Below are 449,820 nucleotides of genomic sequence, written 5' to 3' on the forward strand. Positions count from 1 at the left end.
TGGGAACTACGAGAGTTGACTGAAAAGTAATGCCTCCACCTTCTTAACTTTTCAACAGTTGGCAGCACTGGTATGTGGCAGGTACTGGCTTGTTCCATAGCCTCTTCTCTACAGCTCCAGTTGGTGGGTAGCTGTAGCACTGAACAGTTGTGTTGTTAGTGTAAGGTATGGAATCCTGCGCAGATGATCGGTCAATGCGATTTAAGCAACTTTTTTTTTTTCTGCGGTCATTGAATTCTTGACAGCAGAAGGTGTCACCCCAAAGGAGATTCATGAGAGAATGAAAGCAGTTTATGGTGATTGTGCTGTGATACTGTGTGTCGTTGGGCAAGTAAGTTTAAAAGATGTTGAGGGGAACATCTGACCTGCGTGACGGACAGAGTTGGACGTCCTGTGACAGCAACCACAGTTTCACAAGCAACATGTTGACAGATTGATTCAGGGTGACCGTTGCATCACTCAGAGAGAAATTGGGAGCACAATCGGCATTTCACAAGAATGTGAGGGTCACATTATTGCTTTGCGTGGCTATCTGAAGATTTGTGCACGATGGGTACCCCGGATGCAGACTCCTGAAATGAAAGTGCACAGACTTGAAATTTTGCCAGGAGCTCCTCTTGCGTTACGAGAATGAAAGTGACTCCTTCCTCCATTCAACTGAGACAGGGGACGAAATGTCAGTTTATGGAATATTGACACAAAGACTCACCTCAGAAAAATAAATTCAAGATGCAGCCCTCATCTGGCAAAGTGATGGCCACAGTGTTCTGGGCTGCAGATGGTGTTACCCATGTTGATTTCCTTGATCATGGAACAACAATAAATTCAGAGCGTTGCATCACAATGCTGCGAACTCGGAAACGACAGCTACAAGGGTCCACAAGGAAAAGGGAAATGTTTTCCTGCAGCATGACAATGCCAAACCACACACTTCACTTGCCACCACAGCAGAATGTCAGAGACTGAATCTCGCCACCGTATGGCATCCTCCATACAGTCCAGATTTAGCACTGTTGGACTTCTATCTGTTCCCAATAATGAAAGACGATATGTGGGGACATCATTATGCTGCTGAAGACGTTGAGAGACTGGTTGCAGAAACAGTGTTGACTTCTTCCGTGATGGCTTCAGAAAACTTGTTAATCATTGGCAGAAATGTATCCAGTTGGCTGGTGATTATGTGGAGTGGTGAATACTGGTAATTAAAAAAACATTCTAAGGATTATTTCTGCATTTGATTTATTAAAATATTCCCATCCAAGCCTAATTAACGAATGTGGAGGCATTACTTTTCATTCAACCCTCGTAGAGAGTGAAATAATCTTTAAAGAGCGATGCACTAGTCAGTAAGATTATGGGCTAGAAATAAATAAACTGTTTTGGTTATTATTATTGTTTCCAAAGAAATTCCATAACTCACACATTTTGTAACTGATGTTCCAGGAAGTTCATAGTTGTAGAATCATGGCAGTAGGTGGGCACATTGCAGCTAGTCTGAGGTTCTTACCTTTGTAGTGGAGGTTCACCATAAGGTCAATGATCAAATAATAAGGGTTTCTCTCTCTCTCTCTCTCTCTCTCTCTCTCTCTCTCTCTCTCTCTAGGTAGTTTTAACTATCTTAGTTATCCGAGTTCAGAGTTTCTCAGTTTAAGGGTAGTATGAGGAAGTGACATAAAAATTAGAGATTCTGATTTTGGCAATGTTCTGTGGAGGTTTGCTTTCATCTTGGTAGGGGATCAGCACTGTAAACGATTGCTGTGCCAAGTAGAGGCCACCCAGGACATGGTGGCTGATACGCAGTGTCCAGGTTTTGTTGAAAGTGCTGGGTGAGTTCATTCATTTGTTCAGAAGGGAACACTGACTGTTTGCCGCCTTTCAGCCAGTTGGTAATGACAGAATCGAGGCGCATGCCCTGTTATCTTTCTCAAGCAATTTTACAGAAACTATTCATTAAAAAATTTCACTTTTGCATTGCTTGTAGTTTTATATGTAACATTCATAATGGCATAATGGTGTGCCCATCATTTCATTAATGGTCATAGTTATTGTGATATTTACATGAAAGTAAGATCCTGTGTGAAATTTGAAGAAGTTTTAAATGGAAAATTGAGGTCGCTATGATTTTGCATTTGGTGCATATTACTTATGTTGCTGCATATGAAATTTAGGTAATGTATCAAATTTTTCTTTAGATTTAAGTGGAGGTCTGTATCTGTCACCAGTCTTGAGAAAATTGATCTGATGTAGCACACTCATTTGGGATCGTGCTACTCCAGCGATAAAGCCAGAGCAAAATATCCGCAACATTCCTCTTATTTCAGTAACAGTCTGAGATATCAAAGTGAGATTTTTGCAAATGATAGCACGCAAAAGGGAGAGGTATTTTGCCTTATGGCTATGATGCAAAACTTCGTTATCTGCCATGTTATTCTACAAATTACAGAATTTTTGATGCAAGAATGTAACTTTTAGATGCCATCGATAGCTGTTGAAATGAGAAATGCAGTGGGTTTTGGCACAACAAAACTAACGTATTACACGTTTATTTTTTATCGAGAATGTTCTTTTTCATAAGATATTGATCTTAAATTTCTTCATTTCCTCACTTAATAAACCAATGTTTCAGAATTCTCTTGCAGTTATGTCTGCACAACATATTAGTGAGGTGACGCTGTGTAAACTCAGTTTTGGTAAAAGCAGCAAAGAGAAAAATGTGTAGGTTTTACTCAAAATTCGCCACTCTCGATGCCTCTCTGAAAGTTAGAAATGGTTAACATGCCAGGTGAAAATAAATTGCTGCATTGTCAGCGGAATTCCTTTTAGATACTAGCCAAAGCAGGGGTGACATCTTTTTGATTGGTCACCAGGCATGTGTGAACATGGAGGAGCTCTACTTAATTTTTACAAAAAAATGTGAGTGTAGGCTTCAGTTAAGGACTGCACTTCCCTTCAGCACTTGGCATTTCCCCTACAACTCCTGTCAGTGGTCCCCACCACTACCACTCCGCCCATGCATACCCTGCCTACTGTGCATCTACCAGCCACGATGTTCTGCATGGACTCTAAAAACATAATTTTTCATGAGTAGCAGGGCAGCTGTCTTTATATCAGCTTTTTTTATGCATGAGCTATCTTAGTTACTATATCAGTGAAAGATCGCAATATTAACTTTTGCATTAAGGTGAGTCCTAACATTTCTCCAAACAGCCTGCATTTCGTGAAGGACAGTGAACATAAACTCACACTTTGCGTTTAAAATATCCATAGCTTGTTATGTAGTGGTTATTCACTGCCTCTAGATTGTGGGGTCCTAGGTTCGATTCCTGGCCGGATCGGAGATTTTCTTCCGTTGGGGAGTAGGTGTTAGTGTTATCATCATCGATGTGAAAGTTGCCAACGTAGCATCAGATTCCAGGACTTCCCCACCAGGAGGCTGTAAAACCCCAGATGGGTTTGCCGACCAATAATGCCATATGATCATTTTATTTTGCTCATAAAATATTCTGGATTAAAACTACTTTCCTGCATTTCTTATGTACTGTGGTACCTTAGGCTTGAGTGAGGTGGCACAGTGGTTAGCACACTGGACTTGGATTTGGGAAGACAACAGTTCAAACCCACATCTGGCCATCCTGATTTAGGTTTTCCGTGATTTCCCTAAATCACTCCAGGCAAATGCTGGGATGGTTCCTTTGAAAGGGCATGGCTGAATTCCTTCCCCATCCTTGGCAAATCCGATGGGATCAATGACCTCGCCATTTGGTCCCCTCCCCCTAAATCAACCAACCACCCAACGTTAGCCTTGTGATTGTTCCAATGACTACAGTAGTGAACTGCAAAAAAGAATTTTAGAAAATGATTGCAAGTGTTTTTCTTCTGGGTACCATTCACATCAGATTCTATCAATGACCATGTTCAGCTTCTCTGGCAGATACGTGTTGGTAACTTTCAAAGAGAAAGATGATTTTAGTAGGTTTCCATCACATTTGTTCCTCATTCAGATTGAGCAGATTTTCTCAAATACTCCAATGCAGCATACCACCATCAATGAACTTCTCTTTCCAAATTATAATCCTAACAAGCTATTACGCCACACAAGCTCTTTGCCAAACAAAATATTTATCATTCCCCATGAAAGATAGCAGGGCGCTTATGGACACTATAGCAGAAGTAGAATTGAAAACAGGTGGTTCTGACCCTCTACTGCTGGAGAAGTCGTGGTTTTTGATGTAGTTGCAAGGATCTATCATGTTTGGATATGCGTATGATCACATTGTGAACTGAGACAGGTAAAAGGAAGGGGATGTAAGTGACAAAATCAACATTTTGAGAAAATAGACTTCAACGTTTGTATCAGATTTACAATTCTATGTTCATTTCTTCCATTGTCTACAGTAACCAACATGTCCAATGGTTATTAATGAAGCTGTACATACAATATCAGTGTATTCAATTCGGAATGTTGTGCTCATTAATGTTTTTATTAATGTTTTACTTAGCACTTACACCCCTCTACCTCCAAATGTACATCTTATATCCCTTTGACTCTCATTAATGTTAGATTTGGAATGAATCATAAAAGTAATAAAATAGTTTGTCACTTTTTCATGTATTACATCAATCGGTACACACAACTTTTATTGATTACTAGCTGACAAACTTGGCATTGCCTGGGTAGTCATTTCACCAGTTGTAGAATAACGTTGAATTAATTTCATTTCCATGTATTCATGAAAACACCTTCCAAACTATGAAATATCTGTGCAAAGAAATATGCATAATATACAAATGTATAAGTAAAGTATCAAAATTAAGAAACATGAGGGACAGTCAAGGGGAAACAAAACACCTGCCACAGGGTAATCACCACACACATTAAGACAATTATCCCACTGGGGATAAGAGTATCTATTCCTGTTTCGCAGAATACGGATCCACAACAGCACCCATTCTTGCATTTCCTAGTCCAACTGAAATGGAAGTCCAAGTCCGCCTTTCTTTGGGTCGCCAATGATGTGAAAAGCACACGGTGAAAGATACAGACTGTACGGAGGATGTCACAGTGTTTTCTGCCCAAATTACTGAAGTGTAGCCTTTGTCCAATTGGCAGTGTGGGGGCAAGTGTTACCGTGCAACAGGATGAATTCAATCAGAGCGTCCAAGGGTAAATGTGGAATGTTTCCACTGATCGACTTTCCCATCTCCCTCACAAAGAAATTCAAAGCTTCTCACAAAACTTCCTGCAAGGTCATGTTGACCTTTCTCAGCTGCAGGGTCCCTCTGTTTGTCAAGTTCCTTGAGCGTGGAACCTCAATCAATGCACAGCATCACGAATAAACTGTGATGTGTCATAAAAGTCAAAATGCCAAGGATGCTGTCGGAAGGAATCGTCCTGTTGCATAATAATGCCTGTCCCCACACTGCCAATCATATTAATCCTGTGCTTGAGCAGTTTAGTTGAGAAACACTGCAACGTACTCCTTACAGCCCAGATGTTAATTTCAGTACTACTATCTGATCCCTTCAACCCTGTTCCACTTGCAAGTAGTTTGTGGGAAGAATGATTGTCGGTAAGCCTCTGTGTTGGTTCCAGTTTCTCGAATTTTCTCCTAGTGGTCAATATGCGAGATATATGTGGGGGGAAGTAATATGTTGTCCGACGACAACTGAAAAATGCAGTCCCAAAATTTCAATAGTAAATCTCTCTGCGATGCAAAACACCTCTCTTGTAACGACTGAGTGGAATTCGTTTAGCATCTCCGTAACACTCTCTCGCAGCTAAATGATTCCATGATGAAATGCGCTGCTCTTCGTTGGATCTTCTCTATCAGTCCTACCTGATAGGGATCCCAGATAGATGAACAGTACTCAAGAATTGGGCGAACAAGTGCCTTATAAGCCACTTCTTTTGTGGATAAACATTTCCTTAAGATTCTTCTGATGAATCGGAGTCTAGTCTCTGCTTTTCCCACTATCCTTTGTAAGTGGTCATTCCAGTTAAGGTTGTTCTGGATAGTTACGCCTAAATATTTTACGGCAGATGCTGTCTCCAGCTGTCTGTCATCAATAATGTCGCTGTACAGTAGTGGATTTCTTTTCCTATGTATGTGCAGTATGTTACAGGATCAACTGCCCAAGCCTGCACCACTCATCATTTCTCTGCAGGTCTTCTGGTGTTGCTACTTTGGTGTAAACCACTGCATCATCTGCGAATAGCCTTAAAGAGCATCCGAAACTTTCTACTATATCATTTATATATATTGTAAACAGTTTCCTGTGGTACTCCGGATATTACCTGTACACCTATCAATTTTGTTCTGTTAAGAGCAACACGCTTTCTATTTGCAAGAAAGTCTTGAATCCAATCACAAGTCTGCTCCGATACTCTGTAAGCTCGTATGTTTTTCATTAAATGGCAATGTGGGATGGTGTCAATGCCTTGCTGAAATCAAGGCATCAAGCTGAGCACTGCTGTCCACTGCGCAGTGGATCTCACGGAGCAACGGAGCGAGCTGAGTTTTGCAGAATCTCTGCGAAATCCATGTTCACTTTCCAAAAACGTCATAATTCTTGAGTGTAAGACATGCTCCTTAATTCTACAACAGATTGACGTTAACGATATAGGTCTATAATTGTGTGGTTCTGTGGTACGGTCTTCCTGCGCTTTTTTTCAGTTGTTAGCTATGTTTCATGGCTCAAGTGATCTATGATAAATTACTGCTAGAATGTTTCATTGTGAGATTGTAGTGCTGCTGTTCCATTTTCCATAATGCATGCTTCAGTCATTCAACTGATGCCTTATTGAGGATGCATTGTCCACCTGCAGTGCAGCTATTCCACATTCTGTAATTCACAGTGCTGTCAATCAACTGAATAATCAGTGGTCATACAGTCCAGATGTTTCGCTGTGTGGTTTTCACATCTTTGGAAACCAAATGAAAGACTTGCATGGACATCAGTTTGTCGTACAAGGAAGTGCATAGTGGGTGTGGTTGTGGTTCTGCCTGTGGCCTATGAGTTCGGGACTATTACATGGGCCCATTGTGGTGGTATTCAATATTTATTTGACTGCCCCCTATAGAATGCAAAATACAAATTCTCTGTGATGTTTGTTTAACTCAGAATTGGATTATAAATAATATTTCTAGTATGCTGGGCACAGCTGCTTCGCATGTCTACAACACGACTTTGTAAATGTCTCTGTGGCAAGGCCTCTTCGTAGCTCTATAAGTGGCTGTTTTCGCCTGCAGTCATTTGTGCTTCGTAGTTGAGAGCTGTCAAAAGTACTGCCAGGTGTCAAGGATTTTGTTAAGTCGACTCAACTGTAGGAATGTCTTAGTAGTAAAGACTAAACGTGTTAAAACGTCGTGCATGATGTGGCAGCGCATCATCAGAGATGCTGGAAATCTTGAAGATTATCTCGCAAGGAGCCAATCATCTTCACAGTCAACATCTACTACACGTAAATGGAATGGAGCTAACAATTCAAAGACCCTCCCAGTTGCACCATGGTTTCTCGTGGTTTCATGTACGAGGGCCGTTCAGAAAGTAACCTCCGGTTGATTTAAAAAAATACACCAAGTTAAATAAAAATATTTTAATATATACATCTTACAACTACATCTTTGCACTATTTTTCTACATAGTCTCCATTGCGATTGAGGCACTTATCGTATCTCTTCACAAGCTTTGAAATTCCTTCTGCATAAAAATCACCCGCTTGTGCCTGGAGCCAGCCTGTGACCGCATCTTTGAGCTCTTCGTCGTCATCAAATCGCTGTGACCCGAGCCATTTCTTCAAATGCATGAAGAGGTGATAATCACTTGGCGCCAGGTCTGGGCTGTAAGGTGGATGGTTGATAACGTCCCACTTGAATGACTCAAGAAGGGCCGTTGTTCTGCGAGCAGAGTGAGGACGGGCGTTATCGTGCAAAAAAACGATACCGGAAGTCAGCATACCACGACGTTTGTTCTGTATAGCCCGTCGTAACTTTTTTATTCTTTCACAGTACACGTCTTGATTAATGGTCGTACCACGTTCCGTGAATTCAACCAACAACACCCCTTTGGCACCCCAAAACACCGTTGCCATCAGTTTTCTGGCAGAAAAATCTTGCGAGGCTTTTCTTGGTTTGGTAGGCAAATTTGAATGTGCCCACATCTTTGATTGTTCTTTTGTCTCAGGGTTCACGTACTTAATCCAGGTTTCGTCACCAGTCACGATTCTGTTTAACAATGGTTCTCCTTCGTCCTCATAACGTGACAGAAAGTCTAATGCAGAGGCCATTCTTTGAGTTTTGTGGTGGTCGGTAAGAATTTTGGGCACCCATCGTGCACAGAACTTACGGTAACCCAATCTTGCTGTCACTATCTCGTACAAGAGAGTCTTAGAAATCTGTGGAAAACCAGTAGACAACTCCGACATTGAGAAACGTCAATTTTCACGAACCTTTGCATCAACTGTCTGAACGAGTTCGTCAGTCACCAATGATGGTCTACCACTCCTCTCTTCATCATGAACGTTTTCTCGTCCACTTTTAAATAAACGTACCCATTCACGGACAACTCCTTCACTCATAACTCTTGGTCCGTACACGGCACAAAGCTCACGATGAATAGCTGCTGCAGAATATCCTTTGGCTGTAAAAAACCTTATGACAGCACGCACTTCACATTTGGCGGGGTTTTCTATTGCAGCACACATTTCAAACTGCCACAAAAACTAAACTAGCGCAGGTACGACGTTCACTCGACCACGGCTTGATGCCGACTGACCTGTTGAGTGCGTGAACGCACAGATTGCGTCGCTACTCCCCCTACAACCCGCACTGTGACCAATCGGAGGTTACTTTCTGAACCGCCCTCGTACAATCCTTTGATATGATAAATCTGTTTATTATTCAGAAAGTGTTGAAGCAATTGCTGGCCTTGTGAAAACCTGCTGTCATTTACGCAATGGCACTTTGCTTTTGGAGATAACGTCTGATTTCCAAGCACAACAACTAGTTGCAGTTTTGCAGCTCCACGGCTGTCCTGTTCTTGTCGAGACCTGTCAAATGTGGAATTCTTCCCATGGTGTTACTTACACTAGGCTGCTCGATCCTGCGACCTAGGCAGAAATCCAAACATACCTCTCTGGTCAGGATGTCATTGCGGATGACGAAAAAGATAGGGCATACTTAGTGTCCACGTGCACTCTTTTTCTCACTTATCGCCCAGTGTCGTGGTAGCATCCCCGTTCCCTCCTCCAGGTGTGCACAAACCACCAAACTTTTGCCTCACAGGGCAAAGTCACTGGCTACACAACCGGCAGGCTGGGAAGGACAGAAGTAATACTCTTGCAAAGACTTCTTACGTCCCTCCAGCCAACAAACATCAAAGTCTTCCTCTGCCAAACAGGAAGGCTCCAAGAAATCAAACAAAGGCAACCGGTCTTCTCCTTTGTCAGCTCTGAGATCCTCTTTGATGGTGCTGCCCTGTGATACCCTCACCAGGCTGATTTCTGTGTTGCCAGTGCACACTGACTACAGTTTTTCTGCCCTGGAATCCACATGCTGACAGAAGGAGAATGCCAACGCCTCTGTATACCTCATGGAGCAGGATCCTCCAGCCTCTGTGCCCTGTGGCAGTGAGTCTTGAAAGGCTGGCATTTGGCAGCTGCTGAGTCCCTTCATTTTTTCCCTCCTTCCCTCTCCTCTAATGGAATGTTCGCGGCCTTCGATCCAATAAAGAGGACTAATGGCTGCTCTTGGAAATGCAGTGTCCACTTGTTCTCTGCCTCCAGGAAACAAAATAGCATCCTCACGACGGCTCTGAGCTCTCGCATTTCTACCTGTTCCGCTTTGACCTTCCACCGAGGACAGCATTCCATCTCATCGGGGAGTCATGTTAATCGTGCGGGATGACGTTCATAGCCCAACGCCTTGGGCCGGTATTTTGTGGAGATTTTTTACTTTTCCATTTTAACCGTCGTAGCAATATGACAAAGGATATTTAATCTTTAGTTCAGGACCTCTATTTCTCTCTGGTGTATTTTATGAACCTTTCTCAGAGTCCCAGTTTTTAAGTGGCATGGGGCATATGACCCTAGTTGTTTTTGCAGCCTAAAACAAAACAAATCATCTGATCACGACAGTTTACAAACTTTTCAAACCAAATACATGTATGAGCACTTGTATCTCTCTGCATCCAAAGTAAAACCACTTCTTGTTAAGTATTTCTTCAAACAGCCGCTACGGAACAGTTCAAATCATCTTACACCTATGTATGTGTCTTTGATGTTATTGTCGGTATTACCCACTGTGATATGTCTATTATTTTACTGGTGGTGTGTGATTTTTCTTTCAAGAAATATATTAGTACATAGTGCACAAAATGCCACAATTTTCTTCTTCTTATTGTCCATACTTTCTAATATATAAACTATTTTTGAGGTGTCAAATTGTACTACAATAAATAAAATGTCTATAAAACGCTGCACTGTACAATGTACTTGTGGTGAGACAGTCACAATTCCTGAAATCTGTCACCCGTGGCCTCTGGTACCACAGTCCTGTGTCTGTGAATATTCCACGAAAATCCGCCGCATTGCACCACTCAGATAGACCCGGCTTGGGGACAGATAGGCGAGACTAGATCCGACGGGCAAGGCCTTGCAGCTGCTGGGCTAGCGGCAAAACATGGTGGCGTGACTGCAAGCTGAGGGGAGTGGTAGGAAGAGAAGAAGTAGCAGGAACAAGGGAGCATGGAAGCGGCGCATGTACTCAGCTGCACTCAGCCAGTGACGATGCAGGACATCTCCATAATCAAACCATTTCATCTACTGAGACAAATATGAGACTCTTCCAGCATTTTTTTAAAATTTCCCTGATACATTTAAAATATCCTGATAGTCCCTGATTTCCAGAACTTGTGGCAACCCCGATAATACATTTTTTTCACATTCATTATTCACTCTCATAACTAAAGCACAGTTATAATAGTAATTAATAAATAGTTAGAAAATGAAACAATTGGAACTGCAAATAAAAATGACAGTATTTTGATTGCAGGCCAAATAGTGTCCGTTAGCTAGTGACCTCTACCAGATTGCACAGAAGCTACACACACTCGGACATCCAATGCTACCTGCCCTGCGTGACTCATACTGTGTGTCTGTTCACTGCTGTAACGATTTCAATAGGCACGATGTATGGCGCTAGGCCTGTGTCATTTCTCAATAAGGAACTTGAAACTCCCAGCACAGGGCACGAGCGTATAGAGGGTATATGCCAAGGTTTTTTTGATGGCTCACTTCTGAAGAAATTAAGACTATTGTCAAATAATCTTCACAAAACCCAAAGAAATTCTGGTCATATGTAAAGGCTTTTAGTGGCACCAAAGTTAGTGTCCAGTCCGTAGATGAGACAGGAACTGAAATTGAGGGTAGCAAAGCAAAAGTTGAAAGGCATAACTGTTTCCATAAGTTACTTTTTCTTTTATAAAAAAATAATGTTCATACCAACATGGATTCCGGGAACAGGAGATCCTGTGGAACTCAGCTCGCTTTGTTCCTCCATGAGATCCACAGTGCAGTGGACAACTGCGCTCAGGCTGATGCCGTGTTCCTTGACTTCAGTAAGGCATTTGACACCGTACCGCATTGCCGTTTAATGAAAAAAATATGAGATTATGGAGTATCGGAGCAGACCGGCAATTGGATTCAAGACTCTTACAGAGTACTCTGCAAGACTGAAATAGCTATGACATTATATCAGTTGGTGCTGGGAATGCTGTTCCAACTATTAGTGGGCAATATTTCCTACTGCAGTGATTGCATTCAGGACGTTTTGGTCACAGGGTAAAAGTATTTTGCAAAATGGATAGAGCCTGTCATGCATGATTTGAGCTTGTATTGCATAATTATGAAGGACCAGATTGGCGGGTGTGACTGACTAATGGAAATTGTGAAGGTGCTTGGAGCATCGTGGTTGACAGCCTAAGGTTCCAATTTTAAAGGTAAGCCCATTTGTGGAATACCATGTGCCACATAAGATTTTAGAAAGAGGATGTGTGACTGGAGTTTTGATAGGGCAAAGATGAGTTTATGGAACTAGCAGAAGCAGAATGAGCATGGATTCACGGTTGGAAGCCAAAAGGAGTGGATGAAAAAAGGGATGGAAACAAGAAGGTGTAAAGTTCATAGCTGAAGTGTTATAATGGAAATAAAAGATAGGTACTGTGTAGGGCCGATGTGGGAAGTTGGAAGAAAAATCAGAAAATTATATAAAGAAGCAGGAAGTAGTAGCTACACTCGTAAATATATATTCTAATTGGCTAACAGTCAAGTTCGGCAGCCCATACTGCTGGTGGAAAATAGTGTTAAAAGAGCACTGGAATGTTCAAAACGGGGCTCTCGTGGCAAGAGCAGATTATTTTAGAATGGCACTAATTAGCATAGTGGGCTGTAAGAACAGCATGCATACAGAGTATGCAACAGAGACACTGGAATGTGTTTTGAAGGCAGGCACTTGAGAGGAGGAGAACACACAAATTTATTTCAGAATAACAAATGAGTTGTAGGTAAGTAAAGAATGGCAGTAGTGTAGTAAAAGGGAGTGGGATGGAAGAAAGCTGAATTGGCTATGTACAACAATGGAAATTCTTGAATGGAATAATATATAAAATAAAGGCAACCATTCACTGAAAGCTGATTGATGTGTGGTATAAGGAAACATGCAAGAGAAAACAGAATACACACACATTTTTGAGCATTTGCTCTTTCTCTACCTAAAGTACACACACAGACACCCAAATGCACACACCTGCGGTGAGACTGAATGTTGTTTACTGATTACTGAGAGCAGTTAGCTGGGTACAGTGGAGGACAAAGGGAAGGATGCATTAGGCAAGGAGGAGCTAGCAACATAGTGTGAGGAGGGTCTACTTAGTGGTTTGCCACAGTTCGGCAGTGGCTGTTCAAGAGTGTAGATTTGCCTCCACCATATCCTGTGCTTTCCCAATCTTCCTGTCCTAAACCTCAGCTAACATGTTTCCAATTGTCTTGTCTTACCTATTCCTTATCTCTTCTGCCCACATCAATCCTACGTTCAGATTGTGTACTGTCTTCTCTTACCACTCTTCCTTCCCCTCCCATCCTCTCAGGTGGTCATTCCCTGCCTCTTTCTCCCCCCCCCCCCCCTTCCCGCCTGACACTCTTACCACTCCGCTTCCCTCTTCGTCTCCGCTTCCCTCTTTCCTCTCTCCATCTCTTATATGTTTTACCCATTGAAATCCTTTTGTCTTGTGCAGCATCCGTGTCATTTGTTGAAAGACCTGCCTCCCACTAACCCACTACCCCTCTTTGCCTCATGCATTCTTCCTTTATCCCTCCATAACTCCATGTACCCTGGCAACTGCTCTCAAAAATTGATAATCAGCAGACAGTCTCACTGCGACCACAGGTATGTGCATTCGGTTTTCTGTGTGGGGGTGTGTGTGATTATGTGTCCTTTTGATAGAGAAAGAGCAAGAGCTCAAAAGGTAGTATGAATACTGTTTTCAGTTGTATGTTTCTACGTGCCACACATCGGTATGCTGTAGGTGAGTGGTTGCCTGGCTTTTTATTTTATGAAGTTATGATAATCAGATGTTTGAATCCCGTGTAGCTCGGGTTTAACACTGTTCCACAGGACACAATGGTTTTAGAAGCTGAGACTACTCCTTAACATCATCTGCAGCCAGACAGTGTAACACTGCCACACAAACATTTGTTTATGTATTAAATTTTACCAGTTGTGGACAATGTGTATACATCACTCTAGTATTGAAATTGAAGGATTGAGCGGGAGAGAGAAAGAGTGGGGGGGGACACCCGGCTGTGGAGAGTCGCTGAAATAAAGCTTCTGCAATTGCCACGACTGAATCTGTATGATCATTCCATTTCATATCCCTACAAAGTGTTACACCCAGGTATTTGTATGAATTGGCCAATTCTAGCACTGATATTATAGTCATAGGATACTACATGTATTGTTTTGTGAAGTGCACAAATTTACATTTATGAACATTTAGAGCAAGTTGCCAATGTTTAAAACACATTGAAATCTTATAAAGATCTGACTGAATATTTATGCAGCTTCTTTCAGGTAATTCTTCATTATAGACAACTTCTTCATCTAAAAAAAGCCTGGTTTTACTATTGTCTGCAAGGTCATTAATATACCACATGAACAGCAAGAGGGTCTCGACCCATTTCCCTGGGGCACTTCCACATCTAATGATGACTCTCCATCCAAGATAACATGTTGTATCCTCCCTATCAAAAAGTCCTCAATCCAATCACAAATTTCACTTGATATCCCATATGATCATACTTTTGACAATATGTGTAGGTATGCTACGGGGTCATATGCGTTTTGGAAATCAAGAAACACTGCATCTATCTTGTTTCTTGATCCAAAGCTTTCAGCGTGTCATGTGAGAAAAGTGTGAATTGTGTTTCACATGACTGATGTTTTTGAAATACATGGTGGTTGGCGTTGAGGAGGTCATTCTGTTCAAGGTACCTCATTATATTTTAGCTCAGAACATGTTCTAAGATTCTTCAACAAATTGGATGGTAGTTTCACATATCACTTCTACTACCCTTCTTGTAGATGTGTCTGATCTGTGCCATTTTCCAAGAACTGGGCATGGCTTTTGTTCGAGGGATGCACAACAGATTATAGTTAGAAGAGGGGTTAACTCAGCTGCAATTAAATACAGGACCTGACTGGGATTCCATCAGTGCCTGGAGCTTTGTTCAATTTTAACAATTTCAGCTGTTTCTCAACAACACTAAGACATGAATATTGATTTCATTCATCTTTTCAGTGATACGAGGATTAAATTGGGGCAATTCTCCTGGATTTTCCTCTGTAAAGGAACATTTGAAAATGGAGTTAAGCATTGCAGCTTTTCCTTGCTACCCTAAATTTCAGTTCCTGTCTCATTCACTAGGGACTGGACACTAACTTTGCTGTCACCAACAAGCTTTACATACGACCAAAATTTCTTTGGATTTTTCGAAATGTCATTTGACAATATTCCGCTATGCTAGTCATTGAAAGCATCATGCATTGCTCTCTTGACAGCCAAATGTGTTTCATTCAGCATCTCTCTATCTGTTGCCCTATGCTTTGTTTTAAGTGTGTTATGCAGTAATCTCAGTTTCTATAGAAGTGAGTGTATACCATGGAGGTTCCCTCCCGTTATGAACTATTCTACTGGGTACACATCTTTCCGGTGTGTGGTCAACTATTCTTTTAAACTTGGGCCAGGGTTCCTCTACATGCTCCTGAGCTGTGAGGAAAGTTTCAAGTTCCTCATTGAGCCATAACACTACTGATTTGTTGTCTAGTTTACTGAATGTATGCGTATGTCAGTTGTCCTTTGTACTTTGTAAACATTGTTGCCATAACTGCGTCATGGTCACTGGTACTGGTTTCGATGTGGACCTCCTCAAAAAGTCTACTTGTTGCCATCAGATCCAATATACTTCTATCATGAGTGGGATTCCTCACTAACTGTTCTACATACTTTTCAGAGAAGGCATTTAGTAAAGTTTTACAGGATGCCTTATCACACTCACCACTAACAAAATTGTAATTTTCCCAATTAATTGTGGATGATTAAAGTCTCCACTGATGACTACAGTATGGTTGTTACATCTCGGTGGTCGTTTACAGAATGCCAAGTTAACTATAGAAGAACGACGTCCGCTTATTCTAGATGGAAACCATAATTTCAAAAACCTTTTAATCGTACACACATTCCTTTGCAGCATCTTGGAGTTAAATTGTACTTTCGGAGATCTGCACCTCCTTTTGGATATCACACACCCACCATACGATAAAGATCATTCACTGCTGGCTCCCATGTACAAAAGTGCACAGCGTCATCGGTCTAGATATGGAAACTCCACTATCAGCTGACTGGGTAACACAACATAGATCTTTCCAAGCAACCAGTGTCGATTCTGCAGGACCTTTATACACCGAAGTAGGAAATACCTGTGCTAAATGCTATGACACAGTGTTTACCTGCACTATGATTAGGGCAGTCCACCTACAGCTAGTCCATAGCTCATTAACAGACCAATTCTTATTGGCACTACAAAGATTTCTTCATCGACACAGCATTCCAAACACCACAAAAATAACGGAAGTGTGGCCAATACCTGCAGATAATACTCACCAATAACTTGCTCAACAATGTATAACTTGAAAATTTATAGTTCTATGTATGGCTCTTGGTGGGGAGGATACTGGGAGAGATTGGTCGGTTACAAACTACTCATGAATACTGAAGCACTTTTTACCTAAAGGCCCCTTCCTCAAACTGAGGATGAAATACTTGCTCCAGCTAACTTCCTCGTGTGGGAGAAATTTATGGTATTACTCACTGGATCTGAGTCACTGACCACAGCAGACCTGATGAGAGATTTCAAACTCCATGAAAAAACAGCAGCAGCTTTCTGGAAATGCTGGAGTAAGGGAGAACGTACCTCTCCGGGGGACACCACCATGACGAAGCACTGTTCGTGCAGATGGAGAGGCTTGTGTATCCACGTGAAGCTGAGGGCTATGCCGAAGGTAGAGTACCTACTGCCAGAAAGGCCTCAGCCGATGGATCAGACTAAGAGTGTCCCACAACGTCCCATCTTCCTCATCCACTCCTAGTCCTACCCAACTCCCTTTCCCAACCCAAGGTGTGATGCAATCCATGTCGAGGGGCGCGTGGCACCTGGGAAGATGTGTTGCGAACGGAGCCTCAGGGATGCCAGGTGACCTCCCTGAGCAAGTACCCTTACACCGCATGGCGTATTTGTGGTGTGGAGTGTGTAGATCCCCAAGTCTCATGGGACCAATATGGACACAATTAAAGAAAATAAAGAAAAACGAACTGAGGGGGAAACTGAGACCTCAGACACCCAAACATCGGGGTCAGGAGGGATGGAAGCAATTCCCATTACTGAATCAGGGTCTAGACCTGAGCCACAAGTGGGAACTGTAACCGAGAAGTTGGACCAGATCAAGATTAAAGCCTTGTCTGGGTCCCAGAGGAGGAAACTATTCAGGGAACAGAAAGGAAGGGAAAGAATGGCTTCCTAAAGACAGGTGGAGAGAATTAAAGGGACTTGAACCCGAAACCCCCAAGGAAAAACTATCTCAGGTTGATGGGGATACCAGACCCCCACAACGTCGAAGACAGGTAGCAAGAGGATAAGGGAGGAATCTGACTCCCTCCTCCCTGGATAAGCGACCCAGAAAAAACCGAGGCAAGAAATAGGGAAACAGACCTATGGTACTGCAGTCTTGGTTTTTAAGATGGCAGTTATCCAGGAAGGCTATCCACTGGTGGCCATCACCTCGCAGCAGGAGGAATCTGTACAGTGGCCCTCTTTGACACAGGACCAGGACCCAACTTCAGGAGAGTCTTTCTAGATTGTGGTGCCCTCATTTTTGTCTGTGAGGAGGTGCACATGAAGGAATGGCTTAAGGACAAGGTGCCCATGATATCCCCGTGCCCATGGAAAGATGCGAAGCTGTTGGTCAAGACGACAGCAGAACTTCTTAAGACTGCAAAGGTACCAATATGGGTACCAAAGATCCTTAAGGATGTCTCTCCTAAGACTGTTTGAGAAAATAGGGGCTCAGAACCCAAAATTCTTAACAGAAGGCTGGAGAGTGATCAACCGGAAGGTTGTACTGGAAGGACAAACCCTGGTGGTCAAGGTTGGAGAGAAGTCCCTGAAGGTGATGCGAGAGCAGGACCTGAAATTGTTTCTAGGGCTCTTGCAGGTCACCGTCAGTGTTCTCAAAGACCTCAAAGGCAATGATGGCAGCAAGACATAGACTGGAGGTGCTGCAGATTAATCTGCAGCACAGTAAACGGGCCTCTGCTGCCTTGAGCCGCTGCCTGGGGAGGCAGGAAGTGGATGTGGCCCTGACGCAAGAACCCTACTTATATAAAGAGGGCATATCGGGCCTCGTTGGCACTGGAGGTAAGCTGATTTATGCTAGAAATCTAAGAAACTCCAGAACATGCATCTATGTAAGAAATTGAACTTCTTTCATGGCAATGATGGATTTCAGCTCCAGACAGACCATGACCTACAGGAATCCCAGGAAAACAGACTGGGAGACATGTAGGAGGGGTCTTGACTTAGGCTATCAGAAATTAAAACTTTGATAAGGAATCCAGTAGAGTTTGAGAAAGTAGCAGAGGCTGTTATCTCTGCCATAGTGACCTCATATCAGGACAACTGCACAATCACCAAGAAGTGCACAAATAGGAGTGTGCCTTGGTAGAATAATAACTTGGAAATTCAACGAATACAGGTACGAAGACTGTTTAACATTACGAGATGTACAGGACAATGGGCAAAATATCGTGAGGCCCTTGTCAACTATAATCAGACAAGAAAAGAAGACATCCTGGAAGGCATTCTGTGAGAAAGTGGAGAGCACGGCAGCTCAAGCCAGACTTCACAGATTCCTCACTAGAGTACCAGTCAATCTATGAGGTATGTTGGGGAAGGAGGATGGGGGATATACAAAGACAGCACATGAGACACTGGAACTGTTCTTCAAAACTCACTTTCCTCAATATGCTCTGCCGGAAAACACAGACCAGAATGTGATCCCAGAGAGACAATGGCTCTCGGACACTCGAAGAGAGGACTGGGAATCGGTCAAGGAGTGTGTGGACTTTAATAAAATCCAATGGGCGGTGGAAACATTCCAACTGTTCAAGTCACCTTGCCGGATGGAATTTTTCCAGCTCTACTGCAACAGACAGGAGAGAATCTTGTAAGAGTTCTATGCAGGTTATTCAGGGTTAGCCTAGCAGTAGGCATCATTCCCAATGCTTGGAGGGCAGTGAAGGTTGTCTTCATTTCAAAGCCAGGGAGAATTGATCATATCAAGACCAAGGATATGAGACCAATCAGTCTGTCCTCCTCCATTCTCAAAACATTGGAAAAACTGGTTAATGTAATTAGGGCCCCTCTTCATTCAAACCAATACGCTTATTGGCCAGGTAAATCACGCGAGACAGTTCTCCAACAACTCATTTGGAAGGTGGAGAAAGCACTTCACTTCCAAGAAATAGCCCTCTGCATCTTCCTGGATATCAAGGGGGCCTTCAATAACCCAACCTTCGATTCCATGGTAAGGGCAGCAGAGGTGCATGACCTAGGGACCACAATATGTAGGTGGACCAGGGACATGCTTACTGGAAGGAAGGTAGAGGCTACCATGATGAATGAAAAGATGGTAATTAACACCACTAGAGGCTGCTCACAAGGGGGATTCTGTCCCCTTTATTGTGGAATCTAGTGGTGAACGAACTCATTGACGAACTAAATTCCTGAAAATGCTTCTGCTAAAAATACGCAGATGACCTTGTAATAGTAATACTTGGCAAATTTATTGACACAGTTAGAAATATGGCACAAGGAGGATTGGACATTGTGCAAAATTGGTGCATTAAACAGTATCTGACAGTTAATCCTAAGAAGACTGTTGTGGTGCCATTTACGAAGAGGCATATCCAACACTCAAGTTGGAATCTAAAGCTCTTCAATGAAACTCTACCTGTGAAGGGGATAGTGAAATATCTAGGGGTAACCTTAGATAAGAAACTAACGTAGACCCCTCACATTAAGAGTATTTTCTCCAAGGCAAAAAGTACTCTAGTAAGTACCAGAAGTGTTTTTGATAAAAACTGGGGCCCAAGACCCAGAGGTACGCACTGGATATACACCACAGTGGTTAGACCTAGGATTTCCTATGGGGCCGTAGTGTGGTGGAAGAAGGTAGAACAGCAGGTGGCAGCTAAGGAGCTTGCTAAGGTGCCGAGACTGGCCTGCTTAGCCATAACAGGCGGAATTAGCAGCACACCAACGACTGGTATGGAAGCCATGCTGGACATGCCTCCACTACACCTTTGGGTCAAGATGGAGGCAGCAGCTGGGGCATACAGACTTAGAACTGGCAAAAACTGGATCTCACCGGGATATCTAGAATCACACACTAACAATAGTGAGTGAGGTAAACATAGGAGTGGCTGGGGAAATGCCTGCCGACTATATAGTAACTCCCAACTGCTTCAACAAGCCTTACAATATACCAATTAGAAGCAGGGAGCAGTGGGAAAAAACAGTTAGACACTGTACAAGGGACACTGTTTGGTTCACTGATGGGTCGAAATCAGACCGAGTCGTTGGGGCCCGTAACATCTACATCTATTCAGACAGCCAGGCAGCCCTGAAATCACTGGCAGCTCCTGCAACAAGATCTAAGAATGTTGCAGATTGTCACAGGGCTCTGGTGGAGTTAGGGGGAAGCAACAGGGTAAACCTAGTGCACGTTCCTGGCCACTCAGGGATCTGTGGCCATGAACAAGCTGACAGATTGGCCAGGATGGGGGCAATGACTCCATTTATTGGACCCGTCCGACAATCACCAAGGCTATGATCAAACTAGAACTACGGAACTGGCTCAGGAAACTGCACGTAGAATATTGGACCGACGTCTATAAACAAAAACATGGTAAGGTAATGATGCCCAAACCATGTTTTAAAAGATCTCTAGCCCTGGAATTGAACAGGAAGGAGATCAGACTCATGACTGGACTGATGACCAGCTATAGGAATTTCAAAAAACACCTACACACAATGGGAATAATGGAAGAAGACCCTAAATGTAGGATCTGTGATGAGGGTGAAGAAACTGCATACCTAATCTAGTTTCGGTGCGGGCAGTGGCAGGTTAGACCTAAGCTGTTTTAGCTTCCCTGTCAAAATCAAATCAAATCAAAAGGGAGAATGTATGCTCTAGTGTAGCTTCCACCAAGTTAAACACTAAAATGGAGGAACAGTGAGACTCCAAGTCGATGATATCGTATCCTAAGGAGAACAAATTCTTCCACAGCACCTGCGGAAGAGGGCAAAAGAGTACAGGAGCTGAAAGAAGGCAGAGATGGAATCCCAGATGTAACCACAGATGAAAGCCACTCAAGAGACGTGTCCAGCTGGTCATGGCTGTGAAGGTAGAGAAGTGTGGGGAGGAATGTGAAGAATTTCTGTAATGCTGCTTCAGCATTGCATTATATCTATGACTTGTTAATGATATGTTACGTAATCTCTGCAATATTGGTTGCCTGTGTTTGATGTTTAAAATTCATTCTCCAATTTTTCCCCAACAAAGGCTATTTTCTCCAATGAATGTCCACACTATCTCCAGAATTCCACAGTCTGAAGAAAATTGTCTGCTCCAGATGTTACTGTTCAGTATAAGTTAAGGTTCCTCTTGAACACAAATATTACTAGTATGCATCCTAGCTTTCACTAACAATAAGCGTATTGATATTAAATGGTATATTCTGACATTAGAAAGGGAAACAGAGAAAGAAACGCTAACCAGTTTTTCAGATTTTAATATAAAAATAATACATTTTTAAAAGAAAACTTGATTAAACTAGAGCTTATATTTTGATGCTTGAGTCCAATGTTCCTATCCCATTGGATTATTTGCTCTGCGCAATGAAAGGTATCCTGCTGTTATGTCCATTGGTAAACTGCGTATAGTTGAAAACTCTTCTGCATTGGCATACAGCAACTTTGTCTGTGGGTCTTTGTATTTCGCCTGCAAAACAAAAAAGTATGTTCAAAAAACGTAAATGTGTTTGTTCTTGTTTAAATGTGTGATAGTGCCTGGATCATAAAATGTTCATGTGATACAAGGAATAAAGAAATCTCAGCAGTGGTTTAAAAGAAGAATTAAATACTAAGGCACATAAAACCTACATCCTGTGCTTAATAATTTGCCAGTTTGTGTGTGGAATTCTGCAGTGAGATGGAATTAAACATTCACATTGAGTATAATAAATGCAAAAAGTTATTTCGGGTGTTTACTCACTGTGTTATTAGCCCGTAGGGAAGAATAATCAAAGCAAATCTATGTTACAGCATACGCAAAAGTATGTGTAGTAAACTGACACTGAGTGCAAACTGGCATGTAACTGCCCATGCGAACCCCCACGCAAATCCAGTAAATTTGTTTATATTTCCGTCAATGCAGGAAAGAAAATTACTGCAATATTTTATGAACTTTTGAGAATGTAACAAGATAACTGTACTTCCGCAAACTAAAGATAAATGTGATCAAGATAGTGTTAATAAAATAAACAATTTACATTAATAATAGTTTTTTTTCTCTAATGTAAACAGTACCAAGAGCAGTTAAAAATGAATTACGTGAATAAATGCATATTAAGTCTGAAAGTTCATAGTTAATTTTTGGATTTTTTTTTTCCACTGTCTTCCTCGACACTAAGGAAAATATTATGGAAGTAGAAAACACACACATGTTCAGATGAACACAACTCACAAACACAGGACTGTGTATGTGAGTTGTGTTTGTGTGAATTTGTTTGTGTTTTCCACTTCACAAGGAGGCCTTTTGGCCCAAAAGCTAAAATGTATAGCAGTCTTTTCATTGTGCTGGTCTGTGACTCAACATCTCTATACTCTGAGCACCAATCTATCGTCTACATAATATTGTTGTTATTCATTTCTGGACTTTCCACTGCAATGAAGAAACAATTTTATATCATTACACTCTTTTATCGAATGTATATTCTCACACTAAGAAAAAGAGATGAGAGCAGACTAATATAACACTTTGGCAGTAAGAGCCGCTATCTGTTATCAAAAGAAAATTGAAATACTGATTAATGTCGAATATAATATCTTTTCTAACTTATTACAAGCTAAGATGATTAAAATAATGGAAAACCATATAGAAACACATTATCTATGCAACGAGCTAAAGGTGAGGCAAAAAGGAAAACTTTTGAATCTTTCACTTAGATCAGATTATCTACATCTACATACATAGTCTGCAAGCCACTTTACAGCTCATGGCAAGGCGCTCTTTGCACCATTGCTAGAAATTCTCTTTTGTCCTGTAAACATATACAATGCTGACAGGTCACTAACAACAGATCTTGGGTGTTACATAGATATGTTGTATTGAATCCAAACTCTCTGTTATGTGTTTCGAGCATGGTCCATTATCAGACAATCTGTTAAAAATATACGCATCGTGAGCACAAAAATACTTTATGACCAAAACAGTGAAGCAAAACAAGTGATAGACAAATTTACAGAATTCACACCAGTGTACATAGTGAGAAGATTGCATAAGTACTGACATATAGTGCACAAGATTTCACAGAGAAACAGTCAAGTGCAATGGTTGAATATGAAAACTAAAGTGAACAAATCATGCTGACCAGAGTGAAGTAAACTAAAAGCCCACCAGATGGCAGGCCAAACTTAGCATTCCAAACAATGTCAACTACAAAAGAAATTACAGAATGTAACAAAAAATCTACAGTTAGCCGTGTGTAACAACAAATACCATCAAAAATCACAGTATTATTGGGAACAACCCATATTGTACAGTAAAATACTTTAAAATACATATTTATTAAATGGCAATAATAAATCATTTCAGTAGTTTGTACAAACTACATGATTTAACCTTGATTGAAGGATACAAGGTATGGGGGGAAGATGATATTCTACAAAAATTTTTATTATTCTGCAAGTACAGGAATTCAAAACTAAAGTCACATAAAAAACCACAGGAACAAATCATGAAACCATTCATACAAAAGCTGCTACACAACAGCATGTCGCACTCATTTTTAAGACTGAAAAAACAAAATACATTCCACACAATAACTGAAACTCAGTGGGACATCCTTGCTTATTAAATCAGTATGAACACAAATTATGAGGCCACCAATTAAAAATTACAAGCAAACTATGAAATCTTTACTAAGAAAACACCAAAAAACTGTCACAGGAGGAGCGTGCTGCGCTCAAAGTGGCGATACCTAGACAAAATTTATATTTGTACATATACTATAAACTTTCATCAGTTTCAATTATTGTGTGAAATATATTTTTGTTTTCCATTCTTAAAAAGGAGTGAGAAGACTGCTTCTATGCTGTCCTGGGTGCAGCATGCTGTTGTGTAGCAGCTTTTTTACGAATGGTTTTATGATTTATTCCTATGGTTTTATTATATGACTTTAATTTCGAATTCCTGTACTTGCAGAAAAATAAAAATTTTTGTAGAATATCCTGTTCCCTCCATACCTTGTATCATTCAATCAAGGTTGAATCACATAGTCTGTATAAACCAATGCAATGATTTGTTATTGCCATTTAATAAATATGTATTTTAAGGTACTTTACTGTACAATATGGGTTGTTCCCATTAATACTGTGATTTTTTATGATATTTGTTGTTACACATGGCTAACTGTAGCCTTTTTGTTACATTCTGTAATTTCTTTTGTAGTTGACATTGTTTGGAATGCTATGTTCAGTCTGCCATCTGGTAGGCTTTTAGTTTGCTTCACTCTGGTCAACATGATTTGTTCACTTTTGTTTTCATATTCAACCATTACACTTGACTGTTTCTCTGTGAAATCTTGTACACTATATGTTAGTGCTTATGCAATTTTCTTATTATGTACACTGGTGTGTATTCTGCAAATTCGTCTGTCACTTGGTTTGTCTTACTGTGTTGGTCATAAAGTATTTTTTTATGTTCATGATGTTTGCATTTTGTAACAGATTGTCCGATAATGGGCCATGCTCAAAACACGTAATAGAGACTTTGGATTCAATCCAACATTGTGGACCCCCTCCCCCCCACCCGCAAGATCTGTTATTAGTGACCAATCGGCATTATACATGTTTATTGGGTTACTCATAATGGCCACATACATCATGCATGACTTCAAGTCACAATTGCAATTCTGTTTTACATTCCACTCATAAATGTAGCAAGGTGGAAAAAGACTCCTTCGTGCCTTTATATGAACTTTAATCTCCTTATTGTGTTCTGAAGTGAAATGAACACTGGAGGCATTAGAACTGTTCTGCAGCCTGTTGAAAATACTAGTTTGCTAAACTTCCTCTTCCACAAAATCACCATCATCTCCTATCCTAAGTTTCTCACCTCCACCCACAAAGGAACATTTTGGTAGCCTCTTGAACCGACAGAACTGGGTGGTAACAAATCTAGAAACACACCTCAAAATTGCTTTAACGTCTTTCTTAAATTAAATCCGTTTGGGATCCTAAACAGTAGTGTTCAGAAATTGGTTGCATAAGCGCTGTGTAGGCAGTCTCCTGTGTAAAAACACTGTATTTTACAAAAACTCTTTCAATAAACTGTAACTGGCCCTTCACCTTTCTCTACAACTGGCATTTTGAGTTCATTTCATTTCATGTTTTTCTTAATGTGGCACCAAATATTTAATCAATGTGACTGAGTGAAGCAGCATATCACTAATCCTAACGTTTCTGAACATACATGATAGTCTCTTGTCCACCAGTATTAACTAACTTGTGTTTAGTGCAAGCTACCTTTGCTGCACATTCTATGTGACAGATTAAATTTACATGCGTAATAGTAGTAGTCCATCTTCATTTCCAGGGGCACTCTTAACATTAACTTTGTCTCTGATAAACACTCAATGCCTAGGACAATGTAATCGGCCCTATTAACCAAAATATCATCAAGCAAGCCACATATTTGAGAGACCACCCTATATGCCTAGACCTTTGTCAACAGTCAGTCAACAGAGTGCTTTCCGGAAATGTGCACAGAGTCCGCCTGTTGGCTTTCATCCATTGTTCACAGAAAATCATGTGTGGAAAGATGGGAGAAGGGGTGCTCCCATGGCTGTACGACTGATCTGTTTGTAAGTCCGGCCCTCAAATGTGAAGTAATTGATGGAAAGAATAAAGTTGCTAAAGGTGAGCAAGAATGATGTCATAAGTTTGGAATCAGGTGTACAATGTCTGAGAAAATGTTCATCAGCAGACAGACCACGTACATGGGTACTGTTGGTACAGAGGGAGATGGCATCAGTGGTGACAAGCAAGGTGTGTGGTAGGAGTGAGGCAGGCAAAATTTCAGACGATGTAGGAAATGGTTGGTATCTTTGATATAGGAGGAAAGTCTTTGTACTATAAGTGGCAGGTGTTGATCAACTAAGGCAGGTATACGTTCGGCGGGTGCGTTGAAGCCAGCAACTATATAATGCCCAGGATGACTAGGTTTGTCGATTTTAGGTTGAAGATAAATGGTGGTTGGGGGTGGGGGTGGTTTGGGTGGGGTGAGAAGTTCTATGAACTGAGGTGTAAGTCCTTGTAAGGGGTAGAGGTTCTTATAAGGGACTGCAGTTTAGTTTGAATCACAGGATTGGGATCTTGATGGCAAATGCTGTATGTAGAGGTGTCAGACAGCTGGCATAGACCTTCACTAACATACTACTGTTGGTCAAGTACCTCAGTGGTAGATCCTTTGTCTGCTGAGAACATAGGGCCTGGAGTTCTGCAGAGGACAGGTTAGGGTCATGTTGTACGGACCCGAGAAAGGTTTGTGCAGCAATGCTGGATGTGAGGATTTCTTGGAAGACTTTTAAGGATTGATTTTGAAGTAGTGGTGGTGTGTCAAGTTGCGATCATGGTCAGAACTGTTCAAGGCAGGGTTAAATGTCAGGTTTGCTGATGGCATGGTTTTGGGATTCGGTTGCAAAGTGATATTGCCTGTTGAATTGTCTGAAATCTATGCCTGTTCCACTCCTACCACACACCTTGCTTGTCACCACTGATGCCATCTCCGTTTATAACAAATACCCCATGTACATTGTCTGTCTGCTGCTGAACATATTCTCAGTCAATGCCCACCCCATTCCAAACTGATAACATCCTTCTTAATCAACTTTATAATTTCCAATAACTACTTCAAATTTTAGAGGCAGACATACAAACAGATCAGGTGTATGGCTGTGGGAACCAGGATGGCTCCTTCCTATGCCAACCTTTTCGTAGGTCACTTGGAGGGGGCTTTCCTGGGATCCATAATCCCTAAGCCCCTGGTTTGATTTAGGTACACTGATGACAGCTTTGCCATATGGACTCATGGTGTGGCTGACCTGTTGAAATTCCTGGAATCCGTAAAACCCTTCTCCCAATTAAACTCCACAATGTCCTATTTCGAATACAATGCCACTTTCCTTGATGTTGATCTCATCCTCACTGAAGGCCAGCTACACACTTCTGTCCACATTAAACCTACTAACATACAACAGTACATACATTCTGACTGTTGCCATACTTTCCATGTCAAACATTCCCTCCCATACAGCCTTGGCATTTGAGACATACGGATTTGTTTGGATTCAGAATCTTTACAGCAATACACCTCAGCATTCACTGGATGTGATTATTCCAACAGCCTAGTTCACAAGAAGGTTTCCTAGGCCATGACATCTAATCCTGGTACTGCTGATCTCCCCCCCCCCCCCCCCCTAAAAATAGCTTCAGAGCACATCACTTCTCACTCAGTATTATTCTGGTCTTGAAAGTATTAATCAGCTTCTTCGACAAGGCCATGACTTCCTAAAATCATGCCCTGAAATGAGAACCATTCTGTCCGAGATTTTGCCGACCGCACGTAGAATAGCTTTTCAGCACCCTCCCAATCTCCACAACATCGTTGTCAGACCCTATGCTCCTTCTGCATGCATCTCCCTACCCTATGACTCATACTCCTGTGACTGTCCCCACTGCAAGTCTTGTCCTATGCACCCTCCTACCACCATATATTCCAGCCCTGTAACTGGCAAAACATATACTATCAAAGGGAGAGCCATCTATGAAATGACACGTCATATACCAGCCGTTATGAAACACTGTTCGGCCTTTTACATCAGCATGACTACAAACCAGTTATCAGTCAGGATGAATGGGCATAGGCAGAGGGTGTATACCAACAACACACAATAACTTGTTTCAGAGCATGCTCTACAATATGACAGTCATGACCTCAGTGCCAGTTTCACCATTCACGTCATCTGGATTCTTTCCCCAGACACCAATTTCTCAGAAATCTTTAGGTAGGAAACAATGCTACATCATGTCCTTGGTTCTCGCCACCCACTTGGCCTTAATTTATGTTAATTCCTCCTGTCTCAAAATTTCTTCACAATAAATACTCCTTCCTTCATTCCATTTCAGTTTTCTACTACTTTCATTTTCTAACCTGTCTATTTTTCCCTGTTCCCCCTCCCACCTCTGTTACATACAATGCACTTAGCTTTTCCCTCTTATTCACTTGCGCATGATGATTTAGTAGTAATCTCTGTCTTCTGTATTAACCTGTCTTCCACCTTTAACCTCTCAGGTTTTAGAATCTCATCCAGTGCAATTCCCAACAATCAGTCTTTCATTATCATCCCGTCCTGTAATTCTCTCCTGACCGGGGTTCTGGGTGATTTCTCTGAACTGCGCCCCCTTTCCCTTAACCTATCCAGTCCTTTTCCTTCACCCTTCTTCCTTTCCCTTCAACTCTTCTGAACTGTACCCCTTTCCCTAAACCTCTACAGTCCTCCTTCACCCTTCTCCTTCAACTCTTTTGCCAGAAGAAGAAGCCACTGGCTCTGACAGCTTGTAAAAGTTAAACATTTTTGTGTGTGTGTTCTCCTGCTACAATGATGTCACTATCTTTAGAGAATAATAAGAAAAACTGATGTGACTCCCCGATCATTCAAAGCGCCGCCGCGCAATTACGCGCGTCCTCTATGTGCGGCGCTGTCTGCCAGTCATGCAGCAGCTGCGCCACCTAAGCAGCCAGCCGAGCAGCGGCCGCTAGACTGGGACTCAGTGCTCATTCGAATGCTAACGTGTACACGTCTTGCTTGTCAATTTACTCTGTAACTTACATGCGTTGTGTCATTCTGAAATATATGTGTTAAACTTGACGTTATAACAATTGGCGACGAGGTAGTGGATTTTTCCTTTTCACCATTGACCCACAGGTTTCCATGGCTACTGTCGAACAACTATTGCAAAATTTCCTTGAACAGCAAACGCTTCTAACAGCGGTGATTCGCGACTTCGTTGCGGCGTCAAATGCGGGGCGTTTCTCATCGTTGGCTATACCTCCTTTTCCTCCTTATGACGAGACGGTGGTAGACTGGTCTGATTATGAAAAACATCTTCGACAGCACTTCTTGGCATTTCATGTCACGGACGAACAACCATGCAAGTCTCTGTTCCTTTCCTGGATTTCACCTCAAAGGTATCGGTTGTTGTCGCAATTGGCTCCTTTGAAGGATCCTGCGTCTTTGTCCTTTGCTGAAATGTGCTCACTTCTGTCTGTCTATTTTCAAAAGCAAACGCATGTGGTAGCCTCTCGTGTTGCCTTTTATCGTTGTCAAAAACAGCCACATCAATCCTATCGCGCTTGGGCTGCTGAACTTCAGGGCCTCAGTCGAAAGTGTCAATTTGTTACTGACGTTCACAAAGAATCCTATGCCGGTTCCATGGTACGGGATGCTATTATCCGGTCGGCGTCCGACAAAGAAGTTCAGCAATGGGTCCTTCAGTTGGCATATCCGACTCTAGATGAAGTTCTCTCCATTGCGCAGTCTTTTGAAATTTCTCGCACCGCTGGGGCGCAAATAGAGGCGTGGGGTGATGTCGGGGAAATACAACCTCTGTGTGCTGTGAACGACACGTGCGGCGCGTCCCCGCCGGTCGACGTGGCCGCAGTGCGCTCCCACGCGCAGCCTCGGCCTAACCGTAAACAACCCGCTAAGAAACTGCAGCAAACCCACCAGCAACTTCCTTCATGTCCGTGGTGTTTTACGAAACATTCACGCGAGAATTGTCCCCAACGTTGGGCTGTGCGTCACAATTGCAAAAAGAAAGGTCATGTGTCTTCCGTTTGCAAATACGACCGCATACATGATGTTCATGAACATTACGCTGATTCTGATTCTGTGTTGTCTGTCAATTGCACTTCTTCCCTTTCAGGGAAGTTATTCCTCACTGTCCAAATCCTTTGTCGAGATGTTCGCATGTAGGTGGATACCGGTTCTGCTGCCACTATAATTAATTCTCAGACGTATCTTCAGTTGGGTTCTCCACTCCTGTCACCTGTCACTCGGCAATTACGGACGTACAATAAACAGAAGATTTCTCTCTTGGGACAGTTTCATGCTGAGGTATCTTACAAATCCGTCGTTCGCACTGTTCCCATATTTGTGGTCGACCAGAGCAACGCAGAAAATCTTTTTGGTTTCGATGCCTTTCGTGTTTTTGGGTTCTCCATAGATGACTCTGTCAATATTATCTCTGATGCTATTCCTTATGCTCAACTGGATTCCTTGTCGACGACATTTTCATCCCTTTTTTCTCCTGGGTTAGGCCATGCAAACGACTTTTAAGCTCATATCACGCTCAAACCCACTGCTCGGCCTAAGTTTTTTCGGGCTCGGCCCATTCCTGTGGCCCTTCGTTATCGGGATAAACGGGAGTTGGATCGTCTCACTACTTCAGGGGTCTTGCTTCCTGTCACTTCCAGTGAGTAGTCCTCTCCTGTTGTTGCCGTTGATAAGCCAAATGGTGATATTCGTCTCTGCGCCGATTTCAAAGCCCCTGTAAATGCTCAATGCCTCTTCGACACTTACCCTATGCCCCATCCTGAAGAACTGTTTACTAAACTTGCTGGAGGCCAGTATTCTTCTAAAATTGACCTGTCAGAAGCTTATCATCAACTTCCTCTCGACGCTGCTTCCCGGCAGTTTCTGGTCCTTAACACGCCTTTCGGCCTCTATCAATACCAACACTTGCCATTCCGGGTTGCTAGCGCCCCTGCTCTCTTTCAGCGATTCTTGGAACAATTATTGCTCCCTGTCCCTGGGTGTATCAATTACATGGATGACATTGTTGTCACTGGCTCCACCACTGAAGAACATCTTCAAAATCTCCGCACACTTTTTCATGTCTTACAGACTGCCGTTCTTAAGTGTAAACTTCAGAAATCACAATTTTTTCAGGCATCTAACACGTACTTGGGGTTTCAACTCTCTCGGGATGGTATTCGTCCGCTTCAGCAAACTGTCGCTGCGATCGATGCCCTTCCTCGCCCTACATCTGTTAAGGAACTGCAGGCCTTCTTGGGGAAAATAGCATACTATCACAAGTTTTTACCTTCTGTGGCTTCCACCGAAGCCGTTGCACCGCCTGTTGCATAAAAACGTGCCTTTTCACTGGTCCGCGTCATGCGATGCGGCTTTCCAGAAATTGAAGACTATGCTGAAACAGGGCCCGTGCCTGGCTACTTATCGACCTGGCCAACATCATGTTCTTGCCACAGACGCCTCCCAATACGGGGTCGGTGCAGTCCTTGCGCACCGTTTTTCTGACGGTTCGGAACAACCCATTGCTTATGCCTCCAAAACGCTCAAGGATGCCCAACAAAAGTATTCTCAAATTGAGAAAGAAGTTTTGGCCATTATTTATGCTCTTCATAAGTTTGGTGTTTTTCTCTATGGCTCAAAATTTCATCTTGTTACGGATCACAAACCACTTGTTTCCTTATTTCATCCATCAACGTCACTTCCCGACAAGGCTGCACACCGCCTCCAGCATTGGGCTCTTTACCTGCCTCGTTTCAATTATGAGATTCATTTCCGGCCAACGGCTCAACATGCAAATGCTGATGCTCTATCTCGCTTTCCCATGGGTCCTGATCTGGCATTCGATAGGGACGAACTTTTGTGTTTCCACCTGGATGTTGCCGAGCAGCGGGTTGTGGACGGGTTCCCCATCACTGGGGACAGGCTGGCGGCTGCTACGGGTTCTGACCCTACCCTCTCCCGGGTTTTACGCTGTATTCAGAAGGGTTGGCCAGATTGCCCATCCGCTAAGACTTCTGATCTGTTGCGGAACTACTACGCTTTGCGCTACCGCCTCACGGCTAGGGATGGTGTTATCCTCTTTTCCACTGACAATGCTTCACCGCGTGTTGTGGTACCTGCGTCTTTGCGTGCTTCGGTCTTGCGCCTCCTTCACCAAGGGCACTGGGGTGTGTCTCGCACAAAATCTCTGGCGCGCCGTCATGTGTACTGGCCTGGCATTGACTCTGAAATAACACACATGGTCGCTGCCTGCGGCCCTTGTGCGTCACAGGCCGCAGCCCCGAAGTCATCTTTGTCACCGTGGCCTTCGCCTGAGAAGCCCTGGGAGCGCATTCATGCTGACTTTGCGGGACCCTTTTTAGGTACTTATTGGCTCCTCGTAATTGACGCCTGCTCTAACTTTCCTTTCATTGTCCGTTGCACGTCGCCTACCACCGCGGCAACCACCAGTGCTCTCGCCCGCATTTTTTCTTTGGAAGGCCTCCTCTCTACTCTTGTTACTGATAATGGTCCGCAATTTTCCTCTTCCGAATTTGCGGATTTTTGTGCTTGTCACAGCGTTTTGCATGCCACGGCCCACCGTTCCATCCACAATCCAACGGTGAGGCTGAACGACTGGTCTGCACATTTAAGGCTCAGATGCGGAAACTTCTGACTTCTTCTGCTGCTGATGATGCGCTTCTCCAGTTTCTGGCATCTTACCGTTTCACCCCCATGGGCGACCACAGCCCGGCTGAGCTCTTACATGGCTGACAGCCCCGCACACTACTTCATCTTCTGCGGCCTTCCACCTCACGGCCGCGGGTGCCTTCACTTGGCCGGTTCACCGCCGACGACCTCGTCTGGGTACGGGGATACGGCAGGTGGCCAAAATGGAGCCTGGGCCGCATCTTAAGACACCGTGGCAGACACCTGTATGAAATCCAGACGGACACGGGTGTTGCAGTGCGTCATTCGGACCAGCTTCCGCCTCTTGTGCTGGCACGCCTGTTCCGAATGCCGCTACACCACTTTTGGCCCTACCTGATGCTCGGGATCTTGGCATCTCTCAATACTCACAACGCAGCCCTCTCACCGTCATCACGATGCCAGCACAAGAACGGACGCCACCAGGAGACATGCCCATGCAGGAACCGGATGACCATCCTCTGTCAGAGCAAATCTACTCGCCCCCTCCTCCAACGGACGCCAACACATCACCCATGTCTCCTGTCATATCAACTGGACTTGCCGCAACGGGCGGATTGGTGCATGGGGGCCCAGCAGATTTGACCCCTACGTCTCCTGTCATCTCGACCCGTTATCATCGGGGACACTTCCGTCCGTACGGGAAGCCTCCTCCTCGAGACTTTACGGCGAGTCAAACAACGCCTATGGACGTTGGCCACCTCCAGGACACCTCCATCAAGACCAGTGCAACAATTTCAAAGGGGGGAAAAGTGTTGTGACTCGCCGATCATTCAAAGCGCCGCTGCACAATTACGCGCGTCCTCTACGTGCGGCGCTGTCTGCCAGCCATGCAGCAGCTGCGCCACCTAAGGGGCCAGCCGAGCAGCGGCCACTAGACTGGGACTCAGTGCTCATTCGAATGCTAACGTGTACACATGTCTTGCTTGTCAACTTACTCTGTGACTTACATGTGTTGTGTCATTCTGAAATATATGTGTTAAACTTGACGTTATAACAAAAACTTGGGTAGATTCTGTAAATTAGTAGTAGTTTAAGTACCTAAGATTATGCAAAATGTGTCTCAATTATATGATTTTCTTTAAGAAATATTGTAAATTATCACACTGTGCAACTGTTCCTGGAATATCTCCTGTACATTAAATAAATGATTAAATTTGTACATAATGAGATAATAACTTTATGCTTCAGTGAATCAGATGTCTGGATGACTAACCTGGCAAAGTTCCTCTTGTAACACCCCCTTATCTGCCCAAATATGTATTCTACATTCATAAGATGCCACAGCTAAATTATTTGTAACATCAATCACTTGAATTTTGAGAACTCATCAATTAATTATTAACAGAAGCACTACTGTACAACTGGATTTGTTTTTTATTATTACAATTTTGTCATACAGTGCCATATCATGAGCATTTAAACAACTGTTTAAGAGCAACATATTGTATTGTATTGTACTGTATGGAACTGGGGACCTAGAAACGATGGTGAGGCTTCGTCCATGCCGTAGCCCTCAGTGGTACACAACCCCACAACAGGCTACAGCAGTCCACTCACCTCACTGTCACCCCACACCGAGCCCAGGGCTATAGTGTGGTTTTGCCCCCAGTGGACTCCCCGGGAACGTCTCACACCAGACGAGTGTAACCACAATGTTTGCGTGGTAGAATAATTATGGTGTACGCATACATGGAGAAAGTGTTTGCGCAGCAATTGCCAAGTTAGTGTAAGGGTAACTAGCCCGCATTCACCAAAGCAGATGGAAAACTGCCTTAAAAATCATCCACAGGCTGGCCGGCACACTGGACCTCGGCAGTAATCCACCGGGCGGATTTGTGCTGGGGACCAGCATGCCTTCCTGCCCAGAAAGCAGTGCATTAGACTGCACGGCTAACCGGGTGGCCTCAAGAGCAAAACTTGTATAGAAATATAGAGTGCGTGCTCAAGAGAAGGCATGATAATGGTTTGCGAAAGTATACACAAAAGTACTTGAGTAGAAGACATGCTGGAGCAGAGTATCGGTTGCCACATGTATATTCCTGCGCAGCAAAAGTTACTTTCTGTTTTATTGATGGAAATGAATGTGTTTCCCTGTACTTTGCTACATTTATAAAGCATAAGTACATATCTTATTGATACAAATGGAGCAACATGTGATACCAATACGTTCCAAAACACCGCACATTAAAACAGAATTTTTCTGCACCTCATACTATTGTTCTACTGATGACAGACAGGTAGGGTTAAGTGTCTTGAGAAGCCCTTGAGCTAGGAACCATTTATATACCCTGCAAAAGGATGGTCCTGCTGTCACTATGCTACAGTACAGGGTGTCAAATTTGAAGACAACCCACTTCCTCCAGCTTAGGCAAATGGAGCAAATCAGTTGGTTCTTTCTGCATTAGATATGGTCTATGGTGTGCTTTAAGGGGTTATGGAAGCAGCAATTAGTTCACTGGCAGTTCCTGATAAAACCTGAAAAAAGCGTTTTTCACCATTTTCTCACGGTCAGCAGCAGATATCTAAATAACTAACAGCAGCAAATTCCCCAAACTTTAACAGTGTATTGTCTATAGACATTTACCTCAAAGTGCTATATTCTTGTTTTCAAAAATTTTTATACATTATCGAGAAACATCCCAAAAACTAGATTTTTTGGTACTAAAACTGAGCTGCTGATTCCAAGACTGCTATGCATAGCAAACTGCCTTAATTTTTATGATATATTCCTTTGTCTTAATTTTTAAGTTTCCAAGTTATCCAATTGTCCACATAAAATTGGGCATGAGGGAAAAATATTGTTTATCAAGTGAGGTAGTATGGAGAAATATGCTTGAAGTTTTTTCTATTATCATCAGAAGGGTTCTGGGAATCTCATGTTGTAGAATAGAAGCACGTGGAAAATTTTTGTGCACATAAAATCCAATACAAGGTATAAAATTAGTTTTGTGTTATTTAAATTTCACATAAGTAAACTTCAAAATTACTGACCCATAAAGTCTTTTAATGTGAGTGACATGCCCTGCTGTGGCAATGAAAAGAAGGGGACCTGTGGAAAAATGCTCCGGAACACCAAAAGGTGAATCTGCTCCTGTTTGAAAGACTCTGACTGGAAAGTGGGTGGTACCAGTTGCCTCGTTCTACCTTCCTCAGCACCTTTAAAAATTTTCCCAAAATATTTTGTCATGTAAACATAGTTGTGCTTTTTTATGCTGAGAGAAGTTAGTACACAGTGGTTGTGTTACAGAAAGAGGAACAGAGACAATGGCTGTGTGTGAGAAAGAGAGGGCCACAATGACAATGGAAAATAGTTCACAGTTACAGAATGGTGTTAGGAAAAGAGTGAAGAAGACAGTGCCAGTCAGAGAAGAATAAAGAGAGTGAGAGCCACTGTTAATGAAAAACAGAGTCTATGACAACACAACGAGGAAGAGAGAGACAGTGACAATAAGAAGAGAGAGCAGAAGTGGGAAGGAATGAATGAGATAATAGCAGTAACAGAGAGCAAAAGGGAGACAACAACAGTGAGAGTGGACAGCAGTAGCACGACAGAATGAATGAGACCGTGGCAGTGAAACAGGGGACAGTGACTATTAGAGAGATACCAAGAGATAAAGTTAATGAGTGGGCTGAATGAGCAATTGAGAACGGACAAATGGGAGTGGATGGATTTGAGCAACTTACAGCAATGGACTACTGGGTGTGAGTTAGCCACAGTTAGAGGAGCTTATGGAAATGAGAGGTGAGATTCACGTTAAAAAGAGCGTGTATATGTTCACATGCAACAATTTTCAGTAGTAGCAAAAAGCAGACTCGCTGAACTACATTAACTATTTCCACTTCTCCAGATATTGTGCTCTTGTGGCCCTGAAACTCATTCATTGCATTCAACTAATTTGTAAGAGGTCAAAGTGTTGGAAATATGAGCATATTTGTCATTTTTGTGCTCTGACAGGAGCATTTTTCCACTGGTAATCTAGAAACTATTCGACTTGTGTAGATCAATGCCATGTTTGTGTTTCATTCTGGTGTATTGCTTGAACTCTGCACTCCCCAAGAAGCCTTTTGACAAACTGGTGGTATGGTAATGTAGAAAAATTGGGGTTTAATATAGCATCACAGCCAACATGATTAACAATGGAGCACTTAGCCAGATACACCAAATGAGGATATTAAAGGCAACTGCTAACAAAAGACAACTGCTGTGGAAGTGACAGCTGAGATTAACAAGCATGTACAGAAAAAATTGTGACAGGAAACGCTTTAACAAAGCATTCATACTAGAGCAATCGTTATCAGACCTCTTAAAAAATTGGTGAATGTAACAAATGGTTTTCAGGGCCGCAAGGGCGTAATACCTGGACAAGTGGAAATAGGTAATGTAGTTCAGCGAGTATACTTTTTGCTACTACGAAAGAAGTGGGAAGTAATTAGTACAATCTATGTAGTTTTTCTATCTCTGACGCATTGTGCGGGTTCTTACTGCTCTGTATAGTTCAAATCATGGTCTCCAGCAGATTCTACAATCACACTGAAATGAAAAGTGAATGCTACAGCCTACAAAACTATGGCACCACACCAACATATGTCGCCACCATGATCACAATGTTCATATTCAGCACTGCATGAGAAGGCAATTGAGGGTGCCTGTTTCACTTGGCATCACCACTGACGAACGAGTCTTTCCGTGGTACGCCACCAGTGTGCCTCACCCTTTTGTGCATCAGCCATGCTACGTGAAGGTTCAACTCGCAGGCTTAGACAGCTACATGTCGCTACAGGACAACAGAGCAAGTGATCAGCCTCTACCAGGACTTGTATTTTTCAGTCAATGTTTTCTCATGCTTGAGTAATTTCGGTGCTCTGCTCACTGCAGTTGTAAATAACTGTGTGTTGATGTTGTTGTTAACAAAGAACTGCAGATAGTACAGGTTTTGATGATGAGGCTATCTTGTCTGTGCACCTGTTCGACAAGTACGCTGAATTTGGTGTTGGTTCAGTTGTCACAACAGCAACATTTAGATTTGATTTGAAAGTTGGTTAGGAATTTCCACACTCCACACGCTCTTCACAACTTTCCTCTGCACGCCCGTGTGCTCCCTCAGCTTTTCCACCATTCCAGGAAGTGAAGAAAGATTGGGACTCATGCGTGTGCTGTTTGCAGCAATATATTGCACTGTTTCAGGTAGATGACCCACTCTGCTAATGTCGAGACTTGATGTCTTGGCTTGAACCCAAAACATTTCATTTACTTTGAAAACTTGCTCTGTTAATGGACTCAGCAGCACTGTTATTTCCTAAAATATGTGACTTGCTCAGTACTTACTTTCTTAAGTAGAGCCACACCACTGCTTCCTGTATGCAGTTTCACCAGCGACAACAGAAACCAGACCAGTCCTATCAGGTGTGAGTGTTTGACCCCCATTATTTAAGTAACAAATGCAAATTTGTGCACATTGTCAACATTCCTATGGAGATTCTTCAGTGCATGACATTGTTGTCTTTTCTGCTCCTTATACGGAGGTACATTGCTGGATTTGGATATTGCTTGAGGTGTTTCAGGCTATAATGGAACATTCTGAGGACATCTCGGACATCACATCAGTACATGAGTTTTCACAGAAAAGGCACCCTCATCATGCTCACTGGGTTCGCAGTCAGACAGTGCCTCCTGCTGACACCGGTTTCCCTCAGGTCCTGATGTTTCCATACGCAAGCACATAGTTGCTGCCTGCACCAGCAGGCTCGGTGTGCAGCTTATCATAAAGAAGGCCACTTGGCAGCTGTTTCTATAGCAACCTGCACAGCCAGTCTTCCATCGTTGGTTGGATTTTTAGGGAAGTCCACAGTACACTGCCATGAGCTCAGAGTACCCAGCACTATCTGTTATGCTGCAACCACAGCTACAACCATTCTGTTTCCAGGTAGATACAGGGCCACTGTGTGTCTAGTGTACCCCGAAACCCATAATCGCTTTGGCCGTCTCACTATTTCCTAAACAGATAATCATTTGGTTGGTTATGGTGAGCAGTTATTCTTGTACCAGGCCAGTTCACAATCAATTTTGTCTATCAGCATGTCACAAGGGTTATCACATTTATAGCAGTTGATAGTGCAATGTCAGAAAACATATTTGGTGTTGAACCATTCACAGTTTTTATATTTCACATTCAGGATTCTGCACAGCTTCTTCCCGACTGCATTCCAGTCAAGGCACTGAATGAGCTCTGCCACAAGTTCAGGTCTCCGTTTCCACCTGGACTGGGTGCCACAAAGGACTATGAGGCTCACATCACCCTTAAACCTATGGCCATTACCAAGTTTTGTTGTGCTTGGCATACCCCTTTTGCTCAGTGACAGGCTGTCAAGGAGAAATTATACAGACTGCAAGTCCTGGGCATGACTGAACCAATTCCTTCTAGCCAGTGGGCTATGCCTCTGGTGGTTATTCATATGCCTGCAGGGGCACTTCGTTTACGCAGGGATTTTACATCACAATTAATGTCTAATTGATAGTAAATTGCTAGCAAATACCACGCACTGCCGAAATTCTGCGAAGTTTCGGGCGGTGAGTGTTTTTCGAAAATTGATTTGGCAGAACTATACCTGCAGCTTCATCTTGATTACACCTCTAAACAAATTATAGTCATTAACACTCCCTTCCAGTAATACCCATATATGCGCTTGTCTTTCGGCATGCCAAGCACCCCTGCCATTTTTCAGAGATTTGAGTGACAGTTAACACGCGGTGTACCGTGCTGTGCAAACTATCTTGATACGTCATTGTCATCAGTCCCTCAAGGCACAAATTCTCGCTAACCTTTGTACCCTGTTCACAAAACTGCAAGCAGCAGGGCTCAAGTGCTGCAAAACTCAAAGTTTTTTCAGACAGAAACTGAATATCTGGATCACATTCTTTCAATGGGTGTGTCAAACATATGGAACACATGGAACACCACACTGTGGAAATTGCTAACCTACCTCACCTCCATCATGGAACCCAAAGGACCTCAGTCGTTTCTGCATAAAGTCAGTTATTATTCCAAATTTCTCCCTAACACAGCAGACATCATTCATCCACTCAACAACTTGTGTAATAAAGGAGTTCCTTCAGTTTGTTTGGCGGGCTGCAACAGAGCATTTGACCACAGTAAGTCACTGCTCAAGTTATTGCCTAGTTGTGGCTCTTTTACGCTGGGTAAATAGCTTTTCGTTGCTACAGATGCTACCCTGTACAGGGTTGGGACAGTCTTGACTCGCAGAAATGGTGACAGTTAGAAACAGCCTATCGTGTATGCCTCCAAGACCAATGTAATTATTCTCAAATCGAGGAGGAGGTTCTGGCCACTGTGTACACAGTTCAAATGTTCCATGTCTTTCTTTAGGGCAACGAATTCCACCTCATCACCAATCATAAACTGCTTGTGCCACTTTTTGTCCCTTGTTCACACCTTCCCAATAAGACCACACAAGACTATGGTGTTAGGCTTTGTTTTTGAGTGTATGTCACTATGAGATTCACTAAAGACCAACAGCGCAGCATGCAAATGCGGACACCCTGTCGTGCTTGTCCTGTCGTGCTTGTCCACAGGACTCAACTCGTCCTTCGACAAAGTTGAAAATGTCTGTTTTCTGATCAACGACCATTTCCAGCAAGCGGTTAATCAATTTCCAGTAATGGCCCATCACCTATCCCAGGTCACCTGTCAGGATCCTGCGCTCCATTGTTTGGTTCAGTTTGTGTGTGATGGCTGGCCTGAGTGTTTGCCCACCAAGTTGTCTTGTCTATTCTGCAACTATTTCTTCCTCCATCATTGGCTGACAGCCATCAACAGCATGTTTCTCCTTGGCATCAACTCTGACGACCCCAGCATTGTTGTGCTCCAGTCCTGTGAACTCATATACTTGCTCTCCTGCACCATGGCCACTCGGATGACCGGCATGGAGGTCCTTGCATGGCAATTTGTCTACTGGCCTGGCATTGATTCAGGAATTGAGATGGTTGTTCGTGAGTACAAACAGTGCGCCTCACTGCAGGCCGCACCACCACGGCCTTAAGTTCCATGCCCACGCCCAGCCAGCCATGGAAGCATGTCCAAATCGACTTTGCGAGCTTCTTCTGTAATTCCCTGTGGTTGATGGTACACTGAAGAGCCAAAGAACCTCATACACTTGCCTAATATCATGTAGGGCCCCCACGAGCACGCAGAATTGCCGCAACATGATGTGGCATGGACTCCACTAATGTATGAAGTAGTGCTGGCGGGAACAGATACCATGAATCCTGCAGGGCTGTCCATAAATCCTTAAGATTATGAGGGGGTGGAGATGTCTTCTGAACAGCACGTTGCAAGGCATCCTAGATATGCTGAAGCGGAAGTGTTTAAACTCAGAAGAGTGTTCCTGGAGCCACACTGTAGCAATTCTGGACGTGTTGGGTATTGCACTGTACTGCTGAAATTGCCTAATTGCATAACAATGGACATCAATGGGGTGCAGGTGATCAGACAGAATGCTTACATAATGTGTCACCTGTCAGAGTCTTTTCTAGACGTATCAGGGATCTCATATCACTCCAACTGCACACAACCCACACCATTACAGGCCTCCAGCAGCTTGAACAGTCCACTGCTGACATGCAGGGTCCATGGATTCATGAGGATGTCTCCATACCCGAACACGTCCATACGCTTGGTACAATTTGAAATGAGACTCGTCCAAGCAGGCAACATGTTTCCAGTCATCAACAGTCCAATCTCAGTGTTGACAGGCCCAGGGGAGGTGTAAAGCTTTGTGTTGTGCAGTCACCAAGGGTACACGAGTGGGCCTTTGGCTCAGAAAGCCCATATTGATGATGTTTCGTTGAAGGGTTCGCACATTGACACTTGTTGATGGCCCAGCATTGAAATCCGCAGCAATCTACGGAAGGGTTGCACTTCTCTCACATTGAACGGTTCTCTTCAGTTGTCATTGGTTCCGTTCTTGCAGGATCTTTTTCCAGCCACAGCAATGTCGGAGATTTGATGTTTTACCAGATTCCTGATATTCATGATACACTCGTGAAATGGTTGTATGGGAAAATATCCACTTCATCACTACCTCGGAGATGCTGTGCCCCATTGCCTGTGCACTGAGAGTAACACCATGTTCAAACTCACAAAAATATTGATAACCTGTCATTGCAGCAGCAGTAACCAATCTAACAACTGTGCCAGACACATGTTATCTCATACAGGCATTGCCAACCGCGGTGCTGCATTCTGCCTGTTTAGATATCTCTGTATTTGAATATGCATGTCTACACTATTCTCTTTGGTACTTCAGTGTAGTTGATGCAATGTCCAACTATCCATATATTTTGCGCGTGCACTGCGCCACAACAAAAATCACTGTGTGGGCTCTCACCCAGGATTCCACAATCGAAGAACTTCCCCTGGATGATCGTCTCTGATAATGGCCTACAATTAATTTCAGCATTGTTTCAGACTCTCAACACTAGCATTGCTATTACCCACCTTACCTCCACTCCGTTTTACCCACAGTTGAATGGGGAGGCAGAGCGTATGGTCCACACATTTAAGACTCAGTTACAGAAGCGCTTGATGGATTTGTCAGCATACTCAGCATTGCCTCTGCTTTTCAGCACCTACACAATCATCCCATGAGCAGATATCCTCCATGGCAGTCAGCCTTGGGCACTGCTTCATCTACTCTGCCATGCGATGCGTTTATATCTTTTGAGTTATGTTCCGGGTGATGATGTCTGGGTGCACACTTTGTTCGACAGTCTGGGTGGGCACTGGTAAGGGTGGTAGCCAGCACAGTTTCTCGCTTCTGCAATCAGAACCAGCTGCACCCTCAGTGGGGCCCTGAACTACCTTGTCCACAGCTGCTGCAGCCACCAGTGGAGAACCCTCCAGCCAAGTGCTGCCCCAGGGGCCAAGTGCCATGGGTGTGCCTCAAGCTGGCAGCTTCACTAACACCAACAAAATTTCTAAGGTGCCTGTTTTACAATGAACAAAGATGTTCATAAACTCTGACTATGGAGTCAAAATTATGTAGAGGCATGCCTAGTATCTGTTAGCCCTCTCCATCAAACACTTTAAGAAACTGTCAACTCAGGCACAACATATCTGGCTATGATTGCCTATGAAAATATATTCCTTGTTAAACTGCACTCTATTAGCATATAATATGTTTCTAAAGCAAGGGAAATAGATGGTCGCAGTTATAACAATTTATTGCTGTTTTCATAATTAGGTATTATTCTTCTAGATTTAAGCTGTATTAAAGAGCTTGTGAAAAGTTTGCACTGCTGGTATGGAGTACAGCCTGAAACAAGAATCAGGCAACTCTGCAACAGGGGACAAACTTGTTTTGGTATTCCTTTTATGGAAGAATATATCCTTTGTGGCAACTGTAGAAAAGAAAAGTCTGATGGTTGGGGAGCTGATGTGGTAGCTAATGTAAAAGGTTATAAATGCAGCAAGTGTGATGCAACATTTCACAGCGACAATGTTACCCAATGTCTACATAGTCAATAAATGACGATTGCGACAGCTGAAGCATATTTTTTTAGTTATTGGAGTTGCACAAACAGTTTGTAGGATTTTGTTATTGTTTGCACATTCAGACTGATATAAATGGACACCACAGGTCTTCAAAGTGGGATGATAATGGCTGTTTAGTATGTGTTGCAGTACCTGCTGTGTAGTACAAGCGGTGCTGGGCCCCTACATTCTCGGCCACACCTGTTTCTGGCACGATGTCTGTGCCCTGCGGGTTGCCCGCAGGCATTCCTCCTTCAGAGACAGTTTATGCATCTCGTCCGTACACGCACATTTGGATTGAGGCTCAATGCTAGCAGGCACCACCAGGAAATATTACCATCATTCACAGACAGTGGACACAACAACAATCGTAGTGCTGCAATCGTATCTTGTCTCTGTGGCTCAAGCGGTCATCAAGAGCCCATGGGTATTCCTCTGATGCGGTATACTTTAGCCGTGGTACAACCTCCAGCAGGCAGTTGGAGTCGCATCTCCATTCTGGGGCACTCACCTATGGTGTCCTATCTGTTGCAGCTTCAGCAAACTCTGCACCACATCACATCACTCCACAATGATGTCCATCCGTGACCAGCACCCCTCCTGGGACCCAGTGCTACAGAGTAATTGTGCATCAGTTATCATCGCCAATGTTTCTTTGGACTTAGAATTTGTACTCATCTCTGATCAAGAACAATTCTTTTTGTCTTACTTGGAACTATAAGTCTCTCCGATGAGGCAGCAATAAATGTTCATCGTCAAACTAACTGTGGAAATACCAATCATTTGCATGTAGTGCCACAAACTGGTTTTGCATTGATTTCCACAATACCAACTCAGTGCTTCTCAGGGTTGCCCGTCTTCTTCTTCAGACTGTTACCATTAGAGAATAAATGAAAATGGAAAAAGAAGATTATATTAAAGGCTATATTCTGAAAGGATAGTTGCTACTTACCATATGATCACAGAGACTGTGGTCACGTGTGTGTGTGTGTGTGTGTGTGTGTGTGTGTGTGTGTGTGTGTGTGTGTGTGTGTGTGTTTCCGGTGATGGTCTTCTTGGCTGAAAGTTTACTTGCTGACAGTCTTTTTTGTTGTGCCTAACTGCGAGTCAGCATCTCTGCTATATGCTGAATAGTGACTATCCTTTTCATAATATTGTCATTATTCCAACCCGGATGTTCCACTGTTATATTAAAGATTAATTTAGAAGAAAGTGACATTTTTTAAGAGAAGAATTTTTGACGAACATTGCTGTCGCCCTTAGCAATGTGTTCAACACTATTATGATGAAGTGGTTCAGTAATTAAATCCTAGAGGGACTGATGAACTTTAAAAGAATTAATATGTTAATAGATAACAATTAAAGCACTCAACAAAAATTATGTTGAGGAAGAATTGAATTCCACGAGTTTGAAGAATCAGTGGCCAAAACTATAAAGGACTCAGACTGTTTTATCAGGTCTAAAGCTACATCACAGCAGCCGGCTGTAGTGACGCCTGCTGCTCGTCAACCAATAACCACCCAGTTCACAGAGTACAGTGATCCGGCACTGTGTCAGCACAGCTACGGACTGAGACACAAAACCAACTTTCATGAGCCGTGTTGTGTGCTATATTTCTTTTGCTTGTGGTGGTTGTGTGTTGTGGGTAGTTAAAAGTGTATTTTTGTTTATAGGATTGTTTCTAATCGAGTTACTCCTACTGGTGTGACAGTCACCAGTAAAGGAACATTAATTTCAAACTGAATATTGATTTAGATGTACGCCAGTTTGACCACGAGTATGTAGTCATGTTTAAAAGATATATTCAAAACCTTTGCCAAATATTTAAATAGGCTAGCTACTAAATTAGATGCAGGTAAGGCTGTATTAAAAGGAGACCCAACACATTCAAATACTGATGATCAAGGTGTTAGATTTTAGAAGGCATTTTTGGAAATAAATATAGAGTTAAATGTAGCTAATGCCCAAATTAGAACATAAATTGACTCCCACAAAGAGGGCATAGAAATAAATAATGAAATATCTAAATTACAGTCTGCCAGTGTAAAAAAACAATGGAGTTAAGCTTTGGTGTATTTGCATGGTCTAATTTAGTCCTAAATCTGTTAACTGCAGGTCTTGTTGAGTTAAATATTAATCCAAAACAAACTTTAGGCATGAGTATTGGTCTGACTATTATAAAACAAAGTTCAGGTTTATGTAAGGTACAAGTTTCCTGTGCCAGTTCGTCAACTCTAGAGGAGTGTAATAGCAGTTTCTTCAAAATAAAGGTATGAAAAGATGTTAACTAGTGAAACACCTCTTTTGTCAGATGTTGTAGGTAATCCAAGTGTTTGGTACAGATTATTTGATATTAATGCACTTAAACTGGTGGAACATGTATTTGATAGATTTTTATCAACAATTTCAAAATGACTGAGTGGTTTTTTGTTGTCTATCAACTTTTGGTGACAATTTACACGATGTGTATAATATTTTCATTAGTACAGATGACTTAGTATTAACATCTAGTGAAGTGATTATTTATGAAAATGACAGTGTTACATTCAGTTGGCATATCACGCCTGAAATTTATGTTATGCCGAACAGAAACTTTAAATGTTAGACAAAAATTAAAAAGAGAAGGGAGATTTCACATGGAATGTCAACAGCCTCGTGTATGTATTACCATCCTGTGACCTGATGTACATTCTAATGTGCATAGAGTTTTCTTTCCTGCTATCAAAGATTCTGCATTTTCCATGATAATACCTGTAGTATTTTGGAATGGACAGTGTGGTGCAGCCTTCTGGTGGGAGGGACGGTCACTACAATCACTTGGCACTAAGTAGCAGCTTTGTTGACTACATGCTACTATTGCACATGAGTATTCTTTTGTTATTGTGTATTTTTCAAAACTTATTTCATGAAAATATGTACCTTTGGTAGACAATATCCGTAAGTGTTGTTTACATGGCTTTGCAGTGTAATAAGTTTTGGTAGCACTGCATGTTTCTTTATCTATTGTTACAAAAGTGTAAAGTCCACTGAAAAGAATCCTGGGACTTAGTGCCACCCTGTTGTGATTATTGCCAAATGACATTATCTGATGCAGTATTATTATTTTTTGTAAGCAAAGTAGGTAGTATGTCAATATGATCATTTTCAGGAACAATAATGAGGTCAAGAATACCCAAAGCAGTCCATCTGATAGCAGCCAAGATTCTTGCAAATTACAGACACGGGTCTGTTGACCAGACAGTGAGAGAAGACAAACTAATTTCTAATGTAAAATATTGTGACAAAAAGGTAGCCATAACTGCACTGCCCAAGATTGGGAAGAATAGTGAAGCAATTTAAATCACTTAATAAAAGCAAGTCTTCTGGTCCAGACTGTATACCAATTAGATTCCTTTCGGAGTATGCTGATGCATTAACTCCATACTTAACAATCATGTACAACCATTCGCTCGACGAAAGATCCTTACCCAAAGACTGGAAAGTTGCACAGGTCACACCAATATTCAAGAAAGGTAGTAGAGTAATCCACTAAATTACAGGCCCATATCGTTAACGTCGATTTGCAGCAGATTTTAGAACATTTATTGTGTTTGAACATTATGAATTACCTCAAAGAAAACGGTCTACTGACACACAATCAACATGGGTTTAGAAAACATTGTTCCTGTGAAACACAACTACCTCTTTATTCACATGAACTGTTGAGTGCTTTATTGACAAGGGATTTCAGATCGATTCCGTATTTCTGGATTTCCGGGAGGCTTTTGATACTGTACCACACAAGCGGCTTGTAGTAAAATTGCATGCTTATGGAATATCGTCTCAGTTATGTGACTGGATTTGTGATTTCCTGTCAGAGAGGTCACAGTTCGTATTAATTTACGGAAAGTCATCGAGTAAAACAGAAATGATTTCTGGCGTTCCCCAAGGTAGTGTTATAGGCCCTTTGCTGTTCCTTATCTATATTAATGATTTTGGAGACTATCTGAGGAGTCATCTTCGGTTGTTTGCAGATGACACTGTTGTTTATTGACTAATAAAGTTATCAGAAGACCAAAACATACTGCAAAACAATTTAGAAAAAATATCTGAATGGTGCGAAAAGTGGCAGTTGACCCTAAATAACGATAAGTGTGAGGTCATCCACATGAGTGCTAAAAGGAACTCGTTAAACTTCAGTTACATGATAAATCAGTCTAATCTAAAAGCCGTAAATTCAACTAAATACCTAGGTATTACAATTACGAACCACTTAAATTAGAAGGAACACATAGAAAGTGTTGTGGGGAAGGCTAACCAAAGACTGTGTTTTATTGGCAGGACACTTAGAAAATGTAACAGGTCTACTAAGGAGACTGCCTACACTACGCTTGTCCGTCTTCTTTTGGAATACTGCTGCGTGGTGTGAGATTCTTACCAGATAGGACTGATGGAGTACATCAAAAAAATTCAAAGAAAGGTAGCACGTTTTGTATTATCATGAAATATGGAAGAGAATGTCATAGAAATGATACAAGATTTGGGCTGGACATCATTAAAAGAAAGGCATTTTTCGTTGCGACAGAATCTTCTCACGAAATTCCGATCACCAACTTTCTCCTCTGAATGCAAAAATATTTTGTTGACAGTGACCTACATAGGGAGGAACGATCACCAAGATAAAATAAAGGAAATCAGAGCTCATACGGAAAGATATAGGTGTTCATTCTTTCTGCGCGCTATACGAGGCTGGAATAATCGAGAATTGTGAAGGAGGTTCGATGAACCCTCTGCCAGGCACTTAACTGTGATTTGCAGAGTATCCACGTAGATGTAGAAGCCTATGGATCAAAGACAGATTCAGGTTCCTCAGCTAATAGTAATCGACTACTACATCAAAAATATGGGTGGCATACACCTGATTGACCATACAATGAGTTATTACAGCATCAGTACCAAAACCAGAAAATAATTTTTACAACTATTTTTCACTTCATACATCTGGGAATTGCAAATGGCTGGATTCAGTACAGGATTGATTGAATTACGAATGATTAGAAAAAAAATAGTTACCTGTAGAATCTTGACTTCAAACAAAGAGCTGCACAGCATTTGTTAAGTGGTCAAGAGGAACGACATTCTGAAGAAGAAGAAGAAGAAGAAGAAGAAGAAGAAGACGACTTAACTCCTAAAACGCAGGCTATTGCCCTCACAATAGTATGAGATGTAAGAACACTGTCTGCACAAAGAAAATCAAAATAAAGTGCCAAAGCTCTTCAGCTTTCCTCTGTCTAACATCACAGAACAACTCTTTCTCTGTGTATCATCAGAAACACAATTGTCACAATGTATGTCTATTTTTAAAATTCATAATCAGTGTATGATTCGAGTGGTATTTGCCAAATAAGACTGTGTTTTGTTAAGTAAACTACCAATTAACCATTTTTTTCTTTTACATTTTGTGAGACCCCGCGCCTTTTCATTACGCTAAACTGGAAACCTGTACTGTCTGCGACACAGCATAAAAGACACGGAAACACAGTGCTACGGATATACAACTCACATTTGCCCCAACTGTACCTTACAGGAAACAAAAAGTGAGATACCAACTGGAGCAAAGTTAGGTGTTACCAACAGATGAATTTCAAGCAAAAATAGTTTAACAAAAAGGACATTTTTTTTCCACCATAAAATAAAGATTTTTCATGATGCGTGCATTTTTGCGTCACATTATGTGGAGTTTTTAAACAGATTTAGTAAGTGATGTGCTGTTTTATTTTTCCCACAGTGTTTTACACTCTTCACAACTAACACATGCTTGAGATGCCACACTTCAAATAAATTAGTCAGACATTTCTGCTGGACTTTCAGTGGGTCACTAAGGTGCTGATAATCACAACTTCCGAGCAGTCTGTGACAAAATCCATAAACATATTTATTAATCAGTATTAAGATGATTTTGAGTCTACACGCAAACCATGTTGTGTATTAACACACTCCTTGTAGTTGCACTAAGAACAATATAAATTTTTCCTCTAGTTTCTGATTATTAAATCTTTAAGGAAAGTGAAAATCACTAACTGTCTGGACCAGTACTAACAGCACCTCTACCTCAGTGGGACAGACTAGAGGAAACCTGTTTTATACCTTCTGTTATGAAGTGCTAGAGGCCACTGATCTGAATCATTTTCGGACCAGCTGTGTGGCAGTTTCCATCCACATCTCTCCCAGGCACTTGGAAGGTGACAACTGTCTGGTGTAGCAGGTCATCGGGAGTTTTTTTGAAAGTGCAGATTTCATTTCAATTTTTGTCTCCACTAGTTTCAACACTTAGGGTGCACACAACAACTAAAACATTAATTTAAATGCAGGACAAATACGCCACGGTGGTTATTAGTTTTACTGATGGTGTATCTAGACAGTGCAGATAAACAAGGAACGAATTTAATAATTTTCAAAACAGCAGTGGCAAACTTAAACCTTCTTCTTATACATAACTGCCATACATAAATGCCCACAACTACAAATGTCAACAAATGAGTGTGAACATCACTGCTGCAGCTAGCTGATTAAAAAATGGCATTTTATTAAAATAATTTATCACAATAACGTGCTTGGACCTAATACTAACACACACAATTATTTGAAATGACAACTCAAAGCACCAAGTTTTGCCAAAACGATAAGCTTACTTATTAACTTTGACCAGTTGGTTAACAAACATGGACTTCTGTTGTTTGTGTCCTGACCTTATCATGGTTATATTTATGTTGGACTTCTATATACTGCTCCCTATGTTTTCGCCAACAAAAAGAAAAATGCATATGTAATTTTAATAACAGCAAAGGTTAGCAAACACACCAAACAAATTAATGTGCCCATTCATGGTCTTGTTCTGTAACCATGAAAACATCTGGACAATACGAAAAGAAAGAGAGAGCTGTGCAGAACCATCTGTTCACAAGCGGTTAATGACACTTTTTTATTCCTTATTTTTTGATAATGACATAAAAACTAAATTTCATCTGTAAGTAACATTTAGAGTTTTAATTTGCTGCGACGTCCGTCCCTATCATGGTATATTCTAAAATGATTTTCATCTTAGTTGGTACGAGCAGTCATCATGTTTAAAGAGGGTTCCAAACAATGGTGGACTCTGGCATTATTCATGGAATATTGTACAACCACCAATTCACCAGACCTCTCATACTCAAGGAAGTAATGTGAAGAAACATAGACATCCCGTATTTTTTAAACTGCATTTCATCTGCTAAAAGCACCTGTCTGATGGAACTGCAAGGATAATTTAGATTGCTTTCTTAGACCGGCATTACACTGTCATATCTCTTTGTCAAAGGTGATATGTCAAATAATTATATCAAAGAAATTTGATGGTCTAACAGGGAACTTTGTCAAATGTCGCCTGTCATGAAATAAATATGATCAGATCTAGGGCCTTGTCGTAGATTTGATCATAAAAGTCGTTTGTCTTCTGTTCTCTGCAATGTGAAATGTAACTGCTTGGAGTGCTGGTGTGGCTACAGCTATGTGACATCTCTGTAGTGTGTCTGTAAATATGGCTTCAAAGTTGGAGTGTTCCTTCAACTCTTTATTTTTTTATGTTTTATTTTTTTAATAAACTTTCCTCGACAAGAGTGGGGGTGAGCAAGAGGCACAGTGCATGCTATTAATTGTGTTGACGGGCAAGTGGAATATGCTGCAGGCGACTTCATGTCCACAATCACAGCTACAGCCATCCACCTCTACATCTGGAAACATTCAGGCAGCTTTTCAGCAAGCCAGAATAGAGAATAGAAAATAAAAAATTATTTCTTAGCTGTCCATTCTATTTTGTTTATTTTTGAACTTTACATGCCACAAGTTAAAAATCGCTTCATCTGTTTCATACTTTTTATTAATTTTGTAGTTGTTGGAACACTAATTCCATTACTTAAATTATTCAAATAAAAAATAGTGCTTATCGGCCGTATAGCATACCAAACATTTATTTACATTCACATATTGCCCCTTCAGTGCTTTATATATCGCTTCACACCTTTCTGGAATTATTTTGGTTAATGTGCAATGTGATAAATGGTTCAAATGGCTCTGAGCAGTATGGGACTTAACTTCTGAGGTCATCACTCCCCTAGAACTTAGAACTACTTAGACCTAACTAACCTAAGGACATCACACACATCCATGCCTGAGGCAGGATTCGAACCTGTGACTGTAGCGGTCATGGCAATGTGACATTCGAGTGCTGTATTGTAAACTAGAGTAGCTCTCTCCTGTGTCAAGAAATCCCAGTGTCACAGTTTGCCTGTCTTCTGCACATACAGCATTTCTCAAAAGAACATTCTCTTTTGTAATATGAGAAGCCTCTTTACTGAGCAAATATAGAAATACACTTTCATCCATTTGTAAGTACGTTATGTCCTCCACAAGCAGCTCACGTAACACATTTTGCTGAATGCTTTTACTATCTCGACATAATACCTATGGCTTCATTCAAGTATGTTTCCTTTTATTCCGCTGCTTTTCTTCCAAACGCACACACAAAATGCAAGTGTGATGGTAGCAACTACAGCGCATAATAAGATGTTGTTCGCCATCTTGAAATTTGATGAAAAATATGATCACAGTGTAATACCTCCTTCTAGTGCCACGTCAAATATCTTTGTCAAACAAATGTGACGAATACTTGATCATATCTTTGATCAAATCTTTGTCAGAGAAATATGACAGTGTAATACCAGACTTACCCCCTGCTCGTAGCAAAACATTTTACAAGCATTTTTGTCAGGGAGCTTGTGGCATTTTGTCCTGATCCAGCCAGCCTGCACCCACCCATTTGAACGGAATGCTGCATGCCTTGTGCCTAAGATCTATAGCGTACAAGAATAAGCTCATGACAAAAGTCTATTTCCATATTTTTGCCTCAAAGTAGACTGTCTATATGCAGTCCACAATCAGAGAAGTTACATTACAAGACTACCATGAAATTGTGGAAATGTAACAGAGGGAGTAGATGTTTAATAAACCCACTTAACAAATTATACACTGCCACACTTTAGACAGCAAAATTGTGTATTCACAGAAAGCTAAAAATTATCTTGGCAGAAAAAGAGAAATACACGTATTAATTCTGTAAGTTTTTCACCTTTAGATCAATGACTGTCAGAGAAGAGGTAAAAATTTTGTCTCGAGAGATGTTAGAACTGCTACCTAACGCACAAGTCATCCTGAAGTGCCACTACGCTAGTGAACAAGTGCACCATTCAATACTCCTTCATTGCTCCAATAATGGCTAAAGAGTATCATTCCCAACGCAAATGCGAAGACTGGTAGTAGTTCTGCTTTGATCGAGGCTCCTGGACTTAGAGACATAAAGTTACTAACTGGATGTCATCCTTTAACTGAGAATCATTCAGAATATCAAACCAAAATGACAACAAAACACCAACTTATTATAGTACAATAATTCTCAACACTCCAGGAAGAAAACTGATCATCACATTATTGCCAAATATATTCTGGGATGTTGGAACATCTTAAACAAGTGGTACGAAGAAAGTTTCCACAGTTGAGCTGTTTCTTGATAGCCTAGTACTTGTGTTTCAAAGATATGGAGCAGGCAGCTGCCAAGTTGACCAAACAAAAAGGCCAATGAGTGTAATTAGCATTTCTGGAACTAGGGGTGGAACTAAAGTGCACTTACTAATAATATTAAGATTCACTGACTGCAACCATAATACCAAAAATTTAGAAAATCGGGGAAGTTATTGGGCGACCTTCCACTTCCGTAGCCGATGCAATTACTTTGTTTTTCTATCTTAAGCATACTGCAAAGTGAAAAACACATTCATCTGATGGAATTTTTTCTTCATTTTATTTTCCAGCATCACAAGTTGTTGTAATGTAAAGATTAAGAGTAGATAACGTTTTTTCTTTCTTTGTGCATTATAAATTTACAAACCATTTTTGTTGTTGTTGTTATGAATGCTGTTATTTGTACTTTCATGAAAGCAATGTCTAACATAATGTTTCTAACCAAGAAAGTGAAATGGGCTCAAAACCAATTAAGAAATTAACCCTGCATGTGAGTGTAAAGTAAACTGTATTCCAGCCTTTGTTAACATGAAAGAAGAAAAATTTTTCTTCAGAATAGGCAAAAAGATATGCTTACAATACTGTCTAGAATTGTCTTCATTAATCTAACTTTCATTTTATGTTTCTAGGCAATCTGTAACATTTGCCAACCAGTGACTCGAATACTTTCAATTATCTTTGGTCTTTAGCAAATTTAGTGAGGTTCATCAGAATGCCAACTTTTACACAGAAAAAAAGAGGAAATTAACTTAATTATCAAACATAAATCTATTTAAAGCTAAAACAAAGCCCTTTGGATATAGTACTTGTTTTTCAAAAATAAATACATACTTACCAGTAATCCAGATATGTCAGAGTACTTTTTAGAAGGCTTGAATGATGGTGGTGCATCTATAGTACCATCTGTGTGAAACAAAAGAGGTATAAATTGAATTTTTGTGAAATGTTTACTTCTGCACATGCTTATGTATATAATAGATTTTATATATGCGAACTGTAAAACGACATATACAATTATTCACTGATTTACTACCCATGGAACTTACTACTTAATTTTTACAAATGCACACCCACACTTCCATACTAATAGTATTAATGTGAAACTTTGTTTGCCTTTAACCTTTTAAGACTAAACTGCTGAACTGATTTTAATGAAATTTGGTGTGGAGGTAGTTTGGACACTTAGGAAGAACATAGGCTACTTTAGGACGTGTCTATTACACTATATTTATTGGTTTGAAGAATTTATGCAAATCAGAGAAAAATATGTACTCTTGGTCTTTGGTATAACATTTGGGAAAATGCTTTTAATGGTTGATATATTCTACACAATAAGATTCAATGAATACAGTGCTTATGCAATCTTCAACGTGTTCAATCAGCACTTCCATAGCATAATAATATAATAGGGGAACACTCTTTTTTGTTTAAAGCAAGTTACTGAATTTAAAATGTGTCTGTTCCGTCAGAAACGTCACCTGTGTGATTATAAAGGATCAATAATGACTTAGATGAAAAATCAACATGTTAAATAATTACAATAGATTTTTTTTAAACTTTCTGTAAATTATGAGCAATTTGAAATGGAGTGGTAATATGAAACTGAGTTAAAATAAATAATAAAATAAACACTGCTAGTTATATTTTTATTAATGATATTATAAAACTGAATTTTGAAGTCAAATGGAAAAAAAATCACAAATTACAGTATACATTTGTAGTAAAACTATTTTTACGAGCTATAAACAACAATTAGGATTCACAGTTTACAATTCTTCATGAACAAAAGTCGCAAATGAACATTTCAGTCTCACACCCTCTGTACAACGTATGGGCCCACTCCTGACACATAGCACACTGAACCCATAGCTCTCCAGATTTTGACTTTTTAAATGACTCACCACAAGGTCTGGATCATCGTTTTTAGGAATGTCTTTCCCAACAGATTCCATCAGATTTGAACTACCAGAAGATAGTTCTATTTCCTCTTCCTTGTTACAACTTTCATCCTCATTTCTTTTTGTTGTTGAGAAGAATCCTCATTTCCCGGAGTCAACAGTCTTCTCTCTAGTAGATCTTTTTGACATTTTGCTGGTTGGTCTTGGTGACTTTTGTTATGCCTATATGAGGGAGGTACCTGAATTTATGCCTTTTTTCTGTAGGTTCAGTTCAATTTGTTTCTTGTCTGTGGAACAATTCAAAGAGTTTTTATAGGGCAAATTGGTTGTAATAATAACTGCAAGGGCTTTCCGAAGTCTGCCTGATGTTTTCTTTTTTGAACTTGGGATTGGAGATATGTGTTGTGCCTTGACATAGCCTACAGATGTTGATGGACCTGCTGTCTGCTCTCCCCCCCCCCCCCCCCCCCTCCATTTGACTTCCTTCAAATTGCCTCTCGAATCAATTCCAGAAGTTTGTAGGTCATCATTTTCACCATCACAAAGTGCTTCACCACTGTTAGCAAACTGTTCTACTTCATGTTCAGCTGCAATGAAATCAGCTTCTGTGAAAATACCTCTGTTTAGAAAATAAATGATGGTGCATTTGAATCTATTGACTGCTAATGCACCACTTTGGACTCTGAGGTATGTCTTTCCGAACTTGTCCACAATTTCATAGGTGTCCATACTAACAGTTCTTAGTGACTGTCGAATATGCTCATTGTAGTGTGTCTTCAGGGGGCTCATGAAAGTCCTATCAAGACGCTGTAGTCTGTGTGTAGTATGACGTGGCAAGCAGACAATGTTTACATGACTATCTTTTGCTTTTATTATGACTTCTATATTCCTGTTGTGAGGCTAATGCCATCCAATGTGAGCAAGATTGGGTACTCAGTTGTAATGAAGTGGGTAAACCATTTAGTGAATAGATAGGTCTGTACCCAGCCTTAAGGATGACATTTTCCAATAGCTCCTGGAGACACACCTTTCATCAATGTGCATGACCAACCGGTGTGAAAAAAATCATCATCAGAGCCATGAAGTTACCACCTGCTCCCAGGCATGCAATGATCATCACCAGACTTCCCCCCTCTGCAGCAGTGAGGGCTCCTATCTGTTTGCTTTCCTTCACGCCAGTTACATGTGCAATTTTTGTTTGCACTGCACTAAGACCAGAGTCGCCAACACTAAAGATCTGGTCAGGAGACTAACAATCTTCAGAGTATTCGGTTTCCAGAAGATCAAAAAACCTCATGACACTCTCTCAGTTAAAGCTGGTAGCATGAGATAGTGATGTTCGTTCACGCTTTCTTACTGAAAGCTGACTCTTGTGTCTGTTCATGAAGTGAATGAATCATGCCCTTCCAGCCAAATCATCAGTGAACAAATTGGTGATTTGATTTCTTACTGTCAACTGATTAGCCATTCACCTCACGTCATTACAAGTGAGTCTATAAAACTTCTTTTCCATCAACAGTCAATACTCAACAAGATCACTTTCAATTTCTTGGGGAAGAACAGGTTTTTTACTTAATTTTTCATATTTTAAAGTATTTTAATCTATATCAATTCTAGCCACCTTTCTAAAGAGTGTAGCTTTTGGTATATTGAAACATTTTGCTGCTTCATTTAGAGTTTTAGTTTTATCCCTGACAACTATTATTGCTTGAACCACATCTTCAGGGTGCCATTTCTGTTATATTCTCATTTTATAAGGCCATAACCTGGTTCTTGGCATGGCGACATTAAAAAGAGGGGCCGTAACATGGAACAACATGCTTCATATTCCCACCCAACGCCATTTTCGAAACTAGCTAACGAAACTAGACTTTGAGTAAACAATTTCCAGTAACTAAAACTATCGTTTGTAGGTTTAATTCTATTACTAAATCATAAAGCATAAACAGTATGCTAAGTTGTAAATAAGCTAGCAGAAAAAATATCTGAATCTAAACTCACAAAAATTTTGGAGGTTGGGAAACAATGTGTGCCCATAAAGAATGAGTTACTGATCTCTGCTATCTCTAATGGTGGAAAAAAACATTATGATTGTGATAGCTGAAGCTGCCACCATATGGCATTATTAGTCTCCAAACACTATGGTGTTTCATATTAAAACCCTGTTACACCACTTCCCCTATAATATAACACAACAGACTGCTCAGAAGAGGTATGGGAAAATGAATTTGGACACCTGCCACACAATGCTGAGCAAAAATTGAGAACTGGGTATATTACCAAATTATACCTTTCTTTTTCACAAATTAACAATACCAAAGAAGGAAAGTTGCTACTCACCATATAGCGCACATGGTGAGTCGTGATAGGCACAATAAAAAAAGGTTCACACAATCATAGCTTTCGGCCATTAAGGCCTTTGTCAGCAGTAGACACACATACACACATGCACACACACACTCACGAAAACGCAACTTGCACACACGTCTGCAGTCTCAGAGAGTTGAATCTACACTGCGAGCAGCAGACCCAGTGCATGATGGGAGTGGCGACTGGGTGGGGGTAAGGAGGAGGCTGGGGCGGGGAGGGATAGTATGGTGGGAGTGGCGGACAGTGAAGTGTTGCAGTTTAGAAGGAAGGCAGGAGAGGATAAGATTAGAATAATTACTGCACGTACACAGGCATTCAATTAAGCATTCTTCCCGCACTCCATATGTAAATGGAACAGGAAGAAACTCTAATGTTAGAACCTGGGAAAAAATATAAGCATTTGTAATAGAGGAACATTTGGCACTAAGAACAACTGCACAAAATATGAAAAAAAAAAAAAGAAAAAGGAACGATGTATCTCAAATTTTGGAAGCTCTTCAGGTTAGATTTTATCTACTTTCATGATTGGAGCATTTCAAAAAGTTCAGTGAGAGGACATGTAAACAGAAACTTGGAAACAAATGTAAATAACTAATTTTCTTCCTAAAAAGGTTGAAAAAGGTGACAAAAGTTTAAAAATGTGACAATATTTAAAGAAAGGCAACTAACGACGAGAATGCTATGGATGACCCAGAAGACATCGTACAATGGGAGGAGTGTCAGAAACAAAGAAATGGCAGTATGTTTATAAAGAATACTGGTGATGACCAGTGAGGAAGATGATGATCAAAAATATTGATGTCACAGAGATAGTATGCAAACAAAGAAGTGAAAATAAAAAATAAGTAAACCATTTCTTTTTGTTTATTTTATTTCTCCTTTTATTATCAAACAATAAATGGCATTAGTTTAGAATAGGTATAATGTTAGCTCTTTTAGGGAGACACTTTATACCAATAAAACAGTTTGTAATTTTGATCAGTCAGATTATGTTAAAAATAAAATTTTCTCTAGAAGCCTCGTAAGATGGAGGAGGGGTTTCATCTAAATACAGAGATACACAAATAGGGAACACAGAATGTGCCAGTAAATTGTATCTTGGAAAGAGCATGTAACAGAATGAACTAGAAAAATTCGCAATAGGTGCAAGGGTTAATAAAATGGTGAGATCACACGGTTTAATAAAAAAAAAAATACCTAGAAAAATATCGAAAAATACAAAACTAAAACACTACACCACAGTGAGAAGCCCTAAATGCTTATGTATGTGCATTCTTAATGATGAACTACAATATAAAGTGAACAGAGTAGAGTTCATTGAAAGGTGAGTGCAATACAAATAATAATAGATGGTCGGAAAATGAGAAGTAGCAAGGAAATCTAAGAAAATGTAGAAAAAATATCACTATTAATGGTAAAGTGAAGATTAATCTTCTTTGAATACTTCTACACAAAGAACTGGCTAATGAAACAAATACTACTAAATTTCCTGAAAAAGAAATCACCAATGGTATGGCTTACAGAAATAAACATTTTAAGGAATAAAATACCAAATTTAGAAGCCTCTCGAGGTAAAACAAATAGAAATGGGTAACAACATTGACAGAACAAAGGAAAAGACAACATGGGGAGAAAAAGAAGGAGTGCTGGGAAAGTATGAAGTGATAAAGAAAGGAGAGGAACTGAAGTTTTTATATGAATCTACTTCTATTTGCCTTAAATAAATTTCCTATGAAGCTGATACTTCAATAAAGTAGAGAACATTTTCTTATTTCAATATGGATCTAGCATTTCACTATACAAAGAATAAAATTCCAAACAGGAGATTAGTTTTAGGCCTACATATTTAGTAAAATGTACTTACAATGGATATAATCATCTCCCCATGGAAGCATTCGTTCCTGTGCAATGATCTGCTTGAGTGATCTCCAGGCTCTCTTCTTGTTGCTGCTCTTGCTAGAATGCTGAAAACAGATATTACATTAATGCTTATATACTACAGAAAAACCAAGGCAATACCCTCAAATGTATGGAAAAACTGGTTTCTAAAAAAGATGAAAGATGAAGTACAAGCAATAGCTAAAAGAGATTTAACAAAACGAAGCAATGAAAAAGTTTCTAAGGTCACAGTGGCTATAACCTGAAAATTGTTTTTTTTTCCTTCTTTTTTTCCGTGGACTAACAAGCCCATGTAATATAAAACAGATAATGGAAAATCAATCTTTTACTTTGCAGATAAGTAAGCACTTCTTGGCATATTAAAACTATTTGCCAAACTGAGACTTAAACACAGACCCTTGCCTTTTGTGGTCAATGGAGGAAGGGTAATCACCGCCACCTGGCCACATAACACTGAAAATGACAGAACAAGTGCCTTTACCACTGTATTACAACAATGAAACTAATAGACAAGATTAGTGACGGAAATCCCATGCCTTTATAGTGGAAGGAAGGAAGGAACATCGAGGTGTTACACTGAAAAATGATACGAAATGGAACAAGCATGTACGGTAAGTAGTATGGAAGGTGAATGGTCGACTTCGGTTTATTGGGAGTATTCTATGAAAGCACAGTTCATCTATATACAAGACCATGTATAGGACACTTGTGCAACCCTTTCCTGAATACTGCTGGAGTGTTTGGGATCCCCACTGGGGCGGATTAGAGGAAGATGTTGGAGAAATCCAGAGGCCTACTGCCTGACTTGTTACTGGAAGGTGTAATCAAGATGTGGATATTACAGGAATGCTCTGTCAACTCAAATGGAAATCCCTATAGCGAAGAAGACTTTTTTTTGCAACACACTACTGAGGAAGTTTAGAAAACTGGCATTTGTGGCTGACTGCAAAATGATTCTACTGTCACCAATGTACATCTTCTGTAAGGACCACAAAAATAAAACAAGAGAAATTAGGGCTCATACTGAGTCATAGAGAGAGTCATTTTCCCCTTACTCCATCTGCAAGTGGAATAGGAAAAGAAATGAATAGTAGTAGTACAAGGTATCCTCCACCACAAATCATATGGTGACTTGTGGACTATGTATGTAGATGTAGATGAAGAAAGATTAGAGTTTAATATCCCTTTGATGATGAGGTTATTAGAGAGACAGCAAATACCAACACTGCAGAAAGATATCGCCTGTGTGCTTTCACAGCAGTCATCCAGGCATTCGCCTTAAGCAATTTAGGAATAGCATGGAAAATCTAAATATCTGGATCACAAGTCAGGGATTTGAACAGGTATCCTCCATGACATCTGCCCCATGTTTTAACATTGCACCACATCACTTGGTTTACTGTGGGAGGAGGCTTTAATATTGCTTCATAAGGACAGGTGTCTGCTATGCTTCTATGTCACAAAGTATATAGTTTTACTAAAAATAAAATTTAATATTGTACAAGTATATAATGTATTATGAGCAGGTAGACAACCAACCATGCAAAGAACAAGTAGTCAGGCTTAAAATCTACGTATAAGGAAATATGAATGTTTTAATAAAACAGAAGTAGTACATTAATACTTTTTAGGTATATGACAGCAGAATGCAAGCATGACAGCCATCTACATTTCACTGACAAGGGGCAAGTGATTTTTAGTGGGACTTCCCATGAAATAAATGTGTGTGATAGTTGTGGTGAACATTCATTTTCCAGTGAGGTTACAGGCAACTGAAAGAGTTTGCCATTTGAAGCAAACAATGGCTTGCTGAATCTTGGACAATGCAGAAAAAGGCAAAGGAGTTTTAGAAATATGCTACAATTGTTTATTTACTGCAATACATTTATATTTTTCAGGTTTGATGGCACAGGGAAAAAAAGCAAAACCTGTTAAAGTTACAAGCAATCAACTATGTTTAATAAGACAAATACTAGTTTTACACTGTAGCACAATTTAATGTATGGTGTGTGATTAAATATTGCAAGAATTCTCTTAACAAAGGTGACTTCAGCCAGGGCATAAAACAAGATGACTCGTTACTACACATTCTAACATTGAACCCCTATTAATCTCAGTGCTTTTGTTTCACTCATGCAAGAAGTTACTCGCTCTGACATAACTTCAAGCTTTACAACAGCATTGTTTGGTTATGTATTAGCACCTATCAGTGGTATATTATTTTCACTTGAAATTTATTTAACTGTATCAAAAGGAAAAATTCACTTAAGAAAAGTATAAAATTACAACGATTGAATAAGTGGCTACACAGTACTGATGTTTCACCCCATGAAGGGGGCCAGATATTTTGCATGTTTGTTTGTTATTTGGAAATAAAGTTTCTGTAACTGGTCCTATGAGCAGGTAAGTAAGAAAATGTCTGCCCAGAGCCATGTTTGCCTGGGTGAATATTGAGGTGGGGTTACTGACTGTTTCACAACCACTATCTATCCCATCGATTTCATCAAACCTCAAGGTTGAGTCTGCTTTTTAAAAGTGACATTTGAGCTATTCTCTTGAACCAAGTGGTTAATCCAGGACCTCTTCTCACCTGAAAAACAAAAAATCCCAATGTTATGCTCAAGCATGTTCATAGTTGTATTCCATCATGGCAACAGACATAACACCTTTGAGTGTGTCCCAAACTAATACTGGTATCAGTGACCATGACGCATAGTTTGATCATACGGGGTCTCAAATACAATCTGTGACTGGATTGTGGGCTTTTTGATAGGGAGGGTGCAGAATGTTATCATGGATGCAGAGTCATCACCAAATGTAAAGGAACTTCGAGAGTGCCTCAGGGAAGTATGCTGCGACTCCTGCTGTTCATGGTTTATATTAACTGCCTTGCAGACAATATTAATAGAAACCTCAGACTTTTTGCAGATATCTATTAAAGAGTACTGTCTGAAAGGGGCTGCATAAATATTCAGTCTGATCTTGATAAGACTTCAAAGTGTTGCAAAGATTGGCAACTTACTTTAGATGTTAAGAAATGTAAAATCATGCATTTCACAGAACAAAAAAAGAATGTAGCATCCTATAATATCAATGAATCACAGCTGTAATTGATCAACTCGTACAAATAACTGGGCATAACTCTTTGTAAGGATATGAAATGGAATGAGCACATAGGCTCAGTTGTGGCTAAAGCAGGTGGCAGACTTTAGTTTATTGGTAAAGTACTGCAGAAATGCAATCAGTCTACAAAGAAGATAGCTCAAAAATCACTTATGTGACCCATTCCAGAATACTGCTCAAATGTGTGGGACTAACTGGTTACATTGAACATATACAAAGAAAGGCAGCATGAATGGTCACAGGTATGTTTGACCAGTGAGAGAGTATTACCGAGATGCTGAAGAAACTGAACTGGGAAACTCTTGAAGATAGGTGTAAACTAATTCGAGAAAGTCTACGACCAAAGTTGCAACACCCGGCTTTTAAACGATGAGTCTCAAAATATCCTACAACCCCCTAAGTATTGCTCACACAGGGATCGTGAGAACAAGATTAGCATAAGTACAGCACACACAAACACATTCAAACAATCATGGAAATATCCTCTGTCACGCACTTCACGGTGGTTTGCAATGTACAGACCAAGTTGTAGATGTAGATCTCTTGGGTATGCATTTGGTACATAAATCCTTCACCTTCCAATACTTCTGTAGAAAGGAAAGGTATCATCATAATACACAACAGGCGGATTACAGCAACACAAACTAAAAACATAATGCTCCATGATTTTAGTGCTGCTCTGTAAATGGCATCTTCATTAACTTTGGAAGAACATGATACGTTCACAATTCTGTATGGCTAAGTATGTAACATCAAATATATATGTAGTAATTAAAGAAATTAAGTGAGAAAAACATGTATTTTCAAAAGCTATTGGGTAGACATACTGACAAGTTTAAGGTGTTAGAAACATACTGTGCAACTTCTTAGAAAACAAACTTCACAAACTTTGCATTTTATACTTCTTCCAGCTTTGAAGACTAACACACCAGTTACCCAATGTATTTTGTCACTCTCAAGTTGTAAAATGTTTTAGTACACACTGCTCTGAGATAATTTGTATCTTAGACAGAATATCCTCATACTATAAAACCTGTTCAACTTGACACATACCTCTCACTTCATTGTTGGCAGCGACATACAATAAATATCTCTGTATGTCCATCTGTTCTCATGAGACTTGGCTGTTTACTACAGGATGTCAAATCAAAAACTTTTCAGCCATCTAATTTCCAAACTGTTATTTTATTTGGCTACCATTTCTGGTGGTTTACTATGCCATCTTCAGGCCCCTGACTGACGTGTAGGAAGATTCCAACATTGGTTCTGGTCAAATTAGGGGTCAGCATTCAAATACTGGTATCTGTAGATTTCTGCTTGATACAGTGATAATTTAGTCAGCAGGTGTTTGATATGACATCCTACAATAAATATGTCCTAAGTCTATGCAAAAGCAATATGTCACCAGGTCAAAGCAAAGTGACCTGTGCTATCTCCTTTCGCTCTGTTATGACTTTCAATAAATCAGGGTTAAACGCTTTATCATCACTTATAAAATGGGTTTTTCAGGAGAAACACCCCCCTCTTCATCTTAACTACCTACACAATTCTTTTACACAAACACAGTTCATCTGATTGTGAGGAAGAGGTGGAACAAATTGTTACACCACACTTGTTGCATGACTGTCAACTGTCGCCTTTGTTCTGCTTGTCTGTGGTAAACAATTGTTTGATATCAACATATAGTATACAGCAAACTAAATTAGATTTAGGATTGTGCTTTGCCTTTGCATGGGACTTTGCAATTGCTGGTGCCATGGAAGCAATAACTGGAGCCGACTTCCTGCCGTACTACCACCTACCGACAGATATGTCAACTGCAGTTTTCAGCTTTCATGCAGCCTCCTGGAGTTTCTAAAGAGGTATGTCACAGCACTGTTCTCCATGTTAATATTACCAATGACCCACCAATCGAATTTTGACCTACATGGTTATCTCCCAACTTTCTGTCCACTGCGAAGGCAGAATTTGATTCCATGCTCAAGGAAGGCATTATTTGCCTGTGAAGTAGGGATAGGATACTGGTATTTTAGTTCTGAATAACGAATATTTTTTGGTATTTGTGTCGTCCTTGTTATAACTGGCGATTTTTGTCTTTTACTAATAAATGAGAAAAAATTGCAATATTATAGAAAATGAGAGAGGCAGTTAGTGCTATTTTAATAACAATGCCGATGGAAATAAGCAGCAAACACTTGGCATAAGAACTGGTATAGCACTGCTGAGACAAAAATGTCCCTGTTGCCACGTGTCACAGCCTAAGGTATGCGTGTAAATGCAGTGTGCAAAACTTTACCCCGCCTGTTCTATATGATAATTTCTCACTGTCCTGACTTGATGTTTGGTTGACTTGGGGGAGGGGACCAAAGAGCGAGCTCCTTGGTATCATGATATGGGCTGGGAGAAATCGAGGGAGGAACAACACAAACTGCTCAGTCCAGTCAAGGAGAAGGAATAACGAGCAACAAAGGGTGCAAGGAGATGTCAGGGCAGCAGGAAGAGGAAAGAACAGGAGGGACAGGGGGGGATGGGAGGGGGTGGAAATGGGGAGGGGGAAGAGCACGGGTGCTCCGGAAACTCGACGTGCAGTGGATCACCAGCCCAGCCATTGACCCCAATGCGTCCCGGCATCCACGCCATACCATTATCATGATACAATGGGGACAACAACACCACGGGAAAAAAGAGAGACACAAGGAGGGGAAACAAAACAGCACAACAGGCCAGCCAAAATGCAGATAAAAGGAAGGGAGAACCTGGCGGATGTGGAGGCAAGGTCAAGGGCTCAAATTCCAGAGGAAAAGTCAAGGACTTATACCTGAGAGTACAAACTGATATTGTGAAGAAAACTGAGGAACGATGTAACCATGTGAGGGTTGTCCAGTAACACCTGAGACAAGGAAGGTGGGAGGGCATATTTAATGCAAAGGGCCAAAAGGTGGGGGCAGTCCAGTAAAATATTGATCACATATTAGACAGGGGTATAGCCTCCCAAGGGTCAGCCCACGACTGAGCAGAAAGGGATTTGATGTAGAGCCACAAACCAACCCCCGGAGGGGTCATGGAGAATGGGGGTAGATGCCCCCTCTCCAAGCCAGATGATCAGCAACTTCATTACCCAGGATACCTACATGGCCAGAAACCCAAAGGAAGTCAACCAAAAAAGAAGCATCACCAAGATCAGCGAGAAGGTCGTGGATGGCAGACACAAAAGGGTCGCAGGAAAATGACGAGTGATAGTCACTCATTGAGTCTGTAGGTAACAAAACTCAGGAACGAGTGTAAACAGAGGGAACGATAGATGGCCATCAATTCTGCAGTAAACACCCCACATGTGGCAGGCAAGAGATGGTGTTCTGTGCCAACAGTAGACATGAAGGGATATCCCATACGATCAGCTGACTTAGGGCCGTCAGTGTAAAAAACCAGTGGCATCCTGAAACTCTCGTAAGAGGGTTTGGAACAAACAATGGAATACCATTGGAGTGATGGAGTCTTTCGGATCCCGGAAGAGATCCATCCAAACCTGTGGCCAATGAACTAACGAGGAAGGAGGGGGGGGGGGGGGGGGGGTTGGTTGGGAAAGAACATGGGGAAGAGGACAAGGAGGGGAGATGGAAGTCATGGAACAGAGAAGCGAGGTGGAGTCCAATTGTAAACCCATCCAATGGCAGGTGGGCAACAGCTTGAAGCTGTGAAAAGAAGAGAATAGGAGGGGTGAGCAGGAGAAGGATGTAATGTGATGGCATAGCAGGGTGTATATGCACACAAGGAAAAAAAATTCCTGGGTTTTCCAGTTAAAAATACATTTTCTCCTGGGTGAAAAATACGCTTTTTCAGTGTTAAGTGACAGCATACTTTTCCGCAGAACTGTAAAACTTATAAATCCATTGGATCGTTATGGTTTTATACACTGGCGTAGAATTTCCCAGCACTTTAAAAAATGAAACTAAGGGAAAAAAACACGTTTTGGAAAGATCTGTGCTATGCAGCAACATGTGCACCGCATATTTTTGCGTTATGAAAGTATAAATTCGAATTCCACCAAACACTGCATGTTACTTTCTGATGCATTGAAATCGAGATTGCGATTCGCTTTTGTAACCCAATCATAGCTCATGTCATGTGATCTCACCAGCCGATGATGACAGATATTCTGAGCCTAGGACACATGATATAGTCAGCCAATAGCAACATCATTATTAAGTAGTGCGACCACACAAATAGGAGGAGTTAATGGTTTAAATTAATATACATAGTGTTGCTACAAGAAAAGCAAAGATTTCACATATAACATTGGTCTTGAAAGTTGATAAGCTGCAAGAGAATCTAAGTTGTAACATATAATGTGCATGTTACACTATAAGATACATCACACAAAGATTTTTAATAATGACATAAATGTCTGATCATCAGGGCTCGAAATTCTTCTAATGGTCATCCTCAAAGGGTTGATTTTTAAATGAGAGTCAAACGTTCTGTGATATAAGAAATTCATCGTACATTCTCGCACACTGTTCGTCTTGCGTAAAACGAAATTCACTTTGAAAGTAATGCTTGTCAAACCACCATTCGCAATATTTTCCCGCAAACTGTTAGAAATAGGTTCGTTTCTGCAGTTGCCAGAGAGCACCAGATAACAGGTGTCATTGCGCTTGCACAGCTACGGTGATGTAGGAAGCCTGTATGTTCTTACGTGTAAAACATTAAAAGATCTTACATTATGTCATAAAAGAGACACGACATCAGAGGATGATCCAAGAGCATTGGAATTTCGTGAACCGTACTAAAATGCATAATTCGGCTTCAAGTTCACATTCGTATGTCCAGATTCAGACGTAAATTTTCTTGGAGTACCAGTACTGTATTAATCTCATGTTTGGTTCTTTATTATGGCATAATGCTAGACATGCTTGAAGATGAAAATGTGCACTTGAAATGCAGCAAACAGTTGAAACTAGCCAATAGTGTGGAATTAAATACTTCGTTTCAAATAAATTGACTGCCCCAGTGGAAAAGAATAATAAAAGCCAAATTTCTTTAGCAAACAGACAAAAATAACTTCACACTCTGCAAGGTGATTAATGCTTGACTGTCAGAAATGTGGAAATAAAATAAAATCTGAAACTAATAACTTATTTTAGCCTTCCTAATTATGTGAATGCATTTTAATTCACTTGATAGTCCATTTTGTTTTCACTTGACTTGGGAGCAATAAACGAAAAGAAAACAGCAAAATCACTAAATGTAAGCACCGGTCACGTGGAGACTACCCACCTGCCCACTACAACTCAGCCTGTTCTGTGTATAAGTCCCAGATCTATGTTATTTCTGAACTGGGGCAATACTAGAGTGGCGACCCCATCCTCCTCCAGCATTTGAGGTAGGACGGCAAAAATTAAATCCACTTTTTAAAAAATGTTCATTTTGTAGTGGACATCTTTCTCAAGAGTCTGATACATAAAACATATGTCTTAGAGGAAATGCAAGACATGTTATTTGGTCTTAATTGTACCAAAATGCAATGCCACACCTCTTCATACAGCATTCTTCCATCACAAGTCACTGTATTTCACTCTGTCGAGTTCAGATGCATATATTATTGTAACGAATGCCATCAAACTATATTCCTGACAGTGGAACCCTATTAAAAAAAAAAACACTCGCAATTAATACTGGATGGGATTATTTGTAACCGCGAGAGCAAGAACTCGTCAGAAAATAGAACTCTTCAGAAAATTTGCACTCTTTATTGCCAATGAGCTAATAACTTGCTGTTTTGTGTGACATAAAATTAAATATAGGATACATAAAACCAGTAAAGACAAGAGACAAGCAAGACAGAACACATTTCTTCAATCCTGAAATCCTAGCATTTTTCTCTCTCTAATCTCGCTATGGCTTTACATGGCGCGCTTTCCTTCCTGCAAATAAATCTATTGCCTCATCAAAGTTTTTCAAACGTTTTGCTGCATGAAAAAACGAAGTGTCATTGCCTAATACTGAAAAAGCTGTTAATACAAATAGTACCCGAAACTGGTGTTGTTTCTCGAGCTGTTTAGGTGTATTTTGTCACTGTCTGCTGAGGCCTGTCTAATATAGCAGCAATTGTAGTACACACCAAAATAAACAAGACTGTTTTGTAACAAATGGTCATTTTAATGACATGACAGAATATAATCCATGAAGTACCAATATCAAATACCTATTATGCCTGCTACAAGCAAAAAGTTTTATGTTAGGAAATAGTTTCACATTTCATCATACACTCCAGCTTCTCAAGCATGAGATCAAAAAGTAGCAGTACGAAATTTTTATATAAATTTGGAGTTTTCATATTCTTCCATAATTTGTGTGATGTCCTAGTTTCTTCTCCTTCCTCGTTCTAATAAACAATCTTGTCATTACTAATTCTGTAACTATTCCTGCCAGTGTCAAAACTTTTTCTCTAGTTAACTTCACTAACCCTGCAACGATCACCGGATTAGTTATCCTGCGTTTATTCTCTGGTTAGGAGTTATTATGTGTTCATACAATGCATTTTCCACACTACTCCCAGAACAGAACTTAAGTGCCTGCTAGCCGGGGACTATACAACTAGCCCTTACTTATAGTGTAGCAGTCTGGCCAAAAACTTTGTCAAAATTTCATTTTCTTGGATACACTGAGAAGATGACAAGTAATCTTTCTTACTTGTTTCTCCTGATAGTCGTTTATTTTCACTCTGGTAATCTGAATCCATGGCTTTCGCTAGTGATTATAACAATACTGATCATTCGCAAACCCAGTCAACCACATAAACAAACAGCGATTGGCATTCACCCGTTTGGCTTTATTCCGCAAAGCTCGTATAGCCCCGTCCCCTTTTGTCTGCAGGAAAGTTTGTTCTAGCAGTGATGGGTATGCCCCTGGCAGAGACATCATGTACACTATGCACGCATTCAAAAATTAATTTATGATTTATTCAGAAATCAACATAGAATGTGTTCAAAAACCAACAGGGATGTGTTTCGAAATCATATGAATAATTGATAGACCAACGTGCACTGGATGCTAGGCACTTTGTGAAATACGATTTTTTTCCCTCAGGAATATGAATCTGCCTCCCGTCCCTCTTGAAATTTCCACCCGGGGCAGATACCCCCGTTTGCCCTGCCTCGTAGATCCAGGCCTGTTGCACATGTGTGAATCTGGCACCTTGGGTGCGCCAGTAAAATTTTTCCGGGTAGCATCTGGCTGTTTGCTGCTACTGCTTATACAGCTAACAGCCACACTTCTGTAGTCACAGTGGGAGAAGGTACTTCTCATATGCGACTCAACTGTGCATGCGCATGAGCCGACTCGCAACTGTTCAAATGACTCTAATGTGAACAGTTGTGACGTCATGCTTACTGGAGGCAATTTGCTGTTCTGAAACCCCGCATAGTCTTCCTAAAGCCTTTGACACATTTTGCTGTTGGCAAATGCTTGTATGAGCAATGTGTTTTGTTGTTGTATATGGTGCATTTCCTTTGCACCTTAAGCTTTATTTTCTTCCCCCCTCTTGTTCATGTTTTATTGCAGCAGTATTATTCTGCAGTACCGGGGTAAATGAATATCCTTTGTTAGAATATTTGTTCTTACCAGCTAAAAGTACAAAAACTGAAAACTAAAACAATGAAAAATTACCATAATTCTAAAAAATTCCTGGGTTTTTCCCGGATCATATACACCCTGCAAAGGAAACTGGGAGATGGGACCACTGAATCAAAAGGGGAGGGATCCCCGGGTCAACCAGAAGACTATTGATAGGGCTACTGCGAAAGGCACCTGTGGCTAAACGGATAACACGATGGTGAAATGAGTCCAAAACAAGCAGTGTAGAAGGGGCTGCTGGTCCATAAACTTGACAACCATAGTCCAGGTGAGACAGAACTAATGCCTGGTAGAGGAAGAGAAGGGTCGAACAATTTGCGTCCCAAGACATGCAGTTAAGGAAGTGAAGAACACCGAGTGTACGTAAACAGCCAAACTTCACATAATGGATAGAGGGCAACCAAGTAAGCTTGTTGTTACAAAGAAGACACAAAAAACCAGAACTAGGGGACCACAGTCAGGCATAGGCATTAAGGTAGAGCTCCGGATAAGGATGGACTGTAGTATGGCAACAGAATGCAGCACCCTCAACTTAAGGGGAGAGAACTGAAAACAGTGTGAGAGTATCCACTTGAAAACACTCCGGATGGCACCCTGAGCTGTCATTCTGCAGAGGCCACTGAGTGGGAGCTAGCCCAAACACAGAAATCATACATATATATAGCAGGTGTGGTCAACGGTCCAGCACAGGCCACAAGTCCATTAATAGTGATTACAGCCTGTGGAACGCCATTATCCTGGTTCCATGGAGAGCTGAGAACAGTGCCAACCTGGGCTTTCAATGAGTGGTGGGACAGGAATGGGCGAATAAAAATTGGGAGTGGGCCTGGAAGATCCACTCATGGGGAGTAAGGAGGATGTGATAGCACCAAGCTGGGTCTTAGACGTTATGGAGATCAAAGAAAACTGCGACAAGTTGGTGGCACTGAGAAAATGCCAGCCAAACCGTGGTTTCCTGAAAGCCGCACTGGTAAGGATACAAAAGGTCTTGAGATTCAAGGACACAAATGAGCCAACAAGCCACTATTCATTCCGGTAACTTGCATGGGACATTGGTCGGGCTGATGGGCCAGTAAAGACAGATCCTTTCCAGCTTAAGGACAGGAACCACAATACTGTTCCTCCATTGAGAGGGGAAAATGCCTTGGAGCCAAATACGGTTAGACACCTGCAGGAGATAGTGGCATTGTGGAGGACTGAGGTTTCGAAACAATTGGTTATGGATGGAATCAGGGTCAGGAGCTGATCGTGGGAAAAAGAGAGGACCACAAGAAGCTCCCATTCAGTAAACATTTCACTGTAGGATTCCAACAAGGGGTAAAACATAAGCAAGAAAGCTTCAGCCCACTGTTTCTGGAGGAGGAAGGCATGTGGGTAGGGTGCTGGTACTGAAGTCGTCGCCAAATAGGTTGCGAGGTGTTCCACGAGAATTGATGATCTGTACAAAGGTCACCTGGAAGGACAAGGGCCAGAATGGAAGACTGTCCCTGACACCCTTGGAGGTTGCAGTGTGTTCCCAAATGATTCAAATGGCTCTGAGCACTATGGGACTTAACTTCTGAGGTCACCAGTCCCCTAGAACTTAGAACTACTTAAACCTAACTAACCTCAGGACATCACACACATTCATGCCCGAGGCAGGATTCGAACCTGCAACCGTAGCGGTTGCACGGTTCCAGACTCTAGCACCTAAAACTGCTCGGCAACCCCGGCCAGCAGTGTGTTCCCAGCACACCGTTTTGCTCTGATTGATTAAGTAATGGGCTTTGGTGCAAAGAAGTTTAAAGGTAATAGGACTGGTAGAGGACAGGTACCACTTAAGATGTTGCAAGCCACGACGATGGTTACAGATAGTGTTGGCGATGCCCATGCTCCACAATGGAAATGGCTGCTGGCAAAGGGGGCCCGTCAAGTGGGGAATGACAATGCTGGCAGTGCAGATTATCTTATCGGACTGATCACTGACAAAGAAGATGGAAACACAACCTGGCAGTTATACAGAGGCCAACCAGCATGATGGAAAGCCCAAACCTGGTCAGCAGGAGGCAGAAAGGGCACGAGAGAATCAACAGGAAGTGGTCACTATCACAGAGATCAATGTATGGCGATCACTGCAAGGAAGGGGGAAAAGGAGGGAAAGAGAGAGAGAGATCAATGACAGAGAAAGTACCAACGTGGCACTAAAATGAGCAGGGGAACCAAAATTAAGAAGGCACAGGTCATGGTCCGCAAGGAGTTGGTCAATAAGGAGCCCTCTGACTAGATTAAGAAGCACTGCCTCACAAAGGACGATGGGCATTAAAGTCTCCAAAGAGGAGGAAGAGGGGGAGGAGCTGCTGAAAGAGGGCAGTTAGCGCAGCAAATGTAGATGGCCTGTCAGGAGGGAGGTAGAGACTGCAAACCATGATGGCTGAGTCCAAGGAGACCTGAACAGCAACTGCTTCCAATTGGGTATGAAATGGGATCCAAGCATTAACAATATCTGTACGGACAAAAGTGCAGATGCCACAAGAAGCCCTCAAAGGGACAACTTGGTTCTGACAGAGAGCACAGAACCCACAAATGGGAGGTGAAGGGGCTAGAGCCAATCATGCCACCAGGTTACCATCCGTCACCAATGACGACAGGATGACATCCGTAAATAAGAGGTTAGACTCAGGTTGCGGGGGTGGGGGTGGGGGTGGGGGGTGGGGGGTGGGGGGGTGGATGGCACCTCAAATTAACACTTCAGCCTCAGTTTTCACCATTTAGCACTGGCTATCGGTAACTTGCAAATAATCATATGATCCCCAATCAGAATGTGATTTCTTAGAAGAGTTCAAAAAAATTTGAATCAATAGGATAATGCTGGTGATTTTTTTCTTTTTTTTAATTTAGCAACTTGTTATTTTTCAAGAAAAGCAGCGAATGGTGGATGGACTAAATTTTCTTTTATTTGCCTATTTAATATTTTGATTCTCTCTGTCCTGAAACTGAGACAGTCGAAATTTTTCAATCTTTGTTCAATTTTTAAGTTTACTGCAAGAGAAAATAGAAATAAAACCTAAAATTGGTATTTCTGAAGCCAGTTAATGGGGCATGGGAAAAAAATGATATAACAGAAAACTGATAGTTTCAACGATAGCTGCCATCCTTATCTTCACGTAGCCCATGATCATCTCCTCTCCATCTTGTGCCACTGAAAACCAACTGTTTCAGAAATAACTGCCATCCCTACTGTCAAGTACATCATTGTCATCTCCTCTCCATCTTGTCCCTAAGAAGTGTGGTCACTACAAACCACTTAATGCTCAGAGAGTGCCAGCCTAGTATCCAGTATTCCTGTTGTGGGATTACAGTTATGCTTTACAAGACATAACCAAGTCCAGTGTCCTTCACTAAGTCCTTCACTCAAATTCTTGTGGCAGAAGAGGACAGCCACCAAACACCCATTATGACACCATCTGGTTTATTTGAGGGTATTTTTGTGACATTTGGCCTATTTAAGGCTGCACAATAATGGCCAAGGTTTACTGACTCAGTACTGTATGATCTAACACTCCATTTCACCTGTCTGGACAACATCCTTGTCTTTTCGGCCACTGTTGGACAGCACCAACAACACCTAACCGAAGTCTTTCAACTTTCTGGTCCACCGAATTTCTTCTTCAGGCTCACTACCATTGCCAGAAAAATTAGAAGCCATTCTTAAGATATCATGACCAAATGTTCCAAACATTGCTAAGGAATTATGCCGCTTCTTGGGCACATTGAATTTTTACCATCGCCATTTGCAGTGTTCAGCTGAATTACAGAAAACACTGATTGCAGCACTTGCTGGTCCAAAAGCAAAACAAAATACCCTGATACTGTGGACAGACACAATGAACTCTGTCTTCAAAGTGCTAAAACAGGGCATACTAAATGCCATGTTCCTGGCAACCCTGAACTCGGTGCATCCCTTACTTTAGCAGTAGATGAAAGCCAACTGATATCAGTGCCGCATTGCAATAATTACAAGGTGACACATGGTGGTCAGTCGCTATCTATTCGCATAACCAGTTGCCATTGCAGAGAAAATGGAGCGCATATGATGGAAAACTTCTTGCAGTCTATGAGTCAATCATGTGCTTTTGCCCACATTTAGGAATAATGTGCATTTGTCCACAATTAGAAGTCAGAGAGTTCACCATCTTCACAGATCGTGGCGCACCATGTCAATGCAACTGTTTCGAATTTATCACCCAGTTCAGTACCCATATTAAGTGTATCTTGGCCATCAACACTGTGGTAGCTGGTTGTCTTTTTTGCGTCAGCAGTTTGTCAACCACCATTCTTTTCATACAACTTGTCAAGGCACAACATAACATACAGACCAAGAACTCCGGAGTCTCTTCAGTGATGCATCATCAACCTTAGAGATGCAACTAGTTGACATTCCTGGTGCAGATATTAAGTTGTACTGCGATATCTCAAGTGGAAAGCCTCATCGTGCTTGCCCCAGTGTGAGAGTTCCTTGACACAACTTCACAGTTTGCACATGTACATATCGACGATGTAGGCCAACTACCTTCATCAAACAGACAACCTTATCTTCTAACAATGCTTCACTCACTGACTGAAAACAGTGCCAGTTGACAACATTTCAGCACAAACTCTAGCCTCTGCCTTTGTGTCAAGTCGGATAACTTGTTTTGGTTTCCTGATGCATTTCACAATGGAGTGCTACTGCCAATTTGAATCTAATCTATTTGTCCAACCTACCAAATTCTGCAGCGCTTTTCATCACAAAACTACAATTTATCACCATCCAGCGAGCAACGGCACTATTGAACATCGGCACCGTTCCCTAAAAGCAGCACTGACTTGTCACGAAACTAATTTGATGACAACTCCACTGATTTTCCTACTTGGTCTCTGAAACACATGTGAATTCCCTGGAGCCTTCTAACCAAGACCAGCCAGACTACAATCATAGGCTGAGATAATATACAGCATGCATTTACCCCGCAAAGCATTGAGACACAGTACAGCACCCAACTATGTGCATCGTGACTTGGAAACATGCATGTACATAATGCTATGCACGGTTCATGTTAAGCCCTCTGTGCAACCACCTTACATAGCTCCGCACTGTCTCTTAGAAAGTGGTACATAAACACAGATGTAACAGTAAATGGCAAATCCTCTACACTTTCCATCAACCAAGTCAAACCAGTGTACATGTTACAAACTGTACTGCCGACTGATGCAGGATGGAACCACCTTATGCATGATGAAACCAGTCTCATCTGCAAGCATCAGCACTAACAAAGGCAGATCTGCTTCCAGAATGCACAACAAGATCTGGACCACATGTTTTTTGGAGGATGGTTTGCTTTCCCTGGGACAGTTGATGTACTGATCAAGATTGCCTTCTGCTGCGTTAGTGCTGTGTGTGTTTCTGTTTTTACTGTGGGTGTCAAAGTGTCTACAAATCAGCTGCCGGACATGCTGTGCTTCAGCACTGACAATTTCTGTTTATTCTTTGACTTCAGAGTGCAACCTTCTTCGACTTCAATAGTTACACAATCATGGATGATTCTTCAAAAGAGACAGTTCTACTCACATGTAAAGCTTCTTTTAAGTTATTTTTCTGAATAAGATATTTTCTTTCCGTGTTATGTTGAATACAGAACCATGTTGCGCAAGAATTATATTTTGTGTACCAGCCTGGTTGAATATTACAACACACAAAATCAAGTTGTTCGAATGGCCCATACCTAACCTTTCTGAAACAATTTTGGCAAACACAATGAAATTATTTCTTTTGTGCTACTGTCTACGCATTGATATGTTTGAAACAGAGGGTAGCTTGCTGCATAATAAAGAATTGATACAATTCAACAGTTCATTCTTTTGAAGTTAAGAAAAGATGATCATGTCACCTAAAAAAAAGAATTCATAGTTGGTGGTCTACTCTAAAAGGCTTGAATGACAGATACAGGAATGTAATGCACGAAGCATATCACTGCACTAAGGATAACTTGCAATAAAGATCATACTGAATCCCAAATTTCAGCAAGAGCATATTGCACTAAGCTTATCTATAAAAGTAATAACAGTTATCTATCACGACCACAGTCCCACAGGGCATATCAGATACCACTATATTAAAGCCGTACACGGCACGATTATTATCAGTGCGACATATTTACTTTTATCAGCTATTTTTAAGTAGTCGAAAATAAAATAAAAGAAAAATGTGGGATCTGATAACAGTCTTCAGAGAAAATCCTTAATTGGGACTATACCCAGGCCTTAAAGAAACCAGAAACAACTTCTGATGACATCGCCTTGGTAAATTCTTAATCACCACCATCAGGATCCTAACATCTAAAAAGTATGCACAATTGATCTCTTGTCTGAAGTTCTCTCCCATTTACAGTGTGTGTGCAATGCAATGGGGAGTGTGGAAACCAGATGCCTAGACGGGAAGTCCTATGTGGTTAGTTGATTCCACCCCACCCCTGGACCACCGGTTCTCACACCTAGTAGATAAAGCTTGCACATATCCTACTGTCGGTATCATCTATCCAAACCTGATAAAAGTCAGCTGCTGCCTGCAAAACTTGAGCCTCATAAGTGGTGACTACCAATTAAAACTTCTCAAGCTCTTATCTGTTTGTTAATGAGATCAAAATTTCTCCAAGAAACACTTATTTTCTCATCAAATTTATTAGAAAACTGGTATAACAGTGCCCATGAACACAAGTACAGAGGAAAAACAATGATCATTACTGTTCACTAAAACCACAATTCATCTCGTTTTACAAATGTCATAAAATACTGGTACACTGTAACTGTGTTATCTAGGAGCAAAACAAACCTGATATCTTGTTTGGAAGACTGGCTGCTATTGTGTGCATGGATTTTTAAATTTGCACAATTTCACAAATAATATAGTGAGTCACTAACATCTGACATTAACTTACCTGGAAATTTGGATGTTTAAAAACAGGAGGCTTTTTATCTTCTTTTCCTTCTTCTACAGCATCATGAGTGACAGTGACAGGGCTTGGGACAGCAGAGCCACTCACACTGTTGGAGGCACTGTCATCTCCAAGAGGCTTGAAATAAAAAAAATGAAGATCTTAAAATATGTCACAAATATTGAAAATTTTATATTATTATTTCTGAAAATTTACACAGCTTTTCTGTCTGCTACTGAATGACAACACATAACTGAATAAATGGTGTTTTCAGTTTCACATGCCACATTCTCAGAGAAAAATTCAATGAAAATTTTCTTCTGATAGCAAAAAAAGCCCACAGTTAAATCAGGAGACATACAAACAATTTTCCACTAGGTTGCTTAAAAAAAACACCAAGAATCAATAACAATAGAGCTAAGGGGGACTGCAAAGAAAAAAAAGTGTGGAGGCAGAGGCTTTGCACCTAGTTAATAATCTAGTCTGTGGTAGTCTGTAGATTGTAGTTACAAATCTGTAAGTTTCTTCATGTGCTGCTTCAGTTGTGAGAGGGTAATTGATTAAATCTGGAAGATGTTTGTATAAATATAGCATCAAAAAGTAGAAATGTCTTCCAGAGAGAGTAGATGATGATTTTGTTAAGTGTATGTCAGGAAAATTAAAACAAACATGGTTCTGGGGGGACCATTTCATTAAGTACAATTTATTAATTGTGTACTCTATGTGCACTCCTCAAATAATTATATTATTAAAAGAGGAAATGCCAAAATGTCCAATACTGGCTGTCAGCTTTGAACCATTATGTCATCAAGATGGGAGACAAAAACTGTATCACTTCCATCCAATATTGTGACAATAATGTAATAGATTCAGTATAATTAAGAAATGCAAACAAGTTCAAAATTTAATCATAACTTGAACATGCAACTAATGGGACACCCACAAGAATTATGGGGTTTTGGGAGAGAAGAAACAACAAAAAATATGCACAAATCAATACTGCCAAAAGATGACCTATAATGAAGTCCAGAAAACCATGAATTGCTCCAAAAGCTGGTATTGAAGACTTCACTTGACATCTATCGCAAGAACGAAGTCCTTGATACCAAGAAACCTAAACTCAAATCAAAATATGGTAATCTTCACCTATATATTTAAAAGAAACTCCATGATACCTATCAACCATAAACAAAGATTATCACCTATCAAACCAAAGGAAACAATTCACAAATTCCTTGATAGTGTCATTAACATTAATTTATGCCTACAATTAAACCACAAGCTGCTCGACCAAACACTCACAAATGAAAACTTCTTTAAAAAAAATTAAAAAATGTAAACACCAGGTAAAACTTAAAAACACATCTGGAGGCAATGAAAAGAGACTGTATATACTAGAATGATACGTATGCAGCTGAAACGGGTAAGTAGGACATCTGTTACTGTAATTCATAAAAATAACCATACAGTGCACTAAAAATTGTATTTTAAGAGATATATATGAAACAGGGGTAGTAGACGGCAAAGAATGATGTTGAATGATCAGACAAGATGGCAGAAGAATATCAAACTGTTTCTGACTTTTTATTCATTTTACTCTCCGAAGACATTGTGTTTTCATATCAATTTCAATTTAGTTTTACCTTTCACTATTGGTCCTACTCCCTCAGATTTAATCTTTTTCCCCATTCTTCATCCGTTCTGTCCTTTTTGTGAGATTTTTCCTACTTCTTTTTACAAATTTTTATGCCCCCCCCCCCCCCCCCCCCAATGTGGATCATTGATCTTCCATCTGCACCAATACACAGAAGTTTCCCTACCCCTACCAAGAGCCCAGTTCCACACACTGTTCCTGCATTGTTGCCAAGCTCATGGAATCCCCCAAAACGGCCTGATAATCAAATTACCTTCTATGGCTGCAACCCTTCCTTCCACAATGACCTCTATCTGTTCAAATTTGGTCATTCCATAGCCCTCACCAATCTCATCCAGCAAAATCATGTAAATCAGGCCCAAGTATCTTCGCAATACCTCCTCTCCATCCATAAAATCTTCATGCTCTGCCATCCTAAATTCCTGCATCCCGTCTCACACACTGAATTCTTGTCCTGCAGGAACTAGAGCAGCATGCACAACACCACCTCAAAAAATTCTCCAAGCTGTTCATCTCCTACTCCCACATTGGACGACCATTACCCACCACCTCTATAAGAGCCTCCAAACCTCCCCTACATCCCCCCTATAGCTGAGAAACTCTACCTCACAGACTTAATATATTTACCACACTCTCAGAAACCCGCACTCACCATTATACTGAATTGAGACAGTAAACAGATCTGAAACGTACACATGAACCTTTCCTCCAGCAGTATCAGTCCCAGAGCAGCCTCAGTCCTTTCCAAAGGCATTACCTTTTGCTCCACTCCCAAATTCGATCATGACGGACTTGCTAAAGACCTTCACTCCTTATCCCAGTCCCTACAGTGGAAACACTTTACTGCTGCCAACTGTACCAATCAGACTCAATTTAAAACCAATACTGAACCCTGGCTGACTCAGTTCACTCCTCCAGCCACCTGTGATCCACCCCCACTGCCCCCAATTCACCCCTGTTAATGTTTAACAATTTCTTAACCTCAAACCTTGCCTCTCCATCACTGCCCAAATCCCTCACTATGGAAACTAACCTTACATCTACAGAAAGAACCACCATCCACCACCCAAAAATTAATCCCAACAGTATAATCCTACCTGCCGACAAAGCCTCCACCATTCTGGTTTTGAATCATAGAGATTACGTGGCTGAGGGACTCTGTCTGTTGTTAGATTCATCCAGCTACCCCCATTCTAGAAATACAACAGGATCTCCAGACCCTCTGCAAATCCTCAGGCCCATTCCAGAAACTCTGCCCTGAGTCTATCTTCCTCCTCACCCCTGTCATACCCTGCACTCCTACCCTCTACATGTTTCCTGAAGTTCATAAACCCAACCACCCTGCATGTCCCATTGACCTGATACTGTATCACACAGAGAGAATCTCCCCTTTTGTGGACCAACATGTTCAGTCTATTACCCACGGTCTACAATCCTGTATAAAAGTCATCAACCATTTCCTCTACTGAGTTCCTGTTCCTTTACCACACAACACCCTGCTTATCACAGCTGATGTAACCCCACTCTGCACTAACATCCCCATGCCCATGGCCTTGCTGCTAATGAACATTTTTTTCCCAACAACCGACTGATGCCAAACCTACAACCTTCTTCCTAGTCACCATGACCAACCATATCCTCAACCATAATCACCACTCCTTTGAAGGTATTTTCCACAAACAAATCTGTGGCACACCAATGGGCACCCACATAGTACCATCCTATGCCAATGTATTCATGGGCCATCTACAGGGGCCCTTTCTAACCTCACGGTATCCCAAACCCCTCACCTACTTCAGATTCAATGGGGATATTTTCATGATCTGGATTGAGGGCGAGGACATCCTGTCCACATTCCTCCAGAACTTCGACACCTTCTTCCCCATTCACTTCACTTGTTCATCCTCAAGCCAACAAGCCACCTTCCTCAATGTTGACCAACACCTCAAAGGTGGCTACACCAGTATCTCCATCCTTATCATACCTATCAACCACCATTAACACCTCCACTTTGACAGCTGCCACACATTCCATAACAACAAGTCCCTCACTTACAGCCTAGCCATGGAGATCACACCCATAGTGATGAGCTCTCCCTCTCCACCCAAATATACTAAGGCTCTCACCGAGGCCTTCACAGACCGAAATTACCCTGCAAACCTTGTACAGAATCAGATCTCCTCTGATTTCTCTCTTCAGTCACCTACCACTTCCCACACACCCACTGTCTGGCCACAAAGGAGAACTGTAGCGACACAGTACCATTCAGAATGGTGGCAACTGAATCACATTCTCTGCCAGTCTTTTGACTGTCTCTCGCCATATCCTGAAATGAGGAATATCTTACCCACTATCATTCCCACCCCTTCCACAGTAGTATTCCACTGCCCACTGAACCTCCACAATATCCTTGTTTATCCATACTCCACCTCCGCTCCCAACCTCTTGCCACATGGCTCATATCCCTGCAAGAGACCTAGATGTTAGACTTATCCCATACATCCTCCCACCGCTACATACTCCAATCCAGTCAAAGGCATCTCCTATCCCACCAAAGAGAGGGCAACCTATAAAAGCACCCACATAATCTACAAACTAAGCAGGAAACACTGTGCTGCTTTCTACATGGGCATGGCAACTAATAAGCTGTCTGTCCACAAGGAGCAGCCACCAGCAAACCGTGGCCAAGAGACAGGTGGACCACCCAGTTGGTGAACATACTTCTCACAAGGGAACCTCCCCATCGCACCCCCCTCAGATTTAGTTATAAGTTGGCACAGTGGATAGGCCTTGGAAAACTGAACACAGATCAATCGAGAAAATAGGAAGAAGTTGTGTGAAACTTTGAAAAAAATTAGCAAAATATACAAACTGAGTAGTCCATGTGCAACATAGGCAACATCAAGGACAGTCTGAGCGAAGGACCGCCGTGGTCCCGTGGTTAGCGTGAGCAGATGCCGAACAAGAAGTCCTTGGTTCAAGTCTTCCTTCGGGTGAAGAATTTATTTTCGCAAAGTTATGATCTGTCCGTTCGTTCATTGTAATAAGTTTAGTGTCTGTGTTTTGTGACCGCACCGCAAAACCATGCGATTAGTAGACGAAAGGACATGCCTCTCCAATGGGAACCGAAAACATTTGATCGCAAGGGCATAGGTCAACCGAGTCCTCCACAGGAAAACACGTCTGATATATTCTATACGACACTGGTGACGGTATGTGCGTCACATGACAGGAATAGGTTGTCGGCTCACCTAACTTGTACACTGGCGAATGGGTAAAAAGATTCTTCTACCATGCCCGATTTAGGTTTTTTTGTGGATGTGATAATCACTCCCAAAAAAGTGATGAAAGCATAACAGTTTGTCACATAAACTGCAACAAATGAATGCAACAGTTTCACAGTCGCACAGTTTTTCCTGTACTCTGTCAAAACATATGTTATTAATGTTCCTTGTGTAGACCGTCAAATCCTGCATATGTCCAAGCAAATCTGAACATGTCCTGGAATTTTAGAGAGCGAAGTTGATTATGTGTGAATGCCTGAAATTTGATAATTGTCCGAAAATAAAAAATTAAAATTTTCACGTGAGGGAAGACTTGAATCAAGGACCTCTCACTCCGCAGCTGCTCACACTAACCACGGGACCACGGCGTTCCTAAAGTGTAATTATCCCTGATGTTGCCTAGTTTGTACATGGACTACACAGTTTATATATTTTGCTTATTTTTTCATAGTTCCACACAACTTCTTTCTGTTTTCTCGATTTATCTGTATTCAGTTTTTCAAGGCCTATGCACTGTGCCAACTTATAACTAAATCTGAGGGGGGTGCGTTGGGGAGGTTCCCTTGTCAGCACAGTGAGCTTCAGTTCAATGACTGCTTCACCATCTTGCCATATGGATCCTTCCTGTCAATACCAGCTATTCTGAACTGCACGGGTGGGAACTCTCCCTACAAAGTATACTGCATTCCCATAGTCCCCCTGGCCTCAACCTTCACTAGTCCCTGTCCTCCAGTTACCTGTCTCCTTCCCTGCTTCCCTCCAGTACTACACAGCCTTCTATACCAACAATGCACCCACTGTCTTTTTACACTCTTCTACTACTGTTCTTTTCTGCTATTTCTCCCGCCCCCCTCCCCCACCACACACACAAAAACACTTCTGACTGCACCTAGCAACACTACCCTGCTCCCACAATGTCCCTGCATGCTACCACAAGCAGCTTTTCACCGTCCCCCACCTCACCCTGCCTTCACCCTGCTATCCCTCGCCCTTCCTGCCCCAAGCCCCCTCCTTACCCCTCCGCCCTCCCCCCCCCCCCCCTACACACACACACACACACACACACACACACACACACACACACACACACACACACCAGATTGCTGCTTCCATCAGGTACAGCTGCAATATGCAGTGTGGCAACAGCAGCTAGAGATACTGGTCACGTGTGTCAGTTATGCTTTTGTGAATAAAGCTTAAACTTATAGCAGTCTTGTTGTCGTGTCTGTTTGTAACTCAACATCTCCTCCATACAGTGAGTATCAATCTACCCTTTTTGTAATATAGTTGTTATTCCAACCTTGACTTTCCGCTGTTTGACATAGATATTAGTGTCAGTGGTGTTGAGAAACAGCTGAAATCATGAAAACTGAACGAAGCTCCAGGGCCTGATAGAATCCGCCAGATTTTATACTGAATTGACAGGTGAGTTAGCCCCTCTTTTAACTATAATCTACCAAAGATTCCTCAAACAAAAAACCGCAACCAGTGGTTGGAAGAATGCACAAGTCACTTTTGTCTGCAAGAAGAGTAGCAGAAGTGATCCACAAAAGTACCGTTCACTATCCTCAACAGCGATTTGCTTTAGAATATTCTGAGCTCAAATGTAATAAGGTATATCGAACCGAATGACCATCTCCAAGTCAACCACATGGATTTCAAATACACTGATCATGTAAAACACAACTTGCATTTTTGTCACATCACATGCTGAAAGCCACACATCAAGGCAGTGAAGTAGATCAGGACTTCTGAGTTTCTGAAAAGCATTTGACTCCGTATCACATTTGTGGTTATTACCAAAAGTACGATCATATAGGGTATCAAGAGAAATCTGTGACTGAACTGAGAATTTTTCTGTAAGGAGAACACAGTATATTATCCTGGATGGAGACTCAACAGGTTTAGAAGTAACTGGAGATGTGCCACAGTTAAGTCGGTCAGGAGCCTTTCTGTTCACACTGGATATTAATGATCTTGCAGATAATGACCTCAGACTGTTCGTAGATGACGCAGTTATCTGTAATGAAGTATTTTCTGGAACAATTTCCACAAATACTCAATCAGATCTTGATAAAACTTCAAAGTGGGGCCCAGAATGGCTACTTGCTTTAAAAGTTCAGGGATGTAAATTGTGCACTTCATAAAAAACAAAAATAAAAAATTAGTATATGATGACCACAGGACCTGTAACAAACACAACTAACAGGGGGTACTAAATGTGAACAAGGAAAGGCAACACAAATGGTCAGTGTTGTTTGACCCATAGAAGACTGTTACAGATATGACAAAGAAACTGAATGACTATAAGAACATATTACAACCCCTTTTGTACCATTCCAGTAGGGACCATTAGGACAAGATTACATCAATTACAGTGCACTGTAACTGACACAGTAGTTTACAAAATATGGCTGTAGATGTAAAAAAAGTAGTTTCATGGAAACCTTTATTTTGATGTTTTAGGTTAATTTATAAATTAGAAGTAGCACAATAATGCAATAGTGACTTACATGGCAACTACAATGACGATGTTTCTCACAACAAGAGTCTGAAGTCAGGAAGACAATACAGAAATTAAAAATTTCAAAGTCAGCAGGTATAGTTGAGGTTCCAGTCTACGTTCTGAAAGCACGCACAGACAGCATACAAGTGCCATTAACAAACCTAATAAATGAGTCCTTTAGTTCATGTTCAGTCAGAGTACCAAATGCATGCCATAAAGACCCAAATCATGAAAGATTGCTATAAAAATTACAAAAATCATTCAGGTATAAATATTAGAAGTAAGCCTTGAAAACTTGGATTTAGGTCCAGACAGTTCATGTCGCTTTCGCCAGTTCGGTATGTGGTCGTAAGCATTGAAAAAACTTCTGATGTCACCTTTGCTGACTGCAAACTGAATGCAAAAGGAAACACAGCTCTGTACAATCTATATGCAAACAGGTCCAAACACCGTAAATACAGGTCCCGATACCAATACCAACATACACCACCCCACATTGGGATCTATCACTTCCCTTGACCTATATAGCTCAACAGCAGCTCCCGATCCCATAAATTAGGATCAAACACCTCCCATGGCCTATATAGCTCAAAAACATCTCCCGATACCAACATTGACAGCCACACATTGGGATCGATCACTTCCCTTGACCTATATAGCTCAACAGCAGCTCCCGATCCCATAAAATAGGATCAAACACTTCCCTTGGCCTACATAGCTCAAAAACATCTCCTGATACCAATACCAACATTAACAGCCACAGATTGGGATCAATCACTTCCCTTGACATGAATGGTCACAGGTTTGTTTGAGCCGGGGGTGAGTGTGACACAGATGCTAAAGAAACTGAACTGGCAGACTTTTGAAGATACATGTAAGCTATCCTGAGAAGGCCTAGGCCTACTTAAAAAGTTTCATGAACAGACTTTACATGATGATTCTTGGAATCTACTGCAACCTGTGCTTATCACTTACATAGGGATCATGAGGAAAGATCAGATAAATTATAGCACAGACAGAGACATTTAAAAGGTCAGTCTTCCTGCATTCAATGCCTGAATGGAATGGGATGAAAGCCTAATAACTGGTACCATGGGATGTACCTCCCGCCATGCATTTCACAGTGGTTTGCAGAGCATAGATTTATATGTAAATGTAGATACAGGTTAGTAATGAAAAGTGACAACTATACAGCTTGTCACAGTACTATTATACTGTAATGTTTCTTGCACAGAAATAGAAGAAAGGAAGGAAGATTAAGTTTTAATGTCACATCAACATGTAGGTCATTATGGTCCGTTTTTTGCAAGGAAAGAATGAGCCAGGATCCACAGTGCATGATAGTAATGTCTCGCCATTCTCCTGAGTTCAGCATCTCACTCCATCAAGGGGAGGTACTGACTCAGTTTTTCAGGTGGACTGGTGGAAGGATATAAAGATGGGCATGAAGGATAGCGGCATGTTTACAGGACTGGAGGCAGTTTTCTTAACAGACTGAATTAGTGCAAAGCGTACAGTAGCAAGTTCATGGTTCCAGAGATATCAGCAGGTGCCCTAGATCTGTGCAGTGATTATAAACAAAACTGGGATTATATCAAAGAACCTTGTACAATAGTGACTAGGAAACAATTAAATGAGGCACTGCAGTTGTTAAGATACTGGCCTCTTATTTGGGAGGATGGCACTTGCTCTGCCCTGCCATTCTCATTTAGGTTTTACTAAATGATTTCACGCAAATGCCAAGATGGTTCCTTCATCAGTAATATGGCCAATCACCTATCCCATCCTAGTAAAGTATACTTACATGTGCTTTTAATTTTTGAGCTACCTATTTCCATTCTCTTATTATGATAAATCCTGTATCATTGAAAGATGAACCCTGGATGTATGAATAAAATAGTCTTTCTTAATGTTAAGTCATTTTACTTTACTGCACTTAAATTAAATTACATGTTTGACTTCTTTACACAATCCACAGACCCAAGGAATATGACAATGTTGTTGTTTTTGTGGTCTTCAGTCCTGAGACTGGTTTGATGCAGCTCTCCATGCTACCCTATCCTGTGCAAGCGTCTTCATCTCCCAGTACTTACTGCAACCTGCATCCTTCTGAATCTGTTTAGTGTATTCATCTCTTGGTCTCCATCTACGATTTTTATCCTCCATGCTGCCCTCCAATGTTAAATTTGTGATCCCTTGATGTCTCAGAACATGTCCTACTAACCGGTCCCTTCTTTTTGTCAAGTTGTGCCACATACTCCTCCTCTCTCCAATTCTATTCAATACTTCATCATTAGTTATGTGATCTACCCATCTAATCTTCAGCATTCTTCTGTAGCACCACATTTCGAAAGCTTCTATTCTCTTCTTGTCCAAACTATTTATCGTCCCTGTTTCACTTCCATACATGGCAACATTCCATACAAATACTTTCAGAAACGACTTCCTCACACTTAAATCTATGAATATGACTAATGTAACGTAAACTGCAGAAAATGGTCATAGGACAAATACATATTATTAATAGCATATCAGCCTAAGATATTCAGGTCGCAGGTTATTACACCTATAGATCACATAACACTGTGTTGTATCAGAACAAGGAATAATGTCTTTTGATTGAAGGTGGCAAAATGCTGTAGCCCTACCAGAAGAGTCTGCTCTATGAGCTCTGCTTTTACTGAGCAACGTTAATTATTTACATTGCAGTGGACACAGGGTGTATTTCGCAAGGGGTGGGCTGATTTGGTGGAGGGGCCAAACAGTGGGATCATTGGTCCCACCAGATTAGGGAAGGATGGGGAGGAAGTCAACCGTGCCCTTTCTCAGGAACCATCCCTGCATATGACTAAAACGATTTAGGGAAATCATAAATCAGAATTGACAATAAATTTAAATCATAATCCCCCCAAATGTGAGTTTTACTAATCCCCCATCAGAGTATCTCTCTCTCTTTTTCAGGCTCCACCGGGACAAATCAACGAGAATGGTAAGATCTATTCTCTCCCCCCTAGAAACCACAGGAATGACAATTTTGTGCAAACTGCACCATCTTGAGCCAATATAGGCTCGTCTTTTCAACGTCAGCATGTGAGTCCAGTGCGCTAACCACTGTGCCACTTTGCTTGGCTTCTTCTCTCTGGGGACCAAATTGCTCACATAGTAGAACCAGAGGATGTACTACCTCATGAGGCAAAGTGCCAATTTAGTCTAAAAAAAGGATCTTAGTAACAATAGAGCAGTGGCTGTAGCAGAATTATTTGGTTACTGGTGAAATTGAACTTGACAATAACACAAGGGCCCCAACATGAACTTGTCTCTTAGGAGAGTCCTAACTCCAGAAAAAAACGAAGAGTATAACAACAGAACATGAAACGGTAACAGAAGAGATCAGTTAGAATCATTAACATACATCGAGCAAACAAAAAAATTGGATAATTGCAGCTCTGTTTCTGCCACATTAGGAGCAATGTTTTGAAACAATGGTTGTTCTGCTAATGGATTCGTGCAGATGCACTTACAAACACAAGAAATTAAAATTTATAATATTTAGGACGATACATGACGACGTTGTTTAGTAAGATGATGATAAACTTTTATGAAGGTGTCCCTGATTATCTTAATTAAACAGTGCTGTTAAAGCAGAATTCTGAGAAATCCAGATAGCAACCATTTTACAGCTCTCGATAAATATCTTCCAGTAATACAACACACACAATATCATCAGTGTACACTGAAACATGATACTTTGTTGACGAGTTGTTGTATCATCACTTCCTATTGTTAGACGATTGTTATGGTCCAAAAGTTGCAAGTAAAATTACATTTTGTTGTCATGACTGGTCGATGACATTATAAGTATCGGTGCACTATAGCGATTTAAATAGTCACGTCCTTCTTGTCATTTACAATAATATTAATTTGTTGGTACGCAGCGATCTCTTCGTCAGGTCAAAGGTTATAAAAAACGGCCTGTTACTAAGATATTCACCGTGTTCGGGCGCTTTTTCTTCACCATTCGTCAGTACATGTTGTACAAACTACGTGTTTCATTCCATTGCTCACTTAATAAACAAACACAAACATTCATATACAGACACTCATATACAGAAACTCTTTAGTATTATCTTTGGATGTTATTTGGCAAGGGATGATTTTTATCTCTGTACAGGCGAAACTCTTTGGGTTTCGAAATTGTTTTTGTTGACAAAGAGTGGCAGAAGGCTGTCTAAGGAGTTTTGCGGTGTGTTGGACAGGGTGTAGAAATGTGCAGAAACACTATTTTCCGATATGAAAATAATACTGTTTGCTTGGAGCGCCAATTTGTTTCAGTCAGCATCAGTATTTCAGTGAACATATAGCGTATTATTAGTCAGCATGCGCTTGATCTCGGTGACAAGTCGGTGTTGTCAGGCATAACTACTAAAGTAATCGGTCATAGTTCCTAACTATAGATGACAATGGCCGCACGGTGGAGTAGCGAATTCACCGTATCGGAGCACAGAGACCTGCAGGTAATATTTCAGTAAATGTGCGCCATATTTTGCTTTCAATATTTTCTGCAAGCTAGGAATGTGATGTTACCAATATTTGGTTTTTGATGATTGTTTATATCCTCGTCCTTGAGTTTCCAGCTTCCTTACACCTTCTGTACTTGAACACATCAACGTGAAGTTAATTTTTATTGTGACCAGCTTTTATTTCTCAAATGTAAGATCATGGAGATAATTATACACTGAAGGTTATTATCACAGTTTGACTTGTATCGTCTACAAATGTTAACGTGCCATATTTAATCCTTTCCCATATTTAATGCACATTTCGCATAAAAAAGAAAATTGCAAGGTGTGTTCAGAAAACGTGTATTAGATGACAGACAAATCTCCGAGTATTTTGATGCGTGTTGTGTACATACGTTATAAATAATACAAGTGGGTTCCAGTTCATAACTTTTACCGAAAGTGGTATCGAACAACACATTTGCCATTTTTGTGCACCAATGGAGCCCTTTCAGTTGTTGCATCTCCAGTAGGTACAGACGATGCTAGAGTAGCCAGTTATGGGATCACTTAACACAACACTTGCTACGGTTTCCTAGATAGCTACAGGAGTAGTGGAAGACAGAATAATTATTCACTGAACAACAACTTACAGGAGGGTGTGCTCGTGTTCTTCAACCAGAAATTTGCTTTTCCTACCCCCACAGCAGCTGGACATAGAGATATGTCATTTGATGTTTAAAAACGTCCACACCAAATAGTTGTCAATTGCTCAAATTCTAGAATGTTCTGTAGGTCATTTGAATTCTTATTTTGATATGATTTGGAACAAGTCAGTTTATAATACATGTATACATGATTAGTGTTAACATTAATAAATATAATATTTTCAGTCCTGCTCATGCAACTATGAATTCAACAACGAATTGTCACCTTGTAGTATGGGCTGTTTGTTGGTATACCCTAATGATCAGTTTGTCACCCCAACCAAATTTTGCCTTTGATGTAGGCAACAAGATGGTGAGGAGACTTATCTCTCTCATCCTAGTGGTGGATCAATGGTGACATGAATGGAACAGTTGTAGTGTATTGTGGTTGCAGTTACTTGACTGCATCACTTTTCAAAGGGGTATCCTTTGTTCAGTGTCATTTGGTTTCTGGCATCTCAGAAGGGGCTATGACACACATTGAGTATGTGTACTCCACCATTTAAGAAATTCAGCTAATTCATAACTCCAGAATGAATTTTCACTCTGCAGCTGAGTGTTTGATGATTTGAAACATCCTGACAGATTAAAACTGTGTACCATCCCGGAACCTTTGCTTTTTGTAGGAAAATGTTCTGTGGCTCACAACCCATACTCACAGATTTTAATTCACAGATGATAACCTGTTATTGTTCCTGTAGTGAGTCTTGTGATTTATAATGACTGTGTTTGCTTTAACCTGTCTTCTTTAAGAAATCTCACCCTGACTATTGTTCAGCTAATTCACAGCTATTTCTAGTCATTGTTCCAATAATGAGTATTGTGATTCTTAGTGGTTGCATGTTCCTCTGAGCTGTTTCCTTTAAGAAGTTCCATCCCTGAATATATAGTCCTTGTCCATTTTTCATGTTGTTCAGTGTTCACCTTTTGCACGTTTCTAAATTGGTTTATTTGAATCTCTCAGTAGTATCAAGAGTGGCACTCAAATTGTGGTCTTTTGGTGCCACCCTGACATCAGTGTCAGTATTTAGTTCTCCTGGCACAAAGAACACACACTGTTAATAAGTTTCCTTAATATGTAGAATTGTCACTATAGGATGACTTTTGTTTACATTTCCTTAGGTCTGATGAACAACACAGTGCATTGGTATAGTCTTTGAAGTGTAACAACATAAGTTATGTAAACAGCATCTGCGAAGTTTTTGTTTGTAGATTTCAGTTATGGATGTCATTCATGTGTGTTGTTTGTATGTCCTATATTTGTTGTGTGTGCCAGATGTTAGTTTGTTTTTGTGGTTGGTTGTATTAGCTTTGTTGTGTGTGCTGGTTTCATCAATAATTGTGTGGAAAGTAATTTGTTTACAGTTATTTGTATTTTAGAGCCTGCTCCTAGGACTAATGGTTTGTCTTGCAAGTTCCCAATCTTGCAGTTTCCAAAGTCTATCGTACCTGGTGAGCCATTGCAAGGAGGGAGGAAGATTGGATCACATTGTTTACTGGAACAATATGTAGATTATATTCAGTTTTTGTCCCATTGACCCAAAAATGATATGTTTTTCTTGAGTTTGGAACAAGTCAGAAAAACATAAAACTTCTAAATATAATTCTCACTACTCTGATCATTTGGCAGGAGATTGTCAAAATAGGTAAATACATTATGTAGTAAACTGGACCTGCTAATATTTACAGAATTAATACTCTGTCAGAATGAAACACAGTTATGCACTTTTAATAAATGTATCATACACAAAATACATAATCTTGACTGTTGTGGCCAGGTGCTGTCAAAACTGAAATCTAAGGACATTTTAACTTAAGCTGGTCCAACAGTCCCTGCTAAGATAGTCATCTACAGAGTAGGAGTTGCATATCAAGAAGTCTTTTAAACTCTGTTTGAACTGTGCTTTATCTGAAACAAAGTTTTTTATGGTTGCTGCAAATTATTGAAAATATGTAGTCCTGATATTGGAATCCATTCTGGACCAAGATAAGTGAATTTAGGCCTTTAAGTAGATTATTTTTATTCATGGTATTGATGCTATGAATTGAGCTATTGGTTGGAAACAAGGATATATTACTTGCAACAGAGGCAATGGTGGAGGCATTTGATCACGTTTTATACTACACCTGTAGAGGTCAAATGGCAATGATACATTTATCATCCTATGTTGGTTTCTGTGAATTGTTTTTATTAATATTTTATTTTTTTATAGATATTTTTTTTTCTTGTCAGTGGATATACAGTTTTCAGTTTTAATTTGGTATGTTTTGAGGGTATATTTAGCCGTTAATTGTTTTATTTTTTTCTCCTCAAACCAAAACTTCGGAAGTCCTGTTAATTTGTTAGTTTTTCTTTTGGTAATGTTTTTCCATTGTCATTTGTGTCATCCATTGCTTGTTTCTAGAGGATCATATGAACCAGGATAGAGGTTAGTTGCTAAGAAATCTGTGTGGCATGAAGGTACAAAACGTTCACGTTGTCAAGCAGTGACTGGTGAAAGCTGTCTGAAAGGAGTGAGGTTTGTGGAGCTGAATAGTTGGTGGTTTTAGCTTTATTTATCACTAAGGCCCACAACTTGTGTAATTACAATCCTTATTCTTTTCTGTTAAAATTGGTTTTGTGCTTCTGGATTTCTATGGCCTCTGTACATGCAACAGCAGTTCTTCCACACCACAAACTCCGTAGCAGATGCCAGCATGACTCAGCACTCTTGGACAGTGATCTGATGATGTCATGACCAGACTATTGTGTGTATACATGCGGGGTGTTCCACAAAGTAGTTTACATTGTTTGAACTTAAATAATACAAACAAATATAACAAAAACTGTGAATTTTGTAGGTTACATAGATGGTCATTACATTACTGATGATATATGCGATTGCAGTTTTTCTTGGTGTATTCCACTGATGAATTCTTTTCAGGTTATCAGCCAAGTGGTGCCGTCGTCTTGTCACAACGTTTCAATGAGTTTCGTACCCATCATCTTTTGGCGAAGATGATGATGATGGGTACGAAACTCATTGAAACATTGCGACAAGATGACGCCACCACTCGACTAATAACCCAAGAAGAATTCATCAATTACTGATGATGTTTTACTGTTGACGATGCTCAAAATTTCCTCCATCAGCAGCAGTACAGCATCTGCAATGCTGGAAAACAGAATGACACTTTTGTGCTATAGTTGTCATTGGAATGGATTCACATTTGCATTTTTCATGTCATCCAGCATATGTGGCTCTGTGACGTGGATGGTATCCTTGGGAGCTTCCCACAGAAAGAAGTCTAATGGCATTAGATCGAGAGATCTGGTTGGAAACTCAAAGACTTCCTCGTCATCCTATTCACCTCTCAACAAATGTTTCAGCTAGGAATTTCCACACGCCACAATTGCAGTGTAATGGTGCACCATCACTGTTCCTTCGAAAAAGAATTATCCTACAAGTCCTCTGACAGACATACCACACCACACTGATAACCCAGGAATATTAACAGCTCTATCTTCCATAACATGGGGGTTATTTCTTGCCCAGTACACACAGTTATATTGATTGATAGTTCCATTCAGTTTAAATGTCGCCTCATCACAGCAAACAATGACTAAACTGTTTATTATCGCAAATCCATTTGCATAATTCAAGGTGCCTATCTGGATCATCCTCATTCATCGCGTGAAGCAACCTGGAGCTGTAGCGTTTCCACCTTGCTTGCTTTCAAATACAGCGAACACTTGATATGTTGCCACCTGATTCATATGCAGCTTGCCATATGGACTTTTTTGGGGATCTTGTGAAAGCATGTACCACTGTATCCTCCCCTCGTTTGTCAACTACTGAATTATTCTTGCTACTTCATTCTTTCATCAGACCACACACACTTCCTTCCCACTCAAATTTGTCACATAATTTTGTTATTGTTATCCGCGATGGGAGCGTAGTATGAAACTATGATCTGCATTGTCTCTGTGCTTCTTTCATGTTTCCACATTTCCAGTAACACTTTAAAATTCACTTTATTTGCTCCAAGAACAAGTTTCCAGCCATATTGTTATTTACTAGTAGTTACTGGTGACACACACTACTCATGGGAGCACCATATAGTTAGAGTTGGACCAGGTTATCAATAAGCTAATATCTCCTCGGTTATTAAACTTCAAACAGTGTAAACCTTTTCTGTGGGGTGCCTTGTGCAAATAGTTTAGATTGCTGAGCTTTTTTATGTTTGAAACTGCTGTCTGTAAACATGTACACATAACCCATATAGCTGGAAGTGACACAAAGAAAAAAACATTAACAAGCAAACAGCCACCAGCAAGTGTAAATAATTTTTCTAATAGACTTCCTAAATTTTGTTCAGAGTAATTAAGAGCACTGTCACATATTTAATACTTCTTTGGGCTAGAATGTCAAGCCATTGAGGATGAATCATGTGCAAGAATCGTGAACAATCTTGACAACTTTGACATTATCAACAGAAGATAGTCAAGGGTTAAGAAAGATACCTCCACACCTGAAGCTTTATTCTCACTCATGAATGATGTGCTAGAAACCTTTAGCAAAAAGATGGTGCCAGTATGTTTTATGACCATTCCAAAGTTGATGTTTCTGAGGCTCACAACTTAGAAGTGGACAAAGCATGTCACTGTGGTGTTAGAGGAGCAGTTTGGAACTGTTTAAAACAGACAGGAAGCAGGCAGTTGTCTCATATGAGAAGTGGTTTGAGAGGTAGGGCCTGACTGGGGAATTGGACACTGATCTGCTTTGACCCATGATGTAAGGGTGTTGTGGTATGTGACGTCATTACAGTGTGGAGTTTATGAGTTGGTTGTGTTTGTAGATGGTTTTTGTGGTTGATGGTGTCCTCTGGTGGTAGTGGTGTGTGTGTGTGTGTGTGTGTGTGTGTGTGTGTGTGGTGGCTGACCTCATTTGCAGCAGCAGAATTTGTTGGTGGTAAGTAATTTTTTTTCTTTTTTTAGTCTGTTCATCGAGTTGTGATGTTTAGTGTATTATTGGTGTATTGATTGTGTTTTAATATCTGTAGGGATATTTGATTTTTGGGTTTTTGAGGTGTTGTGGTTTTGGTTTTATTTTTCGTAGCTGTAGGTGTTGGTGTTTTGGTATCGTCAGCTATGGTTACCGTACATAGGCCAAGGGAAACATTCAATTCCAATTTACGTAGTCACGGGTGTTGCTTTTGTGGTATCAACAGTTGTGGAAATGTCCAATTCCAATTTTTGTAGTTGATCGGTGTTGTTTTTGTGGTATTGACAGTTGCGGTTGAACTATATAGGTCAAGGGAAGTGTCTGATTCCTGTGGATTTTGTTGGTGTAGCAGAATATTGTAATTTTGTTTTCTTTTTTGTCACCATTTTGTGTGATTTGGATTGTGGTGTGATTTTTTAAAATGTTATATTTAGCTTGTGCTCACCCTGAAACCCCCCAGTTTCCCACAGTTGTTTTGTTAGTTTGATTGTATTTTTGGAGGGAGAGATTATTGTCTTATTTATATGTATTTTCGTGTTTGGTGCCATGTGTATGTAGTGATGTCATAGGCACCATATTGGAGGTGCTGAGAATGGCCATTTCTGCCATATTGATGATGTCCTGGATCAAAGCAGATGGGTGGAATCGGATGCTTCTGTAATCTTCTGTCTAGCCCTCCATGGATCTACCGAGAAATACATTTAAACGAGAAAACTCTCCCTCTCTCTCTGTCTGTGTGTGTGTGTGTGTGGGGGGGGGGGGGGGGTGCATGCAGATTCTGAGCAGTAGATGCTTTTAACTGTTAACCTCTATGTACTGCAGATATATCCTGTGGGATTCTGTGTTCAACATAAAAGTTCATGAGGTAAGATTTGTTCAGTTTTAATGACAGCAAATTTACTTTGAACCTGATAAGATATTTTGAGATACACTCCTGGAAATTGAAATAAGAACACCGTGAATTCATTGTCCCAGGAAGGGGAAACTTTATTGACACATTCCTGGGGTCAGATACATCACATGATCACACTGACAGACCCACAGGCACATAGACACAGGCAACAGAGCAAGCACAATGTCGGCACTAGTACAGTGTATATCCACCTTTCGCAGCAATGCAGGCTGCTATTCTCCCATGGAGACGATCGTAGAGATGCTGGATGTAGTCCTGTGGAACGGCTTGCCATGCCATTTCCACCTGGCGCCTCAGTTGGACCAGCGTTCGTGCTGGACGTGCAGACCGCGTGAGACGACGCTTCATCCAGTCCCAAACATGCTCAATGGGGGACAGATCCGGAGATCTTGCTGGCCAGGGTAGTTGACTTACACCTTCTAGAGCACGTTGGGTGGCACGGGATACATGCGGACGTGCATTGTCCTGTTGGAACAGCAAGTTCCCTTGCCGGTCTAGGAATGGTAGAACGATGGGTTCGATGACGGTTTGGATGTACCGTGCACTATTCAGTGTCCCCTCGACGATCACCAGTGGTGTACGGCCAGTGTAGGAGATCACTCCCCACACCATGATGCCGGGTGTTGGCCCTGTGTGCCTCGGTCGTATGCAGTCCTGATTGTGGCGCTCACCTGCACGGCGCCAAACACGCATACGACCATCATTGGCACCAAGGCAGAAGCGACTCTCATCGCTGAAGACGACACGTCTCCATTCGTCCCTCCATTCACGCCTGTCGCGACACCACTGGAGGCGGGCTGCACGATGTTGGGGCGTGAGCGGAAGACGGCCTAACGGTGTGTGGGACTGTAGCCCAGCTTCATGGAGACGGTTGCGAATGGTCCTCGCCGATACCCCAGGAGCAACAGTGTCCCTAATTTGCTGGGAAGTGGCGGTGCGGTCCCCTACGGCACTGCGTAGGATCCTACGGTCTTGGCGTGCATCCGTGCGTCGCTGCGGTCCGGTCCCAGGTCGACGGGCACGTGCACCTTCCGCCGACCACTGGCGACAACATCGATGTACTGTGGAGACCTCACGCCCCACGTGTTGAGCAATTCGGCGGTACGTCCACCCGGCCTCCCGCATGCCCACTATACGCCCTCGCTCAAAGTCCGTCAACTGCACATACGGTTCACGTCCACGCTGTCGCGGCATGCTACCAGTGTTAAAGACTGCGATGGAGCTCCGTATGCCACGGCAAACTGGTTGACACTGACGGCGGCGGTGCACAAATGCTGCGCAGCTAGCGCCATTCGACGGCCAACACCGCGGTTCCTGCTGTGTCCGCTGTGCCGTGCATGTGATCATTGCTTGTACAGCCCTCTCGCAGTGTCCGGAGCAAGTATGGTGGGTCTGACACACCGGTGTCAATGTGTTCTTTTTTCCATTTCCAGGAGTGTATATTTATGATGATGTCTGGCTTTGACTGATTACGCTAGTATTATAATGTGCAACAAGTCTTCCACTGATTTAGTGGGTGTTTGAATATCTTATGTGGTTCAAAGTAAACTTCCTGTCAGTAAATCTGAAGAAGTCTTGCCCCAACAACTTCTATGCTAAACACAGAATCCCACAAGATATGTATGTAGTACACTTAGGTCAGCAGTTAAAAAGTGTTTACTGCTGTACTGTTCCGAATTCTTGTCCAACTGGAAACATAATTTCCTCTACTTGCTTTGGTTACTTGCATTATATTATGCATTATGGTATTGTATTTGGGGTAATTTATTAAAGTGAAAGAAAATTTTCTGTCTCAAGGAAAAAGTCATCCAACAACCTCCTGTTGTACACTTCAGTACAATTTCCCAATACATTTATCCATCATACCATTTGATCAATTCAACAATTGGGGGTGTATGCACTATGAAAATAATGAAATGACCCATGATTACAACACAGGAACAAAATCTGATTTGCATTATGCTTCAGTTATTCCCAGAAAGGTTTAAAATACACTGATATAAAAAGTGTTTAACTTAATACCATGTAATTTTGAATTTTTACCATATAGTTATGTGCTCTTAAAAATATAAAGATGTGTTTAATTGGTAAGACCAGTAATTTTTTAAAAGAGACGGACAGAGTGTTTTTACTCTAGGATTTTAAAAAGAATGGAAAATAAAAAACAGTCCTTGAAATATTTGAAATATTATGTCAGTACTTTCTTACATTTTCTGTCTAATTGAAACATTTCTACTTTGACATGTTCCTCACACTGGCATAAGAGACATGGAAATGAACCATTACAATAAGTAAATGCAATACAAATAAATTGTAAAACCACTCTAGTTGCTCTGTAGAGCTTTATTTAGCCCACTACCAGATCCGACTTTTCCATTAAGGCATTTTTCAAGAGGTTCTGAAAACTACCATGTATATAGGATTGATGTTCATATGTTTAAAATACACATATAAATATTTATCACAGTTTTCAGAACCACTTGAAAATGTCTTAATAGAAGAGCTTAAACTGGTAATGGACTAAAATAAACTCTACAGAGCAACTGGAGTGCTTTTATGTTAATTAAAGAAACAGTTGTGGAGCACATGGAGAAATAACAAATAAATTGATTGACTGTAGAGCATGACTTTATTATATGGAATCGTTCTAGTGATCGTATACAAGTGTGTTTCATAAAGTGCATTGTGTGCCAAACTTGAGGTTACATTAAGCATGCGTTCATAAGGACAACTGAATTTACTGTTGCTTCTGTTATTATAGACAGTATACAGAAAGTCAGCTTGTAGCTACAATATCAGCAATTATTATATAGGCATTCCTTTTTTCTCCTGTCTATTTAAAAATGTTGGACTTTTATATATTTTGCTTTATCTCTCTGTTGATTATTGTTTCAGGCGAGTGCAATGGCTGTAGACTGGACAGGAGTTTATGTTTTGTTGGCAGGGTAAGTGCTGCAGATACAGCAGTAGACTTCATTTGAAAGCACCCATTCCTTTAAAATGATCGAAGTTGCGTTTAATGCATGCGCACCCATATACCTGAAAATGGCACTCCCTAGTATTTCCTATAAGCCAACTTCAAGTTGATCTTATTGCACAGTTAAACTTGCCACTTTAATCAACTGGACAAGCAAAGTAAATGTAATTTCAGCATTCTCAGGGAGATTTTGCAAAATTAAAAAGATTCACTTGTGTGCAAACATAAATCCACAGCAGTGATTGAAGCAGTAAAAGCTAGTGTCAATACCTCTTTTGTATGCTTAGTGTCCATAGTTGTTATGCAAACACACAATTCATTCATATCTAGTAAATGCAACTACCGCAGAACATTTGTCATTCTATGTCTTTGATTTAAAGAGTAACACCCATCGTCAGTGGTCTGAACAAAGGGGGGTGTAACAGTGCCTTTTCTTTCTTTTGTATCTAAAAAGTTAGTTATTTAGGCTACTGAAACAAGTCTCTGTTACTTATTGTCAATCCTTGTTTTTCACCCTTGTTGGTAACTTACTTTTATATTTGTTTTTTCCTTGGACCTGCCATTGTTGCTTGTATGCTTTTTACTTTCTTTCTTACCAAATCATCACATTTTCATCTCTGTAAATTTTGAAGATACTGATACAAATCTTGTAAAACACACTCGTGTAACATTTATGGTATTGCCCTTTTTTTTTGACACCATATTCCTAATCTCTGGCTTTGTAACAATATTATAAAAAGTTACTGCTCGCCATATAGTGGAGATGCTGAGTCACTGATTGGCACAACAAACAAACTGTCACAAATAAAGCTTTTGGGTATTAAGGCCTTCGTCACACACACACCCACCCACACACACACACACACACACACACACACACACACACATATTTGTCCATTGTGTTACATGTAAAATCAGATCTTGCACTTACATGTAGATCTACTTTCTCATACATTCAAGAGAGTTATGTATGTTAATTGACATACACATGGTCTGTAGGTCAAGGATTGGCAGAAATATGTGATAGAAGCAACAGTTGTGCTGCATATATTATTAAAATTGTTGTATCATCATATAAGCTCAGAATGAAAAGAGATGAGGCATTTAGAGTTGCTGTTATGTTCTTCAGTGCCAAGACTGGTTTGATGCATCTCTTCATGCTACTCTGTCATCTTGAAGCCTCTTCATAACTACTGCAACCCACATCTGTGTGAGCACCCCTTACTGTAGCAATGCCTTTTACTCCCTCTACAATTCTGCCCCCCCCCCCCCCCCCTCCCCCTACAGTTGCCCCACACTGATTAACTCTGTGTTGCCTCCGACTTTCTCTGATCAACCCATACCTTCTTGTAATCAAGTTTTGCCATAAATCTCTTTCCTCCACAGTTTGATTAATTACTTCTTTATTAGTTTCCTGATCTACACATCTAATTTTCAGAATCCTTCTGTAGCATCTTGTTTCAAAAGCTTCTGTTCTCTTCTTGCCTGTGCTGTATATCTTTTTTCACTTCCTCACAAGGCTGCACTCCAAACAGATACTTCCAGAAGAGACTTCCTGGTATGTAAATTCTTGTCAAATGTTAAATTATATCTCTTTTCAGAAAATAGAGTAAAAATGCTAGTTTTATACAAACCCAGCGAACCTAGCTGACAAACCCGGCATTGCCCAGGTATTAATTTTGAAAATTTTCTATTGGAAACAAAAACAAAAAATGAACTGTTTTTGTAACAAAGTATCAAAAAAATTTCATATCTAAATATTTGTGAAAATGCGGTTTGAAATTATGAAAGAGCCATGCAAACAAAAATACATAATATACAAATGTATAAGTACAGTAACCATATTAAGTAACATGATCCTGGACAGTTTCTGTATGCTGGATGCAGCTGCTTCACATGTCTGCAATAGGATTAGTAAGCATCTTTATGGCAGTGCCTCTTCATTGCTGTGTAGACGGCTGCTGTTTTTATCTACAGCCATTTGTACTTCACAGTTGAAACTGTGGAAAATACTGATAGGTGTTTGTTATTTCTGTAAGTTGACCCTTCTGTAGGAATGTCTTAGTAGTAAAGAACAAATGTATTAAGACTTCATGCATGAGGAAGCAATTTTTCATGTAGCGCAGTATTTATGATGTCACACCTCTTGCTCTGTGTGTTGTGCAATGGTGTATTTGTTTCGGTACGTTCAGCAGTATATGTGGATACTGCCTGAAAAATATATTGCAGATAGAGTTAGTAACAAAGGAGTAAAGATGAAGTATGCTTTGGCAGCTTTACATGCATCTTAGTGTTTATAACATCATATCTCATTTATCACAGTGTTAATGGTGTCATATCTCCGGATCTACATCTGCATCTACATCTATACTCTGCAAACCATTGTGAGATGCATGACAGAGGGCACGTCCCGTTGCACCAGTTATAAGGGTTTCTTCCTTTTCCATTTGCATATAGAGTGCAGGAAGAATGATGTTTGAATTCCACTGTCTGTGCAGTAATTATTCTAATCCTATTCTCTTGACCCCTATGTAAGCAATATGTAGGGGATTGTAGTATATTCCTAGAGTCACCATTTAAACCTGGTTCTTGAAACTTTATTAATAGACTTTCTCGAGATAGTTTATGTCTATCTTCAAGAGTCTTCCAGTTCAGTTCCTTCTGTGTCTTTATGACACTCTCCCAAGGATTAAACAAACCTGTGACCATTCGTGCTGCCCTTCTCTGTATATGTTCAATATCAGCTGGTAGTCCTATTTGGTGTGGGTCCCATACACTTGAGCAATAATCTAGGGTAAATCGCTTGAGTTATTCATAAACCATCTCCTGATTGCAGTTTCCCAGTGTTCTACCAATAAACTGAAGTCTACCATCTGCTTTACTCTTGACCGAGGCTATGTGATCATTCCACTTCATATCCCTACAGTGTGTTACACCCAGGTATTTGTGTAAGTTGGCTGATTCCAACAGTAACTCATTGACATTATAGTCATAGTATTCTTTGTTTTTCATTTTATGGAGTGCACAGTTTTACTTTTCTGAACATTTAAAGCAAGTTTCCAATCTTTGCACCTCTTTGAAATCTTGTCAGTATCTGACAGAATATTTATCTATCTCCTTTCAGACATTACTTCATCACAGATAACTGCATCATCTGCAAAAAGCCTGAGGTTACTATTAATATTGTGTGCAAGGTGATTAATATACAACATGAACAGCAAAGGTTCCAAAACACTTCCCCGGCGTAGACCCAAAGTTACTTCTACATCTGGTGACGAAAATCTGTTAAAGACAACATGCTGTCCTCCCTACCAAAAAGTCCTCAAGCCAGTCACAAATTTCACTTGATATTCCTTATGATAGAACTTCTGACAGTATGTGTAGATGTGGTAGTGAGTCAATGTGTCATGCAGTGATATATTTTGTAGGTACATTCAGAGGCATACGTGGATACTGTCTCCAAAATGTGTTGAGAATAGAGTTATAGAAAAGAAGTAATAAATGTAGACATCATGCATAATGAGGCAATTGTTTGCGCATCACATTGTTTATGATGTCATATCCCCTGAACTATGTTAGGTAGGTGGTTCTTAAGCCCATAATGATTGTTGCCTGACAGTTAAGCATACATGTACCACGTTTGGATGAACTCTCTCCACTGGTTTCAGAGATGATGTGACACACACACACACACACACACACACACACACACACACACACACACACATTCTGAGCAATATTTATTTATTTATTTATTTATACGTCAAGTTCCGTAGGAGCAAATCCGTGAGCAAGGTTAATTTATTTATTTACACGTCAAGTTCCATAGGACCAAATTGAGGAGCAAATCCCCAAGGTCACAGAACATGTCAGTAAATGAAATTACAACATAAAAGTGATAACAGATAAAAATAAATGTTTATGAACCAAAAACAAGTCAGTCCATAAGTTTAAGTTAACGTAAGCAACAATACAACAAGAATCAGCTTAATTTTTAAAGGAGCTCCTCAACAGAATAGAAGGAGTGACCCATGAGGAAACTCTTCAGTTTCGATTTGAAAGTGCGTGCATTACTGCTAAGATTTTTGAATTCTTGTGGTAGCTTATTGAAAATGGATGCAGCAGGATACTGCACACCTTTCTGCACAACAGTTAAGGAAGTCCGATCCAAATGCAGGTTTGATTTGTGCCCAGTATTAACTGAGTGAAATCTGCTTATTCTTGGGAATGAGCTAATATTGTTTACAAGAAATGACAGTAAGGAATATATATATTGAGAGGCCAATGTCAAAATACCCAGACTCGTGAACAGGGGTCGACAAGAGGTGCGTGAACTTTACAGCACTTAGTGCCCGAACCGTCCATTTCTGAGCCAAAAATATCCTTTTAGAATTGGAAGAGTTACCCCAAAATATAATACCATATGATGTAAGCAAATGAAAATAAGCAAAGCAGACAAATTTTTGTGTCGAATGATCTCTTACTTCAGATACCGTGGGAATTGTAAAAATGGCAGCATTAAGTCTCTGAATAAGATCCTGAACGTGGGCTTTCTATGACAGTTTACTATCTATCTGAACACACTCTGAAATTAAAACGTCAGGTTTTGTTGAATTGTGAGTTAGAAACTGTAAAAACTGAGTCTTACTGTGATTTAGCGTAAGTTTATTTTCTACAAGCCATGAACGTAGGTTGTGAACTGCACTATTTGAAACTGAGCCAATGTTGCACACAACATCCTTTACTACCAAGCTAGTGTCATCAGCAAACAGAAATATTTTAGAATTACCCTTAATATTAGAGGGCATATCATTTATGTAAATAAGGAACAGGAATGGCCCCAACACTGATCCCTGGGGCACCCTCCCACTTAATCGTACCCCACTCACACTGCAGATCACATCCATGTGAATAATGACCTTTTGCTGTATGTTGCTTAAGTAAGAGGTGAACCAATTGTGAGCTACTCCCCGTATTCCATAATGGTCCAACTTCTGGAGCAATATTTTGTGATCAACACAATTAAATGCCTTAGCTAAATCAAAAAATCTGCGTAATGTTTGAAGCCTTTTGTTTAACCCATCCAGTACCTCACAGAGAAAAGAGAATATAGCATTTTCAGTTGTTAAACGACATCTAAAGCCGAACTGTACATTTGACAGCAAATTGTGTGATATAAAATGATCAATTATCCTTACATGCATAGCCTTTTCAATAACTTTAGCAAACACTGATGGCATAGAAATAGGTCTAAAATTATCTACATTATCCCTTTCTCCCTTTTTATTAAGTGGCTTTACTACTGAGTACTTTAAATCATTCAGGAAACTGACCATTCCTAAAGGAAAATTTACAAATGTGGCTAAATACAGGGCTAACATATGCAGAACAGTACTTTAATATTCTGCTAGGAACTCGATCATAACCATGAGAGTCCTTAGTCTTCAGTGATTTAATTATTGACTCAATCACACTCTTGTCTGTCTCACAGAAGAGTATTTCAGACATCAGTCTTGGAAAGGCATTTGCCAAGAAAGTTATATGATTCCCTTCAGAAACTAAATTTTTATTTAATTCACCAGCAATGCTCAGAAAATGGTTGTTAAATACTGTACATATATCTGATTTATCAGTAACAGAAATATTTTTACTGCGAATTGACTATATCGTCGACCTTGTGCTGCTGACCAGACACTTCCTTCACAGCGATCATATGGTTTTAATTTTATCCTGTGAATTAGCTGCTGTATTTGCATACCACATACTCTTTGCTTTCCTAATAACATTTTTAAGCACTTTACAATACTGTTTGTAATGGGCTACTGAAGCTTGATTGTGACTACTTCTAACATTTTGATATAATTCCAACTTTGTTCTACATGATATCCTTATCCCACTAGTCAGCCACCTGGGCTGCCTATTACTGCTAGTATTCTGTTTAGAACATTCTAATGGAAAGCAACTCTCAAAGAGCATGAGATGTGTTAAGGAAAGCCTTATATTTATCATCTATGTTATCGGCACTATGAACATCCTGCCGCTCTTGTTCCTTGATAAGGTTTCAAAAACTCTCTATTGCTGTTGGATTAACTTTCCTACATAGTTTGTAATTAAATGTGACATTTGTTTGAGTACTAAAGCCTAAAAACAATTTGTGCATCATGGTCTGAAAGGCCATTCACCCTTTTACTAACAGAATGCCTTTCAAGTAATGAAGAATGAATAAAAACATCGTCAACAGCTGTACTACTGTTCCCCTGCACACTAGTGGGAAGAAACACAGTCTGGATCAGATCATATGAGTTATGAGATCTACCGACATCCTTTTTCTTGCACCATCATATACAAAATTTATATTGAAGTCACCACATATAACTAACTTCTGATTCTTCCTATAAAGTGAATCAAGAACCCTCTCTAGCTTGAGCAGAAATGCTCTGAAGTCAGAGTTAGGGGACCTGTAAACAACAACAGTAAGAAGTTTAGTTTCACTAAATTCAATTGCCCCTGCACAACATTCAAATATCTGTTCAGTGTAGTACCGTGATATGTCTATGGACTCAAATGGAATACTGTTTTTTATGTACATAACCATTCCCCCACCCCACAAGGAACTCCTTGAAAAACAGTCAGCTAATCTATATCCGGGTAAAGAAAGCCTCTGAATTGTCAAATTATTTAAGTGGTGCTCTGCTATATCAATAATTTCAGGGTCAACATCTATCAGCAGTTCATTAACTTTATCTCTAATACCTCCTATATTATGATGAAATATGCTAATTCCTTCTCTACTTGGAAACATTACATCCTGTGAAGGTAAGCCCTTAGTTAAAGGGACTTCCTTTAAGCAGGTTTACCTATCAGCTGACTTCAATCTAAAAAAGGTGCAGCTCTAACACCAACTACTACATGAATTTTTCCATGAGTGATCCCACCACCACCACCCACTATACTGACACTTATTAGCTTTGCCACCTAAGGTGGCACAGTGTTTAGCACACTGCACTCATATTTGGGAGGACGACAGCTCAAACCCGCATCTGGCAATCCTGATTAATGCAGGGATGGTTCATTTGAAGGGACACGGCCAACTTCCTTCCGCATTCTTCCCTAATCCGATGGGACCCCACTGTTTGGCCCCCTCCCCCAACTCAACCAATTGCGCTTTCTCCCTCCCTCCCTCCCTCCCTCCCTCCCTCCCTCCCTCCCTCCCTCCCTCCCTCCCTCCCTTTGGAAACTCAAATCTCCAGAAAGATTGGATGCACCACATTACTCAAATTTTATGTAGCATGGCAAAGTACAATTTTAATGTATTGTGAAATCTTAACATTCTGTGTACCTTATTGTATTTACACCTTCATAACAATATCTAATTAATTTAATAGGTGTCACTTAGTACACCCATTCTCCATTGTAGTGTTAACAGTAGGCAGGAACAGTTATAACGTCAAGTTTAACAAATATATTTCAGAACGGCACAACACATATAAGTCACAGAGTAAGTTGACAAGCAAGACATGTGTACATGTTAGCATTCGAATGAGCACTGAGTCCCAGCCTAGCGGCCGCTGCTCGGCTGGCCGCTTAGGTGGCGCAGCTGCTGCATGGCTGGCAGACAGCGCCGCACGTAGAGGACGCGCGTAATTGCGCCGTGGCGCTTTGAATGATCGGCGAGTCACAACAGGAACATTGTGATAAGTTATTTGTAGATGCTATTAGTGAAATTTTTTGTGTCAAAAGACTAAAATGGATGATAATTTTCTGAATAACTTGCATGCGCCTTGTCATAGTATGATTAATAAAGAAAAAAAATATAGCAGCTTAATAATTGCTAGCATTACTGCTATAGCACACAAACTTCTAATCACAATTACTATTTCAGTATTCCAAGACTTGTTTGTTTTGTGTGCCAGAACTTGGATTTTGATGTATGTAGCTTCATTTTAATTGTGAACAGTTTCATAAAATGAGACTTCTTGTAGTAAATTGAGGAAATAAAAGAAACATGCAGACATGTTTTAAAACATTTGTAGTTGATAATTTAGCACCTGATACACTGATAAGTTTTCTGTAATGATAGTAATATGTGCTGTTGAACAAAGAAATTAGAAGAAGAAGAAGAAAATTTTGAGAAAGCAAATGCAAGTAAGTTGTCTGGGTATACACAACATGGAAATAAAGAGAACATAAGAAACAGGTATTGCCAAATTGAAGCCTGGATAACAGAATTGGTAAGAGCATTGCCCATGAAATGCACTGGTCCAGATTTCAGTGTGGCTCAGAGTTTTAATACATGAAGAAGTTTCAATGAAGTAATGCTGAAGAAAGATTTTAAAAAGTTAGAAATGCAGTATGAGGAAAGGTATAAAAAAAAATAAGTTTTGAACAAAAACTTGTAGGTATTTTACAGTCCTTAGCTGTAGTTCTTTTTTTTTATTTTATAGAGGTCCTCGAAAAATCCAGCATTGCCACAAGTCTTGGAAATCAGGGTATTTCAAATGTATCAGGGAATTCAGGAAAATTTGAAAAAAACACAGGAAAAATCTCATTTTTTGCCTCAGTAGATGAAATGGTTTGTTTACTGAGATGTCATGTATCGCCACTGGCTGGGAACAGCTGAGTACGTGCACCACTTCCCTACTCCCTCATTCCTTTTTTTTTAATTTATAGAGGTCCTCGAAAAATCCAGCATTGCCACAAGTCTTGGAAATCAGGGTATTTCAAATGTATCAGGGAATTCAGGAAAATTTGAAAAAACACAGGAAAAATCTCATTTTTTGCCTCAGTAGATGAAATGGTTTGTTTACTGAGATGTCATGCATCGCCACTGGCTGGGAACAGCTGAGTACGTGCACCACTTCCCTACTCCCTCATTCCTACTGATTCTCTTCTTCCTACCACTCCCCTAAGCTTGCAGTCACTGCTGCCGCGACTTCTTGCCATTAGCCTAGCAGCTGCTAATTAGAGGCAGGGAGGCGTATGGGGTTGTTTGTATGGATCTGATTCTCTGGGACTGTAGATGCAGCGGTTGGAGATGATGGTGATGTACGTAAGGGTTCTGTCTGAGTGATTTTGTGAATGTCTGCGTGCGCGCTCATTTTCTGACAAAGGCTGTGGCCGAAATTTTAGTTGTGAGAACGTGATTGTCGTTTCTGCATACCTCTCTGTGGCTCAGCGATCATCTTGCTACCTGTTCTCATTATTATTTATTCTCAGAGTATTCACAAGAGTTATCTGTTGCATGGATTGATCATTATGGTGTCATTTCATCGACGTGATGTTTGTGACACCACACAAACGGATTTCCGCAACGGACCAAAACCGCAGGCCATTTCTCTGGGTGTAACTAACAGATCGGGCCTGTCAATCTGAAGGCCACTGTTTCCCATAAACATGCAGGCCCTGCCCTTCAGATCTAGTCTCACCGATCAGCACGCAGGCTGGATCTGTTTGTGTGTGGCGTAATGCGGCACATTTTCGTGATTTATCCATGGATCCAGGATTGTGGTGCTCCTCAGCAGGCCAGAGGCGCAGGCGGTGGATTTCAGGAATTGCAACTATCTCAATGCAAGTTCATTGTACAGTGTGGCGTTTTATGGACATTTGATTTATTCTATTACATTTTGACACTTTTATTAGAAATTGAGGACGATAAGAAGAAGAAAATTGTGGCAGTCACTGGTGGTTTGTACACTATATACTCATATATTTCTTGAAAGAAAAATCTCACAGTACCTGTAAAATAATAGACATAACACAATGGATAGTAACTGAAAATAACGAACATAGTAGTACCACCTGTAGTGTTGGTTTACACAACTCTTCCCCGCCTTATACACTTCTTTCAAGAGACCTACTTTTTTCTGAGGTTATTTCTGAGATCAGTGAAGGTATTTTCAAATGTGTCTTGCAACTCCAACGAAACACATATTTTTGTCACCAAATATGTTTCGTTTTTATTGAAATAAAATAACAGCAGTGGACTTAATGGAATACCATTTGGTTTGCTTTCTCCATCTAAAAACAGTTCATTACAAAAGACGTTGATATTAGTACTTAAGATTTTTGCTCACATCAGAAAATGCCATCTGTGTGCAAATTTTTTTTTTTTATATTTCCTCATTTGGCACCATTGTTTCTTGTACCATAGCTTCAAAGATGGATTTAAAATACCTTCAGTTATTATGAAGCAGCTATGGGCTATATTATCAAACAAATGAATTTTTCCTGAAACTTCATCTCAAATTTTGTAGGTTAGTTTCTATAACAGCACTGTGATCCACAGATGGAGTACTGTCCAGAAATTTTTCAACCATCTCTTTGTACATCCTATTTTTTACATTCTTCGTGTAATGTTCATGTGTCAGTTTTCACAAACCAGATACACATTGTCTCCTTACTAACTGATGTGTCGACAGAAGTGCCGACACAGTGTTATTTTGAGGGGGCCGATAGGCACGCTATCTAACGCAGACGGGCGTGAAGTCTGGAACAGGATAACTATTGAATGGTAGCAAGAAAAGTACGTAGCTGCTTTATACTTAACTTTAATGACTCCTTGTGATACATCTCTCTTGACTATACAAATGCGACTCGTAAGATACATGCACTGTTACAATTGGCACCTTGCTAGGTCGTAGCCATGGACTTAGCAGAAGGCTATTCTAACTGTCTCTCGGCAAATGAGAGGAAGGCTTCGTCCGTATTGTCGCTAGCAATGTCGTCCTTACAACTGGGGCGAGTGCTCTATCGTATCTCGAGACCTGCCTTGTGGTGGCGCTAGGTCTGCGATCACACAGTGGCGACACGCGGGTCCGACACGTACTAAATGGACCGCGGCCGATTTAAGCTACCACCTAGCAAGTGTGGTGTCTGGCGGTGACACCAAACTAACATCCTAATGCACTTGCAGTTGTGACAGAATCCTGAAACAGTTGTTTATTAAATGAGGAAATATGGTTAATTTAGGTCAAAAGTTAATGAAAAATCACATTTTCGGAATAAAAACAAACACTTAATTTCTTAACTTATCTTATTGCATTGCGAAGCAACACTAATTCTCGTTCAGCAGCCTTCAAAGACTTAAAAAAATTACATCATTCTGTTACGTAAGTCTACAGTTACTCATATAACACGGTAGATAAGAAAATATTGTGCTATCACTTGCCAGAATCTCATTTTGAGAACTTGGACCATTTCTAAGGCATGAGGGTTCTGTGAATACTTTATTCTCACAGTCTCAAGGTTGAGCCTCCACACACACACAGGCAGGAGAGGCAGGTATCAAAGAATCCACCAGAAATTTCCTTGGCTTGTCAGGAAAATCTGTTTTTGTGTGGCATCTCACCTTTGAAGGTGCACCAGCTTTTAATTGTTGCATGAGTGATTTCAGTAAACAAATTTTCGTCCATAGTCATATGGCAGTGTTCTAATTGTATATCATGGAGAAACCAAGCAAGGTGAAATTCAATGCTGAATGGCTCAATGACTGAAATTTTGAGGGTATCAAGGCCCACAATACATCAGAATTGCATATTGCACAGTAAGCAGCAAGTCTTTTGCTCTCAGCAGCATAGGGAATATGGCCGTAATCAGCCATGTGGAAGGAGCTAAGCATTCCAATGCATTTGCGGCAGTCAAGAATACTGTGGACATTTGTCTTTTTCATCAGTCCTCAGTAAGTGAAGTGTTACAACTGTTACCTGATGCATAGGCTCTTACACATCATCTCACTGACCTTAATGGGATTTTATTTTCAATGAGTGCATTATTTTTTCACTCTGCTGTTTTGGTTCTGCGTTAGGCCATTAACAGGGTATTCCAACAATGCTTTGAAACGTAAGCGAGGAGAACCAAAATGTCAGGTGAGCTGGAAAACCTTGCCAACAGAGTGGTGCTGAAAGGTGACCGATAGACTTTGCCATTTTGAACATATCGTCGCACAGCTTTATGTAACATATCCTTTTCTAATAACAACTTTTTATGCTCATTATGAAAACTTGCCACCAGTTTTTCATGGAAGATGGAGAATCGGGAAGGTACACCTCACCCCATGCTTTCCTGATGTTCCTGTTCTTATTGCTTTGTCTTTAGACGAAGGGGTTGATTTTGTTAATCCCTTGTTCACCACGCCTGTATTCTGAAACTAGACATATCCATATATTGACAACCACTATTTTCCCCCTGATAGTGCAGACCTGCCGACTGTCCTGATTTAGGCGGGAGCCTCCTGATTTTCAGCTTTTTCTCCTGCATCCTGATAATTTCATTATTTCTCCCAATTCTTAGCTAATGATCATCAAACCTAAGACAATTGTCTTGAAAACCCATCATTTTGGTTTTGGGCTGATTTTGGAGAGTGTTTTTACTGTTAGTCCTTTTAATCAATGTACTTCTCAGAGTTTGTAGAAATCACGAAGTCTCTTGTGACATGCCATAGATTGTACTTTTTCCTCTTTCCTGCACACTTTATAGAATGTATACTCATATTGTCCAGTTTTGTGCTCTATTTGGGCTTGCTTTTGTCTTTTTTCACTGTGCCAGTGCTGCCAAGTTGGTGGTTTTCTCACTAAATCTGGTGGTTTTGAGTACCCGTCTAGTGGCTAGTGGAAATTATGGTAGATTTTAATCATATTATAGTGGTTCTGTGCGAAAATTACTTTTAAAAATCACTTGATCCACTAAAAATACAGAGAATAGCACTGTTTTATTTATTAAGGTCAATTAGCTCGTCCCATTTCGAATCCCAAAGAAAGCAAGTGTTGACAGGTGTGAAAATTACCAAACTATCAGTTTAATGAATCATGGCTGCAAAATACTAACACGAATTCTTTCCAGACGAATGTAAAAACTTGTAGAAGCCGACCTTGGGGAAGATCAGTTTGGATTCTGCAGAAATGTTGGAACACGTGAGGCAATACTGATGCTATGACTTATCTTAGAAGATAGATTAAGGAAAGACAAACCTACATTTCTAGCATTTGTAGACTTGGAGAAAGCTTTTGACAATGTTCACTGGAATACTATCTTTCAAATTCTGAAGGTGGCAGGTGTGAAATACAGGGAGCGACAAAGCTATTTGCAGTTTGTGCAGAAACCAGATGGAAGTTATATGAGTCGAGGGGCATGAAAGGGAAGCTGGTTGGGAAGGGAGTGAGACAGGGTTGTAGCTTATCCGTGATGTTATTCAATCTGTATATTGAGCAAGCAATAAAGGAAACAAAGGATGCCAAGTAGTTAAGACAAGAAGAGAATAGAAGCTTTCAAAATGTGGTGCTATAGAAGAATGCTGAAAATTAGATTGGTAGATATTAGATTGGTAGATATTAATAATGAATAGGAAAATAGGAATGCGGGTAAGCTACTACAAACAGCATAGTGAACGCATTATTGTGGCCAAGATAGATACGAAGCCCACACCTACTACAGTAGTACAAGTTTATATGCCAACTAGCTCTGCAGATGACGAAGAAATTGAAGAAATGTATGATGAAATAAAAGAAATTATTCAGATTGTGAAGGGAGACGAAAATTTAATAGTCATGGGTGACTGGAATTCGAGTGTAGGAAAAGGGAGAGAAGGAAACATAGTAGGTGAATATGGATTGGGGGACAGAAATGAAAGAGGAAGCCGCCTGGTAGAATTTTGCACAGAGCACAACATAATCATAACTAACACTTGGTTTAAGAATCATGAAAGAAGGTTGTATACATGGAAGAACCCTGGAGATACTAAAAGGTTTCAGATAGATTATATAATGGTAAGACAGAGATTTAGGAACCAGGTTTTAAATTGTAAGACATTTCCAGGGGCAGATGTGGACTCTGACCACAATCTATTGGTTATGACCTGTAGATTAAAACTGAAGAAACTGCAAAAAGGTGGGAATTTAAGGAGATGGGACCTGGATAAACTAAAAGAACCAGAGGTTGTACAGAGATTCAGGGAGAGCATAAGGGAGCAATTGACAGGAATGGGGGAAATAAATACAGTAGAAGAAGAATGGGTAGCTTTGAGGGATGAAGTAGTGAAGGCAGCAGGGGATCAAATAGGTAAAAAGACGAGGGCTAGTAGAAATCCTTGGGTAACTGAAGAAATATTGAATTTAATTGATGAAAGGAGAAAATATAAAAATGCAGTAAGTGAAACAGGCAAAAAGGAATACAAACGTCTCAAAAATGAGATCGACAGGAAGTGCAAAATGGCTAAGCAGGGATGGCTAGAGGACAAATGTAAGGATGTAGAGGCCTATCTCACTAGGGGTAAGATAGATACCGCCTACAGGAAAATTAAAGAGACCTTTGGAGATAAGAGAACGACTTGTATGAATATCAAGAGCTCAGAGGGAAACCCAGTTCTAAGCAAAGAAGGGAAAGCAGAAAGGTGGAAGGAGTATATAGAGGGTCTATACAAGGGCGATGTACTTGAGGACAATATTATGGAAATGGAAGAGGATGTAGATGAAGATGAAATGGGAGATATGATACTGCGTGAAGAGTTTGACAGAGCACTGAAAGACCTGAGTCGAAACAAGGCCCCCGGAGTAGACAATATTCCATTGGAACTACTGACGGCCGTGGGAGAGCCAGTCCTGACAAAACTCTACCATCTGGTGAGCAAGATGTATGAAACAGGCGAAATACCCTCAGACTTCAAGAAGAATATAATAATTCCAATCCCAAAGAAAGCAGGTGTTGACAGATGTGAAAATTACCGAACTATCAGCTTAATAAGTCACAGCTGCAAAATACTAACACGAATTCTTTACAGACGAATGGAAAAACTAGTAGAAGCCAACCTCGGGGAAGATCAGTTTGGATTCCGTAGAAACACTGGAACACGTGAGGCAATACTGATCTTACGACTTATCTTAGAAGAAAGATTAAGGAAAGGCAAACCTACGTTTCTAGCATTTGTAGACTTAGAGAAAGCTTTTGACAATGTTGACTGGAATACTCTCTTTCAAATTCTAAAGGTGGCAGGGGTAAAATACAGGGAGCGAAAGGCTATTTACAATTTGTACAGAAACCAAATGGCAGTTATAAGAGTCGAGGGACATGAAAGGGAAGCAGTGGTTGGGAAGGGAGTAAGACAGGGTTGTAGCCTCTCCCCGATGTTGTTCAATCTGTATATTGAGCAAGCAGTAAAGGAAACAAAAGAAAAATTCGGAGTAGGTATTAAAATTCATGGAGAAGAAATAAAAACTTTGAGGTTCGCCGATGACATTGTAATTCTGTCAGATACAGCAAAGGCTTTGGAAGAGCAGTTGATTGGAATGGACAGTGTCTTGAAAGGAGGATATAAGATGAACATCAACAAAAGCAAAACAAGGATAATGGAATGTAGTCTAATTAAGTCGGGTGATGCTGAGGGAATTAGATTAGGAAATGAGGCACTTAAAGTAGTAAAGGAGTTTTGCTATTTGGGGAGCAAAATAACTGATGATGGTCGAAGTAGAGAGGATATAAAATGTAGGCTGGCAGTGGCAAGGAAAGCGTTTCTGAAGAAGAGAAATTTGTTAACATACAGTATTGATTTAAGTGTCAGGAAGTCATTTCTGAAAGTGTTCGTATGGAGTGTAGCCATGTATGGAAGTGAAACATGGACGATAAATAGTTTGGACAAGAAGAGAATAGAAGCTTTCGAAATGTGGTGCTACAGAAGAATGCTGAAGATTAGATGGGTAGATCACATAACTAATGAGGAGGTATTGAATAGGATTGGGGAGAAGAGAAGTTTGTGGCACAACTTGACCAGAAGAAGGGATCGGTTGGTAGGACATGTTCTGAGGCATCAAGGGATCACCAATTTAGTATTGGAGGGCAGCGTGGAGGGTAAAAATCGTAGAGGGAGACCAAGAGATGAATACACTAAGCAGATTCAGAAGGATGTAGGTTGCAGTAGGTACTGGGAGATGAAAAAGCTTGCACAGGATAGAGTAGCATGGAGAGCTGCATCAAACCAGTCTCAGGACTGAAGACCACAACAATAACAACAACAGATCACTTTACTAATGAGGAGGTACTGAATAGAATTGAGGAGAAGAGGAATTTGTGGTACAACTTGACTAGAAGAAGGGATCGGTTGGTAGGACATGTTCTGAGGCATCGAGGTATCATCAATTCAGTATTTGGAGGGAAGTGCGGAGGGTAAAAATTGTAGGGGGAGACCAAGGCATGAATACACTAAACAGATTCAGAAGGATGTAGGGTGCAGTAGTTACTCGGAGATGAAGAAGCTTGCACAGGGTATAGAAGCTTGGAGATCTGCATCAAATAATACTTCCCTTATCATTGAGAAATCTTTTTTCCCAGAATTTGACAAGTTCTATTACAGAGATATGAGCCTTAAGGCAAGGGGTTGGGAGCAGGGGTTGTGGTTGTGTAGGGATGGATGAGAATATTGTGTAGGTTCAGTGGGCAACAGAATACCACTGTTGGAAGGATAGTGGGTAGGACATTTCTCATTTCAGAACAAGACAAGAGGAATCAAAACCCTGGTGGAGAATATAATTCAATTGCTCCAGTCCTAGTGGTACTGTGTCTTGAGGGGAATGCTCCTCCATGGCCAGACAGTGATAGGAATTATGGCTTGTGAAGGCCTCAGTGAGATCCTCGGCACATTTTGAAAGGACTGCTCATCACTACAGATGCGACGGCCGTGGGTGGCTAGGATTTGTGGAAGGGACTTCTTGGTATGGATTGGGTGGCAGCTGTCAAAGTGGAGATATTGCTGGTGGTTGGTAGATTTGATATGGGTGGAGATACTGATGTGGAATCTTTGAGGTGGAGGTCAACATTGAGGAAGGTGGCTTCTTGTGTTGAGTATGACCAAGTGAAGAAAATGGGGGAGAAGGTGTTGAGGTTCTGGAGGAATGTGGATAGTGTGACCTCACCCTCAATCCAGATCATGAAGATGTCTTCAGTGAACCTGAACCAGGTGAAGGGTTTGGGATTCTGGTTGTTCAGGAAGGATTCCTCTAGATGGCCCATGAATAGTTTGGCATAGGATGGCTCCATGTGGATGCCCTTAGCCGTACTCCAGATCTGTTTATAGGTAGCACCTTCAAAGGGAAGTAATTGTGGATGAGGGTACAGTAGGTCCTGGTGACTGGGAAAGAGGTTGTTGGTTTGGAATCCATCAGGCATTGGGAAAGGTAGTGTCCAATAGCAGTAAGGCCATGGGCATTAGTGAAGCTACAACAACAACAACAACAGCAGCAGCAGCAACAGCAGCTCTTGAATTTATATCGCCTAAACATTTGTAGTACAAGATTTCTTTTATTACTCATGTGGATTACCTCCCACTTTTCTTTATTTATGGTCAATAGCTGCTTTTCACACCATAAAAAAGTGATGTTTCAAACCACCGGGAAAATGTTCAGTTTCTCACTAATTGAAAAAATTGGAATTCAGTGTTACAATTATTTACATCATTTACAATTTGCCAATTAATTGCACTGACCATATGAGTGACCTTTTCAGAAAAAATATTACTAAATAGCAGTATAGGAAAAAAATACAGCTCTGCAAGGACAATAATTGTCACAATTGTGGGAGAAATGGTCAAAAAACTTCCCAACCTAGTACCACAGTTGAACTGTGCTACAGATAACAGGTACAGAATTGACGTTTTGGGTAGTTCCAGTGTTTTTATTTGTATTTTTATTGCTATTATATAGCTTTTGCCATAAAAGAAAAGACTCACATCAATTGTCTTGGGACTACATTGAAAAAGAGCCACGATTTTTGATCTTTTGTACCTCCTGATTTTTTTAAACTTCATCTCCCGAGGTTTGGATTTTAAAGGTTGACAGGTATGCAGTTTCACAAGGGTCATGGCATCGTCGTATTTGAATATTTGATTGTTTTCAGGGTGCTGATACTTTCAGATCATGCTCCCTGTTTCTGGTGAGATAAGTGGGCATAATGAAGATGCTCCCTTGATGTTTGATAGGACTGGCGAATTGGGAAGCCCACAGTTGATGGTCAATTTGTCGACCTCCCAGCTATTGCAGCATGGTGTCACCTCCACCACTGCCACTAACACTGGGTCAACTAACAGTCGTATTCTCATCTCCACCACTGCCACTAATGCTGCATTGGCTAACAGTCATATTTCGAAGTACCTGATTCAGGATGATGTCACGAGGGCAGAAATATTGTGAACTTTGTGGGCTGTCGAAAATCATATGTCCTTTTCTACCACAGGAAAGCGGACTGCTTTGTTTCCAGTCATGTTCCCTAACAATAATGTAGCTAGTAAGATGCAGTTTGGGCGGACCAAGACATCATATAGTATTGTTCATGGGTTAGTTCCACACTTTTGAAAAAATATTTTTGAAGATCTTGAAGGGGGCATTTCTTTTACAATCTTATTTGATGTCGAGCCTTAACAAGGCGGCTGAGCTGCAGCAAATGGATATTGCTCTCAGATATTGGCACAAGTTAACAAACAAGTTGAAATGCATTATTTTTTCATCTGCGTTTTCAAGCCTTACCGCTGCTGTCGATATGATGTATGCTTTAAGATAGAAACTTCTGATCTGAATCTTACCAACATGCTTCAGGTAGCAGTGGGTGGGCCTAAAGTTCATTGGGTATTCTTGAAGGATTTGTGTCTCGATCTGAAGAGTACAGTGAGACAGTGCATAAACTTTTATTGATAGGGGATCTTGTGGCCTTCATCTGAGTTTCAAGAAAGCAACCTCAACGACTAACTGCAGCATTGCACCTTTTCTGAGATGAGTTTATAATATGTTGAAGAATTTACCTGAATGGCGAACTGATTACAAAAGATTTAATAAACTTAAAAATCTGCACTTCCCTAAAAAAATTTTCTGTATGCGCTGTCTGGAAAACGAGCACGCGACTGACCAGGTGTAAAAATTGTCTCCTTTCTAAAGATTTATGGGGACAAAGTAAAGGAGCACAAGATTAAAATAGATAGTTACAGCTGGTGAATGATGTTGAAGTACCTTGAAGATCCTCTGCTGCTGGCTAAACTATCCTTCTTTAGCTTTGTTTCAGGGCAGGTCATGCTCTTTTTTAGGGAATTACAGTGTGTGACCCCCATGGTACCATTCCTGGGCAATGCTTTGTCATTTCTTCTTGGTGATGTGATGTCCGTAGTTGTTAAGACTGAAGTATTATCTGCCGTGAAATCAGTGTGTGTGATATTAAACTTAATAGTAAAACTGGTCTGATTCGTGCAGTAGACATGAACTTAGGTCATGCTGTTCAATCTGTGTTCAGAAAAGTAAAAGTGTCTGTCAAAGACACTTTCAGTACTGAGTGCAGCAACTTTCTGGTTGAAATGTGCATAACCTCCTTCTAGAGTCACCTTTGAAGTACAGAATTTGTAGATACATAAGCTGTTGTGATCCAGTCGTCATAAATAACAGTCCAAAAACTAGCAAGGCTAGAATCTTGAATGTCGTGCAGAATTGGATAAGTGCTAATGACTGTGATAAAGTTGATAAAGAATTTGTGCAATTCCTTGGTAAGGAGGTATTTTTGGGACTCTGTGTGCAAACTACAAGAGGACTGAGATTAGAATTGATCACTTTTGAAGAGACTCATTGGATAGTGATACCTGTCAACATTTGTATAGCTTTCTTCGAAAGGTTCTCATTATGAGCCGTGATCAAGCCATTGTAGAGCAAGATTTTTCCATTAATAAAGAGTGTATGACAGTCAACCAAGAAACCGTCATTGGTAGCTATATGTTAAGTATATGATTGCCTGAAATTGGTTGATGGTGTCTTCAAGATTGACTTTAACAAGAGAATGATTCAGGACTATTGCAATGCCTGAGATCGGTATGATGAAGCTTTAAGGCAGAAGCAACATGAAGAAGGTGGAGAAGCTGAGAGAGCTAGATGGAAGCAAGTTAAAGAACTGGCGGCCAAAAAGTCATGGTTACTAGCCAAAAGAGCCACTGTACTTAGTGAAATTGATGAAGAGATTGCTTCTCTCACAAAGGAGTTTTGACTGAGTGTTATTATTTCACAGAGAAAAGTCATTAAATGTACGCCAGTGCTGTTCCTAATTTTTAAACTTTAATGTTACGTTAAACAACATAACTCTTTCATGTTTGTCTGGTCTGATATATTATCTTACCTGGAGAGTTCATAAATCCTATATGGTAGCATGAAGGTGTTACCAAAGTATGAAACCTAATGAAAAAGGTGACTGAAAAGACCTCTGTCTACATTTTGATGTTCAGTATGCCAGGCTTGGCAGGATATGAATACATGTTTTATACACTCTAGTTTGTGACCATTTTTTCCAAGTGTCCCTGTAATATTTAATGCCAGAATCTTGACAGTAGCAGACAGCCCATAACAATCCATGCTTATTTAGGGAAATAATGGCCAGGCAGCTATGTGCCAGATGTAGACTGCACACACAAAAAAGAAAACTCATAAAGACTTTAGCTACAAACGGTTTGTGTCGTAGCCCAACAACACTTCTAATCTTTAAGGAGGGTGGAAAGAAAGATGTATTCTGAAGAATAGTTTTTGATGTCATCTCTGCTGCAGTAGGTGCCCTCAGCTCATCATTTGAAAAAATGACTTATAGGGTTTGCGACAAAACTTAGAAATGAGATAGTAGTAAATCAATAATATTAATGCTCAGGTGAATTGCCATTTCAAACAATGTGTACAAGGCTGTGTACTATAGTTATATGATTTGAATTGTTAATAATTCTTATTTCCTTCCATAACAACTTTTCAGATTGTGTGTGATATTGGACAGATAAACATTCAGTATTTGCTGAAAATTAACTTCAAGTACAAATTTTAAATTTCCTTTGAGTGCACCTAATAAAATATATGATAACCACCGCATAGAAAAAAATGAAGTAATGTACTGTTATTATTTTTATCTGTATGTCCTGTTATATTACTTTAGCATTTCTATATAGTTGTTCCACTTGCTTAGTCCTCCATTCCCAGTGGTAATTATTGGGACTGCTGGTAACTATTGGTGTTGCAGCTATGTAGAAATACCTCTATCATTTAAGACTGAAATACCAAAATCTTGTGACTGCTCATTTTATGCACACAGCGTGTTTACTCACAGCTTAAAATTTGTTTGAATTTTACATGAAAGGACTGAAAGTGTCACTTAATTTGCTAAAAATTACTGATGTTTCACATACTGTAACACCTGATGAAAAAGCAAAACTTCTGTTTAGTTTTCATTTAATCATGAGATTGGCAGCACTTTAAAGTAGTTTCAACAAACTTCAAATTTGTTATTGATTTTAATCTGATGAACAGTTTTTGGTTCATATTAAAGTCTTGCATTGTGAGTCAAACAATTTGTATGGTGATTTGATGCCATTTCATTAATATAAACACCCTAAAATCAAAACATTCAACATGATGATGTCTGAGATTTTGGAGTGATAAATTGTAATTAAATATTGGGTTCTGCCGTAAAAGTTTCTTTTAAATTATGATTTTATGACATGCCACTGTCATAGCTATTAGTTGAAAAACAATATTAGCCAAGTAAAGTTTTCTGTACACACTTTAATCCTTTGCTTTGATAAATTTGTGTTTTGAAGGATAAATCACAGACATACAAATGTGTGCTAGTACTTGTTCTACATTTGAAGAGGACTGATACTTTTGTAGCATTTTTACAAGAGTGTTTTACAATGTGTGTTCACCATCTGTATATTTAAAAATTGAATAAAGCAACTAAAAAAATAAGCTAACAGCAATGAAAGAAAAGTCCTTGAATAAAATGTTCTTCTCTCATTTTTTTCTGATTTAGCATCAACAACTATGGGATTGCTGTTAATTCAATGTTAGAGTTAACTCATTAATAAAAACAGAAATTCTTCATCTAAAAATTGCTTTCATTTATACAACTTAACCTATTTACTTATCCTTCAGCTCATAAATCCTGTAAACGAAACATCTTGCTGCTCATTCAAAACTAAAGAGTTAATAACCTGTTAAGAAATACAGAAGCATTTACCTTTTTTTAGGATCTCAAAATTTGACAGGGAAAAATGCTAAAACTTTTCTGAAAATCAGGGAATTTCACATGGGGGAACTTATGACAGCCCTGAAATCGCTTTTAAGTAAAATGCAATATTTTGGAATCAGTAAAGTTTGTGTCATCAGGGAATTACTTCTGTTTTATTTAGTGCTTTACTGGTAACTTTCCCTTCAACAGGTCTGCATTGGCTTCAGTTACTATTACAGCACTAAAATTCCACAAACACAATCATGCAATGGCAAATTTGTTGTCACTAACCATATTTATTATTTTCATAAATGTGTTGAAAAATTTATTGTCATATATTGATGTAGATACTAATTTCATAACACTAACCCCTATGGGTTAGTGTTATCATTATTGAAGACCTCAGCTGTGAACAGTGGTAAGGGACTGTCAGTGAGGAACAGAGTTATTGCATGTGAAACATGGCATCTGATATGCTTTATTCGTATTTGTTGATAATTTCACAATAAATAATTGGCAGCTGTATCTCTAATTTCACATTATCACTGATGGCAACTTTGTCAGGACATGTCCATGTAAACAGTGGTATTTGCTAAAACATGTCTGCCAGTAGTAGTGACATGTACAGTGTTTGTGTCAGAAAAATGTTTTTAGGGTCAATTTGTAAAAATCCAAGGATTATGTGAGTAACTACGACTTGGATAAAGATCCTGAATATGTTTCTGAACACAAATATGCTACAAAAGTTGTTGCTTCTTGGGTAAATGTGATCAATTATTTAAGCAAGTAAACTATGTTGTGTCCCTAGCCATTGTTTACATGAACGTATATGGCAGTGTGATGTTAAGGGCCACCTGTAACCTTATTTACATGCTGTAGTAAGGCGACAATGAAATTAATTTTATGTTGTGATGAGTCATAGATTAATTTTTGAGGTTTCTATACTGTATTATTGCAAAAATTGATATTGGAAATGATAGTAATAAAAACTGAAACAATTTGGATCTTATAAATTTGTATTTTTTGAGCTGTTTCACAGTAATGTTTTGTTAAGGTAGACGGTGGTAAGTGCACTCAGTTAAGTACCTGTTGACACATTTTCAAAAATAAAATTTTGGACAGAAGTTATGATATTTTTAAAATATGTTATTACTCTATAAATATTTGAAAACAATAACTTATTTGAGCAAAACAAAAAAAAAAAAAAAACAAATAAATAAAATAAAATCACAGTGGATGTACTTGAAAATCACATATATAAGACTTTACTGAAACATTACTAGACAATTTCTCAAAACAACCAACTTGTCCTTCATCAATGGTTACAGCCAAGGTCTTCTGTTGTCTCACTATGAATTACAATTTTGCTATTAGCTGTTGATTGGAAACAAAATTAATACTGAAAAATGCTGTATCATTTATAACTTGGATAGATGGCCAGAAAGTATATATATTTATTTCACTGCCACTCTGTGCTAGTGCTTCTTCCACGGTATGGGGTACACTGTTTTCAAGATTTGGGAAACTTTATTTTAACTTTGTGGCCGGATGCACTTCCGGTGCTACAGTTGTCAGTCAGCATAAGGGAGGGAAGTCATGTGCACCATCTGTCTGTGACTCGGGTTGTGTGTGGTGTTATATTTTTAACTGTTTGTGAATTGTATTTTCTGAGGTGAAAGTTAAGCAATAGCTCAGCATTTGCCTTAAAAATGTGGAAAACTGCTTAATAACCCCATTCAAGTTGACTAGTGTACCACACCAACAGTCATTAACCAGATAGTGGATTCAATTCTTGTCTAGCTCACATTCCTGACCCACAAGCTAGTGCACTGCACATTAAGATGCATTAACAGTCCATTGATTCAGACTCTAAATTTTACCAAAGCAATTGAACTCTTTTAAGCTTTCAAAGGTAAGATTTCAAAAGTTGACCCTGTTAAAACCATAACAAATCATGAAGTGTCACTGATAGGCCTGGCAGTGTAGTGCTAAAGTGCATGCCTGGAATCCGAGAGGTTGTGGGATTGAATCCCGGATGGACAACAGAAATTTTCATTGTGACTTTAATCCAGGCTTGACCTCTCAGTCATGTGAAGAGTTGTCAGTAATGACACATTTTGGATTCCACATTGAACTGTAGTTGCCCTTTCCCCTATTGGATTACTGGTTAAGTTAGAGACACACAATTCATCAAAATGACAGCCACTTGGAAGACTTGCACCTGACCATTGAACCACATGAATTATTATTATTATGCAAAGATCATCATTTTATTACATTAAACAAGTAGTAATTAGCAGTCAGGTCACATGGTGCATGATGGATACACTTCCAAAGTACAACACAGTTGAGTATTGGCTATGGGAAAGAAGCCTCTCCTTCTTGGTATGTGTGTTGAGAAAATTTAAGCATATGAATTTTGGAAGAAGAGAGCAAGGTCATCCTATTCTCTACCCTTTTTACTATGCTGCAAGGACACTGCAAAAACTTTGAATTTGCTGAGGAAGCAGTTTTTTGACAGCAGTAGATGAATCACCATTACTTCAGGTGCATATCCACCAGATTCATTGTGTCCTTGTCACTGTGAATTGCACCATAACATCACGGTGCAGTAGCTGTTTTTCCAATAAGAGTAAAAGGTACAGCTGTTCCAGCAGTTGTCAGGAAAATATTCAAAGTTTCCTTTTTTCAAAGCAGCCAGTGTGAGGAGTTTACCTCTGATAGTGTCTCCCACATCAGGAGTCGAAATATTTGGTGGAAAATTGTACCTGCGGCTACAGGCTAAGACTTAATAATTGTGTCACTGTGGTTATGTGAGGCTATGCAACCCAGCTGTCATCAGGGAAATGTGACATAAAGATAGGAGCCTATGAATTATGCCAAAGCAACCACTAACATATAAACAACTATAGCTATAAAAAGATTTAGATTTTACTCAAGTGGCTACAAAAAAAAAAAAAAAGCTACTAACGTAGGTGCAGAATCAATACTGTTAATTGCAATCCAAATGTAAAGGAAGCAATAAATACTGCTCTAACATGTGGTAAGCAATTAAAGAATTGCTGCTAATAACTAGTATTGTTAACAAAGAAACACTTTTATATTAAACATCCATGTCACATTTTGAACATACGTAACCTCGTCCACAGATGCATATCTTCAGCAAGCCATCTGCTTTGCATTTTGTTTTGTTATAAATACAGTTATGTTGCTTGCTGTTAGGAATGTGACACTAAATCTTGCACTACAAACAATTAAAATTACTTGCAAGTTTTCACTAACTTGTTTATATGAAAATAGCCTGCAATAAGCAGCTTTTAGAGTCACCATATTCAGTGATGTTCTGGGACTGCAGGTGGTCATCATTCACTTTGATATTTCATGTGGGTACAGGTACTTGCCAAACGTGTTTGTCATCATCAGGTATTCAGTATGCCAGGAATACTTCAAGATTAACAATTTGTAAGTAATCTTATTTGTTCATAAATAAGTTTCAGTGCCATGTTGTGAATAACAATTAACGTATAACCATCTTTGTACCAAAATAAAACAACCTGAAGATGTGCTAACCACTGTATCTACCAGAGTATAGAATGAAAGTGTTCAAAGGGTTTTGTGGATGTTTAGTAAAAATGTGACAAGCAGAAATGCTGTTTAAAATTAGGTTATATCATAATGAGTCACAGATTTCATCAAACAGCATTAAATGGATGAACTAAAGTGGCTGTCAGTAGATTTTTCTGAATAGTTGACAGCATTGCATCTCTTTGAGATGATGTCAGTAGAGCTTGGCAAAACTGCCCATATCATGCTATCATTTTCTGAGTATTTTATTATGGTAACTCCAGTCTCAAAGATGCTCCATGCTCAGTCTTCATAAGTCATCAAAGAGAATGATTGTGCAGTATGGAAAATACTGGAGGAAGAGCAGTGTGTGATGTACCACTAGATGGGGAAATCTTTGGACGTTCTTGAATCTGTACTATGCAGTTTCATACTCAGATGAAGGGTTGCCAAGAACTTTCACATGCATACTGTGGATTTTTTTTACTGACTGCACATTTCTCCCAACACCACGTCATGCTCTCTCAACACGAAGATGTGGAAATTGTGATCGCACTGCATTTTTTGGCAGGACAAGCACACAAGGAACAAATTGAATGGCTTGTGAGCAGTATGATTTCGTACTTCTCAACAACATAGATCACAAACAAAACACTATTATTTAATTACTGTTTACTCACTGAAGACATAACAAAATTTATATCTGGCACAAACTGTTGACATACAAACAGACACGTTGTTCTGGTTGCAGTGTGATTGTACCTTCTGTAGTTTCATATTATAACAAAGCCTTTCACACACACAAATATATCATAATTGATGCCACTTTTGCGCCCTCATTTTGAAGACTTGGAAACTCATCCCTAGGAAAACTTGTAGAACTCCTGGACACTTTTAACACAAAAGATTTGGTATTTTAAATGGGAATTACATTACAGATTGATCATTTCCTTCTGCATACACATAGGGACACTTTCAAATGAAATGACATATGGTCTCGAAAACAGTTCAAAAACAGTTATGAGGTTGTCAGCATCCTGCAGATATTCAGAAAACTGTTCCTGTAATTCTTTCAGTGCCTTGGTCACTTCCTCGAAATTCACATTTTGTTTAGTGTCAAAGAGCTTAGGCAAATTGAAACATTCCTCCTCATGCATCATCTACATCTACATTTATACTCCGCAAGCCACCCAACGGTGTGTGGCGGAGGGCACTTTACGTGCCACTGTCATTACCTCCCTTTTCTGTTCCAGTCGCGTATGGTTCACAGGAAGAACGACTGTCTGAAAGCATCTGTGCGCGCTCTAATCTCTCTAATTTTACATTCGTGATCTCCTCGGAGGTATAAGTAGGGGGAAGCAATATATTCGATACCTCATCCAGAAACGCACCCTCTCGAAACCTGGCGAGCAAGCTACACCGCGATGAAGAGCGCCTCTCTTGCAGAGTCTGCCACTTGAGTTTGTTAAACATCTCCGTAACGCTATCACAGTTACCAAATAACCCTGTGACGAAACGCGCTGCTCTTCTTTGGATCTTCTCTATCTCCTCCGTCAACCCGATCTGGTACAGATCCCACACTGATGAGCAATACTCAAGTACAGGTCGAACGAGTGTTTTGTAAGCCACCTCCTTTGTCGATGGACTACATTTTCTAAGGACTCTCCCAATGAATCTCAACCTGGTACCCGCCTTACCAACAATTAATTTTATATGATCATTCCACTTCAAATCGTTCTGCACGCATACTCCCAGATATTTTACAGAAGTAACTGCTACCAGTGTTTGTTCCGCTATCATATAATTATACAATAAAGGATCCTTCTTTCTATGTATTCGCAATACATTACATTTGTCTATGTTAAGGGTCAGTTGCCACTCCCTGCACCAAGTGCCTATCCGTTGCAGATCTTCCTGCATTTCGCTACAATTTTCTAGTGCTGCAACTTCTCTGTATACTACAGCATCATCCGCGAAAAGCCGCATGGGACTTCCGACACTATCTACTAGGTCATTTATATACATTGTGAAAAGCAATGGTCCCATAACACTCCCCTGTGGCACGCCAGAGGTTACTTTAATGTCTGTAGACGTCTCTCCATTGATAACAACATGCTGTGTTCTGTTTGCTAAAAACTCTTCAATCCAGCCACACAGCTGGTCTGATATTCCGTAGGCTCTTACTTTGTTTATCAGGTGACAGTGCGGAACTGTATCGAACGCCTTCCGGAAGTCAAGAAAAATAGCATCTACCTGGGAGCCTGTATCTAATATTTTCTGGGTCTCATGAACAAATAAAGCGAGTTGGGTCTCACACGATCGCTGTTTCCGGAATCCATGTTGATTCCTACATAGTAGATTCTGGGTTTCCAAAAACGACATGATACTCGAGCAAAAAACATGTTCTAAAATTCTACAACAGATCGACGTCAGAGATATAGGTCTATAGTTTTGCGCATCTGCTCGACGACCCTTCTTGAAGACTGGGACTACCTGTGCTCTTTTCCAATCATTTGGAACCTTCCGTTCCTCTAGAGACTTGCGGTACACGGCTGTTAGAAGGGGGGCAAGTTCTTTCGCGTACTCTGTGTAGAATCGAATTGGTATCCCGTCAGGTTCAGTGGACTTTCCTCTGTTGAGTGATTCCAGTTGCTTTTCTATTCCTTGGACACTTATTTCGATGTCAGCCATTTTTTCGTTTGTGCGAGGATTTAGAGAAGGAACTGCAGTGTGGTCTTCCTCTGTGAAACAGCTTTGGAGAAAGGTGTTTAGTATTTCAGCTTTACGCGTGTCATCCTCTGTTTCAATGCCATCATCATCCCGGATTGTCTGGATATGCTGTTTCGAGCCACTTACTGATTTAACGTAAGACCAGAACTTCCTAGGATTTTCTGTCAAGTCGGTACATAGAATTTTACTTTCGAATTCACTGAACTCTTCACGCATAGCCCTCCTTACGCTAACTTTGACATCGTTTAGCTTCTGTTTGTCTGAGAGGTTTTGGCTGCATTTAAACTTAGAGTGAAGCTCTCTTTGCTTTCGCAGTAGTTTCCTAACTTTGTTGTTGTACCACGGTGGGTTTTTCCCGTCCCTCACAGTTTTACTCGGCATGTACTTGTCTAAAACGCATTTTACGGTTGCCTTGAACTTTTTCCATAAACACTCAACATTGTTAGTGTCGGAACAGAAATTTTCGTTTTGATCTGTTAGGTATTCTGAAATCTGCCTTCTATTTATTACTCTTGCTAAACAGATAAACCTTCCTCCCTTTTTTTATATTCCTACTAACTTCCATATTCAGGGATGCTGCAACGGCCTTATGATCACTGATTCCCTGTTCTGTACATACAGAGTCATAAAGTTCGGGTCTGTTTGTTATCAGTAGGTCCAAGATGTTATCTCCACGAGTCGGTTCTCTGTTTAATTGCTCGAGGTAATTTTCGGATAGTGCACTCAGTATAATGTCACTCGATGCTCTGTCCCTACCACCCGTCCTAAACATCTGAGTGTCCCTGTCTATATCTGGTAAATTGAAATCTCCACCTAAGACTATAACATGCTGAGAAAATTTATGTGAAATGTATTCCAATTTTTCTCTCAGTTGTTCTGCCACTAATGCTGCTGAGTTGGGAGGTCGGTAAAAGGAGCCAATTATTAACCTAGCTCGGTTGTTGAGTGTAACCTCCACCCATAATAATTCACAGGAACTATCCACTTCTACTTCACTACAGGATAAGCTACTACTAACAGCGACGAACACTCCACCACCGGTTGCATGCAATCTATCCTTTCTAAACACCGTCTGTACCTTTGTAAAAATTTCGGTAGAATTTATCTCTGGCTTCAGCCAGCTTTCTGTACCTATAACGATTTCAGCTTCGGTGCTTTCTATCAGCGCTTGAAGTTCCGGTACTTTACCAACGCAACTTCGACAGTTTACAATTACAATGCCGATTGCTGCTTGGTCCCCGCATGTCCTGACTTTGCCCCGCACCCGTTGAGGCTGTTGCCCTTTCTGTACTTGCCCAATGCCATCTAACCTAAAAAACCACCCAGCCCACGCCACACAACCCCTGCTACCCGTGGAGCCGCTTGTTGCGTGTAGTGGAGCTTCTGTATCATCTGGTGAAGTCCCCTCGTAGCCGCAACCAAAGTCCATGAACTCTTAGTGCCATGCAGTACGCAACACAAAACATGTGACATATTGTTTGGCAGACTCTCTTCCGAAACGTTTATTGGTGGATATGGATAATTTCTGTGCTTTGGTACGCATATGCTATTAAGGTAAGTAAGGGTTGCCAGCCTCACTTTGCCCATAAGACAAGGCTAAATTAGTCACTTCCACTATTCCATGCCCTGTAGAAGTCTGACAATTCTCACAAGACTGCCAAGTCTGACCACTCGATTGGACAACAAAACACCCCAGTGCTGTTTATTCTCTTCGAATATCCCTCACTAAGTCCACTTCGTCTGTAATGACTAGGGCCCGGATTTTAAGTACCAAAAAAACAGTGAAATATGCAATCATTTATGACCTAAAACTTACATAAATATGACCTTAAAAAATAAAATATGACTTAAAAGAAGTTTATTTAAAGCATTCTTGTTTGTTTATTTAATTTTTTATTCACCATAAAGTAATACAAAATTCACTTCTCAAAATAGTTCTTTCTTTCTGTAGGGTTTGTGGCTAATTTGCACCTATTTTTTGAATGTCTGAATGTTTTATTTTCTAAACACAAAGTACAGTGAAAAGATCATCTATCAAAACAGTAAAACAATGTTTTTATTTCTACATAGTATTTAATGCGTTTCACATTATTTAATACCGTATGTCAATCTTCAGTGTCTGCAAAGTTGCACTGGATCACAAGGTGCATTTTCAGGTTTTCCATTGTCAAACATCTACGGTTGTCGCTGAGGATAGCTTTGTACCTGGAAAAGCTCCTCTCCACTTCACAAGACGTCACTGGCGCGTATTTGAAGGCAGTCATGTCACTGGAGTTCAGCTTTGTTTCAGTATCTTCAAATGTTGTGGCATTCCCTGAAAGACTGTCACTAATTTAGCACAGTGTAGAATATCCAGGATTCCGTTGGAGAACACTTTGCAATTGTCAGCCACATGACCACGAGCTCAACCCAACTCCCTCTGCAAATGTTGCACAATACTCAGGACCTCACATAGCTGAGTGCCAACAGTTTCCAATCGTTTGATAACTTTTGATATCACTGAAAAATTGGCGTTGATGTATGCCAAGTTTCGAGACAATGTATCTGTAAAAACTTCTTTCACAATTTTGATAGCACATGATTCATCGCTATCAAGCTCACAGAAGATTGTCTTTATTTGGGTGTAGTTGGTGCAGTAATGCTCAGCAGCATTAAGCCAAGAACCCCATCGTGTAAGAACAGGTTTAGGTGGGAGGGGCGTTGAAGGTGCTTGTTCCTTGAATTTCTGCACCTGTAGCGGAGCCTCCACATAGATTTTCTTGCCACAGGAAATTAATTTGTCCACATCAGGGTAATTTGATCACGCCTCTTCGGCAACTCTGTGCAACGCATGTGCGAGGCAAGTGGAATACACCATACTGGGGTAGAGAATCTGAATCCCTTTGGCTGCGTTAGCCATATATGAAGCACCATCTGTTACAAGCAGCAAAACGTTGTCTCTTTTCACACCATCCGGCCACTGTAGCGTCAGAGAGTTGACAAACAAAATAGCAATCGTCGAATTGTTTACTCTATCGAGAGCTTCACACGTTAGTTGGAACATATCTCCAGGGCCATCAACTTTTAGAACACCAACAAAAACATTTGCAATATATCACCCACTAATATCCGTAGTTTCATCTGTTGACAGCCAGACCTTTTGCTCAGCAATAGTAATTCGTATTTTGTTGAGCACATCATTGTAGCATGTGGATAAATAGTTCTTTCTCATTGTAGATTCATCTGGAACTGGATGTGTTGTGTACTTCTCCAAGATCCATCTGAAGCGTGGATTCTTCAGCTTTTCCAATGGGATGTTGAAGGCACCATCATATCACACAAATCCTTGCAGAATGATTGCATGGTTGACGATTGACCTGTCTGTTCAAATAACAGCGTTTGCCTGCTGTTATTTTCAGCACTTCGTTTCACACAGCTGCTGTGTTTAGCGGTATTACAGTGTTGTTGCACATTAAAGCACTTTTCTGCACTAACTTTTACTTCACTCAGTTTACAAAATAATATTTTCCCATCAGTACTAAAGAACTTCTCTCCAAATTCTAGAACATGTCCTCACAACTTCACGCTGTTGGAGCACTTTGCTTTAGGCATGTTGAACAAGGCAAAGGCTTTATTCATACTGGTTACTGGGAACACCTGTGCAACTGTGATGATTATTATGGCAGAAGCCGCCTTTGTTGGCTCTGAGAGTGTATTGTCGACTCTGCGCAACAATGTTTTATGTTCGTGAAATGACTGTTGTGGTACACCGATTTTCTGCTACAGTCCTGAGAAATAAAACTGTTTACTAATTTATCTGTTTATCTTTTGTAATAGCACGTTAAATATTGTCTCATGAGCAACATATTCATTTTCTTATTCGTGTGTCCTGTAAGATACGAGAAAAACGGTATGTGCATTTTTGGCAAAAGTTGACGGAAATATGACCTAGTATATTAAAAGTTAGCCACAATATGACCTATTACTAAAATTTGTTGAAATATGACTTTATATGCACAATCAAAATACATTTTTCGACACTAAAATGCCTAGATTTGTGTATAAATTGTTCTAAAATTCACCCTATAGTTCAGAAAAAAAGTATGACTTGTCATTAAAATCTGGGCTCTAGTAACAACTGTGATTCCTATTCATTTTTAAAGGCTTGTGACAGTAGATTACTAGATTACCTCTATTTGTGTGAACAGCTACTGGACCTTTGAACTTCCTTCGTACCATGAACATTTAAAGGGAAGGTTGCACCGCACTGTCACTACAATTCGCCAAACTGAAGAAAGTCATGCCGCACCTAGTGCCAGAAGAGACGAAGTCACATCACACTTCTAAATGAAATTTTGTGCTGTAATGAATAGTTCCGAGAGAGACCGAGCGAGACCAAGATATACTGAGCAGTGTCAAAACAGGCCAAGCTCCAGGCCACAACTGTGCACCATGTTGTGCTTGTGTGAAGCTGTGCATGTCGTGGACAACCTTTTTACAGTAGTAGCAAGCACATATGAAGACAGGTGGTGGGACAATGCTCAGTGCAAGGGGCAGTGCACAACGTAATGTTCCAGCCAGTAGTGACATTATGTCACATCTGCCTGTACTGAGCTATTTGTGGTGTGTGTAGACCATTAGCATTGATTTTCATGTTATTTTAGGTATGGTGATGTTACTTAGCTTCTGTAGTGTTCATTATGGGTGGCATAAAGCAAACATGACAAGTACTACCTTAAAAAGTGACAGTGATAGTATTCCAGGTGTATAAATACTACTAGGGAGCATCAGATGCAGGAGCAATAGCCCACCGTACTTACCTCTGTTTTCCTATGGTAGGCAATGGCTGAAGCTTGAGGTGTGGGACTGCACGCACCATTATAGACCATGTTAAAGTGAAGAATCTCCATGTTGGAATTTAAAAATTTATTTGAGTATAAAATAAGTTAAGTTTTATGCAGTCCTGTTTCTTATCATTGGACGCACTTATCAATGTGAAAACCCCAACTGAAATCAGGAATGGGGGATGAGAATAACACTCCCAGTAACTTCCGGAATAAATCTTCCACCCTCAGCAGAATCAGCTCATCTTGAATGTTATTGGCAGATTGAAACTATATACCCGAGTCTTACTTTTGAATATGTAACGTAACCTCTCTTTGGCAATACTCTTACTGACTGCACCATCTAGGCATGACTCACAGATTCACTTTTGTCAGTACCTGTCTCTTACTTTCCAAATTACACAGACACTCTGCCACATATCCTTTTGGACTAGTATCTTGAAAGAAAGGAAACTGAGGAACAGTCTTCTAGACTGTGACTGAGCCATTTCTCTGTGATTTCCTTTCTTACAGGAGGGCTTCTGTGAAATCTGAAAAGTTGGGCAGAATTTTGGAGGGCAGGTCATGAGCCTTGCCTGGATAGCTCAGTCATTAAGAATACTGTTGGCAAGTGACTTGGTTCCATGTTCAAGTCCTAGTCCAGATCAAAGTTTGAATATGACAGGAAGTATGGAGAACAACACTTTTCTCTGAAGAGCTGAAGAAAACCATGGAAAACACCAGCTATACAATGTGAGGGTTGTGCTGAGATACTTCAGAACTGAGGTGTGACAAGAAAATACCTATAGACTCAGAGAAGAGTTAATCATTTCAACAGTGAGCCAGAATCTTAATTAGCTCAACAATGCTCCATCACAAATACATGGAAACCTGACAGACCCACAATCAACCAAATAGATCAACATTTAAAAACTTTAGTGATGGTGAATCATTTTGAAGAGTGGATGCTAGATATTGGCAGAATGCGCTTTGAAATGTGCTTCGCAAGAATAATAAACAACACAGTCTTAAAACAGTTTGGTGCAGAGAGACTAAGTGATTAAGATGGTAATAAAAAATTCACTATCACATCAGAAATAGATTTGAATCCCTTCCTAAAGACAAAGAGGATTGGGTGGGAACATTGGCAAATGGGCAGAAATACAGTCATGGGGTAACAGAAGAAATCTTACGAGAAAAACTGAGATGCGAAAAGAAATGGTTCATGAGGCATGAGAGGATGCTGTGAAAGCTAGAGTGAAAGCATAGGAGAATTATATGAAAGATAGTACAAGAATGAATGTTAGTTTATAGCTACTATTTTACATGCCGAGGAGAGCAAGTTGCTGATGGATATGATGTAGACAATAGAAGCAGATAAGAAGAATGGTAGAACACAATTATGAAGGTGTTGAAAGCTGGAAGGTAGAGGCTTTAGGGAGGACATCATATCTTACTCGCTCAATAATATTTTAGGGGACAGATTCCAGAAGAATGGAAATCGTGTACAATTATCCATAAGCACAAGCGAGAAGCAACAGAGATAGTACCAACTACAGAAGAAATGATGACTAACTGAAACCCTCAGCTGCCGACAGCTGTTGTTGATATACCTCGATGTGGACAGCTGAAAATGTGTGCCCCGACCGGGACTCGAACCCGGGATCTCCTGCTTACATGGCAGATGCTCTATCCATCTGAGCCACCGAGAACACAGATGAATACCGTGACTGCAGGGACTTATCCCTTGCACGCTTCCTGTGAGACATTCCCACCTGTCCACAATTCTACATATGTAATGTACCTTATAGACATTTGCCCATTCACTCATTACTCGCGCACGCTTTGGCGATTCCCGTAAGAGTTTGGGCAACCTGTGCTCATTCGCACAGACAAAGGTCAATGGCTGGGTAGCCTTTAACTATATATATGAAGACAGTAACTGTTCTCGAAAGAACAGAATGCTGTTGATGACCGTGCAGCTTTTCCCTGGAATAAATGATGACTAACTGAAACCTTCAGCTGCCGACAGCTGTTGTTGATATACCTCAATGTGGACAGCTGAAAATGTGTGCCCCGACTGGGACTCGAACCCGGGATCTCCTGCTTACATGGTAGACGCTCTATCCATCTGAGCCACCAAGGACACAGATGAATACCGCGACTGCAGGGACTTATCCCTTGCACGCTTCCCGTGAGACTCACATTCCAACCTGTCCGCAATTCTACATATGTAATGTACCTTATAGACCTTATAGTCCCTGCAGTGGCGGTATTCATCTGTGTCCTCAGTGGCTCAGATGGATAGAGCGTCGGCCATGTAAGCAGGAGATCCCGGGTTCGAGTCCCGGTTGGGGCACACATTTCCAGCTGTCCACATCGAGGTATATCAACAACAGCTGTCAGCAGCTGAGGGTTTCAGTTAGTCATCATTTATTCCAGGGAAAAGCTGCACGGTCATCAACAGTATTCTGTTCTTTCGAGAACAGTTATTGTCTTCATATATATAACTACAGAAGAGTTTCTCTTCTGTTATTCATTTCAAGGTCCTTCTGCTAATCCTGTTAGGAAAACTGAACCTCTTTATGTCAGAGGTAATTTGAGATAATCAGGCATGTTTTTGGGTAATGATATTTACTATAGATCAAATATTTACTGTGAAGGTGCAATTCCAATGCAGTGGCTGTGGCAACACTAGCCATGTGGCACTATCTGTGCACCTGTCCAATTTCACTCCTTTAATGCAATCCTTTACAATAGGATGTCTGTAGTTAAGCGAGAGCAGATATATGCCAAAGTGGCATGCCAGCTGACTGCTCATACTATAATACACCATTGAAAAGCATTGCATTCAGTTATATCGAAGGAGTGTCATTGGGCAGGCAAACGGATACTGCTGCGTGGCTTGTATCACCACAGCTGCCACATTGGAACTACATCTTTAGATGGATTTGAGAAAAGTGCTGTCAGTTTAACAGATCCATTTGACAGCTTTGTTGGTTTTCCCAAGGCATAAGGCAGGATAATAGGAAATTTACCAGACATGACTAGAGCACACACAAGAAGGAAAAGAGCAAAGGTGTGAAGTAAGAGAGAGAAGCGTTCTAGGAGTTCAACACTTGCCAAGGTTTGTGACAAGTTTGCGTCCTTTTACCATTATTGTCTAACATAGTACTTATGAAAGTCATCCAAGAAATGACCGGAAATGGGGAAGATGCCAACCAAATTAGGAGAACGTATATTTTAACAAGTACAGATTACATCACAACCTTGACAGTCAGAAGCTGAGGATGAGGGACGGTGAGGAGCCTAGCCTGTAATGCATGTAGTCAGCTTAAAAATCAGTGCTGCGAGATTGGAATGATGGTGCTTTCCAGAAGAATGTGGCAGAGTCCCCAATTGCAAGTTGGGGTTTAAGACTGAAAATCATGGAAGATCTTTAATTCATGTATGGTAGTCATTCTTTATTGCCTTATCTAATTAACTACTTAACTAAAACACCATCCAAAATAAATTCATGTAAAAACTAGTGCAATATTACTGCTAATGGTACACTGACAATTGCGCTACCTTACATATAACATATTCCTGAGAATCTAGGATAACTCTTACAGAAATAGGTATAACTATATAATAAAACATAATCTGTAATTGTACATAAGATAATTAATGAAATTTAAAGAGAGTAGTAGTGGGTTGGGAAGGGAATAGGTGTAGAACTGGTACGTTTAAAATAATGCGCATAAGATCTATGATCCTGTGACCATAAAACTGTGTTCTGTAAATAACAAGTGTTGTAAACTGCCATGAAACAATTTAAAGGGAAGAGGATGAAGTGGTAAACAAGATTAATCTTGGAATATTGGGAAATCCTTTAAAACTTGTTGTAATCCTTTGACTATAAATCGATTGTAAAATGGCAGCATTAAATAAAATGAGGTGAGAGCATTGGGGACAGCTCTAATAGTGCTGTTGTTGAGGGGGGGGGGGGGGGAGGGGGGGGGGGGTTCGTTAAGGTAAAAAGCCAAATGCTGGCAGAAACCACACAAGAGGTAAAGCATTTATCACAGAAAGAATACTGCGCAGTGGCAAACCATAGTGCGTCACCATCTACTGAGGCACTAGGATGGTGGCAGACCTGTAAATCCTCTGCAAATAGACTGAAAAACCAGTTCTTGGTGGAATCTATGAGGATGATTTAAAAAGTAACAGGAAACTATGTTTTGCAAACATATATTTCACTTACAACTACAAACCGGATGACATTTTTCAACTTAACCATCCTCCTTTTTGATACACTTCTCATACTGTTGCACGAATTATTCTACTCCATTTGAATAAAAGGTATTCTGTTGTGACCACAACCAAGAGTGCACTGCTTCTTTAACCTCATTAACATTTTCAAATTGTTGTCCTCTGAGAGCAACCTTCAGGGGCCCAAACACATGGTAAGGAGTGAGATCAGTGCTGTAGGGGAAGGCAGTATGATCTAAATCTCAATCTCCAAATGATAGCAAGAGTTGCAGCGGCAGTGTGAGGGGGTGGGGGCACATTGCAGTGAAGGATGAGAACGCATCTAGGCAAAAGTCCTCTGCAACGGCCCCGTATTGCTGGCCTTAGCTCATTCTCCAACATGACGCTGTACCGGGCACTGCTCACTGTTCATCTTTTGGTGATAGTGCCCCAAAATCGGCCCATTCATATAACAGAAAAGGGTGGAAGGATTTTTCTGGCAGAGGGCTGAGACTTGAATTTCTTCTTGGCTGGAGATGTGTGTTGCCACTCGTAGGACTGTCTTTTGCTTTCTCGATAGTAGTGATGCACCTGTTTCATCCCCTTTGATGATACATGTTAAAAAAGTCATGTCTTTCAGTGTTATATCATGCTAGAAATTATGTAACAGCCTGCACATGCATCATCTTATATTCAACAGTGAACATCCTAGGCACCCATTGTGCACACAGAAAATGGTACGTTGAGAGACTCACTAGTATTGGTAGGAGCAGATCTGACACTGATGTATACTCAGTACCCTGGCTAAAGCTTCTACAGAAATACACCAATTCTCACAAATCATGGCATCAGTGCATGCCACATTCTCATCAGTAACGGCCGTCCTGGGATGATCAGACCATTGCTTATCTGTGGCTGACGTATGACCACTTTTAAAGGCATCACCCACTCGTACACTCTTCTCTCATTAATGCAACTACCTCCATGCCTTTACACCATCCTTCTATGGATTTGTTGAGATTTTACACCCTCCGACTCACTGTTCTTCTACAGTGCACACAGCTAGGGACGCAGTCATTTTGTTGCGACTGCCTTTCTTACTCAGGTTGTCATGCCATCTGTCGGCATATGCCCGAACTTTCTCAGAGTGCATCTTCACTCCCCAGGAGATTCAAATTCCTGACATGTTAATTGTATTTAATACTTATAGTTTGCTGTTGCCTTTTGAATTGCTGTCATATTTGTTTGTCTAGTATTTCTGATGAAAAATTTGTTTTGCTCTGATAAATCTACAATTCTTCATGTTTATTTAATAGTAAATCCTTACGGACATTGTGCAGAATTTTAAGATTGGTTTGAATTTTGCTTAGCTTGTAGTTTCTTTGTAAAAGATGCCTTTTTATACTGCCTTCATTGATGTCATACATATGCTCTCTAAAATGTTTTTGAAGGACCTACCAGTGTGTCCTACATAAAATTTTTCACAATCACCACACTTAATCCTGTAAACTCCTGTGCCCTCTTACTTGTCACCCCTGGCCTCAGTCATATGTCACAATTTGTTCTATAATTTACTGTTAGGTTTTTTAGCTCCAAACTGATATTATGCCTTGTGAATCCGTTTACTACATGTTCAGTGGATGTTCCTGTATATGTCATATCTATTTTACTGGTGGTTGCTTCTGCTTAGGCGATTTTCGAAATAATAAAAAGTGTAATCAAGACATCTGAAAGTTATTAGATATGTTAAATGGGCGAGACACTTTTCAGGCCAAGAAAACATTGGTATCAACAGTTTGCATATTCCTTGCCATGTCTAACAGTGCATTGTCCTGCTGAAATACTTGTAGATTGCATGAAGGTGAGGCTCAAAAATCTAACTTTTGTTACAGTTGCTGTCTCTTTTGTCTTCAGTATGTATGAATCCATACTCCATTGGTACCTTGAATCATCTTGTTTGCTCCCTGCGGGTTCAGGGGTAAGAATAGGCCCGCGGTATTCCTGCCTGTCGTAAGAGGCGACTAAAAGGAGTCTCAAACGTTTCGGCCTTATGTGATGGTCCCCTATCAGATTTAACCTCCATATCTCAAAATTTTTCCAAAGAGCGAGCCGATTGGGGAAGGGCGCCTTACTTGGTGCATTGTGTCCATCTTGCAATCAGACCTTTCGCCAGCTTATTCGCCGTTGAATTGCAGTCCAGCCCACTCTCCATCTCTTGGGCATGACTAAGTTTCTGCGTGCAGATTACACCTTGCACTGTGTGGTGCCTCTTTCTGCACTGACGGCGACCATGGACCACATGTTACCTAACATCCAGCACGGTAGCCAGTCCGTTGTGGTGGGGCCGCCATGTACCCTGTTAGTTGTAGCCCCCTGACAACACAGCGATGCTCTACTGATGCCTGCGCCGTTAACTCCCCACGTATGCTAAGGAGTAGATGCCTATCCTCCTGGGGTATCGGGACTCCCGGCAACAGCCATCCTGCCAGGTGGCTCTTGCTGCGGCTGGGTGGCACCCGTTGGGAGGGCCCTTGGTCGGAGTAGGTGGCATCAGGGCGGATGACCCGCAATGAAGCGTGGTACATCGTCTCTCACTGGTGGCCAGCCGCCAGCAGTCTCTAAGCGTTCTCAGGCTCAATTTAATGCTCAGAAGTATGATCCAAAAACATTCCCCTCCCTGGCCACACCATGGGAGGAACGTAAGTCTCAGGATCGCAGTAGCAGTTATTCGCCCCGATTCTTAGTTTGTATGAGAGCTGATGGGGAGTCTTTTCTCTCCACAAAGCCTCAGTTCTTCGTCGAGCATTTAGAGGACAAGTTTGGGGAAGATGGAGGGCTTGTCCAAAATATGCTCTGGGTCAGTCCTGATACAAACGGCATCCTCTGCCCAGTCACGACGGTTACTTGCTTGTGACAAGTTGGGGGATGTTGCCGTTACGATCACACCCCATAAGAGTTTAAATATGGTCCAGGGAGTTATTTACCATAGGGATCTTCTTTTGCAGTCTGATGACGAGCTGCGCACCAATTTAGAGCGCCGAGGTGTACATTTCGTCCGGCGCGTTCATCGGGGTCCGAAGGAAAATCAGATTGCTACTGGTGCCTTCATCTTGGTCTTCGAGGGGGATACAGTACCGGAAAAGGTCAAGGTGATGGTCTACTGATGTGACGTCAAGCCCTATATCCCTCCCCCTATGCGGTGCTTAAAATGCTGGAAGTTCGGACATATGTCTTCCCGCTGCACTTCCAGCCTCACATGTCGATATTGCGGACGCCCATCACATCCCAATACTCCATGTGCCCCGCCTCCCATCTGTGTCAACTGCGGGGAGCACCATTCACCTTGCTCGCACACTGCCGAATCTTCCAGAAAGAGTGTAAAATCATGGAATACAAGACCCTGGACCGACTGACTTATACTGAGGCCAAAAGGAAATACGACCGACTCCATCCTGTGAGAATGACATCTTCCTACGCCGCTGCTACAACACCTGTGCTAGCCCCATCAGTTTCTCGAATTCCGGTTGGATCGACGAGTAGTACAACTCCTCCTGCCCCCTCGCCAGTGGGGGGCTCTGCCCACCGGGTTGCTCCTGTGCCACCTACCTCAGGAGCAACACCATCCCACCCATCGGGGACATCCGTCCCCGCTTCTAAGCCGGAGAAGTGTCCCACTTCTTCGGCTTCTCACGCTCGCAAGGGGTCACTTGGGTCCCTCCCTTCCCAGGTTTCCACCAGCGGGAAGGCTGGCGACCGACAGTGGCGTAAGTGCCCACAATCAGCTGGTCGTAGGGCTTCACGATCCTCCTCTGTCCCGGAGACTGAATCGGTGAAGTCCTCCCAGCCAGTGAAACCCAAGGAGCAGTGTGAGAAACCCAAGAAGAAGAGCTCTAAGCCAAGGAACTCGTGGTGGCAGCCAGCCCACTGCAACCTTCCAGCTCTGCATCTGAGGACGAGGTGGAGATTCTGGCGTCCGCTGAGGACCTCGATCTCGCTGGTCCCTCAGACACAATGGATAGCACTAGCACAGGTGCTCAATCGGAGGCAGCAGGTGACCCAGCGGCGTAATCTGCCTTCCAAGTCCCGTTACGCCTTTCTCAGACATGGACAATACCATCCTCCAGTGGAACTGCAGCGGTTTCTTCCACCATCTAGCTGAGCTCTGACAACTTATCAGCCTTCACCCTTTCTTCTGCATTGCTCTTCACGAAACTTGGTTTCCAGCAATGCGAACCCCCGCCCTCCGTGGCTCTCTGGATTATTATAAGAACCGGGCAGCTTATGAAAGGGTGTCTGGTGGCGTCTGCATATATGTCCTTAACTCTCTTCACAGCGAGTCTGTCCCTCTACAAACACATTTAGAGGCTGTCGCTGTTTGGATGTGGACGCCACAGGCTGTTACCGTCTGCAGTCTGTACCTTCCACCGGATGGTGATGTTGCGCAGCATGTCCTGGCTGCACTGGTAGCCCAATTGCCGCCACCTTTCTTGTTACTGGGCGACTTCAACGCCCATAACCCTCTGTGGGGCGGGTTGGTGGTGACAGGTCGAGGCGCCACCATTGAGCTTTTCTTGGCACAGCTCGATCTTTTGCTTTTAAATGATGGTTCCTTCACACACTTCAGCGTGGCGCATGGTACGTACTCCATCATCGACCTTTCGATCTGCAGCCCTAGCCTCTTACCGTCTGTACAATGGAGAGTGCATGACGACCTGTGTGGTAGTGACCACTTTCCAATATTTCTGTCACTGCCACAGTGACACTTTTCTTGGCGCCCTAGCAGATGGGCTATGAATAAGGCTGACTGGGACTTGTTCTCCTCCACTGCCGCTATTGAGCCTCTCTCTAATGATGACATTGATGCGGTGGTTCAATCGATCGCCACTGGCATCGTTACTGCCGCCGAATCTGCCATTCCCTGTTCTTCTGGGTCCTCTCGGCAGCGGACTGTGCCTTGGTGGTCGCCTGAGATCGCTGAAGCGATTAAAGATCGCCGGCGGGCGCTCCAGCGTCACAAGCGACATCCTCCGTAGACCACCTTATCACCTTCAAACGGCTGCGTGCGCGAGCCCGCCTCCTTATCTGCCAAGGCAAGCAGGAGTGCTGGGAGCGGTATGAGTCCACCATTGGCCTCCATGTCACTCCATCGCAGGTCTGGGCCAAGATTCGACGTGCCTACGGCTATCGGACCTCTGTCAGCGTCCCTGCGCTCTCACTGAATGGAGCAGTCTGTACTGACTCTGACATCATTGCAAACTGCTTGGCGGAGCATTTTGCTATGAGTTCCACTTCTGAGAATTACCCCCTGGCCTTCCGCTCCATTAAAGAGCGGATGGAACGTCGGAGCGCTTCGTTTCGCACCCATCACCCAGAATCGTACAATGTTCCATTCAGTGATTGGGAATTTCGCAGTGCCCTAGCCGCTTGCCCTGATACTGCTCCTGGGCCAGATGGCATCCACTGTCAGATGCTGAAGTGCCTTTCAGTGGACTGCCAGCGATGGCTCCTCGACCTTTACAACCGTATTTGGGTCGAGGGTGAGTTTCCATCGCAATGGCGGGAAAGTATTGTTATCTCCATTCTGAAACCGGGCAAGAACCCTTTGGAGGTGGACAGCTACCGTCCCATTAGCCTCACCAATGTTCTTTGCAAGTTGCTTGAACGGATGGTGAGCCGGCAGTTGAACTGGGTACTGGAGTCTCGGGGCCTTCTGGCTCCGTCTCAGGGTGGGTTCTGTAAAGGCCGCTCCACCGCCGACAATCTGGTGAGCCAGGAATCGGCCATCAGTACTGCCTTTGCCCGTTTTCAGCACCTGGTCGCTGTCTTTTTCGACATGCGGAAGGCGTACGATACGTCATGGCGTCATCACATCCTTTCTACGCTTCATGGATGGGGTCTTCGGGGCCCTCTGCCGATCTTTATTCGAAATTTTCTGTCGTATCGTACCTTCCGCGTGCAAGTCGTGGCCTCCCATAGTTCCTCCCGAGTCCAGGAGAACGGGGTACCACAGGGATCTGTCCTCAGTGTCTGCCTGTTTTTAGTTGCAATAAACGGGCTTGCTGCAGCGGTGGGAAATTCTGTGTCCACTTCCCTGTATGCTGACAACTTCTGCCTTTACTACAGCTCTATTGGCATTGCAGCTGCTGAACGTCAGCTACAGGGCGCTATCCGTAAGGCGCAGACTTGGGCTGTAGCTCATGGGTTCCAGTTTTCGGCGGCCAAGACCTGCGTTATGCATTTCTGCCGGCGACGCACTGTTCACCCGGAGCCACGGCTTTATCTTGATGGCGAACTTCTTGCTGTGGTGGAGACACATAGGTTTTTGGGTGTGGTTTTTGATGCCCAGTTGACTTGGCTACCTCATATTCGGCAGCTTAAACAGGTGTGTTGGCGGCATCTAAATGCTCTGCGATTCTTGAGCCACACCCGCTGGGGCGCCGACCGATCTACCCTGTTTGCTGCTCTACCAGGCGTTAATCCAGTCCCGGCTGGATTATGGGAGCCTGGCTTATGGCTCAGCATCCCCATCTGCATTGCTGGTGCTGGACCCTATCCTCCACAGTGGGATACGCCTTACCACTGGTGCTTTCTGGACCAGCCCAGTGGACAGTATACTTGTGGAGGCGGGTGTCCCTCCACTGCGGTTACAGCGCCAACGTTTGCTGTCCGCTTATGCTGCCCATGTTTTCAGCTTGCCCGGGCATCCTAACTATCGGCTGCTATTCCCACAGTAGCACGTCCATCTTCCAGAACGTCGGCCTAGGGCTGCATGTACAATCGTGGTCCGCGTCTGAGAACTTCTCTCTGGGCTTGGGGCATTACCTCTACTGCCTCCTTTCCGGGCACCTCTACGTGCACCCCTGTGGTGTGTGCCTTGCCCTCGCCTTCAGCTGGAATTGGCACAGGGCCCGAAGGACTCAGTCCCTCCGGAGGGCTTCCGCCGCCGCTTTCTTTCCATCCTCGCAACGTATCAGGGCTCTGGCATTGTTTACACTGACGGCTCGATGGTTGCTGGTCGTGTCGGTTATGCGCTAACTCTAGGGGACCATTCCGAACAAAGTTCATTGCTGGCTGGCTGCAGCGTTTACACTGCTGAGCTGGTCGCCATCTTTCGTACCCTAGAGTATATCCACTCCTGCTCAGGTGAGTCCTTCGTGATCTGTAGTGATTCCCTGAGCAGTTTACGAACCCTCGACCAGTGTTTCCCTCGTTCTCGCCTGGTGATGGCTATCCAGGAGTCCCTGCATAATCTTGCCCATTGCGGCCACTCTGTGGTCTTTGTGTGGACCCCAGGCCATGTTGGGATACCCGGCAATGAAAATGTTGACCGCCTGGTGAAAGAGGCCACCAGTGCACCATCTCTGGAGATTGGCCTTCCGGCGACTGATTTGCGGGCAATCTTATGCTGCAAAATTTTCGACCTGTGGGACACTGAATGGGGCAACCTGCCCATGCCCAACAAACTTCGCCCTATCAAGGTGGTGACGACTGTGTGGCGGTCGTCCATGCGGGTCTCCAGTCAGGAGTCTGTTGTCCTCTGCCGGCTGCGCATTGGGCACACTCGGCTGACGCACCGCCACTTATTGCGCCGTGAGGACCCACCTCTATGTCGCTGCGGCTCCGTTTTATCTGTGGTCCACATTTTGTTGGAGTGTCGCCTTTTAGCTGTGCTCAGGCAGACATTAGCGCTGCCTGATATGCTCCCTGCCCTTTTAACTGATGACCCTGCTATGGCTGGCTTAGTTTTGCGTTTTATTCAGGTAGGGGGTTTTTATCGTTTAATCTGAGTGTTTATGTTTTATTTTATTGTTTTGTGTTGATTCTGGCCTTTGGCCTACGGTTTTTAAACTGAGTTTTTAATGTGTTCTCGGTGGCTGGCTTTTCCTTTTTTATCTCTTATGGTCTGCCAACCACCTTCACACTCTGTGTGATTTTAATTTGTTTCGTCTGATCTCTGTCTGAGTCTTTCTTGTCCTGTGTCGTCTGCCGTCTTTCCAGTTGTTCGTTTCTTTTTATTCTCTTTGCGTGGTTTTAGTTTTTTGGAAAAAGAGACCGATGACCATAGCAGTCTGGTCCCTTTAATCTCCCAAACAAACCAACCAACCATCATCTTGTTTGGTGTTAAGCTGTTATGCAGTTCAATTGTGTGGTTTGCCAGACTGTGGTCACCTCAGCAGCATCTAAAACAATACACAGTTATCATTCTGAAGTATATTGGAATGAGACTTGTCTGAAAACACTACATTTTGCCAATCTTGTCTTCACTCTTGTCCATATGGTTCCGTAAAAGGACCATAAATAAATTTCATCGTGTGATTTAGTGTCAAAGGATGGATAGGAAGGGAGGTGATCTTCTTTTTTGATTGTAAATTTTGATGAAATTTAATTGGGGCACATTGGTGACTCAGGAAGGAGCTGCTTCTCGATGTAGTGCTGCTGCTCTGGTGGCCCGTGGCTGTGATGAAGGTTGATTATGTTATGTGTCTATGGTAGAAATAGCCAATATACGGAAGATTATGTTTGAAAGGCTGCCGTGTCACACAGAAAGCAAATGACCTACCGATTCCTCCTGACTGCCACTGAACAGCACCGCATTACAAAGCAGCTTCCTCGTGTATTGCCAATTTGGGTGAATAATCGTGTATTGCCAATTTGGGTGAATAAAAATCTGTCTTAAATTACTAATCAGTACATATCCTAAGCTCTGCCCCTGATATCCAGGCATATGAGGGATATTACTTATGTTATTTTTTTTAAATTACTGGTTGTGCTCAGTGTGCACTGCAATGCCTCTTTTCCTTTACAAACAGGTACACATATACAAAGTTCACATATTTACATGCACAAGATAAATGACAGACAGTGATTTCTTGTGCATTAAATTAAATTTTAAAATGTATGAAATGATAATTAAATGGACACCCTAGCTGCAAACAAACGTTGATATACTTCATTGGGGACATGTTGAAAATGTGTGCCCCGACCGGGACTCGAACCCGGGATCTCCTGCTTACATGGCAGACGCTCTATCCATCTGAGCCACCGAGAGCACAGTGGGTAGTGTGCCTGCAGGGACTTATCCCTTGCATGCTCCCCGTGATACCCACATTCCCAACACGTCCACACTACTACATTTGTAGTGCGCCTAATAGATGTTTGCCCATCATACTCATTACTCGTGGCAGATTAATCTACCAAGTCCCGTAAGAGTTTGGGGATAGCGTGTGCATTTGCACAAGAAGGTCAATGGCCGGGAAGCCATATTTTAACCACTGTTGAAATTCTGTTAGGAAATGGTTCAGATCCCCTTCTGGCTATCTGAATTTAGGTTTTAGTGGTTTTCCTAAATTACTGATACCAAACATTCCATTTAGACATTGAAAAGACATTCTGTCATATGGTCTCACATTTCCACTTTGATGGCTCATCACTTTTTGACCTTTCTGGTCACTCGAGAGAATATTGATAAGCCTGTGTGTTCTCCATCGTTGCTGTTTTAATCAAGTATTTCTGGTATATTGTACACACTATCTGCATTTTGATTCATGGGGGTCATACTTACTGGGTGTTGCAATTTTTTTAGATGTGCACTATGCTACTCTGTATTGTTGCCTTGCTGTTGTGGAGCATAGTCATGAGTCAGTGAGATAAGCATTCACTGAATTATGGGAAGTGAAACTGTTATCTGGTTGTCTCATACTGTACCTCAGCCTCAATCTTGTCCACAGCTTAATGTAATGTGTGTGTGTGTGTGTGTGTGTGTGTGTGTGTGTGTGTGTGTGTGTGTGTGTGTGTGTGTGTGTGCGTGCGCGCGCGCACACCCGCGCCTTTGTTGATACAGTGTGATCAACATTATTTGGTTTGATGAACGCTCTGCCAGGCACTTAAATGTGATTTGCAAAACACACACACACACACACACACACACACACACACACATATGTGGGGGGGGTGGGGGTGGGGGGAGAGAGAGAGAGAGAGAGAGAGAGAGAGAGAGAGAGAGACTTGTTCTGTGATTAGCTCTGACTGAACAGTTGTACAAAAAGTTCTGTTGGAGGAACCTCTGCAACTGAGCGTTGTACCAGAAATTGAAAATACCACTTCAATTGTAGAGCCCGGGGGCCACAGCACCAAGTTACGACACCTGAAGATGGGCTTTAAGAGCCCGAAACCGGTCGTGTGGTAATAAAAGAACTTTGAAACTGAAGCAGTATTTGTAACGTATGAGCAGTTGTACATATTTTGTTTTTATTTTTTCTATATTTATTCTTATTTTACAACCCATTAATTTAATATGTTATTTTAAACAGTAGCATAGATTTAACATTTGATTTATAATACAGCGTGTAATTTAATTTGCAGGCGTAGATATTTAGCAGTTAAAAATTTAAATGATCCATCGGATGCTCTTCACAAAGTTCCTAGACACAGTAAATATGAAGTTGGAGCAGCACAGTGGAATCCTAGTTCAACTAATAAAGAATTATGTGCAATATCTGTGAGTACAGTAGATAATTTTATTCAATAATTAATTACTTACTAAAGATAAGCTTCATAAATACAGTAAACAAACATTCATAAAATATATTATCTGTTTCTTTCAGTTATGTAATTGAAGTTTAAATTAATTTCATCTCTTTTCTGTGATTACCTGTATCTTTCTCTCGGTTTTGTGTGTAGCTGGTACTTGACACATAGTAACTCATGGGCATATATGAGGACAATTCAACAGCACTGTCCTAATCAGAACCAGCAAGAAGTACATTAGAATAGTTTAATAATATTGTAATTAATATTTGTTTCAAGATGTAGATGGGAAGGAAATTTACATTTTTATGACTTGCTTGTATGAATTTTGTTAAGAAACAAGCAGGTTACAAAGTAAGAAGTAGTGCTGTAACTTACAATAGTGTGGAGATTGTCATAAAGTCTATTCAAAGATTGTCTAGAGCAGTCTTGTTGTAAAGTGCAGAGGTCGTCAGCAGTAAGAATTGATCCAAGTAGCAAATAAACAAGAAAGTGGGTTGCTAACCCAGTGTTACCTTAAGACTGGTTCACACTATGTTAGTAATTTAGTCAAGTGACAAGGGATTTAGAAACTTTTCTAAATGAGAAAACTGGAAGTGGGCTATGGAGTGTGTACTTCAAAGTGATTCACTGCGTGATGATGAATCAAGAATTACACTGTGCAGTAGAGCTTATCCTAGATGTGGTGAAAGGAGAGTGTGAAAATGCAAATAAGAGAAAAATGGTACAAAAAGTGATTGATTAAAAGATTTTCATAGATCACTGAATGTGTTTCTTAGAGAACTCACAGAGAGTACTGAACTAAGAGAAGCCATACCTGCACAAACAAAACTGTAGACAGTGTTGTACCTTCTAGGTACAGGACACAGTTTAAGGACCTTGTCATATGTCTTTTGACTTGATAAATCAACTGTTTCTGTATTCCTAACTTTATGTTTTTAATTGCCTTCTTTCAAAATCCTGGTATTTTTATTGCCCTTACCAAACAAATGATTGTGGCTGCCTTTGGTGCTTTATTTTTGTGCATGAGACATTTCACATTCCAAAGCATTCTGGTACTACAGTAACCAGTGACAAACTTGAATGTCATTCACCACTCCATCAGATCATGTTGGCGGTTCACAAGAAACCAAAGTTGGAGGAAATGAGCAGTGCTAGTGTACCCTACTAAACAGATGGTGCTCACACTTGTCCTGGGCGCGCCATTGGTAAATGGGTTGGGATGCAATAAGCTCCTTGACTGGCTGCTATCCAATTTACTAAATGATTTTAATAAACTGTTTTTTAGTCTGTCTTGTCCACACATGTTTAGTTACCAGATAACTGTCTAATTGAAAAAATTACGGATCTACCACAAAACCAGTCCAAACTTCCAGATCTGGTTGGAGGCTCTGGCAGCAATGTAGTGGTGACGATCTAAATGTGATTTCAGAATCGGCAATGTCACTATCAGATGTGGTGTGTCCTCAGATTCTGAAGTGCTTGGTTGGGACACTAAATTCCTCTTCACTTAAGCTGGGAAATAAGGACATAATCATACAGTTTTGGGTGAGCTAGGCTGAGTGGGAGAACTGGCGACCAAACTTGTGCCAGCCTTTGATGCTTTGAACCACAGAGATAAAACTCAGTCATTAAGCAGACTTCTCCGATAGCAACACATTTTGTCAATTGCCATTCCAATTAAACTGTTTACATACCTATGGTAGTCTAAAGTATTTATGGTTTCTCGAAGCCAGCAACAGAATGACATGCATGCCATTGGTCCAGCCCAAAGTGAGCATTGTTAGACCTTCCATGCAAACAGCTTCTGTATTTTTTTGTCACAGTGCACACTACATTTAATCAGATAAGTGTTCTTGTGTCAGCTAAAAGGCAGAGCCATGGTGGGCAGAGATTTGTGGAACCCTCTAGGACAGACCATCTGTCACCTAAGACAGGTGAATTACACAAAAGGAAGTGGGCTTTTAGAATGTAGCAAAATGAGAGACATATATACAACAAGTGATGTGGTCAGCTAATGTGTAATAAAATTTACAAAAGAACTATGATGATGAACTATGGAGACCGAGGGGCAAGCTGAGCTCAGTAGAGTTATTGAAATTTTTTTATGCAGACATTCTTCATTGCAGGTCACTAGTCCCAGGGAAGTAGGTGCCTGGGATGGGCATATTTGTTGTTGTTGTTGTTGCTGTTGTTGTTGATGATGATGATGATGATGATGATTTTTGATTTGTGGGGCATTCAGCTGTACAGTCATCAGTGCCCGTACAAATTCCCAATCTTTTCACTGTCCAGTCTTGCTGCTTTTCCCGAATGATGATGAAACGATGAGGACAACACTGTGAATCTGATTTACTAATAATACGAAAAATAAAGGAAAGGCAACAACTCACCTGTAGCTGACTGAGGGGCGGCGCATAGAAACATGCAACAGAAAACAGTACTTACATGAGCTTTTGAACTCTCTCACTCTCTCTCTCTTTAATAAAAGTACACATTCACAAACACATCCAGACAGACACCGAAATACACACACCTATGGCTGGACCGAGATTAATCATTGATTATCAATAACAGTTGTCTGGGTAGATGGTGGTGGGGAGGGGGCAGGGAAGGATGCATGAGGTAGGGAGGGTATAGTAGGATGGTGTGAGGCAGATCTTTTGACAGATGACTCAACAGCTGCACAACAAGATAAAGGAGTTCAGAGAATAGAGTACATACAAGCTAGAGAGAGGGTTGGGGGTGGGGGGGAGAGAGAGAGAGAGAGAGAGAGAGAGAGAGAGAGAAGTAAAGGAGAGGAAGGTGGTGATTGAAAGGAAGACAAGGAGGAAAGAGAGAAAAGGAGGAGAGAGGGAGAGAGATGAGAGATGATGAGGGGGTGTGAAGTGGTGGGAGAAGGCAGTGTACAATCTGGACAGGGAACGAGTGGTGTAGAGAGATGGGAAAATTTAGACTGAGGCTGTGGGAAACAAGTTAGTGGAGGTTTAGTTCAGGGGCACAACAAGAGCACGGGATATGCTGGAGAGACAATTCCAACCTGTGTAGGTGGAAAAGACCATCCAGGAAGGTTGATCATTGAGTTGAGAAATACCAGATAAAACGTACTTGGAATAGATACTGAGGTTATGGACAAAAGAGCAAGACTGTCCCTGCCAAAAGAGCAAGACTGTCCCTGCTGTGAGTCCAGATTGTGAAAACGTCGTCACGGAATCTGAGCTAGGGTGTTAACTGGGTAGGAAGGATTCCGGCAGATGATCCATAAATAAGTTAGAATGGGATGGTGCCATGCGAGTACCCATGATAGCACCAGGGATTTGTTCATAGATTTGATCTTCAAAACATAAATAATTATGCATCAGAATGTGGTTGACTATGACAGTTAAGCAACAAGGCCATGGGCATGGGGAATGGTGGAGTATAAGGACATTGAATCACAGTGATCAACAAGGAGTCTTGTGGTAAGGGGACTGGAGCTATGGAAAGGTGGTGAAGGAAGTGAGCGCTGTCTTGAAACAGGATGGGATGTACAAACAGTAGTTTGGAGGTTTTGGTCAACAAAGGCGGAAATTCGTTCTGTGGGAGCAGTGTACCCAGCTCCAATGGAAAGACCAGTTGGAAAAACCTGAGAGAGGGTAGGTTTGTGGAGTTTGCGGAATAAGTAAAAGGTATGAAAGCAGAGAGTTGCTGGTGTCAGGATCTCCTATGTGCTCTACCCACTGAACTTTTCACATATTTTTTGTTTAGTCCCTAAATTACCTGTCGAAACACATGCCTCACAACATCCTGCTACCCTCTCCTCCCTTCATGCGTCCTTACCTACCTCTCTCCTCTTCCATCTGCCCAGGCAACTACTATTGATAATCAACAGTCTCCCCATGGCTGTGGGTGTGTACATTTGGGTGTGTGTGTGGTTTTGTGTGTGAATGTTTGTACTTTTACTGCAGAAAGAGCAAGAGCTCGAAAGCTAGTGTAAATACCGTTTACGTTTGTATGTTTTTATGCATTACACATCAGTCAGCTATAGGTGAGTGGTTGCCTTTCCTTTATTTTGCATATTATTTTATGCAGGAATTTCCATAGTTGATTCAGTAATAATGTGTGTTGCACCACAGGCTGCATACAGTGCAGTTGTGTGAAATTGCAATGTCTTGAGAAATGATTGGCTCAGTTGATACTTTTAATTCTAAATTAGTATCCCCAAAAGATAATTTAGATACAGGGGATGGACAAGAATATGAAAACACCAAAAACACAACACATTACCATGCCTAATGCAGCTTAGGAATCCAATTGGCATTCAAAACAGCTTCCAGTCATCTCCGAATATATAAATACAGGTCCTATATGATTTTCAATGGAATTATACCATTCTTCCTTCAAAATTGTTGTAAATTCATTTAATGATGATGGAGGTAGATAGTAGTCACACACTATCCTCTCCAAAGTAGATGAAAAAAGCTCAATAATATGGCATATGCGACAATTCATTCTCGTGCTCACAAAACAAGTTCTGGGTGGTGTGGACTGTGTGACCAGGGGCCTCATCATCTTGGAACACAGCATCACCATTTGGGAACAAACATTGTACCGTGGGATGGACCTAATCAGCCAAAATGGTCATATAATCCTTGGCATTAATGTGACATTGTAGAGTAAGCATAAAGTTCATGGAATCCCATGATATATCTGCCGAAACCATCACTGAACCCCTACCTTGTATTGTTCTTGGGGTGTAAACCCAGCCAGATGTGGGAAATGGCGTGAAAGAAGAATCATCCAATCAAATGACTTCCTTCCATTGCTCTGTAGTCTTAAGTTAAATGGCTTTGGCTCCACGTTTTCCTGCTGGGGGCATTTGCATCACTGGTGAGTGGTTGTGAAATTCGCACTTGCCCTGGAATTACCTGCTTATGGAGTTCCGTTCATATTGTTTTTTTGTTGACATGGTTACAAGTGCATCATTTAGTTTGATGGTGCCTTTTGCAGCTGTTGTCCATTTATTTTTCATCACAATGCTCTTCTTCCGCAGCTCGTAGTGTAGTGGCTGGTGTAGTGCCTCTGGATCATGGGGTCCCGGGTACAATTCCCGTCCAGGTTGGGGATTTTCTCTGCCCAGGTACTGGGTGTTTGTATTGTCCTCATCATTTCATCATCGTCGTCATCATCATCATCATCATTCCTGACAGTGGCTAGATCGGACTGTGTAAAAATAGGGACTTTGTGGAGGCACTGATGACCGTGTAGTTGAGTGCCCCAGAAACCAATCATCAGCACCACACTCCCCTTCAGTGACTGTCTCAACCTTTTTCCCTCTATACTTCACATAGTTTGCCTTGCTTAGGCTTAGGTTTATGTGATATAAACACATATTTTATGTAATGTTATGGACTTTTTTTTCCCTCCACCATAGATCCTTATTCTGTGACAATACTGAAAGGTTTTCCAATCCCTAGCCAGAACCCCAGTCCCTCATACTTTTATTGCATTGTTGCCTAGCTCATGGAATCTCCCCCCCAAATGATCTGACCATCAAATTACTCATCTCCAGCTCCAAGCTGTCTTCCCCAAACAATACCCCCTCCCTTTTTTTAAAGAGAGGTCATCTGTCGTATGGTTTGAAGTGGCCTGTCACAATTTCCTCTCCTGTACCAATCTTTTCATCTCAGAGTAGCACTTGCAACTTACATCCTCAATTCCTCAGTTATTTTCTGGCTGCATTCCAATCTCTGTTTTCCTCTACAGTTTTTACCCTCTACAGTTTCGTCTAGTACCATGGAAGTTATTCCTTGATGTCTTAACAGATGTTCTGTCATCCTATCCTTTCTTCTTGCCAGTGTGTACCATGTATTCTGTGGAGAACCACTTTGTTCCTTTCCTTATCAGTCCACCTAATTTTCAACATTCTTCTGTAGTGTCACATCTCAGATGCTTTGATGCTCTTGTGATCTGGATTTCCCACAGTCCATGTTTCACTACCATAGAACATACATTCTTAGAGAGTTCTTCCTCAGACTAAGCCCTGTTTTCAATACTAGTGGGCTCCTCTTGACCAGGAGTGCTCTTTTTGCCAGCGTTACTCTGTTTTTTATGCCCTCCCTGCTCCATCTGTTATTGGTTTTTTGCCACCTAAGTACCACATTGCTGTGACTTTGTCTACTTTCTGATACACAGTTCTGATGTTATGTTTCTTGCTGTTCTCATGTTTGCTCTTTCTCGTTACTTTCATCTTTCTTTGATTTACATCTGTCCATATTCAGTACTCATTGGACTGTTCACTCCATTTAACAGATCCTGAAATTCTTATTTACTTTTACTAAGGATAGCAATGTCATCAGTGAATCTAATCGTTGATATCCCTTCACCTTGAATTTAAATCACACTCTTGAACTTGTCTTTTATTTTTGTCATTGCTTCTTTGGTTTATACATTGAATAGTAAAGGCAAATCCCCACATTATACCCTTTTTATATGAGCAATTCATTCATTGTGTTCCAGTCTTATTGTTCCCTCTTGGTTCTTGTACGTATTATATATTACCGCTATTTTTTCTACACCTAATGCCTATTTTTCTCAGAATTTTGAACATCTTGCACCATTTTACACTATCAAATGCTTTTTCCAGGTCACAAATCCTATGAACATATCTTGATTTTTCTTTAATCTTGCTTCCATTATCAACAACAGTCAGCCCAACCTCTTTGGAGACTTTACCTTTTTTGAAACGAAAATAATCACCACCTAATGACCATCATCTAACAGCTCCTCAATTTTTGTTTCCATTCTTCTGTATATTTTTCTTGTCAGCAACATGGATGCATTTGCTGTTAAGCTGATTGCCCAATAACACTCTTACCTGTTGGCTGCCACAGTCTTCAGATTTGTGTGGATGATGTTTTTCCAAAAGTCTGATGGTATATCGCCAGTCTTATATGTTCTACACTTCAACGTGATCAGTCATTTTGTTGCCAATTCCCTCACTGATTTTAGAAATTCTGATTCTGATATCCCTTCCCAGTCGACTCCTGTTTCTTCTTCTGTCACGCTGTCAGACAGTTCCTCCCCCTCATAGAGGCCTTCAGTGTACTCTTTATGCCTATCTGCTCTCTCTTCTGCATTTAACAGTGGAATTTCCATTGCACTCCTAATGTTGCCGCTGTAGATTTTAATTTCACCAAAGGTTGTTTTGACTTTTATCTGTTCAATTTTGGTTAATCAATAATGCTCATCAACCTAGGTGTGCTAGACCATGTAAACCAGGCACAAACTCCTTGTGCTGCCTCTGCTTCATCCATATAATCCTCCTGCTATGCAGTCCCAAATTTCTGCATCCCATCTCCCAGACTGAACTCTTGCCTTCCAGGAACTAGAACAGCATTCACAACACCACCTTAAAAAACTGTACAATCTATTGGTCTCATATTCCAGATTTGGACCCTCACTATTCATCGCCACTACAAGAACCTCCATCAAACCTCCTGTGAACCCCCTCATAGCCACCAAAATGTGCCATTCAGTTGTACCAAACTTGGCACACCCTGAGAAACTCACTTTCCACTATCTTACAGAACTCAGAGCCTAAACTCACCCACAACACAATCATGAACCTCTCCTCCAAAAACCTCATTCTCACAGAAGTATTTGTCCTTTCTAAAGGCATTATACTTTGTCCCACTCTCAGATTCAGTCATAATAGACATGTTAAAGACCTTCTCTCCTTCTGTCACACTCTGCAGTGGAAACACTTTTTCATCACTATCCAAACCAACAAACCAATCAGACTCAATTCAAAACCTATACTGCACGCAGATCATCCCTTGTTAACTTTCCAGAATTTCCTAATCTCAAACCTTGTTTCACATCATTCCTCAAATCTCTCAACATGGAAACCAATTTCTTATCTGCTGAAAGAACAGCAATCCACCCTATGAAAGCTGATCCTAGCCTTATAATCCTACCTGCCGACAAGGGCTCCACAACTGTGACTACGAAATAGCGATTACCAGGCAGATGGACCCCATCAGCTGTCAGATACATCCATCTACAGTCCCTGCCACACTGGCCCCATTCCAGATATCTAGTAATATCTCCAATCCCTCCTTAAATACCTAGGTCCATTCCAGATCAACTCCCCTGAGTATCTCTCTCTCCTCAGCCCCACCATTTCTCACACTCTCATCTTCTATATCTACATGCTTCCTAACACACATAAACCCAACCACCAAGGATATCTCATTGTGGCTAGTTACTGTGCCCCCTCAGAGAGAATCTCTGCCCTTGTTGACCAACACCTTCAGTATACTTTACGCAACCTACCCTCTTACATGAAGAGGACTAATCATTTCCTGTACTGACTCTCTACATTTCCATTTCCTTTACCACCCTGCATGCTGCTCATCGTTGTCAATGCCAGCTCCCACCCCAATAATGTCCCCAGTGCCCTTTCCTTGCTTCTAATGAACAATATGTTTCCCAAGTCCGACTGACTCTGAACTTAGAACCTGTTTCCTGTACACCATGACCAGTTGTATCATCATCCACAATTATGTCTTATTTGAAGGCAACACCTACAAACAAATCTATGGTACAGCAATGAGCGACCACATGATGCCATCCTATTCATGAGCCTTCTCTCCAACACTTACGCTGACCTCAATGTAAGACCTGTTGCCCCCCCCCCCCCCCCCCCCCAGTCCTCTCATGGGCATCACCTATCTGGTCAAAGGCAGGGCCACTTGTAAAAGCAGCCTCATGATCTACTGGCTTAGCTGCGACCACAATGCTGCATTCTACATGAGAATGACTACTAACAAGCTGTCTGTCCATATGAATGACCCACCGTACTGTAGTCAAGAGACATCTGGACCTCGCATTTGCTGAGCATGCCTCTCAGCACTAAGTTCTCTCAACTTAAATGAGCATGTCACAGCCCATAAATGAGCATGTCACAGCCCATACCTTCTGGATTCTTCCTATGAGTACCAGATTTACTGTATTGCCCAGGTGGGAACCATCACTGCAATATATCCTTCGTTTCTGTAATCCCCCTTGACCCCAGCCTTCACTAGTCCCTGTTCACCACCTACCAGTCCACTTCCCTGCTTTCCCACTCTAGCCCTACTCATGTCTTCAGTCCTGCCAGTGCACATTCATTGTCTTTTCCCCTTCTTTATTTCCCTCATTTCTTGTTCTCCTCTTCCCAGCACTTCCTTTTGATGCTGCAACTAGCTGCCCACTATCCTGTTCCTATCACATCCATATGCTCTCCCACAGGCAGCAATAGCTTCTTTGCCCACCCCTGCCTCACCCCTCACCCCTCCCCCACACACCTCTTCCCTACCCCCAAACCCTCCTCCTCCCCCCCACCCAGCCCTGCATAGATAGCTTCTCACCTCAGACGTAGTCTCAATTGGGTATTGTTGCCCAGTGACAAAAGTGGCCATGTCCATGTGAGCTGAAATGTGTGTGTGTGTGTGTGTGTGTGTGTGTGTGTGTGTGTGTGTGTGTGTGTGTGTGTGTCTTTTATTTTGTCTGAGTTTCCTTTGTCTGATGAAGAACTTAATCTGATTGCTAAATAATAGCAGTTGTTTTTCAGTGTGCCTGTCTGTCACTCATTGCCTCCTCTTTGTGGTTAGTGGCAGTCTATCTTTTTCATATTATTGTTGTTCTACTCATCCAGTAAGTCTCCACTAACCTGGGGTTCTGGGTGACTTTTCTAAACTGTTCCCCTTTTGCTAAAACCTCTCCAGCCCTTTTCCTTCACCCCTCTCCATTCCCCTTCAACTCTTCTGCCAGAAGGAGGAGCCACGGGCTCCGATAGCTTGTAAAAAAAAAAATGGTTCAAATGGCTCTGAGCACTATTGGACTTAACTTCTGAGGTCATCAGTGCCCTAGAACTTAGAACTACTTAAACCTAACTACCCTAAGGAATCACACGCATCCATGCCCGAGGCAGGATTCGAACCTGCGACCTTAGTGGTCTCGCGGTTCCAGACTGTAGCGCCTAGAATCGCTAGGCCACCCTGGCCAGCAGCTTGTAAAAGTTAAATCCTTTTGTGTGTGTTCCCCTGCTGCCACTTGGTGTGTGTGTGTGTGTGTGTGTGTGTGTGTGTGTGTGTGTGTGTGTGTGTGTTTGTATATATTTGTGGTTTTTGGATTTTTGGTATGTGTAGAATTACCGTTTTATTCTTGTATTCACAGAGCAACCAGAGAGTTGAAATATTGTCATGGAGTAATGGTGATCTTGTTCAGACTCATTCACTCCGTGCTCACACAAGAGTAATTAGTGATCTCAACTGGCACCGTTTTGATCCCAATTTATTGGCCAGCTGTTCAATTGATACCTTCATTCACATATGGGATGTGAGAGATCAGAGGCGACCTGCCCTATCTTTATCAGCTGTGGGTAAGTATTTCTTGTGACTGTCATATTATTCATTGCAAACAGAAGAGAGTCATAGTTGGCTAATGCTAATATGATACATTTTACAGTTAAAGAAAATAAGCAGAAAATACCTATCACAGACCCCTCCTCTACATGAAAGAGCAACACAAAAGACAACAGTGGTAGTCAAAATACAAAATCAAATTAAAAATGATCTAGACATTACTTGTTCTGAAGAATTAACAAAGCTAGACAGAGGAAAAATCTGATAGTCTACTTAGTATGCATAGCCTTGATTTTCATGTACTAGGTTCTCTGGAAAAATTCTAAATACACCACCTGACTTTTGTTATATTGTGTTATTATATCCTAATTTCAATTTTGTACACAAATATTTGATGAAACAAATGAGAAAAATATGATACATTTTATTTTATATTAATTTTGGTGCAGTATAGCTTAAAATTTTATAAATTTGAGCAATACCAAATGAACAGTCCAGTTTTCCCAATTATGGTGCACCTTCACTTATCTTTTAAGTTGTCTATTAGTTAACTGTGATGAAGTAACGGTTGAGTTCATAGAATTGCTACACAACATTGATATCAGCTGTTACCTAGTAAATGTGAGTTGTACCACCACACTCTGACATTCAGTTGTTGTTGTTGTTGTTGTTGTTGTTGTTGTGGTCTTCAGTCCATAGACTGGATTGATGAAGCTCTCCATGCTACTCTACCCTGTTCAAGCTTCTTCATCTCCAAGTAAATACTGCACCCTACATTCTATTGGATCTGCTTAGTGTATTCATCTCTTGGTCTCCCTCTACGATTTTTATCCCCCACGCTGCCCTCCAATACTAAATTGGTGATCCCTCGATGTCTCAGAACATGTACTACCAACCGATCCCTTCTTCTAGTCAAGTTGTGCCATAAGCTCCTCTTCTACCCAATTCTATTTAATACCTCTACATTAGTTATATGATCTATCCATCTAATCTTCAGCATCACATTTCGAAAGCTTCTGCTCTCTTCGTGTCTAAACTATTTACCATCCATGTTTATCATCCAAACATGGCTTCACTCCATACAAATACTTTTAGAAAAGACTTCCTGACACTTAAATCTATACTTGATGTTAGCAAGTTTTTCTTCTTCAGAAACACTTTCCCTGCCGTTGCCATTCTACATTTTACATCCTCTCTACTTTGACCATCATCAGTTATTTTGCTCCCCAAAGAGCACAACTCGTCTATTACTTTAAGTGTCTCATTTCCTAATCTTAATTCCCTCCGCATCACCTGATTTAATTAGACTACATACCATTATCCTCATTTTGCTGCTGTTGATGTTCATCTTATATCCTCCTTTCAAAGCACTGTCCGTTCCAATCAGCTGCTCTTCCAAGTCCTTTGCTGTCTCTTACAGAATTTCAATGTCATCAGCAAACCTCAAAGTTTTTATTTCTCCTCCATGGATTTTAATTCTTACTCCAAATTTTTCTTTTGTTTCCTTTACTGCTTGCTCAATATACAGATTGAATAACATTGGGGATAGGCTACAACCCTGTCCCACTCCCTTCCCAATCACTGCTTCTCTTTCATGCCCCTCAACTCTTAGAACTGCCATCTGGTTTCTGTACAAATTATAAATAGGCTTTTGCCCTCTGTATTTGATATCCGTCACCTTCAGAATTTGAAAGAGAGTATTCCAGTGAACATTGTCAAAAGCTTTATCTAAGTCTACAAATGTTGTAAATGTAGGTTTTTCCTTACTTCATCTATCTTCTAATACAAGTCGTAGGGTCAGTATTGCCTTGTGTGTTCCAACATTTCTGAGGAATCCAAACTGACCTTCCCCAAGGTCGGCTTCTACTGGTTTTGCCATTTGTCTGTAAAGAATTCATGTTAGTATTTTGCGGCTGTGACTTATTAAGCTAATAGTTCGGTAATTTTCACACCTGTCAGTACCCACTTTGGAATTATTATATTCTTCTTGAAATCTGAGGGTATTTCGCCTGTCTCATACATCTTGCTCACCAGTAGTTCTAATGGAATATTGCCTACTCCCGGGGGCTTGTTCCAACTTAGGTTTTTCAGTGCTCTGTCAAATTCTTCACGCAGTATCATGTCTCCCATTTCATCTTCATCTACTTCCTCTTCCATTTCCCTCAAGTACAATGCCCATGTATAGACCCTCTATATACTTCTTCCACCTTTCTGTGTTCCCTTCTTTGCTTAGGTTGTGTTTTCCATCTCAGCTCTTGATATTCATGCAGGTGGTTCTCTTTTCTCCAAAGGTCTCTTTCATTTTCTTGTAGGTAGTATCTATCACACCCCTAGTGACATAGCCCCCAGGGGCTCGGCATTCAGGTGCCAGGTACGGGCTTGGCGACCCCGGTGTTCCTGAGCTGGGGACTGGTAAGCGCCACCGGTCCCCTGTCACTGTAAGCTCTGGGCATACTTCAGTGACCACCGTGCGGCCCGGCAGTGGAACGTTGTGTGTCTCAGGGAATGGGGATCTTGGCTTGACCGCCCGGATCGCGAGGATGGAATAAACCTCTATAAACAACCCCTCAATCTCAAGGTGTGCTGTGCGCTGATGAGATGCATGGCTGTTGAGGTGTAACAGTCGTTACCGGGCAACCTCTGGGGAACCTGACGCACCTCAGTTGTATAAGGCCTACCTAGGCATCCGGGGCTCTGTCTAGGTGGACTTCTAGTTCCCTAGCTGTGTGTGGGACCGAGATGGATCCTTAGACATCCTCTTTTCTTCCTCCCAGTGGAAAGGGTGGGCCGCGGGAAGGTTCTAACACCCAGTCTCTTAAGAGGGCTTGTGCAGTCAGTCCCACTGACTCCGGCAATTCTTTGACAAGTCCAGTCTTAGGTTAACAGAATGCATTCTGTTAATCAGAATGTGTTTCTTATTGTGAAACGGAAGGAGGGTAGTTTCGAGAAGGTTTCGCCCTTCTTTATACAAAAGGGTTTGGAGGGAATCTGTGGCTCCTTAAAATTGGTGAAGCGCTTACGTAATGGGACCTTGCTAGTGGAAACTTCCACTTCCCAGCAAGCAACTAACCTCGAATCTGCTAAATGCCTTGGAGAGTATGCCATAGACACTGAACTGCACAGCACCTTGAATTACAGCAAAGGTGTTGTGACATGCCGGAACCTAGTTGACATTCCCAAGGAAGAACTGCAATGTGAGTGGTCTCTGGAAGGTATCGTTGATGTCCAGCATATCATGAAGAGGGTTGATGGCAATCTTGTCAAATCCGACTCCTTTATTCTGACCTTCAGTAGCACGAAACTTCCTGAACATATTAAAGCTGGCTTCCTTCACCTTAATGTGAGGCCTTATTTCTCGACCCCAATGCGCTGTTTTAAATGCCAGCATTTTGGCCATACCACCGTAGGATGTAAACGCGAAGCGACTTGTGGCAACTGTGGTAAGGCTGCTCATGAAGGAGTTGGTTGCTCGTCTCCAGCCAAATGTATCAATTGCTCTGGAAACCACCCTGTTTGGAGTAGGGACTGCCAAATATTTTTAGAGGAACGCAAAGTCCAGGACATAAAATCAACCAAGCGTATCGCCTATGGTAAGGCCAAAAAGATCTACAAGTCGATGCAACCTCCCACATTTGCTACATCTTTTGCATCCATGGTTCATAAGCCTACTGCAAAAGCCGATGCCTCAACACAGACAGAGGTGATGAGTGTTGGCATTAACACCTGCAGATGTCAATGCACTTGCAATGCAGCTAGCGTTTCAGAGCCTGTAGCCCTTACTCGAACGGCAGACAAAGGTACAGTGGCGAAATTGGGCCAGCCCCTGGCACCTCCAACAGCTGAGGCTGTTCTGAAGCCCAGTACGGCCACTACCATTCCCACATCAGCTCCCTCAAAGCCCACCAAACTGCAGAAGGCTTCTGTACAGCAGCACCAGCAGGTCAAATCCCGTGGTAAATCGTCTGACCATGCAGATGTTGTTTTATGTGAGGCTTCATCTGACTCTTCCCCAGAGTTGATGGAATACAACGTATGTGTGGGGCAATCATCTCGCCCCACGCCTGCCCCTCCACCTGCTGCAGTCTCCCTGCCCCATCGGAGAGACAGGATAAAGGTGCTACCCCCATCATAGATGGCTCCCCTCCTTCAGTGGAACTTGCAAGGGTTCAGGATGCATGTGAAGGAACTTCGTCTACTCTCTCAGGGTAGACCACCGTGTCTGTGTCTCCAAGAGACTTATTTCCATCCATCATACTCCTCTGAGCTATGAGGCTATATGCTCCACAAAAAGTACGATCTGCGTGGAGAGAGAGCTAGAGGAGGCGTAGGTATTTTTGTCAGGACGGACTACCACTCCTCGCCTCTCTTGCTTACGACGACTTTACAGGCTGTCACTGTGTCCGTGCATGTGCGTCACCCATTGACTGTATGTTCGCTTTACTTGCCCCCACATGATGCACTTGATGAAGTGGCTCTCACTGATCTTACACAGTTCCCCCGGCCATTCATTATTTGTGGTGATTTTAATGCCCACAATGTGCTCTGGGGCTCTGTCCCCTGTCCCAGGGGTAGAGCAATTGAGATGCTTCTCGTGTCATCCTGTGCCTACTTGCTCAATGGAGGACTGAGCACTCATTTCTGCACAGTGACTGGGTCATTCTCTGCCATTGATCTCTCGCTTTGCTCTCCAGTTCTTGCCGCCAGTGCTCACTGGGAATTGGTTGCTGACTTGCTCGGCAGTGATCATTTCCCAATCTGGATTCACCTGCCAGATGGCGTGGCCCCGAAAGGAGAACACCAAGATCGGTGCTCAGTGGAGCCGACTGGACACTTTATAGCCAGTTGGCCCAGTTTGAACACTGTGCGAATGCTGAGGCGTGGGTGGATCATATTACCAAAACGGTCCACCATGGCGCTGCGGCATCCATTCCACAGGCCACCAGAAGAGGCAACCTGTCCCTTGGTGGAGTGCCGAATGCCGCTCTGCAATTGGGACCAGGATTGTGGCTCTGCGTTGGTTCCAGTGTCAGCCGACTGCTGAGAATCTTGCGGCCTTTCGGGTGGCAAGGGCAAGATGTCGCCGCATTATTTGTGAGAGCAAGAAGAGGTCGTGGCAAAAGTTCCTGAACACCATTAATCATTCCACCAAAAGTTCCATTGTGTGGGAGACCATCAGGAGAATTTCTGGCAGAGGAGGGAGGTGCCCCATGACTTCTGTAATGAATTACGGCACTCTCCACATGGATCCATGAGACATTGCCCAGACTATGGTAGCGTATTTTGCCACAGTTACTGCAACAACCAGTCAGGATCCAGGTTTCCAGCGCCATAGAGCGGTTGCTGAGAGGTGTAGTCTGGACTTCCAGTCCACCTGTCATGAAGTTTACAACTGCCCATTTTCTATATGGGAGCTGGATACTGCATTGTCTGCAGCTCGTGACACATCCCCTGGTCACAACAGGATCCATTACAGTATGCTGTGGCACCTCACAATGCGCAACGAAGAAATCCTTCTTGCACTTTTTAATGCCATTTGGCCGCCAGGTCACTTTCCTGACTCGTGGCTCGATGCAATTTTAATTCCTTTTTTAAAACCTGGGAAAGACCGCACAAGCCCAAGTAGCTACCATAGTGTTGCCCTCACTAGTTGCATGGGAAAGACCTTGGAGCAGATGGTGGACCGCCGCCTTGTCTGGATGTTAGAATCCTGGCAACTCCTTAGTCGCTTTCAGTGTGGGTTCAGGAGATATCTTTCCACCTTCGATAACCTTGCCCTCCTGGAGACGGCTGCACAACCAGCTTTCCTATGCCATCATCACCTTCTAGGTGTATTTTTCAACATTGAGAAGGCCTACAATACCAGTTGGAGGCGTCTCATCCTGGAGCAGATTCATGAATGGGGTTTTCCTGGTTCTCTTCCTCTTTTTATTCAGTCTTTCCTCTCGCCATGATATTTTAGATACTGAATTGGTGACATCCTGTCTGATCACTTTGAGCAGGAGAACGGTGTCCCTCAGGGTAGTGTTTTAAGTGTGACTCTCTTTGCCATCGCTATTAATAGCATTACATCCATAGTGAAAAGTCCTGTCCAGTGTTCCTTGTTTGTGAATGGTTTCTCTTTGTTTTGCTCTTCTTCCTTCAAGCCTTGCAACGACAACGCATCAGTTGCAACTAACTATTAGACATTTGGATGACTGGGCATGGAAGAGTGGTTTTAAGTTTTCCACCAAGAAGTCCGTATGTGTTCTTTTTCACTGTTCTCATTCGATTTTAACCTTTCCTGAGTTGAGGATGAGGGACACTATTCTTACTTTTAAAGACACGGTGAGATTTCTGGGGCTCATTTTTGACTCGAAGCTTATGTGGTTACCTCATCTTAAAGACCTGAAATGACGGTCACTTCAGGCTTTAAGTATTTTAAAATGTCTTAGCCACAGTACATGGGGAGCTGACAGGACTTGTCTGCTCCAGTTTTACAGAGCATTTGTGCGATCTCGGCTCGATTATGGGTGCACGGTGTATGGGTCTGCGAGGTCTTCTTATTTAAAGATGTTGGACGTTGTGCACCATGAAGGGCTTCGGTTGGCCACTGGAGCATTCCGAACTAGCCCCATACTAAGCCCTGTGCAGAGGCTGGTGAACCACCACTTCATATGCGGCGACGGCTACTTACAGTGTGCCAGGCATATAAAACTTTGTCCACACCATACACACCTGCATACCGTACCATTGCTCAGCCTCCTCTGGCACGGTTATTTCATAACCGGCAATGTGTGACACAGCCCTATGGGATTCGCGCACAGGATTGCCTCACTGCGATGTCTATGGCTGGTTTTCGTGTTTTACGCCGTGGTTGGAGCGGATGTCCACCTTGGCTCCTCCGGAGACCCAAACTTATTTTAGATTTGACTAATTTTAAGAAAGATAGCACACCAGATTTTAGATTTCAATCTCTGTTTTTTAACATTTTAGATGTGCATCACAGTTTCATCATCATTTACACTGATGGCTCCAAACAGGAGAATTTCCTAGGCTGTTCTGTGGTGTTCCCTGATCATGTCACCCGGATTTGCCTCCCTGATGAATATACCGTTTTCGCAGCGGAGCTCCACGCAATACTGAAGCCACTGGAGCAGATGAATCGCGTTCGGGGCGATCGATTTCTTCTCTGCTCCGATTCTCTTAGTGCCTTACAATCACTGCAGAATCTGTACCCAACTGAGGAGATGGCGCAGCTGATATATGACCAACTGTACTTGTGGGGTAAGGAGGTATCCTTCTGCTGGGTGCCTGGTCATGTAGGAATATGGGGTAATGAACAGGCCGATTGGGCTGCCAAGGAGACCTGCAGAGAGCAGGGTGTGGTCCAGTGTCCTATCCCCTTGCAGTCTGTCTTCTCTGCACTCCATAGGAAGTGCATGGAGTTGTGGGAGGAAGAATGGCTGGCGGTGACGGCCAATAAACTGCGGTTGGTAAAGTCAACACCTCGGCCGTGGCGTTCCTCCTGCCGGTTGCTCAGGCGGGAAGAAGTGACCCTCACACTTCTTCGGATCGGGCACTGTCCTCTCACACATAGCTTTTTATTACGGTGGGAGGATCCTCCGTTTTGTGATGTTTGTGGTGTGCACATCTCTGTCCGGCACATTTTAACAGACTGCATTTTATACCATGATGCCAGGGCAGAAACACAAGTTGATGGGGATCTGCCTTGTGTTTTAGCTAACGATGAGACGTGTGTGTCTAGGGTTTTAAAGTTTTGTGATGTGTCTGGACTCTGACCTCAACTTTTAGGCTGGAGGTTTTAGTGTATTGCAGAGTGGCTGACTCCTCCCTTTTTTCCTTGCAGTCAGCCAGCCACTTCCATCTGCTACATTGTTTTAGCTCCCTCTACCACTTTCTTCCTGTGTTGTCCATGTTTTACTGCTGACGCCATGCTTTGTCCCACGCTTTGGCGTGGGTAGGCACATCTTTTTGAAAGCTTGTTACAATGTGTTTTATGTTCTGTTTTATCTTACTGTTCTGAGTATTTTCTTGACACCCGTCTCACTATGTTACTGAGCGGGCGCTGAAGACCTTGCTACCATGCACCCAAAAAACCCTCTACTACTACTACCCCTAGTGAGATAAGCCTCTACATCCTTACATTTGTCCTCTAGCCGTCCCTGCTTAGCCATTTTGCACTTCCTGTCGATCCCATTTTTGAGACGTTTGTATTCCTTTTTGCCTGCTTCATTTACTGCATTTTTATATTTTCTCCTTTCATCAATTAAATTCAATATCTCTTCTGTTACCCAAGGATTTCTACTAGCCCTCGTCTTTTTACCTACTTGATTCTCTGCTGCCTTCGCTACTTCATCCCTCAGAGCTACACATTCTTCTTCTACTGTATTTCTTTCCCCCATTGCTGTCAATTGTTCCCTTATGCTCTCCCTGAAACTCTGTACAACCTCTGATTTAGTCAGTTTATCCAGGTCCCATCTCCTTAAATACACACCTTTTTGCAGTTTCTTCAGTTTTAATCTACAGTTCGTAACCACTAGATTGTGGTCAGAGTCCACATCAGCCCCTGGAAATGTCTTACGTTTTAAAACTTGGTTCCTAAATCTCTGTCTTACCATTATACAATCTATCTGATATCTTCTAGTATCTCCAGGATTCTTCCATGTATACAACCTTCTTTTGTGATTCTTGAACCAAGTGTTAGCTGTGATTAAGTTATGCCCTGAGCAAAATTCTATCAGGCGGCTTCCCCTTTCATTCCTTACCCCCACTCAGTATTCACCTACTGCTTTTCCTTCTCTCCCTTTTCCTACTATCGAATTCCATCCCCCACAACTGTTAAATTTTCATCTCCCTTCACTATCTGCGGAGCTAATGGTGGGGGGGATGCTCGGTAGTAACTCATGCTCTCTATAGACATTATTTTTACATGTATTGTTGTGGTTTTTGTTTGCTCAGTTCATCCTCGGTTCACTCTCAGTGTTAACAACAAATACCATTATGTTTTGCCATGTAAGTAAGGATTCTGAGGCCCTGAGATGTTTTGTGCAAGATGTTCGTACATAATGTTACTGCATTCCTTTCTAGAATAAATACATTTCTGACCGTATCTGCAATGCTCCAGAAGATTATGCCATAAGACATTATTGAATGAAAATATGCTGCTAATCTCAACACAGTGAGAGAGATTTTTAAGTTGAGCAATACTCAAAGTCTCTCCCCCCCCCCCCGCCATCTCTCTCTCTCTCTCTCTCTCTCTCTCTCTCTCTCTCTCTCTCTCTCTCTCTCTGTGTAAAACACTAACACACACACACAGGTAAATATACTAACCTTTTCCCCATGGCTTCGTTCAACAATAATATTGCACACACCTCCTCCCCTCTCCCTGTGTCCACCTCTTCCTCCCCCCCATCTCCGTCCACCTTGTCCTCTCACCTCTATTTGTCCACGTGCGCAGTTCGTGATCTAGTGGCTATCGTTGCTGTCTCTTGATCAGGGGTTCCTGGGTTCGATTCCCAGCTGGGTCGGGGATTTTCTCCATCTTGGGTCTGGGTGTTTATGTTGTCCTCATCATTTAAACATCATTCGGGAAAGTGGTGAGACTGAACAGTGAAAATATTGGGCATTTGCACAGGTGGAAATGACCACGCAGTTGACTGTCCCGCAAAACAATTATCATCATTGTCCTCATCATCTGTTTATCCATCTCCTCCTGCCCATTCTATCTGTCTCTCAGTCTCCTCCTCCCCCTCTCTCTGCCCATCTCCTACCCACCTTCTCTGTCCTGCACCCCATCCAACTCCTCCCCCTCCCTTTTCCTCTCTCCCTCCATGGCCCCCTCCCCCTCCATCTCCATCCCCATATCCATGTCCATCTCCATCTCCATGTCCATGTCCATGTCCATGTCCATCTCCATCTCCTCCTCCCATCTCTGCCTGTTTACTCCACTTTCCAGTCCATCTCGTCCTCCCATCTCCATCCATCTGCTCCTCTTCCCTCTCCATCTTCTCCACCCATATCCTTCGACCCACATCTCTTTGCCCATATCCTATCCCACTGCTCTATGTCCTTCCACCCTTTCCCCCAACTCTCATTCCATCTCCTCCTGCCCCCTCTCCCCATCCACACCCTCCTGCTCCCTCTCTCTAACCATCCCCTCCTCTGTCCATCTCAGCCTTGCCCAACTACAAAACATAAAACACACTGATGAAGCAGGCCGATACTACTCCCACAATATGTCTGTCATCCAGACAAATTTTTGCCCATATCTCTGTTCTTATAGGAGCTGGTACTTGTGAAATTTGCTGTTTGTGTGCCAAATTTGGTTGAAATCTATACTCCTCCTCCCCATTCTTCCTTACTTTGGTTTGCACATTTGCACACACTTTTAAAACGTTGTGTATTCTACAGCTACTTCTACATTAATTCCCTGCTAGCCATTTTTAATGTATTTCAGATTTTACGTTGGATGCAATTATAAAACACACACATACACACACACACACACACACACACACACACACACACACCACCACCACCACCACCACCACCACCACCATGACCATCATGATGACCCTCCTTCCCTCCATCCCTCCCTCTGACATTGTTGGTTGTGTAGCTCATGTGATGGTACTAACTGTCTGTTGTAAGTTATGTGAAGATAGTAGTTTAATTGTGTAATAATATGTTTCAGCGGGGGCGTCACAAGTGAGATGGAATCGTCTGTCCAGATATCTCCTTGCAACTGCACATGATGGAGATGTCAAGTTATGGGACCAAAGAAAAGGAACAGCACCTGTACAGTACATTGCTGCTCATTTATCAAAGGTTTCTTTTCTGATAATTGAAGCATTTGGTTAAATTTTTCAGTCCATTCTAATCTGTTTAGCTAATAGCCATTGTTTTTGTAGATACATGGTTTGGATTGGAGCCCCAATCATGAAAATCAACTTGCCACATCTAGTCAGGACTGCACTGTGAAGTTTTTTGATATTACAAATCCTAGAAGAGCTGAAAATATCTTGACAACCTCTTCACCTGTATGGCGAGCTCGGTACACGGTAAGTTTATACTTACAAATTTAATTTATCTAATTTACTAGTTTTTATGATTGTGCCAGAGCAGTGTCAGCTATATTAGCTGATTTTTTTGGTCTGATACTAGTTATCACGGTGCATTGGTTTAGACCCTAGATTGAAATTTTGCAGGATGATAATGCAAGTTCCTACTGGGTCACAGAGATTTATATTTTCTACACTGAGGTGACAAAAGTCATGGGATAGCAATATGTACTTATACAGATGACAGTAGTATTGTGTACACGAGGTATAAAATGACAGTGCATTGAACTCAGGTGATTCCTGTGAAAAGGTTTCCGATGTGGTTATTGCCACATGATAGAAATTTACAGACTTTGGACATGTAATGAAAGTTGAAGCTAGATGCACAGGACAGTCTGTTTTGGAAGTCATTAGGAAATTCAATATTCCAAGATCCACAGTGTCAGAAGTATGCCAAGACTGCCATTACCAAGAGCAGTGACGTTTTGTGTAGAGTTGTCAGTGCTAACAGACAAACAACACTGCATGAAATAACTGCAGAAATCAATGTGGTATGTATGATGAATGTATCCGTTAAGGGCAGTATGGTGAAACTGGGCATTAATGGACTATGGCAGCAGACAACTGACATGAGTGCCTTTGCTAACAGCACAACAGTGCTTCTCTTGGACTTGTGACAAAATTGGTTGGACCCTAGACAACTGGAAAACTGGCCTGATCAGATGAGTCTCGATTTCACTTGGTAAGAACTGACGGTAGGGTCCAAGTGCGGTACAGACCCCACAAAGACAAGGACCCAAGTTGTAAACGAGGCACTGTGAAAACTCATGATGGCTGCATAATTGCGTCCGCTGTGTTTACATGGAATGAGCTGGGTTCTGTGGTCCAATTGAATCACTCATTGACTGGAAATGATAATATTCTTGTACTTGGAGACAATTTGCAGCCATTCGTGAACTTCACGTTCTCAAAAAATGATGCATTTTTTATGGATGACACTGTATCGTGACAAAACTCTACCATCTGGTGAGCAAGATGTATGAGACAGGCGAAATACCCACAGACTTCAAGAAGAATATAATAATTCCAATCCCAAAGAAAGCAGGTGTTGACAGATGTGAAAATTACCGAACTATCAGTTTAATAAGTCACAGCTGCAAAATACTAACGCGACTTCTTTACAGACGAATGGAAAAACTGGTAGAAGCGGACCTCGGGGAAGATCACTTTGGATTCCGTAGAAATGTTGGAACACGTGAGGCAATACTAACCTTACGACTTATCTTAGAAGAAAGATTAAGAAAAGGCAAACCTACGTTTCTAGCATTTGTAGACTTAGAGAAAGCTTTTGACAATGTTAACTGGAATACTCTCTTTCAAATTCTGAAGGTGGCAGGGGTACAATACAGGGAGTGAAAGGCTATTTACAATTTGTACAGGAACCAGATGGCAGTTATAAGAGTCGAGGGGCATGAAAGGGAAGCAGTGGTTGGGAAAGGAGTGAGACAGGGTTGTAGCCTCTCCCCGATGTTATTCAATCTGTATATTGAGCAAGCAGTAAAGGAAACAAAAGAAAAATTCGGAGTAGGTATTAAAATTCATGGAGAAGAAGTAAAAACTTTGAGGTTCGCCGATGACATAGTAATTCTGTCAGAGACTGCAAAGGACTTGGAAGAGCAGTTGAACGGAATGAACAGTGTCTTGAAAGGAGGATATAAGATGAACATCAACAAAAGCAAAATGAGGATAATGGAATGTAGTCAAATTAAATCGGGTGATGCTGAGGGGATTAGATTAGGAAATGAGACACTTAAAGTAGTAAAGGAGTTTTGCTATTTAGGGAGTAAAATAACTGATGATGGTCGAAGTAGAGAGGATATAAAATGTAGACTGGCAATGGCAAGGAAATCGTTTCTGAAGAAGAGAAATTTGTTAACATCGGGTATAGATTTAAGTGTCAGGAAGTCGTTTCTGAAAGTATTTGTATGGAGTGTAGCCATGTATGGAAGTGAAACATGGACGATAACCAGTTTGGACCAGAAGAGAATAGAAGCTTTCGAAATGTGGTGCTACAGAAGAATGCTGAAGATAAGGTGGGTAGATCACGTAACTAATGAGGAGGTATTGAATAGGATTGGGGAGAAGAGAAGTTTGTGGCACAACTTGACTAGAAGAAGGGATCGGTTGGTAGGACATGTTTTGAGGCATCAAGGGATCACAAATTTAACATTGGAAGGCAGCGTGGAGGGTAAAAATCGTAGAGGGAGACCAAGAGATGAATACACTAAGCAGATTCAGAAGGATGTAGGTTGCAGTAGGTACTGGGAGATGAAGAAGCTTGCACAGGATAGAGTAGCATGGAGAGCTGCATCAAACCAGTCTCAGGACTGAAGAGCACGACGATGACGACACTGTATCATGTCTTCAGGCAACAATTGTTTGCATTTGGTTTGAAGAACATTGTGGACAATGCATGTGCCTGACATGAATCCCATGAAACATTTATGGGACATAATCGAGAGGTCAGTTGCTACACAGTCTGCACCGGCAACACTTTCGCAGTTATGGATGACTACGGAGGCAGCATGGTTCAGTATTTCTACAGTGGACTTGTTGAGTCCATACCACATTGAATTGCTGCACTATGCCAGGCAAAAGGAGGTCCGACACGGTATTAGGAGGTATCACATGACTTTTATCACCTCAGTATATGATTTCCCTTTTGATCTGCAAGTGCTAGCACATGGAGATGGAATGACAGCTGTATTAGAGTCAGAAAAAGAAATGATAAAAACTGCGAAGGACCTGAACAGTAGTGCAAGTAATGTGGGCTTGAGAATCAACTCAGAAAAGATAGAAGGGATGGAACCAAGCAGAAGGATGAACTACAATATGACTGGGGATTTACAAATTGAAGAGATTAAGTTTGAGATAGTTGGGAACTTTAAATACTTGGGATCATAATTCAGCCAGAGAAGTAATGTCCAGCTAAAAGCAAACCAACAAATTGTTAATGCTTTCACATTGTATAAGTGCCTACAACCTATCATGAAATCAAGGGTAATCTCAATAAAAGTTAAAATAACAGTATACAATACAACAATTGCCCCAATGCTGTTATCTGGCATAATAACATTGAATACCATCAAGAGTGATAGAGAAAAACTGATTGTGTTTGAGAAAAAGATCATGGTAAAGAATTTTGGGCCAATGAAGGAAGAAAAAGAATGGAGGAAAATGGTGTGATGAATCAGCCTGATGTTCTACAAAAAGCAAAGGTTAGGTGAATAAAATGGGCTGGACATGTTGCAAGAATGACAGATGATGCTATTCCACAAGTAGTGTTGATAGGAATGTTAGACGAAAAGCACCTGTGGGGCAGACCAGTCAATAGCAAGATGGGAGGATGGACTACAGGAAGACTTGCGACAACTAGAATGCACAGGGAATGATCTGCAAGGTCCCTCACCACCGGTTAAGTCAGTATGGTTTCTCTGAATTACATAAGGCAAATACCAGAATGGCTTCTTTTAAAATGGAAAATACCAGAATAATTTCTTTTAAAATGGCAAACATGAGAATGGCTTCTTTTAAAATGGCAAATATCAGAAAGGCTTCTTTTAAAATGGCAAATACCAGAACGACTTTTTTTTAAAATGGCACTTTTGATTTGATCATCTGTTTAGTCCATCATGTTATGTAGATTTTTAGAGGTCAGTCCAACAGAATAAGTTATTGATGTCCACTGAAATCTACACAAAGGTTGAAACAAACAAATCCATCATATTTCAGCAAATGCACATCATAATTAATGAGTGAGATAGAAACCATAAAAGGAAGCCTAATTCCTACATACTTATGGAAAAAAATCCACACAATGTCAAAGATACTATAATTCTGTTAGGTCTTAGTAATTTGCAGTTGTTGGCACACATTGAAAGCTTTGCGAAATGTAAGATACTACCTGTATTTTGCAGTGTGGTTGACGACCAGTTTAACTCACAATACCTGCTTCAGGGGACTGGTCCATGACTACCAGTAGAAACCTTGAAAAAATTGTCAGCTTTCTAAACAGTGTAACTCAAAGAATAAGATTTGTAAGCCCATATAATACTTACCATCTTTTAAGATATCTTTTGGAAACATTTTTATGTATGAACCACTTTTTTTTAATAGTATGTTTTTGTTGCAAGTGAAATAAGCCATGCTAATTATTTGTGTACATCATAGGTGGAAAGTGTATTTTTTTCCTTTCAGTTCTTTACATTGTTATTTTTAAAGCAGACTACTGAAAAGATGGTACTATCATAAATTATGCTACAAAACAATTTTAAGTATGATTATCAAAACTGTTCGAAATGAATTCAGGGTTTTTCTTCGAAAAAGCATTTTATTTTTGAAGTTAAGTCACAAGAGTAGTCTACTTTTCAGTTGAGCATGTTTTAAGACAATATACAAAATTTCAGCTCCCTGTCTCTAATAGTTTTTAGCCAAAGCATACCTGAATATGAAAGAATTTAATTTTCAGGAAATTCAAGTTAAAGAAAAAACCTTCTTTTTCTATTAATGCATCCCAGGTCCATATTCACCTTGTTTCCTGTGTTGTTCTTTGTCCCTTCTCTTTTTCACACTTCTTCATATTCTTGCTTCTTAGGTGGCGTCCAACACTGATTTTTCTGCCTCAAAAAGTCTCCTTCGGTCAGTGGCTGTTTGAGCTCTATGCATATTTAGTCCGCCAGGCATTCCCATCAGTTCCATAACATTAAGCCTTGACACTGCACTGTCATTGAGACAGAGAACAGCATCTAGCACACCTATTTTCAAAGTATTTAGTCCTACTAGAACAGTTTTTGGTAGCTGTTCCCCTATAAAATTGTTGAAACTTTCATTTGTATTTTGAGTCCTACCATGTAAACATTTCTCTAAGTGTCAAGCCACTAAGATTCCCATACATAGGTTTTATAACTTCCATTATAGCAAATGGCAAAGAATGTTTATGGTTGTAGGTCTCACCTTGAGTAACAGCCCTCTGGTAGCCACACCATAAATCATTGCCAGGTGGGCAGAGTGCATGACATGGGTTGTCATCTGTGGAGGATTCATGGAAGAAGGTAGCCCACACTGCCTTTTTCATTCCCTCAAGGTCATTTTTATTTTGTCTTATGGCTTGTCCATAATAATACTGCAACCTACCTATTTCTTTGTCTGTAAGCTGACCACCAGCTAATTTCTTTCCCTTCAAATTCCTCTTCAAGTTCGTCAGTCTTGTACCTAACCTTTTCTGGACATGTCCAACACATTCCATTTTTTCAATTTTTGTGTCAGCATAAGGTTTGGATTCACAAACTTTTTTGGTATGCTTTTGAGTCTCCGTCTCCTAGGTAAGAGGCATACATCACACTATATTTCTCCACTGATCTGTGAAATATCTTCACAACACTTTCAGATTCCATCCCTCCATTATAACCATAAAATTAATCGAACATTTATGATTTTTAGTTCCACTAGTACAGCCATGACAGTATTTGGTAATACATTCCACATCAGTGACTTTACCATTGGCCAAGGAGGTAGCTGTCGCTACACCATTTAGGGAACTGTGGCCTTTTCATTTCCAGGATGCATCCAGGGCTGCGACATACATATATTGCTGTCATTCATATCTACACTTTACTGAACAGCCATTTTCATTCTATCATTTGTTACTTCTAAGTCTGTAGAATACTTTTATTGTACCTGTCAAACCTTGTAAGCGGAGGTAAGTCCATTAGAGCACAGAAATTTTGTGCATTTGTGTGCCCTTTGCTATACACCTCATAGCATAAGCAAATTTAATATCTGGTTATACACTCTCTGTTTAGTCATGCCACAAGTGTAACCACATTCCCTTAAATCGCAAAAATTACAAACAATTCTTAATTTTGATGCACAACCTCTTCTAGCACGTATTTCTGCAACTACCTTCACACAACTATTGCCACATTCCTTACACTGCAAAGCATTTTTTATTACTTCAGATAGAGCAGAGTGTTCAACAGTAACAAAACCTGAATTAATAGTTGGCATCTCTATATTATCAGCATTAATACTGTCAGGCCCCCTGTTCAAATGTTTCAGTTTTAGATACGAAGCACTTGAAGAAGGTGAAGCCAATTCAAGTGTTGTATCACATTGTATTTCAGTATTAGCAGAGTTAATCGGTTTGGTGATTGGGTTTCAATAAAATTTGCATTGTTTAACACTGAACTTCTTCATTCTTCTCATTGCTTTCAAGTGGAATAAGAAACTTATGCACACAATAAGAAACTCACTCACACAATTACTTCCCTGTAAACAAAATATTCGCACCAAACAACAGCAAACAATGACTAAAGTCTTTGTATAAATAAAAGATAAGCAACTGTAAAGCTTCCACAGATTAGCCAACTTAAGGGACCAGAAAGTCTTAAAAACAAAACAAATGAGAGCAAAACTTTATTTTTAACAGAGCTAGCTGGCTGTGTGCCATGGGGACATTGTGGGGCATTGTGGTGCATGCAGACACTTTTAAATTCCTCTAATTTTGCTATTTTCTGTGGTCCATTTTCCTGGAAGTAAACTTTTTCTTGTTTGAAAACTATAGAGAATTTTTTTTTAAAGACAAAAATTTTAAAAATCAATTTTTTGACAGTTATTCACATTCATGTCCCCTTAAGACATACACTTTTGAGTGCTCTGAATGAGGCATCACACTAGTTGTATCTACACCTCCATGGTTAGAGTCCACATCAACATTACTGTTTGACAGAGATAGAAAAATATTCATTTGATGATTGCCAGTTCTCTCACTGCTCTTATCACAATAAAAAGAAAGAAAAGAACAGGTTTCTACTCACTGTAAAGATGGCACATTGAGTTGCAGACAGGCACGATGAAAAGACTGTTAGACACTGAGCTTCTGGCCAAAGCCTTGTTCAGAAAAGAAAATAAATCACACACACATTCACGCAAGCAAGCACACGTCATGCATACATTACTGTGCTGTCTTGTTACTGTAACGTGAGTGTGATGGTGTCGTGTTGAGCGGAAGCGATAATCTGGTGGGTGGGAGGGGATGCAGGCTATGGGTGGGTGGAGAGGAGCAGCACAGCCTGCTAGATGGTGGTTAGCTAAGGCTGCCTGTGTGGCGTTGGGAGGCTGTGGGGGTGCAAGGGTGGCAGGGAAGTGAAAAACAGAGCAGCAGAGAGGGGAAAAGACCAGTGGCATTGGCAGAGACTGGAGCACAATGAGGGTGGTCGACCTGAAGTCGGAGGTGGTGATAGGACAGAGGGACTGGGAACTGTTGGGTGGAGGGTATGGGGATGGTGGGCCTTGGTTGAGGCCAGGATGATTTAGGGAGCAGAGAATGTGCTACAAGGATAACTCTATCTACACACTTCAGAGAACCTGGTGGTGGAGGGGAGGAGCCAAATGGCCCAGGTCGCGAAGCAGCCATTGAAATCAAGCATACTATGTTCAGCTGTATGTTGTACTGCAGGATGGTCCACTCTACTCTTGACTACAGTTTTTTTTAGTGGCCATTCATACTGGTGGACTGCTGGTTGGTAATTACGCCTATATAAAAAGCTGTGCAATGATTGCAGCGGAGCTAGTATATGACAAGGCAACTTTCACAGATGACTCAGCCTCTAGTGGAGTACAGTAACCCTGTGAGAGGACTGGAATAGGGAGTTCTGGGTGGGTAAATTGGGCAGATCTGGCATGTGGGTCTTCAATGGGGTTATGATCCCTGTGGCAAGAGGTTGAAATTAAGAGAGGAAGTTGGAATTAAGAGAGGAAGTTGGAATTAAGAGAGTAAGTAGGAAGTTGTGAAAGTTGGGTGGGTGATGGAAAACCAGTTTAGGAGGGGTGGGAGGATCTTGGGCAGGAAGTCCCTCATTTCTGGGCATGATGATAGATAATCAAAGCCTTGACAAAGGATGTGATTCAGTTGTTCCAGTCTGGGGTTATATTGAGTTACAAAGGGGGTGGTGGGAGAATCAGCTTCAAAAGAGCACCCGTGTTCATCATGCAGTACCAAAGATCCTTCCAACCCCTCCTAAAGTGGTGTTCCATTGCCCACCCAAACTCCACAACATCCTAGTCCATCCCTATTCCATTCCCAACCCAGTCCCTTGCCACAGGGATCATATCTCTGTGGAAGACCCAGGTTCAAGACCTGCTCAATTCACTCACCCAAAACTTCCTGTTAGAGTCCTGTCTCAGGGTTACCCTATTCCATCAGAGGTCGGGCCACCTGTGAAAGCACTCATGTCATATACCAGCTCTGCCCAGTCATTGCACGGCTTTTTATACTGGTATGACTGCCAGCTAGATGTCTTATCAGGATGAAAGGCAACTTCCAAACTGTGGCCAAGTGAAAACTGGACCATTCTGTGGCACAACATGCAGCTGAATATAGCATGCTTGATGTCAGTGGCTACTTTACAATGTCGGCCATTTGGATCCTCCCTTCCACCACCAGGTTCTCCGAACTGCACCGATGAGAGTTATCCTTTCGACACATTCTCTGCTCCTGAAATCATCCTGGCCTCAAACAAGGTAACCTACTGTCCCCATATCCTCCACCCAACACTTTCCATCCCCTCTGTCCCATGACTTCCTTCCAGATCACGTTCCCCACGATCATTGTGCTCCACTCCCTTCCAATGCCACCAATCTTTTTCCCTCTCTGCTGCTCTCCTTTTCCATTCCAGCCCCCCTTCCTCCCACAGAACCTCTCAATCCCACACAGGCAGCCTTGTCTGGCCACCAACTAGTACCTGCATGCTCTGTCAGTGAGTGCTGACTCCTTTCCCCCAACCCATACCCTGCTATCCCTCTCCCTTCCCTGCTCCACTCCAGATTGCTGCTTCCATTCAAAATGACCATTGCATTCCAACTGCAGTGACCAGAGAGAGTAGTCATGTATGTGTGAGATGTGCTTTATTGTGTAAGTGTGTTTTCTTCTCTTTTTCTTTTCTTTTCTGAAGATGGCTTTGGCTGAAGGTCCAGGATGTAACAATCTTTTTGTTATGCCTGTCTGCAACTCAAATTGTCACCTTTATGGTCATTAGTAGTCTGTCCTCTTCATAACATTGTTGATATTCGAACTTGGACTTTCCACAGTTTAAAAAGAAAGACGCTTAAGCCAATGACACATATGGGATAAAATCATTTGAGGTGTGTTGACCAAGGGGCGGAGAAATGGTTTTCTCTCTTTGTAAGTGTTTTATTATTGTCACTGTTTCTTAAAGGATATAGATTACAATCAATTGCATTTATCCTACTCCTGTCTTTGAATGTATTATAGCTATTGTTACAAGTTGCTCAAAACACTTGCTGGTTACTGCCAGCCAGGATTCCAGACTGTGATAACCTGCTTTTGTGATGAGGATGTCTAAAAATTTTCAGCTTGCCATTGCCTAGTCCTTCTAAACCACCCAAATGCTCTTTCATTATTCCGAGTGAGTAACACTCTAGAAATCATTCTCTGTTTACTCACATCTGAAATCCTACCGTATTTTGAGATGAGTAATTCCAGTAATACTCTAGGGAGATTGTGTTCGCATTTGTGAAACTGCCAACAGAATTGATGTACAAAAGTGAAAGAAGTTTAAGATAACCACAGCCCCAGGGTTGTAAGTGAGGCTCTTAAATTCTCTCTCTCTCTCTCTCCCCCCTCTCCCTCCCACCCGCCTTCCCCCCTCCCTCCCTCCCTCCCTTCCTCACCACCCCCTCATCCCCTCCCCAGCCTTCCTCCCTCCTAGATCATTTGATTTTTCTTAGTATGTTGTGGAACACATGTCAGTTTACATACTGGCTTAAATTTAGTGAGACATGACATACTAGCCTTTTAATACAACTAATGTAAATTGTTTGCTTCATGTGTGTTGCAGCAGACAGTAAATAATGAAAAGAGTTAAGGGAACCACATACCATGTAGTTAAGGCAATGTGCTGTTTACAAGCAAATAAACAAAATTTAAATTATTGCTAAACTTTCTGATGATGTCCCAAAGAGCTAACTGCAGCACCTAGCACCTGGAAAATGTAGCTGTATGTGTGTGTGTGTGTGTGTGTGTGTGTGTGTGTGTGTGTGTGTGTAATATGCTGAATAGTCAGCTTTACTTCTTCCTTTATTTTCTGTCACCCAGGACTTTGCTGTAACATATTTAATGTGCCATAACATAGAGATTTAAATTATTTCACTACACATAATGCTTAACATGTATACCACATGTGTATGTCACTTTAAGTCTGGACTGTTTTCTCTAGCCGTTTGGAGAAGGTATGGTTACAGTTGTCGTTCCTCAGTTACGAAGAGGAGAAAACAGTCTTTTGTTGTGGAAAATATCAAACCCATCAACCCCAGTTCACACTTTTGTTGGACACACTGATGTTGTTCTGGAATTTGAATGGCGGAGACCAAAGGAAGGTAATTACGTATTTTGTTTGTTGCTTGTATAATTACTGGTTGGGCAGCTTTTGGAATTTGCTACATTTGCTATTATTGTCATTATCTCGAACAAATAAAGACTACTGGAATGCAAACATATGGATAATTAGTGTCATCAAATTTTAGTGTTGTGTGTAAACAAAAATTTACTGAACAGTATCAGATATTGTTGTATGTAATAGGTTTCTTCTGGAAACTCAAAAGGAATAGTTTCTGTGGAAGTAGTAAAGATGTGTTGTAATATGACAATATTTAGGAAAAATTACAATTTGTCCATGGATATTACACAATTGATTTAATTGATTTTCTTCTTTTTTTTGTGGCAACAATCTCATCAGAATTGCATAATCCAGAGACTGGTTTTAATGGGCCAGTGATCATCAACACAGTAAACATAAATATTTACTTGTAACTGGTTACCAAGCCCCCACAGAACGTATCTCTGCCTACGTAGATCAACACCTTCAACCCATTACATGCAGTCTCCCATCCTTCATCAAAGACACCAACCACTTTCTCGAATGCCTGGAATCCTTACCCAATGTCTTACCCCCGGAAACCATCCTTGTAACCATTGATGCCACTTCCTTATACACAAATATTCCGCACGTCCAGGGGGCCTTGCTGCAATGGAGCATTTCCTTTCACGCCGATCACCTGCCACCCTACCTAAAACCTCTTTCCTCATCACCTTAGCCAGCTTCATCCTGACCCACAACTTCTTCACTTTTGAAGGCCAGACATACCAACAATTAAAGGGAACAGCCATGGGTACCAGGATGGCCCCCTCGTACGCCAACCTATTCATGGGTCGCTTAGAGGAAGCCTTCTTGGTTACCCAGGCCTGCCAACCCAAAGTTTGGTACAGATTTATTGATGACATCTTCATGATCTGGACTCACAGTGAAGAAGAACTCCAGAATTTCCTCTCCAACCTCAACTCCTTTGGTTCCACTCCTGGTCCTACTCCAAATCCCATGCCACTTTCCTTGACGTTGACCTCCACCTGTCCAATGGCCAGCTTCACACGTCCGTCCACATCAAACCCACCAACAAGCAACAGTACCTCCATTATGACAGCTGCCACCCATTCCACATCAAACGGTCCCTTCCCTACAGCCTAGGTCTTCGTGGCAAACGAATCTGCTCCAGTCCGGAATCCCTGAACCATTACACCAACAACCTGACAACAGCTTTCGCATCCCGCAACTACCCTCCCGACCTGGTACAGAAGCAAATAACCAGAGCCACTTCCTCATCCCCTCAAACCCAGAATGCCCCACAGAAGAACCACAAAAGTGCCCCACTTGTGACAGGATACTTTCCGGGACTGGACCAGACTCTGAATGTGGCTCTCCAGCAGGGATACGACTTCCTCAAATCCTGCCCTGAAATGAGATCCATCCTTCATGAAATCCTCCCCACTCCACCAAGAGTGTCTTTCCGCCGTCCACCTAACCTTCGTAACTTCTTAGTTCATCCCTATGAAATCCCCAAACCACCTTCCCTACCCTCTGGCACCTATCCTTGTAACCGCCCCCGGTGTAAAACCTGTCCCATGCACCCTCCCACCACCACCTACTCCAGTCCTGTAACCTGAAAGGCGTACACGATCAAAGGCAGAGCCACATGGGAAAGCACCCACGTGATTTACCAACTGACCTGCCTACACTGTGATGCATTCTATGTGGGAATGACCAGCAACAAACTGTCCATTCGCATGAATGGACACAGCAGACAGTGTTTGTTGGTAATGAGGATCACCCTGTGGCTAAACATGCCTTGGTGCACGGCCAGCACATCTTGACACAGTGTTATACCGTCCGGGTTTTCTGGATACTTCCCACCAACACCAACCTATCCAAACTCCGGAGATGGGAACTTGCTCTTCAATATATCCTCTCTTCCCGTTACCCACCAGGCCTCAATCTCCGCTAATTTCAAGTTGCTGCCACTCATACCTCACCTGTCATTCAACATCATCTTTGCCTCTGCACTTCCGCCTCGACTGACATCTTTGCCCAAACTCTTTGTCTTTAAATATGCCTGCTTGTGTCTGTATATGTGTGTATGGATATGTGTGTGTGTACGAGAGTATACCCTTCCGCTCCTGGGATTGGAATGACTCCTTACCCTCTCCCTTAAAACCCACTTCCTTTCGTCTTTCCCTCTCCTTCCCTCTTTCCTGATGAGGCAACAATTTGTTACAAAAGCTTGAATTTTGTGTGTATGTATGTGTCTGTTTGTGTTTCTATCGACCTGCCAGCGCTTTCGTATGGTAAGTAACATCATCTTTGTTTTTAAATATATTTTTCCCGCGTGGAATGTTTCCCTCTATTATATAAATATTTACTTACATTGACAATGAAAAGGGAATCTCACATCATCCCTTACCATGTGCTCTTAGTCTGATGGTGTCAACTGGATGGTCAAAACCAGTTACTGCATTGTGAAATACTTATGTGATAGTTGTCACCAAAAGAACAATAAGACAATAGATCACTAATTGAGATTCTTATTAAGAGGACTAATCGACTGAAAAAAAAAAGAGGGGTGTGTTGACGGGGGGAGGGGTGGTGTAGGAGGGTAATCAAAAGTATTGTTTGCAACACAGTAGGTACCGGTTGTTTAGCCATAATTATCCAAATATCGCTTAACAACAAGGTGAAGTGAACTACCAGAGACCCAGGGCAAGATTGTGTTGAATGAAAATAATGAGAAACTGATAGAGAAATAAGGCATTAATCGTGTGGTTGAGGGTCTACCAAAGAAAGGAGGAGAGAAGACTATAATAGTAAAGCCTGGAGTACAGGAGCGTCCCACTATATAAAACTGTGGGTGTTAGCATTGAGGCTGTATATAGTATAATGAAATATTGTTGTGTGCACGAATATCTGAATCAGTGACAATTTTTACAAATTTTTACCAAGTTATTAAAATGTGGTTGGCTTTAGCCTTTTTGATTTACAAGACTAGTAATTGTAAATGAATTGAATATACGAATTTTTTGTATGTTAATTGAACTTTTTAAATATATTTAAATAATAATAAGTAAAAGATACCAATCGTTTCCTTCACTGACCCTCTACAGTTCCTGTTCCTTTATCACATGATGCCCTGCTCATCACTATTGATACCACCTCTCTTTACACTAACATCCCTAATGCATGACCTTAACAACTAGTGAACACTACCTTTGCCAGTGCCCGGCAGATTCAAAACCAACAACCTCCATCTTAGTTGCCGTGATCAACTATATCCTCACCCACAATTGTTTCTCCATTGAAGGTGTTACCTATACAAATCTGGGGTCTGAATATGGCCACCCGTATGGCACCATCCTATGCCAACCAATTCATGGACCATCTGGAGGACTCCTTCCCAACCACCCAGAATCCCAAACCCTTCACCTGGTTCAGATTCATTGATGACATCTTTGTGATCTGAATCAAGGGTGAGGACACCCTATCCACATTCCTCCAGAACCGCCACAGCTTCTCCCCCATTTGCCTCACCTGGACCGACTCAACCCAACAAACCACCTTCCTCGATGTTGACCTCCACCTCAAAGATGGCTACATCAGTACCTCTGTCCATCTCAAACTTACCAACCACCAACAATACCTCTACTTCATTAGCTACCACCCACTCCATACCAAGACATCCCTTCTAAACAGCTTAGCCCCCTGGCCATTGCATCTGCAGTGATAAGCGGTCCCTCTTGAAATATACCGAGGGTCTCACTGAGGCCTTTACAGACCATAATTACCCTTCCAACCTTGTACGGAAACAGATCTCTCATGCCTTATCTTTCCAGGCACCTATCACCTCCCAAAGTCACGCCTTCTGGTTATAGAAGAGCATTCTCCTTGTGACTCAGTACCAGCCAGGGCTGTAGCAACTGAATTTCATTCCCCGCCAGGGTTTTGACTACCTCTCATTGTTTCCTGAAATGAGAAATGTCCTACACACCATCCTTCCCACCCCTCTGACAGTGGTGTTCCTCCACCCACCGAACCTAAACAATATCCTTGCCCATTGCTTGCTACTCAATCCCTCGCTTCATGTCTCATATCCCTGTAATAGCCTAAGATGCAAGACCTGTCCCATACATCCTCCCATGATCAGCTACTCCAGTCCAGTCACAAACCTCACGTGTCCCATCAAAGGCAGTGCTACCTGTGAAACCAGTCATGTGGTCTGCTAGCTAAGCTGCAACCGCTGTGCTGCATTTTACATGGGCATGAGAACCAGCAAGCTGTCAGCCCACGTATGGCCACCGACAAACTGTGGCCGAGAAAAAACTGGACCTCTGCGTTGCTAAGCTCGCCAACCAACACTGTGTTCTTCATTTTAATGACTGTTTCACAGCCTGTGTCATCTGGATCATTCCACCAACATCAGCTTTTTGAACTGTGCAGGTGGGAACGCTCCCTGCAGTATGTCCTACATTCCCATAACCCACCTGTTCTCAACCTTCATTAGTCATTTTCCTTACCCATCTAGATCCTTCCCTGTTCCCTTTCCAGCACAAACACAGCCCTCTTTCCACCGATGCACCCATTTTTTACCTCAGTCCTGTTCTGTGTTCTGCTAACCCCCCCCCCCCCCCAAAAAAAAAAAATCCATTTCTCTTCCACACCATGTAACCTCTTGACTGCACCTAGCTGCCATACCCTCTCTGCACCTCGTTTCTGCATGCTACTACTAGCAGCACTTTAGGGGGGGGGGGGCACCAAATTCATATTATTGAGGAAAAAACCTTGTTTCACAAAGCGTCCGGCATCCGTCGCATCTAGAAATAAACTTTCCTGTAGACAAAAGGGGACGGGGTCTATACGAGCTGAGCGAATAAAGCCGAAAGGGTGAATGACAAACGCTGTTTATGTGGTTGGGTTTGCAAATTATCAGCGTTGTTATAATTACTAGCGACTTCCATAGATTGAGACTACCAGAGTGGAAATAAACGACTAACAGGAATAAAAGGCAACTAAGATTACGTATTGTCTTCTCCGTGTATCCAAGAAAATGAAATTTTGACAAAACACTTTTGCCCAGACCGCTACACTACTAAGGGCCAGTTATACAGTCCCCGGCTAGCAGCCGCTAAAGTTCTATTCTGGGAGTAGCGCGGAAAACGCGTTGTACGTACACGTAATAACGCCTAACCGGAGAACAAATGCGGGATAACTACTCCGGTGATTGTGGCAGGGTTACTGAAGTTAACCGGAGAATAAATTTTGACACTGACAGAAATGTTACAGAATTAGTGGTGACAAGAAATTCCAAATTAGAACGAGGAAGGAGAAGATACGGAGACTCTCACAAATTACGGAAGAATATGATGATTCCAAATTTATATAAAAATTTGGTATTGGTACTTTTCGATCTCTTGCTTCAGAAGCTAGAGAGTATGAATGAAATGTGAAACTATTTCCTAACATAAAACTTTTCTTTTTTTAATAATTTCCGGGTATGCAGCCGGATCCCGTCGACATTCTGCCACGATATTTCGGCCCAGAGACGTCCGGCCATCATCAGGTGAGTACACAAATATCGTGGCAGAATGTCGACGGGATCCGGCTGCATACCCGGAAATTATTAGAAGAAGAAATACGCCGGGAAAATTTCAGAAGTCACATAAAACCTTTTGCTTGTAGTAGGCCTAATAGGCATTTGATATTGGTTCTTCGTGAATTATATTCTGTCGTGTTATAAAAATGACCATTTTTGCCAAAACAGTCTGGTTTATTTGGTGTGTGTAACAATTGCTGCAATATTAGGCAGGCCTATTTCGTTTTATCTAGCACACAGTGGCAAAATACACGTAATTAGATCGAGAAACCACACCAGTCTTGGGTACTATTTGTACTAAAAGCTTTTGTGGTATTAGACAACGACATTTCGTTTGTTCATGCAGCAAAACATTGACGAACTTTGATGAGGTAATATATTCTTTCCCAGAAAGGAAAGTACGCCATATAAAGCCGTGGCAAGATTAGAGAGAAAAAAATGCTAGGACTTAAGGATTGAGGAAATGTGTACTGTCGTGCTTGTCTCTTGTTTTTACTCGTTTTATATATCCTATTTTTAGTTTACATCACTCCAAACAACAAGTTATTAGCTAATAGGCAGTAAAGACAGCAAATTTTCTGAAAAATGCTTGTTCTCCCGGTTAGGAATAATCCCATCCACTATTAATTGCGAGATTTTTTTTAAGAGGGGCAGGATGTCAAACCGGTCGACTGGGAGCAGGAGAGGCACCACAGGACATTTTAATTTCCACTGGCCTGAATATACAGGGTGTATACGACCCGGGAAATCCGGGAAAAACCCGGAAATTTTTTCATCCAGGAGAAAACCGGGAAAAACCCGGGAATTTTTCGGAATACCGGGAATTTTTCATTGTTTTAGCTTTCAGTTAAATTTTTTAAATTTTGGCTGCAGAATTGATTCTCTAGCAAAGAATGTTATTGTATCCTGCTACTGAAGAATGATACTGCAGCAATAAAATATAAACGAGAGGGAAAAAATAAAACTTTAGTGACAAAGGAAATGTGCAATTTACAACAACAAAAAACCGTGCACGCACAAGCGTTTGCAAATAGCAAAAATATGTCAAAGGCCCTAGGGCGCAGACTGTAATTCTTTGTAACAATAAACGGCTTGCTATGAGCATGACGTCACAACTGTTCACATTAGGTTCGTTGCGCATTTGACTCGCGTATAAGCAGTACCTTCTCCCGCTACTTGAAGTTTGGCTGTTAGCTGTGTCGGTAGCAGTGGCAAGCAGCCAGATGCAAACGAGAAAAATTTTTCTCGCGCGCCCTAGCTGCCAGATTCACGCTTGCACAGAGTTGTCCGAGTTGTAGTGGGGAGGGGGTTAACCTCCACGTGACGCGTGTTTACGTTAAGTGATTTCGCTGCTTCTCTTCGTGTACAGCTCCCAAGTCAAATGAAAACAAAACGGATTTCTGTGGCCGGAGAGCTATCAAGTGAATTAAAATACATTCACATAATTATGGAGGGCAAAAATATATTATTAATTTCAGTTTTCTGATTTTATTTTATTTCCAAGTTAGTAGCAGTCAAGCATTAATCGCCTTGCAGAACAGTGAAGTTATTTTTGCAAGTTTGCTAAAGAAATTTGGCTTTATTAATCTTTCCGCTGAGGCAGTCATTTTATTTGAAACGAAGTGTTTCATTCTACAGCATTGGCTAGTTCCAACTTTTCGCTGAATTTCAAGTGCACGTTATCATCTTCTGCCATATATGGCATTATGCCATAATAAAGAACCAAAAATGAGATCGTAGAGTACTGGTACTCCAAGAAAATTTACATCCCAAAAACCACACTGAAAAGCTTAATATCAGATGGGACATACTTCATTGTGAATCTGGAAAAAGCCAATTCGCACTTAAGGCCGAATTATGCATTTTAGTATGGCTTACGAAATTCCAGTGCTCTTTGGAGTACCCTCTGATGCCCTGTTTCTTTTATGGTGTAATGTAAGCTCTTTTAGTGCTTTATATACACGAACATACGGGCTTCCTACCCACCGCAGTTGCACACGCACAATAATGCCTGTTTTCTGGCGCTCTCTGGAAACTGGTAAATCGAACCTATTTCTAACAGTCTTCGGATAGTATTGCGAACGGTGGTTAGAAAAGCGTTACTTTCAAAGTAAATTTCTTTTTACGCAAGATGAATTATGTTACGTGTGAGAAAGTGGGATGGATATCTAAATCACAGAGCGTTCGAAACTGAACAGTTTGAGGACCAGCCACTTACAAGAATTTCCAGCCGAGACATTTATGTCATAATATTAAATTTACTGGCACATTTGTGTGATGTAACTTAAAGTATAACACACGCAAAAAAGATCAATATTACATGTGAAAGCTAAGCTTCTGTTGTAGCGTGTTAATCTTAGAGACTAATATTATATGTGAAAGCTTAGCTTTTATTGTAGATATACGGTACTGTGTACATTAATGTAAACCGTTAACTTTTCCTCTTGCGTGTTCGCGCTATTTAACCAGTGATCTTGCTATTGGCTGACTATAACACGTGTCCTATGCTCTGAATAGCTGCTGTCATCGGCTGACGAGATCTCGTGGCTTGAGATATGACTCGCTTACAAAAGGACACCGCAACATCGGTTTCAACGCTCCGCAAACTAACGCGCTGTGTTTGGTGCAATTCGAATTTATACTTTCGTAATACGAAAATATGCAACGTATATGTTGCTGCAAATCAAAGGTCTTTCCAACACTTCTCTCCTTTTATTTTTTATTAAAAGTCTCTCCAAAACTTCTCTGCCCGTCTTTTTTCTTTTCTTTATTTTTTTTTTCGGGAAGTTCTACGCGATTGTATAAAACGTTAACCATTCAAAGAATTGATAAGTTTTACAGTTCCGAGGGAAAAATCTGTCACTTAGCACAGATAAAGTGTATTTTCGCCCGGGAAAAAGCGTATTTTTTAAACGGGATATCCGGGAGAAATCCGGGAATAATCCGGGAATTTTTTTTCCTTGTCCCCGTATACACCCTGATATAGTTTGATGGCACCCATTACAAAATATTACACGTTTGAATTTCACAGAGCGAAATACAGAGACGTGCGATGGAAGAATGCTGTGTGAAGAGGCGTGGCACTGTACTTCGGCATACTTACGACGAAATAAAATGTTTTACGTTCCCTCGATCACATATGTTTTATGTATCAGACTCATCAGAAAGATGTGCGCTACAAAATGAAGATATTTTTGAAAAGTCGATTTTTAAAATTTTTTACGTGCTACCTCTAACACTAGAGGGAGGGGGAACGTCACTATCTATTATTGCCCCGGTTCGGAAATATCGTAGATCCGGACCTGATGCGCAGAGTAGTCTGAGTTGTTGTTTGGAGGTGATAGTCTCCACGTGACCCGTGTTTACGTTAAGTGATTTTGCTGTTTCCTCTTCGTTTATTGCTCCCACGTCATATGAGAGCAAAACGGATTTCTGTGGCTGGGAGCTATCAAGTGAATTAAAATGCATTCACATAATTATGGAAGGCGAAAATATTAGCTTCAGATTTTATTTTGTTTCCACCTTTCTGACAGTCAAGCGTTAATTGCCTTGCAGAACAATGAAGTTATTTTTGTTGGTTTGTTAAAGAAATTTGACTTTTATTAATCTTTTCTGCTGAGACAGTCAATTTATGTGAAACGAAGTGTTTGATTCCACACTGTTGACTAGTTTCAACTGTCGCGGGAAAATATTCCGAATGGTTGTTTGAAAAGCGTTACTTTCAAGTAAACTAAATTTCCTTTTACACAAGATGAACTCTGTGCGCGATTGCCCGATGAATTTCTTAAATCGGAGCGTTTGACTCTCATTCAAAATTCAGATCTTTGATGACGACCATTTAGAATATTTTCGAGAGCAGAAGATCAGACATTTATGTCGTTGTTAAAGATTTCACTGGCACATTTGCGTGCGCAAAAAAGATCAACATTATGTGTGAAAGCTTAGCTTCTCTTGCAGCTTATTCCTCTCAGAGGACAATATTATACGTGAAAGCTTTTCTTTTCTTGTATCAACACTATGTACATTAATTTAAACCATTACCTTTCCCTATTTGTGTGTTCGCGCTACGGAACAGTGATGTTGCTATTGGCTGACTACATCACGTATCCTATGCTCTGAATATCCGCTGACATGGGCTGGCGAGATCGCTTGACATGAGCTACGACTGGCTTACATAAACGAATCACAATCTCGATTTCAATTCTTCGGAAAGTAACATGCGGTGTTTGGTGGAATTCGAATTTATACTTTCGTAATACGAAAATATGCAGTGTACATGTTTCTGCACATCAGATATCTTTCCAAAACGTGTTTTTTCCTCTGACTTTCGTTTTCCAAAGTGCCGGGAAATTCTCTGCAGGTGTATAAAACCACAAGCATTGAAAGGATTGAGAAGTTTTACAGTTCCAAGGAAAAGTATACTGTTACTTAACACGGAAAAAGTGTTTTTTCATCTGGGAGGAAGTGTATTTTTAACTGGGAAATCCGGGAAAAATCCGGGAATTTTTTTTCCTCGTCCACATATACACCCTGGTGTGTGTCTGTGTCTGTCTATTTTTGACAAAGGCCTTGTTGGCCGTAAGCTCATTTTCTGACAGTTTTTTGCTGTGCTTATCTGCGACTCAGCATCTTCACTCTGTGGTGAGCAGCAACTATCCTTTTCATAATATTGCTACTTTCCATCCTGGATTTTCCGTTGTTAAATTTTATGATTAATCATTTAACAGTGAGAGGAATAAAGTAAAATGAGTGAAAAAAAGTAATGACAGTAGTGGCGGGAATCAAACATGAGCTGATGAATTATGTCACTGGCCTGACTGCTGTGCTACTGTGCTTGTATGTGAACTGCTGTTAAAATGTCCACATACGCTATGCATAACTCTTTAGTGAGAATTTTACCTTTTCCTGTGGCACATTCAGGTGAAATATTCTAGGAACTTGAATGGGGTCAGTGTGTTTCTTTTACTCACATACTTCAAGCCAAATTGGTGAGCCTCATCCCACATTGTCCTGTTGTTAGATTTACGTTTGGAATAGATCTCCTAATCCTTTAAATTTCACTTTCTTCTCAGACGAACTTCTGGAAAAGACTCCTTTAAGAGCTCATATCCAGAAAACACTTCTATACTAAATTTCCTCATATACTCAGATTTATTACCTCCATGTATAGTATTTTGACTTCCAGAGGTAGTAGTTGTAACCAATTTTATGTGTATAAATTGAACTGTTTAAATATAGTTAAATTTTATAATGAATAGTTAAACATTGCAAAGAATAAACTAAAATGAAGGAAAAATATGGTGGTAGCAGCGGTAATTTAACCCTAGCCAGCATATAGCTATTCGGGGTGCTTGATCACTCGGCCACAAGGTTGTTACTTCAGCAGCTCCTAAAAAATCCATCATATTCTGTGCTTTCACAATATGTGACACACACTTTCAAAGAGAAATACTGACCAGGTGCTGTGAGAAATGTAGCACTCATAGTGCCGGAAGGGATGATGTCACACCAGAGCATGCGCAGTCAAAAACAGACAGCTGCAGTCCTCAATTGTAGCGCGCCTCACCATCATTTCAGCACATGACACTAGTTTGTAATTATGGCAGTGAGAGAGCAACAAAACATGTATTTGTCCATTTTATGCACCACTCAAAGAGAAATGGTGTAATTTTAGTGCAATTTCCAGCTTCCATTCAAAGACAAATAGCATACTTTAGTGTGACATTTACAGTGTGCTGTAGCACGTAAGCAATTGCACCTAATCATATAAAATAAAGAAATTTCATAGTATATCACTTGCAAATGAGAAGAAAACAGGAAAGAGTGTACAAACACCTAGTACAGTATTGGAACAAAGATTATTATTAATGTTATTACATTACTATAAATTTCATTCTATTTATATTTTATATTAAACCTTTGATAATTACAGATTAATGTGTACCTTCATTTTCCTTTTTACATTCTACTTTTCGATTGAGCAGTAGTTAAAGTTTGAATGAATGACTTTCTAAGGAAAATAAATCTTCCTTGTCAGAATGCAATTATTATTGTAGGAACAATTTACCTACACATATCAAAAAAAGTTTTGCGTCACCCTGGTTCCGAGAGTTCCGGAACCTGTACAGAAAATTGGAATAGAGATTGATGCATACCTGTATTTGTTGTGGCAGACTATCCACAAGTTCATCAAGGCACTGTTGGTCCAGATTGTCTCCCTCCTCAACGGCAGTTCAGCATAGATCCCTCAGAGTGGTTGGTGGGTCACGTTGGCCATAAACAGCCCTTTTCAATCTATCCCAGGCTTGTTCAATAGGGTTCATGTCTGGAGAACATGCTGGCCACTCTAATAGAGCGATGTTGTTATCCTGAAGGAAGTCATTCACAAGATGTGCATGATGGGGGTGCACATTGTCGTCCATGAAGATGAATGCCTCTCCAATATGCTGCCAATGTGGTAGCACTTTTGGTTGGAGGATGGCATTCACGTATCGTACAGCCATATATAGTGCCTTCCATGGCCACCAGCAGCATATATCGGCTCCACCTAATGCCACCCCAAAACAGCAGGGAACCTCCATCTTGCTGCATTCACTGGACAGTGTCTAAGGCATTCAGCCTGACCGGGTTGCCTTCAAACACATCTCCAATGATTGTCTGGTTGAAGGTATACGCAACGCTCATCAGTGAAGAGAACATGATGCCAATCCTTGAGCGGTCCATTTGGCATGTTGTTGGGCTCATCTGTACTGCGCTGCATGTTGTCGTGGTTGCAAAGATGGACCTCGCCATGGACATCAGGAGTGAATTGCCCATCATGCAGCCTATTGCACACAGTTTGAGTTATAACATGACGTCCTGTGGCTGCACGAAAAGCATTATTCAACGTGGTGGAGTTGCTGTCAGTGTTCATCTGAGCCATAATCCGTATGTAGCGGTCATCCACTGCAGTAGTAGCTCTTGGGCGGCTGCGAGGCATGTCATCAACAGTTCCTGTCTCTCTGTACCTTCTCCATATCCGAACAACATCACTTTGGTTCACTGTGATACGTCTGGACACTCCTTGGTGAGAACCCTTCCTGGCACAAAGTAACAGTGCGCACACGATCGAACTGCTGTATTGACCGTCTAGGCATGGTTGAACTGCACACAACACGAGCCGTGTACCTCCTTTCTACTGGAATGACTGGAACTGATTGGCTGTTGGACCCCCTCCGTCTAATAGGCGCTGCTGATGCATGGTTGTTTACATCTTTGGGTGGGTTTAATGACATCTCTGAACAGTCAAAGGGACTATGTCTGTGATACAATATCCACAGTCAGCGTCTATCTTCAGGAGTTCAGGGAACTGGAGTGATGCAAAACTTTCTTTGATGTGTGTAGCTTTTTAATATTCAGATTTTGAATCTCAATTAGAAGCCCACACCTTTTCAGTACACTATACTATTGATTCATTTTTACAGAGCTTGTAAGAGGATTGCTCAGTGCAAGAAATAAAAGTGTTATTCACAAAGGGCATAGGATGTCTCTTTAAAGCAAATACTTCATTCATTCACTCATGAGAGGAGATCATATGGCTCAGATCAGTGACAGGTGGCTTCTTGTAATCTGACAGTGGTCTGGAATAACATTGAAATGTGAGAACATCTGTTGAATAATGCCACGCTAATGCTTGCTATAAACAGAGATTCAGGCTCACATGTTTTATTAATGGCCATGCCACAATAATATGCAGACATAATTATATTTCTATGAACAAAAAACATTGATTCTTGTAATGTGAAACTACCATTCCAAACATACACAAAAATGTGCAAACTGATATTCAAAGTTTGGAATGTATTTGAGAATAAGACAACTGATCAGATTTTGCTCAGATAGGATCCTACTAATATGTTTGTGTCACGTACGAGAGTAATTGTAATGCAGTAAGCTCTGCTGTGGGGAGGGGTTTGGGCAAACATATGGAAACGCCAAAAACGCAATGCTTTACCATGGCTAATAAGGGAAAGAAAATCCTTGACATTCAAAATGACTTCCAGTCATCTCAGAATGGATAAATACAGGTCCCATATGATTTTCAACGGAATCTCATATCGTTCTTCCTGCAAAATAGTGGCAAATTCAGGTAAAGTTGATGGGTGTTGATAGTGTCCACAAAGTGGAGCACAAAGGCTCAATAATATTGAGAGCTGATGGCTGTTGTGGGCAGGAGAGACGCGACAATTCATCCTCAAGCTCACAAAACCAGCCCTGGGTGATGCGAGTTGGGTGAAAGGGTTCCTGTCATCTTGGAACACAGCATCACCATTAGGGAACAAACATTATACCATGGGATGGACTTGATTAGCCAAAATGGCCACAAAACCCTTGACAGTAATCTGAGCTCAAAGACTAATTATGAAGCCCAAGGGATGCTTTGATACTGCTGCCCAAATCATCACCGAACCCCCGACATGTTTCAAGCTCGAGATGTAAACTCAGCCAGAAGTTGGAAATAGGGTGAAGCAAGAGTCCTCGGACTAAATGAGATTCGTCTGTTACTCCATAGACCAGGTTTTACGTATGTCTTGTAATTTGTCTCGTACACCTGAAGTGCAAGCATTTGGATCGCGGCAACAAGTAAGGCATCACACAATGCCACTATATATCTGAGGATGGGATAAAGGAATATTTTGACCTCATTGTTTGTTTTATGTGTAACTGGTCTGCAAAAAGCAATGAAACTGACTGTGATTGATAAGTGGCAAGTGACTGTTTGTGGTAGAGACTGACTGAGGATGTGCCAGATGCATTGTTCTCAACTGGAACTCCTCTTTTCTATTAGTTCATCCGCCATAGGCCATATGGTGTATTGAGAGCAGAAAAGATATTTTTTGGTAGAAGATTTTGTGAAGCAGGAGCTTGTAAGCTAATTCAAATACATACGGTCATTTTAACAACTAATCAAAATTTACAAAAATATCTTCAGTATTATGAAATATATGATTTAGTTTTAAAAAATAACATTAGAAAACTTCGATAAAGTTACTAAAGGTATTTTTGGACATAAGTAAATTTAATTTTTCTTAATATAAAATTATTAAGTATGAAATCTTTCCCGTTTTTCTGTCTGTGATTATGACAATACTTTGACTGTGTTTGAGGTAGGGAGACTTCAAGTGACAATGGCCAATATGGAGGGGGGGAGAGTAATGCAGAGCACTGAGTTGAAAATAATTTGAAAATCACATCTCTGAAAGCATACAGAGATAAATACACTTGTAGAAATTTTTAGTAGTAGAATACTCTCATGTTGATGACTACTGCAGATTTCACTATACGGCACAGAGATATAATGTTGCCATTTGGTAGAACATCCATCCAGCACAAACACTGGCACAGTACAGGTCAGGGATGGTTAGGCTGTAGTGCCAAAAGACAGCCTGAATTTTCCCTGAATTTGGAGTATAACAAATAATGTCCAATCCCTTACTTATTTTTATAGTCTTGTCAATCCTATGTGCTAACAATTTCATGAGGTAGAGGTGTCGGGCATCATTTTACAAACTTTCATGTGCTACCCCCCCCATGAACCATGGACCTTGCCGTTGGTGGGGAGGCTTGCGTGCCTCAGCGATACAGATAGCCGTACCGTAGGTGCAACCACAACGGAGGGGTATCTGTTGAGAGGCCAGACAAACGTGTGGTTCCTGAAGAGGGCAGCAGCCTTTTCAGTAGTTGCAAGGGCAACAGTCTGGATGATTGACTGATCTGGCCTTGTAACAATAACCAAAACGGCCTTGCTGTGCTGGTACTGCGAACGGCTGAAAGCAAGGGGAAACTACAGCCGTAATTTTTCTCGAGGGCATGCAGCTTTACTGTATGATTACATGATGATGGCGTCCTCTTGGGTAAAATATTCCGGAGGTAAAATAGTCCCCCATTCGGATCTCCGGGCGGGGACTACTCAAGAGGATGTCGTTATCAGGAAAAAGAAAACTGGCGTTCTACGGATCGGAGCGTGGAATGTCAGATCCCTTAATCGGGCGGGTAGGTTAGAAAATTTAAAAAGGGAAATGGATAGGTTGAAGTTAGATATAGTGGGAATTAGTGAAGTTCGGTGGCAGGAGGAACAAGACTTCTGGTCAGGTGATTACAGGGTTATAAACACAAAATCAAATAGGGGTAATGCAGGAGTAGGTTTAATAATGAATAGGAAAATAGGCATGCGGGTAAGCTACTACAAACAGCATAGTGAACGCATTATTGTGGCCAAGATAGATACGAAGCCCACGCCTACTACAGTAGTACAAGTTTATATGCCAACTAGCTCTGCAGATGACGAAGAAATTGAAGAAATGTATGATGAAATAAAAGAAATTAATCAGATTGTGAAGGGAGACGAAAATTTAATAGTCATGGGTGACTGGAATTCGAGTGTAGGAAATGGGAGAGAAGGAAACATAGTAGGTGAATATGGATTGGGGGACAGAAATGAAAGAGGAAGCCGCCTGGTCGAATTTTGCACAGAGCACAACATAATCATAACTAACACTTGGTTTAAGAATCATGAAAGAAGGTTGTATACATGGAAGAACCCTGGAGATACTAAAAGGTATCAGATAGATTATATAATGGTAAGACAGAGATTTAGGAACCAGGTTTTAAATTGTAAGACATTTCCAGGGGCAGATGTGGACTCTGACCACAATCTATTGGTTATGACCTGTAGATTAAAACTGAAGAAACTGCAAAAAGGTGGGAATTTAAGGAGATGGGACCTGGATAAACTAAAAGAACCAGAGGTTGTACAAAGATTCAGGGAGAGCATAAGGGAGCAATTGACAGGGATGGGGGAAATAAATACAGTAGAAGAAGAATGGGTAGCTTTGAGGGATGAAGTAGTGAAGGCAGCAGAGGATCAAGTAGGTAAAAAGACGAGGGCTAGTAGAAATCCTTGGGTAACAGAAGAAATATTGAATTTACTTGATGAAAGGAGAAAATATAAAAATGCAGTAAGTGTAACAGGTAAAAAGGAATACAAATGTCTCAAAAATGAGATCGACAGGAAGTGCAAAATGGCTAAGCAGGGATGGCTAGAGGACAAATGTAAGGATGTAGAGGCCTATCTCACTAGGGGTAATATAGATACCGCCTATAGGAAAATTAAAGAGACCTTTGGAGATAAGAGAACCACTTGTATGAATATCAAGAGCTCAGATGGAAACCCAGTTCTAAGCAAAGAAGGGAAAGCAGAAAGGTGGAAGGAGTATATAGAGGGTTTATACAAGGGCGATGTACTTGAGGACAATATTATGGAAATGGAAGAGGATGTAGATGAAGATGAAATGGGAGATATGATACTGCGTGAAGAGTTTGACAGAGCACTGAAAGACCTGAGTCGAAACAAGGCCCCCGGAGTAGACAGTATTCCATTGGAACTACTGACGGCCGTGGGAGAGCCAGTCCTGACAAAACTCTACCATCTGGTGAGCAAGATGTATGAAACAGGCGAAATACCCTCAGACTTCAAGAAGAATATAATAATTCCAATCCCAAAGAAAGCAGGTGTTGACAGATGTGAAAATTACCGAACTATCAGCTTAATAAGTCACAGCTGCAAAATACTAACACGAATTCTTTACAGACGAATGGAAAAACTAGTAGAAGCCAACCTCGGGGAAGATCAGTTTGGATTCCGTAGAAACACTGGAACACGTGAGGCAATACTGACCTTACGACTTATCTTAGAAGAAAGATTAAGGAAAGGCAAACCTACGTTTCTAGCATTTGTAGACTTAGAGAAAGCTTTTGACAATGTTGACTGGAATACTCTCTTTAAAATTCTAAAGGTGGCAGGGGTAAAATACAGGGAGCGAAAGGCTATTTACAATTTGTACAGAAACCAGATGGCAGTTATAAGAGTCGAGGGACATGAAAGGGAAGCAGTGGTTGGGAAGGGAGTAAGACAGGGTTGTAGCCTCTCCCCGATGTTGTTCAATCTGTATATTGAGCAAGCAGTAAAGGAAACAAAAGAAAAATTCGGAGTAGGTATTAAAATTCATGGAGAAGAAATAAAAACTTTGAGGTTCGCCGATGACATTGTAATTCTGTCAGAGACAGCAAAGGACTTGGAAGAGCAGTTGAATGGAATGGACAGTGTCTTGAAAGGAGGATATAAGATGAACATCAACAAAAGCAAAACAAGGATAATGGAATGCAGTCTAATTAAGTCGGGTGATGCTGAGGGAATTAGATTAGGAAATGAGGCACTTAAAGTAGTAAAGGAGTTTTGCTATTTGGGGAGCAAAATAACTGATGATGGTCGAAGTAGAGAGGATATAAAATGTAGGCTGGCAATGGCAAGGAAAGCGTTTCTGAAGAAGAGAAATTTGTTAACATCCAGTATTGATTTAAGTGTCAGGAAGTCATTTCTGAAAGTATTCGTATGGAGTGTAGCCATGTATGGAAGTGAAACATGGACGATAAATAGTTTGGACAAGAAGAGAATAGAAGCTTTCGAAATGTGGTGCTACAGAAGAATGCTGAAGATTAGATGGGTAGATCACATAACTAATGAGGAAGTATTGAATAGGATTGGGGAGAAGAGAAGTTTGTGGCACAACTTGACCAGAAGAAGGGATCGGTTGGTAGGACATGTTCTGAGGCATCAAGGGATCACCAATTTAGTATTGGAGGGCAGCGTGGAGGGTAAAAATCGTAGAGGGAGACCAAGAGATGAATACACTAAGCAGATTCAGAAGGATGTAGGTTGCAGTAGGTACTGGGAGATGAAAAAGCTTGCACAGGATAGAGTAGCATGGAGAGCTGCATCAAACCAGTCTCAGGACTGAAGACCACAACAACAACAACATGTGCTACAAGCTTTAAGTGTTCTTTGTTAATATGTGGAGACCCATGTTGAATATTTCACCTGTTGTGCTAATTTCCTGTGAAAAATATGAATTTTATTTAAGGTGGTGCGCATATTTTTAACCATGGTGATGGACAACTGCAAATTTGAAATAATAAATTCTAATGTAATTTACCATCGATGGCCAGAAAAAGAGCATCATTTTATCAGTTTGCAAAATATGAATAACTGTAATAGTGCCAACAGACAAATGAGAAACACGTTTGAATTTCCAGCTTCCCCTTATCGGGTGAAATACGCAAGCATGATGAATTTTTATTTTGAGAGTGTGGGAAAGAGGGGGGAGTTACTCTGTACACTGGTTGGAGTGATATACCATGAATTGAGTCAGTGTGGTTGCACACAATTTGTCCAGGTAACTGCAGGAAACAAAACCTCTCAGAAATAGTTTATGTTTTAGTGATAGATTATGCACTGTATCATATGACACTTTTTCATGACATCTGAGGCTTCAAAGGGAAGAACACCTGATGTTGATTTTCTTTAATCATGTTAAGTTTCATTGTCACGGGAGAGGTGGAGGTATCAGGTGTTTAGAGTTTCACATGAAAAATAAATACTATTTATTTCCTTTTTATTTCTATGTTCAAACAGCTGTATTTGTTGCTTCCCAATTTAATTGCACTCTACCTCTAAGTCACAAGGCTTCGTAATCAGACACGAAAGTAGAAACTGATATACAGTACATCCACTTGTACGTCAAATGTTGCTACTTACCTGTCCATCAACAGGTATGAAAACACCTGAACTCAAACGTCCAATTAAAATATTTTGTTGGTGACAACCACTCCAACCCCTTTATTTTTGCCCCCTTTATCAGTTTACAGTTTCATTATGTACTCAGTTATGTACTCCATTTCTTATTTATTTCTAGTGAAGTTTTGATTATTTTTTGTGTTTCTGTTGATGACTCAATACTTAAACTAGGTTATTACTTCTTTTACTTCTATCATCCCCTCCATATATACCAAATGAAAGTGCTGGCAGGTCGACAGACACACAAACAAACACAAACATACACACAAAATTCAAGCTTTTGCAACAAACTGTTGCCTCATCAGGAAAGAGGGAAGGAGAGGGAAAGACGAAAGGATTTGGGTTTTAAGGGAGAGGGTAAGGAGTCATTCCAATCCCGGGAGCGGAAAGACTTACCTTAGGGGGAAAAAAGGACGGGTATACAATCGCTCGCGCGCGCGCGCGCGCGCGCGCGCGCACACACACACACACACACACACACACACACACACACACACACACACACACACACACACACACACACACACACAGACATAAGCAGACATATTTAAAGACAAAGAGTTTGGGCAGAGATGTCAGTCGAGGCAGAAGTGCAGAGGCAAAGATGTTGTTGAATGACAGGTGAGGTATGAGTGGCGGCAACTTGAAATTAGCGGAGATTAAGGCCTGGTGGATAACGGGAAGAGAGGATATATTGAAGAGCAAGTTCCCATCTCCGGAGTTCAGATAGGTTGGTGTTAGTGGGAAGTATCCAGATAACCCGGACAGTGTAACACTGTGCCAAGATGTGCTGGCCGTGCACCAAGGCATGTTTAGCCACAGGGTGATCCTCATTACCAACAAACACTGTCTGCCTGTGTCCATTCATGCGAATGGACAGTTTGTTGCTGGTCATTCCCACATAGAATGCGTCACAGTGTAGGCAGGTCAGCTGGTAGATCAAGTGGGTGCTTTCACACGTGGCTCTGCCTTTGATCGTGTACACCTTCTGGGTTACAGGACTGGAGTAGGTGGTGGTGGGAGTGTGCATGGGGCAGGTTTTACACCGGGGGCGGTTACAAGGGTAGGAGCCAGAGGGTAGGGAAGGTGGTTTGGGGATTTCATAGGGATGAACTAAGAGGTTACGAAGGTTAGGTAGACGGCGGAAAGCCACTCTTGGTGGAGTGGGGAGGATTTCATGAAGGATGGATCTCATTTCAGGGCAGGATTTGAGGAAGTCGTATCCCTGCTGGAGAGTCACATTCAGAATCTGATCCAGTCCCGGAAAGTATCCTGTCACAAGTGGGGCACCCATTCCACATCAAACGGTCTCTTCCCTACAGCCTAGGTCTTCGTGGCATCGAATCTGCTCCAGTCCGGAATCCCTGAAGCATTACACCAACAACCTGACAACAGGTTTCGCATCCCGCAACTACCCTCCCGACCTGGTACAGAAGCAAATAACCAGAGCCACTTCCTCATCCTCTCAAACCCAGAACCTCCCACAGAAGAACCACAAAAGTGCCCCACTTGTGACAGGATACTTTCCGGGACTGGATCAGACTCTGAATGTGGCTCTCCAGCAGGGATACGACTTCCTCAAATCCTGCCCAGAAATGAGATCCATCCTTTATGAAATCCTCCCCACTCCACCAAGAGTGTCTTTCTGCCGTCCACCTAACCTTCGTAACCTCTTAGTTCATCCCTATGAAATCCCCAAACCACCTTCCCTACCCTCTGGCTCCTACCCTTGTAACCGCCCCCGGTGTAAAACCTGCCCCATGCACCCTCCCACCACCACCTACTCCAGTCCTGTAACCCGGAAGGTGTACACGATCAAAGGCAGAGCCACGTGTGAAAGCACCCACGTGATCTACCAACTGACCTGCCTACACTGTGACGCATTCTATGTGGGAATGACCAGCAACAAACTGTCCATTCGCATGAATGGACACAGCAGACCGTGTTTGTTGGTAATGAGGATCACACTGTGGCTAAACATGCCTTGGTGCACGGCCAGCACATCTTGGCACAGTGTTACACCGTCCGGGTTATCTGGATACTTCCCACTAACACCAACCTATCCGAACTCCGGAGATGGGAACTTGCTCTTCAATATATCCTCTCTTCCCGTTATCCACCAGGCCTCAATCTCCGCTAATTTCAAGTTGCCGCCACTCATACCTCACCTGTCATTCAACAACATCTTTGCCTCTGCACTTCTGCCTCGACTGACATCTCTGCCCAAACTCTTTGTCTTTAAATATGTCTGCTTGTTTCTGTATATGTGTGGATGGATATGTGTGTGTGTGTGTGTGCGAGTGTATACCCGTCCTTTTTTCCCCCTAAGGTAAGTCTTTCCACTCCCGGGATTGGAATGACTCCTTACCCTCTCCCTTAAAACCCACATCCTTTCGTCTTTCCCTCTCCTTCCCTCTTTCCTGATGAGGCTACAGTTTGTTGCGAAAGCTTGAATTTTGTGTGTATGTTTGTGTTTGTTTGTGTGTCTGTCGACCTGCCAGCACTTTCATTTGGTAAGTCACATCATCTTTGTTTTTTAAAAATATATATATATATAATTTTTTTTCTGTGTCTTCTTTCCCAATTCTCTCCTATGTTTTTACTTGTCACATTGTACTTCTATCATCTCTGGACAGAGGATACCATAGTGCTTATCAGTGAAGTATCATTAACCTCCTACTCTTTCTGAAGTCTACCCATCTTTGTCTCATCCTCATCCTTTCAACAGGCAACAGGTGGGACCCTCTGAACCTGGGACCTGAGTGACCTGCCCCTCCTTTCCAACCTTCTGCTACCTCCATTTCCTCACTGAGAAAGGAACTAGCAATTGTGAAAGGTAGGTTACAGTTTTATTTATGTATTGAGGAATAAAACTATTGGCAGTACTTGAATTTTCCCTCTCGAAGGTAACTATTGGCAAGCCAACGTGCCTCCTGAAGGTACATACTTCCATCCAATGTGTGAAAGATGGAAGTCAGCAGGAATCCTTCAGACCAATAGGGTGGGGTTGACACTGCCTTATTATTTTAGCTCATCAGGTGTCACATTCGAATTCAAGTTAGTGAATCAGGCGACATCTATATGATAAAATCTTGTACTCCATCCCTGTTAGATATTTCTGTTTTCTTTCTTTCCACATTTTAATGTTCCCTTTTCTTTACTCTAATGTGTTCTTTTTTGCGGTTGTAACATTTTCTCACTTTGATAAGATGTACTTCTTTAGATCTTAGTCTGAATTTTGCTCAGTCTTATTTGACCATGTATGTTTGTTTATAATTAGCAGAATGCCTTCTGTGTGCTGCATTGTAGAAATTTTCTACCTCAGATATATTTAATAATTTATTTAAAAAGCTTCTTCAGCGGGTCATCTGAAATGTGGCACTAGTTTTGGTTTTATGAAATATTGATTATAGATTTACAGCAGTTCACAGTTTAATTATTATATAAAATGGAAGGAATTTACCATGAATTTTATCTTTACATGGTGTAATGACTTTTCTGAAGGCCAACAGTGTAGCAGGACATAATCACTGTATTGATTGGTTGTAATTTATGTTTTAGTATTTGTTTGATTGTGCACGCTCTGATGAGCAGTGTTCTTAACATCCAGTCTGTCCGAATTTTTGGAGTTTGTTAATCACTTCTGTTGCTGATTTCAGATTATAAGTATTAACCAAAGTACTTGATTGTCCACATTCTGTAAATTTGATATTACATGGGGTACACCATAATTATTGGGACATGTATTTATCTTTCACTGTGAGTGCACATAATTCAAAAGCCCGTTCTGTGACGAGGTTATCACCATAAGAGGTAATTTACAAGAGGGCGCGTACCATCACTGTTTGACAACATAAGGACAAGAGTTGGCAGGGAGGGGGAGTCCATTAAGAATTTTGCTAAAAAAGTGAGGGAAATTAGGAAGCATGTTGAGGGAGCAGACATCAGAGCCCTAAAACATCAAGAGCAGACATCAGAGCCCTAAGACATCAAGAGCAGTTGGGAAATCATGTAGACAGATTACCACAGTATAAAATCAGTCAGAGGTTGATGTTATCTGAACTGTACATTCCAAAGGGTAAGACCAAAATATTTGTAAGTTTCACTTACCGACTCCTACAACTACTGTGCATGTGGGGGGCATCTGAAGCCATTTCGAAGTGCTTCAAATGCGTAGATGCAGTTTCGGGTAGGAATGTCGATAGTAGGAAAAAGAGAAAGTGCAGAAACTTTGCACGCTCTGTACAGGAGATTCGTTATGGATTAAGGCGAAGGAAGCAGGAGAGAATATCTTATATTTGGGGTAGATGATGAGGGTAGGAGGAAACACTTTTGTTAATGATATATGTAGGTTTATACTTGTATATTCATTTGTGTGTAAGTTAAAGTTCTTGTAGAATGTAGGTATGTGAACTGGGAAGGGGTGACAGGATGGAGGAAGGGGAAGCCTTTAGTCTGAAGGTGACCTCTGTCTGGTTGAAACCGGTAACAACGTAATGAAATACTCATGCGATTGTGTCAAAAAATATAAAAATAACTCAAGTGAGTCACTTTATTCTCTCTGCCTGTATGTCATTTTTTCCCCAAACTACTGTATTTATAGTGGGAGTATGCTGTGCATTCAATTTCTATGCATGCATATGTCAGTATATGAACTTATAGTGTCATTTCTTGACAGAAGCTATATTGATGCATTTTTACAGTTTTATTTATAGAATTGGACATTACTTTGTGTTCCTTTTTTCCTGACAGGTGGATCAGATTATGAGTTAATCACTTGGTCAAAAGATCAGAGCTTAAGGATATGGAGGATTGAATATTTTCTTCAGAAGGTACACTAAAGTATATTAATGAATCTCGTGAAATTTAAATACACTTTTTTTACTATGGCATAACTTATCTTTTTATTTACAGCTTTGTGGCAGTGAAACTAATGGAGAAACAATTGTGGATGTTCAGCAGACAGAGGAAACTTCTGTTGCAACAAGCACACTGGGTAAAAAGAAAAGTAGTGTTTACATGCATTAGATCTATTATATGTAAGGCAAATCAAGGTAAAATGTTGCCTCTAAATCATGAAGTGCTGAATTTAGTGATCACACTCTCTCTCTCTCTCTCTCTCTCTCTCTCTCTCTCTCTCTCTCTCTCTCTCTCACACACACACACACACACACACAACACACGCTCTCTCACCATCCCATTTGTCGCTTCTACACAATTTCAGTATTGGTGGCTGGCACTCATTAAGTCTTGCACAGGGTAAAAACAGTGCTTGCAACTAGTAATTGTGTCCCTGTGGCATAAGTACATGGGACAGGTAAGATATTATTCTCACAAAATATATTACATATTAGACTTTTCTAGGGACTACAATCCTCACCTACACACATGGGCATTACTCCCATGTGTCTTAATAATAATAATAATAATAACAATAATAATATACAGGGTGTTTCAAAAAGGACTTTACAAATTTAAAAAATTCATATACATTTATTGAAAGGAACTAAATATGTTGTATGTGCCTTCCATTGGTTATCCTGCATGCCTCCCATCAGAAGTCAATTTCTTCCCAAACTTGCTGTAGCATTGCAGGTGTAACTTGCTCAGTGGCAGCATAAGTTCTTGCTCTAAGTTCAGATAGAGAAGCCAGCTCAGGAGGTACAAACACGATATCCTTGATTAATCCCCATAAAAAAAATAGAGTGGTGTCAGGTCTGGGGAATGTGGGGGCCATGCAATTGGTGCATCATGGCCAATCCATTGACCAGGAAAGCGGTCACTGACAAAATCACAGATGTCAGCTAGGTAGTGGGTTCGTGCACCGTCTTGCATGAAGTAAGCATTTCAGTCTTGGTCATCCTCAACAATCATGAAGTAAGCATTTCATTCTTGGTCATACTCAACAATCAGTGGTATCAAAAATTGTTGTAACATACCCAGGTCACTATCCTGTTGATGGTTCTTCCACGGAAAAAAAGGAAGCTGTGTACTCTGTTCTTGCTCAATGCACAAAAAATATTCGGTTTAGCGCTATCATACAAACATGTTTCAGTGTTTGATGTGGATTTTTGGTGCCCCAAATCCTACAATTATGTGTGTTAACCTTGTCACTTAAGTGAAAAGTCAACTTGTCAGGAAAAAATCATTTTGTCCAAGACATGTTTGTCCTCGTGTAATCGATTTAACATATCCACATAGAAGTTCTTGCAAGCAATTTGACTGCTTGTACAGTCGTCAATCTGTTTGGTTTCAAGTGAAAATGGTTTCTCAACACACACCAAACAGTCATATGTGGGATTTGCAGTTTGTGAGATGCACACTGGGTCAATTTCTTAGGACTGTTGACCAAACGTTGTCTCACTTGCTCAACGATGAAGTCAGACATGCTTGAATGACTTGATGATTTCCCATGTCTTACCGAGCATCCTGTTTCTTCAAAACATTTATGCCACTCATAAATTGTAGGGCTACTAGGAGCATTTTTAGCGTACTTGGTACAGAAATTACGCTGAACTGTTGTCACCAACTTTGATTCTTCAAACCAAAACACACAGCTAGTACGCTTGGGTCCAAGGAAGGCAGCCATCTTTAATGCAACTGTCGCTTGTGCTCCTTATGTTGCGATTCGGCAGTAGTGAACTACACAAGACTAAACTTGTTGTATTTCCGTATAAATTGACACTGCAATCACCTCTGTAGGTATTACAAATTAATTTATATGAATTTTCAAAGCTGTTAAGTCCTGTTTGAAATGCTCTGTATATATAATACAATAATATATAATTTCTCCTGTGTGTTTATAATGTTGTCTATCCAGCTTCCATTAAGTTGACATCTCAGACTCTTGTCTTGTGGAATCCACCAAAGAACTCCTTAGCCCCATCTGCTATCCTTTTGCGTGCTGCATGTCCCACCCACCTTAGTTTTATTTTAATTATGGTTATAATTATGTGTTGCACTACAGAATGTTCCGTAATCTGCTTCCATTTTTTCCTATGTATCTTCGTAATTGAGAGAACGCCTCTCTCCATTGCTCACTGTGCGCCCCTCAGTTTTTTAATTCTTTGCATTAATAGTTCATATCTCGCTGCCGTAATTCAGAACTGGAAATACACAATGATTATGAAGTTCCTTTTATCAGACATGTTATAAATTTAGTTTGGAAATTCTATTTAGGTTGTTGAATACACTCCAGGCCACTTTACTCTTCTGTTTATTTCTTTTGCTGCCCATGCAGTCACTGCCTTCAGTTACCCTATGTACGATACTATTTTAACTTGTTATGTGTCTTCTTTGTTAATCTGTACTATTATTTTTACAGTGCTGTGGTTGTACATTATTTTAATCTTTCTATAACTGATTTTCTGGCCTACTTTCAAACTTGCTCTACTAAATTCTTCTATTTGTTGTTGAAGAGTACTTCAGACAAACCATACAGTGTCGTAAGTGAAACGAATGTTGTCACAATAAGTCCCATTAACATGTAATCTTCCTTCACTTTCCCAGTTTAAAAAATCTGTAAATTTTGCTGTAGGACTGCTGGGAACAGTTTTGATGATATGGAACCTCCTTGCCTGGTTCCCCTATCTTTTCTGAATTTCTGACTAACATACTGAAGTCTAATAAGTCTAATGGGATCAATTAGCACTGATTTATGTATGTTTCTGTACAGTAACATATTTTGATTCATTGCCTTGTTTCTCAATATCTGTTAAAACTGCATCAGAAGCTTTCTTAGAACTATGAATCCATGGCATAAGGGAAATTCATATTTGTTTCTCCCTTCTGCAATTTCATTCATGAAATATAAATGGTCAGTTGTGTTATACATACTTCTAAAGCATGCCAGTTCCTTTGCCTGATTAAAAATCTAATGTGTTTTTTTGTGTTGTTGGTGATAATTTTTGTGAATCTTGTATGTTACAGAAAATATCTTGTACATTAACTCAACAATTCATATTTAGTTTTCTTTTGTGACATACCCCTAGCAGATAATTACCTATGTATCAGTGAGTACAACAGTGCAAATCAGATAGCCTTAAGTCATTTCTATGTTAATACTGTGCTCAGGACATTACTTACATAGCACATACTACTGAACTTGTTTCAGCATTATTGATAATTATGGGGCAGTTGGGTAGAACAGACACTCATTGAAATAGTTCTACTTTATTTAATCATAGTTTGGTGGTATTGTGGAAGACTGATGAACTTGTGATTGTCCTCTATAATTATACCCTTTTGTTCAGAATTGCTTATTTCCAAGTCTATTTTCTACACCTATAAGAATTTTGTGAGCAAGTCATCAATAAAGAGAAGTGAACATAGTTATTGAGGGATCCATAGTTTCACTATTTGTTCTCTGAATTCTGTGAACATGCAGCTTAAATTTGATAGGAGTAGCTTAACTTTTACTGATATTCAAACGAAGCTTTTAATTTGATCTCATGTTTTTAAAAATATATTACTCACTGTATAACAGTAACCATGTAATTGTGCTTGATCCCTCTTATTTGTTACAGTAATGGACCCAGTGATAACACATCCATTACAGACTCTGCCATTAGAAAATGATGATAGTGTTCCAGAGTTAATTAATTCTCTGACAGTAGAGGAAAGTGCTGATGCTGATAGGGAAGTAAACCCTTCACCAACTCAGCCAAAGACATTGCAGCAAGAATTTTCGTTACTTAACATTAATATTCCAAATGTTCGCGTGGAAGCTGTGAGTTCTCATTTTTGCTGAGTGCATGTTCTCACTTGTTTTTATTTCAGTACAATATTGTTGTTATTGTTGTTGTTTCCAGATGGATGTTAGTAGGCGATCGTGCACTGTTACAGCAGCCCGGAATGCACATATTGTAATTTTGCTTGTAACATTCCCCCCAAATTATCCTTATAATGCTGCTCCATCATTCCAGTTTGGACAGGGGACAACATTTGACAGCAATGCCATGGCAAAAGTTTTAAAGGCAAGTTAATAGTGCAGACTCATATCATGTTACATTTGTAGTGTAGAACTGTTAACAGTTGTTTATGATCATTCTAATACTATCTGGTTTAAATGTTATTGTTTAACATTTTTTTATTTGTTCAAAAGTATCAGATTACAAACCAAAAAACAAAAGAGTAATAGGGAGTGCAAGCTATGAAAATAAGTCTGACAAGTGCAATTACAAGGAGCATTCAGCAAGTAATGTATCACTTTTTTTCTCACTCGATGTGGGTTGAAAAATTGTGGACTTTGTTGTGGACATCATGGAATATTCCTGCCTCAGACCCTATAGTTTCATGAAGTTCCAGTGGATGATGAAGTTACACATAGCCTTCAAGCAGAGAGCCTCCAAGCAGACAGCCATCATTAAGTTTCTTTTGATGGAAAAACAGCACATTGAAGATGTTCATAGGCTCTTGCAAAATATCTACAGAGACCTAACTGTGAATGAAAGTACGGTGAGTTGTTGCGCGAGGCGTCTGTTGTAATCACAACAAGGTCACACAAACCTATCCGATCTCCCGTGTGCCAGCCGGCTCTGCACAGCAGTGACTCCTGCAATTTTGGAACATGTGGACACTCTCATTTGAGGTGATCAACAAATTACAATCAAACACCTCACTGCACAACTGGACATCTCCATTGATAGTGCGGACACATTTGTCTACCAGTTGGTTTGTGCCCAATGGATTCCTCACTGCCCAACAGAAGACCATAAAGAGCAATGAAGGACCATCTGTGCAGAATTGCTTGCAATTTACAAAGCTAATTGTGACAATTTTTTGTCAAACATCATCACAGCATGATGTGGGCTCTTACGTCAACCAATAGAGTGTTACCATGTGGACATAAGAGCTCTCTTGGCAAGGTGGTGTAAGGCTATCCCATTGAACGGATAAGGTTTTGTAGACAAAAGAGTGAGGAATAAGTTGGTGTACTGGAATCCTGAATAAAACTAACCTGCTTTCAGAAAAAAGTGTTGCCTTACTTATTGGACACTATTTGTATTTCTTTCTTTCTATCTTTATTTATTTTGTAAATACCAAATTCCATGGGATCGTTTGAACCAAAGCTCCTTGGTCCTGGAATGTGGTAATACATAATTTATAGAATGCTGATTAGAAAATTTGTTAACTAAAAACTTGATAAAACACAAAAATGTGAGAGAGTGTGTAGATAAATAACATGAAGATGAGAGAGGAAAGTTTTCAAGTACTGAAACGAACTCCTGTACAGACTAGAAGGTATAGGCCACAATGAATCATTTCAACTTGGATTTGAATACTTGTGACGTACCAGTCAAATTTTTCTGTTCTGCAGGAGGCCTATTGAAAGTGAAACCTGCTGAATAGTGCACGCCTTTCTGTACAGTGCTTAAGAAAGTATCATCCAAGTGGACATCGTTCTTCTTTTTAGTGTTCACTAAATGAATGTTACAGTTTCTTCTGAATGAGTCAATATTCTCATATTGTAATCACAGCCAATCCCAAATGCGAAAACAGGGTCATCAGTGAAGTACGAAACTTACCACCGAAGTCATGTATGTTATGAACGCCAACGTGCACCCTGAATAAAACTGAATTCCTGTTCAAAGACTGCTTATTTTTATACACATATCTAATATTGTAAAATATACAAAAACTGCAAATGTAAGAAATTACAACAAAGCACTCCGTCTTCAGGCCACAAGTGGCCCATCGGGACTATCCAACCATCGTGTCATCCTCAGCTGAGGATGTGGATAGGAGGGGCATGTGGTCAGCACACCGGTCTCCCGCTTGTTATGATGGTTTTCTTTGACTGAAGCCACTACTATTCGGTTGATTAGCTCCTCAGTTGGCATCATGAGGCTGAGTGCACCCCGAAAAATGGCAACAGCACATGGCGGCCCAGATGGTCACCCATGCAAGTGCCGGCCACACCCGACAGCACTTAACTTTGATGATCTGACGGGAACCGGTGTATCCACTGCGGCTAGGACGTTGCCAAGAAATTGCAACAACCTTCCAGAAATTACAAGTACTAAATAAAAATAATTGCTAGTGGTCGGGTTTGAACTTGTGACCCGCAGCACACCAGCCAGCTACATTAACCACTGTGCCACACTGCGTGCACACTGTGCCACACTGCCTACACTACAGGTTACAGCATTGTCTCCTTTCCTTGAGAAACAGTGATCTGCTGTTCCCAAACAGTGCCCTGGATCTAGATCTTGTCAGTGGTTGTCTCTAGGGCAGCATTGGCAGATCGTAGCATTTTGGTTGTGTTGTCACATCCTCTTCACTGTGATGAGCATCAGAGGTAGCCTCTATTGTCAAAGCTTTGCAATCGTGGAGCAGGTCTTCAATTTCCTGAATAAGAAGCCCCCACAGTCAATCTGTGCATCAGGACTATAGTACGGCTTCATACAGAGGACATGACAATGTCTCTGCCTTTTGGTCTTATTGATGAAGGGTCATAATCCTCAACTTCGTGTGTCACAACTTTGTGTGTGACATCTGACAAGTGACAGTGTATACAATATGACCCAAAGTAGGATTTTTATTAACTTTTCTGAAAGTCCCACTTCCCACATTGGCATCTAAACTTGTACCAAGTCTTCTGGGCTGTAGTTTATTTGCCAGTGCTTGGCACGATAGTGCTCTCAGTCTTTCTCCCAGTCGTTCAGGACCCGTGTCTGAGCCAGTTGTCTTGCTCCTTCTGTCCCGGTGATAAAGCGTTTCATGTAGCCATCTGGAGTATCGTCTGGTTGAAATGGGAAAATCAATTTTTGTTTCGGCTCTGCGATCGTGGAGCAGAAATAACAGTGTGAATCCTGTAGTATCTCGTTCTGCTGTGCTACATGCGAATGTCACGATGGGCGGTATTGTGTCCCAATATCTCTGTTCTGCCTCAACATACTCGTACATTGAGAGCATATCTGGCAGTGTCTTATTAAACCATTCAGCAAGGTCATATGTGAGTTGTAGGCAATTGTCATTCTGTGGATGACATCACAGTGTGAAAATGCCTCTGGAAAACCTTTCCTTGATCAGAAAGCATAACACATGGTGTTGATGTCTTCTACATGGAACTTTGGTGACAGTGCAGTGGTTGAGATAGTCAGTGCATACTATTATCCATAGATTCCAGTTTGTCAGCTTTGAGAGTCTCTCCAATAGGTTGAGCAGGTGGAAATGGTATCAGATGCTCAGGAGGTAATTGCTGCACATCGCTGAGATTCCTTACAGTGGCTCACATAATGTCTAATAGATTGTTAGAGACCTGACCAGTTAAAGCTGAATCAGCTTCTGTCTGAATTCCAGATGACCAGATGTTGGAGCATCATGGAAATATTTCAGAATACCTGACTGTAGAGGAGCTGGTATGACGAACACCCATTCCCACCCCATTGGATCATAATTCCCATTATACGATACTATGTTTATTAATTGAAATTCCCCTTTAGTCGGTTCCTCCTTATTCAAAGCTTCTGTGGTTTTCAGCTGTGCCGGATCTTCCCACCGTTCATCAGGAGTATCATTTACCGCAGCAGTGACAGAGTTATCCATGTTGCTGTGTTGCATCAAAGATTCCTTGAAATACATTCAGTCTTCTTGTATTTGCATCTGCTTTTGTATACCACTATGACATAATACTCCTGAAACCTCAGTGCCTATCTTGCCATTCTTCCAAATGTATCTTTCAGGTTATCCATCTAATGTAGGGAATGCTAGTCTGTCACAAAGGTGAATGGTTAGCCAAATAAGAGCATCTGGAACTTGTTGATGGCCCAAACAACTGCAAGGCACTTTTTCTCGGTAGTAGAGTAGTTCGTCTCGGACTAGGAGGGTACTCTGGGAGTGTGAATTATCATCTTTTCAGAACCTTATTTGACCAGAAACAACTGCAAGACACTTTTCTTTCTTGTTAGTAGGTTACTTCAACTCGGGCTAGGAGGGTACTCTGAGAGTGCAAACTATCATCTTTTCAAAACCTTCTTGAATTTCCACTAGAACTGCACCTACATCATAACTGGATAGTGTCGATGTGGAATTCTGTCTCAGTGTTCTCATCATACAATACTAGGACTGGAGAAGATGTTGGTACCTCCTTAAGGACAAGGAAAGATCTTTTTGCATCTTATTCCAGGAAAATTTGACATCTCCCTGCAGTAGTTATTGCAAGGGTTGTGCTTTCATACAGAAGTCCTTTATGAATCACTGGTAGTAAGAGCACATTTTGAGTAAACTTCTCATGTCATGAATGTGCTGGGGAATTGGGAAATCTGTGGCTGCTATTATTTTCTCTGGACTGGGACAGACACTATTACTATTCTCTAGGTGGCCCAACATTATTAGTTCTTGAGTAGTAAAGAGGCACTTTTTCTGATTTAGTTGGAGTCCTGTTGGCTGAACAAACTTCAACACAGTTGTCAGTGGCTTAGATGCTCCTCAGAAGTCTTTGAAAAAGTGATAGTGTCATCCAGATAGCAATAACACATTTCCATTGGAGGTCTCAAAGCAGGTTGGCCATCATATGTTTGAAGGTGGATGGAGCATTACACAGCCCAAATGCCATAACTTTGAACTCTTAGAGACTGTCAGGCATTATGAACACAGTCTTTTCTCTTCAGCTTCAATCACTCTTGATTTCCCAGTAGCCTTTCTGCACATCCACAGTTGAGAAATACTTTGCTCCATTCAAGCATTCTGGGGTGCGTCAGTGGGTAGATATCTTTTTTGTGTTTTTGTTCAGTTATTGGTAGTCAGCACAGAAACAACGTGTGCCATCCTTCTGCTTCACAAAGACAACAAGGACTCTCTAAAGCTCCAGTGACTTCCTCTCATACAGTAACACCCAATGTGAGCACTGGCTAGTTGGTGGATGATCTCCAGTGTTGATATGGTTTTACCATTGGCTGTTTGGTCTGTTTTTTCTCCACTCCAAGTTTGAAAACATCTGAAAATTGGCACAGAGCGGTGAACACTCTCTAGCGTTGTTTCTCGGTGAGGCCAGATCCTACTGACAGTTCTATAGTATCCCCTCCCCCCTCTGGTAGTCTCTAGTGCTGTAGAGACAGCAGAGTATGAATCTTCTTTGATGCTGAACTGATTTGGATGCACCCATACATATACTTTTAGTGATGAGTTTTTGTAATCCACAAATGCTTCATTGTTTAACTGAGCACCTATATTGACAAATCAAAATCATCTCATCGATGATGGTGGGGTAATAACATCTTCAGTGGTAAACAGCCGCTCAGAGCAACCTTTCTTATGTGCACTTTTGAAATACCCCAAGACTCTGGAGCTGTGATAGCCTGTAGTCTGTGACTGCTCATGATGCTTGCACGAACTCGTATCCGAGAATAACAACATGACTCTGTCCTGATAAAACGACAAACTTCGAAAGGCTGTGTACTACTACTGATAGTTATTCTTACACTACCTGTTCCTATTGGGGGGATATATTCCCCATTTGTGAGTTCCAGCACAATCACTTTCATATCACAGAACATAGCCTTTTGTAGCTGATGGCAACAAGTATTCGGAATTACAGAATAGGAAGTCCCTGGGTTGACTAGCACTTGGATTTGGTGACTGTCATCCAGGGAGAATTTTCATCTATGATGGCCTCATCCCATAGATGGTTGTCTCACTTAATTTTCTTCAGTTTGGTGCCTTTTTTTCAATTTAGTGGCTAGGCCAGTGACTGTTATGTCTGTACAGTGATGAGGGAATGGCTATGGCATGGAGCACACTCGTTCAGGTTGTGGTGATGGGCTTCATCCCACAGGTCAACTGTAATCATCTGCAGTTGGATGGTGTGAATAGAACTGTTGTGGTGGTTGACACGTGACAGCATAGTAGTAATTGAAAATGCACTTTCTTTGTCTGCAATGACTTACAACATTTCCAGGGTGTCTTTAATGGAAATACTGTGGTCCATCGTCCTCTGTGGGTCATTTTGCTTCAAGGGGGAAGTAGATGTACCTGCATTGGTTAATGTCTCGCTGTATTGGATGGTTGTGGCATAAGTCTGAGTTGGCCAAGTCCATTCTTCCTGGCACGTTCAACTGGTGACAGAGATTTATGCTAAAGAACGACATGCCTCTTCTTCAGCATTCTGCTTTGCTTCCTGATGTAAGGAGTTTACATTCATGGCTGCTATCTCTTGCCTACTGATCCAGCAGTTCTTTTTGCTATCAAATCTGTATCTCTTACCTCCCTACCTGACATACGAGTGAGGTGAGCTCCTCAAATCTTCCACAGCAGCCATACGGGCAATATTTGGGAGCTGGTCATACTACTTCTGTCTGACTCTTATCTGTTGAATTTCCTTGATATGCTGGCACCACTTGAATAATTCCTCAGTTGTTGTGACATCCTTTACCAGAAGAGCTTGGTACATGTCTTTTGTGACCCTACTCATCAAGTATGAGATTTTATCAGCTTCTTGTATATTCACATTCATAATATGGCATTGCAGTCAGAGGAAGGCAATGGTAACCACCTCTGCTAGGCCCTTGCCTAGTACGGCAGTGCAGGTCTCCCAAATCGTCCCCTACACTCCTCGGAGTATGGGACCTCACATCACACAATGTGGCATAAGGCCAAAACATTCTACACTCCTGGAAATGGAAAAAAGAACACATTGACACCGGTGTGTCAGACCCACCATACTTGCTCCGGACACTGCGAGAGGGCTGTACAAGCAATGATCACACGCACAGCACAGCGGACACACCAGGAACCACGGTGTTGGCCGTCGAATGGCGCTAGCTGCGCAGCATTTGTGCATCGCCGCCGTCAGTGTCAGCCAGTTTGCCGTGGCATACGGAGCTCCATCGCAGTCTTTAACATTGGTAGCATGCCGCGACAGCGTGGACGTGAACCGTATGTGCAGTTGACGGACTTTGAGCGAGGGTGTATAGTGGGCATGCGGGAGGCCGGGTGGACGTACCGCCGAATTGCTCAACACGTGGGGCGTGAGGTCTCCACAGTACATCGATGTTGTCGCCAGTGGTCGGCGGAAGGTGCACGTGCCCGTCGACCTGGGACCGGACCGCAGCGACGCACGGATGCACGCCAAGATCGTAGGATCCTACGCAGTGCCGTAGGGGACCGCACCGCCACTTCCCAGCAAATTAGGGACACTGTTGCTCCTGGGGTATCGGCGAGGACCATTCGCAACCGTCTCCATGCAGTTGGGCTACGGTCCCGCACACCGTTAGGCCGTCTTCCGCTCACGCCCCAACATCGTGCAGCTCGCCTCCGGTGGTGACGCGACAGGCGTGAATGGAGGGACGAATGGAGACGCGTCGTCTTCAGCGACGAGAGTCGCTTCTGCCTTGGTGCCAATGATGGTCGTATGCGCGTTTGGCGCCGTGCAGGTGAGCGCCACAATCAGGACTGCATACGACCGAGGCACACAGGGCCAACACCCGGCATCATGGTGTGGGGAGCGATCTCCTACACTGGCCGTACACGACTGGTGATCGTCGAGGGGACACTGAATAGTGCACGGTACATCCAAACCGTCATCGAACCCATCGTTCTACCATTCCTAGACCGGCAAGGGAACTTGCTGTTCCAACAGGACAATGCACGTCCGCATGTATCCCGTGCCACCCAACGTGCTCTAGAAAGTGTAAGTCAACTACCCAGGCCAGCAAGATCTCCGGATCTGTCCCCCATTGAGCATGTTTGGGACTGGATGAAGCGTCGTCTCACGCGGTCTGCACGTCCAGCACGAACGCTGGTCCAACTGAGGCGCCAGGTGGAAATGGAATGGCAAGCCGTTCCACAGGACTACATCCAGCATCTCTATGATCGTCTCCATGGGAGAATAGCAGCCTGCATTGCTGCGAAAGGTGGATCTACACTGTACTAGTGCCGACATTGTGCATGCTCTGTTGCCTGTGTCTGTGTGCCTGTGGTTCTGTCAGTGTGATCATGTGATGTATCTGACCCCAGGAATGTGTCAATAAAGTTTCCCCTTCCTGGGACAATGAATTCACGGTGTTCTTATTTCAATTTCCAGGAGTGTATATGTAGGACTGTGTTGTTTCCCCACAATGTAGTACATTTTTCTTCAGTTGTAGTTGTTCTTCTGCTAAGCTGACTGCTGCCAAATGTTTTCTTCAGTTCTGCCTGGAATTTGTCCCAATTATTGAGCTTCTCTCTGCTAACAGCTATGCAGTATGACACAAAGTTTGTGAACTGAACTGGTACCACAGATCCATGTGCCTGCCTTTTTTTGGTCTAAGAATATTCTTAGTTATTGCACGGAGCTGCCCCAGAACATAACACCATAAGAGATAATAGACTGAAAATAAGCAGGTAAAGAACATTTTGCCTTTGAGTGGTAGGGACACTGGAGATCATTCTTACAAGGAAGATAGTATGCATTTTCTGCACACGACGTTGAACATGCTACTTCCAAGAAAGCCTTAAGAATTTAAAATGCTCTTCTTCACTAACTGACTAATCACCATACAACAAAGTTCCTTCTTTACTAAAGTTTCATGTCAGAAACTGTATCCATTAAATTTTGTTGGAGTTAGACATCAATATGTTCTCTGAAAGCCACTACCTGGTGACTGCATCATTTGTATTATGTTCCATATCTTTCACAATAACATTGATGTTATCTACAAAGAGAAAAAAAAAAAAAGCCGTCTGTCACATCTAGTAGCACATCATTGACATATATCAAGGAAAACAACAGACGCAGAGCAGAAAACTTTGGAACCCCATACTTTACATGACCTCAGTCAGATTCAAAACTCCTCTCTGTTTGGTGACACTGGAGGAGAATCTTCTGCTTCCTACATTCCAGATATGAAGTGAACACTTGTTGAGCTTTTCCCCAAATCCCATAATGTTCCAACTTATCCAGAAGTAAAGCTTAGTTTCACTCATAGACAAGCAACATCAGTTGTTTGAAGAGTTGCTGACATGAGGCCGTGAAGGGTGTACTAGATTTGCTCAAAGGGGACAGAAGTACATGTGTTGATTTTTTGAAAATCACCACAATTTCATGGGTTAAATGGTACTGTATACTCCCATTTTATGAGGTTTTGTTTGGAAAATCTTGTTCCCGTTTCTTGCCTCTTTTGGGGTTTCCAGCCTTCTCGGCTTTCAGGATGACAAGGGACTAGTTCTTCGCTTGGTTCCATACAATGATGGTGTTATGAGGTTTAACACATCTCCACTTTGGGCTAAGGTTTGGTGTTTGTAATCGTCGGTTGGTCTGATGAAGCTAAGTTTTGAACTTAGCCTTTTGTTAGCCGGCCAGTGCCATATAGTGACTGGTGTTCGAATGTGTTCATTACTTCCCATAGAATTTCATAAACTATAAAAATATTCTACTGAAGCAGTGAAATACAAGAAGAGTAAAATGTTGAATTTTTGGGGCTAGAGAGACCACAACCTTAGTGGAAAAACCCTCTATCTAGGATCAGTGAGGCAGTGGGAAAGTGTGGTAGAACCACCCTTGCTCTCTGTATCCATAAATGTTCTGACAGATAGGTTGAGCAGCAACCTGCATCTCTTTAGTGATGATACTGTAGTGTGCGGGAAAATTTCATTGAGTGACTGTAGGAGCATTCAGTGTTTTTTTTTTTATATATTTTTTATATATATGTCTGCTTGTGTCTGTATGTGTGGATGGATATGTGTGTGTGTGCGAGTGTATACCTGTCCTTTTTTCCCCCTAAGGTAAGTCTTTCCGCTCCCGGGATTGGAATGACTCCTTAACCTCTCCCTTAAAACCCACTTCCTTTCGTCTTCCCCTCTCCTTCCCTCTTTCCTGATGAGGCAACAGTTTGTTGCGAAAGCTTGAATTTTGGGTGTATGTTTGTGTTTGTTTGTGTGTCTATCGACCTGCCAGCGCTTTTGTTCGGTAAGTCACCTCATCTTTGTTTTTTTTATATATATATATATATATAAAAAAACAAAGATGACGTATATATTTATTTTGTGTGATGAATGGCAGCTTGTTCTAAATGGAGGAAATCATAAGTTAATGCAAAGGAATAGAAAAAGTAAATCTTGTGATGTTTGAATACAGTATTAATCATGTGCTTCTTGACCCAGTAATGTCTATTACGTATCTAAACATGAGATTGCAAAACACTATGAAATGAAATGATCGTGTAACATGGTGTATATGACCCGGGACAGCTGGGAGAGCCAGGAAAAACCTGTGAATTTTTTCATCTGGGAGAAAACCGGGAAAAACCTGGGAATTGTTTAGAATTCTGGGAATTTTTCATTGTTTTGGTTTTCAGTTAAATTTTTGTGATTTTGACTGGTAAGAATCATTACTCTAACAGAGGATATTACTGTATCCTGCTACTGCAGAGTAATACTGCAGCAACAAAACATGAACGAGAGAAAAAGAAATGAAATTAAACTTAAGTTGCAAAGGAAATGCGCCGTATACAACAACAAAACACAGTGCTCATACAAGCCTCTGCCAACAGCAGTGTGTCATAGGCTTAGGAAGACTATGCAATGCTTCATAACAACAAATTGCCTCCGATGAGCGTGACGTGACAACTGTTTAAATTAGAGCTGTTTGAGCAGTTGCAGGTGGGCTCTAGCGCATGCGCAGTTTAGTCGCGTACGAGTAGTGCCTTCTCCCGCTCTGGTTACAGAAATGTGGCTGGGCGCCACTACCTAATATTGCTCCAGTTCGGAAATACAGTAAATCTGGAGCTGATGCACAGAGCAGTCCGAGTTGTGGTTCTTCGTTTATTGCTCTCATGTTAAATGATGATGAAACGGATTTTTGTGGCCGGGAGCTATCAAATGAATTAAAATATGTTCGCTTAGTAATGGAAGGCTAAAATATGTTATTAGTTTCAGATTTAATTTCCACTTTTCTGACAGTCAAGCATTAATTGCCTCGCAGAACAATGAAGTTAATTTTGTTGGTTTTCTAAAGAGATTTGACTTTTATTAATCTTTTCTGCTGAGGCAGTCAATTTATTTGAAACAAAGTGTTTAATTTCACACACTCTTGGCTGGTTTCAACTGTTCACTGCATTTCAAGTGCATGTATGGCATTATACAATAATAAACAACCAAACATGAGATAATACAGCACTGGTACTCCAAGAAAATTTACATCCGAATATGGACATACTAATGTGCATTGTTAGCCGAATTATGCACTTTAGTGTGGTTCACGAAGTTCCAATGCTCTTGAAGTATCCTCTGATGTCTTGTTTCTTTTATGACATAATGTAAGATCTTTTAATGTTTTACACATACAAACGTATGGGCTTCCTGCATCATCGTAGCTGCGCAAGCGCAGTGACGCCTGTTACCTGACGCTCTCTTGCAACTGCTGAAATGAACCTATTTCTAACAGGTCATGGGAAAATATTGTGAATGGTGGTTTGAAAAGTGTTACATTCAGAACAAATTTCCTTTTGCACAAGATGAACTGTGTATGATGAATTTCTTAAATCACAAAGCGTTTGACTCCATTTAAAAATCAACTCTTTGAGGATGACCATTTAGAAGAATTTTGAGCCCACATCAGACATTTATGTCGTTATTAAAAATTTTATCTTAATTTAAACCATGAACTTTTCTTATTTGTGTGTTCGCACTACTTAAGAGTGATCTTGCTACTGGCTGACAACATCACGTGTCCTATGCTGTCATCAGCAGGCGAGATCAAGTGACGTGAGCTATGACATGAGCTATGACTGGCTTACAAACAAAAGCGCATCGCAATCTCGATTTCAGTGCTTCGGAAAGTGACATGATGTGTTTGGTGGAATTCAAATTTATACCTTTGTAATACAAAAATATGCAATGTACATGCCCCCCCTCCCGGGAGCTTAGTTTTCTAAAGTGTCGGGAAATTCTACCTCGGTATATAAAACCATAAACATTCAAAGGATTGATGAGTTTTATAGTGCCAAGGAAGAGTATACTGTCACTTAACATGGAAAAAGTGTATTTTCACCCAGGAGAACGTGTATTTTTAACTGGGAAATCTGGGATAAATCCAGAAATTTTTTTTCTTTGTCCATGTATACACCCTGTGTAAGTTTGGTAGTAGGGGTGGTGAATAATCGATTTCAGTTTATTGGAAGAATCCTAGAAAAGTATACCTCATCTGTAAGAGAGACTGCATATAACACTTATGCGACCCATTCTCAAGTACTGCTCAAGTGCTTGGGTCCCCAAAAGGTCAGATTAAAGGAAGAAATTGAAGCAATTCAGAGGCATACTTGTAGATTTGTTACCAGTAGTTTGTCAGTATGCATGCATTACAGATATGCTTCATGAAATTGGATGAGAATCCATGAAGGGATGAGGATATTCTCTTCATGAAACATTATTTGAAAATAAAGGCCAAAAAACAAGAGGCATAAAGATAGTCACTTTCGGTGCTTCATTTGCGAGTGGAACAGGAAAGGGTATAATAGTGGTACAGGCTACCTTCCACCAGGCACTGGATGGTGTCTTGCAGAGTATGTATGTAAATGTAGTACTGTTATGTATGTATTTAAATATGAATCAACTAGTTTATTCTGCATATTTCCATCCACTAATGAGTTTGGAATCATTTTTTGAGGAAACACAATCAACAAAGATAGTATTTTCAAAATACAGAAGAGTTTCAGAAGACTGTATTTATCTCCCCTCATCCTATTACACGTCCCCACGTCCATCGGTAGAATTTTTATAGTGAAGTAGAAACATCAGGGGAGTTGTAAAACCTTTCACCATTGAAAGGCACTAACTGGTAAGAGGCATCACACTGTAAAGTTTACTCTACGAGCCAGTCATTAGACAACCTACCAACTGTTACATTGTAGGTACTGAGGTCAGCGACGGAAACTTATGTTGAGAGGTAATAGGACTCGGTTCTCATGGCTGTGCCATAACACAGCAGTCACTAATGTCATATAATTACTGCAGTCTCCCATCCTTCATCAAAGACACCAACCACTTTCTCGAACGCCTGGAATCCTTACCCAATCTGTTACCCCCAGAAACCATCCTTGTAACCATTGATGCCACTTCCCTATACACAAATATTCCGCACGTCCAGGGCCTCGCTGCGACGGAGCACTTCCTTTCACGCCGATCACCTGCCACCCTACCTAAAACCTCTTTCCTCATTACCTTAGCCAGCTTCATCCTGACCCACAACTTCTTCACTTTCGAAGGCCAGACATACCAACAACTAAAGGGAACAGCCATGGGTACCAGGATGGCCCCCTCGTACGCCAACCTATTTATGGGCCGCTTAGAGGAAGCCTTCTTGGTTACCCAGGCCTGTCAACCCAAAGTTTGGTACAGATTTATTGATGATATCTTCATGATCTGGACCCACAGTGAAGAAGAACTCCAGAATTTCCTCTCCAACCTCAACTCCTTTGGTTCCATCAGATTCACCTGGTCCTACTCCAAATCCCATGCCACTTTCCTTGACGTTGACCTCCACCTGTCCAATCGCCTGCTTCACACGTCCGTCCACATCAAACCCACCAACAAGCAACAGTACCTCCATTACGACAGCTGCCACCCATTCCACATCAAACGGTCCCTTCCCTACAGCCTAGGTCTTCGTGACAAATGAATCTGCTCCAGTCCGGAATCCCTGAACCATTACACCAACAACCTGACAACAGCTTTCGCATCCCGCAACTACCCTCCCGACCTGGTACAGAAGCAAATAACCAGAGCCACTTCCTCATCCTCTCAAACCCAGAACCTCCCACAGAAGAACCACAAAAGTGCCCCACTTGTGACAGGATACTTTCCGGGACTGGACCAGATTCTGAATGTGGGTCTCCAGCAGGGATACGACTTCCTCAAATCCTGCCCTGAAATGAGATCCATCCTTCATGAAATCCTCCCCACTCCACCAAGAGTGTCTTTCCGCCGTCCACCTAACCTTCGTAACCTCTTAGTTCATCCCTATGAAATCCCCAAACCACCTTCCCTACCCTCTGGCTCCTACCCTTGTACCCGCCCCTGGTGTAAAACCTGTCCTATGCACCCTCCCACCACCACCTACTCCAGTCCTGCAACCCGGAAGGTGTACACGATCAAAGGCAGAGCCACGTGTGAAAGCACCCACATGATTTACCAACTGACCTGCCTACACTGTGAAGCTTTCTATGTGGGAATGCATTAGCTTTGAGAATCCATGTGAAGATGTTACCCTCTAAAGTAGGAGCTTGGACAACAACTCCATTATTGAATTGAGCACATATTTGTATGACATGCTTGTTTATAGTGTGGATTTCACTGATTGCACATGACAGATATGCTAAATCGTAACAATGTTGAATATTCAAAATGCATACCTTTGTGTAAATTAGCTAGTTATAGTTTTTCTCTCCATTTCTGTTCGCACCTTGTGTGTTTCCATCATTTGAACCAATTAGCAATGCAACATAATCATCATTATTCATACTCATTAGTTTAGTAGATTTTTCTAGAGATCGTTATTTCAATTTTGATGTCTTGCTGTTTTTCTTTTCTTCCAATTCTCAGCTTCACTATAAATATATTCTTAATAACATTTTCTTATTGTTATAACTGATTGTGCTATTATTTGTGAAGATACTTACATTGGGTTTTTGCTTTATATTAACAGGCTATGAAACAGACGGCTCAGCAGAGAGTCAGAAAGAATAAATCATGCCTTGAACCATGCCTTCGGCAGCTTGTGACAACAATAGATCAGGTACGAGGAACATTAAAACTAATACTACATTTCTAAACAGAATGTGTTTTTCCCCCATCCCTCTGGTCCCCTAGCACAAATTTTTGGCATAAAGGTAGTATCTACATTTGCAACTAAAGTAACTTGCCACTCGAGTGACATCACTGAACTCGCACATGGACACCCAGATTCCTGCGGTGTCACTTGAATAATACCACTATTAGTCGTGCCACTAAAAGTCGCTTTAACTTTGCAATGTCACTTTCTGTCTTCCACCACCAATTAGTGTAGTTCGACTGCTACCTCGCATCTGAATTGCAAAGTACAGTTTTTGTATTCTGTAATTGGATAGATAAAAATCTACTCACCAAGTGCTGCAGAAGAACACATGAATAAAAAAGGCAAGAAAAATCTTTCCGTCTCATGCCATCCAGTAAGCTTCTCCTGACCTGGGGCTGTGGGTGACTTTTCCAAACTCTGCCCCTTTTCCTAAACCTTTCTATCCCTTTTCCTTCACCCATCTTCCTTCCCCTTCAACCCCTCTGCTAGAAGAAGGAGTCATTGGGTCCGAAAGCTTGCATACGTAATACTTTTTTTTATATGTGTGTTCTCCTGCCGTCACTTGGTGATTAGACTTTTTAGCTATCCAATTATGTTATATTGTCAAAAATTATTGTATTCTCATTTTGGTATTGGTAATTTTGTTGTGTGCATGTTTTGCAGTGCCAAAATATGACTGAAAAGCGATTGTTAGCACTAATTGTACATGTTAACGGAATCTTCTGTCGGTTCTAGGTAAAGCAACATTATAATAAATGAGAAGCCCCAGTTTTTCTTTTGTTCTACAGTAAAAAATTGTAAAAATTAACACTAAATTATAAAAATCGATAAAAATTAATACTGTAGAACAAAAGCAAACTGATGCTTTTCAGTTATTACTAATTGTACAGTTCATGCAGTGTATAATGAGCAACCTTGTTTGTGGAATCACAAAAATAAGCGCTATGAAGACATAAGCTTAATACATCAATTAATGCTTGAAATGTTGATGATACATGGGAAAAGTCCCCAATATAAGAACCATTCACAAACCCTACATCAACAAGCACAGCAATGTGTTAAAATCTTATTAGAGTGGTGCATCTGTAGGTCCCTCTAGCACACAAAAAGACTGATTTCTAAAAGTTATGTAGGAAACGAAATAGTTGTTGTTGTCATAGTCTTCAGTCTGGACACTGGTTTGGTGCAGCTCTCCATGTTACTCTATCTTGTGCAAGACTCTTCGTCTCTGAGTAGCTACAACATACATCCTTCTGAATCTGCTTACTGTATTCATCTCTTATTCTCAGGCGACCATTTTTATCCCACAACCTTCCCTCCAGTACTAAATTTGTGGTCCCTTGATGTCACAGAATGTGTTGTACCAACTGATCCCGTCTTCTAGTCAGGTTGGGCAACAAATTTGCTTTCTCCCCAATTATATTCAGTACCTCCGCATTAGTTACATGATCTACCCATCTAATCTTCAGCATTCTTCTGTAGCACCACATTTCAAAAGCCTTTGTTCCCTCCTTGTTGAAACTGTTTCTCATCTGTATTTCACTTCCACATGTGACTGCACTCCATCCAAATTGTTTCAGAAGAGACTTCCTGACACTAAATCTTTACTCTGTGTTAACTAATTTTTCGTCTTCAGAAATATTTGTCTTGCCATTGCCAATCTACATTTTATATCGCCTCTACTTTAGCCGTCATCAGTTATTTTGCTGCCCAAGTAGCAAAACTCATTTACTACTTCAAATGTCTCATTTCCTAATCTGATTCCCTCAGTGCCATCTCATTTAATTTGACTACTTTCCATTATTCTCATTTTGCTTTTGTTGATGTTCATCTTATGTCCTCATTTCAAGACCCTGTCCATTCCATTCAACAGCTCTTCCAAGTCCTTTCTTGTCTCTGACAGAATTATGTCATCAGCAAACCTCAAGGTTTTTATATCTTCTCCCTGGACTTTAATATTTCCTACTCCGAATTTTTCTTTTGTGTCCTTTACTGCTTGCTCAGTGTAACATTTGGGATAGGCTACAACTCTGTCTCACTTCCTTCTCAACCAGTGCATTACTTTAATGCCCTTGAACTGTTATAACTGCTGTCTGGTTTCTTTACAAGTTGTAAATACTGTTTCACTCCCTATATTTTGCTCCTGCTACCCTTAGGATTTGAAATCGAGTATTCCAGTCAACATTGTCAAACGGTTTCTTTAAGTCAACAAGTGCTGTAAACCTAGGTGTGTCTTTCTGTAACCTATCTTTTGCCACTTTCTTTTATGTTTATTTGAAATAAAAGTGGCTGCCTTTTTCTTTAAAATATAAGCCTTTCTTATGTAGTAGATGTATCAAGGCCACCTTCCAATCTCCTGGTAGTTTTTCTGTTTTCCAAATTTTCTCAAAGATTAATTTTAGCTCATTTTTGTTCGAGAACATTTCAATACTTCTGCTGGAATGAATGCTGGAATAGAGTCTTCTCCACTGACTTTATAAGTTTTTAATAAGTTCAGTTCTTTTGGTAGTTGGGGGTAAATCTTCTTCTAGATTTTCATGAGTGTTTGAGTATTTAAGCTTAGGGATTGAGTCTGGACAAATAATAAGCTGATTAAAATATTTTGTAAGTATTTTGAAGTTTTCAGCATTACTTATCCAAATCAGTGAGCCACATACCATGCCACTCTTTTTTTAGAGTTACATTTGAAATACATCTACCTAACTCTTTAAATCTCACTTTCTCCTCCAGGCATCTACTGGAAAGGGGGCTCTTTAGCAAATCATCTGCAGATTATGTGCAGAAAACACTTTTGTACTAAATTGCATTGTATACTTTTTTTTTTAGCACTGCCTAGCATTTAGCTTTTTGACTTGAAATGTTAGTAATCACAACTAAATTGAATATATTAATTTTAAATATATCAATTGAACTGTTTAAATATATTTAAATTCTATAATTGATAGTATATCATTGTGAGGCATTAAAAAAAAAAAAATTAAAAAAAAAAAAGTATCTTTACCAACGGGAATCGAACCTGGTTCAACAAATTGCCACTCTACATTTTAGACCATTCAGCTATTGTGCCATTACAATAATAGGTCCTCAAAAATCCCTCATACTCTGTGCCTACACAGTATGCTACATGCAATTTCAAAGTAAAATATGATCTTGGTGCTGTGAGCAAGGTAACACTCATAGTGCCAGAAGGGATGATGACGTCAATCAGAGCATGCGTAGGCAAAAGCAGACAGCTGCGTCCCTTCTCTGAGTTGATTGTAGCGCAGCTGACCATCATTTCAGCACTTGACACTGGTTTCTAGTTACCGTGGTGTTTGCATGCTCTCATTGACACTGCACAGTTTTTTGTAAAATAAACAATCTCCATTACTGTGGTGTACTAATGCCATGATTCCTTCTTGTCCAGAATCTGCTACGTATCTGCTAGTCACAGCACCATTCATTTTCACTGATATAATTGGTCTTGGATGCTGTTTAGATTCTGGTATGTACCTAATGCAGTTTTGAAGATTAGGGAGGTGACATACAGTTTTTGTTTTTGATGCTTTTAGGGTTATTGTCCACACATTACCACACATAAAACCTTTTTACCTGATAATAATGTTTCCACTATCATTGTTTCTCTCTCCTCTATAATACAGACCTAGAATGTTGTCATCTATGTATGGATATTCATGCCAACGCATCTTGTACAATAACCACCGTCAGAAGTATTGAGCAGTGACTGCTGAAAAGTATGCTATCTGCAATCTTCACTCTAGTCTTTGATTTGACAAATAATATGCCAATTTTGTGTTTCACCACTTCCTTGTGGGTAATGTTGACACTATTCTCAATAGCCTTGGCCTCGTATCTGGGCTCCCAAAAATCTTCCATTTAATTAGTGTGCATAAAACTCTTAAAATAATTCAAGGTTTCCACCGCTTTCGATTAATGTGTGAATCTATAATCGTCATTCACAAAATTTCAAGTGCCAAAAGATCAAAATGTGCTTGCTTTCAGGATGTTTATCTCAAACAAGATGTGTTTATAATATTGACTTGTTTAACATTGAACTACAATGTTGAATGGTTTACATCTATTCCAGGCCTCATTGATCAAAATCAAAATTGTAAATAAAAGTTTTATTTATAAAAGTGGTCAAAGACAATACATAGCAAACATATCTAACCCATTTGGTCAAATTACAGTACATTTGCTTAAGAAAAGAAGTGGTGGGTGGAAGATTATGTAGGGGGAACACGGCAATGAGGTCAGCTCAATAGCATAAGCGATAGTTAACTAGACCTAAGTCTATTGGTGTAATTCCATATTACAATAGAGAATGCACTTAGATGTTTAGCAGTTCACCTCTTTATAGAGTTTAATCCTCACGTAAAAGTTGGACATTATCTTCAAGTATCCAGGTTATCAATTTAGTGATGTTACCACAATTTTTATGTAGTTTTCGATTCAGATCATTATGTATTTAATATAATATGCTGGTTTATTTCAGATAACGTCTGGGGAGGATTCAGAAAACAAAGTTTACTCCCGACATCTTTCCCAGCCAAACTCCTTTCTTGAGTCATCAAATATATTTGGCAGTTTTCAAGATGCTTACATACCATTTCCTCGGACATCTGGGGGAAAATTTTGTGGAGTTGGTAAGTGTTCGAAAACGCTCCTTAAAATAGATTACCCTGCCTCTCACAGTCTCAGATATGTCAATAAGCATTTTCTTAATTTTATTATTTTTTATTTTATTTATTTATGCTCTTGCGTCTGCTCCTACAGTGCACAGCACATCAAAGTGTAGGTTTGTTGAAAGCTATTTCTTGATCAAACAAAATTTTGTACTGTCATAACTACACATGTACTCAAAGGTATTTTGATCTACTGTGTCTTATTGTTGGGTTACTTTGTAAACACTGCTGCTGTTGTTTACAGTCCTAAGACTTCATGCAGCTTGCCATACTAGTTCAATCCCTGCACCTCTTCATCTCTGTGCGGCTGCTGTAACGTCTATCCAGTTGAAACTACTTACTGTACTGAAGCGTCAGTTTCCCTCTACAATTTTTCCTCCAACCCCCTCCGTCCACTATCAAATTAGCTATTCCCAGCAGCTCGGACCAGAATGCAGCTGTCACGTGGAATGGAAGCAGTCGTCTCGAGGGAGTGGGGAAGGGGAAGGGATAGCAATGTATGGGTGGGGGGAGAGAGGAACGCTGTCTCGCGGAGTGTGCAGGGTCTAGACTGCCAGCAAGTGCAGTATCGGGAGGCTGTGGGGCAGGGAGGTGGGTAAAATAGAATGAAGAAGGAAAGGCAATATGCATCCTCTCCTCCACCATCAGCTTTTCTGAACTGTGCAGATGAGAGGTATCTTTACAACACATTCTCCACTCCTGAAATTATTCCGGCCTCAACCTACAGTAACATAATGTCCCCAGACCTTCCACCTGATGGTTTCCACCCCCTCAGTTTTGTCACCATCTCTCTGTTCTCATCTCCCACCTTCTTTGTGTGCTGCCCTCTGCCAATGCACCCAGCCATCTTTCTCTGCTCCTCTCCTTTTTGGCTCCATTTTCCCCAGCTCCCTGCCCCACAGCCTCCCCACACTGCACCTGTCGGCAGTCTAGCGTTGCACACACTGCCAGACAGTGCTCCTCTCACTCTTCACCTGTACGCTGCTGCCCCTTCCCCTTCCTCTCCTGATTGCTGCATCCATTCCACATGACAGTTGCATTCTGGTCCAAGCTGCCTGCGATGCCAGTCTTGTGTGTGTGAGGTGTACTTGCTTCTGTGAATGAATGTGTGTGTGTGTGTGTGTGTGTGTGTGTGTGTGTGTGTGTGTGTGTTGGTGTGTTGTTTCTCTTTCTTTTCCTGATCAAGGCTGTAGCTGAAAGATAATATGTAAGTGTCTTTTAATTGTGCTTGTCTGCAACTTAATGTATCATCTTTACAGTAAGTAGCAATCTGTCTTTTCCTTACATTGTTAATATTCCAACCTGGAGTTTCCAGTTTTTTAAATTAACTATTCCTTGATGCCTCAGGACGCCCCTTCTTATAGTCAAGTTGTGCCCTAAAACCAGTTCTGTTCAGTTCACTGACACCTTTCGAAAGCTTCTATATTCTTCTTGTCTGTGTTATTTGTCATTCACATTTCACTTTCATAAAAGGATACATTCTGAACAAATACTTTCAGAAAATACTTTTGGACACTTAATGTTATAATAGCTCATAGTAGGGATGTATTTTGTTTTCCTTAGGAAAGGTATTTTGCTATTACCTGTCTGCAGTTTATATACTCTATACTTCTGGTATCACTAGTTATTTAACTGCCCAAATAGTAAAACTTGTCTGCTGATATTAGTATTCCATTTCCTAATCTTTATACCCTCAGCATCAAATGACTCAATTCGACCACACTACGTTCCTCTATTTTGCATGTTTTGATATTAATTTTATAACTTCTTTTCAAGACACAATCCATTCTGTTCAACCAATTTTCCAAGTTCTTTACTGCCCTTGCCTGAATTAAGATGTGATTGGAAAATTTTAAAGTTTTTATTTCTTCTCCATGAACTTCAATCCTTCTTCAAAAATTTTTCTTAGTTTTCTTTGCTGCTTTACATGCCCTATGTACAGGTTGATTAATATAGGGTACAGGTTACAACTAGGGACAGTTTAAGGCCCTAGTGCCCTGAGCAGCTGCTTGAAGTGCCAACCTGATGAAGGCGCCCGGGGCACTCGTGCAAAGTTTATGCACAGTGTGTACCATAATTACTACAAAAACTGACATGATTGAAAATACATGATAAGAGAAGCAAAAAAGTCTAGTAATGTTGAGTCTGCCACCAAACCATGTGAATGTGTGCCTATAAGCTGCCACTGGCTTGAGTAGAAAATGTTGCTCTAGTTAGTATAGGTATATTTGAAATGTGAACTTATCACATAGAGGAGGTCCAGAGTCGCAGAGAGGCACAGTGAAAAGAATACTAGAAATATATAAGCTTTTTTTTGTCCTTCCTGAGAAGTGGGGGGAAAAAAAAAACGCACACGCGCGCACGCCCCCCCCCCCCCCCCCCCCCCCCCACACACACACACACACACACACCAGCGCATGAGCAATCATGGCTACTGTTTTCATGTATGTATATGTTTGTTGTTGTGTGTGAAATGTCTACTTCTAAGGAAGGACTTCATCCTGAACCTTATATATTTCTAGTGTTGTTTCCATTGTACCTAACTGCGACTTAACACATTCTATATAGTAAGTAGCAATCTATCATCTCAATATTGTTGTTATTCCATCCTGGACTTCCCATTGTTTGAATTGTAAACTTTTCACTTAAGTCCCTGGCTAATTGTGCTCAAATTTCACTCAAGACTTCCGGAAACAACGCACATTATGGTGCCATTTGTTTCCAGGCATCATTCTCACATTACTTTATTAATAGAATATTTCTCTTTCATATCACATACAAATTTGTTTTCTGCTTTTCAGTAGCATACATAAAAATTTTTAATTACTTACTGGTGAATTCTCTTACATACAACTAACACAACTACTCAGTGTATTATGATTAGTATGTCAGTATAAAATTAGATGACTTTTTTTGTATTTATGTTCCACTGTCTGAGGGGAGTGGGAGTGGCAAATCATGTATCATTTATGTGGAAAAATGTTTCCAACTGGCTGTAGTTACAATTGTTTCTTCCCTTTTTAATGACCACCTCCTTTTCCTTTTTGACTCACATGACTATAGTGTGATTCTTGTACAAATTATAGATAACATTTTGCTTCCTGTATTTAATTCCTGACAGAATTTTAAAGAATGTGTCCCAGTCAACATTTTAAATAGCATTTTCTAAATCTGCTAATGCTATATTAGGTATGTCTTTCTTCAACGCGTCTTCTTGCGTGTCAGACGGTCAATATTGCCCCATGTGTACATTCATGTTTTTCTAATCTAAAGTGATTTCCTTCCAGAATAGGTTCTACAGTTTCACTAAGTTAACCCTCCAAGGCGAAAGCTTCAGTGCCACGCCTAGCCCACAGACATTAGTTTACACGGCCAGCTGATACGGCAATGCATCGTTGTATTCAAATTTTTCTAGTGTAGGAATTATTAGACAAAAATTAATGGAATTGTCAGGAATTGTCAACTAAAGAATTTTATTACATTTAAAACATTCATGATTACTTAAAATACACTTCCAGTGTAGTATACTTTGAAGCAATATTCAAAACAAAGTCTTATAGTGGAGTCTCTTTTTGTGAGTTTCAGCAGTTCCATTGTGAGACACAGCATAAATTTTATAGGTGTATCTTCCTCTCCATTTTATGTGGCTTGATAAATTCTAAACGCAATGTGCAGTGGAATATTTAGTTGCCCTCTAAATATTTTCACTTATCACTATACAAATGTATTTTTTTCCAAAAAGGCAGTTTTCAGTTACTGATTTCATCCAACTTGCTCACTTGCCAAAAAGATCTTAACAGTGTGTAAGCACAGACATCTCGACTCTTTGCTGATGAAGTAGTGTTGCCCATCATCAACAGATGGCAGAGTGATGCAGTTTTTCCTGTGATTCTGCAGCTGGTGAGTACATTCTTGGCTTCCGGGCTTAAGAGGTTAAAATTGGCATTAGGATTGTCACGATACATGAAGAGGTATAGTGTCTGGAGCAGTATATTAACCAACGTATGGTTGCTGTTGATGGAATAATTTGCTCCTCTTAGGATAATTATGTTAGACAAAGCAAATAATGTGTTTATTCTTAAAAAGAAAACAAACACAGAGAATACTGTGCAAAGTTGACATACAGTAACTGACTTGTACTGGGTCTAGCATTTAAGTGATCAAATGAACGTCATTACAGAAACATCAGTTTAGTTGACATTATTGTCATCGGATGTTCAGGTTGTCGATATTCCTTAGAGTAGCATACGATGCAGAGGTCTCTTTGCTGCACTTGTGGCTGCTCTGCATGACTACACTCGGCTCTGCACGAAGCCCAAAAGTAATACCCCAGACAGGCAAATAGAAAAACAACAGAACATAGTCTAAAGAAATAGTGATTCCAAATAGAGAGAACTTTAATTCTTGAGAAGATTGTATTATCCCTCTCCCCACTAACACAAACTTCATCACACTTGTTCATTTACATTCTACTATGCTATGGGAGTTTCCGATCCATCCACTAACTTTGAAGAGAATCATTACTGGTAAAACCATGAAAAATTTTGTACCGTCATGAGTTGTAAGTGAAAATGAGAATATTTTAGATCTACTGTTGTTCCACGGATAGTGGTAAAAAGTGCAAATTGTTTTTGTAGTAATTTATCAGCACATCTTGCCCTAGGTGCCTACCTCACATAGGTATTCAAAGTGATGTCTCCACACATCTCTAGAAATGTGACATCATTGTACAAATTTCTTTCATTCCCATTTAAACAATACTGGCATTGTTTGAACATTGTCATTCTTAACAGGAGATCCTCTTCACTCTTAACACGTATCTCTTCTATGAGACTTTTGACTTGACCTCCCAAGAAGAAATCAAGTGGGATCATATTTGGTGGGCATCCAATGCAGGTGTTTATGAGGAAGAAATCTACCTTCCTGTGATGTGCTTTAAAAAACACATGATTTGTTTTATTGCAAAAATGTGTGTGCTAATCATTACTGTCAACAGATGCAACACTGAATTAGTTTTGCTTATACCTTTAACTCACTCATCTCTGGACTAGGGCCCTCTGTTTCAGTTTGATAAAGTTATTCTCTTCCATCATCCCTGAAAATTTGTAACACCATGAAAACACACATGGATCTTATATACATCTGATTATTTTTACATTATTTTTATTGGTCTTGCTGTCCACAAAAGGAACTTATGTAAAAACAAAAAAATGGTAAGTCCAGATTAAAACATCAACAGTATTATGAAATGGATCGTTACTACTCAGAGTTGCAGACAGGCACAATGAAAATACTGTTATATACAAGGGTTGAAACTTAAATAGTGGCAACTATTTATTCACAACCAATACAGAAGAGTTACATGTTTGCACTTGTTACTGTCTTTCAAAGTAATTGCCAGTGTTGTGTAGAACTGGTTGCCAGCAATGTGGAAGGTGTAGTATACCGTTAGCAGAGCCTGTTCTGTTGATGGTGCGAATAGAGCCGTTCTGGAACAGTTCTGAAGCGAATGCCACAAAGTGGTTCCTTCATCTTCAGAATCAAATCAAAGTCACAAGGACTTAAGTCCGAGGAGTATGGTGGGTGGTACAGTATTTCCCAGCCCCATCAACCAAACAGAGCAGCCACAGCTTACGCTGTATGCGTTTGTGCATTGTCGTGCAAAATGGTGGAGTGTTGCGCAGAAGGTGTCGCTGCTTCTTTTGCAAAGCTGGTTGCAGGTGATGCTCCAAAAGTGAACAGTAATACTGTGCGTTGACGGTCTGCCGTGGAGGAATGTAATGCTTAGGATTACACCATCATGGTCGTACAAGAGAATCACCATAACTTTCATCATACTCGGGCTCTGACGCACTTTCAACTTTCTCGGCAACCCATAATGACACCATGGTCGGCCAACCACTGTACTACTCTGTGTGCTTTTATTTCATTGTTTTCTGGTCTTTATCTGTGTCTTTCTTGTTCCATGTTGTCCCTTGTTACCTCTTTTACTTGGTTTTACTCCTTATAGGTTTTTATGGTCATGGAACAAGGGACCGATGGCCTTTGTAGTCTGGTCCCTTCAACTCCCACAAAGCAACCAACAGTAATGACGCCATTTGTTTGGATTGGCGTTTCAGTTTTGTCTCATATGATGTGGCCCATGTGTCATCCAGTGATATGATACAGCGTAAGAAAACCTCTCCTTCGTGCTCATAGCATTCCAAGTGCATCTGAGCAGCATTGTAACGCATCCTTTTGTGCATTTCCTCAAGTCATGCGGAACCCATTGTGATGCAATTTTTCGCATGCCCAGGCATTCCTTCAGGACACGATTGTATGCACTAATCCGGTTTCGTGGGCGAGCTCACGAATCATATAGTGTCAATCACTTTCCACTAACACGGTAACAGCATGCACTTTTTCTTCAGTGACGCTAAGACAACCTGCCCGATGCATGTCTGCCACAGTTTGCCGACCTTCGTTGAAGGCTTTTATCCAACGTGCCACTGTTCTGTTCAGCAATGCCGATTCCCCGCACGCCTCTTGAAGACCGTGATGACACTGTCATGCTGCATGACCTCTGCACATTCAGTCTTGATCTAACTCCGTTATTCCTGTTTTGAAAACATGCATTACATTAGACCACTCACTCACAAGTGACTGTGTTTCCCTCGATTGTACGCATGCCGGTGACGTGGGACGGGCGAGTCCATTTGTTCAGAGGTAAGTTAGTATGGCAACACTGTGTGCTATCAGTGAGAATAGTAGATTCCATTGCATAGTGTCCCCACAGCAGTGTTGCCACTATTTAAGTTCCAATCTACAGAAAAGCTTATGGCCTATGTCTTCCTCAGAAAACAAAAACATAGACACATTTACACAAGCAAGCAAGCCTTGCACACACGACTGCTATCTCCAGTTGTTCCGGCCAACTCCAACAGAAATGCATTGGACGGGAGCAACAGTCTGGAGTGAGGTGGGGAAGGGGGAGGGATAGCAAGGTATGGGTGGGAGAAGAGGAATTGACGCTACTTGGCAGAGCGTGTAGGTACTGCAAGTGGAAGGACAGGGCTGCCAGGCACAGTGTCAGAGGCTGTGGGGGAGGGAGATGAGGGGAAAACAGGGAGCCGGCCGGTGTGGCCGTGCGGTTCTAGGCGCTGCAGTCTGGAACCGTGTGACCGCTACAGTCGCAGGTTCAAATCCTGCCTCGGGCATGGATGTGTGTGATGTTCTTAGGTTGGTTAGGTTTAAGTAGTTCTAAGTTCTAGGAGACTGATGACCACAGATGTTAAGTCCCATAGTGCTCAGAGCCAATTTTTTTTTTTAAACAGGGAGCATAAAAGATAGGGGCAGAAAAGGGGAAAAAAAGCCAATGGGTGTGCCAGCAGAGAGCAGCACACAATGAGGGTAGGCTTGGTGAATTGCGAGGATGTGATGGGACAGAAGGAGTGGGAACATTTGGGTGGAGGGTGTGAAGACAATAAGTTACTGTAGATTATGGCTGGGATGATTTTGGGAACAGAGAATGTATTATAAGGATAACTCTCAATCTCCACAATTCAGAAAACTGCTGGTGGAGAGAAAGATCCAGATGGTCTGGGTTGTGAAGCAGCCATTGAAATCAAGTATGTTATGAACAGCTGCATGTTGTGACACAGGGTAGTCCAGTTTGCTCTTGGCCACAGTTTGGCAGTGGCCATTCGTCCTGGTTGAGAGCTGGGGGCCGGGGGGGATTGAAGGCATGTGCGTAGCTGGAAAGTGGTATAGTCAGGTGAATTTACAGGGACCAACATGTTCCTTTCCTCTTCTGCTCCTTGATTAGACCAAGAAGTGTTTAAGTGTTTAACGAATCATCCTAGATTCTACCTGCATTATCATAGTGTTGTCTGTTGTTTTTCCTTACTGTACAAAAGTGCTTGAACATCTACTTTTGACAATTTTCCTGAGTTTTTAATAGCTGTTAATTTTTACAGATATGTTGGTGTGTTTTGGTCGTGCTCCTTCTTCTCGAAGATTATCGACACGTTCAGAAAGCTTTACTCCTAGATCTTTGTCAGCTCTTGGTGGAAGCCTTACCAGTTTTAATCTCGGTGCCTCACCTGGTACCACATCACAGTATTCGAGAATTTACCCTTCTGTAAACCAGGGAAACTCTGTGGATACTCCTCTTCCAGTGTCACCATATTATTTCCCAGAAAGAGTAAGTGTTCTGTTCTGCCTTACGTAGTAAATTTATTTTTTTAAGTACATTTATAGAATGATGTTTTCTCAAAAAAATGCAAACGGGGCAACATTTTTGGTTATGATATATGAATTTTAAAGTAGTATAGATGAAAAGAACTTACATTATCTGCCTTGCACATTCAGCACAGAGTTACAACATTTTAATTTTATCGGTTGTCATTCACTGAATCTACAATAATCCCATTTTCACACTAGGGGTATCAGGGTTCTTGCAAATTGGTGATAATCATTTTGTTTAGAGGTGTTTCATTACATATAGCTCCTAATATTATCATGTCCTAAGATACAAGATCGTCAGCTAAATGAGATATGTAGTGGTAAATTATGATTGACTGCAGAGCAGTGCTTATTGCAAATAATATGAGGCATATTCGAAAATTAAAAGCTATTTTCTTGTACTTAAATGTTGGTGGGTTAAAACAATGTTGTGTGAGTGCAGTACCATCTGCCAATTGTACATGAATACACAGAAGCCATCCTTTGTTTCTGTAGTTGTTTGACTATTGGTGAAAGTGAACTACAACCTCTTCAAACACTGTTCCTTCCTCCAGTTGAAAAGTGTGTACTGTTTGTTTTTGTGTGCAAGTGGATCTGCAGCTAGTCAGATTCATCAGATGTGTCTCCTGGTATATGAGCCTACAGTAGCGAGCCGAGGAAAGGTTAGACAGTGGAGGCGAGACTTGTAAAGATCCAATATCCAAAATGATAAAATTGTGAAACAAGTAGATCAAAACTTGCTGTCTGATTGATGATTGGTGCGCTGGCTGATGAATTTTCTGATGCTGTAATTATGATGTGCCACCCAAAATTGATGGCACTGGAAAACTGTCATCCAAGGTCACTCTCCCCAATGGCAACATGTGCACATGCACCACTGCCTGTACCAGCAGCAAATTTACACATTTCTGTTCGAAATTTTTGACCAACCATCTCACAGTTCTCACCTGGCACCAAGTGACAATTCTCTCTTCTCAGACTTTGAACAATGGATAGGTGGACAACGTTTTGAAGATAATGAGGAACTGAAGAGTGCCGTCATCAGCTGGTTCAATACCCAGGTGGAGATCTGTGCAGAGAGTTTAAAGGATCTGGTGCAAAGTTTCAAAAAGTATCTGAAAGTGAATGGCAATTGCATGGAAAAGTGAAGTAGATACGTAGGAAGCTAGAATGTACTTTACTTTTTGAATAAGCTTTATATATAACTTCGTGTTCCCACAACAGAATGATGATTCTCTTATCAGTGAGCCGTGAAAGAGCATATGAAGGGTAATACCTGTGTTACACTTGGAACCATCAAATCAGTATCACTTTAGTCTGAACAAGTCAGGTAATTACATGTGCTTCACTATTAGAGTGTTGTGGGATTGTGTACAGTATGAGGACCACAGCAGCTCCTCTGTGTTGAAGCACTTACCACATAATACAGTTTTCATGTACCCATAGGTGTCATTTATAATCTGCAGGATGATATAGCTTATGGTTAGGACAGATAATCTAGAAATTTCTCCTCTCAGCACTCTTAAAGGGCTGTGGGATAATTTATCCTCAACAATTATTGTATTTCTAGACAAAGTAATTGTTAATCACTGTAAAGCACTCTGTTTATCCAAACTGCAAAATCCAGAGTACGTGGTTGACACTCGGGATTATATTTAGCATTTCTGATTCTAGGAGACAGCGACACCAAATTAGGCCCATACGTAATGCATTAAAATTAATTTTTGAGTGCACCGAAACAGATTTCTTCACTCTAGCCTTCATTGCAAGTTGCTTTGGTGTCTTGCAACAGATGACAGTGTTATCCTAAATTTGTACAACCAAATTGACATTTTAACAATAGGAGTGATTTGTTCAAGAACAGCTGATTTTCTCACTTCCATTCGTTAACATTGATGTAAAATGTCATATAATGATTGTTTTTGTTAGTTCATCAGTTTGTTTTGCACTTATTTCAATAAGATCAGAACACTTCTAAATCTTACATTAGAAAATCTTATGTGCTGTCTACTGATCTGTAACTAGTGACAGTTTGATTCCTATTGGAGGAGGTACTACACAAATCACTAATCTTTCATTGAACCAGTGGCTGGTTTGGGAATAAATAGTAAAGTCACTCATTTCATATATTTTATTACTGTAAGTGACAAAAAAAATTCACTTTATTTCATCATTTCACAGACAAAACAGACAAGAGTAAGAAGTAGAAATGTGCATGGTGGAACTAGAGGCTTTAGTAGCTCATCAAGAGGCAGCAAAAAGTCAACCAGAGCTGTTATTACAGTTTATGATGCATCAGCCCTGTTTTTTGTCCATAGGGAACTTGGTGAAAAATATATGTAAGTATTTCTGTAAAGTTCTGCTTTTGATTGCACTAACTTAAATTTTTAAATTCTTACAGAAAAGCTGTTTCGTGCATGGAACCATGTACCCCTGAATGCTTCTGTTAAACTTCAATAGCTTCTATGCCAGTGTTTATAAAGAAACCATAAATGGTTCCTACTATGTCTTCCTAGTAAATTATTCAGGAATGTAGTGTGCAACTAGTAAATAAAAATTTATGAATGAAGAATTATTGGTTGTCTTACAGTGTCAATCATAGATGAAACACCTGACAATCCAGGATGGAATGTAACAATATTATGAAAAGGATAGTTGTTATTACCATGTAGAAGAAATGATGAGTCACAGATAGGCACAACAAAAAGATTGTCACAAAATGAGCTTTCGGCCAACAAAACCTTTGTCAAAAACAAACACACACACACACACACACACACACACACACACACACACACACAACGTGCGCGTAAATGCAACTCACACACACATGACCACAGTCTCTGGCAGCTGAAGCCAGATTCTGGGCAGCAGTGTGTGATGGGAGAGGCAAGCAGGTGGGGTTAAAAAGGAGACTGGGGTGGGGAGGGTGAGAGGTAGCAGGGTAGGGGTGGGGGACAGTAAAGTGGTGCTAGTGGGAGCATGCAGGGATGAGGAGGAAATAGGGTAGGGCAGCTACATGCAGTCAGGAGGTTAGACGGAGCACAGGGGTGAGGGGGGGGGGGGGGGGTAGTGGAAAAGGAGAGAAGTTAAAAGACTAAGTGCATTGGTGGAAAGAAGGCTGTGTAGTGCTGGAATGGGAACAGGGAAGGGGTAGATGTGTAAAGACAATGACTAATGAAGGTTGAGGCAGAAGAGGATATTTTGCAGGGAGATTTCCCACCTGCGCAGTTTAGAAAAGTTGTTTGTGGGAAGGGTCCAGGTGGCACAGTCTGTCAAGCAGTCACTGAAATGAAGAAAGTCGTGTTGGACGGTGTGCTCAGCAACAGGGTGGTCTAGATGTTTCTTGGCCACAGTTTGTTAGTGGTCATTCATGCGGACAGACAGCTTGTTGGTTGTCGTGCCCATGTTGAATGCAGCACAATGGTTGCAGCTTAGCTTCCAGAGCACATGACTAGTTTCGTAGGTTGCCCTGCCTTTGATGGGATAGGTGGTGTTTGTGATCAGACTGTAGTAGTTGGTGCTGGAAGGATGTGTGTAACAGGTGTTGCATCTAAGTCTATTACAGGAATATGAGCCACAAGGCAAGGGGTTGGGAGCAGGTGTTGTGTAGAGAGATGGACGAGGATATTGTTTAGGTTTGGTGGGTGGCGGAGTACCACTGTGGGAGGGGTGGGAAGGATAGTGGGTAGGTCATTTCTCATATCAGGACATGATGAGAGGTAGTCGAAACCCTGCAGAGAATGTAATTCTGATTTTACAGTCCTTGAAGGTACTGAGTCCCGTGGGGAATGCTCCTATGTGGCCAGACAATAGGACTTTGGGAGGTGGTGGATGACTGGAAAGATAAGGCATGGGTGATCTGTTTTTGTACAGGACTGGGAGGGTAATTATGGTCTGTAAAGGCCTTAGTGAGGCCGTCGGTATGTTTAGAGAGGGACAGCTCGTCACTGCTGATGCAACGGCCATTGGTGGCTAGGCTGTTTGAAAGGGAGTTCTTGATATGGAATGGATGGCAGCTGTCAAAGTGGAGGTATTGCTAGTGGTTGACAGTTTTGATATGGACAGAGGTGTCGATGTAGCCATCTTTGAGGTGAAGGTCAACATCAAGGAAAATGGTTTGTCGAGTTGAGTAGGAGTAGATGAACTGAATGGGGTAGAAGGTGTTGAGTTTCTGGAGGAATGTGGACAGTGTGTCCTCACCCTCAATCCAAATCATGAAGGTCTCATCACTGAATCTGAACAAGGTTAGGGATTTAGGATTCTGGGTGTTTAGGAAGGATTCTTCTTGATGGCCCATGAATAGGTTGACACAGGTTGGTGCCATGCAGGCACTCATAGCCATACCAGATTTGTTTGTAAGTAATGCCTTCAAAGGAGAAGTAATTTTGGGTGAGGAGATAGTTGGTCATAGTGACTAGGAAGGAGGTTGTTGGTTTAGAATCCGCTGGTCACTGAGAAAGGTAGTGTTCAATAGCGGTAAGGCCATCGGTATTAGGGATCTTAGTGTAAAAAGAGGTGACATCAGCAGTGACAAGCAGGGCACCATGTGGTAAAGCAATGGGAATTGTGGAGAGTTGGTGGAGGAAATGGTTGGTACCTTTTATGGTAGGTTGTGGGTAATAGGCTGAAGGTGTTGGTCTATGAGAGCAGAAATTCTCTCAGTGGAGGCACAGTAATCGGCCGCAATGGGACATCCTGGGTGGTTATGTTTATGGTCTTTAGAATGCATGTAGAAGGTAGGAGTGTTGGAGGTGCTTAGGGGGTAGGAGAGAGACAGACTCCAGGGAAAGATTCTGGGATGGGCCTAAGGATCTGAGGAGAGACTGGAGATTCTGCTGGATTTCTGGAATGGGGTCACTGTGGCAGGATTTGTAGATGAATGAATCTGACAGCTGACAGTCCTTTTGCCAGGTAATCCTTGTGGTCAAAACAACAGTGATGGAGCCTTTGCCAACATTATTATTGGCCGAAAGCTCATTTTGTGACAGTCTTTTTTTTTTTTTTTGTGCCGATCTGCAACTCAGCGTGCCCACTACATGGTGAGTAGCAACTATCCTTTTCATAATACGGATAGATGAGACACTGTAATTTATGAGCCATTATTTGGAACAAGAATAGGCAGTAGCATATACAATTTAGCAAGCTGTTATTCAATACTGGAGAAGAAGTCGATTATCTGCTGGTGTTAAGTATCAGAAAACTTTGTTCTGGTGCCATGCACTTTCTGGTTGTTTTCATTCCTATAAGTCTGGGAGAAGGCACTTCTGTTCAGACTGCGGCACTCCACGAGTATCATTGTACCTGTGGCCATTGCTCTTCCATATGTTGGTGTGGTAAATGCAGCTGATAGCTGATTATTGTTTCTATTGTTGTTAGAATTTTCGTAGTAGACTAATACCACAACAAAATAATAGGCACTTCTGACTGACATATTACTGTGACCACAACATAGTTGACATATGTACAGTGTGTATTAGCTCATGTGAGATGAAAGTGAGCAAGGTGACACAGTGGTTAAGGCACTGGACTCACATTCAGAAGAATCAGGATTCAGTTCCTTGTCCAGCCATCCAGATTTAGATTTTCTGTTCTTTACCTAAATTACTTGAGTATCATAATGATTCCTTTGAAGAAGACGTGGCTGAGATTGTGATTCATCTCTGATAGGCTTAGAAGAAGAGTTGCACGTCACCCAAATGGTTTTTCGGTCTCTGCCATCATGGGAAAAGGTATAAAATTATCAAAGTTGTAAAAAGGGATAATCATCAACGCTGGTGTTGGAATAAGGGGGCATTCCTGAAACAGCAAACTTTGCAAATTCTTCCTCAGTAGTGAAAGTGTATTTTGAGTGGATTGAATACATTATTATGAATAATAGTTGCTACTCACTGTATAGGGGAAATGCTGAGTCGCAGATAGGCCGATCTGAGACTCAGTATCTCCTCTATATGGTGAGTAGCAACTATCCTTTTCATAATATTGTCCCATTCCCTCTGGTATTTTTGATTGTTTCATTGTGAATAATCATTCTGTTCAATCATCACCAATAAATCAGTATTGATCTTTCTTAACCATTCACATACTGCTTTTGGTTTGCCTGAGCAGGACATTTTTTAAAAAATTCTGCGTTAATTTGTGATGCAGAACTTATTTGCTTACCGTGCATAGGGGACCTGAGGACAGTGTACGTTACAACTCGTACATTTTTAAACCGTGATACTTGCAGAGCATTGTAAGAAGTCAGAATATGTGTGCTCTTGTCCTATTGAGCCTTTATGTGATCTAGATTTGACTGTGGACATATTGTGTGTGAGTCCACATTGAAGGAATTAGGGAATTTTAAGGCAAGCACCATTTTCTGTCTCTACGGAGGCTGATGAGACATGACTTACCATCTGGCAGTAGATAACTCCTCATGGTGTGAAAGCATACCTAATGTGTTCATACAAAATAATGTGTGTTCCATTTCATTGCTCACCCATCCTCTGACTGACTCTTTAACAACAGTCAAGAAACAACCAGGCCATTTTTAATTTGTCCAAGTGATTTTAAAATGGGTATGGCAAATATGTATTATATGGTAATTACTTCTGCACTCAGTTCGTGTGCAAGACGGAACAGTGTGTAAAAAATAAACTCTGTGATGAGTGCTTAGTAAAGGTGAGCTGGACGCTTTAGAGTCGACTTGCTGTATCTGCATACCATTTGAGCATCCGAGAACAGGTGAATTGTATCACAAAAAAAGGTCACAGTGCCACTGAAGCATCCATTACACCGTCTTCATGCCAACGTTGCTTTCAGGTAGAGGCAGGTGGCATTGCATAAGTTTAAATATCGACCAACTAACTGCAGAGAACTGTGCAGTCTTGTGAGGTAGTGGGTGCCAAATGCCCCTGGATTACAAAGGAGAGTAAATGAAGTTCATGGTGATAATTCCTGCCAGAGTAACTGTCACTGCCAGTCAGATTCCAACTTTTCAGAGCCACAGAATTGCTGCTGAGATGGATGGTCCCAAAAGGATCCATTACAGCATGTTATGGCGACTCGTAGGTAGCAGCCAAAAAATCTTTTTTATCGTCACCAGGACAATGAAAAATATCCAATCTTGTGGAGAGAAGCCATGTTTCTACCTATCTAGAAACTTTTTTAGTATTAAAAATCTGTACAGATTGCAATAAGTTACTGATTTTTAACACCAATTACTGTCATCAGGCCAATGGCTCCAGAAGAAGTGAGGAGCTGCTTCACAGAGCTACTGGTAGGATCTATAGTGTGTGGCAGGCACCAGTAATGCCAAACAGCAGCTACAGTTCTTCACGTCTTCTGGAGCCATCCAGCTCTTCATATCTGGAGCCATCAGCCTGATGATGGTCATATAGATTAAAAACATTACTGTAACTGAACTGCTTGGTGGTATTAAAATATTAAGTATGATCACAGTGATTTTTAAATGAGGTCAAACATTATTACCCCTCTTGAAACATGTTAAGGACTATTGTTGTGCAGCCTTCGTTATCTGTGTGCGCAATAGCTTAAAGCTTTGCAAGCCATTGAGGTCCTTCACTGCAGAGTGAACAACACTGAGTTACCTTACTCAGTCCTCACAAATAGTTTTCCCATCTGTGATCTGTTTTAATTTTTCCAATGCTCTATAAATATTCTCAAACTGATTTTATGTGGAGGAGGTCAACTTTCAGTGAGAAGCTCTTCTGTCACTCTCTTGAGTTAGTTACATGGTGATGATCCTGTTTGCTGATGCTGTGACTAGCCTGTAGTTATACGACTTAACTTTTATTTTAAATCTCTTGTCGGTTGGTAAAATCTCAGCTTTAATTCAATTAAAATTTTTGTAGCCTGAACTCTTTTCCACTTGTTGGAAGAAGGTTGAAGCATTCTAATTTTCAGACCATGTGGGTGACACAATTTTGACTATATTTTTTCTATATATTCACAAAACAAGAGATTTGCAATGAGTTTTACAGAAATTATGGTGTCTGGTGCTTCACAAAGACTGGTCAAAAACTGACGCAAGACAGCCTCACGTGGTCACCGCCACATCATCTTAAATAACATACCAGTAATGGTTTAGATTTTAAAGCATTATCGAACATACTTATTAATTGGTTTACAGTTAAAAATAATAATGAATAAAAAAATAGGAGTCTGGGTTAGCTACTACAAACAGCATAGTGAACGCATTATTGTGGCCAAGTTGGACACGAAGCCCACGCCCACTACAGTAGTACAAGTTTATATGCCAACTAGCTCTGCAGATGATGAAGAAATAGATGAAATGTATGACGAGATAAAAGAAATTATTCAGGTACTGAAGGGAGACGAAAATTTAATAGTCATGGGTGACTTGGATTCGAGAGTAGGAAAAGGGAGAGAAGGAAACATAGTGGGTGAATATGGATTGGGGGAGAGAAATGAAAGAGTAAGCCGTCTGGTGGGATTTTGCACAGAGCATAACTTAATCATAGCTAACACTTGGTTCAAGAATCATAAAAGAAGGTTGTACACATGGAAGAATCCTGGAGATACTAAAAGGTATCAGATAGATTATATAATGGTAAGACAGAGATTTAGGAACCAGGTTTTAAATTGTAAGACATTTCCAGGGGCAGATGTGGATTCTGACCACAATCTATTGGTTATGAACTGCAGATTGAAACTGAAGAAACTGCAAAAAGGTGGGAATTTAAGAAGATGGGACCTGGATAAACTGAAAGAACCAGAGGTTGTAGAGAGTTTCAGGGAGAGCATAAGGGAACAATTGACAGGAATGGGGGAAAGAAATACAGTAGAAGAAGAATGGGTAGCTTTGAGGGATGAAGTAGTGAAGGCAGCAGACGATCAAGTAGGTAAAAAGACGAGGGCTAATAGAAATCCTTGGGTAACAGAAGAAATATTGAATTTAATTGATGAAAGGAGAAAATATAAAAATGCAGTAAATGAAGCAGGCAAAAAGGAATACAAACGTCTCAAAAATGAGATCGACAGGAAGTGCAAAATGGCTAAGCAGGGATGGCTAGAGGACAAATGTAAGGATGTAGAGGCTTGTCTCACTAGGGGTAAGATAGATACTGCCTACAGGAAAATTAAAGAGACCTTTGGAGAGAAGAGAACCACTTGTATGAATATCAAGAGCTCAGATGGCAACCCAGTTCTAAGCAAAGAAGGGAAGGCAGAAAGGTGGAAGGAGTATGTTGAGGACAATATTATGGAAATGGAAGAGGATGTAGATGAAGACGAAATGGGAGATAAGATACTGCATGAAGAGTTTGACAGAGCACTGAAAGATCTGAGTCGAAACAAGGCCCCAGGAGTAGACAACATTCCATTAGAACTACTGATGGCCTTGGGAGAGCCAGTCATGGCAAAACTCTACCATCTGGTGATCAAGATGTATGAGACAGGCGAAATACCCTCAGACTTCAAGAAGAATGTAATAATTCCAATCCCAAAGAAAGCAGGTGTTGACAGATGTGAAAATTACCAAACTATCAGTTTAATAAGTCACAGCTGCAAAATACTAACGCGAATTCTTTACAGACGAATGGAAAAACTGGTAGAAGCGGACCTCGGGGAAGATCAGTTTGGATTCCGTAGAAATGTTGGAACACGTGAGGCAATACTAACCTTATGACTTATCTTAGAAGAAAGATTAAGAAAAGGCAAACCTACACAAGCAGTAAAGGAAACAAAAGAAAAATTCGGAGTAGGTATTAAAATTCATGGAGAAGAAGTAAAAACTTTGAGGTTCGCCGATGACATTGTAATTCTGTCAGAGACAGCAAAGGACTTGGAAGAGTAGTTGAACGGAATGGAAAGTGTCTTGAAAGGAAGATATAAGATGAACATCAACAAAAGCAAAATGAGGATAATGGAATGTAGTCAAATTAAATCGGGTGATGCTGAGGGAATTAGATTAGGAAATGAGACACTTAAAGTAGTAAAGGAGTTTTGCTATTTAGGGAGTAAAATAACTGATGATGGTCTAAGTAGAGAGGATATAAAATGTAGACTGGCAATGGCAAGGAAATCATTTCTGAAGAAGAAAAATTTGTTAACATCGTGTATAGATTTAAGTGTGAGGAAGTCGTTTCTGAAAGTATTTGTATGGAGTGTAGCCATGTATGGAAGTGAAACATGGACGATAAATAGTTTGGACAGGAGGAGAATAGAAGCTTTCGAAATGTGGTGCTACAGAAGAATGCTGAAGATTAGATGGGTAGATCACATAACTAATGAGGAGGTATTGAATAGAATTGGGGAGAAGAGGAGTTTGTGGCACAACTTGACGAGAAGAAGGGACCGGTTGGTAGGACATGTTCTGAGGCATCAAGGGATCACAAATTTAGCATTGGAGGGCAGCGTGGAGGGTAAAAATCGTAGAGGGAGACCAAGAGATGAATACACTAAGCAGATTCAGAAGGATGTAGGTTGCAGTAGGTACAGGGAGATGAAGCAGCTTGCACAGGATAGAGTAGCATGGAGAGCTGCATCAAACCAGTCTCAGGACTGAAGACCACAACAACAACAACAGTTAAAAATATAACCTTGGAAAAAGTTATGTACATCATAAATCACTTCATAGTATAAGGATGCATTTGTTAAAGAAATATTTTACAAATCCTTAGTAGCTTTGTTTCAAGTTATACTTCTTTTTGTAACAATGTTTTCACTAATATTCAGTTTACTTCCAAATTACGACGTGCAGTTTAATGCTTACATAATTTCGGTGTCTATGTGTAAATTGTATTCAACCAACTTATAGCTTTTAGTGTATAAAGATTTTAAGACTTGATGCAATTACTGTTGTCCTGATGGTAATGCAAAAAGTTTATAAAATTCTCCAGTGCATATATTAATATTGTATAGGAGACTGAGAGTCACATAACAATATTACGAAAAGGAAAGTTGCTACTCACCTTATAGTGGAGATGCTGAGTCACTGATAGGCACAACAAAAAGACTGTCACAAAATAAGCTTTCACCCATCAAGGCCTTTGTGAAAAATAGACAGACAGATAGACAAACACACACACTCACACACACAGACTGCAGTCTCTGGCAGCTGAAGCCACACTGCTATATGGTGAGGAGGAACTTTCCTTTTCTTAATATTGTTTCATTCAATCCTGCATTTTCCATTGAGAGTTACATAAATATCATGTATAAATTGAACTAAAGTTCACGCAATGGTACACAAATAAATACATAATTTAATCAGTGCACATAGTGCGTGAACAGAATATGCTACTGTAGTATCATATATTCAAATTGATATGAATTCGGACAAATCAGTAAATGTTATTGCACTCTGCCATGTTACAGTGCTGTAATGAGTTGCCATATCCATTACTATCATTTGTAGCTTCTGCTACTGTATCAGGTTCATTGTATAAATTATACAAAGAAATATCCACCTTGAAACTACAAGCAGCCACTGTAAAAGAGTATTTGTTTTATGTTATAGTGTATAATTATCATTCCAAAATCTGTCAGGCTCTATGAACCTCAAATTTGTGTCATCTCTACCTCTGTGTCCCAATTATTTTAACATCATAACAGAAACAACAAAACAAATATTACTGTTAAGGCAGTACTAACATGGTTAACACATTTACTGCTACTTAGTGCTGTTTACTTAACATTGTTTCCAGAACTGCTATTATCACCTCTATTCAGTCACTGCTTTGTATCCCTACCATCAGATTTATTGAGATGGGCTAATAATGGACGAAGTGAAGGTAGCATCCGTCTTCAGAGTTAACAAGGAAAAAAAAAAAAAAAAAAAAAAAAAAAAAAAAAAAAAAAAAAAAAAAAAAAAAAAAAAACACACACACACAAACAGAGAGAGAGAGAGAGAGAGAGAGAGAGAGAGAGAGAGAGTGGGTAGGAGTGCGGGAGGGGGTGGGGTGACATCATCATGGACAACTTCATTGTTCCTGATTGAGGTGAGGGTTGAGTTTGGTGGCCCTTCTGAGTCAGTATTGCCAGCCAGGGCAATTTAACTTAAGGTATATGAGTGCATGCATGTGTTTCAGAATAAGGATACTCTCTGAAAGTCCAACAAATTCAGGCATGTACATGCACCTCTCTTCCTCTTAATGCTTCAATTAAACAGTTACATTCACTCCTTCCATTGTTTGTATTCCTCTGTAGGTTTTGCAGTGTCATTTTAATATTGACTTGAACTAAGTTATGTGGAGTCTTCTTGAAATGAGCTTTCATGAGTGAAGTTCCATGCAGATTACTCCACAAGATGTGTCCATAGGTAGCCCCAGTCATCTCTATGGGGACAGCAGGGCATATTTTAGTAGGGCCTACTTCATCTTCACCCACTTCTTTTGTGACAGTAATCAACATCTCACTTGGTATTATTGACTGAATTCCCAGACAGGCTCATTATTGCAGAAATCCATGCACAATAACACATGATACTTCATTCAGTCATCTATAGACAAATTTCTTTGGATGTATTCATCATTTTACACACATGTATGCATTATTTATAGCAGAGGTACATAAGATAAGAACAATGGAAAAACCAGAACATGCATTATAAATTCACAATTCAGACATATATATGTTATTTATCACTTAATGGCATAAGGCAAGATTCAGGGAACAGAAAGAACATGATTGAAACAAGAGAATTAATCACAAGACTACTCTGATGATACACCTTGGTTTTTAAATTACATGGAATAATTTATGAACCACATTGTCCAGTCACATTAATGTGACCACTGCGTATGTTCAGTGTCAGTGCTGAAAACAGTGCAGTCATTGTCGTAATGCAGAAACGGAACAATTTATCTGACTTACAAGAGAGCATGAACATTAGCTTTTGGGACAAGGGTGGAAGCATTTCTGAAATGGCCAAGTTTGGATGTTGTTCCTGTGCTGGCATGGTTAAAGTAGACAGTGCATGGCAATATGATGCTATGCAAAACTGGCACAGAGGCAACTATGGTGGGCCACGGACTATGGATGACAGGGATGAATAATGGCTGTGGAGATATGTATGACCAAATAAACGTGCAACTGTTGAGCAACTGACCACCCATGAACCAAGGGACTACCAACAGTGTCTCCTCAGTCACCATTCAGTGAATGTTGTTTCGTATGGGCCTCCACAACAGGTGCCTGGTTCATCCACCCATGCTGACTGCTGTTCATTGGCAACAAAGGCTGAAATTTACATGCCAGTACTGCAACTGGATGTCCATTGAATGGTGACAAGTGGCCTTTTCAGATGAAACATGTGTTATGTCCATCATACAGATGGCCATTGGTATGTATGATGTGGAAATGTTTTTGTAGCATTCCCTGGGTGATGTCGCCATTCCTAAAGGCACAAGGAATCAACAGAAATACAGATCTATCTTTGGGACTTTGTCCACCCTTACATGGAGTTTGGTTGTCCTCGGCATGGTGCCATCTCCCAGGAGAACAATGCAACCTGTCACACAGCTGTGTGTACATGGGTTGTTCAGAGAGCACCATAATGAGTTATCCATACTCCCCTGGCCACCAAACTCCCCGAATTTAAACCCACTTGAGAATCTGTGGGACCACCTCAGTCGGGCTGTTTGCACTGTGGATTCTCAACCAAGAAAATTAGTCCAGCTGGCCATGGCAATGGAGTCAGTGTGGCTCCACACCCAGTTGTTACCTTCTAGAACCTCATTAACTCTCTTCCTGCATGTCTCACACTGTGAAAGGTGGTTATTCAGGTTTTTGATAGGTGTTCACATTAATGTGTCTGGTCAGTGTAGACATGTATTATGTTGCTTAAAACATTTTTCATGTTATATGGTGTATTGTCCAGGAGTGCCACTGGTAAATACAGCCTTCCGACCGCTCTTGTGCCTCTACTTCCTTGTATTCTGCTGTTTATTAAATCCAGCAATAGACATGTATATGCCAGCAGCCATGTCCAACATTTGATCAAACAGCATTTCCTCTCCACTATTTCATTATCAGTTATGTTCTTCAAATTACTGTTCTGTTCAAGAATACACTGCTTATTCTTCCATACTTTTTAGATGAATGGAGAAGGACATTGCATTAAATACGGGAGCATGGAAGTAACTTAGAAAACAAACACTTCTTGCTAAGAATTTGATTCAGGGCAAGGAAAGTCTCTTAACAAGTAGATGTGTGAAACATGAGGCATGAAGAGCAGTCTCTAAAGCTTATGTTTATTGGCTTGTTGGGTGTCTCTTTACAGAAAAGAGATCTGGCAGTTGATAAAAATATCACAAGCTAGCAGTGACACAAATGTCAATATTAGTTTGACAGTTGTTTTTCATCTTCAGATCATTTTACAACAGTATTAGACATGCCCTTAATGTAACAAAAACGTAATTAAAAGTTCACAAACATGCTGGTGTACAATAATTTGGGGATGTAATTGATTCCAAAACTAATTTACACTATGTATTCACATCTCATCACGAGTCACTTCACCCCATTGCACACTCTGCATGCGCTACACAAACATCTCTTCCTCTCCATCACATTGTTTCTGCATTCCTCTTGATCCATCTCAACAACTGAGTCAGCATTCCTCATAATGAAGGGAATATTGAGCTCAGGATAGTGAAAGGAAGTTAGCATTGTGAATCTTGGGCATACAATTTTCCAGTTACATGCGTTATACTCTGAAAATATGTTGTGTAATGACAGATTTATTTTTTTAAATATTATGTGTTGGTTTTAACTCTCTCTCTCTCTCTCTCTCCCCCCCTCTCTCTCCCTCTCCCTCTCCCTCCGTCCCTCCCCCTCCCCCTCTCCCTCTCCCTCCGTCCCTCCCCCTCTCCCTCTCCCTCTGTCCCTCCCCCTCCCCATTTCCCTCCCCCTCACCTCCTTCCCCCTCCCCCTGTCCCCCTCTCCCCTCCCTCCCCCTCTCACTCACTCACTCCCTCCCTCCCTCCCTCCATCCATCCATCTCTCTCCCCCTCTCCCTGTCCCATCCTCCTTCCCCCTCTCTCCCCCTACAATTTCTTTGGACAATTTATTAAACTGAGTATACATGAGAATGGTGTATGATTATGAGGTACTTATTATTACACACAGATGACAGGACTTCAAGAGTGTAACAGTCTTAGAGGAGGCACAAAAAAAGCTGTATGGAGGGGAGAAGGTCAGGGGATGCTAAAATAAATGGAGGTCAACTTCTCAGGCAAATATAAGGTGAATATAAACCTTATAAGCCGAATTCTGGGGTATAGTGAATGGATAATAAATATTTTTAAAGGCATAGCTACAGGTTGAAAATGGAACCCACATGATGCTATTGTACAAAGCCTATCAAATGCTGAAAAGTGAAGCTGGAGAAAGGAAATGTGCCTATAGTGACAACGCTTAGCCTTTAACATGATGATGAAGTTGTTACAAAGCTATAAAAATTAGTAATTACTGGAAATTTATAATCTGATGCAGACATGTATAAAACTTAAACAAAATACTCTTCATTGGTATCACTACTGGATTTCATGTAAGTTATCACATTACACTAGTTAACAAATTTAAACTTTTGTCTGCATCTGGTTTGTAAATGGGCCGATTTACCTAATTTTGGGGTGCTGAATACACTGGTAAAATCATTTTTTTTTTCTCTATGACATCACATTTCCTAGATACACAGCAGAATAAAAAAATGGTGGTGGCGAAAATTGACACAATTAAGTCATACAAAAATACACATTCAAAACATTTGAAATCAATACTATTTTGTATGTATATATGGTCATGATGCCAATAAAAGTCCAAATTAGTTCAGAAGATGTTGTCACCTTTAATTGTCTTTGGTTTTTGAAAAATGCGACGACGGAGCTCTTCCTTTGTTTGCTGTTTCATCACTCTCCCTAACAAGACCCCAGCAGTAATCATCTATCATTCAACGGTTCCAGTGGCCTCAGTAACAGTGTTCCATGGTAAGAATGTCTTGGCAAAAGCATTCACCATGCTCATCGCTTACAGCTCCCAAATTTACCCAGAAGAAATGAAGGTGAGAATGTAAAAAGTGAATTTTAAGCGACATTCTACACAATGGTAACATAATTTCTGTCTTTTCTGGTGCCCAGAAAGCCCTTCAAAATTGCTTTAAAAGAAGACCAAGAAGCTAAATGGATATCTGTGAGTTTGGTATCAAAGGTTGGATCTTTCAGTTGTTTTCTTATTTGTGGTCCAACAAATATACCCTCTTTTAGCTTTGCCTCACTTAATTTGGGAAACTTTTCTTTTAAGTGATTGAAGACTTCACCTTCTTTATCCAGAGCTTTTACAAAGTTTTTGATAAGGCCTGACTTGATAAGAAGGGGAGGCAAAATGATTTTATCAGGCTCAACCAGTAGGGTATTGTTCACATTTGGGTTTCCTGGAACATATGACTTCCTTATAGGCCATTCCTTGATTGTATAGTGGTTCTTGGTGTAACAGTTGTTCCAAAGGCACAAAAAGCAGCAGTATTTTGTGAATCCAGCCTGTAAACCTGTAAGAAGCGCAACAACTTTTAAATCGCAGCAAAGCTGCCATTATATTTGATTGCCTCTAGCAGCAAAGCCATGGTCTCATAAGTATCTTTCATGTCTACTGCGTAAGGCAAAGGTACTGATGGATATTCATTGCCATTATGCAGTAGTACTGCTTTCAAGCTGATTTTACTGGAGTCAATAATAGTTGTGACTCCTGTGGATTATGTTCTACATCTACATTTATACTCCGCAAGCCACCCAACGGTGTGTGGCGGAGGGCACTTTACGTGCCACTGTCATTACCTCCCTTTCCTGTTCCAGTCGCGTATGGTTCGCGGGAGAACGACTGTCTGAAAGCCTCCGTGCGCGCTCTAATCTCTCTAATTTTACATTCGTGATCTCCTCAGGAGGTATAAGTAGGGGGAAGCAATATATTCGATACCTCATCCAGAAACGCACCCTCTCGAAACCTGGCGAGCAATCTACACCGCGATGCAGAGCGCCTCTCTTGCAGAGTCTGCCACTTGAGTTTATTAAACATCTCCATAACGCTATCACGGTTACCAAATAACCCTGTGACGAAACGCGCCGCTCTTCTTTGGATCTTCTCTATCTCCTCCGTCAAACCGATCTGGTACGGATCCCACACTGATGAGCAATACTCAAGTATAGGTCGAACGAGTGTTTTGTAAGCCACCTCCTTTGTTGATGGACTACATTTTCTAAGCACTCTCCCAATGAATCTCAACCTGGTACCCGCCATACCAACAATTAATTTTATATGATCATTCCACTTCAAATCGTTCCGCACGCATACTCCCAGATATTTTACAGAAGTAACTGCTACCAGTGTTTGTTCCGCTATCATATAATTATACAATAAATGATCCTTCTTTCTATGTATTCACAATACATTATATTTGCCACTCCCTGCACCAAGTGCCTAACCGCTGCAGATCTTCCTGCATTTCGCTACAATTTTCTAATGCTGCAACTTGTCTGTATACTACAGCATCATCTGCGAAAAGCCACATGGAACTTCCGACACTATCTACCAGGTCATTTATATATATTGTGAAAAGCAATGGTCCCATAACACTCGCCTGTGGCACGCCAGAGGTTACTTTAACGTCTGTAGACGTCTCTCCATTGATAACAACATGCTGTGTTCTGTTTGCTAAAAACTCTTCAATCCAGCCACACAGCTGGTCTGATATTCCGTAGGCTCTTACTTTGTTTATCAGGCGACAGTGCGGAACTGTATCGAACGCCTTCCGGAAGTCAAGAAAAATAGCATCTACCTGGGAGCCGGTATGTAATATTTTCTGGGTCTCATGAACAAATAAAGCGAGTAGGGTCTCACACGATCGCTGTTTCCGGAATCCATGTTGATTCCTACATAGTAGATTCTGGGTTTCCAAAAACGACATGATACGCGAGCAAAAAACATGTTCTAAAATTCTACAACAGATCGACGTCAGAGATATAGGTCTATAGTTTTGCGCATCTGCTTGACGACCCTTCTTGAAGACTGGGACTACCTGTGCTCTTTTCCAATCATTTGGAACCCTCCGTTCCTCTAGAGACTTGCGGTACATGGCTGTTAAAAGGGGGGAAAGTTCTTTCGCGTACTCTGTGTAGAATCGAATTGGTATCCCGTCAGGTCCAGTGGACTTTCCTCTATTGAGTGATTCCAGTTGCTTTTCTATTCCTTGGACACTTATTTCGATGTCAGCCATTTTTTCGTTTGTGCGAGGATTTAGAGAAGGAACTGCAGTGCGGTCTTCCTCTGTGAAACAGCTTTGGAAAAAGGTGTTTAGTATTTCAGCTTTACGCGTGTCATCCTCTGTTTCAATGCCATCATCATCCCGAAGTGTCTGGATATGCTGTTTCGAGCCACTTACTGATTTAACGTAAGACCAGAACTTCCTAGGATTTTCTGTCAAGTCGGTACATAGAATTTTACTTTCGAATTCACTGAACGCTTCACGCATAGCCCTCCTTATGCTAACTTTGACATTGTTTAGCTTCTGTTTGTCTGAGAGGTTTTGGCTGCGTTTAAACTTGGAGTGAAGCTCTCTTTGCTTTCGCAGTAGTTTCCTAACTTTGTTGTTGTACCACGGTGGGTTTTTCCCGTCCCTCACAGTTTTACTCGGCACGTACCTGTCTAAAACGCATTTTATGATTGCCTTGAACTTTTTCCATAAACACTCAACATTGTCAGTGTCGGAACAGAAATTTTCGTTTTGATCTGTTAGGTAGTCTGAAATCTGCCTTCTATTACTCTTGCTAAACAGATAAACCTTCCTCCCTTTTTTTATATTCCTATTAACTTCCATATTCAGGGATGCTGCAACGGCCTTATGATCGCTGATTCCCTGTTCTGCACTTAAAGAGTCGAAAAGTTCGGGTCTGTTTGTTATCAGTAGGTCCAAGATGTTATCTCCACGAGTCGGTTCTCTGTTTAATTGCTCGAGGTAATTTTCGGATAGTGCACTCGGTATAATGTCACTCGATGCTCTGTCCCTACCACTCGTCCTAAACATCTGAGTGTCCCAGTCTATATCTGGTAAATTGAAATCTCCACCTAAGACTATAACATGCTGAGAAAATTTATGTGAAATGTATTCCAAATTTTCTCTCAGTTGTTCTGCCACTAATGCTGCTGAGTCGGGAGGTCGGTGAAAGGAGCCAATTATTAACCTACCTCGGTTGTTGAGTGTAACCTCCACCCATAATAATTCACAGGAACTATCCACTTCTACTTCACTACAGGATAAACTACTACTAACAGCGACAAACACTCCACCACCGGTTGCATGCAATCTATCCTTTCTAAACACCGTCTGTACCTTTGTAAACATTTCGGCAAAATTTGTCTCTGGCTTCAGCCAGCTTTCTGTACCTATAACGATTTCAGCTTCGGTGCTTTCTATCAGCGCTTGAAGTTCCGGTACTTTACCAACGCAGCTTCGACAGTTGACAATTACAATACCGATTGCTGCTTGGTCCCCGCATGTCCTGACTTTGCCCCACACCCGTTGAGGCTGTTGCCCTTTCTGTACTTGCCCATGGCCATCTAACCTAAAAAACCGCCCAGCCCACGCCACACAACCCCTGCTACCCGTGTAGCCGCTTGTTGCGTGTAGTGGACTCCTGGCCTATCCAGCGGAACCCGAAACCCCACCACCCTATGGCGCAAGTCGAGGAATCTGCAGCCCACACGGTCGCAGAACCGTCTCAGCCTCTGATTCAGACCCTCCGCTCGGCTCTGTACCAAAGGTCCGCAGTCAGTCCTGTCGACGATGCTGCAGATGGTGAGCTCTGCTTTCATCCCGCTAGCGAGACTGGCAGTCTTCACCAAATCAGATACCCGCCGGAAGCCAGAGAGGATTTCCTCTGATCCATAGCGACACACATCATTGGTGCCGACATGAGCGACCACCTGCAGATGGGCGCACCCTGTGCCCTTCATGGCATCCGGAAGGACCCTTTCCACATCTGGAATGACTCCCCCTGGTATGCACACGGAGTGCACATTGGTTTTCTTCCCCTCTCTTGCTGCCATTTCCTAAGCGCCTGACGTTGGAGCTCCCAACTACCAGTAAGCCCACCCTCTGCGACCGCCCGGATCTTGCAGACTGAGGGGCAACCTCTGGAACAGGACAAGCAGCCATGTCAGGCTGAAGATCAGTATCAGCCTGAGACAGAGCCTGAAACCGGTTCGTCAGACAAACTGGAGAGGCCTTCCGTTCAGCCCTCCGGAATGTCTTTCGCCCCCTGCCACACCTTGAGACAACCTCCCACTCTACCACAGGTGAGGGATCAGCCTCAATGCGGGCAGTATCCCGGGCAACCACAGTCGTAGTCCGATCGGGGGATGCGTGGGACGAGCTGGCCGTCCCCGACAAACCCCCATCCGAACCCCCACAGTGATGCCCATTGGCAATAGCCCCAAGCTGTGTGACCGTAGCCAACACTGCCTGAAGCTGGGAGCGAAGGGATGCCAACTCAGCCTGCATCCGAACACAGCAGTTGCAGTCCCTATCCATGCTAAAAACTGTTTTGCAAAGAACGTCTGAACTAATCTACAGAGAGCGCAAACAAATGGACAAAATTGAAGCGGTTATTAAAATACAAGATTGCCTAGTAAATGCAGTAATGCTGCTACTTGCGCACTGCTGACACTGCTCGGCGGCGGAAGGAGACTACGCGAATTTACACTATTCAGGTACTAAAACGCGATGCTACAACTCTCAAATACTATAATACGCCCGAAATTTATGAATTAAACAATGCAAGTACCAAAAACACGCAAAGAAATTAAGAATTAAACTATGTAGCAAATGAGTGAGCTAGGAGTATACGACTTGCTGCTGCAGCTGCTTATCCAACGGCAGCAGGGAGCACACCTAGCTGCATCATCATACCATAGACATCACTACATACACACATTGAATTCTGCATATCGAAATATTGAGCGAAGGAAGCACCTTTTGATCTGAAACAGGAAATTTTTGTTCCTGGTGCTAGATGGTTCTGTTGTTGCAGTCTCGACCCCAAGAATTCAGCTTGCTGTTTTGAAACCTTTAGATCGCAAACCAAGTCGTTCAATTCTTTTTGATTAAAGAACTGAGGTGAAGTGTCATTATATTGACTTCTATGTGTTTAATACTTTCTGATTCACTTGACATGATGTGTGGTTCCGTGGCTTTCAAGTTACAGACAGGAACAGGCAACTCCTCATCATGGGGCACAGGCAAATCACCTGAAGATACATTTGGATGCATTATTTTACATCTAGTTTTGCCTGAATGTCCCAAAATACTGTATTTGCAAGACAGAAGTAACAGCCTGAATAATGGTGTTTCGGCTCACACCACACCATTGGTTCAGTGAATGGCATTGCTCAGCATTTTTCCTGTCAACCACTCGGTTAAGGTTGTAGAACAGGTTATGCAGGCAATATGAGGTGCAAAATTTTTATCTTGATCACCAACAGGACAATCAAAACACAGTTTATATGCCTTCTTAACCAAATCTTTGGGCTTTTGAAGTGAATTTCCCACACACATAACAAAAGTTGTCAGGGTGGTTTGGACAGCAACGAGATTTACTAGTTGCCATTTTTTTTAGTGTAAGTTTTAAACACAAAAAGGTTGCACTATCTTTCACAGGAAACACTCACTGAGGGTCTCTTTCACACCACTGGATTACCACACCAACCATTTACTGCCAATCTGTAGATCTTGTAGCTCTCCTCTGCAAGTCAAAAAACAGACAGTTAAACATCAAAACAGAAGAACAGCAAAAAGCGAAATACTGAATAAGAAAAATAAAAAACCTTTACAAACACAAAAATGGTATGTGCTAGAACATTCTGAAAGGTATGAGGGGCATTTGAAAAGTCTGTTCAAAGTCTGAGAGATGGCACCACTGGCATGTGTCGAGGTCATGTTTAGTTACTAGCATCTTTGGAAAGAACACACACCAAGTTTCAGCCATATTGGTCTATTTCTTTGTGTTTGGAATTTGTGTGAGTCAAGAAAGTCGAATGATTGTCAAAAAATGGACAAAAAAGTATTTCGTGTGGTGATTAAACATTACTTTATGAAAGGCAAAATGCCTAAGGAGACTAAAGAGGAGCTTGATAAATGTTATGGTGACTCTGCACCTTTGATTAGAACAGTTTATAAGTGGTTTCAATATTTTCGGAGTGGCCATATGGGCACAAGTGATGCTGAACGTTCTGGACGCCCTGTGGAGGTTACGACTCCAGAAATCATTGATAAAATCCATGATGTGGTGGTGGATGACAGAAGAATTAATGTGCATGAGATTGCTAGTGCTGTGGGCATCTTGAATGAATGGGTACATAATATTTTGCATAAACATTTGGACATGAGAAAGCTATCTGCAAAATGGGTTCTGCGATTGCTCACACTTGACCAAAAACAAAATCATGTGAAGTGTTGCAAGGATGGTTTGCAGCTGTTCAGGAAGAATCCGCAGAACTTTAAGCATCGTTTTGTCACTGTGGATGAAACATGGATACATTACTATACTCCTGAGACCAAACTACAATCTAAACAATGGGTTACCAAGGGAGAATCTGTACCAAAAAAGGCGAAGACCATTCCTTCGGTCGGAAAGGTTATGGCGACTGTCTTTTGGGAGTCACAAGGGATAATCCACATAGACTATCTGGAAAAGGGTAAAACTATTACAGGTGAATGTTTTTCATCATTATTGGACCATTTGAAAACCGAGCTACAAGCAAAACGCCAGCAATTGGACCGCAAAAAAGCCCTTTTCCATCACGACAATGCAACAGCACACACCTCACCAGTTGTGGTCGCAAAATTAGTGGAAATAGGATTCCAACTCATTTCCCATCCCCCCTATTCTCCAGATTTGGCTCCCTCGGACTACTTTTTGTTCCCCAATTTAAAGAAATGGCTGGCGGGACAAAGATTTTTTCAAACAAGGAGGTGATTGCAGCAGCTAATAACTGTTTTGCAGACTTGGACAATTCCTACTATTCGGAAGGGATCAACAAATTAGAACAGCATTGGAGGAAGTGTATAAGTCTAAAAGGAGATAATGTCGAAAAATAAAAAAGGTTTGCCCCAAATGCGTAAGTAGTTTTTATTTTTGCATGGACTTTTCAAACGCCCCTCGTATATTTGGATTCTACACACCTCTCACAGTATGTACATTTCCTCCTGACTCACCCTGTATAATCACACACACTTTTTTTCAAGAGAATGAATGCAGTGCCACCCAGTCCTAAAAGTAATGCAAATCTCTCTTTTTATCTCTCTTCCTCTTAGTTCCCACCTTTTTTAACTTTCTCGAAACAAATATTTTGGGTACAGAGTAAGTGAATGGATAAACACTTGAACTTTCATAATCTGTTATATCTGTAAGATGTTGGGAGACATAAACATGTGGCATTGTATCCAGAACTTAGAAGTTAAATTAAAACTCTTACCAGCCTGAAGATTGGCTCGAGCACAACTGTGCTGTATTAGGAGTGATTAGAGGTAATATGCTCTCATGCCAACCAGCCGTATACCTACCATTTTAACAAGGAATATGACCAATGATGTAACTTATTTTTCACTTATATGAAGTGCTGTTAGGAAAGAAAAAAGAAAAAAACATATCTTGTTGTTGTAGAATTATATTGCTGATTATTTTTTAATTGACCTCATGGTGTATGTAGATGATTATACATAAAATGGTTCATGGGTTCTAATACCTTAATTTACTAATCGTATGTGTATTCTGTTTTCAAGACTTGGTTCTCATGATGTGCCAGCTGTATGCCAACACAATTCTTCCGTTGCTGCATCTGTAGGGCGGAGAGATTTGGTGCAGACCTGGTCCTTAGCAGGACTAGCTGCAACTCCAGCAATGGTGGGACCTTCAGAACAGGAAGACGATGTTCCCTGGTCACATCATCCATTTGGAAGGCAATTGGTGGAATCCTTGTAAGCTTTAAGAAAAATCTGAACTTACAGGAAGTGGTGGTGGGGGCTTTGGTGGTGGTGGCGGTACTAGTACTCTTGGCAATAGACTTTTTTTATAATGGATATTTGCTGTAACTATTAATTTGTATGTGCCTCTTTTCCCTATTCACATCTTATAAATTCTAGTTATGTTTCCCATTACATGAATGTTGCTTGTGGGCTACTGCTGCCATATTTGATGCACTACTTCGATGTCTCACTTTTTGAACAATGTGAAGAGAAAGTTCTGGGATTGTACAAGTTGTTTTTGAGTAAATTGTGGCTCAAGGCAAAAGAAAAAAAAAGAGTTTTGTAAAATTGTTAAGAATAATGGAATATTAGTTGAGATTCATCTTTTGCATGAGTTATTATTAATAGCAAAACTTCTTGTGTGGACCTTTATTACTTTACTGCTGATTGCCAAAATTTGTTTATGCACATTCATTTATTTAAACCCATTTTATTTACATGTAACATTGCAAGATTCTTTGAGCATGAATGTTATTTCCCCATCTCTTAAGACTTATCCCTCCTGTGCCAAAATGTAGTAAACCTTGGTTTGTCTTTGATCTTGAATAGCCATCATTAAGGATAATGATATTGTAAATGAGAGAAGATAAACAAAGGTTAAGTTACCACTTGTAAATAACATAGAAAGACATGAAATAATTGCAGTCAGAAAAATGAATTAGTAACTTAAAAGTTTGTTTGCTGTTACATCCAGAACACACAACAATATTGCTTCCAGGACAATACTCAGTTGCTTAGTTGTTTTAATTTTAAAACAGAATGTTTTAAGCATCCACTGTACTGCCTGCATAAGTGGTCAGAACTGTTGCAGGCACTTCAACATCAAAAGAATATGTATTCCTGTCTCAGTCATTTGATTTGAGCTTTCAGGACATCTTATTAGATACCCAACTAACTCTGTAATTTGATTTTCTCCAACTTATATCTGTATGTGCCCTCTGCTTTTTCTGTTTTAATGTACCTCTTATGTTTTTTTTTCTCTAATGTTTATGGCTCATCTATCCAATATTCTTCTCAGAAACTGAGTTTTTTTACATAATGTATTATTTTCCTTGCTTTCTGCAAACATGCTTTCAAATTGTGCCATGCCATTGGTCATACAGGCATACACTTTTTACAGTACAACATAATACTCCTTGGGATCCTGTTAACATAAAATATCTCCCAGTTGTAGAGGTCCTACACACCAGCTGAAAACCATATTCTTATACCTAGAAGCATATATTAATTATCAAATCGTGAGCTGTAAACACAGATTTGGTAAGAGTAAATATTATTAAACAGTTATATTCTAAGACTAACAAGACTAGTAGAGTGTTTAGTCTTCCTCCCCAAAGCCTTGATTAAAATGACAGGTTTTGAGGTTAGGTACATATCATATGCTGAAACTGAATGTTAAATTAATTTAAAACTGTATCAGGGAATTTTCTTTGTAAAAAATATGTTCTGGTTATGTGATGCAAACCCTGAGAGTACAAAAACCATGGCAAAGTGTCATGGTCACACCCTGATCTCTTCATCACTGGTGAAAGACACAATTTTTGCTTCTTCTTGAATTGCTCTACCAACAAAATTTGTATTAAACTACAGTGCACAGGATGTAAACAAACTACATATACAAAATTTTAGAGCTTTAGAGGAGATAAAAAGAAACCTTTCTTTATGTGATAAAAATGTCATAGGTGCACTGTTTGTCCGCTAAGGTTCCATCAAGGTTTTGTCGCTAGTGATATTCAAAGACAGTGTGAAACCTACTGTGATATGAATACTGTTTTTTGGAGATGTTGCTGATAATGTTGTTGGTTTACGTTAATGCAAACTCACACCAGCGTGTCACTGACTACATAACATGCTTGAAGAAACAGGTATATCACAAACAGTGGCTGCAGCTGTAGCCAAATGGACAACCAGCTTTTCTGGTGTGGAGCAAGTGAGGTCGGGAGAATGTGATGGGTACAGTATTGGTCCAGCCCTCCCTTTGTTTTCTTTCATTGTTCAGGTTCAGTACCATGGCCACAACATGTTTCCTACCTCACTTCTATGGATTTTTGTGTGTGCAGAGGAGAGGTGAAATGTTTGGAGTACAAGACACTCCAGAAGACCTGGTTACTCACGTGGGTGAAGGTGCAGCCATTGTTCATGAAACATCTGTTTGTTTTGTGTATGTTAGACAATCATTTCCAACCATATGTTTGTAATTCTGAGGAAAATAGGAGTAAGCTATAGGAGAAGACGGGTCGTACACAAGATGTACAAGAACCGAGAGGAAAGTTAGGATACGAAGGCCAAGAATGAAGTGCTCAGATTAAAAAGGGTGTAAGACAGGGATGTAGTCTTTTGCACCTATTGTTCGATCTATACATCAAAGAGGCAATGATGGAACTAAAAGAAAAGTTCAAGTTTAGGATTAGAATTCAGGGTGAAAGGATATTGATGATAAGACTGACTGTTGACATGGCTAATCTCGGTGAAGGTGAAGAAGAATTACAGGATCTTTTTAATGGAATGAACAGTCTAATGCGTACACATAATGGATCAAGAATAAACCAGAAAAATATGAAAGTAATGAGAAGTAGCAGAAATGAGAATAGTTAGAAATTTAACATCAAAATCGTGAAGTAGGCGAAGTTAAGGCATTCTGCTACCTTGAAAGCAAAATAACCCATGATGGATGAAACAAGGATGATATAAAAAGGAGACTAGCACAGGCATTCCTGGACAAGAGATCAAGCACAGCCTTTAATTTGAGAAAGAAATTTCTGAGAACCTACATTTGGAGCACAGCATCACATGTTAGTGAATCGTGGATAGTGGCAAACCAGAATGGAAGAGAATCGAAGTGTTTGAGATATGGTGCTACAGAAGAATGTTGAAAATTAGGTGGACTGATAAAATAAAGACTGAGGAATCAGTGAAGAAAGGAACTTACAGAAAACACTGATGAGAAGAAGGGATAGGATGATAGGACACTTGTTTAGGCATCAGGGAATAACCTCCATGGTATGAGAGGGAGCTGTAGACAGTAAAAACTGTAGGGGAAGACCTATATTGGAGTACATCTAGCAAATAATTGAGGACGTATGTGCAAGTGCCACTCTGAGAAGAGGAGGTTACGTAGGAGTGGAGAAGAGGAGGGGGGGCAGCAACAATCATTAACACACAGGTGCCAGTTATGTATTAATGTGAGTGTTTGATGTTTTCGGCAGCATCTGTAAAATAATACTCATAACTTGGCAGCTAATATTGATGATCGTGTTCTACGGTTCAACGGCCTGGTGCAGGTATTTCAGTTAGATGCCACATTGGCGACTTGCATTTCCATGAGTCAGTTGCAACCTGCATACTGTTGTGGTCTTCTATCCAAGCACTAACCGGACCTGACATTGCTTAACTTTGGTGATCAGATGAGAACCAGTGTATTCAACATCACAAGGCCACTAGCACTCACACCATTTGATGACCATTTCTGAACATCAGTAGCATCAAGACTTTTGTGGTCCACAAATGGGGAAGCAGTTAACCTTCAACATTTTCATAACATTAAAAAGGTGTTTCTTATTATCTGCTCTAGGCACTCTAAAATTCTGCGTGTCTTTTTTTTTTTTTTTTTTCTTTTTTCTTTTTTTCCCCCCCATCCTGTGGATAGCTTTAGGTGGTATCATCAACTGATAATGGCCCCACAGGAGATGATCTTCACAATTAGATATTGTTAGTTTGACAAATATAGAGTGGAAATGCAGTGCTGGTCATTAAAACTTACCGCCATGAAATAATCATACAACAAATACAAATATTAGAGTGGCATGAAGTATTCTATGTGCTTAAGTATACCAATAATTAGCATTTCAGCACAACTGCACAAAGTAGGTAAGAGTAACGCCATCTGCATTTTGTATATAAGGAAAGATTATGTAGTGGTCATCTCATTCAGAAATTGTGTCTAAATTTTGATTGTTTTGCCTCATGTAATAAGAAAAAAACATCTATTAGCATGTGTTGGAATTAGACAGCAACAAGATCGTTGCCTGTTGAGGCTACAGTTTATTGTTCTTCAATATTGCTGTTTGCACTGTTCAGGACCCTACCACTGTCATGCGAGTATGGAGTCAGTCAGTAAAGCCCCTTTTACACAGTCATCTTTCTTGTCTCAATTGCCTACTCGGGACAAGTGCATCTACTGCAGCTCCACTTTTATTTTATTGCCATACTGAGTCTCATCTGTTTTGAGTAATCATTTTCATTTACACATCAGCACCAAAATTTCCATTCTTGTAAGAGCTGTGTGCTGTACAGTTTGGCACCTGAATGGTGAAAGTGAGGTTATGAGTGACCATCCTTTTTATGGAAAAATTGAAATATAGTAACAAAATGTAGAACTAAGGAGTGACAATAGAATTTATTAATGACCGAAGCAGAATACGTAGTGGAAGTTCTTGTGACAGTTGTGTGGTAAACTGTTCACACTCATGAGAACTGAAAGAATGGGACAAGTGTCATCCAAACATTTCAGAACATATTCAGATATTTGCTCAAGAAAATACATCTTGCAAACACATCAGACAATATGTAGAACACAGTAAATAGCGCCTTTTAGCCTTTTTTTTTTTTTTTGCTAAATGCCAAATAACAACAAAAATAATTATTTTTCTTGTCCAATAATCCTGACTTTCTCACTGTTGAAATAATTTTCATTAAAAGATATTTATCTGTTTACGTTCTTTTTTGTGCATAGTTTCTGCATCCTCTCAGATGCGTCCCAGTTGTGAGTACAGCACCACAATGGACATATCTGTGTGCAAAGGGTCTGAGGAGAATAAATGTTTCCAGATCACGTTTTTCATCATCATACGGATCCAACAGCTGATGTAATAGCTTGGGATGCCATTGAATGCTCAACATGATAACGTTTAGTTCTCGCATGTCGTATTTGTATATCAGCAGCTATTATCATTCACCAAGATACAAGGGATATTTCACAAAAAGAGCATACTATTTTTATCATCTACACTTCCCCCCCCCCCCCCCCCCCCCCAATATCTCTTTACATTCCTTCAATATGGTCTCCCTGCTTCTCTGTGGCTGAATCCCAACGTCTTGGAAGCTCTGTTATTCCGTACAGGCCACCACTTCTGTACATCAATTTGAATGGCTCAGGTAATAGTGGTAGAAACCTCTTCCAGAGAAAGATAATGATGTCCACATGTAGGTTTTTTCAACTTCCAGAACAAGTTGAAGTCTGGTGGACTCGTGTCCGGGCTGTAGGGAGGTTGTAGCAACACTTCCCAACCTTATTGGTGCAGTTTTTGGGCTGCAACATTGTCAATATGTGGACAAGCATTGTCATGGAGAATGAGTGGCCCAGACTCGAGCAACTGAGGTTGGGTTTTGTGCATTTTTCTGCACAGATTTTGTGTGAGGTTACAATAATACACTGCTGTGCCACTTGTTCCACATGAAACTCTGACTGTGATGATGATTGCTTGGTGATCGTAAGCAAAAATCATCGTTTGCTTGAGCTTTGATTGAACACGTTAAAATTTTTTTGGACATGGAGAATCTGAAGCTCTCTACTCATTGGACTGTGATTTCAGCTGTGGTTCGAAGTCTCTAATCCATATTTCATCAATAGTGATAATTTGACACAAGAATCCTTTATCTTCACAGTCAAATCATTGTTTGTGCAAGGTTGCGATGTCCAGACATTTCTACGGCTCTTCAAATTATTTGTTCTTCTGACAGTTCTTTACAAGTAGTACAGCAATATTCTTCAAGAGCATCTGCTAAAAGTTTCATACTTCGTTCATCTTTTGACGTTTGTGGTCTTCCGGGTCTTGGATTATCATCTATGCTCATACAACTGTCGTGAAAACGATTAAACCAACATGAAGCTGTACCACAGTCCACTGTAAACCCACCACAAACTTCACTTAACACACTGTGAATTTCTGTGAGGTTTTTGCCACATAAAGTTTTGATCTTGATGTACGACCTCTGGTCTTCAACAGTCACAGTACCCGAGACCCCTGCAGGGTCCATTTCTACGTCTCGCCAATTTTTCCATTGTTGTTGCGTCAGATAATCCATAGTAATATCAATCTGTGCATTAGTTATGAAACATCCCTCATTAACACGAGACTATAAATTGCCCACACTGTCCTAACCTATCTTGATACAGAGGGCGTTGGCCTGTTGCCTTGGCCAGCATGTTCTCCCACTCATTGAAAACAGCTGCTCGTGGATTGTCAAGATAATGACACATCACATTTCACCAGCCACTATGACTGATGAACTCTGGCACAGAGTGGAGCAGAAAGGAGTGATGCATTTCTCATCCAGTCTCAGTCCGGCACCCAGTTGGGTTACAGTGTTATTGACCAGCAGTGTATTCGTAAAATTACAAGGGGTGGATACAAAGTAATGGTACCACTGCTGTAGCATCATATCGCTGAGTCAGTGAGTTGCCATCTGTGTTGACACAATAAAGGCCTGTGAGACGAGTTAGTACAGTGAGCGAGGACAATATTCTGTCAATATACTGCAGTGTGTAGACCATTGGACATCATATCAGTAGTGCAATCACCCTGACATTATGTTTACAAAGATAGAGCAAAGTTATTGGCTCAAAATTGAAGTGACATGAGATCGGAGTATGCAATAATGTTTCCAGGGACTGTGTGAAGCATCTGGTGACGCAGCGTTGCCATACAGCTCAGTCACACAGTGAATTAAAATGTTCAGATTAGGCAGAGATGCTAAAAAGGATCACCCCTGTACAGGATGAATCAACATGGGGACAGGTCCTTGCTTCCTTGTTGGACGCTGATTGCCACTGAACTGTGCCTGAGTTATCAGCAGAAGTTGGAGTATGCCACAAAACTGTGCTCCTCATTCTGCACAACATTCTTGGGTACCACAAAATTGCCGTCCGTTGGATACCCAATGAAATATCTCAGATGCAACAATGGCACTGATGTACTGTCGCACAGGATTTGTTGGGCCAGTACGAGAGGAAAAGTAATGACTTTTTTCGATGCATCATCAGTATTAAGGAAACCTGTTCACGCTTGTATGAACCAAACTTGAAACACCAATCCAATGAATGGAGGCATCCCGGTTCTCCTCGTCCACAGAAAGTGCATGCTACACAAAGTGCTGTGAAGGTGATGTTCATTGTGGTGACATATGACACAGAGGGGTAATACTGCACAACGCTTTACCACCAAGAGTGACGGTAGATGTTGCCTACAAGTGCACAGCCCTGCAACACCATCTTCATCTAGTGCTTAGGTGAAAGCAATAACATTTCATTCTGCATGACAATGCACAATACCACACCGCTGCTGCTGTCCAGAACCTCTTCTGCCACTGGCGGTGGGAGAGGCTGGAACATCCACTGTACTCATTTGACGTGAGTCCCTGTGATTACGATTTCTTTGCCAAAGTGGAAGAAGCACTGCGAGGGATCCAGTACAACACCAGAGATGACATTATCCGTGGTGTAGGACGGTCAGTATGGGACATCAACAGAAATAGAAGTGGAGATGGTATACGATGTGTTCCAGACATTTGGCAGAAGATTATAAATAATAGGGTGATTACATTGAAGACGTGTAACTATAAGTACCTCTGTCATTAAAGTCATTTCAGAGCAGAATAATAGTTCTCAATACTTTATATTCAGCCCTAGTATCTGAACATACTGGCATTTTCAAATTCGTCTCTTAAGCTACCACTGTGTAAGGTGTTAAGAATAGTTGTATCTTAGTAACGGAATTGCTGTGTCAGTACAGACTACCTATTAATGTTGTTGTTTATTTGCCCTTTAATTTTTTCAAATTTTTTTTACTTTTAAAGTTAAATTTTATGTTTCATTGTACTTTAAAAACTCTTAATTGCTCTCTATAATTTTTCAGAATTGCTCATTATGCTAAACAGTCAGATATTCAGACAGCAGCTATGTTGTGCTGTATATTTAGTACCCGTCCAGAGAGCCAAGAAATTCGTAAACATAAACATCTAAGCAAGTCTGTCAATGTCAGTGTAAGTATAACCACTTTCATTTCAGTTTATTCATTAAGTAGTGATCAATCTCTAAAAAACTGAAAGCCGACTTGGTGTTATCTCAGTTAGACTGGCTGTCAATCATGGTTCCTGTGATAAATTAATAACTGAATGAAGAATTGTTCAAAGCAGCAGGCAGTAGTTGCTGTTGCATTTGTGTAATATGAGATAAAGAAGTTAGAAAGTTAGGATTCACGTATGTCATTTTCTTAGGTTATCTGCTCAGTTATGAGACAAAATTTTAAGCATTACAGAGAAACAGTTCTCAGGAAATGGTAAATCTACAAAATCGGATGCAAGGAGTAGATAACATAATGGAAATGAATGAGAAAAAGTACACATTATAAATGAACAATGTAAGGAAAAGATAGATTGCTACTTTCCATAAGTTGCAGACAGGCACAACTACAAGACATTTACATTCTTATATGTGTAGTTGTGTTTTATTTGTGCCTGTCTGCAACTTAACTTGTCATCTTTAAGGTAAGCAGTAATCTGTATTTTCCTTACATTGTTGATATTCCAACCTGTAGTTTTCATTGTTTCATTATAAATTAGGCATATAAAGAAGTTATCTGAACATAGATAATGGATAGTAAGCAAATGTGAGAGAGAAAGCAGTATCATATAATACTATATAACGAGAAGAGTCAAATATGTCACACCAGGGAGAAAATGCATCCTTTCAGGCTGCAGCATGAGAGATGTGGCAGCCATGTTGTATGTGTTTCATTCTTGGGCAGTTTATTCTGCCCTAGGTGCTTGACATTTCTCTCTGTGCCGCAAATGTGCATTGGGGAAGTTAAGAATATGTATTTACACCATTTACATTCATAAGTCATGTGTTTGTTCAACAAGCGTACAGCTGTGGTTGTATATTTTTTACATTGTAGGAAACTTCAGTTGAGAAAACTGGAATTGCAAAGAGACATGTTGGCTGGCAATTACTTGACCTCAGGAGATGAAATTTCAATTACTGCTGATAGAAATGATTAAAAAACTTTTTAAGGTTTTAGGACCTGTTTTCCTTCATCAAGGAGGAAAGAGCTGACATAAAGTTGAGAGGGACCTCCCCACCACCTCCCCCTCTCCTCCCCTCCCCTCCCCTCTCCTCCCTTCCTGACCTCCCCCATCCCCTCCCCTCCCCAATTCAGAGATGATACAAGATGAACAATTCTGAATGGACGCAACAGAACACTCTTTCCTGAACTCTGAAGGCTGACCAACTGATACTCACATCCTGCCATTCTCCAGGACATAACCTCCATTATTTATACTTTTACTTTTTTATCTTCATCTTGCTGCTGTCCCCCCCCCCCTCCCCTCCCTCTTTTTCTGCTTTCTTCCAGTTCCTGATGGAATTATTCATTTAATTTTTCATTTACCTTCCTGTTTAATTCATCCTGATTTCTCTCTCTTTCCCTTCTATCAGCTCTGAACTGAAGGTGGCGCAGTGCTCATCTTTGACCTCCTATTCTTTCTGACACCTTCCCCTTTATATTTGTCTCCCCTCACCTTCATAGCAGGTAGGTCGCTCTCAACCTGCTGTCTGAACAATCTCTTGCTCCTTTCAAACTTTCCTCAATGAATCCCTCTTTTTTTCGTGATGAAGGAACGCAAATGTTCTGAATGCTCAGAAAGTTTTTTCTACTTTCAAATGTTATTTCAAGAGTATTGCAAATTATGCCTCCTGAGTGTAGGTAATTGCCAACCATTTCTGTCTCCTTGTAATTGAATGTATATTGCACATTCTTGCAATAGAAGACTGGACCAAATGATTTACTGCTGGATTGTTCTGTGTGGTACAGTTTGAAGTATCAAAAGCACAATATTTATTTTCAGTAATGGAAATTTTTGGATGGAAAAATATGTAAAATGAGGAAATGGCAACCATTCACCTGTAACGGAACAATGCATGGTGCACAGATATATGTAACAGAAATCGGTATTCACCCTAGCTTCTGAACTCTTGCCTTTTCTAGTAAAAGTACGCACGTTCACACAAACAACCCCACAGACACCCACACACTCTCCCATAGTAGCAGTGAGCCTTATTATTGAATATCAATTATTGAAAGCAGTTGCCTGAGCAGGTGGACGGCAGGTTAGGGAAGGATGCGCAATGTAAGGGATGGGTAGTGGGATAGTGTGAAGCAGGTCTTTTCGACAATTGACTCAGTGGCTGCACAAGATGAAAAAAGTTCAGAGGGTTGGCGTATAAGAAATAAATGGATAGATAGATAGATAGATAGATAGAGGGAGGTGGGAGCAGGAAAGTAAAAGGGCAGGGAAGGGGGGGGGGGGGGGTTGCTGAGGAAGGTGGTGATGAGAAGAGAGGTATCTACATCATGATATTTTATTGTATATACACATACAATCTGTGGTGTTTAAAGAACATGAAAGAGTGGTGAGAATAGGGCAGTAGTGTTGACATTGAGCTGACACCGCACTGCAGCTTCTTCTTCTTCTTCTTCAGGTTTTTTAAAAATAATTGTGAGTTTCAATGTAATAGCAATATAATAGCAACAGTCAAGCACTCAACCTGCATATTAAGGACTGAACTGCTATTGCTATTAACCACATGTGCCACACTTCAGCTGCTGTGGCACTCCACTGCAGTTTTAGAGTAAAAGAAAATACCAAGATACTGAAATTAGACTGACATGATTATAAATTATGAAGAAGGGGGAGAGAACTAGAGACTCAAACATGCTCAGGACTAGAGTGGATTCAACTGTAAAATCTTATAAACGTGTAATTACCACATGCGATATTTTGAGACATTAGATTCATGAGAAGGATTCAATGATAAAGCAGCCAGCATAAAATAGGAATTTTACTCAAACTGAAATGCATCTCTATAGGCTGAGGTTTATCCCCTGGGCATAGTTTTGACAGTGTTAGCATACTGTCAAAGTGTTGATAAATAAATTTCAATATTTTACAGCTAAGTAATTCTACCTCTGTAATTTTGCTTCAGATTTCTCTTCAGAAGTCACATAAAGAGCAAAATATGTGTGACTTTGTGTCACATTAAGTTCTTCATTGTTCACATATTAGTAGATAAAAATGGGTTATTCTTAATGGACTGCAAATGATGTCCCAAAGATTTGTTCAGTACTCATTTAGAAAACAGTAAATACATCTGTTTATTTAGAGAACAATTAAAGTACTGAACTACAAAGTCTACAGTGGAAATGACTCATCTTTGCAGAATTATGCATACACAGGCTTAATAGACTAAGCAGTCTTTTAAAACTTCCATCTGAAAGTGATGCAAAGTATGTGTGGGAATAGTGATCATTATTAAAGTTCTGAAGAGCTATATTCCTTTATCAGCGTATGGAATTTGTACATTTGTAAATTGTATACAGGGTGAGTCACTAACTATTGCCACCTAGAATAATTCCGAAAGTATGACAATAGCTGAAAAGTTTGTGGGACAAATGTTGCATGGTACAACGGGGGCCATAATATGACATTGGTTTTTTGTTGCTAGGTAGGGTCACATCAGATATATGAAGATCAACTTTGTTTTTTTTTTTTTTTTTTTTAAATGGCGTGCTGTAGTTTGGCACTTATTTTCTGATATCGAAACGAATCCAGTGATATGCAACAGTAAGGTCTTTGAAGGTCAACGAACTTCAAAAAGGTGGCATGAACGTCCATTTACAGAAGGTGTTCGAAGTAATGACCATTGGTAGCAATGAAGTGCTGCAATTTTCTTATAAGGGATTGAGTAGTATTCCTTATTGCTTCGACACTTATCAAAGCGTGTGCTCTGACAATTCTCTCTCATATATCGTGCAAATAGTAAATATTCACCGAATACAGCGTATCCGTCTAACATGCCATTGACACGTAAACACCATTTGTCAGTTTCACAATACAACACTAATAGGAACGACAAGACCAGTATTGTCAAATCAAGCGAAAGTCAATGATGTATTCCTTTGAAGAACAAATCAATATGCTTCTCATTTATGGAGAATGCCAACAAAATTCAGTGAGAGCTAGAGACTTACACACCGACAGATTTTCTCAACGTACTCACCATACACGTCGTACATTTAAATATGTGTATGATGAATTTAAAACAACTGGATCTTTAATGCATCAGAAACGTATCCGCCAAAGAAAAGTTACTAACGAGGAAATGGTAATTGGTACTCTCGCCACTGTGGTTCGAGATCCTTGTGTTAGTTTGCGTCAAATCGCAAGGGAATCTGGCATGAGCCAGAGTAGTGTTGTTCGTGTTCTGCATCACCATAAATATCATCCTCACCATATAAGTCTTCACCAACAAATTAACTGGTACAGACTGTATGCATCGCAATGAATTCTGCCGATGGGCTCAATTTCATATTCAGAGGGATGACACATTTATTAATTTGATTTTATATAATGACGAGGCTACATTCATGAACCATGGAAATGTTAGTTTGCATAAAATGCAATATTGGGCAACTGAAAATCCATATTGGCTGCATCAAGTTGCACACCAAAAACTGTGCTTGGTGAATGTATGGTGTGGGATTCTGGTGGACTGAATTATAGGCCCCTATTTCATCAAAGGAAATATTAATGGTAGGTAGTACACCACATTCTTGGAAGAAATACCTTTAGGAACAAGGAACAGAATGTGGCATCAACACGATGGGTGTCCGACACATTTTTCACTGATAGCTAGAAATGAGTTTCAGATATAATTCCCAAATCATTGGATTGGATGCGGAGGAGATGAGTCGTGGCCGGCTCGTTCGCCAGACTTGATGCCTCTGGATTTTTTCTTGTGGGGATTTGTAAAAGACATCGTTTATAAAGACGTTCCAACTACATCTGAAGATATGCGAGAGAGAATTGTCAGAGCTTGTGCTTCGATAAGTGCCGTTGCGATAAGGAATATCACTCAGTCCATGATAAGAAGATTGCAGCACTGCATTGATACCAATGGTTCATACTTCGAACACCTTCTGTAGGTGGATGTTCATGCCACCTTTGTGACCTTCGTTGACCTTCAGAAACCTTCCTGTTACACATCATGGATTTGTCTCGATATCCACTATCAGAAAATGAGTGCCAAATTATAGCAACCCCCCCCCCCCCCCCAAAAAAAAAAAGGGGGGGGGGTTGACCTTTGTATCTCTGAAACATACCCACCTAGCAACAAAAAACCTGCGTCATGCTATGGCCCCCGTTGTCCCATGCAACTTTTGTCCCAAAAACTTTTCAACTCCTGCCATACTTTCAGAGTTATTCTTGGTGGCAATAGTTAGTGACCCACCCTGTATATATCAGTACACTCTCAAATGCTGATTTCAGTGGTAGTCTTAACTTATATAGATGCATTTTCATTCACAATTTTATATAGATGCATTTTCATTCACAATTTTATATAGATGCATTTTCATTCACAATTTTTTTCTGTTCAGTACTGTACTACAGTATCCACCATCTGTGTATTGTTTATCACTGTTTCAGCAAATAAAAAATGTAGGCTTATATATGTATTTTATCATCAAAATGTTTAAGAATAAGAACTTATGTCCTAAATAAGTTAATTACTTATTGCAGAAATGTAATCACTGTTTTCTCATGCATTAACATCATCCTTTCTAGTAGTGTTCATGTTACCTTACTCACCATCTGGCAGGGCCCTGTTTTGTACGGGTATCTTACTCTTACTCTGATCTGAAACTTCTCAGAGTGGGGTGTTGAAGACTTACAATAATCTGCCTGTAACCAACAATCTCACCATGGTAGTCAATCATTTTTTGTAAAACTTTAGACAAATGAAGGGGCAATTCATAAGCCAGCCTGTACTTAATTTACAATTAGTTGCAACACAGATTGTGGCAAAACTTAATGTCCCAGAAAAAGATGACAAAATGCTTTCTTCTTTACACTGGTCAGACAAAACATTATGGCCACAGACCTTCTATAGACATAAACCCATTCAGGTGATAGCAGCATCACCTAGCAAGGAACGCCTGCTAGTCAGACACTAGCACAGTGCCTGTATTATCAGTGAGTGTGTTGTCCGTGTGTAGAATGGGGAAGGTGCGCAATCTGTCTGAGTTTGACTAAGGGCAGATTCTGGTGGCCCGGAGGCTCGGCACAAGCATTTTGGAAACTGCATGACTTGTTGGGTGTTTGAGGGGTGCTGTGGCGAGTGTCTTTAGCAAAACCAAGGTGAAATCATGTCAAGTCCTCATGGGGTTGGGTGGCCACCCGTCATTACTGATGTCAGACATTGCAGATTGGGCAGGCTGCTAGGACAGGTGTGAACTGCGGTGGAACTAATGTCAGACTTTAATGATGGACTGAGTGCAAGTGTGTGTGAATGCACAGTGCACCGGACACTTCTAACGTCAGGCCACCACAGTCAACGACCCGTGCCTGTGCCAATCTTAACACTACACCGTCGATAACTATCACTGCAATGGGAACATGACAATTGGCTCTGGATGTTGGCACAGTGGTAGAGTGTTGCATGGTCGGATGAATCCCAATACCTTCATCATCATGCTGATGGCAGGGCACGAATCCATTGTTTCTAGGGGAACAGCTCCTTGACGTCTGTGCTGCAGTACGGGGCAAGCTGGTGGTGGCCCCATTATGCTCTGGGGAAATTGCTGGGAACCATTGACCCAGTGGAACTCATGCAAGGCATCATGATAGCCAAGGAGTATTGAACACTAGTTACAGACCACATACATCCCATCATGACGATCATGTTTCCCCAAGGCCAGGAGTGTGATGGAGTGGTTAAAGGAACACAGTGATGGGTTCCAATAGATGTTCTGGCCCCCAACTCATGAGATCTGATCCCAAGTCAACGCATCTGGGATGTGATTGAATATCGCGTCCAATATCATCATCTCCTTCCCAGGAATTTATGGGAATTAGGTGGCTTGTGTGTGCAGATGTGTTGCAAACTCCCTCCAGCGACCTACCAAGGCCTCAGTGTCGCCACTGTTTTCTGTGTTAAAGGTGGACATACCGGCTATTAGGTAGGAGGTTGTTATGTTCTGGATGATAAGTGTACATATGTGGATGTGATCACGATAGTCCTCTTCCTGACTCCTAGATGCCCTTATGAAAAGGATTGCGATATTAATCCTTCTGTATGAAAATCTGTGGTACCCTGGAAATAATAGCTTGCTATGAAGTGCACATAAGCTATTCCCTGAGATTACTGGAGTAACTAAGGCTCTGTTGGTTTTGTGGAAGCAATCTGAATGAGTGTGAGAACCACCTTGTTCATATAACTGAAAGCCAGAATTCTCTAATTATTGACCAGGAAACATACCAGCTATTAGGTAGGAGGCTGTAATGTTCTGGATGGTCAGTGTACATATGTGGATGTGATCACGATAGTCCTCTTCCTGACTCCTAGATAATTTTATCCATTTGTCACTTGTCTATGACTGCTATTAATTATTATAAATGAAATTCACCCCTGTCAGAATGTCCTTTGTTAAAGGCTACTTGTTTAGTAATATTAATCCTCATCTTTAGGCATCTGGTAATGCAACTACATTATTGGACTATTGAACCATAAAGTAAATTAAATTAGTTGAGATTCAAAGTAATATCTGAACAGTGAAACAGTTTTCATCAAATCATAACTCACTTGACCATGGACAGTTAACAATAACTTGGCATAGAGTGTGTTACCAGTCTCCACTTATGGGCTGTGGTATCTGTACAGAAAAATGACAAGTATTACTTTTCAAGCTACTATGTGTTAAAAATGTAGGAATGAGCAACTTTTAACAGAAACTCCCAGACATACAAGATCATCCTTAATTTTCCTCATCCATTTAATAATTTCCTTTGTATTGCTGTATATTATGTGTAGTACTAGAAAAGAAAATTTTGTTCTTCCTTTGTGTGTTCTTATTGGGCTTAAAGTGCCATTACTGCACTGTTAGGCTGAGATTTGTGTTACACTTCGTCTTCCATTTCATGAACTCAAATTTTATTTCAGTTTCTCTCCTTTTTTTATTATAAATGTATGCATAGTTTACATACTAGGCTTCTAATACCTAGTACTATATTAATTCAGGGTGATTACTCTTCTGTAAGATCTGAAATTCTCAGGGAGTTATATTTTACCTGAAAAAAATTAGGGAAATCGCAGGGAATTTCAGGAATTGCATAAAATCTCAGGGAATTCTGTGTTTTTAACCTAGCATTGAACTTGAATTTTATACCATTTTATAAACTACAAATTTTTAAATACTGATAACTCAAAATATATTAGTTATGTGAATATTATTCCATATAAATTATCAACGTTTAAAAAAAATGTTTAAACTACTGCTTATGGGTGGTGTATAGCTCAAGTGAGAGGAAAGAAAAGTAATTATTGTGGTATGCTCTCGCCACCCCCCTCCGCTTCCCACCAGTCATCATTAATGTATCAGGAGATTCTTGACACAGTCTTCCTCCCTGCACCTGTAATTGTGAGGGATTATTTTTTTCCTGAGTGTGAGTAGCAGCCTTGCAATAGTAATGAATTTTTGTCACATTAATCTGTGAGCTGTATATTTCGATTAAAATAACTTTGTGATTGATGGATGTCAGTTTGCGGAGCAGAGTTGCTAGCTTGTATACAACAGGCCATGTGCTTATGAGATCAATACTTGCACTTGCATTCCAAAAAAGTGCCTACCAACTGTTGTGACATAGTGGGGAGGGCAGAGGTGGTAGGTGTAGCATGGGGACAGTGATGCTTATGATACTATACTCACACTTTTAAAGCAGTGAAATGACCATTCAGTCACACACATCTTGAAGTTACAAACTATCTAAATAAGTGGAAAAATTGGAAGATGCGAACACAACTGAATTTTTGGTAATACACTATACCATTAACCAAAGCCCACCAGTTATATATGAATCCCTGTCACTATCATCCTTGTGGTCACTATCATTGTCAGAATTTAATGAACTGATAAGTTGTTCAGTGTTATTTGTCCTACACATTCATCTCCCGTGCTTTCATTATTATTTGCTTTGTGTGTTTCCCAACATTACAACAATATGATGACTTAAATATGGTTTATAGCATTCTTTCCTAACCTTTCACTTCTGCCAGCATACAGTTTCTATTGTCCCTTGCCGCATAACCATTAAAATTGATCCCATATGAGTTCAATGAAATTGAAATGGCAGTGATATGGTGGCTGGTGGCTATTTGATTCACCCTTTCTGCAGTTGCCTGGTATGAGAATGTTTTTATGTTGTAATAGTCAGTCAAGAATGTATTTTTTTTCCAAAAGCTGCTGTAGGCACCTTATTGTAGATAGTTGAATGGTATGTTGCATTGTCCCTAACTGTTACTGAAGGTTTTTTTAAGTTTCTCACACTGAATCCTTTAACCACACTAAAATTTGTCTCCATGCATTTCTTCGTGGTAATCAGCAGCTTTTTCTATTTGAATTCCCAATTTTTTATATTATTTCATGTAGAAATAAACTCAACACTCAATTTTAATAATTATTAAAGTAATAAAAGATTAATAATATCTAAAATGAGGGACATTGCTTTTATGATCACATTTTTACAAGAATATAGTCTTCTTACAGAAAAATAACAAGTAAGCCTAAAAAAAGACAAAAGAGTAAGAAAATATAAAACACGTTCCACTGTGTATTTGAACACACTACTCTTCTGTTTCCACTTCAGTGCTTTATTCTTATCGTGATGTGTCACGCAGACCATTTGTCTCATTTAATCTTGTTAGATTACACTGTTACTGGAAAGTAAATGCAGGTGTGACTGATCTGAGAAATTACATAAGAAATAGAAACACAAACACACAACTGAAACCGGCATAGTATGGAAGAATAGCTTTGATTATGGTGTGGAGAGACAGATGGTGACTATGTAAATTATAGTTACTCCACATTGTAATGAGACATGATCCTTCTTCCACCCTTAAAAACAAATTTAGTATGAGAGCTATATTTCATATACAATAACATTTGATGTAAATGTAAAGTACCGAACCACATTTTTGCTACATATTCTCCTAATTAAGTGCTGTAGATTTCTCAATTGCAGAACAACATAATAATTATAGATCTATAATGGAAATATAACCCATTCATTATCACACTACAATATAGACTGTAATGTGCGAAAGAATTAGAATTTTTAACAAAATACCTTCTTCATGATCACCTGATAAAGGTTGTGACTCTGATATTGTAGTGTCCTTCCTGTCAGCCCCTCTTGACCTCTGTGACCAGCCATGCCTGGCCCTCTCCCACCCACTATGACAGCTGTCAAGGCTCTGCTGCTTGTACCTGCAGAACAGACAACACAGCAAGCATGTCGAGTCCAAGAAACAACTGCGATTGACTGATGCACAGCTCTGACTGATCATCTCTCTGAAATACCAAACGCAAAGCTATTTTAATTGAAGTATAGTTTCTGAATCTTTGATACTGACATTCAGCTTTAAATAGTGAAAATATGAGATCTGAATGGGAAGCAGGAGAAAAAAATTTCGGGCAAGATGAAAAATAGGCTAAGAAAAAGACTGTTTTAACCTGTGTCCATAAACATAAATGCCCCAATGGTAATTATTACTGTAGGTCTGAAGTTCCACCTATTTTTGCAAAACTCATTCGCTTCTCAGTTTCCTTCCTCAAACATGTTGCAGCACGTATGTGTGTTTCATTAATGGGTCCTTATTTTTATTGCATGTTGTAGTTGCTAATTTGTTTGGTTTGAAAAACACATTGATTCCTTTTCTTGAGTTGTGAGTTGCCTATCATGGTCATCATCCCCTTCCCTTTCCCCAGTTATTATACTTCTTCGTGTGCGTATGCTCGTCATGTGAAAACAAAGACCCAAAAACTTTTCTTTAAGCTCCAGAACCAAACTTTCTTCAGTAATTAATGATAAAGCAAAAGAGAGTCTACATCACTGCAAATTGAGACTCCACTATTGAAGAAATGTTAAATCTGATGGTAATGCAACATTTGTTGAAAATGTAGTCTAACACACTGCAATACTAACCTGTGGGAGAAAGAATACAAGGAAATATAAATCAATAAAAATGAAAGAGGAGCAAAAGGAAGAAAGAGAAAGGTATCAGCCAAATACATAATAATATTTTTTCTTCTATATGTCTGTTTGTTCTTGGCACAACTCTCAAGAGTCTTAAGTGACACCTTCTACATTGTTTCTCTCAGCCTCTTTTCGTCTTTGACGTGATAGATAAATTTTTATTACTTAGTAGAGAGCTGACAATGGTTTACCATTTTTGAGATCATTTTATTTGCTGGTACATTTATAAATTTTGTATTATTTTTAAAATTATGTTTGATGTTACCGTATCTTCAAACAGATGTGTGGACAACTGCACTGGAGAGACAATTATATTCAAAGAATTGGTAATTTAATAATATAGTTAGGCAAAAGGAAATCATCTATTTACTGGTTGGTCTGGTGAAACAACTGGGCCAAGGCTGATTGAAATATGATGAATCTCTGGCCTTTGCAAGCACCAGCTCCTTTATCAACAGCCAAAGGTACAACAGGAGAAGGGAAAGATTTAGATGACACCTAGAGGTGGAATGTTAAACATGTCCTCAGACACCTTGATAAAAGTGAGACCCAAGACTCAGAGTTGGGAGTCAGAAATAACAATGAGCCATAGCAATGAAGATTCATATCTGCTTCCCAACCAATGAACTGTGGATTATGGTTGTTGCATTCCACTGCCAGTTCAGTTCCAGTTACATATCCTGTTTGTGTCTTGGGAACTAATGGGTTTGAGTGCCTTTTTCCTGGTTTTGTTATAAACAATATTCATCTAAAACTTTGCCCTTCTTCTTTCTTTCCTTTAGCTCTCAACAAAGGAGCCAATGGTTGTGAATGCTTGAGACTGATTATGTTTTGTTTGTCTTAGATTTTGTCATCCCTGCCTGAATTTTTGAAATCTAGGGTACTGGTAAGTAGTTGCTTTTATTCTAACTCTTATACAATTAATTGGTGTTGGAATTACATCTTTTGTCTTTATATTATAATTTTCATCAGTCCCATGCAGTGATGAAAGTATTTTGTTGCCGTATTATCAAATATATTTAGTATTTTGTAGTCGACACTCGAATCAACAGAGTGTCCATGAATATTTTTCTGACTTTACCAAGTTCGAGATATAAATAAAATAAATGAAAAGTAAAATGTGCAGAGAGAAAGAGAGAGATAGACTGACGACTGACTCAATATAATGACCAGCATTAAAGAAACACATTAAGCATTAGAGAGATTAGACAAGATGAGATTTTTTGCAAATAAATAAGTTTCTGTTCCTTGGGCTTGTATATCATTTATATTAATTTCAGTTATCCTTACAGTTTCCTGATACAAAATAGGGGGCATAGGAGGTGGGAAATACCTATTTTTGAGTGGCATACTTACTTTTGAATGGTTGATAATAGAACAATTTACTCTAGTCTTAGAAACAGAGTACTATTTTCTGTAATATAATAGTAATTGTTGCTCTTAGGTGTATTTATTTGCTGGGTATCAGCCTGTTCTAGATCTAATGACACATTAGTGACAGTCAGTAGCATCATGTGATATTAAATACCAATATATGCACTTAATTACTGTATCACAAGGCTTGGTCTCAGTAATTTCTATTGCAGCAATAATTTCACTGTATGCTGTGGCATAAGATGATCAGTTTTTTGTCTTTTAAATCTTTGTTATTATCCCCTACTTGCTATCAAGCAATATCTCTTTGGAGGAGGATATGGTTTTATACCTAAAATCGTGCTACTAATTATACTTTTGTCCAACATAACATAATTATTGACATCTTCATTCCTTTGCGGCATACCTGAATCCTGTGTCACCCTCAAAATTTGTAGCGTACATTTTACCCTATGTTGTGTGCCTCATTGAAAGTAACCTTGGACAAACATTTATGCTCCTGAAACCTGTCACTGCAATTGTGAATAATCTACATGTTCATTGACATTTTACTACAGAGCATTTACACATGTGAAATGAGTCACTAAAATACTTGTTTTCTAGATTTTCTCCTCTTAAAATGAACAGGAACAGTCTTCTCTAAAATGGATACTGTATGAGCTGTGAGCACTAGCTCATATTCAATACCAGGAAACAAATGTCTTCTACTGCCAGCTGCTTGCTTTTCAGATACTGTGAGGAGCTAATGTGGACCAAAACAAGAAAAAATTCTTAAGCAAACATGGGATCTAAAAGGTGTGCCTTAAGATCTGTGAGCATGTGATCAGTAGAGATGTGTTTCACAGTAGCAAATACAAACAACTGCTTATAGCTCTTGGAGGTATGTGCTTTAGAGCACACGTTTAATGGACCTTTTTCTTGTGTTGTTTCATACTACCACCTCTCCAAATATGAAAAGCAAAGAGCATGCAGTAGAAGAGATTTATTTCATAGTGTCAAAGATGTAGTGCTTTATTTTTCATTGCATTCAAGCAGCTACAATCAAGAATACATTTTTTAACTTTTCTGACAAAAATGTGTGGCAAACTGTGACCCATAAGTGGATTTTGACCTTTCTCAAGCATTCCCTTTAACTGGCGAGGTATGACCATTAGTACAGCATTGTCTGTGATAGGCAAATATGTGACTTCCAGTCCCCAGTTCACTGCACATTTTAATTTACTAGACTTGCAATGGTAACCTACAACACCATAGAATGGAGGTATTCTTCTACAACAAAGTTTCATCTGAGGTTCCCAGAGGGGAAAAATGTTGTATAGGAGAAGCCTTTGATGCTTTCAAATGTTTATAATGTTTATAAGGTATAGAAATAATATAGACATGATTCATTCTTGAATCCTCTTCATATTTGGGGTGGTCATGAAATATTGGCAGTACAGAGAATGGAAGTAATTATTTTGTGACTCATTAAACTAATCTCATTCACTGTGGATGAAAAGGATGTTCCAGCATTGTGTGAACTATGTGAACAGTGACTGATGATTCGGTGTAGTTAGATAGTATTATGAAAGCATACACTGAAGACATTGGCTGTTAAAAAATTTCGTATCAAATCTCTGAAACTGATTGAAACTTGTACAATCATAACAACCTGTAACACAAAAAATATTTCAGCAGGTTGTGCCACACAGCATGTAGACACTTATAAAATATTACCATCATCACCTTTTATAAGAAAAATCTGTATTATTGCTACAGTTTTGATTATTCACAACTCATTATCAGGCACAGGAAGTTTTTCAGTCATGGTATTTTTGTGGATACATACATGACATTCAGCCTTTCTTTCTGTAATGTCAAAAATGCAAATTCAGCATAAGAACCTAGTATGGAAATTCTGACCAATGTTCAGAAAATTCAGTGTTGTCTATAATATAATCGCATGATGCTTCCAACATCTGTATTATTGTGAAGCATTGGGACACATCACGATAAGTTCTTGTGGTTCAGATGGGGCTGAACGCCATGTATCTATCCATGCAAATACTGTGATTGAAAAACTTTTGTGAGTCGTGCTTGGGTAGCTCAGTTGGTAGGGCACTTACCTGTGAAAGGCAAAGGTCCTGGGTTTGAGACTCAGTCTGGCGCACAGTTTTAATCTGCCTGGAATTCCATGTAAGTACACACTCTGCTGTAGAGTAAAAAATTCATTCTGAAAACATCCCCTAGGCTGTGACCAAGCCATGTCCCTGCAATTTCCTTTCCTCCAAACAGAAACTTTTGTCAACTATGGTAGGTAAGAGATGAGGTACGTGAGGAAATAAAACTGTGAGATTAAGTTGTGTTCAGGTGTCTCAGTTGCCATAGTTGAGGTGGTCTAAGAAGATCCTTAAGAGCTTACAGCACTGTTGACAGCTTTCAGCTGTGAACCTCTAATGGTTGCAGGCAAAAACAATAGCCATCTATTGGGCTCTGATAATACTGAGGCATTGCCATATGATATTTATCAAATTACATTGCTTTTTTCATTGAGGTAGTCCCGTAAAACTGCCATGCCCATCTCACTGGAACTGTCAGGGATCAACTTATGCCATGTCAGCTGTAGAGCACTTCCTCATGAAAGACAAAGGTGTCCTGTTCCAGTTCCAGCCCAATGTACAGCGTTAAACTGCCAGGTAGTTTCGTATAAGTGCACACACCCCTGAAGAGTGAAAAATTCATTGCTGATGTCCATTTTTGTTTTATTGAATTCAGTTTTTTATGTTTCACCTTGATCTTGATAATGGAGCATATTATATATTAAATATTAGTTAATTATCTAAGTAATTTTACAACCTGTTGTGTAGTCATAAAGGTTTTTATTTTTCCATTTCTTGATATCATCTAGAACTGATACAAGTGGGTAATATTCATGTGTCTTAGGTCAGTTCAGCACTAAAACAGAGTTAAGTAAAATGAAAAATTTGCTTTTATTTGGTGAAGTACTTTTAGTTTTTATGTGTGTCACATTCATCAGTTGATTAGAAACCACAATTTTGAGCACAATTGACATATTCAGCTTTAAATGGCACATTGAGACACTGTTTTCTTGATGTATGTTAATTATTAATGCTGCATGAAGTGCACAAGCTTCTGGTGATTCTGTGCTGTTTGTTCAAACAACACAAAAAATAAAGAAATAAAAGCTCTGTGGAGAGGCAGTATAGCTTTTGTGGTTTCTGCCCAATTCTTTGGTTGCTCTGTAATGGCGTACTTAATCTTCACATTTAATAGCACTGAAAAATTGAGTGCAAAAACATTTGCATGCTGATACTGTTAAATTTGTATGTCATGTGATAAATTAATCTTTCTACTGCTAATGATTTAAAGTTGTGAATTATTTGAGATGAGATTATACAATACTTCAAAGCAAAACAAAGAATAATAGATCAGTACTCAACATGAAATTTCAAATGCTGAACACAACATACAGACAGAGCTAGTGACAATTTTAACTTTGAAGTGAAAAGACACCAAACGAATAAAGTTTTGGAATGACAAGAAGTATCACAAGTGTCAAAGCTTTCCATTTATATTTTTTTGGACATATATTTGGACCTAACCCCCCCCCCCCCCCCCCCCAACAAACATCTAATGATAAGAATTCTGTGTGTTGTTGATGTATCATGTAGTTCTTGTAAAAATTCTTGTGGTTCTGGCACCATATAAAGCTTGCAATATGCGATAATGTTGATAGTGTTATCTTCTATTATTTATGATTGCCAGGTATGCTATTTTTTTTTAATTGTATACCACTTTTGACAGGATATAAGCAAGTTAATGCAGGATACTGTTTGTTTTAAAATTTCAGACCACAGAACATTTTGCAATGTAATTGTTGTTAATGTGATATCCTTGGTTTCATTAATAAATTTAATGTCCATATTTATATCCATTTTGATTCCACATTATTTGTTCTTACATTACTCTCATCACCTGTGTTACTGATATCCCAATATACTACTTACAGTCCACATGTATTTTGCTTTTTTTCTGAAATAACTGCATCTGCTTTGTGGCAGTTTTCAATGGTTTTATTTTTCATTTTGTTCTTGGGACATTGAACAATAAACCAAAGAAATCACTTAATTTTTGTCTGAGGACGGTAGCAGTTTTCTATGTGTGCTCACTTAAAATTGTTTACACACACATTATTTTTCCTTTTCTTCTTTCATTTACGAATATATTTATTTATTTAAGTCAGTTTTTAGTACTTCTCCTGTACAAAAATACAGAATAGTATAAACAAAAAATACAGCATTATTTTAAAGTATAATAAATTTCCATTTGTAGAGTGCAACATGAGTCGGGATGGATTGCTACTCACTATACAGAGGAAGCATTGTGCAATAGACAAGCATGTTTAAAAGTAGGCTTGTAGGTTATTTTAAGGTATTGGACTAATTCCTCCATCAGGTGTAGTCATATATGTGACTGCATCTGACTAAAGACATTTTCTGATAGCCTAATAATACCTTACGGTCTGATTTTAAATGTACCTATCTGCTGCATAACACCTTCTGTGCATGGTGAGTACAGTCTATTCTGATTCATGTTGTTGTTATTAAATCCCAAATCTTCTACTGTTCAGCTTTTAGATTTTTTTGTAGGACATCAAGCAGAAAAAGTGGAAGAAGGGAAAATACAAAACAAGAATAGTGACTCAAAACACTGTGCTATGAGAAACATCCCACATAGGTTGTAAGATTGACTTTCCTTACTACTTGTCGGAATCATCTATGATAATCCTTGGTTGTAAGTCACTATTCATTTCCTTTTCAATATTTTACTCTTTCCCTTTCTTTTATGTTCCTCTTTAAAAATCTCATTGTCTTCTGTGAGCAAAAGAAAATGGAAATTATTTTCCTTTTCTTTTTTACAACAGTAAATATTCTGGAGTAAAAAAAAGGGGGAAGTTCAAGTTTCTTTTTCTTTTTAACATTAGCAAATTTTCAATTTTTTATGTAAATGCCCTTCCACTGCCATTAAAGTGAGTTAAAATATTTCAGTGTTAACTGATGACAGGAACATATTAATCATATTTGTAAATGAAAAGCATAAAAAATGTGCTTGTTCTTCACTAATAATTTATATAGGTATACTGTTTTCAGCTTAGAAAGCAATCATTAGACAATAACTGGTAATTGTCATCAGAGAGAATACAGTACTGATGACAGTCGGTTTTTGACTGATGATGGTTTTGTAAGTCAAAATCCAGTTAACTAAATAAATTAACACTGTAGAGCATGCAGTTTTTGTGCTTTTCATTTGTAAATGCAGCATTTTCAATTATTCGTTTGCAGATTATATGGTTTGTGGAGTATTCATGCATAAAAAAAGTCCAATATTTTTGGTTTTCTGATGTTAATTGGCATGTAAGTATCAACGAAGCAAGTTAAATGGAATTTGCAAAATAGGTGATGGAGAAATGAAAGAATGTTGTGTTGACATTAAAACAAAAATTAGAATTTGATGAATTACATGCTGCTCTTTTGCAGTGGTTTAGCTCTACTAGCAGAAGCCGCTATTGTTTCAGATGTGATGTGTGCTGAAATGACTAAATTTTTTCATGAAGCTGTAGGGTTAGAGGGAAAATTTACTGCTTCATCTGGATGGCTAACCACATCCAAATAACATCGTAGGATTTGTGCACTTACTGTGCAAAGAAAGAGTGGCTTAGTTCAAATGTTGTAGCACCTGGTTCCTTTTGGGAAGAGTTCCAGAAATATGTGGAAGATGAGAATTATACAGCCAATGGACTGATGCATAATTACACTGGTAAAATGGCACTAACTGACTGGCCTAAGGGAATGTTAGCTGATGAGGATGATTTCATGACGTTTGGAAGAAATTGGCTATTATGAATGCCATACATAGAATTTCTTATATCTGGCAGGAAGTCAAGCCACATATACTAGATTGATTACACTAGATTGATCACAGAGGAAAAATCTTCGAAATATAGAAGAAAGTGATTTTCCAGGTTTCAGTGATGAAGAAATAAAACTACACAGATAATGAATCTAGCAAAGTGTTTAAATGGTTTTGAAGGCGTCAATGGAGAACACGTGAATGAGGGGCTAAAGATCGATATTTGTGAACCTGGCTTCCAGTACATGAGTGATGCTAAAACAATGAAGAGGGCTGTGATTGTAATAGTGTGGATGAAGACTGTGACCTTGTTATTCATTGTACTCCAGTAAAATGTGTTGTCTTATAGCTTATACTGGCCAGGTGGGGTTTCAATACAATGGCATAACTGCTGCAAGAAAAATTTGAAAAAGCTGAGTGAATAAATGTCAACTCCTCTCAGAAGGAGATCAATATCACAGACTATTTTAAGAAATAAGCAGAGCTACAGATCCTATGCACAGACATGGAATAAACTTTTAAACAAAGAATATATGTTTGAAAATGTCCTGATTACTCGAGATGTTCGATTATTTGTGTGTCTCCTTTCCCACATCCCAAACAATTGGGAGTGTGCTATACATAGTTGTTCATCTTAGTAGTGACAGAAGGATCAGTTAAGACACATTAATCATGAGCCCAAACTGAACCACATCAGGCACAGCCTAAATGTTAGCTGAATAGACCTTTTCAGAATACTACCCAGTTAGTACCAAAACACACATTACTGGCCATATACTGAATTAAACTCATTATGTAAACAATTTTGGGAATTTGTTCAAATTATCTGGTCATGTATATTTCAAGAACTTAAAACTCCTGTTACAGCATGACAAGTAACTATGTTTGTTGTAAATAGGTATCTATTTTTACCCAGTGTAGACAACTATTATTCTTACCAACTGTCCTTACAAATTTATGTTGATGATTTATATCTAATATTTCTGGTGGCAAATGTTTGTTACATTTGTGTATACTTTGACACATTCTACATCTTTTTAGGGTCACCTTCAGGATAATGTGTATGAGTCATGATGAATGAAAGAGTGGATGAATGAATGAATGAATTAATTAATTAGTGATTGCTTTACTACCTCGCCATATTCTGTGAAATTGAGAAAGCTTATTATCAATTTAGGAGAAGATAGATTGCTACTTACCATAAAGAAGACATGTTAAATTGCAGTCAGGCACAATTAAAAGGCACAGAAAGCTTTTGGCCACAGCCTTCATCAGCAAAAGAGAAACATACACCATTCGTACACATAAGCAAGCAAGTTGGCGGTCATCTGTGCATGAGGTGTGCTTGCTTGTGTGTGTGAATGGTGTGTGTTTCTCTTTTGGTGTCAAAGGCTGTGGCAGAAAGCTTTATGTATCTTTTAATTGTGCTTGTCTGCAACTCAGTTTATCTTCTTTGTGGTAAGTATCAATCTGTCTTTTCCTACATAGTTGATATTCCTACTTGGAGTTTCCATTGTTTGCGAGAGCTTATTATGTTGTACACAATTTGTATGTCCAGAAGTACTGAGGTATCAGTTATCATGTGTCTCAAATCCGCCAATAGGGCTTTACTTGGTATTATTGCAGTGTTTAATCCATAGGAAGAGATTCTCTATAAGATTTGACACATAGAAAGCACTTTTTTTCCATTTTTCCTGAATGATGGTGTGTAGTTGTTGCTATGTTTCTGGATGAACTAATTTACCACACCTTTAATGTTGTATTTCATTCCAAAGATGTTTCTTGGTGTCCATATAGGGTCTTTGAGAAGGTCAGTTCTGAGTATCAGCTTGAGTTTCTAAAAGCCAGAGTGCAATAGTCTTTACTTTGTTGTCAGGTTTACTGACAGGCTAATACAGAAAATGTGTAATTCCAAAATGTTATTGTAACCAAGGAAGTGTGTTCTTGTCAGTGATGTATTTGTAAACATCTAATTCATTTCTCCTTCTTCTAAAACTAATGGCCTACACCCAAACTAGGAAAATTACTCCCAGAACAACCAGCCATTGCACTGCATATATGATTTTTGTCGTGCATCTGCTGATGAAGCAATAGTAGTTTCTGAAGGTAAATAAATCTGTATTTTTTTAGATTATTTTGAACTCACATGTCTGTGTTGACCATATATAGGAAGAAAATTTAAATCCACCAGTCATTGTTTAATGGAATTTATCTCTTTATTCAAGCCATTATTGGTTGATATGTTATGCCCAGCTACAGATTATATGTTAAGCACTACATGTTGTTAGCACCTTGTCACCTGCTGTTGCACTGTGTTTTAGTTTTGTATGTAGAATTTCTTATTGTGTTGTACAATATTTTATATACAGAATGGCTTGACCATCAAATATATTCATTTCACATACACTTATTGTGTCTTTCACTCAGTTTTAAGATACGTAAGCCATGGTCATGTGCTTTACAAGTGCTGTAACAGTATGTGTGTACCTTAAAATTATGATAGGATAATTTTGAAGTGAAGTGCTCTCATGTGAAAGATGCAAATGGAGCAGGTGAAGGATATCATTACATGTTACCTCATGGCCAAGCAAGCCTTGTCATTAAATACCATACAGTACAACAAAGGGCTCAGAGTTAAAACCCAGAACACATTTCACCACTGTACTATTGGTGCTAACATCATGCAGTGCTTAATATGTGCATATAGTCATCTGGAGGTGGACATATAAGTTTGAAACTAAGTATTGCTTTGGAGGAGGAAGACAGAGAGAGAGAGAGAAGTAAACCTTTTAAAATGGGGACTGCTAACTCTTAATTGTCTCCTAATATATTATGTATACTTTTAATATCTTCTACATTTAATACACTTCATTCTCTGTACATTTAGCTTTAGCAATTTCAGTTGCTTAGTTGTAAGTGTAATGTTAAAGATTTTACTCTCTTACTTAGCGAAACTGAAACAAGAAATGTCTTATGTATTTCCTGTATTGTGTATGCCAACTACTTGAGTACTCGGTGTTCTGTTTATTCCAGTCTTCCATCAGTCCACCTTGACCTTATCCCTCTCTGTCAAATGTGTCCTTACCCATCTCTCCGTATATATTCTCCATCCCCTCTCTCTGTCCACTGCCTCCATTCCCACTCTCTCGCCTCTCCTCCTGCCCCTCTCTCTGGCCATCTCCTTCTACTACTCTCTCTGGCCATCTCCTCCTACCCCTCTCTCTGTCAATCTCCTCCTGCCTGTCTCACTGTCCATCCCCTCCTGCCCGTCTCTTTGTCCATCTCCTCCTGCCTGTCTCTCTGTCCACCTGTTCCTCTCCTCTCTCTCTGTCCATCTCCTTGTACCCCTCTCTCTTTCTATCTGTCCCTCTCCCCTCTCTCTGTCCATTCCTTGTACCCCTCTCTCTTTCTATCTGTCCCTCTCCCCTCTCTCTCCACCGAGCGAGGTGGCGCAGTGGTTAGCACACTGGACTCGCATTCGGGAGGACGATGGTTCAATCCCGTCTCCGGCCATCCTGATTTAGGTTTTCCGTGATTTCCCTAAATCGCTTCAGACAAATGCCGGGATGCTTCCTTTGAAAGGGCACGGTCGATTTCCTTCCCCATCCTTCCCATACCTGAGCTTGCGCTCCGTCTCTAATGACCTCATTGTTGACGGGACGTTAAACACTAAACTCCTCCTCCTCCTCTCCCCTCTCTCTGTCCATCTTCCTGTCTCCCCCTCTGTACATCTGCTCCTTCCTCCTCTATCCATCTCCTTCTCACCCATCTAATTTCATCTCCTCCTCATCCGTCTCTTTGTCCATATCCTCCTCCCCCGTCTCTCTCTTGTCCATATTGCCCTCTCCCGATCGCTTGTCCATCTTCTCCTCTCCCTCTCATTGTCCATCTCTTTCTCCATCTCCTCCTTCGCATCTCCTTGTCCATCCCCTCCCCCCTCCTGCTGTTCATCTCCTCTTCCCCCCTCTTGCTGTTTATCTCCTCTCCCCCCATATGTGTACCAAATTTGGTTGAAATGGTTCAAGGGGTTTCGGATGAATTTTCTACCCAGGACTTTGCCCACATCAACGCGTCAGATATATGTCACATATATTTGACATATTTCACATGTATTTGTACACATATTTCACCTGTATCTCAAGCAAATTTTGCCCTGCAGTTGCATTTCCACACAGCTCAAATTTTTATGGTGTCATATGTCCTGAAGTATATATTTGTACAATGATATGTTTTTGTAGATACAGTCAATGACATATTTGGATACACTCTGTGAAATGTGTTGTGAATAGAGTTAGTAGTAAAGAAGCAATAAATTAAAATGTCGTGCATGATATGCCAATTTTTCACTCATCTCAATATTTGCTGATGTATCTCATGAACTATGTGTCATACAATGATATGTTTTTGTACATACATTCAGTGGAATATGTAGGTACTGTCGGCAAAATGTGTTGTGAATAGAGTAAGTAGCAAAGAAGTTTTTTCTTTTCATCATTCTGTGGGGGTTGTCAGTGAGAAAAAATTTCATAAAGGTTTGAACTTGTGTAAAGTTTGTTTGCAAGTCACTAAGTGCTCTCATTCATAAATACTGAATGAATAAAATATGGATATTCATGCACCATTTGCTATATTGCATTTTCATCCCCACACCTTTGACCGAGCGAGGTGGCGCAGTGGTTAGCACACTGGACTCACATTCGGGAGGGCAACAGTTCAATCCCGCATCTGAACATCCTGATTTAGGTTTTCTATGATTTCCCTATATCACTCCAAGCAAATGCCGGGATGCTTCCTTTGAAAGGGCACGGCTGACTTCCTTCCCCATCCTTCCCTAATCTGATGACACCGATGACCTCGCTGTTTGGTCTCTTCCCCCAAAACAACCTAATGTAACCCACACCTTTGACAGGTATGTGGTTCTTATCCTTACAGCAATTATCTCCAGACACTAAGTCATATATGTACCAAGTTTAGTTGAAATCGATCCTGTGGTTTAGGAAGAGATGAGGAACATATACGTACATACATTTATACATACATGTCTTATAATGTACTGTATATGAATTATGAGCACATCAGTAATGTGTAAATTCACCCATATGGTCATGTGACATAAAGAAACCAATCCGAAAACACAAAATGATTATGGGGTCAGTCACCAGACTGTGAATGTTGAATGGAGGGAAATGACGAGATTTATTAGTGTTTGATGTATGGGGAGATCCAGTCAGATGGTGTCTTAGCTTGGAAACTGCTCCACTTGTACAAAATTTGGAAACTTCTGTAATTAAAATATGGGTATATCTAGGTTGGTGTCATCAGCCAAACACATGAGCACAGCAGTGGAGGACAGTGAAGGTTATCCCTGAGGACTACATATGTTACAGCCTACCTTACAAGCTGTGCAGTAGATGCCCTCTGTGTCACAGTCTTCATCCAGATGTATCAGCAAAACCAAATTGCCTGGTGTAGCTTGCATGCAAATGTAATAATGACTGATAACTGTGTCTGTATATGTGTGGATGGATATGTGTGTGTGTGCGAGTGTATACCCGTCCTTTTTTCCCCCCTAAGGTAAGTCTTTCCGCTCCCGGGATTGGAATGACTCCTTACCCTCTCCCTTAAAACCCACATCCTTTCGTCTTTCCCTCTCCTTCCCTCTTTCCTGATGAGGCAACAGTTTGTTGCGAAAGCTTGAATTTTGTGTGTATGTTTGTGTTTGTTTGTGTGTCTGTCGACCTGCCAGCACTTTCATTTGGTAAGTCACATCATCTTTGTTTTTTTATATATATATATATATATATATATATATATATATATATATATATATATATATATATATATATATTTTTTTTTTTTCGGTGAGGTAGGGGACTTATTGTGCATGGTGTGCAGAATACTGCCTTACAGTAGTGTTGTATGGAGCATGGTTACTTGGGAAGATCTTAAATGCTGGTACCAGTTGAGTTCCACTTTCTCTTTGTGGGTTGGTGCTCATGCACAATCTGCCTTGAAGTGGTCTCCTGTGATCAACAGTTCCTACAAATTATGCCTTAAGGGTTTGGGGAGAATGCAACACAACTGTGTGCTGCGATTTTGGAGGCAGTTGGAAAGACTATGTTGATACAGACAGTAAACAACTATCTGCATACAATTAATTTGCCCTTGAGGCACCCATTGTGAGCAAGAGTACGATACATGACAAAGGTGAGCTGGTGAGCAAAGGGATGTCTGAAATGAAACCTGGTGTAGTCATATCAGGTTCTCTTCATTTGTGAGTGTAGGATTTGTCTGACATCTAATGATCATCATAGAAAAGAGTTAAGGCAGCACACATTTCAGGTGTACACAGTCTCATGGGTTCAGCACTAAGGTGTGTCAGTCATGGTTTGAGCTGGTACCATGTAATAATGACAGACATCCTTGTTCACTATCAAGGGCAACGTAGGGGATGTGCAGTATTGGAACAGGATTTTCTGATCTATTGTCTAGGCCAATATTTCAGTGACAGGTTTGTGTTCCTAGATGATGGTCAGTGGAACCAGCTATATGAACCCATTTGAACATGTTTGAGATGAAATGAAACCTGCATTGTATTGTTGCAGGAACCCTTCTCATCCAATAAATGAACTTTGTAGTGTCGCCATTGAAGAGTGGGGCAGGTCCAAACTAACATTTTGGAATCACATAGTGTATAGCATACCGATGGCAGTTCATGCACGGGGTGGTGGAATGTGATAGTTAGCATCACCAAACAACAGATTTTGATTTTACAGTTATGTAGTTTTGAACAGACTGCAATTATTTTGGTTACTATTTTATTTTTTAGTTTTAGAAGGTTTATTCTTTTATTCCCTGCTCTTCTTGAATCTAAGCCCACATATGTTCGTAGATATGGAAGTGGTGCAGACTTGCTTTAAGCAGTTTACATCTGGTGGTCATTCTGCAGTAGTAGGTTTTAAAATAGACATATATTCCTGTTTGTTCCTGATCTCACAGCTGGGAGATCATTCAAACCATCTTTTTTGCCACCATTACTAAGAAATGAAATTTTTATTTCCCTTTCGGTTGGCTTTTCATCTAGCAGATGTTGTAGGTTTCCTTATTAATGCCAGTGTTTCATAATTATTTCATAAAGCAAAGCAGCTCTCATCTTTAAAACTGGAACAGTGCTAATGTATTAATTCTCTTTCAAAAGGATTAGGATTGAAATACGCATCTGACCATCCTGACTAGAGTTTTCACCTGAGTTTCCAGTCGTATCCCCGAGCTGCCAATGTGAATGCTGAGGTTGTTCCTTTCAAAAGAGCATAACCAACTACCTGCCACTTCATTGTCCAATCTGATCCAAGTTTGTACATTTTAAAGTAAAGGTAAATTTTAGGCCTCTCCTTTCAAAAATATCATCTGTTTTGCAGTATCATAACACAGCCTGACTACTAGACAAATCTGCCCTGCCTACAAAGTCATTGATCTCCACCAGCAACAAAAATAGGCTGTGATGGAGCTTCAGTACTAATGGAAGCAAATTGATGAGCTCTAGGGCATGTGTGTTAATGGCTGTGTGAATGCACCCATTAGTTTGTGAATTTGGAATAGTTTCCCTTGAATTTATTTGTCTCCTAATAATTTTATTTTTTAAAAATTATTTAATGCAATTTTTACCAAATATTATCATTTAAATTCATTATGAAGGTATTAAATTGTGTTCTCTTTCTTTGAAATGAGGGAAAAAATTTTGCCCTACAAATTTTCAGACAAGTGTGTTTGTTTCAGTAATTCAGTTTTCAGCTTTGAAAATTCCTTATTTAATAAGGAAAGGTTGTTATTTCTGGATCAACGTTATTTTATGGTATAAACTGTGCAGTTGAACATCAGAAAATGTAGCTATTTATACTTCAACCCCTTCAACTCCACGGTGACTGGCACCTGATGTAGCCAGTTTTGTTTTCCACACCAATGTCAAGCGTCATTCGACATGTTTCTTCATAGCTCTCACAAGCTCCGTTCTGGAATCTCTCAGTACTAGGCATCAGTGCTGTATAATACTGCCATCTAGGGAAGCCTGTTTTAACTCAGTGTCAAACTCTAGCATTTATGTTGAGAGAGGTTGTAATTAATAACGTTCAAGTTAGTAGGCGTGAAATGGCTAGTTCTTCATCCACAGTACATTCTGAGGAAGAGATTGTAGAGCTTTTAGATGTATGTCTAAGTGAAAATGAGAGAGGCAATGCTTTTTATGATGGCAGTGATTCATTTGTAAACATTTCAAGTTAAATGACAATGGACACAAGACACTCTGAAGAGTTTTAAAAACGTATCACACAGTGAGAAGTTTTGTATTGTAATGCTTATGTAAATATATTTGAATGAAAGTGCACTTTTTGTTTTAATACATATGCTGATTGTTCGTCAGTGGCCTCATTGTTTCCACAAAGAGACTTATGCAATTGGCTATGGTGTGCTCGCCACTGCTACAGCAGCAATTTAAATAAAAGTGCATGGAGACACCCTGTATGTGCGTTATGGAATGCAATGGGTTAAGTTTAATGGAGGCTGCTGCATATAAGAACAAAAGTTTTTATTTACCCCTGGTGGTTCTTATTAGAGCAGGTTCTTATCTTAGTTAATTTCTCTGATGCTACAATTTCAACACTGCTACAGCAGTTGGGTAACACTTGCTTTAAATTTTAAACATGTATCATTTCTGCAAACATTACAGAACGCTGTAAATACAACTGCCAGTTATTAGTTAATAATATGTTAGGTCATTAACCAGAAAAAGGAGACAGTTGTTAAATCCTAAAATTTAAAATATTAAATAACTCCTGTTTGAAATTTAATGCTAGAGCACATATATGAAGTATTTTGAGTAACTGATTTGCAATGAAATATATAAAAAAAGTATATGAATTTCACTGTAATTTTCATAAAAGGTAGCCACAAGTGACACTCTTCAGAACTGGAGAAAATCAAAGAAAATAAAATGACTCAAGATGGTGCAGAGATTAAAGCAGGAAATGGGAAAAATTAATAAGGAAAGTAGAAAGAATAAAGACTACAACCATAAAGATGTTGATAGAGATAGCTGATGAAGAAAAATCTTCTAGTGGACAGTGAGAATGATAATCATCTTTTTCTTTTTGGTGGGAAGTAATTTCGCTATTAAATATGATAGTAAGGGTTATATTTGGGTGGTTGCTACAAAAAAGAGCTATCAGATGCAAACTTCCAAAAATCAATACTTCAAGTGTAGATCTAACAGTCACCTATTGTGTGACCGGCATTCATTTCCTGTTGTTAATTGAAGGTGGTGCTTTGCAAAACAGTTATGAATGTTCTTTTGTCTGAAACTCCAACATTTCAGCACACATCTTTAATTTAAATTTATCAATAATGTGTCCAAGTTTGTGTTGTAAAGGTGTCACTTACAGTTTTAATTGTTTTTCTTTAAAATTAAAAGCCGGAGGAAACTTGTTATTTAGGTGTTACATAGAACTCCCTCCTGAAGCTTCATTTCTTCTTACCGGATTATGTGGCTCTATCGTATTTCATTATTTTGTCGATTGCTTTATATTTCCAGATACTTTCTCTTAGGTAGTATTCAGCCCCTAACTTCAGTAAGTTTCCATGACTCCTTGTAGGAAATAGTTGTTCCATTCTATTTGGTACACTTTCTTTTTTAGTTTACCAGTATTGAGAAAAGCTTCATTTATTTTCCTGTTCCACATCTTATATCAGACCTCTTTAGTAAGTCTAGTTTTGATAAATCGTGCAACATAGTATAAGAGATAAGTATATTTTTGGTTGTTTTAATCAAGCATCATGTAAGTATTTGATATTTTGTTTTTGCTAGTGGAGCTCATTATTTGATATTTTTTGTGTTCTTAATAACAGATCTAATTGTTGGGAAAGAACACAATTTCAGCAATGTTGGACAGCTCAGCAAATCATAAAATTATTTTTGAAATTGTTAATTATCCAATAAAATCACACAAAATTACAATTTTAAATTAATGATTTCTTTTGTTACTGGTCTTATTCAGATCATTAGAGGTAGCAGTAATTCACTCAGAAGTGGATAGAGAAACCACATTACCAGTGTGATTATTCAGCACAATAAAATGGAAATTACTAGTCTCGACCATCAATGGCTATCTTCTGGTCTTGAAACGTCAGTTCAGGACTAGCTGACATAAAGTGCTGTGTAATTCAAAGCAAAGGTTTTTAAAAAATGTGTTCGATAGTGTCAAAAGTGTCTGGAGTATAATGTTTGTCCTGTAGCACATTCAGCAGAAAGTATGTGGCTATGAGTCTCATAATACATACTTGATATGCATCTTTTATCATCTTTTCTAATTAAATGACCTCTGATTTTCAAGTGCACCTCAAATATCTAAATAGTACATAAAAACAGTAATAGGCTTTATTTTTGCTTGTGGTTTTTATTGAAAGTAAGGTAGCTTTGGATGCCTGAATTTGTCTTAAGGTAATGAAATAAGCATGTCATAAATGCCCTAGCTAAAAAATCTGTTGCTGCATGCTGGGAAATTTATTTGGGCCTAATGTATCAGTGAGTCTTCTAATGCTGAAAACCACCAGAATATTTTGTGTTCTAAGATCATCAGACAAAAAATAGCTATTCCTGATGCAGTAAGAAATGTTTTTTTTTAGACAAGTCAGTTATACTCAGACTACAGCAGTACATGATGAATGTTAACTGGTTAGAGCAAAATATTCGCCCCAAAACCTGAAAATATCAAATGATGTAATGAAGAAAACAAGAATCAGAAACTCAAGAAAGGTGATTTGAAGTGAGAAACTTCCATTTGTAAAAATATTAATCCAAAGGGTATCAATGAGACATACAGTCACTCAATTTCTTCAGACCATATTTTACATTTCTCATGCACAATGTGAAGTGGTAAGAATTTTGTTGTTAACAGATTTGATTGCTGTAAGTGAAACAATAAGATTATTGTTCTCTCAGTTTGTTGGGTGCATGATACAAAAGGCTAAGGAGATATAATGAAATTTAGTTTACACAGAAAATAGTGCAGTCCATAAAATATACGTGTTTGTGTAATATGATAGTTTTCCAGAAAGTAAGTTTCCCACATTGCCAAAAGATGTCTGTATATGCGATGTAGTAGATATGAGAGATGTAGAATGTGGTACTGTATGTGGGAATTGGTACTTCTTAGTCACTTGAAGTGTTGCTGTTATAGAGGCTAAAAATTATGACTATGATTTTTCTTCTACCAACCATGGGACTATGATTATGATAATGTAACAGGGAGTGAAAGGCTATTTACAATTTGTACAGAAACCAGATGGCAGTTATAAGAGTCGAGGGACATGAAAGGGAAGCAGTGGTTGGGAAGGGAGTGAGACAGGGTTGTAGCCTCTCCCCGATGCTATTCAATTTGTATATTGAGCAAGCAGTAAAGGAAACAAAAGAAAAGCTTGGAATAAGTATTAAAATCCATGGAGAAGAAATAAAAACTTTGAGGTTCGCCGATGACATTGTAATTCTGTCAGAAACAGCAAAGGACTTGGAAGAGCAGTTGAACAGAATGGACAGTGTCCTGAAAGGAGTGTATAAGATGAACATCAGCAAAAACAAAACAAGGATAATGGAATGTAGTCGAATTAAGATGAGTGATGCTGAGGGAATTAGATTAGGAAATGAGAGACTTAAAGTAGTAAAGGAGTTTTGGTATTTGGGGAGCAAAATAACTGATGATGGTCGAAGTAGAGAGGATATAAAATGTAGACTGGCAATGGCAAGGAAAGCGTTTCTGAAGAAGAGAAATTTGTTAACATCGAGTATTGATTTAAGTGTTAGGAAGTCATTTCTGAAAGTATTTGTATGGAGTGTAGCCATGTATGGAAGTGAAATGTGGACGATAAATACTTTAGACAAGAAGAGATTAGAAGCTTTCGAAATGTGGTGCTACAGAAGAATGCTGAAGATTATATGGGTAGATCACATAACTAATGAGGAGGTATTGAATAGAATGGGGAGAAGAGGAGTTTGTGGCACAACTTGACTAGAAGAAGGGATCGGTTGGTAGGACATATTCTGAGGCATCAAGGGATCACCAATTTAGTACTGGAGGGCAGCGTGGAGGGTAAAAATCGTAAAGGGAGACCAGGAGATGAGTACACTAAGCAGATTCAGAAGGATGTAGGCTGCAGTAGGTACTGGGAGATGAAGAAGCTTGCACAGGATAGAGTAGCATGGAGAGCTGCATCAAACCAGTCTCAGGACTGAAGACCACAACAACAACAACAACAGCATGTTTCAGTGCATGTAACGTAGTGATGACGGAATGTCATATGAGCAGTTCCTGTTTTCTGAAGTAAAAGTGTCTTTGGTGAAGAACACAATGTGTCACCAATACTTCATCAGTATTGACTGTGTACTGCAAATATGGATGCACATTTCAGAGACCCATCGTTTGATCAACCATTTTCTGAAGGTATCATTGTCTTGGAAATGGCAGCAAACTATTCCAAATAGAAGTAAGTGCAAGTGTTATCCAGATTCGTGACAGTTTTTCCTCACATAGTTCAGATTTTCTGCGGGAATTATGCCGCAAGATGTTGGGCTATTCATGTAATAATATAGAATTCTGCTCCTCCCAGTTTCACTGATTTCTTACATGTGATGAAATTGTCTGATAATCATTTGCATAATGATGAAAAGTGTCATGCATCTTTTGCTGGCTCTATGTGACAGATGTCCTTCCTGTTTCATGGTGTTGGTATTGTAAGCCCTCTTCCAGTAATTTTTAGACGTCCGACTGTGATTGTAATGGTTGGCAATTGGGTGATAGGATGAGAGACACTTCAGCCACGATTTCACAGAAGACTAAACTAGAGCCTAACTGTAATTATTTGCTACAAAATTAACCACAACAGCAGGTCATGCTCTTCTGAAATAAAAGATGGTGTCCTTTAACTTGACTTGTTCAACTTCAAACAATGGAAAACATGTCTAACAGTATCGCACTCGTTCCTTTCATGATACTGACAAATTTCAAAGTTCATGTACTCCAAAAAAGGCGCCACAAGTGGTTCAACGTTATTTCTCTCAGTGCACTACTGGACACTTTATAATTCAACTTCACGTATTTGTAGCTCACAACTCATTCATTAAACGTTCACTTCACCAAGTCTGCCCCACTACTGCCTTGTGCTCTTAACTTGCATTGCCGAGACAACATGACACTGCCCTGTCCACCGAAAAGGGCAGGAAACTGCAGAAAGTTATAGAAGCTAGGGCTCACCAGCCAGCACCTGCTGCTAAGTAGTTTGCTGCCAAGGACACTGATCAGAGTGTCCTTACAATATTATGCACATAGTGTAGACTTCGTGGTAAATAACTTCGGAAGTCCTGTTGGCAAATGACTGTCACCCACTTATTTCAGGCTGTGATGCAGGAAAACTAAAATGATCCCACCTTGTGATAAGTGTTTAAGTTATGGCAAGGAATATGTTTGGAAGTAGCTCAATGATTATTGAATCTACTCCAAAAAATATTGTCAGTTTACTGTGTTTTCTTTTTGTTTAAAGCTCTAGAGACACATATTTCTGGGTAATCTTAATACTGTTGTTATGTAACAGAATACTGTTGCAGGATTGGAGATACAAAAACTTTTTCTTGACAACAGAAATTTTTGGTTAGGTCATTTTGCTAACTGGGTGTCTATTGATATATTTCACCTTCTTTCATTGACCATTAAATTTTTTGTCAGGTATACAAAGTGTGACAATGAGCTTCAAACTTGACTATTTTTATTTTTTTGTTTGTGACTACTATTTTGAGTAAGCATGTTTTCATTCATCACTATAGTGAACAAAAGTGGTTTTGGGATAAATTATGAATTTTGAGATGATATTTTATCTTTTTGTCCTTCTATCAGTTATGTATTTTGAAACTGTTTATTTTCCTTACAGCAAATCTTTGAGGGTCACTCATACATTACACGAAGCACTGCATGTTGGTTGCCTTATGGGTATTGATTAAAATTACTTACATTTCTCATGTCAATAATTTGTCAGTTTTTGAGAATAAGAAATAGCTTTTTAAATATTCATTTGGTATTTCAGCCCCTATTACTACCTGAGTTTCATAATTCTCAAATAATGAGCTGTTCATAGAAGTAGGTCGCTGTAAATTTTATTAATCAGATGTTTTGTTTCAGCTTCATTCGATTCATTTATTCTCTCTCACCTCAGAAAAACTAAATAGGACTGATGTTTTTCTTTTGTTATTTTAGCGTCTTGCAACTGGAAAATGGTGGCTCAAGGTAAAGTATGGGTGCTTCTTCATTAACCAAGATGAGGGGATAGTTTGTTTAATGTGCAGTGCATCAGTGAAATTCCTTAAAAAATTATGGTGTGAAGTAACAGCTTCACTTATGTGACACTTTCTCCTGCTTGGTGTTGCTTTTTTGCTTGTATTATTTGACATATACCCTCCTTGTTTCTTGCTGTTGATGATATGCATGTAGAGTAGACATCGTGGCAAATAACTTATTGTGTCCAATTGGCTGCATAATCATTACAGGCCTAATGTATTTCTTTACGTATCTCTTTCGCTGCCTGTTACTTCAATGGTAAAATGGAATGTAGGTGTACAAAATACTTGCTTTTTATTGTACAAGACTCACAGCTTCATTTTACTTCATGCCTGGATTTAAATTTTGGTTTAAAATAATTTGTGAATCTGTTTGTCGATGTATGTGGGAACATGCACGTATGAATGATGGCTTTTTTTAACTTGTAGGTTGTATTCTTGTGTTTTTGAAATGTATGAAATAATAATAGCCTCTTTGTTTTTACATCAGTACTCATGAATAAATACACAGCTCTAACAGTGTCTATTGGTACTGGTATCATTAGTGTTGTCCTCTTTCAAAATACAAATTTTTCTGTTATTAAGGGGTTGTACTTTATACACCAAACATCTTTCAAGGTTCTACTAAGGAAGTATATGCTTAATATAAAGTAATGAAGTTTAAGTTCTAAATGAAGTGACAAGAACTCCCTTGCCCAGTATGCTAAAAGTATGCTCATGACCCATTATGACACTCCACTGAAACAACTGTACCACCACCTTTGCCACACCTTTTATAATCTATCATCAAGCCGTGAAATGAGGGATATCCTACCCAAGATCATTCCCACCCTCCTAAGGGGTTTTCCATAGCCCACCCAACCCTAAGCAACCCTAAAAAACATTCTAGTTCATCCCTATCGAAAGGGATCATATCACTGTTGAAGATCGAAGTGCAAGACCTGTAATATACCAGCTGTGCAGTAATCCCTGCACAGCTTTTTATGTTGGTGTGACAAACAACCAATTGTTCACCAGAATGAGTAGCCACCACCAAACTGTGGCCATAAACAAATTTTACCACCACGTGGCACTACACGCTTGATTCCAATGGCTGTTTCTCAACCCAGGCCATCTGGACCCCTCCACCACCATATTTTCTGAACTACACAGATGGGAGTTATCCTTGCAACACATCCTTTGCTCCTGAACCCTCCTGGGCTCCATTTCCATAACTCGCTGTTCCCACATTCTCCACCCACCAGTTTTCCCTTCCTTGGTCCTATCAACCCCTTTCAATTTATGTCTCCAACTCACCTTCATCATGTGCCACTCCTAACTGGCTCTGGCATATGTGCATTGCTTGCTTTGTCAATATGCCTGCAACCCCTCCCGCCTGTATTCTTAACTAGCAGATCAGCTGCCTCCCTCCGAGTCACTAGCTACCCACCCTCAACCACTTCTGCCTTCGACTGCTCTTTCCCAGTATCCACCACACTTGACAACCTGCATCCTATCCAGTCCACCTACCGAACTGCGATCATGGTTGCATTCTGCGTCCAACTGGTGCCACGTAGGAGCTCAGGTGTGTGTGTGTGTGTGTGTGTGTGTGTGTGTGTTTGTGAGTGTGTGTGTGTGTGTTTCAACACTTCTGCTATTTGGTGAGTGGTCTCCATTTGTCCTAAATTATTCAAATAATGAAGTTTGTTGCTCACATGATTGCTCATGTACCACGCAAAAATGTAGATGGGAAATGAAGACTGTACAACAGTGACAACAAAATCATACATAATGAGACCATTGTTGACAAGATGGCCATAAATAAAATCTTCTGATCAGTTGCAAGGCCACTTTGACAAAGCAAAGCAGACATGAAATTTTAAGTTAAACATGAGATGAAGATGACTTACAAGGTCATTGATCATGTGGGGTAGTCACAGTGCATGAAACTTCATTGATTTCTGTTGGGGAAGAGAAAAAGGTTGCAGAAACATTGATCGAACAACAGTAGAATTGGTCAAGGACAGAAATTGAGATTTACAAAATTCAGAACAGAGGGCAATGGAAGTAAAGTGATGCGAGAGACAAAAAGCAGAAAAAATGATGGTTTACTTATGAATGACTGAATAAACTTGAACTCTGAATTAAGGCAGCCAGGAAAAATAATTCAAAAAGAAAAGTATTTTTGGTTTTGACTTCAGAAACTGTGCTGAAGTTTTTCGTCAAAAGTAACAAGCCTCAGAAGGAAAATCTCTGAATTGTTTCTGTAGTCGTTTACCTTTTCTGTTTTTTGAGAATTATGTTCATGTACCCATACCTTGTTCTGAAGAACAAATTGACTGCCAGTGGAGAATAGAACTGCACAATGTTTTCAGTTCATCTTTAGCCACATGTGCAGTATGCCTGTGGCAGCAACAGTTGCAAGGTTTTGTACTGAACACATTTATGTGCTTCCAATTAACATGCACTATTGAGTTCACTTTGCTAGATTGCAATAGCCTCTTCATATAGATAACATCATTCCTTTTCCAAGACATACAAGTATCTCAGCAGTAGCAATAGATCATCAGTGATCAGTGTGCTCCATCTTTAAGTTATAAGTTTGACAACTAGTTCTCAGATAGGTTGGAGTCAGCAACTAATCACATTAAAATAAAATGAACTGCTTCAAGTACTTACTGTTCACAGTAGCCTACACAGTATGTGCGACTTATGCGGCAAACAAAGTTGGAGTTGTTGTGAAAACAAGAGTCATTTAATCAAATGTTTAACACAAACTGTGACCACTAGTCAAGAAATACATGAATTTACAACATAGAGAAACACCACACAATTGAGAGTCAATTCCTTCATTGAAGCTATTATTACATTTGTTGTAACAACAGTATTGAAAGGATAGATTGCGACTCACCACACAGAGGAGGCATTGAGTCACAGACAGGCATTGTGAAAAAGAATAAATTTCTTTTATTTCTATCTATTATCACAAATTATATTCGTAACCATGTCGCAGCTTGTGAAAAGAGTAAAAAAGATTGCCGAAATATTTAAGCTTTCAGACAAAGTCCTTCTTCTGAAATAGCAAACATATGCACGACTCCGCACACATGTACACTGTCTCCCTACACTGGGGCCTGACTGTGTATGTGGCAGCATCTGATGTGAGCAACAGTCTGATGGGCTAGGTCGTAGGCGTAAAGAGGTGGCATGGGGCACAGAGGGCAAGGGATAGCAAGGTAGGTGCTGTGGTGCCTGTGGGAATGAGCAGGGACATTTTATTGGCAGAACAGACAATGTGTGTAGTACTGGAGTGGGAGCTGGGAGGAGGATAGATAGGTGGAGGACAGAAACTAGTGAAGGTTGAGGCCAGAGGAGTTATGGAAATGATTGGTATTTTGTAAGGAGCATTCCCACCTGTGCGATTCAGAAAAGCTAGTGCTGGTAGAAAGAATTCATATGACGCAGACTGTGAAGCAGTCATTAAAGTGAAGCACATCGTGTTGGGCAACATGTTCAGCAGGTGGGTGGACGCTGTCTCTTGGCTGCAATTAGGTGGTGCCCCATCATGTGGACAGATAGCTTGTTAGTTGTAATGGCCCCATAGAACACAGCACAGTGGTTTCAGCTTAGCTTGTAGATCACATGTCTGCTTTTACTGGTAGCCCTGCTTTCGATGGGATAGGTGATGCCTGTGACAGGACTGAAGTGGTTAGTGATGGGGGGCTGTATGGGACAGGTCTTGCATCTAGGTGTATTTCAGGGATAGGGGTATCTACTTCATGGCTGTGAGCTTTGAGGCAAGGAGCTGGTACAGGGATGGAGTAGGGATGAACAAGCATACTGCATAGGTTTGCTGAGTGGCCAAATACTACTATGAGAGGGTTGAGGAGGATGTTCCTCATTTGAGGACACAATGAGAGGTAGTTGAAACCATGTCTAGTTGCTCCAATTCTCGGTGGAACTGAGATGCTTTTCTATGCTTCTATCCCATGGACACACCTAATAGTCTTTTCCTCTTTTCTACTCCCCCTCCCCCCCCCCCCTCGACCCTTCCCCCAACCCCACCCCCTCCTCCAAACTCTACCCCCCCCCTCCTCCCCGTTTCCCCCCCTCCCAGCACAGCCATCTGACACTGCACCTGATAGCCCTGTCCTGACCGCATTATCTTCCTGCATGCTCCCACAGGCAGCACAGCATCTTCCCTGCCCCTGTCCTGCAATCCCTCTTCCCTCTTTGCCCCATGCCTCCTCCTTACCTCCACCTCTCACCGCAGCAAATTGCTGCTTATGTCAGATGCAGTTGCAGCCAGGTTCCAAGATCTGGAGACAATGGCTGTGTGTGTGTGTGTGTGTGTGTAATTTGCACTTGCGTGAATGTGTGTGTTTTCTGTTTTGGATGCAGGACTTTGCCCAAATGCTTAAATATTTCAGCGGTCTTTTTCATTGTGTATGTCTGCGACCCAACACCTCTTTTGTCTGGTAAGTAGCAATATATCCTTTCCATATAGTTATTATTCCATCCTGGACTTGCTGTTGTTTGGTTGTACAGGGCAAGCCATTTATAGTGTTGTGGCCATCTTGCTCCAAAATGAAGCAGAAAATTGAAAATGTTTCCATACAAAATTTTCAGTATTCATATGGAGACATAAGAAAGTGACCGTAACTCAGCCTTAAAATACCATTCTCAATGGTTTTTCAGAGTCAAATTACTTGTTTTTAAAAATGGGTTAGTGTGTTTTCTTTTATGGAAATGGAAAGGGCATTCAGTGTTTAGTATAAAAGATGTAGTACATTTATCCACTACTGGTGATAGGTGATGTGATATTGGGCAAATAGAACTGCAGATGGTTTTCACACACTTTGACTTTACTGGCATCCATGTACATACAATATGTACAGTACTTGTACAATGCATAACCATAATACATGTTCACATTACAAACAATTTCAGTTTAGTAAATGCTCAAAGTTACGGCCATTAACTTTTATGCATTTCCGAAAACGCACTTCAAAAGATCATTGAACATTCCTCAGATTTCTTTGCTGATTCTTGTACAGGCATTTCTGATTTGTTGAAACACATTTTCGGGTGTGGTTGACATTTCTCGAGAAACTTTGTTTTTAATGTATCCCCATCAGAAAAAATCTGGAGATGTGAGATCCACAGAGCGAGCAGGCCAGTGGACAGCCCCTCTGCGTCCTATCCATTGATCAGGATAATCTCTGTTTAGTATTTCTGGAGCTCTAGCTGAGTAATGAGGTGGGCAACCATCATGTTGATACCACATGGCACCCCATTCCACAAGGGACACATCTTGAAACAATGCTGGAAGTTCTTGGTCCAGCAACATTCCGTATTTCTGGCCATTCAGTTTACCTTCAGTGAAGTATGGTCCAGTGATACATAATCCGAGAATTCCAGTGAAGCTGTTGTTATTTGTTGGCACGTTATGCATGATTTGTGCCCATTTCATGTCATTGGCACCAAACTGGCAGTGAAATTGTGGAGGCTGGACAGTCCTCTAACCACATTATTTTTTCATGTTACCAGTGATATACAATGGAAATTGCAGCTTGTTTTATTTTGCAAATTCCGGGTTATAAATTCTTCTCTCATTTTGTTACTGCTATACTTCCTGCATATTACTGGCAGACTGATTTTGTTAGATCTCTCCATGGAGTTACTTTCTAGCCACCTTAACTACTTTCATCTTTATTCTAAATATATGGATGAATGCAAGTGATTTTATTTCTGTTGTAGGCTGAAACATTAAAATAGAATCTGTGATTTCTTATGGTATTTCTGTTGTGGACTGGCCAGACAGTCAATCCACTATGACCGGTAGCCGAAAGGCACGCGTTAAGCTCACGCAGGCTGGCGTGAGGTCTGGAACAGGACAATGTCTTGAGACTAGCAAAAAAGGTACGTAGCTTCTGGAATACTTAACTTTATTCCATAATTGGTGAACATCGCTCTTGACGGTACGTGCATCACAAGATAAATAGCAAATGATAAAGGCGCCTTGCTAGGTCGTAGCAAATGACGTAGCTGAAGGCTATGCTAACTATCGTCTTGGCAAATGAGAGCGTAATTTGTCAGTGAACCATCGCTAGCAAAGTCGGCTGTACAACTGGGGCGAGTGCTAGGAAGTCTCTCTAGACCTGCCGTGTGGCGGCGCTCAGTCTGCAGTCACTGATAGTGGCGACACGCGAGTCCGACGTATGCTAACGGACCGCGGCTGATTTAAAGGCTACCACCTAGCAAATGTGGTGTCTGGAGGTGACACCACATTCCTCCCCCACAAATCGGCAGACGGTTGTGGCATAAGGCTTCCGCCCGCCGTGGAGAGGACCCCATGTTGGCATATGCGACGAGGTGGGGAGCCTAACAACAGGTGAGGCTGTGCCACCCGCACCCTGCCATTCGGACCGAGGGGAGCTAGGAAACACCTGAAAATCTGCTTCAGGGTGCACGCCAACATGTGGTGTATGCGCCCTTAGAGAGACAGGAGGGGCCGAAGGGTCGACCTCCATCGGGCTGGGGCACCCGACGGGCGAAGACGACATAAGGTCCGGAGCGGGCAAGAGGTCCATGGCGGAGGACAACTGGTCACGGGAAGCGATCGGTGGCGCGTGACCCAGGGAGGCGCCCGACAGTTGCAGTGACGCGTCCACTGCGGGCATCGCCGGCAGGAGAATAGGCGGCGGCGCGTCGCCATGGGGCAAAATGGAAGGCAGCGTCGGTAACACCTGGGGCTGAGGCGAGCCAGTAGATGGGTCCCCAGCGGAAATGGAAGAGGCGTGGCGTACATAGCGATGATAATAATTTATTTTGCCCAACACACTCTGTAGCTGCTTCAAATTCTGCAGCGAAGGCAAGTCTTGTATGGCACGGAGGTGCTCTGGACTCGGATGTATGCCTTGGGCATTGAGTACATGGCCCAGATAGGGTAAGTCACGAGCAAAAAACACACATTTGTCCGTCCGCAAGCGAAGACCATTTTGTCGCAAGACCTGAAATAATGTTCTGAGATTGGCTAAATGTTCTTCTTCCGTCTTTCCGGAGTTCACAATATCGTCCAGATAGTTTGCTGCAGTAGGGACCGACGCACAAACAGTTTGTAAATATTGCTGAAACAATGCAGGGGCGGATGCACACCCGAATGGCAGTCGTTTGAATTGGTACAAACCAAGATGCGTGTTAACCACCAAAACGCGCTGGGATTCTTCGTCCACCGGTATTTGCAAGTACGCATCTGCTAGGTCCAACTTCGAAAAATATTTACCCGAGCACAGTTTGTCAAAAAGATCTTCTGGGCGGGGTACAGGAAAAATTGCATTCACTAGTTGTGGATTCACTGTTGCCTTGAAGTCCACACAAAGTCTCAATTTTCCGGAAGGTTTTGGCAAAATTACTAAGGGTGATGCCCAGAGAGAAGCCTGTACACGTTGAATCACACCTTGTGATTCCAAATCGTTTAATGTTCTTGCAACCTCATCACGCAATGCGTGGGGAACATTGCGCGCTCTGTAAAATTTCGGTTGCGCGTTGACTTTCAGTTCCAAATGTGCTTTAGTTCTTAGCGCAACCGAGGCCCGGTGCAAAAATTTCTGCAAATTCTTCACATAGACGAGAAACACTGGCTGAAGGCACAGTCTGGTTCACTGATAGGACCTGATTTACTATAGACAAGTTAAACAACCGAAACAAATCGAAACCAAACAAGTTCACTGCAGAAGAAGAACGAAGGACGTACAATGACACAAGTTTTGTTTGTCCCTTGTATGTTGCAAGAAGGCTGCACTGTCCTCACACAGGGAGCCCGTGACCTGAATATGTAGTTAGCTTAACATTTGCGGCACGCAACGGAGGTATGCCCAGCTGTTTGTACGTGTCGTGATTGATCAGAGAAACTGCAGCTCCGGTATCGAGCTGGAACGGTATCACTTTGCCGTTAATGTCCAAGTCTACAAAAAGTTTATTGTCCTGCTGACGACAAGAGCGACTGTCGCGTGCATCGTGAAGTGACACTGGTACAAAATCACTTGCGACTGGACGGGATTTCCGGCGATGTCGACGCACACGATTTGAGGGACGAACACAGTCACTGTTAGAGAGAGTGGCACTGGGCGGAGTGGCATGAACTATATGAATTTCCATAGACGAAGTGTCACGAGCCTGAGAATCCTTGGTTCGATTCCGGCGCGAAGCAAAGGGCCTGAAATGGTTGTGTGTGTCCGATCTGAGCTTTTTCTGGCAAACACTTTGGACATGGCCTTTTTTATTACAGAAAAAGCAAATAGCGTGGCGTGATGGGCAATTCTCACACGAATGTCTAGTAGCACACCGCGGGCATGATTTTAGCACTGCATTCGCTTGCTTGCGCGGCACATGTGGCTGAGAGCTTGGCGGCAGCTGCGTGGACGGGCGCGAGGGCTGTTTACTGTTCCGTGCAGCGCACCCGGCAGGCCGGTTAACACGACACACGGCTGGCGAAGTTTCAAACGGTTCCTGAGCAAAATCAAGTGTGTCCTGTCGATCCAATATGTCCATCACTTGTTGAAGGGAGGGATTGCCCAGTTTCAAAATCTGTTCCCGTATATGAACATCAGAAATGTTCTGTGCAATAGCATCACGTACCATAGTATCTGAATAAGGGAGTCCACATTCACACTCAAAAGCACAATCCCTAGTAAGGCAAGGTTGCAACCCACTCTCTATTAGTCTGACCAGCCGTACGTTTTGTACGAAAGGAGGTATACCTTTTTGCAACTACATTGACTGATTCTTTGAAATATGCATCTAATGCAACAAAATTTCGTCGTAGGACAGAGTTGCTACGTCGCGTCGGGGAAATAATTTCACTATCACACGGTACGTTTGGACGCCTACGGCGGAAAGGAGAAAAGGCTGCCGCTCATTACCTTGAATTCTGTAGGCGGCGAGATGGAATCCAAATTGGCATGACCACTCCGTCCAGCTTTCCAGTGCCGCATCAAAAGGACGAAAAGGTGGTGCAACTGCGTGATGTGGCTGCGTGAGCGGTGGAGCGGCGACTGCCGCATCGTTTTGCAGTGCATGTTGACCCTGTACGAGCTGTCCAAGGGCATCCAATGAGGCCTGCGTCTGCTGATTCTGCAAGCGATAAAATTCGAACAGTACATCTGGAGATTGTGGCGAAGCCATGACACAAGTAAATCAGGGCAATATCAATACGAACGCAAAATTCTCGTCGCCAACTGTTGTGGACTGGCCAGACAGCCAATCCACTATGACCGGTAGCCAAAAGGCAGGCGTTAAGCTCACGCAGGCTGGCGTGAGGTCTGGAACAGGACAATATCTTGAGACTAGCAAAAAAGGTACGTAGCTTCTGGAATACTTAACTTTAATCCATAATTGGTGAACATCGCTCTTGACGGTACATGCATCACAAGATAAATGGCAAATGATAAAGGCGCCTTGCTAGGTCGTAGCAAATGACGTAGCTGAAGGCTATGCTAACTATCGTCTCGGCAAATGAGAGCGTAATTTGTCAGTGAACCATCGCTAGCAAAGTCGGCTGTACAACTGGGGCGAGTGCTAGGAAGTCTCTCTAGGCCTGCCTTGTGGCGGCGCTCGGTCTGCAATCACTGATAGTGGTGACACGCGAGTCCGACATATACTAACGGACTGCAGCCGATTTAAAGGCTACCACCTAGCAAATGTGGTGTCTGGTGGTGACAATTTCCTCAGTTACTTTTAAGTAATATTGTGGCACAGTGGACTTATATTTTGGAGGAGTGAATTTCAAATCCTGATCACACCATCCAGATTGAGCATTTCCATATTTTCCCTAAATCACTTAAGATGAATACCACAATGGTTTCTTAGAATTTTGTTGTCTGACCTTACTGCATGAAGTGATTCAGTGAAAAACTGAACTTCCATTTAAAAAGACAGTAGTTGAAATCCATATCCAATCATTCAGATTTATGTTTATTGTAGTTACCCAAACTTACACGAAGGAAAGTCAGAATGAAATGCAGCAATATGGAAAGGATGGATTGCTATTCACCACATAGAGGAGGTTTGAGTGACAGACAGGTACAATGAAAAATACTTGTAAAATTTGGGCAAAGTCCTGCATCCAAAACAGAAAACACACACATTCACGCAAGTGCTTTTGGACAAAGTCCCTCTGAAACAGAAGAGAGAGACACTTTCACGCAAGCACAACTCTCATACTCAGGCCATTGTCTCTGTCTCCAGTGCCCATGTGTGGAGTTGTGTGTGTGTTTTTTCTATTTCAGAAGGACTTTGTCCGAAAGCTTAATATTTCAGCAGCCTTTTTCATTGTCACTTTCTGTGACTTAATGCATCCTCTCTGTGGTGAGTAGCAATTTACTCAAAACTGCTTTAGACAAATGCTGGGAAAGTTTGTTAGAAAAGGACATAACCAGTTTACTTCACCAATCTGAGCTTATCTCCATCTCCAATGACTTCCTTCGTTTTCTCAGTTCTTTAGACAAAGACACTAATAACTACAACATTTTTACCTGTTTCCATTTTAAATCAACAATATTTCTATTCAAAGATACTAGAAAATTTGGGGTGGAGTACAATTAAACCATCAACCAGTGGAGAGGCACGTAAAACGGGTATGCAAGCAATTCTGAGCTCTTGGACAATGTCCCTCCACTGAGTGAACTAACAAGTAGACACATACACTTATGTGGCTATAATGTCCTGGCTGATTGCATTGTGTTGGTGTTTCGGACTAAACCAGTTCTATGCATCCATCAAGCACATGTTATTCCAGCCCTGTTGCAGGTCACCCAGCCCTGTCAGAATTAGGGACACTTGTGAAAGCAGTCAGATCATACACTGTCTTGCTGTAACTCTGAAACAGCCTTTTCTGTGGGAGTGATTACCTACTAGCTCTCCATCTATGTTATTGCCCACTGCCAAACTGTGGCCAATAGCAAATTTGACCACCTGGCTGCAAAACATGCTGTTCAACACATCGTGCTCAACTTCAATGATTGGTTCAGATCCACAACATCTGGATTCCTGACTCCCCAAAATGATTTTCTTTTAATTGTCTGTACAACACATCCTTCAACTCCACAATCTACCCAACCTCAACCTCTGCTAGGCCCTGTCTCACACTGAACTCCACTCTCATCACCACACCTCCCACTTTACTCCATTAACCTAAATGTATACTTCCTCATTCTTTTCTCCACTTCTCTTCCTCACTCTCTCTGTTTCATCCTTTTCTTTCCCTACCAAACACTCTTTCCCTATCTACTCTTCCACATCAACATGTGTCACACGCAACTTATCTTTCTTGTACCGACAAGCTGTGGTGTCTCTTTCGTAATCTCTTGTGCCACTTTCCTAAGTCTGGTGTCTCTTTCGTATCCCATCTCCATGCTACCTTCCCCACTTCTGCCAGCTGTCCCCTCTGTCCACTTGTACACTCCCTGCCTTTTTGTTCATCTCATCAACTCCACCAACACATTATCGCACTCCAGTGAGTCTACAACACTGACTAAATCTAGTTGGTTATATATCTGTGTGTGAGTGAGAGTATTCTGAAGGACATTGCTCAATAGTTCTGTAATGTTTTTTTTATATTTCCACACTTAATCTGTGGCTACTTTTTTTGCCTCCTGAAGAATTGTATGCATTCAAATTAATTTCTGATGGTGACTAATCAAAGGGAAATAATTTTTTTTTCACTTTTTGTGAAATGCTGCTGTCCTCAAAAAATAAAATATAAAAGAAAGCTATCCTTGAGACACGCTGTGAAGATATTCTACTTCATCCATTCTGTGTCTCATGAGCACCATACAGAAGCACACTTGAGTTATAAGTATAGCAGACAAGAGTAAAAAACAGTAACTTTTGCCAAGCTCCCTACTGTGCTTTGTAGTATATTTACAAAGATGCCAAAGAAAGAAAATGGAAGAGAAGAGATTAATGTTACTGAGAAATGCCTTTTTTTTAAATTTTGTAGCTCCTTGCATGCTTCTTCAGATGTCTGAAGCTTGTAATTAGTGTAAGTAACTTTGAGTATAGTTGTTTATGCTATATTGCCACTTTCATTTCAGTTGCTTCCTGCTGAAAAGTACTGTTCATCCAATCATAAAACCTGTATAGATGCAGTGGCCATTCACAGAGCGTTGTCAGTAGTTTGGTCAAGTGTGTAAAAGATTGTGACAAGAAAAATGGGCTCTTGCTGTCAGGTGTAACAAATACAGCTAGGTCTGACCAGACCTTAAGAGAAGTGCTTGGGTTATTAATTAGTCACCATTTAAAGAGAAATAAGTATAAACTCAGAGGAGACATTACAGTACTTCCATTACTAGTGAATCTCCTTTTTCCTGTAATAGTGTGTAAACACACTATTGCCTGTGGTTGTAGTCCAAAAATACATGTGCATATACACTGCCATTTGGGTATACCTCTCTGTTCAGGCCTATCTGCCCTTTCCTGCTTTGTAATCTCATATTAGCCTATGTGACTAGCAAAATGATATACATACTGGACAACATAAATACTGCTTTCTGAGTTTTGAAAGCATTATTAACTCTCTTTGGGGCACATTAGTGAGTCATTGTATGTGGCCAGTCGAAAGTGATGGCACGTAGGCAGAATGCGTTGTGCGATAGATTGTACTGTTGTTAGTTGCCTTCATCATTGTAGCAGCGACATCACACTTGGTACTAAAAATTATCATCATTGTCATTTTCTGATTCTGTTTGCCTTTTGTAATAAATAAACATTTGACATTTCTTCCTGTTGTTCCTGGGCTTCATTGAACTACTGACTAGTATTCTCTGCTTATTGGTTCAGATTCCGCCCATTACTATTAACACCTTTTATTTGTTGTTATCTTTTCCAGTTTCCTGTTACAGATCACACTGTTATTCGTTCTCTTTTCATATCTAAAACAGAAAGTAGCTCAGTTACCAGAAATACAAACAAAAAGAGTAATGTAGATTTTGTTATAACCTATATTTGCTCAAGATCACATTGCATTGTAGAAAACATTAATTACTAGTCTCAACTCCTAAAATGGCCATCTTCAGGTCTCGAAATCATTATAAAAAGGTGACAAGTCAAAAATATTTCAGAAATATGATAGCATCAACATGAATAAGTATGCAAAAGCTGTTAGAAGTACATACCAGGATACACACTTGCAGTGCCTAATCAAGAGAATAGATAAGACACTTCGTCATTATAGGTTTAACATCCTTATGGAAACGTCAATTGCAAAACAACATGGAATAAACTTACATGCATATAATCCAAAACCAGTGGTCTGACGCTTTATGCAATAAATTAAAGTAGAAATATATCTTACAGTCATATTTACAATATACGTACGTGAAACATATTGTAAAAACATGATTGGAATACTCTGAATATGACAAAGCTATAATACCCAAACACAGTATCAGTCAGATCTAGGTAGCCAACAGACAACTCAAAAGACAATGGCAGTTATACCGAGGCAGAATATGTAGCAAATGTGAATCTCAGAAAGAGCTCATAACTTTGTGTGTCATGCTTTAGCCGGCCGAAGTGGCCGTGCGGTTAAAGGGGCTGCAGTCTGGAACCGCAAGACCGCTACGGTCGCAGGTTCGAATCCTGCCTTGGGCATGGATGTTTGTGATGTCCTTAGGTTAGTTAGGCTTAACTAGTTCTAAGTTCTAGGGGACTAATGACCTCAGCAGTTGAGTCCTATAGTGCTCAGAGCCATTTGAACCATTTTTTGTCATGCTTTTTTGCCTTGTGTTCCTAGGTGATTTTTCCATCTCATTGATTGAAAAATCTGCACTACTCTCATTTCTGTTTGCTATACTGGTCTTCAAACTTCTTCATGAACATTGCATCTATTCTTGTTTGCAACAATGATATAATGTTATCAAAATTAATGTGAAGTTTGATAGTGTGCATGTAGACAAAATAACTACAGGGACAAAACTAATGCAGACAAACCTTTGCTTGCTTCTCTAGCTTATATCTTTATCACATTTAGAGTACTTCATTAACATGCATAAAGACCTACATGTCACACAGGCCATGACTTAAATACACAAAAGATTAAAAAACATACACTTAAGTTACCTGAGAGTGGGATGGATTTTGTCAGCTATACTGACATGAGTTAAACTTATCTCAAAAGTTTATGAAAACATAGATGTGAAACTTTTTTTGCCAATGATCACTATCTTCTGACAAGTTGAGGGAAACATTTAACTCTGTGCCTTTGAGAACACTGTATCTCATCATTCATGGAGAAGCAGTAGCTACAGAGTGGTGTTGGATAGGCATAACAAAAATTAAAGATAGAAGAAATGGAAGAGTTATGAAGCTAACACACAAGGGACCCCTGTGAAATAAACTGAGAAAAATTATTAGAACTGTTTGGGAATGTGCAGAGAGTGATTCAGAGGTTTGTGATATGAAGATGAACGCGAAGAATCAGAAGGGAAAGTCAAGGGACAGGAGTCTTAAAAGAGTAGAAGTAATCATTCAGAATATTTGGGGGTAATGGGCCAGAGTAGTGACAGAGAGATTGTGTGAAGGCCAAAAAATATGGAGAGGCTTGGGTTCCAAGCAGACACTGCCAGTGGCAAAGAAACTGCAGTAAATGATGCTGATTATTACTAAATTTATGCTTTTAATCACATATTTAAGACAGAACTGTCATAAACAATAAAAACGTAAGTGTAAAGTTGAGAAAGAGGTACATTTCCTGCACATACTTCCTTTCACATTTAATTGAGGAGTGAAAGCAGTGGATGCAGTCTGAATGTATGGTTGGAATGTCATTGGGGAAGGAACAGCAAGAGAGTGGTTCCTTTGTCTCAAGGAAAATTGTTTATATGAATGCCTCTGTACATTCAGGGAGAGCGTAGGGCGTTGATAAAAACTGTTTTTGTGCTTTACTGCAAGTAGATCTACCCAAGTGTGCTTGAGAATTTGCAAAGCCAGTGTATTGTGACTATTCATTGGAAAGTTCAAAATCTGCTTTGTGGGTGCCATATGCTATTAAACCAAAAAACAAAAATCAGTCTGTACCAATATTTGTCTCTTTCCTTATTTATCATTGAGCAATTTGACCAAAACTGGTAATAAAAAATGTTCCCTAACTCAAGAAAAAGATATGGTTGACTGAGCACCTCACGGAACAAACATGGTGTTGTGCACTATTACGTACTATGCAAGAGTGTAACCATCACTGCTAACTTTTATTACTGTTAACCAGTGTGCTTTGTGCTTCAAAGTCAAGAAAAATACAGAATATACTGCTGTTGTTGTGACCTGATAAAATAGGCTATCCAGGAGCTTAATAGGGAAGTCATTCCAACACCATTTCAGATATTCACCTTTTAACTCGATGTTAAACAAACTTCAAGAAAAATTTTAAAGAAATCTTTTCACTCTTGGATTTACAGATTTTAAAAATTTGAATCATTCTATGGGGATGGAATTGAAAAAACTTTTTTAGTGTTGGAAAACTGTTGTATAAGTAGATATTTTGGGAGAATGCATTATTGACGATTAATGTCTATCATATGTTTGTTTATATCACATGTTCAGTTATCTTTTGAAAAACAAATACTGTGAACATCTGCACTAGTCTCATAAAAAATACAGATGGAGCCACAAAATAAACTAGTCATAAATTCAATAAACCAGTCATATATTCATACTGTGCATGTCTGTATCATCTCCCCTTCATTTCTGAACTCTACAATGTCTGTCCATAATACTGTGCTGGACTACAATCTCCAGATGGAAGAGTATGGCATAAACTACATTATATCAGCCTAATTCCAGTATGAAGTTGTCATTTTTCGGTGGAGTGTGTACTTAAAATCGACATGTTTGTGCCAGTTTCAGAGTGTGTACTAGTGTTGATTTGAACGTGAGTTTTCTTAGAGTTTATGTCCAGCAGGATTTAGAGAAAAATGTCATTGGAGTCTAGAAATGAAGGAGAGAGAGAGAGAGAGAGAGAGAGAGAGAGAGAGAGAGAGAGAGAGAGAGAGAGACACTGTGAGAAGTTTAGATCCAGGTTTGAGATGATGAAATTTTGTTTGCTCACGAATTCCCCTACTTCACTCACCTGTCCATGTATTGTGCCACCTGCAAAAATCACAAAATTCCTTATGTCTTGTTCTGATTAGTTACTGAACCCCATTCACAAAAGCACAGAGTTTGTAGCTGCAGCATGTATTTCTTTTTTTTTTTTTTTTTTCTGACACCTGGAAAGTGCATGGAGTATTTCATATGGCAGACAAGTTCACTGATAGATATGGGCACTAAGAGTTTCCAAGTACTTTTTCGTATGTGTTGTTGTTAGATTTATATAACCAAAGACCAAGACATATATTAGAAATTTTAATAATATTTTTATTACAGGTATAATTTTAAAATCTATTTTTTTAATGAGACATTAGTTTCCCTGTATTGCTCGATGGCACTCACTCCCTGCATTTCTGCCACCCTGTTTCTTATTATCAACTAATTGCTGTTATGTGTAAGTCATTACTTTCTTCTCAGTGTGGACCATGTCTTGTGTTTCAATTACTAATTCACCTGGGGATAGGGAAACCACTTGTATTATTCTTCAAGTTATTGCTGTTTGTTTAATAATTTTTATGCTTAAGCTGTTTGATATGGGTATGTTGCACCATATTTTATGGTCTGTGAATATCAACCAATCAAGAGTTAGTTAACATCTTTGTGCGTGCTCCCATATAGTAACTATCATTTTTGTATGTTAACCCTATAACCTGGAAACTACCACGTGTCCCTTACGGTGTTTTCATGAAGGCCTCCTTACACTCTCTCAATGTGTCTTCAGTTTGTGAAAGTTATAATGGCAGGAGTGTGTCAGTCATGAGATATAAAGGGCTATTTTGTTAACTTTGAGAACATACATAAATAACTGCCAAAAATTGTCTGTTGCACTACATTTGTCTTTTTAGCTGTAATTCTTTTATCTTTTACACTAACCTCCAGAGTTTTATATTTAAAATACAGTACTGAACTGTGCGCAACTAGAAAGAAACTTAAGGTAACTATTTAGGCTGTCTAAATCTTGTTTTTCTTCAGAGCAGGAAGTTCACACACACACACACACACACACACACACACACACACACACACACACACACACACAAAATTGCCAGTCTCTCAGAGGACATAAAAACTACATTTTATATACTCTCTACTTCAGTTGCTCATAGTTCAATACATCATTATCCAACCCAACTTCCTCAGCATCATTAATATGACTACACTTCATTACCTGTGTTTTACTTTTATTTTTGTTCATCTGATAACCTCTTTTCACCTCTATCCATTCTGTTTAACTGATCTTCTGTGCCTTTACTGTCTCTAACAAAGTCACAATGTCACTGGTAATCCTAAGTGTTTTTCTTTTCCCTGAAGGGTTTTTTGGAAAAAGCATATTTGTGGCATCAGCTGTGCAATTTTATGTTTGCAGTTTTGATTGTTACAATCATCTTCAAGGAGAAAAACATTGTACATCAACAGATCCTCCTTGGATATGATTGTAATAATCGAGCCTGGTAGAGAATAAACATAAAATTGTGCATTTGATGGCACAGATATGCTTTTTCCAGATTATTTAACAGCTGTAGACAATCACCTACAAGAAGCTCTATCTTGGTTTTTCTTTGGTTTGCCTCACTGCTTGTTCAATTTGAATCACATGGAAGATACCTTCAACTGTTAGAACCGCAGTACGGTTTCTGTACAACTTTTAGATAACCTTTAGCCTCTTGTATTTTATCACTTATAACTTCAGAATTCTGAAGAGCATATTCCACTCAAAATGAAAACAATGACAAGGGAAATTAGGAAGATTTATAACCAAGAACAGGGGAAAATGGAGCTAGAACAGAAATGGAGGAGGAATATAGAGGAACAGTGATGAGAGGGGAATGAGAGCAAAGTTGGATGGGGGGGGGGGGGGGGGGACAGTCTGGAAGTCTAACTGCCTGTTCTCCTACCTCATCAACTTCTTGTTCTTGCATACCACCTCTTCCATTACCCATTTCTCTCTTTGCCTTTGTTTCATTTCTCCCTGTCACTGATTTTAGATCGTTCTGATTTCACTTTTCATTGTTGTATTATGTTTCTTATCTTTCTTTTTTAGTCTCAGCTCTTTCTGCTTTCCTTTTGTGTTTTCTTTAACTGGTTTCCTCCTTACAGCTGGGGTACAAAATTATTCTATCTCCATCTATCTCTGGAACCGTTTCTATTTCTCTTTGCTCTTCACACATTTTGCGGCCTTCCACCATCTCTCTTATCAGTTAGTGTTGATATTTCTTCTCTATAAAATTTTGCATTCTTTCCAAGGTTTTCACTATTCTAATATTATCCATATTTATTATGATGTCTCATGTGTGTTATGGATTACCTGCTTCATCTACATTCAGACCCAGATGCAATCTCTATGTCTTTTAGTCTGAACACTGCTATGACTAATTTAACTTTTTTCATCTTAACACACCCCATGTTATATGAACTTTGGAAAAATAAATTGATAACACTTAGCTCTTACTTAGTAGCTTCCTTGTTGGTGCACCAGTTGTGTATTTTGTAGCGGTTTTTTCACCTTAAGAGAAGTCATTATTTAGGTGATTAGTTTGTGACACATATTAACAGGTTAAATATGTGTTTTGCCGTTTTTAGCAGTAACTTAAAATTTTTCTGTAATGTTAGTTTAATACTTTCTACTTATTAAATATGTATTTGAGAAGTATTGTGACAGTGCTAAAGAAAAATTTTGAAGGTTGTGATGGGCTCTGTTATTGATGTGCACTCTTCAACACACAAGTAACCAGTAGTTTTCTAAAATAAATAAATCAAAATACTCCGATATTGCCAGTTATCGCACAGCATGTAGACTGAAGAAGCTAACAAAAGTGCTAATGTCTAAAATTGCATGAAAAGAAATGTAAGACTCATGGAGTTGTGTTAATTCTTAGAGTATTCTATTTCAGATATTAAATCTGAAGCTGCAGATTGCATGTACTGTCTAAGGTGATCAATTTCTAAAAATACTGCTCAACATGTACTGCATGAAAGCTGTTCCAGAGTGTGTCTGAACAAGTTACTCAAAGCATGCTTCATTTTGATATAAATTTTAGGTTTTGTTAGCAGCACAAAAATGATAATATAGTCATTTACTACCACACATCATACAATTGGTTTGAGACATTAATTTAAAAAATGATATATCTGATGATTTAGGACTTTCTAATCATTGTGCTCTGTTTATTGAGTGACCAAAAACAGTTGCACCTTGCTTCAGCAAAGAAAATATTAACTTATTCTGTCATAGATTAAATAAGGAGAAATGGGCTTTAGATGATAGTATTTCATGCTCTGAAAATTTTGCTACTTTTTTGGGAAACTTCATACACGTTCTTAATTAAACTTACCACTTATTGTACATCATAAAAAAGTAGGAAAAAAAGTAAAGTGGATTACTGAAGAAATAAAAATCTCTAGTGCAAGGAAAAGACGGCTACATAGAGAACTAAAACATTACAAAAGTTCTAGCCACGCAGGATTAGCCGAGCGGTCTAAGGCACTGCAGTCGTGGACAGTGCGGCTGGTCCCGGTGGAGGTTCGAGTCCTCCCTTGGGCATGGGTGTGTGTGTTTGTCCACAGGGTAATTTAGGATAAATAGTGTGTAAGCTTAGGGCTGTTGACTTTAGCAGTTAAGTCTCATAAGATTTCACACAGATTTGAACATTTTTAAACAAAAGTCCTGATTTTGTTACCTATGCAAGAAATTACAAAGATATATTTTTTTTAAAGTTGTAAAGGCAGCCGGAGAACTGGCAAATAATAGATTTTTTTGGATAGTGAAAACAAATCAAAGGCATTATAGTCAGTGATCAAAGCTGAAACAGGTGCCACAGGTGGAGACTATTATATTTCTGAAATCAAGATAGAGGATAAACCTATTGTAAATCCTGCTCAGATTTCTGAATTATTTAATGGAGTCTTTATAAATGTAAACAAATCGGTCATCCATGTAGAAGATTACCCAGACAATGTAAATTTCTTCAACAGTGAGAAATTTGAAAGTGAACATTTCAGTATATTTACCAAAACTACTGTAAAAGTTGTAGAAAATGTGATACTATCACTAAAAAGTAAAACTTCAGCAGGATGGGATGGAATACCAACAAAAGTGTTAAAAATAGCTGCACAGGCACTAACTACAATAGTTAACCTGTCACTTCAAGAAGGTTATTTTCCAGACACACTGAAGTACGCAGTAGTTAAGCCACTATTCAAAAAGGCACAAAAGAACATATGGAAAACTGTTACCCAGTCTCTCTTCTTCCATCACTATCAAAAATATTTGAAAGGGTAGTCACAATACAAATTCAAAATTTCATAGAAAAATTTAAAACAATCTCAGAGAGTCGGTATGGATTTCAAATAGGCAAAACCACAGTCTCTGCTATACATCACTTTGTTGATAAAAATTAGCTTGTCTTTAGACAACTCACTACATGCCACAGGAATTTTTTGTGATCTATCAAAGGCCTTTGTTAGTGTGAATCACTTCTTGCTTCTCTGTAAACTAGAAAAGTATGGAATTAGGGGCACACTGTTAGAATTGGTTTAAATCCTATCTAAACAATCAAAGACAAAGAGTGGTCATATCACCGGGAGAGGAACTCATACTTGAAAATGGAAAACTATTTCACATGGAGTACCCCAAGGTTCTGTCTTAGGTCCCACTCTATTTGTGTTTTATATAAATGATCTGCCGGTGACACATCTGTAATTATTGAAAGTAACAGCTTAGACCAAATTCCACAAACTGTATTAAATACTTTATAAAAATTAGATAACTAGTTTGATTTAAATGGGCTAACATTAAACACAGAAAAGATCCAGTTAATGGAGTTTATAACAAAACAAACAAAATTAAATGGTACATTCAGGCCAATCACAGAAATCAGGATTTGTAGGAAGCTAGCTATGTGAAATTCGTAGGAATACAACGAGATAAAAATCTATCGTGGTGATCACATATACCTTGCAAATAAATTAAATATCCTAGCATTTGCAATGAGGATATCATACAGTGTTACCAGATGGGCATAAGAAAAGTAGCATATTACAGCTACTTTGAGTCAGTAATAAGATATGGAATTGTATTTTGGGGTAACTCAAATCGTATGTGTCGAATACTGAAACTTCAGAAAACCATCATTAGAAATATGCCCAATGTAGGGTGAAGAAAATAATGTCACCCGCTCCTGAAAAAATCTAAGTACATTAAGTGTTTCTTCACTATACATATATGAGCTGATTATCTTTGTACACTGAAACCCTGATTTATTTGTGGCAGATCATTTTCAACATGACTGCAACACCAGATATCAAAATAATTTTATTCTGCCCACCCACCATTTAAAACTTTATGCTCAAACTCCACAATATATGGGTATGAAAATTTATAACAAAGTGAAAGGAAGGTTAAATTCGTATTGGATAAATTTAGAAACACTGAAAAAAAGAGTATATGAGAAACTAGTGCAGAAATGTTACTATTCAGTAATTTGAGCAGGAGAGAACAAGTACTTAGGGCTGTTAGTTTGTAAAAGTTTGTTACTTATGAAGAAAAATTATTAATTGCTTAATTAATTAATTATTCAGTACTGTATATTATATTACTGATATTACAAGGAAAATTTTAAACCAGTTCTTGTGTTTTGATAAACATCCTGTATATTAAGTCAGTGGCTTGAAATTGTACATTACAAGACAATAAACTTCTATTCAACTCTACTCTATTCTATATAGGTAGGTCATTTCCAGTAAGATCTATAGGAATACCTGAATTTGACCTGTGACATCATGCTAGACATTTGGCCTCTCAGAACATCATTACCATTTTCAAAGTTTCTTATGCCTTCACTTCCACACAGAACTCTGTGTAAATTTGTTGCTTATAAAAATAATTCAATTTGCGCTAAACAGGAATAGTCACACTAATATGATATTCTTTAATGCACATCAAGAGCACACACAAAAATGCATTTTGGGTGATAGTATCCTTGCCTTGCTATAATGATAAACTACAGTATTAGTCTCCTCAAAATGAAGACAGTTTATGTACAGCTTTATTAATATTAAAAAGCCTCTCAATTGTGGATAAAACTTGTGAAAGCAAGCAGGCCTGTGAATCATGAGAAACATTTCTGTTAGTTATGTGTGATTTAGGACATATGTACCTCTCTATAAAAGAAAGTTAGAGGCAGTTTAAGCTTAACATTGTTCACTTACTAAACAGTTTTTATAGAACACTTCATATTTTGATAGTAGAGTTCTCAACGTAAATGTATCTTTTTTCCCATTTTTCTTAAATGTTTCTAGATTTGCTGAATTTTATTCTACTAAACTTGCCATATAATGTAATTGTTGTGATTTTACATTGAGATCAATAAGATAAAAAGGGTAAGAATGAGAGAACCATAGAGGTGAAGCACAGAAAGATGATAGGATTTGCTGAAACAGTAACAAGGAATGGAAATATCTTACATTATCATGTCGGGACAACGCATATTTATTTCATGTAGTTTCCAAAATTGTGAAAACAATGCTGTCACTTCAGCCTTTTAGTTTAATAACCAGAGAAATTATGGTTCCGGTTAATTATATGGTTTTATTCTCCAGGATAATTTTGGGATGTGAATATATCTTACCTTCAAATGCTGCAAATTTAAATGATGTACATGTTAGAAGAAGAAACTCTCCCAGCAAGTATGGGGAGAGTAATTTTTCTTAAAACAACAGAGTCACGCAATAAGTTTGCATGGTTGAAATGCAAGAAACTTGCAGTGTGCTAGAAAATCTTAGATTAAATGTCTACCTATAAAACTTTATAAATTTAACATACAATTTTCTTTCTTATCATTGAACTCAAGGGAGAAAAGTTACTAAATGGGAAAATGCTAATTGTATCAGACCAGCGCCCTCTTTACGCAATAGTACACATTTATAGACTACTACCAATAAGCCAGAAGAATATACAACATGAATTAGTTATGTTTCCTATTGTAGTAAACTGGAAAATCTAACTACTTGAAAACATATTTCAACTTTATGAATGTTTGTTCATAATTTGGCGGAATAAATAACAATTGATGGAGGACATAGGAAGTAATGTAACACATAAAACGTACAGTAATAATAATATTGCACATAAATTAATTTGCTCTTTTGTCGTCCAAAAATACAAAAAATTTGATAATATTACACTCTTGGTTAGAATAGTGAGAACTTTATTCAAAGAAAGGGCATTAGCCTATTTTGAAAACTTTAACCGTGCAAGCTTTTTTCCCCCAATTGGGGTCAGCATGCACAAATATAAGTAACCTTCTGAAAGAAAAATATGTGTTCCATGCTCATTTGTGGAAACTGGACTATTGCCCTTTGGCCCAAAGAAGGACAAGTTGTTGGTGGCACGTTCACACGCACAACACATCAGAAATCACAGTTTTTTCTTGAAATATTATCTCAAGAGATTAAAAATGATTTCAGGATACTGCATTTTCCAAGGTTGAAACTGTCTTTAAGAGTTGCTATGTTGGGTTATGGGTTAAGCAATACCAAAGGAGAAAATGTTGGGAGTTCTCTTGTATCTCTGTCTCATGATGAGACAACTGTCATTTTCCTCAAACAGGAAAAAACTGTATGAACAATCCAGTGAAATTTGTCACATTTTCTTAGTGTCACGTTAGGCACAGTAACTAACCGATTAGGCATCACTTGGATTTTTCCAGCTTCGTCTGTTTTTCTCTTCATTTACGCTTCACCCAAAATCATCTCTAGAGTTTCAGTAATCTTGTGAACTTTATTCATTTGCCACAAATAATACACATTTTCTTTATTATTGCGTCGATTGTCACACGAGCTTCATATTCATACTACCCAAGACACTTTTTTTTATCTTTTACTGTATATAAGGCCTGCGCATTACAAGCCACAAACTGTCTACATCTCTGCTTTATGCAGCAGCAAATATACCCGTGATATTTCAGTAACATTGTTGCATATAACCCATATTTACTTGGTTGAATGTGTGATAAGAATAAGTCCCATATGACTTTCAAAAGATTTAATTTTACGTAATGTTTAGATGGAGCCCTTTGATTGGCGAATCACTTTAGTTTTCTTTTATGAGTGTTTTGCTTATGAGTTAACTCTTCCTTAATTTTTATGCCAGTCAGCTAATTTAGAAACAGAATTATTTTGTGTTTTTACAAAGTTTATTGTTCATCAGTACTTGCTGCAGCCATTTGAAATATAAACTGAGATTCAGAAGGGCAGTATATATGCTAGAATGAATCCTCTTCACAGATAAGAGAGCTCTAACTGATATTGAGCATTAAACCATTCATGAAGCATGATATGTATATTTCTGACTGAGTAATATTGTACATGCCTTGAAGTAGGTTTAAAATGCCCACAGTTGTGAATGTATATTCACATAAAGAGAAACATAACTTGGGAAACAACAGAGTAGTGAAAGTATTTCATATACATCAACTGATATCTAAGCAATCATTGTTTAAGAATTTGTGTCTAAGTGGGTCATTCATTTGAACATAATAAGAATTTATGCTCTGAATTACACTACTGGCCATTAAATTTGCTACACCAAGAAGAATTGCAGATGATGAATGGGTATTCATTGGACAAATATATTATACTAGAACTGACATGTGATTACATTTTCATGCAATTTGGGTGCATAGATCCTGAGAAATCAGTACCCAGAACAACCACCTCTGGCCGTAATAATGGCCTTGATACACCTGGGCATTGAGTCAAACAGAGCTTGGATGGCGTGTACAGGTACAGCTGCCCATGCAGCTTCAACATGATACCACAGTTCATCAAGAGAAGTGACTGGCGTATTGTGACGAGCCAGTTGTTCGGCCACCATTGACCAGACATTTTCAATTGGTGAGAGATCTGGAGAATGTGCTGGCCTTTCTGTATTTAGAAAGGCCCATATAGGACCTGCAACATGCAGTCGTGCTTTATCCTGCTGAAATGTAGGGTTTCGCAGGGATCGAATGAAGGGTAGAGCCACGGGTCGTAACACATCTGAAATGTAATGTCCACTGTTCAAAGTGCTGTCAATGCGAAAAAGAGGTGACCGAGACGTGTAGCCTATGGCACCCCATACTATCACGATGGCTGATACGCCAGTATGGTAATGATGAATACACACTTCCAATGTGCGTTCACCGCGATGTTGCCAAACACGGATGCGGCCATCATGATGCTGTAAACAGAACCTGGATTCGTCTGAAAAAATGACGTTTTGCCATTCGTCCTTCCAGGTTCGTCGTTGAGTACACCATCACAGGCACTCCTGTCTGTGGTGCAGCGTCAAGGGTAACCGCAGCCATGGTCTCCATGCTGCTGCAAACGTCGTCGAACTTTTCGTGCAGATGGTTGTTGTCTTGCAAACGTCCCCATCTGTTGACTCAGGGATCGAGACATGGCTGCACGAATCGTTACAGCCATGCGGATAAGATGCCTCTCATCTCGACTGCTAGTGATACGAGGCCATTGGGATCCAGCACAGTATTCCGTATTACCCTCCTGAACCCACCGATTCCATATTCTGCTAACAGTCATTGGATCTCGACCAATGCGAGCAGCAATGTCGCGATACCATAAACTGCAATCACGATAAGCTACAATCTGACCTTTATCAAAGTCGGGAACGTGATGGTATGCATTTCTCCTCCTTTCACAAGGCATCACAACAACATTTCGCCAGCCAATGCCGGTGAACTGCTGTTTGTGTATGAGAAATCAGTTGGAAACTTTCCTCATGTCAGCACGTTGTAGATGTCGCCACCAGCGCCAACCTTGTGTGAATGTTCTGAAAAGCTAATCATTTTCATATCACAGCATCTTCTTCCTGTTGGTTAAATTTCACGTCTGTAGCACGTCATCTTCTTGGTGTAGCAATTTTAATGGCCGGTAGTGTATTAAACACTTTATAATAAATTAAATTTTGTTTCTGTATTTTAAAACATTTTTTGGTAGTGGTTTAGGTCAGAATGTATGAAGTTACAAATTCACATGTAGTTACTGCCGAGGATGACAATACAGCCACCTACTCTAATTTTGAGAGTAGTGACCAGGAAACTAGAGAGAAGAATTTGGATAAGGTTTTGTACAAGAACAGAAAAAAATGCTGTGGGTAAGAAGAGTAGAAATGTTAAGTAAAGCAACTAGAATGCTGAAGTGATAATATAACATTTCTTGCTCCTCAAATTAAGTTACTTTTTATCTACAAATACAAATTATTAAGCATAATGCTTCAGTGTTTGTTTGCCAACAGAAATTATATGTTGTGGACTCATTGTTTTATTAGAAAATAGTCATTTTTTTACCTCAAAGGAGTAATGTTCATTAAAGAATTAGACTGTCTTAGTACAGAAAACTCAGTCATCTGTGTTGTGTGTGTTTCATTCATTAGTGACCATCTAATAGTTAGAGTAATTTTGTAATTATTATCCATGTTATTTGTGGAAACTTGTCTGGGTTGTGTGTAATTTAATTTTATTTGCAACTAGAAAATTTATGTAATATTTAGTGCTGCTGTATTAATATGAGTAGATGGGAAATAGTGTTTTGTCACTGTTTCATAACTTTGAACCAGAGACTAACAAAAAGAGAGAAGTAAGCATTTAATATTTTCAAATATAGCCTTCCTTCTGGTGATTGTTATGTGTTACTTATCTTTATTTCACATGCCTAATTTCTACTTAATTGTAACATCAGGTTTTGTAGCATATGTTGGCTACAATTTTGTACAATATATCATGCACAAATTCTTAACACATTATCAAACATTATAAATAAATGTAAAATAATAATAAAAGTGTCATATGCTTCAAGCTATGATTTCTGAAGTAGTAAGGAAAGTTTAAGGAAAGTTTACTTTATTACTGTTCATGCGTTGCTTACCTCACTTATGCATCAGGTTATTTACTGTAGGAAACAGACACTAACTGTCCCAGTTATTCTTTTTTTAATCAGCTGGTACTGAGCAATGTTCAGTATTCCAAAATATTATTTCATTATAGAATACAAGCACTTACTCAAGTTTTATTGATTGGCGACTCCATGTTGTCTTGTGCACTACGACCAGATAACAGGTATACTTGAAAAAAGAGACAGCATTGGTCGTATATTTTTTACTATTGCAAAATCGATTTTCTGTCCCTGAGTGACCATCTTCAGTGCTATATTGTATAACTTAAATTGGGATGCACTGTTGTCACTAAGCTTACGGCTTGTCTATGTGTCTATGTGATTGCCGTAAGCTTAGTGACAACAGTGCATCCCAATTTAAGTTATACAATATAGCACTGAAGATGGTCACTCAGTGACAGAAAATCGATTTTGCAATAGTAAAAAATATACGACCAATGCTGTCTCTTTTTTCAAGTATACTTACTCAAGTATCCAGTAAATTAACAATTTCAAAGAAAACCTTTAACTGTAAGAAACAGTATCCCAGACACTGCTTTATAATAACCCAAGTAATTGTGACTCTGCGTCACATTAAAAATAGAAGCAAAAGAATTCAGACTTCTAACAGAAAACATTTCTTTAATCCTTGTTTCTTTATTTTGCTGTAGATCTCGTGAATATCATAAAATGTCTACTAGCTGATTGGTGCAGATAATAGCTCTCTTCCTCCATATCTTTCCCATTTTCTCATCAACTTACTCTCCGACACACACACACACACACACACACACACACACACACACACACCTACCTTCTAGTACTTGTACTAGTTTTGTAATAATGCACTCTGCATTATAGACATAGATGAACATATGAAGAAAATAGAAGTTTGACATATGATGCACACAATGTGGCTTTACTTTTTTGTTAAATTTAATCTTTTTTTTTTTTTAAGTCTGATGTCTCTCTTCATATTTTATGTCAACAACTTACAAACTATGACACAAATGTATAGAAACATTGAAACACAGTAACAGATTATAAATAATATAAGAAGAGCTGATTGTTTTCAAGTATGATGTATGAAAACATAAATTTATTCCTGTGACATTCAGGACCATTGATACTTCTTAGACAAATACAGTAATACACCAGCTAAAGCTGATTTAGTATTTTAATTTTTTTAGCCCTATATTTGCACTTATACCTATCAGAAATCTGAATTGTAATTTTAACTTCAGGAGCATATCATTGTTTTTGTTGCTCAGATAAGACTTATTTTGATCCATATCTCTTAGATAAATATGCAAATTCTCTTAGGCATTTTAGTTTACATCTCACTTTCATCTTTATTTTATCAATTAGTTTTCCTTCTCTTCTAACAACAGTCTTATGTGTACACAGTCTACAAGCTTTCTTTGTAACTTATGTTGGGGAATTCAACTCTTTACACCAGTTTTGAAAATAATTAATTAGTCCCCTTTATTCTTCTGGTCATTAAAATATGTAGTTCCAGTATTCTGACTTGAGTCACTTTCCTTTCTGTTGTGTCCCATTGTAATGACTGCTAGCTGGTTATGTCTTGTTTCTATTTATCTGATCCTGTTTTTGTGGCATGAACTTAATAACTTGGAGATGCGTGTCAGGGAGTTTGGTATGTGTTGAGCATTTGTAACAGCAGCATTACTGAACATTTGTGCTGCTTTGTTGATGAGCAGTCGTGTATTTCTATGTACATTGTGTTTAGAAATATATTGTTTGAGATAGGCATTTCAACTATTTACAAAATACTTTTGTGTTTATCTTCCTTGACATGTGTTAATGTCTAAAATAAGTATATCCACATTAAGAGTATAGAGCAATTATTAAATTTTTTCCTGCAATATTATTCATAAAGTTTTAAACTTATTACTCTCCATAATGAAGATGGAAATTGCAGGATGAAACAATAAATAATAATGAAGAAATACAACCACTCTCATCTAGCTGAGTTATGCATGGCACGTACACACATGTAACAGCACAAGGATGTTAGTAGCTTTTAGCTTTCACTGCTCTTTTCTTTATTTAAGGGGATGGGTGGATGGACACACACACACACACACACACACACACACACACACACACACACACACACTCTTCACACCCCACAGGTGGTTGGGTTGTTTTCAATTGTCTTAGTGGAAGTGAGCAAACAATGTGTACTGGAACTAGATATGGAGTGGGATGTTGCTCTGCTGCTATATGTGCCTCTGTGCTTCACATCACTCAGCTACAAATGTGTGATTGCCTTTCCTCATTATTCTTTATTATTTTCTGTAAAAATGATCATTTTCTGATGGTCTGTTTTATTTTAATAGCCTGGTGGTTCCCCATATCACACTATACATCAGGTAGACACAAGCCTTGAAGGATCAAGTTATCCTACACTGAAACAAAATCGTTCCAACTCGTGGTCTGATTCACTGGACGATTTTAAGTTTGCTTCTGGAATTGCGGAACATCGAGAACATTGTGATGCTGACAGTGTTAAGTCTATAAAGTAAGTTCAGTGTTCATTTTAGCTCTCTTACTACTTATACCATATTCAGTGTTATTTCATTCTGTCTTCAGAAAATTAAATACATTCAGCATTTTGTGTTTTATTTTAGTTTCTTCTCAGATGCATGCTTAATAATTTGTTGTGTTTAATACCCAGCAATGGAAAATGTTGAATGACATTTAAAAAATTCTATTCTCTCCCTCTCCCTCCCTGTCTCTCTCTCTCTTTCTTTCTCTTTCTCTCATACACTATTTTGAGATAAACCCAGAATACTATCAATTTCTCTTTTTTGATATGGAATCTTCTGTCTGACTATCGACCAATTTGAGTATCCCAGAATATTTCATTTAGTAGGAGACAGTGTAGATCTGCATCAAAAACTTTGTCTAAAGTAAGGAACCCAGCGTCACTCTAGGTACCAGTATATACTGTCTTTGGTTGTCATGAACAAAGAGAGCAAGCTAGTTTTACAGGGTCCGTGCATATGGAACCCACATTTATCTGCACATAGTAGCTGTCTTGTTTCCAAAAATGACATTGGTGACAGATGTTGTCTGCTGAAATACTAATCCAATAATGTGTTGAAGCAGCTGCCAGAATCATTCATAGCATCCTAAGTTCCCTTAAAAGATCGGACAACTCCTTTAGTTGATATGTTAGATAACACCAATGCAAGGAGCCAACTTCCATAGCATTTTGTATATGCACTATCATATATGTAGTCTAGATAAAAGAAAGACCCATTGGAAAAGGCAGTTATGGCCAGTGAAATATTTAGCTTGGCATCAGTAGTATCCTGGTCAAAGGAATACATGCAAGCAGTCCTCAGTAAAGCAGATGCTGCAGAACTATAAGAACTATGGAGGCATACGAAGACACCTGGACAGTGCTCCACCAGTGTATCAACAATTGAAAGGAATATCTACACTTATCCATACAGCAATCTCACGGTGATATATTTGTAATCAAATTTTGTGTTTGTAATTCCCCTTGTTCTCCTAAGCACACATCTTCAACATAAATGTAACTGTAGAAGCATTACCCTTACTACATGTTTGGATTCCCACTTCATCATCAGATGTTCACCCAAAATTATAATTGCATTTACATATCTTCATAATCTTATTTACATTGCATAAAGATACTCTTTCACTTGTAGTCATTAGTCTTTTCTTGAAGTGTACAATTTCTGTTGGACACATACCAAACTCAAGAGCCCTGTTTGTCTGCAAATTGTTAAGCCTTTAAACTGAAAGCTTTTTACCAGCACATGCCTCTGTTTTCTTAATATTTATGGCCAGAAGTTGTTGACCTAAAGAATGAGGCAGAAAAGTGCCAATATCAGTGGCAAGAGGCCTGAAATTATGAACAGGCGCTAGAAAAGAGAAAATCAATGGAAAACATGTTTATCTCTTTCTGAGTAGCAGGAATTGTTGAGCGTACTAGTAATTATGACCTGATTTAAATTTCTTGTGTGCGGTCTTAAGTGTGTCACTTCTCAACAGAACTATTATTCAGTCTTGTGAAAACTTGCAAACAGCTATTTTCATTGTAATTATGCAAACTGTTGCTTATGAAGGCGGTCTGGAAAGTAACTTATGTTTTCATATACTATGGGAGGCAGTGAGGGGACTGGAACAGTTTCACTGACTCACAAGTAGGTCTGTGTCGTCCTTTGAGCTGTGATAGTGAGAAACTTCCATTGCTTCTCATTTGCCTACATAGCCATACAAAATAAGCACTGCAATTGAAAATCCATCCAGATATGACATCCATTCTGTAGTAAAGGAAACCTCACAGCTATTGATATCCAATATCAAATTTGTGTTGTATACACACCAGTGTGTGTGTCAGTGGTATCAGTTGTTTAATAGTGATAGGCTTAAAATTCAGGTAGATGACAGAAGTGGTCATCTGTCAGTTGTCAGCAACGAACTTGTACAAAGGTTGATGGTAAAAGTAATGAAAATCATTATTTCACCTACATCAGCTGTTGGACAACATTCTCTAGATTTCTTGGCTCTTTTGCACAAGACTGTGAGTGAACAGTGAAGATCTCTTGACAACTAGCATTGTATTTTTGTGCAACAATTCTTGATCACTCTGTCAAACAAATACAAGAATTCTTAGGTCAGTTCAAATAGGACATTTTTGAAAATCCACTTACACCTCAGACTTGACTCCAAGTCATTTCCAACTCTTCGTGCACAGAAAAAATGTCTTGGCTCCAAACGCTTGATGACTCCAATGAAGAACTTCAAGAATCTGTCAACAGCTGGCTGCAATGTTAGGTGCCAGAATTTTGTGCAAAGCCTTATCAACATGATAAATACTCAAATCTAAATGGTGGTAATATAAAGACGTAATAGAAAGCTGAAGTTTTAAGATTTTTGTAATAAATTTTCTTTTACTTTTATTTGACAATGCTATGAAAAGGATAGATTGCTACTCACCAGATAGCCGAGATATTGAGTGACAAACATGCGAAATAAAAAGGCTACTTTAGACTTGAAGAGGAGGCTGGGGCAAAGGGGGGCGAGTAGAGAGTGGGAAATTGATAATTAAGTGCTTCAAATACTAACAAAGAGATAGAGGGGCTGGCCAGTACTTACCTCAGCTCAGTACAGCCGATCGATACACATAAAACAGAACTGAAAATTTACATTCCTAGCTTTCGGAACTTTGTTCCTTCATCAGGGAGGAGAGAGGGGAAAAAAGGGAAGAAGGGAAAGTGGATTCAGTTACTCACAACCCTGGTTATGAAGCAATGGTCCAGCTATTTCTTGGCCAAAGTTTGCTGATGGCTATTCGTGTGAACATACAGCTTGTTGGTTGTTATGCCCTTACAGAATGAAGCACAGTGGTTGCAGCTTAGCTTGTAGATCACATTACTGCTTCCACAGGTAGCCCTGCCTTTGATGGCATAGGCGATGCTTGTGACCAGACTGGAGTAGGTAGTAGCACTTTTCAGATGAATTTTTTCAATATATCTCAACGTATTTTTTCACACATATTTCTCTGTTATTTATGTATTTTTACACACTTTATCCCCCACCATGGACCTCTGCTCCTTCCATCTGTGCCAATACAGAAAAGTTTCCTTATCATACCCAGGATCCAGTCCCGTATAATGTTCCCTTTCTGCACAGCTCATGGAATTCCCCCAAATAACCTTACCATCAAATTACCTATCTCCAGCTGCAAATGCTTCTTCTGCAATGACCTCCATCTTTTCAGATTCCACCAATCCTTAACCCTCACCAACATAGTCCTGCAAAACCATGTCAATCAGGCCCATACCTCCTTGCAGTACCCCCTTTCCACCCATAAAATCCTCCTACTGTGCAATCCCAAATTCCTGGATCCCATCTCACATATGGAAACTATTGTTCTCCAGGAAATAGGTATTATGCCACATAAAAAAAAGTCCTCTCCAACCTGTTCACTTCCTACTCCACCTTGGACTACCACTGTTCACAACCTCTACAACAACCTCCAAACCTCCCCCTCATCCCCTCACAGCTGAAAAACCCTGCATCGCAGACCTACTACATTAACCTCACCCTCAAAAACTTCCTCCCACCACCACACAGAGACCAGAACCTAAAAAGGCCTGAAACATTTCCTCCGAAAGACGTAGCCCCAAAGAAATATCAGTCCTTTCCAAAAGCCTTACCTTCCATCCCACTCCCAGATTCAATCATGCTGGACTGTTAAAGACCTATCCTTCTCCCAGTCCGTACAGTGGAAACGCTTTTTCACCACCAGCCCTACCAGTCAGACTCAACCAAAGACCAACATAGAACCCTGACTGATGCAGTTCACTCTTCCATCAAGCCTTAATCTGCCCCTACTGATCCCAAATCACTCCTGTTAACATTCCAGAATTTCTTATCCTTGAACCTCACCTCACCATCATTCCCCAAGTCCGTCAACATGCAAGCTGGCTGTACATCTGCAGAAAGAACCACAATCCACCACATAAAATATGATTCCAACCTTATTATCCTACTTCTGACAAAGGTTCCACCATTGGTATTTTGAACTGCAAGGGGTATCTGTCAGAAGGACTCTGCTAGCTGTCAGATTCACCTCGCCCCCCTCCTCACCCCTGCTGCTCATTGTACTCTTACCCTCTACATGGTTCCTAAAGTCCATAAACTCAACATCGAGGATGCCCCATTGTAACCAGTTACTGTGCCTTCACTGAGAGAATGTCTGCTCTCGTAGTACTGTCCCATACATCCTCCCACCGCCATCTACTTCTGTCTGGTCACAAGCATCACCTCTCCCAGCAAAGGCAGGGCTACCTGTGAAACCAGTCATGTGATCTACAAGCTAAGATGCAACCATTATGCTTCATTCTACATGAGCATCACAATCAACAAGGTGTTTGTCCTCGTGAATGGCCACTGACAAACTGTGGCCAAGAAACAGCTGGATGAGCCCATTGTTGAGCACACTTCCCAGTGCAATTTTCTTTGTTTAATAACTGCTTTTGTTCAGCCTGTGCCATCTGGATCCATCCTACCAACACGTTTTTCTGAAGTGCACAGGAGGCAACTCTCTCTGTTATGTATCCTATGTTCCCAAAACCCTCCGTGCCTCAATCTTTGTTAGTCATCGTCCTATCCCCTTCCCAGTTCCGACTCCACACCCTTTTATTCCACAAGAAACCCCCAGTATGCTTACTTCTCGTTTCTATGCCACACTCTTCCCAAACGTCCGTCTAACCTCCCTTCTGCATGTAGCTGCGCTACCCTCTCTCCACTTTGTCCCTGTATGCTCGCACAAACAGCACTTAACCATCTCCCACCTTTACACTGCTCTCCCTCCCCCTCCCTGCCCAAGCCTCCTCCTTTCTCCCACCACCCACGTTACTTCTCCTATCGTGCACAGTTGCTCACAGCCCGCCCCAGCAGCCAGAGATGGGGGTCATGTGTGTGTGTGAGCTACATTTGCCTAAATGTGTGTGTATGTTGCCTATTTCAGAAGACTGCCTTCTGTGCGAAAGCTTTTGTGTTTAGTAGGCTTTTTGTTGTGCCTGTCTGCGACCCAACATGTCTGCTGTCTAGTGAGTAGCAGTCCGTCTTTTTCATAATATTGTCATTATTCCATCCTGGATTTTCCAATATTTTATTTATAGCCTTACTTAGGTTGCTTTTGAATAGCCTTCATACAAAATTTCTATGTTGGATTTTACTGCTTTTGTTAAATAGTGTGAGTTTCTTATACATTGTTGTGTTGTACACATGGTTAAATTGTGTGGTAATGTGTATTTAATATTTTTTGTTCCATGTGAGGTAAGTTATTTCCAATTCTTAGACTATTGCAGTAATATTACTATCTGTATATATTACTGAGGCCATAACTGCACATATGGAAATGTGGAGAATGGACAATAGTAGTGGTAAGGCAGCCATTATGTATTAGGGAAAATGCAGTTCTCTTCTGACACAAACTGAATCTCTCTGTAGTCTTGTATGCCTGGCTGTAAGGTACCTGCCCTGGGCCTAATGAGCTGTAAGGCATGATATAGTTATAACAATATTCTAGTACACTCTCTGATACTAGGTAATAATTCCCTTCTCTTCTTTGGTGTACAAAGCTCTGATAACCCATCTGTGCCTCAGTCTGCACAGTTCAGGATTTAGTTACATCATCATTGATGAATGAACTGCTAAATGGCCAACAGGCATCAACTCTTTGCATTATAGTTGTGGTGTCTGGTCTAGTGGATGGTGGTGGTTGTGGTGGTAGTGGTGGTTGTGCTCACAAATTTGAAGACCAGTTTTACGCTGCTCTTCGTGTTAGTCTATCCTGTGCATATCTGTTGTTCTCTGCATAACTACCGCAACATGCAATGAAACTGCATATTGCATTCAAACCTTGGTCTCCTTGTACAGCTTTTATTCCCCCCCCCCCCCACACACACACACACACACACACACACGTGCGTTCCATTGCCAAATTAACTAGTCTTTGAAACTCTTCAATGTGATGTATCAAACTGTCCCTACTTATAGACAAATTGTGCTGTAAAGTTATTTTCTTCCTAGTTTAAGTTACTGGACCTACTCATCAAATCTACAGAAGTAGCACCATATTTTAAAAGCTTCTACTTTGTTTGTTTCTGAACTGCTTATTGTCCACATTTCACTTCCATGTAAGACTACACTCCAAATGCTTTCAGGGTGCATTTCCTAGCCTTTTAATTTAAATTATGTGTTAACATATTCCTCTTTTCACAAAAACAATTCTGCCAATGTTAGTTAGCTTTTTATACCCCCTTCTTGTCTGCCATTGATAGTTTGTTTGCTACCTAAGCCACAAAACTCATCTGCTACTTTCAGTGTTTCATTTCCTATTCTAATTCCATCAGCATCAGCTGACTTAATTTTACAACATTACATTACCACTGTGCTATTTTTGTTCATGATCATCTTATAATGTCTCATTCAGATGATCTTCCATCTCAGACAGAATTGCAGTGGCATTTTGAATACATAAAGTTTTTATTTCTTCTCCATGATCTTCAACTTGTTTTCCAGATTTCTCCTTCATTTCCTTTACTGCATGCTCTGTGTACACACAGGGGAATAGGCAGCAACCCTACCTCAATCCTTTCTCAACCACTGGCTGTCTTTGATGTTTTCTTAATCATTTGTACTACCATGTTAGTAAAAGTAAATTTGTGTGGCATGACTGGCTGGGAATCCCTCAACCTACCTTTCTTTGATATTTTTAAACTCTTTGCACCACCATACAAGTAAAAGGTAAATTCATGTGGCATGATTGGCTGAGAGCCCTTCAACAGGGACATTCAGCCATCTTTTTACAAGTTCTTTCAATTGGATGCTACTTCAGGGACTTACATGCCCTTAACATATCAGGGAAGGGGATGGTAATTGGTTTGTGGGGCACTCAACAGAGCAGTCATCAGCACCCGTACAAAGTCCCAATTTTTACACAATCCAATCTAGCCACTGTCATGAATGATGTTGATGATGATGATGATGATGATGATGATGATGATATGATGAGGACAACACAAGCACTCAGTCCCCTGGCAGAAAAAATCCCCAACCTGGCCAGGAATCAAACCCAGGACTCTGTGATCCGGAGGCAGCAATGCTAGCCACTAGACCACAAGCTGTGGATCTCAGGGAAAGGGAACCTACAGTTTCATGTGGAATGCAAACCATGTATCATTCGTGGCTTATCTTCACATCACTGAGAGGTGATGGCTAGTCTAAAGGCACAATATCAATTTCACACTGTACGACTAGACATCAAGCCTGACCAACATATTAGTGAAACAGTGTTTGATAAGGATTGCCAGCCTCACATTTAATCATGAAACAATTTGAAAAAGTTATAAATTTGACACCATTGATCACCAAACTAACTGTAACCAGAAAACTTCAAATTTTATTTTGTATTGAATGCAAGATATCCAACTCCAACTGACTTCTCGCAATGTACTCAGCCCTCTCAACAGAGAACAAATTTTTGGATATTAATTCAAAGATTTGAAGGTCAGAAAGCCACACCAAAATCAAACAGTTCAGTTTCTCCAGAAATAAAATGATATATTACCTCTTTAATAAACAATGTTTCTGTTCCCTTATCTTAACCTGCTCAGTCTCCTCTCATATCCTCTATGTAATACTAGGCTGCCACTGAAGGATAAAACCTACTTGGACTAAATTTTTATATACTCAGGATTAAAAGAAACAGCAACTAGTGATGCATATCACTACAAAAAAGTTAGCACCATAAAATCATGCTCGCTTACACTGAAATGACGCTGTTTGTTTACAAAGTTTGTAAAGTGCTGGTAACACTTCATTTCCTGGTCCCATTGTACCAGCCTTTTTCCCTCCATGAGGCTCCAATACTGATTCCTGGATTTTGCAGTTCAGCAAAACTCTTTTAAATATTTTATGCAATTTACCAGATCAGTGCTATGATTGCTGGAAGATTGGCTTGTTTCTCACATACAGGTATTCTCATTGTTTCCGATTTCTCTATTTGTAAACTGATTATCAGAAAAGATAATGTGACATGATAGAAATAACCTCTTAACCTTAGCCAACTAAGTCCTGAACATGAATCTCCGACAGTATTCACTATGAACTGAAAGTTTCACACACCAAGGCTGCCAACAAAAACAGTATCCCCCTTTTGCACACTTTATAACATCATCCAAAAAATCTCTATGGATATTTGGGATCGCCTCAGTTACTATGGTTGTCACTTGCACCATACTTAACGCACGTTTAAATTCTCTCTGTACTGTATCTTTGTGTATCTTTTGTTGAAAAATGCTACTCTGACAGTGTATCTCGAACAACTTGTAAGAGGTATGAAGAAAGTTGAACATGCCAATGGCACAGAGCAAGAGTGGATCTCTTGCACACGGGTCACCTTATCAGCTTTTTTCTGTGCTACTTCACAGTTGCTATTTCTTCTTTTTAGTACAACCATAATCCGCATTGGTATAAGTAAAATTCTGATTGTTATCAACACCAATGAAATTACAACTATCAGGATTTATAAAGATGTGTCCTCAGCATCTCTCCAATGTAGTTGTTTATACATAAAGGTGCTGAAATTCCAAGTGCTTGCTGCTAAAAACATTAAAAAATTAGAAAAGACTATACTTAGCTTTGAGAACTTATCTGCTCTGTTCTAAGTGAGGAAGGAGGGATATATTGGAGAAGATTGGAATGGAGTGGCAGATCATTCATACCCTAGGTTGAGATGGATCCACCTGTTGCGAGAATGAGGAGAGGCAAAGATGAGAATGTTTTGTCAGCTGCTAATATTGTGAAAAAATTATCATAATAATCATGTATTTTCCTTAAAATTGCATGTTGCAAGTTGAATGAAGGATGCTTTACCTTGGATTTCAGAATGCTGGATGAAAAAAATACATTCCTTTATGATATGTACAAGAAGGCATACGCAGAAATTCTTCACAGATGGTGTCTACTTGGTGCAAGAACCCAGGTACTAGGGAACATTCATATTTCAATATGTGTTTTTTTTTTAATTTACTGATAAACACAGTTTAATTGATTGATCACTTATTGTTCACAACAGTGTGCATGCATAGCTGTAGACCCTTAGACTCATAAGAAATATTTTTTTTTCACTGAAACACAATATTGGCTAAACTCATTGTTATGGTACCTCAGTAGCTAACAAACTTCTCCACTTCATAGGAAAAAGAGGACATGCGTAAGTCAGTCAGCTCTCTAAGAGCAAATATTTTGTCAACCACAGTGTTCGACTCTTGAATCTACATGTCTGATAGCCCTTCTGAATGCTTACCATAACTGTTGCTATTCTTGTGACCTAACAAAATTCATTCAAGTTATTACAAATTTGTTCTTTGCAGATAGTTAACTTTTTCATCAAATATTATGTCTTGCACTTCTATTTACTAACAGTCTCTGCTGGGGTAGGTAGTGGGGGTTCAGAAGAGGTGTGAGAGGCAGAGAGGCGGGTGGGTAGCAAGGTAGGAGTAGGGGAGCACGCTGTAATGCTGCGTGTGAAGCCTACAGGGATGTGGCAACACAGAAAGGTGGGCTGCTAGTTGCAGTGTCAGTAGAGCTGCATTTGGGGAGGACAGAAGGCATGTGTGAGGTTAGAGTGGGAGCAGAGATAGAGAACAATGGAGTACAGGGACTAATGAAGGTTGAGGCCAGGGACCTTACAGTAACATGGGATATATTGCAGTGAGAGTTCTCTCCTCCAGAATTCCTCCCAAGGCCAATTCAGAAAAGCGAATGTCGGTGAAAAGGATCCAGACGGCACGGTCTGCGACACAGTGCTCAAAGTCAAATGGTGGCCATTAATGCGGACAGATAGCATGTTGTAGTCATGTCTGTGGAGAATACTGCACAGTGGTTGCAGCTAAGGTGGTAGACTACGTGGTTGCTTTCACAAGTGGTTCTGCCTGTGAGGGTGGTGGAAATGTTTGTGACAGGACTAGAGTAAGTGGTAGTGGGAGGATGTGTGGAATAGGTCTTGAGTATAGGACTTTTATAGGGATATGATTAGATTATATTGAGTTTTCATTCATTGAGCCAAGTATGAGATGATTCTCATGGGTGTAGAACAAATTAGAAAGTATAACACAAAACCTTTTAAATATTATACTCACTACTTTGATCATTTGTCAGGAGATTGCCAAAATAGGTGCATACATTACAATAAATTGGAACAGCTAATATTCGCGGATTTAGTACATTGTCAGACTGAAACATAGCTAAGCACTTCCAGTAAATTTATCATACACAAACTACCTGATCTTGACTTTTGTGACCAACTACTGTCAAAACAGAAATCTGACAGACATTTTTGCTCTTAAGCTGGTCTAACAGCCCCTGTCAAGAGCCATGGGGTCAGAGGTAGGGAGCAAAGTTGAAATCGGAATGGGCTAGGATGCTATGTGGTTGGACAGGCAATGAAGTACTACTGTGGAAGGGGTGGGGAGGATAGTGGAGAGAATATTTCTCATTTCAGGGCGCAATGATAGCTGGCAGAGACAATCGGACATGACAGTCTGCAAGCCCTGCCACAGTGACCCTTTTAAAAATGTTCAGCACAATCTTCAGTCTTGCTTCAAATCCCTCAGTCCATCACAGACTCCCCCCCTCTAAAGATTCCCACTTTCTATACACTTCCGAAAATACATAAACACAACTACCCAGGACACGCCATTATATCTGGATGCTGCACGAGCACGGAGAGACATGCTACTCTTGTTGACCAACACCTGTAGCATATTTCCTGCAACCTGCTCTTCAATATAAAAGACATTAACCATTTTCTCTGCTGACTCCCCACTAGGACTATTGATATTTTGAAAAATCTGGAATTTGATACATCGATATTTTAAAAAATTGTCATTATTGACCCTTGATATATCGACTGCACAATGTAAATATATTGCTGGTTTTAGACTTGTATATGTAAGTATTGATTTATTATTAGATGTTTTGTACATCAACAAGCTAGCAGCCTGCCTATTCCCCGTAGAGCAAGAATTGAAAGAAACACAGTTTATTTAAAAATTTGTTACTTAATAATGGGACTTTGTGCAATTGGAAAGCTTGTATTACAATACTTTTTTTGGTCGACTTGTTGTGTTGTTGATTAAAAATTATCAAGCAATATTTAATTCCAGTTAACCTCTCATACCTTATTTTCTTAATTTGTGATTGGTTACAAGTTTAAATAAACCATTTTTCTTGATGGTGTAGGAAAATTTCATGGTGAAGCTAAACATTGCAGTTTCTGGTGGTAGTGCTGACCACTGCTTACTTCAGCCTTTCCCCTCACACTTCTCCACCTGCTGCAAAGACCAGACTTGTCATGTAGCAGCTGTTTTTGAAAAATGATGATGTGAAGAAATAACATGCTAGTTGCATTAAAAATTGTTTTTTAACACAGCTGGTGTGCCAGTTCTTCAAATCGGAAATCTTGTTATTCCATTCACACACCCACCACCCAGTGCAATTGGACTTCTTCTTTTGTGCAACCTATAGCTGCTTCGCACAGTCAAGGAGAAAGACTGGATGTGATGAGAACTCAAAAAGTAGTAAGACTCTTTCACGCAGTGAAAGTAAAATTATATTTTGATATAATTTCGAAATAACAATTTCAGATATTCACTGAAAATTGTAAAAAAATATGTATAACATAAAATAAAAATGTTGACACTTGATATTGCCATTTTGATATCAACATATCGATAAATTTGGGAAGGAAATATTGCTGACATATATTGATATTTTATCAAGAGCCCTATTCCCCATAGTTCCTGACCCCTTACCAACCGGCTCTTTGCTTGCCACTGTCAGTTCCACCTACTAACTTAGTTGCAACCACTGTACAGCATTTGATGGGGGATGACCACTAACAAGCTTGTCTGTCTGCAAGAATGGGCACCGTCAAATTGTGGCCAAGAAACAACTAGAAAATCCAATTGGTGAGCAGGTTGCACAACATGGTGTGCTTGACTCCAATTACCATTTCACAGCCTGTGCCTTTTTGGATCCGTCCAACTATCACCAGCTTGTTTGAACTGCACAGGTGTGAACTCTCCCTGCAACATATCCTATGTTTCCGTAACATCCCTAGCCTTACCCTTCACTAGACCTTGCCCTCCGCCTACCTCTTTACCCCTCCCTGCTTCCACTCCAGCTCCACACACTTCTTCCTCCCCTACCCCCTGTGCCGCCCCTTCCAGCTCACCTGCACAATCCTTTACTTTTCCCTCACAGTACCCAGCACAGCTCTCCCGATGTCACACCTAGCAGCCACCATCCTGTCCCTGTGCACTCCCACATGCAGTACTACACCATCTCCTTCCCCCCCCCCTCCCTCCCACCTTTTTTCTCTTTTTTTTGGGGGGGGGGGTCCTTTAGGATCTTCCCCTGCCCTTGTCCTGTTAGCCCTCCCCTTCTGTGCCCCCACTATTAACCTGAGCCGATATTTTCTGACACACAAGTTGAAAACAGTGGCACAACAGTGTCCCAATTGCTAATGCATAAGTAAAGATGTTATCGACCTAAAGGCTAGGAATATTTTATTACTAATACGACATCTTCAGTTACAATATTTTATTTTTCTGTTTCAGTCCAATCTGTTTCAGAGCTACAACTCCCATTTTGAAGGACTACTTTTTTCATATGCTTCAGTTTACCATCTTCATTTGGCCACAAAGAGTTGATCTTCTATATTGGTGAAGAAAACTTATGCTTCAAGTGATGTAAATTACAGAAGACGAATGTGATGAACTGAAACACATGTAAAGCACAAAAAACAGCAATGTAGTCCTTGAAAGTGAAGTTGTAGTTTGCAACTGCATTGAGCTAAAACAATAAAATTAAATACTATGACTGAAGGATGACATATTACTAACAAAAAAGTTCCTGACATGTAAATTATAATCATGGACTGTCTTTGACGAAATGTCTGTTGCTAATGGAAATGTTAGTTTGAACACCACAATGCTTTACTTGGCATGGTCCTGTTGGATGCTGGATGCCCTTGCATTCTTCTAATCTGAGATCTGGCCCACCTAGCCACCTAAAAGAAAACCTTTATTTACAAGGATTACATGGCATTGAGTAATTTGACTTTTTAGATCCAGAAAGAATTGTTGGAGAAAAAAATAACTTCAGATAGCACAAAAAATAACAGCAACTATCAGGCATCAAAACTCCAGACTTGTAAATCTTGCAAACTAGTAGTTTACACATCCACACCCATTGCAACATTCTAGTCTGTTGTTATTGTCAATATACATTGGTCACAGCAAAGATTTTCATAAATAACAAAGGAAAAGTTCTGCAAACTTTTCTTTTATTGGCATTTATTCATAATGATAAGCACATCAGTGAATGATTGTCTGAAACCTAATACATCAAAAATGGTCATAATTTACTGCCAAGTAGTTTTATACAAAATTTGGCTGGAAATATCGCATAAGCTTTTATCAAGCCTTAACAAAATACAAATCACTGATTGGAATGTGGCATTCATTGTCCAAAAATACATATGTGAATTATGTGTTGAACAGTAGTGCATAACGTCTGGAAACTCACAACTTAACTGCTCTCAGCTTATCCTTCAGCTACTACAACAGTTCAGCTACCGATGCTCCATGGTTCTCTATGTTGTCTAATCCAGATTGTATTTATACCAATACTTCAAAAAAATTTTCGGTAGTCATATTTCCAACAATTAATGATAATCTATTTTTTGGGGGACTGTTCAATAAAGACTGATTTTTTTTACAACACACATTTACTCATTCTCATAATTTTGATGATCTTTCTCATTTAGTCTCCTTTGGATGCAGTGCACCTGTCCCAACATGTCTCCACTCCGTTAAGACATGCTGCAAACTGTTTTTGAAAGTTCCTTCAGGATCATCTCCAGTGCCTTCACCACTACTTCTTATTATAGAAAATGCCTCCCACAAAGCTGTTTCTTTGAGTCGGGAAATAGAAAAAAAAAAACCACACGGGCTAAATCCTGACTATAGGAAGGGTGAGGAAAGCACATCATAATGATTTTTTCAATATATTCAGTAACAACATTTGCAGTGTTCAGCCATACAGTATGATAGTGCAGCATCCAGCTTGTTTGACAGATATTTGGGCTTTTGCACCTGATGTGGACTTACATAGTTTCGGAATGTGTTCATAAGGTTATTTGTCAATCCTCTTTCACAATGACAGCAGTGGTGTTGGGTTTTTTCCCCCTGAGTGCAGGAAGTGGAGCACTGGGTCCACTTAACATTGAAATTGCTTCTGTCCTCTCCAATTTAAGGCAACTTGGAGCTGTGCTGTAGGGAAGAAAAGACTCCCCATAGCCCTCATGTAACAATTGCATAGGCTTCAGCTGAAGATTATGTAGAGACAAAAGCAGACTTTGAAAGCTGCAAATTGTTCATCATGTGTCACCTCCTGTATTGCGGTAGGTGATAATGAATATGTCTCAGCTTGCCCGCCGCATCCAGGTGGGAACCATGATTGCAAACAGTGAAACTAGTATGGTGTGTTCATTACACATTAAGCTAACAGAATCCATACCGTATTATAAATGCAAAAATAACTCTGTCTGTCAGCGCTTTCACACCTAAGCTGCTAAACCGATTTTGATGTATATTGGTATGGAGATAGCTTGACCATTGAGGAATAACTTATGCTACTTTAGAAAGTGTGTAGTACAATATGTTATGGACTTGGAAAATATAACATGAAATATGGAGACATGATTACTCTTTGAAAAAGCTGTTTACTCTTCAATTTTTGAACTGTATTATATTTGTGAAAATGTTCTACGTAATACGATTAAACATTATGAATACAATGCTGTTACAGTCCTCACTTCCATACTGATATCAGTCACAAGCCCACTGTGTTTTAGCCGCTGAGTGTCACACATCTCTTACAGCTTCTGAGATGCTTGAAGATCCCCAACAAAGTCATCATTTAAATGATGTATGATAAACAGAGAGATGTAGTTTCTTTACATGTAGAGTGTGGCATACTTTTATTGAGGCAGCCACATGTAACAGGCAGACACATGAGGGTAGCTGATGTTAGATTAAATTAGATTAGATTTACTTTCATTCCAATTGATCTGTAGTGAGGAGATCCTCCAGGATGTAGAACATGTCAGAAAAACAACAATACATGACAAATATTTACAGCTCAAACAAATAAGCTAATGTACCATTCCACAGGTCCCAAGTGGAATGATCATCATTTTTTAATGAACACTATATGAAAGAGTCATTTTACAAATACTAATCTACTGAATTTAAAATGAAAAAGTTTATTTATTTATTTATAAGGTAATAAACGTGTAGTACATGTGAAATTCATCAATGGAGTAGAAGGAGTTGGCCACCAATAAATCCTTTAGGCTTCTCTTAAACTGATTTTCATTGGTTTTTAAGCTTTTTATGGCTGCTGGCAAGTTATTGAAAATGTGTGTTCCTGAATAATGCACACCTTTTTGTACAACACTAAGTGACTTTAAATCCTTGTGAAGATTATTCGTATTTCTAGTATTGATTCCATGAATTGAGCTGTTGGTTTGAAAAAGTGATATATTTTTAATGACAAATTTCATTATGGAATAAATATATTGGGAAGCAGTAGTTAGTATCCCTAGTTCCTTAAACAGGCTTCTGCAGGATATTCTTGAATTCACACCACATATAACTCTTACTGCACGTTTTTGTGCCCAGAAAACTTTAGCTTGGCTTGATGAATTACCCCAAGAAATAATCCCATATGACATTGTAGAATGAAAGTAAGCATAGTATGCCAGCTTTTTCATTTTTATATCCCCTATGTCTGACACAATTTGCATTGCAAATAGAGATTTGTTAAGATGCTTCAGCAGTTCTGTGGTGTGCTCCTCCCAGTTGAATTTATTATCAAGCTGTAATCCCAAGAATTTAACACTGTCCACTTCTTCTATCTGCTTGTCATCGTATGTTAGGCATATACTCGTGGGACACCTCTTACAAGTTCTGAACTGCATGTAGTGTGTTTTTTCAGAGTTTAGTGACAAAGAATCGGCTAGGACCAGTGATTAATGTCCACAAATATTTTATTAGCTGATCTTTCTAAGACTACACTTTATTTGCTATTTATTGCAATGTTTGTATCATTGGCAAACAAAATGAACTTGGCATCTGGTAATGTTACTGATTAAGGGTCATTGATATACACTAGAAAAAGGAAAAATTATTGCACACACAAATATTATAAAATTTGTGCTGCATTGAACTACTGATTATTTGTTCTCTCTTTCCTTAGTTTAATGCTATTTAATAATTTTAGAAACTCCACATTTTATTTTAGTGCCATCACCATCACTCATCATAAAAAAAACTACTGATGTACGTAAACAGCTCATGGTCTTGTGGTAACCTTGATATGTCACTGCCAATTTCGTGTCTGACACTGAACCCCCACCACATTACTTGCAGTTGTACGAGGGCAGTTCAATAAGTAATGCAACACATTTTTTTTCTGAAACAGAAGTTGTTTTATTCAGCATTGAAATACACCAGGTTATTCCCCAATCTTTTAGCTACACAACACTATTTTTCAACGTAATCTCCATTCAATGCTACAGCCTTACGCCACCTTGAAATGAGGGCCTGTATGCCTGCACGGTACCATTCCACTGGTCGATGTCAGAGCCAACGTCGTACTGCATCAATAACTTCTTCATCATCCACGTATTGCCTCCCACGGATTGCGTCCTTCATTGGGCCAAACATATGGAAATCCGACGCTGCGAGATCGGGGCTGTAGGGTGCATGAGGAAGAACAGTCCACTGAAGTTTTGTGAGCTCCTCTCGGGTGCGAAGACTTGTGTGAGGTCTTGCGTTGTCATGAAGAAGGAGAAGTTCGTTCAGATTTTTGTGCCTACGAACACGCTGAAGTCGTTTCTTCAATTTCTGAAGAGTAGCACAATACACTTCAGAGTTGATCGTTTGACCATGGGGAAGGACATCTAACAGAATAACCCCTTCAGCGTCCCAGAAGACTGTAACCATGACTTTACCGGCTGAGGGTATGGCTTTAAACTTTTTCTCGGTAGGGGAGTGGGTGTGGCGCCACTCCATTGATTGCCGTTTTGTTTCAGGTTCGAAGTGATGAACCCATGTTTCATCGCCTGTAACAATCTTTGGCAGGAAATTGTCACCCTCAGCCACATGACGAGCAAGCAATTCCGCACAGATGGTTCTCCTTTGCTCTTTATGGTGTTCGGTTAGACAACGAGGGACCCAGCGGGAACAAACCTTTGAATATCCCAACTGGTGAACAATTGTGACAGCACTACCAACAGAGATGTCAAGTTGAGCACTGAGGTGTTTGATGGTGATCCGTCGATCATCTCGAACGAGTGTGTTCACACGCTCCGCCATTGCAGGACTCACAGCTGTGCACGGCCGGCCCGCACGTGGGAGATCAGACAGTCTTGCTTGACCTTGCGGCGATGATGACACACGCTTTGCCCAATGACTCACCGTGCTTTTGTCCACTGCCAGATCACCGTAGACATTCTGCAAGCGCCTATGAATATCTGAGATGCCCTGGTTTTCCGCCAAAAGAAACTCGATCACTGCCCGTTGTTTGCAACGCACGTCCATTACAGACGCCATTTTAACAGCTCCGTACAGCGCTGCCACCTGTCGGAAGTCAATGAAACTATACGAGACGAAGCGGGAATGTTTGAAAATATTCCACAAGAAATTTCCGGTTTTTTCAACCAAAATTGGCCGAGAAAAAAATTGTGTTGCATTACTTATTGAACTGCCCTCGTATTTCATTAAGGCAAGCATTAACGGGGGAGGAATCCCTCCATCATTCCACAGCTTTTTTATACCAACAAGCGTTTCAGCATCCACCAGCACACTCACTTTACAGTAGTTACCCATTGACAGACTGGAACAATGTGTGGTGAAATGGTCACCATAATTCCTACCATCAGAAGTTAAATTCAAGTGTTTGGATGTAATCTATGCAATGAAACCAACTATAGTGAAGTTGCCCGATATCAATATAATACCAAATCCTTTATGCAGAAAGTGTCAGTTTCAGGACACCCTCACATATAGATTCATATTTTCAGATAGAAATACAATTTGGTCATGGACAAAGAAGAAATCAGCTTTAATTATCAGAACGTGCGCTCCCACGATCAACTTGAATATCATTTTCCAAATGGACTAATTCATGTTCCCAGGAACAAAACATCAGTTGCATGCTTGGTACATGACTCATTTCAGTCACTACTCAATAACCACAGCTACTCCAGACATATTAGACTACCAATCTTATCTGCAACAGTAGTAGTGGGCCATGTGACAAAGAAGCAGCAAAGGAATTCCAAGAGTTTTTAATACTTTCTTGATTTGCATTGACGACTGATGATGCTCTTGCTATGTGATGGTGTTTACGTGACCAGAAGGAATATCAGAATCTTGAACAATGGACTTTCTTTAATTTTTCTTCTATTTTTTTCCATTTTCAACATTGAGAGATTTAATTTACAAAATTAAGATAAATAATGAAAAATAAGAGAAGAAAAGAAGCATGTCAAGAATATAGCTTGAGGGGGAGGGGGGTGGGGGGTGGCATGTTTCACTTGAGGATACATCCACAACTGTTGTTCATCGCCAATGATAAAATCCTCTACAGTTGTAAAAATTATTTATTTCTAAAAAGGAAAGCACAACCATCATCTGTGTTCCATCTTCAGGTGCATCCTCAAAATTATGAATCAGTAATAGCACTTACCCACTTTGTTAACATAAGAAGAACTAAACAGAACCAACAGGAATTCATTGGAAAAAACTCCTATATGTACATTAAAATATGAATCCAAAAATGATGCATAATTGAGGTTAAAATATATTAAAATAATGCATCCCTGGCACATGGCATTAAACAGCATACCCTCTTCGATCCTAGGCCTGCTAGAAAGCCTCTCATAGAGGAGGACCTACATAAAAGGACAAAGGTCCTCAATTAAAAGAGTGGAAACCACTGTTGAATCAAATATGAAACATTAACAGCCTCGTGGCGGGGAGGAGTCGTTCTTTCGTCTCCTTTGCTCTCTCTCTCATTCACTTTCATCGAACAGTTCACCTACTTTTATATTTCTTCCTTACGACATCCCTTCACCCCGCAGTAGTAGGTACATGCTAGGCAGTGTAAAGCAGCATTGATGAAACCACTACCTAATACCTACCACACAGAGGCCGCATAACTCAAGTTGCAAATCAGTTCCTGAAAGTTCATTTTCACCAATTTCGGGCAGTAGGAGAATGCAGTTTAATTGCAGTAAACATTTGAAAATTCTATTCACATCTTTTTATTCATAAGGAAGCACATGAAATTGCTATCAAGTCTGTATTTAATAATGCAAATGCTCTATCATTCCAAGTTCACTGTTTATCCAACACATTTAACACGTAAAAGCAGCCAGAATTACTGCAAATATAACCCAATTAATTTTGTGATCTGACAGTCACGGACCCACCACTATTAGCGAGTTGAATGTTCGGTCATTTCAGTGGTCTTCTGTGTTAGAAGTGCTCGCCAAGTATTCCACAAAGAAAACGGAATATGCCATGCAGAATTCTCTCTACGATCAAAAGATCACATGCGTATAAAACTTCAACTAATTAGTTCCAAAACATCACACTTTCCTCAATATGTTTGTAACTTAAACCGCTTTCGTCACGACTCGTTCTATCTGAAATGATCTCACTAGCTCTTCATTTTACATATTATTTTTACAGAGACATCTAGCATGATGTTGCCCGGAAGCAGGTTAGCAAGTGACCCCCTCGATGCTCCTCTCCCCTCTGTGTATCTATCTATCTGCACGCGGGAACCACTCGATTCTGTTTGGCTATTGACAAATCAGAATGATCCTTCCAAATCATTTTTGTGGCAAAACTTGCCTTAGCCAACCACTGATCACACAGTCACTTACGTCATTATAATTTCAATTTCTTATATATTGTTTAATAAAGTAGAATGAAATGCAAAATATTCTTTAAATTAATATAGAAACTTTTTCTGCTTCAGACTTTTATTCTGACTGCTCTGGTACAGAAGCAAGCACACATCGACATACGTCATCAGTGTCGTTGTTGCAACACAATTTTCCCACGGTTCAATTTTATAAGGTTTTACATAAAATGACATTAAGTTTTAATGTATGTCCCGCATACACTCTCTCATTCATTCCCATGCATTCACACAACAAAATAATAAGCAAATAATAATTTTGAATTGTTTTTATACTGCGTAACGTAGAGTAATTAAAGTTTTGAAAATAAAATTCCAATTAAGTGATTTTATATACTGCAAGCTTTGTTCTGACTTCAGATGATGATAAAATACATTTGGTTATTGTTCCTAACTGAGTTTTGAAACATAAGTGTCAGTTTTAGGTCATTTAAGTAATTTTCTCAATCTCCATAACTATAATAGAAAAAATCTGAAATTTTGATAGGATCCCTTCCTTAATAACAAAAGATTGCGTACCAAGTTTGAACAAACTCGGATGATAGTTACTATAGATTATTTGCATTCGTAGAGGATATGAATTTGTGTACCAACTGAATGTTACTTGAGACAGTTCTCACGGCTGGTAACATCAGCTGCGCTGTGAGTTAGAGCGAAGAAAAAAATGTAGCCATCCTGAAGTCACCGTGCTACACAGCTGCATGCCTTACTGCATCAAATGTTATTTCATAATAGCTTGCTATGTTACACATCACCTAAGAACCTAAAATTAATCCTGAGTGCATTTGAGGTTCTTACAATGGCAACGTTATTACTGAACTCTTTAACTACACAGACACATTTAACTAAGGGGCTTCTAATGAAAATATACAAAAAAAATTTTAAATTAACAAAATGCCAAAAATTACATTACAATTTCCTACACTGTTACATCAAATTTCAAAGGCTTGGACTTGATAGCGAATAACAAAATTAATTTACAACATTTCCTTTTTTCTTCAGAATTAATATCTTTCATACAAATTTCTTCTTTTAATATTAAAAAAAATATTTATCAAACCATTTACATCAATAAATATTCATATTTCCCTTGAAGTTAAATTTTCCTATGAAGAATTATTTTACACATTTCTATATTGTTTTAAACAGAATCAAACATTTTACAAGTCGCTATGTTAGTGTTCATGAAACCTAATAAACTATTTTATTTGCTTTGGTGAGCATCCATTTTATATCTAAACACTTTACAGTCGCTGTTTTAGTGTTCATAAAACCTAATATATTATTTTAATTGCTTTGGGGAGCATCCTTTATTTATATACACTTTACTTTTTGTTGAAACATTTGGCGGATACCAACTTTCTTTTTCACACTTACACTTGGGGAGCTTTAAAGGCACGCCACTGTGATACAGTGTCCAGCCCTCAGTCCTAAATCAGGTTTTTTTCTAGTCTCATATCGGGGTTTTAAATTTTTTGTACCTGCAAAATACAGTATGTCTAAGTCTCCCAACTTTAGGCATATATATTTATCATAGTCCATAATTTTTGTCCTCAAATTCAAAGGCAACCGAGCGAGGTGGCGCAGTGGTTAGACACTGGACTCGCATTCGGAAGGACGACGGTTCAATCCCGCGTCCGGCCATCCTGATTTAGGTTTTCTGTGATTTTCCTAAATCACTCCAGGCAAATGCCGGGATGGTTCCCCTGAAAGGGCACGACTGACTTCCTTCCCCATCCTTCCCTATTCCGATGAGACCGATGACCACGCTGTCTGGTCTCCTTCCCCAAACCAACCAACCAACCATCAAAGGCAAAATTTTACTAGGAACCTTCCAAAATTTTAGTTCATTCATAAATTATTGCTTTTTTTTTTTTTTTTTTTTTTTTCTTCTCACAAAACTTTTTCCCAGGACAACTCCATATTAATTGCAATCCAACATCTTGTATACCATAGTCTCATATAGTATTAATTACTTTCAGTAAAAAAGATGAATTAACCATTATTCAAAAACACTAACAGTACCCAAATTGGCACTACTACTGTACACTTTTTTCAACAAATCATTTTATGCCTTTCTTAGTGATAGATTACTTAAGCAAGTTCTTGCAAAAGCAATACTTATTCTGAAAAATTTACAAACATTTTCTCTATTAATTTTTCCTTTCAGAAAAAATATTTCCTTTACAGTTACTATTTAAATTTCATGACTTTACAGGAAATAAGCTATTATACAAAGAGAGTGTAAAATTATTGAAAATACTGAAAATCACTTATGGCCAACTTCTGACTCTCAAACACACATCATATATGTAATCTATTTACTTATTTCTAATAAGCACATTCCTTATACCTTTACTAAAAACATCTTACAACAACATTTCTACATGTTTCAAAATTTGTTGAAAAATCACTTATTACATAGTCACATTACTTTATTCCTATCATTATTCCTTTTTTTCATTACTTTCATTCCACACCCACATGGGTTAGTTTTTTAGTCATCTACTTCTAAAACTGTCTTTTACTCACTCTCACTACGATAGGGAAGAAGGAAAGGAGATAGCAAGAAGTTCTGAATGATGGAGAGTTAGGTTGACAATACGAAACAAAAAGGAAATAATATTGTCAACAACTCGGGATGCCTCGTGTTCGTCAAACACCTGACAACGCAAAGAATGTGCGCCCCCTGAGGCTTGCTGCGCGGGGTAGCCGTGCGGTCTAAGGCGCCTTGCCACGGTTCACGCGGCTGCCCCCATTGGAGGTTCGAGTCCTCCCTTGGGCATGGGTGTATGTGTGTTGTCCTTAGTATAATTTAGTTTAAGTTAGATTAAGTAGTGTGTAAACCTAGGGACCAATACCATCAGCAGTTTGGTCCCATAGAAATTACCACAAATTTCCAATTTCCTGAGGCTTGTTAATTGATACTGTCCCCATCTTCCTTTTCTATGTATCTCTTTAAGTCAATGATGTTTTGCTATCCTAGAAGATTGTGCGATTTGACATATTCTAAGCTATAGGCATTGGCATGAGGTTTGGCCACAATTCTAAAGGGTCTCGCATACTCATCTGTAAACTTTTTGGTTTTAGGCGATAAGTTTCTTAGATTTTTCCTTTGTTTTCACCACCACTAGACACCTACTTGAAAACTTGTCGGACATGCCCTCGCATCGTGCCTTCTTTTTCTCTCCAGAGCCTTTTTTCTAACATTCACCCTTGCTGTCCTCCTTTTCTGTTCCATGGGCATTTCCGTAAGAGTGAGAAATTCTACTAAGTCAAACAATAAGTTATTTGGTCTAGTTCCACACATTAGGTCTACCGGTGCAAAATCAGTTGCTTCATGTTTCAGGTGATTAATCCCTTCTTCAAAATAGCTGAGTGCTTCTTGTGACAATATGTTTTACAGTGATGATTTAGTTCTCTCAGTATTCTTTCACACATTTCCCTGGGGAAATAGACTGACATTTTTACATGTTCCATATTCCTTTTGTTCAAACATTCCTTGCCCGCATCTCGTGGTCGTGCGGTAGCGTTCTTGCTTTCCACGCCCGGGTTCCCGGGTTCGATTCCCGGCGGGGTCAGGGATTTTCTCTGCCTCGTGATGGCTGGGTGTTGTGTGCTGTCCTTAGGTTAGTTCGGTTTAAGTAGTTCTAAGTTCTAGGGGACTGATGACCATAGATGTTAAGTCCCATAGTGCTCAGAGCCATTTGAACCATTTGTTTGGTTCATTTTTGAACCAAACATTCCTCAAATCACTTGGATACAAACTGCGGCCCATTATCTGATAACATGGCTTTCGGTACCCCTATATTTACGAAATAATCTTTCTCTAGTTTACTAACAATCGGTTTGGAGTTTGCCTGTTTTATAGGATAAAACCTCATATACTTCGTAAATCCATCCACTGGTACAAATACGTACTCAAAACCCCCTCTTGAAACTGGTAAAGGACCAAAAACGTCCACAGCTACTAGTTCTAGCCTATTTTGAGGTTATCCAGAATACATTTGTCCCTGTATGATCCTATTATTTGCTTGTACCTTCTGACATCTGTCACCAGGTTTCAGCCTTTTCTGCACTCTACTCCACATGTTATCGAAAATTGCTACCTCATTCAATTTTGCAATACAATTTCTGGCTCAATAATGCCCATACTTTCCATGCTCATAATCTGTTAACAAGTCCACATGTTGTTCTGGGAAACAGATACGCCAATTTTCCTCATTATTGCCGGCCGCTGGTGGCCGAGCGGTTCTGGCGCTACTGTCTGGAACCGCGCGACCGCTACGGTCGCAGGTTCGAATCCTGCCTCAGCCATGGATGTGTGTGTTGTCCTTAGGTTAGTTAGGTTTAAGTACTTCTAAGTTCTAGGGGACTTATGACCTCAGCAGTTGAGTCCCATAGTGCTCAGAGCCATTTTTTTCCTCATTATTTTTTCTTCGCCTAAGTAGAATATCCTGATGTATTTTGTAATATTCCCCTATTTTCCAAAAATCTGGATGAGCTAGCCTTCTTTTTACCAATTTAATTTTGTCATCTTGGTTTTGTTCCCTCCTGAGGTTTTTACAAATGTGTTTAAGCAGTCCTTCTTCCTGTAATTGCATTGGTGCCAGCAAAACATCACTCCATTCCCATTGTCCTAAGGGATCTACTTCTGGCCCATTTTCTTTCACATTTCTAGACAATGCATCGGCTACAATGTTCTCTGAACCCTTTATGTTCTTTATCTCTGTATCAAATTGCTGGAGATACATTGACCACCTCCTCAGTCTGCCTTGTTTACGTTGGCATGTCCACAAATAGGTTAAGGCCCGATGGTCACTGTAATCTATTACTTTATGTCGTAATAGGTAATGTTCAAATTTCTGTAACCCAAATATAATTGCTAAAGCGTCCGGCTCTGAAATACTTTATTTCTTTTCCTCCTGTTGCAATGATTGATTAGCAAATGTGATCGTTTTGTGAACCTGGTTTTCTCCTTCTGTTTCAATTTGGAACAGTTCCACCCCCAAACCATAACCACATGCACTTGACCCAAGACAGAAAGGCTTGGCAAAGTCAGGATGTTTTAGAATCTGATTATTTAACAGCACCTCTTTAAGTTCTTCAAAAGCCCTCTGACACGCATTTGTCCATCTAAGTGGTACATTTTGCTTTATCAGTTGCCTCAGACAAGGTGCACTGAACAATTGTCCCGGCACAAATTTTCGATAGAATCCAAAAAGGCCAAACATGCCTTTTAATTCCTTTTGGGTAGTAAGTGCTAAATAATCCCTAATGGCTTTAATTGTTCCAAGTTCAGGCATAATTCCATTTCCACTAACCATATGCTCCAGGAATTTTATTTCTTTCTTCATAAACTCCGTTTTGTCTGATTTGAGTTTCATTCCACCCTTTTTGATGGCATCTAATACCTTATCCAGCAACACACAGTGCTCTTCCCAAGTGGGAGTTGAAATCAACACATTGTCCAAATAAACGGTAATGCTTCTTAACAACCAGTCACCTAGCACCTGGGACATTGCCCTAACAAATGCACAAACGTTAACGTTTAACCCAAAGGGCACAACCTTATACTGATAGCACTTTCCCTCAAACAGGAAAGCTGTGTATTTCGTAAACTCTTTCGCTAAGGATAGGTTCCAGTAACCACAAGTTACATCCATTGACATGAAAAATTTTCAGGCTTATCACTCTCTGGCAATATTATTTTGTTCAAAGCTCTAGTGTCCAAAACAAGCTTAATTGAACCATCCTTTTTAGGTACCACAACTAATGGGTTGTTATACACACTGATTCCCTTTTCTCAGTGCCCCATTCAAGCATTTTCTGAATCACATCTCTCACTGCTTCTTTATGTACTACAGCAACAGCGAATGGCTTTCGGAAGAATCGTGCATCTTCTTTTATAGTTAAATAACATTCATAATCCCAAACTAATCCCGGCTGGTCCAAAAACACTTCGTGATGTTTGTTCAGAATTTGTTTTAAATCATTCTTTTGTGTTTCAGTCAAATTTGATAGTCCCTGTATTTTTCGTCAAATCTCATCCTGATATTTTCTACCTCAGACAGATCTACTTCAGTCCTTTAACCATATTCATTATACCCCTGAATATACTCTTTCATTCTGCAATACCGTATAAGAATGTCATTTTGCTCATTGGATACACATTGTCTTTTTCCAGAGAAAGGAATAGCTATTGTTCTTCCAAGTACTACAATGACCACTTCATTATTTCCAAAATCTACTTTTCCTTGGTACCTTTGTAAGAAATCTGCACCCACCAGCATTTAAACACTTAATCCATTTATTATTAAAAAGTTCTGTTCCAATTCTATCTCACCAATCCCGACCGGTAGCATAATTTCATGTTTAACTACTTTTTTGCTTTTCCCTGTGGCTAGCATAATATTTATGCCACTTACTGGCATTATAACCACCTCGTTACTAGCAGGGAGAACGTTTACAAAACACTGTGACACTGCATATACATCAGAACCACTATCCAATGAACAAGGAACCTTTTCATTAAAAATTGTCTCTTCAATTATAGGTTGTCCGGTAGTTTTTCTCTGAATTCAGAATCAGGGTCTTCTGACAAATCCTGAACCACATCACATCTATTGAAACCTACACCTCCTGTGGAAATTATGCACATGCTCACTGGACTTTCTTCTTCTTCTTCTTTAATTGTGGCAGCTTTCATTAGTCTGTCTGCTATTGATAAATCAAAACACTTCTTTAAATACTCCCCTTCTTTAATAATACCACCAGATTCTGCAACCCTTCCCATGGTGTTGTCAGAATTTACAAAATTACTCCCTGCTTCTTCCTCTTCCATTTCTTCATCCTCGCTGTCTGAAACTACCCCATTTAATCTATACTAAACTTCCTCAGCCCTATTATACTCTTCCTCTGGTACTAACAATACCGTTTGTGCTAATTCCACAGTTTACGGTAAGCCCCTCATCTGCTTTGCAGTGCACATTTACCTATACATCCTGTTGACAATACGAAACAAAAAGGAAATTGTTCCTCATTAACCTGGTTTCTTGAATCAGTGTTTTGATCTTTTCCCTCACAAAATTGGACTACATTTCCCTGAAAAACACAATTTCTTACAGTGTCTCCCTCTCCTCTGCAATATTTATCTCTACCACATCACCCCACAAGATGTTCCGCTGGTATTTTTTGTACAAAAGGTTTTGCTAGCGGGTTTAAATTATGATGCTTCAGTCTGCAAATGCTAGTGCCATTAGTTTTCCTGCTCTTCTATGCAGCCATTGCCCTTGACATTCCTTTCGACTGGTGGTCTGCACCACTCTGCCCTGTCAGCTGATTGCTGGTGTGTGTATTGAATGTTTCTGTCTCTGTCATTATATCTGTTTCCAACAGGACCCCCTCGCCCTTGATACCTGCTTCTGTAATTATTAGATCTGTACTCCTATTCTGTTTACATTTACTTAGGCCCTGTTTTCACTCTGCCTAACGGGAGGCCTATAATCCCTTCTTGCTCTCTCCTCCTCTTTCAAATTATTTTCTACTCCCTCTAGATAATGAATAAATCTGTCAATATCATCCCTAGGTGCCAATATTATTTTTTCACCAGTATAAGGGCAACTTATTCCCTGTTCCCATAATAACCTGTTCTGTTTCCACTTTTGAGTTCAAATACAATAAAGTCATTACCCATTTTCGCAAAAATCTTTTAATATTTCTTTCTTTGGATCATATTTTTCCCCTGACCAAAATTTGTTCAAAATTTCCATCTGCTTTCTCTTGCCCCAATATTCCTCGAAAAAGGCCTGCTTAAACTCCTCTAATTTGTCATATTTATCTGATGCCCAATTTCCCCAAATTATAGCTTTCCCCATCAAATTTGATGTAATGAAATGAATTTTCTGTTTATCGCTTCAAGATTTGGGCAAGACGTCCTCAAAATCACTCCAAAATTCATTCGGATGTACATTTTCACTCGGATGAAACCGTAAAAATTGCCAATGAGTCACATACGCAATTTCGGATGATTCTACTACACTATTAGATATTACACTACCACTACTGTTATTAACACTATGCTCTACTCTGTTTAGTCTACCTTCATGGTTACACAGTCGTCCATCTACATCTGTTCCAAACTGATTGATGTTAGTTTACAGGTTAGTAATTTTAGTAATCACTTGCACTCCAGATTTTGCACACACATCTTTTCCTTGCTTATTTTTTTTCCATTACAATGTGACTATCCTCACATTGTTTTTCCACATTATTGACTTGTTCCTGGATTTTATGTAACTCTGAATTTACTTGTTCTTTTACCTGATTGTTGTCGCCAGCATTTCAAAATATTTGCTAACATTTCTGAAACACTATCCTTCTACTCAACAAGAACAACACTGTGTTACAGCTAGCGATATGAGTGTGAGGTGAACACACCACTAAATCTTGGCAGAACTCATAGTACTGCCACGGTCAATCATTTGCTGGTGAGAGAAGTGTGGCATGGCGGTAAGATGAGGCCTGCACTGTAGTGTGGCGAGGTATGCGGGTGCGCAAGTACCAGCTCTGCCTAGCATGTGTGTGTGAGTTCCATACTCTCCCATGAGTCTTCAAATTCTTGGAGCTGGGATACCAGATTTTCATGTTTTGCCAACACCAGTGTTGCAAGAGACCTTCTATTGTGTGTCGCTTAGTTCTCACGTCTGCTTGGCACAAATAGTCTATGTCATGATACTATTGTTGGGATTACTGTATGCATCAATAAAGAGTAATACCAATGCCCAAGTATGCAAACTACAGCAATGTAACACTTGAACATGTCTTCACTGATTATTCTGTACTCATATTTTTGTGAAAGATTTTTTTATTTTCTTTTCTTTTTCTTTTTTTTTTTTAATTTTTTTTTTTTTTTTTTTACATCGAGGGGTTTGAGTTCAGAGTCCTCAGAAATCAAAGTACTTCAGAGTTTATATCCTATTTTCCAGCCTATGTGATCAAAACAATACAATATGGGGAAAAAAGCCTAGTTCCACTACCGAACACTGCATCTTATTTCTTTGGGTAGTGTTTCTCGTGTTTCATTTCAAATTGACTGATGAAGTAATTTCAGGTCTACTTTCTATTTCTTAAATGAACAATTTCAACTTCAATTACATGAGACATTTCAGCATAATTGTAGACTGGCATTCAGTTTTGATTTCAGTAAGTCCTGAGAACAAGATGGCAATAGGCCATCTCATTTCATGTTAGTGGCTCTACGTGAATGAAATGGAAGTAACTCCTTCCACTTCTGTCAATTCTTTTGTGTGGGATTGAGAATTATCCTCCAGTTAAATTGTACTGGATATGACAAAGAAGATTGCCTTTTTAATATGGCACTATGTAAAGGGTATGTTTTTCAAATGAATATGTTCTTCATATTAAATAAACACAAGACATGTTTAAAAAAAGTTTATTATAACATGAAATCCTATACTTTAATTGCTTTTCCACCTAACTTCCACCACTATTAAGTCACTGACCATAATGAACAACTAGCTTCTTAATTCCAGTCTCATAAAAATCTGCCACCTGATTTGCCACCTGGGACTGAATAGCCTATTTGACACTATTATTGTTGTCATGTGATCGAAGCTCTAAATGCTCGTTCATGTATAGAAATAAGGTGGTAACCTCTGGGCACTAGCCAGGGCAATACAGAAGGTAGTCAAGCTATTCACAGCCATATTACGCCATAAGATTTTTATAGCAATTCCTCTATCTTTTCAAGTTATGGAAGTTACCTTTCTTTTGGTAGACAAATGTGTATTTGCATAATTATTCATAAGCTTTTAGAATTTTTTATTGTTTAAATATCTTCCTTGTGATTTTTAAGAGTCTGGCAGTCTCATGCTACACAACTATAATAAAAATGAAACTATACAACGAAACAATTTAATTTCCTACACTGTGACAGTATATAGAGCTTTCCTTCCATGTATTACTGCATCTTTATCTTGAAGTGTCGTCTTCCATGATATAGCAGTCTGTTTAGATTACAATCGCCATTACTGTGAAATTCTGGACTGTTGCTTCTAAATTCACTGTTCGGACAAACCTTGTGGTTTTTTCAACTTTTATTGTATTGTGGTTTGTTGTATTGTGGTTTTTCTTAAATGTGGATTTCTTCAATTCTGTAGCTTCTCCTGTACAGGAAGCTGTAAACCTTTTGTATATCTTCAATATTATGAGAAGGAAAGTTGCTACTCACCATATAGCGGAGATGCTGAGTCACAGATAGGCACAACAAAAAGATTTTCAGACTTAAATCTTTCGACCAATGGCCTTTGTTAACACACACACACACACACACACTCACACACACACACACACACACACAAATGCAACTCACACACACAATCTCAGCCTCAGGCAACTGTGGTTTCAGTGAGTTGCGTTTGTTTGTGTGTGTGTGTGTGTGTGTGTGTGTGTGTGTGTGTGTGTGTGTGTGTGTGTGTATTGTTGACACAGGCCATTGGCCGAAAGCTTTAAGTGTGAAAACCTTTTTGTTGTGCCTATCTGCGACTCAGCACCTCCACTATATGGTGAGCAGCAACTTTCCTTCTCATAATATTGTTACATCCCATCCTGGATTTTCCATTGTTTGATTTTATATATCTTCAAACAATGAAAAATCCAGGATGGAATGTAACACTAATACGAAAAGGAAAGTTACCACAGCATATAGCATAGATGCTGAGTTGCAGATAGGCACAACAAAAAGACACACACACACACACACACACACACAAAACTGCAGTCTGAGGCAACTTTTGCAGTAATTTGATTTAATTATCAAGTGATTTTGGATTTAGCAATTGATTTAGTCTCGGCATAGTTCGTGCCAGCAGCCGCGGTTATACGATTGATACAAGTGAATATTATTGGTTAAAACAGTTGTTTATATTTTTGGGGTTAAAATATAGATTTGTAAGGTGAAATGTTAAAATTTATTTATAGCTCTTTTTATGAATCTGTGAAATTTAAAAAATAAACTAGGATTAGATACCCTATTATTTTAAATGTTAATTATATTTACCAGGGTACTATTAGTTAAGGTCTTTAAACCCAAAAAATTTGGTGGTATCTCATTCCATTCAGAGGAACCTACCCCGTGATTGATAATACACTATTTACTCTACTTGATTTATTTGTTTGTATATCTCCGTTATCAGAGAATCTTTTTAGAGTTATAATTCTCAAGATTTATAATTATAAAATATTTCAGGTCAAGGTGCAGCTTATAGTTAAGAGGAGGTGGGTTACAATAGATTTTTGTTTATAACGGATTTGATGGTGAAATACTGTTAATGAAGGTGGATTTCATAATATTTTTATGTATCTTCAATTTTCCACCAATGATAGGAAGCCCTTTATCTGAATATGATTATATTGATCCTACAGTTACAATAAGTTAATACTGCATATGCAATTTGTGGACATTCCGTATCACCCAATTATAAGGCGAGGTCTTTTCCTCGATTTGTCATTCAAAAAATACGGGGTCGTCTTATATTCACAGATTATGCAATTGCTGTTGAGGTAAACATTTTTACATTGTTTAGTAAAGAGATTGTCATACATTTACAGCTGAAGCCGTGGCTATTGAGGTTTCATACAAATTTATTTTGAACAGTCAAAAAGAATAGGGCAAAGCAAACAATGCTTGCATTCAGATAGGCTCACGATTTCCGAATATGCCGAAGTGCTCGATACAGTCAACCTTGCTCAACCAGTCATGTGAAATTTGACTCGTGGCACTAGCACAAAGGAGACATGAGAAACTATGTACTAGCGACTACAACAATTTAATGGTGTGCTTAAAAACTGACAATATTGTAAAACACGGGAGGAAATGTCATTAAATTCTATCAACTTACAGACTTTTCTTGTATTTGAACTGTTTTTTAATAAACGTTCTCATATGTATGGGTACCATATACATACATCTAAGCTGGTTTTTAAGTAAAGGTAACATTCAAAGGTGAAAATCTTCTCATTTATAAACCATTACTTGATTCTGTACCCAAGTCAATATTTTATTTGTCTGTGAGAAACTATAATGATTTGCCACTCGGGTTGCAAATGAGAAATTTGGTTGATGTTCATGTGTTAGAATACCGTGGAAAAACATTGTCAGCTTTTAATCTGCTATGGAGCAAGCGACAATATTCAGATGAAATAAGAAAGAAAATTATTCCAGGATTAAATGTCTAAAAAATGAAATAAATTGCATTAAACTGACTGCAATTGTTATCGCAAAAATAAGTTACAACGGAAAGACCCATTTCTGAGATAGTATCATCAGACATAACTAAACGTCAGGTTGAGGAATGGGACTGAATCATGATTTCGATCTTTTGTTTATGAATTAGTTGCTGCTGTTACATGTGAGCTGTTCCCTAGGAGATACTGATGTCCAAGTTTTACTGCTGCTCATGAACAGCACTACAGAATTTTGGACAGGACACAGGAAACAAGCACGGCTGTGAGCGAGCGGAGATTACTTCATGTTGCCACCCATAGGAAAGTACATTGTGTACTTTGGCTTTTTATGAACATCTACCATGTTTAAACTGCAATTTGCCTGAATCTACTTGCATTTGAAATCGAACTGACTTTAAAATTGAACAAGTACTCAACAATAACATACATTTCTGCAGGATGTGCGAAAAGTGTAGATTGGGGCCAGTGATGTACTTATATGCTTGGTGCAGCAATATTGTCGACACTCACCAGGAAGTATGACGGGACCGATTGGGGGTGTGCCAGCTGCTGGTTCTACACAGCCAATGAGAGAGTGGCAGGTAGACAATATTTTTGGAAGTATTTGTAAAATTCTCATGTCAGTATAGAAGCGAAATTCGCCATGTTTTCAGGAAGGGGGGGGGAAGGAAAGAAAAGGCTGTGTTCTCAGGTCTCATCGGAATCACCTTCCAGAAATCACAACATATTTGGATGAAACAGCCAAATATTTGTGACAATAAAAGATACAAGATTCACAGCTGTTCTGGTGGGATTATGACAATTTTGAAAAATATTGATACCACAGACAACAGTTTAAGTAAACAAAAAAGCCAGTGAAGAGATAGAAACTGTTTACACTAACTTTCTTGTTTATTTTATTTCTCCTTGTAGTATCATAATGTAGACAATCAATAAATGGCATAAGTTTAGAATAGGTGTACGTTAACTGATGAGGCAGAGAAAGTTTTTAACTTTGATCAGTCAGAATACGTTAAAAATAAATGTTCTCAAGGATCCTCTTTAAAAAGGGTGGGGATAGGTCGTCTTATATTCAGGGTCGTCTTATGTTTGGGTAAATATGGTACATTAATCTGTCATTCTATTGAATCTGTCATTCTATTGAATCTGTATGATATGCACTAATTACAGCTTTGAACCATCTAACTGCTAAGCTTCCATGACACCATTCTAATTGTCATGGTAGGCACTATTCCGTGGCACGCCTCGCTTCTCCGAGCCAGTATGTTGCATTATGGAATAACTGCTCAACCAGTGTATGTGGCTCCCAAACAGTTAACTATCCTAAACAAAATAACTTATAAAAAATACTTTCACTCTGATGATCATCGTTCATCAGTTAGGTAGATGTTCGCTAACACAGTGCTGTACCAAAGGTGACATTTTACGCCACAAGCTGTCAATAATGTTATTTCATTTCATAGTAATTTGCAAATGAAAGAAGTTGTTTTCAGTTTGGATCATATTTTATTGGCTTCTATACCTGTAACCTGAAATTCTCAAATGTAACTTTCCAGGTACTGAAGTATCTGTGTACACCACCTGAACCACATAGAGGTGTTGAGTTTTTCACTGAATGCACAAGTTGTAACAAGCAGATACGAGGTCCTGGCTGCTCATTGTGCAAGAGACTAAGTTTTCAATGTGTGATTTGCCGCATCTCAGTGCGAGGTAAGTTTTTCAATTTATTGTATCTTACACTTTTGAAATATTTGTTGTTACTCTGAGCTGGAGACCTTGCACTGTTTAGTCAGAAAATTCAGTTCTGGTGTGAAACTAAATAACGAACTTTTATTAGTTCACCGAACAAAAGTAACATGGTTAGACTTAAAACAAAAAATAATGCAAAAGAGCAGATATATAAAACTGTCCATTGCAACAACACCAAAGATGAATGTTCTAGCAGAGGCATTGATACTAAATGAAATTTCCATCACTCCCACCAGAAACGATGCCTCTCAGCATTTCAGCTTCGTAGTCCAAATCCTTGGATTAGTTGATAATGTCTGGTTCTTGGCAGTGGCTTCATCATCATGTGTGCAAACATTCCTCTCATTGAAATGTGCACCATCGTGATTTCTCCTGAATCAGTTTTTTCTTTGATGAAATGATGTCTGATGTCAATGTGTTTAGCGCGACCTTTGTATCCTCTTGCCCTTGACAGATCAATTGCACCTTTGTTGTCACAAAACAATTTAATCAAGTCTTCTTTTGGGAAAGGGAATATTTCTCTCTGCAACCATTGCAGCCAAAGTGCTTCCTGACATACAGAAGCTAATGCCACATATTCTGCTTCTGTTTTCAAGAGAGCTACCATTGGTTGTTTTCTGCTGTTCCATGAAACTGCTGCACCTTGTGACATAAACAAGAAACCAGTGGTTGATTTGTATCTGCAGTGCCACCAGCCTAGTCAACATCAGTGTATCCTGTGATTCATGGCCCTCATTTTTAGAAAATTATACTTTGAAATATTTATTTTCTTTTATATATTTAATTCCTTTTATATATCATAGAATTCTGTTTACTGCTTGCCAGTGGGGTATTCTGGGGTTAGTATTAAACTGACTCACCATTACAATTGCTTATGCTAGATCTTGCCTAGCACTTATCTTCTCTGTATGGGGCATTCTTTATGGCATTTTTTTCTCTCCCTGTCTTTGTGGTCATTTAGTGAGCTCATACTTGACTGTTATCCAGTGGCATGGATACTGGATGGCAATCTTCCGTGTAAAATCAAATGTGTATAATGGGTCTGGTCGATCCATAAAAGTCAATGTTTGCAGCCTCGATAGTCAGATTCTTAGACAATTAGCTACATCTCTGAGGTCTTTTAGTTTAAAATGTTCCTTTAACTTCCCTTTAAATGCAGTTTTTTGTTGCAAAAAATTAGCAAGTCATCTACATAAACTGCTACAATGAATATATTTCATTTTTGTAGTAAACACAAGTGTCAGCTGTGGATGTACCAAAATTCAGACTTAGTACAGCTTTGTCCATTTTAATGTTCCAACAGCAACTTCCCTGTTAAGTCTGTAGACTGCTTCCTTAAGTCTTTTAATGCCTTCCTCTTTAACTGTCTTTGTCATGTAGTGAACTGTAGGAATTTTAACATAAATTTCTTCTTTTGAGTTACCTTGCAAAAAAGCTCTCACTATGTCACAATGGGCAATGTCAAAATCATATTTGGCAACTAGATTAAATAAATAACAGTGAATTGTTTCATATCACTGGCACATAAGCTCTGTCATAATCCAAACCTCTGACTTATGCATGTCCCATAACTTTCAGATGAGTTTTACGATAGATTATTTGTCCTTGTAAGTCTCCCTTTATCTTAAAGATCTGCTTGAGATTGATATCTTTTTTTTGCCTGGAGGCAGACTTGCTAATTCCCAAGGTTGATTTTCTGCTTGTGACTTTAATTCTTCCTGAATTTCTTCAATCCATTTCTGTGAGACCCTAGACTGCAATGCTTTTTCCAAAGTTGATGGTTCTGATTTGTGTGAATCTTTAGTGTGATAGGACACGCATTCATCCATCTTCTTCGGTCTTGCTTTTTGGGAAGATCTTCTGAGTACTTATTTTGGTGGTTCATAGTCTTCGTTTATTTTGACTGAGTCTTCTGAAATGCTGTTATCTGCTGTGGCAGTCCTTGAATCGTCTTGTGCCTCAACTGAGCCTAATTCTTCTGAAACGCTACTATATGGCATGGTGTCCCTTGAATCGTTATGTGCCTCAGTGTTCTTCTCCTTAGTTGTGAACAGAATAAATATCTGGTTTGGTTCCTGCAAATGATCAGGATCAGATATTCCTGGCTCGTCATTTCTCTTTTGAATTGTTTCTTCTTTAAAAATTACATCTCTTGCTTTTATAAGTCTTTGATGAACAGGACTGAACAACCGGTATTCCTTACTGTCTTCGCAGTATCCAAAAAGTATGCACTGATCATAGTTCTTGTCCTATTTGTGCCAATTGGCTTTTCGTGTGTGAATATACACCTTACTGTTGAATAATATCAGATGTCAGAGGTCAGGTTTCTTCCCTGAGAAAGCTTCCTTTGGTGTTATATTGTTCAGAGCTTTTGTTGGTGGTCTATTAATAGGATAAACTGTGGTGAAGACCGATTCTCCCAAAAATTTTGTACATAATTTCACATCAGATAACGCACATCTTACCTTCCCCATGTTCATTCTATTGTATTATTCTGCTGCACCATTTTGTTCTTTAGTGTGGGGAAGTGTGGTCACCCCTAAAGAATTCCATCAACCGTTCGTTTACATATTCCTTTCGATTATCAGCTTATAATGTACAAAGTCTTTCACCTGTCTGATTTTCTACAAATTTCTTAAAATTGCGAATAATATCAGATACTTGGTATTTATTACTCTCGAAAAATCATCAATCAGAGTTAGAAAATATTTAGCTCCCTCAACTGATGATGTTTGCATGGGACCACACAAATCTGAATGTACCAACTCCAAAATCCTTTGAGCTCTAAAAGTGTAATGTGGGAAGGAAAATATAGTTTGCTTACTTTCTAGGCACATAATGCACAGAGTACTGATGGCTCTTTTGTATATGATGCCATTAACCAAACCTTTTCGTAATTCCTCCATCGCATCTGAGTGTAGATCCCTAATCTTCTGTGCCATAGATTTGCACTATTAGACAAGGAAGCAGACATTGCTTCAACACTGTTTATACATTACGTTGATTAATAATACTGTAGCTACCAATTTCTTCTCTGCATCACAAATTTGACAGCCTCTATCATCAAAGAAGACCAAATTGCCCTGTTTCACTATTTTTCTGACAGAAAGTAAATTTGTACTTAACTGAGGGACATGGAGCACAGCATGTCTGTTACCCTAATGTTTGTCATCTCTCTGCCTGCTTTTGGATCCTGTTCCTTTACTGGGTACATTTTAATCATTAGCCATCACCACTTGTGAATTGGGCACTGTTGCTGTGAAATTCAGATCACGTGGGTACTTTGACGTATGTGCTGACGCACCAGAATCCATGTACCAGTCTTTGTGTATAGCTTTAGCTGATGCTGATGTCATTAAGAATGTCTTATAACTATTTTCTTTCAAGGGAGATTTTCCACTTGCCTCATTTTTGCTGCAACATCTCTTTGCTGTGTGTACATGTTTGTTGCAGCTGTAATACCTCAGACCTCTGGGACTTAATATGGGTTGCAGTTGTCTGTTTTTGCTTGAAGAGCGTAATTAAAACTTGAATTGCCATGTGCCTCATCCTTCACTTCCTGTAGTAATTTGTTTTTAGTAGAATTACTCGTTATTGCCATATTGGAATTCTCTAAAGCCATCAGGATTGATTTGTACTCATTAGGCAGCCCTGCTAACAGAATACATCCTACCCATTTGTCTTGAAATTCAAAGCTTAGACCATTTAATTTGTTTGACATTGTAATTATTCTTGACACATGCTCTTCCACAGCTGAACAGTTCTTCAGTCTTGTAGTTAAAAATGTTCTCGACAACCTCTTCTTCGATAAAGTCCCGAGTCTTCATAAATTTGTTTTAACTTATCCCAAGCTTCTTTCGCAGTTGAGGTGTTCTGTAGGTTCCCTGGTAAGATTATTTTAGGCTTTGCAGTACATATCTAAACTTTGTTTCTGATCTCGCCCATTATGGACTGCCACAGTTGTTTGTTTTGTAAATACATTTTCATTGCAAAGTGGCATGCATTATAGTTTTCTCTTCCCTTTAGTTTTTCAGTTAATGGCAACAGTTTAGCCGTGCTCAAACTCATGATGTCAGCATTATGTATTTGTGTCTGATGCAATAGAGACACGTGTAGTTTTTGCTTGCTTCAAGTAAACCATAGTTTTCCATAATATCACCAAACTATGTGGTCTGGACCTGTAACCTTTTGTGGTTCGAGTTTTAAATGAAAACGCATTTCCGGTTTGATACTAAATAACAAACTTTTATTAGTTCACAGAATAAAAGTACCGTAAGATAATTAGACTCAAAATGAAAAATAACGCAAAATGGCACATATATAAATGCATCCTTAACGACAACACTGAAGATGAATGTTCTAGCAGAGGCGTTGATTCATTGATTCTAAATGAAATTTCCAACAGTTTTGAGGTTCTATAAGCAACGTGATCTTTATATACACTGCTGGAAAAAAATAATGCAACACCATCAAGGGCTATATTGAGTGACACCACTGTATAATGTGTGCATACTGAAGGGGTTGTGTCTTTGTGACCTCTGAACAAATTAAGCCATTTGAATGAGGTCACAATGTGGGTCTGCGGAAAGCTGGATGGACATGTCAGTGGGTTGCTGCATATGTTGGGCACAGTGTATCTGTGTTGTGTTGCTGCTTTCAGCAGTGGTCTGTGGAATGTTGCTGCACTTGAAGACCACGTTCTGAATGTGTGAGTAGTAGAGACATTCATCAAGATCAGCACATTGTGCAAGGAGTGATGGCTAGCCGCATGTAATCTAGGGAAGAAATCTGGACACATGTTGCAGCTGCTGTGTCACCAAGGATCATTGGGATCTGTCTGCCTGCAGCAGGGTTAAGATCACGTGTACCTTCACCAGGCTACCGCAGACACCATGACACCACCAAGCATGCCACTCTGGTGTTGTGAAAGAGTCGACTGAAGAGTGGAATGGCACCCTCTTGTCTTCAGTGATAAGAGTAGATTTTGTCTAAATGTGTGTGATGGATGTACACATGTGTGCATTCCTCCACGACACACGGGTCCCAGCCCGAGCTTGATAATGTGGAGTCCATCACTGTGACGTGTGTTTCATTCTGTCTGAATTTGTTATCGTACACTCCTACAGTAATGAACAATCTGTCACATCACATGTCAATAAAATATTCTTGTCCATGAGGATGCTGCATTCTTTTTTCCTGGCAGTGACATTAGTCTGTAGGGTTTCATTCATGCAGTCATTTAGTAATTCATACATCATGCTCTTTAAATTCCACTGGGCAAGGGAGCCATCAGGAACTTGAAGTGAGTCAAGCTATACATTAACATGTAAAAACAGCCATTCTAGGCAGCTACTGTAAACATATTACCAACAAGTAATGGCTAGTGCTAATATACTCAAACTGATATATACAAGAATTATTTAATAAATGTACATGTATATTAGGAGAAAAGTAGTTACCTTGAAAAAGTTGCTGCTTCTCCTCTTATGCTACTTGGTTGCTGGTTTAATGTAATTGTTCAAGCTAAGTTTTTATATTATGTATTTCACACGGAATACTATCAGGTGTCCGTATACTGACAAAGTCAAAACTTGTTTAATATGAACACTACAACTGTGCAGAACTTAAATGCCTAAGTCTGAATATTGTGATAAATTATACGAATGGCTAATGATATCAGTCTGAACCCTAAATAAATATGTTGAGCCTATATGGAAATTACCTCACACAGGCTCCTCAAGACTAGTTATTGCAAAGTAAACAAAGATATTACATTTGGTTTGTTACATGACATTGCAGCAGTTTGCAAAAATTTTTCATCTAGAAATGATATTTGGAATACAAACATATTTTGTAGAGAATGAGTGATTGTGTAATCTTAAATACAATTTCTATTAAGGATTTGTAGTACTTTGTGTATTGCCAAAAGCAATGGTAATTAGTAAAAGAAGCTACTTTGATTTCATAGGATATTAACATTTTCTGAGATAAAGCAAAAATGGAAGACAATGAATTCCAAAAGTATAACAGAAAATGAAATATAAAAAGATAAATGAAATGTCATTAAAAATTACCAAACGGCATAATAACCCAAGAACTCCTTTTTATTACATAAGATATGAAAATTTCAAAGAAACAGCATGTAACTGCTCTCATATGGTTCATTTGTCACAGATGGATTGTCATCTACTACTGAACAGGCACCACAAAGGTACAGATTCATTTCAGTGAAAAGTTCTTGTGTAAGTCATTTATGAAGAATGTCATTTTATCTGGTGACGACACAAGGACTAAATAAGAGAACCGATGGTCGGTGATTGGTGACCACGTGGAATTTTGTGCCATAGAGAAAAACATGGAATTTCTTCCCAGCATATACAAAGGCGAAAGCTTCCTTTTCTATCAAGAGTACCTAGTTTGAACAGAAGTCAGCGTTTTGAGGCTGCTCAGAGCCGTCGAGATATCTATGATGCAATACTGCCCCGAACCCGTACTCTGAAACATCCGTCACAAGGACCAAGTGGAGACCTGGTTAGTATGTCACTAAGCAGGGCGCAGACTGCAACATGGTCTTAAGGATGGAAAATGAGGTTCCACAAGCAGGTAACCAACAAAACCAAGTCCTTTTGTGCAGCAATGCATGTAACGGCTGCACATATGTCACTGCCCCAAGCAAAAATTTGTGGTAGTAGGTGACTTTGTTTAGAAAAACCTGAAGTTATTGGACTGACATAGTGTGTGGAAGTGATACAATAGTAGAGACTGTTGATGCAGGGGTTTGAGATTTTCATGAGAAACTTCATACTGATAAGCTTATCTGGGCGTGGCAGGAAGTAAGCCCGCTCAGTAGCGCAATGGCGGCACCGGAAGCATTGAGATTTTCATGAGAAACTTCATACTGATAAGCTTATCTGGGCGTGGCAGGAAGTAAGCCCGCTCAGTAGTGCAATGGCGGCACCGGAAGCAGACTTTTCCAGCGGATCGCGCTTAGTTAAAACTCTAGCGCGATCCGCCAGGCGCCTCGTGCAGCGACTAAGTCCGTTTCAAGGTCACCCGCGTTCTACAGCGTTATGCAATAGATGCACACAGCCATTGAAACTATAGGAGGTTACAAAAATTGACATTTTTTAAATTTACACTTCACCCCAGTCACCTGGAAGGCAGAAAATAAAATACAGACATTATGTAAATGTTCCTCAGTGGAGGCACTGGAAACTACAGTGTCCCCCAAATAGTTTGGACAACATGGTGCAGACACTAATATTTGTTCCAAAAAAGTTGAAAAATAGTGGGAACACTGGCTACTGCAGAAGGCAATTGCAAGTATTGGTGCAGTTCAAAACTGTTATTGACAACTAGCATACACTATAACTCTGTATCTAAAGGGAGTTGTGAATAGGCATCCAACGAGTCAATTTTTTAGAAGTATTGACTACCTGATAATTTTGCAAAGAGTTCATCTGGACATATCAGATATGTATCCGCTATAGATTATGCATTCACAGAAATTTTAAAATTACCTCAGATGCATAACCGGCCCAACAGTTTCTTTATTATAACTAAGGGGGTGGACCACTCACATATTGCAATAGACCAAACAGTACTGGATTCCGCGAGGTGATTTAATTCATCTTTGACTTGTTTCCCGAGTGCCACTGGAACTAGACAAGCCCAGAAAAAAGAGGCTGAGCAGAAGGTTTCATGATAACGTGCACTTTAAAATTGCTGACACACCCCAATCCAGAAGTTAATAAAGAGGAAATCCCAAAACATAATGCATCTAGCTCTGTACTTGGCCTTGTTCAGGCACTAAATTCACTTCATCTGAAATGGTAAAACCAAACAACTTAAAAGCATATGATCCAAAAATATTCTCCATGCATGTGTTATCTACAACAAGAAAGTTGAGTGATCAAACTACTAACTTGTAGGCCACTGGGGTGGAGAATTGGCCAAGAAGAAGAATACTCTCTTCATTGTAATTTACTAATTTTCATGATACAGGGAGAAGCAGTGGGGAGCCCAAGTCCATGTGAGTTTGTGAGTTTAAGAAGGTTACCGCAGCTCTTGTATCCACTTGCATATACAGAACTTGAAGAAAATCTGTAACATCAATGAAAAGCTTGCTTGGTGCAATGGAAATAGCCAACATAATGTTTACGTCCATATCCCCATAGGGATCGTTGTGCTGAATTTTTGCAGTACAAATGGAAACAATGTGACCTTTTTTGTTGCAATTGTGATAGGTAGCCCAGCGTTTTGGGCAGTATGGATGCTCGTGGTTAATGAAACAATAAGGGCCGGACCAGAGTGTGGAACACATTGTTGCTGTTTACTGGCCCGTTTTCTTTGTTGGTGCAGTTGCTGCTGGGAGCGAGACCAGCCACCTTGATGCTGTGATCGTGTGCAGATCACCAAGACCATGTCTTCTCCCTGCAAACTATCTGAAGCTTGCTGTGGAGGAGAGGGTGGGATTGCTGATACATCACACTGTGACTCAATTTGGTTATCCGCAGCTCGTGACGCCTTGAACGATTGTGCAGTAGTTAAAACCTGAGAAAGGGATGGATTTTCACACTCTTGCAGCTCACAATCCGGATCCAAATGAATGATAGCATCTCTCACCATCTGATCTGCATACGGCTCTTATTGCACATCAGACACAAAATGATGATGACGATGTATCCCATGGAGTTCAGCTGCCCATGCTCAACAGGATTGATGTGGTTGCTTCCTACAGTCGTAAAACTCAACCTGGGATGCAATAACATGGTTGCATTTAAAAAAGTATTTTGAAAGGAGTTCACACATTTGGTCAAACATTAAAGAAGACGGATCCTGCAAAGGGGTGAGCTGCCATAGGACTTGATGCATTGTTAGCAATAGGGAAGGAACGAGGCATAACATAAAATAGCATCAGTAACTCCAAAAACTTTCAAGTGTTGTCGCAGATGTTTCTTGTATGTGTCCCGTTCCATTGTATGGTTGTATGTATAAAAGGGAATTGGGTGAACCATGGTGGCCGCAGAGGGCAAAGCAGCAGGTAATACAGATTGAGGAGCATGCTGACTAGACGAAACAGAAGCCAATGATTGAAGTACCTGAGTTTGATTGTCCAGCACTTGTGATTGGTGGTACAGTGGTGCGGCAAATGATTCTTGCTGTTCAACCAAGTGTCCTCCGTAATGCCATCAGCCATTGGAAAAGTAGAAATTTGCATCAATCATTTTGTAATTAGGTATAAGTACAACACGACCAGTAGACTGAACACAACTTTTTTCACTGAAGTATTAACAACTTGAACACAGTATTTAAGTACCATTAGGGAGGAACCAATTACGTATGCAAAGAACTGTAGCAACACACTTAGTTTTAGTAGCTTTAAATAGGCTGGGGCCAGTGGTGGGCTCTGTGGTGATTTCTCTCTCTCTCTCTCTCTCTCTCTCTCTCTCTCTCTCTCTCACACACACACACACACACACACACACACAGAAATACAAACCTGATGCGCCCTCTGCAGGAGACATAGCACTGCCACAAGCATGACCTTTTGAAGGTATGTGCACGCGTCACTACAGTCATCAGTTCGTAGTGTCCTCTCCCCCACCTCCTTGTTTTTTCTCTCTTCATATTCCCCCACTGCCTCCCCCTTCATTTTCTAGGCCTAGAAACTGCAATTTTCAGTTAGCAGTGCTCAAGTTATTTATATGCACTTTCTCCTCTACTTCCCAGACCACTCACATTTTTCAAGACTTAGGTTGTGTCTTACGTCTCATGGGGATACTGGAGCATGTGAGGGGGGAGGCTGATTATGTTCTGATAGCATATATACAGTAATATAATATAATAAAACCAATACGTAAATCATACAGTATCTACAAAGCATATTGTTAAAAAAAATTCTTGTAGAAGTGTATAAACACTTACTACATAAAAATCAGTGTAGTTTTCAAATGTTAAACAACTCCTCTAAAAGATACTTGTAATTTTAAATAAAATTAAAACAAAGGTACAATCTGGTTTTCAGATAACTAGGTAGATTGCAATTATTTGCATGACTTATCTATGTTTTATAGTCAATGAGTTTAATTCTGTACTGCGGATCCATGATGTATTTAACTCATCATGTAAATGTAAACAAGTGCACAAATGCACACTGGTATGAAATTCAACATCTAACAAGTGTCAATGGAGGGCTTTATGTGTATGGACACCCCTAGTTACACAAGGTGCTTTTTAACTATATCGCTTTTGTTTCTGACAAACCAGATTCTTTAAATTTTTAACAAACCTATGTGGAATGTGCCACATGCTGTCCATTATAATGTCAACATGGCATATGTGATAGTTGTAATGGAATAGGACATATAACAACAAGTTTTTTAAAGGTATGTATGAAAACATAAACTTCCTATTATCTCATTTGTAATGATAAATATAAATAATGATTGTATACGTACTCTACGTAAATGCGTCACTTTACAGATCGGAGGATGACAGTCTTAACTGTTGAAACTGGTCATCAGGAATTAATAGTATTGAATGCAATCTTGGCTGTAAAATTTTCTTCATATCTCAAATTCACAGCAAAAATATAGACAGACGTACAATGTAAGGCAGGTAAGGAGCTGCTAGATAGTTTGAGAAAACTCAGATTCTGTTTCGATCTTTCATTCACACATTGAGTTTACCAAAAAAAGAGCGTGTGCTGTTAAACAGGAAATTGAGAGTCTTTGTGAACACCTCATTGTAAAACTTGTCCTGTGCTCCCTGATGTACAGAGTTACTCAACCCTGCCTATTGAAGGAGCCCAAAGCTAAGCAGCTTCAAATGTGTGTAGGTTTCAGTAGTTATGCAGAGCTGAAGAGGCTTGAACTGGATAAACTAGCGAGAGCTGCATCTGATTAGCCTTTGGACTGAAGACCACAACAACAATCCTTGACCAATGTCAGCTTGTGTGCCCTCTGTAATAACATTGTCAATAGGGCATTAATTCATTAATTCCTGATCTTTTTTCCTTCCTTTGTTCCTCTTTCAGCTGTTGGTAAGTAGGTGCGCTTCTTCTGTTTTAGTATAAGTATGACATTTAATTCACTGGAGGTTGATGCATTGGCAGTCTGATTGAAGCCAAATGCCATAGACAATTTACTATTATTCACATTTTTTAAAAATAGTTTTCCTAAAGCACTATCATCTTTCTTCTTTAAGATTAGGCGTGCATTTATCAAAAATTACTCTAATAGGAACTGTAATTTTTTTAAGGACATTGTTTCCACATATTTTAGCTTTCAGTTGTATCACATTTTTCATTATTCTTAAGGAAGAGCAGAGCATGTGTACTAGATTTTTCACAGTACTTCTTATTTTCTCTCTGCTTATCACATGAATGATTGAATTGTCCGCTCAAACAATTTTGTAAATGAAATTTTTGTTGAAAGGGAGTTAAGAGTCAGAATAGTGTTGTATCTGTGGTCCTGCATGTACAGATTAAATTTTTCTGCATTACGTAACCTTTGGCACCACTGTCGAACCACAAAATTCTTTGTTGTGGCAAGCAACATTATAAGTGAAGGCATCACAAGTAAAACAGCAAATGTTGTGGTAACAAGCAGAGCACAGAAGTAAATTTAGCATTTAAGTCTGGAAGGACAATATACGCAAGTTGTTATTAAGGCGCTGTTAAGGCACTGTGGAGAAATAGTCCTGTTTCTGGAAAACTGTCACCTGAAATGTTGAGTGGAACAGTAAAATAAGTTTCTCATAATTCGAATAGCATTGTAACGTAGTAGTGTATCACATAGTCGAGAGTGGAATTTTTTGAACATAATTGCAGTTTTTCATACAGTTTTCATTTAACACATATCGAGAGAAATGTTCAAAATTATTAGGAATTGAATTTCGTTCTTTTCTAGGAAATAGTGTGCCACTGTTTGTTTTCATGCAAAGATTTATTGATGAATGATAAGGAGATTTTATGCATTTTATTATGATAAGCAGACATAATTCAGGGCTGTCTAGTACAGTGATATGGCTGATATGAAGAAATGAACTACAGAAGAAAGTAAGACTTGTCACCATTGTTCATTTCAATATCATTTGCCATTAGAAATCATCAAGGTACGCTTTTGTCAAAGGATACTATGGAACGATTTTCATGTTATGTCTCACGGAGTACAAATTTTGATCGATAAATTAAAGAATAATCTGACCCTCAAAGTCAAAAGGGAAGCATTCTAACAGTCATCATAAAATCTGGATCATGACAGAGACAGACTGAATTGTTTTCAAAGGAAGAAAGGCATAAAAATGATGGTTGATATTTAAGTACAGATCTGAGGATGCACAAAATGCATGTCCTTAGCACCCTGTACTAAATATCTGCAAAGGTATGTACAGAGAGATTTTCAGAAGTGATTTTAAATTAAAATTTGGTGTGCCAAGTCGAATGCATGTTCATATTGTGACAGCTTCTTGTGCTGTTGGTCAGTGAACATTCTTCTGACAGAATTTTAAAAAATTGAAACAGAAAGCACATTTCTCCATTCTATGTATAAAGTGGCATACAAAATACTTGGTACTAGTACTAGAAAAATTAAAACAACAGGTGATATTGTGATTTTATGCATCATTCTTCGACAGATAACCTTCTGTTGTCAGGTGAATCTTTCTTCTGTATATTGTCAGCAGTAGTCCTCTTGTTACAAGGCCAGATTGCTGCTCACCATTAAGATGACAGGTTGAGTTGCAGACAGGCACAATGAAAAGACTGTTAAATATTACCTTTCGAACAAAGGCTTCTTCAGAAAAGAGAAGCCTTCACACATTCTTACAAGCAAGCACACCTCAACACACACAACTGCTACCACTGTCCACTTCAGCCAGACAGGAGCTGCAGTCTGGAGGGTGGTTAGGAAGGTGAAGGGATAGCAGCATGCGGATGGGGGAAGAGGACTCAGTGCTGGTTGTCAGAGCACGCAGAGTCTGGAGGTGGCTGGACAGGGGTCACAGGTACAGTGTCAGTAGGCTGTGGAGCTGGAAGAGGAGGGGGAAACACAGGGAACAGAAAGGAGACCAGCAGAGAAGGTGAAAAGACCAGTAGATGCGCCGGCGGGAGCAGTGCACAGTGAGCGTGAGGGGAGGAGAATTGTGAGGAAGTGAAAGGACAGAGGGAGCAGAAAAGTTGGGTGGAGGGTTTGGGAAGAGTAGGTTACCATAGGTTGAGAATGGGATGAATTTTGGAGTGCAGTTCAGCAAAACCGGTGGTGGAGGGGAGGATTCAGATGGCTCAGGTTGTGAAGCAGGCATTGAAATAAAGTATGGTACATACAGCTGCATGTTGTGCCATGAGGTGGTCCACTTTAGATTAGATTAGATTTACTTTCTTCCCAATTGATCTGTAGTGAGGAGGTCCTCCAGGATGTAGAACATGTCAGAAAAACAACAATACATGACAAATATTTACAACTCAAACAAATAAGCTAATGTTCCATTCCACAGGTCCCAAGTGGAATGATCGTCATTTTTTAATGAACACTATATGAAAGAGTCATTTTACAAGTACTAATGCACTGAATTTAAAATAAAAAAGTTTTTTATTTATTTATAAGGTAATAAAGGTGTAATACAACTACTACAATGCAATGAACACATTACTGCACTGAAATTGTACTTATATGTACACACACATCACAAATCAGTTGGTTCTACTGAGAAATTCATCAATGGAGTAGAAGGAGTTGGCCACCAATAAATCCTTTAGGCTTCTCTTAAACTGAATTTCATTGGTTGTTAAGCTTTTTATGGCTGCTGGCAAGTTATTGAAAATGTGTGTTCCTGAATAATGCACACCTTTTTGTACAACACTAAGTGACTTTAAATCCTTGTGAAGATTATTCTTATTTCTAGTATTGATTCCATGAATTGAGCTATTGGTTAGAAAAAGTGATATATTTTTAATGACAAATTTCATTAAAGAATAAATGTATTGGGAAGCAGTGGTTAGTATCCCTAGTTCCCTAAACAGGCTTCTGCAGGATGTTCTTGAGTTCACACAACATATAACTCTTACTGAACGTTTTTGTGCCCAGAAAACTTTAGCTTGGCTTGATGAGTTACCGCAAAAAATAATCCCATATGACATTATAGAATGAAAGTAAGCATAGTATGCCAGCTTTTTCATTTTTATATCCCCTATGTCTGACACAATTCGCATTGCAAATAGAGATTTGTTAAGATAATTCAGTAGTTCTGTGGTGTGTTTTACCCAGTTGAATTTATTATCAAGCTGTAATCCCAAGAATTTAACACCGTCCACTTCTCCTATCTGCTTGTCATCATATGTTCGGCATATACTCGTGGGACACTCCTTACAAGTTCTGAACTGCATGTAGTGTGTTTTTTCAAAGTTTAGTGACAAGGAAGTGGCTGGGAACCACTGATTAATGACCACAAATATCTTATTAAACTACACTTGATTTGCTATTTATTGCAATGTTAGTATCATCGGCAAACAAAATGAACTTGGCATCTGGTAATGTTACTGATGAAAGGTCATTGGTATACACAAGAAAAAGTAAGGGCCCTAAAATGGAACCTTGTGGGACCCCACATGTAATTAGTTCCCAGTTTGCTCTTGGCCACAGTTTGGTGGTGGCCATTCATCCACAACAATGATTACAGCAGAACTGGTATATAACATGGTTGCTTTCACAGGTGGCCCAGCCTCTTATGATGGGGTAGGATAAGTTTGTGACAGGACTGGAATAGTAATTGTAGTGTGGGTGGATTGGGGGATTGGGCGGGTCTTGCACCTGGGTCTTACCCGGGGAAATGATCCATGTGGCAAGGGGTTGGGATTGAGAGTGACATAGGGATGGACAAGGATGTTGTGGATGTTGGGTGGGTGATGGAACACCACATTAGGATGGGTGGGAAGGATCTTGGATATGATGTCCCTTTTTCAGGGCATGATGATATATAATCAAAGCCCTGACAAGGGTGTGGTTCAGTTGTTCCAATATGAGGTGGTATTGGATTATGTAGGCGGCACTCCCTTGTAGCTGGTTCCAGGGGTTGTTGGGGGCATGTGGGGATATGGCATAAGAGATTTGTTTGTGGACTAGGTCAGGGGGATAGTGTCTGTCTGTGAAGGCCTTTGTGGGAACTTCAGAGTACTGGGCAAAGACGTTCCCATCACTGCAGATATGCCATCCCCAGGTGACCAGGCTATATGGGAGGGATTTTTTGGTGCGGAGGGGGCAACAGCTGTCAAAATGCTGGTACTGTTGGTGGTTGGTGGGTTTAATGTGGACAGAGATGTGGATGGAGCCATCAGAGAGGAGGAAGTCAACATCCTGGAAGGAGCCATGCAGGGTTGAGGAGGCCCAAGTGAAGTGTATAGGAGTGAAGGTGTTGAACTCGCAGAGGAATGAGGATAGTGTGCCCTGACCCTGGGTCCAGATCATGAAGATGTCATCGATGAACCTGAACCAGACCAGATATTTGGGTTTTGGGAGGCTAAGGAGTTTCCTGTAGATGCCCATAAACAGTTTGATGTGGGAGGGTGCCTTGCTGGTACTCACGGCTGCGTTTCAGGTTTGTTTTTATGCCTTCCCTTCAGATGAGTGGTAGGGTGTGTATGGGGGCTATAGTTAGTAAAGTGTATGAGGAAAGAGATTGTGGGTTTGGAGTCTGAAGGATGTTGGGGGAGGTAGTGTTCAATAGTGGTAGGACTATGGACGATGCTGGTGTATAGGGAAGTTGCATCAATAGGGACGAGTAGATATCCAGGAGGTTAAGGGGATGAGGATGATGGAAAGTCGATAAATATCTTTGATATGGGAGGCTCTGTTTTGGGCAATAGGTTGGAGGTGTTGGTCAGTGAGAGCCAAAATTCTTTCTGTGGGAGCACAATAACTGACTATAATGGGGCATCCATGATTGTTGGGTTTATGAATTTTGGGGAGCATGTAGAAGGTGTGTGTTTGGGATGTTGTAGAAGTCCTATGACAGATTGCACACCCACCAACAAATTTCTTGTGTGCAAGTTGAAACCAGATGATTTCTGGGATCTTAGTGCATTCTTCCAAGAGTTGCAGAAAAGCTTATACAAAATAATTGAATATGCCTGGTTACAAATTTCATCAGACGACCCTAAAAAGAGAAATGCATACCATCCTACAGTTGTGGGTTTGTCAAAACATTGCAAAGGTATTGAGAGGTGCTGGGAGAATAAATTTACCACCCTCTAATACTTCAGTTTTCCCTATCATGTATGATAAACTTCTGCCAATCAAAAATGCCATGAAGGTAGACTTCCCTAATTCATTAGCATTTCCCATCTGTCAGCCCCTACCAAGTGCATGGTGTATTTGCACATCTGTCAGACAAAAACTACTGATTGAGGACTGAAAATGTGATGCTGAATGTGCATGTTTAGTGGGATTTCAACAGCAGTGGTGCTGAATTTTTCAATACCTCCTGCTTCTGCTTGTGCAATGTGTAATGCAAATAAACATTGTGTGTTTTGTTGCATTTTCTCAAAACTAGCTTTCAGTTACTGCAATGAGTAAGACAGAAGAACCAGTGTGTTTCAGCAGTACAAAATTGCAACAGCACAAATACAATATTTTTCATCCAGAAAATTAAAATAGATATAGATTTTGAAAGATAATGTAACGAATTGTGTAATAACTACTACAAAAATATGCAGAAAGATGTATTACCTTATATATACTGCTTGCATCAAGGAAGCCCAAATAGGAAGGCAGAAAACAGTTTTTTGTTGTCGTCTACAATTTACTGTTAATTACAACATTGTTCAGGTGAACCATACAGTTGTTGTGTTACGAAAGGTGGCCATTTTAGTCTACAAGATCGTCAAGTTCCAAGCAGTTATTCAACAGTTCTTTCACTTCTAAGTTTAACAAGCAGTGTGTGTGAGCAATATTACTTGAATTTCACTATTTTATGCTTTTTTTACACATAGATGAAACCAAATAAGATGTATAGAAATACTGTAGCTGTGACTCCATGAAACAACCTTCGAGATTACTAGCACGCACACAGTTCTGCGTAACAGTGGTACAGTCCATAAGATGCTGATACACATGACAAACAAAAGTATCGAATAAAGGAATTCTGCTACCCATAGCCATTAACAGTCCAGTTATGACAAGCCAAGAGACCACACAAGCAACATAAGAATATAACAGGCAATGGAAACAAAAGCTGCAGAAATAAGTAACATGCTATTACACCCTTAGGGTTTTTAGTTTAAAAATAGCAACTGTATTTAGTAAGTCCATCAGCCTCAGCCTCAATATGTTAAAAATGATGGTGATTCCAGTATTCACAAATGCATTAAAAACTAAAAATGTAAACCTTCTCCACGGGTCCTGGCGGGCCCATCACTACCAACCAACTGCCTTTTTGACCTCTGTCAATGATATCATTGGATGCAGTGAGGGGGGCATGGGGTCATCACACAGCTTCCCTGCCGTTTAGTCAGTTTTCATGAACTTATCTTAAATACTGTGCTCGTTAAATTAACAAATCACAATTTGTTATTGGCTGCCTTTTTCATAGAGAATGCCTTGTTTATGTCATTGTTAATAACATCTAATCATGTACTTTTCTGCCTTAATGAGCATTATTGTTGGTAATTTCTTTCATTTTTATCTCTGGAACTGCTACATGATTATAAGTATTAACATACAAGAACATCCAGCAAAAGTATTTTCTTTTTTTCTTTCAGGATCATCCAATTTCTGTTTGGTTTGCGGTCATGGTGGGCACATGGATCACATGAAACTGTGGTTTGAATCACATAGTGTTTGTCCAACAGGCTGTGGCTGCTCCTGCCTGGCTGAAAGTGCATCTATTTTAGAGACGTAACAGTGGGTAACTTGGACGCATTGAAAGTTATCAGTATTCATTAGGCTGTTTGACAACTGAAACCAAATATCTTAGTACCTGCTGTTCCACAGTCCTTCATATGATAATGAAGGAAAGTGAGCTTCATTTTTGAAATATGTTTACTGTAAATTTTATCACGTGTATGTATGTTGTTGCCTTCCTTCACACAGTAATGAAAGAAAGTGAGCTTCATTTGTTAAATTCTGTTTCTCTGTGCATCTTGTAGTTTATATGTAAGGTCTTTTGTAAATTTTTCCATGTACATAATATTTTAAATTTTCGTTGGCAGGAGCTTTCCTTATTTTGAGTGAAAGAACTGTAAATAAATTACGTAAATGTTTGCACATGGAATCTCTCATGCTCTATATGGTGACTTAATTGTGACTTCTTTTGTGTAACCTACTCGAAGACTGCCTGTTATATAACTCAATTAAAGTGTCTGAAAATTGTAATAGAGAGTTTTCTGAATGCTGTTCCAAAATGTGCTGCCCAAATTAGACATTTTGTGCAAGCAAGAAATGATAAATGGCTTTGCTTTGAGACAGTGATAAATAACCTTCCCTTCTGTTCTTGCACAGTGGCTCCTGACTCCTGACTTTAAAGAGAATCACACAATCTTGCCTTCCTCCCACAAGTTACGAGTTTTGTGGGGAAAAGTACAGACCAATATTGTGGAAGCTTTTATTCACTATTTTGTATGTGATTTCTTACCAGAACTCATCTCATTTCAAAAATTATTTGTACTCTGCAGTTATTTAAAAGGAACTTAATTAGCATCCGATCAAGAAAACAAGACAGCAAATCGTTTCTGTTTTAAGTGATTGTGTTCCATTACTGAATACCTTTAGTTGACAACTTTATCATCACTTTACTGAATGTAATGTAAACTGCAGTAGTAGACAAAAAGAGCCTTTTTTGTTTGACTGTACATTACCATTGATAAGTCAGTGCAATCATCACAGCCCCCAAGTTCTTTTGGAAATAATTTAAGGTTGGCTAAAACATGAGTCTGTTTCTGTGAAATGCCAATGCCAGACTCAGATTTATTTCAAAATGTAAAATTGTGTGCATTCCAGTAACTTATAAAATAGCATTGTTATTAGAATTAGCAGAGTGTTAACTGATTTTAGTCCACGCCTACGAGGTTGTAGAGTGTATGACCAGAAAATTGTTATAAGAATATAAGAGAGCGATTTAAGTGTAAACATAAATAAAATAAAGTACATTTTAACTGGAGGAATAAATGAAGATTTAGTGTTGGAAGAAGGGATAGGAACAGTAACAGCTAGTGATGAACCTAAATACCAAGGGATGAAAATTCCAAATGATAGAAAACAAGACAAAGCAAGTATTGGAATCCCCTGGAATAAGCACAGAAGAATTGCTATTAAAACAAGAACATTTAAAATAGTAGTTGAGAGTGTTACTACATATGATTCAGAAGCTTGCACAATAGAATTGCAATTAAATTCATAATAGTTAGCTGCAGAAATCGATTTCTTGGGATGTTTTTTGATGATACGAAGGGGAGAGAGAGAGAGAGAGAAGAAATGAAGTAATCAGAGACAGATGGATGTTCAAAATTCAGTTAATGATTTTATTCAACAGCAGCAACAACACTGGTTTGGTCATGTCAAAAAGATGCAAGAAAAAAGGCTTCCGCAATGTATGATGGACTGAATAGCAAACTGAAGAAGAAATAAATGGTCAGCCACCTAATACTTGGACAGAGATGGTTCAGTCATTAATGAGAAAGAAGAATATTCCTGAAGAGTTAAAGAGGGTTAGAGAAGAGTGGAGAAACAGAAATATTAGCACTCTGTAATCACAGGTTACATTACAAAATTTTATTCCCGCTAATGTTTGGTAGAACAGTATCCCTTGTAGTCTTTGTTTTACTGTGCTTTTATTTTCTTATTACTTAACAAATGGTGCAATGGCATTACACTGGGCAGTGGGTGGGGGTTGGGGGGTCAAATCCTGATCCAGCCATCCAAATTTTTGTTTTCTGCTGTGTCAGTAAATTCCAGAAATGGGTGCTTTGAAAATGGGCTGACTTCATTTCCCATTCCAATCAGGCAGCTTGTGTTGACTGTCGATACAGTTGTAAGCGAAATATTTGGTTTCCATCTGTAATGGTTTTGTCAATGATAATATGTCAGACCCTGCTCTTTCCTTCCTGTTCATTTTCATATTACCTTGGTTTTGTGTACTGCCTCATTGTCTAGAATAACAACATTACAAACAACAACGTTATTAAATCACTCAGGTGTGTACAGAATCAAAGACTCTGCAGATAGATTAAGGCAAAAATATTTTTGACTTTATCAAAGGTAGCAGTAATTATTTTCTTTTCTCCCCTAGAATTTCTTAGTTTAGTTGTCCTTTGCATCCTCTGTGCAGAATTTCTACATCTATGAAGTACATGTGTTGGAATTTTACATGTTTGTTTTTATTAAGTACAGGTGCTTCAGGTAAGTGAATCACGTCATTTTAATTATTATTGTGTTGCTATTCTGATCTGGATTTTATGTGTCAGTTTAGTCTTTAATGAATCAGTAGAAGTTGCTGTTTTATATTTTTGTTGTTCTAATGCCAGCAAATTGAACAAATGTGTTTCCCCACAGTTTGTTTTACATAGTAAAAGGTTAGTCAGGTCAAGACCAGAAAACAATTTAACAGTATTCCTCCATTTTGAAAAGTCTCATTTGTGAAACAATCATAATGTACTGTGTGAAGCTGTGGCTTGTGACAACAATTGAAAGTGTATGTTGAAATAAATGGTTGGAATTCCATTTAAAGCCACATTAAGTGATATCTTTTGTTTATTGGTGGTGACTAGTGTCAGGCTTTATGTCCATTTTCAAGCCGTCTCTGTTTGTAAATAATTAAAATAAAGTCAAACAAGCATGCATTGAATTAGCCACAGCAGTCCAGAATGACAATACAGATAGTTCAACATACAATAAATCAAGCAGCTGTACATGACAAATAGTTCTCTGTGTACTGTTCTGCATAGTTGGTTTATTGTGTATTTAATGTCCTAAATCAGTCACCACCAATAAATAAAGGATACTTTTTGATGCAAGTTTTGACAGAATTCCAAGCATTTATATCAAAAATGGAAAGCTGCTGACCTATTTCACCCACAGCATGTTGGAGGTCTATTAAAAGTGTATATGATATTGGTGTACTGGCCTAACTTTGTCAATATTTATGTTTTCTCTTAGTTTTTTAACAGTTCCTTGTTTTCTTACCATTTTTGAAGTATAGTTTCCAATCCTGAAAATAAAATCAGTTTATTCGGTTATGTGAGTATTAGCGAATTATAATGTGGTAGGTCTACCAATGGTGGATGGATAAAATACACAAAAGGAACATTTAGCATTAATTCAAATCAAAAGTTTTTTACCATTTTAGTATTCATTTATTAACTGTCATTCAGCAAAGGTTATAAGGCATCTGTAAGCACTGATTGTTCTGGTGTCAGAAGGTGCGGAAGTTGAGTGCGCGCCAGAGGATATGGACCTCGATACACACTAGGGGTCTCTGTACTCTGGCACGCACCTGCGCCGCTAGCCTCACCATGCGAGTCCACCACTCTCCGTACCACGTGATGTCCACGGCCACGTATGCCCCACGATCATGTATTTAGGTGGCCGTGCTGTGGTCCCCGGCAGTCTGGTACTCGCCATAGTTCACATGTGCTTCTCGGCCGTACTGCATTCCAGTTCCCTGTGCTGAAATACATACTGTCATTGTTTGGAGTGTTCCTGCATTGTTGTTGTCTCACCATGTTTATCACCTCATTTCTTGCTTGCTTGCCTCATGTTGTGTCCTGGTTGGTCATAGTGTCTGTCATCCCCTACTTGTTCGCCTGTCCTGTCTGTTCATTGTTAGTGATATCTCCAGCAACTCCCTTGCCTGTCAGCTTTGTGACTCCATTCTCTGCCGTGCACTGCTCACTGGTTACTCGCGGCTGTAACATTGGCGATGAGGTAAAAGATTCGGTAACGTGAAGGCTAAGTTGGTCTGTCACCTGGAGCAACAGCAGCAGCTCATGCAGCAGCAGCGCCAGTTAGATGCCTTACAGCAATCCTTGCAGTTGCTGACAGACAAAAGTCACGGCACGGCATACCCTGTGACACTTCCCCACATCGACTATCGTTTCTGCCCTTCAACGACACTAAGGAAGACTGGGAAACATACTTGCATCGCCTGAAACAAAATTTCTCAGCATTTCAGGTTACAGATGACTCCTTACAGTGGGCATTATTCTTGTCCTGGGCATCACCAGACATGTTCTTTCTGCTCCACAGGTTGGCAGCGTTGTCAGATTCTGTGGCTCTCTCCTTTAACTAGATATGTGTGCTGCTGACTACTATTCTCAGCGATACCTTGTGGCATCTGAGGTTGAGTTCCACCAGTACCATAAACAGCCCAGTCAGCCATACTGTTCTTGGGACACCGACTTGCAGAGTCTCAACCACAAATGCGACTTCAGTTACATCAATCAGCATTGCAGGGCATCATATGTGGGCTCCTTGATTTGTGATGTTGTTCAACTGACACCCGACCCAGAGGTCCACATGGCCACGTTGAAACTCGATAACCCCTTGCTGGAAGACATTCTCCGCATAGCGCACTCCTTTGAAATAGCACAGGCGGCGAATGAGCATTGCATGGCGAGGCCACAGGTGGCAGTAGTAGACTTCCTGCGGGTGCCTCCCTCGCAGTGTCGGTGGGGCACAGCCCACAGAGAGTCCTCCTTGTCCAATATCTCTATGACCTTGGAGCACCGGTCGCCCCTCGTCGGCAGTTGAGTGGGTACTTCCATCTTGCCCGCAATGCTTTTCCACTCATTCTTGCACAGACTGTCCCCATTGCTGCAAGATTTGCATGCTCTGTTAGAAATACAGAAATAGGGCCATCTCCAATCATTGTGTTGCAGCCACTCAACCTGCTCCCACCCCTCGCCCACAGGGCATTAGGATACCATGCACGTGCTGCAGTCAGTTGTCCCGCTGGATGCCCCATTGATGTGGAAGTTGTTCCTCATGCTCCGTATTTCTAACGTGGACGTTTGTTTCCAGGTCAATATGGGGGGCCACTGTCTCCTTGATCAATCCGATGACATATACACTCCTGGGTTCCCCAGAGCTGTCTCCCACCTTTCGGCAATTGGTCACGTACAGTGACAGTTCTATCACTCTCCGCGGAGAGTTCTTAGTCCCGACCATCTATAAACACGTTTCCCGGCTTCTGACCCTACTGGTGGTTGACCATCCTTCGGCTTTGAACTTGATGCTTTCAAACTGTTTCGTTATTCGATTTCTGATGAAGTTAAGGTCATTTCCACTGCCATCCCATTCCAGGACCTCGATGATTTGTGCTCGACCTATGCCTCTCTGTTTCAGTCTGACTTATGGTGTGCTTCCAACTTCCAGGTGCAACTTTGCTCTCCAGCCAGATGCTCAGCTGCAGTTCTTCTGGACTTGACCCATTCCGGTGGCCTTACAACCAGCAGTCAGGCAAGAGCTTGATCAACTGCAGGCTGCTGGCCTCATCAAGCCCATGAAAGCGAGTGCTTGGGCGACCCTGTTAGTGGTAATCAGGAAACCGAATTGCTCCCTTTGCCTATGTGGGGATTTCGGAATTACCATGAATGTACAGTCCCTGGTTGAAACATGTCCTATTCCCCGGCAGGAAGACCTTCTTGCCAAACCTATGCATGGCGAGTACTGCGCATGGCAAGTACTTCTGTAAGATCAACCTGCCGGAGGATTACCACTAATTATTCTTAGATGAGGAATCCCAGAACATCATTGTCATCAACACACCTTTCAGATTACATAAATACAAGTACCTTCCGTTTGGTATTTCCTTGGTGCTGGTCATTTTCCAGTGGTGCCAGGAGCAGTTCACACAGCCCATCCCGGCTCTTGTCAATTATCTCAAAGAAATCTTGGTCACCGGCTGTACACGCTGCAAGCATCTGCAAAACCTCTGTACCTTATTTCATGCCCTGCAGGCCACAGGCCTATCCTGTTGGCTGGAAAAGTGTAGTTTCTTTCAACCGGAAGTCAAATACCTGGGGCATTGGCTCAGTAAAGATGGCATTTGTACGTTGGATTGCTACTTCACAGCCATCACCTCCCTTCCCTGCCCCAAGGATTTATCTGACCTCCAGGTTTTTTTTTTTTTTTTTTTTTTTTTTTGCAAGTTTAACTACTACTTAAAGTTTTTATCCCAGGCTGCTGTCGTTGCACAGCCTCTCAATTGCTTGCATCGCAAAGGGGTGCCTTTCAACTGGACTCCTGCCTGTGATCTAGCCTTTCTCCGCTTGAAAACTATGTTCAAGTCTGCCCCTTGGCTGACCCCCTTCTCTCCATGCTGCCCTTTGGTTGTGGCAGCTTTTGCTATGCCCTAGGGTATTGGGGCAGCCCTGGCTCACAGGAATGAGGGTGGCTCAGAACAGACCAATTGCGTGTGTATCCAAGACGCTATCCCCAGCACAGAGGAACTATTTTCAGATTGAGAAAGAGGCTCTGGTGATTGTATTTTCCGTTGAAAAGTTTCACATCTACCTGTTTAGGACAAAGTTCACTCTCCTCACTGATCATAAAAGCCTTGGTTACCCTATTCAGCCCAAACACACACCGCCTAGGGCGGAATGCTCAACGTCTCCAGCGCTGGGCACTGTTCTTATGCAAGTACACTTACGTTATCCGATATTAGCCCACCTCTCAATGCAGGTGCCTTGTCACATCTTCCCTCAGGCCCTGATCCTAAGTTCGAGTTGCAGGAAGTTATCTGCTTTCACATTGATATGACCTTCCAAGATACACTGGACAGATTTCCCATCACAACTGTGGCAGGTTCTCCACTGCATGACTCACAGTTGGCCCACCTATCTGACTTGTCGGTTGAAAACTTAATTTATCCCCTGGCGGCACCTCTCAGACATGCTCTCGGTTGTGGCGGGTGTCCTTCTGTTGGCTGTGGAGGCTGACACCCATCGGGTGATCATCCCACCCAATTTGCGTCACTGCATCCTATACTTGCTACACTGTAGACACTGGGGGATGTCCCATATGGAGGCGTTGGCTTTCTGGCATCTGTATTAGCCCGGCATTGATGGTGACATCAATTGCTTGGTCCATGGGTGCATGGTGTGTGTGCGTCACCAGGCCAGCCCTTTGCAATTATTTGCAACCTGGCCCATGCCTCGCTGGGCCTGGGACCACATCCATCTCAATTTTGCGGGCCCATTCTTGGGATCAATGTGGTTACTTATTGTGGATGCGTACTCCAGATACCAGTATGTGGTGCCCTTGGCGTCCACCGTGACTAATGCCACACTCACGGCCTTGGCTAAAGTTCTCACCATTGAAGGCCTGCCTCGACCTTGGTCTCCAATATGACCTCCAATTCACAGCAGCCTCCTTCCATGCATTCTGTGAGGCCAACAGTATCAAACACATCCACATCCCTCTGTTCCATCCGGCCTCCAATGGCACAGCAGAATGAACAGTCAGGACATTTAAACAACATCTGACAACAGTGGTTGAATCCTCTGCACCATGTCGGCCCTCACCTTATTCCTGAGCACTTATCGCACCACACTGATCGATGGTCATAGTCCAACCGAACTCCTCCATGTGTGGCAACCAGCGACCCTGCTCCATCTGCTGACACCTTCGCCTTCTGAGCCCTGCTCCCAACCCTCTCAGCACTACATCCTGTGAACGGCCATGTGGGCCCACTCGTATGGGAGCAAGGCTGCGTGGACTCCTGCCACAGTAGACGCAGTCCATGGGAGGCGTGTGACATCTGTATAGACACAGAAGGGGCATAAGCGCTACCACTATGACCAACTCTGGTCTCATACCCCTTCGTGGCACCTCTCATGTCCCCCAACCACGCACCTCCTTCTGGTGTGCACAAGGCCCTCGAGTAGACCCCAAAGCATACAGCTGACAGCTCCCCGTAGACACGCCTACACTCCTTCGCACATCCACAAGGATTGGAGGCACTGTGTGATGCCCTGTCCTCCAGTGACGTTTTGATGGATTCCATGGACTGCCCTCCTAACCCACCTCTGGCGGTCAACAAAACAGGGTCTCCCTCCTTCCACTCACCACAGCACCATCCGGGGCATTTACACCCCTATGCACAGGTTTGGGGAGTGGTGGTTGGGGGGGGGGGGGGGGATCTGGTGTTGAAAGGTGCAGAAGTTGAGTGTACACCAGAGGATATGGACCTGTATACACACTAGGGGTCTCTGTGCTTTGGGTCATGCCTGTGCCACAAGCCTCGCTGTTTGAGTGCGCCACTCTCCGTACCATGTGAAGTCCACGGCTGATCGTATTTCCCTCGGTCATGTATTTAGGCGGCCGCACAGCACTACCCCAGCAGTCTGGTACTCGCTTTAGTTCACATATTCATTTCGGCTGTACTGCGTTCCAGTTCTGTGTGTTGAGATACATACTGTTGTTGTTTGGAGTGTTCCTGCATTGTTGTTGTGTCACCATGTTTATCACCACAGTTCTTGCTTGCTTGCCTCTTGTTGTGTCCTGGTCAGTCGTAGTGTCTGTCGTCCCCTACTTGTTCGTCTGTCCTCTCTGTTTGCTGTTAGCGATACCTCCAGCAGCTCCCTTGCCTGGTGGCTTCGTGTTTACATTCTCTGCCGTGCACCGCTCACTCGTTATTCGTGCCTAGAACAGTTCCTATGCATAACTATGGCAATAGAATCCATTTTTACTTCATCTTTGTTTCATTATTAGCAGATCTTCAACATTTCTTCAGAACATTGTAGTTGGTGGTGGTTGTGAGTCTCAGTTCAAAGTCTAATTTGATGCAGCTTTCTAGCTCATCTGTACTTCGCAGGTGTCTTCTTTGCTGAGTAACTGTTGTGACGTACATCCATGTGAACTTGCTTACTGTAGTCAAGCCATTCTCCCCCTCTTCAATCTCACCCCTGCCCCTCCCCCCGCCATGTTGCCCCCACACTCACACTCTTCCCTTCTCAATCAAATTTATTATTCGTTGAAGCCTCAAGATGTTTTTTATCAACTGAGCCCTTCTTTTAGTCAACTTGTGCCTTAGTGCTCTTTTCTCCTCACTTTGTTTCAGTACCTCATTAGTTATTCAATCGTCCCACCCTATATTCAGCATTCTTCTGTTGTGCCACATTGCAAAAGCCTCTCTTGCCTTCTTGTCCATACTGCTTTCCATCCACATTTCACTTACACATAAGGTTACACTCCAGACAAATACTTGCATAAAATACTTCTTAAGTTTATATTAATTATTAAAATTTATCTCTCTCAGAAACTCTTTTCTTGCTGTTTTCAGACTGAATTTTATATACTCATCGTCAGTTTTCCTGCTCCCCACATAGCAAAACTCATCTACTACTATTTGTATCTCATTTCCTGATATAACACCCTCATTATCAACTGAATAATATCGATAATAGGCTACAGTTGTAGCTCAGTCCCTCCTCATTTACCGCTTCACTTTCATATCATCGAACTCTTAGAACTGCAGTCTGGTTTTTGTACATGTTTTTGATCCCTGCTACCTTTGCAATTTCAGAGAGTGTATTCTCGTCAACGGTGTCAAAAGCTTTAAATCTACAGATGCTATAAATATAGGTCAGCCATTCTTTAGTGTATATTGTAAGTCAGTATTCCCTTGCATTTCTAAAGAACCCAAACTGATGATGTTCCACAAGCTTGGCTTGTACCGGATAGGTAATTTGTGCCAATACCTTGCAACCATTACTTACCAAAGTAATGGTTTAGTAATATTCCCACCTGTCAGCACTTGCCTGCTGTGGAACTAGGATTATTGTTACACCCCTCTTGAATCCTGAAGGCATTTTCTCAGTCTCATATATCTTGCATTCCAGATACAGTAGTTTGGTCATAGTCAGCTGTCTCAAGAATGTAAATAATTCTGGGAGAGTGTCATCTACTGCAGAAGTAGTCCAGTGCAGCCCACCATGCAGCACTCTTAACCCGTGGGCTTTTTTGGCCTGGCCTGCCACAGATGTAGGCACCTGGCAACCTTAGCTTGTCGCACTGGGTGGGCTGTATCCCAGGGAGTGCCCAGTAGACATACCACTCTACCAGGCAGCTACATGCACCATTCCAAACATTGCTAGGCAGCATGCGCATCCAACTGTCACCTGCCGTCAGTGAAAGATTTTTGATGAAACTTGACATTGTCAAACTGGAGCAATCAAACTTTGAATTTTTTTTTTAATTAATTAATTAATTTATTTATTTTTTCTTTTTCTTGTTACGTGTCTTGGTCATATTGGTTAGATGTATTTTAAGTCACCAAATGAGTGCTTGATGAATGTTTGTTAGATGTATTTTAAGTCACCAAATGCGTGCTTGATGACTACTTGACATGATATTTGAGTAACAAGATAATGGATTTTTAGTTCTGATGATGACTCACTACAGTCAAAACCTTTTGGCAGTTAGCACTTTTTATGTATATGTAATAACTGCAATGGAAACACTTATGAACAAAATGCAAATACTAACCTTAAAACATGATAACTTCCAGTTGAAATAAAGTTGCAGCTCTGCTGCTCAGTAATAATTTGGAAATAAACTGATCACTTCAACAAATCAAAAGTAAAATGAAAAATAATGTACATAAATCAGACATTTACAACAAAATGTGTGATAAATGGAAAGAAAACTTTTCATGTGTAAAAACAGTGGAAAACCAAACTTAATGTCAGAAAAGAATTTCAACACACTTTTTTACTCATTTATAAGATCAACAACATTGTCCAGGTGTAAAAATGGCTATCTTCTTTAGAGAATGAAACAGAAAGTTCTAAAATCTGCATTTTTGTTTTCCAGTAAGAAACCACATGTTTTTCTATTTTGTATTTTTTATTTAAATTTCTCTCCACCTCATCTGCTGGAGTAAGACCATCATCAACATCTGCCCACAAAGCAAACTTCTTTACTTTCCCTGGTAGGGGATTTTTTTGTGGGATTTGATGAAAGAACTGCCTCTTCATGGCCCATTCATGCTTGTTTCACAGTAATGCTTTTTCCTGCTTGGAAAACCACAAAAGATTTTTAATGTAAGATTTTTCAAATCCATGCTATTGTCAACCCTACCCTGAATATGAAACTTTATTGTAAATAAAACCTAATGTTCTGTTATTGAAGGCATTTGGACTCTTCCATTGACTTTCAGCACTCCAACAGGGTTACTCACAGAGTCGACCAGGCGATCTGATGAAGAATTCCCGTATCTTTGGCTATTCTGTAAGCAAGGGAACATTGAATCTGAGTGTATGAAGCCTATTCCTGATTCTGGACTGTCCATGGTTTCGATTGGGAATCAGCAGTTCCCTTTTGAATTGGCCACTTAGGACTATTAATCAATAGTATTATTATTTTATATTATCAAGTCAAGTGTACAACGTTCGTGCCACCAAAACTCGGAAGCAAATCCTGGTACGGTCAAGTTAATTATATGGTGTAGCCCTCTAGCTCCCATTCATGAAGAAGGTTCCCATTTTTACCTGAAGGGTGTGCTTTTGAAGATAAAATGGCTGGGGAGTTTCACCCTCTAGAAAATTCTAGACAATTCCACAACATTCCAGACTGTTCTACAATGATCCAGGATGTTCTGGAATAATGTGAAACATTCAAGAAGATTCCAGAATGTTCGAGAACATCCCAGATCATTATGGAACATTCCAGAACACTCACAAATGTTGTGGAATCTTCTGGAATGTTGTGGGCTATTCTAAGCCATTATGGTATGCTCTGGAATTCGCCATTGGTGGGGCTACCCAATGGTAGGGGTATATGAAGCAAGACCCATCATGGGTTTCTATCAGTGATGAAGGAAGGAACCAAAAAAGTATTGCAGTGAGTAAGTAAAATCAAATAGTAAAGTGTGAGTAGTCAAAGTGATACTGTGACTGAATATAAATAAAAAATAAAGTGTTTAAAGTGCACTTCATGTGTATGTTAATGTAAAGTTGATTTGATTTATATTTTAGACAACATGCAAATGTAAAAGAGGAGGAGATGTTTCTGAAGCAAAATGGTGAAAACAAAAAGAACAGCAAAAAAACAGGATGGACGAAGAGTGTGAAGTGGGTTTAAGTTCCCAACGAATGACCGTGATTGCTGTAAGGAAACAGGAGAACAACGAAATGAACAATTTGAAGAATCAAGAATTACGACATAACCTTATATTAAAAGACTGTGAACTCAAGCCAGCCATGTAAATGTCATCCTACGGAAGCACAGATGAGGACAAATAAACAGTACAACCTAGCAAATGAAGCTTTCCACTATGACCTGACAAAATAGTATAGCAAATAAAAACTCATCATAACCAGAAAAATGGATAACATCTTCCAATTTTACAATGTGAAAAAAGTGAGCAGAGAAACATCACGATTCGGTTGCATGAATATAAAAATTCGATTACCACAACTGAAAGCACCTCTACAGGAACTTTTTACATCACATGACCAGGGAAACTCCAGAATCAAAATACTTTCTTCAAAATACACTCCTGGAAATTGAAATAAGAACACCGTGAATTCATTGTCCCAGGAAGGGGAAACTTTATTGACACATTCCTGGGGTCAGATACATCACATGATCACACTGACAGAACCACAGGCACATAGACACAGGCAACAGAGCATGCACAATGTCGGCACTAGTACAGTGTATATCCACCTTTCGCAGCAATGCAGGCTGCTATTCTCCCATGGAGACGATCATAGAGATGCTGGATGTAGTCCTGTGGAACGGCTTGCCATGCCATTTCCACCTGGCGCCTCAGTTGGACCAGCGTTCGTGCTGAACGTGCAGACCGCGTGAGACGACGCTTCATCCAGTCCCAAACATGCTCAATGGGGGACAGATCCGGAGATCTTACTGGCCAGGGTAGTTGACTTACACCTTCTAGAGCACGTTGGGTGGCACGGGATACATGCGGACGTGCATTGTCCTGTTCGAACAGCAAGTTCCGTTGCCGGTCTAGGAATGGTAGAACGATGGGTTCGATGACGGTTTGGATGTACCGTGCACTATTCAGTGTCCCCTCGACGATCACCAGTGGTGTACGGCCAGTGTAGGAGATCGCTCCCCACACCATGATGCCGGGTGTTGGCCCTGTGTGCCTCGGTCGTATGCAGTCCTGATTGTGGCGCTCACCTGCACGGCGTCAAACACGCATACGACCATCATTGGCACCAAGGCAGAAGCGACTCTCATCGCTGAAGACGACACGTCTCCATTCGTCCCTCCATTCACACCTGTCGCGACACCACTGGAGGCGGGCTGCACGATGTTGGGGCGTGAGCGGAAGACGGCCTAACGGTGTGCGGGACCGTAGCCCAGCTTCATGGAGACGGTTGCGAATGGTCCTCGCCGATACCCCAGGAGCAACAGTGTCCCTAATTTGCTGGGAAGTGGCGGTGCGGTCCCCTACGGCACTGCGTAGGATCCTACGGTCTTGGCGTGCATCCGTGCGTCGCTGCAGTCCGGTCCCAGGTCGACGGGCACGTGCACCTTCCGCCGACCACTGGCGACAACATCGATGTACTGTGGAGACCTCACGCCCCACGTGTTGAGCAATTCGGCGGTACGTCCACCTGGCCTCCCGCATGCCCACTATACGCCCTCGCTCAAAGTCCGTCAACTGCACATACGGTTCACGTCCACGCTGTCGCGGCATGCTACCAGTGTTAAAGACTGCGATGGAGCTCCGTATGCCACGGCAAACTGGCTGACACTGACGGCGGCGGTGCACAAATGCTGCGCAGCTAGCGCCATTCGACGGCCAACACCGCGGTTGCTGGTGTGTCCGCTGTGCCGTGCGTGTGATCATTGCTTGTACAGCCCTCTCGCAGTGTCCGGAGCAAGTATGGTGGGTCTGACACACCGGTGTCAATGTGTTCTTTTTTCCATTTCCAGGAGTGTATAAAACTGTACAGTTCTGCTTCCAAATGACTTCTTTCAGTGTCACTTCAATTAACACTTACAGAGATAAAATCAATTATGTTTTTCCATCCAAGGACAGATCTATCACAACATGGGCTCATTACTACTACTATCCAACATAGACCATAAATTTATGCAGGTATATTTCATTGGAAATGAAGAAACAGAAATTGATCAGCGATTCACAAATATCGGTGGACTGAGACGAGAAATAGTCCATGATGTACATAGGATCTTACACAAATACAATCAACTGATTCACATATTCAAAACAACACCAGACTAAATGATTTCTGATGTCTGTAAAAATTGTAATGTGAGTCAACAAAAGAATTCCTGGGCAACACTAACATCAATTTACTGCATTTCAGATAGTCAAAGTTGCCATTGTAATTGTGGACAATGGAAACACAAGCTGTGTTAATTGTACAATGAAGAAGAGGAAAACTACAACACATAGCAGAGACACACCATTCATGTGATGCCCTTAAATATCCATTAGTACTTCTGCATACAGAGAACGGATATCATTGTTAATGTGAAACAAATCCAACCTGAAACAGGCATAGAAACAAACAAAAAATTCACTTCCAAGAAGTTTTATACTTACCACTTAATGATCAGAGACAATGAAACATAGAATCACATTCTCAACACTTGCCATTTATTCCAACAATTCCTGGTAGCTATGTATGCAAAAATAGAAGCAGAACAGGTGCTTTGCATAAGACTGAATCAGAAGAAACTATGTAGGGAAGAATACATCCACCTTCGAGATGCAATGATAAGTTATGAAAATGTTGATGACTTTGGAACTATGGTAATCTTACTCTCATTGTACATAGGAAGTCCGAGACACATGCACAAATACACTCAAGGTGCCATGACATACATAAGAAAATATGGATAACCTGACCCCTCTATACCATTCACATGCAGCTCCTCATGGCCAGAAATCAAAGAGTATTTAACATACGGTCGAGCCCCCATTCATCGACACGACATAATAGCCCGAGTTATCTGACAAAAACAAATGAGATTTTTTGAAGTTATCACAAAATACATCATCTCTGGAACTGTTAGATGCTGGATGTACCCAACTGAAAGGCAAAAACGAGGACTGCCTCACTCACACAATCTCATATGGCTAAACTACAGAATTCATCCCATGGATATCGACAAAATCATCCAACCTGAATTTCCCAATCCACAAGAAGATCCAGAACTGTACGACATGGTAGTAAAAAACATGATTCACGAACCATGCGGGCTATTAAACCCCAATTTTCCATGTATGAGTGGTGGAAAATGTACAAAAAAATACCCAAAACCAAATTTGGACACCGGAGTTGATGGCTATGCCAAATACAGAAGACGATCACCCAAAAATGGTGACTTCACAGCAAAAATACAAATATGAGGCAACAACGAATTGGAAATAGATAATCAAGTGAGTTGTACCAAATAACACACTACTTTCCAAAATGCCACAATTACACATAAATGTAGAATACTGCAATTCAGTGAAATCTATCAAATATATCTGTAAGTATGTGAACAAAGGCAGTGACATGGCAGTATTTCAAATAGCCAAAGACAGCAAACAACAAAACAGAAACGATGAGATCCTCATGTACCAAATGAAAGATACATCTACAGTAACGAAGCAGCATGGCAGATTTTCTGTTTTCCCATATATAAACCCAAACACAGTGTGCAGCATCTAGTTGTACAGTTGTAGCTAGAGAGTTTACTTCACAAAAGACACCACCAGAAATATTACAAGTGAACCACCTCAGAACACAACATTAACAGTTTTTTTACCAACTGTGCCAAATGGATCCATTTTTGAATACGCTACTATATGTCTACGTCCCTACCTATTATATGTGGAACACAACAAAAAAAAATCTTTCAATGATGAAAACAAAAAATTCCAGTAGGAGATCATCCAGCAATCATGAAAACGCATACTAGGACGAGTATGCGTTATACATGTGAACAATGCTGAATGTTTCTATTTCCAGATGTTGCCACACAAAATACAGGGATCAACAAGTTTCACAGATCTCAAAGTTGTTCATGGTTACGTATGCCAGATATACAGAGAAGTATTCCAACGCTTAGTACTAACGGATGTACAAGTATGAGATGCAAATTTTTTTGTCTAAAAAAACATGTTAAATTCAGAAGAATGCCAAAGAGTGCTTTATTCAAAGTATGTTCCACCATTTGTTATACATGTTTCTCATCTTTCAGGTGATTTGTGAATACCACACTTGTAAAAATTTTTCCCTTTTGCTGCGAACCATTCCTTGAACCATTTTTTTACATCTCCTTATGAAACAAAGCACTGCTCAGCAAGTAGGGGACCCATCAATGGAAACAAGTGGTAATCGGAAGGAGTCAAGTCTGGTGAGTAAACCGCACGTGTAGAACTTCCCAGCCAAGTGCTTTCAATGTATCACAAACTGGTTTTATTGTATGTTAAGGAGCTTTCTCATGAAGAAAAATGACATTGTGTTGCCTCTTTTGATATTGTGGCCTGTTTTCAAGCAGGTTCAGATCAGTCAATTGTTGTTGGTAGAATTTCGTATTAACCATTTCCCCACATTTTAACATTTCATTATAGACCACACCTCTCTGGTCCCACCAAACACAGAGGATCATCTTTCTGCCAAAGCGATTTGGTTTGCCTGGGTCTGCTCTTAGGATTCTCGAAATAAATCCACTTTTCATTCCCTGTAACTGTACATGAGCAAAATCTCACATGTGTTTTTGCACTTTTCCATTCGTCTGTCGTTTAACTCATGCGGTACCCGTCTACCAGTCTTCTGAATATGTTCCATCTCTTGTAATCAATTGGAAACAGCTTGTTGACTTACGCCCAATTTCTCAGCAAATTGTTTGTGTGTTCGCAAATCATCTTCATTCAGCAATGCTTCCAATTCCACATATTGATATTTTTTTGGCGGTTTTCCACAATCCTTGTTTGCAGCATCAAAGTCATTATTTTTGAAATGCCAAAACCGTCGTTCACATGTATCTTGCATTGGAGGGTGTTCCCCATAAGCTTCTCGAAGTAATCAGTATGATTCAGCAGTAATTTTCTTCAAACGACAACAAAAAATTAATGCTACCCGCGAATGCTCTTTGTTCGGTATAGATTTCGACACATTGTACACAACAACACAACACTATGCACACACTTTTCCAATTTATCACACATGCATATCTGTCACTTGTTGATGATGCAACAAAATGGTGCAGTGTCAAAGCTGTATAGTACAAACTACATTGGTGGGACATCTAGTGTGTGAAATCCACATTTCATACTTGTACACCTGGTACTGGAAAATGACAACCACTGGGAATTAACACTACAAGAAGCCTCATTCAGAGCGTCAGCTGAACAAATGAGAGACTTATTCACCGTAATTGTAAACATGTATCCCATCGAATCCAAAATAGCTTAGGGGCTCCTTCAAAGAGAATCTGAGTTATGACATACTGTACCGAATCCAACAAGCTCATCCTGAACTAACCATCGTATTCAAAGACGACATCTTCAATGAAATAGTCATTAATAGCCTAGAAAATAAATGTTTAGCAATAAACAAACAGACCTTGTACAACTTGGGATGCAAGCATCATGAAAAGATGCTACCAGTTTGCTAAACTTTGAAATTACAAAGGAAAAAAAGCTACAACATCAATGAACTACTTCAATACATTGCTCACAACAAACCACTCCTCAATGACAGTCAAAAGAAAATTTACAATCTTGTCGTGGACCGGATCGACACCAACTCTGGCGGAATTATCTACTTGAACAAGCCAGGCAGCATCGGGAAAATGTTTCTATTAAATTTATTGCTGGCAGAAATATCTGCTAAACGACACATCACACTTGCACTGGCATCATACGGTTTTGTATCCACACTAACGGAAGGAGTGTGAGCTGCCCATTCTGCCCTACAACTACCACTGAATACAGCCAAAGAACAATTCCCGGTATGTAAAATCTCAAGAGCATCTGGACTGGGTGACTTTTCAAAGCAAGCTAAAACTATCTTCTGGGACAAATGCACAATAGCACGAAAAAAAAAAAAAAAAATCACTCGAAGCCATGGCCAGAACATTACAAGACTTGCGAGGAAATCTGAAGTGATAGAAGTAGTTCTACTAATACTCTTAGTAGATTTTCAACGAACACTTCCAGTTATCCCCAAGTCAACAACAGCAGACAGGATCAATGTATGCTTTAAAAAATCACATCTCTGGCCACACATACAAATGCTGCGACTAACAAAAGCTGAAAATGAACTCATCAACCAAACTCATCCGAACATTGTTCACAACTATATCAATGTGAACTGGCTATTTGAAAGAGCAATTTTGGGTACTAAAAATAATATTGCCAGTGATATCAACTTTGATATTCAAATGAAAATTTCCAGTGAAGGGAGAAAATACAAATGGATTGACACAATGGTAAATGCTAAGAAAGTGTGAAATTCCCTGTAAAATTTCTAATCTCTTTGCAAGTACCAGGAATGCCAATACACTGCCTTTGACTTAAAACTGGATCACCGGTCATACTACTTAGAAATCTCAGCCCATCAAGACTATGTAATGGAACAAGGATGATAATCAAACAGCTATCGAATAACGTCATTAAAGCCAAACTTATGACTGGAAAGCACAAAGATCACATACTATTTATCTGCAGAATACTACAGATCTCTACTGGAGTGCCATTCCAATTTAAAACAGTGCAATTTTCAGTCAGATTAGCCTATAGTTTTACAATTAACAAGGTGCAAGGATGAACTTAAAAATATTGCATCATCAACTTCAAAGACACCTGCTTCTCTCACAGTCAACTATACACAGCTTGCTCTCTAGTTGGAAGTTCTAAAAATTTGTACATATAATCCCGGATAACAAAATGAAAAATGTTGCTTATAAACAAATATTGTAAATAGTTAGAACTTGTTTTCAATAAATAAATTTTTATCTTTCCTACTTTAAAGTTTATTCTCTTATTTCAGCTACCACACAAAGTCGCATCAACTCCCTGAGTGAAGCCAGGTATCCCAGCTACTATAGCAATAAATGGATTGTCTGTCTTACCTATGCCGTAATTTCATGCCTGCCCTCTTCAGATATTTTGAAATGATGGATGGAGAAAATTTGCTGCCTCTGATCTATTAACTGTTTCTCTAAGTATAACTTGAGGCATTTAGGTAAAACTCTTATTTCAGAGACTTCTCTGTCCTGAGGCACCTGACTCATATGCTGTTAGTATCATTTTCCATGGCAACAGAAAGTGCAGTTTAGGTTATTTCTCCAATTGTAATTCCTTGGATGACTCCTTGAGGGGCTGCAAAAACTCCCATGTTTTAAAAGACTTGCTATAAATGAAATTCTGACTTGTAATATTTACTATAATAGAATAGCATGCTTAGCATGAGAGGAGAAATTAGTTTGTTCATCAGTGTGGTATCAGTACCTTCAATTTGAGATATTTCTTTGTTATCAGAGAGCTTTTGGCACAAAGCTATTTATTTTCTGTGTACTGATCCTAAGATAGACAATTTCATATTCCAGTAAATATAGGTGGACTGTTCCAGTGATCTATCATGAGCTTTGAAAAGACTACCTTTCTTTGGATTAGTGACAAGTTCTTTCACTGCTGTCAAAGGAACATGAATTTGTGCATTTTTATGCCTATGTACTCCACATTAAAAGCATTTTGTAGCACTGTATTTAGCATTTGGTGGGAAAAATGTAATTATGAATAATACTGCAGTAACATTGTTAGGACCCTGATCAGTCATAAAATGCATGTATTTCAAAGCCATCTCTTGGAAACCAAGAGACTTAAATCATCTCAACAATTCTATTTTAATGCGACTGCCTGTTTTTGGTTCATCTGCAAACTGTGTCGTAAACAAAAAGAAGTCCGTGCATACTAGTCAAAGGTTTCCTCATGTGCTTCATGTTCATATATCTAATTGCTGAGCATTTGCCTCTTGTTATATAAACAGTTAACTCTATCATAATTATATCTCTTAAGCTTTTAGCACTTTCTGCCAAGTGCTGCAGCACCGTTGAGAGATTAAGCGTTTGTGGATACTTTTTTGTAAGTCACTCCAGTGTCGACTCATGTCTGAATAAGATGCAAAATCCTTCACCTCCCAGAGTTCTGTACAACCTTAGGTCTTCTGCATAGTGTCCAGGCATTTATCACCAACCATCTCCTGAGCAGGTTTAGGAAGGCATTTCTCATCAACAAAAGACATGGGTCCCGGGTTCAATTCCCGGCCAGGTTGGGGATTTTCTCTGCCAGTGGACTGGGTGTTTGTGTTGTCATCGTCATCATCATCATCATCATCATCATCATCTGTGACAGTGGCTAGATTGGACTGTGTAAAAAAATTGGACTGTGAAAATATTGAGACTGTGCGGGCACTGCTGACCGCGCAGTTGAGCACCCCATAAACCAATCATCATCATGGTCAACAAAAAACACAAGTTTATTAGGTACTAGGGACCAGGCCCGGCTTCGCAAGGGTAGCATTAAGTATCTACTGCCAGATGACTTGACTGGCGTAGTGTATTTTGTTTGGGGGCTGTAATAAAATCTGGAAACTAATGTTAAGTAAGAAAGTACCATCACTTTCATATAACTCATACGATGTAAGCAGCGCACAATAGGAAAGCTGTCTGGAGGCATGAATGCTATGTGTTCCATATAGAATTGCTGTTGGGAGTGACGTCTCATGGCAGTGATGGGAGCACGTCTTGATGTGAGTAATAGATTTACAACCAATGTATTATTGTATGCTAATCATGGATGTTTGTGTGTGTGAGTGGTTAAATAAAATCAGACAATCTACATAATTAGCTCCTGTTACAGCATTTCTCTTGTGAAGCTTAGCACACATTGTTGTGAATTGTTGAGACATGTTGCTGCGATTCTTTGTCGTGGACTCTTTATGGCAGACTTCTTTGGCCTGCCACACAAGAATTGTGTCCAATTCTAAGTTTGATTCAAGGAAAGCAGAATGCTGAAAGTTGAGTCATCTGTGAGCTGCTGAAAGAACATATTGTGTGTAAACAAAGCAAAGTTGTTGAAGTATTTTCTCGGAAAATGTTTTGCTTGAAGCACAAAAAATAAAACATCATATTTTTTGAATTCACATGTTTTTTTCACTATAGAATTGTTATCAAATGATTGCGGGGAAACTATTGGTTAAAAATATTTGTTTATTTGAAATGGTAAGTCTCACATCAGAGCCTAATGATGAGGTGGTTATCCTTTTGTTATTGATCATATTTATTATGATACTTCAGAATTGAGTAATTCACTGCTTGTTGTTTGAAGAATTTGCAGTGAATAAAAAGTATGAATCTTGACTGATAATCAGAGGGAAGCACGAAGTGGCAGTTTGAAACTGTTATCACATTGCGAAATGCATTCCTTAAACATCTATAGAAGTAATTCGAAATCTAGTGTGTTCATCTGCAAGAAATATCTGAATCCTGTTCAAGAAGATTGTGCCCATGACTTTATGAACAAAACCTAAATCTCATTCTTGCCAGTGGAAATTAATTTGCCAGTCTTCTGTATAATTTGAGAGTATCCAAACAAATAATATCTTTCACCCCACCACCCACAGAGAATCGTGTTCACATCTGTGTTTGTCTTAAGGAAAGCTGAAAGTTGAGCATGTGTTGTGCTGCTGCAAAACTTTCTTTATATATAAATGAAGTAAAGCTGCATCTCATGCTGCGTTTTTACTCTGTGCATAAATAATTGAAAACTGCAGGTGTTTGACTTGCGTGTTTTTTCACTCAGCAGTTGTTTTGAAATGATGCAATCAATCGCATGGTACTTAAGTGACTTACATGTCCATAATGAGTTATCCAACTGGGGAAAGGGGAGCCTAGCTCTGTTTTGTTCCTGGCTATCTCCTCATCATTGAGAGAAGAATGCTAGGTTAAATGGCAGAGTGAAGAAAAGGTGACCCAGCTGGTATTCAGTCCTACAACCTTCCGATTTCTAGCCAAATACTCTACCTCCAGGCCCTCACACCAGATGTGAATTTAGTGATGCTTTCCGCTGCTCAAGACACTGCTACTCTCTTGAGTTATAGTGGCTGTTCTCTAGGTGTCAACAGGATGTTTTTCACATCTTAACTTTAATTAATCTCAGGTCAGACAGTTTGTATGAAATATTTATATACTAAATACAAAAACCTTCCTCATGAATCGGCGTATCTGTTGGTGAAAACCAGGTCAAAATCCCTACAGTAGTTCCTTGGATTAGTCTGCACAGATGTGAGGAGCCAACTTGAATTTGTATGTATAGAGATTCATGAAGTGCCATGTGATTCTGTAGCATTAGTGTAAATTTCACTGCTCAGTGAACAGTAAAAAAAAAAAAAAAAATTCCCCGTTGCCATCCACTGTAGGCTTAAGTACCATCCAAATTGAACCTCTAAGGCTCATTTCAGGTTGTGTGGTTCTATTTTCACCACAGATTAATTTTTCTTTTGCTTCCTGTTTTTCTTCATATGCTGTCCTATGCAAACTGTGTTTAGTTTTCACACTCATTTTCTGCAATAAGAAAAAATGGAAACGTTGGTGATAATGTAAATTTCACTACACACTTCATCATACCACATCACTAAGCACTGCTCTCCTCACTGTTCATAGACCATAGCTCACAATAGTGGTCAGTGTTACCACCAGCCTATAGGCTTACAGACTAACACTTATAGACGGCACTGCCTGGCCCGTGTGCTGACGACTTGGGCTTGCCCAGTGCAGTTGTAACCCATGAGCTGGTTCTCTTTGCATGTCTCTGCTGAAGTCATAACACACCAGTTCTTTCATGCAGTGCTTCTCAGCCTGTGCAGTTACACCATGGACTCGCTTCGTCCAAGTCAATTGTAACCCACTGCAGCTGCTACCCGCAGGCCAGGCCTCTGTGCTCGACTCTGCCATGGACCATGTCTGAAAGCTCAGGTATATTTGTTCTTCTCTGTGTAGATATCTACTGCTCAGTGTTTTTTCTTTTCACTATGTATTGATCTCACACCTTGCAGATATTTAAATTTTTTCCTGGTCTTTCCATCAATTTTTTAAGACTATTTTTAGGATATGTTTATAGAGTCCCCAAAAAGGACAAAATTTTGTGCTGTATGAATTTTGCACTACCTGCTTGTAGTCTAGACTTCATCTTGAAGTTGTATCAGCTTGAGGCGATATTTTGCTGGATTTTGCCACTATCTGCCTTGTAACTAATAGTTTTGGATACTGAATTTATTATTTTGAACTCTTCTCAGGTATTCAGTTGGGTGGTGTCATCCAGATGATACAATATTTGGGCAAATTGACTTTTGCTCTTCTGTCAGTGCTGATATCTGACTGTTTTTCATGGTGCCATCTTTGTATCCCCTCCCTTCCACTGTTGGTCACGGGCCCAAAGTCCTCAAATGTAGCTCCACAGGTGAGGCAGTAGGGAATTGCACACTTGGGACAAGAGCTGCTGTATTTTGTCCCTGTGCTACCATTGCCAGGCTCGAGACATTGTTGATGCAGAGGTAGTGTGTTCATGTAGTTTGGACTTCGCTCTTCATTTGCCATGACATGAGTGGATCATTCCAAGGACTATTGTTGGGTTTTAAGCGAGCCCAGGGCTGAATCCCAATCCTTACTTAGATGCAATCTGGTGTATTTATTCATAAGTTTATCTTGTACATAGATGTCTACAGATTCTTTTATGATGCAGTCCAGTAATATGTTAATATGTTAGTAGTTTTAAGCAAGCCCAGGGCTGAATCCCAGTCCTTACTTAGATGCAGTCTGGTATATTTATTTATATGTTTATCTTGTACATGGATGTCTACAGATTCTTTTAAGATGCAGTCCAGTAATATGTTAGCCTGTTGTAAGAATTTGGACCTGACATAGATCATGATATGTTCATTTGAGAGACAGTGACCTGCAGTAGCCGGCTTTCACAGTTTATCCATGTGACGCTTATGCTCTACACACTTTCTGGGCATTGTCCAGATAGTCTGGCCTATGTGCCGTTCAGTACACTGGCATGGGATGTGATTGGCTCCTGTTTTCTGGAGTCCTAGGTCACCATTAACAGACCCCAACAAGACTTTTATCTTGTGTGGTGGATAAAATACACACTTGACTTATATTTCTAGAGTATTCTTCCAATTTTTGCTGAAGGGTTGTGGTGTAGGCTTCTTCAGCTTTATGGCACATAAATGGCAGGGCCACCTGTGAAAAAACCTATATGATCTACCAACTTATCTGCAACCTGTGCGTGACATTCTATAGGGGCATATGTCTGCCCATATGAATGGCCACCATGAAAATACGACCAAGAGACGACTGGACCACTCAGTTACCAAGCATATTGCGCACCACAGCGTGCTTGACTTCAGTGACTGCTACCAAGCTAGATGGCACAGTTGTTAGCACACTGAACTTGCATTTGGGAAGACAGTGGTTCAAATCCGCATCCAATCATTCAGATTTAGGTGTGTCGTGATTTCTCTAAATCGCTCTAGGAAAATGCCACAATAGTTCCTTTGAAAGGGCATGGCCAATGTCATTCCCCATTCTTGAACAGTTCCAAGCTTGTTCTCTGTCTAATGACCTTGATGTCAATGGGTCATTAAATACTAAACTGCCTTCCTTCCTTCAATGATTGCTTCATTGCTTATGGTGTCTAGATTCTTCACACCAACAGCTTTTCTGAATTGTGCAGTTGGGAACGCTCTCTACAACATATCCTTCATTTCCATAATCCCGCCCCCTCTCCACCCAGCCTCAACTTGTGCTAGTACCTATCCCCACCTGCTTCCACTCCATCCTCAACATACCTGCTATCCTCCCAGTACAACCCCAAGCACATCCTTCCAATGCTGGACATAGCAGCCCACTGTCCCTGTCCCTGCCCACGTACCTGCCCACTCCCACAGGCAGCTCTACAGCACTTTTCCACATCCCTATCCTGTTATCCCTCGCCATCCCTACCCCACATTTTAATTCTGTGCCACTCACTACCTACCCCAGTCACGATTGCTTCTTACCAGAATAGTGCCTTAGCATTCAGAGTTGACAGTGGTCATGAACGTGAGAATTTTGTGTGTGTGTGTGTGTGTGTGTGTGTGTGTGTGTTCTCTACATCTGTAGAAGCACTTTGGTGCAGTGGCTTATGATATGTAACAATCTTCTGTCTATGTGACGATTAGGCAGATATCTACACTATTTCACAATGTTGTATTAAGCTTATATAAGGGATGTTCAAAAAGAAATGAGCTGGAGTCTGGAATGCGCAAACTGGTGACAGGAGGTTAATATCGTGGTGTATGTACAAGGTGTAGTTCCGACCAGACCTTTGAAGTTCAAAGCCTGTCGCTAGAGGGCACGCATGCACATCACGTGACTATACGCAGCAACATGCATCAATTGTCCAACACTGCCAGTCGCATTTCAAACAGTGAGATGGAGGTATCAACAGAATAGCAAAGAGGTGCTGTTCATTTCCTGACAGTGGGAGGAGTAGGAGGAATGGACATTCATCAGCAAACGTCACAAGTGTACGGCGAACACTGCATGTCCCTTGCAAGGGTCAAGTTGTGGCACAAGTGCTTCAGGGAAGGACGGGTGTCATTAGCTGATGATGCATGGTCACACCATTACCACACTGCATTACCAATGACAAATGTCTAGCTGGTGGACACAATCGTTACCGAGGACTGCCGAGTGACAGTGAAAGCCATAGCCAACATGGTCAGATTGAGCGTCAGAAGTGTTCACGCCATCATGAAGGAACAACTGCACATGCGCGAAGTGTGTGCCAAATGGGTGCCCCACTGTCTTAACCGTCCTGTTAAAATTGTTAGAAGTCGTCGTGTAGTCAGCCAGTGTCATAATTTTGAAATGAGAGTTATTATGAATGTTGTGTAGTAAGTAATTCGCATGAAGTGCCGTTGCATCACAGGCAAAGGTCAATAAGTAACTTTATTAAAGAATACACCTGACTGACTTTACAAAATAAGAGGGCACGTACATTCGCGAGTGAGTGGTTCAAAATAAGAATTAATACTGTGAAGGAAATGGGTCATAAGCATAGTTACATTAGTACACACTCAAATGTATGCAAACGTACGATCGGGATAGAGGCATGTACGTTCTAAAGACTATCATTTCCCGTGGCCTGGGTAAAAAGAATTGTGGTTAAAATGCATTTATTCATCTCAGAAAGAAAATAATTGGACTTCGTAATTAAATGAAAAGAAATATTGCAGGTTCTAACTGTCACGGCAAATATACTGAAATTGACACTGGCAGCCACAAAGGGTATGAGATGAACACATTCACGTACCTCTATTGTTGAGCAGCGCTGTCGTGAAGATCATCACCTCCATCTAAATTCCCCATACAAAATTAAAATAATAACATTCTTCCAGAGTTACAGGAGCTGGGATCCATGGTATCATAAATCAGATAATCATATTTTTCATAAATTGCTTTCATTGTATAACACAATTTCATTTTAAAATTACACAGCACATCTTATCACCAGGACATGAGAACAATGAACTGAATAATTATCTATACATTTATCAATAAGAAAAAGTTATTAAGTTCCTTTATAAGTCTTCAACCACACCAGGAAGCATGTTGAATGGCCTCCTGTCTTGCTCATCTGCAGCACTATGCTGGGGAAGGGAATGCGTTCCTGGCATAAGTGGTGGCTGGAGATGAGTCATGGTGTCATCACTTCGAACCAGAATCAAAACAACAAAGTCTCCAGTGGAAGCATCCAGGATCACCACCATAAAAAAAAAAACCAAGGCCATCCACATGAGTGCAGGAAAGGTTATGCTGACATTCTTCTTTGACCTAGAAATACCTCGTCTGATTCACTTCCTGCAGCACGGGACAACAGTGAATGCCCAGCATTACTCACAAACCTTGACCACCCTTTGCCAAGAGTTCAAATCGAAACAACCAGGCAGTCTCACCGGTGTGGCCATTTTGCTCCACGACAATGCAAAGCCTCATATGGACAACACAGTTGCGGCACTCCTGCAAATTCAAATGAGAGGTTCTCGGCCATCCTCCATACAGTTCGGACCTCTCTCCCTGTGATTATGCCATTTTTGGTCTCCTTAAAAGGCTCTGATTGGCAAACTATTCACCTTGGATGATGACGTCCAGCTGTACATGCAGAACTGGTTAACATTGCGGCTCCGGGAATTTTATGAGACAGCCTTGTTTCACAGCAGGACAAGTGTCTCAACATCCAGGGTCAATATTTCTAACATACAGGTACTGGTTTCTGTGATTATGCCTTTGGCCCATTTCGTTTTGAATGCCCCTTATACTTCATGTCAACATATCTCTCTTTTCCAGAAAAGCTTTTCTTGCTCTTGCCCATTTGTAGTTTATAACTTTCTCAGTTCTTGCCAGTTATTCTGCTGCCCAAATAGTAAAACTCATCTGGTACTTTCAGTGTCTCATTTCCTAAACTGAATTTCCCAAAATCGCTTGTTGCACTACACTTTTTTTATTTCTATTGATGTTCATATTATAATCTTATTGCAAGACACTATACATTCTATTCAACTGATTCTCCAAGTCCTTTGCTGTCTCTCACCAACTCACAGTGTCGTTAGCAAATATTAAAAATTTGGTTTCTTGTTCTCAAGCTGAGTAGGCTTGTAACGTACTAAAATTAACAGGGAAGTTCTTAATTTTGATCAAAAATAGAAAGAAAAAAAGAGAGGGTGGTGAAAGGGGGTGGAGGAGGGCATTCTGCCCCGCAACAAAGACATGTGTATCAGTTCAGTACAATTTTGAAGAAAACCAGATCCTGTAATGAATATTAACTAGTAACAACTGTATCAAAGTATACTTTTCGGAAATGTCAAAATTATTTTCCGTGTGCCGCTATTTTCCTTACAACTCAAAATACCAGACTGTTCTGGTTCTAAAAGCTTCCAGTAGCAATGTAGTTTCAGTCCACAATATTTTTCATGTGCTACCAACCAATGACAAAAACTACTGAAAATGTCAATATAGTTAATATTTGTATGTACCTGAATATTACCTGCATTTCAACAAAACAATATCGTAATAAAATGAAACACCGACAGTCATCCTTTCAATGTCATTTATTGTAGAGCAACCTGTAGCTGATGACTGCAGACACAACATTGCTGTTACAGTCTACGGAAGCCAGTTTGTAGATGTTGGCCACTGATGGGCTCCCCCCCTGCGGGTTCGGGGGTTAGAATAGGCCCGCGGTATTCCTGCCTGTCGTAAGAGGCGACTAAAAGGAGTCTCAAACGTTTCGGCTTTATGTGATGGTCCCCTGTCGGGTTTGACCTCCATATCTCAAAATTTTTCCGAAGAGCGAGCTGATTGGGGAAGGGTGCCTTACTTGGTGCATTGTGTCCATGTTGTGTTAAGAACTTTCGCCATCTTATTCGTCGTTGCATTGCAGTCCTGCCCGCTCTCCATCGCTTGAGCATGGATACGCTCCTGCGTGCACTTTCTGTCAAGCACTGTGCAGTGCCATTTTCTGCACTGACGACGCCCATGGACCACATGTCACCTAACATCCGGCACGGTAGCCAGTCCGTTGTGGTGGGGCCGCCATGTACCCTCTTGGTTGTAGCCCCCTGACAACACAGGGATCGCTCTACTGATGCCTGCGCCGTTAACTCCCCACGTATGCCAAGGGGTAGATGCCCATCTCCCTGGGGCATCAGGACTCCCGGCAATGGCCATCCTGCCAGGTGGCCTTTGCTGTGGCTGGGTGGCGCCCGTGGGGAGGGCCCTTGGTCGTAGTAGGTGGCATCAGGGTGGATGACACGCAATGAAGCGTGGCACATCTTCTCTTGCTGGTGGCCAGCCACCAGCAGTCTCTAAGCGTTCGAGGGCCCATTTTAAAGGTAACGTTTATGACCCCAAATCGTTCCCCTCCCTCGCCACACCATGGGAGGAACGAAAGGCATTGCATGACAGTGAGACGTATTCGCCCAGATATCTTGTCTGTACCAGAGCTGATGTGGAATCTTTTATATCCGTGAAGCCTCAGTTCTTTGTAGAGCATTTAGAGGACAAGTTTGGGGAGGTGGAGGGCTTGTCCAAGGTGCGGTCCGGATCGGTGTTGATAAAAACGGCATCCTCCGCCCAGTCGCGGGCCTTGCTTGCTTGTACTAAGCTGGGGGATGTCTCCATCACTATCACGCCCCATAAAAGTCTGAATATGGTCCAGGGCATTATCTTCCACGGGGATCTCCTTTTACAGTCCGATGACGAGCTGCGCGCCAACTTGGAGCGCCGAGGTGTCCATTTCGTCCGGCGCGTCCACCGGGGTCCGAGGGATCGTCAAGTTGCCACCGGTGCCTTCATCTTGGCCTTCGAGGGTGACACGTTACCTGAGAAGGTCAAGGTGATGGTGTTCCGTTGTGATGTCAAGCCATATATCCCTCCCCCGATGCGGTGCTTCAAGTGTTGGAAGTTCGGCCATATGTCTTCACGCTGTGCTTCCAACCTCGTCTGTTGCGATTGTGGTCGACCTTCCCATCCTGATCATCCCTGTGCCCCACCTCTAATCTGTGTGAACTGTGGTGCACACCATCCGCCTTGCTCGCCAGACTGTCCGATTCTGCAGAAGGAGCGGAAGATCATGGAACTCAAGACTCTCGACCGCCTGACGTACACTGAGGCGAAGCAGAAATATGATCGGCTTCATCCAGTGCGCATGACAGCTTCTTATGCCGCAACTGTCACTCCTGCTACAGTTCCATCCGCTCCAGTCAGCTCTCAGAGTCGAAGTCCCACACCTGCCCCGTTGATGGTGGGGGGGCACTAAACCCACTGTTGCTCCTGCTCCATCTACTTCAGGAGCAACGCCCCCCCAACCATCGGGGACATCAGTTCCCCCTTCCCAGCCGGAGAAGCGTAAGACTTCTTCAGCTACTCTCGTAAGGAAGGGGTCCCTTGGGGACCTCCCTTCCCAAGTTCCGACCGGTACCACAGGCGACAGCCGCAAGTGGCTTAAACAACCGCCGGTCCCTGGTCATCGGGACACACGGTCATCGTCTGTCCCTGAGACTGACCCAGTGACGCCCTCCCAGCCTGAACCACCAAAGGCACAGCGCGAGAAACAGAAGAAGAAGAAACTCCCCAAGGCTACCGACATTGCGGTGGCACCCATTCCACCGCTTCCTACAAGCTCTGCGTCTGAGGATGAGGTGGAGATTCTGGCGTCCGCTGAGGACATGGATCTCGCCAGTCCCTCGGATGCATTAGATGGCTGTTGCACAGGTGGTGACTCAGTAGCAGCAGGGGCCCCAGAGGCGTAATCTGCCTCCCCAGTCCCTTCACGCCTTTCCCATCCATGGCCAATACCATCCTCCAGTGGAACTGCAGCGGTTTCTTCCACCATCTAGCTGAGCTCCGCCAACTTATCAGTCTTCATCCTTTCCTTTGCATTGCTCTGCAGGAAACTTGGTTTCCAGCAATGCGATCCCCCGCCCTCCGTGGCTATCGGGGATATTTTAAGAACCGGGCAGCTTATGAAAGGGTGTCTGGTAGCGTCTGCATATATGTCCTTAACTCTCTTCACAGCGAGTTTTTTCCTCTACAAACAGCTTTAGAGGCTGTCGCTGTTCGGGTGTGGACGCCACAGGCTGTTACCGTCTGCAGTATTTACCTTCCATCGGATGGTGCTGTCGCGCAGCATGTCCTGGCTGCTCTGATAGCCCAACTGCCGCCACCTTTCTTGTTGCTGGGCGATTTCAATGCCCACAACCCTCTATGGGGTGGGACTGTCTCCGACGACCGCGGTCATGCCGTGGAGCATTTGTTGGCTCAGCTCGACCTTAGCCTCTTGAACACCGGTGCTCCCACGCATTTCAGTGTGGCCCATGGCTCGTTCTCGGCCATCGATCTCTCTCTTTGCAGCCCTGGACTTGTCCCATCCCTCCACTGGAGAGTGCATCCTGACCTGTGTGGTAGTGACCATTTTCCCATCTATTTGTCACTGCCCCAGTGTCATTCTTCCGGGCGCCTGCCCCGCTGGGCTCTCCACAGGGCTGACTGGCCGGGTTTTACTTCCGCGGCAACCATTGAGTCCCCCCCCACAGGGTGACATTGACGAGGTGGTCTGTGTCTTAACCACGTCCATCATTTCAGTGGCTGAGGCTGCCATCCCCCGCTCTTCTGAACTCCCTCAGAGGAAGGCTGTACCCTGGTGGTCGCCGGAGATTGCTGAGGCTATTCGCGACCGTCAGCGGGCCCTCCAGCGGCATAGGCCGCACCCGTGTCTCGAGACCCTCATCGCCTTTAAGAGGCTCCGTGCCTTCGCCCATCGTCTTATTACACGGCGTAAGCAGGAGTGCTGGGAGCGGCATGTCTCATCCTTGGGCTCCCGTGTCTCCCCCTCGCTCGTGTGGTCCCGGTTACGGCGGATTTATGGACACCAGACCCCTATGGGTGTCCCTGGGATCTCCTTGGACGGCGCTGTCTGCACGGATGCTGCCACCATTGCTGAACACCTTGCTGCGCACTTTGCTAAGAGCTCTGCGACTGCAACTTATCCCCCCGCCTTTCGCTCTCTCAAGGAGCGGGCCGAGCAGACGCCGTTATCGTTCCGCACGCGTCGTTCTGAAAAAAACAATGCTCCTTTCAGCGAGAGGGAATTCCTCGCTGCCCTCGCCGATTGCCCTGATACAGCACCAGGACCGGACTGCATCCACGCACAGATGCTGAAGCATCTCTCCAGGGACTGCCAGAGACACGTCCTCACCATCTTTAACCGCATTTGGAGCGAGGGCGTGTTCCCGTTGCAATGGCGAATGGGTCTTATTGTCCCCATCTTGAAGCCCGGTGCGGACCCACTGGCGGTGGACAGCTATCGTCCCATTACCCTCACCAACGTTTTGTGCAAATTGCTCGAACGTATGGTGGGGCGGCGTTTGTGTTGGGTCCTTGAGTCGCGCGGTCTCCTCGCTCCGTCCCAGGGTGGCTTCCGTCGGGGCCGGTCTGCCACGGACAATTTGGTGCGGCTGGAATCTGCTATTCGTACAGCCTTTGCCCGACGTCAGCATCTCGTTGTTGTATTTTTCGATCTGCGGAAGGCGTATGACACCACGTGGAGGCATCACATCCTCGCCACGTTGCATGAGTGGGGTCTTCGTGGTCAGCTCCCGGCTTTTCTTCAAACCCTTTTATTGCGCCGCTCTTTCCGGGTGCAAGTCGGTGCCGCCTCTAGTTCATCTTATATACAGGAAAATGGGGTCCCGCAGGGCTCGGTGTTGAGCGTCTCCTTATTTCTAGTGGCCATTAATGGTCTGGCTGCAGCCGTGGGGTCGTCGGTGTCTCCTTCTTTGCATGCCGACGACTTCTGCATCTCATTTAGCTCCATGACTACGGGAGTCGCCGAACGCAGGCTGCAAGTCGCCGTTCCCAAGGCAGCATCATGGGCTCTGACTCGTGGTTTTCAGTTCTCTGCAGCCAAGACTCGAGTTATGCACTTCTGCAGGCATCGGACGGTCCACCCTCATCCTGAACTTTACCTCGACGGCCACCTGCTTGAATGGTGGACACTTGCCGCTTCTTGGGACTCGTGTTTGATGCCCGGCTCACATGGGTTTTTCATATTACTCAGCTGAAGCAAAAATGCTGGCGGCACCTCAACGCCCTCTGCTGCCTTAGCCACACGTCTTGGGGTGCAGATCACTGCACGCTGCTGCGATTGTACAGAGCCCTTGTGCAGTCCCGGCTTGATTATGGGAGCCTGGCCTATGGGTCTGCATCACCCTCAGTGTTGAAGTTGTTAGACCCCATACACCACTGTGGGGTTCGGCTTGCAACTGGCGCTTTCCGTACGAGCCCCGTGGATAGTCTACTGGTGGAGGCCGGGGTTCCCCCGCTGCGGATTCGCCGCGATCGACTGCTCGCCAACTATGCTGTCCACGTGCATTGCTCGCCTGGCCATCCCAATCATCGCCTGCTTTTCCCTGCCGTGGTCCTCCATCTGCCTGAACGGCGACCTAGGTCTGGGCTTTCCATAGCTGTCCGCGTCCAGTCCCTGCTGTCGGAACTGGGCTCATTCCCTCTTCTGCCTCCCTTCCGGGTCCGTGCACCTACGCCTCCCTGGTGTTTGCCCCGGCCGTCCGTCCGTCTGGACTTGGCACAGGGAGTCAAGGACTCGGTTCCGCCTGTAGCCCTACGTCGCCGTTTTCTTGCACTCCTCGCCTAATTTTTGGGCTGTGAGACTGTCTACACTGATGGTTCCCTGGTTGATGGTCGCACTGCCTACGCTTTTGCTCATGCTGCCCATGTTGAGCAGCGCTCCTTGCCGGCTGGCTGCAGTATTTTTACTGCAGAGCTGGTGGCCATATTGCGCGCTCTTGGGCATATGCGTTTCTGCTCAGGTACGTCCATCGTCATCTGCAGTGACTCCCTGAGCAGCCTTCAGGCCATCGACCGCTGCTATCCTTCTTCTCCTCTGGTGTCCTCTATTCAGCAGTCTGTTTCCGCCATTGCCCGTTCTGGTCGTTCGGTGGTCTTGGTTTGGACGCCAGGTCATGTTGGCATCCCGGGGAACGAACGTGTTAACAGGCTGGCCAAAGGGGCGATCGACGCCCCAGCTTTGGAGATCGGCCTCACGGCTCGCGATCAGCAGCTGGTGTTGCGCCGTAAGGTGCTTGGGATGTGGTCTGCTGAGTGGCGAGGCATGACAGCCACTAATAAACTGCGGGCTGTCAAGGAGACAACCGATGTGTGGCGCTCCTCCCTGCGGTCTTCTCGCAGGGCCTCTGTCATCCTGTGTCGGCTCCGCATCGGCCATACCTACCTGACGCACGGCCATCTTTTGCGTCAGGAGGATCCCCCCCCCCCCTGTGTCGGTGTGGGTCCCGGCTGACGGTCGCCCACATTTTATTGGAGTGTCCCCGACTGCGCACCCTCCGGCAGTCTTTTAATCTCCCGGGCACCTTGCCTTTGATTTTATGCGACGATGCCTCCATGGCTGACAATGTTTTACATTTTATCCGTGGTAGTCCTTTTTATGGATCCATCTAGGGGGGTCCTGCACCTTTCCCTTTCTGTGTCTTTTGTCCTCGCGTCTCTCAATATTTGTTGCTGTTTTGGTGTGTCGTCGAATGGTTGACTCTTTCCCTTTTTTTGTTGTCGTGGTCAGTCAACCAGTCTCCGGCCATCTTCTTTTCTTCTATTTCTTTCTGTCTGGTGTTCGTCTGTACTCTTCTTTTCTGTAGTGTTCGTTGCCTAATTTGTGTTCTTTAGTGCCTGGGGGGGGGGGGGGGGGCGTCTCCTTCCCCTTGGGGTTTTATCTTCTCCGCGACTTTATGTCTCGCCTGTTTTTTGGAATGGGGGACTGATGACCTTAGCTGTTTAGTCCCCCTTAACATCCCAACAACCACCACCTGATGGGCTCGTGTATACAATTACAGTTTACTCCCTCAGTGGCAATTAAGGCCTGAAAATGGTGTATTCAGTCACGGAAACTTGTTGCTAAATAATAAATAATATCAAAAGGACAGCTGCAGGTGTTTCGTTTTATTACATAACTGAACAGCTGAAGTCCCACAAACCTTCAATCTGAAGGATACTAATATGAGTTGTCATTGTGTCCCCCCCTCACCCCTTTCCTACAGCTCTGTTTCTGGGTAACCTTTTGTTTCTATTGCAGTATTACTACTGACAGTTCGCACTGAAATACTTGGAAGACTAACAGTTGCTTGTTGTTGTTGTTGTTGCTGTGGTCTTTAGTCCAGAGACTGGTTAGATGCAGCTGTCCATGCTACTCTGTCCTGTGGTAGCCTCTTCATCTCCAAATAATTACTGCAACCTAGATCCTTCTGAATCTGCTTAGTGTATTCATCTCTTGGTCTCCCTCTTTGATTTTTACCCTCCACGCTGCCCTCCAATACTAAATTGGTGATCCCTTGATGCCTCAGAACATGTACTACCAACCGATCCCTTCTTCTAGTCAAGTTGTGCCACAAACTTCTCTTCTCCCCAATCCTATTCAATACCTCCTCATTAGTTATGTGATCTACCTATCTAATCTTCAGCACTCTTCTGTAGCACCACATGTAAAAAGCTTCTACTCTCTTCTTGTCTAAGCTAGTTATTGTCCATGTTTTACTTCCATACAAGGCTGCACCCCATTCAAATACTATTAGAAAAGACATCTATTCTCAATGTTAACAAATTTCTCTTCTTCAGAAACACTTTCCTTGCCATTGCCACTCTACATTTCATATCCTCTCTATTTTGACAGTCATCAGTTAGTTTGCTTCCCAAATAGCAAAACTTATTTACTAATTTAAGTGTCTCATTTCTTAATCTGACTCCCTCAGCATCACCTGATTTAATTAGACTACATTCCACTATCTTCGTTTTGTTTTTGTTGATGTTCATGTTATATCCTCCTTTCAAGAAACTGTCCATTCTCTTAAGCTGCTCTTCCAGGTCCTTTGCTGTCTCTGACAGAATTACAATGTTGTCGGCAAACCTCAAAGTTTTTATTTCTTCTCCATGGATTTTAATTCCTGCTCCAAATGTTTCTTTTGTTTCCTTTACTGCTTGCTCAATATACAGATTGAATAACATTGGAGAAAGGCTACAACACTGTCTCACTCCATTCTCAGCCACTGCTTCCCTTTCATGCCCCTCGATTCTTATAACTGCCATCTGGTTTCTGTACAAATTATAAATAGCCTTTCGCTCCCTGTATTTTATCCCTGCCACCTTCAGAATTTGAAAGAGAGTATTCCAGTCAACATTGTCAAAAGCTTTCTCTAAGTGTACAAATGCTAGAATTGTAGGTTTGCCTTTCCGTTACCTCACCTCCCATGCAAGTTGACCCAGATTCGATTCCCGGACGGGTTGTAGATTCTCTCCGCTCAGGACTGGGTGTTGTGTTGTCATCATCATTTCATCCTCATCATTGGTGCACAGGTTGCCCAATGTAGCATCATATGAAATAATACTTTCACTTGGTGGCCGAACTTCCTCGACTAGGGGCCTCCCGGCTAACGATGCCCTATGCTCATTTCCATTTTTAGATAAGTCATAAACTCAAAATTACCTCATGTGTTCCAACATTTCTATGGAATCTAAACTGATCTTCCTCGAGGTCAGCTTCTAGCCGTTTTTATACTTACACTCTGTAAAAATAGAGGCCTGTGTGCAGTGTAGAGTGTTGTTAACAGCATATTCTACTTAGATAACCAGGGAAATCTTGTGAGTGACTTATACCTAAGAAATGTTATTCATTTTCTTTTGCTTCTGTAGCAGTTCGAAGATTTTGATTGTGTGTCTGGTGGGAGCTTGGTAAACATCTTCACACTAAAATACATTACTCCATTCCGAACTCTACACATAGTGGCAAGGTATAAATGAAAAAACTGAGTACTGAACTGAAATTCAACCTACACCCTTGCCTCCCATTTAAGCACCTATAAGTATGGATTAGCGTAGTCTGCTACTCAACACATAGAGGAGGATGAGCAGCAGACAGATATATTTAAATGTAGACTAAGCTACCAAAGTCAATCAGGCTGCATCTCTCGGGGGATATACATCTACAGAGTGGCAAGTTAAGTGTTACTCTCTTTTTCTATGTTGTCCTCATAGTATATTTATTAAATTTCATGCTTGTTTTTCTGGTTAAGATGTTCAGTCCTTCGTTTCTGTAAGATGAATTCATTCAGTCTGTAGCGCAGTAGTTGCTCACTGAACAGCCAGCTACATAGCTCATTAATGCCTCAGGGTCCATGTGTGACACATAAGGAGGGTAGCAAGTTATGTATCTAGGATTGTGTCTGCTTTGATAGTTTACTTCTTCAGTTAGTCTTGCCAGGATGGTTAGGATGTGTACATACAGAATGCAGATGCAGGTGGAGCTGGCCACAGTCTGTGAACAGCTGAACACTCTTTTGGCTGCAGTCAGTCATCTTCAGGGTGCTTCCTCAGGGTGTAGCAGTGGCAGAGATTCTGGCATATCACATGGGACACTCCAGGTGTTGCTTGTTTTGCCCATGGGCTCTGCTTCCAAGGCACCTCCTAGTACACTCTACACGGTGGATCCGCCCCCACAGCAGGGTGAGTGGATTGTGGTAGAGCATTTGTGACACCGGAGGCGGAGGGCCAATGTGGAGAGTGGCCGCCCGGCCTCTCCCATTCACCCCATCAGAGAAGAGGCGGCCACTCCTTCAGCAGAGACCGAGCAGGTACAAGGAGGTATGGGTTTTCTAGCTATAGGGAGCTCCAAGGGCAGATAGTTTTCAGAGCTGGAAAGAAAGCCAATGTGTACTTGGTCTGTCTGCTGGGGACCTAATCCAAAATGTGGAGGCAGCTTTCCCTGCAGCTGTCGAGTATACAGGGTGCAATCATCGGCCTCTACCATTCAGTCTATATGTCGAAGAAACAATGATGGCAATGAAGGGTAGTTTCAAGACTGGGATTAAAACTAAGAGTGAAAGGATGTCTATGGTAACATTCACTGATGACATTATCATCCTCTCTGAAAGTGAAGAATAACTGTAGATGCTGTTGATTACAATGAACAATCTAATGAGTACATAATATGGATAGATTTTATTGCATCCACCAAGTAGTCGACTCCTCCGCACATATGCAGCCCGTGCGGGCAACTTCCCCTCCATGAGGATGTGCGTATTTGGCTCTTACAGACACCAAAATATTTGTAAATAATAGATTTCAGCTATGAGTCGTCTTCTGGAATTTTTATCATGTCGGGTGCGGGGTCACACATTGGTGTGGTTCATGTTGATTCTGTCAGTAGGTGGGATTATACTAGGCATGGCCTTCACCTCAACAGGAAGGGGAAGGGTAAATTGGCTGGGGAAATAGCAGGAAAGTTAAAGGGGGGAGGCACTGTCATGAGTGGTAAAATACCAGTGGTTATAGGATTCAGAAAAGACCCTTTTTTAGGGTAGGGAGGACAGAAAGAAAACAAATTTTAAGAGAGGTTAGAACTGAGACAAACCTTCAGTTTGAGAAAGAAATCAAAAGACATAATTCCAGCTTATTACATCAACATAAACAGCCATTGGTTAAGAATTTTCAACTGTCAGCAGATATTTTAACTCCATCCAATTTTAAGTCAGTCAATGTGAAATGTCAGCTATCTTTATTGCATCAAAATATTCGAGGACTGAGAAATAAAATTAATGAATTAACTATCTGCATAGATGAATTAGAGTCTTCAAACCCAGCTGACATAATCTGCCTCTCTGAACATCATGTGACCACTGGTATAGAACTTTTAAGTGTTACAGGGTTTAGGTTAGCATCTCACTATTGTAGATCAGAAATGGAGAAAGGAGGAGTTGCCACATTCATCAGGAACTGTCATAAATTTAAGAACATAGACATTCATAAATTTTGCCTAGAACAGCATATGGAAGCATGTGCAACAGAATTAGAATTTCACAAAAAATCTTTCATAATATTAAGTGTATATCGAGCACCTGCAGGTAACTTTAATCTGTTTGTAAACCACCTTGAAGCTGTACTGGCCCATTTAACAACCAAAAACAAAGAAATAGTGGTTGCTGGTGATTTCAATGTAGATTTCCTTAAAGACTCTCCCAATAAGAACCTATTTGAGTTAGTAACACTATCATTCAACTTAATTCCCACAGTAAAGTTCCCCACTAGGATAACCACTTGCTCACAAACAGCCATTGATAATATCTTTATAGAAAAGTCAAATGAACAAAATTATATTACAAAACCAATAGTCAATGGCCTCTCAGACCATGACATGCAGTTCCTTCTGTTAAATGTTAATACTGAACAAGATATAAAATCTGTTAAATCTGAGCTCAAGAGGGTAATCAGTAAGCCAAAAATTGATTATTTTAGGACACTCCTCAGAGACATTCACTGGACTGATGTTTACAGTGCTCATGGCATGAATGAAAAATATAACATTTTTGCTAATAAAGTGCTTACCTTATTTGAACACTGCTTTCCCCCAAAACTTACCAAGGTTAGAGCAAAGTCTACAAAGAAGCCATGGATTACTCGAGGAATAGGGGTATCTTGTAAAACAAAAAGAAAACTGTATCTGTCAATCCGAAACATTTCCAATGTTGATGCTATAGCACATTATAAGAAATACTGCAAAATATTAAAGACTGTAATACGGATGTCAAAGCAAATATATTACAAGGAAAAGATAGTCATATCAGATAACAAAATAAAGACAATATGGGATATAGTGAAGGAGGAGACCGGTAGAACCAGACATGAAGAGGAACAAATAGCATTAAGAGTAAATGATGCATTGGTGACAGATGTGTATAGTGTTGCAGAACTTTTTAACAAACATTTTATAACTGTTACTGAAAAGATGGGGTTGTCAGGTTCGGTAGATGCTGCTATGGATTACCTTAGACCAGACATTTCAAGTAACTTCCATAATATGAATTTGACCCTCACTACCCCAACAGAAATAATGTCCATCATAAAATCTTTAAAATCAAAAACATCTAGTGGGTATGATGAAATATCAACAAAGTTAATTAAAGAATGTGATTCTGAGCTAAGTAACATATTAAGCTATCTGTGTAACCAGTCGTTTATCAGTGGAATATTTCCCGAATGGCTGAAATATGCTGAAGTTAAGCCACTGTTTAAGAAGGGAGATAAAGAAATAGCATCAAATTTCCGTCCAATTTCACTGTTGCCAGCATTCTCAAAAATTTTCGAAAAAGTAATGTACAGTCGTCTTTATAACCATCTTATCTCAAATAACATACTGTCAAAGTCACAGTTTGGATTTCTAAAAGGTTCTGATATTGAGAAGGCTATCTACACTTACAGTGAAAATGTACTTAATTCATTAGACAAAAAATTGCAGGCAACTGGTATATTTTGTGATCTGTCAAAGGCATTTGACTGTGTAAATCACAATATCCTTTTAAGTAAACTAGAATATTATAGTGTAACAGGAAATGCTGCAAAATGGTTCAAATCTTATATCTCTGGCAGGAAACAAAGGGTGTTATTAGGAAAGAGACATGTATCAAGCTATCAGGCATCATCCAACTGGGAACTAATTACATGTGGGGTCCCACAAGGTTCCATTTTGGGGCCCTTACTTTTTCTTGTGTATATCAATGACCTTTCATCAGTAACATTACCAGATGCCAAGTTTGTTTTGTTTGCTGATGATACAAACATTGCAATAAATAGCAAATCAAGTGTAGTCTTAGAAAGATCAGCCAATAAAATATTTGTAGACATTAATCACTGGTTCCTAGCCAATTCTTTGTCACTAAACTTTGAAAAAACACACTACATGCAGTTCAGAACTTGTAAGGGGTGTCCCAAGAGTATATGTCTAACATATGATGACAAGAAGATAGAAGAAGTGGACGGTGTTAAATTCTTGGGATTACAGCTTGATAATAAATTCAACTGGGAGGAGCACACCACAGAACTGCTGAAGCGTCTTAACAAATCTCTGTTTGCAATGCGAATTTTGTCAGACATAGGGGATATAAAAATGAAAAAGCTGGCATACTATGCTTACTTTCATTCCATAATGTCATATGGGATTATTTTCTGGGGTAATTCATCAAGCCAAGCTAAAGTTTTCCGGGCACAAAAACGTGCAGTAAGAATTATATGTGGTGTGAACTCAAGAACATCCTGCAGAAGCCTGTTTAGGGAACTAGGGATACTAACTATAGCTTCCCAATATATTTATTCCTTAATGAAATTTGTCATTAAAAATATATCACTTTTTCAAACCAACAGCTCAATTCATGGAATCAATACTAGAAATAAGAATAATCTTCACAAGGATTTAAAGTCACTTAGTCTTGTACAAAAAGGTGTGCATTATTCAGGAACACACATTTTCAATAACTTGCCAGCAGCCATAAAAAGCTTAACAACCAATGAAATTCAGTTTAAGAGAAGCCTAAAGGATTTATTGGTGGCCAACTCCTTCTACTCCATTGATGAATTTCTGAGGAAAACCAACTGATTTGTATATAGGTACAACATAACTTCTGCACAATTTCAGTGCAGTAATGTGTTCACTGAAAATTTGTGTGTGTGTGTGTGTGTGTGTGTGTGTGTGTGTGTAAGTATAATCTAACTTCTGCACCATTTCAGTGCAGTAATGTGTTCATTGTAAATAAGTATTACAGTAGTTGTATTACATGTTTCTTACCTTATAAATAAATAAAAAACTTTTTTATTTTAAATTCAGTGCAATAGTATTTGTAAAATGACTCTTAGTGTTCATTAAAAAATGACGATCATTCCACTTGGGACCTGTGGAATGGTACATTAGCTTATTTGTTTTAGTTTAAATATTTGTCATGTATTGTTGTTTTTCTGACATGTTCCACATCCTGGAGGACCTCCTCACTACGGATCAATTGGAATGAAAGTAAATCTAATCTAATCTAATCTAGATCTAGATTTCAGCTAGAAACTAGCCATTCTCAATGCACTATCATTTTTGGTCAATGCATGTAATGCCTGTTGGTCGGGCCTCAGTATTCAGTGAACTGTGGATGAAGCCCGATCAACAGGCATTACATGCATTGACCATTGCTGTCACACTTGTTTACAGTTCCACAGCTGTGTGTGTGTGTGTGTGTGTGTGTGTGTGTGTGTGTGTGTGTGTGTGTGTGTGTTGTGTGTTGTGTGTTGTCTGGCTCTTTATTCTGAGATTTGTCGTCTTATTGTTGTTGGTAACTTTTGGCTTTCACTATTGTTTCTAATTACTGTTATTTTTGTTGTACCTATTATATATTTCGACCCTGTTAAATTTTTGGTTGTCTCCATTGACAACCATGCCATGTGGAAAAGTGCATGTTATGTGATTTTTGTTATACGGGGTGTTCAGAAATTGACATTACAAACTTCTAGAGCTTTTAGAGGGGAGTGAGTAAATAACATTTTGATTAGGAATGCATGTCCAGAAATTTTAAATGCCATCCAACAACGCTACAGAGTCTAAAAGTTAAAGACACAAGGACTTGTAAATGTATGTATATGCAGGGTGAGTCCGTAATAATGTTGCGGACTTTCTAGAATGACAGAGAAGGATAAATATATGTCAATTTGAGGTAAGGGTCCCTGTACCAAAAACAAACAAGTCAGAAGTTATTAGTGAAAACAGTTCTGATACCTCTGACAATTGAATACATGTACTGTAATTGTTGTTGCTAAGATTGTAGGGTAGCCAACTTTCAGAGGTGGTAATATGGACAAAAACAAGAGAAAGAGTCCAGTAAACATGGGCTCTAAAATGCATACCTGAGGAGCTATGGACTCTTGTTCATCTTCAGTACTGTGAAACACATCTCATCTATTGAACAAGTGCACATAGCTCTTAAGATATGCATTTTACAGCCCATGTTTACTGTCCTTTTTTTCTGCTTTGGCCCATACTACCATCTAGTCATTACTAAGAGTAATGAGTAGTGCAAATCCAAGAACATCATGTCGAAACCTATTCAAAGTATTGGGCATATTAACCACAGCTTCTCGGTATATTTATTCCTTAATGAAGTTTGTTGTAAATAATACATCTCTTTTTCCAACTAACTGCTTAGTACACAGTATCAATACTAGGAATAAGAACAATATACATAAAGATTTAAAATCACTTACTGTTGCTCAGAAAGGAGTCCAATATTCAGCAACTCGTATTTTCAATAAGTTACCAGCAGCCATTAAGAGTTTCGTTTCAGACAAGGCACAATTTAAACATAGATTTTTGGACAACATGGTTGTGGAGAGAAGCAGCGATTAGTATGGTTAGTATGATTAGTAGGGTTAGTCTCACATAGTTTCCTGCCGTTATGTAGACAGGAGTGACACCACCAGCAGTCGACCAATGGGTAACACATTTTAAATTTACGTAATTTTAGCTGTTGTATAATAGAGCCTTTCTGACGGATATCTATAATTTGACAGTGTAAACGCCCAGAAGATGGCCCCTATATCGGGTTGAAACCGGTTGGCGGTATTATAACAATAATAAATGCAATTAAGACTGTTCTTGAATTATTGACAATTTAAACATAATTTAAAAGGATTTTTGGTGGTCAAATCCTTTGGTTCCATCCATGAGTTTCTCAACAAGTGCAGTAGACCATTTTAATGAAAATTTATTATAGTTTAATTTTTAACAATACTTGGTTCTAACAGCCAAGTAACTACCTACTGTGTGAATGGTGGATGTATGGAAAGCAGATGTAAGTCTTAAGTCTGTAAATAGTGGAAGTTTAATTTTAAATCTTGTACATAATCTGACTGTTCTTAACTGAGGATCACTGAAATGTATAATTTACTTTGATTTTTGACAATACTTGGTTGTAATAGCCAAGAAACTAGCAAATGTCTGAATTATGGATTTAATGAAAGCAGATGTAAGTTTTAAACCTGTAAATATTAAAAGTTTAAATTTAAGTCATGTACATAATTTTGCTGTTTGTTGACTGAGGATCATTAAAATTAATGAAACTCAAGTTTTTCTAATTACAATTTTGTAATGTGTTTATCTGACATGTTCCACACCCAGGATGATTCCCTCTTTTATGGGCCTATGGAATGAATAATTAATCTAATCTAATCTAATCTCTGAAAGTTGCCTACCCTACAGTCTCAGCAACAACAGTACCAATACATGTATTCCACTGTCAGAGGTATCAGAACAATTTTCACTTATAACTTTTGACTCTTTCGTGTTCAGCACAGGAACCCTTATATGAAGTTTAAACATTTATCCTTCTCCATCATCCTAGAAAATCTGTAACATCATCATGAAATCACCCTAAATATACATCATTTACAGGCGCCAGTAACTTTGATGCTCTCTAGTGTCATTGGATGACATTTCTGGGCATAGGTTCCTGCTCAGAATGTTATGTACTCACTTCCCTCTACAAGTCTTTGAAGTTTGTAATGGGTATTTCCAAGCACACTGTATATTTACTAGGAGGATAAGTCTAAACCTACAAACATCAAAAAAAGTTTTGTATCACCTCAGTTCCAAGAGTTACGGAACCTGTACAGAAAATTGGAATAGAGATCAACATAACATCATTTCTGCCCTTTTTATTGCTCACAAAAACTCCACATTGCACGTTGTACCACCATACAGTGAGACTTTCAGAGGAGTTGGTCCAGATTGCTGTACGCACCGGTACCTCTAATAACCAGTAGCATGTCCTTTTCCATTGATGCATGCTTGTATTCGTCATGGCATACTATCCACAAGTTCATCAAGCCACTATTGGTCCAGATTGTCCCACTCCTCAATAGCGATTCTGCGTAGATCCCTCAGAGTGGATGGTGGGTCACTTTGTCCATCCATAAACAGCCCTTTTCACTCCACCCCAGACATGTTCGATAGGGTTCATGTTTGGAGAACATGCTGGCCTCTCTTGTCAAGCAATGTTGTTATCCTGAAGGAAGTCATTCAGAAGGTGTGCGTGATGGGGGTACGAATTGTCGTCCTTGGAGACAAATGCCTTGCCAAGATGTTGCCGATGTAGTTTCACTATCAGTGGGAGGATGGCGTGCACGTATCGTATAGCCGTTACGGCACCTTCCATGACCACCAGCAGCATACATCAGCCCCACATAATGCCACCCCAAAACAACAGGGAACCTTCACCATGCTGCAATTGCTGGATAGTGCATCTAAGGCTTTCAGTCTGACTGGGTTGCCTCCAAACACGTCTCTGACGATTGTCTGGTTGAAGGCATATGCGACACTCATCGGTGAAGAGAATGTGATGCCAATCCTGAATGGTCCATTCAACATGTTGTTGGGCTCATCTGTACTGTGCTGCATGGTGTCGTGGTTTCAAAGATGGACCTTGCCATGGGCATCAGGAGTGAAATTGCGCATCATGCAGTCTATTGCACACAGTTTGAGTCATAACATTATTTCCTGTGGCTGCACAAAAAGCGTTATTCAACATGGTGGCATTGCTGTCAGTGTTTCCTCCAAGCCATAATCCATAGATAGCGGTTGTCCACTGCAGTAGTAGCCCTTGGGCGGCCAGAACAAGGCATGTCATTGTCAGTTCCTGTCTCTCTGTATCTCCTCCATGTCTGAACATCACGTTGGTTCACTCTGAGACACCTGGACACTTCCCTTGTTGAGAGCCCTTCCTGGCACAAAGTAACAATGCGGACATGATCGAACTGCGGTATTGACTTTAGGCATGGTTGAACTACAGACAACATGAGCCATGTAACTCCTTCCTGGTGGAATGACTGAAATTGATCGGCTGTCGGACACCCTCCGTGTAATAGGCACTGCTCATGCATGGTTGTTTACATCTTTGGGTGGATTTAGTGACATCTCTGAACAGTCAAAGGGACTGTGTCTGTGATAAAATATCCACAGTCAACATCTATCTTCAGGAGTTCTAGGAACCATGGTGATGCAAAACTTTTTTTGATGTGTGTATTTGTAAGTAATCTTGCTATGTATTTGATAAAATGCTATATCCAGTTCAGCTAGAGAGACTTTTATAGTTTTTAATTCCCGCAGAACTGGTCAACTCATATGAATGTCTGGATGTACAATTTGTGGTGATATGAAATGGAATAATCACATAGACTCAGTTGTAGGTAAAGCAGGTGGCAGCCTTGATTCATTGGTGGGATACTGAGAAAATGAAGTCTGTTTGTGAAGTAGATTGTTTGAAAAATACTTGTTCATTCCATCTTAGAGTACTGCTCAGTACTCAAGTGTGTGGGAGATATACCAGATGGAACTAACAGGTGATACTGATCATATACTAAGGAGGTTATGAAAACTGGTCATAGGTTGGGTTGTCTTATGGGAGAAAATCACAGAAATACTGAAAATGTGTACTGGCAAATGCTTGAAGATAGGTGCCAACTATTCTGACATGCTAACGAATTTTCAAGAGACAGCATTGTGTGAGAAATCTATAAATACAATCTTGTAATTTCTTTTTATTTCTCTCCTTTTTGCTACTCACCCCCCCCCCCCCCCCTCCCCATCCATACCTTCTCTTCAGCCCTCTCTCTAATCTGCAACACTTCACTGTCTGTCACTCCCGCCATACTATCCCTCCCCCTCCCCACCCCAGCCTCCTCCTTACCCCCACCCAGTCGCCACTCTCATCATGCACTGGCACTGCTGCTCGCGGTGTGGTTTCAGTTCTCTGAGACTGCAGACATGTGTGCAAGTTGTGTTTGCGTGAGTGTGTGTGTGTGCATTTGTGTATGTGTGTCTACTGCTAAGAAAGGCCTTAATGGCTGAAAGCTATAATTGTGTGAATCTTTTTTTTGTGCCTATTGCGACTCAGCATCTCTGCTATAAATACAAGGTGTGATAAAAAGTACAGGAACTTTTGTTTTTCATAAAGAATATTTATTTGTTCATCAACACCAAATTGTTCCCCCCAAAGTAATCCCCCTCAGATATAATACATTTGTGCCAGTTCTTTCTCTAATCTTGGATGCACTTCTGGAACTCACTTTTAATTATGGTGTTCAGCTCCCTCAGAAATTCTGTTTTTCTCTCATCAATGGTGACAAAATGATGTCCTTTCATTGTTTTCTTCAACATCAGGAATAAAAAGAAGTTGCAGGGGACCAAGTCCTGTGAATTTCATGGCTAGGCAATGTAACTGCTTTTTTTTTTTTTTTTTTTTTTTTTAAATGTGATGCAATTTCCACAAGTGCTTTTGCCACAATTCTGTATTCCTTATTGCCCATAAGACCATAAGGCAGGAACTCATGATGCATTATCCCATTGTAACTGAAGAAAACACTGAGAAGAGCCCTCACATATGATCAAACTACACTCCTGGAAATGGAAAAAAGAACACATTGACACTGGTGTGTCAGACCCACCATACTTGCTCCGGACACTGCGAGAGGGCTGTACAAGCAATGATCACACGCACGGCACAGCGGACACACCAGGAACCGCGGTGTTGGCCGTCGAATGGCGCTAGCTGCGCAGCATTTGTGCACCGCCGCCGTCAGTGTCAGCCAGTTTGCCGTGGCATACGGAGCTCCATCGCAGTCTTTAACACTGGTGGCATGCCGCGACAGCATGGACGTGAACCGTATGTGCAGTTGACGGACTTTGAGCGAGGGCGTACAGTGGGCATGCGGGAGGCCGGGTGGACGAACCGCCGAATTGCTCAACACGTGGGGCGTGAGGTCGCCACAGTACATCGATGTTGTCGCCAGGGGTCGGCGGAAGGTGCACGTGCCTGTCGACCTGGGACCGGACCGCAGCGACGCACGGATGCACGCCAAGACCGTAGGATCCTACGCAGTGCCGTAGGGGACCGCACCGCCACTTCCCAGCAAATTAGGGACACTGTTGCTCCTGGGGTATCGGCGAGGACCATTCGCAACCGTCTCCATGAAGCTGGACTATGGTCCCGCACACTGTTAGGCCGTCTTCCGCTCACGCCCCAACATCGTGCAGCCCGCCTCCAGTGGTGTCGCGACAGGCGTGAATGGAGGGACGAATGGAGACGTGTCGTCTTCAGCGATGAGAGTCGCTTCTGTCTTGGTGCCAATGATGGTCGTATGCGTGTTTGGCGCCGTGCAGGTGAGCGCCACAATCAGGACTGCATACGACCGAGGCACACAGGGCCAACACCCGGCATCATGGTGTGGGGAGCAATCTCCTACACTGGGCGTACACCACTGGTGATCGTCGAGGGGACACTGAATAGTGCACGGTACATCCAAACCATCATCGAACCCATCGTTCTACCATTCCTAGACCGGCAAGGGAACTTGCTGTTCCAACAGGACAATGCACGTCCGCATGTATCCCGTGCCACCCAACGTGCTCTAGAAGGTGTAAGTCAACTACCCTGGCCAGCAAGATCTCCGGATCTGTCCCCCATTGAGCATGTTTGGGACTGGATGAAGCGTTGTCTCACGCGGTCTGCACGTCCAGCACGAACGCTGGTCCAACTGAGGTGCCAGGTGGAAATGGCATGGCAAGCCGTTCCACAGGACTACATCCAGCATCTCTACGATCGTCTCCATGGGAGAATAGCAGCCTGCATTGCTGTGAAAGGTGGATATACACTGTACTAGTGCCGACATTGTGCACGCTCTGTTGCCTGTGTCTATGTGCCTGTGGTTCTGTCAGTGTGATCATGTGATGTATCTGACCCCAGGAATGTGTTAATAAAGTTTCCCCTTCCTGGGACAATGAATTCACGGTGTTCTTATTTCAATTTCCATGAGTGTAGTTAAATGTTCTTCAGTCTTGGCACTTCAGGCAGTGTCCATTGGGATGATTGGGCCTTGGTTTCTACGCCATACCCGTGTTTTGTCGCCTGGAATAACCTTCTTTAGAGTTCTGGATCATTGTCAAATTCATTCAGCAATTCCTGAGTAATGTCTACACAATGTCGTTCTCAGTCAAAATTCAACAATTTTGGAACAAACTTTGATGCTACACATTTCATGCTCAAAACATACAAAAAAATGTGCTTGGCATCAACCAAAGGATATGCCGATGTCATCAGCAACCGCTGTGATGGTGATTCAATGATTTTCCAGAACCATTTGCTTTACTTCTTCCATATTTTCATCAGTAATTGATGTACTAAGGTGTCCAGGGCGGTCATCATCTTCAGTGTCTTCTCGATCCTCTTTGAAATGTTTATATAATTCATAAACTCTCATTTTGCTCTTAGTAGATTCACCAAAAGTCACAGTCAACATTTCAGATGTGGTGCTACACTTCATTCCATTTTGCACATAAGATTTAATGCAAATTATTTGATCCATCTTTTTCCAGAATAAAAATTCGCGGAGCACTAAAAAATGTGTATAGCCCTTTTGACTGTCAACAATAAACTAAATATTCTAAACAGCTGAAAATGCATACATAAATCAGGAACATGTGTACCAACAAGATGAAAAACAATTTTGAAAATCAGACGTATAAAGGATGTGAAATTAAAAAAATCCCTTACTTTTTGATCACGTCTTATGTACTACAGTACCCTTCATATCATTCCCATATGAACTGTGAGTATAAGATTTGACAAATTACAGCATGCACAGAAACATGAACCCTATGACTATTTCCACACTTCATACTCAAATGGAGTCAGAAGATAGTCTAATATGTGGTAGAATGGGAAGTACCCTCTGCCACACACTTAACAGAGGTTTACAGAGTATGATTATTGTGTTTTAAAACATTGTATCTAAATGATTTGAGGAACAGTCCACAAAGGTTAGAGTAGTTCAGTGGCAGCGTAGGTCAGCTGCCCTCAGTCTTTTTGAGCACATCTGGGACACTATTGAATGAGACTTGTGGTTCATGGAACAGGCTCCAACCAATCTTTGATAGTTTTTGGTGGTTGAGCTGTCATGGATTATGATAGCCCCCCAAATGCTTTCAGTGTCTCATGGACTACAGGTCATGGTGTATTGTGAAAGTTATCACAGCGGAAGAGGTTGTTAGTCGCTATTAGGTAAACATCTCTTATCTGATCATTAGGGGTGAATGTTTGTGAACTGAAAAAAACATTTTTTAGTGAAATGACTGTGAATATCAGGATACATCACTGCTTAGCAAATAAGAGTTCACACTGCAGGTATGGCAACCACATACGAGAGTTGGCTTTTAAGTTTTTACAACTGACCATTAGATGATACTCTCGAGATGCGACATTATTATTGTTTCAAGGTTCGTTGTTGTTGTTAAAACAATGGAAGCCCAGAAACTGGCCAGCTGGTTTGTCTGCAGTGAGTTTAAAGAAACAGTATTGTGAAAAAATTGAAATTTCTTGTGAAGGTTTTATTTATCTAACAATTAAGATGACCTGGAGTGTGGTGCGAAATTGTATTGCCTGTAAAATTCACACCTCTCTCACTTTGGGTGACTTACTTGATCTGCACAGCCAATTTTCGTCTCTGGATTGCCAGCTCTGTTAATCTCCAAAACCTTCTGTTGTGACTTGCCGATCTTTCAAAGTGCCGCCGTGCAGTTATGCACATCCTCTACATGCGATGCTGTCTGCCAGCCATGCAGCAGCAGTGCCACCTAAGCGGCCAGCCAGCCAGCGGCCACTAGACTTGGACTCAGTTATGATTTGACTGTTAAAGTGTACTCACGTCTTACTCTGTTTACTTGATCTGTGACTTTCATGTATTGCGTCTTCCTTGAAATATATTTTTTCAGCTTGAAGTTATAACAATTGCCGATGAGTTAGTGATTTTTCTTTTCCATCGTTGAGCCACAGGTTTCCATGGTTAGTAAAGAACAAATATTGCTAGGTCTCATTGAACAGCAAACGCTTCTCACAAATGTGATTTGTGATTTCGTCGCGGCATCAAATGTTGTTGTCTCTACCTACTTTTCCTCCTTACAACGAGACGGCGGAAGACTGGTCTGATTACGAAAAACGTCTTCGACAGCACTTCTTGGCATTTCACGTCACAGACAAACATACATGTAAATCTCTCTTCCTTTCATGGATTTCACCTCAAATGTATCGGTTGTTGTCACAATTGGCTCCTTTGAAAGATCCTGTGTCTTTGTCCTTTGCTGAAATGTGCTAACTTCTGTCCATCTATTTTCAAAAGCAAACGCATGTGGTAGCCTCTTGTGTTGCCTTATATCGTTGTCAAAAACAACTGAATCAATCCTATCGCACTTGGGCTGCTGAACTTCACAGCCTCAGTAGAAAATGTCAATTAGTTACTAAAGTTCACAAACAATCCTATGCCGATTCCATGGTATGGGATGCTGTTATCCGATTGGCACCTGACAAAGAAGTTAGGCAACGTGCCCTTCATTTGGCAAATCTGACTCTAGATGAAGTCCTATTCATCGCTCAGTCTTTTGAAATTTCTTGCGCCGCTGGAGCGCAAATAGAGGCATGGGTTGACGTCGGGGAATACAACCTCTGTGCGATGTTGACGAAGCGTGTGGCGTTTCCCCGCCAGCCGACGTGGCCGCAGTATGCTCCCAAGCGCAGCCTCGGCCTAGCCGTAAACAAACCTCTAAGAAACTGCAGCATAACTCACGGCAACTTCCTTCATTTCCATGGTGTTTTACAAAACATTCACGAGAAGATTGTCCACAACATTGGGCCGTGTGTCACAAATGCAAAAGAACGGGTCATGTGTCATCCGTTTGCAAATCCGACCGCATACATGATGTTCATGAACATGACGCTGATTCTGATTCTGTGTTGTCTGTCAATTGTACTTCTTCTCTTTCACGGAAGTTATTCCTCACTGTCCAACTACTTGGTCGAGATGTTTGCATGCAGGTGGATACTCGTTCTGCTGCCACTATCATCAATTCTCAAATGTATCTTCAGTTGGGTTCTCCAATCCTGTCACCTGTCACTAGGCAATTACGGACTTACAATAAACAGAAGATTTCTCTCTTGGGTCAATTTGATGTGAGGTATCTTACAAATCTGTCATTCACACTGTTCCCATATTTGTGGTCGACCATAGTAACGTGGAGAATCTTTTTGGTTTCAATGCCTTTCGCGTTTTTGAGTTCTCCATAGATGACTCTGTCAATATCGTCTCTGATGCTATTCCTTATGCTCAATTGGATTCCTTGTCGACGACATTTTCGTCCCTTTTTTCTCCTGGGTTAGGCCGTGCAAACGACTTTGAAGGTCATATCATGCTCAAACCCACTGCTCGGCCTAAGTTTTTTTGGGCTCGGCCCATTCCTGTGGCCCTTCTTGATCAGGTCAAACGGGAGCTGGATCGTCTCCCTGCTTCAGGGGTCTTGCTTCCTCTCACTTCCAGTGAGTGGTCCTCTCCTGTCATTGACGTTGCTAACCCAAATGGTGATATTTGTCTCTGTGGCGATTTCAAAGCCACTGTAAATGCTCAATGCCTAATCAACACTTACCCTATGCCTCAACCTGAAGAATTGTTCACTAAACTTGCTGGAGGCCAGTATTTTTTTAAACTTGACCTGTCAGAAGCTTATCATCAACTTCCTCTCAACGCTGCTTCCCAGCAGTTTCTGGTCCTTAACACGCCTTTCAACCTCTTTCAATACCAACGATTGCCACTCAGAGTTGCCAGCACCCCTGCTCTCTTTCAGCGATTCTTGGAACAATTATTGCTCACTGTCCCTGGGTGTATATATTACATGGACGACATTGTTGTCACTGGCTCCACCACTGACGAACATCTTCAAAATCTCCGCACACTTTTTCATGTCTTACAGACTGCCGGTCTTAAGTGTAATCTTCAGAAATCATAATTTTTTCAGGCATCTATCACGTACTTGGGATTTCAACTCTCTCGGGATGGTATTCGTCCGCTTCAGCAAACTGTCGCTGCAATTGATGTCCTTCCTTGCCCTACATCTGTTAAGGAACTGCAGGCCTTCTTGGGGAAAATAGCATACTATCACAAGTTTTTACCGTCTGCTGCATCGGTGGCTCAGCCATTGCATCGCCTGTTGCATAAAAACGTGCCTTTTTCACTGGTCCGCGTCATGCGATGCGGCTTTCCAGAAATTGAAGACTATGCTGAAACAGGCCCCATGCCTGGCTACCTATCAACATGGCCAAAATCTTGTTCTTGCCATGGACGCCTCTCAATATGGGATTGGTGCAGTTCTTGCGACTGTTTTTCTGACGGTTCTGAACAACCCATTGCTTATGCCTCCAAAACGCTAACGAATGCCCAGCAAAAGTATTCTCAAATTGAAAAGAAGCTTTGGCCATTATTTATGCTCTTCATAAGTTTGGTGTTTTTCTCTATGGATCCAAATTTCACCTTGTTATGGATCACAAACCACTTGTTTCCTTGTTTCATCCATCAACACCTCCAGCGTTGGGCTCTTTACTTGTCTTGTTTCAATTATGAGATTCATTTGTGGCCGACGGCTCAACATGCGAATGCTGATGCACTGTCTCAACTTCCCATGGGTCCTGACCTGGATGTTGCCGAGCAGCGGGTTGTGTACAGGTTCCCCATCACCGGGGACCGGCTGGCGGCTGTTAAGGGTTCTGACCCTACTCTCTCCCAGGTTTTACGCTGTATTCAGAAGGGTTGGCCAGATCGTCCGTCCACCAAGACTGCGTTACCGCCTCACGGCTAGGGATGGTGTTATCCTCGTCTCCACCGACAATACTTCGCCGCGTGTTATGGTACCTGCGTCTTTGCATGCTTCGGTCTTGCGCCTCCTTCACCAAGGGCACTGGGGTGTCTCTCGCACAAAGTCTCTGTCGCGCTGTCATGTGTACTGGCCCGGCATCGACTCTGAAATTGCACACGTGGTTGCTGCCTGCGGCCCTTGTGCGTCACAGGCCACCACCACAAAGTCATCTTTGTCACCGTGGCCTTCACCTGAGAAGCCCTGGGAGTGTATTTATGCTAACTTCACGGGACCTTTTTTAGGTACATATTGGCTTCTCGTTATTGACGCTTACTCTAACTTTCCTTTCATTGTCCGTTGCACGTCGCCTACCACTGCGGCAACCACCAATGCTCTAGCTCGCATTTTCTCTTTAGAAGGCCTTCCCTCTACTCTTGTTACTGATAATGGTCCGCAATTTGCCTCTTCTGATTTTGCGGATTTTTGTGCCCGTCATGGCGCCATGCATGTCATGGCCCCTCTGTTCCATCCACAGTCAAACAGTGAGGCTGAACGACTGGTCCGCACATTTAAGGCTCAGATGAGGAAACTCCTGACTACTTCTGCTGCTGATGATGCACTTCTCCAATTTCTGGCTTCTTACCATTTCACCCCCATGGGCGACCACAGCCTGGCTGATCTCTTACATGGCTGACAGCCCTGCATGCTACTTCATCTTCTGTGGCCTTCCACCTCATGGCCGTGGGTTCTTTCGCTTGACCGGTTCACCGCTGACAACCTTGTATGGGTACAGGGATATGGCAGGCGGCCAAAATGGAGTCCTGGCCGCATCTTATGACACCGTGGCCAATGCCTGTATGAAATCCAGACGGCCACGGGTGTTTCATTGTGTCATTCAGACCAGCTTCGGCCTCGTGTTCCGGCAGCGCCTGTTCCGGATGCTGCTACACCCCCTTCAGCTCTACCTGATGCTCGGGATACTGGAATCTCTCATTAATCACAACGCAGTCCTCTCACCATCATATCGGTGCCAGCACAAGAACTGACACCACCAGGAGATGTGTCCATGCAGGAACCGGGTGACCATCATCTGTCGGAGCAACTCTACTCGCCCCCTTCTCCTACGGACCCAGACACATCGCCCATGTCTCCTGTTATAACAACCGGACTTGCCACAACGGGCAGATTGGTGCACGGGGCCCCAGCATATTTGACTCCCACGTCTCCTGTAATCTCGACCCGTTATCATCGGGGACACTTCCGTCCGTACAGGAAGCCTCCTCCTCGAGACTTTACGGCCAGTCAAACAACACCTATGGACGTTAGCAATCTACAGGCCACCTCCATCGAGACCTGTGCAAAAAATTCAAAGGGGGGAAAAGTGTTGTGACTCACCGATCTTTCAAAGTGCCGCTGGGCAGTTACGCGCATCCTCTACATGCGGCGCTGTCTGCCAGCCATGCAGCAGCAGTGCCACCTAAGTGGCCAGCCAGCCAGCAGCCGCTTGACTTGAACTCAGTTATGATTTGACTGTTAAAGTGTACACACGTCTTACTCTGTTTACTTGATCTGTGACTTTCATGTATTGCGTCTACGTTGAAATATATTTGTTCAACTTGAAGTTATAACACCTTCTCTGAAGAATAAGGCTGGTTTAGTGCTTGAAGAATACTTTTAACTCAGACATAGTTTATTTCCAGTTCCACAGAGAACAACTTCAATATTTCTCACATCAATATTTGAATGTTTATAAGTCAACCGATTCGTCTTGCATTAGACTTAATGAAATACATCTGCAATAACATAGTTTTTACAACCACATAATTTATGAACAGGACTTGCTCCTAGCAAGCCCAGCACATGAAGTATAATTAACAATGTTTCAACTGTTCTTCCTTTTTCTTGTTACGATAGTCAACAATATAAAACACCATAAGATACGTAAACACTCCTTGTTCTTCCAGTACGACTTGCATGGCGCGAGTGGCAAACATTTGTCAATGCCATTCGATTGTCGTGCCTACCTTGTGCTCGTGACTCCTTCCAGTCTGCACACACAAATATGTGTTGCACAGTATGTATGTTCTCTCACACTTATTTTTAAAATATCATTTGTTCAAGATGGTCGAAGGATGAGTGGTTCTAGAATTTACATGGAAATTCTCGAATCACTACATTTATATGGTTTTATACAATTTTTGTAAAGGCCTAACTCCACAACAATGCCTTGAATTATGTTATTCAACATTTATTAATTAGACTCTTCCAGAAAAACCTATTTACAACGTATTTGCAGAATTTCATTGTGGTTGTGCTTTCATCTGCAATGAATTTCATGAAGACTAAGCAGACATAGCTTATAAGTATTGATGATGTGCACAACACGATTGTAGTGGTTCGGCATGTGGCTTACCATGAGACAAAGCACCATGAGATATAGTGTAGACTACAGTAAATGTGATTTTGCATGAACGTGCACCTGTGAAAAACAGTCTGTTCCTAGTGGATTCTGTACAGTGAGACCAAAGCTCAAAAATGGACTTTAATCAGTGGATGTGAGGAAATGCTCAAAAACTTCAGTTGAGGAAGTGCAATCTGCATGCACAGTGTTGCAATAGGAATCAAAACTTATCTACATATTGTCACATCTTAAGGAAAGGGTCATCAATGAAATACAGTACTTGGCACTGGAAGTACGTTTATTGAAAATACCAGTGTACAGCTAGAATATAACTGACATCGTGTATGAAGAGCGCACCTATTTATACAAACATTGAATATTCTGTAATGCTGGTATTTATACGGACATTGAATATTCCAGAATATACAAACATGAGATAGTTCAAGGACCTTCCAGAAATGATAAATACTAAATAATAAATAATTATTGGTTGTCAGGTTTGAACTGGTGACTCACAGCTCGTGGCATTGCTCCCTCTTCTGTAGGAACAGCAACCTGCTATTTCAGAAGTTGTCATTGGAGGCAACTGCAGGACCTTAGATCTAGATCGACATCTTGTCAGTGGTCCTCTACATGGTGGCACTGGCAGATCCTCGCTTTCTGCTCATGTTGTTACATCCTCTTCATTTTGATGAGCATCGAAGGTAGCCTATACCATTGAAGCTTTGTGATTGTCAAATGGGTCTTCAATTTCTGATCGTCAGTGTCCACCTCCGGACTGTAGTATGGCATCTGTAGGACATGGACAGCACCTCTGTACTTTTGTCTTGATGAAGGATTATAGCTCTCTAGGTCTTCCTCCAAAGCATCCAAGGTCCGTATGTGAGACAGCTGCCATGCTTCTCAGGATCCTGTTGATGAGATGTTTCATGTAGTTATTCTGGACATCATCTTATTGAAATAGGAACAGTGTATCCATTGCCATTTTGACCTCATCACCATGGAGCAAGAAAAACAGTATAAAGCCTGTAATGTCTTGCTTCACTATGTTTTATGTGAATGTCATGACGGGTAGTATGGTATCCCAGTCTCTCCGTTCGACATCAACATACATTGAGACCACATCTGCCAATTCTTGTGAGCCTGTATGTCTGTGAATAATATGCAGTTGTCATCCTGTGGATGGTTTTGCAATGTAAAATTATCTCTGATACTAGTCTTGACTGGAAATCTTTTCCATGATCATAAATCATCACCTGGAGTGCTCCTGCCTTCAAAATAAGGTTTTTTACTAGGAACTTTGCAATTTCTGAAGTTTTGGCAATTGACACAGGTTTGGTAACAGCATAACAGGTTAAGTAGGCAGTGTAAATCATTATCTATCAATTTCTGTGTGTTTCCAGTTTAGTAGAATGGCTCTACTGTAGGTGTGATTGGTACCAGATGATCCACAATTAACATTCCTTACAGTGGCTTATATAGTGACTAACAAACTGGTGGAGACCTGGCCATGATACCTGCATCTGATTCTGTCTAGGGCCTTCACAAATTCCAGGTGACCAGATTTTGGAGCATCATGGAAAAACATCAGGGTCAGATGGGCGTAGATGGGCAGAGACGATGAGCAACCATATCCACACCATGTGTTCATAGTTCATCTAATACAGTGCTCCATTTATTAACTGGAATTTTCCTTCAGTCATCTCCTCCTCCTTCAATGCTTCTATTGTTTTTGGGAGTGCTGGCTGTCCCCTCTGTTTGGCATCATTTAGTACAGAAATGAGAAATGGCAGAGTTCACCCTTGCTGCTGTGTTCTGCCAAAGGGGTCCTTGGAAAGCAGTTAGCATCTTTGTGTTTGTACCTTCTTTTGTATACTACTGTGAGGTCATACCTCTGGAGCCTCAGTGACCATCTCACCTGTCAACGCATCAGATCCTACAGGCTAGTCAGCCAGCATGGAGAATTGTGCTCTGCTACAGAGCTCAATAGTTTATTAAATAAATACGGCCACAACTTGTTGACAGACCAAACAACAGGAAGAGACTCCCTCTTGGTTGTGGAGTGATTCATCTCAAAGAGTACTCTGGAAGCACCTATTCTGTCTGTATGGGTGGTGTCTTTGGACATGCCTGAAGGAACAGACTCCACTCATACAGATATATATGTGCCGTGGAGGCCAATATGCTCATTCAGTGCAGAGCACTCTACGCTCAACCTCATGTGGGACTTTGCGTGGTGTGATGAGCAAACAGAGAAAAAAGGGCAAGGGGATGCTACTTTGGTTGCGTGCGGTAAATGGGAATTTGGATCGAGGGAGAAGGGGAAGGGCATGCTTTGCTAGTCTGTGCAGTTGTATCTAGCCACTATGCCATGGTGGCGTAGATTGTTAACGCATCTGACCAGTAAGCAGGAGACCTGTGTTTGAATCCCAGTTTTGATACTAATTTTCATTTGTTGCCAATGAATTCTTCTGCTACCCAAATGCAGCAGAGATTGAAATTTATCTTTTCTGACCATATTACCTTCCTGAATTTGCACTAGAGCTGCACCTGTCCCATAACCACGAGCATCAGTGTGAAGTTCTTTCTGAGCATTCTCATCTTACAATGCTAGTACTGGAGATGATGTTAGAGCTTCCGTAAGGACTAGGAAATATCATTCTTGTGCATTGTTCCATGAAAATTTGGTGTCTGTGCAATAGTTTTTGCAAGGGACATAACTCAGTACAGAAGTTCTTTTTGAACAGGCAGTAGTACAAGAACATTCTGAGCAAACTTCTCACATCAAGAATATGCTGATGGGTTGGAAAATCTCTGACTACTCGTGTTGTCCTTGGATTGGGCCAGACTCCATCGCCATTCACTAGATGCCCCAATACTTTTATTTCTTGGGAGCAAAGTGGCAGTTTTTAGGATTCAGGTGGAGAACTGCAATCTGAACACATTTCAACATGGCTGTCAGGTGGGTTAGATGATCTTTAAATGTCTTCAAAAAATGACGTTGTCATTGGGACACCAAAGATACACTGTGTATTTAAGGTGTGAAAGCAGGTTGTCCATAATATTTTTGAATGTGGCTGGAGCTTTACACAGTACAAATGACATAACTCATAGATAAACACATTGAGACCATGTAGAGTTATTAACGCACTCCTTTACTTAGTTAGTCTTTTCAATCTCACTTTCCTCATTAGCTACCTCAACCTCAATTTACTGGTAACCTGTCAGCATGTCCATAGTTGAGGAATACTTTGCTCCTTTCAAGCAGTCCAAGGTGTCATCAATGTACAACAATGGATAGAAGTCCTTTGTCATGAGTTTGTTGTCATCAGGAGTTGACACAGAAATGCCATTCCCATCCTTCATCTTTGGTGTTCTCTATTACCTCCTGATATATTGGGTCCAGATCCATCAGATTTATCTGTTACTTACTCAGTCTGACACTACTGGTTGCCATAAAATGCTGTTTCTCCTCTCACTATTTGGCACAGTAGAGATTTTAGGTCATGGTGATCTTCCATGACTGCCAAAGGGACCACATTCAGAAGTCTGTCACACTTCGTTCATCCATTTCCTTTGTGCTGCATTCGCGTATGTGCTAACATCAGTTTTTAGTACTGCTACCCAGTCTTTTAGCAAAAGGAGAACTCTTTCAGCAAAAGTAATAAGAAGAAGTGATAAAGGCAGCTGCAGGCTAGTGGCTGCTTTATGATGCCATGTAGGTCAGAATAACATGCATATATGGGGATGATGAGACAAGGCTAGCTGCACTCAGCAGAAAACTGCACTGTGCAGCTGGTACTTCAGTGTCACCTCATCAGGGCAGGTCTCTTGTTATTGGTGATGTGACTGGGTACTGGGTTTCAGTGAAAAAATATGCCTTGAATGATACATGTCTGAATTTCAGGGCAGAGGCATTCCTTTTGCCAGAGTCCAGCAGCACCACCACGATGTCAGGGACACAACGGACAGCGAGATGACTGGGCGTCACAAGCAGCAGCTGTGGGTTCTAGATCAGGCTGCACCTGGCTCCACCAGCAGTGGGTTCCACATGGGACTTAGTGCTGTAACACCATCATTCTGCCGATCCTGCCTGCTGCCATGCACATTGAGTTCCCCATGAGACTTGGTGCTTCAGTGCCAGCCACCATCCAACTCCTGCCAGAGAGCACTGGGTCGAATCCCATGCGCAGCAGTCTCCATGTGCTGCCATGGTGAACACATGCGGCGCTGCTTCAGGTGCCATTACCGATAGAGAAGTAGCGCACTGCTGACATCATGACCACAGCCTAAAGAGGTTGCTGGCTCTCCATTGGCCTGCTATGTGGGGCACCTATTCAGCGTCCTCTCATCAGGGTGGAAGCCGCTTCCCATATATCAACATTGGCCAGGGTCAACATAGTGGGTGTGTTCTGCATAACTGAGCCACGACAAAGTGTGTACTGAAATTGAACGAAGCATTCTTTACTGTCAGCAGTGTTTCCTCTGGGCCCTCCAGCCCGTCACCACCACCACCACCACCACCACCACCACCACCACTAACCACACCAATTGCAACTACAATCTTCAGCCACTAACCCCACCAATTGCAATTCAGTGTGGATCAGGAGAGCCGATGTCACTGAAGGCAACAGCAGAGGATATGTCCCCCCCCCCTCCTTCCCCCCAACCCCCCCTCATACCCGACCCCTGCCGCAGTGTGACGTTTGAGTCGCAGCCTACAATATCATAATTGAGATTGTTTTTGTTCTTTTCTGGTGACAATCATGGGAATGAGGATGAGGGTGCATGATAATAGTAGGGTTACTTTTGTGAAACTGGAGGAATCAATAGACTTATCACAGCATAAGGGTAATTCTACAGCTGTGTGGCTAGATGCTGTATGTTGCACATAGTGCAATTTGCATGGGCATTCTGCCCCTTGCACTGTGTCTATGGAAGTTATTTGCTTTATTTGTAGTCATTCTGGGCCACGTGCAGCTCATGGTTTCCATACTGGGGAAGGCTGTAACTCTTACCCATTGGAACTAACCTAGATCTTGGGCTATGCTACAAATCAGTCTGTCACCACAGCAAACATTTCTGGCGGGGGGTGGGGGGTAGGGGCCTTATCACACTCTAGCCAAACATTTACATACTGTATTTTCTGTCCGTTTCATAATCAGCTACTAAATAAGATTAAAAACTAACTCCTGGATAAAATGTATAGGTAGCTTATTAATCCTTGAATGCCACATTACCTGAGAGTTTCCCACAACAAATCGTCCTAAAAGACATGTTTTGAAGATATCTTTAAGGCAGTATGTGTTTGCTTCACTGCATACATAATATTTTTGTATTTTCATTTGAAAACTTCAGATGTTTAGTGTTCTGTGTGCCAAAACTGCGGTGTTTATGAGTTCATGTGATGTTTCCACGATGTCACAGATCTTGTGCTGCGATTGGCTGATGTGAGCAATCCAAACAAGTGCTATGGTAATTTACACCCCATATTTGTTGTATTTATACTTGTGTATCACAAAAAAGTGCATTTAAAGTGATAAAATGCCCACAACCACTCAGCAACATTGTACATTGCTCTGTTGAAATTTTGTTTATACCCTTGTCTGGATTTACACAGTTTTTGTTCTTGATTCATCTTTACATCAGATCTGAGTGCACCAAGCTCCTTTACTTTCATCCTATCTGCACGTTCTGAAATTTTACCTGGTAAATTACATGGTGTTGTTTTTGAACTCGTGGTATGCCTCTGTTATTCACAAGAATGCAAAACTCACTAAACTCATGCACAATACACTCACAAAAAGAAACTTGCTAAAAATGCACGCTACCCCTAGCCAAAAAACAATGAAATTGAAGTACAGGGACATATTTCGCGTATGATGTATATTTTGTGTGCTTTTTCCTCTAATCATTCATGAAACTCTCACTAGGTGATAAAACTTATGTTATTGTGCTGTAGCACACTCTGGAAACATATTTGCAAAATTGTTCCAATGATGGATATAACAACCAATGACAGAAACAAAAAAAACTCTCTAAAACAGAATCAATGCAATAACACTAAATGTCAATTAATGACGCAGTTAAGGAGAACAGAGATATACAGAGACAGTGATTCGATAGTGAAGTTTCAGCAACTCTGTTCATTTCCTTTTCATGTAAGCAAATGAACATGAAAATTGTGTGCAGGTTGGCAGGACACATTTAGGCTGAAACACCAGAGCCTTCAGGCCCCCATAAGAGCTGTACTCCAAGGAAACCATGCCCCCAGACTTCTGCTACAAAGAGCTAAGCAGTGTTTCAAGGTGTACCCTTAAGGCTAACTACTACTGTTTGAAAAACATTATTTGATATCACATTTCAACAGTTCCAAAAATGTTGACCACCATTAATTAAATCCGTGTAGGAAGTATGCGAAATCTGTTCTGATCATTTAAATTCTTTAATATGTCTTGAGAATTTTTTTAATGTTTATTTTGGGTTGGCTCTTCCTGAGAGCCTTTAATTATGAGCTGCACCTGTTCTGTGCACATGGCTAGGCAATATAGTGTGTCTCAGTGGGTCATGCATGGGCAAAAGAAGTAGGTTGGTAGTGCAGATAGCCATGAAGTGTTCTATTTAGGTTATTGTTGGATTATTATTTCTGTGTTGTTTTTGGATTATTAAGTTTTGAAAATGAGTGGCATTTGGGCTATGACAAAATCAGACACAAGCTCAATTAAGAGTGAATAAATTAGTTTCAGATAACAGTCTATCGGAGAAAAATTGGAAATAGAACTGTTGAAGTCACAGACTCTAGGAGTGGATCTGGCTGTTGCTAACCTTGTTTCTCTCTTTTTCTGGTAGGTCATTTGAGGATGTCTTGGCACTTGTGGAGGATATCAACTCCTCTGCTGACACAGGAGGTTGGTCGGATAAGCAGTTTTTATAGGTAGCAAGGTTAAATTTAACAGGAGAAGTGAAGTAATTTGTATCGTGCACAGAGGTGCTCCACAAAGCAGAAACTTCTCATCAATTCAGACAGGCAATCCTGTTGGAAGATGATCTGCAACTGAGCATTAGAGCAGAGGTCCTGCATGTACTAGGCGTGGTGTGCTGCCTATGAGCACGTAGGCAGCACACCACACCTGGTACATGTGGTGCTCGGGGACCACAGCACAGCTTCGACACCTGAGGATGGGCTTATAGCAGTCCGAAACCGGTCGTGTGAAAATAAAGTAATTTACAACTGAAGCAGTATTTTCAACCTCTGCTAACTCAGACAGGGATTAGAACAAAGCTGTACAAAACAGAACAGTGCATGGTTTTTCTCTCAGCAATTGAGAGTAATTTCCAAAAGTCATAATGAAGCAGTAGAAGAATTTGCAGATAAATATAGTAAACGTGCTTACGAGCTAACACAGAGTAAGGAGATAAATGAAGCATTGCTACAAGAAGCCAAGAAACATGTAGTTAATGCTTTCCTAAGAGGTTTAGCACCAGTGATGTCTAGGAGAATGTGCACTGGACTGCCTAAAGATCTCCATGTTGCTGTTAGATTGTATTGGAGTATGGGGAAATTGATACATCAACAGGTATGAGGGATCAGAGAAATGTATTCACATCAAATGTAAAATGTTTTAATTGTGGATGTGTAGGTCATGCAGAGGCAATGCTACTAGCCACAGAGGGACAATGAGGATGGTATGGACTGTTTAATGGGGGGAATGGCAGAGGAGGTCTAGGGTGGTGTAAAGTACCTGTTAAAATTAGGAGAGAACCACAGAGTCACCGGAAGTAATTCCCAGTAAAGATAAAGGCAGTAAAAATGAACGCTGAGGCAGAATATACCATAGTGAGTGTTGCAAGTGGTAGGGAAAATAAAGTTTTGTTGGACTCAGGGGTGCGTGTGTCAGTGGCCTTAAGAGAGTTAGTTAGTAGGAGGCATTGGAACCCACCACATTACAAGCTGCGTGTAGTAGGGGATAGTAATATACTACCATTGGGGTCAGTAATAATGAATTTTTGGTTTGAGTCAACCAGGTTTAGGCAATGTATGGAAGTTAGAGCTACAGCATAATCCTAGAATTAGACTTTCCACATCAACATCACGTTGTAATTGACCTTTAATGACATATGGCAGGGCTTAGTGGGAAGACATTCCAGCTGGGGGACACTGTTGTCAGTATCGATCTGTCATGAGGATCATCTTTTGTAGAGGACAATCCAGTTAAACCATGATCAGTGACATTAAGCCTTAATTCAAATGATTTTGTGTTGAGTGGCACTGGGAAGTCTCTATGGGTGACCGTGGAGCCTGACTTGCCAAGTGATATGTAATGTATACTGGAACCACTGGAAGATAATGAGGTATTAGAAGCAGCATGTCGTTTGTTGAGACATAGTGTTGTACACTTACAAGAGAGGGACATAGGCAAGGTAGTACCCATCAGTGTGAATAATTTTAATGCTGAGGAAGTTAAATTACGGAAGGGAACATTGTTGGCCACATTGAAGATTCTGGATGAGGAACATTACCACACAGGAAGTGCAGGCTGTAAGAGAGCACAAGTTGCTGCGAGGACTGCATTTTGTGAAAAACTGAAGCATTTGAATAGGACAGAAAGGATACAGATGGAGGACCTGTTGCTAGAATTTCAAGATCCGTTTCTTCCACGAGGGCCATTGCCTGCTACACAATCAACACAGCACAAGACTGTGTTGGACTAAAGCACCAGTATAACAAAGACTGTGCACAATCTCTGCCACTAGTTTTGGAGGATTTTATTGATGAACAATTGGCTGATGATATGCTAAAAGAAAATAGTATTCCCTGGAGGGCAGGATTTGTAATTGTACCAAAGAAGTCTACGGATGGCTCAAAGAAATATCGATTCTGCTGTGATAACTGCTGTTTAAATAGTAGAACTATGACAGATACCAACCCAATTCCAAACATCACAGAAATAGTAATAGTATTCTTGATAATGGACTTGAAGGGAGGATACCATCAGTTAGAAGTGACACTGGAAGATAGAGCGAAAAATGCATTTTTAGCACCTTAGGGCACTATCAGTGTAAAAGTTTGGGTTAGAAAATGCACAATCACATTCCAGCATTTATTGGATGGAGTATGAAAAGGATTATAACAGCATCAGTACCTGGCATATCTCGATTACATAATTGTCTTTTTGAGAGACATACAGGAGCCTAAGCAACAAATGAGGGAAGTATGCAAGAAGTTACTGGCAGCTACTTTAACTCTAAATACTGGGAAATGTCACTTTGCGCTACAAAATTCAACTACTTAGGCCACTTAATAATAAGCATGGTGTAAGAGCTGATACTAAATTAGTGCAAGCAGTGCAATATCCAGGAACAACCAAGGAGTTGCCATCTTCTCTAGGTCTCATAAACGATTATAGAAAGTTTGTGAAGGGGTTTACAGCAGTTGAAGAAGGGCGTTAAATTTTTGTGGTCAGAGGAATGTTGGGGAGCATTTGTTGAATGCTAACGCTGGGTCCAGTGTTGGTGTTTCCAGACTTTCAGAATGAGTTTATATTATTGTGTGATGCATGAGCCCATGCTCTTGGGTGTTTTGAGCCAGAAGGTAATTGATTAAGAACATCCTACGCCTTTGTGTCAAGACAGTTGAATGGAATCAAGAAGAGTTATTCTATAACAGACAGACAAACAGACAGTTAGCTTTGTGTATGGAGTATTGTATCTCCGGTGTTGCCTGTACAGAAGGAAGTTCAACATAATGACACACCATGCTGCTTTGAAGTGTTTACTAGGTTTGAAGGACTTATCAAATAGACTGACAAGATAGGATTAAAACTCAGTGAATTCGAGTATGAAGCAATCTACAAACCAGGTAAGACGCATGGAAATGTGGAAGGGTTAAACAGGAAAATAGCATTAGTATAAGACTGTGTCATTCTTATCATTCTTACTGAATGACAAACAGGACAGAGCACCGATGAGGAGTATAAGCAGTATAGCAAGTAACAAGGGGGGAGGGGTGGGGGGTGGGGGGCAGTTTAGCAGGCATGACAGATTATTGTGTAGAGAAATAAAGTTAGGACCATAAGTGGTTGTATGAGGAGAGTTGGAAGAATTGTTACATGAAACACATGGTCATGTTTTATTGGGCCATAAGAGATGCAGGGCAATGAATCAGAGTGGTGGAAAGGTACTGGTAGAAGTGACTGGAGAATGATGTCAATCAGTACATCAGAAATTATGTAGAATGTACACTGCAGATTTGAATCAGAAGCAAGTAATATTGCAGAGATTGCTAGAAGCAACAGAATCATTTTGTTTCATTGGGTTGGATGTGTTAGGACCCAAGCATCAGCAGGTAATCATTTCTTGCTGACCCCAATAGGCCATTTTTCTCCTTACATTGAGATGGTGCTGATGCCAGACCAACAGGCAGTCATAGTCACCCAAGCATTAGTTAATAGGTAGATATTGAAGTTTTGGGTGCTGGAGACAATAATTATGGACCATGGGATGAACTTCATATCAGACCTGATGAAAGGGTTGTCTTTGTTATTAAAAGTGAAAAAGTTAACCCTCAAGTGGTTGTGCTGATTTTCATAATATGAATGGGCATGCAGCATCCTTTATACACATGTAAAGGATAGATGTCTTTACATTACTAAGGTAAACATATTTGAGCGTAACCTCAGTTTAGTCTAAGTTTAATTAATGATGCTAAAATAAACTTTAGTTGTATCGATCTGTTGCTGTGTTCAAGCATTACTGTGCAGTAATGACCACTCAGAGCATCAAACAGAGCAGTTGCAGCAGATACCCTCCAAACGCTTATTTGATTACTAATTATCTTGTAGGCAACGGCCTACTGTGCTGCTGGCTCTGAATTTTGACAATTTTCTTGCACAGATCATAAATTTTTTCTCAGTTGGCTCACTGCTCACTTGGGCATACAACACCATAGCTTACACTGAGTTAGCCGAAGCAATAATGAAGGGACAGAAGTGTGCTCGCAGATGTAAAAATGGAATGGTGCAAAACAATGTTACTTGTGCTTGGTGCACTTTACACATAGGCGTACCTGCTTGACGGTTAAAAACTAGTCCACTTCATCCTCAACCTAATGGAAGGACAGAACAAATTCATCAGACAATTGGAAAATTGCGTAGTTATTATGTGAATGTACATCATTTGGAATGGAATTCATATTTATCCTTTGTAGTGAGTGTATACAACTCCAAAGTGCACACTAGCACAGGGTTGCTGCCATTTGAAGTGGTGTATGTAAAGAAAATCACCCTTTGATGTGACTTGACAGAAAGAAGGCAGGAATGGAGGATCGGTCCAAGACTTCGTGAGAACAATGATGGAAGTGTGTAAGACGATCCAGAAATCAAATACGAAGGTATTGAAGAAACCAGAAGAGCCAGTGAAAGTAGGCCAATGGGAGATACTGTCAAATCCATATACTCTGAACAGGAAAACAAAAAAGTTTGTCACACTGGTCCAAGGGCCTTACCAATTGAAACCACATCACCAGTAAATGTTAGGCTATAGTTATATAGGGGAGGTGACAATGGTCTATTTTGTCAGGTTATTGTGCAGAGAAAGGTTCTCACCTTGTTTTTGCAGGTCATTAGAGACAGAGCACAAGCTCACATTGTGTCAAAGATGGGGAAGGAGTCAGATGTGCCCTTACAAAAGGACCACTCCAGCATTTAGCGTTTGCCTGGAGTGATTCAGGAAATCACAGAAAACAAAAATTTGGATGGCCGAATGTGGGTTTGAACCATTGTCCTCTTGAATGCTGGATTGCTTCAATGTCTTTCTTTAATCTGACCTGGTACAGACCCAAAATACTTGAGCAAGACTCAAGAATAGAGAGCACTAGCGCCCTATATGTGATCTCCTTTACAGATGAACCACACTTTCCTAGAATTCTCCCAATAAACTGAAGTTGACCATTCGCCTTCCCTACCACAGTCCTCACATGCTCGTTCCATTTGATATCACTTTGCAGTGTTATGCCCAGGTATGTAAATGACATGACTATGTCAAGCAGAACTCCACTAACACTGCATCCAAACATTACATTGTTTTTATTTATTTATTTATTTATTTTCTTTTCCTACTCATCCTTATTAACTTACATTTTTCTACACTTAGAGCTAGCTGCCATTCATCACACCTACTATAAATTTTGTCTAAGTCATCTTGTATCCCCATACAGTCACTCAACTTACTGTACATGACAGCATCATCAGCAAACAAATGCGGATTGCTGCCCACCCTGTCCACAATATTATTTATGTCTGTAGAGAAGAATAGAGGTCCTATCACACTTCCTTGGGGCACTGCTGATGATACCCTCATCTCTGATGAACACTCACCGTCGAGGATAACTTACTGGGTTTTATAACTTAAGAAGTCTTCAAGCTTCTCACATATCTATGAACCTATTCCATATACTTGTACCTTCTTTAACAGCCTGCAATGGTGGACCATCAAATGCTTTCCAGAAATCTAGAAATATGGAATCTGCCTGTTGCCCTTCAATCATAGCCTGCAGTAGTTGAGATAAGGGCAAGCTGAGTTTCGCACGAGTGATGCTTTCTAAAACCATGCTGATTAGTGAACATAAGATATCAACCTCAAAGAAATAAAAAATAAAAAATATTTGAACAAAGAACGTGTTCAAGGATTCTGCAGCAAATGGATCTGTATTTCTGCCGGTCCATTCTTTACCCCTTCTTGCATACAGAGTTCCCCATGGGGCTTAATGCCTCAGCACCAGCTGCCATCTGACTCCCGACAGAGGCCAATGGGTCAAATCCTGCAGACAGCAGTCTCTACATGCCACCACAGTAAATGTGTGCAAAGCCATGGGGTCTTTCCAGGTGCCATTGCCACTGACGTCATGGCAATGACCTTCAGAGGCTGCTGGCTGACTACAGACATGCCTTCGGCAGTGCAGAGTGCCTACACGGCACTCTCTCACCAGCGAGGAAGCAGCTGGCCATACATCAGCAGCAGCTACAGTCAACAGAGTGGGGCGTGTTCTGCCTCCATGAGCCAGGAAAAAGCATGTGCCAGAGCTTAACAAAGCATTCTTCACTGGCTAAGCAGACTTGCTGCTGACTGTCATCGAACATTTTCTTCAGTTTTGCCTGGAACTTATCTCGGCTACTGAGCTTCTCATCATTATTCTCAAACTACTGCTGGGCTCTGCCAACCAAGTAAAAGTATGCATTTACCAAACACATCATGTCATCCCACCTGTTGCATTTGGTACCTTGGTCAAATCCTTTCAGCCATTTTGTCAGGTTGTGACCAGCATGTCAGAAAAACACTGCTGAATGTCTGAAGTACAGCTGATTTACTGCTCACTTGGAATCCATTCGTCTTCTGAATGTATGGACTGTTTGTATTCCATTTCCTATCCTTGTAGCCAATGGCTTTTACATTGCCTAATTGTGGCCATGGTGATGCAAATTTTTCGAAGTACCCGGTACCTTAACCCAACCAATGTCACATCATAAACATTCAAATACAAATCAAAAGGGGTCTCAATAAATATAACACTTAGCACTAAAAGCATGTTTATTATGAATATCAGTGTCAGCCAGAACAGAACTGAGTTTATCGTCAGAGTGTGCAGCTACTTATACAAAAATCGAATATTCCAGAATGCTGATATTCATACAACCATCGAATATTCTAGATTATGCAAACATTACAAATATGCAGCGACTGAGCCACACTTCTCTCACAGTGCAGTGTCAGTTGTGTTGTGTGTGTGCATGTGTTAATTACCATCATGATCCAGCAGTCAAATGGTGTTCCATACCAGCCACCAGGGGTGCTGAATTGAAAATGAATCAGTCCAAGCCATCACGTAGTTTTTATATCAGGATATGTGTTCTGTTGCTTATTCATTCCTATCTACCATTAAATGGTTATGAATTGAAGGATACATTTTGTCTTTTGAGTAGATTGTGAC

At 40.6% G+C, this 449,820-nt stretch overlaps 2 protein-coding genes and 1 non-coding gene across 6 annotated transcripts; 1 reads left to right on the forward strand and 2 right to left on the reverse strand.

Annotated features, from left to right (window-relative positions):
- Positions 1-21,446: 21,446 nt before the first annotated feature.
- LOC126483923 (INO80 complex subunit C) lies at positions 21,447-88,107 on the reverse strand. Its single transcript, XM_050107198.1, has 5 exons — positions 87,970-88,107; positions 76,538-76,672; positions 58,792-58,891; positions 53,495-53,562; positions 21,447-21,671 (listed from the first exon to the last, which is right to left on the reverse strand). Exons 1-5 carry the CDS (start codon positions 87,994-87,996, stop codon positions 21,540-21,542), a joined length of 462 nt encoding a protein of 153 aa, XP_049963155.1. The 5' UTR covers positions 87,997-88,107; the 3' UTR covers positions 21,447-21,539.
- Positions 88,108-88,177: 70 nt separating this feature from the next.
- Positions 88,178-380,649, forward strand: LOC126483988 (GATOR complex protein WDR59). 4 transcript variants are annotated; one of them, XM_050107289.1, is made up of 23 exons: positions 88,178-88,492; positions 97,978-98,027; positions 145,738-145,873; positions 156,103-156,307; positions 166,984-167,117; positions 167,201-167,350; positions 177,646-177,805; positions 201,825-201,904; positions 201,987-202,068; positions 205,598-205,800; positions 205,883-206,047; positions 220,693-220,782; positions 225,317-225,467; positions 233,462-233,688; positions 235,911-236,068; positions 257,527-257,721; positions 265,683-265,809; positions 277,763-277,804; positions 298,491-298,520; positions 327,985-328,166; positions 337,085-337,181; positions 362,089-362,242; positions 380,037-380,649. In XM_050107289.1, exons 1-23 carry the CDS (start codon positions 88,433-88,435, stop codon positions 380,174-380,176), a joined length of 3,018 nt encoding a protein of 1,005 aa, XP_049963246.1. In that variant the 5' UTR covers positions 88,178-88,432; the 3' UTR covers positions 380,177-380,649. The 4 variants fall into 4 exon arrangements, with proteins under 4 accessions (XP_049963246.1, XP_049963248.1, XP_049963249.1 ...); XM_050107291.1 differs by lacking the exon at positions 298,491-298,520; XM_050107292.1 differs by lacking the exon at positions 277,763-277,804.
- On the reverse strand, positions 144,351-144,425 carry Trnat-ugu (transfer RNA threonine (anticodon UGU)). The gene has a single exon. It is a non-coding gene; the product is annotated as a tRNA-Thr (tRNA).
- Positions 380,650-449,820: the final 69,171 nt, after the last annotated feature.

Source organism: Schistocerca serialis, chromosome 6 (genome assembly GCF_023864345.2).
Source record: "Schistocerca serialis cubense isolate TAMUIC-IGC-003099 chromosome 6, iqSchSeri2.2, whole genome shotgun sequence".
NCBI lineage: Eukaryota > Metazoa > Arthropoda > Insecta > Orthoptera > Acrididae > Schistocerca > Schistocerca serialis.

Excerpts from the sequence above, each read along its gene's own strand:
- LOC126483923 (XM_050107198.1), bottom strand. The coding sequence starts at position 87,996 with ATGGTGAAGAAAAAGCGCCCGAACACG. Across the intron at positions 58,892-76,537 it reads TTAAACATCCAAATTTCCAG|CATTCTAGCAAGAGCAGCAA; the intron begins GTAAGTTAATGT and ends ATCTGTTTTCAG. Across the intron at positions 53,563-58,791 it reads GGGAGATGATTATATCCATT|ATGGTACTATAGATGCACCA; the intron begins GTAAGTACATTT and ends TGTTTCACACAG.
- LOC126483988 (XM_050107289.1), top strand. The coding sequence starts at position 88,433 with ATGACAATGGCCGCACGGTGGAGTAGCGAATTCACCGTATCGGAGCAC. Across the intron at positions 202,069-205,597 it reads TGTTGCAACAAGCACACTGG|TAATGGACCCAGTGATAACA; the intron begins GTAAAAAGAAAA and ends TATTTGTTACAG. Across the intron at positions 265,810-277,762 it reads GCAAGTCTGTCAATGTCAGT|ATTTTGTCATCCCTGCCTGA; the intron begins GTAAGTATAACC and ends TGTTTGTCTTAG.